The sequence below is a fragment of the Lithobates pipiens genome, unplaced genomic scaffold, assembly GCF_037356315.1.
Source record: "Lithobates pipiens isolate NorthernLeopardFrog02 unplaced genomic scaffold, aLitPip1_a1.2 Scaffold_25, whole genome shotgun sequence".
NCBI lineage: Eukaryota > Metazoa > Chordata > Amphibia > Anura > Ranidae > Lithobates > Lithobates pipiens.
In genome coordinates, this window is record NW_027507787.1 from 183,663,788 (window position 1) to 184,232,970 (window position 569,183).

A 569,183-nucleotide genomic window follows, 5' to 3' on the forward strand; every position below is an offset into this window, starting at 1 on the left:
GGTACTGCACAACCGTTGGGCACTGAAAGGAAAGTGCAATCATCTGAGCCTAGTAGGATCAGAATGTGGAGCTACAGGGGTGGCCACCAAATGGCCAGAGTGTCAGTGATGACAGCTGGAAAAACAGCACAACTCGTGGATGGTACTGTATTGGACTGATGGTATGAATGTGTTGGGATGGTGTGCTAGCTCAAAGTATTAGACTGAACATTGGGTGAAAGATGCTTCAGAAGTTCACATAATAGCGTTGAAGTAGTTCCAATAATGAAGAGAAGTGGGTTGTGAGAGCAGTGTACATCATATATGAAAAATAAATAGCTCTGTAGATGGTATCGCACTCAAAATTGCTATGAGTGCAGTCACCCTACAACAGGCCGTTGGCTATGGAATGGGGTATCTAGTCAGCTTCATAACAGTCCCTTACAAAGCAGTAAAGTAGGTTTACTCATCAATGCTGTCAGGCCCCACTGCAGGGGCATATGGTGATAGAACAAGGAGTCATGCAGCTGCTGGCAGTTCAGGAAGGCTCTACAGCATGTTGGGTTAGGAATGACACACAGCTTTTAGTTCATTGCACAATGCTGAAATGACTATGATGTTCAGCCCGGAGGCTCTCACCACTCCACAGTGCTGTTACATGTGTCCTTTGTAGATCAGTCTCACTGTCCATGGATACATCTGTCCGATTATCCTCAGCCTCTGTATTGAAATGACCTTGCTGGTAAGCGGGAAGTGCTTCTGCATATGCCTGATGGTTTGTAGAAACTTGGAGTCTGTAAGATCACCATACCGATCTGTGCGGGTGGTGGATGTGATGCCACCTAGATGCTGGAACGCATGGTGGAGCACAGGGCCGCGAGGCGCTGCCTACGTTAACGCGTTTCGCACACGTAGCCATATGTTTCATAAGGACGTACCGCTGTTAAGTTTCTACTTCTTTTAAAGGGACCTCCGCCCAATCAAATAACAATGTGCTTGGAACAACAGATTTTAGCCATCTAGTGGTGACATGTCAGATATTTATTTAAAAAAGAAGTCAGAAGTATCCATTGTAAATACAGATATCATTCATTCATCAACATTCGTGCATTGGGTTTTTGCTACAAAGTAGAATCTTTCGGGAGGAGCGATGTGCTGACGTCACCGTGCGCTACGTTCCGTCTGTTTGTTAGCACAGGCGTGTCTTCTGTAGCTGGGCGGCCACAATTTATATGCAGATTTTTAAGATAAGTGTTTATTTGTGTAGACGCTGTGCCATTTTTGCTCTTGAATAAAATACCCTATGGGTTTTACCTATGATTGCTCCATTTTCCTTCTTTTGAGCAAACATACATCTACCCTTCGCCATATCATTTGGTATCAGTGGAGAGTTAAAGCAATAAGGCTGAGGCTGGGAGACCTTTACAGAAGAGGTGCCGATTAGATTGTTTGGCGAATGGATCGTTTGGTGAGAATCCTCTGAGGGAAGTGCCCCGGCCGGGTCATGGCCATATGCGTTTAAGTTTTCACAGATGGTAAGCGTGTATTTCACTCGGTGGTGGGATCCATTCAGCACCATATTGAGGAAATTATTACAAGCTGTCACTTGATTTTTTCACGGAGCGCAACCTTTTTGAATTTTTATTGGATTTTTATAGAATCTTAATTAGTATACATCTAAAGATAAAGATTCTTTACCCCCTTTTTTTTATACAATTAGAACATCACAGCACAGGAACATCCATGGAAGTGTCTAAATGAAAAGGGCACTCCATTCTGTGTATGATTAACCACTTCAATACAGTGCAGTTACACCCCCTTCCTGACCAGACCAAATTTCAGCTTTCAGCGCTCTCACAGTTTGCATGACAATTACTCAGTCATGCAGCACTGTACCCATATGAAACTTGCGTCCTTTTTTCTACACAAATAGATCTTTCTTTTAGTGGTATTTAATCACTAGTGGGTTTTTTATTTTTTGTGCCATAAATAAAATAAAACGTAAATTTTGTGAAAAAATGCCTTTTTCTTTGTTTCTGTCATAAATTTTTGCTAATTAGTAATTTTTCTTCATAAATTTTGGCCAAAATTTATACTGCTACATATCTTTGGTAAAAATAACCAACATTAGTGTATATTATTGGTCTTTGTGAAAGTTATAGAGTCTACGAACTATGGTGCCAATCACTGAAAATTGATCACATCTGATGAGGCCTTCAGTACATCAGGTGTATCTCATTTCTTGAGACACTAACAAGTCAGGAAAGTACAAATACCCCCCAAATAACCCCTTTTTAGAAAGTAGTCATTCCAAGGTATTAAGTAAGTAGCATGGGGAGTTTTTTTAAGTTGTCATTTTTTCCCACAGTTCTTTGCAAAATTAAGATTTTTTTTTTATTATTATTATTTTTTTTTTACAAAATTGTCATATTATCAGGTTATTTCTCAAACACAGCATATGCATACAACAAATTACACCCCAAAATACATTCTGCTACTCTTCCCGAGTATGGTGATACCACATGTTTGAGACTTTTACACAGCCTGGCCACATACAGAGCACCAACATTGACGTAGTACCTTCAGATGTTCTACGAGCAAAAATGACACTTTTGAAGGCCCTGGAGTACCAGGACAATGGAATTCCCCATAAAATGACCCCATTTTGGAAAGCAAACACCCCAACTTATAATCTGCGAGGCATAATGAGTCTTTTGAACGGTTCATTTTTTTCCAGAAATTTTTGGAAAATGTGGAAAAAAATGAAAACGCATTTTTTTTACACAAAGTTGTCAATTTATAAGATATTTCTAACACATAGCATGTATATAGCAAAAATTACACCCCAAAACACATTCTGCTACTCCTCCCGAGTATGGCAATACCACATGTGTAGGACTTTTACACAGCCTGGTTACATAGGGAGGCCCAACATTGAAGTAGTACCTTCAGGCGTTCTAGGAGCATAAATGACACATCTCATTTCATTCCTACCTATCACACTTTTGAAGGTCCTGGACAGTGCCAGGACAGTGCAATTACCCACAAAATGACCCCATTTTGGAAAGCAAACACCCCAACGTATATATTCTATGAGGCATGGGCTGCAAATAGGTACTCGGTTACTCTGATGGGCTGAAGATAGGTACTCTGGTACTCTGATGAAAAGTGACAGGCACTTGAGTACACTGATGGCCTGGTGACAGGTACTCGGGTACTCTGATGGCCTGGTGACAGGTACTCGGGTACTCTGATGGCCTGGTGACAGGTTCTCTGATGGCCTGGTAACTGGTATTTGGGTACTCTGAAGGGCGGTGATAGGTACTGAGGTACTCATATGGACTGTGACAGGTACTCAGATGAACTGTGACAGGTACTCGGGTACTTTGATGGGCTGTGACAGGTACTCGGGTACTTTGATGGGCTGTGACAGGTACTCGGGTACTCTGATGGGCCGTAACAGGTACTCGGGTACTTTGATGGGACGTGACAGGTACTCAGGTACTCGGATGGACCGTGACAGGTACTCTGATGGGCCGTGACAGGTACTCTGATGGGCTGTGACAGGTACTCGGGTACTCTGATGGACTGTGACAGGTACTCGGGTACTCTGATGGACTGTGACAGGTACTCGGGTACTCTGATGGACTGGGACAGGTACTCGGGTACTCTGATGGGCTATGACAGGTACTCGGGTACTCTGATGGTCTGTGAGATGTACTCGGGTACTCTGATGGTCTGTGACAGGTACTTGGGTACTCTGATGGACTGTGACAGGTACTCAGATGGACTATGACAGGTACTCCGATGGGCTGTGACAGGTACTCGGGTACTCTGATGGACTGTGACAGGTACTCTGATGGACTGTGAGTGACAGGTACTATGAGGGGTGGTGACAGGTCCTCTTTATTGGGGGGGGGGGCAATCAGTGTGATTGGTGTACACTGTAAGCAGTAACGAGATGTTACCGCAATCTCCTCCTCACACACGATCGGTATGTGAGGAGGAGAACCCGGTAACATCTCGTTACCGCGGTTTGTTTACATTTTAGTGATCGGCCGTGAAATGATCACAGCCGATCATGTGGGTAAACAGCCGGCCAATGGCTGTTTATCAGCGTCGGTGACGAGCAGTGTTCCCGGGAACACGCCGCCACCGATGTGCTCGCGCGCCGTGCACAGTGGGGCTGTGACCATCTGTGATCGGCCGCGACTTCATCACGGCCGATCACGTGGTAAACAGCCATACCCAATGGCTGTTCACCCCTTCGGTGGCGAGCGGTGTCTCCGTGACACACCACCACCGAAGAAACAGGGATGCACGTGCACATTTGCGCGCATTCCCTATTTAAACGGGAGGACGTCATATGACGCCCTCTCACCACAATAGGTGCGCCGCCTGCCATCATTTGACAGCCAACGGTCGGGAACTAATTAAAGATTACTCAAGGTTCAAGGACCACTTTTAAACTCATCTCATTATTCAGCCCTTTTCGGCAACAAAGTACCTAGTTTAAATATGTATGAATGTACCAAGCTGATCGATCAACTTGGGTACAACCAGTCTGCTGGATTCCCTTACTATTATTGCTAGCGAATGCTATAGCTGCTAGCAATAATCACTGTTCTCATTGTCTTCTCCCGGTGGGGCAGGGGATGTGCAGTGGAAGCCCTCCCCCCGCTGGGAGAAGACAAGGGATTCCCCTGTTAACGCTGTCTGTAGTTACAGGAAAGAAAGTCGCACTGTATATGGCCAGCCTTAAGCTGGGTACACACGGGCTGAACATGGGGGGAAAATGGACAGTTAAAAAACAACGGCTGACATATGGCCTGTTTGTATGTCAGCTTCTACCACATATGCATGATGGAAAACCAGCAGCCGACCAACTCCTGATCAGCAGTCACAGCCAATGGCAGAAAGCGCTGATCGGAGTTTTCTGGCATGGGGGGTGGGGGGACTCCGGGGAGATTGCTAAACTAAGCTGGAATAGTTAATACAGCGGCTCCGACCAGAGCTGTCAGTTTTTTTTGTGCAACCCTTAGGCCCCTTTTTAACACGGGACGGATCAGTAATGATCCGCCCCGTGATGATCCGCTCGCTCAGCGGGGATCGCTCCGTTGTCCCCGCTGAGCCGGCGGCGGACAGGGCAGTCTCCGCACACTGTGCAGCGACCGCTCTGTCAGATCTCCGCTCTCCTCTATGGGGATCGGATGAACACGGACCGTCTGTCCGTGTTCATCAGATCTGCTCTGCAGACGGATAGAAAAATAGTATTTTCCTCCATCTGCAGAATCGGACAGTAGCGGAGGCGGACGATATCGGGTGTGGTGAGAGGCCTCAAACAATCGAGCAGCTCCAGGGGAGCTCTAAAAGTGGGGCTTGCCTGGGATGCCTTATGACATCTTTAGCAGAGTGATGAGAACATCAATGAGCCAAGCCAGTCAAGTCACCAAGATGGACCCAGTCACTATTACTAGGTTGGCATTAAACAAATGATTGCCGTTCGAAATTGCCACAATGAAGATGCAATGTCTCAAATAATGGAAGTGGTAACTCGTCTAGCAACCAGAGTCATGGTGCACCTTGTAGAGCAGTCATAAACCCTTCCAGCCAAGAAATGCACAGCTTTTGTGGTTTGTTCGCTTTGTGGAGATTTAGATCAACATAGGAGGGTTTGTCCAAGTCTGCTGAACATGGGAAGCTTGTAGAACATGAGGGGAGAATTTGCAGGGCCCTGATGGAAGAGCCAGACAAGTGCCAAACCACATCCATTAGCTTTTACTCATGAGGTGGAATGGGAAAGAAGGGGATGTGTGGACCCAGGACCAGAACAAGATGAGATGACGCTCATACAGAAGCCAGGAACTGCCGAGCGGCAACTAGATATATGACATGCTCAATCCTCACTTTCCAACCACATTTGTTGATGGTGGTCTGGCTTTTTTCTCGAGCACTGTGGGAAAAGTGGACATGTTTCTTGCGGCAACCACACTTCTGCATGCTGTCTGGTCAGTTGCTATTGACACCGGCCCAAGTTTTCACACATCAGCCTCAGTGCTGTGAATCTGTGTGCAGACTGGCTCCAGGACTGGGATTGTGTCATTCCCGAGTGAAGGGAAAGTGGTGCAAAATGTGAGCTTTCTGTACATACCGTATCTAAAGATCAGAACTTATTTATTAACTCCTTGAGAAAGTACAACTAGGGATTTGATTGCTCTACATAACCACACATTGGGGTTGATTTACTAAACGCAAAAATCCACTCTGCACTACAAGTGCACTTGGTAGTGAAATCGCTGTAGATCTGAGGGGAAGCTCTGAAATGAGGGGAAGCTCTGCAGATTTTATCATCCAATCATATGCAAGCTAAAATGCTGCTTTTTTATTTTCCTTGCATGTCATCAACGACTGCTGATGTGACACCATAGATATACTGATCGGTTGCTATAGACAATGGCACCAATAAATACACTGGTTGGTTGCTATGGACAATGGCACCAATAGAGACACTGGTTGCTATGGACAATGGCACCAATAAAGACACTGGTTGCTTTGAACAATGACACCAATAGAGACACTGACTGGTTACTATGGGCAATGGCACCAACAGAGATTGAACTGGTCTCAGTTTTTATGTATTCCCCTCAGAGGGTCTAACTCCTCACCACTCCATCCAAACACAAAGAACGTTCTTCTTCCCTCCACATCCAGTGTAACATGTAAGACGTTCGGTGTATTCGTCACTGTTCTCCTGAGGGAAGCTCCGAGTGATGTGTGTCCGCTCTCCGCTCAGGGCTTTGAATTTGGCGGTCTCTATTCTCTTCCCCGGGCTGTGCTGCCCCACCCTCCACCGACCACCGCCGAGCCCCGGGACTGACACCGGCTGAGAGGAGCGGACACCGCTTATATATCGGAGGGCCGGCTCTCGGGCGGGTGGGCAGACAGCAGAGGGCGCCCCTCCTCCTCCCCCCGCACATGGTAGTGTAATCAGCACATGGCACTGAGAGGAGCCGCCAGTCTGACCAGCTGTCCTCCCCGGTCACCGCAATATGAGGAGCCGGGCCTGACACCCAGCCCGACCATGAGCCAGTCCTAGAGAGACACACAGACACCGACCGACCGACAGACCGACCCAACCACTCATCTCCCTACCTACCTACCCACCCACCGCAACATGATGTCCCGGGAAGTGCTGGACGTGTGTGTGGAGGATGTACAGAAGAGGAGGAACCCCTCCAAACATTATGTGAGTCCGGGAGAGGGAGGCAGGGACCCCCAAACTGCATGGGGGAGCACAGACCACACATACCTTCTATATACTGAGGTACATACATCTCCATACATTGTATACAACAATGTACATACATCTCTATACATTGTATACACTGAGGTACATACATCTCCATACATTGTATACACTGAGGTACATACATCTCCAATACATTGTATACACCGAGGTACATACATCTCCATACATTGTATACACGAGGTACATACATCTCCATACATTGTATACACCGAGGTACATACATCTCCATACATTGTATACACTGAGGTACATACATCTCCATACATTGTATACACCGAGGTACATACATCTCCATACATTGTATACAACAATGTACATACATCTCTATACATTGTATACACTGAGGTACATACATCTCTATACATTGTATACACTGAGGTCCATACATCTCCATACATTGTATAAACTGAGGTACATACATCTCCATACATTGTATACACCAAGGTACATACATCTCTATACATTGTATACACTGAGGTACATACATCTCCATACATTGTATACACATACTTTTCCATACATAGCTATACATTGTGTACACAGTGGAACACACATACATTGTAGACATTGAGTTGCACATATATACGTCTATATACATTGTATACACATTGCTATCCATACATTGTTTACAATGGACACTGTTACATTTTATATGTATATGTTGAAGTGTTTAGTACAATGTACACACACAACTACACACATATATATATACCATAGTCTGCTATAAAAAGATACACATATTTACATTGTATACACTGAGGTATATACATACATATCCATATATTGTGTACACTGAGGTGCCCCCTATACATATCCATGCATTCACCTCATATTCTACGCACTCTGACATATACATCTGTATACTGTATTCTTCAATATAAGGATATATATATATGTATTTACATTGTATACACAGAGCTACTCACACACACATGTCCATACATTCACACCCATGACATATATATCTATAAACTGTACTCTTTAATAGATATAGATTTTAGATAAGACAGTTATATTTACATTGTATACATTGAGCCATTTCCTTTCACACCCCAAAGACTATACATTCTGACATGCAACTGTATACTCTACTCATGTATGTATGTACAATGTATACACTGAGGTACACCCATACACTGTGCAGTGAAGTGTATACATTCACCCCTATAGTATACACTCTGGCATACACTCTTCAGTATAAGGATAGACACATGTTTCTATGTGTCTGTATACAGTAATCTATACTGGTGAATGTCCATAAAATATGTACATTGAAATCCATGTGTTTGTATGAAGGATACAGTACATTCTGCTGTGTACATTGCCACATAGACATATTGGTCAGTATACATTTTCACATACAGGAATTCCTCTGTATACATTGTCACATGGACATATTCCTCTGTATACATTGTCACATGCAGGTATTCCTTCGTAAACTCGGTGACACAAATGTACACACCATCGACTGTACAGCGTAACATAACATGTCTATGCACAGTACACATGTCAGTACACAGGGCAGAGTGAATCACGACTATGCATGTCTAAGCCTTGCACAGCCTCCTGTGAATGTGTATAATCATGTCCTGTATGCTTTTAGATCTGCTGCACACATCCATTGGACATTGTACGCCCCGTGTTCAGCCTTGTTTTGTATGACATGCTGGAGCTCAGGGAGGGATTAGGTAATCAATGTAGGTAAACACAGGCATGCACGGTCAATAGACAGGGATATCTGATGGAGGAGATAATATACATCACTGGGTGGAACATGGAGGAATATTAGAGGTCACACAGCATTTCCATGGCTCATAGGGGGTTATTTACTAAAACTGGAGAGTGCAAAATCTGGTGCCGCTCTGCATAGAAACCAATCGGCTTTCAGGTTTTGCTGCCAAAGATTAATTGAAGAAGCTGAAGTTAGAATCTGATTGGCTACCATGTAGACCTGCACCAGATCCTGACTACTCTAGTTTCAGTAAATCTCTCCCATACAGTCTGGTGAACCTGGTCCTCAATATTCCTTTTATTGCGGTTTTTCATTATTCCTGGTCGTTCAGGATTTATATTACAGGATTTGGATGTATATTTGTGCAATTTGTATCACAGATTGTTATGGATGCGTATTGTATGTATATACTGTACAAATCATAGCCCCCATTCTGCAGTGATTGTGTACACGGTGAGTGCGGTTCATTGTGACACCCGCTACTGAAAGTGAAGCAAGCCTGTTGATTGGATTCCCTGGCAGTTGCTTTGTGTCTGTGGACTGTCAGATTCTCAGCATTATAAATGGTGCAGCCAGATCCCTCTTGGTTACAGTATGCGAGTCAGTCGTGTTTGTAGTCTTTCCAGCTGCTCTCTGAACGACAGCAGTTCCCCTCCAGGCGCTTTGCTTGTTGCAGATTATGGCTTGTGGTTGCCTGTAATTTTTTTTTTTCTTCTTCTGCCTATACTCCTTCTCAGCTCCCGATAGAACCAAATTATTGTTACTGTTGTGAATGGACTTTATTGTACTGAACATAGACTTGTATATGAAGTCAGGTCACATCCTGGCAAGCAGGCATGCATCAAATGTCCTGTTTCCTAAGTCACAAATATAATGTGGAAAGGAAGACAGACATGGCTGTTTAATTCTGCATATTTTTGGCTTTGACTACAAAGCAGTATAACTGAGCTCTGTCCAACACTGCCTTATTATGTACTGATAATGAAAGACTCCTGTGGGAAGTGTTCCCCTTGGCCTGTAGGCTGGACAGAGATTTACACATTATTGATGTTATTCTGCATGATTTAGAGTAGTCTCAATATTAAAGCTGAACTCCCAGTACAAGAGGTTTCATTTAAATGTATTCCTCAGAATCCACAAATGATATAGATCTACTTTTTGTGTTCCAAACACCTTTCCAAACCAAGTTCTTACCCTGTAAAAATAGCAGTGACATCATTACTGCTGTACATGGCCTGTGCAAAGAGCTGAAGGACCCAGCAGGCTCCACCCACTACAGGCTGCCTGCAGAAAATTACAGGATGGGGCAGAGAAGAGACCAGTCACCCTGCACAAGGAGAGAGAGCAGCAATGCCTGGTCTTTATTACAGGAAGCTGTTGCACAAAGGTCATTTTACACTAGATCACTGCACAGATTTGTGGGAAAAAAAATACACAGTGCACCAAGATTGAAGTAAGAATACACACGCCTCTTGTATTTAGACAGTGTTTGTTTATTCTGGAGATGCTTGTGTGTTACTAAAAAGAGTAGTGAAATCACAGAGAATGTAGTGTAAGTATGCTGTTGGCAGCTGACATATAGTTGGTATAGTTTACAACAGTGTCTACCACCTATGATACCCAACTACCCTCAGCAGGTCACGTTCTTTAAAGCCCCATACACACTATCAGTTTTTCTGCTGAGTTTTTCCTTCAGATTTACCAAAACCATGTAATATGAGGTCAAACCTTAGGAGTTTCAATTTGTATGCAATCAGGCATGCCCTTCCACTACATGGTTTTGGTAAACCTGAAGGAAAAACTCAGCAGAAAAACTGATAGTGTGTATGGGGCTTAAGACTCGTTCTCACTGTCAGCTGAAGGGCAGTAAAAACAACTTTTACTGCCCCCCCACTGCCCACCTAAAGGAGAACATGAAGCCACTCAGGGCTGTAGACATACCATGGTGAAAATGATACCCTACCGCAAAGCATGACACATTCAAGTGCATGTAATGCATGAGGTTTAAAATAGGCTGTAAGGAAGAAACCTTTCTCCTTGCAGCCACCTGTCAACTGCCTCTGAAAAGCAATCTACCACAAATTGCTTTTCAGAGAGGCATCAAGGGCTGCCAAATGGTGAACGAGCTCTTGAAGTCAACCTGTGGTGAAAAAAATTAGACCACCAGTTATTGTGAAGTGAGTGCACACAGCCTCTGATCCTCTGTAGAGATTCCTAACACCCTCAGTCTGAAGGTCAACAAAGGCAGCCTCTGAATTCTTCTCACAGTAGGTTTCCTTTTATTATGTGGAAGTGAGTTGAGGACGGTGTTGATGGGCTTTGGGCTTGTGTCAGTGACATCGGCTTGAGAAAGTTCTGCATTCATTGACAGGTGTGTTTGACCTACACTAGAGCTCCCTCTGACCTGTATCTGACCTGCTTTAACTTTGAATTGGAAAGCCTCCATGCCTCAAATGTTGCACTGCCATATAGTAGACTATCTTTGCTTGCTGCTATTGCTCAAATATAAAAAAATGCTGCTTTTAGTAGTGTTTCCTTGTGATTACATGACTGCAGTAACCCCACAGTTGCCAACACTTCTGTAGTTCCTGGAAGTGAAATATGCCACATGTATGTCCCATTTCTATGCTAACCAAGCAAGGATGGGAGGAGATGTTTACACAGTCAGAGCGCTCTTATGACCGAGTAAACTTGTGTTCCCTCATTCATGGGAAAGCCTCTGATATACATGTCACCTGAACAAGAAGAGAGAAATTGGCTCCGACATTGTTAATAGGAATTAGGACTCAGGTGAGGCTTTCAGCTGCTGGAAGCGAACGTTGTTGGTAGAGGGGAGGACTCTACCTCTACCAGTAGAGATTACATGCCAAAGGATGGATGATAAAAAAAAACAGTGATTTATGAACTCATGAAATCTGAGCGAAACACGTAAGTATCTAAAAAAATAAATAAATGAGTACACTGATGCGATGTGGGAACCAGCGCAATTCCTGTGCAGGCTTCTCGCATTGCACCTGAATCGCCAGCGGTTCGTACTGACATCTGCGAACCGCTGCGAGTGTAAAGTTAATGACACCCCAGATCGGTTCGCAGATCACAATGTGAACTGTGAAATGGTACAGGAATTGGATCGCATAGGTTTGAACACCCATGCGATTCGATTCCACTGAGGACCAAAAAAAAGGGTCCTTCACCATTTGGATGTGAATGCGAATCGATTTCAGCCATAAAGTTTGTATGGCTGAATTTGCATCAAACAGTCATAGCATGTGATCTGCACAGCAATGCAGTGCGAAGTGCGAATCACAAGCAATGTCTGTGATCACACAAGTTTGAACCCAGCCTAAGTTTCGTTTCTATCTGGTGAAACACACAGCTTATCTACTCTGAATACAGTCCTTCTGCTGTGTGTATGTGTGTGTGTGTGTGTGTGTGTGTGTGTGTGTGTGTATGTGTGTGTGTGTGTGTGTATGTATGATCCTTTCTGCCCCTTTCACACTGGGGCGGTGCGGGCATTGGCGGTATAGCATCACTATTTTTAGCACCGCTTTACCGTCGTTTTAAAAGGGTTAAAACCGCCCGCAAAGCACCGCTTTATAGCCGCGCTGCCCCATTGATTTCAATGGGTAGGAGTGATTTAGGAGCGGTGAATACACCGCTCCAAAATTGCTGCTAGCGGGACTTTTTTTACCGTCCTACTAATGCACCGCTCCAGTGTGAAAGGAGACGTTTTTTTTCAGGCACTTTTAGCGATGTAGTGCTTGAAAAACGCCTCAGTGTGAAAGGGGCCTTCCTCCAATCAGCTCTCACACACTGTAACTGCAGCTCTCCACCCTCTCGTCTGTGATACTAACAGATGGAGGCAGATTTTAACACTTTTCTGTCTTTTTGAAGGGGTGTAGGGAAGAGAGGGCTGCAGATAAACAAGTAAAACCTATGTAGAAGGGATTTGTTTTCATCTCTATGTATCATCTGAGGTTGTTCACTATATGTGATGGTTTACAGCCACTTTAAGTGGTTTGATATTTGGGGGTCCAGATCACTAGACAGAAATATATATTTTAAAATAGACTATTTGCTCCAGAAGGCAACCAAAACAGCTGATCTTCAGCATAAACAAACAAGCAGTCCATTATCGCTAGTAAAGCAAAGCCTCAACTCACGGGGAGAATAGACTTGTCCCACAACAGAGTTTTAAAGTTCCTACCTCCTTCCAAGGTTTAGAAAACTAGCTGCCCGTAGCATACTGGGGGAGGGAGATTTACTAAAACTGGAGGGTGCACAGTGCACTATGCACAGCTGCACCAGATTCTGAGTGCTCCAGTTTTAGTAAATCCCCCACTGTGTCCAGCTTCACACAACACCTCATCAACCCTTGCTGACGACTCCCTATCCTTTTCAGAGCCCTCTTGCAGATGGGTTAATTATGAGCAATCAAAGTGGCATCTCTTGTTGCCCCCCTCTAAAGGGACCACAATCCAAACAATGGTGACACATATTTACCATCAAGGACCCATCCCTGGTGTCCTGTACAGTGAGTATTGCATTTCTATAGATTTGTATGAGAATGCAAAACCAATTTGAAGCAAACAAAGATTCATGGACTTAGCCCTGATTTACATTATGAATTCCTCAGGAATGCCCTGTTTCAGTGCCGTGTAATAGGGACTAGTTTTCCAGCTACTGATATTATAGTTTTACAGACGCAGTACAATGTTATGAGGTTGATGTTAAAGTTATAATATTAGATTAATGGCTTGGACATTTTCTTAGCCTCTAGGTCACCTTTGCAATGTAAAGTTGCGGTATTTTGCTTTAACATGCGCTGCATCATGGTAGCCCATTCATTTGCACAGTATGTGGGATGCATTGCAGTACAGGTCTGTGAAAAGTGTTGTGAAGTGTAACTTAGGTTGGTTGGTATTGGTCGCACTCATTTGATTTGGAGACAGAACTTTAGATTCTGAACTGCATTACACATCAAATATGTAAACCTGGATTGAAAATATTATGAGATAGTGTAACATGTTTAGAAATGTTATAAAACATATAAAAGAAAGTTAAACATGTCATGCTTTGTAGTTTACTTGAATATAATTTAGACATGAGATCAGCTTTTAAAGAGTAACTCCACTTTTGTAGAGAAAGAACATTCTCCTCTGGGTGATCTAAGTACATTGCAAAGATTTTAACAAATTTTATTGCAGATTCCTACTTTTTGTTATTCTGAAGGAATAGCTGTTTGTTTGTCTCATGGGCTCATTGAATCTGTATAGGAGTGATTTCATAATTATCAATCAGCTGCTGTACCTGCAGGGCTCTAATGAGGCAAGCTGCAGGGTCTGCATCCCTTTAAACATGATTTCTCCTTAGACCCCTTTCACACTGGGGCGTTTTTCAAGCGCTTTCGAATTAAAAAGCGCCTGTAAAGCGCTTGAAAGAAGCCTCATCTGTAATTCTAATGTGAAAGCCCAAGTGCTTTAAGAGCCCTTTCACAATGTCAGCGCCCGAAAAACGCTCGTAAAGCGCCACTTAAACTAGCAGCGCTTTACCAGCGCTTTTCAAGTGCTATTGGGGCGCTTTTAACCCCTGCTAGTGGCCAAATAAAGGGTTAAAAGCACCCACAAAGCTCTGCTGCCAAAAGCGCTTTGCAGTCGCTTTTCTGGCACTTTGCAGGCATTTTGCAGGCACTTCCTATTGATTTCAATGGGAAGGGGCGCTTTAGGAGCGGTGTATATTGCACCCACTTCCGGGCATAGACTCCCATCAGAGTCTATGCCTCTTCCAGGTCCCAGAGACAGTGCAGACCATTCCCATTGCGCTGCGTGACTTGCGCATGCGCAGTAGGGAACCGGGAAGTGAAGCCGCAATGCTTCACTTCCTGATTCCCTCACCGAGAATGGGGGCGGCAGCAGCCGAGAGCCGAGCGATCGATCGGCCTCGGCTGCTGACATCACTGGACCCCAGGAAAGGTAAGTGTCCATTTATTAAATGTCAGTAGTATCTGTAGCTGCTGGCTTTTAATAATTTTTGTCGGGTGGAATCCCTCTTTAAGTGTATCTCACCAAAAATTACATTTTTGTTGCAGGAGTTGCTCAAAATATTATTTGTATCTTAGTGCAGAGGACTTCTGGGAAAATCAGTCAGCCAATCACAAACACAGAACATGACATATCTGGGGGGGGTTCTGTACACATTTTGTGTGCAGGATTCCTCCAGGTTGCCATATTGCATTTTAAAGAAAATTACAGATCTGCAGCTTGACAAGGAAAATAAAAGGCTGCCTTTGTTGACCTTCAGACTGAGGGTGTTAGGAATTTTAATAAAATTAAATCACAATATGACTTGTGTCGCAATTGTATATGCTATATCAATTTTTTTTTTGTGCTAATTTTTTTCCCCACAGAAGTGGAGTTAACTTTTAAAGCTCCAGGCTAAGCAAATATTGTCTACATAAAAGGTGTGTTTACTTGAATCTATGATCTTTTGTGCATATGTTTTCCAGGTCTGTGAGTCAGGCCTCCTTCACAAGGGCGTACTTAAAGTTTAACCAAAGGCAAAACCTTTTTTTAGTTTTGGATAGAGTGGAGAGGAATTCGAAGACCTGTCAGGTTTTTATTGCTGTTTGTGTCCGTGTTAGGGAGATTCACCTTTTCACCAAGATTTTACCTTTATTCCATTCTGGCAATTAACCTCCCTGGCCGTATGATTATTTTGGATTTTAGGTGCTGAAAGCGGTACAATTATTTTGCATGAAAATTTGGCATTTTATATTGTAGTCCTGCAATTCTTAGGAATAACTCTCTTAAATCTGTTCAAACCAGAGTCTAGGAGACATCCCAGGTATGATAAAGTTTGAAAAATGAAATCATAAATTATAATATAATAAATAACTATAAATAATTATACCAAATAATAATATAACAATAATAAAAATATTCAATAATGTAATCAAATCAAAAACACTGAAATCTGCTCAGTTGCAGAATTGTCACTGTCGTTACTTTTCAGTATTTGATGACGGATCTCCCCGCAAATCGCTATCCCTCAATTCTGTGAGTGATCCCAATTTATTATCGCTGTTTTCTAGCTGGTCTAAAACCATTTTTGATGTAAAGGGACTGTTTTGGTTGCTATGGACAATCTCCAGTTTCCAGGCATAAAGAACAGTTTTCATAATATAAAACTGCATGCAGGACACTGGACAGACCACTAGGGACAAAGGGGATGGAAATAATTACATACAGCAATGTAATCTGTAAGATTACATTATACTGTATGTAATGTGTGTGTTTAACTTTTTGAATTTGGCACCGTTCTCCGTCCCTGTGCGTCGCAACGCTCGCAGGGAATGGAGATCGGCACCATGATAGGTCGAGCGGAGGACGGCTCGCTCGTACACCGGGGGGGGGCATCGCTGGATCCAGGGGACAAGGTAAGTAAACTCTCCCTGGATTCAGCAATGCGGTCCCGAGTCTGGCTCGGGGTTCCCGCTAATGGTACAAAATTTTCACCCCGAGCCAGACTCAGGAATACCGCCAGGGGAGTTAATCTGTTTTTGTCCCAGTGACTGTATGAGAGAATATCTCTAGTTCAGGCACAAGCTGCAATCAAGGGTTCTAAATCTGGGTATACATGTACCAAAATGTTGATATATGCGTACCACTGTCTGTTTCAACAGAAGCTGGTTTAACAACTGGCTTCTGTCCAACAGCCATGCTGGGAAACAATCATTTAATCAGAGCTTGCGGCCAATAACTGCAGTGCTGATTGTGTATTCTAGAAGGGGGGTCCACCTGTCAGAATACAACGAATCAGCAAGAGACCCCTGCATCCACATTACTTTTGTTGATGCAGGGATGTGTGAGTTTTTTATTTATTTATTCACAGTAGTTCATTCACAGAACTCTGTGAATGAATGACACAGTTGTGTGTGAGCGGAGCCCCGCACAGCCGCGCTACCTTTACATTGTGATAGCGGGTGTTGGAAAAGGATACCCTGCCCACTGTCACAATGGGGGAATGGGGGATTCAGGTGTGTGTCCCATTCACCAAGTGCTGCGTGACTCGTGCATGTGCAGTAGGAAACAGGCAGTGAAGTCGCAAGGCTTCACTGCCTGTTTCCCATAGTGAGGATGGCGGCGCCCGGACACGATATGAGGGACGTATCGGCCGGGGGGGGGGGGGGTGACATTGCGGGTGCCCTGGACAGGTAAGTGTCCTTATTAAAAGTCAGCAGCTACAGTGTTTTTTAAGGCTGGAGCACCCCTTTAACTAGGCAACAAATTGCATAAACAACGTGTTTGTGCATTTTTTCATACACTCCCATTGAAGCCTACTTGAAGGCAAAATGCGTGACTCTGTCTCAGAAGAAGCTTGTGTCCTTTTTTGAGTGTTGAGCTATGAACAGAATCTTATCTTGGATTTATCCCCAAAAAAATAAAAAATCTCCATCCAGTTGTGTACATGTTTACGCTTTTCTTCCTTGTTAAACCTGTAACCAGGCAGCCAGTAAATGGCCCTGAGAGGCATGTGATCCTGAGCCTTTTGAGATTGAGTTAATTTCCTGAAACCCAACTTCTCATAAACATAAATTTGGTGACGTGGAAGTGCAAGGCAGGTTGGGCCATCCCACGAAGGGTAGCAGTCCTCATTGGGCATGGCACCAGCATTTGAAAAAAAGGGACTTTAGTAGTAGAACATTGTGATTTTGTATCTGCTTTAAATTGCTGCATTCATACATTTTAAACCCCTTCAAGTCTGCTGGTGTGCTTGTGGATTTGTATGTATGCAACAAGGTTGTTTCCGAGGAGTAAAGACTTATTCATGTGAGCATTAAATAACTACTTATTGTGCAGTGCAATATTGAGTTGTGGTGCAGTGTACACGAGTGATAAATTCATATTTCTATATGTAGTACACTGCATTGTAGAGTGGAATCGGCCAAAATGCGAGCCGTGGGTGGAATTTCCGGCAACACAAAAGTCGAACAAATGTTGATTCTTTTATTTTCTTATTTATATAATACATTTTTTTAAGAGCCAAATGGAACATTTTCAGTCAAACAGTGATTATATCTAATCAGATGAAGGCACCTCTTGGGTATTCTGACAGTCAAGGGACTATGATATAAAGGAAGGCTCTGGTAAGGGCTATGAAAGGCTCTGCAATAACGCTAACAATTAACTGCCCTCTTCTCTGACACAGGATGTGATGTAAATCTGTGCATATTAAAAATCTGACATCAACAAGCATGAAAACTCACTGAAACACACATGAAAAGTGCTGTAGACTCGTGATATCAGTGCATTTTTACACCAGTTTTTCTGTACGTTTGGTGTGAATGAAGCCTCAACCATTTCCCCCGGGTGGACATCATATAACGTCCTGGGAGAGAAGTAGTTATATCGGGATGATAATTTGCAGCTGGTTATTCCTTGTTAAGCCGAAGTGATTTGAGTGGCCGCCTTCTGATTGGGAAGCCCGAGACTGATTCAACTGGCAGCGCATCTGCGGATCTGCAGCAGTAAACACAGAGAGAGGAACTGACGTTGTTCTTCCCTCTCTATGATCCCAGAAACCGAAAGAGGATTTTGTCACGTCCGGTTTTGGTTCTTTGTTTACCTGGCCGCTAGTTGCCAGGAAAGCAGCCGATCAGACTGACCTGTGTCTGATCAGCTGCATTATTTGCCAAGGATAGATCTGGGGTGTAATAGACCCCAGAGCTCTTCATAAGGAGGACCTGTAATGGCCAAGGGATGATATAAAGTTGATGTACTCAACTGAATAAAGTTGCTAAGAAAACAAAATTAAAGAGACAGTGTAAAAAAAAAAGTTTTTAATAAAATAAAGAATATATATTTGTGTATATATATATATATATATATATATATATTCAAAAGTCCGGCATGCATATACAAACAACAGTAATCACACCACACATATGAGGTATTGCTGTGACTGTCAGATTGAGAACAATCATTTTAGCTCCAGACCTCCAGTGTAACTCTGTAAACTGGTAAAGGCGGTTGAAATGTTGCCTATGGAGATTTTTTGGTACTGTAGATTGGCGTGTGGGTATTTTAACAAAAAAATGTGTATTATATAGTGTTTATGTGCAATAAAATTCAGTAACCATTGCCCTCTGGAAGATTTACCCCCTTTATGACCAGGCCATTTTTTGCGATGCGGCACTGCATTATTTTAACTGACAATTGAGCAGTCCTGCGACGTTGTACCCAAATAAAATTTATGTCCTTTTTTTCCTACAAATAGAGCTTTCTTTTGGTGTTATTTGATCACCTCTGTGGTTTTTATGTTTTGCGCTATGAACAAAAAAAAGACAATTTTGAAACAAAATAAAATAATAATTTTTACTTTCTGCTATAAAACATATCTAATAAAAAATAGAAAAAAATTTAATTTCTTCATCAATTTAGACCAATATGTATTCTGCTACATATTGTTGAGGGATATTATTATTTATTTATTATTATTATTTTTTTTTTTTCATTTTTTTTCTTTTTTTTTTACTACTGTGTTTACCCGAAAATAAGACCGGGTCTTATATTAATTTTGGCTACAAAAAACACACTAGGGCTTATTTTCAAGGGATGTCTTATTAATTCATGGTGGGTACAATACAGGCATAAACCACTTTTAAGTACACAATGGGGTTTATTTACTAAAGCTGGAAAGTGCAAAATCAGGCTCACTTCTGCATAGAAACCAATGAGCTTCTAACTGGGGGGGGCGGGTTTGTGTGCCTATGTGTGCCTACATGTCAGTGTAGTGTTGGTGCACACTTACTTTCACTGTTCTCCTTGTAGTCCGGTCAATAAGACCGCTCAGAGGAGAATGACATCACTTCCTCCCTGCCTGTGTTTACTATACACAGCGGGGGAAGCTTCTCATTCGCCAGGAGGGGATAGCCAGAAACCAACGGCCATCCCCTCATCCCGGATCGCTCCTGAAGTGAAACGGACCGCCGCATCCAGCGGGAGGGGGTCCGATCGGACCCCCCACCCGCTGGAAGGCAAGCACGTACATGTACGTGTTTGTGCCTGTCGGTGCCATTGCACCGACGTACATTGCCATGTGGCGGTCCTTAAGTGGTTAAATGACAATTACTCAGTCATGCAAAACTGTACCCAAAGGAAATTTTTTCACACAAATAGAGCTTTCTTTTTGTGGTACTTAATCACTAGTGTTTTTTTTTTTCTGCTATAAATAAAAAAAGACTGAAAATTTGGTGGAAAAATGTCCTTTTCTTTGTTTCTGTCATAAAATTTTGCAAATTAATAATATTTCTTCATAAACTTTGGCCAAAATTTATATGGCTACATATCTTTGGTAAAAATAACCCTAATTAGTGTATATTATTTGGTCTTTCTGAAAGTTATAGAGTCTACAAGCTATGGTGCCAATCATTGAAAATTGATCACACCTGATCACACCTAATGTACTGAAGACCTATCTCATTTCTTGAGACACTAACAAGCCAGGAAAGTACAAATACGCACAAAAATGACCCAATTTTTGGAAAGCAGACACCACAACATATAATCTATGAGGCATAATGAGTCTTTTGAGCGGTTTATTTTTTTCCAGAAGTTTTGGGGAAATGTGGTAAAAAAAATGAAAATGCATTTTTCCCTACAAAGTTGTCAATTTTTAAGATATTTCCAACGCATAGCATGTACATAGCAAAAATTACACCACAAAATACATTCTGCTACTCCTCCTGAGTATGGCAATACCACATGCATGTGTAATACTTTTACACAGCCTGACCACATACAGAGGCCCACCATTGAAGTAGCACCTTCAGGTGTTCTACAAGCATAAATTACACATCTAATTTCCTAACAACCTATTATTTTTGAAGGCCCTTATATTTGGTTTTAGTAGTGTCCCCAGAGGATAAAATTGGTCCAGGCAGCAGGCAAGGATGTGCTTAGCAACAAAAGTAATTATCCAGGCAGTAATATTGCCTATAGTCAGCACAAGGATATCGTCAGCACAGCCAAAGCATTTGTCCATAGAAATTGTCCAGGCAGAGACAGCCAACACAGCTACAATATTGGTCCTGGTTCACCGTTACCTGCCTGCACTCATTATTGTACCGCTCTCCAGCCCTTCATAAATATACTGCCTCTTGCTACATCGAATTATTTCCATAGTCCAGGTAGCAGGCAGAGGTGTGGTCAGTTTATGCTGCAGGCAGAGGCATGGCAGCAGTAAAGCAGCAGCAGGCTGAGGGCTGCAATCAGGTAAGACTTGTGCACAGGGGTAGAGGCTTCGACCCACCCAAATCTCTATGAAGCCCCCGGACTCCAGACCCTAATCCGGAAATTACGAAACCTGGAGACAACAAAAAAATAGTTTTCTCCATCCGGGAAAAAATTTCTGGAGCCTCTCACATGTGAGACCCCTGTACAGTAGCAGGGCAACAGATCAGTCCAAGCGGTAGGCAAAAGCATAGTCCATAAAACAGCCAGGGTCAGTTCACGTGGAAGCAGTCCAAGCAGTAGGCAGAAGCGTGGTTGATAAAACAAGCCAGGGTCAGTTCACGTGGAAGCAATCCAACGGTTGGTAGAGGCATAGTCAAAGAACAGGCCAGGGTCAGTTCACGTGGAAGGCAGTGGCATGGTTATTTGAGGAAGCATGGGAAATGGTCAGCACAGATGATGAAAATGTGAAAATGGTTAAGAATATGGGCTAATATTTTAGGGGTGTGTGATATAGTCTGAAGCATTCACCAATGCAAAGGCTGAGTTCGAAGAGACACTGGGGACAATGGTAGATGGTATCTTCAAAATTGTTTTTTTGCTGTATACTCGACATCTTTTTTGGCATCTTCAGCCTGCTTCAGATGGTGGAATGTTGTCCGGGAAGTGGCGTTCATGAAGTCAGCTAACAGCATCAGAGCAAAGGTTTTCTGGGGGGGGGGGGAGTCTTTGATGGTAGATGAGGGACATCACAACTTCTATGAATTTTAGGAAGTGCGCAGGGCTTTTTGTGGATTTGGTGTGAATTATGTAGGCATTATAAATGGCCAAATGAATTAAATTGAGTGCTACTTTCTTGTACCAGGTACGGGACCTCCTCGTTGATAAATAGGGCTGAAGCATTTGGTCGTTGAAATCCCCCCCCCCCCCATGTACAGATTGTAATCTTGTACACATGTTGACTATACAATGGGACCTGGTCTTCTCTGAACTTCAACTGTAGTGTCATCATGGATGGTTGACATCATGTACACATTCCTGGTATCCTTCCACCTCAAGGCCAGCACTTTGTTGCATCTCAAAGTTGCTTTTTCTCTCCTTCGCAATTTCTTATTCACTATGGCTTGTGGGAAGCCCTTCCTATTCTTTCTGGAGGTTCCAGAGGCCAGTGTTTCTGAGAGGTATGGGTTTTTGAAAAGGGGCAGACTGGTGTAGAAGTTATCCAGGTATGTGTGGTAACCTTTCTTCAGCAGTGGGTATGCCAGGTCCCATAAATTTTACCAGTTGTGCCCATGTAGGCCGGGCACTCAGGGGGCTGAAGCTGTGAATCGCTTCCTTCGTATATGCGGAACGCATACAGATATCCCTTATAAAATTTCACTCCGTATTTGGCCCTTTTGCTAGGAATGTATTTTTTTATTCCTAGCCAGCCTTAAAAGGGTACCAAGGACTCATCTACACATATTTGCTTACCGGGGACATAGAGTTCTGCAAATCGTTGGGAAAGAAATGAATGAGTGGGCGAATTTTATATAATTTAGCATAATTTGGATGATTGCAGTTGTCACTGAAATGAAGAAAGCGCATTATCATTTCGTATCGGGACATTACAGAAGAATAAATGGGCATGTGGTAGATGGAGGTGGTGGATCAATAGGCATGTCCTTCATTTTTTTGTAAGCCCCTTGTTTATGGTGAGGCCCATAAACACTTTGAACTCCCCCATAGTCAAATCCTTCCACTCAAATGGATGGGCGTATGATGATTGGGAGTTGTTGGCAATAGGCTGCTGGGCATATAAATTGGTCTGGCCCACGATGAGTTGCAGCAAAGTGTCGGGCAAAAATAAATAAAAACAATAAATTTCAGAAAAATTTTGGGTATTGGCCTGCACACCTGGCTGTATGGTGAAAGAGGGAATTCTTGCTGATCCTGAGTCGGAAGGCAGCCATGTTGGATTGGCAAAACCAGCTGGAAGATGTGTAGCGGCCCTGGCTCTTGGGGGACGTGGCACTCCAGTGCTGGTAGTTGGGGGATTTGAAGTTCCTGGTATTTGGGTGTGATGCTGCAGCAGTGCTCGTGCTGGGCCTGGGCATTTGTTGTGGCCTTTTTCTGGCGGCGTGGCTGGTACTGGACCTGGGAATTTGATCCTGGGGTATATTGCTGGTTGCTGCCTGGTTTCCAGAGCGCCATGCTCTTTTAGGAGGGATCCATTCTTCCTCTGATTCATTTGCCAATCCCACTACTATCAATCTGTTAAAATGCTGGATTTGATTCACAATCGGAATTGGCATTTGAATCTGATGAGAACTCCCCGCTGCTCTCATCAGTCATGGAGAGGATCTGGAACTCCTCCTCACTTGTATAGAATCATTTGGATATTTTTTCTGATGGGCTGTGCGACAGATGACAGGTGACGGTCACTGATGGGAGACAGGTGACCTGTGACGGTCATTGGTGGGTGACAGGTGACGGGCACTGGTAGGTGACAGGTAACGGGTGACAGTCACTGAAGGCAGTCTCTGATGGTGACTGGTGCACTTTATGGGACTGATAGGTAACAGATCAGGGTCATGGATGGTCACTGATGGCGGTCACTGATGATGGTCACTGATGGGTGACAGGTGCACCGCTGACGGCAGTCTTTGACGATGACAGGTGCACTTTGTGGGCACTGATGGGTGACAGGTGCCCTTTGAGGGCACTGATGGCTGACGGGCACTTTTGTAATAAATCATGTGGTGACTGTTGGGTGACAGCTGTAATTGGGTTCTCTTTTTTGTGGTGTTGGTGCAGTACACTACAATACACACATAGATCAGTAACTCACTGCTCCTGGCTCTTCTCTCCTCACACTGGAAACTGTGTGTGAGTAGAGAAGAGCCGGTAACAGCTAGTAACTGGTCTATGTTTACATTTAGGCTCCATGCACACTGAAGCTCAAAAAAGCTTTTTCTGGACGCCAGATTGCTATCTTAAAATGCTGGTTGAAAAACGTGCTTTTAACAGCGTTTTGTACTAGCGTTTATGGGCGTTTTCAATAAAAATACACAGAGGACACTCCAAAAATCCCACAGTGCATTCCAAACTCCCACAATGCATTGAAAAAATAGAATGCCGAACACTAATTAACGCGTGTTTATGAGCGTTTATAAGCGGCACTTTGAACGCGAATTTCTGGTGTTCAGAAAAAAGCCCATAAACTCCACTGCTCATTAACCACTACAGATCCGCGCTATTGCCAAATGACGGCATCAGCGCGGACCTACATTTCCGGGACGACGTCTATTGACGTCGTCCCGGATACGAGCGGCCTGCGCGCCCCCTGAGGGGCGCGCGCGGCGCGCTCTGTGATCGGCGAGTCCGTGAGACTCGCCTGATCACCGATCCGTGCAAGGGGTCGATCCCGACCCCTTATCACGTGATCAGCTGTCAGCCAATGACAGCTGATCATGTGATAGAACGGAGCTGGTAATCGGCTATTATTCCTCCTCGCGCTGACAGCGCGAGGAGAGAAAAAAAAAGCCGATCACCGGCGGCCGTGATCGGGACATCAGTCCCGATCACGGCCAGCAATACAGCTGACCACCTGCCCCCTGCCAGTGCCCACCTGCCCACCGCCGTGCCATCCTGAATAAAAGTAAGTGCCCCCATCAGTGCCCCCATCAGTGCCCCCATCAGTGCCCACAGTGCCACCTACAGTGCCACCCACAATGCCACCCACAGTGCCATCCAGCAGTGCCACCAACAGTGCCACCCACAGTGCCCACAATCTGCCTCAAAGGTGCTGCGACCCAGTGCCGCCCATCAGTGCCCAGCAGTGCCGCCCATCAGTGCCCAGCAGTGCCGCCCATCAGTGCCCAGCAGTGCCACCTATCAGAGCCACCTATCAGTGCCACCTATCAGTGCCCATCAGTCCCATCTATCAGTGGTACCTATCAGTGCCCATCCGTGCCACCCATCCATGCCACTTATCCGTGCCACCCATCCATGCCATCTTATCTGTGCCCATCTTTGCCCATCAGTGCCGCCTTATCTGTGCCCATCGGTGCCGCCTTATCTGTGCCTATTAGTGCCGCCTTAACTATGCCTATCAGTGCCCACCAGTGCAGCCTATCAGTGCCCACCAATGCAGCCCATCAGTGCCCACCAATGCAGCCCATCAGTGCCCACCAATGCAGCCATCAGTGCCGCCTAATCAGCGCACTTCAATGAAGGAGAAAAATGACCCGTTTGCAAAATTTTATAACAAACTATTAAAACATGATTTATTTCTTTTATTTTTTTTGCATCTTTTTTTGTTTGTTTAGCAAAAAATAAAACTCCGAGCTGTAACTAAATACCACCAAAAGAAAGCTCTATTTGTGGGAAAAAAATGATAAAAATTTCATTTGGGTACAGTGTTGTATGCCCGCGCAATTGTCATTCAAAGTGCATCAGCGCTGAAAGCTGAAAATTGGTCTGGGACTGAGGGGGGTTTAAGTGCCCAGTAAGCAAGTGGTTAAAGCTAAAAAACATCCATGTGTGCATGGACACATAGGCTAACATAGAGTGGAGTTTATGGGCTTTTAAAAAATACGGCTGTGATCCTTCTTGGTGACGAGCAGTGTTCCTGGAACACGCCGCCACCGACATGACAGCGATGCGTGCTCCGGATCGCGTGCATGCATGGTCTAAAGCAGGGAATACCCATTTGTGATCGGCTGTGACGTAATTGCGTCCGATCACATGGTGAACAGCCATGCCCAATGGCTATTCACCCCTGTAGGGGACACGCTGGGTCTCGGGGACAGGCCACCACCAACAGTGCAGGGCTGTGCGCCCGCGATTGCGCACATGCCCTGTGTGAATGGGCCGCCGTCATATGACGTCGGTCCAGAACAAGAGCCGCACCGCTCTTCAGTCATATGACGGTTGGCGGGCGGCAACAGGTTACAGCATGATAGACAGCACAGTGCTTGAGCTCTGTCATTTACTCCTCTCTACGTTCTAAAAAAACTGTAATAAAATAATAAAATGTTTATAAAAAGTTCCTGTCTCCACTCCCCCTGTCAGTTCACAGGTCAGCATTATGACATTCTGTAATACCAAAAATAAATCTTGGTTAAAGTCATTGTAAAATTATGTAATCTGCTTTGTAAAAAGACAATTATGGGAAAGACCTTATGTACAGCACCGCTGAGCGCTCACATGACCCACTGAAGCTCTTCTTTCCCTCTCCCAGCACTGCAGAGGGAGAGACCGCTGATGTCAGCTGGGAGGAGAGGAAAAGATCTCTGGTGGGTCACGTGATTCCCCAGCGGTGCTGTAAATAAGGTATTTTCCACAATAAGGAGACACACTGCACATTATATAATCTTTTTACAAAACAGATTACATGTTTTTACAATGACTTTAACTAGGTCTTATTTTCAGGGTAGGGGTTATATTGCAGCCATCCTGAAAATAATGCCAGGTCTTATTTTTGGTGTAGGGCTTATTTTCAGGGAAACAGGGTAGTAATGGTGGCAATCAGTGACTTATAGCAGGACTGTGATATTGCAGCAGACAAATCAGACACCTAACTGACGCTTTTGACACTTTTTGGGGACCAGTGATACTAATTCAGTAATCAGTGCTAAAAAATGCACTGTCACTGTACTTATGACACTTGCTGAGAAGGGGTTAACATTGGGGGCGATCAAAGGGTTAACTGTGTTCCTAGCCTATGTTTTAATATACTGTGGGTGGTGCTTTTACTAGGGGAAGCCATAAATCCATGTCCCTGCCTTGCAGGAACACAGGATCCATGCCTTCCCTACTGACAGAATGGCGATCTGCCTTGTTTACCGTTCTTTATGATGAACATCAAGGGTGATCAAAGTGTTAACTGTGTGCCTGTGTGTTTTCTCACTGTGGGGGAGGTGTTTGTACTAGAGGAAGGCATAGATCTGTTTCTCTGCTTTGTAGGAACACAGGATCCATGCCTTCTGTACTGACAGAATGGGGATCTGCCTTGTTTACATAGGCAGACTGCCATTCTCCCTCTGTAGTGAATGATCGTGGGTGCTGGCGGACATTAAGTCCGCGGTACCTGCCAATCAGCACCCACTGCGTATAATGACAGGGGAAGCAGACTGCCACCGGCACGCATGTGCTTCCCACACCCAGAAGTGTCGGATCACGTGCAGCCAAGCCACTTTGTCGCAGTATATCTAAGTTATATGCTTTGCAATTGGTTAAAGTGGATTTTTTTCCCAAACGACACAAGTGACATGCAAATTGAAACACCCACCATTTTATTCTCTAGGACCTCTGCTAAAAAAATAAAATATATATAGTATCTCACAAAAGTGAGTACACCCCTCACATTTTTGTAAATATTTTATGATATCTTTTCATGTGACAACACTGAATAAATGACACTTTTCTACAATGTAAAGTAGTGAGGGAACAGCTTGTATAACAGTGTAAATTTACTGTCCCCTCAAAATAACTCAATACACAGCCATTAATGTCTAAACTGCTGTCAACAAAAGTGAGTACACCCCTAAGTTAAAATGTCCAAATTTGGCCCAACTAGCCATTTTTCCTCCCCGGTGTCATGTGACTCGTTAGTGTTACAAGGTCTCAGGTGTCAATGAGTTGTGTTAAATTTGGTGTTATCGTTCTCAGTCTCTCATACTGGTTACTGGAAGTTAAACATGGCACCTCATGACAAAGAACTCTGAGGATCTGAAAAAAATAATTGTTGCTCTAGATAAATATGGCCTAGGCTATAAGAAGATTGCCAAGACCCTGAAACTGAGCTGCAGCACAGTGGCCAAGACCATACAGCGGTTTAACAGGACATATGAGTGCTGCCAGCAAGGGGTGGGGGTTCAGCCTGTCAGTGCTCAGACCATATGCCGCACACTGCATCAAATTGGTCTGTATGGCTGTCATCTCAGAAGGAAGCCTCTTCTAAAAATGATGCAAACAGTTTGCTGAAGACAAACAGACTAAGGACATGATTACTGGAACCATGTCATGTCGTCTGATGAAACCAACATAAACTTATTTGGTTCAGATGGTGTCAAGCATGTGTGGCGGCAACCAGGTGAGGAGTACAAAGACAAGTGTGTCTTGCCTACAGTCAAGCATGGTGGTGGGAATGTCATGGTCTGGGGCTACATGAGTGCTGCTGGTGTTCTGCCTAATAGAGTCCGCCCATCAAATGGTGTCCGCTCCGTACTGCGCATGCGCAGTACGGAGCAGACGAAGCTGACGGAATCTGTGTTCCTGTGTACTGCACATGCGCAGTACGCAGGGGACACTATCCGATGGAGGACGCTATTTGACAAGACACCGGCACTGGGGAGCTACAGTTCATTGATGAACCATGAATTCCAACATGAACTGTGACTTACTGAAGCAGAGCATGATCCCCTCCCTTAGGAGACTGGGCCGCAGGGCAGTATTCCAACATGATAATGACCCCAACACACACCTCCAAGATGACCACTGCCTTGCTAAAGAAGCTGAGGGTGAAGGTGATGGAATGACCAAGAATGTCTACAGACTTAAACCCTATTGAGCATCTGTGGGGCATTCTCAGAAGGTGGAGGAGCGCAAGGTCTCTAACATATACCAACTCTGTGATGTCGTCATGGAGGAGTGGAAGAGGACTCAAATGGCAACCTGTGAAGCTCTGGTGAACTCCATGCTCGAGAGGGTTAAGGTAGTGCTGGAAAATAATGGTGGCCACACAAAATATTGACACTTTGGGCCCAGTCTGGACATTTTCACTTAGAGGTGTACTCAATTTCGTTGCCAGCGGTTTAGACATATATGGCTGTGTGTTGATTTTGAGGGGACAGCAAACTTACACTGTTATACAAGCTGCACACTCCCTACTTTACATTGTAGCAAAGTGTCATTTCTTAAGGGGTTGTCACATGAAAAGATATAATAAAATATTTACAAAAATATGAGGGGTGTACTCACTTTTGTATATATACAAATAATGTTTGGGGGTTCCAAGTAATTTTCTAGGAAGAAATATGTTGATTTTCACATATATGTGAAAGATGTCAGATTTGGCCCTGTTTTGAAGTGGTTAAAATGCCTTTACTGAAGGAAAACTGTGTGTGTATTCTTTTGGCTGTTTTGCTTTTTTTAATGTATTTTGGCAATAAAGACATTGCTTGCTGGTAGCCAACTGAATGACTGCTTTTTGTAAACTTGTCCTAACACAATACAGTAGAGTGAGAATTCAAAGGTTGTAAGTCTCTATTGGCTTGGTTTCATTTCCACTGAATGCATTGCGATTAAGTAATTGTTTATACAATCACAGCTGACAGTGAAGTGAACTTTTCCTAGATTTGAGGACACTAGATAAAGCTTTTGAAAGGCCACATAAGGCATTGCATATGTTGTTCTTACAGGAGCCAGTTTGAAGACACATATCATTCTACACCGCAATGATGTTTGTTGGTGAACTTTGTTTCCAATTTCTTGTAGGCAAGGAAATCCTTGTTTTCCTAGGGATGTAGATCTGTTTTACTTCAGGCAATAGTGATGGCAGTTGCACTTCTTGCTTATCATTCCCAAAGATAGCTAGTAGAGTTTTTCTTTCTATCATGGTAAATCCCATAAAAATAAGCTTTAACTGTATTCAGTCTCACGAAAATATGATGCTTATTGCCATGTTTTAGCCATTGGAAGTAAAGGCAATTTATTATTTTTTTTAAAAGGCACACCCTGTAAGGCAAAGGCATAATGAGCTAGCATGCATAGCATACTAGCTCATTATGAATAACTTACCTGAGAGCGAAGCCCCCAAAGCGGTCCTCCGTCTTCCTCTTCGCCGCTGCCATGGATCCCGGAGCAACTTCCGGGTCTCACAGCTCCGGTGCTGTGAATCGCCGGAGCCGTGATGATGTCACTCCCGCGCATGCGCACGGGAGCCGACATTCGCGGCATATCGCCGCGATCTGCGGCCTGCCCAGTGCGCCTGCGAGCCACTGTCTACAGGGCATGTGCCGTAGACAGCGTTGGCTGTCTTCGGGTAAATATCTCCTAAACCGTATAGGTTTAGGAGATATTTCTTGGACCTACAGGTAAGCCTTAATCTAGGCTTACCTGTAGGTCAAAGTTGGTTGTAAGGGTTTACAACCACTTTAATGCATGCTATGCATTAAAGTGAAAAACCTTCTGTGCTGCAGCTGCCCCGCAGAGCCCCCCTCCCCCCACTCCCCTTTCTTACCTGAACTGATCGTTCCAGCGATGAAAGGGAGCCCAGAAGCTCCAGCTGCTGTCTTGGGTCCCCATTGGCTCCCGCTGCTGTCAATCAAATCCAGTGACATGGGGGTGGGCCTGAGTCCTGCTGTCTGTGTCAATGGACGCAGCAGCAGGACTCGGGAGCCAGCTACACGGGTGCCCCCAGGGAAAGCGTCTCTCCTTGGGGGCACCCAATAAAGAGGAGAGTCCAGGAGCGCCGCCAGGGCACCCCAGAAGAAGAGGATCCAGGCTGTTCTGTGCAAAACCCTTGCACAGAGCAGGTAAGTATGACATGTTTGTTATATAAAAAAACAAAAAACAAACAAAAAAAAAAACGAACCTTTATAATCACTTTAAATAATTTGAGTGAAGCTGCTCCAAACAAACTATTACCTTCGCTACTCGATCTGCCGATTGAGTGTGCTATATAAACTGTATGTAGCCTCAGCTATATATATAGTATGCAGTAGTGCTTTGTTCCAACAGTAGGGTGGAAACTTCCCGTTCTGCCCTTGGAACAAAATCAAGTCAGCTGAGTGGTGCTCAACCATTCGCAGGAGGCTTTGTATTCTACAAGTAAACACAAAGCTTCCTCTGATTGGCTGAGGCAGGGAGACAGGTGAATGATGCCACAATCTCCAACTCCTACTAAGGAAGCTTTGTATTCTTTGTATCCTTGTGGATAGCTGAGTCCGGTTCAGACGGATTCGGTTTTGTTCTAGACAAGAAGTTCCCTATCCCATTGCTACAACACAGCACTACTGCATACTATATATAGCTGAGGCAACATACAGTTTATACAGCACACTCAACAGGCAGATCTAGTAGTGAAGGTAATAGTTTGTTTGGACCAGCTTGGTCAAAAGAACTACATTCTCTAAAACATGCAAATCAGCTAAAGATAAGCTCACAGTTAAAGCTTTATTAAACAAAAAATGTAATATATTGCAGCTTACCAGTCATTAGATGTGGTGGCTGACTGTATTAAGTTCTTTTTTTTAATGCTTTTTCCCTCTGTTTTCACCTGATGATCTGACCAGTAACACCTCCTGCATTAGAGTGCCCCCATTCTGAATAAAGACGTACAGGGGGCATCTTTGGACAGCAGTGTTGTTAATCTAGGGGGAGGGGAGTATTAGATGTAATTGCAGATTTAGATACACCAAACAAATTGAAGCCACACATCACACTTTTGTTAGAGCAAACAGCTTTCTTTCGGGATTTACATGCATAAATAAAATCTGATCATTGTAAGCACTCTTGTCAGTGGTAAATGATTTGCCTAAACACTCTAACTGCTACATCTGCAGGAGAGCTTGTTCTAATGAAAAACAACATACTTACTGGCTGGATCACCAGGTGAAAATAAAATAAAGCCCAAAAAATAAAAAAACTAATGCAGCTATCACAACTAAGACCCCTTTCACACCAGGGCATTAGGCAGGCGCTATAGCATTAGAAATAGCGGCTGTAATCCGCCCTAAAAAAGCTGCACCATTGTTTGTAGTGTGAAAGCCCGAGGGCTTTCACACTACAGCGGTGCGCTGGCAGGACGTCAGGGAAAAGTCCTGCTAGCAGCTTCTTTGGAGTGGTGAAGGAGCGGTGTGTTTACCGCTCCTCCACTGCTGCTCCCCATTGAAATCAATGGGGCAGCGCCGTAATACTGCCGGCAAAACGCCGCTATTGCGGCGTATTGCCGGCGGTTTTAACCTTTTCTCGGCTGCTAGCGGGGGTAAAAGCGCCCCGCTAGCGGCCGAAATGCGCCAAAAATCCACCGCAAATCCAGCGGTAAAATGCCGCTAAAAATAGCGCCGTTTTACCGCCCACACTATGGGCGGTGTGGTGTGAAAGGGGTCTAAGGATTAGTAAGAAGCAATATAGTAAATGTTTGCATTCGGGTTTATTATTGCTTTAACTGATGGTATAGAAATGGTATAAAGACCATTGTATTTATTATATACGGTACCAAGTTTTTTTTTTTTGCCTTAAACAAAACTGTAATTTACTTAGGCTTACATGATATTATATATTTATATCTCTTTATCTTGTTAGTTTGGTAAGTCATCAGTCCCGGTTGGTTTCTGTACCATATTTTTCTGGCTGAAATACTGCCAGACTGTGAATATCTCCTCTCTCTGCTGGCACACATTACATCCATTTTTCTTCTTGGCAGTAAATGGATTTACCCAACCCATATACTGCTTGTACTTCACCACTGTTGTTATGCCACACTTTTCAACATTTTACCTGTTTGTTATTTATTTATTTATTTTTCTTTTATGTCACTCACATACTAGATGTATTTTCCAACTAACTACACTTTTTTTTCCTATAATTGTTATTTATACTGTACATGCACATCGGTCCCTGTCCTCAAAACACTTAGGCCCCTTTCACACATGTGAATGATATGTCCGTATTTCATCCATCCGTTTGCGGATGAAATACGGGCATACATTCATCCCTATCGATTTCCTCCGCCTCCGCAACAGTCCGATTCTGCAGACGGAGGAAAATCCTATTTTTCTATCCGTCTGCAGAGCGGATCGGATGAACACGGACAGACGGTCTGTGCTCATCCGATCCCCATAGAGGAGAGCGGAGAGCTGACAGGGCGGTCCCTGCACAGTGTGCGGAGACCGCCCTGTCCGCAGCCGGCTCAGCGGGGACAACGGAGCGATCCCCGCTGAGCGAGCGGATCATCACGGGGCGGATCATTACTGATCCGCCCCGTGTGAAAGAGGCCTTACAATTTGAGATCCCAACCTCATATAAATACATACACATATCCTGGTACCCAGAGGATACCCACACAAGCACAAGGAGAACATGCAAATGCCATGCAAATAAATGTCCTGACAGGATTTGAACCAAGGGCCCCCACTGAGCTTCATCAGCTGTCTTACTTGGTTCTATTTATTTCCTGATACTACTGAAATCAGAGGGAACTCTGATAACTAATCATCATAAAATTTAGAACCAGCCGGAGATAGTCTAGATGAGTTTGTTTTCTGATCTGTCGGATACCAAACTGCCTCTGTTTTCAGAAGTGTTTGCTGTGCTTCTCAGTGGATCAGGAGTAAGGATGAGCTTGGTTTTGAGCTGGACTTGGACCAAACCCAAAGGAAGCTGTCACCCCCACCCAATAAGCTGAGGCTAGGAATTTCCTACCTAGCAGTTCCATGTACACAAAGGGGCAGGGATGCTTGTGACATGAATGACCTAATATGACCACATGGACTTCATCACGGCCGATCACGTGGAAAACAGCCATACCCAATGGCTATTCACCCCCCTTGGTGGCGAGCGATGTCTCCGTGACACCGAAGGAACAGGGATGCGCATGCATTCCCTGTTTAAATGGGAGGACGTCATATGATGCCCCCCCCCGCCACAAGAGCTGCGCCGCCTGGCCGTCATTTGACAGCCGGCGGTCGGCAACCAGTTAAACACTTACTTCTGGCCACAGGTTTTCTTTAAATTGTCTTGCTGTACAGTGGTTCCCTGGGAACTCTGTCTGCTCATTGGCTCCCGCTGCTGTCAATCACAGCCACTGAGCCAATTAAAGGAGAGATGGGGCGGGGACGAGCAATGGCTCTGTGTATGAATGGACACGCGGAGCCACAGCTCAGGTTCCCCTATTGCAAGCTGTTTTCCCTGGGGGCACTTGGCAGGAGGGAGGGGACAGGAGTGCCGGTGAGAGACACGAGAAGAGAAGGAATGGGCAAAACCACTGCACAGAGCAGGTAAGTATAACATGTTTGCTTTTATTTTTTAAAAGAGACCTTAATATCACTTTAACCCTACACCGCTTTGGTTAGTTTGTTTAACTACTTGTGTTTCATTAATAATTTCATACAAACACAATGTTTGATTTTGTCTGATAAGGTTATTGTAAATACAGCCTGTTCTGCATTTCCAGGAATTAATTTGGACCGTGCCTACATCAAAAAACATCTCTGTTGTGTGAGATGATGTACTGTATTTGGGATTAGTTATGGATAACATTATATTTCTTCTGTGTATTTTGGTTTCCTCCTATGTTTACATATCTCATGTTAGCTATGGATAAACAATGAAACCAGAAGAGAACAACAGGGTTTCCTATTTGAACAATGGGGATTTCAAAGTGATTGCTGCGAAATGTTTATAATGGAGTACTTTGCACTATGATTAAATGGGGCTTTCATATAAATGCTCATGACTTCATACTGGACACCTCAACAGTACATCAAAGCGATGACCACTGAGAACTTGAAATTATGTTACTGGTTGACTGAGACTTTGGTTTTATGTAAAATAAATAAAAGATGCAAGAAGCTATACTTACAGAAAATAGGAATGCTTCATGGGTTGTGGGGAGCCTAAAAATGCTTTCCAAAATACTAGCAGTGGTGAGCAAGCAAAGCCTTGACTAAAATTTCCTTAGGTACATAATGATAGGGTTATTGTTGGATGACCAGAATTGGTTTCTTAGCACTATGAAAAAGGCAATACCTTGATGCATAATGTAATTTCATAAACTAAATCAAGTAAATAGATGCTCACTACGCGGTGTTTCTATTTGACGCTTTTCTTGCAAGGGCAGTATTTTTTCAAATTTGGATTAAACCTTTTAATCCACAACATTTGATAATACAATTTATGGCTGAAAATGATTGTCTGCAGTTTTATATTTTACTTCTTCCCAGGACATATTATTGTGGTTTATTTGTAGGATGGGATCTGTCCTGCTGAGGAAGTGCCTCTCTTGCTGTCTAATGTGACCTCTTTTGAGGAAACAGCTGCTCTCTTCTTATTTTGTCTTTTATCTGAGCTACTGTTTCCTGTTATTTGTAGACAGTATACAGAAATAAACAGCCACTGTACAACTGTTACAGCAGATTTAGTTTACTTATCAGAACGCCAATGTGAAATATTTATTTACTCTGATAATAATAATTAAGAACTAGGAAAGAATACCAGAATACAAAATCAGATTTAACAGACAAGGCTTGCCAATCCACATAGGTAGGTGTATCTTACACCATACTCGGTATCCAATCTCAATAGACATTATTGGCATATTCAGATACCATATGTTTCCATATACAGATATTAAAGCAGTACTCCAACCAATATATACATTAAAAGATTATAGATTAAAAATTAAATTAAAAGAAAGAATAAGCAGATCAGCATTTGTTTTAATATTGACCAATAACTCAGAGATTTCCCCCAGCAGTACTTTTTTGTGCTGTTAAAATCCTCAGTCTGATTGCTAGCATCCTTTAACCACTAGAGATCCGTGCTATTACCCGAATGACGGCTATAGCTTGGACCTGCTTTGCCGGAACGACGTCTATTGACGTCGTCCCGTGCACGAGCGCCCTGCGTGCCCTGTGATCAGCGAGTCTATGAGACTTGCCTGATCACAGATCGGAGCAAGGGGTCGATCCCGACCCCTTACCACTTGATCAGCTGTCAGCCAATGACAGCTGATCATGTGATCCCAACAGAGCCGGTAATCGGCTATTTTTCCTCCTCGCACTGACAGCAGAGGAGAAAAGCCGATCACCGGCGGCCGTGAGAGGGACTTTAGTCCTGATCATGGCAAGCTGGGGCCAGCTCATCAGTGCCCACCTGCCTCCTGCCAGTGCCACCTAAGTATAGGAAAAAGTGCCACCCATTAGTGCCCACAGTGCCACCCATCAGTGCCCACAATCTGCCTCAACAACAGTGCTGCACCTCAGTGCCACATATCCTTGCCCATCAGTGTCATCTACCAGTGCCCATCAGTGCCACCCATTAGTGCCCAGCAGTGCCACCTATCAGAGCCACCTATCAGTGCCACCTATCAGTGCCCATCAGGGCCACCTATCAGTGCCCATCAGTCCCATCTATCAATGGTACCTATCAGTGCCCATCCGTGCCACCCATCCGTGCCATCTTATCTGTTGCCATCTTTGTCCATCAGTGCTGCCTTATCTGTGCCCATCAGTACTGCCTTATCTGTGCCTATCGGTGCCACCTTATCTGTGCCTATTAGTGCCGCCTTAACTGTGCCTATCAGTGCCTACCAGTGCAGCCTATTAGTGCCCACCAGTGCTGCCTAATCAGCGCATTTCAATCAATTCCTTTTCCAGCCTTGCTGTGCAGGCACTGCAGGAGGTGGATACCAGGTCAAATTCATGTACTTACATTGCTTATATGTAAAATGTTGTATTTATTATTATCAGTGCTGCATTGACTTGTGTCTCTTATGTCTGCCTGGGGTTCTGCCTTAAAAGAGAAGTATGGCCAAAGCTGATTTTGGCTGTACTTCTCTTGTGGGTGACAGGAGAGCACTTACTTTTGCTCTCCTGTCACCCCGAGTCAGCTTATAGTGGGCTATTGTCTGTTATCAGCTGATGTATCACACCAGGCTCTAGAAGGATCCTTACAATATTGTTGAGATCCACCCAGCTGCCTAATTGGCAGCTGGCTCCGGCTCTCAGTGAGTAGCTGAGAGCGAAAGTCAGCTGCACCCACACCTCTCCAACCCAGCGCTCTGAGCAGACCAAAGATGGAGAGATTAGCAGTCATATGATCGCTTAGTTCTTGGGCTTAAGCTGACCATAGATGGATTAAATCTCAGCTGGTTCATCAGGGACTAGCCAATATTTGATCCATCTATGGGTAGGTTGATTGTACCCATCGATTGACTTGGGTATAACCAGCATGTCGGATTTCTAGCATGGAATTTAGCCAGTGGCTATAGCCACTAGCAGTAATCACTATGTTTTCCCAGCAGGATGGATCCCTGCTCCCCTGTGCTGAGAGAGCACAATAGCTCAGCGGGAAGGATTCCCCCATCAACACTGACTTTGTTGATAGGGGAATCAAGTGATTTCAACTTTCCTGAAACATATGGTTCTATGGCCTGCTTTAGAGCCAACATTGGAAGGCTGCAGCATCACACCAATGATTTTGCAGAATAGAGGTGAGTATGGATGTTTCATTTTATATTAACACCATACATCTCCTTTAAAGGAGAACTCCAGGCAGAACAGTTTTGTGATGTTACCTGCAATGATGGCACATCCCACATTTTCAATCACTGTTGTGTAATAAAAAAAAATGTGATTCATCCATGCTGACAAGTACAGCTACCATTGTACTTGCCAGAGCTCTGGCTCTGATACAGTGAAGTGATCCTGTTGTTTACCCTACTTTTTCTTACCCCTTATCCTTTCCCAAGATGTCTTGCATTCTGTGAACAGCATATAATACGTTTTGTGAATGAATAGACAATAGGATAGAAAGATTGAATTTTATTGTATGGGTTGTGTGATGACAGACCTGGTTCAGGCAGGTAAAGATGTGAAGTGATGTAAAGATGCACGTTATGTCTTTTAGTTGCTAGTCATAAAAAGGAAATGGTTACTTCAGCATGTGTTTGGTGTGAACACGTCTGTGACCTGTACATCAACAGACAGATCTCACATACAGTGCCTTGAAAAAGTATTCATACCCCTTGACATTTTCCACATTTTGTCATGTTACAACCAAAAACGTAAATGTATTTTATTGGGGATTTTATGTGATAGACCAACACAAAGTGGCTCATAATTGGGAAGTGGACGAAAGATGATAAATGGTTTTCCACATTTTTTCCAAATAAATATCTGTGAAGTGTGGCGTGCATTTGTATTCAGTCCCAGGTTAGTATTGGAGACATTAGTGGTGGGTTGACTAAAGCACATAAATCCAAGGTAAGTATGGTAACAAGTCCTAGTTGCAATCTCAGAACACCCAATAAGAGGATAGTATGCGACCGGTCTAAACTATGTGGCATGTTCACCAATGCCAGGAGCCTGGCGGACAAGATGGGTGAACTAGAGATACTGTTGTACGAGGAGGATTTGGATTTTGTGGGAATTTCAGAGACTTGGTTCAGCAGCTCTCATGATTGGCTGGCAACCATTCAAGGGTATACTCTTCATCGCAGGGATAGAGAGGTTAAAAAAGGGAGAGGGGTATGACTATATATCAAGAATAATGTACAAGTGAATGTGAGAGATGACATCACTAAGGGAGCTAGGGAGGAAGTGGAATTCTTATGGGTGGAGTTCCAAAGGGATGAAGCTAAGGGGAAAATAATATTGGAAGTATGCTGTAGGCCCCCTAACCTGAGGGAGGAGAGGGAGACGGATCTCCTATCACAATTTGTATTAGCAGCAAGGATGGGAAGTGTTATCATAATGGGGGATTTTAATTATCCGGACATAGACTGGCCGGAGGGAACCATGCATTTTTCTAAGCCTCGTCAGTTCCTAAATGTCTTTCAGGGAAATTTCATGGTTTAGATGGTAGACTCACCAACTAGAAATAAAGCATTACTGGATCTACTGATTACCAACAATACAGACTCAATCACGGATGTGGAAATACGGGGCAATTTAGGAAACAGTGATCACAGGTCAGTTGGCTTCAGTATAAATCACACAAATAGGAAACAAGGGGGATACAAAGACCCTGAATTTCAAAAGAACCAACTTCCGAAAACTAGGCATAAATTGGGATAAAATCTTAGGAACAAAGAACACAGAGGAGAGATGGGTTTGCTTTAAGAGCATATTAAATAAGGGCATTAGGCAATGCAGCCCATTGGGTAATTTAAAAGAGCGAATAAAAGACCTGGATGGCTTAACTCCAATGTAAAAATGCATATAAAAGCAAAGGAGGAGGCCTTGAGGGATCATCATCAGCATTCAGACTTTATAAAGAATGCAACAAGAAATGTAAGGGTGCAATTAGGGCAGCTTAAATAGAACACGAAAGGCACACCCCAAGAAATTCTTTAAGTATGTAAACAGTAAAAAAAGGGAGGACAAACCATATTGACCCCATAAAGAATGAGGACATCTGGTTACAAAGAATGGGGAGATGGCAAAGGTATTGAATTTATTTTTCTCCTCAGTCTTCATGAGGGAATCAGGGGACTTCAGTAACCAAAACTGCAGTGTTTATCCTCATGACACATCACAGGAAGCACCTCCATGGTTAACAGAGGACAGAACTAAAATTAGACTTGGGAAACTTAACATTAGTAAATCACCGGGACCAGATGGCTTGCACCCGAGGGTACTTAGGGAACTCAGTCAAGTAATTGCCAGACCATTGTTCCTAATTTTTACTGACAGTCTACTGACTGGAATGGTACCAGCTGATTGAAGAAAAGCCAATGTAGCACAGATATATAAAAAGGGCCCAAAATACATCCCTGGGATTTACAGACCACTTAGCCTAACATCAATAGTATGCAAGCTCTTGGAAGGGATGATATGGGACTGTATACGAGATTTTAGTAATGAGAACAGTATCATTAGCAGTAATCAGCATGGATTCATGTAGAATTGTTCTTGCCAAACAAATCTATTAACCTTCTATGAGGAGGTGAGCTGCCATCTAGATAAAGGAAGGTCCGTAGATGTGGTGTATCTGTATTTTTCAAAAGCATTTGACACAGTTCCCCATAAACGTTTACTGTACAAAGTAAGGTCCGTTGGCATGGACCATAGGGTGAGTACATGGATTGAAAACTGGCTACAAGGGCGAGTTCAGAGGGTGGTGATAAATGGGGAGTACTCGGAATAGTCAGGGGTGGGTAGTGGGGTCCCCCAGGGTTCTGTGCTGGGACCAATCCTATTTAATTTGTTCATAAATGACCTAGATGATGGGGTAAACAGTTCAATCTATGTATTTGCGGACAATACTAAGCTAAGCAGGGCAATAACTTCTCTGCAGGATGTTGAAACCTTGCAAAAAGATTTTAACAAATTAATGGGATGGGCAACTACATGGCAAATGAGGTTTAATGTAGAAAAATGTAAAATAATGCATTTGGGTGGCAGAAATATGAATGCAATCTATACACCGGGGGTAGAACCTCTGGGGGAATCTAGGATGAAAAAGGACCTGGGGTCCTAGTAGATAATAGGCTCAGCAATGGCATGCAAGTTGCTGCTAACAAAGCAAACAGAATATTTGCATACATTAACCGCTTGCCGCCCACCCACCGTCATATGATGGCTGGCGGCTCTCGTTCTGGGCAGGCGTCATATAACGTTCATCCATTTAAACAGGGCATGCATGTGATTGTGTACATGCAGCCCTGTACTGACGGCAGTGGCATGTCCCCATTTCTAAAATGAGGTCATTTTGTGGGCAAGTCCATTGTCCTGGTGCTCCAGGGCCTTCAAAAGCATAATAGGTGGTTGAGAAATGAGATGTATAATTTATGCTCGTAGAACACCTGAAGGTGCTTCTCCAATGTTGGGCCTTTGTATGTGGCCAGGCTGTGCATACTCAGGAAGAGTAGCAGAATGTATTTTGGGGTGTAATTTGTTGTATGCATATGCTCTGTGAGCGAAATAACCTGTTAATATGGCAATTTTGTAAAAAAAAAAAAAATCTTCATTTTGCAAAGATTTGTGGGAAAAAAATAGAACCTAAAAAAAACCCATGCTACTTACTTAATACCTTGGAATGTCTATTTTCTAAAAAGAGGTTATTTTGGGGGATATTTGTAATATCCTGACTTGTTAGTGTCTCAAGAAATGAGATAGGCCTTCAGTACATCAGGTATAATCAGGTGTTCAGTTTGTACTCTTAACTTTCAGAAAGACCACATATACATTAATTTGAGTTATTTTTTACCAAAGATATATAGCAGTATAAATGTTGGCCAACATTTATGAAGAAAAAATACTAATTTGTGAAATTTTAATGCAGAAACAAAGAAAAATAATGTTTTTTCTCAAAATGTACCCACTAGTAAAAAACTCACGAAACCCACAATTTAAGTTTTTTTATTTATTTATAGCACAAAAAATAAAAAACCCACTAGTGATTAAATACCACCAAAAGAAAGCTTTATTTGTGTGAAAAAAAGGACGCAAATTTCATATGGGTATAGTGTTCCATGACTAATTGTCATTGAAAGTGTGAGTGCTGAAAGTTGAAAATTGGTCTGGACAGGAAGGGGGTATAAGTGCCCTGTATTGAAGTGGTTAAAAAGGGATCAACTCCAGAGATAAAACAACAATTCTATCGCTCTAGAAGACTCTGGTCTGGCCGCACCTGGCGTATGCTGTCCAGTTCTGGGTACCAGTCCTCAGGAAGGATGTACTGGAAATGGAGCGCGTACAAAGAAGGCCAACAAAGCTAATAAAGGATCTGGAGGATATTAGTTAGGTTGCGAGCACTGAGCTTATTCTCTCTAGAAAAGAGACGCTTGAGAGGGGCTATGATTTCAATTTATAAATACCGTACTGGTGAGCCCACAATAGGGATAAAACTTTTTCGCGGAAGGAAGTTTAACAAGACACTCGGCAGCTCATTAAAATTAGAAGAAAAGAGGTTTAATCTTAAACTATGCAGTGGGTTCTTTACTGTAAGAGCGGCAAGGATGTGGAATTCCCTTCCACAGGCGGTGGTATCATCAGGGAGCATCGATAGTTTCAAAAAACTGTTAGATAAGCACCTGAACGACCACAACATATAGGAATATATACAATGTAATACTGACATATAATCATTGTAATACTGTCATATATAATTGATGGACTTTTTCAACCTCACCTACTATGTAACTATGTGGAAGAAGGTGCTCTGGTCAGATGAGACCAAAATTGAACTTTTCGGCCTAAAAGCAAAATGCTATGTGTGGCAGAAAACTAACATTGCACATCATCCTGAACACACCATCCTGACCGTGAAACATGGTGGTGGAAGCATCATGTTGTGGGGATTCTTTTCTTCAGCAGGGAAAGGGAAGCTCATCAGAGTTGATGAGAAGATTGATGGAGCCAAATACAGGGCAATCTTAGAAGAAAACCTGTTAGCCCTTGTACACACGGTCGGACATTCCGACGGAAAATGTCCGATCGGACCGTGTTGTCGGATAATCCGACTGTGTGTGGGCTCCATCGGACTGTTTCTGTCGGAGTATCCAACGGACAAAGTTTTAGAGCTGGGCTATAAAACTTTCTGACAACATGATCCGATCGGACTTTGATTGTGTGTAGAGAATTCCGATCGGACAAAGTGGCACGCATGCTCAGATCAAATTCCTAGACCAAAGCTATTGGCTACTAGCCTGAACGTAGTCCCGTCGTAACGAAATAACGTCATCACGTTACGTACGATCGGATTTTCTGACAACTTTGTCTGACCGTTTGTATGCAACACAAGTTTCGGACAAAATCTGACGGATTTTGTTGACGGAATGTCCGACCGTGTGTACAAGGGCTTAGGCCGCGTACACACGCGCGGACTGTTCGTCCAACCTTGTCCGCTGAACAGTGTTTGGGCGGACAGTCCGCTCGTGTGTGGGGCTTCAGCGGACAGTTTCAGCGGACAGTTGGCCGAACAAGGTCTTACGGAAATTCCGAAAAACTGTTCGCTCGTGTGTAGGCTTGTTCGGCCAACTAAGTCTCGCATTGCAGTGTATAGGACGTCGTATTTTTCGTCCCGTCGTACGTGCCGTTCACGTCATCGCGCACGGTTTCAGCAAACTGTTCGTCCGTCGTGTGTGGCCATGTCCGTCCATGCTAAGTTTGAGCGGACTGTTCGCTCAAACTGTTGGACGGACAAAGTTGGGCCAACAGTCCGCGCGTGTGTACGCGGCCTTAGAGTCTTCATAAGACCAAGTCCAAACCTAAATCTAATTGAGAAACTGAGGAAAGTCTTGAAAATTCACAGTTCACAGACGTTCTTCATCCAATCTGACAGAGCCTGAGCTATTTTACAAAGAAGAATGGGGAAAAATGTCACTCTCTAGTTGTGCAAAGCTGGTAGAGACATCCCCAAAATTACTTGCAGCTGTAATTACAGCGAAAGTTGGTTCTACAAAGTATTGCCTAAGGGGGGCTGAATACAAATGCACGCCATACTTTTCAAATATTTATTTTTAAAAAATGTTGAAAACCATTTATCATTTTTCTTCCACTTATTTGTCACTTTGTGTTGGTCTATCACATAAAATCCCAATAAAATACATTTACGTTTTTGGTTGTAATATGAAAAAATGTGGAAAATTTCAAGGGGTGTGAATACATTTTCAAGGCACTGTACCTGCGGTAGGTAGGTAAAGTGACATTTTTACAGTAATCAATGCATTTTTATAGCACTGATTGCATTATAAATGCCAGTGGTCCCAAAAATGTGTCAGAATTGTCCGACGTGTCCACCATAATGTCGCAGTCCCAATAAAAATTGCATTACTAATAAAAAATTATTATTTATTTTTTTTAATTTAAAATAAAAATGCCATAAAACTATCCCCTATTTTGTAGACGCTATAACTTTTTGCGCAAACCAATCAATAAACGCTTATTGTGTTTTTTTGTTTTTTTTTACCAAAAATATGTAGAAGCATACATATTGGCCTAAACTGAGGAAAAATATAGATTTTTTATATATTTTTGGGGGATATTTATTTTAGCAAAATTTAAAAAATATTGCGTTTTATTCAAAATTGTTGCTCATTTTGTTTATAGTGCAAAAAAATTAAAACCACATGATCAAATACCACCAAAAAAAGCTCTATTTGTGGGGAAAAGGGGTGTGTTTGGGTGCAATATCGCACGACCGTGCAGTTGTCAGTTAAAGTGACGCAGTACTGAATCACAAAAAGTGCTCTGGTCAGGAAGGAGGTAAAATCTTCCGGGACTGAAGCAGTTAAAGATGAGATAGAACATGCTTATTGAACAGGATACTAAAGTTTTAGATAAAAATTGTATTGGCACAATAGTCTCACAGACCGGTCTTTATTGCTTATGCAGACCACAAATATGAATGGACTTTTCTGCAGGTAGAATGCTCTGGAAAGTTATTTTATTGTTTTTGGATTATAAACCAAAATAATTTCAAGCGATGTTTGAAAAGAGATACAAGAGCTGTAAGACTGTTGTTGTGATGCTGATGATCCATATGATGTATGTAAATAACTACTAGCTTGGCATTTCATAAAATTACAGGCAGATGTCCATCAGACAATGTTCAATTCCCTTATTTTTAATGTTTCTGGAATCTTGATTGCTGATATAGATGTAGGTCAGTGAGCAGCTGCACCCAGCGCCTTGTGTTTACACAACTCAGGTGTGCTAGGTGGGTGTGAAACATGAACTTTAATCCTCTGTAACCATACATGACTTCACCAAGTAAAAGTGAGGTGATTGAAAACTGTCTTGGAGTAGAAACTTTATATTTATAAGCGGCAATAAACCCAAGACTAAAAATGTAATACTGTACATGGCAACTTACCAATCATTTGATGTGGTGGCTGCATTTGTTTTCGTTTTGCTTTTTGACTTTTACACTCTGTTTTACCCTGATGTTCTTGCCAGCAACACACCTCCTGTATTAGAGTACCTCCACTCTGGATGAAGGAGAACAGGAGGCACAGCAAATAGCAGCATTGGCAGGCTAGGAGGAGGGGAGTGTTAGATGTACTAACAGATTTAGGTACACTAAACTGAAGCCAGCTCACACAGCAGTTACAACATGCCGTTATGTTTTGGGATAAAGGTTTTACACAAATAAAAGCTGATCATTTTAAGCACCCCTGTCAGCGGTAAATGGCGTGTCTCAACACTCTTAACTGATACATTTGCAGGAGAGCTTTTGAAAAACAACAGATTTACTAGCCAGATCACCAAGTGAAATTAAAAGAAAGAAAGCCTAAAAAAGACAACCAATGCCGCCATCACATCTAACAATTGGTGAGCTGCAATATATAATAAATGTTTTCTTTTGGGTTTAATATCGCTTTATACATGTCTGTTATTCCTAGACAATCACTTGAGTAAGGGTATAATAAACTGCAATCGTAAAAATCAATGCATGATTATCAATTCATATAGTGCCCTGCAAGAAGTAACTGTGAAAATCTGTAAATATGGAAAAATATAAAATATTATACCTAAAAAAAAAAAAAGTCAACCTCCCAAAATACATACACTCGCACACAATGTCATTCTCATTCATTTTATTTATAATGCAAAAAATATCTAAACTCCCTAAAACCGAATCTTTTTTTCTTATATATTTACATGGATGGGCAGCGCTGCTCCCCTAATCTCTATTCCCCGGCCCCTAATCTCCAACGCTGGGCGCCGGACGCATAGAGTTCTACAAGTTTTTTTTTTTGAAGCACGTTATTAGAGGAGGCTCTAATTGGCTTCAAAAACATTGGGCTCGGAGCACTCGGAGGCAACCCACTTGTGGAAACTGTCAAATCAACATTCCCAATTGTCTTCCTGCTTCTCCCTCCGGACAATCAGGACAGAAAGCGGGTCCTAAGACCGGATTGGCCGTCAGGAGAAGGACCTGGATGGGGTAATTGCTGGTCTGACGGGCTGGCGAGTTTATGGATGACAGTCTGTCATTCACTAGAAATGCAGTGCCAGGTATGGTGTGAATAAGAACTTTAACTGCTTATTAGAATTGAACTGATACTGGCAGAGGTTCCTGTATTACATGTACTTGTTCAAATGATGAACGTAAGAGGTTAATGTGTTCACTGACACCATTGCTAGGGGTTATTATTGCGCCCACTGACACCAAAAATGGATGTTGCAATTACTGCCACTAACACCAGCAGTGTAACTTTCACGGGTGACAGGTCTGTATCCGTTTAGTGGGATATGGACATGGCCCATTCTGCCTAATGGACTGGCAGGTTTAAATGGACTCAGCTGTGTTTACACCCAACTATGTCCAATCCACCTAGTTAGAGGATGGATCTTGTTACGTTTTTTTTAATGGACCGGAGGTAGGTGGGTGTAAATGGACACAGGTCTATTTATATCTGCTGGTCCATAGGGATGAATGGAAGGTTTGATCAGGTTTGTCTAAAAAACTGACAGGACCTGATCGGACACTTCATGTGAAAGGGGTCATACTCGGCCTAAAAGCTAGATTTCCTATAAGATATGAACAGATACAAATGGATATTCCAAAGTGATTTATACTGAGTCACTGCAGAGAGATTTTCAGTCATCTGTAACTCAAATTAAAAAATATGTGTAACTGATCACAGGCATGAGCATTTCATTCCAGCAGACCCTCACCTTGTTTACACTTTCTTCAAAACATGGCTTCGGACACGCTTTTTTAAAATGATGTGGTGCAATAACTTATTTTGCAGCTGTCAGCTGATGTCCTGGCGCTGTCCTGCCCCACTCTGGGGACTACAGAGGGATCGGCTGAGGTTCCCTCTGACGTCACTGTGAGGAGAGGGTAAGAGCTTCAGGCGGTCATGTGACCACTCAGTGGCAGTCTTGCATAAGGTATTGCGTCACATCTTTAAAAAAAAAGAAAGGCACTGAACGATTAAGGCCCCTTTCACACATGTGGATATTATGTCCGTATTTCATCCATCCGTTTGCGGATGAAATACAGACATACATGCATTCCTATGGGATAGCGGGTGTCTGCGGATGAACATCCGCAGACACCCAATATCGTCTGCCTCCGCAATTGTCCGATTCTGCAGACGGAGGAAAATCCTATTTTTCTATCCGTCTGCAGAGCGGATCGGATGAACATGGACAGACGGTCCGTGCTCATCCGATCCCCCATAGAGGAGAGCGGAGAGCTGACAGGGCGGTCCCTGCACTGTTATCCGCCGGCTCAGCGGGGACAACGGAGCGATCCCCGCTGAGCAAGCAGATCATCATGGGGCAGATCATTACTGATCCGTCCCGTGTGAAAGGGGCCTTAACCTTCTATAACAGAGGGGATTCTAGTAAATAGTGAAAGTGTTTTACATTGTATGGCAGCAGCAACAGGGGGGGGGGGGTGGGGAGGACATGTCTCACACACATGAGCTGACAGGCAGGGAGGGGAGGGGGGAGGATGGGGGAGAGAGGACAGAGGAGAGCTGCGGATGAAGGAGTCATGTAAACTGACCACGGTGCCAGGGCTCAACAGCTATAATACACCATGGCCAGTTTACCGGGGGGGTGTATAGCCAGGCAGGATCAGGTTTTTTAGGTGACAGAAAGGGCCAAATGACAAAGCACAAGCACTGTGCTGTATAACATGCTTTCAGGTTACAGGATCATGTGTATATATATATATATATATATATATATATATATATATATATATATATAGTTACAAATGCTTTAATTCAGCATGTTGAAGCAGTGGGCGCTTTAATGTTTATTGAAGCTGAAACAAATGTAAATGAGCCCTAACCCTATGCAGAAAAGAACTTTGCAAATTTGCATCCTTAAATGTCTACACCACAGCTAATGAAAAAACACTTGGGTATTCTTTAACCGTGACTGGAGCCCTATAAGGGTTTAGATGTGGGTCACAGTCATTTGTAGTAATCTCGTCATTGGTTTTGTAGACTTCTGTAATTAAACTTTCAGCATAATACCCTTGGTATACTTGGACGGCCATTATTTAAGTTCCCATTTTAGTTGTTGACTAAATATCCATTTAACCTTTTCTTTGTGACCCCTCATAAATCTTAAAAGGAACCTTGTAAACTGCTTTCCTTTCTGCACTCATAAATACTGCCTGGAGATGGAAGGCAATGGTTCTGTATTCTAGACCACAGTCTGCGTCATGTCTAACACCCCACTGACCCACTGCCCTGGCATGCATGACTTGTCTGCATTTTGTTATTGTGGAACAATTCCCTACTTCAGTGGCTTTTCCTAGAGAATGCAGTAGTCGTAATTCTTTCTGTCTAGGGTAATGTCACCATTCCAGATTAACAATAGATCACCTTTGTACAGTGCTGTAGCTAGTGTTGTGGCGATGCCATAAAACCTTAATGACGTAAATAAATATATTTTGTTTATTGTTCTGAATGTCTCAGCAAATGCAGAATTTGTACTTTGGATAGGTTTACAGGCATACAGTGATGGGCAATGCTCTGACAACAATAACGACTTAATTTTCTTCTTCAATGTTTTTATTAAGAAATACATAAGAAAGACAGATACGTTTATAAACTGTCACATGGGATACAATCCCATTTAACATTAGCATGTGTACGTTTATATGCCGGAAGGTGAACATTAAAACTATAATCAATACAGAATAAAAAACAGGTTGCCAAAGATTACTGGAACATAGGCCTTCTATTGGCCTTTGAATGATGTGGGCTATGCCTCCAGTCCACCCGTTCACCCCTAATGGGACCAAGCTGTAAACGGGTGGGGGCACATCTGTCAGGTAACATTTCATCCTTGTCTGTGGCTTGAGGTGTGGTATAGGAATTATGCAAGTACTGTGCAATTTATACCACTACCTTTACTCACATATTATATTAGTCAGATAAGAGTTTTAAAGAACATAACTCTGGGTAAATTAGTTTCAGTTTAACCTCAGTAATAGGCTTTAGGTTGGAAGGAGAAAGGATATCCGATATGGATTGGCCATATGGTTGAGGATAGATTTAGGGAAGTAAAGGGGTGGAAGGCTCAAGTGCAGGCATGCAGTGGGTCAGAGTTCCTTGAGAGTTTGTGGATGGCAAGTGTCACTATACCACGCCGCTCTTAGCAGATCAACTAGAAAGAGAAAGAGAGAGGGAGGGGGAAGAGAGAGAGGGGGATAGTCTCCCACGACTGTAGTGCGGCTCACGGTCAGGAAATGTTCCTAACAGGTGGTAGGGCAGTTCTATTAACAAGGCATTAACAGACTTGTCAAAGTCAGGAGGTAAGCAGTGTTTGACCCATGATTGCCATATTTTGTAATTTTTATTTTATTTTATCGTTTTCAATAGCTGTCATTTTCGCATTTTCGCTCTATTCTTCCTGTGCTTGGCTTCAACCACAACCAAGGTTTGGGATTTCCATGCCTTGGCTATGGTTTTTTGGCTACGGTGGTAAGGTGGATGAGTAATCGTAATTGAGTATGAGTGAGTTCAGCTGGTTCAAGAGGGCTGTGGCTGGGTCAGGAAGAATATTGGTTTCCAAGGCTCAGGATGCCGTAGCAAAGATTATTTTACAGAATTCTTAGACGACCGGGCATTGCCACCAAATGTGAATGTGGGCACTTGAATCTCAGCAGCCCGAAAGCAAGTCTCTGGTTATAATGGGACATATTTTGCAATTTTCACTGGTTCCAGATACCATCATGCTAGAACTTTATAATTGGTTTCAAGTGGCAAGCTATTAGGGGAGGGGGATTTGGTGGCTAGCCATATGCTGGACCAATATATGATCTTGAATGTGTGCTCTATTTCTTGTGCCCATTTAGTGGTGTAAGATGGTAGTGCTTCATTTGGGATTGCATTAAAGTGTTGATAAAGGAGCGATATCAGTCCTCTGATGTGTGGGTCCCTCTTACAGATGTATTCATTTTGTCATCTGGTTTAGTGGTGATTCTGTCTTGAGGCAGGGCATATATCATTTTTTTACTTGCAGGTAGCAAAAGAGTTCAGTTCTAGGGAGTCCAAAAGTTGTGTATAAGGTAGGGAATGCCCGGATATCATTATTAGAGATTAGCATATGGAGTCTGAATAGATTTGCGTTAGACAAGGCTGTTAACGCCGTAGGGGATTCCCAAGCTGGGTAAAAGGCTGGCTTTCTGAGGAAGGAGAGTAGAGGGTTGTGAGGGGTTTTGAGATTGCGGGTGCTCTTAAATTTGTCCCAGATGGTTAGAGAGTGCTTAGTAATGGGGTTTGAGAGGTGAGCTCTGTCCTTTGGTTGGAGCCACAACATATTAGCCACAGAAATGGGGTCACAGTCAATTGATTTGATAGCAACCCACAGCGGTGTTTCCACTGTCGCGTGGTACTTGGGCAGTTGTGCAAGTTGCGCTGCATAGCAGTAAGATGAAACATTTTGTATGCCCAAACCACTGTACAATTTAGTAATATAAAGTGTTGATTTAGGTATATGGGGCTTAGTAGTTCTCCATATGTAGGACATTACTCTGCACTGCGTAAGGCATAGGAAATATGATGGTACTGATATGGGGAGTACCCTGTATAGGTATAAGAGTTTAGGCAATATCGACATTTTCGAGGCGTTGATCTGACCGAGCCAGGATAAGGGAAGAGAGTACCAATGTTTCATGAGAATAGTGACATAGCAACCTAATTTTATATCTGCTTTCTCTAGTCTAACAATGTAGATATTATTTTTAATTCTAAAAGTATAATTAAAGGCAAAACTTATTGACATTTTTTTACAAACTGTATGAGAGTGGCTATCTTAGAGCGGTTGTAAACCGCTGCACTTTTTTTTTCTTACCTGCAAGGCAAAGGCATAATGTGCTAGTATGTGCTAGTATACATTATGTGAAACTTACCTCAAAACAAAGCCTTCTAGCGATGCAATGTTATCACTGGAGAAGGCATCCATCTTCACACAGTCTTCCTTTTCAGGATTGCGGACTTCGGCCCTGTGACTGGCCAGAGCCCCAATGATGTCACTTCCACGCATGTGCGCGGGAGCCGTCCCATCACGGCACAGGGCTCTAAAGAAACGGCCGTTCCTTCAGAGTGCATGCGCCTATGATGTCATTACCGGCATGTACAGTAAATATCTTCTAAATGGTGCATGTTTAGGAGATATTTAAACTACCTATAGGTAAGCCTTATTATAGGCTTACCTACAGGTAAAATTTGTAGATGGAAGGTTACTTGTGTGAAAAAAAGGACGCAAGTTTCATATAGGTACAGTGTTGCATGACTGAGTAATTGTCATTCAAACTGTGAGAGAGCTGAACATTATTCTGGTGAGGAAGGGGGTGTAAGTGCCATGAATTGAGGTGAATAAAGAGTTAGTTCACCATTCCAGAAAAAATGAAAAGGTGAACCAACACTGTGTACCCTCCCCACACTCCTGATTCCCGCCTATCACCCACGGAGGTAAGTACAGCGGGGACCAAGGGGGTGGGGGAGGTGAGATACATACATTTTGAAGGCACACTTCATAACATAAACTGATTGACATACATTGTGTTGCCATTGCTATCCAAAGCCCTTGTATTAGTTGTGAATGGGCCCTTGACTTTCAGATGGTCTCCCCACTGTATATTTGTTATGGTTGTGTAGAAAGCATAGTGGATGAGAAATACCATCATTTGATTTGGCAGTGGCCAGGACAAATGGGTTAGAATATCTTACTATTACAGTTCTGGACGTTAAAGTGTACCTGTGTTGATGTCTTCTGGAAAATGGAAATATCATGTTTTGTGTGGCGTTAGGCTGTTATTTATGACAGCAATCTAAAATAGGAAGAACGCACACCAGCCTGTGCATCATTGTAAGAAATGTTTAATAAATAATAGTAGGGCTCTGAGGAAGAGGGCATATCCCTCAAAACGCATCAACCTCAACCTATTTGACTGACACACGTCTGTGTTCATGCCTGTGACTATTCTCCCTTTGTGAGTATTATGGAGTGTTTTACTACTATTTATTAAAAGTGTTTTTACGATAATGCACTAGACTGGTGCATCTTTTTCCTATTTTGTAATTATAGTTTGGTACATCTGTACCAAAGAGGGCAGCAGAGCCATTGTGCATCCATTGGTGGTCAGAGTTGTTGATGATCTTAGGTGGTCCAATTCAGTGGTGCATGATAGAAGTTCTATTTTTTCTGGTTGCCAGGAAGACAAGACCCCCATGAAGAGTACCCTACTTTAGTATGGACTTTAGTGCAATATAGTATTTCATTTATGCCCGGCTTTGAAAACCTAACAATCTATCCCATCATGACCATCACTGCAACAATTCTGAAAAAGACTCTTGGGAAAATTCTGAATGACCTATATCAACAAAATAATTAGTTAAAGTAACAAGATATTTATTGTAATCCTTATTTTATTTGTAGACCATTTTTAAGCAAACTCTTAAGGAAGTTCTCTGCTGACTTTAAATTAGTTCTGAGTTTATGGGTTTTTCTAAGTTTACTTTGAGATTGACGTCATTGGACTGCAGTGTAGAGAAGGTAATGTGATCTGATAATAAACATCACCGGGAGCTGGTGTTAAAGTTCAGTGTGGGACATCTTACTTCTAAATATACAGTGAGATAAATCTTCAGGACACAGACCACCTTTACAGTACACATACACTAGATCATTGCAGTGTCTGAACTGCTTTTTCCTGCCATAGTCACATGCGTTTATGAAATCATGTAGACTGAAGTTGCTGAGATACAACTGCACATAAAAAAACATTAAACATTTCCATCTGGAAATGAGGAACATACTGTTTGATGAGAACTGTATTTTTCCCTAGTGTAGCAATCACTTTACAAAGGATATTGAGAGTACTGATAGAACAGATCCTGGCTGGAGCTGTGCTAAAAGAGTTGATACTTTGGGGTCGATTTACTAAAGGCAGCAAGAGTGTGTAGTTGCTCCAGAGCATAGTAAATGAGCAGAATCTCTGCGGACATCCATCATCCAATCATGTGCGAGCAAAAATGCTGTTTTTTTTTTCCATGCACATGATTGGGTACTCTGTAAAGTGAAGCCTTACCTCATTTCCTAAGCTCTGGAGCAACTGCACTTGCAGAGGGCAGCTGCACTTTTCAAAGTGCACAGTCTATTTGACTTTAGTAAATCAACCCCTTTGCATCTTGCTTAAAAAGGGGTTTTCTACATTGGACTCTAAACTTTATCTAAACTGTAACAACAAATTCTTTGTTGCTTCCTTTTGGATTGTTAAAGTGATACTAAAGCCTATATTTTTTTTGTTTAAATCTCAATCTCAATTTCTCTGTACTTCTGGTGGATTCTTATTAAGCCAGGCTCTAAGAAAGCACCTGCATGTGCGCGCTCCCAAGCAGGGCTGTGTGTGTCCTTAGACATACACAGTGCTGATAAGCTATGCACTTGCTCCCACTTCACAGGAGTTTGACTGACAGCAGCAAGATCCTATGGCTCCTGCTACCCTCAGCGTCTCCTGTAAAAGCAGGAAGTGCTATAAGTAGACCGGTGCTGGAGTTGGAGACAGTGCTGGACTGGTAAGGTGTTTAGGGATAGGGGTGGGAAAGGCAGTTTGTGTGGAGTTTTCTTCACCTTAATGCAGAGAATGCATTCAATTAAAAACCTTAATGTTTAGAACCGCTTAAAACAAAATGCTTTCAATGGCATTTTAAATCTGTTCAATAAATGCAAAATTATGTCTGTTGATCCTGGTAGATGTTCAGTATTCTTGCCACTCTGCAGTCTTACCTCAAGGCCATATGCACACTTGGCGATTTATTCTGTGTCCATTCCCGGCATTTTAGTGTGCTCAGGAAAGTACATGTGCAGCATCCGGCCCCACTGCCTGCAACCTGTCAGTCTATGGCATGTTGAAATACACTGCGGCTGGACAGGGAGGAACACTGTACCAAGGGGTATGTTTAGCGCCATGTACATTCAGGGACGTATGTCTGGAACATAGGTATACTGCAGATCATTTACTTGTTGCATGCACAGCATCATCCAGTGGCAGAAGCAGATATTTACAGATGTAGGAAGCAAAGGGATGCTGAATATATATCTGTTTATGTTTGACTCCAACTTGTATGCACTAACGTGCACAAGCAGGGAATCTGTGTAATAAATGCTGCGTGTTTGAATTTTTCTCCAACTCTGGGAGTGATAGAGCCACGAGGAGGAGCAGGTTGTTATTGATTATGTTCAGGGAACATTTTTTTGCTTACTTTACATTTTTCCTAATTACCCCATTTAGTTTATTTATTTTAAATTCCTTTATTTGCTACCAGAATTCATAGTTATTATAGTTTTTCTCTTATGAAACAAATCAGGTCTTTCAAGTTAGTCACAAGATGCCATGAACAAAGAACTGCTCAATTTGGCCATGGTTTGCTGGTTAAAACCACAACTTACGTAATGCTCCATCTGAGTGTTTATATTTAATGGATCATGTAATGATTTTCAAGCATGTCTTAAAATATTTGAAACCAGTACTTCTGCTTTTTCATTAAATCTAAATTCTAATTACTTGTTACCTAACTCTATGTGTCCTGAGAATCACAAAGGCGGCTTGCCTCAATTGAGCTGGAAAACCAGAGTTTATGAGCGGCATGAGAGTAATATGGGATATAGGTGTACTCAGATGACTTCAATGCAGTAGCCAAGGTGAAGTAATAGATTTTACCGACATTTGTATCATCATCTATGATTTGATGGAACATTTTTGAACAATGGTCGAAGAGGACGCTGCCTGAAATGTGCTTGCCTCAGTGTAAGTGAGTGATCATGAGATGACAGCACCATTGTTGTGCTGCTTCACTTGTGAGCGATACTTCCTGAACAGCAAGGAAATCCCTGCATAGGCCACCAATACATTAGGCAGGCCGGATGAATTCCTTATCACTCTCGTTATCACAGGACAAGTTGGATTTGTGATGGAAGTAATGCAGGCCTCATCATATTTTCCGAAAAATTACACTTTACATGGATTTGAAGAGAAAATGACCTCTTTTTTCCAGGCAGCCCATGGGTTTGGATTTCACCAAAACCTAAAAAGTGAACCACTACATTTATAGGAATTGTTGATATTAGATGTAATCATAGTTACATAGTTACATAGTTACACAGGAAATAAACCCCAGATTACAAATCCACTGAAAAGCTCCACCAATATTTTGAAAGTACTACAACCCCATTTCCAAAAAAGTTGGGATCCTGAGTAAAATCTATATAAAACCAGAATGCAATGATTTGCAAATCTCATAAACCCATATTTTATTCACAATAGAAAAAAAAGAGTGCATATTTTCAGATGTACTATTTTAAGAAAACAATAAGGTAATTTTGAAATTGATGGCAGCAACACGTCTCTAAAAAAGTTGGGACAGGGCCATGTTTAACACAATGTAGCATCCGCTCTTCTTTTAACAACACTTTAAATGCCTGGCAACTGAGGAGGCCAGTTAGGCCGCGTACACACGGGCGGACTGTTCGCCCAACCTTGTCCGCTGAACAGTGTTTGGGCGGACAGTCCGCTCGTGTGTGGGCTTTCAGCGGACAGTTTCAGCGGACAGTTGGACGGACAAAGTCTTTCGGAAATTCCGAAAAACTGTCCGCTGAAACTGTGTTTGAGCGAACAGTCCGCCCGTGTGTGGGCCTGTCCGCTGTACTTTCGAAATGAGCGGACTGTTCCTGCTCGGAAAGTCCGCCCATTTCGAGCGCGTGTACAGGTAGGCGGGGCCCGCGAAGGAGACGTCGCGGGCTCCGCCGCCTGGAATGGGCTTAAAGGGGAACCCCAACGCCCAAAAAAATCGGCGTGGGGGTTCCCCCAAAGTCCACACCAGACCCTTGTCCGAGCACGCTACCCGGCCGGCCAGGAAAGGGGGGCGAGCGAGCGCGCCCCCCCTCCTGAGCCGTACCAGGCCGCGTGCCCTCAACATGGGGGGGTGCCTTGGGGAAGGGGGGCCGCGCGGCCCCCCCCACCCCAAAGCACCTTGTCCCCATGTTGATGAGGACAAGGGCCTCTTCCCGACAACCCTGGCCGTTGGTTGTCGGGGTCTGCGGGCGGGGGGCTTATCGGAATCCGGGAGCCCCCTTTAAGAAGGGGGCCCCCGGATACCGGCCCCCCACCCTATGTGAATGAGTATGGGGTACAATGTACCCCTACCCATTCATCTGTGAAATAAAGTACAAAAAAAAAACACAACACAGGGGAAAAAATATTTTATTGCACAGCTCCGGGGGTCTTCCGTCTTCGGGGGTCTTCTCGCCGGACTCCTCCGCTATCTGTGTGTAGCTCTTTTACTAGCGGAGGAGTCCGGCTTTCTTCCTCCCCGCCGCCGGCCTCTTCTCCCGACTTCGGGGGTCTTGTCCCCCTCTTCGGTTCTTCTGCCGGGCCACCGCGCCTTCTTGTAGCTCTTTTGCAGGCGGTGGCCCGGTCTTCTGTCGCCGCTGCCTTCCGTTCTTCTGTCGCCGCCTTCGGTTCTTCTGCCGGGCCACCGCGCCTTCTTGTAGCTCTTTTACAGGCGGTGGCCCGGTCTTCTGTCGCCGCTGTCGCCGCCGACTTCCGTTCGTGTTCTTCTTCTTGTTCTTCTTGTTCTTCTCCAGGAGATGTTGACACGTCGCTCCCTCCGGCCGGAATGCCAGAGCCGCGCTGTGCGGTCACTTATATAGTGACAATGGGGCGGGGTCACATGGTATATGTCACATGGGTTGGTCACATGGTGACCCCGCCCCCTTACGATGTCATAGTCCCCATGTGACATCAACCCATGTGACCAACCCATGTGACATATACCATGTGACCCCGCCCCATTGTCACTATATAAGTGACCGCACAGCGCGGCTCTGGCATTCCGGCCGGAGGGAGCGACGTGTCAACATCTCCTGGAGAAGAACAAGAAGAACAAGAAGAAGAACACGAACGGAAGTCGGCGGCGACAGCGGCGACAGAAGACCGGGCCACCGCCTGTAAAAGAGCTACAAGAAGGCGCGGTGGCCCGGCAGAAGAACCGAAGGCGGCGACAGAAGAACGGAAGGCAGCGGCGACAGAAGACCGGGCCACCGCCTGCAAAAGAGCTACAAGAAGGCGCGGTGGCCCGGCAGAAGAACCGAAGAGGGGGACAAGACCCCCGAAGTCGGGAGAAGAGGCCGGCGGCGGGGAGGAAGAAAGCCGGACTCCTCCGCTAGTAAAAGAGCTACACACAGATAGCGGAGGAGTCCGGCGAGAAGACCCCCGAAGACGGAAGACCCCCGGAGCTGTGCAATAAAATATTTTTTCCCCTGTGTTGTGTTTTTTTTTTGTACTTTATTTCACAGGTGAATGGGTAGGGGTACATTGTACCCCATACTCATTCACATAGGGTGGGGGGCCGGTATCCGGGGGCCCCCTTCTTAAAGGGGGCTCCCGGATTCCGATAAGCCCCCCGCCCGCAGACCCCGACAACCAACGGCCAGGGTTGTCGGGAAGAGGCCCTTGTCCTCATCAACATGGGGACAAGGTGCTTTGGGGTGGGGGGGCCGCGCGGCCCCCCCTTCCCCAAGGCACCCCCCCATGTTGAGGGCACGCGGCCTGGTACGGCTCAGGAGGGGGGGCGCGCTCGCTCGCCCCCCTTTCCTGGCCGGCCGGGTAGCGTGCTCGGACAAGGGTCTGGTGTGGACTTTGGGGGAACCCCCACGCCGATTTTTTTCGGCGTTGGGGTTCCCCTTTAAGCCCATTCCAGGCGGCGGAGCCCGCGACGTCTCCTTCGCGGGCCCCGCCTACCTGTACACGCGCTCGAAATGGGCGGATTTGCCTCCTCCTTACGTGGGCGAGTCCGTTCATTTCAAAAGTTGAGCCAACTGTTTGGCAAACAGTTCGCTGAAACAGTCCGCTCGTGTGTGGGCAAGTCCGCTCATTCAAATTTTGAGCGGACTGTTTGCCGAAACTGTTTGCCGAACAAGGTTGGGCGAACAGTCCGCGCGTGTGTACGCGGCCTTAGAGTTTGGGAGAGGAATGCTGTCTTATTCTTGCCTGATATAGGATTCTACCTGCTCTAACTGATTTTTCAAGGTGTCCCAACTTTTTTGGAATTGGAGTCGTACCAACCACGGATGTGATCTACACAAGCACAGGCTCAAGGCGGTGATATTTAGAAATCTTTTTGTATTTAGCTGGTTCACTAGATCAATTATAAATAATTTACACCCAGGGTTTTTGGTATGTTATGCATTTAAAAAACACTCTTAATTGGTTATTTTTTTCTTTTTTGTTGCAATATTCACTTTGTCTTTTATTGTATTGATAGAAATGTCAATAAGCACACTGTCAGGTGCTTAACACGCCTGCTAAAAAATATAATGCAGGTTAATAAACATCATTACTTTTATTTGGCATATTCTTAATATTTACTGTGCAAGATTTTTGTTCTATTGTTTTTGCTTGGAGTGTATGTTATAGCAGCGTTATGTTGGAAAGGGTGTTTATTTGCCTTTAAAAATGTAGTTGAAAGCCAAAAACAGCATAAAGATAAACATGACGTTTTTGCTGTGTGACTTTCACACCTGATGAGCAAAATCTACCCTCGATGTATTTGGTTTTACTTGTTACTTTTGGCTGCAGTATCTGTAAAAACCAATAAACACCTTTTTAAGCCAGATTTTTCCTTAATTAACTTTTTAAACTGTGTTTTTATATTTTATTTGCATTTCATTTTTTAGTTTTCTGACCTCTCTGCTTGGCATCTGCTGAGTTTTATGTCTTGGCACTTTGTAAAGACCAGTTGTAGTGTAGAAAAATCCTGTTTTAAGGTGTCTAGTGCCCTTTTAAAGATAATTTTTTTATGGGGTCCTTGGGCAGCATGTAACATATAGTGGTCTCATTTTTTTTTGCTCTCAGCAGACTTCCTCTAGTTGGCAACAAGTAGGTGTACAGAAAGTAAAGCTGGCCATACACAGATTTTTTTTTCCTTTCAGCTTGCTGCCTAAACGAAGGAAAATCTGAGTCCTCCATCCACAATATACAATAAGGACAACAAATTTCCCACTGAGGCTATTATATTTTAACAGCCATCCCTGCCAGCTATCAAAATAACTGTGTAGCAGCTGCATCTGATTGGAGGCAGCCGCTGCTCAGCTAAAAACAGCAGGCTTCTTCAACAAATGTCATTTGAACAGAGCAGGGTCGGCAGGGTTATCTACTGAGCAAAATTCAGCTGGTTCCTCAGGAGTTGGCTGAAGTTTGCACAAGGTGTAGCTAGCTTTACCCACCTTCTTCAAAGGCTGAAGTTCAACTTTCCTTTTTTCTGTCTCTTCTGACTTTGTATTATCTCTGTACCTTGCCCTCTCCTGGTGTCTACTGCTTTAAATGAAGTGCACCTTGCCTTACTCGGCTATAGAAATAGATAATCTCCATGTTCCTAAAGGTGTCCATAGATCTAGGGATCTACTTCTGTTCAACAATCCTGTTGGATAAAAGCCTCATGATCAGCGCTGCAGGAAATAAGCTGCAGTGTTGATCTCTGTATTATGACAATGAATGCGTGGATAGGGGAAGTGTTTCAGGTTTTTTTTCAGTGGGCTGAACGAAAAATCTGAACCATTTATGGCTAGCTTAAGAATGAACTATAGAGATATGTCAGACAATCAGATTCAGATTTCGCTTTAGAACTCCTTTTTAAAACTTGTGTGTATTCATTTATTTTCATTGATATGCAGACACCATGCAAAGTGATCAGCACTTTCTGATCTTTATTTGTAATCCTGAAATGCAGTTAATAGAAAAAAGAAAACTGAGAAGACAGACAAACAAAACAGCTTTTTTTTTTCTTTTTTGCTGTTCACCAATTTATAGGGGAGCTTTCTATAAACTGTAGGTGTTTTGAGAGCTCTTTATGATGGCCAATACTGAGAGAGAAACTGGCCATACAAGGTTATTTTTTAAAATTTTTTCACTCGGTAGGCTGAATGAAAAAAATAAACAAATTCCATCATCCACCTCTCTCCCAACAAACAACTTTTGTTGAGTGGGGATGGCCACACACTGATCGGAATTTGACATGTCCCTGCTGAAACACCTATATTGAAGGCCCCTTGAACCACCTTTAGGGGATGGGAGCCTTGACTGCTGGAAGCATGGCATCACTGTGGGTGTGAACCTAAAAGGGAAGTTACATAGCTCCCTTAGGATTACCTACAAAGTCCTGAGGTGACTGGGCGGAGCCTGAACTCTAGGAAAAGGCTATGCCGAGGAACATCCAACTGCTCTGAGGAGATTCAGCTGTCACAAGAGTTGTTAGGTGAGTATCCCTCCTCTGTTCCCAGGCCCCTCACTACATAAATCTCACAGGTGCACTGATCCCCAGCCTCTGCAGGGTTCTCAGTACTTCAGTCAATTAGTACTGGAGCCACTGGCAATGAATTTGCAGGCTCCACTCCTACAATCCCCACTCTGCCCACAGCTCTACAGGATCATTTACATAGCCTGACCTCTCCTATAATTCATGGACCCCTGTTGCTACCAGCACCAGAGTGTGTCCCTCAGGCATCATATCCCCTGAAAACTGCTCCTCTGACCAGAAGGTCATTCCGCTACACCCAGCAGCCTTCCCCTATGCTCATTCCTGCATGGGATGGGGCCCTTCATCCTAGCTACTGGCGCTGATGGCGCTTGCTCCTCTCTTACTTTCATTACTCACTCCTCTGCCCACAACCTGTGAAGACCTCTAATACAGTATCTGCCTCTGTTAATGGACACCGCCTTCCCTATCCCAGGATTCCCAGAGCACTGCCATCACATGTAAATAGACCTTGGACACCTGCAGCATCTCACTCCCTGGATTCTGTCAGAGAGACTGAGTTCCTTGTGCCCTCCAGGGCAGGAACTGATGTGTCCTGTCAGCTCTCATCCCTGCCAGCATATTGCTCAGCTACTCTCACTGCCTTTGTGAGAGATCAGGTTCATACTGCAGGAGGCACCTATTAACTCTTTGCATCCCTGCCTCAGCCTGCATGCCAGCCAGCTCTCCTCTTCAGTGACATGTGATTTCAGTGTTACAGCCTCCCTAAGTGACCTGCCTCAGATTCTCTGACAGGGCTTCTGTGTTTCTTGAGGCAGGAGGCTGCTTCTTCTTAACCCTGCATGTCCCAGCACAACCTCTGTAGCACAGGGTCAACTCCTAGACTCCAGACTCTCCATCCAGCTCTCTCTGCAAGCAATTATCAGTCCTCCTACTCTACCTCGTTGGGTAAGTATGATTATGGGGTGGTCTGGGATAAGTCAAATGTAGCTGTTTTAGGGCCACAGATGCATTTGTGCAGCACTCCAATCCATTTTTATGTTTACTTTATTTGGCTGTCGTGCCAGCTGTGGCACCCACCCCCATTCCCAGGGTCTGGTTCTCACCTGGGTGTCCCACTATAATCAGTTTTCCCCGTCGATTTGCACCTAGAACAGGGGACTAGATAAATACAATTTAAAAATGGCACTGTGAGTTCACTGATGTGCTGACGCTGGTGCTTTTTGATACACAAACAGTTGACATATAGAAAGATATTGCTGTTAATACCGAGGGTGAAAAATCAAAGCAGCTTCCTTGTATTGTTGGGAACTGGCTGCAGGGTTTCTGTGCCTAAAATTCCAGAATTAGTCCCTTCCCTATTCAGTTCTGTGGATCTCAGTTGGGAGGTCTTCGAAATAGATGGAGGGCTGTGCTGGTTGATTTTTATACCCAGTTTTGCCTAAAAATGGCTGCCTGGGAAATAACTAAGTTCTGACTGCTATGTATATTGACCTGCGTGTGTAGCTGCCAACTTTATTCACTCTAGCGCTGACTTTTATGCTGCATATGGTTATTACTCATGTGCCAGCACAGGCCAACTTCTTTTCAGTCACATGCACAGAACATCAGTGGTATCCAAATAGGCAACTGCCTACTGTTTAATGAGAGCCACTGTGTGCGCATGACTTTTCCCTTTGCGGTGGTGTCCAGTTGACTTTCTGAATGGGGAATACACCACCTGCCAAACTGGGTTCAAAGTTCCACCCTCCTGAGATGGAGAATGCCAGTGAAAGTCTCAAGGATGTTGCACTGGCTAGACCAGTACCCAGTAGGGAGGCTTGGATCAGTAGGGAGGCTTGGTAGTAGGGAGGCTTGGATCTTACAGTCAGGATTTAATCAGGGGTTTTGGATCCGTCTCATCCACCCCTATTCACTCCTTTGGGGTTTCTCTCTTGGTGTGGTAACCAAAAAAAAATGTAATACATTTATATATATATATATATATATACACACACACACACTTTCTTCTCCCCCTGCAGGCTTGTCAGTTAATAATGGATTATCAGGAGCATTCTTGGGACCAATACTCCACTACAGCACTTTCTTTGCTAAGTTCTCTGGTGCTTCTCCCCTTCTGGTGAAGGCCGACATCGAATCTGCCTTTTGCTTCCTTCCTGTACACTGTGACTGTACCATCCCAACAACATGGAAGGTTCTGCACATCTTCTGTCCTTTTGGACTATGGCTGTAGCAGCTTCAACCTTTTTGGACAATCTTGTTTTCACATTTCACATACTTCTGGTGGGCAGTGCCTTCTGTGGGTGTCTATGAAATGTATATCAGATACACGTCATTATGTATAAATGATCAGCTCCTATGCGTAATGACTTGGAAACGCAGTTGTTCTTCTTGTACTCCTCTAATGGTCATTCTTTGATGAATGGAGGTATTGTTGTTTTTACAGGGCTGCATCTAGCTCCTGTAGTTTTGGTATACCAAGATGACCGGTCTGCTGAACCTATGGCTGGCCTCATTGGCTCAGCTCTATTTGTTGTGTAACATGATGCTGTTAGAGCCCTTTCCTAATATGGTCAAGTGGTTAGCTGCCTCTCTGCATGCTCTCCACCTTTGTTCTCCCTGTTGTGTTTTTCCGGTGCTTGGATGTCTTCAGTTGACCAGTTGACCAGATGTAGCTAATTGCTATTGGTCCTCTTTGTCCTTCCTTTTTGTGTAGTCTCTTTTCCGACTTCTGTTGCCCCTCCCAGAACTCTCAGGTAACCTGTCAGCAAATTTAGGACGAACAGGTGTCTGCACCTGTCTATGATTTCTCCCTTTCCCCTGTGGGACAGGCACCTGGTTATTTTCTACTACCTCCTCTACCTGCAGGATGTAGTTGTGGATGGTTCGACGGTGGGTACTGCTCCCTCTGCTGTATTGTTTGGTTCAGACAATTCAGCTGTGAGGACATCTCCAAAGTTTTCTTATTCAAGATTTTGAAGGAAAATGGTTGGAAACATCTGACTTGCTTCCCTGATTCTCAGCACCTGTTTTCTGTGCACAACTTAACTGACCTCCTCTCCCTTTTGCCCTCTGTTTTTGCATGTAGGGCTCTCTTGTTCCGAGTTGCCTTTTCTTGGGCATTCTTTGGTACCTTTAGGGTTAGTGAAATTGCCATGTCATGGTAACTCAGAGGATGTGCTGATCACAGAATTCTTTGTTTTTATCTCTCGCTTATTCTTTCAACCTCAACAAATTCGAATTTTTTGGGGTCTTACACCCTTTCCTTTTCCCAGCTGGTCTTGCCTCCTAATGATTTTTTCCACGTACTCTTTTCCCATTGGCGCAGCTATAGCTGCCCATGGGAAGGGTTTTTTGCATGACAGAGATGGCTTTTAGTTAGATGGGAATCATTTAAATTGTTGCTATATGTTCGTCCTCAATTTTGTTCTGAGGTCATGTGTCTCCCCAGAATTACTTTGGATTGTTGTTGACTCCTTCGTTTATTGGGCCTCTTGACATGATGAATTTTGGGGAGAATTTTCCTTTGCAGTTGCTAGAATTTATACCTCTTGAAACAATAGGATAAATAACGGCACTCTAATGTTGCCAAGTCAATAGTGTAGTGCATACACAGTGACCTCCTAAATATCACCTAAATAATGTGCAAAAAAAATGTATTATAATTTTTCAAAACATTCACTAAATCTCTTAAACTTAAAAGTGCCTTATATCATATTAAGTGATAAAAGATAAAACCCAAGAAGCATCAAGAGCTAATACACCAAGAAAAATAAACAAGAGCAACACACTCTCTGTGAAGAAAGTAAAAAAAAAAATCAAAAATTGTGTTAAATTTAAATATTAATAAAACAAAAGTGTCCATAAAGTCCATAAAACACTCACATGATTTGATGAATGGTGTAGAAAATTAGTGTTGTCCTTGTGCACGTCCACCACACCTCAGTGATTGCGATTCCACTCCCACTTAAGGACTTGCACTCACCAGCTGCATTTGCCTCCCACTCTCGTGTTTGGCATGATTTTCTTTTTTCCACACTTATCAAGGCTTCAATTGGATCTCCAGGTAGCAATTGTGACTGACACAATCTCTTTTCCTCAAGTATTAGTTGTTACACATGTAAGAGAAAAAGCGCTTCCAATAGTGTGATATAGCACTGCACATTTATTAAAACTCATTCTTCCCCTTTTCTGGTTTTGACCCATCACATACTTTGTGCTTGTTTCTAGTTCTTGTTTGGAGCTGTTTTCCCTGCAAGGTGAATGCCTAGATTTTCAAATTTGTCCACAGGATTGGTGGCATTGTTGTCTGCCACTGGAGTCTTGAGGGAGATAATAGTATTTATTAAGACCTGATGTGGTTCATTTAAATGATTGGACTTCACATGTTAATCTCGGCCTACAACGTAGTGTCGAGCAGGTGCTGGCTGTGCAGGGGTGCTCGTCAGTGTGCCACTGACTTGTGTGTGGCGGTTCTGACCTTGCTAGCAATTGATGTTGCTTTATGGGCTATGCCCTCAAGTTAAATTCTGAGGTCAGTCTAATGCCTGCCTGACACTGATGGTAAGGACAGGCCTCTTAGCCCACGTACACACGGTCGGCGATTTTGCCAACCAAATCCGTCGGATTTTGCCCGTCGGATTTAGTCAGACGGATTGTGTCTGAAACTGTTGCATACACACGGTCGGGCCAAGTTGACGAAAAATCCGATCTTTCAGAACGTGATGACGGAGTTTCGGACGGAATCAGTCCGATGCATACCACACACAGTCGGATTATCCGACGACACGGTCCGATAAGACTCATTCTGACAGATTCTCCGACCGTGTGTACAAGGGCTTAGACTATGTGAGTTTATGTTTTATGGTTGCTCATGGTATTCTCTGACTGACATTGTTTGGTAGATTTGGAAAGTTGTACTTTTGAAAGTTCAATAAAGCTGTGGTCTTGCCCTATTTCCAACTTAATCAGCTTCCGTGTCTCTTTTTTTTTTGGGGGGGGGGGCAAGGTATTGGTTTATTAGTTGGTCATAAATGAGCCTATGCTTCTCAGCACTCATACAATCAGTGTATGGCCAGTTTAAATTTGTAATTTTTGTATAGCTATTTTATTTGAATGAAGGGGTAAATATTGGGCAAAATCGATGCGTAGGAGGAAACATCTGCATTAACTTCTGGTTTATATTTGAGCTAAAGAATATGTCTCTACTGAAGTAAATCTGTTACCGACTTGAACACTGGAAAACAGTGTCCATTGGCTGCCCAGGAGTACAGACACCTGGGATCATAAATATATAAAAAGATTGTTGCATACACTTTGCTAAATGAGAGGTAGCCTGATTTGTAATATATGTGTGTTGCTTATTTGCTGGATAAACATTCCACAAAAGAGAGGAAGCAAATGCAGATTTCTTTCTTTCAGTTTTTTGACACAGAGCAAACAACAAAAAAAGCGACCAAGCCGATGTACAGCAAGTTTATGCTCTTGTTCCACTACGTTGTCTTGTAATAATGGTTGCTCGTCTCATGTACGTGTTCTGCTTCCTGCCAGTGGAGCCTGGGAATATACATGAAGGAACAGTGTAAATCCCAGGAGGCTTTCTTGTGGAGAATGACGAGAGGTGAGGGGGAAGGGAAAACATGTGAAGGAAAACAAAATTCAAACATTTATATTGCTTTAATACATCTCTGACTAGACATGCTTTGACTGTAACCTGGCAGAATTTAATTTGCTATTGATCCCAAACTGAGGCTCTCTCTAAACTTCTGATGAAACTAATTATTGTAGTGCTGGCAGTGAATATCTTTTCTTTAAAAAAAAAGAAAAAAAAGAGAGAAGTGTTCTTCTGAATTTCCAAGCAAAAATACATCCTTCTGTTCACAGCCAGAAGAAAATAAAGGGCCACGTCCTTACACAACAAAATGTTCAGATATGCTGGTGGATTCATTGGCTCTTTTCCAAATCGGCTCTAGTATGTGTGTATGCATGTGAGATAGAGACCTTAGATGGTTGAACTTTTATGGCTGCCCCTTTACGGTCATGGGTACATCTCTGTGGAAAAATTACCTTGATACTACATATCTATTGTTCTAAAATGGCCATTATTAAAATATTATTTAATATTAAAGTGGACCTCTGTCTGACACCGGTTACCGCTTACCTTAAGATGGTAGCTGCATATTTGAGATACTCACCCATCTAGTGTTGTCCTGCTGAAATCCTCTTATGGCCTGCCGCCACTTTGTCCTTGGGAGGCACAGCAGACAGTGTGCACATCATTTGCCTAAGGCCCCGTTCATACCTGAGCGTTTTGTAGCTTGAAGCCTGAAGCTACAAAACGCTGGAGGGGAAAAAATCTATTTTTCTCAATGGAGATGGTTCACATCTCCACTCCATGTCGCCTAAAGCCGAACGCCTGAAGCTCAAACAAGTTCTGGACCCTTTTTTGTCGCTCAAATTGGGCAGATTTGGGAGTTTTTTTTACAGTGGTGACCTTTTGCCCTGCAAAAAATCATGGCAAAACGCGTTAAAAATTGGTGCAAAATTGCGGTAAAATCACACGATTTTCTGCCTGAAAACACTACATTCAGGTGTAAATGGGGCCTTAGGCAAGTGACGTGCATGGGAAGGTGGGGCCGGAAATTTCTTGGTTAAAAAGAAAAAGTAAAACCCCCACAAAAAACTGTGCGATACTTCTGCAGGATAGGAGGAGTAATAGAATGGAAGAAGCCTGTGGAAGAGGGGGAAGGTCCACTTTAACCACTTCAGCCCCGGAAGTATTTACCCCCTTTCTGAGCAGAGCACTTTTTGGGATTCAGCACTGTGTTGCTTTAACTGACAATTGCGCGGTTGTGTGAGGTTCTACCCGAACACAATTGCTGTCCTTTTTTCCCTACAAATGGGGGTCATGGTCACGGAGAACGTCCACAGTGCCGCTTCTTAAAAGGGACGTACCTGTATGCCCTTTTGCCCACCAGCTCCATTTTGCCAATGTATATTGGTGTGCGTTGGCCAGGAAGCGGTTAAAGTGCAAATGTAGCAAAAACTTTTTGTCAGGTTTGTATTGCTGTCCGTGGTCCGTGTTCCCATTTGGGAGATTCACTCTCACTATGTGTCCTGGTCACTGTTATCACGGAGAGTAAAAGTAGAAGAAAATCCAAAATTTGGAGTTGTAACCACAACAGGAATTGAGACAAAATCTTCCAATGGGGACACACAACTAGGGATTTCCCTCACTTTGCTGGGATTTCTTCTAGTTTCCTGTTGTGGCTATGAGAAAGGAAGTGAAGGGAAATCTCCCCACTGGAACACAGATGACAAAAACTGACAGGGGTTATAATCTTCCATTGCTCTTTCAAAAAAAAAAAAAAAAAAAACAGTATTGGCTGTATTTCTGCTTTAACATACTCATACTGCAATTAAGCTTCCTCTGTAGCTCAGCATTCTTTCTATGAATAATTTATATATCTTGTAAGTAATTATTGAGATTCATATTCTAAGAGATCAGGATCAGCAGTATTCAAATGATACACATCTATAATTAAAATGCAAACCAACACTCTCATGTAGCAGCCAGTCCAAGATCATCTCTTCTGGGTCTGACTACGCCAAGCAACTGGAAATCACTTTCTGATTCAATGCTGTGGTTTACTGTCCACTATTGTTGTTTACACCACAATAAGCTTTGCACTTGGTGTAAAGGAATATATCACTCCCCAACACGTGAAATGATGATGAGGCTTGACGCTTTCAAATTGTTATTTAAAGCAGGCCTTGCATGAGAATGAAGCAATGAAAAAAGCAGCATTGGGAAAAAAACATTAACCACTTCAGCCCCGGAAGAATTGGCTGATCAATGACCAGGCCATTTTTTGCAATAAGGCACTGCGGCGCATTAACTGAGAGTTGTGCGGTCATGCGATACTGTATCCAAACAAAATTTACATATTTTTTTTCCCACAAATAGAGCTTTCTTTTGGTGGTATTTGATCATCCCTGCGTTTTTGTTTTTTTTGCGCTATAAACAAAAAAGAGTGACAATTTTGAAAAAAAACCTGCAATATTTTGTACTTTTTGCTGTAATAAATAGCCTCAATTAAAAAAAAAAAATGCTAATTTATTCCTCAGTTTAGGACAGCCTTTCTCAACCTTTCCAACACAGAGGAACCTTTGAAATAGTTCTCTGGTCTCGGGGAACCCCTACTAAAAATTAGAAATCTACAACTCATGATACATTAGTGTGATGGTCAGCGGGAAGAGTGGTCCTTAGGCCGCGTACACACGTGGGGACTGTTCGCTCAACTTTGTCCGCTGAACAGTGTTTCGGCTGACAGTCCGCTCGTGTGTGGGCTTTCAGCGGACAGTTTCAGCAGACAGTCTGCTGAACAAAGTTTTTCGGAAATTCCGAAAAACTGTCCGCTGAAACTTTGTTTCAGCGAACAGTCCCCTCGTGTGTAGGCTTGTTCGTCAAACTAAGTTCCGCGCATGCTCAGAAAGGATTTACACGCCGAAGTTTGCATTGCAGTGTATAGGACGTCGTTTTCTAGTCCCGTCGTACGTGCCGTTCACGTCATCGTGCACGGTTTCAGCGGACTGTTCGTTCGTCGTGTGTGGGCAAGTCCGTCCATGCTAATTTTGAGCGGACTGTCCGCTGAAACTGTTTGACGGACAAAGTTGAGCGAACAGTCCCCGCGTGTGTACGCGGCCTTACACTTGTGGTCATTGGGAAGAATTACCTCCTTACAGATACCTAAAAAGATCAATGGTGTCAGTGGGAACTTATCTGAGAGGCAGAAATTGCCCAATGCTGAAGGAACCCCTAGCAACCTTTGGGGGAACCCTAGGTTTCCACGGAACCCTGGTTGAGAATCACTGGTTTAGGATAATACTGTATGTATTCTTCTACATATTTTTGGTAATAAAAATCTCAAAAAGTGTATATTGATTTGTTTGCGCAAAAGTTATAGCGTCTACAAAATAGGGGATAGATTTATGGCATTTTTATTTATTTTTTTACTAGTAATGGCGGTGATCCTTTTATCGAGACTGCTTCATTATGGCGACACATCGGACACTTTTGACACATTTTTGGGTCGATTGACAATTATACAGCGATCAGTGTTAAAAATGCACTGATTACTGTTTAAATGTCACTGACAGGGAAGGGGTTAACTGTGTTCACTAGGTGTGTGTTCTAACTGTGGGGGATGGGACTGACTATAGGAGATGAGAGATCGTGGTTCCCAGCTCGTAGAGACTCACAATCTCTCTCTCCTCTCCTCACAGAACTGGGATGTGTGTGTTTACACACACACACACACACACACACACACACATCCCTGTTCTGCCTCTTGTGCCCGTAATCACTTGTGGGACCGGCGGTCCCTGCGACCGCTGGTTATGAGCATCGGCACCTGGGCTGTGCAGCGGGCGCCCGCTCGTACTATCCCGCTTAACGGGAGCGACGTTTAATGACGGCAGTTGGTCGGTAAGCTGTTAAAGACACTTAACTTGGATCCCACTTCTTAGATGCAGTGATGGCATCACCGTGCCTTACAGCTACTTACAGGAGCACATTTTTGCACAACCTCATTTACCCTGTTTTCCTGGAAGGCGGTGGTTAAATGCAGTGGCGTTATTAGTGCCTATAGTAAAGTAAAGTTCGAGGTAAGTCATTTTTAATTCTTTTTTCTAAAGCCAGCTATACATGGATCAAAATTGGGCTAGTTCAGGAGGGACCAGCCGAATTTCAAACTATTTATGAGCAGGAAGCATATACAGAATCAATGTATCGATCCCTGTTTGATCAGTTCTGTGGGCTATAGCCTTAACAGGGAGGATTGCCCCATCCACATCATGTACTGTATGTGAATGGGGGAATCAAGTCTTTTTTTTTTTCGTTCAACCTGCTTGTTGAATGAAAAAAAAAGAAAACTGACTAATCTAGGGCTTCCTTTATATAACTTTTTTTTTATATGGCGGGGGGTCAGTAAAACATAACTGAAGGCAAAACTTTTTTTTATTTTTGGTTTCGGTAGAGTGGAAAGGAATTAGAATATGTATTGCAGTCTGCATATGTATTGCTGTCTGTTTGTTGTTATCACCAAAAATCTCAAATTTTGGGTTGTCCCTGTAACAATAATAGAGAAAGAAATCGTGAGTGAGTGCTGGAGGAGAGAGTAGAGAGCCATTGACAGTCCTGGCTCTCTGCTCAGAGTAGAGGAGGAGAACTGAGCGATCAGCAATGTTTGATTGTTCAGTTCTCACTACAGAGCCAGCTGGGAAAGATGCAGTACTGGATCGATGCTGCATCCACCTAGATGAGTATAAATGTTTATTTTTTTAAAACCCTGAATTTCTCTATTAAGCTTCACAAAAGACTATTGTTGATAATATTTAACCACTTAACAACCGAGACATAGCTGAATGACGGCTACAGCACCGCTCGATAACTCTGCAAAGGGTGTACATTGATGTCCTCCCAGAATCGCGCTCCTGAGTGCCCCCCCCCCCGGGGCACGCACACGGGAGCATCCGTGACCACCGTCTCTGGACCTGGTGCATCACGGATCACAGTAAATTGGCCGCTGACATCTGCTGTTTACCACATGATCACTTCGTCAAATGATGGATGTACTATGTGAGCGGAGAGGGGAAAGATCGGGTACAGCAGCGCTGTGGGCTGGATCTGTAGTCCCCTCAGACATACTCTGCCATATCCAGCCATACTCCACCATACCTAGCCATACTCCGCCATACCCAGCCTTACTCAGCCGTACCCACTACCCAGCCATACGCAGCCGTACTCGGCCATACCCAGCCGTACTCAGCCATCCCATCCATACTCAGATATACTCAGCCATCCACATTTATGGCTCAACCATGCTCAGCCATCCCCAGCCACGGCTCATCCATGCCACATCAGTTCTCATCCATGCCACCATAGTGCCTCACAAAAGTGTAATTGGTAGTCAAATTAGATTTAAGAAATGTATGCTCCTAGAACACCTGATGCTGCTCCCTGTATGTGGTCCGGCTGTAGAAAAGTCTCCCACATTTGGTATCACCATACTCAGGGGGAGTAGGAGAATCTATTTTGGGGTGTAATTTTTGGTATGTACATGGTATGTGTTAGAAATATTGTGTAAATGGACAAGTTTGTGTAAAAAAGAAAAATGCATTTTCATTTTCTTTCTACATTTTCTAAAAACTAGAAAAAAATGACTCATTATGCCTCATAGATTATACGTATGGGTGTTTTCTTTCCAAAATAGGGTCATTTTGTGAGCGTTTCCATTGTCCTGGTGCTCCAGGGCCTTTAAAAGTGCAAGAGGTAGTCAGGAAATTATATGTGTAATTTATGCTCCAAGAACACCTGAAGGTGCTCCCTGCATGTTGGGCCTCTCTATGTGGCCAGGCTGTGTAAAAGTCTCACACATGTGGTATCACCATACTCGGGAGTAATAGCAGAATGTATTTAGGGGTGTAATTTGTGGTATGCATATGCTTTGTGTGAGAAATAACCTGCTAATATGACAATTTTGTGGGAATTTTTTTTTTGCAAAGGATTGTGGGAAAAAATTACAACTTCAAAAAACTCACCATGCCTCTTACTGAATACATTGGGATGTCTACTTTCCAAAAAGGGGTAATTTGGTGGGTATTTGTACTTTTCTGGCATGTTAGGGTCTCAAGAAATGAGATAGGCCACCAGTACTTCAGGTGTGATCAATTTTCAGAGATTGGCACCATAGCTTTTGGACTTTCACAAAAACAAAATAATATACACCAATTTGGGTTATTTTTACCAAAGATATGTAGCAGTATAAATTTTGGCCAAAATTATGAAGAAAAATTCTGAATTTGCAAAAACAGAAACAAAGAAAACTGCATTTTTTTACAGAATTTTCAGTCTTTTTTTTCTTTTATAGCGCAAAAAATAAAAAAAAACAGCGGTGATTAAATACCACCAAAAGAAAGCTCTATTTGTGTGAAAAAAGTAAAAAAAAAATCATATGGGTACAGTGTTGCATGACTGAGTAATTGTCATTCAAAATGTGAGAGCACCGAAAGCTGAAAATTGGTCTGATTAGGAAGGGGTTTGAAGTTCCTCGTGTCCAAGTGGTTAAAATGTGTCTGTCAATGGTGGTTCTTGCTTTTGAAGATAAACTAGTAAGACAAAGCATGATTTCCGTGATGTCTGATCACAAGGTTTGATGGAGATTGCTATTTGAAGCATGCCTTGTGCCAGAAAGCTGCATCAGTTGGCAGGACAGAAGAGAACTATCCTGCTCCATCACCTTCAAAATAAAGCTGTAGTATGAATAATGGAAATGTAAGGTATCCAGGTTTTCCTAGTTCTAAGCCCGTTTATGGGACACTAATGTCTCCATGGTTGGCAGATAATTGTTGTTGAGAACCTTTTGCATTTTATAGTTTTGGCGACTTTGGTAGTTTATTTGCCAGGCCAGCAAATTGACACTAGCAGCAAGAGAAGCTCAGAAGTGTAATCACACTAAAGAAGTGCCAGTAACGTCAGAAGGGTGCTGCCAGAATGTGGAACAGTTTTAGGCAGCAAAGCTCAATGCGGATCCTTTCATTCAGCTGCTTTCCAGGATTTCTATTAACTTGGCAGAAAAGAACTATGAAATATCCTGGATTGACTTTTTTATCACACTGGCCAAGTGACGGTCTGTCAACTCTCTGTTGTTGCCGAGTATTAATCATGCAATAAAAGCGTTTCTTATAAGAGCAGTGAAAAACCAAAATATGTAAGTAAGATTCAAATAAGAAAATGTCATTAAAGGGTAAGAATTTTGCTTCATAGGTTGCTTCTATATGTTATTTAGGCATTTACAATAATAAATATTTTGTTATATCTGTTCAAACAAATACCTTTTGATCCTGCCAGAAATCTTGTTTGCTCATTTATTTGCTCTCTTCCTCTGCTGATGCTTATTGGTATTGTTACCAATGCTGTGTTCTGTGGAAAACATTATGTTATGGAGTTGAGGACATTCGTTCAACATTTACATTCGCCCACTTCTCCAAATCATCAGATGCTCAGATCTCTGCTTCCACTCTTACGCTGACGACACGCAACTTTATTTCCGGATCAATGGAAAAAAAGATCACCAACAACAACTTGAAAACTGCCTCAAATCAATAGAGGACTAGATGACCACTAACTCCCTCCAGCTGAACGAATCAAAGACAGAGATTCTTATCTTACACCCAAATCATAAGCCCGCAACCAAAACCTCCTGGTCTCCACCAACCGTCTTTGGGCAGACTATCTCCCCAAAGACCAAAGCGAAGAGTCTCGGGGTTATTTTAGATGCACAAATGTCAATGGATGTGCAAATAGGATCTGTAGTCAGTGGATCTCACCATTTGCTACGCATGCTTTGCAGACTCATCCCTTTTATCCCAAAGAATGACAAAGCAGTGGTAGTTGGAACAATCATTAATTCGCGACTGGACTACGCAAACTCGCTTTACATAGGATTACCACAATTTCAACTTGCGCGATTACAACTGATCCAAAACACGGCGGCAAGGCTGATAACATGAAAAAAACCCCGGGAATCAATCTCTCCTTCGCTGAGGAGCTTACATTGGCTAACCGTAAAAAATCGGATCATGTTCAAGACCCTTTGCCTCACCCACAAATGCGTGCATAGAGAAGCTCCGCAATACCTAATGGAGAAAATAAATCATTACACACCAAACCGCAGTCTTCGATCAGCCAACAAAAACCTCCTCCTCGTGCCCAAAGCCCGGTATAAATCCAAGGGGGATCGGAGATTCGCTGTCCAAGGGCCTCGGCTATGGAATGCTCTACCAATCAACATCCGCCTGAAAGAAAATCACCTGGCTTTTAGGAAAAAACTCAAGACCTTCCTCTTTTAGCAGATGATCAAAGCTCGCCACAGTGCCTAGAGGCGATTCAGTTCGCATTGTGCGCTATACAAGTATTTCATTCATTCAGGAGATGAGAGAATAGGGTGTTCTGTAGTCATAACACACTTCCTGTCCAAGAGTGACAGTGCTTCTCCTCCATACATACAGTGTGTAAGTGAGCATTGTGCCCCTAGGACAGGAAGTGGGACACTGGCAGGATCTCCAAGTAAAAATTTAAAGAGAAATGTGGGTTTTAAAAAAAAACAAAAAAACTAACAATCATGCTTACCTAGGTGGATACAGCATTTGTCCTCCGCTGCCTCTAAGACCAAGAACTGAGCAATCAAAGAGTGCTGGTCGCTCAGTTCTTGGTCTTCACTGAGCAAAGAGTTAGTGACTGTCAGTCACTGTGCTCTGTTCTGTCCCTCCAGCGCTCACTGGAGTGCCCGGCTGTGAAGGGGTGGGAGCGGTTGGCTCAGGCTCCCACCCAATTCGACATCCAGGTGCTAGTGCATGCCCCCGAACACACATTGCCTGCGTTTGAGTACTCGCACCCGCGTGTATGTCAAATTGGGACCTAATTAACACAAATGGGATTGTCTGCATATGGATACATGGAACACCCATGCTTCCTGTGTAGTCAAAGAAGGCCCTCACATGGGTGTATGCACTGATACACCCTGTGTGAATGAAGCCTAAAAGTTTTTGCCCAGAGTTCAGCTTTAAAGCACAGCAAGGTATGCTGACACTATTATAGTGACATGACATCCTTTGCAGCACTTGTAAGGTTCTTTTCATCTGCAGTTTTTATGTGCGGTAAAGTGGTGGTATGTCAGGGGACTGTCTAACATCACTTTTCGCCTCAGTAAATTATGTTCCTGAAGTTGGGAGGCAGGTTTATATGGCCTTTCTCACTTCCTTCTGTATTGTTTATTCTTACTGCTTTTTTTCTATTATTAGGTGTAGATGATGCGCTTTAAATTTTTGCAGCTATGTCCAGGGAAGGGCTTTACTGGAATAATTTCAGATATGATGGAATATACTAAATGTATGACATATGGTCCTAGTACCAAATATAAATTCGGGAAGTCCTCTGTTTATAACTCCAGGTTTCCTTTTCTTTTTTTTTTCCTGATGGCACTATGAAACACTTTATAAAATGGTATTAAATATTTAGCATTTCCATGGCAATCTAATTGTTTTTGTGCTTACAAAATTCTACTTCTTTTTATTCCAATGGATTTGCCAGAACTCAGTATAGATAAACACTGCTCAACAATTTAGGTCACATGGCGACTGTTTTCACTGAGACATTGGAGTTGATTTACTAAAGGCAAATATACTGTGCACTGTAAGTGCAGTTGCTCCAGTGCTTAGTAAATGAGGTAAAGCTTCACTTTGCAAAAAATACTCAATCACATGCAAGGAAAATAAATAAATAACATCGATACAATATAGGGCAACAACTCGTGTGTGGACTCAAAGGAAGAAACTGACGCACAAGACACACGATAACCAGCTATATTTTATTATAGATTGCACTCACATAACAAAAAGCACAGTGCTTCCTTCAAAGTAACTGTTGGTAACAACTCTTCAATCTTGCTTATGCATTTTTATTTATGTATATGTATTTATTTATTTATTAGGCTTTGAAATTCCCTGTTGATAATATACCTTCTTTGTTTGTCATAAAGACCATCGTTACTAAAATAGAAAGTGATAGGAAAGCCGAAATTTGACAGTTGTCTTTGTAAGCCCTTGTACACACTGTCGGATATTCCGACTATGTGTGGTCTCCATCGGACTGTTTCCGTCGGAGTATCCGACGGACCAAGTTTTCCAACTTGTTGGTAAAATTTTCCAACAAAATGCTCCGATCGGACATACTCCGATCATGTGTAGAGAATTCCGATTGGACAAAGTGCCACGCATGCTCAGATCAAATTTGTACACCAAAGCTATTGGCTACTAGCCTGAACGTAGTCCTGTCGTAACTAAATAACGTCATCACATTCTGAACGATCGGATTTTCCGACAACTTTGTCTGACCATGTGTATGCAACAGTTTCGGACAAAATCCGACGGACAAAATCCGATGGATTTGGTTGTCGGAATGTCCAACCGTGTGTACAAGGGCTAACAGGAAGTGATAGAAAATCTTCCAATAGGGTCACTTATTTTAGTGAAAATTATCTAAGGGCCCATTCACGCCAATTGCTGTGCAGGAACTCATTGCCAGTTGCAGACACACTTGGGTGCCATTAATTCTTAATGGCACCCCCACTCATCTCGCAAATGTTGGTGCGTTTACAGCCACCAAAACACATTGTACTGTAATACCATGCGGTTTGGTCCATTGGGGTTTTTCGCATGTTTTTGAAGCCCATTGAAAAAAGGGCTGCCAAAAACACGCTAAGCCATGCGCAAACGCACCTTTTATGCTGTGAACTGGCTCTGAGTAGGGGATTTCCTCTCACTTTCTGTTGTGCCACTGGTGAAGTTTTAACCAATTAAAAAAAAATATATATATATGATATTAATATTGCTTGTGGTAACTTGTTCATTACTATGAACCTATAGGTAACTTCACCTGCTACATTTTCTGTTGCTCTCCACGTACTGATATCACTTTTGTCTATGTTTTTTTTGGGTGCGTTAGTACCATCTTTTGTTTAATCTGTACCATAAGAATTGTACCTACTGCTTATGCTGTATGTTTACAAAAACTTTTAATAAAATTCATGTTGAAAAAAAAAAATGATATTAAACATCAACACCACAACCCTGTAAAGATTCAGTTTGTTTTTAATTGAATTGCATAGATTCACGACGGGACTAGAAAAGGAAGTTCAATAGCAGTAGCCAATAGCTGTCCTTGCGTCGTAATTGGTCCGTCGGACCAGCACACAAACGGTTTTTCATAAGAAGATTTCCACTGATGGTATACCCATCACGTAAAGATAAAAAAAAAATCCTTCCACAACTATTATTGTAAATGGGGCATTACCTAAAATTTCAGAAACCCTTTAATGCTGGTAATGTTGTAAAGCCATCAACGGTGTGCATTTAAACTGGCAACTGGTAAACTGCAGTATCAGTGAAAAAACTGCCCTTTCTGTAAAATACTGTCTATGAAGTCCCCACGCTTCTACAGGTGGAAAAAATAAAGGAATAAAAATAGAAATTCTGTACTGGTGATCCACTTTCTCAGGGTGCCATAGCTGTAAGTTGTGGGGTTGGGCAACATGTCTACCACAGACTCCTAGTTGTCTTGAAGTAGGGTTATTACTGCCAAAAATGATTGTGGGTCTCCTGTTTTAGTCATCAAATTTGTATTTATGCCCAGTTTGAAAAAAACTGGTTAATATGTTACAGTATATTTAGACTTAAGTAGCCATTAGAAAGTAAAATTAATAATATTTATAAATCAGGCTGGAGTTGTTTCTTAAGTTATTGACCAAGGCTTAAAGTGGTTGTAAAGACACGTTTTTTTACCTTGAGGCTGCGTTCACATCTAGGCGTTTTGGGGCGTTTTTCTGCGCTAAGTTTAAGCTCTAAAAACGAGACAAACGACAAACGAGCCAACGAGACAAATCCCATTCATTTCAATGGCCCCTGTTCACACCTGAGCGTTCTGTCGCCAAAAGCGAAATGCCCGCCACTTAACCACCTTCAGACCGGACCATTTTGCTGGTAAATGACCAGAGGTCTTTTTATAATTTGGCACTGCGCTGCTTTAACTGGTAATTGCGCGGTCATGCAATGTTGTACCCAAACAAAATTTGCGTCCTTTTCTTCCCACAAATAGAGCTTTCTTTTGATGGTATTTGATTGCCTCTGCGATTTTTATTTTTTGCGATATAAACGTAAAAAGACCGCAAATTTTGAAAAAAAATGATATTTTCTACTTTTTGTTATTAGAAAAATCCAATAAACTCAATTTTAGTCATACATTTAGGCCAAAATGTATTCAGCCACATGTCTTTGGTAAAAAAAAAGTCAATAATTGTATATTTATTGGTTTGCGCAAAAGTTGTCACATCTACAAACTAAGGTACGTTTTCTGGAATTTACGCAGCTTTTAGTTTACGACTGCCTATCTCATTTCTTGAGGTGCTAAAATGGCAGGGCAGTACAAAACCCCCCCAAATGACCCCATTTTGGAAAGTAGACACCCTAAGGAAATTGATAAGTGACATGTTGAGCCCATTGAATATTTCATTTTTTTGCCTCAAGCGATTGAATAATGACAAAAAAAAATTTTTTTTTTTTTTTTTACACAAAGTTGTCACTAAATGATATATTGCTCACACATGCTATGGGCATATGTGAAATGACACCCCAAAATAAATTCTGCTGCTTCTCCTGAGTACGGGGATACCACATATGTGGGACTTTTTGGGAGCCTAGCCGCGTACGGGGCCCCGAAAACCAAGCACCGCCTTCAGGCTTTCTAAGGGCATACATTTTTGATTTCACTTCTCACTACCTATTACAGTTTTGAAGGCCATAAAATGCCAAGATGGCACAAAACCCCCACAAATGACCCCATTTTAGAAAGTAGACACCCCAAGCTATTTGCTGAGAGGCATTTTGAGTCCATGGAATATTTTATATTTTGCCACAAGTTGCGGGAAAATTACAAACTTTAATTTTTTTTAATTTTTTTTTCACAAAGTTGTCACTAAATGATATATTGCTCACACATGCTATGGGCATATGTGAAATGACACCCCAAAATAAATTCTGCTGCTTCTCCTGAGTACGGGGATACCACATATGTGGGACTTTTTGGGAGCCTAGCCGCGTACGGGGCCCCGAAAACCAAGCACCGCCTTCAGGCTTTCTAAGGGCGTTACAGTTTTGAAGGCCATAAAATGCCAAGATGGCACAAACCCTCCCCAAATGACCCCATTTTGGAAAGTAGACACCCCTAAATTTAGGGGTACACTAGTGAGACTAGGTAATAAATGGCGGGTGCCCTGAAACTATAAAAAAAATAACTAACCAACCAGCGTCACCTGTAACAGTTATATGGTGATCACTGGTGAAAGGGTTAACTAGGGGGCAATCAGGGGGCTTTATGCGGTAGTATATGGGGGTCCCTGGCGCTATAAAAAGCTGCGGCGAACCTAAATACCTACCTGCCTAACTAGCGTCACCTGTGACACTAATACAGTGATCAGAAAAACGATCGCTTATTAGGCTGGGTTCACACTGGAGCGATGCGGGAACGCCACGAATCCGCGGCGGGTTCCCGCATCACATGCCTCCCGGCGGCAGTTCACACTGCCCTATGCGAACTGCTGGGAGTGTCAGTGAAATGTTAATGACACCCCCAGATCAGTTCGCATATCGCAGTGCGATCTGCAAACTCGGATCGCATGGTGTGAACACCCATGCGATCCGATTCTGCTGCGGACCAAAAAAAGGGTCCCGTGCGAGTTTGCGGCGGGTGCGACACGAATTCAGCCATACTATCTGTATGGCTGAACTCGAATCGCACAGAGATCGGATGTGATTTGCACTGCAGTGCGGTGCGAATCACATCCGTTCTCATAAACCGCTGCAATGTGAACCCAGCCTTAGTGACACTGGCGACGGGGGGTGATCACGGGGTTAAACCTTTATTGGGGGGGTTAGGGGGGTACCTTAGAACTAAAGGGGGCTAACCCTAACTGCCCTAACAGTTATTACAGTCACAAATGACACCCGCTGGGTGATCAGGGGGTTAAACCTTTATTAGGTAATAAATGGCGGGTGCCCTGAAACTATAAAAAAATAACTAACCAACCAGCGTCACCTGTAACAGTTATATGATGATCACTGGTGAAAGGGTTAACTAGGGGGCAATCAGGGGGCTTTATGCGGTAGTATATGGGGGTCCCTGGCGCTATAAAAAGCTGCGGCGAACCTAAATACCTTCCTGCCTAACTAGCGTCACCTGTGACACTAATACAGCGATCAGAAAAACTATCGCTTATTAGGCTGGGTTCACACTGGAGCGATGCGGGAACGCCATGAATCCGCGGCGGGTTCCCGCATCGCATGCCTCCCGGCGGCAGTTCACACTGCCCTATGCGAACTGCTGGGAGTGTCAGTGAAATGTTAATGACACCCCCAGATCAGTTTGCATATCGCAGTGCGATCTGCAAACTCGGATCGCATGGTGTGAACACCCATGCGATCCGATTCTGCTGCGGGCCAAAAAAAGGGTCCCGTGCGAATTTGCGGCGGGTGCGACACGAATTCAGCCATACCATCTGTATGGCTGAACTCGAATCGCACAGAGATCGGATGTGATTTGCACTGCAGTGCGGTGCGAATCACATTCGTTCTCATAAACCGCTGCAATGTGAACCCAGCCTTAGTGACACTGGCGACGGGGGGTGATCACGGGGTTAAACCTTTATTGGGGGGGTTAGGGGGGCACATTAGAACTAAAGGGGGCTAACCCTAACTGCCCTAACAGTTACTACAGTCACAAATGACACCAATGCAAAAAAAAAAAAAAAAAAAAGCAATTGGTGTCACTGTGACTGGGGGGGCAGGGGTAATTGGGGGGTGATCGGGGGGTAAAGGGGGGGTATGAGTGTGCCTGGCATGTTCTACTGTATGTGGGGTGTGTTGGTGCAACTCACCGAACCTCTCTCCTCGGTGCCGGAACGAAAACTACCGACACGGAGGAGAGAATACATCACTTCCTCTCCTGTGTTTACATTACAGGAGAGGAAGTGATGTCACCGGACATTTTCATTCGCCGGGAGCGATCGCGAGGGGGTGGCCATGAATGAATGGCCGTCCCCTCGTCCGGGATCGCTCCCGAACGAATACCGACCGCCGCAGGCACCAGGCGGGGGCCCGATCGGGCCCCCGACCGGCGGGCAGGCAAGGACGTACATGTAAGCCCTTATGCCTGCCCGTGCCATTCTGCCGACGTACATCGGCGTGCGGCGGTCGGCAAGTGGTTAAAAAAGTACATGAGCTTTTTTTTGGTGGATTAAAGCCATTTTACTGCTTTTACATTGGTGGCCTTTTGAACTTCAACACGCCTGTACAAAAAAACAGCAAAAACGCCCCAAAAATGCCTATAAAATAGCAACACCTACATGTGAACGGAGCCTGAGGTAAAAAACCTTTTGTGTGCAGCAGCACCAAGCGTTGTCCACGGGAGCCAATCAGGAGATAGAGAGGCGGGGCCATGTGTGAATGGACACACAAAGCCACAGGTCAGGGTGCACGTCCTTGGGAGCCCCCCACCGAGCTTGCTGTGGGGGCACCTGGCAGGAGGGGCAATGGCATGGGACCCGAGAATAGGAGAATCCAGGCTGCTCTGTGTAAAACCATTGCACAGAGCATGTAAGTATAACAGGTTTGTCATTTAAGAAAAAAAAGCAAGGTTTTAATATCACTTTAACAGGCAACAAATGCTGTACACTCCAGTTGAGTTGAGGTCATCCTGGGAGCAGCCAGGTTCCAGCTTTTGGTCATCGAAAGTGTCTGAGCTGAACTCTTCCTTCCTCTCAGTGCTTCATTCATAAGTGGAAAAAAAATGTGGCTTATTTTATAATTTGGAATAATGGATCATTGTGTGTATGTCAAATCTTAGCCTTACCATCTGTGTGTCACAGCAGAACCAAAGATTTATCAGATTCCAGTCCTGGGTCATCCAGTTGTAGGAAATCTGTGCCCACAGAAGTCTCTTAGTCCTGTTCTTAGCTGCCAGGACTTAAACTTGGCATGGTTTTCTGCTGTTGTGTCCCATCCTTTTCATTGAGCTATGTTTTGATGCCCTTCTATGCACAGCTTTTATATAGAGTAGTTATTTGAACAGTTGTAAACTTCTAGTTTATTTAAAAAAAAAATTCACTCATAGAACTGCTGCCTACTATATGTCTTTATATACCAGGGTAGGCAGGTGGATCCGCGGGTGGAGTCCATCTGTGTGAAAAAGAGCCCTTAGTACGGGCTATTAGTTTTAGCTTGTTATTTTTAGCTAGAATTTTATTTTATCTAATAAAATTGTCACTGTGAATGTAACAGAGAAAAGAATTAGTAGGGTAGTACCTTTAAACAAAACAAAACAAAAAATAAATAAAAATACCACTGTATTGTGAAAATGTAAAAACTTCACTTCCCAGAATACCCTGCTTGCTGAATACCATGCCATGCAAAGATCCAGAATTCCTCAACAGCTGGCCAGCTATATAGCTACTGGATTTCTTATGCTCGGTTTGTTTGAATGTGATGATTTCCTCAGCTTATCAGCTGGCTGTGCATTACAATGGAGTCATTCTGGTAGGTTGTTCACTTAATAGATCTGCTGTGTGGGAAATAAACTGGTGTGCAGCATCTCTAAACACTTCAAGAGCAGGTTATATAAAGAGCAGTTTTGATCTAAGATGATCTAAAGTTGGACTGTGCAGAAAATAAATATGCTGAAATCTGCTTTGTGCCAAAGGAGGTGTGAATACTATTTGTTAAAACTACATGACTGGAAATGTAGAGGTATTTCCCACAGAAGAAAAAAGTCAGATCTTTGCTTTTATCTTATCCGCCCCATGACAATGAATTAGAACAACCATCTCCATTGCTATAGTTTTCATAGAAATAGAACTTGAATTTGGAGTAAGACATTTCATCCCCTATGATCGGTCAAGGGCTTAAACTGTGGAAGGCAAGTCAAAACTAAGCTTAAATCTACTCTCGCCCCCATTTTAAGCATATTCTATCCACCCTGTACAAGGAAAGATTCCTATACATTCCTCTTCTGAAAGTTCTCTGGCCTAGTCACATGATCCGGTCCCAACTGCGGCTTCAATGAAGAGGAGAGATGGAACTGTAGAAAATAGATATGCTGACATTTCCAGTTTATGGAAGTCTAACCTGTTCCTAAATCTACCCATGCAGAAGGGTCCTCCATGCACTGTATGGCTTAAATGCTTGTTTGGCTGGGGCATATAGGAATAAGGTAAAACATTTACTATGTCTCAGCCCTTCAGGCTCCCTACTCTTTGTACAACCAGTCACCTAAACCTGCCTTGTTTCAAGTCCTGGGGGGTTGTAGTTCTTTGACATTATCACATACAATACAGGACCAGCTCAAATTTCAGAGCATTGGAGAGCGGATGAGAGTGCCTGTTCCTGGGGGAGAGAGGAATAAGGTAAGTATTTGTACTTTTTCCTTCTCCCCCCTAGCAACCATTTAACCCATGCAGGCAGAACCAGCAGCCCAGATTTGGGATTTAACCCACTCTTCTATCTGGATGAATTTATGTAAGACATAAATTGTCTCATTCGAAGCATGAACAGAGGGCACTTTCAAAGTCTACAATTAAATCTATTAAAACTTATAAAAAATGTAATATTTGACCCTCATTCTGTGGCTTTTAAAAAGTATGTCAGGTACAGTCATCGCAACAATATTTCAAATCACCCTTTCTAGCTTATGTGATGGCATTATTACTTATGCTTGGTGCATTTCATCATCCAGGACTTTTTCAAGAGTGGCTTCTCTGGTGCATTTTGATTATGACAGACAGTATTAAAAATGCATGCAAGTGCACCTAGTCTGAATTAGCCTCAGTGTAGGACAGTATAGGCAAATCACCTGGTATTTCCTTATGCCTATTATTAGCTGTGAGCTGTGAGCTGGGAGGTCTGCGAAAACTGTTCCAAGAAAAAGCTCCATGTAATTAAACTAATGCAGAAGCATACCATGTGGGTCAGCAATCTTTTTATAAAACAGGGATTCAAGTATCCTACTTCTGCCTCGTCACTTTTAAGCCTTTTACACATGGACATTATAAATGTATTGATATTTATATGCTGAATCTTGCTGGCATTCTCTAAAGACCCAGTATATGCATACAGGTGTGTAAATGTGCGGTTGCAGATTTCCAAGAATTTTGTTTTGCCCGTATGCAAAAAGCCTACATTTTTTTTTTGTTTTTTTCATTGGGGAAAGCAAAAAAATACACACAATTCACTCTAAGTTGGGCAAAACTACAGACCTCCGCATTTAAGTCTTATTGTTCTCTTGATCTCTAATTCCTGTTGGTCCTTTTTTTTGTCACCTCCAAAAGCATAGCAGTTCAAGATTTTTCCAGAGGATATGGTTTTATTAAAGAAAGTTGAATGACAGTATTGTGGGTTTCTATAAAGTTTGCTTGCATGGGAATATCATGTAAATTACCATGGAAAATTATGCCTTTCACATCTCTTTTTACAATTTTTGCACTTTGGTTGTCCATATCACCATTTGGAAAGTGCTCAAGAACATGACACTTCATGCTAATTTGTTTTTCCAGTTTTAAACACGTGTGCCCATCTGAGGATTTTTTCCCTCACTTCCTGTCCTAACAGCATTGTAACAAGAACAGTTGGAAGGAAAAATGTCTCTCATAGGGACACAACAGCAGTCATTTTATTTTTATGGTGGGGTAAATCTAGAATATCAATAAGCTTTTAATTACTGTTTCTGTCCAGAATTGTCTTTGGTTGCTGTCCATGGCTCTCTGTCCTGGTGACAACAAATCAGTCAGAAGATTTAAAGTGGTTGTAAAATCAAAAGGTTGTATCTTAATGCATTCTATGGATTGAGATAAAAAGACTTCTGTGTGCAGCAGCCTCCCTAATACTTGATTGAGGTCCCTCTCTGTCCAGCGATGTCTACGAGTGTCTCAGCCATCCAAGATTCTCCCTCCTGATTGGCTAAGACACAGCAGCAGCGCCATTGGCTGTCGCTGCTGTCAAAGTCAGCTAGCCAATCAGGTAAGGGGGGTGGCGGGTCGGGGAACCATATCTAATGGACACAGGGAGCTGTGACACGGCTCACTGCTTGCTGTGGGGGGTGCTGAATGGCAGGGAGGGGCCAGGATCACAGAAGAGGAACCTGAGAAGAAGAGGATCCGGCCTGCTATGTGCAAAACCAGCTGTACAGAGGAGGTAAGTATGACATGTTTGTTATTTTTATGGGGAAAAAAAAGAAACTTTACAATCACTTTAAGGCTGGCCATACACTATAGATTTTCACATTTGTACAAAAATTCTCAGCAAATTTGATGACTTGAGTGATGTAGTTTTGAAGTACAGTTTGCTTTTAATTTTCAATTTTGGAATGAATGGACTTTTCTGAATGAAAACAACACACCCTGTAGTTTGTTCGTTTGAGTGTAATTCTCCATTTTAGTTGAATATGAAAGTCAATTTGACCCCTACTAGTGATTAGAAAATCTAAGGAACTCTTAAAAAGAAAAAATTCAAACAAAATATTACTAGCATATGCTTAACTCTTCTTTATCCAAAACTGAAAATAAATATGCGTGTTGGCACATTGAATAAGACCTTGACCAGTTCACATTGTTGTGAGTGAGGATGGAACCCTAGCATGTTTTTGGAGACAAAAAATGTAAAGCAAATAAGAGGTATCGCAGTCCTCCAAAAAAACAAAATGTTGACATCCTTCAGTTTGGCACATGGAAACAAGTTTAAACAACAAGTTTTTATGTGCACTTTGAATTTGACAGCACTGTAGGGATGGTGTACTATGCATACCCCTCCACTTTATCTTTATTTCAGACAGTTGAAATGACAGTAGTTACCCTTGAACCTTGCATTAATGTCATGCACCTGTTCACCATTCACTTAGCTATACTAAAAAATAGAGTACCTAAAACTAATTAAATCAGTGACCTCTGAACTGCAGATGCAATTAAAGACTATTACGTGTTTAATGGTTATGCTGAAGCCAAAATAAATTCTTTTGGCATTTTTTTGCTTTTAAGAAGCAGCTGTAGTTGTATTTTCCATAAAACACCTATGGATTCTGTGAGGTTTCCTTTCCACAGCGATGTTGTTAGCCTATCCAAAGCTGCTTGAGAATTTAACAGTCTGAAAGTTTTACTTTTTAATCTTCTTTGGCTGGTATTCCGATCCTTGGAACTAAAATTTGCAGTGCAGATTTGGCAGTATGGCTTTCTAATGATAGTAACAGTTTTGGAAACTATGTAGTTTATTGGTTGCTAGATACATCAGTAAGATTACCAGCCTTTGTTACTATGTCTTTCTGATTCTTATGCCGAAAGTCCCCAGGAAAACCTAGAATGCCAGCTGTTCCTTTATGAAGCACTAGTGAGGGTTTCCACAGACATTCCTTGATTTAAAGAATTTTCATTCCATAGAGATGCATGCAAATCTTTTTATGAGGAGGAGCTCTTTAGAATCCCACTCAACATTGACTTCTTAAAAAAGACTTGACTGGTCAACCCTCAACCCAAGAAGATATGAGCAGACATGTTTGCTTCTATTGGGCATGACCTACAGGCATGCACATGTTCCCATATCCCACCCTAAAGCTCACCATACATGAGCAAGCTAAGCAAAAACAAAAAGAACCAATTCCTCCATCCACCTTGTTTGTGTCCCCATCTGGGACATTGTATTCTGACAGTGGCACCCTCCGACATCAGAATGCACTGTGGCTGCAGCTGATTTGTGCAGCTGCCGATTGAGTGGGACATGTGGGACATTTTTTAATGTCCTACAGAAGTTGATTAAACAATCAAATTCTGTAAAATTCCATCAAATGGGGAAGGCCATGGCCAATTTCTGCTGAAATAAATTTTGATTAGTGTAAAAAAAAAAAGTAAAAAAAAAGGGTATGAAATGAGAATTACACCCAAGTACTTAAACCCCCCCCCCCCCAAAAAAAGAGTATTGGGCCACCCACCCCCGTCTACAAATGTAAATTCATACATTGGGTGCACTTCCGCACAAAAACCTTGAGTGTGCTACACATGCCACATATCGCTATGCATGCCGGAGTGAGAGCTATAATGCTAGGCACATTATTCACAGCTAACTCTAAACTGATAACCTGGGGGGCTTCTAACCACTTCAATACCAGGCACATTTTCCCCCTTCCTGCCCAGGCCAATTTTCAGCTTTCAGCACTGTCACAGTTTGAATGACAAATGCACATACTGTCATGCAATACTATACCCAAATTAAATTTTAATCAGTTTAATCATAACTGGGTTTTTCATTTTTTGCTAAGTAAATGAAAAAGGATTGATATTTTTGAAAATAAAATGTGTTTTTCTTAGTTTCTGTTATAACATTTTAAAAATAATAAACATTTCTTCATAAATGTATGCCAAAATGTATTCTGCTACATTTCTTTGGTGAACATACATAACCCAAATAAGTGTATATTATTTTGTCTGTAGGACAGTTATAGAGTCCGCTAACTATGGTATATATTTAAAAATGGACCAATCCTGATGTACTGACGGCCTATCTTATTTCTTGAGGCCCAAAAATGGCAGAACAGTACAGATACCCCCCAAATGACCCATTTTTGCAAAGTAGACAGTCTGAGGTATTTAGTAAGAGGCATGGTGAGTTTTTTGAAGTTGTAATTTTTTGTGATACTTTTTTGGAAAATGAAGAAATTAAGAAAAAAAAAAATCACAATTGTTATTTTTTACATACTGTCACCAGTGCAGTACAGCATCATCATATAACTGGTGTGACAGTGATGATGGACACTGACTGATGACAATATGAAAAAAAAAATATTATCATTTTTTTACATTTTTTTTTTAACACACTGTGACCAGAGCAGTATAATGTTATCATAGTAACTTTGTACTACTGGGGTAGTTATCAGGATTTTGTTTTTTTTGTTTAACACATTATGAATGCTTATATCAGTGAATTTCATTTCTATAAGCAAGCATTTTATTGTATGAAACCGTTTCATTCAGTTTGTTTTGGCCAGAGATAATCACACGGTACAGATGGGCTGTGATTGGCCCTGTCTGTGCCATGTGATCACATTGACCAATCACAGCTAGTAAGGGTGCAACGGGTCGACACCGATCCAAGATTATTGGTGCACGCCGCTCTCCGTGGTCTCGGCCTTAGGAAAGGCCGTGGCTTTGGCCTAGTTCGGAAGCGGCGGCCATCTTGGTGCACCCAGCGGCATTTACAATGTGATCGCTCCGTCAAATGACGGAGCGATCGCTTGTAAACAAACCGGCGTCATGATGAGCGCCGGTTCCTCTCTCCCCTCTGTGTACAGATCTATACAGTAGAGAGGAGAGATCGGATGGCAGCAGCGCTGTGGGCTGCATCTGTAGAGCCCACAGCGCTGCTCTGTGACAATTGCAGTCACAGCCATCCCTCCATACCCTGCCAGTACTCTGCCATACCCTGCCAGTACTCTGCATTACCCTGCCAATACCCTGCAAATACTCTGCAATACCCTGCCAATACTCTGCCATACCCTGCCAATACTCTGGCAATACCCAGCCATGCTCAGCCAATATTACAGTGAGGGAGATGTATATTACAGTGGGAGAGATGTATATTACAGTGGGGACTATATGGTGGTGGAATTTTCACAGGTTTTTGCAAATTCAATTATTATTTGCTGGTCCGAAAAATGATCCGATCCGTGACTCTAATCCGAGGAACAATCCGATCCGTTGGTTTTTGATCCGTTGCACCCCTAACAGCTAGCAACACAATTGTACACAATATATTGTATGAAAGTAAGCTGCCATGTGATCTGCTGTGATTGGTCACAATGGTCTCATACTACTGGCAGTGAGCTGGTACAATGATCAGTCATCAGCTGTGTCCGCAGCACGTGGCCACGTGAGCGGTGCCTTCTGAGAGGACATCATATGTCGTCCAGTTAGAATTAGGAAAGTCTTGCCCGGCTGTCAATCTGCTAAGTTGTTAAAGTGTAAAATATAGGGTACCAAAGTTTGTACTGTTTCACAGTCACAAGCAATTTTAAGGCTTGACACATTGGCCATCTACTTACTTGGCACAACCTCATCTTTTATATATTACCAAATAATTGGGTAATATATTGCATTTCATGTTCCCTGAAATTAACTAGTGTATTTTTCATAAAACTATTGCACCAATATCATGAGACATAAACAACAGATCTACCGCTAAGGTGTCTGCTTTCAGAATATATCAAATAATTTGGGGGTTTTCTGTGACCTTCAGGCCTAAACAGTTTTTCTTAAATGTGCAGAAAAAATGCAGCAGAACATATTTAAATATAATACCTTGAAACTCCCCACCAGAAGTATCAAGGTTGCTTTACTTGGTATTGCAGCAGTTCTGCAATGTAATACGGGAATATTACTGTGAAGTGAAGAATGGAGCTCATTCCTTGTCCCCAACATGTCATATTTAGGCAAAGTGTTTCACCTTTCATTGTATTTTCTGAAGGACAATTGGACTCTTTAATGTATGTTTACTATTTCTTTGCAATTAATTGATGCACATATGTTGTTTTGTCTTTTTGTCTTTCCTTTTCTTTAAAAAAAAACCCCAAAAAAACACATCTGTCATTCTAAAGTAACAGACTGTCATGGGTCTTTTATCAAATACCCAGCAGCTACAAGCATGATATCTCCAAGTTGTATTGTAAAACAGCTGCTGCAGGGTTTCCTTTTTGTTTCCAGTCTTCCTCGTCTTGTTCGGCACCACATTCAGTCAGATAATATATTGTTACGTTCTTTGTTGTACTATTTGCCTGCTCTCCTTTCAATTTCATATTGTACAACTAAATTACAAAACTGAAGTTTTATTGTACTTTTTATAATATTGTTAAAGCGGAGTTCTGCCTTCCCCTCAAAAAAAATTAAAAGTCAGCAGCTACACATACTGTAGCTGCTGACTTTTAATGTTAGGACACTTACATGTCTTGGAGTCCAGTGATGTCAGCACCGCAGCTGATGTTTCCATCAGCTGTTGGGTGCTGCCGCTGCCATTGCTGAGTCCCTACTGCACATACGGGAAGCAAGACTGCGCTCTCCTACTGGCCCGACAGTAGGGGAGGGAAAAGGAGGGGGGTGGACTTCTGACGTGCCTTGCTGCAGAGGGGTCCGACAGAAGAGGTGACAGGGTACCTGTCAAAAAGGGGGAAGGAGACACACTTTTGGGTGGAACTCTGCTTTAAGGTTTATTCTGGCTTCTGACCACAAAACTGTTCTCTACAATAACATCCTTTGTAGCCAACCCTGCAGCCCTAAACAGTTGCACAGTGATCCGTGTTATCCCATGCAGAGCCTGGGGTGTCCATTCTAACTAGACAATGCTTAGAAATGATGTACCCATAATGTGCCGCAAACATGGCAATGTATACCTGTACCCAAAAATTGTCTGGTCAGGGTAGATAAAATATGGTTTTAAAACTGCAGGTTTCTTTTAAAGTATAGCTCTAGAAATTACTCTAACCTCCGTTTCCTCCAGAGCACATCCCTTCTTTAATTTTGTTTGTTTCTTGTACCTTGTTCCTGTAGTGGGAAACTAATTTGTTTACTCCCTGTGATATTATCATAAGGCTCGTAAAATGTATGCAGGTACAGCTACTGGGACATCTGTTCCTATTGACATAGGCACGCTTCCAGTACTACATCTCCCAAGAGCCTGTTCCATACACACAATGTTTAGGCAGGCTTTTGGAAGTCGAGGTAGCAGCAGTGTTTTACTGGGAAATAAATTGATGTACCTATGTGGACTAGAACAGAGAGGGGTAGGGACAAATTCTATAGTCCGGTGGGTTTCAGTGCCACAAAAACATTGCGATGTCAACCCAAACAGTTTGGACTTCAATGGATTTCTGCCAGATCAACAGAGAGACACACTGATGGATAAATATCATCAGATAAAGGCTTTTTCTGTAGTAAAATGATTTGCCAGCAAAAGCTGAAAAACTGACTTTTATTCTTATCATTTGACCCAATTTTGAAATTTGTAATTGGACTGCATAAACTAAAATTCATCTAATTTTAGCAGAAAGAAAACTGATTGGTAGATAAAAATGCTTATTCTTTAATGCAGCAACTCTTAACAGTGTTGAATGCAATGTATGTATTCCTTTTTTTTTTATATTCCTGTTTTTTTCAGTTTTTTTTGTGTTGTGTACAGCGGGCTTTTTCTAAATTGGTAACATCTTGACTTTATATCTCCACAGGTGTACATCATAAAAGTAACCTGGACAGATTCAACATCTCATACAATCTATAGAAGATACAGCAAATTCTTTGACCTTCAGGTAGGTCATCCAGCATATAGTCATACAGTACAGTATTTTTTTGTTGCTTATCAGTAGAATCAGGATTTTTTTTTTCTTTGTGTCTTTGTTTTTAAACTTTCCACCTATTAAATCTTTTGCCCTTGTTGTTTTAACTTTGGATAGTAAAACATTTTTTTTTATCTGCCAGTAAATACTTTATACAGCCCACTTCCTGTTTCTTGTCTGGTAAAAAAAAAGCCTAGGCTTATGACATCATGCACCGCTCTCTCTCACTCTCCTGAGGAAGGGGGGGGGGGGATGAGTCATAAGAGGGTCAGTGAAAGCTGCAGGGCTGCGTAACTGGATGTGTGCCTCTGTTGTGTCTGTGTAAATCCAGGAAGTCAGCTTCAGCTGCCAACAGTTAAAATGGTTACAGCTAGACTCAGCAGCATATTTGGCAAGTACAGAATCACAGTGTATAAAAAATAATATGCAAAGTGGTTGGAGGGAAGCTTCAGAATGGCAAATATGTTTTTATTACAAATTATGTGAGCAGACTGCAGTTCCTCTTTAAAGCAGAGTTCCACCCAAAAATGGACCCCCCCCCCCGGTGCCACATTTGGCACTGTTTGGGTTTTTTATAGGTACCCTGTCCCCACTTCCAGGAGACCGGGATGTGGCAAAGTACGTAAGCAGCTTGGCCCCCCCTCCTATTCCCTCCCCTTCTGCTGGGCCAGTGAGAGAGCACACCACTCTTCACGCTTGCGCAGTAGGGACCCGATCGGCCAGGCTCCCTTACCAGCAATGGCAGGGGCAGCACCCGACCAGCCAGTGTAAACATCGGCTGTGGTGCTGACTTGGCTGGACTCCAGGACAGGTAAGTGTCCCAATGTTAAAAGTCAGCAGCTACAGTATGTGTAGCTGCTGACTTTTAATTTTTAAAGGAGCAAAGGAGCAGGAGCCATTCTGCTAAAGTCTGGGTCGTTGCCATCTTCCTGTCCTGAACTGTAATCTAATGGATTATAAAAAGAAAGAAAAAAACAATGAAGGGAATTTATTAAAACTAGAGCAGACAGAATCTGGTGCAGCTGTGCATAGTATCCAATCAGCATCTATCTTCAGCTTATTCAGCTTTGAAAATATTCAGATGTTCAGAAAATGTTCAGATTTGAAATGAAAAGACAGACGCTAACTGGTTGTCATGCACAGTTGCTCCAGATTCTGGCTGCTCCGGGTTTGTTAAATTCCCCTCAATATCCCTTTTTATATGAAAAGTTTACTCACTGCTGTGATAGCAGTGACCTAATCTGTAGGTGTGTATCACTAGTATGGCAATGATATAAACTACAGCATTTTCTCAACAAAGATCATGTAAACAATGGCATAGGTGAAGAAAGGGCCTAAAGCAGCTCTGGATCAGATGTGTTCAAGGCACAGATCATGTTTTAGAACTTTTTTACTATCGTTTTTTTTTCCTCCTATGGGAAAAATAATATTATTTAAACAATTAATGAACAACCAGTTTTTCAAAGATGAGCGCTGGTAGTTAGAGTGCCTTGAAAAAGTATTCACCCCCCTCCCCCCGGCTTTTTACCTATTTCATTACATTACAGCCTTTAGTTCAATGTTTTTGTTGAATTGTATGTGATGGATCAGAACATAATAGTAAAAGTTAGTAATAAAAAAAAAGTTAGAATAGTAAAATTAGAAAAATATATACATAAAACTATTTTTCAGAAATAAAAAAGTGATAATTGACATGTGCGTATGTATTCACACCCTTTGTTATGAAGCCCATAAAAAGCTCTGGTGCAACCAATTACCTTCATAAGTCATATAATTTGTGAAATGATGTCCACCTGTGTGCAATCTAAGTGTCACATGATCTGTCATTACATATACACAACTTTTTGAAAGGCCACAGAGGCTGCAACACCTAAGCAAGAGTCATCACTAACCAAACACTGCCATGAAGACCAAGGAACTCTCCAAACAAGTAAGGGACAATGTTGTTGAGAAGTACAAGTCAGGGTTAGGTTATAAAAAAATATCCAAATCTAGGAGCACCATCAAATCTATCATAACCAAATGGAAAGAACATGGCACAACAGCAAACCTATCTCTCAGAAGGTGAAAAAAGCAAACCTACCACTTACAATGCAAAAAACACCTTGTGGCGCTACAAAAACTACACGCGGTTAGATAGCAGTGTACTATGATAACCAAAACTACACAACGTGAAAATTATAAACACATGTGCATAGATAAATATAATCAACAATAAAATAAATCGTGATTAAATAACGAAAAAAATGCAATCAAAAAAATAATCGCACATAAGTGATACAGTGAATATGTGACAAAACATAAATATAAGAAATGAATACAATGACAAATAGTGCTCTAATGAAGATGTGCAGTTCCAAAATAAATTAGATTGATCTTCAATCAAATACAATTATTGAGCAGCAATAACTGTAATGATGGCAATAGTTCAAAAAAAGAAGAATTCAAGTGAACATTCTGTAACCAAGTGTCCATCAAACGCAGAGCCTCCACCGCACCCTTGGTGTTAGTGCCCCCCTTGTTTAGAACACTCACCAGCAGTATTGCCCAGCACTCTCGTGTCGGGCAAAAAACGCTTATAGTGTATACAGATGATGACTATTTCTCCAGCCACTTCTTGTGAAAACTTCGCAGGCAGAGGATAATCACTTAATATCTCAGAGTTACCTCAGGGAGACAAAAGAAACTTCCCATAGTGCAACATTGCAAAACTATTTTTAATCTCAATAAAACGTTCAATTAAAATCACACTCACATGGATCCAATTAAAAACAGGCACTTCAAATAGACAATCCACTGGTCAATTCAAAGATCCTTCACTCATAGGCATTGGTGAGTACACTGGAAGCAAGCTAAGTTCATATCACATAGCACCGTCTCTACACAAGGTATCTGTGTCTAACAGCAAACCTGCCAAGAGACGGCTGCACACCAAAACTCACGGACCGAGCAAGGAGGGCATTAATCAGAGAGGCTGCACAGAGAATTAAGGTAACCCTGGAGGAGCTGCAAAGTTGCACAGCAGAGACTGGAGTATCTGTACATAGGACGACAATAAGCCATACGCTTCAAAGAGTTGGGCTTTATGGCAGAATGGCCAGAAGAAAGCCATTACTTTCAGCAAAAAACAAAATGGCACGTTTTGAGTTTGCGAAAAGGCATTTGGGAGACTCCCAAAATGTATGGAGGAAGGTGTTCTAATCTGATGAGACTAAAATTGAACTTTTTGGCCATCAAAGAAAACGCTATGTCTGGCGCAAACCCAACACATCACATCACTCAAAGAACACCATAATGGTGGCAGCATCATGCTGTGGGGATGTTTTTCAGCAGTTGGGACTTGGAAACTGGTCAAAGTTGAGGGAAAGATGGATAGTTCTAAATACAGGGATATTCTTCAGAAAAACCTGTACCACTCTGTGTGTGATTTGAAGCTAGGATGGCAGTTCACCTTCCAGCAGGACAATGACCTCAAACACAACACTTGAGTAGTTTAAGGGGAAACATGTAAATGTGTTGTAATGGCCTAGTCAAAGCCCAGACCTCAATCCAATAGAAAATCTTTGGTCAAACGTAAAGATTGCTGTTCACAAGCGCAAACCATCCAACTTGAAGGAGCTGGAGTAGTTTTGCAAGGAGGAATGGGCAAAAATCACAATGGTAAGATGTGGCAAGCTCTTAGCCCTTGTACACACGGTCGGACATTCCGACAACAAAATCCGACTGATTTTTTCCAACGGATTTTGTCCGAAACTGGTGTTGCATACACACGGTCGGACAAAGTTGTCGGAAAATCCGATCGTTCGGAACCTGATCACGTTTGTACGACGGGACTACGTTCAGGCTAGTAGCCAATAGCTTTGGTCTCGTAATTTGATCTGAGCATGCGTGGCACTTTGTCTGTTCGGAATTCTCTACAAACGATTGGACAAAGTCCTATCGGATCATGTTGTTGGAAAATTTTATATCCAGCACTCAAACTTTGTTGGTCAGACATTCCGACAGAAAAAGTCAGATGGAGCCCACACACAGTTGGATTAGCCGACAACACGGTCCGATCAGACATTTTCCGTCGGAATTTCCGACCGTGTGTACAAGGGCTTAGAGACTTATCCAAAGCGACTTGGAGCCGTGATAGCCGCAAAAGTTGGCTCTACAAACATTGGCTTTTCTGTTATTTTGTCCTATTTGTTGTTTGCTTCACAAAAAAAAAATAAAAAAAATCTTCAAAGTTGTGGGCATGTTCTGTAAATTAAATGATGCAAATCTCAAACAATCCATGTTAATTCCAGGTTGTGAGGCAACAAAACAAGAAAAATGCCAAGGGGGGTGAATACTTTTGCAAGGCGTTGTATAGACACTTTCAGCCTTCCTAAAAATATGTACAATATAAAAATTGAGCGGAATGTAGATTTTGATAAATAGAACAATCATTTAATTTTACATTGACTTTTTTTTTATTTCTTAAATTATTATGAAAAAAATAGGTTGAAAGAGCAAAAGTCACCCTCCTTGGTTATTTAACAGAAGGCCAGTTACTGATCCCAAGGTCTCTCCTTCCATTAAATCTACATTTGATGTTGTTATATGAGTTTTAACTGAAACTAATGTTTTTTTTTTTGTTTTTTTTGTTAACTAAGTAAGAAATGCATTACAACTTCTGTCTCAGATTATAAGCTAATAAAGGTGACATTTTTTGAATGTATCTGATTTAGAATGCTGGGTGTTCTAAATGAGCTTGTCAGGGAATGAGGTAGACAACAAATATACACCTTACACATTTCTCTTACAATTCCTGATTAAGGAGCAGCTTTTATATCTGTATAACTGAGGATTGTGTGAGCTTTTGTTAACACATTTAAACCCCTGCATAACCATTTTTCTGGGGTCTATTCTTTGGGTCTCCTGGCCTTTCCTGGTGGATTTGAAAAAGTTCTCATCAGGCAAACCCTGTCAATGAAGTCAGTGTTATGGACAGGAAATGTTGTCTCAGTATTGGAGAATGAGCCTTGAAAGCTGCTATTGATAAGTAAACGGGTGCCTAGCGTCAATGGAAGGCGCCCACTGCTTTAATGTTCTGCCTCCTACTATATTAAGGAAAGTTAATGAACCATTTTGGATTTAACTCCTTTTTCACTTGTTGCTGTGTAAAATACAAGAATTTAGTGTTAGTGTTTGTCAGTGCAACTTGTTGAAGTCTGGGAAGTGCATTTCCAATACAAGACTTTGTTCTGACCTCTGAGCAGACCTTTGCTATGTTTCCACTAATGCGACTTTTCATGCGACTTGGGACTGAGAAGTCACATGACAAGTCATACCCCATGATTTCCAACGAGTACCGTTCATATCTGTGCGACTTCAAGTCTCAGTGACTTCAAAGTAGTCCCTGCACTACTTTGGTCCCACTTTGATGCGTCTTGAGGTCCATAGACACAGGCTCTGCTTCGAGTCACGGCAAAAAATTGCGGTAAAATCGCGTCCACAAATTGAGGCAAAATCGACTTTGGGGACGCAATAGTGGAAACATAGCCTTAGTTAACTTTCTTACTTGATTCCTTTTGATGAGTCTCTTTTGAAGTGTTTTGCAGTGCAGTCAAAGTGGATAGATATGAGATGCACTTTTTTCAATATGACCTGTTCTCCTCAACACACTGCTTTGCGATGTGTTGTAAAAAAAAACTGCATGCTGCATTTTGGGCTTGTTATCCTGTAGTTTTTGATTCAAGTAGATTAAATACTCTCCCATGACACATTGCAACATGTTTTCTGTAGTGCTCACTGGCGTCTGTTTTTTAAATCTCTTCTAATTTGAACAAACCCTTAATGGGGACTTAAAGTATATGAAAGCCCAATCCCTAAAATCTCATAAAAGCTTTATATAGCTTTGAAAGTCATTTCTGTGTTTTTAAATCTGCAGCTTTTTATTAAAATAATTCTGTCATAAAGGTCCCTGTTCAGGCACTTGTGGTCACTCTGTCACACAGGAGCCTAAAAGCAGTCTTTTCAAGACTCATTTTATAGTCATGATCCATTGCTGTCACCATGAGGAAACCTGCTCTGAGAAATGGCATCCAAAGAGGTTGCAGTAGATCAGCAACACTGAACTGTGATATGAGGGACAGGGTGAATTTTAGTAATTTATTAAAAAAAGTCAAAAATGCAGCTTTTAACTTTCTGCCCCTCCATGTTAGCCTATGTGTCCATGCACACATAACCATTCCGAGGCTGGAGATATGTGTATTCAGGAGAGAAGCATTTTGTCAGAAAGACCGCCCAATGCGCCTGAAGGTGCCTAAACGCTAGGTGCGTTTAGCGTTTGAGCATTTATGCCTTTCAATGGTAAGAATAAATTCTGACAAATGGAATGAATGAACACCCAAATACCTGATGCGCCTAGATGTGTTGGAAAAGTGTGGCTTTAGATATGTTTTTTACACTGCTTTTCTCCTGCGAGGTGGGAAAACACCAAAAAGTTAAAGTGGAACTTCAGTCATTTTTTCAACTTCCCATCTATTACATCTTCTGCCCTTGTTGTTTTAATTTTGGATAGTAAAACATGTTTTTTCTGCAAGTAAATACCTTATACAGCTTACTTCCTGTTTCTTGTCTGGAAAAAAGCCTAGACTTATGACATCATGCACAGCTCTCTCTATCACTCTCGTGAGAGTTTGCCAGGAAGGGAGGGGGGATGAGTCATAAGAGGGCCAATGAGAGCTGCAGAGCTGGAGGTGTGTGTAAATCCAGGAAGTGAACAGGCAACAGCTTCAGCTGCCCACAGTTAAAATGGATGCAGCCAGACTTGGTGGAGGGAGATTTCTGAAGCATATTTGGCAAGTACAGAATAACATTATATATAAAATAATATGCAAAGATGTTGGAGGGAAGCTTCAGAATGGCAAATATGTTTTTATTACAAATTATGTGAGCCGACTGCAGTTCCTCTTTAACAAACAGCCCCTAAAGCATACTTCCCATAATTTTATATTGCAGATTACTAATCCCCAACTGTGGTGGATATGGTGTTTTTTTTCTTTTTGGGCCTTAATTTTCACCTGGTGATCTGCCCAACAAGTATATCTTCTTTTAAGCTGTCAAGATGTCCAGCAAATGTGGCACTTAGAGAGTTGAGATAAACCACTTACCACTGACAGGGGTGCTTACAATGGTCAACATTTATTAATTTCTGTAAAACCTTCATCTTAAAAGGAAACAAAAACTGTTGCTGTAACAGCTTAAAAAGCATTAGCTGGAGTTCAACTTTAATTTATTAAGTCCATCTTAATCTGCTACTGCATCTCACACAATTCTCTCCCCAGATTGATGCAGCTGTTGTCCAAAGGTGGCTCTGTTGCTCCTCCATCCATAGTGGAGACTCTCTAAGGCAGTGTTTCTCAACTCCAGTCCTCAAGGCGCCCCAACAGGTCATGTTTTCAGGATTTCCCTCAGATGAAACAGCTATGGTAATTACTAAGGTAATGAAAGTGATCAAATCACCTGTGCAAAATAATGGAGAGCCTGAAAACATGACCTGTTGGGGTCGCCTTGAGGACTGCAGTTGAGAAACACTGCTCTAAGGCAGGGGTAGGCAACTTCGGCCCTCCAGCTGTTTTGAAACAAGTCCCATGAAACATTGCAAGACCCTGACAATCACAGGCATGACTCCTAGAGGCAGAGGCATGATGGAATTTGTAGTTTCACCACAGCTTGAGTGCCAAGGTTGAATACCCCTGCTCTAAGGACTCGTTCACACATGAGGTTGGGTTCACTTATTCACAAATCTGTAAGGTGAAGTTACATAGGACCCCTTCCCCTTCCTCTGCCATGGTCCCGCTGACCTGGACCGTGGCAATCTCCCATTCTGAGCCCCGGTATGTCATCGTCATGAGTCCGGGGGTTAGAAATTCCCTCAGCTGAATGTCCAAAATGTACCTCGTCAGGAGTGTAATTTCAGAGCATTCTAATTGGTCAGCACCTTCACATGGGTGGCACCGACCAATCAGCAGCCGCATAGCCCAGCCTGTCACCTATGATGAAGACGTGCATGAAGAGGGGATTTCTAAGCCCCAAACTTCTGACGCGGATATACCAATGCTCAGAACGGGAGGTCAGTGGGACCGGGGTGGGGACCCGGGGGTGAGGACTCGGGGAGGGGGGGGGGGTTCTGCCAATAAATACCTTATATAGCTCACTTCCTGTTTCTTGTCTGGAAAAAAGCTTAGGCTTATGACATCATGCACAGCTCTCTCTCACCCTTGTTAAAGTTTGCCAGGAAGGGAGGGAGGATGAGTCATAAGAGGACCAATGAGGTCTGCAGAGCTAGAGGTGTGCCTCTGTGTGGCTGTGTAAATCCAGAAAGTGAACAGGCAGCAGCTTCAGATGCCTGCAGTTAAAATGATTGCAGCCAGACTCAGTGGGGGGTGTTTTCTGCAGCATATTTGGCAAGTACAGAATCACAGTATATATAAAATAATATGCAATTGGAAGGAAGCTTCAGAATGGCAAAGATGTTCTTATTTGTGTGAGCAGACTGCAGTGCCTCATGTTTTCTTTTTCCATTCAATGAAACCTTCACCTCTTGCTGTGTACTCATTGAGAATAAAAAATTAAATTTGGTGGAATTAAATACCTTTTTTTTCCTGTACTTCCTCTTTCCCTCCTTGTAAAATGTCTAGGCTTATGATGCTGTTTCCTGCATTTGCGCTGACTCGCGGGAGATAAACGTCAGATTTCTCAGCAGTGCTCTTTTTTTTCTTTTCTTTCCTAAGTTTGCTGACAGGGGAGGTGGTTGGGAGAGTGGAGCAAAGCTGTGTGGAGTGACTGGAAAGACGAGGATGGCTGCAGGGTTTGAGGGGGGGGGGGGGGGGCACCACCACTCCAACCAAAATCAGGTGCAGAATGGATCACAGGTGCAGACCTTGGGTCACCACTGACATAGATATTTTATAGATAGGCAACTCTTATCCTCATATTGATTAGTGGTTCCAAATGAATAATAACTACTGCAGTAGGGAACAGACACAAAACATACGCTCAGCATCTTTCCAAATAACTGTTCTCCTTTATTATGACGCATTTGAAGGTTTTTATACACACGATTACGTAGGTATCACATTAATATTACAATTGTACGTTTATGGTAACAAGGGGCGTTACATAGGCAGGCTAATTCTAATCAGGACTCGAAAGAATGCAAAACATGTACTGAAAACATTATTAGTGCCGTGTGCACAGTGAGGGCATTGTGCAATACATATAAAATAGAATACAATTATATACAGAACTTACAAATTTCCATTACACCACCGTGGAAGACGAACAATTGGGCGCACACTGGAACTCCAACTTATCTCAATGTCATTTTTATTGTCGAAAGGGTCTGACAGATACAGGCAATAGTAGACGCTTCACAGGAGATAGCTTTTTCACAACCCAAAGGGTTTGAGAGGGCTGGAAGAGGGTGGACATAGGAGGAGACTGCAAAGGTCGATGTGCTTTATGTGTTTTCCAATGAGTTATGGCATTCCCTCTGCATTTAAGGGCATGATAACCCACTTTTATGGAACAAAACTGAAAACTTCACATAAAGATCAGGTGCCCAGGCTGGGGTAGTTCCACATCAACATGAATAATCATCTGAATATGTTTGGCTCCCTTGTCAGCAGCACGCTGCTCTTCTTACTAGTCCGTCTGACTGTTCCCAGCTCTCCTGGTTTTCTTGGCTCACCCAGTCTCTAGTCACAACACCCTGCTCCATGGCCCACTCCTGGCCTCCAGATAGGGTTTCCCCTAAAACCCTGATAGGGGACAACATGACTCTTGGGAGGAGCCCTTTTTTCTTCTGGCTGGGGTGCCTCTGGCCCCTAGTTGAGACCACCTGTATTTTCGCTCCTGGCTGGGGCTCCTCTTGTTTCCAATATGGAAGCTGTCTCCAAGCTGGGAACTCTGAGTTATCCTCAGACTTGGTTTATAACGACCCCGCACACCTGTGTACTCACACTGGCTGCAGGCATGCAGTAAAATCCGGACACAGGATTGAAGGTTCCATCTTACACTAGGCACTTTGGAACCTTCAAGCTCCAGACTCCAATCTGGGACTGCAGAATCTAGAGAAAATCAAAAACACAGCTTTCTCCGCTCAAAAACTAGAGCCTGGAAGGCATTAAGCCTAATGGCCCGTACACAAGTTCCGAAATCGGACGACAGATCGTTCGTTTTTTTCCATGCTAGTCGCATATCAAAAATGTAGAGTTTACTAAAGTTCCGAAAATTCGTCGGATAATATCAGATGAACTGTCGTGATCGGCTCTCAAAAGCTCTGTACTAATGATCCGATTATCGTGCGATTGCGTCGAAAGAGGTATTTTTCATCTGATTTTCGGGTCGTGTGTACGGGCCATTAGAGCTGGTTCATACCACAAAAACGCACTCCAGACCGTTATGGATGTGTTTCTGCATGCGTGTTTTTAACATGTTTTTAATGTTTTTCCGGATGCATTCCAGATACCTTTTTTCCATCTGTTCTGGGGTCTGTTGTGTTTTTGATGGGTTCCAGTGCATTCTGGTGTGTTTCTGATGCATATTACCGCATTCCAGTACAGTTCAGTGCAGGAAAAATGCAACATGTTCTACTTTTTTTTTTTCTGGAACTGGAAAGCCTTGGAACTGATCACACTGGTGGGAACTATTGCATTGGAAACCATATAACCTACTTTCCGTGCATTTTTGATGCAGAAAAAAAAACGCACTTGACAGCATGTGATGTGAACTGACCCTGAATGTGAATCCCGTGTCATTTTCTCCTCCTTATTCACAGTGGCAGGGCCTTGCCTGTCACTGCTTCAGTAAAATGTATCCAGAATATCCTGGGCTTTGCTGACGCAGAATTTTAATTGAGTTTGGTTCCCATTGGTTGAATACTTTCTTCCCTCAGAATTTGATCACTGCCTCCTCAACCTCCATTAATTAGTTATCATAACCTGACATATTGTGCCACAACCCCCAGCTGTAACCACTCCCCCCACTCCCCCCTTCCCTCCAGCTTTGATAATTAGGACTCTGCACGTGCACCAGCTGATTAATAATGAAAAAGCCACTCCCATTCAGGCGCACACTGTACATTGACATAATCCAAGAAACATCTTTTTCTTCAGAGCAGAAATAGGTAGTAATCTGCAACATGGTTTGTTTTTATCCTTGCAATGTACATTGATCACCTACAAGGGATTGTTTTTTTCTCAACAAAAGTGAAATTACACAAAAGTGAGTCAGCTGATGATGTAAAAATGGCAAAAAAGCTATGTTCCTGTTGTCATTTTTAGTAGATTTGCCTGCTGGTCTCCTTGGTATTAGCTATAGTGTAATAAGTTTGAAACATGACAATGCCTTATTCCTGTAAAAAAAACAGTTTTCACACTGTGAAAAACTAAGTGAAGATTTCCCACTTGTGCTAATTTGACAGACAGTGTTGGTTTGGAATTTGGGGTCTTGTGTGAGTATTGATTTATACTGCAAGGCAAAATTTACATTCCTGGATTCAGGGCATTGCGAAGTGCGAAGGACTTCTTTGTCAGAATGCCGCTCTGTCCGCCTAAAAACTTTCACTTTGTATTTTCTGTGCACAGTAGGCAAATGATCTAGAATTTGAGTGCTGATAAATGCTTTCTAAATACTTATTTTGCTGTCAGACATGTTGTAATCATAATTGGCTACTATTATATTGTGTAATATCAACCTGTCCTGCTTAGACTTGCAAATTGCATGTTCTCATCTTTATAGTATTACACTTAATTGTTGGCGAGTTATTCATGCTGCTAGAATTTCAGGCTGTTCACATAAGTGTAAAAAGCATTATCTGCCTGTAGGATACTTAAAGGATAAGTTCACTTAAAAAAAAAAGCACATTTTCTTTGCAGGTAATGTGCATTTATTATTTTTTGTTGCAGGAGCCTGGAAAGCATTGCACCAGTGATCAGAAGATCGCTGATGGCATGTGGGTCTCCTGCACACTGTCAGTGTATCAGCTTATCCATACATCCCATACGGGTAAGCCAATACTTGCTGACAGGAAGACGTGAACTACCACAGTGCTCCACAACTGAGAACTACAAGCCGGCCGCCGATAAGGATGACCGGGCTTGTAGGTTTTTCAGACACATGGAGCTGTGTGTCTGATTGATGGGGCTGTGTGGGCGGAGCCCCTCACGTCCGCGCTGTTTTTCAAACAGTGGAAGCTTGTGTGGAGTTCTTCCTGTACTGCTGCCACAGGGAGGAGGGGCAGTGGGTGGCTGCTGCAGCTTTGGGAACATGTTCCACCCTAAAGTTGGGTGGTGCATGTAACATGTTCCCAAAGGAGAACGTATAATTTAAAGCACAACTCCAAATATAATTGTGCTTTTTGTTTTTAATTAAAATGGGAATTAGTATTTTTGTCTTTTTTCTCCATTAGGGTCATTTTTCATTCTTACATAAAGGTGATTTTTTTGAATTGTTGAATACAATTCCTGATGCAATGTTAGTCTACTCCTGAAGATGTAAATTTTATTCATGAAACGTATTGAGAATAAGTTCTGGGTCTTGGAAACATCCAATATGCACAATAATGATGGTGTAAAATTGTAACTGGAAAGGATTCCAAATATTTGGAGAATTCTCAAATTATTGATAAATGGAATTTTTAGAAACATTTTTTTTTATTATGAGAAAATTGTGATTTTTACAATATAAGATTAAATTCTAAAGAATTTTAGATTTTGCTGTATTGTGTACCAATTGATGTAGTACCCAAAAAAGCCCTATTTAGTATTGGATTTGCATAAATTTTTGCTTGGGGGTCACAGTTTGTTTTTCAGAGTATGCATATGTGTCGGTTACCTTTTCATGTCAAAAAATTGATTCAGAGGTGAAAGCAACTGAAGTTGAATGCACATTTTGACTTCTGAAGTGTGACTGTGTCCTCTCCCAAGTCTTGGCTCTTTTGAGTTGATGTTCAGCCTTGTAGGGCAGGAGCCATCTCTGTACAGGAAGTCCAGATATATTTAGAATGTCAGCTGCCTGTATCATTGGATCCTACTCATTGTTTTGACTTTCAGGTTTTCCTAAGGTCACCTCTCATTGTACATTTTATCATTGTATATGTTAGTTTACACTGCATGGGTTTGTGAAACGTATACTTTGTCACTTGTTAGGGTTCACAGTAGTCAGCCAAGTATACCGTACAATAAAACCTTGGTTTGAGAGTAACTTGGTTTGAGAGCGTTTTGCAAGACAAGCAACATTTTTAAATAAATATTGGCTTGATATACAAGCGATGTCTTGATATACAAGCAGCATCACGTCACAACTGAGTATAAAAGAGAAGAGAGGCGCCTCTAAGTGTACCAACATGGTTACATTTAATTAAGGTTCAACATTTAGCAACTCACATGGTTGATGGTTAAAACAGGCACATCTAAGTATGCAGGCATCTGGGGTAAAGCTGTCCACATAGACTGTCCTCCTCAACGCTGTCAATGTCGTCCCTTCCACGCTGTACTCCACCAGCGCTTCAATCGCTCTACTGTAGGGTAGTCTTCCCGGTCACGATTGCAGACTAAAATTAGTGAGAGCTGGCAGGGGATGGTCTATGTGGACAGCTTTACCCCGGATGCCTGCATACTTAGATGTGCTTCTTTTAATCATCAACCATGTGAGTCGCTAAATGTTGTACCTTCATTAAATGTAACCAGATTGCTACACTTAGAGGCGCCTCTCTTCTTTTATACTCCTGTAGCATTATATGGCTACACAACCTGGTCACATTGCTATAATCTTTTTATATGGACTATAGACTGAAAGACTTATGAATAAATGGTTGTGGAATGAAATGAATGATTTGAGTTTACATTATTTCTTATGGGGAAATTTGCTTTGATATACAAGTGCTTTGGATTACAAACATGTTTCTGGAACGAATTATGCTCACAATCCAAGGTTTTACTGTATATGTATTTTAAAAATTGCTCTGAAGCACTCGTGTTTTTTATTTAACCCATATGTCCAAATGGCTGTCATCTGATATCTGTGACCAGCAACAATGTTATCTTGGGTTTATTCAGTTCAGAAATATATGTTCTATATTTCCAGACTGCACTCCCAATTATAATATTATAAATGCCATGGCTTACAGCTATGGCTGTAGACTATAACAATTGATTTGAGAGGAAATGAGGACAAATACAGTAGTGCTAGTGACTGTGCTTGTCCCCCTCCCATCCCAGCGTATATCCGCTCCACTCTTCATGGGTTTGATTGTATCCCATACAGTGTAGTGTGCTGATTATTCAGGCTCCTTCCTGTAGGAGGATACCAAGCTGAATAGGAGTTTACAAAGCAGGAAGCTGTGACACCACCGGTAGTAAATGACGTAAATTTAAAAATGGTTACATGAGATCATACATCACCCAAATGTGAACTTTAACTCCTAACCTTAATGAATAATGCAGTGTCTGGCATCTTTAATGTACGGAACAAAATAAAATGGCTGTAGGCAGGTGCTTTTACTTTCTTATTGTAGGGGGTTGTTATTCTAAAAGAGTATATTCATTCAGTTTGTGTTTAGTGCAAATTCATGTATTTTATGATGAAGATTTTCAGTATTAGGCTGGTGATGGCTAGATATTGATAAGAATAATGCGAGCACTGAGGCGTGCATACATCATCCAGTTTGATTAATGAAGACTGGTATACTGCCTCACTTCCCTTGTCTTAAAGTATAACAAAAGGCCTAACTTTTTTTTTATATGGTGGAGAGGGATTAGAACCCCTGTTAGTTTTTATTGTGGTCTATGCACCTATTAGGGAGATTTACAGTCTCTGTCATGTTAAGACCCCTTTCACACTGAGGCAGTTTTCAGGGATTTTAGCGCTAGAAATAACACATGTAAAGTGCCTGAAAACTGTCTCCCATGCCGCCCGAATGTGAAAACCCAGGTGCTTTCATACTGGAGCGGTGCCCTTGTGGGATGTTAGAAAAAGCAGCATCTTTGGGATAGTTTGGGAGCGCCACAACACAGGCATTTTTAACCTCTTCTTCAGCCACTAGCAGGGGTTAAAAGCATCCTGCTAGCTGCCGAAAAGCGCCGCTTAAACAGTGGTAAAGCTCTGCTAAAACGAGCAGCGCTTTACAGCTAATGTTTGGGTGGCCCCAGTGTGAAAGGGGTCTTACCATTGAAAGTTATTGTAAAAGAAAATCCCAAATTTAGTGCTTTGTGTTGTCCCCGGAACAGTAAGGCTCGATTCACATCTATACATGTTGCTTTTGAGCGTTTTTGCAGTGCTTTTTGCGGTTTTTGCACATGCGTTTTTACAGGGTTTTTGCTGCGCTTTTTTTCTTTTTCTTTTTTTTTTACACTGTGGTTGCTTAGCAACCAGATATATACAGTGAAAAAAAAATGAAAAAAAAAACGCGGCAAAATCGCGGTAAACCGCGGTACTTGCGTTTTTGATGCAGGTCCATTGACTTCTATTGCATGCAAAACGCTGCATTTTGCATGAAAAAAAGACCCCGACCCTTTCCAAAAATGCAGAGGCACAAAAATGCATTGATGTGAACATGTTCCATAGGAACCCATGTTAAAAAATTTCCTTGCATTTCTGCAAAATGCAAAATGCATCAAAAAACGCACTAGTGTGAATCAAGCCTTATAGAGGGGAAATCTTCCAATGGGAACACTAGTTCTGGTGATTTTCTCTCATGCATCCAAATTAATTTTTTATAATTTCTTTCCCCCACAAATAGAGCTTTCATTTGGTGGTATTTGATCACCTCTGAGGCTTTTTTTTTTTTTTGCGCTATAAACAAAAGAAGAGCGACAAGTTTGAAAAAAAGACGACATAATATTTTTTAAGTTTTGCTATAATAAATATCCAAATTTTTATAAAAAACAAAACAAAAACTTTTTTCCTTAGTTTAGGCCGATATGTATTTTTCTACATACTTTTGGTAAAAAAAAAAAAAAAATCGCAGTAAGCATTTACTGATTGGTTTCCTCAAAAGTTATAGTGTCTACAAAATAGGGGATAGTTTTATGGCATTTTTATTCTTATTTTTTTTTTTTTTTTTTACTAGTAATGGTGATCTGCGGACATATAAGACACTTTTGACACCATTTTGGGACCATTCACATTAAGGCTGGGTTCACACTGGAGCGGCTACGAGAACCGGATGTGATTCGCACCGCACAGCAGTGCAAATCACATCCGATCTCTGTGCGATGTGAGTTCAGCCATACAGATAGTATGGCTGAATTCGCATCGCACCCGCCGCAAACTCGCACAGGACCCTTTTTTTGGTCCGCAGCAGAATCGGATCGCATGGGTGTTCACACCATGTGATCCGATTCCTGTCTGAGTTTGCAGATCGCACTGCGATATGCGAACTGATCTGGGGTTGTCATTAAGTTTTCACTGACACTCCCAGCAGTCCGCATAGGGCAGTGTGAACTGCTGGGGGGAGGCATGCGATGCGGGAACCCGCCGCGGATTCTCGGCGTTCCCGCATCGCTTCAGTGTGAACCCAGCCTTATGCAGCGATCAGAACTATACAAATGCATTGATTACTGTATAAATGTCACTGTCAGGAAAGGGGTTAACACTAGGGGGCAATCAAGGTGTTAATTGTGTTACTTAGGGAGTGATTCTAACTGTAGGGGGAGGGGACTCACAAGGGGAAGAGACCGATCCGTGTTGCTCTGTACTGAGAACACATGATCGGTCTCCTCTCACTTGACAGGACGTGTAAACACACAGATCCACGGTCCTGCTCTGTTAATAGGCAATCGCGGGTGCCTATCGGACATCGCGGCCGCTGGGCATGCGCATCGGCTCCCGAGTGACGTGCGCCCCCCCAGACGGCCGGAAAGCCCAGGACATCATATGATGCCCATCCAGGATGGGAGATCCCTCCTGCGGACATCATATGATAATAGGCGGGATGGGACGTGGTTAAAGTGGTTGTAAACCTACTCAGAAATAATCAGGCAATCCCCTGTCTTTCATAATACTAAGTGCCCTGTGTATGCGCCTTATTAAAAATATGCTCTTCTATACCTTATTTTATAACGCTGCTCATGTGACCGGCCATCTCTCCCTTCTCCCGATCTGATAGCTAGAGTGGGAGGAGCCAAGGGAGAAAGAGAAATTTGTTCAGTTTATGGCCAGCTTTATATCCCACTTTGTTACTGAGAGATTTGTAGCAGGTGTACTACATAACTGAAATGAGAAAGCTTGAAAATGAGCACCTTGCCCAATTTTTTATATCTTCTGTTTAGCGAGGCATATAAAAGATCCAACTTCCCTCTGGAGCTGTGCTGCAAAGATTCTCCATCAGAGAACTCAGGAGGAATTAACTATAATTACATATTCACAGTGGACTTTGTAGGTGGTGGATATAATATGCTATTCCTCCTCATCACCTCTACTCATTAATTGAGGGAATGCTTTGAGAAATTACAAAATAAGTGTGTTGCAAGGTTAATCCTTACACTTCTGTACATAGTGTATTCCCATGCACCTCTTCAACCTAAGAATATCTCCCAGGATTAGGTAAAATAGATCCAGGTATTTTGGAGTGCTTGGTTATCCCCCAGGAGCCTTCAGAAGGATTTTTTTTTCCTTTACCAAAGCAAAAACAGCAACATGTGCTTCTGAGTTTTAAATAAAGAACAGTATACAGCCAAGACCCCACCCTGCGAGATTATTTGCACTGCACTGCAGTTTATTAATTGGCATTTGCAAATTCAGACAAGCTGAGCCCTTCCCTCTCATCCAGATATTTAATTCAGATGTTCAGTAGCTCAGTCATCAGCTAGAAACCATTAAAAAAATAAAATAAAAAATACAAAGTGCAGTGCTTTCCTTCCCACATCCTCTACCAATAAATGCTTCCTTACATCAACACATGAGTAAGGAATTTGCTAACAGCAACTTGATATTTACTACAACAATGTTGGATATAAATATTATGACAAAACATTCTGTTTCATAATAAACATTGTACAGTAGGAAACTAATATAAACACAACAGATACTCTAGCGCAATTTTGCTGGTGGTGAAGTATGATACACTTTGCTGGTACCTGTAGACATCGGGGCATTACCCATCCTCTGTCCGTTTTAAGTCTTGTAGGCAGGCAAAAAACATGTGGCTTGGACTGCTTGGGGTGGGACCTTCATAACCACTACTAGGGCAAGCAATTTGAAATCGACAGATATACCAATATATTTAAAACAACCATCAGACTAAATGCAGCTGTACTCTCAATAAGCAAGAAACCCAGATTAGGGAAACTACATAAACAAAGTAGAATCACACACATAGAAATGGTCAAAACAAATAGAAAAGTGCCACGCAATGACAACAATATAGTGAAATCCCTTAAACTTAAACTTGGGCTTTCACACTGGAGTGAATGGAGCAGCAGTTTGAGGGTGGATTGCAGGCGATATTTCTAACGCTATAGCGCCTGCAAAATGCCTTCGGTGTGAAAGGGGTCTTAAACTGAACACATGAATTATACAGGTTCTGTGGCTGATTAAGGTTTCAGAAAAGCACTCTATGAATGGAGGACAAATTGAAACTATTCACAGACTGCTTTTCATTGCAGAAACCAATAGTACAGCTTTAATGAATGGAGCAGGGAGTGGAAATGGGCATGCATAGTTGGGACTTTAATCAGTCACAGGTGCAGTCACTGGTTTATTAGCAACACTGGAAGATCACAGCCACAGGGGGGTTGAAGAACAAAGATTTCAACAGGGAAGCCACCAGCATAAGGGGCTAAACCAGGGACCCTGCATCCACTATATCTGGTCTACTACAATACATAGAACATGGAAATTATGGGAATTATTTTAGTAAATATAAACTGCTAGACTGCTAATAAACTTCTACTACCTTTTCTCATCAGCAGTATATAGCAGTCTTGTGACTTCTATCTGTGTACGGCCGAGCACTGGTTAAAGCTTGTGGGAGAAGTTTTCATCCTCTCAAGAAAAAAAAAAACTCTTTAACAATACACACCAAACTGAGCATGTGCAGCTTGTCCCCTGGCCTTTATTCTATCAGGAGATATATTAGGGACAGTGAAAGAAGGAGAGGATCAGAGAAAATGGGATCTATCAGCCTTTTTACACAATGCAGAGGATTAAACCCTTAGGTTCCACAGTGAGTATAACAAACATGCTTTACTGCATATACAGACTGATTTTATTGTGGGTTTAGTAACATATTACATTTTAAGTCAAAATGGAGTCACATCTTGCTGGAGCCACTTGGGCCAGTGCACACTTCAGAGAGACAAGCTAGCTGGATAATATCCCATGTGTGGATCCCATGCTCCCACCGTGTGGCTATCTTTAAAAATATACTTTTTTGATCCTTGTGTGCCTCCTGTGGCTACAAATAGTCCTGTGTTTAGTTTGGCATCATATGAACACTCCTGAATAGCTTTGACCATAGACTCAAGTGGCTTTTATGTAATCACAGGAAGGCCTTCGCCCTAAGCTAAGCTAAAATAACTCATGCCCTGAATAAGCCCAATAGAGTGAAACATGTTAGAATCAACTAATATCATACCGATATTAAATAAGGACTGTAAGACCTGGGTCAATACTGTATATGCTTTTATATGGACACATTATTTTAGCCTATTGTTTAAAAAACTTTGAGTTTCATTTCTGTTTGTTAAATTGTAAGTACTGTCCCTGGTGCTGATTTGCAGAAACAAAAAAAAAATTTACTAAAGTTCAGCTTTAACGTACATGACACTTGGTAAAAAATTGTCATGCACATCAAGCCTTCAGTTGCACATCGTGTTTTGTTTTGGAACCTAAATATCATGTTGAATTCATAATTTTTTGGGCGTGGCGGGCGTTTGTTTATTTCTTTCTATTTTGTTTTCTGTTTTGTATACAGTATAATTGAGCTGTCTATTTCTATTGCTACACCCAGGAAAAGGTGTGTGTTATATTCTGGACTAAAAAGCACGTTAATTGCCCAGGGTATCACTAATTGTAATGTGTGACTTTGACATTGGGTGTTCAAGCGTAGTACAACTGAGAGATACAATGCGATTATTGAGATTTCCCTGAGCAGAACTGCGGGAGCTCCTCTGTTTAGGATTGTAATGGAAGGGGTACACAGAAGAGCAAGAAAGTGGATGAAGGTTAGTGAAATAACCATGACTTGTTTCTCTGATAATTGTAAAATGTGAAGAGATGATTACGATATTTTAAACTGAGGGAGCTTTGAGGAGACTTGATTATCGTGTATGTAAAATGATGATAAGGGAGAAAAATATCTCTAAAACAAACTGTTCTGTAAAATCAAGTAAAGAACTTTAACCACTTGACCACTGGGCACTTAAACACCCTTAATAACCAGACCAATTTTCAGCTTTCAGTGCTCTCACAATTTGAATGACAATTACTCGGTCATGCAACACTGTACCCATCTGAAATTTTCGTCCTTTTTTTCCCACAAATAGAGCTTTCTTTTGGTGGTATTTGATCACCTCTGCGTTTTTTATTTTTTGTGCTATTAATGAAAAAATACCGAAAATTTTGTAAAAAAAAGCATTTTTCTTCATTTCTATTAAAATTTTTTGCAAATAAGTAATTTTTCTTCATAAATTTGGCCAAAAATGTATACTGCTAAATGTCTTTAGTAAAAATAACCCAAATTAGTGGATATTATTTATTCTGCGTGAAAGTTATAGGGTCTACACGCTATGGTGCCAATCACTGAAAATGTATCAATTTGATCACAGCTGATGTACTGACAGTCTATCTCATTTCTGGAGACCCTAACAAGCCAGTAATGTACAAAAACCCCCCAAATGACCCCTTTTTGGAAAGTAGACATTCCAAGGTATTTAGTACGTGGCACGGTTAGTTTTTTGAAGTTGTAATTTTTTCCCACAATTCTTTGCAAAATAAAGATTTTTTTTATTTTAATTTTTTTTCACACCAAATTGTCATTTTACCAGGCTATTTCTCTCACACGGCATATACATTCCACAAATGAAACCCCAAAATACATTCTGCTGCTCCTCCTGAGTACGGTGATACCACATGTGTTAGACTTTTACACAGCCTGGCCACATACACAAGTCCAACATTGAAGTAGCAACTTCAGGCGTTCTAGGAGCATAAATTACACATCTAATACCTCAACCACCTATTACACTTATGAAGGCCCTGGAGCACCAGGACAATAGAAACGCCCACAAAGTGACCCCATTTTGGAAAGCTAACACCCAGGTGGGCACTGATGGGCACAGGTGGGCACTGATGGACACAGGCGCCACTGATGGACACAGGCGGCACTGATGGACACAGGCGGCACTGATGGGGCACTGCAGTGGCACAGGTGGCACTGATGGGCGCAGGTGGCACTGATGGGCGCAGGTGGCACTGATGGGCACAGGTGGCACTGATGGGCACTATAGTGACTTTGGTGACACTGGTGTGGCTCTGGTGGCACTGATTAGCACACAGATGGCACTGGTGGGCACAGGCGGCACTGGTGGGCACAGGCGGCACTGGTGGGCACAGGCGGCACTGGTGGGCACAGACGGCACTGATGTGGCACTGCAGTGGCGCAGATGAGCACTGATGGGCACAGATGGCACTGATGGGCACAGGTGGCACTGATGGGCACAGGTGGCACTGATGGGCACAGGTGGCACTGATGGGCACAGGTGGCACTGGTGTGGCACTGGTGTGGCACTGGTATGGCACTGGTATGCACTGTAGTGGCACTGGTATGCACTGGTATGCACTGGGGTGGCACTGGGGTGGCTCTGCTGGCACAGAGGTGGCACAGAGGTGGCACAGAGGTGGCACAGAGGTGGCAAAGGTGGCACAGGTCGCACAGGTGGCACAGATGTGGCACAGGTGATAGATGGCACTGGTCTGTCACTGGTCTGGCACTGTTCTGGCACTGTTGTGGCACTATTTGGGCACTGCTGGGCACTCACGGTTATCTTTTATTTTCACTGGGATGTTCTCCTCTCCTCTCACGCTGCATCGGTGTGAGGAGAGGAGACTGATGACCTTAGCTTGACCCGGCAAGCCGAATTGTTTACATTTGTGATCGCTCCGTCATTGGACGGAGCGATCACGTGGTAAAGGACCGCTGCCATTGGTCCTTTACCGCGATCCGTGTTGCGCCGGGTCCCGTGAACTCGGCGAGCACGGATGTTCCGGCGTGCGCGCCCCAGGGGGGCGCGCACGAACGATTCTCCGGGAGGCCGTTAATTAACGGCCTCTTAGAGATAGCAAACCGACCTATAGCCGTTAATCGGCTATAGGCCGGTTATTAAGTGGTTAAACTTGTGTCCATTGCTATGTTGCATGTATGCGTTCTTTTAGAGATAGGAAATGATCTTTTTTGGCATTTAAAGTTGAACTTTAGTCAGAAGATTAGGTCACTTCAGGGTGGCCCCTTTTGCAGGTATACACTGTCTCCTTCTGCTCTGTTCTGCTGTGCACATGCTCAGTTGCTCTCTATTTTTAGGTACTGTATCAAAAATGTAGAGGAAGATCTGCTGACAGCCTAAAGACTTGCTGCTCAAGGGCCCTGGGCTTCAGCAAAATGGCAGCCTCCGGCAAGAAAAAGCGGGAACGATGCTGGAGGCAATTCACAGCACACACTAATTTTGGTAGCATAATTGGAATGTATGTTTCTTGCTAAAAAACGTTATTTTTGTTATGGGTAAAGTTCAGCTTTAAACAATGCAAAATTAGGAGGTTTGCTGAAGTTGTTAGGAGCAGCAGATGCAGAATTATCCAACTTATCCAACTGCATAGAACCTGATCCAAGTGAAAGTCAAACCCTGATTTCTGAATTGTGAGACATGCTTGTCCTCATAGGCCTTGGTGTCCTTCTGCTGGATTGTTTACCTTGTTTCTCCCATGAATTTGTTGAATCTATAACTGTCTGTGACATTATTGAAAGGAGGTGATCTCAGGAGCTAACTACTGTGTAAAACATTGTGTACGTTAAGCTTGAAAGGTAACTGATCGACTCTGACAATTGCCTTAGTGACTGGCCATATATTAATCTAGATTATTTTTTACCCTCACATACCCTTTAAAAGGAGAGAAATAAGGAGTCCACCTTGGCAGAGGCAGTCACAGGTCACCTGAGCTATTTGCTGGCCTATCAACCGCCTACCCTTACACATAGGAGCCTCATTTATGAAAATTGGTATGGCCTTACTTCAGCCATACCACTATTTTACAGATGTTATTTCCATATGAAACAAGCAAAGCCACATTCCTCTTATTGAATGGGGGCAAAATGTCAAACTCTGACAGGTCATGTGACAGGGCTCTCCTATCTGCAATGTTCTGCAAAGAACACTGAAGGACAGTTCAGAGTGCAGGCTGAGCACAACTTGATTTTTTTAATAAAATGTAAAATGCAGTTACATTGTGAAGTAATTGATGTGGTATCTGTTATCCATGATAAATGCATACGGCATGCCAGATCCAACATTAAAGTGATTGTAAACAATCATGTTGTAAAACAAACCATTCCGTTTAAAATAGAAGTGAAAGGCAAAACATTTGTATATATATATATATATATATATATATATATATATATATATATATATATATATATATATACACACACACACACATTATACATAACTTTATATAAACATAAGAGCTGGGAGGGAGGAGAAGCAACAGTACACTAATCTTCCCAGTGAAAGGCTGTGTATGGGGGTGCCAGAACAAGTCTGATCATTGGAGGAGAGCAGGCTGAGTTTTCAGCACAGCTAGAGAACTGACCACAGTGTGTTCTCTTTCTTAGAGTGGTCAGTTTTTAAAAGGAACAGGGACACCAGGGATTTCACACAAAGGAAACAATGCAAAGAGAACAGGATATTTTTTCATACAGGTACATGGTACAGCAGGCACATATCAGGAATATGAAATGCTGCAATAACAAACACTTCAAAGACAGCAATTGTCTTTCTCCAAGCCTCACACTTTAGCTGGGTGCTAAAGTAAGGGCTCATTCACAGCACTGCATTGCTACATGTCTTACCACAGTCTGTTATGTGCTTTGATGCATTTCAGTGCCATGGAAGCTGGGTTCACACTATTGAATATTGGATGCGGATTTCCCCTTTTCCAATTCGCATGTCAGGAGATTGTGACCGACTCTTTATGGAGTCGGTTCACACATCTCCGGAGCAGCTCTGGTTTGAGTTGCACAGGAGTCCTGTGTGTCTTCTGGTCCATTTCAGCTCCAAATTAAGCCAAAAATTCAGACTAAAACCGAGCCTGAAACGGTGAATGGGGATGCGTCGGACTCCTTCTGTGAGCCGCTCCGTACTTAAAGTGTTACTAAATCCAGAAATATGAAAATAGTTAATTCCCCCCACAGTGCTCATGGCTTATAAATCTTCTTTTTACATTAAAATACTGCCACTATATACCTTTTTGGATGATCTGTATACCACAGGTTATATGATAAACTGCACAGTTTCTCCAGTGCTCGGAGTTCAGGTAGGAGGAGATTTCCACTTCAGCCTGTATACACGCCCACAGGTATGATGTTAATATCATGTGATCTGGCTAGCTCTGAGAATAAGTAAATGTTCTCTCCAGCATAAAAGACACAAATGAGCATGGGCAGGTCGGCTACCCTGTGTTAGCTGGCCTTCCCCAGATAGACAGTGCAGGAGGGAAGGATCTGTGCATACAGGATGAAATTACACATTACACAATGCAGAGGATTAACCCCTTAAATTCCACAGTCAGTATAACACGCATTCTATGCTGCAAATATCATGTTTTTTACTGTTGTGGGTTTAGTAACACTTTATGTGTGAACCCAGCCTTAATGTAAATTATGTAAATGCAATGCAATATGCACTACCATGTGTTGTGGTGCATTATTTGTTGTGGTGCTATCAGCTATCATCCTTTGATAACAGATTGTCATCACCCATGCTTCCTGAAAGAGATAGAGGCCAGGGCTAAGGTATTTCCTTTCTTGCTGCTGTGTCCCTCCTCATCGGGCAGATTGACAGCAGCAGCAGCCATTGGCTGCCGCTGCTGTCAATCAAATATGGGGGGCAGAGCCGAGTCACCTGGTCCATGTCAATAGATGCTCAGGAGCTAGCACGCACGTCTGCCCCCAGGAAGAGTAGCTTACCTTGGGGGCACTCACTGAAGAGGAGGAGCCTGGAGCGCCAGCGGGGGACCCCACAAAAGGAGGATCGGGGCTTCTCTGTGCAAAACCATCGCACAGAGCAGGTAAATATAACATGTTTGTTATTTTGGTTTAAAGAAACCAAAGGTTTATAATCCCTTTACGGCCCTTTGTATTGGGGGTAGGGGATAGGGGACGCAGGGAATTTGCAAAAAAATTGAGCACATTTTTCACACGGAAGGTCCACTTTGGGTCCTGGTTCACACTGGTGCGATGCGGGAAATCCTGTGATTCAGTGTGGGTTCCTGCATTGCACCTGAATCGCATACTGGTTCACCCTGACATCTGTGAATTGCTGGGGGTGTCAATGGAAAGTTAATGACACCTCTAGATCGGCTCGCAGATCGCAGTGCGAACTGTCAAATGGTGCAGGAATTGCATAGATGTGAACACCCATGTGATCCGATTCCAGAGTGGACCAAAATAAAGGTCTTGCACCATTTTGTTGTGAATATGATGCAATTTCAGCCATACAGTGAGTGTACATCTTGTATAACAGTGTCAATTTGCTGTCCCCTCAAAATAACGCAACACACAGCCATTAATGTCTAAACTGCTGGCAAGAAAAGTGAGTACACCTCTAAGTGAAAATGTCCAAATTGGGCCCAAGTGTCAATATTTTGTGTGGCCACCATTATTTTCCAGCACTGCCTTAACCTTCTTGGGCATGGAGCTCACCAGAGCTTCACAGGTTGCCACTGGAGTCCTCTTCCACTCCTCCATGACAACATCACGGAGCTGGGGGATGTTAGAGACCTTGCGCTCCTCCACCTTCCATTTGAGGATGCCCCACAGATGCAAAAAAGGGATTAGGTCTTTTGATTTTATTGAGTAAACAGAATATTTAACCCCAGAATCCTTTATAAGGGAATCTGACATCCTAGGGGCACACCACATGTTTCTCTTGCTACTAATGTTTATATTTCCTTGTCATGTTTTAAGCTTTACTTGGTGGGGAGAACTTCAAAGGCTTCCCTCCACCATGTGAAATCATTACTATACCATTTAGTATAGTTACCTACAGATTATATAATTGCACCAGTCAGACATATTGTGCTTGTTGGTTGAGAGTATTCAAGTGTTTTCTGTTTTTTTTTCCCCTAAATTTCAGTGCACATTTAACCCAGTTGTAACAAAAATTTCCAGCACATTAGCAATAATGAGAATATAAAAGGAGGTACCGCTACAAACACAGCCAAAGTAAAGAGAAAATTGCTTAATTGAGAAACAATCATTCACAGCTGGGAAAAATATTATATATAATCTTTTTTTTATATTATAGAAACTTTAAGCCAGTGAGAACCCTGTAATACCCATTAGCCCCTGTACACACGGTCGGAGATTTTGCCAACCAAATCCGTCGGATTTTGCCCGTCGGATTTAGTCCGACGGATTGTGTCCGAAACTGTTGCATACACACGGTCGGGCCAAGTTGGCGAAAAATCCGATCTTTCAGAACGTGATGACGTAATTTCGTTACGATGGGACTACATTCAGGCTAGTAGCCAATAGCTTTGATGTAGGAATTTAATCTGAGCATGCGTGGCACTTGGTCCGATCAAAATGCTCTACACATGATCGGATTAGGTCCGTCCGGCCCAGTTGGTGGGGAAATATTTCCAACATGTTTGAAATTTGGATCAGACGGAGATTCGGACGGAATCAGTCCGATGCATACCACACACAGTCGGATTATCTGACGACACGGTCCGATAAGACTCATTCCGACAGATTCTCCGACCGTGTGTACAAGGGCTTAGACTGTTTTGCCTGGCTGCATTGTTTTCCTAGTCTGGTGACATTTTTGAGCTTAACAGCTCTCGTACTTTAAAATAACTTATAGCTAGATTAAATCGGTAGTAATTTGTGGTTCAAGAAGACAGCTGTGAATAAAGGAGTATTAATCAAGGTGTATGTGACAGTTGGCGATGAAGTTACCGTATATACTCGAGTATAAGCCGAGATTTTCAGCCTCTTTTTTGAGGCTGAAAGTGCCCCCCTCGGCTTATACTCGAGTCATCGCTGTCTGCCCGCTCGATCAGCGTGTCGAGCAGACAGACAGCGGCCATTCTATTCAAAAGCCGCGCCTCCGGCTCCGCCTTCGCCTGTGATAGGCGGAACACTGAATTTCCCAGCAGCCTGTGTTCCGCCTATCACGGACGTCGTATCATCCTCGTACTACGGACGAGGATGATACGACGTCTGTGATAGGCGGAACACAGGCTGCTGGGAAATTCAGTGTTCCGCCTATCACAGGCGAAGGCGGCGGCGCAGCTTTTGAACTTTACAATGGCCGCCGACGAAGAGGGCACGGGACGGCACGGCACGGGACGGGACGGGACGGGGGCAAGGCAAGGCAAGGCAAGGCACGACACGGGACGGATGCAAGGAGGCAAGGCACGGCACGGCACGGGACGGAGGCAAGGAGGCAAGGCACGGGACGGAGGCTCGGGACAAAGGTAGGCTGGACACACACACACACACACACACACACACACACACACACACACACACACACACACACACACACACACACACGGATGGAGACACACACAGGGATGGATGGATGGATGGATGGAGACACACACACACAGGGATGGATGGATGGATGGAGACACACACACACAGGGATGGATGGATGGATGGATGGAGACACACACACACAGGGATGGATGGATGGATGGATGGACACACACACACACAGGGATGGATGGACGGACACACAGGGATGGACGGACACACAGGGATGGACGGACACACAGGGATGGACGGACACACAGGGATGGACGGACACACACACAGGGATGGACAGGCATGTCTCACCCTCGGCTTATACACGAGTCAATAAGTTTGCCAGTTTTTTTGGGGGTAAATTGGGGGCCTCGGCTTATATTCGGGTCGGCCTATACTCGAGTATATACGGTATATTTAGTTGTTTCACCAAAGAGAGAGTGACATTGTAGGAGCTGGTGAGTTCTGTCTTTGCAATGTTGTCACTGGTGAAAAACCACCAACAACAGGATAGCTACAGTGACATGGCCCTAACTCCAAAACAAATTATGATCCAACTTCTAATGCAATGCCACCTTAGTGGATGTTTGGTGCTCCACTGCTTCTAGTAACTATTTGTACCCAACCCAAAAACACTTTTAGGCCCCTTTCACACTTGTGCGACTTGTCCTTCGACTTGAGACTGCAAAGTCTTTGACTAGTCATACCCCATGATTTCCAATGAGTACGGTTCATATCTGTGTGACTTCAAGTCGCATTGACATCTGAGTAGTCCCTACACTACTTTGGTCCAACTTTGATGCGACTTGAGGTCCTGAAGATTACAGGACTTTCAGGTCATACAAGTGTGAAAGGGGCCTTAAACCCTTTTACAATGTAATTATAAATGGGTGAATAAGGGCGCCAAATATTTGTGACCATTGATTTCAATGAGGTGCTTGGAGTCTACGGATGATAGAAAAAAAGGGGGGATTAAACCGTGCTAGACATAAAATAAAAAACGAATAAAGAAAAAAAAAAGAAAAAAATGAATTATAAAAATCACAAGGCTGCTGCTCAACTGTGGGATACGCACACAATCAAATAGAAAGAAACATAATAGAGCCACGCCAACAAACATTAAATGAAACTGTCACAATTATCAGTAAACAGTACTACATTCAACGTAAGTTTTCCACCAAATTGAATGATAAAAGTCCACAATAAAAGAGATTTTGTGTTGAAAGACAATCTCTCAGCATCAAATACATGCACCATGGTGATTCCACACAAGTATCAAAAAGATGTGCCCAGCCACCGAGAAAAGATTGCGCTTACCAGATGGTAAAAGCGTAAGGAGCGTTATGGTAAAAGCCAATCGCAACCTCTCACTTATACCAGATGTCTGTGTTTCCCAGGGGCGACACTTCATTTGCTGCAGGTCACTACGGTGCTCCACATTCCCATTGAAAAGCAATGAATGCACTCAAAAGAGAAAGAAAAACCTCCTAACACTTTTATATATTTATTTTAACAGCACTTTATACATTTCAACACATATGTGGGTTAATTTTAACGTTACTTTTTTTTTACAAAGTTGCTATATCACACTTCAGTCTATTATTTATAGATACTGATAGATTGTATTTCCTTACCCTGAAACAGCAGTTTGTATAGTATACCTTTGCAGTCAGTCAGTCTCCCTGGTGAACGCCTACTGGAGTAAAATTCTAGCCTGATCCAACTAACATCCACTTATTAAGCCATAACTACTCCCAAGAGCCAGTCTTCTTCTTGGTTTTGGGCTAAAGGCCATTGAGAGAAGTACTGGAGCCAGATGTAATAATGTTCCCAGGACAGCTCCCTGCTTGCCCCTCTACCAGCCATAATTTGCCTGCAGTGCATAAGGAAGCACAGAGACCCAGTGATGACATCACTAGTTCTAAAAAACTAAAAGGAGTTAAAGGATTTGTTAACCCATCTACACAAGTCTAAGCCAGTACACTATGCCATTAGTTTAAAAAAAACGTGCGCTGTAAATCCCTAATATCAGCTGTCTCAGGCTGGTCCCATCACCCGTGGCCGCTTTCCAGCTACGATACATGTCTTCTGAGGGAGGGGCCGTGATCTCCCTCTAAAGTCAGCCGGGGAGATCACGTGGCCGCTCTGCTCCTCTGCAGAAGCAATGTATCGTAGCTGTAAAGCGTCCACCAGTCACATGACCGGCCTGAAGACAGCTGATATTAGGTATTTACAGTGCTCTTTTTTTTTAAAAACATTGCGCTCTGATTAGAGAGGGCATATAGGAAGTGGTAGGTTTAGGTTTTTTTTTTTATACAGTTGAGAGGGGGGCAGATTACATAGTACAAGCGTTGTGCTGTGTAATCTGCTTTGATGGACCAGAATTTGTTTTGATTTTTTTTCGTTTTTTGGGTTAACAAACATTTAAAAAAAATGTAAAGATTTTATTTAACCACTTGCCGCCTGCCCACCATCAAATGACGGCTAGGCGGTGCAGCTCTGCTTCTGGTTGGACGTTATATGATGGCCTCCCAGAACGATCGCTCTCGCGCACCCCCACGCCTACCAGTGCTGCATATCTGTGCCCACCAGTGCCACCTATCTGTGCCCATTAGTGCTCATCAGTACCACATATCAGTGCCACCTATCACTGCCTATAAGTGCGGCATATTTGTGCCTCCTCATCAGTGCAACCTAATCAGTGCCCATAAGTGCCACCTCATCAGTGGCCATCAGTGCAGCCTATCACTGCCCATGAGTGAAGGAGAAAAATTACTTATTTACAACTTACTGACAGAAACTAAGAAAAAAAACTTTTTTTTTTTCAAAACTTTTGGTCTGTTTTTTATAATTTTTTTTCTGGAAAAAATAAAAAACCCAGGAGTGATAAAATACCTCCAAAAGAAGGCTCTATTTGTGTGAAGGAAATTATAAAAATTTCACGTGGTTACAGTGTAGTATGACTGTGCAATTGTCATTCAAAATGTGACAGCGCTGTAAGCTGGAAAATGGCCCGGGCAGGAAGGGGGTGTAAGTGCCCTGTATTGAGGTGGTAAAATATGAATTCAGTGTGTTTTTGAGGGGGAAAGGAAGAAGCAAAAAGGCAAATATAAGCAGATTATACTTCAGCTTTAAGCCAAAGTAGCTCGCGCGTTTTGATTAATTACAGAAAAGCTTCATAAGCTTAGACTTCACATGTGTGAATTCAGTTGCTGAGATAAATCACATGGCTGAAATAACTTACTTGAAAAAGCTCTAGTTTTAATTTCTACCTTATCTTATTGGGGTCCCCAGATACCCCACTTTATGGGAGGTTCTGTGAAAGTCAGTAACCATCTGGATGCAGTTAGTGTGCTAGTTAAGATACATACATGATCAAACTGGGGTTTCTTGAGGATACATTTCAAACTACCTACATCAGCTCCCTTTCTATTGAAATTTGAAACAGTCTACTAATTAACTATTTGTTCTCTTTTCTTTTCTTATACTTTATTATTACATGAAATACCAGGTATTTGAAGTTTCACAGTGCAGATGGTAGCATTTTTTTTTTTTCTCATTTTTTTGTTGGTGCTGATTTCTTTTATTATATTTATGTATATTGTTGTGTACTTTTTAATTTCAAAATGGGTTTTTAAATTGCATGGAATGTAATTTGTTATATCTTTATTATAGGCAATATATTGATGATTCTTAAAGTGGTGTTTTTTTTAAACTCACCTCTAAATGCCTGTTGCTAGGGGGTCCCTCGTAGTCTGCCTCCTTCAGTGCCTGGGCTCTTGATGTCACTTCCGCTCGGCGCAGGAAGGGCTGAGCTCTGCCTCCTCCCTCCTGTCAGTCATCTGGGACACGTGACAGGTCCCAGATGACTCCGCAGCCAATCACTGTGAAGCCACAGCAGCGTGCCCACAGTTAGAATGCCGGCGCCACCGAGCGAAGAGGGGAAATGAGTGGGGCTTCGTTCCCCCGCATCGCTGGACCCTGGGGCAGGTAAGTGTCCGATTATTAAAAGTCAGCAGCTGCAGTATTTGTAGCTGCTGACTTTTATTTTATTTTTTTACGGGGAACTCCTCTTTTTCAAAATTCAACCACGAAAAAAAAAATGGTCCTGAATTCTCCATCCAAACATTCAGTGTGGAAGCGGGAATTTTCCTCGCTGTCACGTAAATTAAACTGTTATCCTTTAACTAAAAGACTTTGAGCAAAGCCTGGTAATATGTATCTGCTTTATTACAGGTACTTACTGTATATAGTGCAATCAATTTACAAAGGGCTTTACATGTATTGTACATTCACATCAGTCCATAACCCTTAAAGTGGTTGTAAACCCTTACAACCAACTTTGACCTACAGGTAAGCCTAGATTAAGGCTTACCTGTAGGTCCAAGAAATATCTCCTACACCTACACGGTTTAGGAGATATTTGCCAAAAGACAAGCACCGCTGTCTACGGCACATGCATTGAGCGTGCCGCGGTCAGCGGCGATATGCCGCGAGTGGCGGCTCCCATGCGCATGCGTGAGAGTGACGTCATCGCGGCTTCGCCGAATGACAGCGGCGGAGCAGCGAGCCCCACCGAGAAGATGGATGCGCTGGACTACAGGGGACAGCGATGACTTCGCTGGCTCCTGTGTCAGGTAAGTGACACATAATGGACTACTATGCGATGCATAGTATCCCATTATGCTTTACCTTTGCAGAGAATGAAAGAGGAAGTAAACTCATCAGGGTTTACTTCCTCTTTAAGGCGCATACAATTCAAGGTTCCTTAAGCCTAGTACGCACAGGCCGAATGTTGGGTGGCATGGGCTGGTTCAATAGAAAGTGGCCGTCATTCAGCCCATGTGTATGACAGCCGGTCTGACAGAAGCCAGCCGTGACCGAAAAAGGTCTGCCAACCAGCTCCCTGTCAGTGTTCTCAGCCAATGGCTATGGAGTTTTCTGGCGGAAGGGCAGTCCCCATTTTAGAACACAATAGCACAGCAGGGGAGATTGCTGTACTAAGGCTCGATTCACACTAGCGCGTTTTTTGATGCATTTTGCAGAAATGCAAGGAAATCTTTTAACATGGGTTCCTATGGAACATGTTCATATCCATGCATTTTTGTGCCTCTGCGTTTTTGGAAAGGGTCGGGGACTTTTTTTCATGCAAAATGCAGCGTTTTGCATGTAATAGAAGTCAATGGACCTGTATCAAAAACGCAAGTACTGCGTTTTTACCGCGATTTTGCCGCGATTTGCGTTTTGCGTTTTTTTTCATTTTTTTTCACTGTATATATCTGGTTGCTAAGCAACCACAGTGTAAAGAAAATCGCTGTAAAAACGTGTGTCCAAAAACGCGGCAAGCACCGCAAAACATACTAGGGCCAATTTCGACAGGAGTGATATCCACTTAGCTACACCCATCAATATTCAGTTTTACTGCCTGTATGTAGTAAATGATTTGTAAATTAAAGAAGCTTCTAATGGAATTTGTCATTCTCCATCTTCAAGCCGACATGGGTGTTTGGAGACAAATGCTGAATGGGGAGAGGGGGTAATTTGCAGTATCCATTTGGCACTGTCTCAAATTGTCCATGTTTACAGTCACAGGCCACAGAAATGAGACCTGGTTCACACCTATGCATTTTTTAATGCATTTTCAGTTTTGCAGAAACACACAACAGTCCATTTAACATGGTTTCCTATGGATGTACAGTAGTTCACATCTGTGCATTTTATGGAAAGGACCAGAGACTTTTTTCTGGTTCTTAGTTCCATAGACTTCAATGGATAAAAAACGTGTACTGAAAAACACAAAATGCATATGGAATATGCAAACTGCAACCTGCATAGGTGTGAACCAGTCCTAAATGAAGCTGCGCTGATGGAGTAGTGCAAGTACAGAGTGGGTCACACACAGGCCTGTCATCTCGAAATCAAAAGGCAGAGTAGGGTCATACATGACTTCACTTCATGGTAAACTTTCCCGCACAACTATTTTTACATGTTCTAGATTTACAGATTTATTCAGTTAAGTACTGAAGTTAATTCACCTTTGTTTCTTAATGGTGGAGATCTTATAAACTGATATGGACAACCCATCTGTCAGTATAATAATCCTCAGAGCGCTCCTCAGTAACTTAATGTTAGGTCTAAATGAGAACCCAGCACACATGCCAGAAACACGCCTCAGTCCTGGGATGAAGACCTACAGCTGGAACTTATTCTATTTAAAATGTTCATCCTGCTGACTGCCATACAAAACTCCCACAAGAATATTACAGGATATCTGTTACATGTGCAGCTGTAAACGTCCTTATACTGTAACTGATGAGGTTCCTCTCTGAACTTTTCTTAATCGCGTCCACTTTAGTGATTTAACTCAAAGGACTGATTTCAGACTGACTTAATCATTTTCCCGTAAATAAATACTGTCTGCAGAGTTTAAAGGGTGACCATTTTTTGTTATAAAGCTGGTGTCACGTGACTGTTTTCTGTTTTCTTGTAGGCAGTAGAAAAGCACTGTGTTCAGAAAATGATTTATTGTAGCAATACTTTATTTAAAAACATGTTATGTGTTACAGAATTGTTAGCATAGTGTTCTATCCAAAGATGTTTCAGGTTCATTCAGGGTTCTTCTATATTTATTTATTTATTTTTTAGGTATCACACTTTATAATTACCCCCCCCCCCCCCCCCCCACCCTCCTCAAGCTGCTCGGCACACTGATTTATTTATTGTTTTACCTCTAATTGGCAAAAGAAAGTGAAAAACCCCAGTATTCTACTATTATTGACCACCCTATAAAACTGTTGAAGGTGAAAGTCCAGATCTTTTTAGCAGTCCTGGGTTTGTGAGGTTAAAATACTGACACCATGTGATCAGCTTCAGAAGCACTGAAGTATTTTAGTAGTATTTTCAGTAGGAAGTTCATTCATGTTTCTTTTAAAGCCTAAGTGTGGTTAAAATAAAAAAATGGCACAAGTGACATAACTTACAGCCAGTAGGATGTGTCCCTTGTGCTGATTTCTCTTCTGTTAGTAGAAATCCTCTTCTGTCCATGCCTCCCCCCCCTGCTGTAATCTTTTGGTGTGGCAGGTGTTAAAGCGGGCGTAAACCCGCTGACTTATTTTATTTTTATTTTTTTCCTACACCTGTAAGGGAAAATGCATAATGAGCTAGTATGCACCGCATACTAGCTCATTATGATATACTTACCTTAGGTCCACACCGAGGGAGCTGACATGTTCCCTCAGCGTGTCTTCCGGGTATCGCGGCTTCTGTCCTGTGAGTGGCCGCAGCCGCAATGTCGTCACTCCCGCGCATGCGTGCAGGAGTTTTCTTCCTGGCAGGGTCTTTCAGCCGAGAATCCCCGGAGCACATGCACCGCTGAAGTCAGCGGCTCATTGCGAGGGGAATATCTCCTAAACCGTACAGGTTTAATAGATATTCTTTTTACCTACAGGTAAGCCTTATTATAGGCTTACCTGCAGGTCAAAGTTACAAATATGACTATACAAACGCTTTAATACAACTTAGGGGCTGTCACGGGCTCTCTTGTCTGACTTTGCCTGCCCTTTCCGCTACAGCTTCTATGAATGAAACTGGATGAGTGAATGGAGGGAGGAGGACAGGGCTATAAAACATCCACTCATCCTCCATTCCTAGATTGTGTTTCATTTATAGAAGCTGTACTATAGTTTCTATGAATGGAGCAGCTAGGCAGAAATATCTGTCTTATTTAAACTTTAGGTATACCTGTGAAACTATTTCAAAATTTATGGTTTGCCTACCTGTACAAAGGTGTATAAAAGTTCCATATTTTATAAATATTCCAGCATTTAAGCTATTGGAATTCTTTAAAATACTGTAGTACCCTAGGAGTTTACATACTCGCTATTGTTTTGTAGTTTTTTACTGGTCTTTACACAGCACAGTAGTTAGTATTTCTGCTTCTTTTTGAAAAAAAATACCAGAATTCTCTTTTATTTTTACACATTGGCTCCTGAGCTGCTGTTTTTCCTGAAAATGGTATGTGGCTGTAAGTTATCAGTCGGTCTTTATTTGCATAAACTTTACCAATAGCATTGTGATTTTCAACAAAATGGAAGCCAAAAAATTCAAAAGAGCACTTTGAATTTACAGGTACAATGTGTAAAAGACATTTTAGGCAACAAAAGTGATTTCTTATTTATTTACAATGTAGAAATGATTATTATTGAGAGGTTTGATTAGGAATGGAGTGTTATGTTTATATTCTATTCTAATATTCCTTGGCAACCACAAAAATATCCAGGCTCTGTTGCCATATGTATTTCAGTCCATAGGATACAGTTGCTTTCTGGATTTCTGTTGTCCTTAAATCCACCTGTCCATTTGGATGCATCCTATTTATCTCTTTAACTGATGGTGTTCTCTAATATTCTTTATTTGCCAAAGTTGACTATTTTCAAAACATCCTCTTTTTTTCTATAAAAAATGGTTGCTCTGATTCAGGACCAAAGATCTGATTTAAGCCCCGTACACACGAGAGGACTTATGTCCGACAGACTTCCGAAGGAGTTCCGCCAGAGTTCTGCCGGAGTTCCGACAGAGTTCTGACGGACTTTTCGGCTGAGCGGACTTGGCCACACACAATCACACTAAACTCCGACGGATTCGAACGTGATGACGTGCGACTGGATTCGAATAAGGAAGTTCATAGCCAGTAGCCAATAGCTGCCCTAGTGTCGGTTTTAGTCCGTCGGAATAGCATACACACGAGCGAATTTTTCGAAGGGACCGGGTCCGGCGGAGTTCCGTCTGAAAAATTTGAAGCATGTTCCATATCCTAAAGTCCGTCAGACTTTGGTGAATCAAAAGTCCGTTGCAGCCCACACACGATCGAATAGTCTGACGGAATCAGTCCGTCGGACTTTGGATGTTGAAAAGTCCGCTCGTGTGTACGGGGCTTTACAGTGTCTAATGTCCTTCTAGCTTTTGCAACTGGAATCATATTGGGACTACATCATTTATAGGTTTAGAAATAGTAACTTATTACTGCTTAGCTTGTGCAGGGTCAGCACAGGCTATACTACATTTAATGCCGCGTACACACAATTGGACTATCCGGCAGACTTAATCCGGCGGACAAACCGCCGGACTTTGCAGCTGAGGTCCGCCGAAGTTTCCGAGTGAACGGACCTGCCCACACACGACCAGACTTTTCCGGCCTATGGCGGGAGTCCGGCGGACTTTTGAAATGAACCAGACTTTTGAAATGAACGGACTTGCCCACACACGGAGAAAAGTCCATTCATTTTGAACGTGACTCCAGGTAGATGGGACTAGCGCAGGAAGTGAATGTTGTCACCTCCATCAGCGCTAGCCCCCGTCGCCTGGTATGGATTAAAAGGGGAACCCCTATGCCTATGAAAAAATGGTGCGGGAGTCCCCCCAAAGTCCATAGCAGACCCTTATCCAAGCACGCAGCCCGGCCGGTCAGGAAAGGGGGTGAGGACGAGTGAGCGCCCTGTGCCCCCCACCCCAAAGCACCTTGTCCCCATGTTGATAAGGACAAGGGCCTCTTCCCGACAACCCTGGCTGTTGGTTGTCGGGGTCTGCGGGTGGGGGGTTATCGGAATCCGGGAGCCCCCTTTAATAAGAGGGCCTCCAGATGCCGGCCCCCACCCTATGTGAATGAGTAAGGGGTATGATGTACCCCTACCCATTCACCTGGTGAAAAAAGTGTGAATAAAAAAACACAACACAAGTTTTTAAAATAATTTATTAGACAGCTCCGATGGTCTTCCGTCTTGGGGGGTCTTCTCGCCAGACTATCTTGCTATCTTCTGCTTTTTTGCTAGTTCTTTTACTAGCGGAGGAGCCGGCTTTCTTCTTTGTCGTCACCGCCGTCCTGGGGTTTCTTCCGACTTCGGGGTCTTGTCCCGCTCTTCGGGGGTCTTGTCCCGCTCTTCGGTTCTTCTTGACGGGCCTCCGCTATCTTCTTATAGCTCTTTTAATAGCGTTGGCCTGGTCTTCTGTCGCCGCCGCCGCCTTCTCTTCTTCTTCCTTGTGATGTTGACACAACACTCTCTCTGGCCGAAATGGCAGGGACGCGTTGTGCCGCGACTTATATAAGAACAAGAGGCGGGGTCACCGGGTGATGTCACAGGTTGACCCCACCCCTTATGATGTCATAGCCCCGGCATCCTCCGGGACTGTGACATCATAAGGGGCGGGGTTACCAAGTCCGCCGGATAGTCCAATCGCGTGTACGTGGCATTAGATGAACTTTGCACAAGAAGACTGGTCACTGCTATAGAAATAAATGGCGATCCAACTTGGCCTTAAAGCATATTTTCACTTTTACTGTCAAACTTGAGAAAACCTCATTATGTGTTTGTTATGTGTTCCCATTCACATAACATACGTAAAAGAAAAATAATAATAATAATAAAAAAAAACATTTCGTACCCTTTTAGCTGTTTCATGGCTGACTGCAAGGATTTTTAAACAATGTTAGAATGAGTCGGTCCTAAAACAGCCCATAGATGACTTGATTTTCTTTCCTTCCACCGCCATTGCCTCCTGCAGCGCTATTGTGTTCTTCCTGCCGGGAAAACATAATGTTTACTGCTATAGCTGCTGGCAGTAATCTAATTTACTAAATCTGACAGGCTGGTTGTACCCAAGTTGATGGCTAAATCAACTTGGGTGCAATCAGCCTGCCCATAGATGGATCAAATCTGGACCAGCTCCTGTTGAATCAGCCGTACCTCGATATATTAATGGCCCACTTTAGTCTGTTTTCATTAACATAAAATTCAAGAGACTTACCTTCTAAACCCCTGACCCTTTGTTAGCACAGACAGTGTTCAAATCTAAAACTGAAAATGTAGATTTGCCAGTATGGTTCAAATGGCTGCTGCTGCGGGGAGAGAGTCATTGTCTCTGGGCAGGAACGTCTCTTCGTATATAGGTTTAACCATTTATGTGTGATTGGTTTTCCACCTTCACTATCTTCCATCTGCTGGACTGAATGCCGCATCACCAATGAGTAAGCGTGTCAGCCGCTATTAACCCGCTGTGATCATCGGGTCTTTCAAGCTGGGATGCCAGGAGAATGCCAGGTCTGTGAATCACTTTGAAGTGGCCGTTTACAGCAGGGGGAGATCTCCATTACCCAAGATTGGGTGATAAACCTATCATATTGGCTATCTGGTAAGCCTGCATCCCTTGAGGTGGTGGAATCACACTCTTTCATCTCTTGAAGATTTGTCACAGAGTGTTACATCTTTATCATCACGCTGATTTCAACTGTTACAGACTTTCTGTTCATTGTGTTTGTGCACATTTGATTATCTAGCACTATAAACTTTGGGTCCGGAGGGTTTACTCACACTATTAATATTTTGGCGTGATGTTCATATATATATATATATATATATATATATATATATATATATATATATATGTTCTATTTACTTCGTAACATTTATTTGTTTGAATTATTTTGATCTTTACACCACAATTTTTTATATTAATTTGGTGTTTACATCACAATTTCTGTTTTTACCAGAGCGCAGCTCCCTTTTGTTTTATGGCTCAAACGGGGTTAATTATAACAAACACAGCTGCCCAGCCCCCTCATAAAACAACAATAACTAGTAGGATTTTACAGTGCTGGAAGTTCTGCTTTGTGAATATTTTATATATTGAATATTAAGCAGGTGTTAGCCCTAGTTCAGAGTGGAGCGATTTGTCATGCCATTTGACAGATCAAATCGAATGACACGTGGCATCCTATTTCCGGCGAAGGCACCATTCCAATCGATGCAACACCGACTGTGTGGCGTCACAACGATTTGCAAAAGTAGTTCCTACACTACTTTTGGCGACTTTGGGTGCGACTTCAATAGACATCTGTGCATGAAGCCGCACAAATATCTTTCGTACTGAAACACAGCTTTGAAATGCGATTTCAGATAAAGTTGCTGCGTTCAATGTAAATGAGAGCTTATTCTTGTGAATGTGAATTTATGCCTTAGAGTAGGTATAATAGACCTGACTCTCATCCCAGGGTCAGTGATTCTGAATATAGCGTGTACCCTTAATCCCCGCAGAGGGTTTTTTCTGCCAGTGCCAACGACTCCGTTTGTTTGGAGTCCATCAGTTGCGGTAAGAGTCCAACCTTTCTTTTCAATACCGGGAAGAGACAATTGCAAGATTTGGAAGCTTTACCAAACTTTGAGAGGAAGATTGCTTGCTTAGTTTTTTTGGGACTAGATCCATAATCGTAGTTCCTTGTGTCTTTTCTCCTTTGAGGACTTTTTATGAGTTTTAAAATTTAGGGTGACTTTTATATGGTACAGCTTTAATTTTTTTTCTATGATTTATGCACAATTTTGTACTTGAATTAATTCTCATAATTTTTGATTGCATCACAGTTTTCACGTATACTTAGCACAACTTTATATATATATTTTGACTTTTTTCCATAATGATATTTGATAGTGTTTTAGTTGCAGCTTCTTCCTTGCCCTAGCACGATATTGTTTTTTATTCTTATTTTTTAGATTCTGAATATAGACATTTTTATTTTATGTGCAGGATCTATAATGCCCTGTACACACAGTTAGACTTTCCGACAGAAAATGTGCGAACGGATTGTGTTGTTGGAAAATCCAATCGTGTTTGGGCTCCATCTGACTTTTTCCGGGGCAATTTCCGACACACAAACTTTTAGAGCTGGAGGTAAAATTTTCCGACAACAAAATCGATCATTTAAATTCTGATTATGTGTAGACAATTCCAACGGACAAAGTGCCACGCATGCTCAGAATAAATGACGAGACAAAAGCTATTGGCTACCGCCCTCTTTATAGTCCTGTTGTACGTGGTTTACGTCACCTCGTTCTGAACGATGGGATTTTCCGACAACTTTGTGCGACTGTGTGTATGCAAGACAAGTTTGGGTCAAAATCCGTCTGAAAAAATCTGATGGATTTTGACGTTGGAATGACCAACTGTGTGTACAAAGCATAAGCCTATCAGACAATTCATGGAAGACCTCTATACATACTTCCATAGCCTCATCCCACCCCTCCACCCCCAAAACCCTGCTATCTATTTCCCATTTACATTTTGGCTGGTAGGCCAATATTGCAGCTTGAGGAGTGAGAAGAATCTGAAAATTAGCCATAATAAAGTTTAATAGACCTTTTTGGTAACCTACGTCAAGCTGATAACTAAGGCATAGGTCCTCTTTAGGCAACCTAATGAACCTGAAAGTTGTGTGCATGTAGGAATATATCTTTACCCCAGAATCAAAGATATATCTATGAAATATGTATTTAAAATAGGTTGAGTCGAGTCATTTTGATAGATGGGTTGTACAAAGCAAACCTTTACTCTTAAACCCAGTTGATTATTTTATAATGGGCAATCCCTTTTTTTTGGATGTTAAAGTGCATTTTGTCAGGTCTCCTGAACTAGGTGACTTATGAGGATTTTATATATTGTAGAGATGAATGAGTTTCCCAGCTTTGTAGAACTTTCCATTAGAACACCATCCATTTGAAAAAACATAATTCTTACGAACTGCAGGGAAATTTTCTTGGAAATAAAATGGTATATAAATCCTTCTAACATCTTAGTAGTGGAATTTAATCTTTGTTCATATGTTTTTGTCACTCTATATATGTTTTATAGTAAATGGTTTGAGGAAAATGTAGACCAAAGCTTTATTTTTGATTTTGTAATGCTAGTAGCATATTGCTCTGTTTGAATTATATTGTAATCTTGTAAAGGATAATACACTATTACTTAATATATCACATTGTGAATGGAAAAATTTATCAGATACAGTATTAAATAGATTTCCAGTTGAACAGTAGAACATTCTTCTTCTAGATAAATACATAGTTAATCATAGCAAATTATAGTTTAAAGGGAAACTATGTACAGTATCCCACCATTGCTGACCAATCCATTGAAAAATATAGTTGCCTTCCGTGCTGTTCGTGCTGAGCCAAAGGCTTTAATAATGGGATATTGTGGTTCCCTGGCTCATAAATATGGAGATCAGGAGTTCAGATTTTAAGCCTGGTACACATTGAAAAAAACCTGTCAGCTCTGCTCAGAGCCGCTGTACAAACCAAGCGAGGTTAGTTCAGTGATCTCCCCTGCGATCTCCCTCGCCAGAACACTCCGATCATCGCTCTCTGCCATTTAGCTTAGAGCGTTGATTGGGAGTTAGTCGGCTGCTGGTTTTCCAACATGCACGTCCGATAGAAGCCAGCCAAACAGCCAGCTTCTATCGAACAAACCGACATGTCAGTCATTTTTATTTTTTAAACGGAATATCTCCCGACATTCTGGCCGTGTATACTTTGATCTCAGTTGCAGCATGCTTGATAATTTACATTAAGTGCTACTTTTGGCTTCAGGCTCCAACTTTCGCCCTTGGAGTTCACCCCCAGCAGTATTGGATGCTTTTTATATATACTAATTGTACAGTAAAGAACACAGGGCTTGTGTTCATATACCATGTGTTTATATGCCATTACCTTCAGGGGATTGGACACTCGTAAAAGATTTGCTGGAAACACCCCCATTGAACCCCATATCTTCTGAAATGTATCAAGTTTAACTAAAGTTCCTCTCTAAAGAGGAGCTCCAGTCGTTTTAAAGTGTAGCTGTTGACTTTTAATAAACATACACTCACCTGTACCAGGATCTAGTGATGTGGCCACCTGAACCCTCAATTCTCTTCCTCTCCTCTCACCAGCATTAAATGGGTTGTAAAGGCTCATGTTTTTTCACCCTAATGCCCCCTAGCCCCTCGTTTTACTTACCCGAGCCCTGAATTTCCATCGGGGGGTTTACCCGCCATCCCTCTCTCTCCACAGGTTCCCGGCACTTGATTGGATAGATTGATAGCAGCGCAGCCATTGGCTCCTGCTGCTGTCAATCAAATCCAATGATGCTATCACCGGGGGGCGGGCCTCTATGGACGCTGAATACTGGACTCGGGAGCGCACCTGCAAAGTAATCCCCTCGGGGGATGCTTCTCCAAGGGGGTTATCTAATGCGGGGAGTAGCCGCAAGAGCCACGAGGAACCCCAGGAATGGATGTTCGGGGCCACTCTGTGCAAAACGAGCTGCACAGTGGAGGTAAGTATGATATGCTTGTTATTTAAAAAAAAAAAAAAAAACCCTTTAGTATCACTTTAAACTGTGGGCACCTGGCTGTGACAGCTTGCGGCTTCACAGCCGGGTGCACACTGCACATGTACGAGTCACGCTGCGCCCCCTGAATGGTCAGGCAATCTTCTGGGACCTGTGAAGTGTCCTGTGAAGATTGTAGGGAGGGAGAGATAGATGAGAACTTCCTCTCGGATTGCCTAGGCAGTCCGAGCTGAAGTTAGAGTAGGTATCTGTCAAAACTAGGTACCCACTCCCTCCAAAAAAAATTATGTGGCATAGAAGGGGGGAGGAGTGCTTAAAATGCCCCTTTGGGTGGAACTCCGTTTTAAGTTAAGCGGGTCTTCCCACTTATTGCTGTTTGTGGTGTGAGTTAGTTGCAATATGCACGCATTCACCTGCCATTTCCATTAAGGAAGAAGATTAGCTAATCTGCTTGCCTGCATTTCTAGAGACACAGCAGCAGGACATCAGTCAGCACCTGTTATAGTGTCTCCTTCATTGGGAACATGCAAATGCGAAACACCTTCTCAGTCAGCATCCATTTCGAGAGTATCTCACAGGGGTGAGGTTGTACCTTCATTACAATTGCTGGGATATTCTTTCAGTGTATAGAGCCTTGAATGTGACCTGACGCCTATACAAGACCGTGTTTTATTTGTCATGGTTATACAATAAACGTTATTCGCTTTTTTGGAAGCAAGATTTATTTGTTTGCCTTTGTCGTATCTATGCACCCCCCCAGTGTACAACTTATAGGTTTTGTGGAAGATTGGATTTTGGTGATTCTCATCATCCCAAATTGGTCCAGGAAAGCTTGATACATAGGCATACAGCGACTCCTGGTGCTCAAACCTTGGCTTCTAAACAGGCCAGACCCCCTGTCACAGGGCCCTCTGTTCCATCCTGCGTCTCAGTCGCTGTCTTTAACAGCATGGATTTTGAAACCCAGGTCCTAAAAAATGGGGCATTTGTGACTGTATCGTTCCCACCTTAGTCATGGCAAGAAAAAAACTACTTCTCATGGTATCACACCTAGAAGGCAGGCTGGTGAAAAAACAGTTATCTTAGCCCCCTGGGTATATTCTGTTCCTAGCATCTTAGCCTTCCTCCATCCTGGCTTGGACTGGCATCTGGCTATTGGTACTTTAAAAGGGACAGGTTTCTGCTTATCCATTCAATCCATCCAACCTTAAAGTGATGCTAAATCTAATTAAAAAAAAAATAACAAACATATTATACTTATCTTCTCTGTGCAGTGGTTTTTCACAGAGCTGCCCAGATCTTCCTTCTCTTGGGTCCCTCCTCTGCTCTCCTGGCCCCTCCCAATGACGCTTACTGTGTGTCCCAGCTAGTCAGGAGGGAGAGTATCATACAACATCGCTGAATCGAGATGGGGCTAAGGCAAGTAAAAGGGGGCTGATGCACATGGAAGGTTTTTTATCTTTTTTTAAAAAGGTGTTTATTTAAGTTTTCAACAGTACAGCTTATACGTCAAGCAGGATATATATCGCATATCAGCACTCCAGTTGTACAGACAAAAATATAAACCCGTAATAATTAAGTATAAAATGTTGTGTGCAGTGGCCCGAGCACCACCTGTGTAGATAACCTCCCAGCCTGCAAGCTAACATACAGCTCGCTGCCTCCACCATCATGTTAGTAAAAGCTATGGTGGTACTCAGATCACCAAAAAAAATAAACAAAAAGGACACACCACAGGAGTAAGCAAAACAAATTAAACAAAGAAACAAAAACCCCCAACAAAACATAGACACAAAAAGACAAACAGGCATACCAATCACACACACGTCACATCCACACAAGTCACCGTCCCACTGAGCATCACCATTTTCCAACATACGCAGCATCATTGTAGCGTCATATAACTGCAGTCTTCCCCATAATCCGCCCCTCCCACCAGTAACCAGTAGCATACACCAACAATCCTAAGGTCCCGACACAATCCCACCTAGGGGATTTGCGAGGATAGGACCGTCCCCCAGAAAGAGCCAGAGACATGCAACAATTGTTGCCACACTTTATGGAACTTTTTTAAACAAGCTCTATTTTTATACACAATTTTAAATTTGGGGAGTTCCCCATTAATAATACCATATAGGGATTGGATCCTTGGGGGGTCACTCTCTTTCCAGTGCAGTAAGATCACTTTACGTGCATAGAATAAAATGGTACGTAGTAAAATCCGAGCTGATGCCTTGTGGATGAAGTCATTCAGTATACCCAGCAGCCCCACCTCTGGGGTTTGGGGCACCAGGAGAGCAAGATGTTCCTCAAAAAATTTAAACAGGTCCTTCCAATACAATTCCAGTCTAGGACAGCTCCAGAACATATGATATAAATCATCCTTTTCAAATGTACATCTGGGACACAGAGCTTCAGCTCTCAGGCCCATTCGAGCCAGTCTAGCCGGAGTATAATGCAAATGATGAATAAACTTAAATTGTACATATTGATCAGATGTGCTTATAATGTCCTGAAAACAAATTTCTGTAACCTCCTCCCAACCCTCCTCTGACAGGTCAGGTATCAATCTTTTCCACTTGATAAAGGAATTTTTGGTAGGGGTCCGCCCCTACCCTGGAGAGATGACTATAGAAAGTTGTAATCTGTTTAGTAAGATCCGGGTAGGACAACAGGTCTTCCATAGGAGATTCCTTGAGTTCTATGGTCAGGGAGCCAAACTGCGCCCAAATGGCATGTCGAAAGAGTAGGTATTTATAAAAAAATTATGATCTATTGTAAAATTACGCCGTGAATTTTCAAAGGACTCAAATACGTTCCCCTTAATTATATGGGACAGGCGCGATATATGCAGCCGGGTCCACCATTGGGAGTCTGGATGCCCACATAACTCTGGAAGACTAGGATTGTCTCATAGTGGGGTTTGCAGTGACCTGCCAGGGGTGGTGATTGAAAGCAGTTTTTCCCCCTCTCTCCAAGCTAGTAAACCCACTTCCATAGGGGAAAGCCTAGAGCACCTAGAATGTAGTGCCCTATGCAATACATCATTAACTGTGTCAAACGGTGCATGTAGGATTGACATGAGAGTGGCGGAAGGGGTCTGAGGGTTGGAATGCAGCCATTCATATACATAGGTAAGTTGGGAGGCAATGAAGTAATTGTATAAATTTGGGTGGGCCAGGCCTCCTTTTAGTTTGGGAGACTGCAAAGATTTCTTGGCTATCCGCGGATGGGAAATTTGCCAGATAAAGGAGGACACAATAGACTCAATTTTCAGAAATAACTTCTTAGGGAGATAAACCGGAACAGCTCTAAAGCAATATAGAAATTTAGGAAGGAAAATCATTTTGAAGATGTTGATACGTCCTATTAAGTTGAGAGAGAGGGTTGCCCACGTTTGGCGTTTGTCTACCATCTGTTTTGTAATAGGGGCAATATTTAAGTCTTCATATTTGGGGAATTCGTTATGGATCTGTATACCTAGGTATTTAAATGATTGAGACGTCTGAAGTTTGGAAGTTTTCAAATAATCATAGGAACTGTGAGGGCCAATGGGAAAAGCTGTCGACTTATCCCAGCCAACCCTCAGACCAGACACATCCCCAAACTCTTCCACCACCTGCATAAGGCCCCTGAAGGAGCTTTCCTTACCATCTAAATAAATCAAGGCATCGTCTGCATACAAAGATATCTTCTCCTCCAGCATCCCAAGTCGGATGCCCCCTATCCCCGTATATGAGTGTCCTCCAGCCCAGGGAATACCAATGACGAGAAGAAACCCCTAAAGGTGGCCTCCGAGGGGGGTGCCGGATCGTCATATAATCTACTGTAGTATGATGCAAATTCCTGATTAATAGCTACAGGATCCACGGTAGTGGAGCCATCAACTAATTGTATAGCACAGATGGAACTATCCAAATATTCTATATGGGCAAGAAAGGCTAGCAGTCTCCCGTTCTTCCCCCCCATGTTCGTGTAGTATTGCCATCAGGTGTAGTTGTTGCACTTTAGTCGTGTCCATGAGATGTAACTGTAACAGCTTATGGGCAGTAGTTAGCTCCCCACGGGTAGTCTCTGTCGGGTTTAGCGTGTGCCTACGTCTTGCCTCCTCTAGGGATTGCTCAAGTGTAGTTTTTTGGGCCTTCCCGGCTAATCTATGATGCTTAATACGGGATATATACGACCCACGCAAAAACGCCTTAAAGGTGTCCCATGTGGGGCCTGGTGCTGTTGTGTCAAGATTAGTGGACCAATAATCCACCATATCCGACGGGATGGCCTCCTGTATCCCGGGCCTGGATATCCACAAGGGACTAAGTTTCCACACCCGAAATGAAGGTTTGTGTCCCAGGGTAAGGGTAACCTGGAGTAGTGAGTGATCCCACACTGTTTATGAAATGTATTTAATTGCCCTGACAACTGGCAGAAGGTCCCTGGTGGCTAGTGCATAGTCCAGCCTGGATAGAGAACCGTAGGTTTTAGATTGACAGGAGAATATTTTTTCCTCCGGGAACTTCCAACGCCAAATATCTACATATCCATATGCCTCACACCATTTACTAAACAGCTTGGACTCATTCACATGAGGTTTCAGTCTATCCAGAGCAGGCTGCAGTACTGAGTTAAAATCCCCTACAATTAATGTAGGGCAAACAGGTAAAAGCGATAACTTAACGCTCAGGTCTGAGAATACCGTGGCCGTGGCTGGCGGAGGAACATATATTGTGACCAGAATAACAGGCGTTCTCTGCACCGTAGCATATAACACCAAAAACTGACCCCTGGCGTCCGAGACCACCTGGTGGCACTCAAAAAGAAGCCCTTTACGAATTAGGATGGCCACCCCACGAGTATAATTAGAGTACGTGGAGTGAAAATTTTGAGCCACCCAACACTTTTTTAATGCAAGGATTTTTGAGCCCACAAGATGAGATTCTTGTAGGCAGAGAACATGCGGGTGTAATCGTTTGAATTGCTCAAACACCAATGCACGCTTAAATTTAGAGTTCAGCCCATGCACATTCCATGAGCAAATGTTTACCTCAGCCATGGGGGGGTCAGGGTCATCACAAAGGCGAGAAAAAACGGGTGCTGCCTGTCCAGGAGCCCCAGGACAGTCCCCTGCAAATCAGCCAGAGCCACAGCACCTCCAGTGGGACAAAGTGACACACACACACATCCATCCAAACTCCTTTCATACCGCTACTAGACTATAGACAAAAAATAAAGAGCTGCCAATCAGCAGCAACAATCCTGCCCTGCTCCCACGGAAATGGAGCGGGCTTGTACCCAGAACTAGGGCCAAGCATGGGGCGCATGGCCTGATATCCATGTGGTTAACTGCAACGAGTCAACTTCACCACTGAGTGGCTCAACATCGTTCTCCTAGAGCAGCTCCCAAATACTCATCCAAAAAAAGGGGAGTAAGTGTGTCCCGCAACAAAAATAATCATGGTTGATCCCATTATGTTTCAACAAGAGCAGCGTAGAAATCACTGCTCAAACCAGAGGCAGAGATGAGAAGGGGGAGAGGGGGGGGCAAAAGAAAGCAAGTCCGTCCGGGCCGACATCCTTCAGGCAGGGTCACGAGGGGGTTGGGGTAGGGACTCCCACCATGCGATGACATTCTTGGGTGACTGGAAAAAAAGAACTTTCTCCTGATGGACAATGCGAAGGGTAACTTTTGTTTAACAGACTGGAATTGCGCCCTTTGATTGCGGACAGTCACCGAATAATCTGGATACAGTGACACTGTAGCATTGTTAATCTTCAAACTGCCTTTTGTTCTGGCCGCACGCAAAATAGCGTCTCTGTCCCTGTAGTTCAACAACCTGATGACCATTGTGCATGGCGGATTACCTGCGGCGAAAGGTCTGCCCGGGGCTCTGTGCGCCTGTTCTATCACAAAGCAAGGGGACAGTATATCACGGCCAAACTCCTGCTCCAGCCAACTTTCCAAAAAAGCCACTGGGTCAGACCCCTCCACCCGCTCAGGAAGGCCAACCAACTTCAGGTTGTTTCTTCTGAGGCGGTTCTCGAGGTCGTCCACCTTGTCCTCAAGGGTAGCTATTTTACCCCCCGCAGCATTGAGTTTAGGCAATAAGGGGTTAACTGAGTCTTCCAAATCACTAATACGTTTTTCAGTTTCATCCACCCTTCCACGTAATTTCTGGAAATCCTGCCTTAGTAGTGTAAAGTCACTTTTGATTTCAGCCACTGTCCCCATTAAAGCAGCATGGTTTACCTTAATGGTCTGCAGCACCTCCACCAGTGTAGGCCCCCTTTCGCTCTCCCCCGCTGAGATCTGCGACAACAGGATCGGGGGGTCAGGCTGTACCAGGGAGGATGGCGGAGAAGCATCGCCGAAGAGATCCGGCGTGGAGGCAGGGGATTCACAAGGCGCTGTGGCGGTGGTCCGGCGGCCATCTTGGCCTGAGCGTGTGTGCACATACATTCGCACCGGTGGCTGCCTTCTACGCTTGCCCATCCGCCGATATCACTGTCCGGTGAAGCAGGGCAGTCCTCCGGTGCAGGCGGCGTCCTTCGTGTGGTGGTATGTGGGAGATTAACTGAGGATTAAGCAGGATTGTAGCAGGAGATGTCGGAGCTGCACGGAAAGACATCCGCTCACATGACCATCTAGACCACACCCCCCCAAGGTTTTTTATCTTTAAGATAAAAAACCTTGTGCCTTTACAACCACTTTAAAGTGGTTGCAAAGGCACAAGGTTTTTTACCTTCATGCACTCTATGCATGAAGGTAAAAAAAACTTCTGTATGCAGCAGGCCCCCCCCCCCCCACCATACTTACCTGAGCCCCCTCTCAATCCCGTGATGTCCACAATAAGCTTGGCTCTCCGGGGACTCGCACCCCAGATTGGCTTTCGCCGGCAGTGTGAGCTGTTGGCTCCTGCTGCTGTCAATCACAGCCAGTGAGCTAATCAGGAGATGCAGGGCCAGGCTGCGGCTCCATGTAAATGGACACACAGAGCCGTGGCTTGGGAGCATGCCTGCTTGGGTACCCCCAGAGCAAACCGCTTGCTGTGGGGGCACCCAGCAGGAGGGAGGGGTCAGGAGCGCAAAATCATTGCACAGAGCAGGTAAGTATAATATGCTTGCTATTTTAATGTAAAAAAAAAACATAGTTTAGTAACACTTTAAGGCTTCAAGCTCTCTTGTCAAGGCAAGACCGTTATACAGGGTGTTTGTCATGGCAGTTTCCACTTCAATCTCCCGTTTCTCCATGGGATTTGAATCTCATGATTTTGGTTCATTAAAGACTTCCCTTTAAATTAATTTGGGGTATCCCACTGACCATTGCTTTTTGCAGGCAAACCTTTAGAGTTGGCAGCATTTTCATTTAATGAATCTTTTCTTATCTTACATAGAGACAAGGTGGTCCAGAGACCCATACTCTTTCTTTTCAAGGGTAGTCTAGTCCTTCCTTCCCAAGAAGAGAAGCAGCGCCTTCTAAGTGTAGCATAAAATTACTGGCTTTACTATGTAACAAAATGGCAACTCACAACAGTAAGAAGGAACAGCGCTCATCTAGGTAAAACATCTGTGATGAGCCAGTCTCGTTCCACTGGTCCTGCTGTGGTGCAATCTGAGCAAAGCCCTCGGCTGTGCTGGTGGCTCCCAGCACTTCCTAGTATATCTGGGTCCTCTGGGTAGGTGGAAGTGGCATCACCACCGAAAGAGCAAGCGGTTCCTTTCACCTCAATAAGCATATTATCCTTACTTCCCTATGTCATGCCCTAAAGCTTGCCAGAAAATTTTAATCCACCGCCTGAAACTGGTCAGAGCAATTTGGTTCTATGTAGCTGCAACATCTGTCCTCTGTGAAGGTCCAAAGAATGGACATTCTGCTTCCTTTTCCACCACTGCTAGGTGGCTCAGACAGCTCATTCCCTCAAGGTTTCCTTCCTATCAAGACTCATTCCATCAGATCTGTTGGTGTTTTACCAGCTTTTTAGCATCAAGCATCTGTTTTGCAGATTTGCAAGACTGTCACATTTTTTTTTCCCTACCTTCATAAAGTTTTACTGGGTAGATCTCCAGACATCTGCTAGCGTGAGCTTCGACGGCAAGGTGTTAAAGTTATTTATTTAAAGTGATTGCAAAGTCCTGTTTTTTTTTTTTTTTTTTTTTTGTTAAAAATAACAAACATCATACTTACCTGCTCTGTAAAATGGTTTTGCACAGGGCAGCATTGATCCTCCTCTTTTCTGGTTCCTCTTCAGTGCTCCTAGCCCCTCCCTCCCGTTGAGTGCCCCCACAGCAAGCAGCTTGCTATGGGGGTGCCCAAGCGGAGTCACAGCTCCATGTGTCAATTCATACACGGAGCTGCAGTCTGGCCGCACCCGCTTTCTCTTCTCATTTGCTGGCTGACTTTGATTGACAGCAGCAGGAACCAATGGCACCACGCTGCTGTCTGAGCCAATGAGGAGGGGAGTCCCAAGGACCCGAGACACTGCTGCAACTTTTCTGGATGTACACGGGGCTCAGGTAAGTATTAGGGGGCTGCTGCACAAAGAAGGTTTTTTATCTTAATGCAATAAAAAGCATTAAGATAAAAAAACCTTCTGCCTTTACAACCACTTTATGGTACTTATATAGCACCAATTTACGCAGTGCTTTACATATATTGTATAATCACATCAGTCCTTGCCCTCAAGGAGCTTACAGTCTAAAGCCTCATACACGGTACGATTGTTGGCAGGGGATTATCTGTTGACAGACTGTTGTCCTAAAACCTTAGCGTTAGTATGCTCCTTTTGACAATTGTTGTCCAACATTCGGCCAACAAATGTTGGATAACAGGATAGTATATTTTCAGTGGACAACGGTTTGACGTCAGATTTTCTTACGGTCAGTATACAAATCCATCACACAAAAGTCGAAAGTACAAACACGCATGCTCGGAATCAGTGCTCACCAAATACAAAATTAGCAGAAGGGGCCAAAGGGTGGCGCTCAGGAGCTGAAATTCCTCAGCTAGCATGACAATTGTGTACCCTTAGTATGCAAGACAAGAACCTGGCACACACCCTTTTGACAAAAATCAGACACTCGGTTGGGCAACAGTCATACCGTGTGTATGAGGCTTTAGATCTATAAATCACATACACATACTGGGGCCAATTTAGACAAAAGCCAATTGACCTACCAGCATGTCTTTGGAGTGTTGGTGGAAACCAGAGTACCTGGAGGAAACCCACACAAGCATAAGGAGAACATGCAAACTCCAAGAAGGTAGTACCATGGTTGGGATTTGAACCAATCACCCTAGTGCTGCTAGGCAGAAGGGCTAACCATGTAGCCACTGTTCTTTAAGCACAAGGGTCTAACAACAAATGATGTTATGGCTCAAACAAATGCCAATGCACCAGCCACATAAGTTAGCCTATACCCCCCTAGATAAAAGTGAGAATACACTTGTGTAGCATAAAAAGTAGTTCACAAAATGTTCATAAGAAGTTCATAAAAATTCCATAGGAAGGGTGTTGTACTTCAGTAGGCAGCTCCACCTGAGACAGGAACAAAGCACAAGGATCTGTTTGTTACATTGCTGCCCGCCCGCGCTTCAGTTTTTAGTTTGGAGACATCCCTTGTTCAATGACTTCAAGTCCTGTGACCTGTACAGTACAATTAAGTTAATGGGAATTTTGACTTATTTGTAAATTCAATATCTTGGAGTAAAGTAAAGGGCACAGGTCCCTCCCCTCTGTCCTTTGTTTCTCCTTATTGCTTGCCACAAAACTGGATTCCCATAGAGTGGGTGTGGTTATTGTTAGGTTGCTCGTCTTCTGTAAGTAACCCCTGGTAGCCTAGGCTAGGATTGAAGGGCGGAGGTCCCTTTCACCGGTGGACAAAACATTACACATACACGCTATTGTACGTGAATAATGAATGTGCCTATTGAAGCACACACAACAATTTTATTTAGTTTGAACAGAAGGACAGCCCTGTGGTTTAACCAATCAGGTAATTCATACATACATCGACATTTTTCTTAAACTCATGACATTATCTAAGTCAAAGGTGAAATACAGTCTTCTGATAGTTATTTCGTCATTTCAACATCTGCTGACTGACCATATTCTTGCGTAACCAGTCCTATCTTAGCTTTGTACCTCTTACCGCAGACAGATGCATCCTAATATGTCAACATCTTGCATCTTAATTCTGAACTTAGTGAAATGCACGCCTAAGCATATTATCTTAGACCTTTAACCTAGTACCGTATATCTTTTGGCAACCTTAATAAGTATTCCCTTATAATCCTTCCTTTGATCATTCTGTGATTTACATAATGATCATTCCTTTTCTAATTTAATAGCACAGGCTTCATACTCCGAACCCTTGTGCTCTTGGTTTCTATACCATACCGTTGGATCCTTAACAATGGAAGTGAGTTTCAGATCCTTCGGAGCGACCGTGTTTCCCTTTTTACATAAACATTTGATTATCTTATAACAGGCATATAAAAATAGAATGAAGAGAATCACAGTGACAATTGTCATGGCAGCATTTCGGAGCCAAGATATTAATCCCCCAAAACTAAAACTGCTCGAGAAGGGATCCCAGTTTTTTCCTATGTTCCTTGCCTCTTTCTGTAGTTTATTTACCTCTTCCCTGTGTTGGGCAATAACGTCATAGTAGTCTGGGACTTCGATGCTGGTATTATGAATCCAGGTACAGCACTCATAATCCTCAGTAGTCTCACAGAGGCCAGTAAGGGCTGCACTCATACTTTCTATAGCCAACTCATGTAGTTCTAGTTGCTTCCTAATTGCCCTAGTTTCTAGATTTAGTTTGGTTATGTCATCAGAATTTTCCTCCAGAATCTCATCAATTATGCCAGTGTAATTATTTAATCTTTTCATTAGGTCAATTCCCCACCCTGTCCAGGAAGGGAACCATGCCCAGGCCATATCTTTTCCTAAAAACAATTCTCGTTTATTACGGTGTCTAAGGGGATATCTAGGATGCATGCTGGCTTCAAGGAGGTGACTTCCCTTGTTATCCCCTAATACCCCCATGATAGGAACCAGGGCTGCAAGGTAACACCACCCCTGGGGTTTGGTTGGGATCCAGGGGTGACAGAGTTTGCCGCAGCATATATATATGGTATTTCCTAGAGCTAGGGGTCGTTTATGGAACACGTTCCTAAGAGTATCAGAAAGGCCAGAGAGCACCAGAATTGACATTAATTGGTGTATTGTAGTCTTGGTACTGGAGCTAAGAAAGTCTAAAAAGGTGGCATTTAGGGTGGGATCTGAAGTATGGAAGAAAGAAGGACTGTTAAATGATGTCATTGAAATGTTAAGTTTTGCTTGTTTGCAAACCTCGGCTCCATCTGTGGTGTTTCCCAGTCGGAAACACCAGTCTGGGAAGTGGCTTCTACCTATAATTTGGAAAGTGAGGGTTTTATTTGGACGGGTCCTAGTAACATTCGTTAGGACGATAGGGGGTGTTCCATTAAGGAGGGGGGTAAAATTCAAGGGGACTGCCATGAGAGGGATTCTAGCTGTACTGGGATGTAGCTTGCTGCAAATCCAGCATTTCTCAAAACCAGATTTTTGAGCATAGCTATATTTGAATTTTAGTAGTAACATCTTGTTAGTCAGTCCCTTAGGTGACTCATTAACGGGTACAATACTTCTACTATGTCTTTGGCCGGGGGTATTATTCATCTTAGGTGGTCCACATATCCCTTTTAATAGACCTAAATCTTCTGGATGATATATACAGTTGGCTATAAACCATGTGGGCAGGAATACAAATAGTACCAGACTACCCCAAAGGCATACAGCCTTCCCTGACACTGATGGAGAAAGCATCTTTTTTTAAAGTTCTGATTATTTGTTATCTAAGAGTTCTGTTCTTCTTCTTCGTTTCTCATCCCGGCAGTTGTTGGCTCTGTTTTGTCCTTTTGAGGGGGTGTGGGATCTTCCAGGGAAATTTGTTCTATGCCTCTCTGAACTTCTTGTAGATCTTGTTCTTGGGAGTTGCTGCTCTCTGTCACTGCCAGGGGCTCTGGAGTCGAGGGAAGCTGGGGACACTTTTTAAGACGGCTGGCGTGGATCCAGGTGTTTCCTAGGTCTGTTAACACTGCGGTCCTGGATACCTTTTCCACCTTCCATGGTCCTGAGAAAGCCGGTCCGATACTCTTTCTTTGTGCTAATTGTTTGATCAGCACTTTATCCCCAGGGATGAAGGGATGCGTTGGTTCTGTGGGAAGAGGGAAAAAAGGTGACAGAAACTTATTCGTTCATTTCATGAAGCATACTTACCAGATTTTTCACGTACATTTCCTGTTGGGAATAAATGTCAATATCAGTGTCTTGGTCTAATGGGGGTAATTCTATGTTTGCGGGGATTCCCATGAGGACCTCAAAGGGTGATAGTTTTGTTCTTGCATGTGGATCTTCCCCTCTTTTGACCAAAGACCTTCAGGGTCTTTGGTCAATCCTTCCTTTGTCCAAAAATGGACATCATCTTCTGTGGCCATTGATTGCATCTGTGCTATGACAGTTTTAAAGTTAGGTGCTGCGAAGTGTTCCTTGAAAAACATTGTTGTGGGGGCAGGTGGGTTAGGGGAAAAGGCAGCAGCTCTTTTAGCTTCTCTGTCAGCAAGAGCATTCCCTTTTGAAACACGACTGCTGTCAGAGGAGTGTGCCTTTACTTTAATTATGGCTACCTTTTTTGGAAGAAGAATGGCTTGGAGGAGAGCACTAATCTGTGTGGAGTTGGCAATTATTTTGTTGTCTGCTGTTTTAAAACCGCTATTGGCCCATATCACACCAAAATCATGCACCACTCCAAAAGCATATCTACTGTCTGTGTAGACGTTCACCTCTTTACCGGTGAATAGAATGCAGGCCCTAGTGAGGGCTTCTAACTCTGCTACCTGGGCTGAAGAAGGAGGTAATGATTTTGCCTCCAGTACGATGTCTGGTAGTTGAACAACTGCATAACCGGTTAAAAAGGTGGAGTCAGAGGGACGTGAGCAGCTACCGTCAACGAAAACATCCTCTGCACCTGAGATAGGGGTGTCAGTGAGATCCGGTCTGGGACTGGTAATAGCAGCAACCTTTTCCGAACAGTCATGTATAATGTCTGGGTCATGTGGTAAACGCAACATGGAATGCAAAAGGCGCACAGCGGGGTTGCTGGCAGGCACATATTTGAGTGTGAGGTTATCAGTGTTCATCAGTGTTATCTCATAACCACTAAGTCTTTGCGAGGTCATATGTTGGGTATTCATGTTCTGAATAAGATGCGTGACTGAATGAGTGGTATAGAGAGTCAATGGGTGACCTAGCACTAATTTGTTTGCATCTTGTACAGCCATTGCACAGGCAGCAAGATTTTGGAGACAGAATGGCATTCCCTGTACTTGGATGGGGAGTTTTTTTTTTTTAGATAGGTAGGAGACAGGGCGGTAGCCTGTTCCATGCTGTTGTGTCAAAACCGCGGCAAAAGAGGTCCCCAAGACTACACAGTATAGTTGAAAAGCTTTACCATAGTCTACCAACCCTAGGGCGGGAGCATTTGACAGACTGTTTAATAGAGCTTGAAAAGCTTGTAGTCTGTCTTCAGTCCAATCTATTAATTTAGGGGCTGTCGAGCCAGTAGCCTCTCTTAGGATACTATCACAATGAGAACAGTCAGGGATCCATTGGCGGCAATATACAATTGCACCCAAAAATGAGAGTAGGGCGGCCTTGTCTTTTGGGGGACTGAGAGCTCGAAGGGCTGCGGCACGTTTGGGGGACACTAGCCTTGTCCCTTCCTTTAGAATGCACCCTAGGTATTCTACCTGTGGCTGGCACCATTGTATTTTCTTCCTTGAGGCTAGATGCCCGGCGTGAGCTAGGTGTTGTAACAGTGATGTTGAATCGACCGCACAATCTTCAGCAGTTCGACTGCACAGGAGCAAGTCGTCCACATACTGTATCAGTACCGACCCTCGCTCAGATGTCCAAGACTTGACAGTCTCGTTGAGTACCATAGAGAAGGCGGCTGGACTGTCTACATACCCTTGCCAGGTTAGTTGGCCCCCGGCCCAGGAGAAAGCAAACATAGGTTGGGCTTCCTCTGCAATGGGAATGCTAAAGAAAGCATTCGCTAAATCAATTACTGTGTAGCATAGAGAGTCTGCCGGTATGCATGAGAAAATAAAAGTGATGTCTGAGACTAGGGGTGGGAGGGGAATCACTTGTTTGTTTACTGCTCTGAGGTCTTGGACGAGTCTCCACTCGCCACTGGCCTTCTTTACAGGGTAAATGGGTGTGTTCCAGGGACTGATGATTGGTCTCAGGATACCTTTTGATATGTAATCATTAATTTGAGGGGAGATGCCTTGGACTTTCTCTGGGGGTAGGGGATACTGTTTTTGATATTGTATCCCTGCATCTGATCGCATTTGGGGTGCATATGGTGTGCAATTAATAAAGCCCACACTACCTTTGTTTTCTGCCCAAATTGTGTGATGGTCAAGGGAGGAAGGTATCATTAGAAAGAAATTCCTGTGTGCATGTCTTTTTGGGAACCCTCTGTGTGCATGTCGCTTAGGGCCATGTAAGTCACATAATGGTGAACTAGCGGTAAGGGAACCTTCTTTATTAAACTTAATGGTAATACACAGTTGTGCCAAGAGGTCCCGTCCCATAAGGGGCACAGGGCATGAGGACAAGATGGCAAAAGTTTGGGTACATAATTTCTGTCCTTCTGAAGTGGCTACAGTCAGTGGTGGAGTGATGGGATGGGTGACAGGTGTCCCATTAATACCAACAGAGTTTCCCTCGGTGCATTATTTGTGGCTGTGTAGGATATTGGGGTAGTGGTTGACGAGGGTTCTGGTATGGCAGATAACGGGGATACTGTGGGCGGGTCTGGGGGTTAAATCCCCTGCCTCTGCCTCTCGCTCTAATCTGTCCAGTCCTATAAGGGCACTGGGATTTCCAATGTCCTTGCTGTCCACAATTGCCTATATTTTCCAAGGCATTTGTTCCATGCACAGAAACAATCCTTCATGTATTGTGGGTCAGCCCCTTTGCAGGGAGAATAAGAATGCTTATGTACCTGACAAATTTTACTGACTTCTTGCCAGTCTTCCTCTGAACAAGGACCTTGGGGTCCTGGGTCATGGATTCCCAATTGGTGACACCTTTCTCGGACTTGTGTCCAAAATGGTTCTACCTGGGGGCCAGGGATCATATTACTGACAAATTCATAGGGTGATGGGGTGGCCATGGCTTGGGTTGCTGCAGAATTCCCCATCTAGTAGTCTGGGCAGTGTGTGTCTAGTGGCAGGACACAGGTGATAACACCCGGTTTGTCCAACAATCCGGTCTCTGGTCTGGGAGTAGGATCCCTGATCTTTTTTGGGGCAGATGGACTTATATAAAACTATGAAGATTTACCCTTAATATACGATGAAGGGTAAATCTTTCCTGGTGGCGGGATATACCCCTCTTACACCAAGTCTGCAAGAGAACCCCCCTGGTCTGGTGGTCAGTAAAATCCACTTGTCATCTATTCTTAGGAAGAGTAGACCTAACGTGCAATGGGGGCAGGCGGATACTATGTCACTACAAGAGGGCTCCTCATATTCTGCACTTATTTAAACAACAACAATTATTTTCCTTATACTCTATATTAAAACTTATACTCTATATACTTACACGTGTACCTAGAGAGAAACAGACATATTCTTAATATACTTTAAGACATGAAATAACCGTATTGCAATACATTTATCAATTTATAGTGCACTTTTTTTAAAAAAAAAAAAATTTTTTTTCAAATGGGCGTCCACTCCACCAATCCCTTTGTCACGGGCGTAATCTACTACTTCCCGTGTTAAAAATACTATCACCAATAGTTTTAAGTCAGACCAACCTAGTCGGACTCCCCTAAACCTATAAATTCCTTGCGAGCCCTTTTCACCTCCCGAGTGACCAGCCTAGTCCATCGCGAAGGCACAGTTACTTCTTTTAATTTTAAACTAAGTTCGTAGCGGCCGCCCGGACAGAGTAAGTGTTTACACCATTCACCAATCAGGTAAAAAAGAGTAAAGTGACTTACCTGTCGCAAGACGAGACGAACCCCACTTTGCTGGTACCAAAACTGTTAGGTTGCTCGTCTTCTGTAAGTAACCCCTGGTAGCCTAGGCTAGGATTGAAGGGCGGAGGTCCCTTTCACCGGTGGACAAAACATTACACATACACGCTATTGTACGTGAATAATGAATGTGCCTATTGAAGCACACACAACAATTTTATTTAGTTTGAACAGAAGGACAGCCCTGTGGTTTAACCAATCAGGTAATTCATACATACATCGACATTTTTCTTAAACTCATGACATTATCTAAGTCAAAGGTGAAATACAGTCTTCTGATAGTTATTTCGTCATTTCAACATCTGCTGACTGACCATATTCTTGCGTAACCAGTCCTATCTTAGCTTTGTACCTCTTACCGCAGACAGATGCATCCTAATATGTCAACATCTTGCATCTTAATTCTGAACTTAGTGAAATGCACGCCTAAGCATATTATCTTAGACCTTTAACCTAGTACCGTATATCTTTTGGCAACCTTAATAAGTATTCCCTTATAGTTATATGAGGGTACAATGGGGCATTCCCAGCAAAGCCTTTGTCAGTGTCCAAACATTTGAAGATAGCAGCATATCACACATGGTCTATGAATACAAGGCCTGCACTGTATTCCAAGATCTGGAGTTCACAGGCATGTAAAAAATTCACAGTCCAGTCATGTGACATAATGATACCCCCTTGGGAGGTGGGTCCATGATTCCCTGCACTCCATAGCATGTCCTCAATTGGGGGGTTTAGATCAATATTTCTCAACTCCAGTCCTCAAGTACCCCCAACAAGTCATGTTTTCAGGACTTCCATTATTTACACAGGTGATTTTATCAGTTTCACTGCCTTATGCCCCGTACACACGATTGGACTTTATAACGAACGGACTTGGCCACACACGGACAATCCGAAAGTCCAGCGATTTCTAACACGATGACGTACAGCTCAAGGAAGTTCAATAGTCAGTAGCCAATAGCTTCCTTCTCGTAAGTGCTTCAGAGCACGCGTCATTCTTAGTCCGCTGAAAGCCAAGTCTGGCGGACAAATTTTGAGTCAAAACTACTTTCTAAGTCCGCCGGACTCTATGATGAAAAAGTCCGCTGGAGCCCACACACGATCGAATTGTCCGGCGTACTGTGGTTCGGCAGACTAAGTCCTCCGGACAATTCGATCATGTGTATGTGGCATTAGTGATTACCACAGCTATTTCATCTGAGTGAAATCCTGAAAAAATGACCTTGTGGGGGTACTTGAGGACTGGAGTTGGGAAACATTGGTTTAGGTGATGCTGAGCATCATTTAACTTGAAAGTTAGACTGAAGACATCCTGGGGCAAAAAACATTTAAAGTGGGGAGCAGCACTGGAGCAGACATGTGTATTGCAGTCTAAACTGTTTTGTTTTTTTACTCCTAGGCATAGGTGACTTTTTAAAAACATTTCTAATGAAGCTGGAGTTGAGCTTTAGAGCATTTAACAGACAGCCAAGTAACAAGAATGTTCAGGAGGCCAGTAATGGCAGCACTACATATTTACTTGAAAGCATTGATGATTTTTTTTTTTTTTACACCTTTTTCACATGTGGCTATGCCCTAGCTGTTTCCTGTCTCTTCTAAAAGCATGCTGTGGAACACATGTTAGGAACTTGCTGTAGCCACATGTGGAACAAAAGTATTGTTCTTGAGACACAAAAAGCCCTACTTCCAAAAATTTACCCCAGCAATGCAAATCTTAAATACTTGTTTAGTCTGGGGACAGGACTTTTATTAGCCCAATTCTCTGCTCTGCCAGTAGATGGCGCTCCCCTAGGCTCTGGCTGTGAGCTGTCCCCCTGTGTCCTTAGTTAAACCTTTAAAGTCATTGTCATTGTTGGCATATCTAAGCCCTTGTACAAACGGTCGGAAATTCCGATGGAAAATGTCCGATCGGACCGCGTTGTCGGATAATCCGACCATGTGTGGGCTCCATCAGAATGTCCGACCAACAAAGTTTGAGAGCTGGATATAACATTTTCATGATTCAATCGGACTTTGTCCAATCGTTTGTAGAGAATTCCGATTGGACAAAGTGCCACGCATGCTCAGATTAAATTACAAGACCAAAGCTATTGGCTACTAGCCTGAACGTAGTCCCGTTGTAACGTACAAACATCATCACGTTCCGAACGATCGGATTTCCTGACAACTTTGTCCGACCGTGTGAATGCAACACCGGTTTTGGTCAAAATCCGTCGGAAAAAATCCATCGGTTTTGTTGTCGGAATGTCCGACCGTGTGTACAAGGGCTTACACTTTCTCAGCAAAGGTTAAGATTTACATATTATTGCACCATGGGATTCTGGCCTCCTGAAGCACTCATGAAGATAACTAATGGTGCATGCAGGTATCTTTATTTCATTCAGGATTTAAGAACTTTATATGTTTTAATGTAAACCTTCTATAGCTATAAACATATTCAGTAATGTATTGCAGAGTGCAGCGAGTTCGTGCAAAGTGCAGTAATCCATATCAGCCAGGCAGAAACTTAATAGGTCTTTCTTGGGAAATTCAAGTCTGGTTCCTCAGTGTTACTGCTGCAGCGTGAGAGAATTGCTTTAAATGCTGTCTTTTATATCTGTTTGGTTGTTTTATTAATGCAGATCTTTAAATAATGTGTGGTACACAACATACATATTCTTGAAAGAGTTATTGATTCCAGAAATAACTCCCACCATGTATGGCATGCATGAGCATCTTTTATTATAATTACTATTATAAAACATACATGTTCTGCTTCAGTCCAGCATTTCTAGGCATCTGGTACCATTTGCTATGTTTTTTTTTTCCTTTTTTTTTGCAATTAAAAGCTAGTTGAGAACAGTTGAAATTGCAGAAGACTGTTGTGTGCGTGTGTGTGGCCAGCATCAGAGGAGCTTGTTTTCATTGACTCTGTTGGTTGTGTTGGTTATAATTATCATTATTATTGTTGATATTAACTCTTAAAGATGAAGTTCTACATTCTACCCGATTCAGAAGTAGAAAAATAATGTTGTTTATGATGCATCTTCCATGCCTGGGTAAACAGGCAACACTTTTTAGGTTTTCGTTGAGCATAGCATCTGTTGCTATGTAGAGAGTCCAGATGAAGTGGGTGGTCTGAGGTATCCAGTATTCCTTACATGTGAGCAGCATGAAAACACCATAAAGACCTTTCCTGTACATTTACCAAAGTTGGGCATAAATGGACAGTATTTGTTTAACAGTTTCGATCTGAACATGAGCTTTAATCAGTCCATTTATATTACCAAGAGATATCTATGTAACATGAAAACAGTGTTTTGGTTCACTTCCAGCGCATTCTGTCTAAAAATACATAAAGGTAAATAAACAGAGAATCCAGTGAGGAACATGTGTATAGCACTAGTTCAAGGTTTGATTGTTCTGTGTTAGCAGCAAATTTTCGTACAACCCAGTTTTGTTTATAGATGATGGATGGGACAGAAGTATTGTTCATGTGAAGTAAAGCTGTTGCATTCATGTTGCATGTTGTGCTGTATTTATATGTGAAAAAATTCAATAGGGAATAAAAGTGAATCTGTCGCTGAGCTAAGAACCCCACTTTAAAAGGAAGCAGTTTTTCACAGAACAGTGAACTCTTACCACTAGTATGCAGTCAGTTCTAGCTTTTTTTTTTTTTTTTTTTTTTTGCATCCTTATCGATATATTTCTTCCTGTTTTTCTCCTGTGGAGATCTACAATCAACTGTCGGGCTGGGCGACGGGCTGGATATTTAGATCCAGTGGTCCAGCCATGGAGCGCGTGCAGACCATCAGCTACGCCCTAGGTCAGCCGCTACATAGCCCCACTGATCAGAGGCTGGCCAGTGTGTTAAACGCCCTCGCAGGGTCGCACACGACTGGGCGCCTGGTCCGAGTTGCAGTGTTCCCCTGGCCGACAGCTCCCCCACTTCGGTGGCAAGGGGTTCTGTCTGGAGCTGTACCTGCATGCGTGGATCGCTGAGTACTGTCCCCTTCTCCCCCTGGCGCATTGTGGGGCGGACGCAGGTACCCCCTGGGATGGTCAGACCTGTGGATTTTCCTCCTCCCACATGAGCTTCCCAGTGAGTTGCCGGTTTCTCCCCCTTCCACCCTGTTCCTTCCCCCTCTTTTAGGGCTGCTGGGGTGCGGTTAGGTCACTGATGGGTGTGTTGTCTCCCCCGTGGGGGCTAGCTCTGGGAATGTTTTTGCATCCACATACCTGGTTGTCCCCCTTTTTCTGTTTGGTGTGGTGGGCCCTTGCTCTCGCAGGGATTAGATGGTTTCCGGTGGAGGAATCCCCGGCTTTTAAAGACCCAGCTGACAGAAAAGTGGAGTCTGTGACCCGCAACATGTTTACTATTGCCGGTTCAGTGCTGAGGCCGATCCTGGCCACTGCCTTGGTGTTCCAAACACTAACTGAGTGGGCAAAACTTTTACGCCACTGTCTGGGTAGTGAGCAGGTTCCCCCTGCTTATGTTGAGCTAGCGGACCACTTGGTCCAGGGGCTGCAATTTGTGTGCGATGCATCTCTGGATATGGCTCCTTTGCTTTCACAGCTCCCTGTTTTGGCTTTGGTGCTTGGGCGCATTTTCTGGCTTAAGTGTTGGTCTATGGGACCAAACCTACAAAAATGCCCTCACCAATTTGACTTTTCAAGGCAAAAGCCTGTTTTGGGCTACCCTGGATCACATCATTAAGATTCTCAAGGACGGACCAAGATCTCCAAGTGGATCAGACAGACGATGATTCAGGCCTATTCTATTAAGGGTCAGGTGCCTCCTTTCCCTGTGACTGCACACTCTACTCGGGCGCCTTGTGCTTCTTGGGCCTTCCGTCATCAGGCATCAGTGTCACAAATTTGCAAGGTGGCCACGTAGTCGGTGCACACTTTCACTAAGTTTTTTAAAGTGGAAGTTTTTGGCATCTGCTGATGCTTCCATTGGCCACAAGGTTTTGCAGGCTAATGTTTAGATGGTCTAATCCCTCTTTGGGGGTGTGTTTTTTCAGGTGGGGCTCCTGTTCTTGTTGAGCTCCTGTGTTTAGCCTTGGGTTTTTGTCTCACCCCTCATTTCCTTTATTGGCAGTGCTTGGGGACGTCCCTATAGTTCTGAGTATGGAGCATCATGTCTGTCAATGAACAAAAGAGAAAATAGGATATTTGTTACTTACCGTAAAATTCCTTTTGTTCATTGACGGACATAACACCCACCCCTGTATGGAATTTTTGTAATACTTCTAATGATGCTTACTACTAAACTCGAGGCCTATAGCTGAGGGGGGGATTTAACCTCCCTGGCAGGATGATTATTTCAGATTTGAGGTGCTGAAAGCCGTACCATTATTTTGCATGGAAATTTGGCGTTTTATATTGTAGGCCTGTAATTCTTAGAAATAACTCACTTAAATCTCTCCAAACAAGAGTCTTGTAGACATTCCGGGTATGAACACATAATCATAAATATAATAAATAACTATAAATAATTATAACAAATAATAATATAATAAAAATAAAAATTATTCAATAATGTAATCAAATCAAAAACACAGAAATTTGCTAATTTGCAGAATTGTCGCTGTCATTACTTTTAGTGTTTGATGATGAATTTCCCCACAAATCACTATTGCTTAATTCTGCAAGTGATTCTAATTTATTATTGCTGTTTTCTAGCTGGTCTAAAAGCACTTTTGACGTAAACTGACATTTTTTGGTTGCTATGGACAATCTCCAGTTTCTTGGCAGAAAGAAAAGTATTTATAATATAAAACTGCATGCAGGACACTGGACAAACCACTAGGGACAAAGGGGATGTGTAATTATTTGATACAGTACTGTAATCTGTAAGAGTACAGTATACTGTATCTGTACTGGGTTTTTCTTTTTGAATTTGGCGCCGAACTCCGTCCCCGTGCGTCGCAGCACTCGCAGGGAAGCTCGGCATTGTGACAGATCGAGCGAGACACGGCGGCTCACAGACCACAGCAGGGAGACATTGCAGGATTCGGGGACAAGGTAAGTAAAGGTAAGTAACCCCTACATGGATCCTGCAATCCTGAATCTGGCTCGGGGTTACCGCATTTGGTACCGAAATCTCACCCCAAGCCAGGCTTGGGAATACCGCCAGGGAGGCTACACCAGCTAGGACCGTCCACAGGCGTAGCCAAGTTTGATTTTTCTGCCTAGTGTCCTACTCCTGTAGGGGCCAGTATAACTCTATGGTTCTGAATATGGAGCACTGTGTCTGTCAATGAACTCAGAGAAAGGGATTTCACGGTAAGTAACAAACATCCTGTTTTTCCAAGAATTGAACATGAGTTTGCAAGTAGGACAGTTTTTCTTTAGAACACTGGTTCTTCTGATTTAAGATGTCTGAAGGAATTACTGTGTTACACAGAACATCTAGTGATGATCTCTTTTTCTATTTTTTCACTAGATCTGGAGACAATACAGGAAATTTTATGTTATGCTAAATGTGACAAAACTTGTTTATTATATTCATATTTGTTGGAGAATGGAGTTTGTGTGGCTGTCCACAACTTGCCCACTGTCATTTAGCCACACAGAGGATGATGGATCTAATAGTAACTTGATACAGTAACCATTATTAGTGTGTGCATCTAGTTATGCTAATCATTGTTATTTTTCTGCTACGTGATTGGACAGTCTGGTCGGTGTGCTCAAACAACCAGATCATGGAGATGTTACAGTGCAAGTTTTGTATGTCCAGTCTTTATTTGTTTGCCAAAGCTGATAGCATGTTGTTGGTTTTTAAAATATATGGTGGTTGTATTTCTGCTGCAAATAATAAAATTAAATTTTTTTAAGAGATACATATATTCATTACCGAGATAATGTCATGACTCTGTGGAGAAAAAAAGAACTACATAACTTATTTGAGATTTTTTTCAGTGGTGCACCACAAGTGTTAGCATGCTCATCTTTTTCACTGGTTATCTCAGAGCAAATCTTACATTTGTAAATCCAAGAAATAGCTAACATCTGGTACATATAGGCGGTTACATTCATCAAGCTGTACCTTTTTGCTTATAATGTTTAATTTGGCAGTAAAACAGATGAGAAATTAGTAAGTTGAATGTAGTGAATCTGACCCGAAATGGCTTCTGCCCTAGTTTGAACTTGGACATTCTACATCAATAGTGTTGATTTACTAAGCGAGTATGTTAATTTTGCAAATTGAAATTTTCACCTACCTCAAATGCTTTTCCTTAGTTTTCATTAACAAAGGGCCGTTGTTGTTCCAGAGTACACAAGAAATGTGAATTCTTCAGATTCAAAATGTTTAGCATTTTATACATACAGGATAATGATAAATAAAAATACCCCAAAACAGACAACATCCAAAAAAGAGGAAAATGTTGAGGTTAATAACTCTAAAAAAGCTTTGTTAATACCTTTAAAGTGGTTCTAAGGCTGCATTCACACCTAAGCATTTTCAGCTTGTAAAACGCTCATCACAAAAGTTCAAAACGCCCAACGAGCAAAATCCGATTTATTTAAATGGCCCCGTTAACATCTGAGCCTTCTGTCACCTGAAGCCTAAAGCTCAGAAAAGTACACAAGCTTCTTTTTGGGCAATTACAGATGTTTTTCTGCTTTTTACATTGGTGACTTTTTAAACTGTACAAAATTGCGGCAAAAAAACGTGGTAAAAATTTTGGTAAAATCGCGGTAAAACACCGACTTTTGCCTGAAAACGATACACTCAGGTGTGAATGCATCCTAAAGGTTGAAAGTTTTTTTTTACCTTAATGCATTCGCTGCATTATGGTAAAAAACCTTCTGTATGCAGCTCCCCCTCCACCCCCCTTATACTTACCTGAGCCTGATCTCAATTCAGCACTGTGCACAAAAACAGCGGTCTCTAGTATCTCTCTCCCTTTTCATAGGCTCAGAGACAGGAGCAGGAGCCATTGGTTTCTGCTATTGTCAATCACATCAGAGAGCAGGGGGCGAGGCCAAGTGTATCAATGCATACATAGGAGTTGATTTACTAAAGGCAAGTGCAGCTGCTCCAGAGCTTTGTAAATGAGCAAAAGCGCTGTTGAATTCCAACATCCAACCATGTGCAAGCAAAAATGCTGTTTTTAAAATTTTCCTTGCAAGTGATTGGGTATTCTTTGCAAAGTGGATCTTTCCCTTATTTACTAAGCTCTGGAGCAAGTGCACTTGCACAGTGCAACTGCACTTTTTAACCACTTCAATACAGGGCACTTTCGCCCCCTTCCTTCCCAGCCCAATTTTCAGCTTTCAGCGCTCTAGCGCTTTCAGTGACAATTGCGCAGTCATGCTACACTGTACACAAATTAAATTTTTATCATTTTGTTTGCACAAATAGAGCTTTATTTTGGTGGTATTTATTCACGACTCCGTTTTTAATTTTTTGCGATATAAGCGCAAAAAAGCGGAAATTTGGAAAAAAAAAACAATATTTTCTTTTTTCTATTTAAAAAAAAAAATCCAATAAAATCTAATTTTGTTATAAATTTAAGCCAAAATGTATTCTGCTACATGTTTTTGGTAAAAAAAATTCCGTTAAGTGTATAATAATTGGTTTGTGTGATCACGGACATATGTACGCAAATGATCATGTACATATGTGTGCAGGTGATCACGTACATATGTGTGCAGATAATCATTGGGACATGTGATTTTAGTGGGACATATGTGGAGGACATGTGTTTTTATTATTAGGGACATGCGTTTTTATTATTTGGGGACATGTATGTTTTGGGGACATGTGTGGGGACATTTTGTTTATACTGTGTGGTGTGTTTACTGTGTGGTGATTTGTGTGTACACTAGACTGATGATCAGTGAGTAAAAAGCTGTAAAAAACAGCTCATACTCACTGATCATCAGCCGGCTGCAGCGATCCGCTCTCCTCTCCTCAGCGATGACTTCTGTGTGAGGAGAGGAGGAGCCAATTGCCTAGCAACTGGCTGTTTGTTTACATCACATGACGGCCGTGATTGGACACGGCCGTCATGTGATCAGGAGGGCCAATCACAGAGCCCTCCTGCCGATCTGAGATGCGCCGTGTCCGGGTGACACGGGCGCATCGGGATCGCGCCGCTGCGCGGGCACGCGCGCGCGCGATCCCGCTACTTCTGATGGACATTCCTGAACGTCCTATCAGGAGTAGACGGCTCCCACCCGGCCGTATATGTGCATTGGCCGGGTGGGAAGTGGTTAAAGTCCACAGTCTATTTTCCTTTAGTAAATCAACCCCACAGAGTGTGACTAGGGATCAAGCGCTCATGAGTGCCCCCATAGCAGATGGTTTGCTATAGGGACACTTGCTGGGTGGGCGTAGCCAAGAGCACCATTGGGGGGACCCCAGAAGAAGAGGATCGGGTAACTATAACATGTTTGTTATTTAACCCCTTTTTTTTTTTTTTTTTTTAACAGGTAAGTTTTTATTTATCACCATTAAATGAATTAAACAAACATTAGTACAATACAACAGTGCATCGTACAACACAACATAACACAGTGTTCAGTATCCAGTCGGTTAATCAAACTTACAGATCAGCTGATAAGGGTCAAAAGGTAGAGGAGAGGAAACATGGTAAAAGGAAAAAGGAAGGAGAGGAAGAAGTGGGGGGGGGGGGGGGGGGAAAGAAATCAGAGGCCAAGCCTCCAGATACAGCTCATAGGAATAGACAAACCACATCAATTCTGCATTTCACTCGTAGCATTCAGTAGTGATCAAGTAAATACAAGAGAACATCCCAGATCCTACAACCACCCATCCCACGGTTGACCCATCTACACTCCCACCCAAGATCCCCAAATCTTGTCAAATTTAGACGGGCACTTCCGACTCATGTAAGTCAACTCATATAGTGGAAGAGCGGAGTCAATCAACCCTTTCCATTGAGAAATCCCAGGGGGGTCCGCCTTCTTCCAGTTAAGAAGAATAGTCTTCCTGGCATAAAATGCCGCATAAAATACAAACAGTTGTCTATGCGTACCCACCACCACTCCATCACACACCCCCAACAGCAGGACCACAGGGTCCATCCCCACCGAGAGGCCCCCCACCGAATTCAGAACCCCCACCACCTCCCTCCAGAAGGTCTGAATAACTGAACATTCCCACACTACATGCATAAATGTCCCAACCTCCACACCACATTTCGGACATCTATCGGAGCTTAGTGGGTATATTCTCGAAAGTCTCTGTGGAGTGTAGTAAGCCCTATGTAGAAACTTCAGCTGAATGAATCTATCGCGCGCAGAGATCATCCGGGGGATATAATTCTGGATGCCTTCCTGCCAGTCCTCCTCATTCAGTGATGGAAGATCAGACCTCCATTTGCGAAAAAGCGCAGACTCTGCTACGGGTTCCGAAGCGGAGAGCCGGAGGTACAAGGAGGAGAGGACACGATCAGCATATTTGGAGATGAGGAACTTTTCAATCTGGTGCGAGCAGACCGAGATTGGGGCAGGGAATTGGGCCCGCGCCGCATGGCGCAGCTGCAGGTATCGAAAAAACATCTTATTCGGCAACCCGAAATCCCTCTTAAGGGTATCAAAATTTAGGAGGACCCCCCTAGGCATAATCTGCTGTATGGTTGTGATGCCATATTTGGCCCACAGGGCAGGATCCGGGATAGAGTTGAAATGGCGCAGCTGCGGGTTGCCCCACAACGGCGTATGGGGTGAGACCTCCAGAGGATCGTTAAGTTTCCTCGACACCTGCATCCACACACGCACCGTCGTCGCCATATTCGACGTGACCGTAGGGTGAGCTTTAGGGCCCCTAAATACCAAATTACTAAGCGCAGCATAAGACCCCAGAATGGCCGCCTCTAGGTTAACCGACGGATTGGACCTCGATTGCACAAACCACCACCTCACTGTCACCAGCACCGCCGCCCAGTAGTATTGTTTCAGGCATGGCAAGGCCAGTCCCCCAGCCGAAAGAGGCAGCTGAAGGGCCCGCCTCCCCACCCTGGGCACCGCTCCAGCCCAAATAAACGTGTTGATCACCCGATCCGCCCTGAGGAAGAAGGAATTCGGGATCGGGGTAGGGGTGTTTCGAAAGACATACAAAAACTTTGGCAAAAAGGTCATCTTCAAGAGGTTGATTCTACCCACCGGTGATAAGGGCAAAGATTTCCACACTTGGCACCTGACAGTCAGGTCGTCTAAGATAGGGTACACGTTGTCAACTAGGTATTGCTTGGGATCTCCTCTCACTAGAATTCCCAAGTAACGGAACCCCTGCACAAATTTCAGTGGCGTTGGCGTGACTTCATCACGGGGGTCTTGAGAGAGTGAGAACAACAAGGATTTATCCCAGTTAATCCTAACTCCCGAGAAGGAAGCAAATTCCTCCATGATAGACAGGGCCCTCTGTAAGGAGGCAGATGCATCAGGTAGGTAAAGCAGTGCGTCGTCCGCATAAAGCGAAATTTTCTCGCTAAGGGGGCCCACCCGCAGCCCCACAAACTCCTCCGACGCCCTTAAAAGTATGGCCAGGGGCTCTACTTCCAGCGCAAAGAGGCCAGGGGACAGAGGGCACCCCTGCCTCGTGCCTCTACCCAACGCAAACTCCTCTGACACCGCACCATTGGTGCGAATTCTGGCCACGGGGTGGTTATAAAGCAGCCGAATCCAGGAGATAAATTTGGGGCCAAAGTGAAAGCGCTCTAAAACTCCCCAGAGAAATTGCCATTCAACAGAGTCGAACGCTTTTTCCGCGTCAAGCGACGCCACTACTCCTTGTCCCTGACCCACCTTAGCCCTAGAAATGTGGGTATAGAGGCGTCTAATGTTAATGTCAGTGCCCTTGCCCGGCATAAAGCCCGTTTGATCACCATGAACCAGGGTCAAGATAACGGAGTTAAGCCGATTTGCCAAAATCTTTGTCACTATTTTTGCGTCAACATTAAGCAGAGAAATTGGGCGATAGGAGGAGCAATACTCAGGGTCCTTATTTGGTTTAGGGATAACGACTATCACCGCCTCGGACATAGTGGGCGGCAGACTCCCCTCTGCTAGCATAGTACGGAGTAGGGCGTGAAAGCGCGGCGCAAGTGTGTCAGCGTGCATTTTATAGAACTCTGCCGGTAGGCCATCTGGGCCCGGAGTTTTCGAACCCTTGAGGGAGGCAATAGCCGCCTGAACCTCTTCAAGAGAGATCGGGGCCTCCAGGCGGGTACGGTCACCATCAGAGAGCTGCGGAAAGTCCACCTGGTCTAAAAAGTGACCAAGGGCTGCCAGAGTAAAAACCTCCCTAGGAGCATAAAGGGCCTTGTAATATTGTACAAATCGAGCGTTAATTTGAGAAGGGTCTGAGATCACCTCATCGTGTTCCCCTCTGATCCTGGCGATATGCGCCACAGAAGCCCTCTCCCTAGCCAACCAGGCCAAGAGTCTACCCGTTTTTTCCCCCTGTTCAAAAATGCGTTGTGATTGGGCCAACAAGATCTTTCTACTACCCTCTGTCCTGAGCAAAGCGATCTCCCTGTGTACCGACTGCAAGGCAGTATAGGAGGCTCCGCCACCCCCCAGCGTGTAAGCTCTCTCAAGCTCCTGCGCCTTCTTCTCCGCCTCCGCCAGTGCCAACCTAGAATGCTTCCGGGCCTTGGAAATGGCAGACTGATATTGACCTCTGGCGTAGGCCTTAAAAGCGTTGTTATTTAACCCCTTAACGCCCATTGCCCCTTTAAGGATTTTAGAATGCCGGAAGGTGGGGTGGGACTTTTGGTCATGTGATCGCCGTTATTGGCTGTCACGACGGTCACATGATCTGAAAACTCCCTAATCGCATGCAGCGATCGGGAGGTTTCCATTAGTCGCAAGTCATTCTGCCAAAACAGTGCACCGTTTGTGCTCTAAGCACAGCTCTATTGGTGCTGTTGCCACCTAGATGCTGCTTGTTTGGGTGCGCGAATGGCGCTAACAGGTTAAAAAATAAAAGAACCTTTACAATCACTTTAAAAGTCAAAAGGGCAATATCTGAAGGAAAGAAATGGCAAAGTTGGCATTTAAAGATTTGTAAATAGGTCACCCTAAATGTATTTTTTACCTGTTATTGTGGATTATCTATGTTGCAACAGTATGCATTCATTTCGTTGACTAAGATATTTGGAATGATCTTTTACAGATGCAGGTTTTGGATAAGTTTCCCAGTGAAGCCGGACAGAAAGATCCAAAGCAAAGAATTATTCCCTTTCTTCCAGGTAATATTATTTTAGTATTCCAATTTTTTAGTACTGCGATTTTTGAATACGGTTGAATAAAAATTCTATGTAAATGAAAAATCTTTACAAAACTCTGAAAGGAGCCAACATTTGCTGTATCTTTAGTCCGTTGGGAGGCTTATGTGTCTCTGCAGGGAGTACTGTACTCCTAATGCATATGAATTACTGTCTTTGTGCCGCTGACAGCTACAGTGACATTTCCCAAAGTAAAATTACATAGGAACAACTCTGAAATTAAAGTAGAAGACCAAGCTATTCCTAAAGAAACTTTAACCTGCTTCACTTTCTTTTAACTCTCCTTTGAAAGGTAGATGCTTATAATTGCCTAGTCTTAGGGCGCTCTGGTCTGGTCACATGATCTCACAGGCAACAGCTGCAACTCCTATGCGGTGATGTTACCAATGGGCTTTCTCTGGGTAATCTGTTTGTTGGCTGTCCCTCCTCTCACCTGAAACTATGACACTGCTACAGGCATGGCAGATTACATTCCCAAATAATTTTATATTGTATACTCTTACTTTTTTAGGCAATCATACACCTCTTTGTAGGGAGCTTACATGATGGTGTAAGTTAACTGTGTATGTTCGCAGTCCCAAATAATGCTATATGATATGTGCATACTTTTCTACACATTCATGTACCCTTTTGTAGGGATACTTACATGTGATAGTATAAGTTAAGTGTGTGTGTGTGTGTGTGTGTGTGTGTGTGTGTGTGTGTGTGTGTGTGTGTATATATATATATATATATATATATATGTGTGTGTGTGTACTATGTGTATGTAGAGGAGTTCCCTGGGTTACAAACAAAAGGGTCTGTAGGTTTGTTCTTAAGTTGAATCTATAAGTCGGAACAGGTACATTTTTTAAGTGTAGCTCTAGCCCAAAAAAATATTTTTAAGCTTTTTGGATAGCATAGGGAAGGATTAACACCCCTGTAACATTTGTTCTGCTGTCTGTGCCCCTGTTCATAAGATTTTACCTCACTTTCTGTCCCAGTGACAATTGGATTTTAAAAATTGTGGGCTGTTGTGGAAACAAGCCTTGGTGATAAAGCTTCAGTGGAGGTACCTTTTTTCTCATAATAACTCTTACAGGATTGAATTTCTCTTCCATGGGGTAGATTTCATCTCACTTCCTGTTGTCTCCTTCTGTTTTTAAGTAGGAGTCGGATGTTTGTAACTAGGGGGACCACCTGTATCTGCTTCTTGCAGATAGAAACAGCATTCATTGCATACATTCTCATTTGGCCTTATTTATTAAGATGTCTCATTTAAGAGCTGTTTATTTCGACATAGCAACCAATCAAATTCAAGCTTTTACTGAAAAGTTATGGTTGACCCAGGTCTCAATATCAAAAATTGGGGGGACTAATAAAGGCCTTATGTGAGTAGCTGACATGTTCATTGATTAAGGGAATCCTTTAAAGGTTCGTTTTACGGGATAAATTTCAAATGCTAACTACACAATTGTATCGTTATAAACAAATATTTCATTTTCTCAAATCTCTTGGATGCCAGGCAGATTTAATATCAATGACATCCCTAGAATACCTGTAAGAACCTTGATCAGATTCCCAGAAACATCTCTGCAATCTACGCCATACTTGATCCCCAAGAAATTAATTTACATGGACAAATGGGAATGGGATCTAGAAAGTGATGTTACATAGTTACATAGTTAAATAGTTAGTCAGGTTGAAAAAAGACACAAGTCCATCCAGTTCAACCAAAAAAAATATATATATATAATAAATATACCAGCCCATATACCCAATTCTATACCCACAGTTGATCCAGAGGAAGGCAAAAAAAAACAGCAGAGCATGATCCAATTTGCTAAAGCAGGGGAAAAAATTCCTTCCTGATCCCCCGAGAGGCAATCGGATTTTCCCTGGATCAACTTTACCTATAAATTTTAGTACCCAGTTATATTACGTACACTTAGGAAATAATCCAGGCCTTTCTTAAAGCAATCCACTGAGCTGGCCATAACCACCTCTGCAGGGAGTCTATTCCACATTTTCACAGCTCTTACTGTGAAGAAACCTTTCCGTATTTGGAGATAAAATCTCTTCTCCTCTAGACGTAAAGAGTGCCCCCTTGTCCTCTTTGTTGACTGTAAAGTGAATAACTCGACACCAAGTTCCCTATATGGACCCCTTATATATTTGTACATGTTGATCATATCCCCCCTTAATCTCCTCTTATCAGGAGTGAATAAATTCAGTTCCTCTAATCTTTCCTCATAGCTGAGTTGCTCCATGCCTCTTATCAGTTTGGTTGCCCTTCTCTGCACTTTCTCCAGTTCCCCGATATCCTTTTTGAGAACTGGTGCCCAAAACTGAACGGCATATTCCAGATGAGGTCTTACTAATGATTTGAACAGGGGCAAAATGATATCTCTCTCTCTGGAGTACATACCTCTCTTAATACAGGAAAGATGTGGACTTAGATGAATGGCACAAAATAATTATTTAACATAATCATACATAAATACCTCAATCTTTTAAGCTAATTATAAATTTTTGCCATGTTATATGGTTACAATGCATCTAGCTTCCTTTGTTCTGGGTGCCTCCACAAAATGCTTTCGAGGTTGTGGATAAGAAGATACAAATGGTGGATATGGCCAAAAACAAAAAGATTTTAGCCCCCAACAATTGCCTACTACTTTGAATGATACTGCAATTGATACTTTGAATGATAGAATGAAACATTTTGAAAAGATCTAGGACCCCTGGGCAAAATATAATTTGAGAATTATGTGAATAATTTAATGTGAGATCTTCCCCATCCCTACCCCTTTTGTTTCTCTTTTCCCCTCTCTACCGTTTTCCCTTTTTTACTCTTTTTTCATTTACCCATTTTTCTACCTGTTTCAGGACTCGTTTTTTAAATAAATCCCATAACAGGTCATAATGAATATGTGCATTTTGTAGAAACAATACAATAAAAGGATCTGTAGTGTTTCTGAACTTCCACAACTGAGGAGTAAATAGGATCTCCTTATTGGAGAGTCCCTTAGCTTTATTATTCTAGAATACCAAAGAGTTTCATTATACGGTAGGAACAGCAAAGAATTTTTTTTATAATTGTACCCTGTGCCTTATTTGCCAAGATATCCTCAGAAAATGTAATCTCTTTGTACTTCAAAAGTATCTTTGTACTTATATTTAAACATTTAATAAGACTACTGGAAAAAAAAGTGATAGTTGGGAAGTATGTTGATGGGAAAGGCACAGTAAGTGCCAGAGGGGTCTTGCCCCACTGGATTTTTTCTTCACTATAAGCTTTACTAAAGCACTTGTCTAAACTGAATACATTTAAAGTGTTACTAAAGTCAATAATAAAAAAAAAATTGAAATAACAAACATGTTTATACTCACTTGCTCTGTGCAGTGGTATTGCTCAGAGCAGCTCGAACCTCCTCCTCTTCTTGGGTACCCCGGCGGTGATCCTGCCTCCTCCTCCTCTTTGTGTGTCCCCATAGCATGTAAAAAAATTGGAAAAAACAGCGCTGTCTATAAACATTAAAAGAATATCCGTGTAAAAAATATTAAAAATTCCTGCTGCAACTTAATGTGAGACACACAATTTAAAGCAATTTAAAAAAGAAAGCTGCACTGAAAAGCATATACCATAAATATAGCAACAAATCAAATAAATGGTGTTGCGCTCCCTTAAACTAAATAATATTAATCCATAAAATGCTACCCAATAAAAACATAAATTATCTGTGCATAAATTCTGATTCCCGTGATAATCGTGATCAGTGATCAAAGTGACTAGTGCAACAAAGCATTCCAAACATATATATATATATATATATATATATATATATATATATATATATATGTAAAGAAATAGAAACCACATATATAAAATCGCATAGACCAAAGTAAGAATCGCATAAAATCACTTAGTGATAGTGATGAATACCAATAAATAGATTTTCTTACTCGGTGTAAATAGAAACACATAAAATCGCATAAATAGAAAAGAAATCGCATATACCCATAAAGTGATAAATGCAAATGAATAAAGTATAAAATCACACAGTGATAGTGATGAATACCAATAAATAGATTTTCTTACTCGGTGTAAATAGAAACACATAAAATCGCATAAATAGAAAAGAAATCGCATATACCCATAAAGTGATAAATGCAAATAAATAAAGTATCACACAAAGTGTGTATAAAGCAAAATTAAATAGTGAAACATTCAGTGCAGACAAATGTAGAAGTCTCTCAAACTGCAAACAAAAATAAAAAAGTGGCAAAAAAATCCGTAAAGTGCTTCTCGTAGTAGCCGGTGCAATACAACGTAAACTGTGCACACTCTGGTGTCTCTTCAGTGTCCCGCAGTTAACATATAGGGTGGCCCCTTACCTTACTGCTGTAAGGCAAACAGCATAAAGAGACCAAGGTCTCAGATGGTGACAGCGGTGTACCCTTAGTTCCAAGCTAGGAGGACTTCTCCCCACATTAAGGCAGGATCTCACAGAGAAGGAAACAGGAGGGCTCCAAATGGTGAAGTATGTATACACTTTTATTACAAAACTCAAACAAATGGAAAGGTACTCACAAACAAATCAGTTTAAAAATGCCAGATAGCAGTTTAAAATGTTCCTTTTCGTCTCTCAGACATGGCTTCCTGTATCCACAAGCACTTCCTTCCCTAATTGAGGCTTAATAGATTTTTGATAGCGCAGGGATACTTTTGTCTATTACTCTAGCCAGGGCTCGACAAAACCCGGGCGCCAGGTCGCATTGGCGACTAGAAATAGCGATCTCGCGCCTGGGGCAGCACAGCTGGGGGTATCCTGTCTCTGTGGACCCCCCCAGTGTGATCGCGTCGGGCCGTTCCGCCGGCGGCCGAAAATTTAGGCCGCGGCTTTGAGGCCTTCTGCGGTCCTATGATTCCTTATGGAATCTGGTGCCCTCTTGTGGTCGCCGTTGGTATGACAAACCAGCAATGCTAATGAAGCTTCCTCTGCCTGTTTTATATTACCTGCCTCTTCTTCCCTTTATTTAGAACCCCCTAAACATTATATATATTTTTTATTCTAACACCCTAGAGAATAAAATGGTGGTTGTTGCAATACTGTCTGTCACACCGTATTTGTGCAGCGGACTTACAAGCGCACTTTTGTTGGGAAAAATAATTTAGTTAATAAAAAAATAAGACAACAGTAAAGTTAGCCCAATTATTTTTTATATTGTGAAAGATAATGTTACGCCGAGTAAATTGATACCCAACATGTCACGCTTCAAAATTGCACCCGCTCATGGAATGGCGACAAACTTTTACCCTTTAAAATCTCCATAGGCGACGTTTAAAAAAATTCTACAGGTTGCACGTTTTGAGTTACAGAGGAGGTCTGGGGCTAGAATTATTGCTCTCGCTCTACCGATCACGGCGCTACCTCATATGTGTGGTTCGAACACCGATTTTATATGCGGGCAGGACAGGGCGCGGTTAAAAATTATTATTTTTTCTGCTTATTTTAACTTTTTTTTTTTTCCACTGTTCTTTTAAAAAAAATGTTGTGTCACTTTTATTCTTATTACAAGGAATGTAAAAATCCCTTGTAATAGAAAAAGCATGACAGGTCCTCTTAAATATGAGATCTGGGGTCAGAGAGACCTCGGATCTCATATTTACACTAAAATGCAATTGAAAAAAAAAATTGTCATTTGAAAAAAATAAATAAAATGTCCCTCTAAGAGCTATGGGCAATGACTTGGAGACGGGGGGGGGGGGGGGGGGGGGGGGGCGGCGACGGCGCTGCTATCTTCCCCTCACTCGTCTCCATGTCAGGCCAGGGACAGGTCCGGATCGCCGTCACGGACCTGGCGCCTAACTTTTTAAGCTGGCTCCTAGATTCCAAGCAAATTTGTCAACCCCTGACTCTAGCTTATTATATACCATAAATAGTGCTAAATTATATCATTACCACCATAACAAAACTTCCACCTTGTGTACAAATTATTGATATAAACCCAAATAAAAAGGTGAAAAACAGTAATAAAAAACAAAATGTGAACAGTCCAAAAGTAATATTAAATATAAAAGCAGAAGGATTAGAAGATGAAACTTCAATCCGCTTAGGTGACTCCACACACAACACCCTCAGAGTATGAAGCAAGAGCACCCAGAAAAGAATCCTCCACAACTAGATCCAGTGAGGCTTACCAGCTAGCCTGATCTCTTTTTAGGGAGATCACACGTGCCTGTAATTTTAACCACCGATCCGGACCTTTAAGAAACACTGCTGATACCTCCAATCTGTATATCCCCTCCTCAGAACGTCTCTCCCAACGTTTTGAGATGGGTACATAACTTTATGTACCCAAATTATTTATCCTTTGTGCCTTAAAGGGGTTGTAAAGTTATTTTTTTTTTAAATAGCAAACATGTCATACTTACCTCATCTGTGCAAGGGTTTTGCACAGAGCGGCCCCGATCTTCCTCTTCTGGGGTCCCGCTGTGGCGCTCCCGGCTCCTCCTCTTTTTGAGTGCCCCAACCAAGAAGCACTTTCCCTGGGGGGGGGGCACTCTTGTGGGCATGCTCCCATGTCCTGCTGCTGCATCCATTGACACAGGCGGCGGGACCCGGCCCCGCTCCAGGCTACAGCATCATTAGATTTAATTGATAGCTGCGGGAGCCAATGACTCCCACTGCTATCAATCTGTCCAATGGGGAACCAAAGACACCAGCTGGAGCTGGTGTTCTCATCCCCGCCGCTGGAAAGACTGGGTTCAGGTAAGTAAAAGGTGGGCTTTAGGGGGCAGCTGCAGCACGGGCAGGTTTTCACCTTAATGCATAGAATGCATTAAGGTGAAAAATCCCTTTAATGTACTCTAAGAAAAGGATTTTATGCTATGTCGAAAATTCTGTTTTTTTCCATACAGTTTTATTTTGCAGCTAGCAACATTGAGTGATTTTAAAAGTTGAAGGGGGCCCAAGCAGTATTGACAGATCTTGCATTTTACTGCAAAGTCTGCTTTATCTAGATGCTGTAAATGTAAAAAAAAAAATAATGCATGGTTTTGTGAGTTATTCATTTTTTAAATAAATTCTCATGGGTTGAACTGCAGTTAGCATTCATTTTAAGACAGCTCAAAACTCTTGATTTCCTCTACAGATGCATTATGTGCCTGTTATTTGCTGATTAGTTGATTTATCAGTTAGCTTTTTAAGCATTAACCATGTATAGTCCATTTTACAGTTATGCAGCTGATAGGACACAGGAAGTGAATCACTCAGTGATGTATTACTGCACAGTCAACACTGAGCGAAAGTGTTTTTTTTATTAAGGATGTGAATAATGCTTTGTCCTGCTGCACCACCCTGACAAGTGTCACCTATGTCGTATGCCTATCAATTGTTATCCAGCACACAAAAGAAAGCTATAGCAGGATGTGTTATCGGAGCACAGGGTATATTTATTCTGTAATGTTGTCCTTCACTCTTGCACCAAAATGAACACTCAACCCTTGTCAGTGGGAATCCCTCTACACTGATGTCATTTGGCAAGAGCTAGATATAAATAGTCTACACCCTGTGATTTTTGTATTTAATTTTGGCAGTGAAAATATGATACAGAGAAATCTTTTTCTTTTGTTCCCTCTGGGCTCTGCAGCAGAGAAACCTACTTACTGCTGCTAAGGACATTTTGTTTTACATTCTTAATATTCTTTGTTGCTTTAGGTTTTAAAACATCTTACCAATTAAAAGATCCATCCTGTTTAATTTGTTTGAGCACGTTTTACAACCACGTCATTAACGCTGTCTTTCCTTTGTTTCAAATTGTTTTTGTATAAAGTACCAAACAAATGATGATGAATGGCTGTTTATTTGCTTTTAAAGCTGCATTATATAGCACTACCAATAAAGGAATTATTCGCACAAAGTCTGTTGAGCTGCGTTTTCATGAACACCTCCATACATCCATGGTGTGAACTGGGCACATAAAAAACAACAGTTTTCTATGTGTCCTGTTAACAGCACACATGTACGGTGGTGTAAAGAAAAACACAGCTCAATAGATATGATGTGAGTGAGCCCTGTTAAAACAAAACGTGCTTTCTAAATTTTCCCACATTCTCCCGCACTTGAGCAGTATTCATCAATGTTTCCTAAAATCTGGATTATACCATCCTGTAATGCTAAATCCTGGTCATAGTGGCTTTCTTGTAAAGCATTGTTTCGCCTTCCACTATTGTTTGCTGTTTTCCTGTATTTTAAGGCCTCATGCACACTGGGCTTTAAAAAAATGCTACTGTTACAGCTGTTTCACATTATTTTTCCTATAAAATAACCTCTATATTAGCCTATGTGTCTATGCACACATTATTATTATTATTATTATTATTATACAGTTTATATATAGCGCCAACAGTTTGCTCAGCGCTTTACAACATGAGGGCAGACATTACAGTTACATTACAATTTGGTACAAGAGGAATCAGAGGGCCCTGCTCATTAGAGCTTACAATCTAAAAAGGAAGGTTCAATTGATACAAAAGGTAATAGCTGTGGGGAGATGAGCTGACGGAGGAAGTAAAACAGTGTTAGTTAGAAGCAGGATAGGCTTCTTTGAAGAGAAGGGTTTTCAGGGATCGTCCAAAGATGGATAGATTAGGGGACAGTCTGACAGATTGGGGTAGGGAGTTCCAAAGGATGGGAGAAGCTCTGGAGAAATCTTGGAGGCGAGCATGGGAGGAGGTGACAAGGGAGCTAGAGGGAAGGAGGTCTTGGGATGACCGAAGAGAGCGGCTTGGTTGGTATTTTGGGACTAGGTTAGTGACGTAACTAGGGGCAGAGTTATGGATGGCTTTGTAAATTATTGTTAGTACACATAGGTGTTTACAGGCATATTAGTAAGGGAGCATTTATAGGCATCAAAATAAACAACAAAATCGCATGTAAACACACTTAAATGCATATGCAATACACAGGTTTTTTTTTTAACAAGAAGAAAATTTATATTGAGTATAAATCGGGCAAATATTAACTGAGCTGCATGAGAACCATACACGAAACAAAAAGGGGAGGCATGAGTACAATCCACCATCATCAAATACAGAGTCACTGATGAAGGAGCTACACCTAAAAATGATTACAAAGATGCCCAAGCAAAGTTACAAGGAAAATCTACCAACTAGCTTATCAAATAAAGCATAATAAACCAAAATGTAGAAATTATTTTTCCCTTTTTCCTTTCTCCTTCGTCCCTTCCCTTCTATACAGGAAGACCATATCTTATCAAATTTTTATGGACAATTTCTACTTCCATAAGTCAATTTGTACATTGGTAAAGCAGTGTCAATAGCAGTACGCCATGGGAAGGTGAGGCGACTTTCACTTTAAGAGAATGTGCCCTGGCACTATGCCACACTAAAAGGGTTGTTTTCATTAGGTAATAGCTGGATTAGATCTAACACCCCTTAAAACTAAGTTACTTAAAGTACCATATAAGCCCAATAGGGCTGCGCAATACACAGCTTTGGGTGCATTTTTAAGCAGTTTCTCCCTGCCTGGAGTTCTGGTATTGAGAGGACATGAGGACTAGTGATAACCCATGCAAACCTTCTCTTCTTGTTTAGATCTATATGCACATCTGACAGGTTGGATATAAACATTTTAATTTAAAATCCTATTTTGCATATGGCACATTCACCCTAGGTATGAGCTCTAACACGCATAGCTAAATCAGTCGTGCTCAGAAATGAAGAGGAGTGGCTTTATGCACATATGATTCACCTAAAAAAGGAAAATGTATATACTTTTATGGGTTATATTTAGGTGTAGTTTTAATGCTAGCAGGAGGTAGTCAAAGACTGTGGGCATGGGGGGAGGCCAGAGATTCCAAAAACTCTGTAGGAATTGTTGGGACACTGGATGCATACTTTAAGAGACGGTCAATGACTAGAGACGCATTACATGAGACTTGTAGAGATCACAGTATTTACGTTCCCTTTACAAATCATTGCTTCTACACCCATAATCTTTAAAAGTTTCTTGTGTCACATTTCACAATCTCCTGTTTATCTTCAGGCTCAGCAGTAATTATTATTATGGCTTATCCACACAGGGTTTAAAAAAATGCTGCTTTTACAGGCGTTTGGTGTGGGGTTTTTTTGCCTGTAAATGCACCTCTATGTTAGACTATGCGGCCATGCACACATAGGCGTTTACAGGCATATTAGAAGAGGAGCGTTACAAGCAGAAAGAAAACCCATCACCAGCGAGTTCAGGAGAGGAGCTTTTGAACAGAAAATGCTAGACGTGTTTGGGTGTTTGTGCAATAATCCATTCTAATGGCCAGAATAAATTAATTACCTTACAATATTTTAACACAAGAATGTGTGTGCAATACGTGGCTTTTACTGAGTTTTTTAAGGAGCTTTTCTCCTGTAAAGCTTGAGGCCTTAAAGTGGAGTTCCAACTATGAAAAAAAAAAAATTATTTTAGGATGAATATCTTATCTTTAAACGGTGCTCGATTGACGATTTAATTGAGAAAGATCTCTTATATTCATTGTTCTTGTCTATTACCATCTTGCTTGTGGGCATGTTAAGCCCACAAGCACTATCTTCTGGGCTCTGGTGCAGCTGAGCGACCAGCATGCACTAACCATTCTGGCGCATGCACAGTATGTTCAGCGCAGAGCCGTACATTTCTGACGTTGCCATCACAATGGGCGTCATCGTCGGAAGTGCTAAGCCCTTGGCGCTGCCCACTGACTCCTGGAAAATAATGACAGACAGCTCCCAGTACTAGCCAGCACGGAAGCTGAGGGAAATGACATCAGGCGCCGTGGAGAGGAAGAGGCAGATTACTAGGGACCCCCTAGCTACAGACCTGAAAAGGTGAGTAAAAAAAAAAATTATATTTCCAAATGTTGTTATTGTATTTAATGCAGCTGCATATTAATTTTATGAGTGGAACTCCGCTTTAAAGATCAGAGAAAAAAACAAACATAAAAATAGTTTGCACAGCATAGAAAAAGAAACTAGAAGCAACTTTCAAGAATATTTAATTTCTTTCCATCATTAGCTTGAATAAGAACCAAAGCAGAGATTTACTGTTTGCAGGAGTCCTGTGAGCTGTACAGTAAGTGACAAGGGCCACATGCGGCCCCTTACCATTTATGTAGTTAAATCCTAAAAACTCTTTCCTCTTCCCATCATGAACATGAAAGATTTGCTAATCCAGAGAATTACATAATGTGGGACAGGGAATATCGCCTGCTTTCGTCAGTGTTGACATCTGATAGAGAGGATATGACTGAAGGGCTCTGGAAATCTCTGGCACAAGGTTCTCATTGCAACAACTCTGTGCTGTCAGCTGATCAAAGCATAAGTGATTGTGTCTTCATTTTTTTTCTGTTCTAGCTAATTGGAAGCAGTGGTCTTGTACAAAAACTTGAGATTTAATCATGTAACTAATAATTGTCAGTTTATATAAGCAAAGTAAAAAAAAGAAAAAAAAAGCAATTAAGCTTGTATTGCTGCCATTTCTGCATTTTGTTTGTTTTCTATTGTTATTTAACATTTGAGCATGTAAAATAATTAGCCGAAAATTTGTAAACATAGGTTTTGATCCAGACTGTCCACACACATGTATATACACAATTAATTGTCAGCCATACTTGTGGGCCAACTAATGATGCATCTTAAAAAGACTCTGTGTACTTGCCCATTTAAGGTAGCATTATACACTATATTGCCAAAATTATTGGGACACCTGCCTTTACGTGCACATGAATTTTAATAGTCCGTAGGGTTCAATATTAAGTTAGCCCACCATTTTCAGCTATAACAGCTTAAACTCTTTTGGGAAGGCTGTCCCCAAGGTTTAGGAGTGTGTCTATGAGAATGTTTAACCATTCTTTCAGAAACATATTTGTGAGGCCAGGCACTGATGTTGGATGAGAAGGCCTGGCTCTGAGTCTCTTCTCTAATTTATCCCAAAGGTGTTCTGTCGGTTATCGGAGGTCAGGCCAGTCAAGTTCCTCCAAACTCGCTCATCCATGTCTGTTAGAGATTTAATTCTGGTTTATGATCAGGATTTTGTTTTGTTTTTATAGTATGTTGGCATTGTGTTGGTTATTATTTTTGGCAAGTATAGCTATACATCAACATGAAGGTGTACCTGGCAAGAACCAGTAAAAGCTAAAGCTTGTCTGATCACTCATAAACAAGATATTTATTGTGTGAATTCTATGTTTTCTCATATGTACAGCAAGCCTCACTCCCAAAGTAGTGCTTAATAAATGTTAGTACAGGCAAAATGCCCCATTGCCCTAGAAACAAGGTGTCCATGGAATCCCACAGGTATGAATACAGATATTCTCCTGGGTGTTCCTAGAAAGTGTGCCTGAGGTGTGGCTTGACAGACCTTGATGTTGTAGACTTTCCATCATCACATTACAACCCACAATGTAACACATTTTTTTTACATCTCTTATTTAGGGTCTTTGCAACACACCAACGTGGATTTTGTATCCCTAAAAGCAGAAAGCAACCATTCTGCTTCTTAATGTATTCTGTTGCAGTGATAATTAACAAACATAAAAAACTTGAAAAATGAATCGCTGATGCTGTATTATTAAAATGGAGCAACCATTGAGGCAAATAGGTTTGTTTAGATAGTAATCCATCTAAGCATACTACTACACATAGTAAAATCTGATATATTTTGATACAATATATCAAAATATAGATATATAATGGTGGTGTGCTTAAACTCTTTACGAACTGATCAGAAGCTGATTCTGCTGTACAAAGAATTCTCAAAGTGTTTCTGTGAGCTACTGTAATCCAGTAAACTTTACAAACAGAATGAGAACCCATGAGGGCAGAAATAGGGCACCTTCTACTGCTGACTTGATTGTGGGGCAGTTTCCAGGGCTGTCTGCCTGGAGCCTGCCAATTCCAAGACATTTTGCCAGTAGGGGTTGTATAGTTTACAGAAGCTTGGAAAACTGATATCGTTGAGGACCAGAATCGACAGATATTTTTCTGTTCTTGCAGAAAATGTACTTAGTCCGAAGATATAAAGCTAGTGCTTGTACCAGATTTCAGGTAAACTGTATTATATAAGAAAAATTTGACTTGCCAAGTTTACACCTTACAGAATGAGAAAGGTTGGGGCTATAACAAAGAAGCTAAAGAAGTGTCTTAGGCCTCTTACACACAGGCAGCTTACATTCCGATTAGCAGGAGATCTTGAACAGACTTTTGTGACACACGTATCTCTTAACCCCCCAGCGGTATTCCTGAGTCTGGCTCGGGGGGAAAATTCAGAACCAAAAGTGGTAACCCTGAGCCAGACTCGGGATCGCATCACTGGATCCAGGATGAGTATGCTTACCTTATCCCCTGGATCCAGCGATGTCTCCCCGCAGTGCGAGTGGCTCGTCTTCCGCTTGATTCATCACAGAGCCGAGCTCCGTTCCCTGTGAGCGTTGTGACGCACAGGGACAGAGAACGGCGCCAAATTAAAAAAGTGAAACACACACATTACATACAGTATAATGTAATTTACAGATTACATTACTGTATGTAATTATTTCACATCCCTTTTGTCCCTAGTGGTCTGCCTGCATGTAGTTTTATATTATAAAAACTGTTATTTCTGCCTGGAAACTGGAGATTGTCCATAGCAACCAAAACTGTCCCTTTACATCAAAAGTGGTTTTAGACCAGCTAGAAAACAGCGATAATAAATTAGAATCACTTGCAGAATTGAGCGATAGTGATTTGTGGGAAGATCCGTCATCAAACACTGAAAAGTAATGACAGTGATATTTCTGCAACTGAGCAAATTTCAGTGTTTTTAATTTGATTACATTATTGAATAATTTTTTATAATTATTTGGTATAATTATTTATAGTTATTTATTATATTTTAATTTATTTTGTTTTTCAAATTTTATCACACCCGGGATGTCTACTGGACTCTGGTTTGGACAGATTTAAGTGAGTTAATCCTAAGAATTACAGGCCTACAATATAAAACGCCAAATTTCCATGCAAAATAATTGTACCGCTTTCAGCACCAAAAATCTGACATAATCATACCGCCAGGCAGGTTAAGGTTTTTCTTTCATATTGAAATAGACCCATGATAGGTCTATAGGCAGGTGGATGCAAACAGACATGCATTGTTTTTTACCACTAATGCATCACATTTAGGTCTAAAAAACTGGAAAGGGTGCAAATGTTTTTTATTGACCTATGCAGACTAGGAGGTAGCATGCAAGCATTTACACCCTACACCCCCCATCCAGAGACTGACATTGAGCTTCTGTTCAGATAAACCTGAAAAACAGGCAGCCAGTTCTAAATCGAACATCCATATGAAATGTGTCTTGTTGGACAATAAATGCTATAAGATAATGTGAATGACAGGAGAGGAGTACAGTACAGAGGGGGGCAGTATGTGCAGACAGGGCCGCCATTAAGGCAGTATAGCCGACCTTCTGTATGAGAGCCATGCTCCATCAGTTTAACAAACCAACACTACTGTAGCTCTTCCGGCAGCTCCCTGGCAGCACAGCCAGCTGCTCCTCCTCCTCTCCCTCCTGACAGCTTTTAGCTGCTGCAGGGGAGTGTCACTCAACCCCCCCCCCCCATTTCAATCACCCTCCCTTCTCAATGCCCAGATCCTCTGTGTTCCTCTCAACCCCCCCCCCCCCCCCCATCCTGGCTTCTTCTCCTCTTTCTCTCCCAGAGAGAAGGTGCATATTTACCAGCCTGTTCCTTTCCTGAACGAACACAGTGAGCAATCAGTACTAAACGATATTGTGTTCATTCACAACTGAAACATATTAAGGATTTCACTATCTAGAGCAGGGGTGCTCAACCTGTGGCTCTCCAGCTGCTGCGGAACTACAAGTCCCATGAGGCATAGCAAGACTCCGACAGCCACAAGCATGACACCCAGAGGCAGAGGCATGATGGGACTTGTAGTTTTGCAACAGCTGGAGAGCCACAGGTTGAGCACCCCTGATCTAGAGATTATTTTAGGCCAATGTGTGGTTGCTAATTAAAGCACACATGCTTCTTTGATTCTAGACTGGGCTGAGTAGCTCCTGAAATTTTGTATAATGGTTTTGATGCTGTTACTGCGATACGACTTATAGTTGCAGCTTTACTGCAAACCACAACCAGCTAATCTATATGATAAAAACATTTGTGGATGATGTATTGTCAGCATTCCTGAATGTTTTAATGTTTGTTTTTTTTGTTTTGTTTTTTGTTTGTTCAGCGGTAGCAACATATTAAAAGCAATTTGCATTGCTGTCACAGCTTAGCTTATTCAGCCACATGGTATCCATATCTACACAAATTTATATTACAAAATAATTACACATTTATACTTATGTTTCATGCCGAATAAATCAGGGGTTGATGTCCATCTCTGCTTTGCCTTCCTCCTTTTGTAAAGACTGATTCTGTAGGTCATCATGTAAGAAGCGCAGATTGGGAAAAGTTATGTTACATCCCCTGAAGGCATGCCCTCTGTTTTCTTTAGTAGGTGTTGAGAGCACAGAGGTGCATTTAGTTTTTCACTATATCTGCATTTATGCCCACAGACTGTCTGGTGAAGGCTTCATTCCTTGTGGTCAGCTTTACCATAAATCAGCCCTTTATAATAGGTTTTTCTCCTGTTATTATTGATGCTTTATACTGAACAGTATTGGACAAATTGGGATTTGTTTCTCACAGGAAATTCTGCTAACATCCCAAATTCCATAGGACTGACAATTTTATATTGTAAATAATTTTTCACGAAATTGAATGACTACTGTGAGACAGTAGTCATGACTGGCAGACTGGCAGGATGGTGAATGGTGTGATATAGGAAAAAAGCCAACTCTTACCAGGTTCTGTTCTGGGTCCTGCAGCCCTTTGGGTGGAACAAAGCCTCCATTACATCTTACCTGATAGCCAGACCTCATTAATCGTTTCTGCTGACCATCGGTCTTTATACATACAAGCTGGCTGAGGCTACGTTTCTATTAGTGCGACTTGTCATGCAATGTGGGACTGGAAAAAGTGAAGGAAAAGTCATACCTCATGATTTCCAATGAGTACCGTTCATATCTGTGCGACTTAAAGTTGCAGCAACTTCAAAGTAGTCCCTGCACTACTTTGGTCCGACTTTGATGGAACTTGAGGTCCATAGACCTCAAGAATACACAGGCATTGCTTCACGTCTCATCAAAATCGCAGAAAAATTGCACGACTTTCAGGTCGCAATAGTGGAAATCTAGCCTGATGCATTTTGTTCTCTCTTTCTCACTCTGCTATGGAAGCCTGCTACTGGGTGAAAAGGCTAAGTGCTGACAGAACAGTAAAAAGTACATGTTGCTGTCTATTTGTTATGGGGAACCGATTAGTCAGGAACTTGAGATGTGCATGACATGACTTTGATGTCTGATTGTTGTACCTAATGTAGCAACAATGGAAACCGAGACACCACTCCACTGCTAAGAGGTCCAGATACAACGTTATTCCAACAAAAGTCAGAATGACAGTCCCAAGAGTAGCCAGTACGTTTTGGGGGGTCCAAAAATGTCTCCATCAGGTCTAAAAAAAAAAAGGGCATCTCCATATCGGTGTAATACCAATACAATACCCCTTTCTCAGTGTCATAGTTAAAACCAGGTACCCAATAGCCAATAGTATTGGATGTATAAAAATAAATGTATTGATATAATGATCTGCAAATGCCCTTATCTTTTCTCTAGCCCTGAGGAAGGGAGCATTTTTGGACACTCAAAATACGTTGGATACTCTTAGGATTGTCCCCCTGAGTTTTATTGGAAAAAAGTTGTATCTGGACCAATTAGCAGTGGTGTGGTGCTTCGGTTTCCTTTTTTTTTTTTTTTTTTTTACTACAAGCCAAGAAGACAGTGGAAATCCTCTGGAGACTGCCTGCCTGGGAACACGATTATTTACATGAACATTAAAACTTTAAGATAGCAATACCAATAAGATAACCTTACGGATCCAACGGTAGTTTTCTATTTTCCTAAACTTGACTGGTGTGCCTGTCACTAATATAAATTACTTATGGCAGGTAAAACAGATCAGATAGATGTAGATCAACTTTCTATTTACCTTACCCTTTTCTGAGATTCCCTTAATAGGATAAATAAAATATGCCTCATAATTAAGAATCATTACCTTCCTTCCTCCATTACCTCCCATCCTACCATAGGAGCATTTTCCATGGTCTATAAAAGAAATACAATCTCTAATATAACTAGTTCCCTAACCTTGCTACAAGGAAACCTGGAATTTCCTAAAATGTTCTGTCCGCATGGCATCCTGCACCAAATCTCTCAGCCCAGATGGTTTTTGAATAAGAACCTGATGCCGTAGTGAGGAGTACTTTAAAATTCAACACTTTCTTGAAGCCCCACAACCTAGACAAAGCTATGCCTGTATTCCTACACCTATTGAAGCGTTTGGCTTGATTTACTAAAACTGGAGAGTGCAAAATCTGGTGCAGCTCTGCATAGAAACCAGTCAGCTTCCATTTTTTTCAAAGCTTAACTGAACTAGTTGAAGTTAAAAGCTGATTGGCTACCATACACAGCTGCACCAGTTTTAGTAAATCAACCCCTTTATGTTACTTAACTGGAGATATCAGGTGAAATTCACTTTCCCACCAGATGTGGATAATTTATGCTATTCTGTTCCAATCTTCATCTCCTAGGTTCCTTACTTCCAAGATTTGGTAACTGAAATCAATCAAGACTTTACTAAAGTAGAGTGGGATGTGAATATTCAGGAGACCAACTATAAGCTTCCTCCTTCACATATGGCAGCAGTGCCTAAAAATTCAAGTATTCAGTGCATTACCTCATTACTAATATAATCGACATTTCCCTGCCTTTTCACACTGCTCTATTCTTATTACACCACACTGTCATGACCATGAAATAATATAAGCATTTGTTAATACCCCACTTGCTAACTGCATTTTTCCACTTGAAGACGGGAGACGAAGCACATAGGAAGGGGGAAGAAAATTGTACAGTATACAATTGTCAGTAATGGCACTAGGTAATGTACGTTCTTGCTGTGTTTTTAGAAATAAATAATGTAGCGGTTTTCTGCACTATGAAGGCTTTCCTCTTTCTCCCTTCTGATTGGGTCCTGGTGTGAGCCGTATCTAGTGATTTAATGAGCTGAGTTCTCTCCGGGAGATTTAGAGGTAGATCTATTGAGAGAGTGACTCCGAAAAAGGAAAATTTATATCAAATACTTACCGTAATTTTCCTTTCCTGATGGACTCCATGGCAGCCTACGTATGGGTTAATCCCCGCCTCTCATACTTCATAGGACCCCACTCCCATAAATCTTTGCTTCTGAACAGAGACTGTGTTCCGTAACTTAGCCTACTCCAGCAAATGGGAGGGAACTCCTGCTGCCATGGAGTCCATCAGGAAAGGAAAATTACGGTAAGTATTTGATATAAATTTTCCTTTTTCCTGACAGACTCCATGGCAGCCTACGTATGGGAAATAACTAGCCATACACACCCGGGTGGGAAATTGCTGGTTAACAGAAAAAGGTTTAATTGGCACCGTCAACAGATAAGACATGCAAACCAAAATTAACCGACGATAAAGAAGCCGGCTCAACACAATAATGTGTCATAAAGGTATTGATTGATGACCATGAGGCCGCTTTACAGATTACTTCTGGAGAAACATGACGAGCAGCCGCCCATGATGTTGAAACGCTCCTGGTAGAATGAGCCGTCACCGCCTCTGGAGGAGCCAAACCCTTAGCTTTATAAGCCCCTTGAATAGCCTGAACAATCCAAGCTGCGATGGTTCTTGAAGAAGCACGCGATCCCTTATTCTTTCCATGGAAGTAAACAAAGAGATGGTCAGAAGTCCGAAAAGGAGCTGTGGATTCTAAGTACTGTTTTAGAACTTCTCCAACATCTAAAGGATGAATGTTAGAATCTCCGGAAGTCCGAAAAGTAGGAAGAACAATCTCCTGGTTCTCATGAAATACAGATGTGACCTTAGGATTTGACCCTAACATGGGAACCAAGACCACACGATCCGGGAAAAACGTCAGAAAAGGTTCTTTGCAACCCAGAGAGCTGATCTCGGAGACCCTCTTGGCCGATGTTATAGCCACCAGAAAGGCGGCTTTGAGAGAAAGAGCCTTGATAGATGATTGAACCATATGCTCAGGTCTTTCCTCTGAAAAGGAATCCCGGACAAAAGGAAGATCCTATTTGGAGAATCTTGGTTTTTTCTGGGGTCTGAGTCTTATTGCTCCCCTGAAAAACTGTCTGACAAGACGGTGTTTGGCCCAGGAAACGCCAGTAAATGCTGAAATTGCCGAAATTTGAACTCGTAAGGAACTCACTGATAGTGACAGGTCTAGTCCCGTCTGTAGGAAACCCAAAATGTCTTGAATCTTCGGATCACTACAGGAACTGCCAACGGAAGAAGTATAGTCAGCAAACTTCGCCCAAATTCTTTGATAGACTTTATTAGTACATGGCCTTCTAGCATTCAGTAGAGTAGCGATGGCAGTACTTGGACACCCTAATGCTTCCAACCTTCCCCTTTCAAGAACCAAACCATCAGATGAAGATGGGCCGGGCATGGGTGAAGAGATGTTCCTTGTAGCAGGAGATCTGCCCTGGAAGGGAGAGGAACTGGATCCCGAAAACTCAGCTGCATTAGCAGCGGAAACCAAGGCCTGTTGGGCCAAAATGGAGCAACCGTCACCACCATAACTTTCTCCTACCTGAGTCTTGAAAGGAATCGTAGGATGACCGGGACTGGGGGAAAGGCATAAGCCATGCGAAACCTCCACTGATCCGTCAGTGCATCCATACCGAAGGCCTGAGGACAACGACACCTCGTATAATATTTCTCCGGATTGAAATTGCACGGGGAGGCAAACAGGTCCACTTCTGGCAGGATCCCCAGAGACAGAATCCATGTGAATATCTCGGGATGGAAAGACCACTCGTTGTCCAGGGAGAACCTTAATAGGAAGTCCGCCTGGACATTCTGAATTCCGGGGAGATAAACCGCGGTCAGATTTGACAAGTTCATCTGAGCCCAAGACATGATCGGGCTCACTTCCCTCGGCAGAGAGAGACTGCGGGTGCCTCCTTGTCTCTTGATATAAGACACTGCTGTCGTGTTGTCCATCCTTAGGAGAACCGAGGTCCCTGAAATGTAAGAAAAGGCTTGAAGAGCACGGAGAGCAGCACGAAGCTCTAGAACATTGGATACTACCTCTTGGGCTGGAAATTCCCACACGCCCTGGGCTATTTCTGACAGACACAGGGCGCCCCAGCCCATGTTGCTGGCGTCCGTCGTTACTGTGATCCAAGAGACGGGAGCTATGGAATGGCAATTGAGGAGGTTCTTTCTTTGGAGCCACCAGAAGAGACTCTCCCACATGGAGGGGGTTATCCTGACCAGATGGTCTCGAGATCCCTGGTGCCATTGTAGAAGAAAACCCTTCTGAAAGGGACACATCCTCCATTGTGCCCACTTTATCATGGGGCTGTGGATACCATAGTGCCAATTATCTTGAGGCACTGTGAGGCCCTGAGAAGAAGAGAATGCAATGCAGGCCGAATCCTGTCTCAGATCACCGGAATTTTCTCCACCGGAAGGGAGATGGTACATTCGACCGTGTTGAACTGGGCTCCGAGAAAAATCAAAGACTGAGTTGGGTCCAGATGAATTTTTTTCCCCGGTTCAACAGTCAACCGAATTCCGTGAGTGTCGAGATGACTTGAGTTCGATGTAACAGTAGCTGTTCTCTGTCTTGGGAAAGCAATAGTAGATCGTCTAGGTAATGGTGTAATCGAATACCTTTGATCATGATTAGTGCTACCACAGCCAGTAAGAGCTTCGAAAAACACTCGATGCGATGTTGTAAGCCCGAAAGGGAGACATACAAATTGAAGATGTAATTCGCCCACTGCAAACTGAAGGTACCTCTGAAACTCTTTTGCGATCAGAACATGGAAATAAGCATCCTTCAAGTCTATGGAAATCAACCAGTCGCCTGGTTGTATTGACTGACGTATTGTTAGTAATGTCTCCATCTTGAATTTTTCCTTCTTGATGAAGGAATTCAGATGCGTTAGGTCGATAACTGGTCTCCAGGAGCCATTCTTTTGAGGACCATAAAGAGGGGGGAGTAGACCCCTTGAAATCTCTCTGGTTGGGACCGGAATGGCAGCGCCTTGAGTCAACATGGAATCTGTGTAAGACAGGAGTACCTTTCTTCTTTTTTTTTTCTTCCACAAGTGGTAGGATTGTACCTTGATGTAGTTGACTTAGAGGATTTTTGGCTTGAAGACTGAGCCCTTCTCCAATTCTTCCTAAATTCCCGACCAGGCCTGTAACGGCGAGCATCTCTAGCACGCTCTTGTTCTTGTCTGGGCTGAACGTTCCTCTGACCCAAGAGGCGACGATCCTGGGGTAAGAACCCTGATTTACCCCCAGTAGCACTGGAAATGGCAGAATCAAGTTTGTTCCCGAAGAGGGAGGGTCCCTCACAGGGAATCTTACACCATGCCTGTTTAGGGGCAGGATCTGCAACCCACGGACGAAGCCACAGAGCGCGCTTCGCAGTAACTGAGGAGAGCATGACACGTGCCACTAGGCGGATAATATCAAGGGATGCTTCCCCCAAAAGACTGATGCTAACTTCAGTTCATGTACTGGTGAATTCCGGATAAGTTCTTCCGAAACGCTTCCCAAAGCCGCACCAACATCATCCGTCCAAGACTCCATGGCTTTAGATAATGCTGCAAGAGCCAGAGCTGGCTTACAAGCCATGCCTGCGGTGATATAAATGCGCTTCAGGTCGGTGTCAATCTTCCTCTCTAAATCATCCTTGAACGAAACGGAATCTTCAAGAGGGAGTGTAACATGTCTGACTAGACGCATTAGAGCCGCATCAATAAGAGGGGCTGAATCCAGATATTTAACTTCCTCGCTTTTAAACGGGTACATTTTGGCAATCTTGGAAATTAAGGAGTTCTTCCTCTCCACTTTTCCCCATTCGTCTGAAATAATCTCACGAGCTCACCCAAGAAGGGGAAATTCGGGCGGTCCTTCTTAAGGTGTTTAAAGTACTTCCTCTGTTTAGAGGGTGCTTCAACTGGCTCTTCCCATTTTAGAGTGTCCTTGACTGCTCTGACTAACTGCGGGACAAGAGAAAAATCAAAACCTGCAGTTGAATCATCAATCTCACTGTCTGAAGATTCACTTGGAGAGACACTGTGTCTGGAGGGACCCGGAATTACGGGGTCTGCATCTACATCGACAGGAGCTGTAACGGAAGGAGGGTTAAACATCCGATCAGACTCTGCTTTGTTCAGAGATTCTTGAACCACCTTCCTGACCAATGCATCCACTTGCTGGTCTCCGGCTCCCCTTTCCTTCATAGCTCTGGAATAACAAGACTCACAGAGAGATTTACCCTCTGGAACGTGAGATTTACAACCCCAGCAGGCTTTCTCTAAGCGGCTGGAACGGTGGGTTGAATGACGACCAGATCCAGATCTTGATCTATGGTGTCTGGAGGGTGATCTAGAGCGTCTAGAACTTGACGTAGACTGACGATGATGTAACCTAGACTGGTCAGTATCTTTGCGTGCCGATAAATGACGTTCAGACCTAGAAGGGCTAAATAGAAAGAAAAAACTACAGCAAGAAAACCAAAAGTAATTACCGAAAACAACCCAGCAGAAGGAAATAATATTCCTACCTGCAGCGTAAGGGTTGGCCACTGGGGGGCGATGATACGTCCATAATGAGAAAGTCTGTATGCTGGAGAGATTCGAAAACACCATAAGCACCTGACAGGAATCAAATAGTAGAGCTTCCTGGCGAACAGAACATACCTCCAAGCAAGACACACAGCACACCGGGAAGCTGCTTTTCTCTCGCAGAGCGATCCCAACCATAGCTGTATCTGACAGCTATTTAAAAGTTGGCGCCGATGGTGACGTCACCATGCCCACCTGGCGTCGGTCAGCGGAGTTCGTGCGCATGCACGATCACTGCCGTCTTCCGAAAACTGCGCACGTTTGGACCAAGCCTCGATCCGAACGAGGCACGCGCCTGCGCAGAACGAACGGAAGAGGCGGCGGATTGGAACGCAAATGCGCTCCAGCCGCCATAGTGGGGTCCTATGAGGTATGAGAGGCGGGGATTAACCCATACGTAGGCTGCCATGGAGTCTGTCAGGAAAGTATATTTTATCAATGCCCATCTTGCTGTTTTTTATGGTCACCAGCGTGTTTGATTTGAATGGTGTTGGTGGACACTTTCTGTGGTTGAGTTCAACAAGGACATCTGTCCACTGGGATTCTTTGTGCATTTTAAAATGTTTTTTTGCACTGGACACTTTATGAATGTGGGAGAAGAAATTATTTGCTGCACAATTTTTAGCATCGGACTATGAACTTTATGAAAGCACATGGAACTTTAATAAAAATATTGATTTTGCTTTTAATTGTTTGCACTTTTCAAGCACTGGACACCATTTGTTTGTTACACTGGATAGTGATTGATGATTTTTATTGGGATTTTGTAGCACAATTTTGAGTGGTGATAGCACTGTTTTATTATTTTTACACACCTTATGTGCACCTCAGTACAGACACACCCCAATGACTTGAAATTTTAATACAACTGCAAATTCTAATTAAAATTTTCTATAGTACCTCTGGGAGCTTAGAACTGCTTCCTCTATCTTGTTACACCCTTATGTAACCTTTACTGTCAACTTCTGTACTAAGTTACTCATTATACTGCTGTGCAACTCCTTTTAAAAATGTTTAAATAAAAACGTATTTGGGAAGAAAAATATGCCCCATAACATTTTTTACCCTCATAGAAAGTGTATACTTGCTCATGATCTGTTGGGAAGTTCAGAAATTGAATACCTCAAAGCACATACAGAAGAATTTCAATTTTTACTGGACTCGGTCCACTCTTCCTTTCATATCGTGGTTGGAAACCCATCTCCAACTGACGCAAGCAAGTATTAAATATGATACATGCTGATCTGTTTGTTTTGTCAGGTCATATTTACTTTGGATAGCTTTTCATAATCCTAGTATCCCAGTGAGTATTTTATTTTTTTTGCTTGTGTTCTAAACTCAGTTAACGGCTCCAACCATTCTCTGAAAGGCTGGTACCTTGAGATTTCCAACTTTGAAATTTATATAAGTATTCACTCCCCTTGAAAATTTTCCACGTTTTGTCGTGTTACAACCCGAAAATGTAAATGCATTTTATTGGGATTTTATGTGATAGACCAACACAAAGTAGCACATAATTGTGAAGTGGAAGGAAAATGATAAATGTTTTTCAACATTTTTTACAAATAAATATGTGAAAAGTGTGGCATGCATTTGTATTCAGCCCTCCGAAGTCAATACTTTGTAGAACCAACTTTCAGTGCAATTACAGCTCCAAGTCTTTTTGGGGTTGTCTCTACCAGCTTTGCACATTAAGAGAGTGAATTTTCTGCCCATCTTTCTTTGCAAAATAGCTCAAGCTCTGTCAGATGGGATAGAGAACATTTTTCAACAGCAATTTCCAAGTCTTTCCACAGATTCTCAATTGGATTTAGGTCTTGACTTTGACTGGGTTGTTTTAACACATAAATATACTTTGATCTAAACCATTCCATTGTAGCTCTGGCTGTATGTTTAGGGTCGTTGTCCTGTTGGAAGATGAACCTCTGCCCCAGTCTCAAGTCTTTTGCAGACTCCAACAGATTTTCTTCTAAGATTGCCCTGTATTTAGCTTCATCTATCTGCCCATCAACTCTGGCCATTACATTACCCTGTCCTTACTGAAGAAAATCATCCCACAACATGATGCTGCCACCAACATGTTTCACGGCGGGGATTGTGTGTTCAGGGTGATGTGCAGTTTTAGTTTTCCGGCACACACATAGCATTTTGCTTTTAGGCCAAAAAGTTAAATTTTGGTCTCTTCTGACCAGAGCACCTTCTTCCACATGTTTGCTGTGTCCCCCATATGGCTTCTCGCAAACTCCAAACAGGACTTCTTATGGCTTTCTTGCAACAATGGATTTCTTCTTGCCACTCTCCCATTAAAGTCATGACTAATATTTGTCCTGTGGACGGATTCTGCCACCTGAGCTGTGGATGTCTGCAGCTCCTTCAGAGTTACCATGGGTCTCTTGGCTGCGTCTCTGATTAATGCTCGGCCTGTTAGTTTAGGTGGACAGCCAGGTCTTGGTATGTTTGCAGTTGTGCCATACTCTTTCCATTTTCAGATGATGAATTGAACAGAGCTCTGTGAGATGTTTAAAGCTTGGGATATTTTATTATAACCTAACCCTGCTTTAAACTTCTCCACAACTTTATCCCTGACCTGTCTGGTGTGTTCCTTGGCCTTCATGATGCTGTTTGTTCATTAAGGTTCTCTTACAAACCTCTGAGGGCTTCACAGAACACCTGTATTTATACTGAGATTAAATTACACAGAGGTGGACTCTATTTACTAATTAGGTGACTCTTGAAGGCAATTGGTTCCACTAGATTTTTGTTAGGGGTATCAGAGTAAAGGGGGCTGAATATAAATGCATGCCACACATTTCAGATATTTATTTCTAAAACATTTTGAAAACCATTTATCATATTTATAATTTTCCTTCCACCTCACAATTATGTGCCACTGTGTTGGTCTATCACATAATATTCCCGATAAAATACATTTACATTTTGGTTGTAACATGACAAAATGTGGAAAATGTCAAAGGGTACGAATACTTTTTCAATGCACTGTAGCTGGGAATGCCCACAATTGTAATTGTAAATATACTGCATTATTGCAGCTAGCTTAAAGGGGGAGAAACCGTTCCTTCTTATTTTGGGAAGTTCTTGTGTGGTCAAATGAAGGTTTATTTTTTCAGGACTTGGTTTGCTTGTGTACTTTCCACTAGGTACACCTTGAACTCAAATGTAGATGTCAGTGGTAGAGCTGTGTGGTTACACTTTTATGTCTGTGTTTGAATAGGGGGAGTTTTTCTAACAGTGGGAACTTCTTTCTTTCATTTTTTTTCACGGTGTCACTGAGCTTTGCAGTTTTAGCACCACCTCTAGCGTACAGCTGTAGCAGATGTTTACAGGAGGACTTGATTTAAGTTGTGAAAATTATATTTAAATTGAATTTAAACAGCCATTAGAAATACGTTCCTTGCAGTTGGTTAATACTTGTACATAAGGAAGAGTTTAGAAAGTGCAACTTTGACACTGTAAATCTCCAGATTCCCTGCCCACTTCTCATTCCCCTCAGTACATGCACAATAAAATACTAAAGGCTATAATAGAGAGGAATACATGGTTCCTCCATTCCATTTCCAGTAGTGGTGACTATTCCCTCACAACCACTTCTCTTCTATGGTCGATAGACATTATCAAATCCAGCATTGGTACATGATGACATTCATGGACTGGAGAGTAGACTGGGGTGCCAGCTGCTGAGGCCATGCTTTAAGGTAAGTATCATAACAAGCATTTTATTCTTCATATGCATGACTGTACACCCACATTTGAATATTTAAACTGCAAAAACATCTTAAAACAGGTTGATTTCAGTTTAGAAGGAGATCAAATGCATATCAGTAGGCTGTCAAATGAACATTCCAATGAACTCTGAATCATCTCAGAAGTGTTTAAAACCGATGTCAGTCACCAGTGGAATGTAAGGCCAAAGCCCTTTGCTACAGGCCCCTAGATGGAATAGCAATATGGATGGCATGATAAAGAGTTCCTACAAAGGCTGAAGCTTTGGGGCACTTCAGACAAACATTTACAAGCCTGTTGTAGTGGTCCTGGGCAGTGACCTGCAGATTACTACAGCAGCTATTGGAAAATCAGTTCCAAAGCTGGCCACACATGTAACAATCAGATTTTCTAGAATTTCCTTTTGATCTCCAACAGTCTTTTGTTTGAAGGTCTACCTAAACAGTCCATTCATTTTATAGTAGCCTGGTTTGCAGTTGGATTGCAAAGTTGATAAATCTATCGGAAATTATGCATTCTGTTTATAGCTTGTGTAGTCAGCACAAGGCAGTCTTAGGAGACCCTATTCATAGAAGGTGCAACTGGCTGATTATTGACTTTTCCGTAGCTTTAAAGCGTAGCTAAAGTGTAATACCACCCATCTAGCTGTTCTGCCCATCTTTCTGTGTGCAGGAAAGTGGGGGTGCCATTTACATTAGTTCAACTTTAATGGGACACAAAGGGGGAATTGCATAGTACAATATGCTGCTTCTAAGTGCAATACAATATATGCATTTCTTGAAGAATTTATTTTGATTAAAAATGCAAAATAAAACAATTCTTTAAACAAATATTGGTGTTTGAACTAAAGAATAAACAAAATGTAATAGATACGACATTGTAAGAATTTTTACTCCCCAAACATTTTTAATTTTTCTGTAAATTCAAAATTTTAATACTGTTTTGATTCAGTTGAAGAGCTTTAAAACATACAGTGGCTTTGAATTACTGATTGTATTGCTTCCATTCTTCCAGAAATAGAAACAATCCATGTTAATTCTCCATCTGAAGTTCACAATACGCACTTTTTGACAGCCCATTGTCACCCTTGTCTCGGGCCTGTTCTTTATATTGTTTCTGGCACAGAATGGTCAACTTTGTATTACCTTAAAAAAAACATTTAGTAACTGGATTTGGTATTTGTTTAGACTGTCATCCATGAGCCTAGTCATACTTTGTTTACATATTTAATACAACCTATCCAATTTAGGAAAGGGGAACACAGCATGTCAAACCACAAATCATTTCTCTCTCATGTTATATTATAACAAACATATTTAAAGGCAAATCAAGTAGGTAACTGTACTCTTGTTACAGTACCTTTGTTTTTATAGTTTTATCATTTATACGTCTCTACACACAACCCTATAACATAGCTCCCAACTGTCCCTATTTTGAGACAAAATTCCCCTGTCCCTCATTCAGCCTCAGTTGTCCCTTTAACTGTAACTGGGGCAGTGGCCGAAATGTGTCCTTTGACTACATACTGTGTGCTAAAAGGTGTCCCTCTTTATCATTTAAGAATGTTGTTGTCCACAAACAGATTCAACTTAAGAACAAACCTACAGAACCTATCTTGTTTGTAACCCGGGGACTGCCTGTATGTACAAAAACATTATAATCACCTTTTTTTCCCCTTTTTAAAAGTGATCACATTCTGTCTGTTCTCAGCTGCTTAACCTCCTTAGCGGTAATCCCGAGTCTTCCTCGGGTTGGAATTTTAATTACAATAGCGGTAACCCCGAGCCAGACTCGGGCTTGCACCGCTCGATGCAGGGGAGGACACAGGTAACGTTACTTACCTTGTCCCCTGGATCCAGCGATGTCCGCCGCGCTGTGTGATCGAGCCGTCCTGCGCTCGATTCACAGTGCCGAATGCCGCCGAGCTCCGTTCCCTGCGACGTTACGACGCACGGGAGCGGAGAACGGCGGCAAAAATGTAAAAAGACACAAAACACACACAGCACTGTAATCTTACAGATTACAGTGCTGTAGTAAAAAATACACACCCCCTTTGTCCCTAGTGGTTTGTGCAATGCCCTGCATGCACTTTTATATTATAAATACTGTTTTTTACTGCTTGGAATTTGGAGATTGTCCATAGCAACCAAAACATGTCCCTTTTTCATTTTTTTTTGGATTTGATTACATTATTGAATAATTTTTATTATTCTTTATTATATTATAAACTTTATCATACCCGGGATGTCCGCTAGACTCTGGTTTGAAGAGATTTCAGAGCGTTATTCCTAAGAATTACAGGACTACAAAATAAAAGCCAGATTTCCATGCAAAATAATTGTACCGCTTTCAGCACCTTATTCCAGACTGAATCATACCGCCAGGGAGGTTAAGAGCTGGGAGAGTGTAGCAACAGCACACTGAACTTCCCAGTGAATGGCTGTGCGGCGGGGGGGGGGTGCCATTATGCCCCGGGCGGTGACGTCATCATGGGTGTGGTCTCTGGATGACATCACACAGTAACACCGCCCCATGCCAATATTTGTAGTGGCACACCAGCTTTAGAGCGGGAGAGAGCGTTGAGTCAGCATCGGAAGAAGACAGCGGACAGAGGGAGAAGAACTAGAGAGGCTAGAAAACATCAGCGGAGAAGAACCGGAGAGGGGAGAAGAAACGGCAGAGGCAAAAGACATCAACGGAGGAGGCAGAAGAGCAGGAGAGGGGAGAAGAGATCATAAGTGACCCAGGAGTGATGCAGGAGCTGCCTTTAATAAATTAATTTAAAAACATGTGTAATGTGTTTTATTTTTGACACTTTTTTCAGGTGAATGGGTAGGGGTACAATGTACCCCATACTCATTCACATAGGGTGGGGGGCCGGGATCTGGGGCCCCCTTGTTAAAGGGGGCTTCCAGATTCTGATAAGCCCCCTGCCAACAGACTCCAACAACCAATGGCCAGGGTCGTCGGGAAGAGGCCCTTGTCCTCATCAACATGGGGATAAGGTGGTTTGGAATGGGGTGCACAAGGCCCCCCTGCCCTATAGCACCTCCCCATGTTGAGGGCATGCGGCCTGGTACAGTTCAGGATGCTCGTCCCCACCCCCTTTCCCAACCTGCTGTGCTGCATGCTGGGTAAGGGTCTGGTTGAGATTTTTGGTGTAGGGGTTCCCCTTAAAATCCATACCAGACCGAAGGGCCTGGTATGCTCTTGGAGGGGGAATCTTTGCCGTTTTGTTATTTTACATTTAGCATGGAGTTCCCCCTAAAGATTCATACCAGACACAAAGTGCCTGGCATTGTCGGGATCCAAGTCGGATCCCCGTTCATTGAAATCGGACGGGTTTCAGACTTCAAGTTGCAGGGCAAAGTTGGACCCGGCCTGAAGCTGGTTTCTATGCACAGCTGCACCAGATTTTGCACTCTCCAGTTTTAGTAAATTACTTCCATTGCATTAGAACATTGGAAATATGCTATACAGTAGCCCAAGACAATATCCTGGTTTACTGCTCCTTTTGGAAGTAATTGTCACAAGCATACATTACAACTCTGCACAATATGATCACATTTTATGTGTGAATCAATTTGTGAAATTACAAAAAAAATTAAGTAAATAAAAATTTTCTCATGCCACCAATACATTTTGAGTGGAAAGAGGCGCCTTTCTACAGTTCGGTTTGAAGTGTAGCGGAAGAATGCATAGTACAGTCTGGAGCTCAGTCCTGGTACGTGAACAAACACTGCAATTTCCAACTGGCTTATTAATTAGCCACATAGCGTGATTGCTTATTTAATCTGTGGATTTGTATTCTTATTTTGGTATCATGCTGACAGTCAGTTAATTTATTTTGATGGTTTTTATGCAGCTATTTCTTAAAATTGGCAATGGGGGCTGTGTTGCACTAGCGTTTCAGCATTAGATCCTTAATATAATGTTATGGGTTGGGAGAAGGAGCTCATTTTTAATCAGTCGTTGTATGTAAAATTATAAGAATTCTTGCTCTTACTGGGACAAACACTGCAGCTTCAGGATGATGTAAATTGTTCTAAGAAAATAACTTTAGGTATTAAAAATTGGACCCCAGCTCAAATAGATTGAGATCCCCAGAGCATGTGAACTGGGTGGAATTCTGAGTGGTTTCATGCTGATGCCTGGTTCTCAGTATACTCCTGTGTCTGCCAGTTGGATAGATGCTTTTACTGGAAGCGCACAATGGACAGCAGTGTTGTGATAGACTGGACTCACTGGATGCTGATGTGCAGCATATTCATATTAACATGGTCAGACTAGATTTACAAAGTTAACATGAGCTCTCTACATCCTCTTGGCACACGATTATAAAAGCAGCATGACACATTTGTCATTTTAAATGGGATCTTTGTACCCATAGGTTTACTGCTCAGCAGGTAAAAATGATGCCTCCAATGCCATGTTTGCATTTTATTTATTTTATTTCTCTATTCCGTGGCAAATAAGAATTGATTACAATATATGCAGTTAGATTTATCTACTGGCTTTCAGGTTTGACAGCAATACCTCTGCTAATCTGAAATATGAGTTCAGACACTATCCGTTTTATTGAATGTTATGTTGAGACACTGTCAGCTTTATGTTGAATAATGTATGTCTGTAAGTTTATTTTTTATTTTTTATATACTTATATATGGTAGCTTGAAAAAGTATTCACACCCCTTGAAAATTTTCCACTTTTAGTCATGTTACAACCAAAAATGTAAATGTATTTTATTGGGATTTTATGTGATAGACCAACACAGAGTGGTACATAATTGTGAAGTAGAAGGAAAATGATAAATGGTTTTCAGAATGTTTTACAAATATCCCCTGAGTCAATACTTTGTAGAACCACTTTTTGCTGCAATTACAGCTGCAAGTCTTTTTTGGGAGCATCTGTGAACAGCAATTCTCAAGTCTTGCCACAGATTCTCAATTGAATTTAGGTCTAGACTTTGATTGGGCCATTGTAACACATTAATATGCTTTGATCTAAACCATTACATTGGTAGCTCTGGCAGTATGTTTAGGGTTGCTGTTCTGCTGAAAGGTGAACAGCCACCCCAGTCTCAGGTCTTTTGCAGACTCTAAGTACAGACTCTCAGAGCTCTGTGCTCACATGTGAGTTTATTGCCAGCACCCTTCATTCCACAGTGACTCACCTGGTCTTCATTTCCTGCACGTCAGCTAGCTCTGCTAGCTATTTAAACTGCATGGATCAGATCTTCTGTGCCTTTGCCTTGGTCAACATATCCAGACTCTCTCTGCTGTGTTTTACTGTGAAAGACTTTTGCTTGGCTAAATTTCCTTCTGGTTCCTGATCCTGTTTGCTACACCCAACTTCGCTGATCTCCGGACTCCTGTTTTTCTGGCTTTTTCTGACTAACCGTCCTGGTTATCAAACTCTTGCTATGCTTTGACTATGCAGAAATAAAAAACTGCGCCAACCCTATAATAAAAAATGTCTAAAAGTAATATCAAAATAAATAGATATTAACTTTAAATAATTATCACAATGAAAAAAACACCTTAAGTGCATAAAAAACAAAGCAATATGTAAAGTGAAAAAACAATATAAAAAATAATATAAATCAAAATCCATTCAAAGAAAGTTCATGTGTGAATCCAAATAAGAGTCGGTGACACCGCGGTGATTTAAACACGATCCAAAAACTCTTAAAAGTGCCCGTCACCATACAATGAATGTGCTTACCAGAAAAATAAGCAATTTGAGCGTTTGTGAATAATAGATGGATCCCGTCAAAAGATATCCTCCTTTTAAGTGGGTCAGATTTCCATCTCCCAATAATGCCCTCCAGATATTGATATGCCTCGTGGAGCTCAGTAATACCCGAAAAAGAAAGGGGCTAACATGGCATGATATCGTTTGAACAATTTATTAAAAAAGATAAGGTAGCACACTTACATGTGGATGAATAAAATACAGCATATACGAACAATAATAAGAAACCGGCCGGTAAAACAGGAGCCCGTCCTCCTCTCAAACAGCGTGGTGGCGTCACTACGTGCCCTCCCAGACGCGTTTCGTCACACCTGACGTTGTCAATGGGGAACGGGCAACGCAGTGACGCTCCACCTTATAAAGATACTGCAGCGTACCAAGCCTCATTCTGAGATGCAGGGCTGGGTACTTACACGCCATTATGGTTAATGGCAAATGGCCCTAAAGATTCAATCTATCTACTGCTGATGATACAAAAAGACTATAGTATACTATAGAACGCTGACTCAACAGACATCATACAAATGCAGCGGATATTCAGAAAATAAATAAAATAAAAATAAAATAGATAAAAAAGCTTGCACATACTGAAAATAACATTCAGTACAGGCTCATGAGTGTTAGTGCGCCGCCAAGTGCAAAGTAAGTGTTACACCTGCAACACACCACATCCCACTTTCTAAAAACAGAAAGAATCTGAAAGTAAAAAAAGGGGAAATTACCCCAATGGTGGGATAAATAACATTCAATCATGTAAGGGGATCAGTACAGAAAAAACGTGCCGAACAGCATTTAACACATCCAACATGTCTGACCCCTATACATGAATGGTGACAAAAAATATAAAAATAGCCAAAAGAGATCACATTGATCAGAGAGTCTGTTGGTTATATAATGACCAGGGAAAATAGTTATAAAGATAATCCATACACATGGGTTCGTCAAAATAATCACAAGAAATTGTTCATACATCAAAGTGAAACCCTTTAATTGCATAGGAACAATAGCCTGAATAGTGACGAAGAATGTGTACGAAAGAAAAGACACCAATCCAAAATGAAAAGGATATAATGAAATATAGCAAAGAATAAAAAGTTTAAATGTGTAATGCACAAAAACTGTGCAAAAACAAATTCAAACACATATAATGAAACTGTCCTATATCATAGCCCAGTCCAGCATCCCAGAAATGGCGAGGCCGCAACGACTCTCATAGTGCATATAAAACATAAAAATAAAATTGACATAATACATAAAAGATGTATGTGTATCTTACATAAAGCCATCAACCCTAGTAATGAGAATAAATCAGGAATTGTCAATGAAGGCATTGACATCAGTGTCAATATTAAGACCAAAAGGGACATAAGTTTTGAGGCGATGGACCCAAGACATCTCAAGTTTTGAAATTTCCCTCACTAAAGAGCTGCCCCGCCAATGAGGCTTATATTTATCAATCCCTAAGAAAAGAGTCTTGGAAGGGTCTTTGTTGTGAAATCTCAAGTAGTGCTTAGACACAGAATGATTTGGGAAACCTGTAATGATGTTAGTAATGTGTTCATTAAGTCTGACCTGTAGGGGGCGTTTTGTGCGTCCCACATATTGCAGCCCACAAGGGCATTGCAACATATAGACCACTCCCGTGGTGACACATGTAATACATGGTTTAATGATATGATCTAATCCAGTAGCCGTACTCAGAAAAGTGGTGGTCCGTCTCTGGTTACAAGAATTCAGAGAACAGACCCTACACTTTCCGCATTTGTAAAATCCAGTAAGCTGGTCGAAAAAACCCCTACTCCTGGCGGGAGGGTCAACAACATTGGGTGCTAAACGATTACGTAATGACGAAGCACCTCTGAATACCACTTGAGGTTTCTCACTGATCACATTTTTCAAAGTGGCATCACTACTAACGATGTGCCAGTGTTTATTTATAAGTTTTTTTATGCTCTTCTGTTGAAGAGAATAAGTAGTTATAAAAGGGACTTTTCCATGGAAATCATTTATACGTGGGCCCCTTTCAACTAATAAGTCATCACGGTTGGTGTCGGTCACTTCCTTGAGGGTTTTGATCAAAAAATCCTGTTGGTATCCCTTTTCCAGAAATCTGGAGGTAAGTATTTCTGCCTGTACATGGAATTCCTCTATTCTAGAGCAATTACGTCTAAGTCTAATAAATTGACTTTTAGGGACTGCTTTAAGCCAGGGAATGTGGTGACAACTATCGATAGGGATAAATGAGTTCCTATCTGTGTCTTTAAAGAATGTCGAAGTGACAAAACGATCATCTACCACTGAAATGTTCAAATCCAAAAAATTAATTCTTACCTGGCTCAACTCATAACTAAGACTTATGCCTCTTTCATTGTCGTTCAGAGACTCCAAAAAGTTCCTCAACTCACTCTCTTGGCCATTCCAAAGGAGGAGGATGTCATCTATATACCTGGCCCACAATCCTATCTGAGGTATATTGCGGGCATAGATGACATCCTCCTCCCACTTGGCCATAAAGAGATTGGCCAAGCTGGGGGCATATTTAGCCCCCATAGCTACGCCCATGGTCTGTCTATAAAACTGGCTCCCAAACCAAAAATAGTTATGGGAAGCAGCAAATTCCAAGAGAGACATGAGGAAAGATACCTGCTGGACAGAGAGCCTAGGGTCTCTATCTAAATAGGAATGAACTGCAGCAAAACCTAAGTTATGCGGAATGCTGGTATACAAGGAGGCCACATCTGCCGTGACCATCCATGTATCAGGACCAGCAGACAGATTTTCTAAAAGGTTGATGACATGTCTCGTATCTTTAACATAGGAGGGGGTCATCTGGACCAAAGGCTGCAGATATGAATCAATATATCTGCCCACCCGGGAAGTAATGGAGTCAATACCACTAATTATAGGTCTTCCCGGGGGGCAGACGGGGCTCTTATGTATTTTAGGTAAATAGTACAGGATCGGTGTACGTGGAGCTCTAGGAATCAAAAAAAGGCTCTCTTTGTTGTTCAGAAAACCGGCTCCCTGCCCTGCCTTAACCAACTTTTGCAACTCCTTAGTATAGGTAAGTTTTGGATCAGAGGGTAGTTTAATATAAGTGTTGGTATCACCCAAAATTCTATTAATTTCTGCCTCATAATCTGCCCGATCTAACACTACAATGGCCCCACCCTTGTCAGCAGGCCTAATGACAAGATCTTTACTCTCACAAAGCGAGTCCAAACCTTCCTGCAATTCTTTTTTCATTTTACATCTCTTCACTTCCAGTGCATCTAAGTCTCTTAAGACAACGTCTCTGAAGACACGTAATGCGGCAGGGAGAGTCCCGGGAGGGTTAAAAAGGGAAGCATTAGCCAAGCCTGAATGAACAACCTGTGGGACTACATTATTGGATGAATTAAGATTAAGTGTGTTAGATGATCCCATCATATATCTTTTAATATTAATCTTTCTAACAAACTTATGTACATCCATATAAGTTTGGAATTTATTTAGTCTAGCTGGGGGTACATACTTCAAACCTTTGTCCAGAATTAGTTGTTCAGATTCTGACAAAGTTTTGGAGCTCAAATTAAAGATGCCCTTACCAATTACATTCTTGGCCTTTTTAATTGTTCGGGCTCTCCTCCCCCCTCTGGTTCCTCTCCTCTTTCTCCCAGTCTTTTTATACCTTGTGTGGGTTTGTGAAAACCCCAACTAGTAGGTGCATTAAGGCCCAAAGGGCCCTCAGCAAGTTGTTCCTTGGTAGGGGCCTGATGGAATTTGGTTCTTAAAGGTTCCTGGACTGGGAAAAAAGAGGCTTGCGAGTTACCTTCTGTCCCAGGGGCGTTAAGATCGCTTAGTGGAAAGAAGGAGTTCCCAGTGGGAATACCATAATTCCACTCCGAAATTCCTCCCATATCATAATAAGGAGAGGAGTTATGGTCCCAATAACTACCCCCCTGGGAGTTCCACCCATCATAATAATTGTTGGGGGGACCTCTTCCTCTTGTATTTGGATGTTGTACCCAACCTCTCCCACGGGGTGGGTAGTTCATATTATGGGGGAGTGTGTAATCACCATTCCCATTCCCATGCCCATTATATGGTCTCGACATGCCAAAAGGTCTAAATTGGCCCCGAGGGGGAAGTGCACCCCTATTGTTACCCCGTCCTCTCCGGGGGGAAGGGTGTGCATGGTTAGTGTTGTTGGACTGGACTTTGTTCATTGATTGAGGTCGTTTTTGATTGAACGATTGTGGAGGTGGCCCAGGTTGTGAGACTATATCTACTGTAGGGCCCACTGTTTGTGTGGAACTCACCTCCATGCATTCCTGTGTGGGACCCCCTTCCAACAGTTTTTTTTGCCATTCAAAGACAATATTATTATTATAATCCACTAAATCCCTATTATATTTTTTCTTTTTTTTGGCCCTTTGGTCTCTATCCTCTTTTTCAAGGATTTTTAATAAGTTCTGCGATTTTTCTTGATAATCTATACTTCCTTTGACTGGAAATAACTTAGTTTGAATTTCTTTTATCTCATCATCTAGTTTTGATAATTTAGAGGTTTTCCTACCCACCAAAAATTTTAAAAAAGAGACACCTGCTTCATTAAAATATTTGAACCATTCCTCCAAATGTGTATCCCCTTTCTGAGGTGCTACCTCCCACCTCAAGCTCCTAGGGACCATTGCGTGTCTGATGTAAGTTTCCAGATAAGCAATGTCCCATTTAGTGTGGTTTTCGGAGATCATGAGGTTTTTTAGTCTCATGAAACTTCCACCCAAATCATCTTCATCATCTCTATAGAGTTCAAATACTCCATCAATGTTCACCACCTTAGTGGCCCGAAAGTCAAAAATATCCATGAAGGCTATATAGAAGGACCCAGTAAAGGGTATCGTTAACCCAGCAGCAGTAAAAAATATCAGAACAGTGCAAATGGAAAAAATTATTCCGCGCTAGGAAAGAAACATGAAAGCAAATAAAATGTGAAATAGGCAGCAGCAATAGATGTGATGTAACACCAAACAAATATGCAGAAATAAAAAACTGCGCCAACCCTATAATAAAAAATGTCTAAAAGTAATATCAAAATAAATAGATATTAACTTTAAATAATTATCACAATGAAAAAAACACCTTAAGTGCATAAAAAACAAAGCAATATGTAAAGTGAAAAAACAATATAAAAAATAATATAAATCAAAATCCATTCAAAGAAAGTTCATGTGTGAATCCAAATAAGAGTCGGTGACACCGCGGTGATTTAAACACGATCCAAAAACTCTTAAAAGTGCCCGTCACCATACAATGAATGTGCTTACCAGAAAAATAAGCAATTTGAGCGTTTGTGAATAATAGATGGATCCCGTCAAAAGATATCCTCCTTTTAAGTGGGTCAGATTTCCATCTCCCAATAATGCCCTCCAGATATTGATATGCCTCGTGGAGCTCAGTAATACCCGAAAAAGAAAGGGGCTAACATGGCATGATATCGTTTGAACAATTTATTAAAAAAGATAAGGTAGCACACTTACATGTGGATGAATAAAATACAGCATATACGAACAATAATAAGAAACCGGCCGGTAAAACAGGAGCCCGTCCTCCTCTCAAACAGCGTGGTGGCGTCACTACGTGCCCTCCCAGACGCGTTTCGTCACACCTGACGTTGTCAATGGGGAACGGGCAACGCAGTGACGCTCCACCTTATAAAGATACTGCAGCGTACCAAGCCTCATTCTGAGATGCAGGGCTGGGTACTTACACGCCATTATGGTTAATGGCAAATGGCCCTAAAGATTCAATCTATCTACTGCTGATGATACAAAAAGACTATAGTATACTATAGAACGCTGACTCAACAGACATCATACAAATGCAGCGGATATTCAGAAAATAAATAAAATAAAAATAAAATAGATAAAAAAGCTTGCACATACTGAAAATAACATTCAGTACAGGCTCATGAGTGTTAGTGCGCCGCCAAGTGCAAAGTAAGTGTTACACCTGCAACACACCACATCCCACTTTCTAAAAACAGAAAGAATCTGAAAGTAAAAAAAGGGGAAATTACCCCAATGGTGGGATAAATAACATTCAATCATGTAAGGGGATCAGTACAGAAAAAACGTGCCGAACAGCATTTAACACATCCAACATGTCTGACCCCTATACATGAATGGTGACAAAAAATATAAAAATAGCCAAAAGAGATCACATTGATCAGAGAGTCTGTTGGTTATATAATGACCAGGGAAAATAGTTATAAAGATAATCCATACACATGGGTTCGTCAAAATAATCACAAGAAATTGTTCATACATCAAAGTGAAACCCTTTAATTGCATAGGAACAATAGCCTGAATAGTGACGAAGAATGTGTACGAAAGAAAAGACACCAATCCAAAATGAAAAGGATATAATGAAATATAGCAAAGAATAAAAAGTTTAAATGTGTAATGCACAAAAACTGTGCAAAAACAAATTCAAACACATATAATGAAACTGTCCTATATCATAGCCCAGTCCAGCATCCCAGAAATGGCGAGGCCGCAACGACTCTCATAGTGCATATAAAACATAAAAATAAAATTGACATAATACATAAAAGATGTATGTGTATCTTACATAAAGCCATCAACCCTAGTAATGAGAATAAATCAGGAATTGTCAATGAAGGCATTGACATCAGTGTCAATATTAAGACCAAAAGGGACATAAGTTTTGAGGCGATGGACCCAAGACATCTCAAGTTTTGAAATTTCCCTCACTAAAGAGCTGCCCCGCCAATGAGGCTTATATTTATCAATCCCTAAGAAAAGAGTCTTGGAAGGGTCTTTGTTGTGAAATCTCAAGTAGTGCTTAGACACAGAATGATTTGGGAAACCTGTAATGATGTTAGTAATGTGTTCATTAAGTCTGACCTGTAGGGGGCGTTTTGTGCGTCCCACATATTGCAGCCCACAAGGGCATTGCAACATATAGACCACTCCCGTGGTGACACATGTAATACATGGTTTAATGATATGATCTAATCCAGTAGCCGTACTCAGAAAAGTGGTGGTCCGTCTCTGGTTACAAGAATTCAGAGAACAGACCCTACACTTTCCGCATTTGTAAAATCCAGTAAGCTGGTCGAAAAAACCCCTACTCCTGGCGGGAGGGTCAACAACATTGGGTGCTAAACGATTACGTAATGACGAAGCACCTCTGAATACCACTTGAGGTTTCTCACTGATCACATTTTTCAAAGTGGCATCACTACTAACGATGTGCCAGTGTTTATTTATAAGTTTTTTTATGCTCTTCTGTTGAAGAGAATAAGTAGTTATAAAAGGGACTTTTCCATGGAAATCATTTATACGTGGGCCCCTTTCAACTAATAAGTCATCACGGTTGGTGTCGGTCACTTCCTTGAGGGTTTTGATCAAAAAATCCTGTTGGTATCCCTTTTCCAGAAATCTGGAGGTAAGTATTTCTGCCTGTACATGGAATTCCTCTATTCTAGAGCAATTACGTCTAAGTCTAATAAATTGACTTTTAGGGACTGCTTTAAGCCAGGGAATGTGGTGACAACTATCGATAGGGATAAATGAGTTCCTATCTGTGTCTTTAAAGAATGTCGAAGTGACAAAACGATCATCTACCACTGAAATGTTCAAATCCAAAAAATTAATTCTTACCTGGCTCAACTCATAACTAAGACTTATGCCTCTTTCATTGTCGTTCAGAGACTCCAAAAAGTTCCTCAACTCACTCTCTTGGCCATTCCAAAGGAGGAGGATGTCATCTATATACCTGGCCCACAATCCTATCTGAGGTATATTGCGGGCATAGATGACATCCTCCTCCCACTTGGCCATAAAGAGATTGGCCAAGCTGGGGGCATATTTAGCCCCCATAGCTACGCCCATGGTCTGTCTATAAAACTGGCTCCCAAACCAAAAATAGTTATGGGAAGCAGCAAATTCCAAGAGAGACATGAGGAAAGATACCTGCTGGACAGAGAGCCTAGGGTCTCTATCTAAATAGGAATGAACTGCAGCAAAACCTAAGTTATGCGGAATGCTGGTATACAAGGAGGCCACATCTGCCGTGACCATCCATGTATCAGGACCAGCAGACAGATTTTCTAAAAGGTTGATGACATGTCTCGTATCTTTAACATAGGAGGGGGTCATCTGGACCAAAGGCTGCAGATATGAATCAATATATCTGCCCACCCGGGAAGTAATGGAGTCAATACCACTAATTATAGGTCTTCCCGGGGGGCAGACGGGGCTCTTATGTATTTTAGGTAAATAGTACAGGATCGGTGTACGTGGAGCTCTAGGAATCAAAAAAAGGCTCTCTTTGTTGTTCAGAAAACCGGCTCCCTGCCCTGCCTTAACCAACTTTTGCAACTCCTTAGTATAGGTAAGTTTTGGATCAGAGGGTAGTTTAATATAAGTGTTGGTATCACCCAAAATTCTATTAATTTCTGCCTCATAATCTGCCCGATCTAACACTACAATGGCCCCACCCTTGTCAGCAGGCCTAATGACAAGATCTTTACTCTCACAAAGCGAGTCCAAACCTTCCTGCAATTCTTTTTTCATTTTACATCTCTTCACTTCCAGTGCATCTAAGTCTCTTAAGACAACGTCTCTGAAGACACGTAATGCGGCAGGGAGAGTCCCGGGAGGGTTAAAAAGGGAAGCATTAGCCAAGCCTGAATGAACAAATAGCCTTCATGGATATTTTTGACTTTCGGGCCACTAAGGTGGTGAACATTGATGGAGTATTTGAACTCTATAGAGATGATGAAGATGATTTGGGTGGAAGTTTCATGAGACTAAAAAACCTCATGATCTCCGAAAACCACACTAAATGGGACATTGCTTATCTGGAAACTTACATCAGACACGCAATGGTCCCTAGGAGCTTGAGGTGGGAGGTAGCACCTCAGAAAGGGGATACACATTTGGAGGAATGGTTCAAATATTTTAATGAAGCAGGTGTCTCTTTTTTAAAATTTTTGGTGGGTAGGAAAACCTCTAAATTATCAAAACTAGATGATGAGATAAAAGAAATTCAAACTAAGTTATTTCCAGTCAAAGGAAGTATAGATTATCAAGAAAAATCGCAGAACTTATTAAAAATCCTTGAAAAAGAGGATAGAGACCAAAGGGCCAAAAAAAAGAAAAAATATAATAGGGATTTAGTGGATTATAATAATAATATTGTCTTTGAATGGCAAAAAAAACTGTTGGAAGGGGGTCCCACACAGGAATGCATGGAGGTGAGTTCCACACAAACAGTGGGCCCTACAGTAGATATAGTCTCACAACCTGGGCCACCTCCACAATCGTTCAATCAAAAACGACCTCAATCAATGAACAAAGTCCAGTCCAACAACACTAACCATGCACACCCTTCCCCCCGGAGAGGACGGGGTAACAATAGGGGTGCACTTCCCCCTCGGGGCCAATTTAGACCTTTTGGCATGTCGAGACCATATAATGGGCATGGGAATGGGAATGGTGATTACACACTCCCCCATAATATGAACTACCCACCCCGTGGGAGAGGTTGGGTACAACATCCAAATACAAGAGGAAGAGGTCCCCCCAACAATTATTATGATGGGTGGAACTCCCAGGGGGGTAGTTATTGGGACCATAACTCCTCTCCTTATTATGATATGGGAGGAATTTCGGAGTGGAATTATGGTATTCCCACTGGGAACTCCTTCTTTCCACTAAGCGATCTTAACGCCCCTGGGACAGAAGGTAACTCGCAAGCCTCTTTTTTCCCAGTCCAGGAACCTTTAAGAACCAAATTCCATCAGGCCCCTACCAAGGAACAACTTGCTGAGGGCCCTTTGGGCCTTAATGCACCTACTAGTTGGGGTTTTCACAAACCCACACAAGGTATAAAAAGACTGGGAGAAAGAGGAGAGGAACCAGAGGGGGGAGGAGAGCCCGAACAATTAAAAAGGCCAAGAATGTAATTGGTAAGGGCATCTTTAATTTGAGCTCCAAAACTTTGTCAGAATCTGAACAACTAATTCTGGACAAAGGTTTGAAGTATGTACCCCCAGCTAGACTAAATAAATTCCAAACTTATATGGATGTACATAAGTTTGTTAGAAAGATTAATATTAAAAGATATATGATGGGATCATCTAACACACTTAATCTTAATTCATCCAATAATGTAGTCCCACAGGTTGTTCATTCAGGCTTGGCTAATGCTTCCCTTTTTAACCCTCCCGGGACTCTCCCTGCCGCATTACGTGTCTTCAGAGACGTTGTCTTAAGAGACTTAGATGCACTGGAAGTGAAGAGATGTAAAATGAAAAAAGAATTGCAGGAAGGTTTGGACTCGCTTTGTGAGAGTAAAGATCTTGTCATTAGGCCTGCTGACAAGGGTGGGGCCATTGTAGTGTTAGATCGGGCAGATTATGAGGCAGAAATTAATAGAATTTTGGGTGATACCAACACTTATATTAAACTACCCTCTGATCCAAAACTTACCTATACTAAGGAGTTGCAAAAGTTGGTTAAGGCAGGGCAGGGAGCCGGTTTTCTGAACAACAAAGAGAGCCTTTTTTTGATTCCTAGAGCTCCACGTACACCGATCCTGTACTATTTACCTAAAATACATAAGAGCCCCGTCTGCCCCCCGGGAAGACCTATAATTAGTGGTATTGACTCCATTACTTCCCGGGTGGGCAGATATATTGATTCATATCTGCAGCCTTTGGTCCAGATGACCCCCTCCTATGTTAAAGATACGAGACATGTCATCAACCTTTTAGAAAATCTGTCTGCTGGTCCTGATACATGGATGGTCACGGCAGATGTGGCCTCCTTGTATACCAGCATTCCGCATAACTTAGGTTTTGCTGCAGTTCATTCCTATTTAGATAGAGACCCTAGGCTCTCTGTCCAGCAGGTATCTTTCCTCATGTCTCTCTTGGAATTTGCTGCTTCCCATAACTATTTTTGGTTTGGGAGCCAGTTTTATAGACAGACCATGGGCGTAGCTATGGGGGCTAAATATGCCCCCAGCTTGGCCAATCTCTTTATGGCCAAGTGGGAGGAGGATGTCATCTATGCCCGCAATATACCTCAGATAGGATTGTGGGCCAGGTATATAGATGACATCCTCCTCCTTTGGAATGGCCAAGAGAGTGAGTTGAGGAACTTTTTGGAGTCTCTGAACGACAATGAAAGAGGCATAAGTCTTAGTTATGAGTTGAGCCAGGTAAGAATTAATTTTTTGGATTTGAACATTTCAGTGGTAGATGATCGTTTTGTCACTTCGACATTCTTTAAAGACACAGATAGGAACTCATTTATCCCTATCGATAGTTGTCACCACATTCCCTGGCTTAAAGCAGTCCCTAAAAGTCAATTTATTAGACTTAGACGTAATTGCTCTAGAATAGAGGAATTCCATGTACAGGCAGAAATACTTACCTCCAGATTTCTGGAAAAGGGATACCAACAGGATTTTTTGATCAAAACCCTCAAGGAAGTGACCGACACCAACCGTGATGACTTATTAGTTGAAAGGGGCCCACGTATAAATGATTTCCATGGAAAAGTCCCTTTTATAACTACTTATTCTCTTCAACAGAAGAGCATAAAAAAACTTATAAATAAACACTGGCACATCGTTAGTAGTGATGCCACTTTGAAAAATGTGATCAGTGAGAAACCTCAAGTGGTATTCAGAGGTGCTTCGTCATTACGTAATCGTTTAGCACCCAATGTTGTTGACCCTCCCGCCAGGAGTAGGGGTTTTTTCGACCAGCTTACTGGATTTTACAAATGCGGAAAGTGTAGGGTCTGTTCTCTGAATTCTTGTAACCAGAGACGGACCACCACTTTTCTGAGTACGGCTACTGGATTAGATCATATCATTAAACCATGTATTACATGTGTCACCACGGGAGTGGTCTATATGTTGCAATGCCCTTGTGGGCTGCAATATGTGGGACGCACAAAACGCCCCCTACAGGTCAGACTTAATGAACACATTACTAACATCATTACAGGTTTCCCAAATCATTCTGTGTCTAAGCACTACTTGAGATTTCACAACAAAGACCCTTCCAAGACTCTTTTCTTAGGGATTGATAAATATAAGCCTCATTGGCGGGGCAGCTCTTTAGTGAGGGAAATTTCAAAACTTGAGATGTCTTGGGTCCATCGCCTCAAAACTTATGTCCCTTTTGGTCTTAATATTGACACTGATGTCAATGCCTTCATTGACAATTCCTGATTTATTCTCATTACTAGGGTTGATGGCTTTATGTAAGATACACATACATCTTTTATGTATTATGTCAATTTTATTTTTATGTTTTATATGCACTATGAGAGTCGTTGCGGCCTCGCCATTTCTGGGATGCTGGACTGGGCTATGATATAGGACAGTTTCATTATATGTGTTTGAATTTGTTTTTGCACAGTTTTTGTGCATTACACATTTAAACTTTTTATTCTTTGCTATATTTCATTATATCCTTTTCATTTTGGATTGGTGTCTTTTCTTTCGTACACATTCTTCGTCACTATTCAGGCTATTGTTCCTATGCAATTAAAGGGTTTCACTTTGATGTATGAACAATTTCTTGTGATTATTTTGACGAACCCATGTGTATGGATTATCTTTATAACTATTTTCCCTGGTCATTATATAACCAACAGACTCTCTGATCAATGTGATCTCTTTTGGCTATTTTTATATTTTTTGTCACCATTCATGTATAGGGGTCAGACATGTTGGATGTGTTAAATGCTGTTCGGCACGTTTTTTCTGTACTGATCCCCTTACATGATTGAATGTTATTTATCCCACCATTGGGGTAATTTCCCCTTTTTTTACTTTCAGATTCTTTCTGTTTTTAGAAAGTGGGATGTGGTGTGTTGCAGGTGTAACACTTACTTTGCACTTGGCGGCGCACTAACACTCATGAGCCTGTACTGAATGTTATTTTCAGTATGTGCAAGCTTTTTTATCTATTTTATTTTTATTTTATTTATTTTCTGAATATCCGCTGCATTTGTATGATGTCTGTTGAGTCAGCGTTCTATAGTATACTATAGTCTTTTTGTATCATCAGCAGTAGATAGATTGAATCTTTAGGGCCATTTGCCATTAACCATAATGGCGTGTAAGTACCCAGCCCTGCATCTCAGAATGAGGCTTGGTACGCTGCAGTATCTTTATAAGGTGGAGCGTCACTGCGTTGCCCGTTCCCCATTGACAACGTCAGGTGTGACGAAACGCGTCTGGGAGGGCACGTAGTGACGCCACCACGCTGTTTGAGAGGAGGACGGGCTCCTGTTTTACCGGCCGGTTTCTTATTATTGTTCGTATATGCTGTATTTTATTCATCCACATGTAAGTGTGCTACCTTATCTTTTTTAATAAATTGTTCAAACGATATCATGCCATGTTAGCCCCTTTCTTTTTCGGGTATTACTGAGCTCCACGAGGCATATCAATATCTGGAGGGCATTATTGGGAGATGGAAATCTGACCCACTTAAAAGGAGGATATCTTTTGACGGGATCCATCTATTATTCACAAACGCTCAAATTGCTTATTTTTCTGGTAAGCACATTCATTGTATGGTGACGGGCACTTTTAAGAGTTTTTGGATCGTGTTTAAATCACCGCGGTGTCACCGACTCTTATTTGGATTCACACATGAACTTTCTTTGAATGGATTTTGATTTATATTATTTTTTATATTGTTTTTTCACTTTACATATTGCTTTGTTTTTTATGCACTTAAGGTGTTTTTTTCATTGTGATAATTATTTAAAGTTAATATCTATTTATTTTGATATTACTTTTAGACATTTTTTATTATAGGGTTGGCGCAGTTTTTTATTTCTGCATATTTGTTTGGTGTTACATCACATCTATTGCTGCTGCCTATTTCACATTTTATTTGCTTTCATGTTTCTTTCCTAGCGCGGAATAATTTTTTCCATATGCTTTGACTATGTTTGCTCTGTTTATACCATTTTATGAAATAGTGTGATTTTTACTGTACTTCTGTCTCAGTCTGATTCATGGTTCCTGACAACAGGGGGCTGAAATGCATGCCACACTTTTCAGATATTTATTTGTAAAACATTTTGAAAACCATTTATCATTTTACTTCTACTTCACAATTATTTGCCACTTTGTGTTGGTCTATCACCTACAATCCCAATAAAATACTTTAACGTTTTTGGTTGTAACATGGCAAAATGGAAAATGTCTGCAGTTCCCTGATTATAGAATATTTTGCCTGCTCCTACAGATCCTTGATTGAGACCACTTTTGGATACCTCAGTGTTCAATTGCCATAAATGACTTATACAGAAGATTGGTGCTACCTGTTCTATGGGCACAGATGTTACTCCCCCAACCGGAGCTTTACATACAAACAAACTTTACTGAAGAGGGGTCAGTGGCACTACCTGTACTATGGGTACATAGAAGAGAGTTGATTAAAGGCACCACAAAAATTTGTTCGCAAGGGTGTGTGTCCTTATTAAATTAAATTTGTGGTTAAAAATATATCAGATATTAATAGCGTGATACTAAACCCACAGAAAAGTGAAAGTGCTTTACTATATATATTGAACTAGGTGTCTAGAACAGTAAACTAAGTGTCTACAATAGTATAAATTATATTATAAAGCCAAATTGTGAAGAATCACTTGTTCATAGAAACAAGTTGATTGTAAAGTACAGTAAGTGCTCAACCTTAAAAGGACGTAGTGTGTGTGCTACAAAAATACTATACAGTACACTAAGTTCAAATACCACTATAATGAATGTGCGGATGCACGTATATATCCTCCGTGCCATATGTTCTGTGAACAAGTGATTCTTCACAACTTGGCTTTATAATATAATTTATACTATTGTAGACACTTAGTTTACTGTTCTAGACACCTAGTTCAATATATATAGTAAAACACTTTCACTTTTCTGTGGGTTTAGTATCACACTATTAAAATCTGATATATTTTTAACCACAAATTTCATTGAATAAGGACACACACCCGTGCAAACAAATTTTTGGGGTGCCTTTAATCAACTCTCTTCTATAATAGGCATACAGGTCTGTGCAGTTCATTTAAAAATATCTAGGGACTAGTAACATATGTGCCCATAGTACAGGTAGTGCCACTGACCCCTCTTCAGTATAGTTTGCTTGTATGTAAAGCTCCGGTTGAGGGAGTTTTATTTTATTTTTAGGGGAGGCAGCAACCTAGGAAATCTAACCTAAGCACAGCTTTTGCAATAATAATCATATACAGAAGAAGATTATGTGCTCTTTAGATTAAAGTGTGTGTAAACCTTAACAATTAACTTTTATTTGTCCTCTTTTTGTCTTTTAAATTAACTTTTGAAAGCTTTATATCTGTTTGATAATGCAAACTGCTTCTATGAATGAAACATTATCTATGAATGTAGGAGGTGGACCTTTCAACCACCTGCTTTTCCGCCATTCATAGATTGTGTTTCATGTATAGAAGCTGTAGTCTCCGTTTCTATGATTGAAGCATATGGGTGGAAAGGGTGGGCATAGTTGGGCTTGATGAGTAATGGCTCTTACAGTATTGACCCCTGCCGAACCAGAAGAATATGGGGTGGGAGCACATAAGAGACATCAGCACAAGGGACACATCCTAATAAGTTGTGCTGATTTTTTTTTTTTTTTGCCTGCACTTAGACTTTAAACCCAGAGAGTTAAATGGGAAAAAAGTAGAAAAAAACATGATCTGATTCCCCCATCCACACAATCAATGTGGATGGGGGAATCCTCCTGTTGTGTTCAGAGTACAATGATCATTGGTGCCAACTGTACCTGGCTTTACTCCATGTTTTGGTCCATATTCCATGTTATACCTTCATGGTACTACCATGCCCAAATCTCTTAGAGACTTAATTGGCAGAATCTTTGCATTTGTGGACGTAGATGTGCAGATCTGGGAACATGAAGAGGTTAACCTTTCTTAATGGATTTTTATTTATACAATGAAGAATGTAATGGGATGCGTGGAAACACCCTAAGGTGGGCAGGAACATGCAACATTCCAATTCAAAAACAGGGCTAAGACAGGGATTGCACCATTGGTGGCCCCTATTGAGATAAGAAGCTGGCAGGTGAATCATCCCACTAGAATCCACAAATACCAATACTGGTGTGTTATTTAACAGTCAAGGACTGCACAATAGTTTGTGATTTCTTTCAAGAGAGATCCAACCATGAAAACATTTTTTTTTCCTAACAGGCACATCAGTTGATTAGTGGATACCAGATAAACTATCCATAGAGTCATTTCAGCAGTGCCAACTTTTTTGATAAGAAATACAGCAACAGTGTTTTCCCAACCAAAGTCATTATGTTCAGCAATCATCTATGATCATCGTGAATCTGTATATGGTCACATTGAGACACCATTGCCTCAGAATCATTCAGATATTAAAACAGTTTATTCCTGTGTAAATTGTATGCATGTGACAATATAAGCTGAAAGCAATGGTTTCACTGGGTAGCAAAACCTAAAACAAATGATGCAGACTTTTTTTTATTAATATTTATTTAAACTGTTTCCATGCAGTTTACTGGCTGGCTGTACTTTTACAGTAATCTTGTGTGATTTTTAGCATTCCCATACACATAGGTATAACATGTCTTTCTCTTTTCCAGGCAAAATTTTGTTTAGAAGGAGTCACATACGTGATGTAGCTGTGAAAAGACTAAAACCCATCGATGAGTATTGCAGGGTAAGGAGATTTTAAGGAAGAGGTTTACATGGTTTTCATTGTCCGTCCTCTCTTGTCTTGTCTTGTCTGTCTCCTGTCATTTCTTACACATTTGCTGTCACATTGGTTGAGGGAGGGACAGATGTAGGATCAGATCAGCCCTTGCTGAATGTACATGTGCTGGCATGGAAAAGGATAACGGGAAAAGAGGGCAGAATTGATTTATCTGTGTGTTGAAGGTGGGGCAGTGACACAACTTTATTCTTTAGCTTTCTCTAAAGAATTTAAGTCCAGCTTTAAAGGAGAAAATCTCTACATTCTTTTTACTTTTTTTTGTCATTTGTCCACTAATGCAATTCTATAATAACTATGATATCTTAATCTAAGTCAGTAATCTGCCATTCCAGTCTGCAGATGTTGGGGTAGGGGACTAGTGGTAGTGTGAAAAGGTGGTCGATATCAGGACTATTTTTTATCCTGCCAGATTGTTGTTCCCCCTGAAAATGGTTGACCAGTGGTTATGTGCCTTAAGCCGGCCATATATGGATCGAAATTCATCCGATCAGCAGGGATGAATGAATTTTGTTCCATGTATGGGCACTGAGGTTGTAGAAAAGTTGATCTACCGATTGATTTTTGTACAACTGCACTGTCGGATTTTTATAGCCTGCAATGCTTATCGGTGTGTTCTGACGTCTCCCCGCTGTCAGGATACAATGATACAGCTGGAGGGATTCCCCCATCCTTCTCAAATGTGTGGATAGGGGAATTGGGTTAGTGTTTATCTAGTTCAACCTGCTGTTGATGTAATGGTTTCCCAAAGCAGTTACATGAAAGGCATGCCTCTGATGATTACATCAAAGCTGATGACTAAGACTGACCCCCTTTACCAGCTGTAAGGGATAGAAGGGTATGGTTCTCCTTTAAATAAATTGATATTTTTAAACGTTGTTTTGTATCTTTTGTATGTCATTTGAGACTTTAATAAATTACGGTATGTTATCATTCCCTATGGTTACCGTGACAAAATCCTGGCCTGGTGATAATTTATAAAAACCAGCACAACATAAAGATATTACAGCCAATCTCTTGTTTTTTATTCTGTTAGAAAGTTAAACAATTCTGTAAGAACGTTAAACCATAAACAGAAATGGTATTATGTTAATAAACCTCCAATTGTCTTTTAGTTTTTATAAATATTTACCAATTAAGTTGTAGAAAATGGAATAAGGGGATTTTTAAGGTGCCTAGAACAAAGAAAAACTATAGCATATATAGTAAAAATATCAAATTTTATTGACTGCATTTGTTAATAAAGATATGATCATTTTTAGTTTAAAATTGCGTGATCAGACCAAAACATTAAAACAAAACATAACTACTGTACAAAAACATAATTCGCTACATGTTTCGCTAGAATATAAACCTTCAGGAGAATTGTAATTGTCTGTGTACAGCGCATTCACTGCAATATATAAAGAAAAACATAAGACAAAATATAATGGTGAAAAATAAGGGCTAAATGTCCTCAATCATCTTAACATCTCAAGATGATTGATTGAGGACAATCCTTATTTTTCACCATTATATTTTGCACTGCGTCGCTTTAACTGATAATTGCACGGTTATGTGACATTGCGCCAAAACAAAATTGACGTTCTTTTTTCCCCACAAATAGAGCTTTCTTTTGGTGGTATTTGATCACCTCTGTGGTTTTTATTTTTTGCGCCATAAACAAAAAAGAGACAATTTTGAAAAAAAAAAACAATATTTTTTACTTTTTGCTATAATAAATATCCCCCAAAAATATATTCCTCAGTTTAGGCCGATATGCATTCTTCTACGTATTTTTGGTAAAAATCTCAATAAAGGTATTTTGCGCAAAAGTTATAGCGTCTAAAAAATAGGGGATAGATTTATGTCATTTTTATTATTATAAAAATTTTTTTTATTAGTAATGGCTGCGATCTGCGATTTTTATCATGACTGCGACATTATGGCGGACACATCGGACACTTTTACCACTGTTTTAGAACCATTGTCATTTATACAGCGATCAGTGCTATAAAAATGCACTGATCACTGTATAAATGACACTGGCAGGGAAGGGGTTAAAACTAGGGCCCAATCAAGGGGTTATGTGTGTCCTAGGGAGTGTTTCTAACTGTGGGGGGGGGGGGTTAAGGGGGGCAGTAGATCTCTGTCTTGTCACAAGGCAGAATGGGGAAATGCCTTGTTTACATAGGCATCTCCCAGTTCTGTAGCTCCGTGATACAATCGCGGGACACTGGCGTACATTGAGTCCGCGGGTCCCAAGGGCACAGAGCACACGGTGCGCGCCCACAATGCCACTTCTTAAATGGCGCTCATTTGCGCAGCCGTGCCATTGTGCTGATGTATATCGTTGTGCACGGGGTCGGCAAGTGGTTAAAAGTCCCCTTATTCCATTTTCCATTTTTTTCAATTAATTTGGGATGTGGTTCCTTGCTCCACCTATCCTTGGCTGATTCACTTTATTTCCTAAATTAAGTTGTATAGTTTACATATAGCACAACACATTGTGCTTATTTTGCAGGCCTTGGTGAAATTACCAACTCATATATCCCAATGCGAAGAGGTCTTGAGGTTTTTTGAAGCCCGACCTGAGGATCTGGATCCGCCAAAAGAGTAAGTAGATAAAACTCTATTTTAAAAATTCTAAGTATGTTTTTAAAGCTAAATTCCAGGTATAGATTTTTATACATAGTTACATTGTTCCAGATTTTAACAATATAAGCCTACATATTCCATACCTAGCTGATCACTGTGGAAGCGGAGAATCACTGTAGTAGACGTTGCTGTTACAGTGATCTTCGCTTTCTTCTTATTCCTGTGCAGTTGAGGACCCGAGAAATGGCGAGGATCAGTGTAGTAGCAATGGCCACTTCTGTGATGCTCCACTTTCACAGGCATTAGCCAGATATGCAATATCCATTTGTTCAAAGCTGGACCAGTGTAACTAAACAGATAAAAAACACACCTGGAATTCAGCTTGACTTTTTACTTACTCTAACTTTGCTGATTCACAGAGGTTTACATTTTTTAAAGTGTGTCTTAGTCCTTGACAAGCCCTTGCTGTATTGCCAAAATTCTGAGAGAACAAAGACGGAATGTTATTTATCATATTATAGTTATACAGTACAGCAATTTGTGCTCTAGATGATTGGTAACCATGTGTAGCCTGTATTATAGTTTATTATACAGTGAGGTATTCAGTATATCATGTTACTGATAATGCTGCTATTTGCACACAGTGACTCAGTCCTCCTCTGCTACAGTAATAGAGCTGGTTGATTTGTCTCTGAATTATTTCTTAGATGTCTGAAATCTGGGTTTATTTGAAAGCTTTGAGTGATTTCCTTTTGACGCACTTCAGTGGTTTCTCATTACCAGATGGTCAAGTGAATAAATTGCTAGATTCAATATTCTCTTGAAGTTATTTTTTGGTAGTGTAAGAGTTAAACTCTTAGAATGTTGAGAAATACTGATGAAAAATCAACATTCTGTCTGAGTTCTCTTGTAGTTTTTCATTTTCAGTGGCGGTGCAACAGTGAATATCTGTTTCTGCAAGGTGTAGATACATTTTGGTGTGGTGTGGGTTTCTTTCTAGATACTTGGTACATGGCTGTTGATCAACTAGACAAGAACTCAAAACTTGTACTTATCTTAAGCTGGGTACACACTAAGTTTTTTTTTTCTCGCTCGATCCAGAGAGCTGAACGAATTTAAACTTACAGATTGTTGTACTAGCACATGCGTCAGTTCAGCAATCCCTCTGCTGAGCTATTGTGTTCCCACTCCCCCCGCCAGAACACACTGTTCAGCTCTTGCAGCTGTTGGCTGTAAGCACTGATTGGATACTGGTTTTCTAGCATGCTCTTTCAACAAATACACATGGGCCGTTTTTGGCAGATTTTCAGCTTGTGTGTACCCTGCCTTACAGTCGGTATTGTTCTAAACAAACTATACACAAAAGGCAGAAAGGGCAGAAAATCTGTACAGTTTATTTGATGTAAAATAGGAAAGGCCAAATATTTTTTTTTTTCCATTTCTGAGATCTCGATGTTGCCTGTATACATTTTATTAGCAAGACATCATACTATTTTAACCATTTCGCGCCCAGGCCAAGTCTGACATTTCTCTCCTACGTGTAAAATTCCAAATTTTTTATGCTAGAAAATTACATAGAACCCCCAAACATTGTATATGTTTTTTTAGCAAAGACCCTAGAGAATACAATGGCGCTCGTTGCAACTTTTTATCTCGCACGGTAATTGCGCAGTAATTTTTCGAAAAAAACTGTTTCATGCTTAAAAAAAACAAAACTGTAAAGTTAGCCCTTAATGTGAAAGAGGAGGATACGCAGAGTAAATAGATACCCAACATGTCACGCTTCAAAATTGCACGCGCTCGTGGAATGGCGCCAAACTTTGGTATTTAAAAATCCCCATAGGCGACATTTAAATTTTTTTTACTGGTTACATGTTTTGGGTTACAGAGGAGGTATAGAGCTAGAATTATTGCTCTCACTCTAACGTTCGCGGCGATACCTCACATGTGTGGTTTGAACACTGTTTTCATATGTGGGCGGGAGTTACGTATGCGTTCGCTTCTGTGTACGAGCTCACGGGGACAGGGGCACTTTACATTTGATTTTTTTATTGTTAATTTTATTTTTATTTTTTTAGTTTGACACTTAAAAAATAAAATAAAAAAATTGATGACTTTTATTCCTAAATATCCCTTGTAATAGGATTATGGCATGATCGGACATATTTACAGTGAGATATGGGGTCAATAAGACCCCATATCTCACCTCTAGGCTGGGAAGAATAAAAAAAACAAAAAAACGATCCTGGCTTCCTAGCCAGATCGGCACCATTAATTTGAATACAGAGGCCGGGCGTGACGTCATAACATCGCGCCCGACCTCCGAACGATCATAGAGACTCCGGGGACAATCTGGTCCGCCAAAAATCTCTATGGTAACTTGCTGGGGCTGGCGGATCCTGTGACCGACTCACCGATGGAAACGGTGAGTCGGTACAAGCACTGGCTGGAGGGGGGGGCATCCCCTCCCGCCGCCCGTAAGAACAATCAAGCTGTGGAACAGCCGCTATGATTGTTCTTATGGTGCAGGGAATCGCAGGCTGAAAACGGCAATATCTGAATGATGTCTGTGGCCTCAGGCATCATTCAGATATAACCACCGAAAGCCCATGATGTCAGTAGACGTAGTATGGGCGCCAAGTGGTTAATGAGTATAGCAAGTCAAAAAATGCCAATTTAGACTGAGCATATAATGAAACCAATGCATAAGTAGAGGCTACTTATAATAATAAAGCCTATTTTTCTTTATTTCATTTCAAGATGTCCAGATTAACATAATATGTAAAGTCTGCTTCCTTTAAAATATTTTTTTTCTCCCAGATGATTCCTGAACCTTTACCCCTTCCCCCCTTTCATATTTGTGGACATCTCCTTTAGCTGGTCGACTGCTAAAGAGATACACATGCTAGTGCGCTCCCAACCAGGGTTGTGTGTTTCCATTCAAACACACAGCGCCTGACAAGCCAGGCCTATGGTTCCTGCTTCCAGACAGCTACAACAGCAAATTGCTACGCTACCCTCACCAAAATCAAGAAGTTCAGAGAACAGTGCCAATTGTGGAGAAGTCAGTAGCGGTGACAAGGGACACTAGAAAGTGTTTAAGAACGGGGAGAGGGGGGGGGGGGGGTTCTGTAAATGTACTGTAAATCTATTAAGGTAAAAAAATATTATTAGACTTGTACTCCTGTACAATAAAAAAAAGCATTTCAAATGGTCAGTAGATCCAGAGTAAGAGGCAGCTTAAGTTTTATGCAATTCTCAGCTGGTATGTAGAGCTTAGTCTTATCCTCTGCCAGTTATCAGCCCTACTATTGGTAAAGTAAGCCACCCATTTCAGAACTAGAGAGCACAGGGCAAAATATGACTTTTACATGGACAATTTGCTGACTGTGTATCTCTGGAGACCCTCTTTATCATTTTGACATGTAGCTTTTATTAAAGGTAGCCTATGCATATACTTTGTTTGTTTTTTTACTATTTGCCCAGGTTTATGCTTAAAGTGACGCTGTCACCAAACAAAAATTTCCCAGAAAAGCTATACCAATCATAAAGAAAATACGGTATATACTGTACATACTGTATCTTTCTGGGTGCCTGTGCTACTGAGCAACACTGCAATGAAGAGGATATGCCAGATGATGATTCTTCTGCCACCCAAATATCAAAGAGAGAAACTTTAAAAGATAAATGGCAGTTGGTTTTTCATTTTTAAGATTAAATAAGATTATAAGATATATAAGAAATAAGATTAAACGGTCAGACATTAAATGCAGTCTGCTCACATAATTTGTAATAAACACATCTTTGCCATTCTGAAGCTTCCCTCCAACAACTTTGCATATTATTTTATATATACTGTGATTCTGTGCTTGCTAAATATGCTGCAGAAATCTCCCTCCACTAAGTCTGGCTGCATCCATTTTAACTGTGGGCAGCTGAAGCTGCTGCCTGTTTACTTCCTGGATTTACACAGAGACATGTCTGCAGCTCTCATTGGCTCTCTTATGACTCACCCCCCTCCCTTCCCGGCAAACTCTCACAAGTGTAAGAGAGAGCTGTACATGACCTCCTAAGCCTAGGGTTTTTAACAGACAAGAAAGAGGAAGTGGGCTGTATAAGGTATTTACGGGCAGAAAGAAAATCTGCTTGTGTTTTTTTGTTCTTCTAATGAAGTTGGTTCACTCTGCCCTCTGGGAAGTTGAACGGTAATCAGTTGGTTGTTTCGGCAATGTCTTGTCTCTGAAATCTGTTAGCCAGGCAAATTTCTTTCAGTGTTGCTCAAGATGAATGTGCAGGGTAATTTGTGTACTCCCAAAACATTTTTATATATTGTCCATTGAGGGTAGAAAGGAATAGTAGATAATCTTGGGCTAATAGGTTATATTGTCCCTTCAGGTGGTTGGGACACTGGTAAACAAAAAAAAAAGCAAATTGAGCTGTCTTGCTAGTGTCCTAAGAGTGATTTTTTAAGGTGACTTTTCTCCAGCTCTGCTGAGGAAAATGCTGACTATATATATATTTTTTCTTTTATGAAATACATGGTTCTCCCTATATGGTTTTTCTTGTTATTAAAATTGTCTAATATGCTGCTTGAACTGGTCACAGTAGCCTTCTGGTTTGATGTATCTTCAACACTAGCTTTGGAGGCAATACCTGGACCCAACTGGATATAAGAACAGCAGGGATAGCCTGAATTGTGCCTGGGGGCAGTGAGCTCTGATTGTGGCATTTTTCTACCATTTGTGTGCTGTGTTAGTTAGCCATAAAGCACTTTCCTGGTCCAGAGACATAGCAGTGCCTCTACTGTGGCCTAGGCTCTGAAGAATCACTCTGTGAGTACGCCTCTGTACGTGATGGAAACATCCTGATATGTGGTCTTTGGACACTGAGCTCTGCATTGCAGCCCTTTCCAGACCTGGTATACAGGGCTACTTGGGTGGAGAGTGTTTCCCTGATCCAGAGTAGTTGCACAGCCTCTAGTGTAACCCAGTCTCTGGAACCTCTCTTTGTCAGTGAGGCTCTGAATAGGACATAGAGTATATCACAAAACTGAGTACACCCTTCACATTTTTGTACATATTTTATTATATCTTTTCATGTGACAACACTGAAGAAATGACACTTTGCTACAATGTAAAGTAGTGAGTGTACAGCTTGTATAACAGTGTAAATTTGCTGTCCCCTCAAAATAACTCAACACACAGCCTTTAATTTCTAAAGCACTGGCAACGAAAGTAAGTACACCCCTAAGTGAAAATGTCCAAATTGGGCCCAATTAGCCATTTTCTCTCCCCAGTGGCATGTGACTTCTTAGTGTTGCAGGGTCTCAGGTGTGAATGGGGAGCAAGACCATACAGCGGTTTATCAGGACAGGCTCCACTCAGAACAGGCCTCGCCATGGTCGACCAAAGAAATTGAGTGCATGTGCTCAGCGTCATATCCAGAGGTTGTCTTTGGGAAATAGATGTATGAGTGCTGCCAGCATTTCTGCAGAGCTTGAAGGGGTGGGGGGTCAGCCTGTCAATGCTCAGACCATACGCCGCACACTGCATCAAATTGGTCTGCATGGCTGTCACTCCAGAAGGCAGCCGCTTCTAAAGATGATGCACAATAAAGTTCGCAAACAGTTTGCTGAAGACAAGCAGACTAAGGACATGGATTAGGAAAAATAAACCGCGCTGGGGAAGATAGTAAAAACAAGCAAACTATATGTAATATAGGCAGCAGCAATAAATGCGATATGGCACTCAACAGCAATAAAAAATAAATAAAAAGCTGCGCCAACCCTCTAATTAATTAAATAACTAAAATAAAATGTGAATAATTAATATATGAATAATTAATACAATCAAATAAACACCTCAAGTGCATAAAAATCGAAAAAGTTCATAAAAAATGACACAAACAAAAATCCAATCATAAAAAGTTCATATGTGAGTCCAGATAATAAGCGTTTGTGTTCTTAAATGGCAGCACCACAGTGGTTCAACACATTCCGAAAGCGCATGAAGTGCCCGTCACCATATAGTGAATGCGCTTACCAGAAAATATATAAATTGAAGCGTTTGTATATAGTCGGTAGGTCACATCAAAGATATCCTCCTTTCAGTGGGTCAGCACTCCATCCCATAACAGTACTCCCCGGACAATGATCTGTTCCGTGGTCCCAATAGGGAACTCAGTAGTCCACAGAAAAGAAAGGAACCGACATAGCATAATATCGTAGGGACAATTTATTAAAAGTAAAAGTAGCACACTTACATGTGAGTAGATAAATCACAGCGTATAAGAACAACATAAAAAGCCGGCCGGCAAACAGGAGCCCGTCCTCCTCTCCTACAACGTGGTGGCGTCACTGCGTGCCTTCCCAGACGCGTTTCGTCATACCTGACGTTGTCGATGGGGAACGGGCAGCGCAGTGACGCTCCGCCTAATAAAGCTAGTAATGCGTGCCAAGCCTCGTTCTGAGATGCAAGACTTAGTCACAATGCGCCATTGAAAGTAATGGCAAATAGCCCTAAGACTGCGCTTGTCTTAGGGCTTTTTGCCATTACTTTCAATGGCGCATTGTGACTAAGTCTTGCATCTCAGAACGAGGCTTGGCACGCATTACTAGCTTTATTAGGCGGAGCGTCACTGCGCTGCCCGTTCCCCATTGACAACGTCAGGTATGACGAAACGCGTCTGGGAAGGCACGCAGTGACTCCACCACGTTGTAGGAGAGGAGGACGGGCTCCTGTTTGCCGGCCGGCTTTTTATGTTGTTCTTATACGCTGTGATTTATCTACTCACATGTAAGTGTGCTACTTTTACTTTTAATAAATTGTCCCTACGATATTATGCTATGTCGGTTCCTTTCTTTTCTGTGGACTACTGAGTTCCCTATTGGGACCACGGAACAGATCATTGTCCGGGGAGTACTGTTATGGGATGGAGTGCTGACCCACTGAAAGGAGGATATCTTTGATGTGACCTACCGACTATATACAAACGCTTCAATTTATATATTTTCTGGTAAGCGCATTCACTATATGGTGACGGGCACTTCATGCGCTTTCGGAATGTGTTGAACCACTGTGGTGCTGCCATTTAAGAACACAAACGCTTATTATCTGGACTCACATATGAACTTTTTATGATTGGATTTTTGTTTGTGTCATTTTTTATGCACTTTTTCGATTTTTATGCACTTGAGGTGTTAATTTGATTGTATTAATTATTCATATATTAATTATTCACATTTTATTTTAGTTATTTAATTAATTAGAGGGTTGGCGCAGCTTTTTATTTATTATTTTTTAAGGACATGGATTGCTGGAACCATGTCCTGTGGTCTGATGAGACCAAGATAAACTTATTTGGTTCAGATGGTGTCAAGCGTGTGTGACGGCAACCAGGTGAAAAGTACAAAGACAAGTGTGTCCTTCCTACAGTCAAACATGGTGGTGGGAGTGTCATGGTCGGGGGCTGCATGAGTGCTGCCGCCACTGAGGAGCTACAGTTTATTGAGGGAATCATGAATGCCAACATGAAATGTGACATACTGAAGCAGAGCATAATCCTCTGCCTTTGGAGACTGGGCTGCAGGGCAGTATTCCAAAACAATAGTGAACCCAAACACTTCTCAGTTCTTTATGTACTGTATTTGTAACCTGTGGACTATTAACCAGTTGAAGAGCCATGGCACAGCCTGAGGGTGTAACTCAGTCTCTCATAATTCATTTGAAGAATATTGCCGTTTGTGTGGCATTTTTAATGATGTATAGTATCTGACCTGATGAAATTTCCGATCCTTTCAGCTCCAAAGAAAATCTCTTCCCGTTGCTGCTGCTTTTTGAAGAGTATTGTGGATCATCTGGTGTCCAGTCTTGTTTTACTGTCTGCCCTCAGTGATTTCATATCTTCATTATGGGGTAATTCCCTGTTTACTCCTTTGGTGTCTATGTACATAGTGCGGTCTTTTTCCTTCATGGGAAATTTGGTCTTTGGACTTTTATTTCTTGTTTACTAATGCCAAATTTGTACATGTTACTAATGCTTTGCTCTTACCTTTGATGGACGCTCCTAGGTATCTTCGTAATATTTCCAAACTTGACATTTCCATGTCTTTGGGGTATTCTCATTCCACGTTTGTGAACAGGTTGGACTGGCACCAATTTTTTCGGCGTCTGGACATTGTTTTTTGTCTATTGTATGTTATATTGTTTTGTGTCCCCCCGTCTGTGCTTGTCTTGACTGACCTATTTAGGCCAGCTGGCAACTTTTATACACGGAGTGGTCCAGATAGTGTTTGTACTCTTTCACCCACATGTGTGTTTGTGTTTTTTGTACCAATTTATTTATGAATAAACAGTATTTTTTGATAAGAGATGCAGAATGTGATTCGCTTTTTAGTGAGCCTCATCTTTCTTGTCCCCTCCTGTTTGGGATACTTTTTGTAACAGTTTACATAGGGGTTAGATGGCAATCACTTCTTTGTTTGGTACATAATACACACATGTTTAGCACGCCTCTTTTTTTCGACATTTTTGGCACATTGTATTTAACCCCATGCTCCTCTCCTCTATATAGGTATCAGCACTCCCATACTTGTCTCTCCGTGGTCAGTGAGAGCTCTACTTGAAGGTGTCCTCTACATCTCTTTTCACTCATTATTCATCCCATATATACCCTGAACTGCTTAAACTCACTGAGCATGTCTTGCTGCTGGATTCACTCAGGAGGAAGAAGTCCCACGAAAGTCCCTTAATGGATGATTAAAAAAATAAGATGTTTGCATCTATCGTAAAATCTTTTTCTTCGAGTTCATTGGGGCAATGGTCCCCAACCTTTTAGGCACCAAGGGCCGGTTTCATGGCAGGCAATTTTTCCAGGGAGCGGGCTGGGAGGAGCGGGTTTAGGGGAGGGGCTATTCACAGAGTTTGTTCTCAGCCCCCCCTTATAGCACAACCCCCCCTCCTTTATATCAGTGTCCTCAGTTCCCCTTTACAGTGCCGTCCCCTTTATATTACAGTGCCCCTAGTAATTACAGCCTCCTCCATCACAGTGCCCTTGCAGTCTTCTCCCCCCTCTTTCCTCTCTAACCAGGCACTTTCCCGTTCCAATCTCTGCCTCCCCTGCACAGGACTCCTACCTTTTGCAGGGCAATGGCTGTGCTTATTCTGAGTGTCCTCTCCCGGCTCCACCACCCACCCACCGATGTCATCCTTTAAGCAGGGTAGGCAGCGGGAGGTGCTCTCCATTTCTATTGCAGCTCCTCGCACCCCCTGCCCTGCTGATTGTCTGACATTGTTGGTGGGCAGAGGAGCTGGGGGGTCCAGTCATGAACAGGCAGAGGAATGGTGCCTGTCCGTGGCCTGTTGATGACCAGGCCACACAGCAGGAGATGAGCAGTGACCAGTGGTTGCGGATCCCTGCATTAAGGGACACAAGTCCCACCCCTCTGAGTATCTGGCCTTGTGCACTGCTTGCGTACAATAATGAGGCATAAAGATTGGAGGCTAGGTTTTACAGGGGGCTAGCTTGTTTTCCAGTGTTCCATCCTCATGAAGGTGAAGGATAAACTATCTAAGATCATCCACTATTTGTGTCCCTCAATGGACTCCAAGAAAAATATTTCACTTGAAGTAAGAAATCTTACTCGCCCCCCCCCGACACCCACACATACAGGCGCGTAAATATGCAGGCTTGAATGTAACCGGACACTTCTACCATCTTATCATAATGGGAAAAATGGCATTCTACTGACATTATTAAACAAGACCCAACACAATTTTTCCAGTATGACCTAGCCAACTATCATCCCATGTCTTTGGCCACATTTAATCTGACAATACACATTAAATTCTAAATGTGCAATCTCCGTTAGATCTACAAACAACTATGTAGTGCAGAAGCTTACCTGATTGGTTGCAGATTGAGCCTCGCATTATATAATTTTATAAATGTAAAAAGTTATATAAAAATTGTACAATTATTGTAATATGTTTGTCTAGCTTTACAAATGTACAGAGATATGTAGAAAACACATCCTGTTAGCAGTAGCTTTATATGAAATGTTCATATTGCTACATTAAAAATAATAAATAATAAATTCTCTAGAGCGGCCTTTCTTCACCTTTTTTACACCAGAGAGCCTTTCAAATCATTTTTAGGTTTCATTGACCCCCAGCTAAAATGTATTCATCAGGGAACAGTGGGAAGAATACCCATTACATTGGTGATCACTGACCAAAAATGTCTTTTACATTTGTGGTCGATGGGACGAACACCTCTTAAAAAGGTATTAAAGGTATCAGGAAAAAAAGGGGGTCCCCCCTGTAGGTTTAAGCCATAATGTGCCATTGCATACTAGCACATTATGTTAGACTTACCTTTAGAACGTATCCCTCCAGCGGTGTCCTGTCATCGCTGACAGAGGTTCCATCTTCACCCGGTCTTCTTTCGTGTTCGCAAGCTCCAGCCAGCTGATTGGCTGGAGCCGCAATGACGCCATTCCAGTGCACGACACAGGGCTCCGCACGGGTATGTCCTCCTTCAGAGCGCATGTGCTGGTGATGTTACCGGCTCCTGCTCATTGGAATATCTTTTAAACTGTGCATGTTTAGGAGATTTTATTTTTCATTTTATCTACAGATAAGCTTTATTATGAGCTTACCTGTAGGTAAAAATGTCACTACCACTGGGTTTACTGCCACTTTAAGTTGGTGGTGAGTGGAAAGAATGCCCCTTACATTAGTTACATAGAACCCTGGTTGAGAATGGCTTCTCCAAAGTAAATCAAAGCAGTAAATATTTGATTGGGATGTATAGTCAGCTCACTGTCTGAGCTGCTATAATTCTATCTGTTTTCAATCTGATTTGTACATGTATGCTTAGTGTTATTTATTAACACTATTGTTCTGCATTATTCTAAATTGAACATGTGTTTGTGTCAAACCATGTTTATAGTACAGCCTTCATTTCAGCCTATGGGCAGGCACCTTATGGTGAAGCCTACTTTCAGTATAGTATCATTTTAGCATTTTATTCTATTCTACTCCTTAGCCATGCTATTTATAAAGTTTTCCTCACTTAGTTATTGAGGAAGATTTCCTATGGGAATGTGCTCCTTTTTTGCTTGTGTGTGTAAATACACAAAAAGACAGATTTTCTTAATAATTTGAACACTATCAGAACTTTTGTGCAGGTTTTCCAGTTGCTGGAGATTTGGACTAGCTTAGGTGATAAATCACTAGATAAAACAAACTGCCATTATAACATAAAGATATATCATTCACTTGAGATAACACGCTGCCTTTTTTAATCACCCTGTCTAATGTCCAAGGATAAGAAGCTTTCATATTCTACCCCAGTATTTGTCTATAGCTGACTTGCTATTGTGTGTTTTTTTTTTTTTTTTCGTGGCATTTTACAGATACTCATATATATTGGTCTTCAAGTCTAGAATATTCCTAACAAATCTTGGGACCATTTCAAGCATATATGAATAGTCACATTAAAATGCTGCCTGTGTGTATAAGTCTAAAAATGACCACATTGTCAACTGAGATCATGAATGTCCTTCTAGTGGTTTTAAGTGCTCATAGACGTTGTAATCATCTCCCTGACTAAGCCCACATGTGTACAGGGGTGTATGCACAGTGAAACGTGTCATTCCATTTTCTCCAGAAAAGAGGGAATTATTAGTATCTGATAAAATATAGATTTGGTGTGTTAGAAACTTTCTTTGCAACAATGAGCATGTCTGTTGTTTTGGTGAGTTTGCTATCACATGTCTAATTAACCTTAAAAGGCCCTAATTTTGGCCTGATTTTGCAAACAATGATTGAATATGTAGAATTGTTTAGTAGAGTGTTTTTCGTTCACTCTTGAAGGAGTGTTTTTCTATAGTTAAAGAATGTTATAGGCAATAAAAATAAACCTCTTATGGAAGTATTACTTATACTACATTAGGCTGTATTTAGGTAGTGTGGAAAAGTTGAAGGATTCTGCTGTGCCAACAGTTTTAAGCCCTGTATTCATAAACAATAGTCTTTTAGGGCCCATTCACACTGCAGCAGTGCACAGCAACAAACCTGTTCTATGTGATGCTATTTATAGTGAATGCCACCCACACTCACTGTACAGTAGCATGCAACACACAACTTACCACAGTGGATCACAGTGCATGAACCTTGCATTGTGGTGCTCTGGACTCTTAAACACACTCTTGTGTGTTTTTGAAATGATTATGGTGCATGTGGTACAGTGACAGCACAATCTCTTTAACGCAATACACATTAGTTAACACACTTCAAAGGATCGCTAAAATGTGAAATACAAAAGTAGAGACAAGCAGCGCCAACCTAAGTGCAGTAATATGACACACAGTTTATTTGTTACAGTAGAGATACACTCACTCTGTATTGTATAAAAACAGGCACATCATGATAGGGAGGTCCGGATGGACAATCTGATAGGCGACAAAGACTCCAGTGGGGGTGATCCTCTTGCGCCGCGTGGTCCCGCCTGGCGGCGCTAGTGGATTGCAGTGTCCCAGGCTCAGGTCGGCTAAGCGCTGCGGTGATCATTCGTCTGTGGAGTCATGATGTGATGATGCTAATTGCATGCCATTGCTGAGCCTATCATCTACTAGGACCCCCAGGTCCTTTTCCATCCTAGGTTCACCCCCAAGTGAATAGATTGCATTCATATTTTTGCCACCCAAATGCATTATTTTAAATTTTTCCACATTAAACGCCATTTGCCGTGTAGTTGCCCACCCCATTAATTTGCTCAGATCTTTTTGCAAGGTTTCCACATCCTACGGAGAAGTTATTGTCCTGCTTAGCTTAGTATCATCCGCAGATACAGAGATTGAACTGTTTACCCCATCCTCCAGGTGGTTTATGAACAAATTAAATAGGATTGGTCCTAGCACAGAACACTGGGGGACCCCATTTTCTACCCACCCCTGACCATTCCGAGTACTCCTCATATATCACCACCCTCTGAACTCGCCCTTGTAGCCAGTTTTCAATCCAAAGTCCATTGATTATTAGTATGATGGACTTTGCATTTGCACTTTTAATTGATAACATTCATTGTATTTGTAAACAAAGTCTTCTTGAAATGTTAAAATTTTTCCTGAACTAAAGATGGTAGTCAAAAAATGTGATCACTAGAAAATCTTTTTCAAGGTTTATGTATATATGTGTCATTATCAACTGAGCATGCATGTATATGCATTGTACAAGTATCTCTGAATTAAAGTGATTGTAAACCTTATTTTTTTTGTTTTTTTAAAAATAACAAACATATACTTACCTCCACTGTGCAGTTAGTTTTTCATAGTGTGGCCCTGATCCTCCTCTTCTTGGGTCCCCCGACGACTCTCACGGCTCCTCCTTGCATTGGTTAACCCCCTAGGAGAAGTGCACTCCCTGGGGGTTAACTTGCGGGCGCACTCCTGATTCCAGCATTTGCGTCCATAGACACAGAATGCCGGACTCAGCCCTGCCCCTCGGCGCCTGCATCATTAGATTTTATTTAGAGCAGCGGTATCCAATGGCTGCACTGCTATCAATCTATCCAATCAAGATCCGAGAACCCAGAGCATAGAGGAAGAGCGTGTCTTTGTACAGGGCTCATGTAAGCAAAATGTGTGTGTGTGTGTGTGTGTGTGTGTGTGTGTGTGTGTGTGTGTGTGTGTGTGTGTGTGTGTGTGTGTGTGTGTGTGGGGGGGGCGTTCACTGTCAGAAGTTTTTTCACCTTAATGCATAGGATGCATTAAGGTGAAAAACACGAGGGTTTTAAATCCCTTTAAGCTTAATGGGCAATAGCATTTTTTTGTAACCTGGTCAGTCAATTATTCACCCAGCCTTCCCCACCATCCATGAGTTGTCAATAATTGTGTTTAACCACAAATTGCTTAGATAATGCTTATAAACATGTATTTTATCCATTTGGAATTAGAGTGTATAGGGACCATTGCATGTCTATGGTCACATTTTCCAGTTGTCAGTGTGATACTGAGCTCTTCTGACTGTCAGACCTTGTACTTCTCTTCTGTGAGTGTACAAGGTGAAGACTTTTCAAAGTCTGCACTTCAAAAGCTCCACAGGCCAATTACAGTGTGGCTTGAAAAGGCAATAGTTTCCTCCGCATCTTCAAAAGTGAAATAAATGTAGCACTCTGACATTCTGAGGTTAAATGCTAACACCTTGTTTTCTAAGGAAATGTATTTGTTAAATGGAAAAATGCAGAGATAACTCTTGTATTTAAATATGGGTGTTCCTGTCCTAGTACACAGCTTTATGTGTTTAGTGACTTTGCAGAAGCTATGTCATGCAATAAGGGAATAATCTAGGACTGTTCTTCAGAGTAGGCTAACAGAGTCTGGATCAGGCCGTTCCCGGCAGCGAGGTCAGGAGGAGTGGGAGTTCTTCAGGGGACAGAAGATAAAGAAAGGCTTTCAGGCATCTTGTATTTTCCAGATGTGTCATTTGAATTAGGAGGCGGGGAGAGCTGCCAAACTGCGTTGGTGAAGAAGGTTCCTTTGTGATGTTTCCTTACTTCCAGAATATGATACTTTTTAAATGGGTGCCTTTAGGGTTTTGGGAAGAGGTATGAAAATCAACGGCAAAAACGTTTTTTGTACTTTCATTTTAAATGTAAATTATCACCATGGTTTACCTCAACGGTGTACAGCATTTCCACTCATTCTGTTGCATTTGTTTTCTAGAGCACAAAAGTTTTTCTCACTTCATGCAGGATACTGCTTTAAAAAGTGCAAGCAGTACACGTTTTCACATTGCATTTAGTGCAAGAAATAACTGATTGATATGTTACTTTGTATAGAGTGCTGAACATGGTTTCTCCTAATATGCCAGGTCTGGCATTGTTTTATCCTGTGTGTCAATTTAAATCTTCTCAATACAGAAATAAAGGCAGATAATAGTTTTTCATCTGAATCTATGATAATGCCAAACAACTTTTTATATGTGAGCCTAATGCTGCGTACACACGAGCGGACTGTACGGCATAATTAGTCCGTTGAAACACATTTCAGCGGACAATCCGCTCATGTGTGGGCTTCAGCGGACTTTTTCAGCGTGCAGTCCGGCGTACTAAGAATTTAGTTTTTTTCGAAATTCTGTCCGTCGTACTCGCATTTCGGCGGACAATCCGGCCGTGTGTATGCCAGTCCGCCGTACTTTTGAAATGAGCGGAGTTTTCCCGCCCGGAGGAAAGTCCGCTCATTTCGAGTGCGTCTCCAGGTAGGCGGGGCCCGCGAAGGAGACGTCGCTGGCCCCGCTGCCTGGTATGGACTTAAAGGGGAACCCCAACGCCAAAAAAAATCGGCGTGGGGGTCCCCCCCAAGTCCACAACAGACCCTTGTCCGAGCACGCTACCCGGCCGGCCAGGAAAGGGGGGCGAGCGAGCGCCCCCCTCCTGAGCCGTACCAGGCCGCGTGCCCTCAACATGGGGGGGTGCCTTGGGGAAGGGGGGGCCGCGCGGCCCCCCCACCCCAAAGCACCTTGTCCCCATGTTGATGAGGACAAGGGCCTCTTCCCGACAACCCTGGCCGTTGGTTGTCGGGGTCTGCGGGCGGGGGGCTTATCGGAATCCGGGAGCCCCCTTTAATAAGGGGGCCCCCGGATACCGGCCCCCCACCCTATGTGAATGAGTATGGGGTACAATGTACCCCTACCCATTCACCTGTAAAAAAAAGTACAAAAATAAACACAACACACGAGATAAAATACTTTATTGCACAGCTTCGGGGGTCTTCCGAAGTCGGGAGAAGAGGCCTGCGGCGAGGAAGAAAGCCGGACTCCTCTGCTAGCAAAAGAGCTACAAGAAGATAGCGGAGGAGTCCGGCGAGAAGACCCCCGAAGACGGAAGTCCCCCGGAGCTGTGCAATAAAGTATTTTATCTCGTGTGTTGTGTTTATTTTTGTACTTTTTTTTACAGGTGAATGGGTAGGGTTACATTGTACCCCATACTCATTCACATAGGGTGGGGGGCCGGTATCCGGGGGCCCCCTTATTAAAGGGGGCTCATGGATTCCGATAAGCCCCCCGCCCGCAGACCCCGACAACCAACGGCCAGGGTTGTCGGGAAGAGGCCCTTGTCCTCATCAACATTGGGACAAGGTGCTTTGGAATGGGGGGGCCGTGCGGCCCCCCCCTTCCCCAAGGCACCCCCCATGTTGAGGGCACGCGGCCTGGTACGGCTCAGGAGAGGGGGCGCTCGCTCGCCCCCCTTTCCTGGCCGGCCGGGTAGCGTGCTCGGACAAGGGTCTGTTGTGGACTTGGGGGGGGGGACCCCACGCCGATTTTTTTCGGCGTTGGGGTTCCCCTTTAAGTCCATACCAGGCAGCGGGGCCAGCGACGTCTCCTTCGCGGGCCCCGCCTACCTGGAGACGCGCTCGAAATGAGCGGACTTTCCTCCGCGTGTGTAGACGAGTCCGTTCATTTCAAAAGTAGGGCGGATAGTACGGCGGACTTAGTACGCCGTATTAGTCCACTCAAAAAGTGCCGTGTGTGTGGGCAAGTAGCCCGTTCGGAAAGTCGGACGGACAGTCTGGCGGAAAGTACGCCAGACTAAGTACGTCATACAGTTTGACCGTGTGTACGCGGCATAAAACATGTAGACTAGGCTGAATTAAACAGTTCCTCCAAGTAAAATAAATATTTATTTTAAAGATGGATATGGCCAGATTATTTTCTCCACAGGTTCTTCATTAATCTGTCTGTGCTTTGTACTTTTGGATCTGGCCATACCTGGGTCATTTTTTTTTTGGTCAACCAGCGGGTTTAACAAAAAGAACTGATCTGATTCCCCTATACACACATTTGTGGTGGGTGAGGGAATCCTCTGCCCTTTTATATTCTGACAGCGGGAAGACTTTCCCACTGTCAAGAGTACACAGATCAGTGCTTTAGCTTATTGCCTGCAGCGCTGATCGAGCAGCTTTTATCTGACAGGGCGGTTGAACAGAAGTTAATTGGCAAATCGATTTCTGTTTACCACAGTGACCACACATGGATTGCAATTCAGATGGTCCCTGCTGAACTGGACACATTTTGATCCATGTATGGCCTGTTTAAAGCTGGCTATACACAGTTTGCATTTTTGCTGATTCTTGATAATTTGTTGGCAGCTCCAGGCTGGAAAAACGTATTTCAAAATCTGAGGAGGCGGGTGAAAGATTATCACACGGAGAGTGACTTCATTCAATAGGAATACAATAGCTAGCAGGGAAGATCCTCCATCAACAGTCTAAGGCAGGCCATACATTGTGCAAATTTCTTTCCTTCAACTCATGAAAATTGCTCAATATCCCCATCAACACAGCCAGTGTTGATGGGGGAAACCTTCCCACTTCACTATCATATTCTTACACCGGGAGGTTTCACTGCCATCAGAATAAAATGGTCACTGCTGGCAGTTATAGCTGCTGGTTGTACTGAAGATGAGCGACAGATTGACTTCCGTACAACCAGCCTGCCCATAGATAGATCTAAATTTGATTGTGTGAAATATGGCACACTGACATCCTGTCACTAGACAAAGAGGATTGGGAGGACTGTCATGAACATGGGCCCAAGCTGGTTATTTCTTCCCGGGATAAACTTATACAGGTAAAATTCTTACATAGAATCTATTATGCCCCCTCAGAAACTCGATCATATTTTTCCAGACAAAGACCCTATTTGCCCAAGATGTAAATCACATGTTGGAACATTCTTCCACATGTTTTGGGACTCTCCAGTTATCTCGTCCTATTGGATGGCAGTGTTTGCAGAAATGAACCACAGGTTACAATTGCCCCTGCCAGTACTACCAGAGTTGGCCTTGCTGGGGGTTCATGAGGATGCCCGACGCTCTGATCTCTCTAAGCTATTGGTTTCCTACCTCATATTCTATGGCAAAAAAGAGATTCTTATGGGTGCAAGTGGAAATATGTATAAGGTATGGGCTCCTTGGACCTCCACCTGAAACTGTTAAGTTACTATGCACAGTATGGCACGTTATCTAAGGCCTGAAGCACTGGGATGGAGGGTCTGGTTCTTTTCTCCCCCTCCCTTCCTGCTCTTTGCATTTGTTCCCCCCCCCCTTTTCTGCTTTCCCTGGATTTGATCTACTGGTTGCACTATCCTCCATTGTTCAGCTCTCAATAGTGTCTTACCGTATATGCCATTATGACCACTTCTGTACAAATTAGATTTTTTGTTTGATATACCTGATGTCAGCATACCATGCATTGTTTTATGTTAATTTGCATACTGAATATTGCCCTGTGAGAAACCAATAAAACACCTTTGTTTTGTAAAAAAAAAAAAAAAAAAGGGGTACCCGGTTTCTGCTAAACTGATTGTAGTACAGATGTATGGAGGGGTAGTACTCCCCACACTGTCCCCCCTGTATACACTCCCCCCCACACTGTCCCCCCTGTATGCTCCCCCCCACACTATCCCCTCCGTGTAAACTCTCCCCCCACTGTCCCCCCCACACTGTCCCCTGTATACTCTCCTCCCACACTGTCCCCCCTGTATACTCTCCCCCCACACTGTCCCCCCTGTATACTCCCCCCAGCACTGTCCCCCCATGTATACTCTCCCCCCACACTGTCCCCCCTGTATGCTCTCCCCCCACACTGTCCCCCCTGTATACTCCCCCGGCACTGTCCCCCCTGTATACTCTCCCCCCACACTGTCCCCCCTGTATGCTCTCCCCCCACACTGTCCCCCCTGTATGCTCTCCCCCCACACTGTCCCCCCTGTATGCTCTCCCCCCACAATTCCCCACTGTGTGCTCCGCTCCCCCCCTCAGTGTCCCCCTGTGTGCTCCGCTCCCCCCCACAGTGTCCCCCTGTGTGCTCCCCCCCCACAGTGTCCCCGTGTGCTCCCCCCACAGTGTTATCTTGTGTGCTCCCCCCCCCACAGTGTCCCCCTGTATGCTCCCACCCCACAGTGTCCCCCTGTGCGCTCCCCCAGTGTCTCCCTGTGTGCTCCCCCCCAATGCCCCCCTGTGCAGGTGTGGCTTGGACACAGGGGGCACCATGATCTTCTATTGCCCGGGGGCCCCAACAGTTGTCAGTCTGCCCCTGTTTGTTAGGTCCATCCTAAATTTGATTCAGATAGCAAGCAAGTCTCAAGGCAAGCATTTACTGATCTTATATATGCTTATAACCCATATTGCTCTGGAAATCTTATATAAGGTATTACATTTGTTTTTCAAGCTATGTTAATGTATAGTAAAAAAACAAAAACAAAGGATAAAGTTAAAACACATAAACGTAAAAATAAAATATAATTGACCGCAAACTAATATAGTTTGCCTGCAAGACAAATCACCAGCTCATTGGAAAGACAAGGTTTTATTTACTAAATTGTTTCTTTTGAGGAAGAGATTTTATTGAAGTGGATTTTGTCAATGTTCCAGTAATACAAGGGGAAAGTTATCTTGTAATTATCCCCTAACACTGAAAATATTTCAGAGTATTAAATTTTAGAAACTTTGTTCTCTCGAATTTGTAGGCGTACAAAAGTCTTTAGAAGTGTAGAAGGTTAATTGGATTACAAGATAAAGTAAAAGAAAGACAGTTTCATTTTATATATGTGACCTGTCATGACCTCTTTTGTCTCTCATCTCATTTACACTGTTCAGCCTGTATTCCCCATCTGTTTTAGGTCATCATGACAGGCAAGTGCAACTTAAAAAAATAAAAAGTTTTTAGAGAACATTAGGGCAGGCATGTTACATCTAAATAACCTTTAGAGCTCTAGTTATAGTGCCGTAATATTTTTGCAAAAGTGGAACTTTCTTTTTGGGATTATAGACTTGGTGAACTATAGCGGATTGTACGGTTTGAGTGATCCTGCACTGTGCAGGCACACCTATGTTGGACATTTCTTTGAAGAACAATGACAACTACCCAGTAAAATCCATTTCAGAGCAGTGGTTCTTCCCAAGGAGATTGGCCAGTGTGGGGATGGCTGTAAATTGTAGGCATATGAAAAGGAGAAGTTCCACTTTAAGGCTTCCTGTTTGTGAAATTGAGATTTTGGGGAGGAGGGGGGAGGAGCAGGTACCCACTTTTGACAAGTACCCACTCCCACTTTCACTCCAACTGCCTAGGTGATTGGAAGGGGAAGTTCTTCTACCCTCCCTCCTAAAGTCTTCTGGGACACATGACAGGTCTGTGTGGGACCATTCACAGTGCACAGTGCTGCTTGTGCATGTGCAGTGGGCACCCAGCTGTGAAAATGCAAGCTGTCACAGCCGGGTGGCCATAGTAAAGATGCTGGCACTGGCGAGAGAGGGCACAGGGAGAAAATCACTGGGGTGAGCACAATGCTGGATCGTGGGACAGACGAGTGGCTGTTTATTAAAAGTCAACAGCTACAGTTTTTGTAGCTGCTGACTTTAAATTTTCACTTAAGAGAAAGGAGATCCTCTTTAAAGAATAGCTTGGTGTTGAAAATATATTTATTGAAAATTTCACAGAAAACACAGTGAACAACATGAGAAATCACAATCTAGGGACAGTCGCAAATAAACATGTGTAGGGAGTCAGCCCAATGGCTATCGCCCACAGCTTGACTCCTGTTCTGTAGTAGTGTTGAGCTAAGGTAAAAGACCGTTCTCTTTTACAAGGAATGATTCTGGCTAATAAGCCTTGATATTCATAATAAAGATTTACAGATGTAGGTTTTAGAGAGTAAAAAGAGAAAACAATGTCAAAAAAAGGAAAGAGAGAAAGAAGAAGAAAAGGGGAAGGAGATATGTGAATCAGAGAGGTACATAAGCAAGGGAAAGGGAGAGGTAGAGAAAGGGGAAAAATCAGGGAAGAGCAAAAGGGCTGCTGAGGAGACATTCCCATGGGGAAGTATATGTTAGAGTAGAAGGTAGCGGACTAGTGGACTTGTGCGCCAGTGCACCTCAGAGGTAGGATATTCGTTAGCATAATGCCAATGGGTTTGACAGCATGTTCATGAGGGTGTCTGAGGTGGAGAAGCGGAGTCAGATAGACCACAGTACCTTATACTTATAATATGTGTCATTATCAAGGGCCAACATTTCCTCCATTCTCATGGTATCATTCATAATTGAGACCCAACGTGACAAGGGAGGAATGGTGGTTGTTTTCCAAAATGATGGAATGAGCGGTCTCACTGAGGACATAAAAAACGTAGGATGTTCAGTTTCTGTGCCGTTATAGATCCGGGGAGTATGGAGAGGAGAGCTATCTTTGGGGAGGTCGCTAGTGTTTCATCATAAATTTTATTATAACATTCAAATACCTGAGTCCAGAAGGGGCAGATCCTCTCACATTCCCACCAGACCAATAGATAATTCCCAGTAGAGGAGGCTCAACAGGAGGCTGGAGTGGATGGGAACATTTTGTGCAAAGTGGGGGGTCCCTGTACCACCTGGACAGAATCTTGTAGTTCTTTTCCTCAGAGTAGCAAGATATTGTTGATTTATGAGTAAAATGGAACGAGGTCTGCCAGTCCGGTCTGGAGATGACCTTACCCAAGTCCGCAGACCACATCTTGGTATAAGGTGGCAAGTGATCATGTGTTAGGGCCTGTAGTAGACTGTAAAAGGATGAGAGAAGGTGTCTGGGTGTTTCAGAGAGGGAACGTAAGTCTACAAATTTAGAGTGGGGGCGGTGTATTTGGGAGAAAGCGTGTAAGTGTTTGGCGAATGTGGATATGTGCAGGGCAGTGAGCCAAGGGCAAGATCCTGCCGGTATAACCAGTGTCCCTTGGAGAAGCTGTACAAAAGAGTGCACTTGAGGCCATTCAGGGCGTTTGAGAGACCCCAAGGTCGTCGCTCCCAAGCCCTGAGGAAACGTTGGGTTATCAAACAGAGGTCAACGGGGATGGGTCGGCAGATAGAACGGCACACAAACCCCTGTAGTACCAAAGTTTAAGGCTACTTTCACTCGCTATAGTGCCACTAGTGGCCGACTAGCACCTCTAAAACGGCGGTAAAGTGGCTCTAAATATATTGCCAATTTACCGACGGTGCCCGCCCGCCCCAGTGTGAAAGTAGCCTGTGAGAGGCGAGCGTTAGTGGTGAAGGAGCCGGTAAATGGGCATAGTCATGTCTATATCCCCATAGGAGAGCCTGTAGGTCCACAGGGGCCAAGTCCTGCTCTATTGATTCCAATGCCTTCAGGAAGGGACGAGGAAACCATTCCAGAATGCGTGCCATATGAGTGGCTTTGTAGTAGAGCTCAAAGTCAGGGAGACCCGTAAAGAATAATTTAAAGTAAGATGCGAAACCTATTATTTGTCCAGTAAGAGGCAGTTTTCAGACGTTTTAGCGTTAAACACAGGGCCTGTAAGGCTCCTGAAAACTGCCTCTCAAGCCACCCCAGTGTGAAAGCTGGAGCGGTGCGCTTGGAGGATGGTAAAAAAAGTCCTGCAAGCAGCCTCTTTGGGGTAGTGTATACACCACTCCCAAACCGCCCCTGCCCATTGGAATGAATGGGCACCGCTTTCAAAGTGCCTGAAAAGCACTTTGGAAGCGTCACATTACGTGTGCTTTGAGCCCATTTTAACCCCTTCTTGAGGGTTAAAAGCATCCTACTACCGCCCGAGAAGCAGGGCCAAAGCACCGCTATAACAGCAGTAAAACGCAGCTAAAATGATCTGCGCTTTACCGCTAACGCCGGCAACTGTCCCATTGTGAAAGTACCCAAAAGCTGCCACAAAAGGCAAATGTGTTAAAGTCAGAGAGTTCACTCAGTTTACTTTAATCTCTGGTCTCTGTTATCAGCAGAATCTGACCTTATGTGCTTTCTATCACGGGTTGCTGTGAATGTACTTCCAAATCTTCTGCTGTGTAAGGCTTGCAGTCTATGAGTATTTTTTTTTTCCTTCACCAGTGGGCTGAACAAAAGAAAATGACTCGATTTCCCCATCTACACATTCAATGTGGATGGGGGAATCACTCCCGATGAGCTATTGTGTTCTGATGATGGAGAGACTTCCATCATAAAACACTGATCAACCCCACTGGCTATAGCCAGCAGCCCAGACTGAGAGAAAACTGTCCAGCAGGCTGTTTGTCCATAAGTCGATCAATAGATCAACTTGTGTACAACTAGCCTTCCCAAACATGGATCGAAATTTGGTCAGTCCCTTCTGATTCCCTCTGCTTTGTGTAACCCCAATCATATTTAAACTTCCAAACATCCAAGGCAGGTTTGAAAATTAGTGGCTGGGAGACATTTATTTTCACACTTTGCATACATGAGAGACAGTAGGTGTTTGGGAATTGTATCAATAGCAGTTGTTCTCTGGTCACAAGATGACTTAAAGAGCACTGTACCAGTGCCTACATGAAAAAATTATGTAATGTGTAGGTAGGCTGTAATCATTGTATGTCTTTCATAGTTTCATTTCAAGTTTTGTCTCAAGTGCACATTTTAATCTCTCCTATTAGGTAGGATATTCATAGTCAGAGAAGTGACTGCACAATATCAGTAGTGTACTGCAGTTATATTGCTCTATGGCAGGGGTGTCAAACTCCATTTCATTGTGGACCACATCATCAGTGGGGTTGCCCTGAAAGGACCTGTTGTACCTGGTGTGCCGAGTTCAGGGGTATGGTGTGTATAGAGTGCAGGGTTTAGGGGTGCGCTATGCCCAGTGTGCAACCCCCCACCCCTTGAAGTGGTTGTAAACCCTCCCCCACAACTTTGTCCCATGTATCTACACTGCTTGTAGATATCTCCTTACTTGCTTAGTATTTTAATCCTTTTTGTTCTTTAGAATGACGTCACTGAGCATGCCCACATCTCCCCTGATTTACGGCACACTCTCTATGTGCTTATCTATCTGTTATCAGGACTTCCTATGGCACACAACTGATATCCCAGGAGGCTTCATAATCACTCAGAGCTTCCTCCTACACACCATGTGACACAATATAATAGTAATATGCAATTTGGGCTGGATTACAGTGGCTATAGTCTGATAATTACTTATTATAATGGACTAAATGAAAAGAAGCATCAGAGTGGGAGAGTTTACTTCCTCTTTAAGCTTCTTCACATCTTTACTCTCACCCACCTTGTTTGGCTCTAGTACCTCCCATGTAGGCAGCTCTAGTACCTCTAGTAGTGCCTTGCCTTGCAGAGAGATCGTTCTCTCTCTCAGACTCTAGAGATCTGTCCCTGCTGTGAGAGCAAAGCTGTCTCTTGTAAATACCAAAGGCTTCTGTGTTTACAAGTGACAGTGGGGAGCAGGAGTGGAGGGTGAGAGCCAGAAGTGGCAGAATGGAGTTTCATCACAACTGATTGCGAGGGCCACATGGCAAGCCTGGCGGGCTGGATTTGGCCCACGGGTCTTGTCTTTGACATATGTACTAAGAGAAATGTATTTTAATAAAAAGCAATCTTATGAGGACCCAATTATTCAGAGACAAGATCATATCCCTTCATGCTTGTCTGACTTAATGGTGGGAGATGGAAAGAATGTTTAAAAAAATGCAGCTTTGTGTATTATTTGTTGGCTGATTAGGAAAACCCATCAGTATTGACATCTGCCTGGAAATGATCTTAGACTATCAGTCAGCTAGAACAACTTTTAGCCTAGGTTGTCATAGAGAAGAGGCCTGATATCTGGAAAAACATATTAGAATGAATGCATCAGTTCTTTAAACCATAAAGGGGTTTAGCCTCCTCTTCTTGATAGCATTGCTGTTATGACAATAAAAAAAAAAGTGTCTATTTTCCCACTAGGGCCAAAGCAGGCAGTTACCTCCAGGATAGCTGTGATGTTTATGCAGAAGCTTGTAAGAATATTTTATGGTTGTCAGTTCCCTGTTGCTTCCCATGAACAGGGAAAAAACTACAGAACTTCTGGCCTTGAACTTTCTCATCTCTCTGCTAGCCATGGGAGGGCCTGAGGTTAAAGGGGCCTTTAATTAGACCATAAATAGCTTCTTCCTGACTTTTGTTCTCAGACCTCTAGCACTGCTTTTGTACAGTGAACTCCCTTTAAAGTGATGTCAAGTTTGGTTATGTCTCCTCTCCAGGAAGCTTTATGGGGTTTTGGTGAGGAGAATTTGATCTTCTGTTATTGATTACTTCATAATTCATGAAAATAGGTGGATCCCCTTTGAAAAATGATGTTGTTGAGAGGATATGTATGCTGTCAACACTTGATTATCAAAACTCATTTGAAAGAAATTAAAAAGAAAAAAACAAAACAAAAAAAAACACAAATTACTTTAGAAAAACATCCACAATTCCCTGGTGGTATAAAAAATGCCTTTTATGTTGGTTCACTCAGCGGTAATCTAAAACAGTAGCTAAAACATATGTTTCAGTATGGATTCAAAATAACTGAACCCCTTGTATTTTTCTGACCAACCACCCTTCACCATTTTGACTATATTCATTTGGATGCATAATTATTTTGAAGGATATTTTCTATCATGTGGGAATAAAAGGAACGCTTCATTTTGAATTAAAATTCACAGAGGTCCGGTCAGTAAATTTTTTTTTGGAGCAGAGGTCCATATCACATATTTTGCCAATTATCAAGATCCATCACATCAACCCCCCCCCCCCCCCTCTCTACATTCATTTATATCACAGTCCCCTTCTTGTTAGCAAGCTGCTTAGCAAGGCCACCCAGTGTCCTAGCAACCAGTCACCCATTTGCAGCTCCTGCCCTCCATCCATACCTGCCACCTCTCCTGCCCTGCTGCAGAGATGATATCGTGGAAGCACTGAGGAAAGCAGGAGAGGGATGTACACTGCAAGAGCAACCCGGCTCCTAAAACTGTGGCGGTCTGGAAGAGACTGTCACTCGGTTCAGATCCAGACCATGGTCTGCCATTTAGTGATGCCTGGTATATAATTTTGGCAAGTTCTACACAGCAAACAACAAAAATGTGAATTAGTTTAATCAGCAATGTACTCATTCATTGAAAGTATACTAAGGCCGCGTACACACGGGCGGATTGTCTGGCCAACTAAGTTCGTCAGACAATCCGACAGACAGTCCGTCCAACTTTTGAATGAACGGACTTGACCACACACGATGAACAGACAGTCCGCTGAAAGCTTGCGCGATGACGTGTACAGCACGTACGACGGGACTAGAAATACGACGTCCAATACACTGCAATGCAACCTTCGGCGTGTAAATCCTTTCTGAGCATGCGTCATACTTAGTCCGTCCAACTTGCCTACACACGAGTGGACTGTCCGCTGAAACCAAGTTTGGACGGACAAAATTACGGAAATTCCGAAAGACTTAGTCCGCCAAAAAAGTCCGCTGAAGCCCACACACGAGCGGATTGTCCGCTGAAACACGTTTCAGCGGACTAAGTTGGACGGACAATCCTCTCGTGTGTACGCGGCCTCAGTCACCCTTCCTACCTTGGCCTAGGTTTTTTTAATTTATTTTTTATAAAAACCCCAACCCTAAGTGCTTTAGGCCATCAGAGAGCATACAGCCATATCCTGAGCTCCAACCTCACACTTTAGGATATTAAAACTCTATTACTGCTTACTGTGCAGGTGCGGCTATTACTGGTGAGAAGTCAGTATTACATGGGATATACTGTCATTTTAAAAAGGAACACTAGGGAAACTGGATTATTTTTATTAATTAAAATTTACTTGTCTATCAAAAAATAGCAAGGGAGGTATTAATAAGAATGGCAGTTCTCTGAAGCAAAATTGCTCTGCACTCACCCCAGCCAACCAGTATCCAACATCTAAGTAAAACAGGTTTCCAAAATAACAATAAAAAGAAAAGTCTGTGTAATGCCGTGTACACACGAGCGGAATTTCTGACAGAAAAAGTCAGACGGGAGCTTTTTATCGTATATTCTGATCGTGTGTATGCCCCATTGGACTTTTTACGTGGAAAATTCTGATGGACCTAGAAAGAGCATGTTCTAAATTTTTCAGATGGAACAAATTCCTGTCGGGAAAACCACTCGTCTGTATACTGTTCCGACGTACTAAAAACGACGCATGCTCTGAAGCAAGTACAAAACGGAAGCTATTGGCTACTGGCTGTTGGACTTCCCTTTTCTTGTCCCGTCGTATGAGTTGTACCTCACCGCATTCTTAACGGTTGGACTTTGGTGTTAGTGTGTATGCAAGACAGCTTCAGCGGAATTCCGTCGGAGAAAACCTTCAGAGTTTATTCCGACGGAAAAACTGCTCATGTGTACACGGCATTAGTGTTGACCCTGCTCTGATCTACAAGGGTGCTAACATAAGAACTTTGAAGCAACTAAACTACAAGCAAGTTTATCTAGGCATTACCCCATTTATTTCTGAAAGGGAATGTTTAGTGTGTTGGTATATATTTTCATAGGTAACTAGGACAATAAAGGAACAATTCAAAAAGGATTCCTTTTTTAACTTATTAAATAGGAATATTTGATTTAAATATTTTCCAGCTTGCTTATTACCTGATGTAAAAGTTAGTAAAGCCAACTGTTCAATCTGAAATTTACACCTACAAGTGATTTTTGCAGGGAGCGACTGATTCTTTGTGTCCATCACAGATGTGACAACTTGGGGGTTGTTTAACTCAAATGTAGCTAATACCAGTGAGTTGAGTCCACTCCATACATGCCTTTTCAGGGCTTGTAGGGCTATTTTTTTTTTAAAACAGAAAGAAAATGTTCACAGCAATCTGCTTCACTTGCATGGGGTTTCTGCCATCAATATGAAATTGACAATATTCAGCCTTCTGGCTCTCTTTAACAGCAGCGTTGCTCAAACCTTGTGCTTCAGTCCTCCTGACTGTCCTAACACATTATCCCAGTGCTCGGGCACAAACGCTGTACATCTATCAGCTCTCTTTCCTGCTGCTCTGTCTCTCAGCTCGGGCCTCTGTCTGTCCTGTCCCAGACAGCACAGTGAAGACATGCACACCTCTCTGCTATGTTGCACACACACGGGCTCCTCAAGAGGGTAGAGCCCTGAACTATAGACCTGATTACCCTAAGAACCCAGCACCCACCTGCACCATCAGTGTCCTGATTTTCTACTAAACCTGTTCCAGTCTGCCTTTTTACACCGTGACGGAGCACTACACTGTCACACCGGTTTCAGTTAGACTGGGAGCTACTGTTGTGATGTCTCTTTAGATAACCAACATTTTTATTTGTAAATCAAATTGTATACCTGTACTAAAAACACATGTAAAAGATAAGTAAAAAATGTATAAACCTTACAAAAGTTGAAATAAAATTGACTGAAAATCAATATAGTTTTCCATTATAGGACAACGGTACCTAGTACCTATGCAAGTTTTCCTTTAACCTTTTTTATACATCTCCACACTGCAGCGTGAACCCAGAAGTTGTGTTTATGTGCATCTAATTAATATGAGTGTATTTTTTACAGAAAATATAGCCTTGATAACTAGTTGCACTGATAACACATAATGTATAAATAATTGCAACTACCATTTTTTTGATTCCCCCACTTTCAGAACATATATAATGTTTTGGGGGTTTTAACTGGAATTTAATGTACAAAGTGTGCATGTAAACATGTGCGCAAAAATAAAAAAAATGCTTTCTGGAAGTGCTGGTTTTATGATATGTAGCCTATCCAGCATCTTCAGTATTTAGGGTCACTAGTCTGAAACAAGCATACACAACAGATGACTTCACTTGCTGCATAAATATTCTGGATCATTGACACCTTTCTTTTAAAACTGATGTCCAGGCAGCTTTTTTTTTTAAAACATTAGTTGGAGCCAAATTCTGGACAGGTACTGTGCTCATCCCTGCTCCTGCCTTGCCGCTGCCTTTTCTGGCATGATTTAAGTGCTGCTGTCTTCATCCAACTTTGGCAGAGAAGCCTGGAGCCTGAGAGAACCTCATCACTGGACAGGCAATGGGAAGTGTCTTTGTTACCCAGAAAGTGACATGGGCACCCCTATAATGACCCTACTCCTCTGAAGTCCTGAGGATACACATGAGAGTAGATGGGGTGGGGTAAAAAGTAGTTGAGGGGATGGGGGGTGCATTCTCAGTGATGAGCTTTAATACAGTTCATTTATTAGGGTATGAATAACTAAAGGTGACTTTTTTGGGGGATAGAGTGGACAGGGATTAGAACAGCTGTCAGGCTTTATTTGCTTCTGTGCCCCAGTTAGAGAAATGTACCCTGTTTATTTGTTCTGGTTACCCTTTATCAAGGGTTGTCACCAGAACAGAAACAGAAGGGGAATCTTCCAGTAGTAGTTCTGGTGACCACCAGGGATTCCCTCACATTGGAGGGATGTCCTCTTACCTCCTGTTTTGGCTACGGGACAGGAAGTGAATGGAAATCTACAAAATAGGGACCCGGCTGGCAAAAAAACCCCAGAAAAACTGAAATGGTTAGAACCATCTCTTCCTCTATCTGAATGGGAAATGTGCCTTTAATTCTACTTTAAAATAAAACTTCTTTCTTATAAGAAATTTAGTAGTTGTCATTGCTATAGATTCACGCATGAAAAGGATTATTGATCACTTAAAAACACACAAAATGCTGGACCAAAGCAGCAAGGCTTGACTGAACCATTGATACAAGGCAGGATGGATCCATGCTTTCATGTTGTTTACGCCAAATTCTGATTCTACCATCTAAATGTCACAGCTGAAATCGAGACTCATCAGAACAGGCAACATTTTTCCGATTTTCTATTGTGCAGTTTTGGTTTAGCTTCAGTTTCCTGTGCTTAGCTGACAGCGGTGGCACCTGTTGTGGTCTTCTGCTGCTGTAGCCCATCTGCTTCAAGGTTCGATGTGTTGTGCATTCAGAGATGGTATTCTGAATACCTTGGTTGTAACAAGTGGGTATTTGAGTTATGGTTGCCTTTCTATCATCCAAAACCAATCTGCCCATTCTCCTGTGACCTCTGACATCAACAAGGCATTTTTGTCCACAGAACTTCCTGTCACTGGATAATTTCCCTTTTTTGGACCATACTCTGTAAACCCTAGAGATGGTTGTTCGTGGAAATCCCAATAGATCAGCAGTTTTTGAAATACTCAGACCAGTCCATCTGGCACCAACAACCATGCCACATTCAAAGTCACTTAAATCTTCTTTCTTCCCTATTCTGATGCACCGTTTAAACTTCAACAAGTCATCTTCACCATGTCTAGATTGCTGCCATGTGAATGACTGATTAGCAATTTGTGTTAGCAAGTAATTGAAAAGGTGTACCTAATAAAGTGACCTTAAGTGTATCTTTCCTCTCCATTCACAGAGAGAAAACACAGGGATGGGCTTCACAGTGATTGATCACTGTTATAGCCTTTCAGAGGCTACTACAGCAATCAGGTGACCTGATATCTGGAGTTCTGGGTCCTGATCGTTAGTAGGGGTCCCGGGTTTCTCAGTGAGACCCCAGTCTCTGTGCTGGGAGCGCTCTGTGCGGCGTGCTTCCAGCACAAAGACAGCTAGGCATATATGCAGCCCCACGGCAAAAAGACCAGTACAGTGAGGCTGCATATATTTGTTATGTCGGCATGAAGGGATCAATGCAAGGCTTGCATTAAGGTAAAAATTGTTTAGGCTTTAGAACCACTTTACAGTCTGGAGGAAAGAAGGGAATGGGGAAACCTAATTGAAACCTTTAAATATATCAAGAGGGAGAATAAGGTTCAATATGAAGATCAAGATCAAGAACACAGGGACATAACCTCAAACTAGGAGGAGGAAAGTTCAAAACTAATCTTATTTTACTTAAAGAGTGGTTGATGCTTGGAATAGACTTCCAGCAGAGGTAGTGAGTCAGTCAACAGTAAATGGATTTAAAAAGGCTTGGGACAAACAAAGATCTATACTTGGACAAAGCAAGTTATTAGAGAAGTTCAGGATTTAAAAAAAATAAACATTTATACTTCAAGTAGGTGCCACTGATATTGGGCAATATCGGGTGTTAGCAGCAAGATTGACACCTGCGAGCCCCGTCGCGAGAGGCAGCGCCGAGCTCTGTCGCTCCTCCCGCTCTCTACCCCCAATGGATTCCTATGGATACGCGGCATCTTGTGGGGGCAGCAAGCTCCAGAAGCACAGCCTCGCAGCAGTGATTTCCAGCACGATCTCATCGCAGTGAGAATGATCAAACACTGCTGATCACTCAGTTCTTCCCTTCGGCTTTGAGCAGAGAGCCATGACTTTCAGTCAGCGACTCTCTGCTCTCTCTTCCAATGCTCACTGAAGCACTGGGCTGTGGAGTGGGCCGGATGGGCTGGCTCAGGCTCTTAGTGATCGCTGAGAGGCTGAGCTGGGTGCGGTTTCAGGCTTTTGGGCTGATACTGCCCATATGGTCGGGATCTTCTTTGAGTCTGGACCGGCTCTGTGATGTCAGCCGACAATGGGCACAGAACGAAATGCACCCCTGTGATCCAATTGAGAAGTAAGGCCAAAAAAAAACAAAAATGAAAAAACATGGATACATTTAAAAAAATGGGGCAGAATCAATAGACCTGCCATCACTTTTCTATGTGCCCCCCTCCCCCAACACAATGCTTTTTTTTGTTTGGGCATCAAACAGACATGAAATGAGGGGAAATCTCCTTGTTTGGAACATAAATAGAAATGGAAACAGACATTGTAAATTCCCATTCTATCCTAAACACTTAAAAAAAAAAGTTTAATCTGGAGTTTGACTAATATGTAGTTACTCATTATATCAACTAAGGATACCTCATCAATAATAAATAAAATTATAATGATAAAATAAGTGCAACGGCACTAAAAAGGAAGTTACACTTTTAAGGTAGAATGACAACCTCTCATTTGATTGCTTATATAAGAAGAAAAGCAATGGTTAATCTGCTAGGGAAACATGCATAGTCCTAAACCTTAGGGGTCGGTAGTGTCTATTTTTTATAGCTCGTAAGTAAGAGTTAAACGTGCATATATGCTCCGCTCCCATGAAATCTGGGAGGGTAAGCCGAAAACATCATGTGCTCTTTGTTCATGTTAGTAAAATCCAGATCATCTCACAGAACAGAGTTCTGGAAAAGAACAGTTTATATAGGGATGAAGCACGCTGCAGCTCTAAACTGCTTTATATACATCAAACAGGAAGACTCAGAAAACCAAAATCTAAAGTAAGTGATTGATAAACAGCTTCCCTTTAGACAATGTCTCCTTTTAACCTCTTTATCTGTGCTGTCACTGACTCATCTGAGTGTATTTTCTGCTCACTGTCAGCCTTGTATTCTCAGAGTTTATGTCTTCCTGATTTTATCTTTGCCTTGTTGTTTCTCCCAGCAGTTTGGTAGTGTCACCGAAGAGTTATGTGGCTTTCTTTGTTCAAACTATTGTTCTGTTAGCTGCCATTTTAGGCTGCCTTAAAGTGGAGCTTCACTCTCCCAATTTACATAGATTATTTTTAATCTTTATGCTCGAAGCTTTATTAAATAGATAGGAAGGTATATATTTACTTGGGTTAAACCTTTTTGATCCATTTCTTCAGTTATTCCTGGTTCCTATGCCTAGGAAAATGATGTCACACATCCCAGGACTCTTCAGGTGGGGAGAAGGGTCTTTCTTAGGTAAGCACACCCTTCTGCTTGCATGTCTGAGCTAAGAACAGGTGAATTCTAGGAAACAAATGCAACATGCATCACCTGGCCTTACTCAAGAAGGCTATGGCCGGAAATGCTAGGGAGTGTTTTTCAAAGTGATTTCTCAGCAAAATAAAGCATGGAGACATGGATGGATGGGAGAATTAGTTTTGAATACTAAAAATGAATGAAATTGTGTTTTTGTTTTGTGGTGTTCAGATACAGTGTAGATCCGCTTTAAGGGCCAGTTCACATATGTCCAGTGCATTTTTGGCTCCTTGTTTTTTAGGCACTTTGTACGTGCAATTTTGGTGCGCTACCATTGAATTCTATAAAATGTGCTTTTTGATAAAAGCTCATCAAAGATGTAGCACGGGTGTGAACAGTAGTGATGGACGAACTTCCGACGGAGCGTTTTGCAAACCGCGAACGCGGCCAAAAGTTTGGCGGACCCCATTGACTTTAATGGCAGGCGAACCTTAAAAAACTCCAGGTCATATTTTCAGCCACAAAATACTTACTAGCTGTGCACACATAGTCCCACAACATGGACACTGACATAACAAAAGTATTAAGTGAATCTGGGATCGACAACAACAAGCATTTTTTTTCTATCTGTAAAATTTTGACAATTCAGGAGCGCATGAAGGCCATGGAGGAGAGGCAAGGTCAGGGCAGGCTATGAAGGGGGTGCAGGAGATAATCAGTGCCACAGTCAGGGCAGCGCAGTCCTGTGCCAGTGTCCCAGTGTGCCAACCTGTGCTTGAGCCCCTCCCTCTGCCTGGCCCTTACCCCCATCTATGCAGGGCTCCACTGCGGTGGTCCGGAGGTGCCAGTCCAGTGCTGATCCTCAGCCATGGTGCTGGCACCTCCTGCTGATTGGCTTCTCTGCTGCTATCTCCCTCACTGTCTGAAACCAGCACCGCGATAGGGACTGACCACTGACACCAGCACTGTGATAGAGACTGAGCACTGACACCAGCACCGAGATAGAGAGCACTGACACCAGCACCGAGATAGAGAGCACTGACACCAGCACCGAGACAGAGAGCACTGACACCAGCACCGTGATAGAGAGCACTGACACCAGCACCGAGATAGAGAGCACTGACACCACACCAGCACCGAGATAGAGAGCACTGACACCAGCACCGTGATAGATAGCACTGACACCAGCACCGTGATAGATAGCACTGACACCAGCACCGAGATAGAGAGCACTGACACCAGCACCGAGATAGAGAGCACTGACACCACACCAGCACTGAGATAGAGAGCACTGACACCAGCACCGTGATAGATAGCACTGACACCAGCACCGTGATAGATAGCACTGACACCAGCACCGTGATAGATAGCACTGACACCAGCACCGAGATAGAGAGCACTGACACCAGCACCGAGATAGAGAGCACTGACACCACACCAGCACTGAGATAGAGAGCACTGACACCAGCACTGATACCAGCAACTCGCTGCGGGACCCAAAAATCTGACAGTCGGTCAGCAACACAGCAGTGCAGTGCACTATAATATGCTTTCTATATTTGAAAGAAAGTATATTATACGTGTACAACCCTATATGTACACATATACCAGTCCTTAAAAAGACCTTTGTGGACCTAGTAGCTAGTGATTTGCAGACTGTCCCTGCTCCAAAACACCAAACTGTCCCTCAGTCCCTACACTGATAAAAGACAGCTGCAGAATCGGTCAGCACTCAGCAGCACAGCAGTCAGCAGTGCACCATAATATACTTTCTATATTTGAAATAAAGTATATTATACGTGTACAATCCTATATACTGTACACCTATACCAGTCCTTAAAAGGACCTTTGTGGACCTAATAGTAATAGCTAGTGATTAAACTGACTGTCCCTGCTCCACACAGCGTCCTGTCCCTACACTGACAAAAGACAACTGCAGAATCGGTCAGCAGTGCACTCAGCAGCAGTGCACCAGAATATACTTTGTATAATTGAAAGAAAGTATATTCTAAGCGTATTACAACCCTATATACTGTACACCTATACCAGTCCTTAAAAGGACTTTTGTGGACCTAATAGTAATAGCTAGTGATTAAATTGGCTGTCCCTGCTCCACACAGCGTCTCTGTCCCTACACTGACAAAAGACAATGTTAAATGGCCGCCAGATCAGGTCTATTTATAAGGTAGGGGGAATGTCCAATTGTCCATGTGCTGAAATGTCTCAATTGGCTGTCCTGTACCCCATGATGGATGTGTCATCATGGGTCAAAGTTCTTTCACAATGTAAACGCATATGTGCGCCACGGGAACAGCGCCAGAAGTCCGCCGGTTTGGCGAATCGCGAACAAGCAAAATTCACCGCCAATCGACCACCGGGCAAACTGCAAGGACATCTCTAGTGAACAGGGCTTAAAAGTGGCGGTTAGTGGGCAATGTGTTGCTAAATATTATTTCTTATGTATAACACCTAGATTTTAATTATTTAACTTATTTCTATAAAATCTAACATTTTTACATAAATAAACTTCTTCATATACAGTGCCTTGCGAAAGTATTCGGCCCCCTTGAACTTTTCAACCTTTTGCCACATTTCAGGCTTCAAACATAAAGATATACAATTTTTATTTTTTGTGAAGAATCACCAACAAGTGGGACACAATTGTGAAGTGGAACGAAATCTATTGGATTTTTGAAACTTTTTTAACTAATAAAAAAATGAAAAGTGGGGCGTGCAAAATTATTCGCCCCCCTTGCGTTAATACTTTGTAGAGCCACCTTTTGCTGCGATTACAGCTGCAAGTCGCTTGGGGTATGTCTCTATCAGTTTTGCACATCGAGAGACTGAAATTCTTGCGCATTCTTCCTTGCAAAGCAGCTCGAGCACAGTGAGGTTGGATGGAGAGCGTTTGTGAACAGCAGTTTTCAGCTCTTTCCACAGATTCTCGATTGGATTCAGGTCTGGACTTTGACTTGGCCATTCTAACACCTGGATACATTTATTTGTGAACCATTCCTTTGTAGATTTTGCTGTATGTTTGGGATCATTGTCTTGTTGGAAGATAAATCTCCATCCCAGTTTCAGGTCTTTTGCAGACTCCAACAGGTTTTCATCCAGAATGGTCCTGTATTTGGCTGCATCCATCTTCCCCTCAATTTTAACCATCTTCCCTGTCCCTGCTGAAGAAAAGCAGGCCCAAACCATGATGCTGCCACCACCATGTTTGACAGTGGGGATGGTGTGTTGAGGGTGATGAGCTGTGTTGCTTTTACGCCAAACATATTGTTTTGCATTGTGGGCATAAAGTTCGATTTTGGTTTCATCTGACCAGAGCACCTTCTTCCACATGTTTGGTGTGTCTCCCAGGTGGCTTGTGGCAAACTTTAGACAAGACTTTTTATGGATATCTTTGAGAAATGGCTTTCTTCTTGCCACTCTTCCATAAAGGCCAGATTTGTGCAGTGTACAACTGATTGTTGTCCTATGGACAGACTCTCCCACCTCAGCTGTAGTTCTCTTCGGTTCATCCAGAGTGATCATGGGCCTCTTGGCTGCATCTCTGATCAGTCTTCTCCTTGTCTGAGCTGAAAGTTTAGAGGGACGGCCAGGTCTTGGTAGATTTGCAGTGGTCTGATACTCCTTCCATTTCAAAATGATCGCTTGCACAGTGCTCCTTGGAATGTTTAAAGCTTGGGAAATCTTTTTGTATCCAAATCCGGCTTTAAACTTCTCCACAACAGTATTACGGACCTGCCTGGTGTGTTCCTTGGTCTTCATGATGCTCTCTGCGCTTTCAACAGAACCCTGAGACTATCACAGAGCAAGTGCATTTATACAGAGACTTGATTACACACAGGTGGATTCTATTTATCACCATCAGTCATTTAGGACAACATTGGATCATTCAGAGATCCTCGCTGAACTTCTGGAGTGAGTTTGCTGCACTGAAAGTAAAGGGGCTGAATAATTTTGCACGCACCACTTTTCAGTTTTTTATTTGCTAAAAAAGTTTAAAATATCCAATAGATTTCGTTCCACTTCACAATTGTGTCCCACTTGTTGGTGATTCTTCACAAAAAATTAAAATTTGATATCTTTATGTTTGAAGCCTGAAATGTGGCAAAAGGTTGAAAAGTTCAAGGGGACCGAATACTTTCGCAAGGCACTGTATGAATGGACAAATGTGCTCCAAAAATAATGTTTTAAAAATAAGTGCTAATTTCCACCTTCTTGTTGTCTTTCAGGAAACTTTAAAAGACATGCTTTCTGCTATTTTAAAGCCTAAGTTTAGAAAAAAAATATGTTTTTAAAAATAAGCACTAAGCATGTTACCAACATTTACACTGAAGTATCCCTTTTACTGGTGCCAGCCGTAACAGTGAGAATCAGAAGTCTTTCACTCACTCCCTCACATACCACCCAACTATAATCTGCAGGTGCTGCGGGGATTAATACCAGGACTGGACCTGTGATAGGTACCCCTCAAGAGGGGCGAGTAGGCCCATCTATTCTGCCCCCCCCCCCATTCATAGAAGCAAATTCTTTCATGAATGAAAAGCACTCTATAAATGGAGGACAGGCGGATAAATGAAAGGTCTTTCTCCTCCAGATTCCTTTTCATTAATGGAAGCTATAGAACAGTACATCTGAGTGCCTGTCACAGGTTCAGTGCTGGTATTATCCCCCACAGCATCGGAAGATTATGGCTGTGGGTATGGGAGGGGGCCAGAGGATTTTGGTATATAGGCAAAGGGCACTTAATCCCCTGAGATGCCCCCCCCCACCCCAACACAAAGAAGGGGATTGATAGCCTCAGATGTGCATGTTTCCCCGTGTACATTCCCTCCCCTCATGTTTCAGATTACACTCAGCTCCCTGGTCTGTGCTGTGCAGTGCTTGACATCAGATCCCCACCCCCTGCCTTCAGAAGCTCAGAAATGCTGTGTAAATTCTCTATTTTGAATGGCTGTGGTGAAGAGAGCTGCAGATAAAAAGGTGTAACTTATGTAGGAGGTTTTTTATAATCTCTGTGTATCACACGAGACTCATCACTACACTGGGTTTACAACCACCTTCATGGGAGGAAAATGCTTTTGCACTACTACTGAATTTGAAGCAGTGACGCTGCTCTCATGTAGCCTGTGGTTATTTGCAAATTCATATTGCTGTAGCTTGTCAGACAGCAGCTGACTACACTGAGCCCTTCCCACTGCTGTCTGGATTGGCAGAACTGAATATGCCGCTGAAGTCACCCCCCCCCCCCCCCCCCAGTTTTGGCTTCAGTGGCTGGGAGGAGGAGTGTACGGGACACAAATGTAGCCAACTTTGGCTTTATCTAGGAAGGTGAAAGATTTTACATTTTTATTGCTCCTGCTAATGTATTTGAGACCTGTTTAGATTGTCACAGAGGAACCTTTATAACTATTTTAATGGTTTGTGTATATAGACCCTTGTCTGTTGACATGTTGACAAAAACAGGTAGCAAAGTTCATAAAGAAATAAATACAGATCCTATATGTGGTCTGCTATGGTGTTTCTCTAAAGAGGTCATCCTTCAGGTTTACGACTGCACATGGTGAAATAACAAGAACTGTTGGGAACTCCACCTCCACCCCAGAATGGGCATTGCTGGGCAAGGATGTATGCAATAAAGAGCACTTGAGTTAGCTGGAGGTACTCGTATTCTTTCCCTAAAAGGGATTGGAAAAGGGCCGTCATTACAATATTTGACCACCTTTAGGACAAAAAAAGTATTTTGGAACAAGTACCAGATGCTTCTTCCAAGAGTATCTAGAGTGTTCATGTTCATTAAGACTGTGTTTATGCAGTGTTTTTTTTTTATATGTATAGACAATGGATCTGATGTCCATTCAGCATCCATGCCAGGTTTTTAATTTCTTCATTATACTCCCACTTTCCACACACAGCTGGTTTGAGCATTTTTATGCTTTGTTGTGAGTTGGTAACTATGGCTATAATCTCCTTGCAGTGTGTTCTGGGACACCGATCTCCATTCCTGGGTGCTAAATCAGGCCTCACTTGCCAAGAGCTGCAATGTGTGTGGAAACAAATAGCATGTAGGGAAATCAAAGTAGGTGGTGGATCACTGCTTTCCATTCCAGCTTTACACATCAAACAAGCAAGATATCTAATCCTGGTAGGTCACCCTGGCCACTGATCAAGTGCAATAAATCTCTGACACTTCACGATTCCAAATGTTCATTTTGCCATTTTGCACTTTCAAATTTCATCTGGTTAAAGTCTTTAGTGTCCTGTCTGCTCCTGATGTTATGCAGTAGTGCATCTGGGAGAATAGAGAGCTACTAGTGCTCATCAAGGAGATCATTTCATCCAGATGAGCATCAAGCTGTGCTACATAAGAACGTTAGCATTATTGTCTTGTTTATAAGTGTTCATATAAGGCCTAGTTATTGAGTAGATTAGGATCTTTCAGACACAGGTAGCACTTTAAAAGATCTTTTCATGCCTATGGCCCTGTCAGATGAGAGGATCTTTTCATGAAAGATGCTGCATATAAGAACGCCTCAAAACATCATTTCATTTCACAAACTTAATTTACTAGTATGAGAGGTCCTCATATGACCTTGTCCTCAATTTGGTGGTTGCATTGTGTATGTGTACAAAGTGTTATCATAGGCATGTTTAGTCATAGAATTGCTTCTGTGGATGGATAGTTTTTGGGATGTTCACATTTTGACTTAACCATGCATCAGCCAGTTCTGTTAAGGTTGGTCTGTCCCCTGCATGGACACCCTAAGAGCATCTCAAGTATCATGTATACCAAAGTATAAGTACAGGTGTTTTGTAGGCAAGTATACTAAAATGTGTAGCTCAAGGGTGTCAAACTCAATTTCATTGTGGGCCACGTCTGTATTATGGTTTCCCTCAAAGGGCCACCTGTATCTGTAAGACTATATAAATATATCCAGGGCTTATTTTCTCAGAGAGTAGGCGCAGGAGCTCAACCATGCCCCACCCCTACGGAACCGCATTGAATGTTGGTTGGGCCAAATTGCACTTTGAAGAGTGGGGGAGGGGGATCTTAAAAGAATAATAAATACCAGGAGTGCGTTATGTGTGTGGTTCATGGATGTGCTGTATAGAATGTAGTTTCAGGGGTGTGCTATACACATAGTGCAGAGTTCAGGGGTGCGCCACGGACATAGTGCAGAGTTCAGGGGTTCACTACATACGGCTGTCCACATCTCACTTCTACCCCTCCTCAGCTCTGATCTCTACACCACTATCTCCCATCCCCCACTTCTGCGCACACCTCCCTCCATATACCCCCCCCCCCCCCCCCCCGAACCTTCCTCATATCTCACCATTTAAAAAAAATACCTAGCCTGCCTCTATTACCTCCCTGCAGTGTGTAGGTGGCTCCGCCTCTCTCACTTGCAGCAAGATCATTGGTCGACATCTCTGCACCAGGCACAGATGGAGATCCCCATGTGATACCCTATCCCACCTATGACCACACTGCACCTACATCTCACTTGTCCCTGCCATGAGTGCAGGGCAGGCAGGGATCTGTAAGAGCCCCAGAGAGGAAAGCTATTCTTGTAAAGACAGAAAACTTGTGTTTGACACATGTGGGGAAGGTTTCACCTAAAACCTCAGTTATTTGGTATAGTGGGCGGCACAGTGGTGGAGTGGGTAGCACTCTCGCCGAGCAGTAAAAAGGGTTGCTGGTTCGAATCCCAACCACTACCTGCCTGGAGTTTGCATGTTCTACCTGTTGCCTGTGTGGGTTTCCTCCCACACTCCAAAGTCATGCTGGTAGGTTAATTGGCCCTAGTATATGAATGGGAGTTAGGGTCCTTAGATTGTAAGCTCCTTGAGGGTAGGGACTTATGTGAATGTACAATGTATATGTAAAGTGCTAAGTAAATTGACGGCGCTATATAAGTACCTTTAATAATAATAATAATATCCTGCTGTAGAAGAATGCCATTTGGATTGTAATTGTTAGCTATGTGGCCCACCCTTTTTTCTACTCCACTGAGTTCATTGTACATAAAATTCCAGAATGTGTTTCCTGCAGATGATTTCCAAGAGGTGGAAAGGAAAGGTTGATTAAAAATGTGTAAATTGTGAATGGTTCACATTAGAGATGCAGAATTGTCTGTATTTGCATGGCCCACCTATGCTTTCTAGTCTATTGTGGTATGAAATGAATATCCAAATTATGATACAGAAAGAATCTTCTTTTTCAGCATGACACTTAATGGCAACTGTCCATTTAAATGCATGCGAGTGAATTACACACTGACAGTTTGACCTTGTCCTGGCTTAAAAATTGATGCCTCTATGTAAATGGGGTAAAATAGGTCACTCTTGGCTTCCATCATTTTAGTAGAATTCCCTATAGACATTACGTCTCATGCCTGTCCCTGCATTTAACCTTTTATGGCCTCAGTGTTTTAAAATGTTTAAAAGGATTAGAGGTCATATTTGAAATCAACACCAAGCAAATTACTGCTGTAAGTCTAATGCCCGATTTCAAGGTAATCGGCAGCTCAGAGAGAGAGAGCATCTGGCGTGAGTTTAAACAACAAATGATATCCACTGACTGTTTAGCCAAATTAACCCTCAACTCTTCTCCTGCAGTGGTCTCCAAACTCCAGGGGTCCTATGCTTGCCTTTATCTAGTCCTTGGGGCACTATTCTTCCCAATGATAGGGGACACTATTCTGCCATCTGAAACCGAAAATGGGACACTATTCCCCCCTATATTTCCAACAATGGGACAGTATTCCTCCCGCTAATACCAAATGTACAGTGCCTTGCAAAAGTATTCACCCCACTTGGCATTTAACATAATAACATGGATTATTTAAGGATTTGCATCATTTAATTTACAGAACATGCCCACAACTTTGAAGATTTTTTTTATTATTATTGTGAAGCAAACAACAAATAGTACAAAATAACAGAAAAAGTCAATGTCCATAACTATTCACCCCCCGAAAGTCAATACTTTGTAAAGCCACCTTTTGCGGTTATCACAGCTCCAAGTTGCTTTGAAATAGTAAACCTTGTACACACAGTCGGACATTCCGACCACAAAATTCGTCTGATTTTTTCAGACGGATTTTGTCCAAAACTGGCATACACGCGGTCGGACAAAGTTGTTGGAAAATCCGATCGTTCAGAACGTGATGACGTTCATTCGTTACGACTACGTTCAGGCTAGTAGCCAATAGCTTTGGTCTCAAAATTTGATCTGAGCATGCGTGGCACTTTGTCCGATCAGAAATCTCTACAAACGATCGGACAAAGTCCGATCGGATCATGTTGTCGGAAAATTTTATATCCTGCTCTCAAACTTTGTTGGTCGGACATTCCGATGGAAAAAGTCCGATGGAGCCCACACACGGTCGGATTATCCGACAACATTTTCAGTTTGAATTTCTGACCGTGTGTACAAGGGCCAAGTCTCTATGAGTTGTCACATCTTACCACTGGTATTTGTGCCCATTCCACTTTGCAAAACTGCTCCAGCTCCTTCAAGTTGGATGGTTTGCGCTTGTGAACATCAATCTTTGAATCTGACCATAGATTTTCTATTGGATTGAGGTGTGGGCTTCGACTAGGCCATTCCAACACATTTACATGTTTCTCCTTAAACCACTCAATTGTTGCTTTAGCAGTGTGTTTGGGGTCATTGTCCTGCTGGAAGGTGAAGCCTCAAATCACACACAGATTGGTACAGGTTTTCTCAAGAATATCCGTGCATTTAGCACCATCATTCTTTCTCTTAACTCTTACCAGTTTCCCAGTCCTAACTGGGATGGTGTTTGGGTGATGTGATGCGTTGGGTTTGTGCTAGACATAGCATTTTCTTTGATGACCAGAAAGTTAAATTTTTGTCTCATCAGACCAGAGCACCTTCCTCCATACATTTTGGGAGTCACCCACATACCCTTTCGCAAACTCAAAACGTGCCATTTTGTTTTTTGCTGAAAGTAATGGCTTTCTTCTGGCCACTCTGCCATAAAGCCCAGCTCTATGGAGCGCATGGCTTATTGTCGTCCTATGTACAGATACTCCAGTCTCTGCTGTGAAACTCTGCAGGTCCTCCAGGGTTACCTTAGGTCCCCATGCTGCCTGTCTTATAAATGCTGTCCTTACCTAGTCCCTGAGTTTTGGTGTGCGGCCGTCTCTTGACAGGTTTGCTGTTGTGCCATGTTCTTTCCATTTGGTTAGGATAGATTTGATGGTGCTCCTAGGGATCATCAACGATTTGGTTATTTTTTTATAACCTAATCCTGACTTGTACTTCTTAGCAACATTGTCCCTTACTTGTTTGGAGAGTTCCTTGGTCTTCATGGCAGTGTTTGGTTAGTGGTGCCTGTTGCTTAGGTGTTGCAGCCTCTGGGGCCTTTCAAAAAGGTGTGTATATGTAATGATAGATCATGTGACACTTAGATTGCACACAGGTTTACATCATTTCACTAATTATGTGACTTCTGAAGGTAATTGGTTGCACCGGAGCTTTTTATGGGCTTCATAAGAAAGGGGGTGAATACATGCGCACATGGCAATTATCAGTTTTTTATTTCTGAAAAATAGTTTTATGTATATATTCTCCTATTTTTACTTCACCAACTTAGACTATTGTGTTCTGATCCATCACATATAATTCAGATTAAAAAACACTGAACTAAAGGCTGTACTGTAACAACATGGGTAAAAAGCCAAGGGAGGTGAATACTTTGCAAGACACTGTAGCTATGTTTACTCCCAATGATGCCAGGAAAATTTCTGCTCACATTGGCCACAGTCCGGCCCCTCTAAAGTCTGAAGGACAATAAGCTGTCCCTTTGTTTAGAATGTTTGGGGACCCCTGGTCTAAAATATAAATTTTTGAGTTCTGCCAGGTATTGGAAATTGGCAGATTTAGTGGCACTAATTTAACATATTTTATATTGTGTTTTTTTAACCACTTCCCACCTGGCCTATAGCAAAATGGCAGGCAGGCGGTGGTTCAGTTATCCTGACTGGGCGTCATATGACATCCAGCAGGATAACAGCCGCCATGCGCCCGTGGGGGTGCGCATCGCAGCGATCGGTGGTGAGGTGTGTCAGTCTGACACACCGATACACCGATCTTGGTAAAGAGCCCCCGACAGAGCCTCTTTACCACGTGATCAGTGAGTCCAATCACGGCTGATCACAATGTAAACAGGAAGAGCCATTGATCGGCTTTTCCTCACTCGTGTCTGACAGATGCGAGCAGAGGAGAGCCGATCGGCAGCTCTACTGACACGGGGGGGGGGGGGTCTGTGCTGTTTGTTTATCAGCGCAGCCCCCCCTCGGATCCCGCCCAGGACCACCAGGGTTGCCACCCACACTGGACCACCAGGTATGCCCTCCCCCCAGACCACCAGGGAAATGCAAATCTGTGCCCAGGCAGCTGCCAATCAATGCCCGCTCACAAGGCCTACCACTGCCAGTGCCACCAGGGATGCCTATCAGTGCCACGTATCAGTGCCATGTATAAATGGCCATCAGTGCCGCCTATCAGTGCCATCTATAAGTATCCATCTTTGTAGCCTTTCAGTGCCAACCAGTGCCACCCATGAGTGCCCATCAGTGCTGTATATCAGTGCCACCCATCAGTGCCACCTAGCAGTGCCCAGTGCTGCATATCAGTGCCCATCGTCGGTGCCCATCAGTGCCCGATCATTGGTGCCACCTCATCTGTGCTGCCTTATCAGTGCCCGTCAATGCTACCTTATCAGTGCCCATCAGTGAAGGAGAAAACGTGCTTTACTTTACAAAATTTTATAACAGAAACTAAACTTTTTTTTTTTCAACATTTTCAGTATTTTTTTTATTTCTTTAGCAAAAAATAAAAACTGCAGAGGTGATCAAATACCACCAAAAGAAAGTTCTATTTGTGGGAACAAAATGATAAAAATTCTGTTTGGGTACAGTGTAGCATGACACCGCAATTGTCATTTAAACAGCGTCAGCGCAGAAAGCTTAAAATTGGCTTGAGCAGGAAGGGGAAAAAGTGCCTGGTATTGAAGTGGTTAAACAATGCCATTTTTTTAAAGTAGTAGAATGTTCACATGTGTCATATCTGCTTTGATTATACTACTTAGCTGTATTGAACTGCACTGTACTTTATGGACTATTAGTATTGAACAAACTAACTAAAAGCTTTCTTTTCCTAAGCACTTTTGTTTGAAATTCGGGCCATCTATTAACTGATCTGCCAGCAAGGTGTTAAAGCCTAACAGCAACACATGCAAAATAAATAATACATTTCATCTTGAGAATGCTTAAACTCTGTTACACTTTATGTAAATGTAAACTTGGATATCTGACCCCTCCCCCCCCCCCCCCCCCCCAGCCTTTTCACTGACGTGATATCTGCTTGCTAACACCACTGGCCACCTCTTTATAAGAGCAGATGAAAGAATGGCTTAGCCATCATGGGGTTTACCTGGACTTATGTTTATTAAGGAGAAAACAAAAACTATTTATTTGAATTGCACTGGAGGAAATTAGGTTCTCTTATGTAATTTCCTCCTCTGTAGCACTTCTCTTATCTTCTGAAGATTTATAAATGAGGTCTTTTTTGGCCCTACTGCTTTTTTTAGGAGAATCGTAAGGAAAGTGAGTGACTCATGCCTAATATTAAAGCTGTGCCATTGATTGCCTGTCTAGGTGTAAAATACAAACTTTGTGCAAAAACATATGTTCATATAATTTGTAGGAGGTAAATAAGAGCAGCTGTTTGTTGGCTGTTTAGTTATTACTACAAGTAGACATGTTTCCATATTGTCATGGGACTGAAATGGATATTTTAGTTTTGGATGACATTTTTGTTTCTACATTCCGATTTTTAGATGTGAGAAGGTGACTTTTACCTTAGCATCTTCTGAGCTTTGCAACATTGCAGTAGCCACTTTCATGATTATTTAAATTGTATGTCAGGAAAATTGTCTTAAAACATTTAGTACATCTCAGAGCATACATATTGCCCCATGCTTTGGGGGTGGATGAAGTGCAGTTGCTCCAACGCTTAATAAATGCAAAGAATACCCGATCACATTTCTTTTTTTCACAAGAAAAAAAGAAAAAAACACACCATTTTTGCTTGCACATGATTGAATGATGGAAGTCAGCAGACTAAGCTCTGCAGCAACTGCACTTGCAGAGTGCACAGACTATTTGCCTTAAAGCGTTTGTTAACCCAAAACAAAAAATACAGATCCTGTTCCTTTAAAGCACATCATACAGCAAATTGGTGGTCAGTGAGAAGTGTGCCCCTTTCATAGTTCATCAGTGGGGAAAAATGCCCCGTATTCTGTGTACTGTGGGAAACCACGTATAGTGAATTCAGGGTCCTGGGTTAAGTGACACTTTAAGTAAATCCACCTGCTGCAAGTACTGAAAAACAACTGTTGATCCTGACAGAAATGCAGTGAGCTACAAATGCTGCTACTGAAATCCTAAGCAGGGCTGCCAGCTCTACACTTCTGAACTACTAAACACGTTCCCCTCTCCTCTTCTCCATAATATAGGGGGGAAGTGTAATGCAGTGTTTTATAAAACATGGAAAATGTGCATGCAGGAGATTTATTGCATGTTATTCTTTTCTTTTGTGCTGGCCACACGTACATATTAATACAGCATTGCAAAGAAAAGATGCAAGAACCAACAACAAGAATCTGCCACCAGTTTAAAGCAACGTTTACCTTACTTTTTACTTCCAAAGAACCCTTAAAATAATTTCCAGTTCTCAGTGAACTGCTGCTAAAACCATTTTTTGGGGGATTTGGTGGGAAATTACTCCTTACATTTGTGGTCAGTTGGAAGTATGCCCCCTTTACAGTGATCATCCAAGTATTACCCCTACAGACAGCTAAAAAAAAAAAGTCTCTGGTGTCATGCTGTTGGGTTTGTCAAGTGGCATTGGCTGTGGAACTGTAGACGTCATTGGTAATTCAGTCAGACCCAGCTCAAGGATCCCCTAGCAGCCTCTGAAAGGAACCCAGGGGTACGTATACAGTACATCCATGATCTCTACAATACATACACATTTCTCCATGTTGTGTCCCATTTCTCAGTGCTGTGGTATTTTTACTGGCATCATAATTACTCAGTCATGCAAAATTGTACCCAAAATACATTTTTTGAAGATAGATAAGAGCTTTCTTTGGATGGTATTAGTAACGGCTGGGTTGTTATTTTTTTTTTACTATGAAAAAGGAAAAAAGACTAAGAAAATGTACAATAAAATGCCTTTCTTTCTGTTAAAATAAAAACAACCCCTTTTTGGAAAGTAGACACCCCAAGAGAATCTAATTTTTTGCTGCAGTTTTGGGAAATGTTATGTAAATGGAGGCACAAGCTGGCCTTTAGGCTACATTCACACCAGCGATTAGGGCCAGTGCAAATAGTAGCGACAGGAATCAGAGAGCCACATCATGAACTGCCGCTACAATCTGCACCGTCCTTAATCGCTGATGTGAATGTAGCCTTAGGGGTTAAAATATAGAGCTTTTGGTAATGGTGCAGTAGATACAATATTGTAAGGGTCATACATAGGAGAAGGGTTAAAGCCTAACTCAAGCTTTGTCATCACTTTAAGTAGTGTGTTTGGGCCAAGTTGGTGAAAGAAAATTAAAAAATTTAAATTAATTCAGTCAATTGAAAAAAATTTGCTGCTTACATCTTCTGTTTCAACGTAATGTTAAGGAGGGGGCTGGGGAGTTATAGTCATAAATAACCCTGTTTGTACAGTGCTGGCAGATCTCCTTATCAGTTGTAAACTAGATGTATGCACTGTCTGTCCTAATAAAGGGTTAAAGAGGTATGAAACCCAAAAGCAGACATTTTTTTTATTGCAGGTTTCTAAATTCTTGGATGTGGTGGCTGCATTCGTTTTCTTTTTTTTAAGATTTCTTTCCTTTTTTTTCACCTTGTGATCTGGCCAGTAAGTGTAATATTTTTCAACAGAACAAGCTGTCCTGCAGATGTAGCAGATATAGCAGTGGTCATCACCTGGAAAATTATAGAGGGCTTCAGGTGTGGCCTCCAACACTTCCAGAGGGCCGCAAAGTAGCAGAGTATTTTCACACCTCAGTGCCCAAAAATGTTGGTCCTGCTGCATTTTGTTTGCAGCATTTTGCTATGCACACCAAAGAAGCTGGATTACAAGAACCCCCAGTAGTGTCAGTGGCTGAAAAAATAACCCTCAACATTGATTGATGTCATTTACTATTAACACACATTGTTGGTCAGTGGTAGTGAAAGTTTACCCCCATCCCTCCCCTGCATTGGTGGTCAGTGACAGTGAAATTCAACCTCAAACACCCTGCAATGATGGTCAGTGCCAGCAAAAAGATCCCCCCCCCCCCCCCCCCACACACACACACACACATTGGTTGTCATGGCATCAAAGTTTTTGTTTTACAATTCATTTTAGGTATGCTGTGTAAATAAATGTGAGCACATAAAACGGATAGTATGGGTTCCTCAAATTCAACTTCAAAGGTGGGAAATACACTTTATGTTACACATGCCAATGTAGTCATCTATTTTAGAATAGTGCTCCTTGGCTGTCTTATGCTGCCATCTACTGGTTGTAGCTTTCATAGCACTAATGTTTACACAACATTTAGAAGTCCATTCTTGGAATGTTTGTTTGTTCGTCCAATCATTGATTCAAAGATGTAATATTTGTCTCTTTTGTGTTTTGATCACATGCTGGCGGTGCAGACAGCCTAGAAATTAGTGGAAATCCTGAAAGAATGCCAGTAGCTGTCACAAGACCAGTTTGGGTAAACAGTGGATAATTTTGTCCTGATGCAACATCTCTTCAAACATGTGATTTCTTCCTTGTTAACACATTTAATTTGAACATAGTGAACTGTGAAGTCCTCCCATATTGACGTGCTAAAAAGAGGACTATTAGTATACATTATTAGCACAGCAGGGATTATTCCCATATCCACCTCCAATGTGTGGATGGGGGAATCGGTTCAGTTTTTCTTGTTCAAGCCCACTGGCTGAATGAAAACCTGAATCCTGTATTGTCAATTTTAGAAATACATTTATGGCAGATTAACAGATCTTTTTCTGTAAAGATAGCAATGTGTCGCTTCAGGTCAGCCCACACTTGCATGCTTATACCCAGGTGCCCGTCTAGCTCATTTGCTGGCAACCACTATACAAGAAAATTGGATGATCTCCATATATTTTACACTCTCTATGATTACACACCTGAGGTGTGAAATGCGTCAGTTTCTCCATTCATCACTATGTATTATTAAAATTCAAAAAAGTGCATATTAAGTGATAATCATATAATAGTCATAACATAAGTGAAGAAAAAAAACATATAAAATATAAACCACAATCCATAAAAGGACATCTTGCACATAATTAGTGTCCATAATAACAGTTCATAAAGTGAAAGAATTTCCAATGACAAATAAAAAAGCTTTCCACGTGATGTACATCAAGATAAAAACACGGCCGGACGTACAGCAATGTCCGCCGATCCACAACCACTCCCGGTGCCTGGCCTCAGCCAATGAGGTATTTCGTGCAGACTCACTGCACCTCCAGGCTCCCGCCCTGCTGTTTACATCAATGCACTTTAGAGCTGAAACTTTAAATACAGCGTGCCTGTGTAACAGTAAAGCAGGTGCCGACATGGGGAGGTGCAGAAGGTCTGCACATTAGACACACTGTACAGTGGTTGGGGTTTATTACTCTGAAGGGTACACAGTTTTGGTGGGGGGTGATAGCACTGAAGGGAACACAATTGTGGGGGGAGGGGGTTATGTCACTGAAGGGAACACGATTATGGAGGGGGGGGGTTACGTCACTGAAGGGGACACAATTGTGGGGGAGTCTGATGGCTGTTATAGGGACACAAATGTGCAGGAAGACACTGATGGGCACACAAATGTGTGTGTGGTGGTGGGAGGTGGGGGGCTCCAATGGGCACACAAATGTGTGGAAGGGCTCTGATGGACAAACAAATGTGTGGAAGGGCTCTGATGGACAAACAAATGTGTGGAAGGGCTCTGATGGACAAACAAATGTGTGGAAGGGCTCTGATGGACACACGAGTTTGCAGGGATCCTCTTATGGGTGATGGACACACACATATGCGGAGGGGCTCTAATGGGCACACAAATGTGTGGAGCGGCTCCGATGGGCACACAAGTTTGCAGGGATCTTCTGATGGGTGATGGGCACACAAATGTGCGGAGCGGCTCCGATGGGCACACAAATGTGTGGAAGGGCTCTGATGGACACACAAGTTTGCAGGGATCCTATGATGGACACACACATGTGCGGAGGGGCTCTGATGGGCACACAAATGTGTGGAGGGGCTCCTCTGATGGATGACGGGGACAGAAATGTGTGTGTGGGGGGGCTATGATGGGGATATCAATTTGAAGGGGAACACTGATGAGTGACGGGGACACAAATGTGCAGGGAGATTCTGATGGGGACACAAATGAAAGACATTGGAAGTTTAAACCACTGCATGAGGCTACCGCATTAAGCTGCAGGAGTAGGATACAGGTGCATCATCCCACCCCTCTTCCAGCAGCCTGGCAAATTTTATTCTATTTCGCTGCTGCAGATTTATTTATAAATTTTTATTTTTTTCGGCCCACGAGTATGTGTAAAATGAATGGTGTGGCCCGTTGTAATGAAAAGTTTGGAGACCCCTGCCATAGATCAATCGCTCTTACTCCAACATGTGCTAATATGTGTCACCCAGCTGCTGGTAGGGGTCCTTTAGTTATTTGTCAGTGTTTCTTATTTCTTTGACCAATTTTTAGTATTTAGAAAAAAATATTTTTTATTCCCCACTTCATTTTGTTACTTTCACAAAGGGGCATGATAAGCCCCTGTTTAATAGTACATTCAGTGTGGCATGACCTCAGAAATCAGTTAAACCCCTAATGTCTCCCTACATTGCTTCCAAACAAATCCAGTACTGATTTGTTGACATTTCTGGCTGCAGGTAGACAGAATCTAACAGCCACGAACCTTGAAGTGCTTAAAAGAGAAGTTTAGTTTTTTCTTTTTGAAAAATCATACTTACCTAGGTGGATGTAACATCAGTCTAACTGCATCTATCCCCTGCCGGCTCTAATGCCCCGTGCACACGATCCGAAAATCAGACAACAGATCGTCCGACTTTTTTCGCTTACTAGTAGAAATTGAATAGGTTACAGAAGTCCCGAAAATTCTCGTATGACAGAAAAAAAATCGGAAGTGATGTCATGTGTTGTAGTGTATTTCTATTGTATTTTCGGACGACAACTGTACTGACTAAACAAAAATCATACGATCTGGTATCGTACAAGGAAAATTGACGTGCTTGTCCGATCGAATAATATTCGGTGAACTGTGATGATCGGTTCTCGAAAGCTTTGTACTAACAATCCGATTATTGTACGATCGCGACGAAAGCGGTATTTTTCGTCTGATTGTGTACGGGCCATAAGGCTGAGAACTGAACTATCAAACACTGCTGATCACTCAGTTCTCAGTGCTCCCTGAGCATAGAGCTAGTCAGCAACTCTCTGCTCTGTTGCCCCAAACAACCCCCCCACCCCCGCTTTCACTGGAACGCTGTGCTGTGGATCTGAGCCAGGTGCCGGACCAGGCATCTGGGTGGATCCGTACCATGTGGTCATGATCTTTCCCCAGCCTTAATCTGCTCTGTGACGTCAGTCGGCAGCTGGCTTCAACGACTCATTCTGCACTCCTGTGATCCACAGGAGAAGTACAGCCAAACAAGCTTTGGCTATACGTCTCCTTTAAGGCTAGGTTCACACTGCTACGATGTTCGAGATCGGATGTGATTTGTACCCCACTGCAGTGCAAATCACATGCAATCTCTGTGCGATGCGATTTCAGCCATACAGATAGTATGGCTGAAATCGCATCAGGCCCAAACTCGTACAGGACCCTTTTTTTGGTGCACAGCAGAATCGGATCTCATGGGTGTTCACACCATGCGATCCGATTCCTGTCCGAGTTTGCAGATCGCACTGCGATATGCGAACTGATTTGGAGGTGTCATTAACTTTTAACTGACACTCCCAGCAGTTCGCATAGGGCAGTGTGAACTGCCGCTGGGAGACATGCAATGCGGGAACCCGCAGTGGATTCGCAGTGTGCCATCCTGCAGATTCAGCCTTCATAAGGGTAACCTCATTATGTAACAATGGTTGCCCGGAATTAATGCTCAGGATTTGTCATTTTTACATAGAATTCTAAGCTTGATTAACGCTCCAGGTTAATACATCCTTAGCTATGTTTTTTGAGATTCGGCACTGCGTCGCTTTAATTAACAATTGTGCGGTTGTGCGACGCGGCTCCCAAATAGAGCTTTCTTTTGGTGGTATTTGATCATCTCTGCGGTTTTTATTTTTTGTGCTGTAAACAAAAAAAGAGTGACAATTTTGAAAAAAAACACATTATTTTTAACTTTGTACTATAATAAATATCCCCAAAAAATATATAAAAAACTATTTTTTTCTCTCAGTTTAGGCCAATACCTATTCTTCTACATATTTTTGGTAAAAAAAAAAATTGCAATAAATGTATATTGATTGGTTTGCGCAAAAGTTATAGCGTCTACAAAATAGGGGATGGTTTTATGGCATTGATTACTGTAAAAATGTCACTGGTAGTAAATGGGGTTAACACTAGGGGGCAGTGAAGGGGTTAATCTGTATCCTAGGGAGTGTTCTAACTAAAAGTGGGATGGGACTGTGCAGGGAAACTAACAGATCGCTGTTCATACTCTGTATGAACAGACGATCTGTCAGTTCACTGCTCAGAGAGCTGGAAACTGTTTACACACACAGCTCCCGGTTCTCCGTGTGCCCCGAGCGATCGCGGCGGTGATCGAGACTGCCGGGCACTCGCATGGGCTCGGGGATGCGAGTGCGACAATTTTGAAAAAAAGGCAATTTTTTTACTTTTTGCTATAATAAATATCCTTAAAAAATATATAAAAAAACGAATTTCTTTCAAAGTTTAGGCTGATATGTATTCTTCTACATATTTTATGGTAAAAGAAAATTGCAATAAGTGTATATTGATTGGTTTGAACAAAGGTTATAGCGTCTACAAAATAGGGGATAGATTTATAGCATTTTTATTTTAATGTTTTTTTTTAATTAGTAATGATGGTGATCTGCAATTTTTATCAGGACTGTGACATTGCGGCGGACAGAACGGACACTTTTGACACTATTTTTGGACCAGTGACATTTATACAGCCAGCAGAGCTAAAAATAGCCACTGATTACTATGTGAATGTCATTGGCAGGGAAGAGGTTAAACACTAAGGGACGATCAAGGGGTTAACTGGGCTACCTAGGGCATGACAGAGATTACTGCTCCTGATGACAGGGAACAGTAGATCCCTGTCATGTTACTAGGCAGAACATGGAAATGCCTTGTTTACATTTCAACATTTCCCCATTATCCCTCTCCTCGTTGCAATCGGGGGCCACCAGCGGGCATTTAGTCTGCGGGACCCCCCTGATTCTAAGGGGAATCCCCCCAAAATCCATTCCAGACCCTTATGCGAGCATGCAGCCCGTCAGGTCAGGAAAAGAGGGGACGAGCGAGCCACCCCCCTCCTGGACCATACCAGGCCACATGCCCTCAACATGGGGGTGGTACGTGCTTTAGGGTAGGAGGAGACACTCCAAAGCACATGGTCCCCATGTTGATGAGGACAAAGGCCTCTTCCCGACAACCCTGGCTGGTGGTTGTCGGTGTCTGTGGGCGGGGGATTATCGGAATCTGGAAGTCCCCTTTAATACGGGTGCCCCCCACCCTATGTGAATATGTATGGGGTACTACTGTGGTTATTCACCAAAAAAAGTGTCAGAAATAAACACAGTACACAGGTTTTTAAAGTATTATATGAAGGCAGCTCTTCTGTTTTCTTCTCCCTCTCCGGCTCTTCTCCCTCTTCTGTCGGTGTCTTCTCCCTCTGCCGGTCCTTCTCCCTCTCCCGTTCTTCTCTTCTCTGCCCTGTCTTCACTCCCTGCTGTCTTGTTGCTTTTTTATCGGGTCTTCTCCCCCTATTATTCTGCCGATGTTGACTCGCCGCAATCTCGCCGCATAGTGCTGGGTCCACAAGGGGCAATTACATATTGTCATGGGACAGGGCCACACACTGACATCATGTGGAGGCCCCACCCCCTTGTGACATCATCACCAAAATCATGCCCTTGGGTGATGATGTCACACATGGGCGGGACCTGTGGGGGCCCCGCCCCATGCCAATATAAGTCATTGCACCTGGCGGACCCAGCATTACACGGGGAGATTGCGTGGAGTCAACATCGGAAGAACAACAGAGGGAGACGACCCAGCAAAAGAGCGCAAAGACGGGGCAGAGAGGAGAAGAACCGGAGAGGGAGAAGGACCGGCAGAGGGAGAAGACGTCACTAGAAGATGGAGAAGAGCCAGAGAGGGGAGAAAAATCGCAAGAGACGCCAGATCTGCCTTAATAAAATACTTTAAAAACCTGTGTACTGTGTTTATTTTTGAAACTTTTTTGGTGAATGGGTAGGGGTACACTGTACCCCATACTCATTCACATAGGGTGGGGGACCGGGATCTGGGGTACCCGTTGTTAAAGGGGGTTTCCAGATTCCAAAAAGGCCCCCCGCCCGCAGACCCTGACAACTATCAGCCAGGATTGTCGGGAAGGGGCCCTTGTCCTCATCAACATGGGAACTAGGTGGCTGACGGGCTGCATATTCGGATAAGGGTCTGCTATGGATTTTGGGGGGGCCCACACCATTTTTTTGGCATGGGGTTCCCCTTAAAATCCATACCAGACTGTAGGGTCTGGTATTGTCCTGGCCCCGTCCCCTCTCTCTCCTGATTGGCTCCCACTGCTGTCTCAGCCAATGAGGAGGGAGAGTCCCCAGACTTTGTGGCTCTCGTGCAATATCGCTGGATCAAGATGGGGCTCAAGTAAGTATTAGGGGGGCTGTGGGAGGCTGCTACACACTGAAGATTTTTCATCTTAATGCACAGAATGAATTAAGATTAAAAAAAAAAGTCTGCCTTTAGAACCACTTCAGGCCCCTTTCACACTTGTGTGACCTGAAAGTCGCATGATTTTGCCGCATTTGTGATGTGACTTTAAGCAATACCTGTGTAAATATGAGGTCTGTGGGCCTGAAATCGCATCAAGGTCGCACCAAAGTATTGCAGGGACTACTTTGAAGTCGCTGAGACTTGAAGTTGCACAGATAGGAATGGTACTCATTGGAAAACATGGGAAACGACTTGTCATGTGACTTTGCAGTCCCAAGTCGCATGACAAGTCACACAAGTGTGAAAGGGGCCTTAATGCATGCAGTGTAAGTACCTTAATTTGGGTTAATATCTGTATCTTGCAGTAAGTGTACACCATAGCTGAGAGAGGGGGAGGGGGAAGTAGCACAAGGAGTAGTATTGCAGTGCAAGGAGCATTCTAATAGGAGGTGAATTCAGAGTAATAGATATGAGCTCATAAGTGTGCAGCTGCACCTTTCACTGTCTATTCACAAGGTGAAGAATAGACCTGTAACTGAAAGTGAATCTGCAGCAAAGAAGGATCAGGTGCTCTCCCCTTGTCAGACAGGACTGAGCTGTGTGGCAGAGCTGTGCAAATTTCATGACTTGATGGACAGAAATAATCCTTTTGGCAGGTGAAACTGCTCGTATCTGTATTTTATCATTATATTTAGTGGTTTGCCTGAAGTTTATATATAGGAAGATGCCTAGTGGTATCAGATGAATGCAGAGACCTTTTATTAGTCCTTTTAAAGTGGAGGGCCACCCTCCACTTTAAAAAAATAATACATTAAAAATTAGAAAAAAATCTGAAACAAAAATGAATTTTTTTTTTTTTTTAACTAACCAGAAATGCCTGTTGCTAGGCACATCATCCTAATCTGCCTCTTCCTCCTCCGCGGAGATCTTCTGTCTTCTCTCCTCCGTGCGGAGTCTTCTGGGTAATGGGTCGCGCTGTGTTCTGGGAACTGTGTGTCCCAGAACACAGCGCGCCCCATTCACAAAGCGCTGCGCGACTCGCGCATGCGCAGTAGGAAACGGGCAGTGAAGCCGCAAGGCTCCACTGCCTGTTTCCCTTAGCCAAAATGGCGCAGGGACCCGAGACCGAGGGACGGGTCAGCCTCGGGCGGCCGACATCGCGGTCGCCCTGGACAGGTAAGTGTGCTTATTAAAAGTCAGCAGCTAAAGTGTTTGCAGCTGCTGACTTTTAATTTTTTTTTTTTTTTAAACCGGCCTTCCTCTTTAAGGATTATTAAAGGAAACCACCATTTTGAGTTTCTTCATGACAAGTTTGAACCAAGAGTGTGGGTGAGTAATTTTTTTCCCAACACCATTCTTCAACATAATGTGCCTGCTGTCATAGTTCCAACCTCTCACTTCTATTAAAAATGGTAATTTAAGGACTGAGAAAGCTTTTACCTAATTGAGGGGAAGATCTGCATTAACCTCACCGTAGATTTTTCATAGGTGGAATACACAGGAGAGTTATTTGTAATCTGAGCCACATAAAGCAGTTTTTTCATTCTTAAAATGAAATAAATCACACAATCTGTGCCTCAGGAAATCCAATATTCTAGCTTTGATTTCATTTCTGTGTTTAGAGGTCTCAGCAGTGTTAACCATGTTAGGAATGTATTTGGACATTCCCTGTTAACTCATTTTTTTATCTGCGTTATCAATAATTTTGTATTGTGTTTCATAAAAAAACAAAGGTTTAAAGTGTATTTCCACATTTGTAGCCAAATCTGGATAACAACTTTGTATTTGCTTCATGTTCCCATTCACATAGCTTTAAAAATATGTAAAATGTGCAGCTTACCTTTTTTAGATGCTCTGTTCTGGAACTTCCACCAAGAAAAGCAATCCTAGCCAGTTCTCTTTGCTTTTGCTGGGGCTGGGCAGCTGTGTATGCCATAATTAACCCTGTCTGTATTATGCAGGCTAATCTTGCATTGTATGTTAATAAAGACAGACTTGGGGCAGATTCATTGTTAAAGTTAGCCATGACACTTCCTCCTCAGAGAGATCTAAAAGGTAAGATATCGTTTATTTTTGGAATGTGTTCCCAGTTACGCAGCATGTCTAAAAAAAAAAATATAGTGGGATTTTCTCAAATTTGCCTGTAAAAGTGTAAATACACTTTGACTGATAGGGAGTGAACAATCACTATTTATAAAGAGCATTACAGTTGTTTTTCCATTTTATATCAACCTGTGGATCAGTTATTTTCCACTAACAAGTACAGAATTGTTTTTTTGCTATCCAACTGCCGCTCTTGCTTGCTTCTTTTGGCTTTTAACAGAGAGAAAAGTAACTTGACAGCTTTTTCAGTGCTGCAGTTGACAGAATTCTATACTTTACCATTTTGTGGTTTGCTGTTTAATCTGGCACAGCCAGCCACAGAATTGCAACCACCATGACAAATAAAATGGAATCGCAGGAGAATTTTCACCTTCATAAAAACCCTAAAATGAACATGTGAGCATAAAAATGTTGGAGCTGCCATCGTGCACTTAAAAAACATTCCTTTGCCTCAACTGCAATCTTCTGTCATGCAGGCTTTCTTCAAAGTCTTGAGAATCAGTTTGCCTAGATACTGAAATCAGTACAGCTCCCGCTATACTCCTAATCACTCCAGTTGTAGGTGCATCAGGTCTCAGAGACCCCAGCACTGGTGTTGTGTCTCCACCCCCTTCTCCTCCTGGCCATTTACAGAACTAAGCCTAAGGTTATGTGTTCTGTGAATGGCCATCAGGAGAGGGGGGTAGAGAAATTATACCTGTATTGCGGTCTATGAGACCTGCAGGGCTACATTTGGTGTGGTCAGAAGTACAGCAGGAGCTGTACTATTTTTGACATCTAAACAAACTGCTTTATGTTTCAATACATTTTTATTGAAGGATTTAAACATGCATTGTGGTAGAGCGCTACAGAACAATGATACAAAGTCCAAGACTTTGAATTGTCACAAAATCATCTTCCCCAAAAAGTGAAACATATATAAATGACTATCGATTATACATTAGGACACCCCCACAGGTCTTGATATCAGTTAATTAAATTTTTATAGTCCCCAAGGGAACCAAGAAAGGGAGGGAGGAAAAGTATGCCTTGATATTTATCGCCCATGGTAAAACTGAAGGTGTGGAACCAGAGTAGAAGAGTAGAGAAAGGAAGAGGGTGTAGAAAAGAGTTTTGGAGAGGAAATTGGGTGGTTAGGTTTCTGATGCCGTATCATTGACCTTAATGACTACTTTGTCAAAGGATCCAACAACATGTGAGAAGTCAGGTGGGAAGCAGTGGTGGCTGGTGCTGCATATTTTGCGTTGGGTGTCAGTCCGTCGGTCGCTTAGTCAAACCCAACCAACCTGTCATTTGCTCGTCTTTCCTTCTACCAGCCCCGGACTTACCCCATCTATCAGCTTTGGCTCCTTCCTGCGTCTCCTCCCCGTGGGGGTGGCTTCCTCAGTGGCTTTACCCTGCGTCTCCAGCTTCACTGTGGTTTTTTTTCCTTGGTAGCTTCCCTTTTCCTTCCCTCGTCAGCCAATATGATCAAGTTCAGGAGAATCAGGAAGACAATAGTGAATATTAATTTGCTATTGTCACACAATTGGGTGGGCTCAGGGCGCAGTGCTCTGCTCCCACAGCCCACCTTTTTTTAAACCAATTAGAGTCTCAGGCTCTAAACATGTGCGTAAAAAAAAAAAAATGAAATCAGTGTCTGGCTCCCTGCATGTAGATTGGGGGCCAGATGCATGGATTTGGGGGCAGCGCCTCTGCGCCCCTAATGGATAGGGCGCCACTGAAAGTAATGATCAATTAAGGTAGTCCAGATACATTTGAACTTAGAGACTGAGTCTTAAGGATCAATATAATTTTCTCATTGAGAAGAAACCAGTTTATTTTCTGTTTCACTTTGCTGATTGTTGGAGTCAATGACCACATGGCCTTAGCGAGAACATGTTTGGCCACCAGGTCAGTAGATGAAATTGGTTTGTTTTGTGTAATATTCAGGTTTTAGATTTAGCCTCCCTTTGGTTTTTTGGACTGCCTTCTTCAACAAACTGATTTTCAAGACATGGAAGAAAGCCTGCAAGATGGAGGTTGCTGCTAAGGCAAAATAATTTTTAACAACTGTAAAATGGTAAGATCATCATGCCTGGACTGGGGCTTCAAATTTAAATGTCAAAGCTCTAGGGCTGTCATCCTGATTCAGATCGGTGACTGACTAGTTAGTCAAGTTAGCATGAAGAGAAAGGTCTGGAACATGCATTTTTAAAAACAACACAGCAACAGCAGCAGAGGCTGATTTTGAGAAATCAACATTTTACAGACAATGTTTATGGGTAGCTGTGGGTTTACCTCAACACTTTAGGTGGTTGGATATTCTGTAAGTGCCTTGAGAAAGCAGTGTGTGTGGTCTTTGAAAGCCTGGGTACCAGTCTCGTCTAGAGCGCAGTTTACACACTGGAAGCATCAGGAGTGTGGGTGTCTCTCAAGACTGTAACTTGTGAGTGGTGGTAGCTTGTGTGTGTTTGGTGTCCTTTTCTTTCCTGTGTCTGGATGGGGGGGGGGGGGGGGGGTGCATTTTATGTTTGCCAGTGTGCTGGTAAATGCTTGAAGGTGTGAGATACACGTGATTCTTTTTTGTTTGTTTAATTTTCTCTCTATTATCTCTACCTTCCTCTTTTATCCATGAGCCCTTAAAAACTTTGCATTCTGGAGGCTTTTAACTTGCTTTGGGTTTGTGTACTATTTATCAGACATTCTTTGGAAATTTCAAGAATGGGGGCCACAACTTAAGACATGGCAGTTTATTCCCTCCTACAGTGCCTCTTGGGGTAAGATGCTCAAATTGATTGATGGTTGTTGAATCCCTTGAATGGATTGGCAATAGTCACAGACTGAATACTGAAGGTCTGAGAATTAGTTGGACGACTCCTATTATTGCTCTATAAAGATGTTAAGTGGGCATGTTTTACCTGTTTCCAGATATATACGGCTGTGCTAAAGCTCAGATCTTCTAAGCCTAAGCCTGCAAGTTTCATTCAGCCTCTGCTGTTTAGTATGTGGGTCCTCTTCCTTTTTAATTTTTATTATCTTTTAATGTATATGACCCAGGGGCATCTGCTGTCCTCAGCAGCTCTCTGTGTGGCATCCGGGCAGAGCATTCACATCAACGACTTGTAGAAAGTCCCCGGATGCCTTACAATTGGTATATTCATCGTCTCATGAGCAGAGATATTAACAACGGGAACTGTTTAATGGTCATTGATGGCTTATTTCCATTATGATGTGATGAGTCAAAGGCCCTGTTGTCTTTTAATCTGTGCATGAACAAAATAACTCATGTAGGCTTCAAAGAAGAGGAAGTTTTTGAATACCACTTGATCTTCTTTCTATTTTCTATCCTCATTGTGGCACCATTACATATTTGCCAAAGGTTCCATTTCTAAGTGTTATGCCACCTACACACGAGTGGAATAGACAGAAAAAGTTAGATGGGAGCTTTTCATTGTATATTCGATCGTGTGTATGCCTCATTGGACTTTTTTATTTTTTCGAAAATTCTGACAGACCTAGAAATAGAACATGTTTTAAATATTTCCAACGGAACCAATTCCAATCGGGAAAACTGCTCCTCTGTATGCTGTTCCACGGACCAAAAATGACGCATGCTCTGAAGCAAGTACGAGATGGAGCCTATTGGCTACTAGCTATTGAACTTCCTTTTTCTAGTCCCGTCGTACGTGTTGTATGTCCCCCCGATCGGACTTTGGTGTGATCGTGTGTACGCCCAAGACAATTTCAACGGAACACCATCGGAAAAACCTTCAGAGTATATTCCGACGGTAAAATCGGTCATGTGTTTGCACTTCCAGTCTTGGACTGTACCTGAAAAATATCAACAACATATAAGATATAAGAAAAAAATGACTAGTGCTGTTATCCATCATTCAAAATATATTTCTAATGAAGAAAAGATGATTTTGAAAATACCCACAGTAAACTTGGGCATGTGCTTCTAAACGTTTAACAGTATTATCTATGAATTTGGCAAGCTCTGTAAGGTTAGACATTTGAAGTCCAAGCTTATCTAGGTTAGGTATTAATAAACCTAAGCGCCAGTCCTAGTTTTGTCAACTGCCTTCACTGGAATTTTAACCTTGTAAGAGTGTCATTTTCTATAGAATCTGTACATGGTGTTTAACCATGGCCTGGACAACAGTTGACTATGCATCCTCTTCATCTTCTTGCTGCAGTAGAGTACAGAATTAAGGAAAGTGTAAGTTTAAACCTGAAAATTTAAAGGAAAGACTATGCTTACACCTCAGAGGACCTAACAGCATGAATCCTGGTCTTTGGATTTGTTAAGATCTGTGCTAGATCATGAAGTTATTTTTTGTGTATAAGCGGCTTCATCCAATCACAAGTGGTATTGATCAGGGAGAATATTTGTGATCTCGCCCACTCTTCATACTTCATGTAACAATAGTGTTGTGATGATCAGAAATGATAATATGTACCTATTACTGGACAACTCAGCCATTGTTACTTTGTGAGTTTTAGCTCTATAATATGTTCTACATTCTATTTTTTTTCTGGAAGTAGCCATCAATTTGCAGAAGACATACTCTTCATTCTCTTCATGTGTATTAATCGAATGAACAGGCCATGTACTAGCATCATGTACTAGCATCATGCTGAACTTTGTTATAGTAGCAGTCCCCATACTTTCACTAGAGACTTTAAAACTAGTTCTCTGCCCCTCTTCACACGGGTGCGACTTGTAATGCGATTTGACAGGTCCAAAGTTTCACCGTATTGTCGGCAGTGGCACCATTCAAATCTGTGTGATGCTGACTTTGCAGGGCAGCACAGATTTGAAAGGGTAGTTCCTGCACTATAGTCAGCCAAGTCGCACCTGAAGTTGCACTGACTTGCAGCTTTGAAATCGTGTAAGTAAAGTTGCATGATGAACCAGGTCTAAGTACATTTCACCAAATCTACTATTGCCCCCAGCAGGTGATTTAACTGCTAGTATTTATCGTACAGAGAAAGAAATAGAGGTGGAATTGCTCTCTGTGTCACTGCGCAAACAGTGTCAGACAAGAGTCAGAACTTAATGGGAAAAGCAAATAAATGTTGCTTCAATTACTGTGCTGTATGTGTTCAGCTCCTTTTGATATTTTATTGTTGCGGGTAGGTACACAGATTTACTTTTAATTTATACTATTGTCCTTCTAGTTGTACTATAATCTGCAGCACTTCATTTGGCTGTGGAGATAGAAATTTTGAGCGAATAAAATAGTATTGTTTCTAATATGGGGAAAAAGTTAGACTTGTTAGTAGAATGGTGTTTCCTTGTATTTTACTATATTTAGAATTCATTACTTAATACTACTTGGCTATGGATAACTCTTGGTGTTGCACACTCTTTCCCTAGCCAAGTATTTGGTTTCATTGCTAATGACAGTTCTGGCAACGTATTCATGTGTTTGACTGCCTCTAGAAAAATAATAAATCTTGTTATCAATTTGGTAAACAGCATGGAAAAATCATTTGGCCTTGAATTATATCCTCTTGATATAATGTCAGTCTGAAGAATCTCATTTCATTAGACTTACCAGTTTCTCTGCCTAAAGAATCTTATTTCATTGCAACAACCAGTTTTTCCAAAAAAAAATAATTGTTAGATTTGGTGAGTTATTAGACTTGGAAAAGTTTAATTATTCAAAACATTCCTAATAGATCAATCTTCTGTCAAATAAAAATTAATTATGTCAAACAGTAACTGCAGTAATGTTTTGACATCTTTAACCACTTCAATACATGGCACTTACCCCCTTCCTACCCAGGCCAATTTTAATCGTTCAGCGCTGTCGCTTTTTGAATGGCAATTGCGCAGTCATGCAACACTGTACCCAAACAAAATGTTGTTAATTTTTTCCCACAAATAGAGCTTTCTTTTGGAGCTTCGCTGGATGACATTATTAAAAATTTTACCGGTGGGAAGAACACATTGCTCCCACAGTCCAGGAAGGGTAAGGAGCCACGCCGTAGGCAAGGGCCCTCTGTTTCCACTCAGAAACTGCTTTTTGACCCACCCAGGTCGGCTGATAAGTGTTTCCAGTCCGACAAGCTGCCCCCGCCCAACTTTCGGGTGGGGAGGTTGCCTTCGGGACTTTGCAGCCCGGTTGACCTCTCTACTGTCCGACCAGTGGGTTTGCAAACTTGTTTCATTGGGATACAATATAGAGTTTCTTTCTTGTCCACCAAACAGATTTTTTCCCCCCAACCTACCTCTACTTCCAGCTCGTCGGGAAGCCCTGTTCAGGGCAGTACGGGACCTGCTACTGCGAGGGGGGATAGTAGCTGTACTGTCGCTGGAAAGGCTTCAGGGATTCTACTTCAATCTGTTTGTAGTTCCCAAAAAGGAAGGGATATATCCAATCCTGGACTCGAAGGCCCTTAACAGCTTTGTGAAAGGGCAAAGGTTCAGGATGGAATCAGTTTGCACCATGGTTGCTGCACTCCATCAGAGGGACTTCCTGGTGTCCCTGGATATCCGGTACGCATATTTATATGTACCCATATGGCTCAGGCATCAGAGGTTTCTGCGATTTGCAGTCGGGGTAGAGCACTATCAGTTTGTGGCTCTCCCTTTTGGCCTGGCGTCAACACCCCGAGTCGCAATCATGGGTTACCTAGATGACCTCCTTCTAAGAGCAGCTTCCACCTCAGAATTAAGGGAGGATGTAGTGATCACCATGCAGACTCTCTGGGAGTTTGGTTGGGAGCTGAACCTAAAGAAGTCGGTGTTAGTGCAGACTCAACGATTGGAGTACCTGGGCTTGCTGTTGGACTCCTCAGAAGCGAGAGTTTTTCTCCCTTCCGACAAGCTGCAGACTCTTCAAGCTGCGGTGAAGTTGTTGATGAACAGCTGGTGGTCGTCGCTGTGCTTCTGCATTCGCATTCTGGGCCTCATGGTAGCCACTTTTGAGGAGGTACTGTACGCTCAATTTCACACTCAAGTCTTGCAGAAGGATATTTTGTCAAAGTGGAACAAATCTCCATTATCCCTGGATTGTCAAATTCTGGTGAGACAGTTAGTCAGGGCTTCCCTTCTTTGGTGGTTGAGGTCTCCGGCCCCTCGGCTCAGGAGATTGTTCCTTCCTCTCAGTTGGACGGTGATCACAACGGACGCTAGCCTGACCGGTTGGGGGGGAGTGCTGGGAGTACAGTTGGCCCAGGCCCTTTGGTTGCGGGAAGAATCCCAACTGCCGATCAATGTGCTTGAGCTTGGTGCAATCAGACTTTGCCTCTCCACATGGTCAATGAGGCTACAAGGGCGTCCGATCAGGATCCAGTCAGACAACGCTACGGCGGTGACGTACATCAACCATCAAGGACGAACATGGAGCTCAGCTGCAGCACGGGAGGTCACTCACATCCTCCAGTGGGCAGAGCGACATGTGCTGGCCCTGTCAGCTATATATATCCCGTGGGTAGAAAACTGGCAGATGGACTACTTAAGTTGTCAGATGCTGTACCCAGGGGAATGGTCGTTGCATCGGGAGGTATTCAGATGCGTTGGTGGCTCCATGGGGGCATTATCGGCTGATTTATGCCTTCCCCCCACTCAAACTTCTACCACGTCTGCTGCGCAGAGTGGAGGCCGAGGGGATTCCGGTAATTCTAATTGCTCCAGATTGGCCTCGGCATCCTTGGTACGCTGACCTAGTACAACTGGTGGCGGATGTTCCTTGGTGGCTACCGCTGCGAGAGGGCTTTCTAGCGCAAGGTCTGATACTTCATCCTGTTTTAACTTCGCTTGTTTTAACGGCATGGCTGTTGAAACCATGTGCTAAAGGACTGAGGTCTGTCAGACTCTGTAATTTCCAATATGCTGAGGGCACGGAAGTCTTCTTCCTGGAAGATTTACCATCGTACGTGGAAGGCTCACATCCCCATGTGTGAGGAGATGGGGTAGCGTCCGCTCACTTATTCAGTTTCCAGGATCCTGCTGTTTTTGCAGCAAGGAGTGGATCAGAAACTTGCCTTAAGCACCATCAAGGGACAGATATCAGCCTTGGCTGTCTTTTTTCCAACAGCCCTTGGCAACTCACTCATTGGTGAGTACCTTTGTGCAAGGGGTTCGACACGTAGTCCCTCCAATTCGACCACCGCTACCTCAGTGGGATCTGAATCTGGTGCTATTTGCGCTTCAGAAATCGCCGTTTGAGAACATTAGGGAGATTCCCTTGTTAACACTCTCTCAGACAGTAGTTTTTCTAGTGGCTATTACATCTGCCAGGAGGGTTTTTGAGTTGGCGGCCTTGTCATGTAAGTCTCCCTAACTGGTCAACCACAAGGATAGGGCGGTGCTACGTCTGCAGCCCCTTTTCCTTCCAAAAGTGGTTTTGGCATTCCATCTAAATGAAGACATTGTGTTACTTTCCTTATGTCCTAAGCCAACACACCCAAAAGAGGTTGCCTTACATTCCCTGGACGTGGTCAGGGCTTTACGGGTGTATCTGTCTGCTATGGCTCCCTTCCGGAAGTCAGACTCTCTGTTGTCTCAGTGGCTGGTCCGAAAAAAGGTCTGGCGGTCTCGTTGTCCACCATTTCTCAGTGGATCAGACAGATCGTGGTTCAGGCCTATACCTTAAAGGGGCGGATGCCCCCTTTTCCTGTCACAGCTCATTCCACCAGAGCAATTGGGACCTCCTGGGCATTCATTGACGGACACAGCACCCACCCCTCCTATTTATGTTTGTACTGCTTTTTGACGAACTGAGCTGCAGGAAGCAGGGCGAGGGGTTATAGCCAGAGGAACAGCCTCATGGGCTGTGCTGTGCAGTCTTGCTGTTTTTACATGTGTTACATGTTCTGCCTTGTCCTCTGCTGAAGTGGTGTGATAACCCTAAGGTCATGAATTAAAGGAGCTGTGTCTGTCAATGAACTTCAGAGAAAAGGATTTTAGGGTGAGTACAAAAATCCCATTTTTATGGACAGCAGCTCTACTTTTTCTTGCTAATAGACAAGTTATCAAAAATTGTCTGATTGTGTTAAAGTGAACTTAACAGGTATTAATGAATCGATTGGTGAAAACTTACAGGCAACTAGATGCAACAGAGAAAAATTAAATGCAAAAAAATAGCAATGCAGAGTTTCTTACTCGCATAACTATTGATGCACAGTGACACTTGTAAACAATGTAAGCGGGCTGGGTCTAGTTAGGTTACAGTTCTTCCCATGCTATGCGTCTGTGAGTTGGCAATGATAGTCATGGCTGTATTTATGGTAATTGACAGCAGCAAGAGCCAAAGGCACCACGCTGCTGTCTCAGCCAATCAGGAGGGGAGTCCCGAACAGCTGAGGCACTCCTGCAATATCGCTGAGTAGAGATGGTGCTCAGGTAAGTATTAGGGGGGCTGCTGCACACAGAAGGCTTTTTATCTTAATGCATAGAATGCATGAAAGTCTTCTGCCTTTACAACCCTTTTAATGCAGCAAATAAAAGACACATCATGCTTACTACCCTTTGACATCAGAAGATGTCCAACAGTAACATCAGCACAGAACTGGTAGAAACCAGTGGGATCCAGTTACACCCATCTACTGTCTCCAGAAGTCTGACCAGAAGTGGTCTTCATGGAAGAATTGCAGCCAAAAAGCCATAGCTCCGATGTGAAAACAAGACTAAGCAACTCAACCGTGCATGAAAACATAGCAACTAGGTGCAGAAAATGGCAACAGGTGCTCTGGGTTGATGAGTCAAAATTAACAATATTTGGCTGTTGCAGGAGGGAGTTATTTAAGGGCTGGAGAGAGGTACAATAATGAGTGTCTGCTGGCAACAGTGAAGCATGGTGGAGGTTCCTTGCACCTCCCTTATTTGAAAACTGAGGACCTCTGATTCTTTATATTTATCTCCAGGTGCAAAGCTCATCTATTCTCTATGTATTTCTTACTGTAAACCATTTGCAGCAAGCCAATGATTGTAAAGCTCAATGGCCTTTGAAATCATTCACATTTTATATTTCAGATTCAGGCTGAATTGACATGTCTGGGCTTGGGCTGAAGCACATTTTAGAGGTGCACTTGGTGTACTTAATAATACATTGCCATGCATTCCTTTTCCTATCCAAAGCTCTTTTAACAGGCATCGATAGATAAAGAAAAATTGATGTGTGGCTTTATGTCTCCTTATAATGGCTACTGTGCACAGAGGAATGCAAATCTTTAGGAGCCTATTGGAACCAATCACATTTCATCATCCAAATATATGGCTATTGGTCAAGGCCTAATGTGTGTAGCTCTTTATTGTATATATGAACAGTGTTAGGCACAGAAAGATCTGAACAATTGGAAATAATCCCTTAATCTCCATCAATTTTCCCTGTACATTAGCCATGCACTGTAAGTATGGATATCCCTATTACTAGATATGAAGAATCGCTAGCAGTTTGGACGTGGAAGTACCTTTGCTTTAAAGCTGAGTTTTAGACAAACGGCTAAATTCACAGTCGAAACTTGTATGCTTTTTTTATCTGTCCATCCAGTTTTGAGATTTATAAAACTCTAGCAGACAGAAAAGCATGCCTTGAAGCCTGTCTTTTCTCTACTGCAGTTAAGCATTACAGCCTGGTTATCTCCATGTCCCTATCCAGTTTTCTAGACCAAGTGCTATTGTGCAGATTACATTAGACTGATATAGTTACATATAGTTACATTGTAGGTGAGGTTGAAAAAAGTCACAAGTCCAACCTATGTATATATCATAAATAAATGCTATGGCATAAAGCATATCAATACTTTGTCATTTGAGTGAAGTGTACCTGCCTGAGGACCTTTAATCTCCAGTGGGCAAAATACAGTGCCTTGAAAAAGTATTCCTACCCCATGAAATTTCCACATTATGTCATGTTACAACCAAAAACGTAAACTTATTATATTGGGATTTTATTTTATAGATCAGCACAAAGTGGCATATCATTTAAAGTGGAAGGAAATTGGTAAATGGTTTTCCAATTTTATTACAAATAAATATGTGAAAAATGTGGCATGCATTTGTATCACTGCAATTACAGCTGCAACTCTCTCTGTCTCTACCAGCTTGCACATCTAGAGAGTGAAATTTTTGCCCATTCTTCTTTGCAAAATAGCTCAGGCTCTGTCAGATTGGATGGAGAGCGATTGTGAACAGCAATTTTTAAGTCTTGCCACAGATTCTCAATTGGATTTAGGTCTGGACTTTGTTGGGCCATTCTAACACATGAATATGCTTTCATCTAAACTATTCCATTATAGCTCTTGCTGTATGTTTAGAGTTGTAGAACGGATTTTCTTCTAAGATTGCCCTGTATTTGGCTCCATCAATCTTCCCATCAAGACTTTCCTGTCCCTGCTGAAGAAAAGCATCCCCACAACATGATGCTGCCACCGCCATGTTTCACAAAGCATGGATGGTGTGCTCAGGGTGATGTGCAGTGTTAGTTTTCCACCATACATAGTGCTTTGTTTTTAGGCCAAAAAGTAAAATTTTGGTCCCATCTGCCCAGAGCATGTCTGCTGTGTACCCCACATGGCTTCTCACAAACAGCAAAAGGGACTTCTTAGGGCTTTCTTTCAACAATGGCTTTCTTCTTGCCAATCTTCCATAAAGGTCATATTTGTGGAGTGCATGCCTAATGCCTCATACACACAACCGTACTTTCCGGCAGAAAATGTCCGACGGACTTTCGGGGGAGTTCCGACGGATTTCCGAACGAATGGACTTGGCCACACATAAACGGACTAAGTCTGTTAGTTTTGAACGTGATGACGTAAGACGGGACTAAAAAAGGAAGTTCGATACCCAGTAGCCAATAGCTTCCCTTGAATCGTATTAGGTCCGTCAGACCAGCATACAGACGAATGGTTTTCCCAATAGAAATTGAGTCCATTGGACAGATTTGAAACCTGTTCTATTTCTAGGTCTGTCTGATTTTTTTTTTTATGTAAAATTATCAGATTATCCCACACATGATCGGATTGTCTGATGGACTGATTCCGTTGGACCTAGTCGGCCGGAAAGTTCGGTCGTGTGTACGTGGCATAATAGTTATCCTGTGGACAGATTCTCCCACCTGAGCTGTCGATCTCTGCAGCTCCTCCAGAGTTACCATGGGCCTTTTGGCTGCTTCTCCGATTAATCCTCTCCTTGCCCGGCCTCTCAATTTAGGTAGACGGCCATGTCTTGATAGGTTTGTAGCTGAGCCATGCTCTTTTTCCATTTTCAGATGATGGATTGAACAGTTGCCATGTGAAATGTTCAAAGCTTGGGATATTTTGATTATAACCTAACCTGTTCTAAACTACTTCACAACTTTATCCCTGACCTGTCTGGTGTGTTCCTTGGCCTTCATCAGTGCTGGGACAAGGCCATTTGGTGCCCAGGGCGAAGATGGCAAACTACGCCCCACTTCCCCCGTTTTTAAGAAAGAATCAATGTCATTTCAAAACAAGAATATACTATACAAATATATAAATTCAATTAGGTTTAATGCGATAGAAACAGAGTTCACTCACACCTATCACCCCGCACAGTATTGCCTCCTTCACATAGCACCCTACACACAGTATTTCACCGTTTACATGACCCCCCCCCCCCCCACACACAGTATTGTCCCTTTACATATCACCCCGCACACAGTATTGCCCCTTTACATATCACCACACACACAGTATTGCCCCTTTACATATCACCCCTCACAGTATTTGCCCCTTTATATATCACCACACACATAGTATTGCCCCTTTACATATCCCCCACACAGTATTTGCCCCTTTATATATCACCACACACACAGTATTGCCCCTTTACATATCCCCCCACACAGGATTGCCCCCTTTACACAACCCCTCCACACAGCACTGCCCCCATTCTCCCGCTTCCCATCCTTCACAGTTCCATATATTTTCCCTTCTCCTCCCTTCTACCCACACAGCAGCACTGGGTGGGTCACGGGAGCTGCCGGGCTGACTTTTCATATTAGCGAACTGGGGATGGGCTGCTAGGACCGCCTCCTAGCAGCCAATCACCTCCAGCTTAATGTGACAGGCAGCTACCGCTCTCCACGCAGTGTTGGTCCTGCCCCCAGTGCAGAATTGTCCCGCCTCCCTCCGTCCGCTGCTCTCTACTCTGCTAATGATAGCAGAGGAGACTGGGGACAAAAGCGACGATTAAATAGCGCGATCACAGGGCTCCAGATAGAGCAGCAGCTTGGGCTGGATGACAGCCCGCCATTTAGTGTAGCCCAGCATAGGACTCGTATGCCTGCTAACAATGCTCCCCCTCTCACACTCCGCCCAGGGCTCCCACCCCTTGTACCGACTCTGGCCTTCATGATGCTGTTTGTTCACTAAGGTTCTCTAACAAACCTCTGAGGGCTTCACAGAACATCTGTATTAATAAAAAATTTGGAAAACCATTTATCATTTTCCTTCCACTTCACAGTTATGTGCCACTTTGTGTTGGTCTATCACATAAAATCCCTGTAAAATACATTTATGTTCTTGGTTGTAACATGACAAAATGTGGAAATTTAAAGTGGTATGAATACTTTTTCAAGGCACTGTATATGCAGTTCCGTTTCATCAACGGTACCCTGTAGTTGCTTCATTATCCCAGCATAGAATGCATGAAGGTAATAAACCTGCAGCCTATAGAACCACTTTAAAAGATGAATTCCATCCTTACCTTCAGTCTTTCACAGTTGTACAGGCTCCTCTCCTATACAATATATCTCCTTCACACACCTAATTTCCTAGCTGGAGGGTATCCAGCATCATGTATCATCTTGCTCTTTTCTCCTCAGCCTTAAAGCCTTACGTAGGACAGTCTACTTGCAAATACAGTCTCCATTGGAATTCCCACTCCTCTAGACTGACATCCACACATTAAAGCGGGATTCCACCCTAAAGTGGAACCTCCGCTGATCGGAACCCTCCCCCCCTCCGGTGTCACAATTGATACCTTTCAGGGGGGAGGGGGGTGGAGATACCTGTCAAAGACAGGTATTTACACCCACTTCCGGGCATAGACTCCGTGGGAGTCTACGCCATTTCCTGCCCTGCCGCGCTGTCTGCTGGGACACACACGGGTCCCAGTGACAGCGCGGATATTTCCAATTGCGTGGCGCGACTCGCGCATGCGCAGTAGGGAACGGGGAAGTGAAGCCGATTCGCTTCACTTCCTGATTCCCTCACCTAGAACGGTGGCTGCAGCAGCCGAGAGCCGAGCGATCGATCGGCCTCGGCTGCCGGCATCGCTGGAACCTGGGACAGGTGAGTGTCCATTTATTAAAAGTCAGCAGCTGTAGTATTTATAGCTGCTGGCTTTTAATATTTTTTTTTTTTGGTGGAATCCCTCTTTAAGTGGTTTTGACATTTATATGACACCTCTTAAGATCAGGGCTGAGGGCTCTTGAGAGAGAAATAGTCAGGGAGCTGTAATGTTTTCAGAAAGCTATACACAGCACCCTGCTGGGCCATCCTGCCAACCATGATCTGCCTGCTTTGCATAGAGAAGCAAACAACCCAGTGATGATGATGTCATTGGATGCAAAACAAAGTAATGATAATAGAAATGTTTTATTTAAAAATGGAATTAGCCTATTGATGGGAGTGTGGATGGGAGAACCAGGGAAACAAAACAGCTGAATAAACTTCAGTTTTAACCATTTTGACAATTTCCATGCACTACAGCCCTTCAAGCATGTGCCTATGTTGAATTGTGGCTCTCAAATTGTGCACACCTACACTAGTAAATGCCCATTGTTATTGTGTGAGAATAGGTTTATCCCAGTGTCAACATCAAAGGTCTAAAAGGAACATGGCGAAAATCATCAGTTGTGTGCGATAGTTTGGGAATTATTATTTTGGATTGTCTTCGGCTTCATTAAAAGAGAAGAATGTGGTTTTATTTTTCCCCCATATGCCCTTGTACACACGGTCGGAGATTCCGACGGAATGTGTCCTATCGGACCGTTTTGTCTGAAGTTTTCCAACTTGTCCGTAAAATTTTCAGACAAAATGCTCCGATCGGACATACTCCGATCATGTGTAGCCTACTCCGACGGACAAAGTGCCACGCATGCTCAGATCAAATTCCTAGACCAAAGCTATTGGCTACTAGCCTGAACTTAGTCCCGTCGTAACGAAATAACGTCATCACGTTATGTACAATCGGATTTCCCGACAACTTTGTCCGACCGTGTGTATGCAACAGTTTCGGACAAAATCCGTCGGACAAAATCCGTCGGACAAAATCCAACGGATTTGGTTGTCAGAATGTCCGACCGTGTGTACAAGGGCTTTTACTTACCTAAGTGATGGAGCATTGGTCTGATCCTGCTTCTGCCCCCTGCCACCTCTACACTGAGAACCAAGTGATGGAACATTGCTGATGTCTTGGTTCTCATAGCTCCGAGAGGAGAGATGCTGACTGTCAATCAGCAGCTCTCCTCTCTGCTCCTCCACACTCACAGGAGCGCTGAGCTGTCCAGGTACCTGGCAGATCCAGACTCTATTGTTGGGATGACACGGTGCCTGGACTGATCTGTGTGACGTCAGTAGAGAGCAGACTTCTGACCGCTCTCTGCTGAAAATTGGTTACAGGAGTGCAAAATGAATTGCACTCCTGTGATCCAGAGGAGAAACCCAGCCAAACGAGCTAAGGCTGGACATCTCCTTTTAACCCCCCTGGCGGTGTTCCCAAGTCTGGCTCGGGGTGGAAGTTTTGTACCAAAAGCGGTAACCCCGAGCCAGACTCGGGACCGCATCGCTGTATGCAGGAGGAGGTTACTTACCTTGTCCCCTGGATCCAGTGATGTCCCCCGTCCTCCCTCGATTCATCACAGAGCCGGGCGTTGCCACACATGGGGACAGAGATCGGCGCCAAATTCAAAAAGTGAAAAACACACATTACATACAGTATAATGTAATCTTACAGATTACATTGCTGTATGTAATAATTCCACATCCCCTTTGTTCCTAGTGGTCTGCCCAGTGTCCTGCATGCGGTTTTATATTATTAATGCCTGGAAACTGGAGATTGTCCATAGCAACCAAAACTGTCACTTTACATCAAAAATTATTTTAGATAATAAATTAGAATCACTTACAGAATTGAGCGATATCGATTTGTGGGGAGATCCGTCATCAAATATTGAAAAGTAACGAGTAAGTGTTTTTGATTTGATTACATTATTGAATCATTTTTATTATTGTTATATTATTATTTGGTATAATTATTTATAGTTATTTATTATATTATAATTTATGATTTAATTTTTCAAACTTTATCATACCCGGGATGTCTGCTGGACTCTGGTTTGGACAGATTTAAGTTAGGTATTCCTAAGAATTGCAGGACTACAATATAAAATGCCAAATTTTCATGCAAAATAATTGTACTGCTTTAAGCACCTAAAATCCAAAATAATCATATCGCCAGGGAGGCTAAAGTATGCATCATTGCAGGTGTTCATACAGGGCATTGGCAAACAAACAGAACAAAGCAGCTTGCAAGAGTCCCAATGCTTGCAAGTCGTTAGTGAAGTCCTAACATTGCAGATTTATTGCCAAAGTTTAAAAGAAGACTGTCTGCATTCCAATAAACCAGATATTATTGTATTGAGCTTTCACACTGTATGATGGCACCAGTGGACTATTTGGTCAATCTTCCACCATAGCTTCTTTTTTGTTTTTGCCTGGTTATCTACTGTTTTACCGCCTGTTGCTTATCTGAAAGAGTTGTGAGTACCACTTACATGTGTTTATATATATATACATTTTAGCAGTTCATCATAAATAGTTAGAGGCTGATGTTGACGGAGAGAAGATATTTTACTGTACTGTACGTTGAGAAATTCCACCAAAGCATGAATCAGTACTTTCTACCGCCGCCTCCCCCATAGTTTCCATGGATTGTGAGATATGTCAGACTATAGTAGAGAACTAACCACTCTTTTACAGTTGGGATCCAAGATTTTGTTCCATAAAGCATAACTAAACTTTCTCAATTAACATTAAAGTGGTTGTATAGCCTAAACATTATTTACCTTAACCTCACTGGCGGTATGATTATTTCGGATTTTAGGTGCTGAAAGCGGTACAATTATTTTGCATGAAAATTTGGCATTTTATATTGTAGTCCTGCAATTCTTAGGAATAACTCTCTTAAATCTGTTCAAACCAGAGTCTAGGAGACATCCCAGGTATGATAAAGTTTGAAAAATGAAATCATAAATTATAATATAATAAATAACTATAAATAATTATACCAAATAATAATATAACAATAATAAAAATGATTCAATAATGTAATCAAATCAAAAACACTGAAATTTGCTCAGTTGCAGAATTGTCACTGTCATTACTTTTCAATATTTGATGACGGATCTCCCCACAAATCGCTATCCCTCAATTCTGCGAGTGATTCTAATTTATTATCGCTGTTTTCTAGCTGGTCTAAAATAATTTTTGATGTAAAGGGACAGTTTTGGTTACTATGGACAATCTCCAGTTTCCAGGCATAAAGAACAGTTTTTATAATATAAAACTGCATGCAGAGCACTGGGCAGACCACTAGGGACAAAGGGGATTTGAAATAATTACATACAGCAATGTAATCTGTAAGATTACATTATACTGTATGTATACTGTGTGTTTCACTTCTTGAATTTGTCGCAACGCTCGCAGGAAACGGAGATCGGCTCCGTGATAGATCCGGTGGAGGACGAGTCGCTCATACAGCGGGGGGGGGGGGTTGGGGTGGACATCGCTGGATCCAGGGGAGAAGGTAAGTAATCTCCTCCTGCATTCTGCGATGCGGTCCCGAGTCTGGCTCGGGGGTTACCGCTTTTGTACAAAACTTCCACCCCGAGCCAAACTCGGGAACACCGCCAGGGGGGTTAATGCACTTTTGTAAAAAATGTTTAGTTGTCAGCATCCCCCCTCACCCCCCACCTCTTTTATTTACCTGAGCCCTCATTCAATCCAGCACAGTAAACAACTGCAGCTCTTCTCTCCCCTCACTTCTGGTTTCGCTGGCTTTGGACGCAAGCATGCACGAGTGCCCCCATGGAAAGCGGCTTCCCATGGGGGCACTGGACAGAGGAGAGGGGCCAGGAGCGCTGTCAGGGGAACCAAAAAGAGATTTGTGGCTGCTCTGTGCAATTATATTGCACAAAACAGGTAAGTATACACATTTTTTTTGTTTTCTTTTAAATTTGCCTTTACAGTCACTTTACCTATTTGTAATCCTCATGCTGCTAACATTAGTACATAGATACGGTAGGAAGGTATATTATATTTTTCTAACTTTTTTTTTTTACATTTCTTCAGTTGCTTCCTGATTTCTAGCATAGGCCAAAATGATGTCATACATCCCAGGAGTCTTCATGGGCATTTTTGTTTCCTTTCATGTGGAGGAGGGGTTTTCTCAGCTAAGCACACCCTCTTGCCTGTGCATGCCTAAGGACAGATGGATTCCAGGAAGTAAATGCTACACGAATCACCTGCCCTTACTCAAAATAGCCACAGATAGCAATGCTTAGGGGAGTATTTTTCAAAGTGATCTCTCCACAAAATAAAGCATACAGACTTAGAAGTATGAATGGGATTGCTTTGAATATTAAAAATGAATTTAATAGCATTTTCAGTTTTGTGGTGCTATGATGCAGTTCAATTCCGCTTTGAGTGCTTGAATTCACACTTTACTGTATGGCAGTTTATGCCACATTAGTGTCTCTCTCCTTTTAGTGAGATCTGAGTCTTTAGGATCCATGCTTTAAATAATTCACCTTCAAGATTAAATGACAGTAACCAAACAACTCCAAATATGGAGCAATACAGTTTGTTAGGACTGTAAAAGCAGAAGAAATGGTATTGTTTCAGTAAATAAACGATGATAGAAAATTTTCCATGAATACAAGGTTTTTTTTCTTATTGCAACATGGTTAACAAGTAGTGTTTTGTAATATATGTGCTTTCCTCTAATGACAACAGATTGTCTTTAGAGTCCAACACTGTAAACACAACAAAAGTTAAAACAGATGTGAATCTTGATGGGTGAGTTTATTTGGTGTCTTTCTAGGAATGAAGTGACTGAAGCTTTGCATGTTGAACAGTGACCAGGGTGGAGGGGGAATTGCAAGCTCAGCATCAGTTTTAATATAATTCTGAGGTTATGTTCTAAGCTTCTGGCTGCTTTGAGTTCAGTATAACGTCTGTATGAGGCACAGAGACCTGCTGTGAACCAGTGTGTGTGTGTTATAACACATCTGTAGTCTAAAGTTCCTTTTGTTAGTGCAGTGAAAAAAAAAAGTTTCGCAACATTCCGCATCACATACTGTACATTACATTTTTTAACTCGCCCTATAACTGGCTACGTGTTTCTTGGCCTCCTACTCTTTCTTGGAATAGAAAAACATTCCTTCTCAGTCAGGAGAGATAGAAGACTCCTCTGTCATGTTGCTGAAACTCCCAGGGGTCTGTTTTATATTTCAATGATCCAAAAGGTGAACAAAGCTGGCAATAAGATCCCATATGATGGTTTGTTTTGTATGTTTAGGAGATTCTAAGAATAGATTAGCAAATGTAGGTGAGTTTGATATGAGTGATGTTTTTTTAGATAATATTTTCCTACTTGGAGGGGCTGGGTGAGGATATCATTCCTTGAAGTTGTGGAAAGTATCATAGTATTATAAAAGTTCATCTTTGTGGTGTTAATGATCCTGCAGAGAGGTATTCAGTTGGGCTTGTGAAAGTGATATGGTTTTTACTTTATTGGTCAGTGCTCCTAAAGAGAATATGTTTTCTAATTTGCATAAAATAAAATAAAAATTCCAAGAGTTTAATGAAATTAAAGATATATGTGACCCAGTTGTGATCATGCCTTCCATACACAAAAGAAGAATAGCCACCCTCTGCAAGGACACTGGTGAAAACTTATCAAACCCAAAATGTCTGGTGGCAAAAAGCCATAAGGCTGGCCTTGCACAGAGATTATCATGTAATGTAGGCAATTTTGCCATAAGTGTGGTTTCCTTGAGTGTGGGGGACTTCGGGAAGCCGCTACAGGCATTTTAAAGGGTTAAGAAAATTTGCCTTGTCCAAACTTTGCTAATACAGCAGAGAGTTGGTGAGTGCCACATAGTACTGCTGATACCTTTTTGTCAATATTTAAATGCAAATTCCAGATGGCAAATGCCATGCCAATGAATACAGTAAGACAGCGGGTAATTGCACTAAGTGGCATCTACTACAAAACTTTACCCTATCCATTTCGAATCAACGTAAAAATATTGTCCATATGTTGTGCATACGGTATGTTTCAGTGCTATTTGAATGCTTTTCTATGTTTTCCAAATACAGATGAACTATTGTTGCCAGCAGTTATTTTAGGCTTCCAGGGCAAAAATCCTTAAGAGCTAAAGTGCCAGTATCTGTGTTGCAATTAAAGATCCTCAAAAAAGACTATTTTCCCTCCCATTGTTCATTGTTGTGGAGCAGAACAGTCATAGTGCATCCTTTCTGAACCTTTATATTAAATCCGAGAGCGTTTACATCCTACAATCTTATGGAACAATGTTAAGTACTAGGCTGCATTGCAAAAATCCTCTACTAGCTATACAGGTGCCTCCCAGATAGGGAATCCATACTGACAGATGCTGAACAGGTTCTTCCTTTGAAGCCTCTTGTAAAAGCAGGGAAAGCTCCCCCTGTATAATTAGGGATGGTTGCTTCGTCATCCTATCACATGGTCCTCTGCCTGCCAGTGTTGGTTGCAGCAGCAGCAGCTGTTTGTAGTACAGAGATGCTGCTGTGGTCCTGTCAGTCCATCCTCTGTCACTGTCTGAGCCTTCAGTGAAGCTGAAGATAGGAGAACATAAGGAGTTTTTCACTGCATGGGTGGGGCACATCTGTTTTTCAGCCCCCCAATACTGCCTCACTAATTATGTCTATCTGCTGCTGTTTCTTTTTCAGAGACTATGGCTCGTCAAAGCGTAAATCAGGTAAGCAAAATACATTTTTCCTTATGTTCCTGTTGCATTAAACCTATTTCTGAAACACCAAACAGTCAAACATACGGTAGTATATGGCGGTGTAGCTTTCGCATGCATGCTTATATTTTCAACCATCTCATCCTTTTCATTTACTGCTCTTTTCTATGTTGCCAATATCTATGTTCATTATTAATAAACTCATGTTTACAGAATCCAGCAGTTTTTTTAACAGCTCTGCCTCTGTTTTTGAAGGCGATATAGTGAAGTCTTAGTTCCTGTAATGCTTTGCTTTAATTTTTTTTTATCATTATTTCTATTTTTTTCAAACCTGTCTAAAAAAGTCTTAACAAATGAATAACCATTCAACTCAAATTCAGTGTAATATAGTGTAACTGTCATGTACAGCTTTGCTTAAACTCTGAGATGAGATGCAACAAGAGTACAATAAGTAATATTGCTTTCCCGAGCAACCAGAGTCCAGGAGATTTACAGAATCCTTCTAATTTGCAAGAGGGTTATTGATCACTTATCTACTTAGTATATTGAGTCTTTAGGGGTTTCTTGGAGGGGTGGGGTAAGGTTTATGCTACATCCTGTTCATCATTTCTGCTGACTAATGGACATAATTGTATATGGAACTATTCAAGGATGAAAATTGATTAAAACAATTGTACATGTTGCTGTATGCTTGTACAGGCTTATGCAGTATTCATGTACTGTATATGCTTGCAGGATATACACCCAATGCAAAATGTTTTACTTATTGTCACAGGTGAACTCTAGAATCTTGTATCAATGTGAACATTTTGTAGGCAGTGACAGCGATTTGCATGGGTGGGCATAGTGGATGTATATGCTCAAAATAAAAGGATCACAATCACACAGTTTGTGTTTGTTTTCTACCCTCCATTAGTTTTAGGTTTATCAGAAGAGCGACACCAATTGTTCAACTTTTGATTAGATGGATATGCCAAAATGTTAAACTTTACAATTGCCCAAGCCAGCCTTAACCACTTCCAATCTGGGCCAATTCTGACAGTCCTCTCCTACATGTAAAAATCAGCATTTATTTTTGCTAGAAAACTACTTAGAACCCCCAAACATTTTATATATTTTTAAAGCAGAGGCCTTAAAGAATAAAATGGTGGGTGTTAGATATTTTTATGTCATATGATATTTGTGCAGCAGTTTTTCAAATACACTTTATTGAATTTTAATGTGCAAAATTACAATGTAATGCCCAGTTGTTTTATATAAAAAGAAAAGATGATGTTATGCTAAGTAAATTTATACCAAACATGTTGCACCTGTGGAACAGCACCAACATAGGCTACCTAAAAATCTCTATAGGTGACATTTTATGTTTTAAAAACCTTTTGGCTCTGTTCACATATGCTGCTGCCATGGCTCACAGTATGGGGTCCAAGGGCATGACTGATTTTCACTGATTCAGGTGCAAATCAGGTCCAAATTTTTGCCTGAATTTGCACCTGAATCAGAACCAAAGGCGCACAGGATCCTTTTTAAGTGTGGTCACACTCTCCCGTCATGTGAATTGGATGTGGGGAAACGTGTATCCAATTCGCATATGTGTGAAGCAGGCCTTACAGGTTACCATTTTAGTTACATAGGGGGTCTGGCACTAGAATCTTTGCTCCCTCTCTCTCGTTCATGGCGATACCTCACATGTGTGGTGTGATCGGCGTTCACCTTTGCATGTGACCACAGGGGGTAACGGAGCACTTTAAAAACATATATCTTTATTATTTTATTTTAACAAAATTAACACTTGTTTTTTTAATCCACTTTTTTACTATCACATGGGCTGACAGGCCCTCTCTATGAGACCCCAGATGTCTCCTCTGGCCTCCAAAGCATCCGATCAAACCAGAATTGGTTTGTTTACATGAGACCAAACCAGTTTCTGGTTTCTGACGTCACATAGTGGGAGGAATAAAATCAGTTCCTCTCACTGTGTCCTGGGAAAAGTGTGTGTGCCGCTCAGGCTTGATAGGGTGGGGGTATGTAGGCAGTGCGTCTGCAGCTACTGCTATAGTGCTGACAGGGGATGGAGCCCATCCTGGCTCCTGCAAGAGTTCAAGGAAAGGGTGGAAGTCGCACATCTATGGTGATCTACTATGATGAATGGAGTGGTAACCTAAGCCTGGACTCCGGCCAGGCCATGCCCCCCCCCCAACATGTTTTACTCCACCCCCCCGGAGCTTAGTCATGGGGATCCCCATGACTAAGCTCTATGTGGTGGAGTAAAATGCATTGGAGGCGTGGCTTGGTCAGAGTCCAGGCTGAGGTTGCCACTCCATTCATCATAGTAGGACACCATAGATGTGCGACTTCCAGGGGTCACCCTCCTCTCACTGTGTCCCAGGAACCAGGTGACACCAAGTCCCATCCTTACCAGGCTCTCCAATTGGGCAGGAGAACCTGGTAAAGGCAGCAGGGGGGGGGGGGGGTAAATTCCAGTGCCTTTAAAAGTGATCCTGCTGCTGTATACCTGCTAGGATTACTTTTATTAAAAAGTGAATTGGCTGCTAAAAAAAATCGTGGGAAGAGGTTAACAGACAAAGAAGAGCAATGTGACATTTATGTGTACAGCACAATGTAGTAGACATTCCTGCTCCACTGTCTAATCTCTATCTCACTTGATTTCTTGGCCATTTTTCAGAGAATATGAATGACAACACAACCCAAATGACCCTGATCAAAAGTTTACTTACTCCAGTTATAAAGACCGTTTATTGCCCCATTTAACATCTTTATCTCTCTTTATCTTCTCAGATGGTAAAGCTGCCCATTCCACTTGGCAAAAAGCCTCCAGTTCCTGTAAATTCTTGGCCTGTCTTGCATGAACTGCACGTTTGAGATCTCCCCAGAGTGGCTCAATGATATTGAGATCAGGAGACTGAGATGGCCACTCCAGAACCTTCACTTTATTCTGCTGTAGCCAATGACAGGTCGATTTGGCCTTGTGTTTTGGATCATTGGCATGTTTGACATTGTCATGTATGTCCAAGTATGTTCCGTGCCCAGCTTCCTGGCTGATGAATGCAAATGTTCCTCCAGTATTTTTTGACAACATTTTGCATTCATCTTGCCATCAATTTTGACCAAATTTCCTGTGCCTTTGTAGCTCACACATCCCCAAAACATCAGCGATCCACCTCTGTGTTTCACAGTAGTAATGATGTACATTTCCTCATATGCCTTGTTGACTCTTCTCCAAATGTACCGTTTATGGTTGTGCCCAAAAAACTCAATATTGGTCTCACCACTCCAACGACTTTGTGTCAGAAGGTTTGAGGCTTCTCTCTGTGCTGTTTTGCGTATTGTAAGCAGGATAATTTGTGGCATTTGCATAGTAATGGCTTTCTTCTGGTGACTCGACCACGCAGCTCATCTTTCTTCAAGTGCCTCCTTATTGTGCATCTTGAAACAGCCACACCACATGTTTTTAGAGAGTCCTGTATTTCACCTGAAGTTATTTGTGGGTTTTTAGTGCATCCCGGACAATTTTCATGGCAGTTGTGGCTGAAATTTTGTTGGTCTACCTGACCGTGGTTTGGTTTCAACAGAACGCCTCATTTTCCACTTCTTGATTACAGTTTGAACACTTCTGATTGGCATTCTCAATTCCTTGGATATCTTTTTATATCCCTTACCTGTTTTATACAGTTCAACTACCTATTCCCACAGATCTTTTGACAATTATTTTGCTTTCCCTATGATTTAGAATCCAGAAACGTCAGTGCAGCAGTGGATAAAAGATGCAAGGGTCTGTCAGGAGTCCAGAAATGCATTGACCTTTTATACACACACACTAATTACAAGCAAACAGATCAGATCACAGGTGAGGATGGTTACCTTTAATAGCCATTCAAACCCCTTTGTGTCAACTTGTGTGCATGTTATCAGGCCAAAATCACCAGGGTATGTAAACTTTTTATCAGGGTCATTTGGGTAGTTTCTGTTGCCATTATGATTTTAAAAGAGTAAACATAGTTGATTGATAATAAATTGCTTCAGCCAAACACTAACCAAGAGTGAAAGATAAGTTTTTGTGTTATCATTCACATTCTCTGAAAAATGGCTAAGAAATCATAAATTCTGCCAAGGTAAACTTATGAGCACAACTATACCTGTTGTGCTATTTCCATATGCTGCATAAGATTCATTTGTGTGACTTATAATCTAAAAGATGTTGCAGACTTGCACTGAACATTACCCACAGCTCCTGGAATTTCAGATCCGATCAGAGATTTTATTTATAGTAGTACTTTCTTTAAAGCCCTTTCACACTTATGTTTGAAAGGTAATATATGTTTAAGTGCATTTTTGTATGATTTATGCCGCGTACACACGGGCGGACTGTATGGCCTACTTAGTCCGTCGAAACACATTTCAGCGGACAGTCCGCTCGTGTGTGGGCTTCAGCGGACTTTTTCAGCGTGCAGTCTGGCGTACTAAGTATTTCGGATTTTTCGAAATTCTGTCCGTCATACTTTGGTTTCAGCGGACAATCCGCTCGTCAGTAGGCTAGTTCGACGGACTAAGAATGGCGCATGCTCAGAAAGGATTTACACGGCGGAAGGTTGCATTGCTGTGTATTGGACTTCCTATTTCTAGTCCCGTCGTACGTGCTGTACACGTCATCGCGCAAGCTTTCGACGGACTGTTTGTGCATCCGTGTGTGTGGTCAAGTCCGTTCATTCGAAAGTATGACGGACTGTCCGTCGGATTGTATGACGGACTAAGTAGGCCATACAGTCCGCCCATGTGTACGCGGCTATATAGGCACATTTTTCTCGAGCTTCATACAAAAGGAAAGAGAAACATTCAGATAGGGATTTTCATGTTAATTTAATACATATATCGTTTTTTTTTGTTTGTTTTGTTTTTAGTTTTGAATAGATTAGGCAGAATCCCCCCCCCCCCCCCCCCCCCACCTGTGAGGCGATATCCCTTCACTTCCTGTACCATAAAAAAAATACTACAGAGAAGAAATCTCTCTTAGGAAGTTTTCAATACAACAAGTGTAAACATTGCGAGGTTACCCCCTTTTCCTTTTCCAGTGACAACTCAGCTTTTTGCTCGCTTTTGAAACTAACTCACCTGGATTCTAATAGAAGGATTCTTCCACTGCCGTTAAAGTCTTTGTATTCCTGCAAAACCTAAAGCTTTATAAAATAGTAAAGGTCCTAACTGACTAGGTAATGGTGGCCAGGTGGAACGTAGGATCAATGATTCTCTGTAGCCCCCTGACATCGCCATAAGGCTTTGTTTACATGTGTAGCCTTAGGCCAGGGCAATAAAACTAGGTGGTTTTGCTGCCCTCCCCCCCCCCCTCCCCCCCCCATGACCTGTGTGGACACTAACCCACAGCTGCTCATAGCTGTACAAATGATGTGGCAAAAATTAAACAGCTTGTAGTTTTTAGTGCCAGTTGCTACTGATGCAGGTCTGTGACACCACACCACAACTGCCCACTATGGCATGGTAGTACAGCATTTATAGGGTGAAATTAGGCGATTAGGTGGCAACATATCACCACCTGTTAAATGCCCTCTGAAAAGCAGTCCACTGCTCTTCAGGTGTCCCCACTTGAGTGAACAACCCCCAAAAGCATTAAATTCTTTTCTTCTTTTTTTTCTTAGATAGAATGGTGGACAGTTAGATCTGCCGCCATTTTTTTTATTGCATACTCCGCCCCTTCAATCAACATGCAGTAAATTTAAAGTGTTGGGTGAATAGGGAAATCCTGCTGTATGTCCATTTAATAGTGAACAGTCTTAAGATTCCTGTCTGATTTGTCTTGTTCATAAAATAGTGCTCATTTTAAAAGAGTCTTCTTCATTTACATACATTGATCATAAAATTGTTTCTGGATTGGTTTTACTGAACTACTCTCATGAAAATAGACTGGAAAATTACTATCACAGACTGAGAAGGTAGCAGCATACCAGATAATAACATTACGACTATATGAGGCTAGTCTCTTGGGCTCCAGCTGCACTGTAATGCAGAGTGTTAATTTTCACCAAAGGTTCTTGACTGGGGAAGTATTTAATACCTAGTTATATTTATTATCCTCATGTAACTAATGCCTAGTACACACAATAAGAAATCGGGTGAATAATACTGATTTCAGAGCGATCGTGCAATAATCTGATCGTTCATACACAGCTTTCAAGAGCCGATAACGACAGTTAATGCAAAATTTTTCCAAGGGACAAACAGAATTTTTTTTCTCGTACGATAACAGAATGAAAGATTTTCATTTAATCAGTACAGTAATTGTCTGTAAAAAATCGAGTGAACAAGACCACACATGCTCCAAAACGACAGAATACAATACAGTACAGTACATTACACTAAATCATCATGGGAAGTTGTATTATGTCTTACTAGAATTTTAGTACCGGTAACTCTAGTAAACTTTTTGTTTTCGATACAAGATTAGCATGCAAAAAAAAAAATCAGATGATCATTCGTCCGATATTCTCATCCTGTGTATGAGGCATAACACTTCATACATACTTGCACCATTATCTTGTGTGGCACATGTCTCTCTAGAACTGAAAGTCCCAGCATGCACCACCCTTTTCTCTTTTGGACAGCTAGGGATCTCTTACCTCACTGATTTCTATCTTAGATCTGTAGAATGACTACATTGAGCAGCCATAATTTTATGACCTAATATTCAGTAGCTCTCACTTTTATTTTATTTTTATTTTTATTGACATTTTCATAATAAAGTTACAAACAATAGCTCCCACTTTTTGCTACCAAAACAGCCCTGACCTGTTAAGGCATGGGTGCCACCAGACCTCTGAAGGTATGCTATGGTATCTGGCACCAAACCATCAGCATCAAATCATTTAAAGTGTTTTTTAGGCTAAAATAATGGATCCTGTTCCCTTAAAGCATGTTATTCAGCACAGTGCTTGTGCTGTGTAATTTGCCCCCCTGCATCACCTGAATTACCTGGCTGATCCTGCCTGGTTCTGCCCCCCGTAAACTGACCATGGTGTATCACGGCTGCTGTGGTCAGTTTACGTGCCTATGTCATCCGCACCTCTCCTCTGTCCTCCTCTTTGCTTCTGTCCCCCCTCCCTGCCTCTCAGCTTCTACCAGGGACACTCTGCTCTCCTCCCCCCGCTATAAAACTGTGTTATGTTTATACCATTCTCTATGTTAGATAACAACATGTCCTAGTGTCTGTGCTTTATATTAAAAAAAAAATGCAGATTTCTACATGATTTCACAGTGGAGAGGAGAGAGCGGAGGGGTCATGTGCGCCTGGAGGTGCTGTGAAATCAGGTAGAAATCGGCATATTTTTTATAAAGCACAGACACAAGGACACACGTTCTTATCTAACAGAGGGGATGGTATAAATATAGTGGCTTAACAACCACTTTAAGTCCTGTAAGTTGCGAGGTGGGGCCTCCATAGATTGGACTTGTTTTTCCAACACATCCCACAGTGGTACGAGTCAAAGTATTATCCACATGAAAGGCTGGACCAAGGTTACCCAGCAGAACATTGCCCAAACCATCACACTGCCTTCGCTGGTTTGCCTTCTTCTCATACTGCATCCTGGTGTCTTCTCTTCCCCAGGTAAGCGACGCACACACACCTGGCCATCCACATGATGTGAAAGAAAGCGTGATTCATCAGCCCGGGCCACCTTTTTCCATTGCTCTGTGGTCCAGTTATGATACTCACTGCCCATTATAGGCACTTTGGGTGTGAACAAGGGACACCAGTCTGCGACTCCGCAGTGCCATACACAACAAACTGCACATTTTTTCTGCTTCCAGCATAACAATTTCATGGACAGCATGTTTACTAGCTGCCTAATATATCCCACTTACTTTCAGATGCCATTGTAACAATATAATCAATGTTCTTTGCCTAACCTGTCAGTGGTCATAATGTTATGGCTGATTGGTATAATTACAACTTCCAGCATACTCCAAGGCCCAGTATTCTGCAGTGTGTCTGTCCAGCATGATCGACTTTTCATTGACATTCTACATTACAAATGTTACCAGAAAATTTACACTTCAACTTATATTATATAGAGATTATATAAGATAAGAAATCTTGCCAACATTTACATATGTATGTATTTCACATTCTCTACATGTGAACATCCTTAGCATCCTTAGATTACAGGGAACATTACACTTTCCTTGTAAACGTATACATGTCATTTATGATTTCTTTAAAGCAGCCAAGAAAAACATTCAGTAAATGGGTGCTGAGCTGACTATTAATTGCTAATTTAGCATTTTTGGGGGGGCTTTTGTTTTTTTTAACCACTTTAATACAGGGCACTATAACCCCCTTACTGCCCAGGCCAAATTTCAGGTTTCAGCACTGTCGCATTTTGAATGACATTGCATGTTTGTGCAAAACTGTACCCAAACATTTAAAAAATTTTCCCCACAAATAGAGTTTTCTTTTGGTGGTATTTGGTCACCATTATAAAAATAAATACAAATAAAAATAGACCAAAAAATGTTGAAAAAAAAAAGTTTTTCTTTGTTTCTTTAATTAAACTTTGTAAATAAGTAGGTTTTCTCCTTCACTGAAAAGTCTGCACTGATGAGGCGGCACTGATGATGCAACACTGATAGGCAACACTGATAGATGCCACTGATATGCAGCACTGATGGGCACTCATAGACAGCACTGGTGAGCACTTATAGGTGGCACTGATGGGCACTAAAAGGAATCGCTGTTGGGCACTGATAGGCATCACTGATGGGCACAGAATGGCATTTCTACTGGTCACTGATTGGCATGCCTGGTGGGCTCTAGTGGGCATCCTAGATGGTTCTGCACTGATAATCAATGAGCTCATTATCAGCGCAGACCGCCCCCGATCGGCTCTCCTCTACTTGTGCCTTGTCAGCGCAAGTGGAGGAAAAGAGGATAAACTGCACTTCCTGGTTACCATGTGATTAGCTGTGATTGGACATCGCTCATCACATGGCTCTTTACCAGGTTTGGAGATGCATAGGCTCTTTACCAGGATCGGAGATAGTGTGTCAGACTGACACACCACACCGCCGATCTCCATGCTGCGCTCCCCAACTGGGAGCGGCTAGCGTCTTATCCTACTGGAGATCATATGACGCCCAGTCAGGATAAAACAACCACTTTCCAGCCGTCATTCTGCTATATGGCGGGTGGGAAGTGGTTAAAGTGGTTGTAGGCCCTTACATGTACCCAGTGAAGGGACTGGCTGCAGGTGATACACAGAGATTAAACAAATCCTCCTATATACAGTAATTTGTACCTGTTTATCTGCAGTCTTCTCTTCTCTACATCTATTCAAAGTGCAGAGTTTATAAAGCTTGTCTAAGCTTTCAGAAAACACAGATGGAGAGCTGAAGTTACATACTCCAGAGCTCAGTGAGGAGAGCTCTGAAACTGATTAGAGGGTAGGGACACACACCCTTTACCCAGGAACAGAGCTGAGGCTGTCAATCACAAGCTGTGCACTGGAGGTCACCTTTTTTCTCTTGGTCTCAGAAAAACTTGTCAGAAGTGATTCATGCTGATAGCAGGGGAATGGAGCAGCAGACAGAAATTACACTTAGTGCTCTTAATTGAGACAAGTACACACTATAGAGGGATATGCTTTGTTCATATTTCATGTTTGAGGTTTACACCCACTTTAAACAGATTGTCACTTTGCCTAGTTAGGGTAAAATGAGTTTCTCTTTAGAGCCCACCCCTGCCTCACCCCACTTATACTCTTGCTTCCTGTGCTACCTTACTTCTCTATTGCTTATCCCAGTCCTAACCCTGTGTAAACTTTGTCTCGGAGCTTACACACACAGGTTTATGTTGTTGTCCATCTCACAAGTGTTTTTGTTTGGTTCTCACAATCATCAGCTCAGGCTCGATGACAGCAGCCCGTAACAAGGTTACATGTTACTTCACTGCTGGTCCTGAAATGCATGTGATGGCCTCTTATTATTAGCCATCATGAAGAGTGGCTTTGGGGGACTAGTACATTCGTTTTCTTAAGATGGGTGGTTTGGCATATGCCTTTTACTGTATACATGTGTATAAATTCGACTTTAACCATTCAAATTTCAGAAATTGATGATGGCTTGCTAACAAGCTTGAGTGCTAAAGAGTTTTTTTTGCCCTTCAATTATTCATGTGTTTAAGAGAACCATCTCCATATTCTGACATTTATGCACAAACGACATATTGTCCATTTACCATTGTAGTGCAAGAGTGTGCAGAGTAATATGTAATACAAAAGGACTCATTGACTGGGCATGTTTTTAAATCTGTGGCTTGAATGGAGATGTTATCCAGTGAAGAGTTGTGTTGTCTGTATCCCCATGTCACATGGGAGTCCAGCACTGCTAAAAACAAATAGGAATCAGGATGCCAGGGCTGTAGGAGATGTCTTCACTTCGTATTTGGACAGACTGGGTTTCTGAAATTTGCATGATGCAGTAAACTCTACAAAGTGATATTCTACAAACAGCTGTAGAGATGAATGGGTTAGTTGTCATCCAGTCTACTGAGTGCCCTGCCAGACTGGCACTGCCTCCAGGGAAGAGTTATCCTGGCTTCATATATAATTAAGAGAGATCAAATATGTAACTTTAATATTTACCTTTATTATTAATTATCATATTTCGTATTATCGTATTGGTTTGTCATAATGCAGCCTGGGCCCAGAGTACAAATGTGAGCACCGTGTGTATGCCTATTCACGTACAGGTATACATACAGTGTCTTGAAAAAGTATTCACACCCCTTGAAATTTTCCACCTTTTGTCATGTTATAGCCAATAACTGTATTTTATTGGGATTTTATGTGATAGGGAAACACAAAGTGGCACATAATTGTGAAAGGGAAGGAAAATGATAAATGGTTTTCAACTATTTTTTTTTTTACAAATAAATATGTGAAAAGTGTGGTGTGCATTTGTATTCAGGCCTTTTTACTCCGATACCCCTAACAAAAATCCAGTGGAACCAATTGGCTTTAGAAGTCACCTTTGTATAATTTAATAGTCTAAATACAGCTGTTCTGTGAAGCCCTCAGAGGTTTTTTAGAGAGCCGTAGTGAACAGATAGCATCATGAAGGCCAAGGAACACACCAGACAGGGCAGGGATAAAGTTGTGAAGTAGTTTAGAACAGATTAAGTTATAATCAAAATATCCCAAGCTTTGAACATTTCACATGGCAACTGCTCAGTCCATCATCCAAAAATGGAAAGAGTATGGCACAACTGCAAACCTATCAAGACATGGCCATCCACCTAAACTGAGAGGCCGGGCAAGGAGAGCATTAATCAGAGAAGCAGCCAAAAGGCCCATGGTAACTCTGGAGGAGCTGCAGAGATACACAGCTCAGGTGGGAGAATCTGTCCACAGGACAACTATTAGTCGTGCACTCCACAAATCTGGCCTTAATGGAAGAGTGGCAAGAAGAAAGTCATTGTTGAAAGCCATAAGAAGTCCCTTTTGCAGTTTGCGAGAAGCCATGTGGGTGACACATCAAACATGGAAAGAAGGTGCTCTGGTCAGATGAGACCAAAATTGAACTTTTTGGCCTGAAAGCAAAACACTAAGTGAGGTGGAAAATTAACACTGCACATAAACCTGAACACACAATCCCCACCATGAAACATGGTGGTGACAGCATAATTCCAAAAGATGAAAATAGTCATAAATGACCATAAGTGCTGAAACCAAAAATAAAAAAATGTAAAAAATATACTGGGAACTCATATATTGTGATATATTGAGTCATATATCCTATACTTGGTAAAGAATAGGGTAATGAGATGCTAATGAGTGTTTAGATAGAGTTTGGTTAGTGAGAGTGGAAGGTGATAAAATGGTGAAATACATGAAAAAATAGGAAACGGTATCACCAGAAAGATTTGATGAGATGAAACCCAAACGTGGCAAGTAAAATAATAATAGTGAAGAGTGAAAGTCAGATTACCTAATACAAACTTAAGTTCTAAGTCATCCAAGTGAGAAGATGGGACCCCCATGTGAGTCAAACACCCTAGAATGACCTATAAGGGCAAGTCCGCCACACCCACCGTCACGTTGACGTTCATTGTGGGGAGGAGGCACCTGCAGCTGGGCGGACGAGCTGCCCAAAAACAGCACCAAAATCATTCCTCCTCCTGGCCACTAGATGTAAAAGCGGTGAAGAGTGGCGGGGCCATGGGCATGGCACAGCAGCTCCGTCGCATGGAGCGTGACGTCGATGCGTAGTAAAGGGCTGTCCACCACCCTATATGGAGGGGAGGAGGAAGGCATAGCATGCATCGCAGCTCCCGGAAGTGATGGGGCCACTGCTCTTGTGTATATCATGTAACACCCTCAATTACCAAAGAAAAATTTCTACACCTGTGTGCTTTATCAAAAGTCCCAACCCTCAGTCCTCCTGTTTGTCTAATGCCGCGTACACACGGTCAAACTGTATGACGTACTTAGTCTGGCGTACTTTCCGCCAGACTGTCCGTCCGACTTTCCGAACGGGCTACTTACCCACGCACGGCACTTTTTGAGCGGACTAATACGGCGTACTAAGTCCGCCGTACTATCCGCCCTACTTTTGAAATGAACAGACTCGTCCACACACGCGGAGGAAAGTCCGCTCATTTCGAGCGCGTCTCCAGGTAGGCGGGGCCCGCGAAGGAGACGTCGCTGGCCCCGCCGCCTGGTATGGACTTAAAGGGGAACCCCAACGCCGAAAAAATCGGCGCGGGGGTCCCCCCCAAGTCCACAGCAGACCCTTGTCCGAGCACGCTACCCGGCCGGCCAGGCCGCGTGCCCTCAACATGTGGGGGTGCCTTGGGGAAGGGGGGGCCGCGCGGCCCCCCACCCCAAAGCACCTTGTCCCCATGTTGATGAGGACAAGGGCCTATTCCCGACAACCCTGGCCGTTGGTTGTCGGGGTCTGCGGGCGGGGGGCTTATCGGAATCCGAGAGCCCCCTTTAATAAGGGGGCCCTCGGATACCGGCCCCCCACCCTATGTGAATGAGTATGGGGTACAATGTACCCCTACCCATTCACCTGAAAAAAAGTACAAAAAAAAAACACAACACACAAGACTTCCGTCTTCGGGGGTCTTCTCGCCGGACTCCTCCGCTATCTTCTTGTAGCTCTTTTGCTAGCGGAGGAGTCCGGTTTTCTTCCTCACCGCAGGCCTCTTCTCCCGACTTTGGGGGTCTTGTCCCCCTCTTCGGTTCTTCTGCCGGGCCACCGCGCCTTCTTATAGCTCTTTTACAGGCGGTGGCCCGGTCTTCTGTCGCCGCCGCCGCCTTCCGTTCTTCTTCTTCTTCTTCTCCTTCTTCTCCAGGAGATGTTGACTCGACGCTCTCTCCGGCCACAATGCCAGGGACGCACTGCGCGGCCACTTATATAGGGACAAGGGGCGGTGTCACATGGCTTTATGTCACATGGGTTGGTGTCACATGGTGACCCCGCCCCCTTACGATGTCACAGTCCCCATGTGACATTAACCCATGTGACCAACCCATGTGACATAAAGCCATGTGACACCGCCCCTTGTCCCTATATAAGTCCGGTGAGAAGACCCCCGAAGACGGAAGACCCCCGGAGCTGTGCAATAAAGTATTTTATCTCGTGTGTTGTGTTTTTTTTGTACTTTTTTTTACAGGTGAATGGGTAGGGGTACATTGTACCCCATACTCATTCACATAGGGTGGGGGGCCCGTATCTGGGGGCCCCCTTATTAAAGGGGGCTCCCGGATTCCGATAAGCCCCCCGCCCGCAGACCCCGACAACCAACGGCCAGGGTTGTCGGGAAGAGGCCCTTGTCCTCATCAACATGGGGACAAGGTGCTTTGAGGTCCCCCCTTCCCCAAGGCACCCCCCATGTTGAGGGCACGCGGCCTGGTACGGCTCTGGAGGGGGGGGGGGCGCTCGCTCGCCCCCCTTTCCTGGCCGGCCGGGTAGCGTGCTCGGACAAGGGTCTGTTGTGGACTTTGGGGGGACCCCCACACCGATTTTTTTCGGCGTTGGGGTTCCCCTTTAAGTCCATACCAGGCGGCGGGGCCAGCGACGTCTCCTTCGCGGGCCCCGCCTACCTGGAGACGCGCTCGAAATGAGCGGACTTTCTTCCGGGCGGGAAAAGTCCGCTCATTTCAAAAGTATGGCGGACTGGCATACACACGGCCGGATTGTCCGCTGAAATGCGAGTACGACGGACAGAATTTCGAAAAAAACGAAATTGTTAGTACGCCGGACTGCACGCTGAAAAAGTCCGCTGAAGCCCACACATGAGCGGATTGTCCGCTGAAATGTGTTTCAACGGACTAAGTATGCCATACAGTCCGCTCGTGTGTACGCAGCATAATTTAGATAGGGATGGATGCAATTGACCTTATCAGGTCACCGCCTCATTTAACCACTTGCCACCCAGTCCAAGTCTGAAATTTCTCTCCAACATGTAAAAATCAGAGGATAATACAATGGCGGCTGTTGCAACTTTTTATCTTGAACGGTATTTGCGCAGCAATTTTTCAAACGCTTTTTTTTTGTGCTTTAAAAAAAAAAGGTAAATTAGCCCGATTTTTTTTCAATGTGAAAGATGAAGTTATGCCAAGTAAATGGATACCTAATATGTCTGTGTGCGAGCACATGGGCACAGGGGCACTTTAAATTTTTTTAATGTTAATTTTACTTTTTTTTTTTTTTTTTTTTTTTTAGTTTGACACTTTAAAAAAAAAAAAACTTTTTTGATTACTTTTTATTCCTGTTACAAGGAATGTAAACATCCCTTGTAATAGTAATATGGCATGGTCGGTCCTCTTTACAGTGAGAAATGGGGTCAAACAGACCCCACATCTCACCTCTAGGCTGGGAAGCCTGAAATAAAAAAGGAGGAGGGGGTGGCGCCGTTTGTTTGAATGCAGAGGCCGGGCGTGATGTCATAACATTATGTTAAAAATTCTTCAAGTGTCCAGTGCTGTAAACACAAACAATTATCTTCAATAATTATCTTCACCGCTTGCTATCCATCCTTCGCTCACATCCACCCATTTGAAATTAGTAGAAAAAAAGTTTGCAAAGTGTAAAACCAGAATAAGCCTTTTAAAAACACTTACAAGAAGTAGTGTTGCCACCAACACTAGTATAAATGCATTATAGCATATCCCTAAGCCGTCTCTAGCCACAAGTATAAAACACAAGATCCATATACTACCCACCCTATGTGTTTCTTCATCCGATGTCCTCCAGAGGCTTTTTTTTACACCCCTGGAGGATGTCGGATGAAACAAATTTACTATCACTACTAAATGTGACAGCTCCAGCTCAGAGTTGCTGGTTGTCAGGGAGCCGGTACCCACTGACAACCTAACAACCAGTGACTCATACCTATTTGCACATTCAACTGTCAGCCAGGATTCTAGGTTGAAGGATGGACAGTGTTTAAAAAAAAAAGCACATATATTGCTCCACAATCTATTTTAGCTCCCCGGTTACTGGGTCTGGAATGAATTTTAAAGGGGGCCCAATGCCAAATAAAAAGCATGCACACCCCTCTTCCCCTCCTGAACCATCCACATACCCTCAACAAGGGATGTGATACGTTGACTGGAGGAAATAAAGCACCTTATCCCCATGTTAATACCCAGATAACAAGGATAACTTGCCAAAAATTTGTGGCAGTGTTGAATTGTAAGTCTTGTTAACTTGCTGCACGTTTTCACTGGCAAGTTGTACACTTGCAGAGCACTTAAAGTACAAGTTCTAGTTGCCACTTTTCTAACTTCTAACTTTCTAACGCAGATTTCTGTGGTGAGTCTCTAGCAAGGGCGAATTTACAGTGGTGAGTCTACAGCAAAAGCTCTGCAAGGCACAGTGACCCCTGTGGTGGGATGACTATTGAACAACATAACTGAACCAGAACTTGCAGCAGACTTGCAGAATGTTTGCAAAGAAAGTTGATCTTGAGTCATGCAATGTGGATTTGCTGCAATTGTGCAACAAAGTTGTGAAGGCTGCCAAGTCTAGCAATAGCTTAGCAAGTCATGTTCAAATTTGCAGCTCCATTGCTTGCTATCAGGGATAAGGACAAGGACCTCTTCCCCGTAACCCTGGTTTGGTTGTGGGAGTCTATGGGCAGGGGGCTTATCAGAAGAGGTTGTAAAGTCTCATGGTTTTTGACCTTAATGCATTCTATGCATTAAGGTCAAAAACCTTCTGTGCTTCAGCTACACCTCAGACCCCCCCCCCCCTTTACTTACCTGAACCCGGTCGTTCCAGCAACGAGCATGAGCCCAGCGGCTCAAGCCGCTATCTTGGGTCCTCATTGGATACATTTATAGCAGCGGGAGCCACTGGCTCCCGCTGCTATCAATCAAATCCAGTGACATGGGAGACGGGGGCAAGGCCAAGTCCTGCTGTCTGTGTCAATGGATGCAGCAGTGGGACTCATGAGCACGCCCGCACAGGTCCCCCCCCCATGGAAAGCAGCTCTCTGTGGGGGCACCCAATGAAGAGGAGGAGCCAGGAGCGCCGCCAGGGAACCCCAGAAAAGACGGATCAATGTGCACATCCTACTGCTTGATAGATTTATAGATTTGTGATTAGCTAGCTTTGGTTGAAAACATGTCTCTTTAACTGAAAAAAGCCTTCAGTTGTAGGGCAGGCACACATCACATAAAACACAGGAATTCCTTTTTTCTCCAAGCAGCAGTAGTATGACATGCAGTTTTTAAAGATGGGCTTATTTAACGTTGTGGTGAATTTAAATTTCCATGAACTGTTTCATACAATTTTAATCATTGATCTGTTTTGTGTTACGACAGTGTTTTGTGTTTCAGAGATTTTTTTTAGGCCTTTAGATTTTATTCCAACATCCTTTTTTGTATTTTCTCTGCTGAGGACATCCAGATGTGCAGCACATTTGTAGGTAACATCACTGTAGAAAATATAAAATTGCTCCATCTCCATGTTGAAAGCCACAAATTCCTCTTGCCCCAGTGGGTTATAAATAGGGTCTTGATGTTTCATTGTGATTTTTCTTTTGTACCCAGACTGGCAAGTGTTAGACATGTACTAACTAATCTCTTTTTTTTTTCTGTTTTTGTTGCTTGACCACTTCAGCCCCAGAAGATTTTACCCCCTTCCTGACCAGTGCACTTTTGCGATTTGGCACTGTGTCGCTTTAACTGACAATTGCCCGGTCGTGCGTTACACCCAAATAATTTTTTTCCCCCCAAAAATAGAGCTTTCTTTTGGTGGTATTTGATCACCTCTGCGGTTTTTAATTTTTGCACTATAAACAAAAAAAGTGTGCCAATTTTGAAAAAAACTCAATATTTTTTACTCTTTGCTATAATTAATATCCCCCAAAAATATATAAAAAAAACTAATTTTTTCCTCAGTTTAGGCCGATACGTATTCTTCTACATATATTTGGTAAAAAAAATGCAATAAGCGTATATTGATTGGTTTGCGCAAAAGTTGCGTCTACAAAATAAGGGATAGCTTTATGGCATTTTTATTATTACTTTTTTGTATTAGTAATGGTGGCGATCTACGATTTTTATCATGACTGCGACATTATGGCGGACACATCGGACACTTTTGACACTATTTTGGGACCATTGTCATTTATACAGCGATCAGTGCTATAAAAATGCACTGATTATTACTGTGTGTAAATGACACTGGCAGGGAAGGGGTTAAACACTACAGGGAGATCAAGGGGTTAAGTGTGTCCTAGGGCGTGATTATAACTGTGGGGGGATGGGCTACCACTCACATGACAGCGATCACTGCTCCCGATGACAGGGGAGCAGTGATCTCTGTCATGTCACTAGGCAGAACGGGAAAATGCCTTATGTACATAGGCATCCCGTTTTGCAGCATGGTCACACTGTACGTGGTGGGCGTGCGCGTGCCCCGTTAGCCCCGCCAATTAAAGGGGATGTACAGGTGCGCCCATTTGCCCACAGCTGCCATTGTGCCAATGTATATCGGCATGCAGCTGTCGGCATGTGGTTAAAGTGGTTGTAAACCTCATTCACACCCCTTGAAATTTTTCATGTTCCAACCAAAAACTTAAATTTTTCATTGGGATTTTATGTGATAGACCAACATAAAGTGGCACATAATTGTGAAGTGGAAGGAAAATAATAGTTTTCAATTTTTCTTTCAAATATGTGAAAAGTGTGGTGTGCATTTGTATTCAGCCCCACTGAGTCAATACTTTGTAGAACCACCTTTCGCTGCAATTACAGCTGCAAGTCTATTTGGAGATTTCTCTACCAGCTTTCTAGAGAGTGACATTTTTGCCCATTCTTCTTTGCAAAATAGCTCAAGCTCTGTCAGATTGGATGAAGAGCACCTGTAAACAGCAATTTTAAATTCTTGCCACAGATTCTCAATTGGATTTAGGTCTGGACTTTGACTGGGCCATTCTCATGAAAATCATTTGATCTAACGCATTCCATTGTAGCTCTGGCTGTATGTTTAGGGTTGTTGTCCTGCTGGAAGGTGAACCTCCTTCCCAGTCTCAAGTCTTTTGCAGACTCTAGCAGGTTTTATTCTAAGATTGCCATGTATTTTGCTCCATCCATCCACCCATCAACTCTTACCAGCTTCCCTGTCCCTGCTGAAGAAAAACATCCCCACAACATGATGCTGCCACCAACATGTTTCACGGTGGAGATGGTGTGTCCAAGGTAATGTGCAGTGTTAGTTTTCCACCATACATAGCGTTTTGTTCTAAGGCCAAAAAGTTCAATTTTGATCTCATCTGACCAGAGCACCTTCTTCCACGTTTGCTGTGTCCCCAACATGGCTTCTTGCAAACTGCAAACAGGACTTCTTATAGCTTTCTTTCAACAATGGCATTCTGCTTTCCACTCTTCCTTTAAGGCCAGATTTGTGGAGTGCACAACTAATAGTTGCCCTATGGACAGATTCTCCCACCTGAGCTGTGGATTTCTGAAGATCCTCCAGAGTTACCATGGGCTTCTTGGCTGCTTCTCTGATTAATGCTCTCCTTGCCCGGCCTGTCATTTTAGGTGGGCGGCCATGTCTTGGTAGATTTGCAGTTGTGCCATACTCTTTCCATTTTTGGATTAAGAATTGAACAGTGCTCCGTGAGTTGTTCAAAGCTTGGGATATTTTTTTATAACTTAACCCTGCTTTAGCCCTTGTACACACGGTCGGACATTCCGACAACCAAATCCGCCGGATTTTGTCCAACAGATTTTGTCCGAAACTGTTGCATACACACAGTCGGACAAAGTTGTCAGAAAATCCAATCACACTTAACGTGATGACATTATTTCGTTAGGACGGGACTACGTTCAGGCTAGTAGCCAATAGCTTTGGTCTAGGAATTTGATCTGAGCATGCGTAGCACTTTGTCCGATCGGAATTCTCTACACATGATTGGACAAAGTCCGATTGGATCATGTTGTCGGAAAATTTTATAGCCCAGCTGGAAAACTTGGTCCGTCGGATACTCCACCGGAAACAGTCCCATGGAGCCCACACACTGTCAGATTATCCAACAACACAGTCCTATCGGACATTGTCCATCGGAATGTCCAACCGCATGTACAAGGGCTTAAACTTCTCCACAACATTATCCCTGACCTGTCGGGTGTGTTTCTTGATCTTCATGATGCCGTTTGTTCACTAAGGTTCTCTAACAAATCTCTGAGGGCTTCACAGAATATCTTTATTTATACTGAGATTAAATTACATACGGGTGGACTCTATTTACTAATTATGTGACTTCTGAAGGCAATTGGTTCCACTAGATTTTAGTTAGGGGTATCAGAGTAAAGGGGGCTGAATACAAATGCACGCCACACAAAAAAATTGAAAAGCATTTATAATTTTCCTTGTACTTCACAATTATATGCCACTTTGTGTTGGCATATCACATCCCAGTAAAATACATTTATGTTTTTAGTTGTAATATAACAAGATGTGAACAATTTCAAGGGATATGATTACTTTTTCAAGGCACTGTATCTGTAGTATTTACTTGTCTTTCTCCAAAGCTCTAAGTGTTGTTTCTATCTGGTGCTTCGTTTCTCTGTTATCAACATGAGTCACTTTTGAGACATTCTCTAAACACATCAGATAACATGAGCTAAACATTTGTGTTGGGGAGGGTGCTTAGAGGGATATAAGCACTGAGCATGCCTATTCAGTATACAGCTCTGCATTTGCCTTCATTCCTCCGTCTATATGGAGGGGGTGTGTGTTCCCTTCCTCCAATCTGCTCTCACATAGTATAAGTGCAGTTTCTCCACCCTTCCTAATACTAATCAGACTTCAGCACACATCACAAAACTCATGTGTCCAGGTGTGGGTGGGGTTACCCCTCACATCCTGAATTTCTCCTTTAACCTCCGAGTGTGGCTCGGGGGTAGATTTACCTTGTCACCAGGATCCTCTTTATCCCCTGCCAGATCATCCGCCCGATGCATCTATGTCCCAGGCTCTGTTCCCTGCCAGCGTTGGGGGCGGAGCCCGGCAGCAGATTAAAAAAGTACAAAATACATTACAGATTACATTACTGTATCAAATAATTTCACCTCCCTTTTGTCCCTAGTGCTTTGTTCAGTGCCCTGCATGCATCTTTATATTATATATACTGTTCTTTCTGCCTGGAAACTTGCGATTGTCCATAGCAACCAAAAAGTGTCCCTTTACGTCAAAAGTGGTTTTAGACCAGCTAGAAAACAGTGATAATAAATTAGAACACTTGCAGAACTGAGCGATAGTGAATCGCGGGGGAAATAATTTTTTTTATTTTTTATAATTATTTATAGTTTTTTATTATAGTATAATTTATGATTTTGTGTTTCAAACTTTATCATACCCAGGATGTCTACTAGGCTCTTGTTTGGACAGATTTAAGTGTGTTATTGCTAAGAATTACAGGCCTACAATATAAAACGCCAAATTTCTATGCAAAACAATGTAACACTTTGAGATTCAAAAATCTGACATAATCATACTGTCAGGGAGGCTACTAAATCATTGGGGTAAAAAAAAATGATGCAGCCCCCTTATTCCTATAAGTAGGCTGTACTCCCAGGCACTTCGAGTTGGCTACCCTGCATGCGCAGTAATGGTGAACTTGTCTTTTAAAGAGAAACCCTGCAATAATAAGTTAATGTGTTCCCTGAAATTACACTGTGCTTTCCCTTTAAGTGTTTGCGTTGGGTCCACTCTTTTTCCTTCTAATTCAGCTGACTGTTTGATGTATTATATAATGCGGTTGTAGCTTTGTTTATATAAAGGCTTCTTGAGCTGGCACCAGCAGCTCCTGACTCACTTTGTGAAGTCTCCCTCCTTTCCACCACTGTGCCAATTGCAGACTCATTTTATAACCGCAACGATCCATTCTGATTTCCAGCTTTGGACACATTTCCCGCTCATCTGTAAAAAGTCAATGGGCCCTGAGCCGAAAAGTTTAGTTGTGCTTAAGGTGAGCAATAATCCATGTAAGGGCAGAAGAGCGACATGAATGCACCTAATGTTTGACTCACTGACAACACTCATTAGGTAATTTTGAGCAAGGAATAAAGTCATTCAGGTTTTTTTCAGTGCAGATACAAACAATTGCCATCACTGACACTGAACACTCAACACTAATTTTCTTTTGATCCTTCACAGTCTCACAATGAGAAACAGACACACACACACACACACACTCATACCCAAATTTGTTTCTAAAGTCATACAGTTAGGGATCTAAATTTTTGGAAATAAATGATCAGACTTCTAATTTTAAAGCCATCAGACATCCACTCTTCTGTACATGTCAGATTATCTTTATTCATCTTTATAGTTCATGACAAATTACTCTTGTAGCCACAAAATATCCTCAAAGGCTTATTCTTTATTATACATAGCACATAGGAGGTGCTATTTAATTCCCAGAATGGACTTTAAAAAAACTGTTTGTGCAGGAGCATTGTCATGGTGGAGAATCCACTTGTCAGACCACAGTTTCAGTCTTTTCCTCCAGACAGATTTCCATAACCTTCTCTGTTTCCAAGTAAAAATGTTGGTTGATGGTAGTAGTGAACTATCCCCTTGTGTTCAAAACACTCCAGCATAAGCATATGAGGGTTTGCATACTGTATACATTTGCATTCGTCCTCTGCATTTTTGGCTTCCCACTTCTTGCGTCATAGTGGGTATCTTCCCATCCCTCCTTAAACCACCTATGGTGTTCAAAAACACTTGATTTATTTATGGAATGTTCACCATAGACCTGTTGGAACAGAGCTAAAGTTTAATTTGCACTTTTGCCAATTTTCGCGCAAAATTTTATGTCAATCCACTGCTTCAGATTGCTGTCAGTCATTTTCCGCCAATAGCGCAATGCACACTTGTGTTATTTCTTCTACTACTCTAGACTGAGTCAACTGGTCTGCGACCCGGGCAAGTATAAGTTAGACAATGTCAGAACACGCTTCATTGTGCATGGCTGTGTGATTCACCACTCTAGTGCTAGACCACGAGCTATCAGGGAATTAAATTGTTGCACTTTGTAGTTGATTTACTAAAGGCAAATACACTGTGCACTTTGCAGTTGCACTCTGCAAGAGCAGTTTCTACAGAGCTTAGTAAGTGAGCAAAAGCTCTGCTGACTTCCATAATCCAATCGTGTGCAAGCAAAATGCATTTTTTTCTTGCATTTGATTGGGTACTGCAGAGTGAAGCTTTACCTAATTTACTAAGCTCTGGAGCAACTTGCAACTGCAAGTCTTTTTGCCTTTAGTAAATTAACCCTGTTCTCTCTCTAGCGCATGTTCTCTGTCAGTTGTGAATTTACACACATTGGAGGTATTTACTAACGGAAAATCCACTTTGCACTACAAGTGCACTTGGAAGCACAGTCGCTGTAGATCTGAGGGGGGCATGCAAGGAAAATAAAAAACAGCATTTTAGCTTGCACATGATTGGATGATAAAATCAGGAGAGCTTCCCCTCATTTCAGATCTTCCTCTCAGATCTACAGCGCCTGCACTTCCAAGTGCATTTGTAGTGCAAAGTGGATTTGCCTTTAGTAAATAAATCCCCATTATGTTGCTCTTGAATTCTTAGATTCACATGGCTCTCAAAAACAGAGTGACCAAAATAAATGAACATTGAGCTTTGCAGAAACCTACAGCATCAGTTTTGCCGTTTCCAACAATGTTGGGACGCTGCACAATATAGTAGCCATAAGTGTTGCACACAGCTGTGTACAGCAGCAGCAAACTTTCAATAGCAGCTGCCACGACAATAAATCTTTTGTTGGTCCATGTACATTTTCTAAGCAGCCTCAGTAGCACATATTATAAATTCTACAGAGTAAACTGTGAGATTGTTACTATTTGAAGTGTAATGCCGCGTACACACTATCAGACTATCCGGCGGACTTTGTCTGGCGGACAAACTGCCCTAACGTCCGCCAGACTGTTCGAACGAGCGGACCTGCCCACACACGTGACTATGTCCGCCGGATTATCCGCCGTACTTTTGAAATGAATGGACTTGCCCACACCCACAGAGGAAATTCCGTTCATTTTGAGCGCGGCTCCAGGTAGTTGGGACTAGCGAAGGAAGCGCCGCTGGCCCCGTCACCTGGTATGGAGTTAAAGGGGAAGCCCTACGCTGAAAAAACGGCGTGGGGGCCCCCCCCAGGTACAACGCAACCCGGCCGGTCAGTAAAGGGGGTGGGGACGAGCGAGCGCCCCCCCCCCCCCTCCTGAGCCGTACCAGGCCTCGTGCCCTCAACATGGGGGTGCTTTGGGGAAGGGGGGCCGCGCGGCCCCCCCACCCCAAAGCACCTTGTCCCCATGTTGATGAGGACAAGGGCCTTTTCCCGACAAGCCTGGCCGTTGGTTGTCAGGGTCTGCGGGTGGGGGGCTTATCGGAATCCGTGAGCCCCCTTTAATAAGGGGGTCCCCGGATCCCGGCCCCCCACCCTTTGTGAATGAGTATGGGGTGCAATGCACCCCTACTCATTCACCTGTGAAAAAAATGTAAAAAAAAACACAACACACAAGGGTCAAAAATAGTTTATTGCACACCTCTGGGGGTCTTCTTCCGGGGTCTTCTTGCATGACTCCTCCGCTATCTTCTGCTAGCTCTTTAACTAGCGGAGGAGCCCGGCTTTCTTCTTCGTCGCTGCCCTCTTCTTCCGACTTCGGGGGTCTTTTCCCCCTCTTCGGTTCTTCTTGCCGGGCCTCCGCGCCTTCTTCTAGCTCTTTTTACAAGCAGTGGCCCGGTCCTCTGTCGCCGCTGTCTTCGTTGTCGCCTTCTTCTGTTCTTCTCTTCTTCTCTTCTTGAGCTGTTGCCTCGTCGCTGTCTCTGGCCACAATGACAGGCACGCGGCGTGCGGCAACTTATATAGGGACATCACCATTATGATGTCACAGTCCTGAGCAAATTTCAGTGTTTTTGGATTTGATTACATTATTGAATAATTTTTATTATTATTTATTATATTATAAACTTTATCATACCCGGGATGTCTGCTAGACTCTGGTTTGAACAGATTTAAGAGAGTTATTCCTAAGAATTACAGGACTACAATATAAAACGCCAAATTTCCATGCAAAATAATTGTACCGCTTTCAGCACGTAAAACCAGAGCTAATCATACCGCCAGGGAGGTTAGAAAGCTCAACTCTGGGAAACCTGAAATTTCCCCACCGCATTGGAGCTGCATCTGCACTGTTAACTGATCATTTCGTCTAGAGGCTGCAAAAAGCACTTACCTGAGCCTTCACTCACTCAGTAGGTGGCACTCCCCCATGCTTCTATGGTGGACTGTCACTAGGCATACTCACATCCCTGAATTAGTCTTGATGACATTAGGACCTTAGACCGCTGCAGCTTGGAGGAGAAGAGGCTGCGGGGACTGGTATAGCAGCTCAGAGAAGCCTCAGGAGCAGTGAATCAGGTAAGTAAATCTACTTTCCCACCTCCTAGACCAGGTGAACCTTGGCACCCCAGATGTTTTAGAACTACATTTCCCATGATGCTAAACTAAACATAGTGCATGAGCATCATAGGAAATGTAGCTCCAAAACATCTGGAGTGCCAAGGTTCGTCATCACTGCCCTGGATGTAAACGAGCAGTTAAATCTTGCATTGCAGGCACTGTCCCGCTGCAAGGGAGTTCAGCTTTATAGACTTAGGCTCCATGCACACTGGAAGCTAAAATAACGTTATAAAAACACCAGTAGCTTTGCAGTGAGTCTTTCAATGTTTTTTAACATTTTTGCAATAGCGTTTATTAGCGTTTTTACTGTGTTAGCATTTCTTAGCGTTTTTTATTTTAGTTTTTTTTTTCAATGGATCAAAGATGCTAAAAAACGCTGGCGAGCCACGTTTTTGAGCATTTATCAACGTTTATCAACGTTTATGAGCGTTTGACAACGTTTGTGGTCAGAAAAACGACTCCTGAACACAATTTTATGGCGTTCAGAAACCAGCCCATAAACTCCACTGCTGATAAACATCCAAATAGGTCCATGTGTGTATGGACACATAGGATAACATAGAAGGGAGTTTATGGGCTGTTAAAAATAAACGCCCAAACTCCTAAAAATGGCCGTTTATGAGGTTCAGTGTGCATGGAGCCTTAACAGACCAACGATAAGCAAAAAGACATTCATTGTTGGATTTTACATACACTTTCGTTTAGTAGTATTATTTTAAAACCAAGCACTGAAGCTTTATAAACTTAAGAAAAGTGACTAAGCTGCTCAGCTTGTATGGTGTCTACTGTGCAGTCAGTATTCACTTCAAACCAGATCTTCACTGCATCTGATCACCACAAACGGAGAACTCTATTTAATATTTGTTTTAATATTCAAAGCTAACTCTCCTATCCATTCATGTCTCCATGCTTTATTTTGTTGAGAAATAACTTTGAAAAACACCCCCCTTGAATTTCTGCCCATGGATATCTTGAGTAAGAGCTAATGATTCATGTAGCAATTACTCCCTGGAATCCATCTGCCCTTAGCTCAAGCATGCATGCAGGCAAGAAAACAGGAAGTAACTGTAGAAATGTAAAAAAAAGAAAAAAAGTTTTAAACAAGTAGGATATACTTTCCTTTCTGTTTACTACTACTTGCAGCATAAGGATTAAAAATAATCAACGTTGATTGGGAGAGTGAAGTTCCACTTTAAGGGTGTACTCACACTGGCAAATTTAACCATGCCCGGGCATGGTTCACCCCCTTGGTTCAGTTTTTGCGTGCACTATGTGTGCTCAGAACCACTCAGAACTGTTCAGCGTACCTTGCCTAGGACCACTTGGAAGAGGTGATCCCAAACATGGTTGACTCAAGGTCTGGAACAGTTCGATTCAGTGTGAGTACAAACCATGCCTGAGCTTATCGGAATCTGACAAATTACAGTATGCAGTTTTTGACAAGTCCTTTATTTAAAAAAAAGGGTGTAATTTGCTTTTGACATTTTTTTTTTTTATCTGCCCAACAACAAATTGCCCAAAAAAAGCATAAAACATGCAAAACGCAAATTGCGGTAAAATCACGTGTGCAAAAACGCACAGCGAAAAGCACTGCAAAAACAGATCAAAAGCAAACTGAATTGGACAATGATTGTCTGATGTTTCAGGTACTTTGAGGTTGATGTGTTAGTAAGGTTGCACAATATTATGTTATTGCACCATACTGATCATTTGTTTCTCAAAACTCTTCTTATTAAATAGTTGGAAATAACTGCAGAATAATAAGGAAAACAGGAAGTAAGAGTCTCTCCATTTACCATTCTTAATTTGAAATGTACTTGGATAGCTCAGAAATTCCAGCAAGAGGAGCCTGGGGTTTCACACCCTCCCCCAGCCCAGGCTCTGGCCAGCTGAAAATCCATAGCATAAAACTCATATGACTCTTGTTTTGCTTTTTTTTTTGCTTGCAAGGGGGCATGCGTGCTTCTCCGAAGTCTATACGTCACATGTGTCAATGATAATTTTTTTCCCCTCCTCTTAACACTGGAAACAATTTATGTCTAAGTTTTTAAAAGGAAATTCAAATGCAAAACAGATGTGGTAGAGCTGAAAAGAACACTTGCTGACTTGTTTGTTTCCTTATTCTTGCCTTTCACCTTGGTTTGGGCCCACCAAAGACATTTGCTGGTGATCAATTACAAATTTCTGCTAAATATCAGCTTTCAGTCTAGCATCTTGATGTTTTTATAAAAGCGGCATTAAGCTTAGGTACATAACCTTATATAAAATTCTTAGTCCGAAATTGCCCATGCCATAGTCCTCTATGGATAGGAGGAGCTTTGCCAGTACAAGATGCTTGTATTGTAATACAATAGAAATAGAAGGCTGTGCTTGGCAGATTTAACTTTCTGAAAGCTAAACAGTAGAACAAAGTTAGACAGCGTGTGTGTCAACATCTACGTGGGAACCACATGTCCCAGAATGGTACCGGTAAATCCAACATTTTGAGCTGTCTCCAGAACAGGAAATCTTCCAATAGGGATGTTTCTTAACCTTTTTTTTAGGCAGGGCACAGTTTAAAATTCTGCGCAATCTTGAGGCACCCCATTCTAAAATGTAAACACCAAACTAATAGTTTTACATAATGCAGCGGCATCTACGCATGTAAGACACATGACATCAGAGGTGATTTGTTCTTACAAAGCATAAATACCATTGCACAATGGTACTGACTAATATTCCAGTATTTCTCTCCCTCACTTGGCTAATGTTACCCAAGTCCTGACAGAGAGGGACAAACGGAAGGGAAAACAAGGATGTCATCAGGCACCCAACTTCATCCTTATCAACCTATGATGTCATTGATTGCTAGTTTGCTCGCAGCTGGCCTGCACAGTTCGACAGTTTCACAGTTCCCTTTGTAATGCTACACAAAAACAAAAATCCTCCGCTACTCTATTCAAAATTAAAAAAAATAAAAATAAATTAACCTTCATTCTGGATAAAGCAGGGAAAGTTTTCCTCCATCCATTCTATATAGTGCAGTTAGACAGATCTCCCACTGTGCCTATTGTATTTTGACAGCTGCATCAGCTGTCAAAATACCTGAACATTTGCATCTGATTGAATGTAGCATCTTTTTGGTCACCAGTTTTTTGCCCAGCTCCTTCGATTTTTCAATCCAGGCTTGTGGCCCACCCACAGGGCCATCCACAGAAATTTGTAAAGTGTATGGCCAACTTTATTTACTGTCAGAACAGATAGTGCCCAATAATCTCACCAGCAGGAACACATCAAAAACAAAAGCACATTTCTAGTAGTGTGAGAAAGGGTTTAGAATCTCTGACAGTGTTTTTATTTCTGTCTGTGCCTTTCTTTCCTGACAACTGCTCTCCTCATTTCTTGTAAAGGTGTCACAGGGACAGGAAGTAAGGAAAAATCTTCCTGATTGGGTCACAGACAAAGATAACACAGCTGAAATTTTTTACTCCTCTCCACTCTATATACGATTAAAAAAGCAGGTGTAAAACTGATCATACACAAACTGAATGGGAAAAAATTCCATCTGTGGCTAGCCCTGGTGGCACGCACCCAGCTGTCATCCTTTGATCTGATCATTCAAGGAGCGCATGGAAAATTGTCTGTCGAACAGCAGCGGTATCCAATAAAATTCCATCTTAGTCCAGAACTACCTGTGCCTAAATCTAGCTATCGGCACTTTATGCACCAGTCGCTATGGCAATAACAGATTGTGGTAGTTAAGTAGGTACACCAGTGCTTAGAGTGAGGCATGTCTATGCTGGGAAGTTGTTATGGATGTGAAAGCTTCCCACAAAGGCCTCTATCCCTTAGCCCCATTCAGTTATTAGCTTGGAGATTCTGTGGCTCAAATCTAAATGTTAAAAGAGACCACGAATACTGGTGATTACATGGCCCAAATTTGGCAATACTCATATTTGGGAAATAACTGAGTGACTAGGTGGGCGGAGCCAGGTGGGGAACTGAGAGACTAGTTTCCTGTCAGGTCCCTCATATTTTTGACTGACAGCTGATGGCAGTGGATGCGTGCAAAATTTACTATTGGACTAAATATCAGCTGTGGAACCACCCACTGCTGTGCCTTGTTCAGTCAACAGCAAGAAAGGTCTAGTGTGTCAGTTCTCCATCAGGCTTTGCCCACCAAAACTCTCAGTGTGAAGTAATGGGCACAGTGGCTGGGGAGGGAGCACACTGAGGAAGAAGTGTCCAGTATGGGCAATCTGACCTCAGTGCAATGCTTGACAGGTACATGAATCCGGCACAAGCATTGACAATTTTGGTGCAGTAGCCAAATTAAATTCTAAAGGGTGTCCCTTTATAAATTATGTCTTTATAGACTTTGCTTGCACCATTGCTGTGAGAAATGTATGCATATCTGGTTTTAGTGTAACAAAACTAGCTGTTTTTTCAAAGCCAACCAAAACTATTATTTTATTTCTGATGGTCACCAGTGGGTTGAATCACCTGCAGCTTCATTGATCCTTTAGTTGAGAACTGTATTTGGTGTATAACCACACTCAACCACATTTTACTCAACACTGTAAAATGACAGTTGGCATCTAAAAGTCTGAATCAAATTGGTTGCAATTAGTCTCCAAGCCGTTGTGTTTAGCCTATTTATGGTGACAAGTGAGGTTAGGAAATGGGTATGTAGTGTACTACCACCAGCAGTGTTCAGTATTCACTGTTGATCAGAATACAATTGGTTAACATTTGTTTTAAGGTAGACCATTGAAATAAATGTGTTACCAAATGTTCCAAAAATCAAATATAGTCACAAAATTAGCACAGCACATGTTGCCAGGGTGCATTGAAAATAAATATCAGTGCATGTAATGTGTGTTATGGTATTGAAACACATAGATGTAAATGGGTCCTCAAATAAATATCTAAAATGTATTAATGAATTTTGACAGTTGTTCAAGCTCATCTTGCATATAATACATTTTGTTGTATCTTCTATGTAATCATTATTCTTCTTTCACAATCTTTTTAATGCTGCTCTTTTGGAAACACTGAAGTCTGGATGTCCAGCTTGTGTGAGATTCCAAAGGCTGAACCCAAAGGTACAATTCTGTGTGCAGTGATTCCCCCAATTTCCTAGTTTGTTTTGAGAAGCTTGAGTGCCATATTGTGTTTTGTGTTTTCAAATATTTCCATTTTAATATCAGGAAGGCAGCCAAGCATGGTGGCTCTTCTTGGTGAGTACATTATCATGCAAGCCTCTTCTCACTGTAGGCTTAGGTAGCGCATGAAGCATTTACCAGGCATTAATAGGTATTTAAAAACTTTTATATAAAAAAAAATGGAAAAAGTAAGGATAGTAGCCATCATATGTTTTTTTAGTTAAAGAGAATCCAGCTGCTCAGCTGCATGCCAAGCCAATCATAGCCACGTAGCTAATAAGCTGTGCTCCCATGTGTTTTTTCAATTTTTCATATTTAATTGGAGGATATCTTTAACTATTACTAATCTGACTGTTGACAATATGCTTTTAGAAATGTATCTGTTGATCTTTGCATGGTCAAATGCACAAGTGGTTTAGGCCTCATGCACACTGGGTGCTTGTCCAGCACTTTTAAAGCCCCATACACATTATCAGTTTTTCTGTTGAGTTTTTCCTTCAGGTTTACCAAAACCATGTAGAACAAGGGCCTGCCCGATGGCATACGAATTGAAACTCCTAAGGTTTGACCTCATATTATATGGTTTTGGTAAATCTGAAGGAAAAGTGTATGAGGTTTAAGTGTTTTTTCCCTAGCAGGAGAAAAGCAGCATCAAAAACGCTCCTAAAGCTGTATTTTTACAAACGTGTTTAGGTGTGCCAAGAGCTTGGGCATTTATTAAGTTCATTAGCCAGAATATTAATTTATTCTGGCCATTGAAATAAATGACTACCCAAGCAAGCTTTCAGGCACATCAAGAGTTTTTTTCTGACAAAATGCTGCTGCTCCTGAACACACTGGAAGTATTCTTTTTTTCTGCCTGTAAACACCCCTGCCTCTAAATGCCTGTAATCACCATGGGGCTAATTTGCTAAAACTGGAGAGTGCAAAATCTGATGCAGTGGTGCATGGTAGCCAATCAGCTTCCAGGTTTTCTTGTCAGAGCTTAAAGTGATTGTAAAGTCCCATTTTTCTTTCGATAAAAATAACAAACATGTTATACTTGCCTCCTCTGTGCAGTGGATTTGCACAGAACAGCCTGGATCCTCCTCTTCTCGGGTGCCTCTTCTGTGCTCATGGCCCCCTCCCTCCTGTTGAGTGCCCCCACAGCAAGCAGCTTGCTATGGGGGCAACCGAGCCTAGTCACAGCTCCCTGTGTCCATTCAGGCACGGAGCCACGACCCGGCCCCACGTCCTCTCTTTCCTGATTGGCTAGCCAACTTTGACAGCAGAGGGAGCCAATGGCGCCGCTGCTGTGTCTCAGCCAATCAGGAGGGAGAGTTACGAATAGCCGAAACAGTTGTGGACATCGCTGGACAGAGAATGCATAGAATGCATTAAGATAAAAAAACCTTCTGATTTTACAACCCTTTTAATTGAACAAGCTGAAGTTAGAAGCTTGCTACCATGCAGAGGTGCATGCAGTTTTGCATTATCCAGTTTTAGTAAATTAACCCTTATGTGTGCACAAGCACATAGGCTAACATTTAAGGGACATATAGAGGCAGAATAGATGCCTCTAAAAGTGGCATCTAAAACGCCAGTGTGCATGAGACCTTAACATTGAATTGGAGCATGCTTTTTTGCAGTGTGGTTCATTTATGGTTGTACATTTTTTGGAGTTTGCTGTGAGAGTGTTCCCCAACCAGGGCCTTGTGAAAATCATTTGGTGATTTCCCTTTTGATACTGCTCAGGTGCCTTTTGGCCCTTAGGGCCGTTAATACCAGGTGCATTGGGCAGTCTCCCTAAAACATTGATAAGGTGAAAATCCCCCATGCTGTGGTGTAATATGCTGAAAAAAGTATGTCACATAAGATTTTTTTAAGCACATCGTGGTGCAATGCAATCCACTTCATCGCACAGCCTAAAGCCAGTAAAAGTTAAATAAGTGTCACTTTTTGACATTTCTTGTTTCCATAAAAAAAGAAAAAGTGAACAGTGAGATGTGCTGTTTGCAGCGCAGTGGTACAGCTGCCTTCCAGAGCACACAAGTGGTAGTGTGTAATGTGCTTAAAAGAGAAGTATGGACAACATTTTTTTTCCCCATAATCATACTTACCTAGGTGGATGCAGCATCAGTCCCTCGCTGCCTCTGCACTGAGAACCGAGCCATCAAACACCACCGATGGCTGGATTCTCCCAGCTCCCTGAGCAGAGAGCTGCTGCCTGTTAAAGCGGGAGTCCGCCGTTTTTTTTTTTTTAAAAGCCAGCAGCTACAAATACTGCAGCTGCTGACTTTTAAAATAATGACACTTACCTGCCCAGCGCACCCGCGATGTCGGCACCCGAAGCCGATCTCTCGATCGTCTCTCAGGTGCTGCCGCCGTCATCTTGGGTATGGGAATCAGGAAATGGAGCCTTGGGGCTTCATTTCCCGGTTCCCTACTGCGCATGCGCGAGTCGCGCTGCGCAATAAGGATGGTCCCCGCTGTCTCTGGGATCCATGTGTTTCCCAGCAGACAGCAGGGACCTTCGGAAAGGGGCGTAGATTCTGCGGAAAGGGGCATAGCTTCTGCAGAATCTACGCCGGAAGTGGGTGCAGATACCTGTACTGTACAGGTACCTGCACCCCCCTCCTCCCTGAAAGGTGCCAATTGTGGCGCCGGAGGGGGGGAGGGTTCCAATGAGCGGAAGCTCCACTTTAGGGTGGACCTCCGCTTTAATAAACAGCTCTCCTGCTTTGCTCCTCCACCCTCATTGGAGAGCTGAGTTGTGGAGGGGCTGAGATGGCCATCAGTCCAGGCACCTGGCGGATCCAGACTCCCAGAGTTGGGATGATGCCGTGCATGAACTGATCTGTGTGACCAAACGGGTCACAGAAGTGCAAAACTAATTTCACTCCTGTGATCCATAGGAGAAGTCCAGCCAAACAAGCTTTGGCTGGACTTCTCCTTTAACCACTTTCAGACCGGACCATTTTGCTGGTAAATGACCAGAGGTCTTTTTACAATTTGGCACTGCGCTGCTTTAACTGGTAATTGCGCGGTCATGCAATGTTGTACCCAAACAAAATTTGCGTCCTTTTCTTCCCACAAATAGAGCTTTCTTTTGATGGTATTTGATTGCCTCTGCGATTTTTATTTTTTGCGATATAAATGGAAAAAGACCGCAAATTTTGAAAAAAAATGATATTTTCTACTTTTTGTTATTAGAAAAATCCAATAAATTCAATTTTAGTCATACATTTAGGCCAAAATGTATTCAGCCACATGTCTTTGGTAAAAAAAAAGTCAATAACTGTATATTTATTGGTTTGCGCAAAAGTTGTCACATCTACAAACTAAGGTACGTTTTCTGGAATTTACGCAGCTTTTAGTTTACGACTGCCAATCTCAGTTCTTGAGGTGCTAAAATGGCAGGGCAGTACAAAACCCCCCCCAAATGACCCCATTTTGGAAAGTAGACCCCCTAAGGAAATTGATAAGTGGCATGTTGAGCCCATCGAATATTTAATTTTTTTGCCTCAAGCGATTGAATAATGACAAAAAAATATATATATTTTTTTTTTACACAAAGTTGTCACTAAATGATATATTGCTCACACATGCTATGGGCATATGTGAAATGACACCCCAAAATAAATTCTGCTGCTTCTCCTGAGTAAGGGGATACCACATATGTGGGACTTTTTGGGAGCCTAGCCGCGTACGGGGCCCCGAAAACCAAGCACCGCCTTCAGGCTTTCTAAGGGCGTTACAGTTTTGAAGGCCATAAAATGCCAAGATGGCACAAACCCCCCCCCCCCCCAAATGACCCCATTTTGGAAAGTAGACACCCCTAAATTTAGGGGTACACTAGTGAGACTAGGTAATAAATGGCGGGTGCCCTGAAACTATAAAAAAAATAACTAACCAACCAGCGTCACCTGTAACAGTTATATGGTGATCACTGGTGAAAGGGTTAACTAGGGGGCAATCAGGGGGCTTTATGCGGTAGTATATGGGGGTCCCTGGCGCTATAAAAAGCTGCGGCGAACCTAAATACCTACCTGCCTAACTAGCGTCACCTGTGACACTAATACAGCGATCAGAAAAACGATCGCTTATTAGGCTGGGTTCACACTGGAGCGATGTGGGAACGCCACGAATGCGCGGCGGGTTCCCGCATCACATGCCTCCCGGCGGCAGTTCACACTGCCCTATGCGAACTGCTGGGAGTGTCAGTGAAATGTTAATGACACCCCCAGATCAGTTCGCATATCGCAGTGCGATCTGCAAACTCGGATCGCATGGTGTGAACACCCATGCGATCCGATTCTGCTGCGGACCAAAAAAAGGGTCCCGTGCGAGTTTGCGGCGGGTGCGGCGGGTGCGACACGAATTCAGCCATACTATCTGTATGGCTGAACTCGAATCGCACAGAGATCGGATGTGATTTGCACTGCAGTGCGGTGCGAATCACATCCGTTCTCATAAACCGCTGCAATGTGAACCCAGCCTTAGTGACACTGGCGACGGGGGGTGATCACGGGGTTAAACCTTTATTGGGGGGGTTAGGGGGGTACCTTAGAACTAAAGGAGGCTAACCCTAACTGCCCTAACAGTTATTACAGTCACAAATGACACCCGCCGGGTGATCAGGGGGTTAAACCTTTATTAGGTAATAAATGGCGGGTGCCCTGAAACTATAAAAAAATAACTAACCAACCAGCGTCACCTGTAACAGTTATATGGTGATCACTGGTGAAAGGGTTAACTAGGGGGCAATCAGGGGGCTTTATGCGGTAGTATATGGGGGTCCCTGGCGCTATAAAAAGTTGCGGCGAACCTAAATACCTACCTGCCTAACTAGCGTCACCTGTGACACTAATACAGCGATCAGAAAAATGATCGCTTATTAGGCTGGGTTCACACTGGAGCGATGCGGGAACGCCACGAATCCGCGGCGGGTTCCCGCATCGCATGCCTCCCGGCGGCAGTTCACACTGCCCTATGCGAACTGCTGGGAGTGTCAGTGAAATAATGACACCCCCAGATCAGTTCGCATATCGCAGTGCGATCTGCAAACTCGGATCGCATGGTGTGAACACCCATGCGATCCGATTCTGCTGCGGACCAAAAAAAGGGTCCCGTGCGAGTTTGCGGCGGGTGCGACACGAATTCAGCCATACTATCTGTATGGCTGAACTCGAATCGCACAGAGATCGGATGTGATTTGCACTGCAGTGCGAAGGGGGGGTTAGGGGGGTACATTAGAACTAAAGGGGGCTAACCCTAACTGCCCTAACAGTTATTACAGTCACAAATGACACCAATGCAAAAAAAAAAAAAAAAAAGCAATTGGTGTCACTGTGACTGGGGGGGCAGGGGTAATTGGGGGGGTGATCGGGGGGTAAAGGGGGGGTGTGAGTGTGCCTGGCATGTTCTACTGTATGTGTGGTGTGTTGGTGCAACTCACCGAACCTCTCTCCTCGGTGCCGGAACGAAAAATACCGACACGGAGGAGAGAATACATCACTTCCTCTCCTGTGTTTACATTACAGGAGAGGAAGTGATGTCACAGAGGATTTCCATTCGTCGAGAGCGATCGCGAGGGGGTGGCCATGAATGAATGGCCGCCCCCTCATCCCGGATCGCTCTCGAAGGAATGCCGACCGCCGCAGGCACCGGGGGGGGGCCCGATCGGGCCCCCCACCCGCGGGCAGGCAGGGACTTATATATACGCCCATATGCCTGCCCGTGCCATTCTGCCGACGTATATCGTCGTGCGGCGGTCGGCAAGTGGTTAAGCTGCCGTAGCCACATCAATAAATATGTAAGAAATATTTATGCCTGAAAAAAATTGCTAGTGCTGCCAGAGATGAGGTGTATCCTAAGTGCAGGAAATTGGCAATAGATCTCCATGCTTTTGCTTATTGATTTAAAGTGTTACTCAACCCACAACAGTAAAATCAGTCTGTATATGCAGTCAAGCATGCTTGTTATACTCACTGTGAAACCTTATCCCTCACATTGTGTAAAAAGACTGTTTGATCCTGTCTTCTCTGATCCTTTTTGTTCGTCCACTGTTCCCGATCCATCTCCTGATAAAACAAAGCATTTGGAGTCACTCTGCACATGCTCAGTTTGATGTTTATAGCTAGAGAGTTTGTTTTTTTCTTGGGAAGGTGCAGGTACACAATCAGCACTGTCCAGACAAGGAGGCAGGGGATTTGCAGCCTCATAGGACAGTCAGAGTAGAATGAAAACTCCCCCTACAAGCTTTAACCAGACACTGATAGAAGTCTCAAGACTGCTATATACTGCTGATGAGAAAATATATTTAGCAGTTTACATTTACTAAAATAATTGCATTTCCATGTTCTGTGTACTGTGGGAGACCAGATATAGCGAATGCAGGTTCCTGGGTTTAGTAACTTTTTAAAGATAAGGCTGGTAGTGATAGCATATGTTATGGTAGAATTTATATATTTGAAAGTAGAAAGCGCAAAACAAAAATACAAAACATGTCTTTATTATGCGATAGACACCAACAGGAGCTTTGAGTCCTGGTGGTGTACAAATGATCATACTTGACACATGGGAAAGCATCTTGTTCCAAATACATTCTGGAATTATTGCAGTTGCTGCAGATGTCCATCGTGAGAAAGCTCATTCTTTATACCCAAAGGGCATTATGTCTTACAAAACAAAAACTTTTACTATAGTTTAAGGAAAAAATAGAATTAAATTAAAATAAAGAACAAAATGTTTCCATAGAATGAATATGTGAGGTGTGCATTTTGTTCTTTTTATATGTAAATCATTTTCAATGCTTTCTATTTGGTCATCAGTGCTAGTGTGCAATAAAAATCACAGGGCTGTGGCTGTTATGATCTTGAGACCACTGAGAATTCATTCTATGTGAAAGTATTTGCTATATGGTTATAAAGTTGTTTCCATACAGGCAGAACACACATAAACTGTGAACTGAATTGAATGTTTTAGACAATTTGAAAAAAAAAACTAAATGTAAACAACTCCCTTAAATTAAAGAAAAGTCACAACCACTTGTGTGAATTTTTACATTTTAGTTCACACTTGCAAGGAATTGTAGTTGCTGTGTGTGGCCAGTTTTCAATGTGTTACAGTTGAGCAGGTCTGAACCGGAAACAAAATAGTCATTATTTAGCTGATGCGTCACAATTCTTATACAGTACAAAATAAGTGTTTACGATCCTCGCTCTCTTTACAATAGTAGCACTTTGAATTAACCAGTTCCCGACCTGCGCACGACGATGCGTACGTCAGCATAATGTCACGGGCAGGCAAACTGGCGTACAGTTATGTCCAGTTGAAATTGCCGCCCTGCCACCGTGTGCACGTTGGCATGTGCACGTGCCGGTCGGGACCCCCGTGAGTCCGGTTGGACTCGATCGCCGAGGGGATACCTACGATCGTCTCACGGGGAGGCTGAACAGAGAGATGCCGATGTAAACAGCATCTCCCTGTTCTGCCTAGCAACAAGTGACACTGATCTCTGCCCCCTGTGATTGGAGCAAAGATCAATGTTCACTAACACCCCCTAGGACACACTTAACCCCTACACTGCCACCCCCTGGTTAACCCCTGTCATTTACACAGGAATCAGTGCATTTGTATAGCACTGATTGCTGTATAAATGACAATGGTCCCAAAAATGTGTCAAAAATGTCCAATGTGTCCGCCATAGTGTCGCAGTCACAATAAAAATTGCTGATTGCCTCCATTACTAGTAAAAAAAAAAAATATTAATAAAAATGCCATAAAACTATCCCCTATTTTGCGCATATTTTAATTTTTTTTACCAAAAATATGTAGAACAATACGAATGGGCCTAAACTGAGGAAAAAAAATTTTTTTTTATATATTTTTGGGGGGATATTTATTATAGCAAAAAATAATGCGTTTTTTTCAAAATTGTCGCTCTTTTTTGTTTATAGCGCAAAAAATAAAAACCACAGGGGTGATCAAATACCACAAAAAGAAAGCTGTATTTGTGGGGAAAAAAAGACATCAATTTTGTTTGGGAGCCACGTCGCAGGACTGCGCAATTGTCAGTTAAAGCGACACAGTGCCGAATCGCAAAAAGTGGTCTGGTCTTAAGCCAGCAAAATGGTCCGGTCTGAAAGTGGTAACTTGCCGTACAATTTTTTTCCTTGGAACTTCCCTTTACTATGTTTTTCCCATAGCCAAAACAGAGAATGAATACCACCTAAATGAGGAAATGCTTGGTAGTCACCAGGGTCACTAGAACTAGTGTCCCCATTGAAAAACTTGCCCTTTATTACTTTTCTGGGGACAACCCCAAATTTGGGGATTTTCTATCACTTTCCCTTTTGGTTATAATGGTAAACGTAACAAATAGAGAGGGTGCATCTCCCTAACGGGGGGCATAGACAGCAATAAAAACTAACACGTGTGCTAATCCCTCTCCACTTTGTTAAAGGCTTGCCTTTAGTTATACTTCAAAGGGGTTGTAAAGTCAAAAGCTTTAAACAGTAAACATAAAAAGCCTTCTGTGTGCGGAAGCCCCCCTCGGCCCCCTCTAATCCTTCCCTGTGCCAATCAGGAGTGAGCAGAGGCAGGGCCGGGCCACGGCTCAGTGTCTGAATGCAAGCTGCTTGCTCTGGGGGCACTCGACAGGAGGGAAGGGGCAGGAGCACAGAAGAGGGACCCAAGAAGAAGAGCATCCAGGCTGCTCTGTGCAAATCCACTGCACAGAGCAGGTAAGTATGACATGTTTCTTATTTTTATAGAAAAACAAGACTTTACAATCACTTTAACATACCACCAAGCATGCGGTTTTAGAGAACCTTCTTGATTTGCATACTAGTAGCTCCTTCAGCTTCTAAATCTAAATTTCTCCAAGGTGGAAATGCTTTTGCCCAGTGATAGGTGGCTTAGTTACCAGATATTGAATTGTTTGCGTGTTAGTTTGGTTGAGCAAATTTGCCCCTTCTTGGAAGTTTTGGTAATTTTTTGGAGGGGGGGGGGCAGTTTTTTCTGAAAATATGATTACATTTATTAATTATAGCACTGACAATTTACGTGGCACTTTGTATACTCTACATTCACAGTAGGCCCTTCCATGAAGTCAATTAGTCTACCAGCATGTCTTTGGAGTGTGGAAGGAAATAAAAAAAATGCAGGTAACCCACAAAAGTACAGGGAGAACGTGTAAACTCCATGCAGATGGTGTCCTTGTGGGGATTCCTGTGTTGCAAAACAGAGCGTTACCCACTAAGCCATTGTGCTGCCCGATTGGAAATTTTCATGTTTCAGACAGGTTTACTTTAAGCCTGTTGGGAATTTATGTGGTGAATTTCCCACTGTTTTGTACGTTTCATGTGTGCCCCTGCCAGGACCCATGGTCAACATCATATGTGAAGTTTTGTTAAGCAATCAGGAGCTAGTTAGAGAGGATTATTCCTAAATTATTATTGCAACTGGCTGTAACTTTTTATCATGTATGATCATGTGAATTGATTTTAGAAGACCACGTATTCTAATAAGTGAAAGTATTTATTACATATTCCAGGGTTTCTCTTCTAAATTATGGCAAGCTGAGTGGGATACTTGAGATGTGGACAGAGTGATCCATCTGTTTGGCCATGCATATACATTCTATCAAAGGGTAAGGCTGGGTTCACACCTATGCAAATTGGATGTGGATCTCCCACATCCTATTCGCATAGGAGGAGATTGTGACCGGCTCCATAGAGCCATCTCCATCTCCGCAGCGCCTCCAGTGCAAATTGTACAGGAGCCCTGTGCATCTTTTTGTCTGTTTCAGGTCGGAATTCAGCCCAAAATTCAGGCTGAAATCGGACCTGAAACAGTGAATGGAGATGCACCAGACTACTGCTGTGAGCCGCTGCGTGTTCTAGTGTGAACCAAGCCTGAAACCAAGCATCAGCAGCACAGCCCTAGTGGGCTGAACAGGCGATTCAACAGAAATAGAATGTAGGTTTACTGGTCCCCTTTGAGACCATTGTTAAAGAAATGGTCCCCCATTTATCCAGTACTTTCCTATATCCTGGAGTGGGGTCCTTTAGAATTACAGTAGCATCTGCTTCACTTGTTTTTTTGTTTTTGTTATCCATGGCAAATGATTAGATCTGTGTGCATTGGAGTATTTCATATGTTTAGTTAGAGGAGGCCAACTAGAGCCTCTGTTTAGCACAAATCCAGTCATTCACCACAGCCTATGAAAAAAGAGCCACTGGAAATCTGATGGACCCTATCACTGGACACAGGTTGGTATTTGCAGGGGAGTGAAAGGGGAAGTCAAGGACCTTTTAAAAAAAAAAAAAAATTACAGGCCGCTTGCAAAAAGACCAGCATACATTTTAAAGTCTATATTTGATGTTTGATCTGCTTTAAAGAGACTCTGTTACTTTAAGAGAACCAAGCTGAATATAACTGCAACAGTTTTCAGCACTTTCTGCTTTGCCCAAATGCAATCTCTTTTCAAAAGGCAAAGTTCTGGTACTTTTGGGTAGTGCCAGAGCTTACCTGCCTCCTGCTATTCTAATTGACAAGTCACTATGACGTGCTGCCTCACTCGCCAGTAACTTGCCAAGTATTCAAGCAGGAACAAGGGGCAGGAAAGTTTCAGCTGTCAGACAGGTCTGGCATTTGGTGAAGCAAAATGTACTGAAATCTGCAGCAGGATGTCTGTGCTTTATACTGGTCATTAGGGATGGGCTGAACACTCCCCTAACCCAAACGCCAAACCCCACTGAAGTCTATGGGAGCTGAACAGGAAGAATCAAAAGTGCCCATTTTGAAGGTTTATATGCAAGTAATTGGCTATAAAAGGGGTATAGGGGTCTGAGTATTGCACTGGGGGACATGTATCAATAATAAAAAAAAAAATGTAACCACTTGCTGCCCGCCATATAGCAAAATGACGGTGGCAAAGTGGTTTCGATATCCTGACTGGTAAGTATAAAATGGAAATTGGGACTTTAAATGAAGCACTTGTATAGTGGAGGTAAATTAAACCATGTTTAAATTTCACCATGGAATGTTTATTAATTATTAAATGTATAGACAATAAAAACTATCAATTCCATATGCATATAAAGGCGTAGATATGTTATAGGTGTGGTAAAAAAATATATACCGTATTTATCGGCGTATAACACGTGCCGCCATAAAAAAAAACGCACCTCAAGTTTAAACTTAAACTTACATTTAAATGTCCATCAATGCAGCCTTGTCAGTGTCCATCTGCAGCCTTGTCCATCATTGCAGCCTTGTCAGTGTCATTTGCAGCCTTGTTCATCATTGCAGCTTTGTCATGCAGCCTTGTCCATCGTTGTACCCTTGTCAGTGTCAATTGCAGCACTGTCAGTTTTATTTGCAGCTTTTTCTTAAAAAAACAGCGCCGCCGAGATAAAGAGACGGACGTCCTGTGTATCTCGGCGACGCTCGGTAGTTTTCGGCCACCTTCGGCCATTCTCGCTAGCTTTCGGCCGTACTCGTCAGCTTTTGCCCGCTCTCAGCCGTTCTCGGCGGAATGGCCGAAGGTGTCCGAAAGCTGAAGAGAAGGGCCGAAGGCGGCTGAGAAGAGTCGAAGATGGGCGAAAGCCGCCCAGAGGCTCAAAACTGTGAAGGATCGGTGTATAACACGCACCCGCAATTTTCCCCTGATTTTAAGGGGGAAAAGTGCGTGTTATGCGCCGATAAATACGGTACATACAACAACGCATGATTCTGATAGTAAATAGATTAAATAGTATAGCATAATGATGCCCATAACAACATGCCTGATATCAATAAATATACCCACATGGTAAGTATGCATCCACTAAATAGAAAAAAAGTTTTTTTGGTATATAATTGAAGGAATCACATAATGGTGAAGTAGATATGGTTCCATGTAAGATGTAGCTGGAGCATCAAATCAAAAGCTCGACGCGTTTTGTGGATGTATCTCCACTCATCAGGAGTGTATATAGAATATATATAGAAAAATAATGAACCATACTAGTCATATAAAAGAGTATATAGGTAAATGAAAATTTAATGCGTATAGATGGTTAGCCAAAACACACTCACCAACCCAGTCAGTGAGTGCAATGCGTGATGGTGGGCGCAGGGTGGGCCAGGAGCATGATCTCTCCACAAGAGCTGAGGCGGTATAAATATGGATGCGATATCGGGCAGAGTAGGAGAATACAAAGATATGACAGGGTGTCTCCAAGAGTAGAGATGTATTATAGTTGTTGAAACAAACGTATCTGGGAACAAAGTATTAAATGTGTGTGTAATTAATAATATTAATATTTTATTAAAAATAATTAATAGTGAACCCAGTAGGTTGCAAGAGGAGTGATGACGTGTATCAGAATAGTGCAAAAATGTTAGCGTCTGAAAGTGAATAGCATTGTGAATAATTTACAGGTTGGAAAGGATGAAATAGAGGTCTCACTAAAGTTGTGGGTACTCTGACGGAGACTCTTTACCATGTGATTAGCCATGTCCAATCACGACTGATCACGGTGTAAACAGGACAAGCCGTTGATCGGGTTTTCCTCACTCGCATCTGTCAGAATTCCTTAAAATATAGTGCCTGGGGGGGGGGGAGGGGTCCCCTTAATGTGTCTGTGAAGTGGCGCATCTGTAGCATGCATAAAACATGATACAGCAAAAATGAAATTTCTAAAGAAAAAAGCAAAAAATGTGTCAAATACCATTTAAAATGACTCACGGTTACAATTGCCGCCACCTGGCTATTGAAAAAATTAAGGAAAAAAAGGAGTAGGGTTCCCCCCAGTCCATACCAAGCCCTTCAGGTCTTGTATAGATTTTAAGGGGAACCGCACACCAAAATGTAAAAAAAATAAAAAAAATGGTATGGGCCCCCCCCCCCCAGAAAATCCATACCAGACCCTTATGCGTGCATGCAGCCTGGCAGGTCAGGAAAGGGGAGGGGATGAGTGAGTGCCCCCTCATCTCAACCATACCAGTCTCTGCCCCCCCACCCCAATGCACCTTGATGGGGACAAGGGCCCTCTTCCCGACAACCCAAGGCTGTGGTTGTCAGGGTCTGTGGGTGGGGGCTTATCGGAATCTGGAAGCCCCATTTAACAAGGGAGCCCCCAGATCCCGCCCCCCTATGTGAATAGGTATCGGGTACATCATACCCCTATCCATTCACTGGTATGGATTTTGGGGGATCCCACACCATTTTTTAGTTTGACGTGCCTGGGGGGGGGGGGGTATGGTATGGACTGGGGGGACCCTACGCCATTTTTTTCTTTATATTTTTTACCGGTGTTCTGTCAATTTCTCCAACTAATCAGAAACTCCGACTACTTAACTTCCAGTTTCTTTAAACTAGTAGTGGTTGGAGTTTTTGACATATTGGTGGTTGGACAGAACACCTGCAAACAAATATAGTCCGGTGTAGGATATTATGAGCGGAGATAATTACTTCGCTCCGATACTAGCCAACAAAATGGCCGCCTCCGAAGCGGTGACAACTTTGTCCTCAGCCGCTGTGCTGTTAAAGCAGCGCAATCTTCCTGTACTGGACTCAATGTGGTTGTCGGTGTTGTGTCCAACCGCCAGTTTGTCAAAATCTCCAATTACTAAGGGTTTAAATAAACTGGAAGTGACGTGGTTTGAGTTTCTGATGGGTTGGAGAAATTAACAGAACACCAACACTTTTTTTTTTAATTTTTTTTTTTTTAATTCAGCTGTCTGCGGGGAAACCCATTAATTGCTGATGACTCATCAGTTGTTAAGGATGCCGCAGCCAGATTCCCTGCCCTGCTGCTTAACAACCAGCTTACACTGGGTCCAAAGCTTTGCCTAATCAGGGCGCAGATTGCACTGTGCAGCACTCAGTGCATTGCAGAGTGTTTGTCAGAGCAAACACCCTGCAAATTCAGGTGTTCAACAAACGACCGAACAGGCAAATGTTCAGCCTGAACTCATGCTCAAGCCAAACCATTCGCCCATCCCTACTGGTCATCAGTATTTTGTTTTCTTCAAGAGACTCTTTAACCGCTCCCTGCCCACCCAGCGTCTTATGACGTTGTCGAGTTAGTGATATCTGTGATATCTGAATGATGCCTGCAGTTACAGGCATCATTCAGATATCTTCTTTTTAGCCGGATTCCCTACCCCGCCTCCTCGGCTGGAAAGCGGAGATCTTTTTTATTTTTTTTTATTTCAGGCTTCCCAGCCTAGAGGTGAGATCTGGGGACTTATTGACACCAGATCTCACTGGAGATGGACCTGTCACACACTATTCCTATTACAAGGGATGTTTATATTCCTTGTAGCAGGAATAAAAGTGAATCAAATATTTTTTTTATAAAAGCAGGCATCAAACTAGAAAAATAAAAGTAAAATTAACAATAACAAAAAAAAAATTTAAACCGTCACTGTCCCCACGTGCTCACTCACAGAAGCAAACACATATGTAAGTCGCGCCCACATATGTAAATGGCATTCAAAACCACACGTGTGAGGTATCGCCGCAAACGTTAGAGTGAGAGCAATAACCCAAGACCTCTTCTGTAACTCAAAACATGTAACGTGTAAAAAAAATTTAAGCGTCACCTATGGGGATTTTTAAGTACTGAAGTTTGGCGCCATTCCACGAGCGTGTGCAATTTTGAAACGTGACATATTAGTTATCTATTTACTCAGTGTAATATCATCTTTCACATTATGCAAAAAAATTGGGCTAACTTTACTGTTTTTTTGTTGTTTTTTAACGCAAAAAATAAATATTAAAAGTTGCAATTACTGCCCTTTTTTCTCTAGGGTCTCTGCTTAAAAAAACATATATAATGTTTGGGGTTCTGTGTAATTTTCTAGCAAAAAAATATGACTTTTACATGTAGGAGAGAAATGTCAGAATTGGCCTGGTAGGCAAGAGGTTAAGGTGTATCAACAAACTGAAGAGCTTTTGCTCTCTTGAAGGTATCAGTATGCTATACATGCTAATGTGCATTGCAACAGAGTATTTTTGACTCCTAGTGCTGCTCTCTCTTCTCCTAGTCAAAGTGTCGCTATGTAGAGTATTACAGAAGGGTTATATTCGAATGGTATTAAACCAGAAAAGATTGAATACATTTCAGCTTACCAATCATTATATGTGATGGCGTTATTAGTTTTCTTTTATAGGTTTTTTTCTCTCTCTGTGTTCCTGGATTAGAGTGCCTCCACTCTGGATAAAGGAGGACAGGGGCACATTTGAAAAGCAGCATTTTGAGTCTGGAGGAAGGGGAGTGTTAGATGCACTAGCAGATTTAGATACATCAACAAATTGAAGCCAAACTCCAGCTAGCACTGTATAAGCAGTTACAGCAAATTGTTTTGTTCCTTTTGGATGGTTTTAAATGACTAAGGCCCCCTTCACATGGGGCAGAATCTGCTTTGTTCAGCAGGGGATATGTCCACTCATACTCTGGGCGGTAAGGTGTAAACAGCCATCCAATCCAATCTGTATAGACGGAGGGGAAAGGCTCTTAGTTTTTTTTGGTTTTGTTTTTAGCGGACCGAACTGGAGACGGGTGGGTGGGTGTAAATGAACGCAAGTTTGTTACACCCGGTGGTCTATAGGAATACATGGACCACCCAATCTGGTCTGCCTGAAAAACTGACAGCCCAGTCTAATTGGATCACCCGTGTGAAAGGAGCCTAAATACATAAATATAAGCTGATTATTGTAAGCAACCTTGTCAGTGGTAAATGGTTTGACTCTACCATATAACTGCTACCCCTGCAGGACAAGTTGCTTTGTTGAAAAACAGACTTACTGGCCAGATTACCAGATGAAAATAAAAGAAAGAAAACATAAAAAAAGAAAACAAATGCAACCATCACATCTAAGAACTAGTAAGCCACAATATAATAAATATAATATATATAATAAAAGTTAGATTTTGGGTTTAAAAAACAAAGGATTCGCCCTGGGACTTTAAATGAAGTGGGTACTGTTTCCGCCAGTAAACATAACAGTAGTAAATATAGTATATGGTTTATTCAAATACAATTGTTTACATGCATAAATAACACCAACAGTTGCCAATTAAAAAAGATACATAAACAAGGAATATTGGTACATAAATGTAGTAGTAGTCATAGTACACGGGCATCATACTACCCAACTAGTTTTGCAAGATCCAGCTCGCTCTTCAGGGGTGGATGTTTGTAAACCCTAAAGATTTTGGGTTTAAAGTGGATATAAAGGCTCAAGGCTTTTTTTTTACCTTCATGTGCATGAAGGTAAAAAACTTCCTGTGTACAGCAGCCAATCCCCCAACCCCCCCTCCCCCCCAAATAGTTACCTGAGCCCTATCTCGATCCAGCTATGTGCACGAGAGCAGAAGCTCACCATTGTCTCTGCCTCCTCATTGGTTGCCATCCCGCTACTGTCAGTCACAGCCAGTGAACCAATTAGGAGAGAGCAGTCTGAATGGACAGACATAGCAGCGGCTTGGGAGCTAGCCTGCTTGGGTGCCTCCATAGCAAGCTGTTTGCTATGGGGGCACTCGGGGGGGGGGGGGCGGGAACGCTGGCAGGGAACCCGAGAAGAGGAGGATTGGGGCTACTCTGTTCAAAACCACTGCACAGAGTAGGCAAGTATAACATGTTTGTTATTATAAAATAAAAATCAGCCTGTAATATCACTTTAATACTACTTTAAATATAGATATATTCAGGTACTTGCACTAGCTGAATCCAAAAATTATAAAAAAAAAAAAAACATTAATTGTTCTTTTTTATATCTGCCTGAAGGTCAGCTATAAAGATTTTGTAAAGAATATAAAATTGCAACAATTGGTGTTTTTCAATATCTGGCAAGAGTTCAGCTTTACATTGAAGTATTTTGCTTGCCACTAAAGAATAAAAAGAAAAAAAAGCAGAAGCATGTGATGGATGTGTTACATTTTAATATGTACCTATTAAAAATAAGACAAACTGCAAGACTCAATAACCATTTATTAGATGGATACATACCTAAGCTAAGCCTGAGACCTGAAAGCTGGTTTATGTTTTATATAAATTATTCTTTATAGTTAGTGTTTTTTATATGACACCCATTTTTGTCTTTGTATTTCTCCAAATAAGAACAAAAGCATTTGTCTGCTGTGTAATACTGTCCAAAGTGTTATTTTCTAACTAAAGGGGTTAATGTGACTGAAATGTGAAGGACTTCTGCAATATATCTATATATATGGAAAATCCTCTTAGAAAGAATCTGGCGCTGTGACTTACGTCTGCTGGTTGAAGTAAACAGTATGCAGCCCTTCTCCTCCTCCTCCTCTTTTCTCTCTATTCTTCCCCCTCCTCCTGCCTGTTCCCTCCTTCCCTCCCTCCTTACTCAACTTTACTCATGTGTTTCTGTTTAAGAACTCCAGTGCAAATGAATATGATTGGTGTCTACAGTCCTCTCTTGACTTCCAGCTGGAGTCATAGGAGAAAGCGTTTTTCCTTGCTCTGCAGAGCTGTTTACTTTCTTTATTAGTTTACATGGGGTTGTAGTCGCTATTTGAATCTCTCTGCAGTTCTTTTTCATCCTAAATCCTTGCCTGTCATAAAGATTTGAAGGCTGTAAAACAACCAGCTCCAACATGCGGCCGTATGACTAATCCCCACCCGGCTTTCTTCTATTTTCTTTTTTCCTGCTACTTCTTTCGGCAAATGTTCCTCATTGCTGGTTTTCTGAGGGCCAGAAAGGGATACATCTATATGGCAAGCCCTTTGGACCTGTGCTTCAAGCCAAGATTGCATTCTGATTGGCTAAGATCTGCAGACAATTTGGCCTATCATGAATCGTATGGACGTAGGTCGTTCTCGCGGAGCGATGGCTGGAAGTTGGCTCACGGCTTGCTTTTTCCCTTCCCCAGGTGCTGACGGAAATTCAGAACCCATGATTCTGGAACAATATGTAGTTGTGTCCAACTATGAGAAGCAAGAAATTTCTGAAATAAGTCTGAAGGCCGGAGAGTTGGTGGACGTGATAGAGAAAAATGAAAGTGGTAAGATTTCTTTGATTTATTTATTCCCTTAAATCATCTCTTAATACTTATAAATATTTTGTTTCCGTGCCCCCTCCCATCCACAAAGCTGTACATTAGCTGCATCTGGTACTGAACTTGGCTCAGAAGTTAAAACGTTTCCCAGTTAACATGGGCAGCGAGCCAAAAATATTGCCTTGCCCTGTAAGAATGTCTCCTATAGCTTATTTATGTATAAATGAATTTGCATGGCCTTTGTCACAAATGGGGCAACATTAGGATGTCCACATGAGTACTAGCTGCCAGGACTAAGCCTTTTCCTGCCGCAGGGTTAAAAAGAGCTTCAACACACAGGCCCATTACAGACTTCCAGTTGTTGAGGAATTACAGGTTCCCTACTGGCACATACTATATACCTATTCACAACAGGGCAACAGTAGGTAACCCTAATCTGTTTCTTCACTGATTAAAGTATGCAAACCCAATGTTTTGTCACTTCAGCATGCAGTCTATTTTGGACCAGCTGGCAGAGCACGTTGCAACTTGTAGTTCAGAAGCTCGAGGCCTGCAGGTTTCAGAAGCTTTTGGGACTGATTGCTGGTTACTGGAGCAAAGGACGACTCACAGTAATCAAATTTGTTCTTATTTTGTAACCTGCAATAGGAAAGGTTATGTGTAGTAGACTATATAACTCTTCCTCACTGTTTTACCTTGCAGTGCAAGCTCACATTGCAGGACCTGTCATTTTTTGGGTATTGGACATGACTTTCATGAAGCCAGAAGGGATAACTGGTATTTGTGATACACGTAGCAGTTGTATTTCCTACTCACAGGCCTGCTAAACTAATTTAGTCAGCACAAAGCAAAAGTGATGTATATTATTTTTCCATTACAGATTGTCTGGGGGTAAGCGATATAAGAAAAAGCCTCTCTGATTGGATGGTATTGTGTATGTCCAACCATAGTTACATAAGCAAACACAGCAGCAGTTCCGGCAGCATCTTTAGTTAATAGTATGTATGTTTACATTGAGATTGTTTGTCTTTTGTTGTCTAGCATGTGTACCGTACCATGCACTGTACATTTTGCAGGCTGCTTTGTTAGGAAATGCTGCTTTGTATCACTGTGCATGCTGCAGGCATTCATCCAGAGCTCCTGCAAATGTGGCAGTCTGTCTGGGAGATTGTTTCAGTGTTCAGTTTTTCTTTCCTGTGGTTAGGATGGAAGCAGTGGGTGGAGAGCTGAATTCAGAGTGTCAGCAAACGTCTTAGCTAGCTGTTTTAGAGGAAAAAAACGTTGGAAGAAAGATTTGGCAAATTGTTCTGTACGCCAAAAGCCAGTATTAACTGAAATGCTATTGCCATTATGAAGATCTAAGTTTGTTTCTTGCTGTCTTGTATGCAAACAGTTGTTGTGCAAATAAAGTTTTGCTTGTACTGGATTGTGAAAGTGACTTGAATATTTTATTATATAAGCAGCATACTTGGTACACTACATCCCAGTCTTATGACCCAACTTGCATAGTTCATGTCTGATGACACAGTCATGCATAGCTTATTTCTTGCATGTTAAGTCTTGGATCCTGATTTTTAAGAATAAGGCCGCGTACACACGCGCGGACTGTTGGCCCAACTTTGTCCGTCCAACAGTTTGAGCGAACAGTCCGCTCAAACTTAGCATGGACGGACATGGCCACACACGACGAACGAACAGTTTGCTGAAACCGTGCGCGATGACGTGAACGGCACGTACGACGGGACGCAAAATACGACGTCCTATACACTGCATTATAACTTTCGGCTTGAAAATCCTTTCTGAGCATGCGCGGAACTTTGTTTGACGAACAAGCCTACACACGGGCGGACTGTTCGTTGAAACAAGTTTTCAGCAGGCAGTTTTTCGGAATTTCCGTAAAACCTTGTCCGTCCAACTGTCCACTGAAACTGTCCGCTGAAAGCCCACACACGAGCGGACTGTCCGCCCAAACACTGTTCAGCGGACAAAGTTGGGCCAACAGTCCGCGCGTGTGTACGCGGCCTAAGAGTTGCTAACCATTGCAGCCAACCCGTTTGTTTGGTTTTTATTTTACCACAGTTTAAAAGATTATTAGATTGTTGCCTTTGCCATTTTTATGCACTGTATATACTTTATTGTGTAATAGGGACACTGAAACGTATTGTATTTTACATAGTTACATAGTAGGTGAATTTGAAAAAAGACACAAGTCCATCAAGTCCAACCTATTTGTGTGATTATATGTCAGTATTACATTGTATATCCCTGTATGTTGTGGTCGTTCAGGTGCTTATCTAATAGTTTTTTGAAACTATCGATGCTCCCAGCTGAAACCACCACCTATGGAAGTCAATTCCAAATTCTTGCCGCTCTTACAGTAAAGAACCCTGTGTGCAGTCTAAGGTCAAACCTCTTTTCTTCTAATCTTAATGAGTGGCCACTTGTCTTATTAAACTCCCTTCCACTGAAAAGTGTTTTCCCTATTGTGGGGTCACCGGTATGGTATTTGTAAATTAAAATCATATCCCCTCTCAAGCATCTCTTCTCCAGAGAGAATAAGTTCAGTACTCGCAACCTTTCTTCATAACTAATATCATCCAGTCCCTTTATTTGTTTTGTTGCCCTTCTTTGTACTCGCTCCATTTCCAGTACATCCTTCCTGAGGACTAGTGCCCAGAACTGGACAGCATATTCCAGGTGAGGCCGGACCAGAGTCTTGTAGAGCAGGAGAATTATCGCTTTATCTCTGGAGTTGATCCCCCTTTTTAATGCATGCCAATATTCTGTTTGCTTTGTTAGCAGAAGCTTGGCATTGCATGACATTGCTGATCCTATCATCTGCTAGGACCCCCAGGTCCTTTTCCATCCTTGATTCCCCCAGAGGTTCTACCCCCGGTGTATAAATTGCATTCATATTTTTGCCACTCAAATGCATTATTTTACATTTTTCTACATTAAACCTCATTTGCCATGTAGTTGCCCACCCCATTAATTTGTTCAAATCTTCTTGCAAGGTTTCCACATCCTGCGGAGAAGTTATTGCCCTGCTTAGCTTAGTATTGTCTGCAAATACAGAGATTGAACTGTTTACCCCATCTTGCATGTAGTTTATGAACATATTAAATAGGATTGGTCCCAGTACAGAACGCTGGGGGACCCCGCTTTCCACCCCTGACCATTGCGTGTATTCCCTATCACCACCCTCTGAACTGGCCCCTGTAGCCAGATTTCAATCCATGTACTCACCCTTTGGTCCATGCCAACGGACCTTACTTTGTACATTAAACATTTATAGGGAACTTTGTCAAATGTATTCAACTGCATGAAACTTTTTGTGGAATTTGTGTACTGTTTAGTTAGATATTGTATTTTTAAGTGTTTCCAGGGATTTTGGGTGAACAGCAGGATTGTCATGTCCAGCTCTGAGTCAGTGAGTCAAAATATGCACAAGGAAAATGATGTGACAACTTGGCCAAGGTGTGAAGTTGACTTTGGGCAGAATTACTGTAGACAAGCCTCAATAATTGCCATATTTAAAGTGTATCTAAACCAAAGAACAAAATTGGAATATATTAGAGCTTACCAGTCTATAGATATAGTGGCTGTATAACTTCCAGTTTTCAGGCTTTTATTTAGCTTTATTTTTTCCGATCCTGCTTGTAACACACTTTCTGTCATAGGGTGACAATGCTCACTCACTGTACTGGATCTATGGAAGAGCAACATAGTTACCATGGGGCAAGAAGTGTGTTAGCCCCTGTACACACGGTCGGAAATTCCGTCGGAAAAGGTCCAATCCGACCATGTTGTCGGATAATCCGACCGTGTTTTGGCTACATCTGACTTTTTCCGTTGGAATGTCCGAACAACAAAGTTTGAGAGCTGGATATAAAATTTTCTGACAACATGATCCGATCGGACTTTGTCCGATCGTTTGTAGAGAATTCCGATCGGACAAAGTGCCACGCATGCTCAGATCAAATTACGAGACCAAAGCTATTGGCTACTAGCTTGAACGTAGTCCCGTCGTAACGAACGAACGTCATCACATTCCGAACGAACGGATTTTCTGACAACTTTGTCCGACCGTGTGTATGCAACACCAGTTTCGGACAAAATCCGTCGGAAAAAAATCGGACTGATTTTGTTGTCAGAATTTCCGACCGTGTGTACAAGGGCTTAGGGCTACAGAACCATTTCTTTCTCCTAATTTCCATAGCATAGGCGGTAGGTATTCAGTAGTCCACAGGGAGAACTTGGGAACAGTGCTTACTGATCAAGACTGCAGCTCAGGCAGAAAGCACAATTTTTGACAGGGTAAAGGCATTTTTTGCACCTAACGAACAGATATAACAAAATGCATTCAATATTATATTTAGCAGACCAAAAGGTAGCAAATAAGAGAAGTTTGTTGTTAGAGTTTACAAATGCCTACATGGAAGAAAACCTATGAAAAAGATTTGGATGTAAACAAACCTATAGTTTTTGAACTTTAGAGGAGAAGTATGGACAAAGCTTTTTAGGCTATAATTCTCCTATGGATCAGAGGAGTGCAGTTCGTTCTGCTCTCCTGTGACCTGTTTTGTCACTCAGTCGCTCCAGGCCTTTGGAAAGATCCCAACTTTACAGTCTGGATTCATCCAGATGCCCTGATCAGCAGCTGACTCAGCCTCTCACCTGAACCCCTGGGAGACTGAGCCAGCCACTCCCTCCCCTCCCCAGCCCAGCACTCCAGTGAGCACTGGAGGGGCAGAGTAGAGAGCCAGTGACTGACAGCTTTCTGCTCGGAGTGTAGGGGAGAACTGAGCGATCAGCAGTGTTTGATCGCTCAGTTCTCAGTGCAGAGGTGGCGGGGGACAGATGCAGCATCGGATCGATGCTGCATCTACCTGGGTGAATAGAAGCTTTTTTCTTTTAAGAAAAAAAGGGATCTTTCTGTCACTGTAATAAAAGTAAGCATCCTTTTTGAATCTTTTTATCAGTTTGTGTGTGCTTATAGGTTCTTTTTTACAGGTTTGATGAACTGTTTGTGAGAGGAAAGGCTACTGGGGTGTGTTATTGTAATTTACTTCCAGTATTCAAAGTAAATGTAGGACCAAAACTTTTTTGTTTGGGTAGATTAAGAAAGGCCTAGGTCCCCTGTCTGTTTTTTACTGTTTTCCTTGACACCACTGATGAGCAAAACCCATCTCTAACTGTCCTGGTTACCATTGTCTCTTTGTATATATAGTGATATGAAATCTTCATTTATGAGTTGCCACAGAACAGAAGGCGAAAGGGGCATTTTCCAATGGGGAAACCTATTATGGCCCCCATGCTTTGGAGATATCTTGTCTTACTTTCTGATGTATCCGGGTGACAGAAAGTAAAGGGAATTTTCCCTGATAGGACACAGACGGAAACCAAACCAGTGGTCTTAACCATTATCCAAATCAACCAAGTGGAACTTCTCAGTGGCACAAAGAATATAAATGGTAATATGATAATTATGAGATGTTTTGGATACAGCCATTGTATTTTTCATCCCTACTATTTAAAATCCAGTTAGATACCAATCAGCTGCACAATTTATAACTGGCTCTAATTTAAAGCTATTTAATCTAGATGGTGCACTTAATTTTTTATTTTTTTCAAATTTTTTATTTTGTTTACTTTTTTTTCCGCACAGTCTATGACAAAAATTGATGCATATCAATACAAAAATGTAAAGTGTCACAGAGCTATCTGTACATTGTTACATCACATTAGTTATTGACAGTGCAAGTTAACTTACTCTAGTGATCCAAGGGATCCCTTGAAAACTCTTAGCATTAGAAGAAGGAAGAAAGAGAAGGAGAAGGAAAAGGAAAAAGAAGAGGGATTGTCATACTGGTACAGCTTACCTGTTCATGGAGTGTCCTTCCGGAGATGCCACAACTCCCAGACCCTATTATGAGCTTCCAATCTATCCTGTATTTTGGCAGTAATTTTTTCCATCAACTCCACGTCCTTAATTCTGGCGTGGAGGGCCTCTGGCAGGGGGGCGAATGCCTTTTCCAATGTAATGCCACCAGACAGCGAGCTGCTGTCAGGACATGACGTACCAGTTTCTTATGGGGTACAGGGATTTTAAGTGGGGCCCAGCCTAGTATAAAAAACTTTGGGAAGAAAGGGATTGATCCCCCAACTAGACGAAACAGTAATTCCTGGACCGAAGTCCAATAGGGCACTATCAACGGGAAATTCCAGTATATGTGTAAGAGGGTGCCCCTGTCCCCTTGACACCTCCAGCAATGATCTGAACTAGCTGGGTAGATGGCATGCAGCACATCTGGTGTCATATACCAAAAGTACAGGATTTTGTACATGTTTTCTTTGTATGGGGTACAGAGCGAGCTCTTCGCTGGCTGCGACCAGATTGCTTGCCATTGTTCCACGGGGATCTCCTTGCCCAGGATCTTCTCCCACTTAACCATATATGCGTGCTTGGAGTCGGGCTCCGATGGGCGTGCGTTTAATATTTTATATATATCGGATATAAATCCCTTCTCAGCGGAGACCGCTAGAACCAAGCTCTCAAAGGAGGTCGGAGGGGAAAATTGCAGGTTAGGTGCAATAGATAAGGCGTAGTGGCGAATCTGGAGTTACCCATAGAACTCCTGGCGTGGTAGATCATGTTTAGTCTGTAGTTTGGCAAATGACAGCAATCTGCGGGACCTAGGGTCTACTAGGTTCCCAAAGTGGAAAAGGTTTTGTGTGGACCACGGCGAGGACATTCGGTGTGTGAGACTTATCTGAGGTCAATTTATGCTTGCGGGAGAGATTGCGCCACAATCATCATGGGGCCTAAGATACGTTCAGATTCTACCTCTGCATTTGCGTTCCATAGTAAGTCGTTCGGATGTACTGGGGCAAGCCAAATTTTTTCTATTTCCGTCTACTTGTTATAGGAATATTGAGTAAACCAGGAGGCTATCGCTTTAAGTTGAGCCGCCTGATAATATTTAATAAGGTTAGGATATGCCAGACCTCCGTCCGAGCGTGCCGCCATCAGCACTGACTTTGGGATTCTATGCCTCTTATAGTTCCAGGTGTATTGGAGTAAATCCAATTGGAGCTTTTTTAGGTGTCCATAGGGTATTGGAATTGGGAGGGTTTGGAACAGGTACAGTAATTTCGGGAGTATGGTCATTTTTACTGATGCAATCCGCCCCAATAAGGAAATGTGGTATTTTTTCAACTGCAATAAAAGGGCTCTAATGGAGCGATATAGGGGGGGAAGTTTTCCTGGTACGAAGTTTGGAATTTCGGGGTAAGATGGATCCCTAAATATTTCAGAGCTTTTTGCTTCTGGTGCACTTAATTTTTATTGTTTTTCTAGTAGGAAAAAATCCAACACAGAACAGACCTCAACTCTGCCCAGTGTGCATCTTTGCAATTGTTCCCAGCTTCAATCATACTTTAAAAGCAAATACAAGCATACCATACAGGTTCATAGATTTGTCTACGATGTGCAGGTGAAGATGGCAGCATAAGTGCCTATCACAGACTTGAGTATAAATGCAACAATTAGTTGTACTATGGTTTATCAGGCCATCTGCAGTGAACATTTCATTGTAGGTAATAGTGCTATTAGTTAGAGCATTAAAAACCAACAAGGCAATTACTTCTATTCATGGTATGTTTGTAAAACTATACAATTGGTTAGTCTAAACAAGAATAGCCAACAAAATTTTTCTCTGCTATTTCCCTTGTCTAGTAAATCCAGAAACTGCTTCATTTTGTGTCTTTTTTCCTGCTGTGAAGGTTTTCCAGATTTATAGTGTGAGATTTCTTTGTTGAGAGGTCTCAGTCTTCTGTTTATGCCATACATCTAGTCACAGGGTTATTGACTTTGCAGCAGTCGCCAGTTTGTAAAGACTGTGACGTTGAAAATTCCAGATGGCAAACTGTCCTTATTTGTAGACTGTTAGTAACTTTAGCCTTTGGGTAAAACTTCACTTACCTCTACAGCATCAGTGTAAAATATAGCAGTTCATCCAGTGCACATGCTCCTCCTGTCCCAAGTTTTGAAATTGATGGAGGGAGGAGATTGTCTTAGGAACTTCACAAAGCCTGACTGACTCAATAACAGTTATTGACAATTCACTGCCTTTGTGAATTATAAAGATCTGACGCTAGTAACATTATTCCCCCTAGTCCTAGACAGGTAAACCTTCTGATTCTCAAGATGCCAAAACACTAAAATTATCATAGCTACATTCATGTATATTGTGTTTGTATTCATTGGGAAAAAAGTGGCGTAAAGAACTAAACATATTTTTCCTAAAATTCTTTTAGTTTCTCACAAAGGATGTATAATATGAAAACAAAATTGCCATGGTTGATTTATTTGCATTCCCTTGCTGAGAAGAGTTCATTGCACTGTACTACATCCCTTGCTCTTCAGCTTCAGCTCTTCTAAAAACAGACATTACTTATAACTACTAAACCAGGACCCTGCATTCACCATTTCTGGTCTCCCACAGTACACAGAACATGGAAATGGAATTGTTTTAAATTATTTATAATATTATTATTATTTATTATTATTTAATTCTCCCTCTGCATGGACAGTGCTGATTGGCCCTGTGGTGATCATATGCACTCTCCCCCAGAAAAAAAAACATTCTAGCAATACACATCAACTGTGCTATGCAGAGTGCCCCCATGGCTCTGTACTGTCAGAAGATGAACTGGGAACAGTGGAGGAAGGGGAGGATCAGAGAAGACAGGATCAAACAGCCTTTTTACACAATGTGCAGGATTAACCCCATAGGTTCCACAATGAGTATAACAAGCATGCTTTACTGCATATACAGACTGATATTACACTTGAAGGTTTAGTATTAAGTGATATTGACCACTTCACACCCAAGGCCATCATTAGACACCCTGTACTTTGAGTGAGGATATCTGAATGATACCTGCAGCTGCTGGCATCATTCAGTTATCATCTTTTTCAGCCGGCGATTCCCTGCACCATAAGAACAATCATAGCAGCAGTTCACCTATGCTTCTACCGGCTCACTCGTGCGATCAGCGAGCCGGAGAAGGAATTCTTCTGCGCTGGAAGTTCATTATAGAGAATACCGGTGACCAGATGGTCCCCAGCAGTCTCGGAGTGACGTTATCGGCCTGACAGTTGTAAATACTGCCGTGTACTTGGCTGTTAAGGCTGTTAAGGCAGAGATCGTTTTTTTTTTCCCAACCTTTCCTGCCTATAGGAGAGATTTGGGGAATTATTAGACCCCAGATTTCTTCATAAAGAGGACTTTGTCATGCCCTATTGCTATTACAAGGGATGTTTACTTTCCTTGTAATAGGAATCAAAGTGCTAAAAAATAAATTAATAAAGGGAGAGTGTAAAAATAAAATAAACAATAAAAAAATGTAAATGAAAAATTTAAATTGCCCCGTCTGCGTGCTCATATGCAGAAGCGAACGCATGCATACTTCTGCCCACATATGTATACCGCATTCAAACCACACGTGAGGTATTGCCGCTAACGTGAGAGCAACAATTCTAGCTCAAGATCCCCTCTGTACTTCTAAATAGGTAACCTGTAAAAATTTTTAAAGGGTCACCTATGGAGATTTTTAAGTACCAAAGTTTGGCGCCGTTCCATGAGTGTGCACAATTTTAAAGCGTGCCATGTTAGGTATCTATTTACTCGGCGTAACATCATCTTTCACATTATACAAAAAATGGGCTAACTATAGATTTTTTTTCCAAAAGAAAACACGTTTGAAAAATTGCTGCGCAAAGACTATGTGACAAATAGTTGCAACAACCACCATTTGGTTTCCTATGTCCTCTGCTAAAAGAAAAAAAAAAAAAATATATATATATATATATATATATATATATACATTGTTTGGGGGTTCTGAGTCATTTTCTAGCAAAATAATGATGATTTTTACACATAGGAGAGGAGTGCCAGAATAGGCCCGGTTTGGAAGTGGTTAAACCCTCAGTGTAAAAGTCTCACTTTTAGCTGATTTAATCATTAAGGCTCCATGCACACTGGGCTTAAAAAAAAATCTGTTCTATCAGGAGTAAAAAATGCTCATATAGAGCGTATACATTTTTTGTACAAAGTTTAGACAAGTTTAGGAGAGTATTACGTTTTTTCTGCCTCCAAGCTCCAATCAGAAATGTGAACCAGAAGGTTTTTTTTTTCCTTCCTCTAAACGTTAAAATCAAAATATGCCTCTTAATGTCCTAATGTGCATGCACACATAGGATAACATTGAGTTGCTTCTACAGGCAGAACACAAAACTCCTGTAGAAGCAACATTTTTTAAGTCAGTGTGCATGGTGCCTTACTGAGTATGCAGCTTCTTTATCCTTTAATCCTTGCCTATGTTCCAGTTCATGCTGATGCTATGACTGCTACCCCAAGTTTGCTGTTTCAGGGTGGCTCCTTTCTCTTTCAGTGATCTCTGGAGCCACCCTTGCATGCAGGAACTAGAGTTATGTCTCTCCATACTGTGTGCAGTAATAGAAGCGCACAGCCCTATAGCCTGGGATGGCAAGATACTCCCTTGCACTTCCCTCCTTCTTCGCCTCCCCCTCCCTTTTTCGAGCTATCAGACTGCACTGTCCACTGTTAATGCTTTCCTGTGAATACTGGAAATTCAGGAAAGCTGCACCAAGAGAGCGTGACCTATCAGCACTGGAAGCTGTAAACTGCAAGTGCTGGGCTAAGACTGTTAACAAATAGTTTACTGGATAATATTTATTTGATTGCATTCAGTGTTATGTTAAAAAGGGTTTATTTACTGCTTAAAAAAACACATAGAACTTTCTGCTTGAATCATAATGATGTCTTCTTTTGTGGTGTAGATTGTATATTGTTTTGTCTGGTCTAGTATATAAGTAACACTTTTCATTTGTTTGAGCAGGTCATTTTTTGTTTTCTCTCAGACTCAAATAAAAAAAAAAGTTTGTTGTCTTAGTCAAAAATGTCTGCATGCCAGCATTTTGCAATAATCATGTGCTCTATTGCATATTTTCTGCTTAACCCAAACAGGAGCGCATAAGGTATAAATTAGTAACTTTTTTTTCTTTGTTTTTGTTTTTTTGTGTGTTTGTTGGTAGAGAACATGTTGAATTACCTTGAATGTTTATAATTGTAGACATTGAGCCTCTCCATCTCTTGTGAAGATTTATCATAAACCACAGCAGCTGTTCAGCTCATTAGCAGGTTCTCTGTCAGCCTGGCTTTGGGAAGCTTGAATTGTCCCGCCAGGTTCAGAAAGACACACATAACGGTTTGCCATGTATTGCACTTATGTCATGAATAGGTTCAGTGGCTAAAATGACCCTGTGTATATTGTGTGCCAAAAGGTAGAAAGCAAAATGTTAAATTTTTTTACATTAAAGTGGACTGTTCTTAAGATTTAAGACTTCTTAAACAAGTAGGACACATAATACCATTACCAAATCCAAATTACTATTAATGTTTTCCTTTCAGTTGCTGCACTGGTATATTTTTGCTAGATTTGATTGCAATGTAAAGGAAGTCTTTCAAGGGAGAAGTCCATTAAGAGTTGTGTGTGTAATGGGGGTCTTAATAGTAGTATGTAGGCCATGATGTAGACAAAAGAAAGAGCCTCCTCCACTACAGAAAGGAAGATAGTAGGCTCATGTACTGATGCTTCACGTGATCACCAATGTAGGCAAGTAAATGGTATTTATTATTTTGCTCAGTGATTAGTTGTAGAAATTTTAGCTTTAACATTTTCCAAGTACTCAAAAATCACATCCGGTAATCCATTAAATCTTGTAATTCATGATTTGTGTGTAATATTAATTTTGGCATGGCATTTTCCACAAGCTATGTTTATCTTTACCTTTTTACGCATGATAGAATGGGACTTTGAATAGGTGTACACTAGTTTTTTCATACAGGCTGTGAAATCTTTCACTTTTAAAATAGTTTGCAGCTTTGATAACCAAGTAGTAGCAGTCAGTCTCAGCAAACCAGTGCCATCTTCATCTGCTTGTATTCTGCTAATCACCAGTTTTCTCCTTACACCCACTTCTTTATTTTCTTTACACTGGAAAGTTGGCCCAGGCTGGCCACAATTTAGAGGGATGTACAGCATGCTCCCTCTTATGGCGTCACTAAACAAATTTAGAAAGCCCAGCTATAACGGCAAGCTGGCAATGGGCACAAAACCGTTAAGTACAGGGCAGGCTTTTGCCCGCAGTCAGCCAGTAAAGTGGGCTGGAGTAAACCCCATTATTCTTGGTCCTTTACCAATTCTTCTGGTAGTTGATGTTGTAAAACATATTGTTTAAATGGAAATATTGCAGAATAAGAAACAGAAAAAAACAATTCCGCTTTCATAAGATGCTGGCTCTGTTTGCTATGAAAAAAGCTTCTCCATAGTGTTTACCCTGGAACCTTCTCCTCTGTGTCCTTTTTTATTTTGACAACTTCTAAGTTACATTTTGCAAGTCTTTGAACACACTCATTTGAGATGAAATCATATGTAGAAGTAACCGACAGTCTTCCACGGTAAAGCCTTATTATGTCCTCCATTTTATTTTCACCTGTATCATTTCTTCCTCTTAGGGGTCTATGCTTTTGATTGTCCTTTACATTAGATCTTATGCAACAAAAATGTCAGTTGGACACCTAAAGCTGACTTCTACAGTATCTTTTAACATCACTCTAGAGAGCAAAAAAAATAAAAAATGAAATTTCAACTGATACTTCTATAAAAGAGCAGTTGATAACAGCTGCCATTGGGCTATAAATAATGAAGATATATAGTTCTGTTGGTGGCATTTTCCTGTGTGTAAATAAATTCCTGTTTAGCTTAGCCTTAAAGTAGAACTTTAGTCAGAAAATTAAGTCCTGATAGATCACTTCAGGCTCTCCCCTTTTGCAGATTTCACCTTGCTTTGCACATGCTCAGTTCCTTTGTATTCTCAGTACTGTGCCTAAAGTCAGAGCCACTAGAGGCCACTCAGCTGACAGCTTAAAGATATACTGTTGCTGAAGAGGGAAGAAAAAAACAGGAATGACAAAGACAGTGCTGAGGGAACACAGATTAGGGAGGGAGAAAAGAAAAGCAGGAGAGGTAACAGGACAAACTCTGATGCCAGGGAGACACAGAAGAGTTAAACTTACAAGGATAGTGTTGTCAGAAAACATAAATCAGACTGAGATAGTTAAATCTCACTTGTTTAATAATAATAAAAAAAGGTAAACAGAGTAAATGTAGTCAAAACATAGCCAGAGTTCAGGAGCTGGAATGGATAGTCAGGCAAGCCAAAAAGCCAGGGAGCCAGAGAGGAGCGTAGTAGAACAGCAAGCAGGATCTGGAGCCAGAAGGAATGTCAACCAAACATGTCTTTAACAGGAACACAGGCGAACAGAGATGAGGAAAGTTTCCAATAAGGAAGTGACTGCTCTGGGCTTCAACAAAGTGGCGGCCTCCAGCAAAAAGAAACAGGAGCAATGCTGTAGACAGTTTTCAGCACAAACAAATTTTGGTAGCATATTTATTAAGGTGGATAATACAGTATCTCGCAAAAGTAAGTACACCTCTCACATTTTTGTAAATATGTTATTATATTCTTTCATGTGACAACACTGAAGAAATGACACTAAGAAAGAAATGTAAAGTAGTGAGTTTATAGCTTCTATAACCCCCCAAGTGAAAATGTCCAAATTGGGCCCAAAGTGTCAATATTTTGTGTGGTCATCATTATTTTCTAGCACTGCCTTAACCCTCTTTGGCCTGGAGTTCACCAGAACTTCCCAGGTTGCCATTGGAGTCCTCTCCCACTCCTCCATGATGACCTCACAAAGCTGGTGAATGTTAGAGACCTTGATCTCCCATACCTTCTGTTTGAGGATGCCCCAAAGATGCTCAATAGGTTTTAGGTCTGAAGACATGCTTGGCCAGTCCATCACCTTTACCCTCAGCTTCTTTAGCAAGTCAGTGGTCGTCTTGGAGTTGTATTTGGGGTCATTATGTTGGAATACTGTCCTACGGCCCATTTTCTGAAGGAAAGGGACCATGCTCTGCTTCAGTATGTTACAGCACATGTTGGCATTCATTGTTCCCTCAATGAACTAGCTCCCCAGTGCTGGCAGCACTGCAGCCCTAGACCATGACAATCCCACCACCATGCTTGACTTTAGGCAAGACACACTTGTCTTTGAATGAATGAAATACTTGTATAGCGCACAATGCGAACTGAATCGCCTCAAGGCGCTGTGGCGAGCTTTGATCATCAGCTAAAAGAGGAAGGTCTTAAGTTTTTTCCTAAAAGCCAGGTGATTTTCTTCCAGACGGATTTTGATTGGTAGAGCATTCCATAGCCGAGGCCCTTGGACAGCGAATCTCTGATCCCCCTTGGATTTATACCGGGCTTTGGACTTGTCTTTGTGCAAAGGAAAACGACTGTGATTTCATTTTTGCATTATTTAGGCCTTGAGCTCTACTACCTGCTGCTTTATTATTATTCTCCATTTGTCACATTGTAATGTACATATATTATTTTTGATTATCACATTTCCAGGATGGGCAGGCTAACGGGGTTGTGGATCCATTCCTACACTTGTCTTTGTACTTTGGTTGCCGCCGCACATTCTTGACACCATCTGAACCAAATAAGTTTATCTTGTTCCCATCAGACCACAGGACATGGTTCCAGTAATCCATGTCCTTAGTCTGCTTGTCTTCAACAAACTGTTTGCGGGCTTTCTTGTGCAACATATTTAGAAGAGGCATCCTTCTGGGACAACAGCCATGCAGTCCAATTTGATGCAGTGAGCAGCGTATGGTCACCCCCACCCCTTCAATCTCTGCAGTAATGCTGGCAGCACTCATACTTCTATTTCCCAAAGACAACCTCTGGATATGATGCTGAGCACATGCACTCAATTTCTTTGGTCGACCATGACGAGGCCTGTTCTGAGTGGAACCTGTCTGGTTAAACCGGTGTATGGTCTTGGCCACCATGCTGCAGCTCAGTTTCAGGGTCTTTGCAAACTTCTTATCGCCTAGGACAGCTTTATATAGAGCAACAATTCATTTTTTCAGATCCTCAGAAAGTTCTTTGCCATGAGGTGCCATGTTGAACTTCTAGTGACCAGTATGAGAATGCGAGAGCGATAACACCAAATGTAACACACCTGCTCCCCATTCATACCTTGTAACAATAATGAGTCATATGACACTGGGGAGGGAAAATGGCTAATTGGGCTCAATTTGGACATTTTCATTTAGGGATGTACTCACTTTTGTTGCCAGCGGTTTAAACATTAATGGCTGTGTGTTGAGGTATTTTAAGGGGACAGCAAATTCACGCTGTTATACAAGTTGTACACTCACTCACTTTACATTGTTGCAGTGTCATTTCTTCAGTGTTGCCACATGAAAAGATATAATAAAATATTTACAAAAATGTGAGGGTTGTACTCATTTTTGTGAGATACTGTATGTTCTTTTGTTAAAGAACATTTATTGTTATCAAACTGTTATGGGTAAAGTTCCACTTTAAGCTAGCCTTGTAATGTGAGGTTAAACCTAAACAATTTATTCAATTGGTATCAAATCAGACAGGTCCTTATACTAGTAGATGGTAGATCTAAAGGAGATTGTACAATCAGATTAAAATATATGGTCAGTCTTAGGTTGAAGGACCCTTTCCAGTCCTAGTGCTGGATTGGTCTGTATTGCTGGCATAGGGACAGTGCCTTGTAAGCTCCTTCTTAGTCAAGAACCTGAAATTATCTTAATTATCTATTATGTTTTCCATACAGGTTTACAAAATTCTTGATGCTTTTTAAATAAAACAAAATCTCATTAAGTGTAGTAAATTGACTTAGAAATTAGATTTTGTGGTTCATAAATTGTCTGTGCTAGTTCATTATTCATAGTGATTATAAAATTTTCTTTTCATAATTTTTTTTCCAAGAGCTGGATGTAGACTGTTTCACTTGATTGTAAGAAATATGCTAGACAATGTGTCAAGGGTCCCCATCTTGGAGGCTACACATATCATATTCATTTAGACAATGTCTGAGCTTTTTCTTTCTAGAGATCTTCACTTTGATAATTAAAGTGCTTGTAAACCCTCACATGTACCCAGTGAAGTGACTAGCATTAGGCCCCTTTCACACAGGACGGATCCATAATGATCTGCCCCGTGATGATCCGCTGGCTCAGTGAGGATCGCTCAGTTTATCCTCGTTGAGCCGGCGGATGACAGGGTGGTCCCTGTCAGCTCTCCGCTCTCCTCTATGGGGGATCGGATGAACACGGACCATCTGTCTGTGTTCATCCAATCCGCTCTGCAGACAGATAGAAAAATAGGATTTTCCTCCATCTGCAGAATTGGACCATTGCGGAGACGGACGATATCGGGTGTCTGCGGATGTTCATCCGCAGACACCCGCTATCCCATAGGGATGCATGGATGTCCGTATTTCATCCACAAACGGATGGATGAAATACGGACATACGTTCCGCATGTGTGAAAGGGGCCTTAGGTGATAGCTGGGCATCTGCTGTGCGTCGCTTAACTGACAATTGTCGTGAGACGTTGCACCTAAACAAAATTGAGGTACATTTTTTCCCACAAATAGCTTTCTTTTGGTGGTATTTGATCACCTCTGCGGTTTTTCTTTTTTTGCGCTATAAACAACAAAAGAGCTTTTTTGCTGTAATAAATATCCCCAAAAAATATATAAAAAAAAAACAAATTTCTTTTGCAGTTTAGGCCGATATGTATTCTACATATTTTTGGTAATTTTTTTTTGCAATAAGCATATATTGATTGGTTTGTGCAAAAGTTATAGCGTCTACAAAATAGGGAATAGATTTATGGCATTTTTATTAGTAATGGTGGCGATCTGCGATTTTTATCAGGAGTGCAACATTAAGCCGGACACATCAGACACTTTTGATACTATTTTGGAACCGTTGTCATTTATACAGGGATCAGTGCTATAAAAATGATTACTGTGTAAATGCCACTGGCAGGGAAGGGGTTAAACACTAGGGGAGCGATCAAGGGGTTAAGTGTGTCCTAGGGAGTGATTCTAACTGTGGGGTGGGGTGGGCTCACAACAACATGACAGAGCCTCAGATCATTGCCTCAGATGACAGGGAGCAGTAGATATCTGTCATGTTGCAAGGCAGAACAGGGAAATGCCTTGTTTACATCTCCCCGTTCTGCTGCTCCTTGACACGATCACGGGTCCTGGGCAGACATTGAGTCTGCATGACCCGCGGGCACGTCACTGAGTATGCCCACAATGCCGTGATTTAAAGGGGACGTACTTGTACGCCCATTTGCCCAGCCGTGCCAGTGTGCCGACGTACATCGTCGTGCGCTGGTCAGCAAGGTGTTAAATACCACCAAAAGAAAAGCTCTGTCTCAAAAAATTATAACAATTTTGTTTGGGTTAGTGTATTGCATGACTGTGCAATTGTCATTCAAAGTCTAACAGCCTTGGCCTGAGCAGGAAGGGGATGAAAGTGCACCATAGGCAAGTGGTTTAAGGATAAATTGAAACTAGGAAGGAATATTCTGACATCTTCTGACCTTAAAGCTGCAATAAAGTCTTAGACAGCTTGACTGGAAAAGGTTCATACCAAGCTATGATAATCCATCAAGTCTCAGCCGAGGCCAGAATAGAACTCATTTGAAATATAGATCAATTTTTGTTTTACCTATTCTGTCTATTCCTAAAAAAAATGCATTTTTTCCACAAATTTATATGCCTCATAAAAAAAGTGTTCAGCATTTCAGTGAGATCAGTGGCCACCTCATTTTGGTGCTCCCTAGTGGTTTGTAGGTGCATGTAAATGGCTGCAGACGTTTACAGTATGATGTGTAAAGTGTCTTTCTAAGTTGATTAAGACCCCTTTCCTGACACAGTATGAAAGCCTATACGTTTGGGTAGGCTCCTCTCTCTGCCCTATTCCAAGACCGGTTATACTATATAAGTAAGTCTCCTCCCTGTAGACAGCATTCTTTTTTTCGTCAATGCTACAGCTGGTTATGCTGCTGCTGAAAGCAGGATTTTTCTTTTCCCTCACCTTTCCGGATTAATTTGGCCAAGCCTCTCCTGTGAGAAAGTTCCCCGCTGTACAGGCTGTAAGAACTATATGGGGGAGACCTCGCCCCTCAGGATCCAGGATGAGGGGGGTGATGGCATCTGGTCTCTAGGGATTGCGCCTTCATCTTGACTCCATGGATGGACATTCATTGGACTTTTTGTTTGGCCATGAAGTGTGCAGGTGGTAAGGCACCACATGGTGCACAGAGCCATAATATTCAGTTACTGCTGCAAGTATGTTGTTAACTTGAATCACTGGAAGCATATGTCACACGTGAAATTTTCTGGCTTGTCCATAGTTTGTCTGTTTACTGTTGCCTCACAGGTTGTGGTTTGTGTCTGTAATACTGCTATTGCTGATAGCAGGTGTGCTGTGCTGTGCTGAAGCCTTCCTATTAACTCCATAAGGCCTGGCCCTAGAGGCTTGACTTATTGTCTGCAGGTATGCTGTTAGCTTGCACCACTGAAAGCATAAATCACACATGTGAATCTTACTGGCTGTCCATAGGGCAACTCTGTTTCTGCCACTCTAATGCTTCACAGGTTGTGGTCTGATTCTGCAGTATTGCTAATGCTTAGGCTGATAACAGGTGGTGCTGAGCCTTACCTATTAATGCAGGGCCTGGCCCTGCAAACTGGGCTTACTGTGTATTAATGCTTGGTTGTGGTATGGTGCTTTTGCGGTACATGTGTCTAAGGTAGGTTTAACCTGCTAGTGCTAATTGTCTGATGACTATTAACCTGCACTGCTTGCCTGTGATTACATTGACTCTACAGTACTAATGACTGCTATGCGTTTATTACTATGCATTTACATGCTGACCTTGATCCTAAAATGAAAGTCAGGATCTGCTTTGTTGCATTTCCTTAGTACTATACCTGTTAGCAATGTGTAATTGCTTCTGTTATTTGTGGTACACCACAGAGGGCTATGTGGTTTGCTGCTTGTAGTGGTTAGTACTGATGTTTTTTTTAACAAATACTCCCAGGCATTGCTCCAGTCTTTCAGCTCATCTATGGGCTAGTAGCAATCAGTCTTCCTAGAGACCAGCAATGCTCATTAAGGCGAGGGCAGGTAGGTATATTCTATATCATAAAAGTGCACATTATGGGAATAATGGATTGTAAATCTATCTAGCCCTCAACACCAACACCACTTCTCAGGAAGAGGAGAGTCAACCTGCTTCTGCAAGAGGGGACAGGTCCTCTTTAGCCTTGAAGGAACCACTATGTATTTAACTGCCAGAAGAGGCAGACCAAGGAAATCTCTACGATAATCTTAGTGGACTGGTGGTAACTGGTATGTCAGCCAAAATGCAAGCCAAGTTGCAGGCCACAGGCAGTGGCAAATGGGCAGAGACTGAGAAGGCCTACAGTGACTAATGGTTCCATACCAAGCCTAATCAAACAGCTGCATTTATTTAAAGGCAACCTCTACCTCAGAAGCATTTGGCCAGATGGGTCAGCCTTAGCTTGCTTCTAGAAAGTTGCTATGGCAAGTTGGCATATCAGAAGCAAAAAGTGGATGTTTTAACTCTGTCGAAACTGACTGTGTAGATCTCTATTCAATAATGCTCAGGTAATAAGCTAATTAAACAACAAGTCGTTTAAAGGGTACCTCTGCCTCAAAAGCAGCTGGCCAACAGGCTTCATCAGATTAGCCAGGGGTGCCATTCTGCCTTCAGAAAAGCAATATCCTTTGCAGAGACCCTGGGGCAGCGAATGGATCTGGAGATGAAGAAGGTTCATACTACTAAGTAGTGTTTTATGACCTGCTGTTAACCCTTACGGCTCATCCCACAAGTAGCACATACTGCTTTTAAGTCAGAGTGGTGACTGTTCAAGTCGGATCTGGTGATATCTAGAAGGGGGATTAATCCCTTTTGTTAATGGCCAATGACCAGAGGATAGCCAAAAGGCAAAGTAAGGAAGATTGAATGACAGGTTAAACCTAAGTGAACTATAGAGGAGAATAAATAATTAATAATCATCTTTATTTGTCTGCCTAAACCCAAGTCTACCCAAGTTGCCCAGTAAGGGCAGCTGACAGAATTATATGTAAATTTGAACTTAGGATCCATGGGTCCTGTGCATTAAGGAAGCCATTGGAATTTTCATTCCTCTCCTCCAACTCATTGCATTCCCTCCATGATGCATTAGAGCACAAGAGTTATGACTGCATGTTCTTTAGAATGTAGAAAAATAAAGAAGTGCGCCAAACTAAGTGCAGTAATTATAAAATTGCAATTAATATGATAAAAACACACAGCCAAAATGGCTACTCACAAAGGTAGATAATGATCAGGCATGTCAATATAGTGAAGGGAGAAGTATTCAAAGTCACTTGTCCATGGAGGAGCTAGGATGGTTGCTTGCTGATAAACCCATCAGAGGTGGTGTAGCAGTAGAAGCTCTGTAATTGTTGATTTTAAAAATCGCTGCCTTGTTGATGTTGGAATAACAGCAGTGTATGGGCTGTACAGCGTCCGGCGAGCGGAAAGGCCCAGAACCGGAAGTGCGCCTCAGCTCCTGTATACCGGAAGTGACGTATCGACTAATCAGAAGACGCGTTTCACAATATCCATTGTTTCCTCAGTTCTATCGGTCAGAGCAGGAAATGGGGCATATATATATGAGCACAGGATTGTTATACACAGAGTTTTTACGTTGATTGTTTTTTTTGCGCCATCTCATCATTACTGCATGTTCTTTAGTCAAAAGTAAGACTTGGTCAACAAGCAGAAGGATTAGGATCTAAAACTGCATATGGCATCGTTGCAATCAATCTCTCCAGCCATCAGTAAGGCTTGGCTTCCACAAAGCGTATGATTTACAAGGAGTACCATTCATAGCGGCGTGACTTCAAAGTAGTCCCTGCACTACTTTGATCCCACTTTAATGCCACCTGGGGCCATGGACCTCAAAAATACACAGGCATTGCTTCAAGTCTCATAAAACTTAGTCACAGCAAAATCGTACAACGTTTAGGTCACAATAGTGGAACCCAGGCTAATATTGTAGATTGTCTTTACTATAGCAACGAATGACACATGAATGGGAGTCTGATAAGGCTGCACACGATGATACAAAATGTTTGAACGAAAGTGGAGAATTCCCCATGGGGCTTTGTAGCAGCAAATAGGAGTCAAAATTATTATTTTTCCGTAAAAAATATATTAATTTTATTCATTAAGAGACCATTGGACATCAATGTGATACAAAAGTTAAAATATGATCTCTGGTGTGCACAATGCGAGACAGTTTGGACTAAGAAGGGGAAGCAAGCAGTAGATAATACCATGTGATATAACTGTCAAACAATATACATCAGAGGGTACTCCCTCACAGTATTGATGAATTATAATTATACTATCCAATGTTTATAAAATGCCCCAATGCATTTCGACCTTAGAGGTTATGGTCTTCTTTAGGGGGTTCTTACATTTCTATTAATACATCAAAAAGGACATATATCAATATATCATATGTAAACACATTCCTTTATAAGTAATCATATATTAGAGATATAAGTAGATAGAGTAGATTGTCTTTAGACCTAGCAGGTGTGTGTGTGTATGTGCGCATGTGTGTATACTTTATACACACTTTGAGACACCCATGTTTGGCCGTGTTCACTACAAGTCCATCTGTCAGACTGTGGCCTTTCCACAAACTCCGGGCATTTCCCAGTACTGGCTATCCTGTGGGAGCAAGGACATCTGGTGAGCCTTGTTTGGTCAACAGCCTGGTGCAATGTCTTCCAAGTCCTGGGGGAAAAAGTTATAGTTCAGACTCAATGATCAAATTGGGAGGCGCCATCATCAAGAGACCAACCAGTCTCATTACAGCAATGGCCTACCTGGAAGCAGTTCTGAATCTCTGAAGAATACAGTGAAGTTAGCTTCAGAGAGAGCAACAGTATAAGTATTTCACTTGAACAAATTATAGCTTTTTCCCATTGGTTGCATCCCACGGTCACAAAAGGGTAAAGAAGTAACCTGTAGTAACCCATGTGGCCCGAGGGGCCCAGAGGAAGTTTGACAACTGTACTAACTGGTTTTGTGGTAAGGGAAGACTTTCTTCCGGCACCAGGAACAGTTACTCCACAGAGGAGACAAACTTCTTTTGGAGAGGTAGCTAAGCTAGCTTATCTTTCAGCTTATCAGATACTAGGCATACCAATCATCGCAAGCTATTACTTGTCGGGTATTCATGCAAATGGAGGACAAGGTGTTCAAAGTCAGAGTTGCAGTGGTCACAGACTGGCATCCTTCCAAAAAACACAACAAAGAGAGCCTCAGCTATGCAGCAAAGACTCAGAAAAAAGGGTAAGTCCTATCTTCGCTGTCGAGAAGCAATGCAAGACTAGTCAACTTCTGTCAGAGATATCTCCCAGTCAGGTCTGCCAGCCCTTTAGGTTTTCTAGAACTTCTTGCCAGACGGCGTAAGGTACAAAGCCGTTGGATGTCAGAGGATGGTCTCCAAATCAACAAGCTGTCAAGGAATCGGCAACAAACAAGGCTATCAGGATATTGATGTGACAGTAACCATGGTGGCTTCCGAAGCAGTGAAACTACAAATATCCAGCTGGGTCTGCAGATTAGCCAATATGTATATTCAGCAAACCTAATAGTCTCCAGGATCCTTATCTAGATCCACAGTCGTTCAGTGGTGATGATGACAATAATTGCCTGGCTCGCCTGCAGGCCATAATATCCGCAGGCATAGTCTCAAATCCAAGAACCTCCTATCCTCTTTCCTGACAACTAACACCTCATACAGTGTGGCCAAGGGTATATTCCAAATTCAGACAAGTTATATCTAGATGCTGGAGACCAAGAAGTGAAGGCTAACCTAGAAGTCTTACCTTTAGTGTTCTGAAATCCTATGGAGGTCAGGGCGCCTACTCCAAACTTCAAGTACATTGATCAGAGGAAACCCTACAGAATTTAAAGGATGGAATCCTCTGTTCCCTGCTATAAGGATTGAATTATATACAAGTAAGCCTAGAAATAGCATAAAAGGATATATGAGGCTTGGTCGTGTCCTCACTCTTTGGGATCCAGTAACTGTTTTATATCTTGGCCAACCAATTCCGAAAGGCCTGGTCAGATTGTTCTTTCCCCCCTGGGGTCTTCGAAATAGTGCGAGACACATTGTCTGTCTCACTCTCCATTCAGAGGCATAAAACATCCTCAATATGGCCAGTAACACGGAAGAAGTATTATGTATGGCTAATAGGTCTAAAAGGATCTCAGATGTCCAAGTGTCAAGTCGTAAACTAGCTTGTTGCTGAAATTATCAAGCAAAATAGCTCTAGTCTCTTCCTCAGCACTATACAGAGGTCTGCATCTTTGCATCTGGGTTAGAATATCATCCTTCTGGCATAGCTAAACTAAAGTGTTTGAAGTACCACAAGCATTGGAAATGGATTCAAGGTGGAAGAAAGACATAGAATTGGCCCTTCTTCAAGGAGAAAACAATAGGCTCTTCAGGCCTAACGGCATCAGAATACAATCGCTGTCCATTAAAGACAATCGCAGTGGTGCGGATCAAGTTAGTCAAGGGGTTTAAATGGATAAGACAAATCCATCAATTGAGAGCAGAGAGTGCTTTCCCAGAAGGATTGCGCATCCATGGACAGAACTCCAAAGCAGTCCCTCCAGAACTAATATGTAAACTATGACCTGGTTTACATTCAACACATTGGGGGCCCATTTTTTTGTGGACCCAGCAGCCTTAGATACAATACATTTCAGTCGTTAGTGGAGATAGATCTAATCCTTGACTTAAACACTTCAGCATTAACCACCATTGTTGTCTGGTGATTTTGTACATCCCATACGTATATACTGTCATGCTGTGTCAGGAAAGGGGAAAATGTTATACTTACCTGATGTTAGTTTTCCTTTCCTGATGCAAAGCATGACAGCATATAGGTCCCTCCCGAAAGGGCTTCGCAGTGATACTAAGTTACGAGAATGCTGCCTGCAGGGAGGAGACTTACTTATATAGTATAACTGGTCCTGGAATAGGGCAGAAGGGGGAGCCTACCCATATGTATATGCTGTCATGCTTTGCATCAGGAAAGGAAAAATTACCATCAGGTAAGTATACATTTTTCCTCTTTCACACTGGGGCAGTTTTCAGGCGCTTTAGCTCTGGAAATAGCCTCTGCCAAGTGCCTGAAAAACCGCCTCCCATTCATTCCAGTGTGTTTTTTCACACTGGGGAGGTGCACTTGCGGAAAAGTCCTGCAAGCAGCATCTTTAGGGCAGGTTGGGAGTGGGTTGAAAGCGCTGTATTTAGTGCTCCCAAAATGCCCTGCCCATTGGAATGAACGAGAAGCGCGTTCAAAGCGTTGCAAAACGGGAGTTTTTAACCCTTTTTTGGGATTAAAAACACACCGCTAGTGGCCGAAAAGCAGAGAAAAAGCGATGCTAATAAAAATGCCGGCACTTTTAGCGTGAAAGCAGTAGCTACATCTTTTTGACATGTTTGGAATTTTAAGGCAAAAGTGTGATTTAAGTATTTTCTTGAAGCGGGAACATGAATACTGTCATTGGTGACTTGTTTAAAAGGTTAATACTCCAGTGTTTTCATTCTGATCCTGATTTACCTACTAGTAACTCACTGAACTGAACGTAAAACTAGTAGTGTTCACTTTTCTGATTTCACTGGCTTTGTAAACCTAGTAGTGAAACCATTGCCTGTCCACACAGGTTCACTTTAAGGCCTCATGCACATGCTTGAAAACTGGGCATTTAGGGTGCCCAGGTGGCACAGGTGCAGTGCACAGCCCACCAGCAGCAGCCTGCCAAAATCAAAGACAGACTGAAATATGCAGCAGCTGTACAAGGCTTTTACATTGTACATGCCAAATTGCGCTTGTGCATGAAGCATGCAGTAAGTTTTGATATTTCACTTCCTTGCAAAACTTTTAAGTATTAAAATTTGTTTTAGACTCCCCTTGTCTTTCATGTAACCACATGCCGACTGGGCCATAGCCGGAAGATGGCTACAGCACGGTCGACTTATTCTGGAAGGGCGTCCATGGATGTCCTCCCAGAATTGTGCTCCCGTGTGCCACCTGGGGCGTGCACCCGGGAACATCCATGACCGCCGGGTCTGCTGATAGCGGGCGTTTACCACGTGGTCGCTCCATCAAATGAGGGAGCGATCACTTGTAAACAAACCGGCGTCACGTCATGACGCCGGTTTCTCCCTCCCCTCTCTGTACCAATTGGTGCCGTGAGAGGGGGAGAGATGGCAGCAGCGCTGTGGGCTGGATATGAAGTGCCCACAGCGCTGCTCAGTGCCAATAATCTGCAGTACTCTTCCCATACTGTGCAATAATCTGCTAATACTCTGCAAATCTGTGCAATACTCTGCCAATACTCTGCAATACATTTTAAAAGAAAATAATTTTTATATTTTACCGAATTTTCAGTCTTTTTTGATTAATAGCACAAAAAATTAAAAACCCAGTGGTGATTAAATACCACCAAAAGAAAGTTCTATTTGTGTGAAAAAAAGGACAACAATTTAATTTGGGTACAGTGTTGCATGACGGAGTAATTGTCATTCAAAGTGTGAGAGCACCGAAAGCTGAAAATTGGTCTGGTTAGGAAGGGGGTTTAAGTGCCCAGTTGTCAAGTGGTTAAGAAGAGTTTTTGAAAAACCTTTACATGATCACATTGATATTTACAGTTTTCCAGTAACAGTGAAGTGTCTACATTTTTTGTACTAGCTGATATAATAATTTCTTCAAAGGCTAGGCATAGGCTTAAAGTGTAGGTCCACGCAGAACGTTATTTTTTTTATCTTTGGTTAGTACATGGAAAGATATGTTTTTTGTTTTTTTTTACCACTATCTGAGGCAGGATTTCCAGTTCCTGTCCTGGTGGAAACCATTTCCCCAGACAGAAAGTGAGGGAAAGTCTGCAGCAAGGACACAGCAACAAAAAACTGATTAGGATTTCTAGTTATATCTGTTTTTCTGTTGGAGATTTTCCCTGGCTGCCTGTATTATGGTAAAGCAGTTGTGCCAGTAACAGAAAATGAGGGGAAATAACTCCCATAGAGCCCCGGATAGCAGTAAAAACCTAACAGAGATTCTAATCCTTTTCCACTGCATCTAAAACAAACAATAGGTTGGAAATACACTTTTGAGTCACAAGAAAATACATCTTATTTACAAAGTTATTGGTATTAATTCCCTACTTTACACGTTTTAGATCTTTCAGAAAGTATACTCACCACAGACCTTGAGGTAAAAAAAGGGAAGATGTTCTGATTAAGAAATGCATTTTTATGTGGAAAGGCAAACTGTGAGGGTTAGCAACTAAAAATAATAAAAAGGTCAGAGAAGGAGAATATGCAGATGTTGTAAAACCAACTTAGAGACTTCATGAAATATTTTAACTGGCAGCTTGATTAGGAATTGAATATAATTTAAATGGTAATACTTGCTGCTTTTACTTCCATAGTTCTACAGTAATCTGCAAGGCCATTCTATAGGCAGCCTTTTTTTTATTTAGTTTTCTTTTACTGATGTCAATAAAGTTTGACTAATCCTAAAAACAGATGTCCCCCGCTGACTGCTGGATGCATTAAGTCTACCGCTAATAATGCTGGAGCCGGTTTGTTTCCCACTGGTACAAGGAAGAAGAAGCAAGTCATTTTAGAGGGTAAATTATTGCAACACAGACCTCATTCTTCACGTGACTAGCTCATCTGGAAGCACGATGGCTGGAAGATATTTTCTAAACTGCGCTTCCTAAGGAAATACGGGTTCACATCTGTTTAACAGGCCTTTTCAGGATACAAAAGAGAAATAAAAATAAATTTAGTTCTATAATGGTTATCGAAACATGCTTGGAATAATTGTTTGGTATGATGGGATCCATTGTGTAGCAGTTGTTAGGAGGAAAAACATTCTGTCTTCAGCCAGAATTTATTGAGCATGGGTCCCTAAAGATAAGAATCAGTACCCCATTTTCTCCATCGGTGATATGCAGGGGAAGCTGTGCTAGAGACCTAAATCCTCAGTAGTATTGTTGGTTACAGGTCCATCTATATAAAATTAAATTCATTGTAAAAAAAAAAACAGTTTTATTCAAAACTCATTTTTATGATTTTGGTGAGCTGAGGCAGAATTAGAATTTGGTCTAGTTATATGCTGACCACAACTGAGATTCTCAATTTATTCTAATTTATATATGATGTATTTAAAGGTCATATCAGAAAGTTTGTATGGCTCATCTTAAGAGACTTTGGTTTACAGGATCCTTAGCTCAAGCTAACAATGTACACAGAGCTAATATGAGTCACACCAGTGTCTGAGATTTTAATCCAAGGGGCAGAATATGAGGCAGAAAATCATTTTTCTCTTACGTTCACCGAGTGACACAGCTCTTTTCTTAGACCATTGGGTTGTTACGCCACCTTCAGGAGAGGACTAGGTACGACATGTTAACGTGCAACAAAACCAGAACTTTCTAGTTCCACCCAAGGGGCGGTCCCTTAGGTAACAACCCCTGCCTCCTGCAGCCTCAGTTTTTTTCTGGCTAGTGAAGGAAAAGGACCTAGGAACCCTGCGGGCCCATGGATTTTTTTTCTGCAGAAGTTTTGCCTTTTGTGCAAGATTAAAATCCTGTGATCTATCAACAGTCGGCTGGGTGACAGGCTGGATACTCTTATACTTGTCTTCCCAGCCTGGCCACGACATGCCCCCCAGCTCCAGAGGCGGTCGGTGAGCGTAATGCTATGGGGCACACATATGACCGGGCTACTGATGTCTGCGTCACAGTGTGCCTGGCCAGCAGCCACCCCGTACTGATCGGAGAGTGGGTCTGTGATGGAATATGGAGGCTGTGTCTGCTGATTGCTGTAGTGCTGTTTGCCGCCATTTCCTCTGCCTGTTTTCACGGTCCCTCATTGCATACAGTGTTTAGCGGCCATTTTTGGTGTGACCAGGGAGAAGCATGGTCTGACTCCATGTTACTGTAGTCCGGCGGCCATTTTCCCTGTGATTATGTCCTTTATACTGGACGCTCGGTGGCCATTTTGTTGAAGCCTGAACTCGTTTTTCATGCTCAGCATTGTACTCTGGGGCTCAGCACAGCGCGGTTTTCTCTCACAGGCACCTGGGAGCTGACACAGGCACACCTAGCTGGACAGCGCAGAACTTGGTTAGAGTGGTGAGTGCTGCGGTGGGGGCCCCTTAGCACCAGTTAGGAGGGTGGAACCATCACTGCCCTAAGTCCCCAACAGGTGGCAGACAGAGTAGGGTTAGCATGGCTTCAAAAACCCACGTTTCTTCCCCCGAAATCTAGCCAATTGCAACCAGTTTGCCTGCAGACAGTGCAGTGCCTCTGGACGCTTTGTCGGCGGTCCTTAACACGTTTGTTGCCAAGATGGAGGTGATGTGTGGGCGCAAAGGTGGTAAAAAGCGGCCCCTGCCCCCCCGTCATCCTGGGAGAGCTCTGACGCAGACTCGGGCCGCGCTGAGGCTGGTGACCCCTGCTCTGTCATTTCAGATGACGCTGACCCGGACAGTGAGGATGAGTCCCCGTCCGGGTCCGTGCACGATAAAGCACTTGTTGGAGTACTTATCACAGCTGTGTGTGATACCCTGAAAATTCAGGCTACAGCGGATCCCTCTGCTGATGTAGTGGTCCCTTTTGGGTCCTGCAAGCCAGGCCATGCATCTAAGGTGTTTCCGTATCTGACTTATTTCGATAAGTTCATATACAAGGAATGGGGTCGACGGCAACTGACCTTTTCGGTCCCCAAATACATAGCGGTGCATTACCCCTTTGAGGAGAGCATTCTCAAAAAATGGTTGGCTCCTCCGGTTGTGGACCCCCAGTATTCAGGTTAAACAAAGTAACCACGATCCCGGTAGAGGGGACTCCTGCCTTTAAGGATCCCATGGACAGGAAGGCCTAGGCATTGACTCGTTCCTTGTTTACAGTTGTGGGATCAGCAATGTGACCAGTACTGCCATCCACACTTGTGTCACAGACACTTACTGAGTGGGCAAAACTTTTGCACTGCGAATTGGGGGAACAACAGACTTCCCCTGTCTCTGTGGAACTAGCAGACCAGTTAGTGCAAGGCCTTAAGTCTGATTTGGCTAAAATGCTGGTCTGCTGACCAGGCATCTAAAGAAGCCCTGACAGATTTACCCTTCCTTGGTGAGCAGCTCTTTGGAGCCTTATTGGATGACATTATTAAAAATGCCACAGGTGGTAAGAACACCCTACTCCCACAGGCCAGGAAGGCTAAGGAGCCACGCCGTAGGCAAGGGCCCTCATTTTCTGCTCACAAACGGCTTTTTCGTCCGCCCAGGGCTTCGACTAAATGGCCCCAGCCCGACAGGAGGACTTCTGAAGGACAAAAGCATCCCTGGAACTGCAAGCCTAACAGGCCTGCAAACAAAAGTGCTACAGCATGAAGGTTTGCCCCCGCCTGCAACACGGGTGGGGGGAGTCGCATTCGAGAGTTTGCAGCCCGGTGGGCCTCTATGCTGTCCGATCATTGGGTCTGCAATCTGATTACCTACAAGGTAGAGTTTCTCTCTTGGCCACCAAACAGATTCTTCCCCTCTAGCATACCAGTACTCCCGGCTCACCGGGAGGCCCTAATGGGGGCAGTAAGGGACCTGAGTCGCGGGGTGATAGTACCTGTTCCGGAGCCAGAAAGGTTCCAGGGGTTCTACTCCAACCTGTTTGTATTCCCCAAAAAGAAGGGGTACGTCCAATCTGGGACCTAAAAGCCTTCAATTACTTTGTATAAGTACAGAGGTTCAGAATGGAATCAGTTCACTCAGTAGTCGCTGCACTCCATCAAGGGGACTCCCTGGCGTCTTTGGACATCCAGGATGTGTACCTGCATATACCCATATGCCTTCGGCAACAGAAGTTTCTGCGATTTGCAGTTGGGGAAGCCCACTGCCAGTTTGTGGCTCTCCCTTTTGGCTTGGCATCAGCCCCCCCCGAGTCTTTACCAAGGTACTGGCTCCTGTTTTGGTGTTGCTGCGACAACGCGGGTTCGCGATCATAGGTTACCTATACAATCTCCTCCTGAGAGCATCTTCCACCTCAGAATTAGAGGAGGATGTGGCAATCACCATGCAGACCCCGCAGGAATTTGGGTGGCTGTTGAACCTAAAAAAGTCGGGGATTGTACCGACTCAGCTCTTGGAGTATCTAGGCTTACTGCTGGACTCCATGGAAGCAAGAGTGTTTCTCCCTTCAGACAAGCTGCAGACTCTGAGCCGCAGTAAAACTGCTGATGAACCGCAGGTGGTCGTTGCTATGCTTCTGCATGCAAGTCCTGGGGCTCATGGTGGCCTCTTTCGAGGCAGTACCCTATGCCCAGTTTCACACCAGAGTCTTGCAGAAGGAGATCTTGACAAAATGGGACAAATCTCCATTATCCCTGGATTGGCAGATTCAGGTGAGCCAGTCAGTCAGGGACTCCATGCTCTGGTGGCTGAGATCCCCGGCACTTCGGTCCGGGAAGTCGTTCCTACCTATGAAATGGACAGTTATCACAACGGACGCCAGCCTAACCGGCTGGGGTGGAGTAATGGGAGTTCAGTCGACCCAGGGCCTCTGGTCGGAGGAGGAATCCAAGTTGCCGATCAATGTGCTCAAGCTGCGAGCGATCAGGCTATGCCTCTCCAGATGATCGTTAAGACTTCGAGGGCATCCGATCAGGATTCAGTCAAACAACGCCACAGCGATGGCATATGTCAATCATCAAGGAGGAACAAGAATCCCGGCCGCCGCACGGGAGGTTGCTTACATCCTTCAGTGGGCAGAGCGACAGGTACCGGCCCTAACGGCCATTTACATCCCAGGAGTGGAGAACTGGCAGGAGGACTACCTAAGTCGCCAGATGTTCAGGGGTGTTCAGGATACTGTGGCTGTGATGGGGCACTCCAGAGGTGGATCTTCTGTCCTCCCAGCTCATGCAGAAGGTGCCAAGATTCGTGTCCAGGACAAGAGATCCTTGGGCAGACGTGTCAGACGCACTGGTGGCTCCGTGGGGTCAGTACCAGCTTATCTATGCCTCTCCTCTGCTAAAGCTACTACCATGCCTGCTCCGCAGAGTGGAGGCCGAGGGGACTCTAGTAATACTGATTTCCCTAGATTGACCTCGGTGTCCCTGGTACGCAGACCTAGTGTGCCTGGTGGCGGATGCCCCCTGGTGACTGCCGTTATGAGAGGACCTTCTGGCTCAAGGTCAGATTCTCCATCCTGCTTTACCATCGCTGGTTTTAACGGCATGGCTATTGAGAGCCAGGTGTTGAGGAACCGGGGCCTTTCAGACTCGGTGATTCCAGGCTCAGTTGAGAGCACCCGAAATGTTCTTCTTGGAAGATATATCATCGTACCTGGAAGGCCTACATCTCCATGTGTGAGGAGAAAGGATGGCGTCCGCGCTCCTTTTCTATATCCAAGATCCTGCTGTTTTTACAGCGAGGAGTAGACCAGAAATTGGCCTTAAGCACCATTAACGGACAAATATCAGCCTTGGCTGTCTTTTTTCAATGACCCCTGGTGTCTCACTCTTTAGTGAGCACTTTTGTTCAGGGGGTCCGACCTGTAGTTCCTCCGGTGCGTCCACCGTTGCCCTGTGGGATCTGAACCTGGTGTTATCGGCGCTTCAGAAACTGCCATTTGAGAACATCAGGGAAATCCCCTTGTTGACTCTTTGGTGGTCTTTCTAGTGGGAATTACATCGGACAGGAGGGTTTTGGAACTGGCGGCCTTGTCTTGCAAGTCGCCCTATCTGGTTATCCACAAGGATTAGGTGGTGTTGCGGCCGCAACCTTTTCTGCCGAAGGTGGTTTAGCGTTCCACATTAATGAAGACATTGTGTTACCATCTCTGTGTCCTAAACCAACACATCCTAAGGAGGTGGCCCTACATTCCCTGGACGTGGTCCAGGCTCTGAGGGTGTATTTGTCTGCTACGGCTCCCTTTCGGAAATAAGACTCCTTGTTTTTTTTGGTGGCTGGTCCGAAAAAAAGGCATGGTGGTCTCGTCTGCCACCATTTCCAGGTGGATCAGACAGATTGTAGTACAGGCCTATGCCTTGAAGGGGCAGGTGCCCCCCTTTCCGGTCACGCTCATTCCACCAGGGCTATTGGAACGTCTTAGGCCTTCCAACATCAAACGTCTGTCGTTCAAGTGTGTAAAGCGGCGACTTGGTCGTCTGTTCACACCTTTACAAAATTCTACAAGGTAGATGTCAGTGCATCAGCTGATGCCTGTTTTGGCCGCAAAGTTTTGCAGGTGGCCGTGTAATTGCAATTGCACTTAATTTTTTTTCTCAGTTTTTTTTTTTTACAAAAACACAGTTACTTTAAGTAAATACACTATGGCATTTGTTACCACTGGTTTTTTGAAGCGGTTTGTAGGTAGTGACTCCCAGGTTGATTTTTTGTGGGTAAAAGTTCTATGCTGTTCCCACATTCTGTTTTTTGTGGGTGAAGTTTTTATACAGTTTCCCGCATGCCATTGTGGGTGAAGTTTTTATGCTTTTTCCCACCCCTCGTTTTGGCACTGCTTGGGGACGTCCCGATGGTCTAAGAAAAGAAGCTGTGTCAGTTGGTGAACGTAATAGAAAATAGGATTTTTTGTACTCACTGTAAAATCCTTTTCTCTGTAGTTCACCGACTGACACAGCACCCTCCCCTCCTATTTTTTTTCCCCTTATACTGCTTGTTGACATACTGAGGCTACAGGAGGAGGAGGATACCGCCCCTTGGGCATAACTAGAAAGTTCTGGTTTTGTTGTACATGTTAACATGTTCTGCCTAGTCCTCTCCTGAAAGTGGCGTAACAACCCGATGGTCTAAGAAAGGAGCTGTGCCAGTCGGTGAACTACAGAGAAAAGGATTTTACGGTGAGTACAAAAAATCCTATTTTTTACTGTGCTTTCTAAAGCCACTCCATAGTGTCCTTGGAATTCTTTGGCAAGTATTAGCTGTGTGTCTGTAAACATAAAAAACAACTTAAAGAGCTGCTAACGTCACCTAAACCTATTAGTCTCCTGGATCAAGGGGTTGTTGCCCCAGTTCCCACAGCAGAAAACATTTTCACAGTCCCCAAGCTAAAAGAAGGCATAGCCTCCCTCCTTTGTTGCTAATTACATGCATACTTGTATGTTCCCATTTCTCCCAGCGCATCAGTGCTTCCTCTATTTTGCTGTGGTTTCCCAGAACTTCCAGCTCAAGGCCCTGCCGTTCCAGCATATCCTCCTTGTTCACCAAGGTCCCTGTTCTAGCCTTGCTGTGCTCCCAAGGTGGGATATCTGGATGGCCCCCTTTAGGGGAGCAGTAGGCACACGTTTCTGGGTGACAGTGTGATGTAGACAGTTCCCGATCTTGTAAAAAGTTTGATTGAATCCTCAACCTTCTGAAGTTCCAACTCCTTGCTTAGAGTATCTGCGTCTTATACTAGACACAGCTCTAGATAGTATTTTCTTCACCAAGATAAATGCCAGACTCTGATTTCAGACCTGGTGATCCCCCCGTTACTCTGTGGGGTCTGAAGTTAAAAGTGATTTTCCTCTTCCCAGCCTCTGTTGTGAGACCTGTCTGAATTTGTCCTCTAAACAACCATATTTGGTTTTACATAAAGATAAGGTGGTTTTAAGCCCTAGAGATGCCTTTTAGCTTTTCACTTAAACCAGGATATTCTGATTCTGTCACACTCCATTGAATTAGGCGATCCCCATCAGGCAACCATTTCCCATATTTCCAAGGTTGCCACTTGTTTTTCTGTTCATATGTTCTCTACGCTTTAATAAGTGGATGTTCAGGCTTTATCTGATGCCAGTTTTGGGTGTAAATTCAGACAACCTGAAAGTTCTGTTAATATTGCTGTGTGGACTAATTAGCGTCTGTTGAATTGTTTGCGTGAACCTGTTAGTGTTCTGTTGTTGCTGTATGGATCTATTAGCGTTCTGTTGTTGCCCACAACTCAGTTGGTTTGCTTTTGGAAGTACCAAGTCTCTGAATCTCTTCTCACTCACTGAACAAGAAAGAAAATTGGATTTTTGTACTTTCATTTGATTTCTTGGGGTTTATTGGGAGACATACCCCTCGGACTATGATGTTACTCCTAGTATTTTTTATTTTTTGCTCTTTTTGTATGTTACTGCCCAAATCATCATGTTAACGGTATTAGGACAGTTTTCTCTAACTTGTGTGTCCCCCATTGAACTCTGGATAAAGTCCAGTTATTCGAGTAATATGAGTGTTAATAAAGTCTGAATATAACCTGTAAATCCTCAGGTAATTATTGGCAAAGTGTTGCATATACTAGCTAATTAATATTTAGTTTGCTTTTTATTATCTACATATCTCAAGCTCTGTACCTTGTCTGGAACATAAGCTTAGGAGGATAGCTGAAATTAGACCTAGGTTTAACTGTTCATCTGCCAATTCAATTATATTAACTTTAGGCAAATACCTAGAGATTCTACCCATCCTAATGCATTACTGGGCTTCCACTTGCATCAGTCACTGGAGCCAGCCTGAGATTCTTTAGAATTCCCAGTCATTTGGGTTGGTATGGCAAAACAGACAGGCTCTAGAGTCTGTGGAAGCAATGCAAGGTAAATAAAAATCAATGAATACTCTTACAAAGATGCAAGACCAGATCACAGGGAATGTGTGCATTAGAGTGGGAAGAAAATAAAGTGTAAGTTTTCCTCGTGGCAGTTTTTGGCTCACATTATATTAATTTTAAAATAAAAATTAGATTGGTTGATCAGTTAGTGAGGTGTATTAGTCTAGCAGGGTTATACTACTATAGTATACTATATACTGAAGGATAGAACATTGACAGTGTATGGCCTGGTCTGGCCAATCCTATAGATGAAAAAACAAACCTAGTGCTCATGAGCACAGCATAACCCCTCAGGATTCTTAGGACAGACCAGGTGAGTATTTAAAAGGTATTGTTTATTGAAAACATGTAATAATCTATACAGTAGAAATAATGTATAAAAATCAATTGCAGTACAAAAATACAGGCATGAATGTAAGTGCCCTATGGTATAAAGGGCTATTGCACGTAGCTATAGGAGATGACGCCTGTCATGTTTCAGACCCTAAGTCCTTCTTCATAGGCTGAATGTCATCTAAAGCATACATGCATCTATGAAGTAAACATATTCAAACATGAGTATAGTAGTACATTTTGAACATTGATCAACCTAATGCATGGAATTGAACATCCATGCAAGTACAAGACATAAGCATGGAAGGCTAATACTCGCTTGCATTAGCCGATCACCAATGAACCATGAGAGGGACCTGGCAGGAATGGAATTGACCTGCAATGTAGTTGTTACACGGTGGGACAGATGGTAAGCTCTGAGATGACAAGGCACCAAACAGAGGGCAGGAACTGGATATGCCCAGTGTGACTGCAAGAACTCCCAATAATAGGAGTAACCACTCCTGCCAGTATAGGGTCGGCCAAAAAGTCCACGATCTTGAAGAAATATAAAATAGTGGATATATAGTAATAAAGTTCAAAGAAGCTAACATTGAAGGGCTCAAATCAACCTACAATGTGAGGGCGTAATCACAAGTCTGTTGATCCCGTCAGCCAGACAGCAGCAGTGTGATTGCTGGTGCTGGCAGGAAGTTTAAATAGCCTGTATAGCTAATTGGGACAGCTGAGAAGGAGCTTGAAAATAACCCCACTCAGCTGTGGTAACTAAGGCAGAGTATTGCGCCATGTTGGCCACAATCATCTGCCTAAAAATTCCCTTCACAGGTCTGTTAGTTTGAATAGCCTGTGTGGCTAATTATAGCAGCTGAGAAGGAGCGTGACAGCAACCCTGCTCAGCTATGGCCGATGAGGCAGAGTATTGCGCCATATTGGCTGCAGCCATCTGGCGCAAAGTTCCCAGATGGGTTGGCGCCCGGCACCAGCCCCGCCCCCAGGAAGGGATGGGACTGTGTCCTGTGTCAACCCACCATCAACACGCATAGGGTCCATCCAACTGTGCTCCAGGTTGGGACGCAAATAGGAGGGAGCAGAGCCTAAGGCAGAACTCCTATTGGGCATTGAGACTCCGTATCCCACGCTGGTAAACTTTGCGGCAGATGTTTGCAGCCAATATGGCGCAATACTCTGCCTCATCGGCCATAGCTGAGCAGGGTTGCTGTCACGCTCCTTCTCAGCTGCTATAATTAGCCACACAGGCTATTCAAACTAACAGACCTGTGAAGGGAATTTTTAGGCAGATGATTGTGGCCAACATGGCGCAATACTCTGCCTTAGTGACCACAACCACAGCTGAGTGGGGTTGCTCTCAAGCTCCTTCTCAGCTATCCCAGTTCCATGCTTATGTCTTGTACTTGCATGGATGTTCAGTTCCATGCAATAGGTTGATCATTGTTCAAAATGTACTACTATACTAATGTTTAAATATGTTTACTACTAGATGTATGTATGTTTAGATGACATTCAGCCTATGAAGAAGGGTCTGAAACATGTCAGGCATCATCTCCTTTAGCTATGTGCAATAGCCCTTTATACCATATGGCACTTACATTCATGCCTGTATTTTTGTACTGCAATTGATTGCATACATTATTTCTACTGTATAGATTATTACATGTTTTCAATAAACAATACTTTTTAAATACACACCTGGTTTGTCTTAAGAATGCTGAGGGGTTATGCTGTGCTCATGAGCACTAGGTTTGTTTTTTCTACTATAGTATACAGATATTCTGATTGTTTTTTTTGTTGTTTATGGTATTTTGCACATAGTGGTTGTGAGAATTCCAGGCAGATATAAAAACCAAAATAATGCAGCTTTGTAATAATTAATATATTGTTAAATGTACTTTATTAAATGCAAGTGTTGTAAGTACCTGATATTGATTGGTATCATCCTCTTGCAGTCCTTGTGCAGCAAAGCTCAAAAGTGGAGAGCACAAGGAGCCAGTTTAGTGTGTTGTAGATTAATAATCATGCTGGTAGGAGGAGAAAGCAGAGTGACATATGAGCTCATCAGTATGCTGCTTCTCCTTTTGCTGTCCAGTCACAGAGTGTGGTGGGGTGGGGTGGAGACTTGTAAGAGTGAAGCTACAGCAGAAAAAGATCAGATCCCCCTCCCCTGCTAGACAGGGCTGGGGTAGAGTTGTGTAAATCTCAGGACTGAATGGGCATGTAAAACATATCACTTGTATGTATTATATCCTCGTATTTACCTGTTTACCTGAAGTTCAACTTTAGATAAGCCTTCGTCAACATTCCTGTCCCTTTTAAAGTGCCAAAATAGAATGCCTCCGTTTTTTTAGTCTCTCGAATCTACAGTGCCTTGAAAAAGTATTCATACCACTTAAAATTCTCCACATTTTGTTGTGTTACAATCAAAAACATAAAGGTATTTTATTGGGATTTTATGTGATAGACCAACACAAAGTGGCACATGATTGTAAAAAAAATTGTAAAACCATTTATGATTTTCCTTCCACTTCACAAATATGTGAAAAGTGTGTGGGGGCATGTGTATTCATCCCCCAAGTCAATACTTTGTAGAACCAACTTTCGCTGCAATTACAGCTGCAAGTCTTTTGGGGTATGTCTCTACCAGCTTTGCACATCTAGAGAGTGAAACATTTGCCCATTCTTCTTTGCAAAATAGCTCAAGCTCTGTGAGATTGGATGGAGGGCATCTGTGAACTGCAATTTGCCACAGATTCTCAATTGGATTTAGCTCTGGACCTTGACTGGGCCATTTTAACGCATAAATATGCTTTTCTCTAAACCATTCCATTATAGCTCTGGCTGTATGTTTGAGGTCGTTGTTGTCGTGTTGGAAGGTGAACCACAGTGTATTTGGCACCATCTATCTTCCCATCAACTCTGACAAGCTTCCCTGTCCCTGATGAAGAAAAGCATCTCCACAACATGATGCTGCCACCACTTTGTTTCATGGTGGGGATGGTGTGTTCAGGGTGATGTGCAGTCTTAGTTTTCCACCATACATAGCGTTTTTTTTTTTGTTTTTAGGCCAAAAAGTTCAATTTTGGTCTCATCTGACCAGAGGTCCTTCTTCCACATGTTTGCTGTGTCCCCCACATGGCTTCTTACAGACTGCAAACAGGACTTCTTATGGCTTTTTTCTTGCCACTCTCCCATAAAGGCCAGATTTGTGGCATGCACAATTAATAGTTGCCCTGTTGACAGATTCTCCTACCTGAGCTGTGGATCTCTGCAGCTCCTCCAGAGTTACCATGGGCCTCTTGGCTTCTTTTCTGATGAAAGCTCTCCTTGCTCGGCCTGTCAGTTTAGGTGGATGGCCATGTCTTGGTAGGTTTGCAGTTGTGCCATACTCTTTTCATTTTCGGATGATAGATTGAACAGTGCTCCATGAGATGTTCAAAGCTTGGGATATTTTTTTATAGCCTATCCCTGCTTTAAACTACTCCATAACATTATCCCTGACCTGTCTGGTGTGTTCCATGGCCTTCATGAGCTACACTTAAAAAAATGTACCATGGCCTTCATGAGCTACACTTAAAAAATGTACCATGGCCTTCATGAGCTACACTTTAAAAAATGTACCTGTTCCGACTTACAAACAGATTCAATTTAAGAAAAAACCTACAGACCCTATCTTGTTCATAACCCCGGGGACTGCCTGTATACCTTTATTCATTCAAGAGTGGGTACAGCCATAGCTGCAAATTATAGTGAGTTATAGTGAAATAAAAGCATTGAAAGTTTTCAAGGTTCATCACATTGTTGGCCTTGAAACTGGTAGGCACTGTGTTTCTCTCCAGGTAGTTGTTTACCTTTCTGCAAATAGAGGATAGCTTGTTATTTCATAATCTAAATCTGCTGCCTGCATTTAATAATTCTTGGGCTGTGGAAACAAAAAGAATTTTAGAGAAAACCAGCAAGGGGGAATAATAATATATAGCGCGTGTTGTGTCAAATGAGGACAGTATTATTAGCATGCTGAGGCAGGAGTTTTCCCTTAGCCATACAGAAAATAAGCGGTTCCAGTCATTTTTGGCAGCCAGTTAGCGGCCATAATCACTATCAGACAAGGTACTACAAATAAAACGGTGATACTTGAGAGTTTTGGGAATGTTTTTAAGGTTGGCCTTATTGCGAATCTCCTGCATAGTGCTGAGTTTTCCCCCGGCACAAGCCAGGAGTATTAATTCTTCATTCCATAAAATAATCGCGTAAAGTTAACAGAAGTTTCAAATGGTCACTAATCTGCCAACTCATCTCCAGGAAAATGCTGAGAGATGCCATAGCTGGACTTAGATTGCAATACTGTATCTTACATTTTGTATCAGAATTCTAGGAAATCCTTTAACACTGAAGCTTCTTGTATGGATTCAGTATAGAGAAAAAATTTTAAGTACCAGGCTATGAGGTTGGTTGCAGGGCTGGGCACAGTCTGGTTTTGAGTATTTGTTCCAAGTCTTGGGGCTGGATTCTTTGCTTTTGGGAGGCTTGCGCACAGCTGTTTTTCAGCTGTAGTGGGTAATTTAAATCTGGGTTAGGCACTCTTTGTTAGTGTACAACAAGACCCGTGAACCTCATCCAGATTCTGGTGTGTTTGCTCATTCAGTAAAAAAAAAAATACCCTTCACTTAACATGCTAGTTTTTTTTACATCCTTCAGCCTAGGTTCACACTGACAGTGGGAATGAAATTCAGCTGAACTTGAGTGATTTAATTCCCGCATGTCAGTCCCGACTTCGGGGGCATTTTCAGAGACTTCTGTATGGGTTTATGCACAGATGTCTATTGAAATCGCACCCCAAAGTCACCAAAAGTAGTGGTAGTAGTAGTGGATGGTGAGCTGACAATAGCCTCCGATTTGCCATGCGATTTAACATGTCGAATCTCATGCCAAGTCGCCACAATGTTAACCAGGGCTAAATCTGAGCTCTAGGTATGATTTTTTTTTCTTGCAGTTACATTAGTTCAGCTTGGAGTGCAGTAGTCTGCACTACTACAGTGATAGCAGGGATCTGAGTGGCCTTCCTTCTACAATGAGGGAAAAAAAGTATTTGAACCCCTGCTGATTTTGGACGTTTGCCCACTAACAAAGAAATGAGAGACAGAAAAACAAAAATACCCAGAAAACACATTTCAAAAAAGTTATAAATTGATTTGCATTTTAATGAGTCAAATAAGTATTTGATCCCCTATCAATCGGCAAGATTTTTGGCTCCCAGCTTCTATACAGGTAACGAGCTGAGATTAGGAGCACTCTCTTAAAGTGAGTGCTCCTAATCTCAGCTTGTTACCTGTATTAAAGTGGTTGTAAACCCTTACAAACCACTTTGACCTACAGGTAAGCCTAAATTAAGGCTTACATGTAGATCCAAGAAATATCTCCTAAACCTATATGGTTTAGGAGATATTTGCCCGAAAACAGGCACTGCTGTCTACGGCGCATGCGCGGCATTCTCAATGACAGAGCTGCCGCGCGTGTCGGCTCCCGTGCGCATGCACGGGAGTGACGTCATCGCGGCTTCGCCGAATGACAGCGACGGAGCTGCGAGACCCCACCAAGAAGATGGATGCGGCGGACTACAGGGGTCAGCGGTGACTTCGCTGGCTCCTGTGTCAGGTAAGTGACACATAATGGACTACTATGCGATGCATAGTAGTCCATTATGCTTTGCCTTTGCAGGGAATGAAAGAGGAAGTAAACTCATCAGGGTTTAGTTCCTCTTTAAAGACACCTGTCCAAAGAAGCTATCAGATTCCAATCTCTCCACCATGGCCAAAACCAAAGAGCTGTCAAAGGATGTCAGGGACAAGATTGTAGACCTACACAAGGCTGGAATGGGATACAGGACCATCGCCACGCAGCTTGGTGACAACAGTTGGTGCAATTATTCGCAGATGGAAGAAACAAAAAATAAATGTCAATATCCCTCAGTCTGGGTCTCAATGAAGATCTTACCTCATGCAGTTTCAATGATCATGAGAACAGTGAGGAATCAGCCCAGACCTACACGGGAGAATCTTGTCAATAAATTCAAGGCAGTTGGGACCATAGTCACCAAGAAAACAATTAGTAACACACTACCATGCTTTGAGAGTGTTTTTCTGCTAAGGGGACAGAACAACTTCACTGCATTAGAGGGACGATGGAGGGGGCCATGTACCGTCAAATCTTGGGTGAGAACCTTCTTTCCCCAGCCAAGGCATTGAAAATGGTTCCTGGATAGATATTCCGGCATGACAGTGACTCAAAACACACAGCCAAGGCAACAAAGGAGTGGCTCAAGGACAAGCACATAAGGTCCTGGAGTGGACTAAGCAGTCCCCAGACCTTAATCCCATAGAAAATATGTGGGGAGAGCTGAAGGTTTGAGTTACAAAACAGCCTTGAAATCTTAATGACTTGGAGAGGCTCTGCAAAGAGGAGTGGGACAAAATCTCTCCCAGGATGTGGGCAAACCTGGTGGCCTACAGAGCCTACAAGGAACATCTGACCGCTGTGATTGCCAACAAAAGTTTTACCACAAGTAAAATGTAAAAAAGTAGTACTAAGTTATGTTTTTCAAAGGGGTCAAATACTTATTTCACTCATTAAAATGCAATGTATAACTTTTTTGAAATGCGTTTTTCTGGATTTTTTTGTTGTTATTCTGTCTCTCACTATTAAAATACACCATTAAAATTATAGACTTATAATTTTTTTGTCAGTGGGCAAAAGTACAAAATTAACAGGGGATCAAAAACGTTTTCTCCTCACTGTACATATTAACCACAGGGTATTACTTTGATTGAACGAGGTTGAGATCAGTATGTCATTGCTCTGCCTCGTTCAATCAAAGTATGGTTTGTGTTCATAAAAAAAAAAAATACAAGGCATCCTGTGAATAGCAGCAGTGCTGAGCAAGCGACTCCCTGTGGTCACTATGCAGAAGGGAAGGCACTTGGCACAGAACTCAGACGATCCCTGCTATCACCAACAACTGCAGTGATCTGTAGCTTCCCAAGTAATTGCTCAGGTATGATGTGCATATTTATTGGTCAGTTGTGTGGTCAGTTTTTAATGGGAAAGCAGAGAGACTGGCAGGAACACCAGGTATTTCACACAATGGAAAAAATACAAAGAGAGCAAAATAATGATAATCAGCAGGCTGAAGCTATTTAACACTCTCACAATACCTGTCTTCCGATACCAGAGTTTTCAGTTTGTATTGGAGGACAACCACAGACTGTACAACAGATCTTGCATAATCATTTGTCATTCAAGTGTTTTAAACAAACCTAATGGAAATGTGTAAATACTACAAAAATGCCTTTATTTGGAAGCATCTTGGTTGGCATTATGTATTCAGAATGGATGGTTTAAGCCTATGAAATTTCACTTAATGTGAACTTTAACACCCTCACAGAAGACAGCCATTTTCCTACCCATTTACTGGCATTACCTCATACAAAGCTCAATTAGTTCCGCTCACTAAACTCCATCTATAGGGAATTCATTTATGTAACAAAATCTGTGCCTTGTAAGATTTCTGTCTTTAAAAAAATGGCTTATTTTCATTTAGGATTTGTTTAGAATTTGTTTGTTTGTTGAAGTCCATTATTGGAGAATATGTTTCAACATTTATGGAAAGTCAATTTTTTCAGAGTTCACTTAAATAGATTATTGGTTATGGTTCACAAAATCACCTTTTTTACATGTGTACACTTAAAATACTACTTCAGAATGCTAAAAGCTTGTTATATCACTTAGCCCTTGTACACACGGTCGGAAATTCTGCTGGAAAATGTCCGATCGGACCGTGTTTTCGGATAATCCGACCATGTGTGGGCTCCATCTGACTTTTTCCGTTGGAATGTCCGACCAACAAAGTTTAAGAGCTGGATATAAAATTTTCCGACAACATGATCCGATCGGACTTTGTCCAATTGTTTGTAGAGAATTCCGATCGGACAAAGTGCCATGCATGCTCAGATCAAAGATACAAGACCAAAGCTATTGCCTACTAGCCTGAATGTAGTCCCGTTGTAACCAACGAACGTCATCACGTTACGAGCGATTGGATTTTCCGACAACTTTGTCCGACCAAGTGTATGCAACACCAGTTTTGTACGAAATCCATAGGAAAAAAATCAGATGGATTTTGTTGTCGGAATGTCCGACCATGTGTACAAGGGCTAAGCGACTGCTGGTGAGAATTACGTACTGTTTTCTGGCCTGTTCATCTGGTGTGCCTATTACAAAAGTCCCCCCACTCTCTCCACTGGATATTTGATTTATTTTATGTTGTGAAGCGGTAGGAAAAATTTTAATCTCTCTATCTCCAAGACATTGAAACAGATCCAAGAATTCTAGGAAAGGGAGAGTTCACCTCTAAACTACCTAAAAAATAAAATACTCCCAGCGAGTTCCCTATCTAACTATATTCTAATTTAAACTGGAAATTAGTCTACACTTTTTTGTATTGGAGGTATACTTTAATATTTACAACACTTATAATCAAGGCTAGCATTTCAGATTTTCTTTGAGATAAAAAATGTATAACTTTCATGAATGATGATTGCATGCTGATTTTTGAGTAAGATTAGAAACTAGTGTTAAGATGCTCACACATGTTACGATCTAAATGTACAACAGTTACTACAACTGCATATGAGGGCCTTGAGAAACAGCGCATTCCGTTTGTAACCAATGAGACAGGCCTTCACACTGCAGTATATTATTGCTGTTAGCTCTAAGGTTTCCTTGCACACTGGGCTAAATAAAAATGCTACTTCGTGAGACCCAAAAGAATGTGGCTGGGAAAGAACGCTGGCCCTGTGCCCAGTTGGGGAAGGAGCTTGTCTATTCTTCAAACAATTTAGTAGGCAACCAAAGTGTCTTGGAGGCCACGGGTTCAAAACAGACCCGCTATATTGTTGTGGATGCCATTCTCAGCCTGGACCCCTGCCAGGCGTCGCCCCTAGGGTTCAGGGGGAGGGGGCGTGGCTTGATGGGTTCCAAGCTGAGACTGCCACCCACAACACTAAAGCAGGTCTGCTTTGATGTGTGGCCTCCGGGACACTTTGATTGCCTACTATGTTGTTTTTTGAGACGTTTCACTTTTTTTTCCCTGCCTGTAGAAGCAGCTCAATGTTATTCTGTATGTCCATGCACATTAGGAGATTCAGTGGCAGAAAAAACCCATCACAAGTGCATTTTTGAGAGGCGATTTCAGGCAGAAAAAATGCTGAACGCTCATAAATACGCCTAAACAATCAAGAACGTGGCATTTAGGAGCGTTCAAGGTTTTTAAAGTGGCTGTAAACCCTTACAACACACTTTGACCTACAGGTAAGCTTAGATTAAGCCTTACCTGTAGGTCCAAGAAATATCTCCTAAACTTACACGGTTTAGGAGATATTTGCCGAAAGACAGGCACCGCTGTCTATGGCGCATGCGCACTGAGCGCGGCACCGTCAACGACGAAGATGCCGCGCGTGTCGGCTCCCGTGCGCATGCGCGGGAGTGACGCCATCACGGCTTCGCCGAATGACAGCGGCGGAGCAGCGAGACCCCACCGAGAAGATGGATGCGCCTGGCTACAGGGGACAGCGGTGACATCGCTGGCTCCTGTGTCAGGTAAGTGACACATAATGGACTACTATGCAATGCATAGTAGTCCATTATGCTTTGCCTTTGCAGGGAATGAAAGAGGAAATAAACTCATCAGGGTTTACTTCCTCTTTACGTTTACATTGATTATAATGAAAAATGAGCAGAGGGGAATATTTTGGTAAGCAAATGCCAATAAATACAAGGCACTATGAGCATTTTTTCTGCCACTTTTTCTGCCAGGTTCTGGTATTTTTTTTTCTGCTCCTAGTGGGCATGCATCCTAAAGGAAATTGACTGTACATGTAATGTGAATGGATAGCATTAGTCATAAAGTTTGTAAAATGTTTAAGTATCCTTGGATATTTACAATGACATTGATCTTGCAGCCTTCAAAGTTTACAAAATAGAGGAAGATGTGAGCTCCATTCTAATGTCAAGTTAAATTACAAACACACAAAACATACACGTGTACTACAAACACAACTAATATGCTTTACGTGTGTTGGTCTACTCCAGTGCACCAACACATTAAAGGCTCATTCATATCAGCGGGCGTAGGTTAAGGTGTGCATAACTCCCCTGCACTGGTATGCATTGTGCTGCAGTGCATTGTTACAATGCATTACAGTGCTTGATTATGTTTTTGTTTCATTTTTTTTTATTGCATTAATTCAACTCTGTGCAGCAGTACATTGCTACAAAAGAGGTGAAGAACACACAGGGAACACTGTGAGTGTGTGTGGGGGGGGGGGGGGGGCGTCTGGGTTTCACATTTTCTACTAGAGGGCAGTTCTGCTATACCAGGGGTGTCTGACTGGCGCCCATCCGGCTGTTGCGGAACTTCAAGTTCCATCATGCCTCTGCCTGTGGGAGTCATGCCTGTAACTGTCAGCCTTGTAATGCCTCATGGGACTTGTAAGTCCACAACAGCTGGGAGTGCTGCCAGTTTGACACCTGTGTGCTATATATAAGTTCATGGTCACTGAAGGGAATATGAGCTTATAGCATAGGGGAAAAGCACACAACATAGGGCATACTTACCTGGCCAGCTGGAACAGGTTCTAAGCTGTCGTATGCCTTACATTGGTGGCAGTGAAAGGGTAAGGATGCTCTGCCAGACCATTCAAATGACGACCATGTCTTATAACACATTGCAATAACATAATGCAACGTAATGCATAGTCTGAATGGGCTTAGTAAATTCTCTTATAAAATAAATAATAATAAGAAAAAATTGTGCCAACCTGGAGGTTTAAATCATATTGTAGTAGTATGCAGAGCATACTAGTACATTATGGGAGACTTATCTACCAACAGAGCCCTCCAGCGCTGGCCTGTCACAGGTCTCCCTGGTCGCCGATGCTTCTATGTTAACCTGGTCTTTCTTCTGGGTTTCGAATCTTTGGCCATGGCACAGAGAGTGGGGCTTAAATGCAGTTTGCTCTGTGCATACATGGCTCAGATCGTATTACAGCTGACAATAGGGGGGGGGGGGGGTCATTTATGACTAAAAAAGAGCTATATGGTCTCTTCTGTTTTAAAGACCTTGCTTGTCAACTTTTTTTTTTTATGATTGGGTTTACTACCACTTTAGGAGAGAACGCACGTTTTAACACTCAAATTTGTTCACAACAATTGAGTGGCCCTTGGTGTTAAAAACTGACACACAAGTGGTCACTGGCAATCTAATGGTCTTTGCTTATAGTAGTCTCCATGGATTGGAAAATTGTAAACCCTTGGCATTTAAAGCACTGTTACTAGACACTGGCAAGGATGAACATTTTCTGTCCAAGTTTCAACTAAGAGTTTCATATTAACTGAAGTCATATGTTATGAAATCGTAAATTCTATTCCAACTATTGAAGAGGAATACATTTAAGGTTCTCAGCAGACTGGAGAGCAGGGTACTCAGACTTCAGCTGCATTGGTAAATGATTGTGTAGTGAGATAAGTGGTGAAAAGAATTCTAAACTTAATGGTATGTGGGGCTTATTCAGGAAAAGATTATTTTTAAACTGACATATCAAGAAGTCCATGTGGCTGTTGGAAGGAGTGTGAAATAACTACTGTTAAAGCTCTTTTGGCCCCACTTAGACCCACTCTTAGTCCACTGTCGGCTGACAATATTGTCGGGATCCAGCCAGATGCCTAGACTGGCAGCTGGCTCAGCCTCTCAGCTCACTGAGAGCCTGAGCTGGTTACTTCTCCCCCCTCCACAGCCTGGCAGTCCAGTAAGCACTGGAGGAGCAGACCAGACATCTGGTGACTGACAGTCACTGGCTCTCTGCTCACTGAAGACTGAAAACGTAGTGATCAGGATCTTTGATCACTCATTTCTTGGTGCAGAGGGGGCAGGGAACAGCTGTAGCGTCGGTTCTTTTTTTTTTTTTTTTCCCTGCACCTCTATAGCTCTCATCCACACATACTTGTAAGGCTCTCTTTTGTTTTTTGTTTTCTTACAAACCTAGCTTAAAGGAACCTTGAAAGATTCTGGCTTTTATGCCAGATAGCAAGTGCAAACATACATCTTGTTTCCTATATATCTCACCTCTTTAAGCCTATTTAGAGCAATCAAAAATGTTTTATTTTGTCTTATATCCCAAAAAAGGTAGGCAGTGCACACGTACAACATTTAAAACCTTTACAAAGACATACATGCCAATGTTTAAACAAGAGATTAAAAAAATGTTCAGAAAAATGAGCTGTGCTCTCCTCTTCTCGACAAGCTTGCTGAAATATGGAACCCACCTCCAGCCAGAAACTGGACCCTAAAAATATGGACTTATGTTTTAGGCATCTGGCTAGTTACTGTTTGGAACCAAAGAAAATATTCTGTCCAGAAAGATGTGAGGGAATGACAACTGCACATAAAGTTATTTTCCATAGGTATGTTTAGACTTGGCATATAGCCAAAAACCCAAATAATTGTGTAGTGGTATTAAACATATAACTCTGATTTGGAACTGTGGCATTCCTATATCAACATTTACATATCAACCAAGGACATAGGACCCATCCTTTATTCCAAGAAATTCAAGGCATTGTTACACTCTTTTTAAATCATTCCCGGCAACCAACCATTTGCTTTAATGTATATGTTCAGGTATTACCCAAATGTAACCAAAAATCTCCCTTACCCCTTCTATAGCATGTCTCAGCATGAACTTTTTCCTTACCCTGTTCCTGTAGCAGCAAGAAACAATGTTTTTACAGTGTTTTACTCACTTTTGCATCCTTTACCCCAGAGCTCAAGCCAACAAATGTTTGCCTTTTGAATAAATATACTAGTCACCCTATTACGCCACCACCCGATAGGGCGGGTGTTATAGCATCAGACAAGGTCAACGGTCCTTTTGAGCGCTGAAAAAGGACATTAGGAGCTCACTGGATTTCTAGCAGGTCAACAGATACAGTGGTGTGAAAAAGTGTTTGCCCCCTTCCTCATTTCCTGTTCCTTTGCATGTTTGTCACACTTAAGTGTTTCGGAACATCAAACCAATTTAAACAATAGTCAAGGACAACACAAGTAAACACAAAATGCAATTTGTAAATGAAGGTGTTTATTATTAAAGGTGAAAAAAATCCAAACCATCATGGCCCTGTGTGAAAAAGTGATTGCCCCCTAAACCTAATAACTGGTTGGGCCACCCTTAGCAGCAACAACTGCAACCAAGCGTTTGCAATAACATGCAATGAGGCTTTTACAGCGTCCTGGAGGAATTTTGGCCCACTCATCTTTGCAGAATTGTCCTAATTCAGTTACATTAGAGGGTTTTCGAGCATGAACGGCCTTTTTAAGGTCACACCACAACATCTCAATAGGATTCAGGTCAGGACTTTGGCTAGGCCACTCCAAAGTCTTCATTTTGTTTTTCTTCAGCCATTCGGTGGTGGACTTGCTGGTGTGTTTAGGATCATTGTCCTGCTGCAGAACCCAAGTTCGTTTCAGCTTGAGTACACGAACATATGGTCGGACATTCTCCTTCAGGATCTCTTGGTAGACAGCAGAATTCATAGTTCCTTTTATCACGGCAAGTCTTCCAGGTCCTGAAGCAGCAAAACAGCCCCAGACCATCACACTACCACCACCATATTTTACTGTTGGTATAATGTTCTTTTTATGAAATGCAGTGTTCCTTCTACGCCAGATATACTTGGACACACACCTTCCAAAGAGTTCCACTTTTGTCTCATCGGTCCACAGAATGTTGTCCCAAAAGTCTTGGGGATCATCAAGATGTGTTGTGGAGAAATTGAGACGAGCTTTGATGTTCTTTTTGCTCAGCAGTGGTTTTCTCCTTGGAACTCTGCCATGCAGGCCATTTTTGCCCAGTCTTTTCCTGATGGTGGAGGCATGAACGCTGACCTTAACTGAGGCAAGTGAGGCCTGCAGTTCCTTGGACGTTGTTGTGGGGTCTTTTGTGACCTCTTGGATGAGTCGTCGCTGCGCCCTTGGGGTAATTTTGGGCGGCCGCCCACTCTTGGGAAGGTTCACCACTGTTCCATGTCTTCGCCATTTGTGGATAATGGCTCTCACTGTGGTTCGCTGGATTCCCAAAGCTTTGGAAATGGCTTTATAACCCTTTCCAGACTGATAGATCTCAATTACTTTCTTTCTCAATTGTTCCTGAATTTCTTTGGGTCTCGGCATGATGTGTAGCTTTTAAGGATCTTCTGGTGGACCTTACTGTGTCAAGCAGCTCCTATTTAAGTGATGCCTTGATTGTGAACAGGTGTGGCAATAATCAGGCCTGGGTGTGGCTAGAGAAATTGAACTCAGGTGTGGACAACCACAGTTATAGTATGTTTTAACAAGGGGGGGCAATCACTTTTTCACCTTTAATAATAAACACCTTCATTTACAAATTGCATTTTGTGTTTACTTGTGTTGTCCTTGACTATTGTTTAAATTGGTTTGATGTTCCAAAACACTTAAGTGTGACAAACATGCAAAGGAACAGGAAATGAGGAAGGGGGCAAACACTTTTTCACACCACTGTATTTTTTGGTACTTTCAGCATTTTTTAAAGGAGTCAAAGATAGGAAAATGTGCATTTATTGCACAAATGTAATTACTTTTTAATGTTTTTTGTAATGCTGCCCAAACTTAGACTTTATTATTACCATGTATCACAAAGTGGGAGTTATGAGTTTTGCAGTTTTTGGAACTGGGGTCCTGATTTGTGCTAGAGAAATACATATTGATAGATAGGATTAGTACTTGGATCAATGTGAAAAATCTCTGTAGCAGGTGGCTTCACCTAACTGCCTACTGCTGTAGGTTTTCCCATTGGTTAGCATACAGTATCTCACAAGAGTGAGTACACCCCTCAGATTTTTGGAAATATTTTGATATATCTTTTCATGTGACAACACTGAAGAAATTACACTTTGCAACAATGTAAAGTAGTGAGTGTACAGCTTGTATAACAGTGTAAATGTGCTGTCCCCTCAAAATAACTCAACACAGCCATTACCACCGTCAACAAAAGTGAGTACACCCCTAAGTGAAAATGTCCAACTTGAGCCCAAAGTGTCAGTATTTTGTGTGGCCACCATTTTCCAGCACTGCATTAACCCTCTTGGACATGGAGTTCACCAGAGCTTCACAGGTTGCCACTGGAGTCCTCTTCCACTCCTCCATGACGAAATCACAGAGCTGGTGGATGTTAGAGACCTTGCGCTCCTCCACCTTCTGTTTGAGGATGACCCACTGATGCTCAATAGGGTTTAGGTCTAGAGACATGCTTGGCCAGTCCATCACCTTTACCCTCAGCTTCTTTAGCAAGGCAGTGGTCGTCTTGGAGGTGTGTTTGGGGCCCTTATCATTAGGGCTGCAACTAACGATTATTTCCGTAATCGATTAGTGGGCCGATTATTTTTTCAATGAGTCGATTAATCAGATAATAACCTTAAAAAAAGTGTAGTTTAGAATTTAGTTAATATGTAAAGTTTAAAAAAGACTATTTATTCTTAAATATCTATATGCAGTGGTAACTATAAACTAACTATATGGTTAGGGAACAAAATATCTAATCCACTCAGAATAACAGAGGATATATACTGTATATACTATTAGAGGTTGAATATGGTAAATATTATCAGACTCAAATTTTTTATTTAAAAATAAATAAATAAAAGACTGTTTTGCTGATTTTCAGACAGAACTGTAATATATTATATGCTGGCCATACAAAAACAATGGGGGTTATTTAAGAAAGGCAAATCCACTTTGCACTACAATTGCACTTGGAAGTGCAGTCGCTCTAAATCTGAGGAGTAAATCTGAAATGAGGGGAAGCTCTGCTGATTTTATCATCCAATCATGTGCAAGCTAAAATGCTGTTTTTTGTTTTGCTTGCATGTTGCCCTCGGATCTACATAGACTTTACTTCCAAGTGCACTTGCAGTGCAAAGTGGATTTGCCTTTAGTAAATAACCCCCAATGTCTTCCTTCAAAAAAATGAAATTTTAACCACTTAAGGACCGCCGCATGTCAATGTATGTCGGTGCAATGGCAACGACAGGCACAAGCACGTACATGTACGTGCTCGCCTTCCAGCGGGTGGGGGGTCCGATCGGACCCCCTCCCGCTGGATGCGGTGGTCCGTTTCGCTGCAGGAGCGATCCGGGATGAGGGGATGGCCGTTGGTTTCAGGCCATCCCCTCTCGATCGCTCCTGGCGAATGAGAAGCTTCCCCCGCTGTGTATAGTAAACACAGGCAGGGAGGAAGTGATGTCATTCTCCTCGGGGCGGTCTTTTTGACCGGACTACAAGGAGAACAGTGAAAATAAGTGTGCACCAACACTACACTGACATGTAGGCACACAAACCCCCCCCCCCTCCCAGTCACTGATTGCAGTGATCATTTATTTACTGATCACTGCATTTAGTGTCAGTTGTTACAGTAAAAAATGTCAGGGCAGTTAGTGTTAGGTCCAGGGTAGCCCCCTACCCCCCCAATAAAGGTTTAACCCCCTGATTGCCCCTAGAGTTAACCCTTTCACCCCCTTTTGCCAGTGTCACTAAGCAATCGTTTTTCTGATCGCTGCATTAGTGTCACTGGTGCCGCTAAGTAGCTAGTTATTTTTTTAGGTTCACCGCCAGGTTTTTATAACGCTAGGTACCCCGATATACTACCCAATAATGGTTTTAACCCCCTGATTGCCCCTAGTTAACCCTTTCACCCCCTTTTGCCAGTGTCACTAAGCGATCATTTTTCTGATCACTGCATTAGTGTCGCTAGGTAGCTAGTTATTTTTTTAGGTTCACCGCCAGGTTTTTATAGCACTAGGTACCCCCATATACTACCCAATAATGGTTTTAACCCCCTGATTGCCCCTAGTTAACCCTTTCACCAGCGATCACCGTATAAGTGTCACTGGTGACGCTGGTTAGCCAGTTAGTTATTTAGGTTCCCCGTCAGGTTTTTATATAGCGCCAGTCGGTCAGGGTCTGCGTTGCCGCAGGCAGCGCTAGGTTAGTGCCAGTACCGCTAACACCCACGCGCAAAGCATAAACCTCCCGTAGTGGTATAGAATCTGAACAGATCAATATCTGATCTGATCAGATCTATACTAGCGTCCCCAGCAGTTTAGGGTTCCAAAAAAACGCATTGTTAGCGGGATCAGCCAAGATACCTGCTAGCACCTGCATTTTGCCCCTCCGCCCAGCCCACCCAAGTGCAGTATCGATCGATCACTGTCACTTACAAAACACTAAACACATAACTGCAGCGTTCGCAGAGTCAGGCCTGATCCCTGCGATCGCTAACAGTTTTTTTTGGTAGCGTTTTACATTTAAATCCGGAAGGCAGTGCTTGGTTTTCGGGGTCCCGTACGTGGCTAGGCTCCCAAAAAGTCCCCCATATGTGGTATCCCCATACTCGGGAGAAGCAGCAGAATTTATTTTGGGGTGTAATTTCACTTATGCCCATAGCATGTGTGAGCAATATATCATTTAGTGACAACTTTGTGCAAAAAAAAATATAAAATGTTTCATGGACTCAACATGCCTCTCAGTAAATAGCTTGGGGTGTCTACTTTCCAAAATGGGGTCATTTGGGGGGGGGGGGGTTTGTGTTATTTTGGCATTTTATGGCCTTCGAAACTGATAGGTAGTGAGGAGTGAAATCAAAAATTTGCACCCTTAGAAATCCTGAAGGCAGTGATTGGTTTTCGGGGTGCCGTACACGGCTAGACTCCCAAAAAGTCCCACATATGTGGTATCCCCGTACTCAGGAGAAGCAGCAGAATATATTTTGGGGTGCAATTCCACATATAACTATGGCATGTGTGAGCAATATATCATTTAGTGACAACTTTTTGTAAACTTTTTTTTTTTTTTGTGTCATTATTCAATCACTTGGGACAAAAACATGCCCCTCAGCAATTTCCTTGGGGTGTCTACTTTCCAAAATGGGGTCATTTGGGGGGGTTTGTACTGCCCTGCCATTTTAGCACCTCAAGAAATGAGATAAGCAGTCATAAATTAAAAGCTGTGTAAATTCCAGAAAATGTACTCTAGTTTGTAGACGCTATAACTTTTGCGCAAACCAATAAATATACGCTTATTGACATTTTTTTTTACTAAAGACATGTGGCTGAATAAACTTTGCCCTAAATGTATGACTAAAATTTAGTTTATTCGATTTTTCTTCTAACAAAAAGTAGAAAATATATTTTTTTCTCGAAATTTTCGGTCTTTATCCATTTATATCGCAAAAAATAAAAATCGCAGAGGCAATCAAATACCATTAAAAGAAAGCTCTATTTGTGGGAAGAAAAGGACGCAAATTTCGTTTGGGTACAACATTGCATGACCACGCAATTACCTGTGCAGTGCGAAGTTGTAAAAAGACCTCTGGTCCTTAGGCTGACAATTGGTCAGGGGCTTAAGTGGTTAAGAATGTTCGTTCGATTTTCTAATTATTAGTGGGGTCAAATTGACGTTCTTTTCTACCACAGTGATGGGAAAATTTAAAGGAGCAGAATAGAAAGCTTCTTGGTCAAAGGAATTTTCAAACAGTGTATGTAGTTTTTGTTCAGAAATTACATTCATTTTAAAACTGAATGTTAAAAGCAAGATACATTTTCAAATTACAATTTTTCTTTCATTCAGCGAATGTACAAAGATTTTTTGTATGAATACGAAAATCTATGTGTATGGCCAGCATAAGGCTCAGTTCACAACTCTGCAGTTTGCTTTTGATCCGTTTCTGCAGTGCTTTTTCTGTGCGTTTTGCATTTTTGCACACACGATTTTGCTGCAATTTGCATTTGTTATGCTTTTTGTGGCCAATTTGTTGTTGGGCAGATTAAAAAACACGTGTCGACGTCACCCCAGTCGTGTTCGTTTCTGTGGACCAGGAAGGACGGGTTGGTCTCTGCGTTGGCGTGTATCCGGCCGGTGCACGTCTTTGTTTTGAACCTGCTTTTAAAGTCTTTTATGTAAGTGTTTACGTTCGCTTTTAAGAATTAAAGTCATTTGGTTTTACACTATCTGGAGCCTATGTTTTCCCTTATGTGACACCACGTCGAGTTGGGAGTGAGTAACAGCCATAACCCCATCGCGTGGAAGATTCGTGACCATCTGAGGAGGAGGCGCTATCCGGATACCCTTTGACTGCTGCTGCTTGTGGTGACCCTCTGTAACGGGGGGTCGCTTGGATCTGGTAAGGAGCTGATTCATTTATTTCGGTGATGGGATAAGCACACCACATCTTTGGAGAAGATTTTCAATTTGTGTATTTGCAATCCAGCCGTTTGGAACTTTTCTTCACTGCCGTACCTCATTTGAAGTTTTGTTTCACTGGTGTTCATTCACTATATGGACATTTATTTTTATTTTATTTTTTCATTTTTTTGATATATGACTGTATGGACATTATATAGAGTGTCTCTGAACACAGATTTATTATTTTCTCGATAGGTCATTTATGCTTAATAGCGAATATATTCTTACCTTTATGGTTTAGGGGTTTATACACAGAGTCTGATACACATATATTGTGTTTGGGGAATTCACATTATTGATACACATTTACTTTTTTGTTTTTTGAATTTAATTGCACTTATCCGTATATGGTTTATACCACACTTTGGAGGTGGTCCTTTGAGACACTAGATACTAAGACCCACAGTGTGGGTCTGGTACTTTCATATACCCTAATCATATTGGGTATTTTGTGGCTAGCGCAGTTCTTCTTCTTTCTATTTTTGTTTGGTGTATTTTTGGTATACATTTGAATTGCAGCTTCCGTTCAACACTATTTGTTTTTTTTCCCGTAGCGCAGTTTTTCCCCTCTTTTTCCAGATTAAAAAACACGAATTGATGCAAAAACACACTACATGCTTTTCTGCAGCTTCTCCATTGAAGTCTTTTGAACCACAAAAAGCACATTGCATTGAAAAATGTCCTTGACCCTTTTCAAATAAGCACTGGCTGAAAAAAGCATAGATGTGTCCCATAGGAAACCATGTTAAATAAACTGTAGCGCGTTTCTGAAAAAAGCACCAAAAATGCATAGGTGTGAACCAAGCCTAAGCCCTTGTACACATGGTCGGAGAATCTGTCGGAATGAGTCTTATCGGACCGTGTCGTCAGATAATCCGACTGTGTGTGGTATGCATTGGACTGATTCCATCCGAATCTCCGTCCGACCCAATTTTCCAACATGTTGGAAAGATTTCCCGACCAACTGGGCTGGACGGACCTAATCCGATCATGTGTAGAGCATTTTCATCGGACTAAGTGCCACGCATGCTCAGATCAAATTCCTACATCAAAGCTATTGGCTACTAGCCTGAATGTAGTCCCATCGTAACGAAATTACGTCATCACGTTCTGAAAGATCGGATTTTTCGCCAACTTGGCCCGTCCGTGTGTATGCAACAGTTTTGGACACAATCCGTCGGACTAAATCCGACGGGCAAAATCCGACAGATTTGGTTGGCAAAATCTCCGACCGTGTGTACGTGGGCTAAGACGTTTAGTAGCAGTAGCATACTTCTTTTGTATCACCTGTCATCTTGGGGTCTACAAAAATTTAAATTAGCCCTTTATAGTGCAAAAAGAGCAGCTAATCACTACTATAAGGGGTTAATTTATACTGTAAAACAAAAATATATTTTACTTAAATCATAGATATAATAATAAATACACCCAGAAGTAGGATATAAGGGTATTATAACTAGGAGTCAGACATGAAGATATATGAAGGGTGGAAGGGAGATATAAATCAATTTTTTCATGGATATGATCATTTTAAATATAATGCACAATGCTGGTAAAAGTTTACTTTAAATGTAACTGTAATGCTTTCTGCTACCTCCAATCTATCAGCCTCCACCCTCCCTGGGTTCAGATACTGAACTTGAACCCTGCAGAGAGTCTTTAAGTAATTTTTTAAACAACAAACATGCCTATGCTTACCTGCTCTGTGTAATTGTTTTGCACAGAGCAGCCCTGATTCTCCTCTCCTGGGGTTCCCCGTGCGATGCTTCTGGCTCCTCCTGCCCTCAGAGTGCCCCAACAGCAAGCTGAAAAGTGTAATATAGAGTGCAACTATAAGGGCAAGGTAAAAAACTTCTGCCTTTAGAACCACTCACTTCCTGCCCAGGACTACATGTCCCATGAGGCATTGCTTCTCGCACATTCACAAGTTCTCATGCACTTATTGAAATGTATGGATGGTTTACTGAGCTGTATGTGTGCTGCACTGTGTCTTCTGACATGCATGGATGGTGTACTGAGCTGTATGTGTGCTACACTGTATTTCCTGATATGTAAACAAATAATGCATTCTTTATGCAGGCCAACTAATTGGCTGGCCGATTAATCAATTATGAAAATAGTTTTCAACTATTTTCATAATTGATTAGTTGTCGATTAATCGATTTGTTGTTTCAGCCCTAGTTCTTATGTTGGAATACTACTGTGGCCCAGTCTCCGAAGGGAGGGGATCAGGCTCTGCTTCAGTATGTCACAGTACATGCTGGCATTCATGGTTCCCTCAATGAACTGTAGCTCCCTAGTTCCGACAGCAATTATGACTGTAGGCAAGACATACTTGTCTTTGTACTCCTTACCTGGTTGCCACCACACACGCTTGACACCACCTGAACCAAATAAGTTTATCTTGGTCTCATCAGACCACAGGACATGGTTCCAGTAATCCATGTCCTTAGTCTGCTTGTCTTCAGCAAACTGTTTGCGGGCTTTATTGTGCATCATCTTTAGAAGAGGCTTCCTTCTGGGACGACAGCCATGCAGACCAATTTGATGCAGTGTGCGCAGTATGGTTTGAGCACTGACAGGCTGACCCCCCACCCCTTCAACCTCTGCAGCAATGCTGCCAGCACTCATACGTCTATTTCCCAAAGACAACCTGTGGATATGATGCTGAGCACGAGCACTCAACTTCATTGGTCGACCATGGCGACTCGGTGCTGCAGCTTTTTTTGCCCCGCGTCTCTATAAAGCTGGTGGTGATGATGTGAGACCTGTGAAACCTCCTCCTCCTCCGCCACCTCCATGCATTCCTCTGCAGAATTTTCCTATGAACATCAGGTACCCCATAAGCATTCAAAGAGCTATTCCATGAGTCATTTTAATTGGTGCCATGCAGTGCTTTAGCTGGTGTGTTTAGGGGACAGGAACCACACCGGAGCAGAGATTCTTGCAGCTCTGCAGGGACAGGCACAGTGGTGGTTCACATCACACCAGCTGAAGACAGGAATGGTGGTGTGCGATAATGGCTTAAACCTTCTGTCCACCCTTAGACAGGGAAAGTTGACACATGTGCCATTCCTGGCAAATGTCCTCAATTTGGTGGTGCAGCATTTCCTAAATATGTACCCAGGGCTGCAAGATGTGCTAAAGCTGGCCAGAAGAGTCTGTAGCCATTTCAGGTGGTCATGCATAGCCAGTGCTCGGTTGAAATTCAGCAGGAATCCCGCCTGCCTCTAAACCGCCTGATTTGTGATATGCCCACCAGGTGGAACTCAACTTGCCAATGCTGCAGCAGCTATACATGCAGCAGAGGGCCATCAATGAGTACCTGTGCAAGTACGGCACAACGACAGGTTGAGGCTGCCACTGCTTTTTTTTCTCCATGCCAGTGGCTGATCATTAAGGATGCATGCACTGTATTGTCACCATTTGAGGAGGCCACAAGGGTGATGAGCCGTGACAGTGCATGCATCAGTGACACAATCCCTGTTGTATTCCTGCTGGAGCAGACTCTGCATGGCATTATGGACAGGGCACTGGAGGCAGAGCAGCAGGAGGAAGAGGAGAACTTCCTTCACTCTCAAGGCCCATTTTATCCAGAAACCATCATTCCTATGTCACAGAACACACAGGAGGAGAGAGGGGAGGAGGAAGAGGAGGGGGATTCTGGCACTTTGCTAGACTTCAAAGAAGAGGTTGATGTGCATCAAGCTGTAAGCAATGGCTTTCCAACCAGAGGACCCTTGGGAGTAGTACGTGGTTGGCAGAAGGAAGTTCCAGGTGCTGTCATCCTGAGTGACTTCAAGGAGTCTGCTTCTCAAGCCTCTGCAAATTTGAGGCGCATGGGCAACCTCATGCTTCAAAGCCAGCGAAAGGATCTGAGAATACGTGCCATAAAGTAGAAGGATGATTACTGGTTGGCATTCCTCCTTGGCCACCGTTATAAGGGGAAAGTCTCAGAACTCGTCCCGTACCCACAGAGTGCAGAAGATAAAATCTCTTGAGGACCCGTTAAAGAGAATTTTATTGAACATTTTTCCTGACTCCAGTAGGAAAACGTAGTTTTGAGTCTTCTGTTGGTCAAAAGTGGAGCATTGGAGAAGGCGTCCTAAGTGAGGCATTTCGGATTTTTTTAGTCCTGGCCGCCCAGGGCTGTCAGTTTCCACATCCCATCGGCAGCGTCTGCATCACATGGTGGACAATTGCCTCAGGGACCAAAACAGAGACGATCCACTGACTTACTGGGTCATGAGAATAGACCACTGGCCAGAACTTGCCCAGTATGCTATTGAGTTGTTGGGTTGCCCTGCATCCAGCGTGCTTTCAGAATGGGCATTCAGTGCTGCAGGAGGTTTCATAACTGATCATAGAACTCATCTGTCCACAGACTCCGTGGACCATTTGACTTTTATAAAAAATGAATCAGTTCTGGATTACCAGCTATGAAGCCCCTGATGCCGATGTCACTGATTAAGTCTTTTTGGGATGTGGAATCTCTGCAGGACTTTAATGCTAGGCATTTGAGGGTGTTCAATTATTTCATCTGGAAGAATGTTTTTGGTATAGGTTTCATGGGCACAATTAACACCCAAAGACCAATTTTTCAGCACCTGTTTGACAGGTGCATATCATTAAATTTTTTTTGCCTTCATCAAGAGCACCTCTATAAGGTTATGGTGGGAAGGCGCCCCGATACCCAAAGAGTAATTTTTCTGCACCTGTTTAACAGATGCATATTATTGCAATTTTGTTGTAGCAAGGCCAATTCTTGCTTTCATCTATAGTACCTCTGTAGGGTTATGGTGGGAAGGCGCCACCAACACCCAAAGACCAGTTTTTATGCACTCATTACTTCTATCCAAAGTGACAGCAGAATGCATCCAAGAAATCAATAATCTCCCAGTGCAGTACATTGTGACCTCATCATACACAGCTGTTGCTGAGCAAAATATAGGCAGCTTGCAGGGAAAATGTAATTTTTTTGGGCTTTATAAATGCAATTATTGCTGCAGCAGATTATAGACATAGTACAGATCTGCCATTTTACAGGTAGACTAAGGGGACCCCCAGGCAATATATTGTAAGGAATTTTTCATTTTTATGCTTTCACGTTAAAAATCAAAAAATCACTGCTCATTTAAAAATTACGTTTTTCACAAACATGTCCCCCAGGGCAGGACCCGGGCCCCTTTAACCACTGTTTGCCCAATTACTTGCATATACTGTAAGCCTTCAAAATGGGCGCTTTTGATTTTTGACGTTCGGTCCCATTGACTTTAATGGAGTGTCCGAACTTTCACAGTGTTTGAAAATTCTGGTGCAAACCAAACAGGGGTCCGTTCAGCCCATCTCTATTTAGCAGCATCAGTCATTTTTTCTGCCAAAACTCTGCTGCTCCTGAATGCACTGGCAGTGGTTTTCTTTTGCCTCTAAAAGCCTTTGCCAATAAAACACTGCTAAAAGCCTGTGTGTGCATGGACACATATGCTAACATGCAGGGGAGCTTAGAGGCGGGGGAAAAAACACCTGATGCCCCTAGAAGCAGTTGCAAAAACATCTTGTGTGCATGAGGCCTTATAGTATTCACAAAATTGGATTTAGTCAACAGCTAGATACCCTTCTATATTGTGGCAGCTGTTTTATTTATTTATGTAGTTATGTATTTTTTTGTTTAATTTACCTTTTTTTCTAATCTTCCATACATTGCTAGTAAAAGAAAGGGAGGATTTGAATAAATCTGTTATTAGCTGATTGTATGTTTTAGTTCCCCACTCTCTAGATAATTGTATAAAGGGTGTGATCCATCAATTTGGTGACTTCTCCCGTTTGGGGCCAAGTTGAGTCATTAATTATGTCATTATTTTATGAAGCAGTGCTTTCTATTTGGCTTCCACTCTCAGTTTTCCAGGAAAGAATTCTTGGACTTGTGGAATTCCCGAGCTCTCCACTAAGCTGTAATGGCAAGGGATAGCAAGATGCCTTTTAGATGCTCCATATGTTAAATTCAGACCTCTGCACTCTCGTAGCGCACCCCTAAACTCTGCACCCTGTGCGCAGTGCACCCCTAAACCTTGCACTCTGTATACAGTGTACCCTTGAACTCTTCACCCTGTCCATAGCCTACTCCTGAACTCTGCACATAGCCAACCCTTACACCCTGTACTCTCAGAGTAGCACACTTTTGAACACTGCATTTTATGCACAGCGCACCCCTACACTCTGCCTTCTGTACATAGTACACCCCTGTACCCTGTATGTAGCATACACCTGAGCTCTGCACTCTGTACATAACACACTCCTGAATAATAAAGGAGTAGGTACATAATCTTACAGACACAACCAGATTTTTGAGAGCAACCATACTGCCAGTGCGCCCTTTGATTAAATTAAGTTTGAAACCCCTGATTCCTAGAGCATGAGGGCTGTGCATGGAAACTCAAATGATCATGAAATTATTTAAACTTATAGGGGTTTATTTACTAAAGGCAAATCCAATTTGCACTACAAGTGCAATTGAAAGTGCAGTCACTGTACATCTGAGGGGGACATGCAAGGAAAATAAAAAAAATCATTTTCGGTTGTACATTATTGGATGATAAAATCAGCAGAGCTTCCCCTTATTTCAGATCTTCCCCTCAGATCTTCAAGGACTGCACTTCCAAGTGCACTTGTAGTGCAAAGTGGATTTGCCTTTAGTAAATCGACCATATAGTGTCCTGGCTGAATGAAGCGCTGTAAGGCAAGAACACTAACTACTTTACCTGCCGGCAGCCTGGAAACTTTAAGATGCTGCATGCTGTAAATTTTAAATCCTGTAATGCATATAAAAAAGGCTCTGGACTATGCGGCTTATTAGTGCATAACAGCTATTTATGAGCTTTGCTTTGTGGAGGCATTTATGTATTGGCAGTACTTCCGTCTCTGCTCTTTGGAGATCCAAGCTCAAGAATATGTACAAGCTCACAACAGCTCTTCTGGCAAATACCACACCCGCTAGATAGCCATACTGCATCGGACAAGACATGAGTAGAATTTAAAATGCATGTAATAGGGTCAAGGACACTTTTGTCCTTAGCCAGTATATTCAAGCTTACATGGTCACAAATTAAACCAGGATAATGGCACAGACAGCTATGCTAGTGTGTTATATGACATGATACATCTGAACTACCCCCCTTGTAGAACAATACAAATATTCAAGAAATAAATATATGCAGTGAACTGATTTGACTTGTGTGTCACAATAATTTGCTGCTGCCAGGAGACTTTCCAGCTTGCAAGAGATGTGTCCAAACTAAATACATGAAATGAGACAATCTCTAAAAGATTAGATTACCCTCTGTGCAGATGGTTTATATATTTTCCATCTATGCATGCAAAAAAAAGTGCTTTATACCATTTTATATTTAGCACCAAGGTCTTAGAATGCTCTGCTTTTCATTTCTGTGGAAAATGTCTAGAACAGGCTGAAGAGGGAACAAAAAACATCAAGGCATCAAGCTGTATAGTCAAGTGGAGCTGTCCAGCTTGACTCCAAATTGCTATATGTGGATATTGGGCCTCTGACCATTGTATTTTAGTCTAGATCAGTGTTTCTCAACTCCAGACCTCAAGGCGCCCCAACAGGTCATGTTTTCAGGCTTTCCATTATTTTGCAGAGGTGATTTAATCAGTTTCACTGCCTTGATAATTACCACAGCCATTTAGGTGATTTAATCAGTTTCACTGCCTTAGTAATTACCACAGTCATTTTAATCTGAGGGAAATCCTGAAAACATGACCCGTTGGTGCGCCTTGAGGACTGGAGTTTGAGAAACACTGGTCTAGATTCTCATATGCGCACTTGTTACAAGGCGCATGCATGTGGCACAGCAGTACATTCATTTTAATGGGCTGCTGTAACTGTGGGAAACGCAGGGAAAAGGACTGACCCATTTCTCAAACTGCAGCTGCGCATTTCCATGCATGGGAAAATGTTTTCTAATAGGTGGAAGTAACAGTAAGAATGAAACGCATCCCTGCGTAACTGCTAGACAGCAGCGTGTTTTGGCTGCAGGTGTGGGAACATATACAATATACACACTCCTACATCTTAATGTGAACCTATATTTGATTTCGTTTACCAACAGTTCAGTTGGATGCAATGTGTTGCAGTCGTCAGTTGGCCCCATTACTGGGTTCACCAGGTTTCAAGTGTACACTTGTTCTGGCTTTGTGATGGAAAGTACACTTAGACGTTTGATCAGGGTGAAAACCAGAAAAAAAAATTTGGGGAATAAATTATGCACATTTTGGCTGCTTCAGGGAAAACCTATACTGAAAGTTCAAATATGATGATGTTGTCATTGCAAACCCAAAATATTTAATTGGCTGTCATCCTAATGCATTGATGTTTATACTTTCACTGATCTGCATCAAGTATGCACAGCTGGATGTCACTTTGTTTTCTTCTGGGTCAGTAGGCCAGCTTAAATGTCAGGAAACGAGCATCCTCGTCTATGCAATCTGGATTACAAATAAAACCTTTTTTTTGATAATGCTTTTTGTTGCTACAGGATATAATCTTTGTAGTTAAATGAATTCTGTGCAGTTCTTTAAAAAAAAAAAAAATCATAATACTCAAATACGACCCCAGTTCCAGAAAAGTATAATCTACATAAAAACAAAATGCAATGATTTTCAAATTTCATAAACCCATGTTTTATTCACAATAGAAAATAGAAAACATGTAAAATGTTTACACTGATAAAATGTAGCTTTTTTAGGAAAAAATAAGGTAATTTTTTAATTGATGGCAGCAACATGTCTTAAAAAAGGGCCTTGTTTTCCACAGTGTAGCATCTTTTTAACAACACTCTGTAAATGTCTGGGAATTGAGGAGACCAGTTGCTGGAGGTTTGAGAGAGGAATGTTGTCCCATTCTTGCCTGATATAGGATTCTAAGGCTGCATTCACACTTCAGCATTTTGAATTGCGGGCAGTTTTGCCACATCGTGGGAAGTTCAAAAGTAGCTCCTAAACTTTTTTTTGGGCGACATACTTTCTGCGATGCAGGTTGGTCGCGATTGCAGTGCTGAAGTGTGAATGCAGCCTAACTGTTCAACAGGGTCGTCTTTGTAATTTTTTTTGTTTCAAGATGTGCCAAATATTTTTAATTTGCAAAAAAGGTCTGGACTGCAGGCAAGCCAGTTAAACAACCAGACTTTTCTACAACGAAGCCATGCTGTTGTGATAGATGCAGTATGTGGTTTAGTATTGTCCTGGGGAAATATGCAAGGCCTTCCCTGAAAAAGATGTTGTCTGGATGGGAACATATACTGCTCTAAATCTGGATAGATGTTTTAGCATTGATGATGCCTTTCCAGATGTTCAAGCTGCCCATATGCACTAATGCACCCCTATACCATCTCCATCACAGATGCAGACTTTTGAACTGAACGCTGATAAAAAGGCTCCTCTCCTTTTTAGTCTGGTTGCCAAAAAGCATGTCAAATTTTGATTAGTCTGACCACAGAACAGTTTTCTGCTTTACAACAGCCCATTTTAAATGAGTTTTGGTGCAGAAAAGACAGCAGTATTTCTGGATCATGTTCAGATTTGGCTTCTTCTTTGCATGATAGAGTTTTAACTTGCATTATAGGATGACACGATGAACTGTGTTTACAGACAGTGATTTTTTTAAGTATTCCTTAGCCTATGCAGTCTATCAAAGAATCATGCCTGTTTTTAACCACTTCCCGACCAGCGCACGACGATGTACGTCGACAGCATGGCACGGGCAGGCATATTGGCGTACATGTACGTCCAATATTCGTTGCCGCCGTGCCATCGGGAGCGCGCCGCCGGCGGCGCGCTCCCGCGCTGGTCGGGACCCCCGTGAGTCCGGTCGCGGGACCCGCGGACTCGATCGCCGCGGGCATCCCCGCGATCGTCTCACGGGGCGGCCGAATGGAGGAAATGCTGTATAAACAACATTTTCCCATTCTGCCTAGCAACTAGTGACGCTGATCTCTGCTCCATGTGATTGGAGCAGAGATCAGTGTACACTAAATGAAAGCCCAACCCCCCCACAGTTAGTAACACACCCCTAGGAACACTTAACCCCTACACTGCCACCCACTGGTTAACCCTTTCACTGCCAGTGTCATTTACACAGGAATCACTGCATTTATATAGCAGTGATTACTGTATAAATGACAATGGTCCCAAAAATGTGTCAAAAATGTCCGATGGGTCCCTGACAATGTCGCAGTCACAATAAAAATCGCAGATCGCCGCCATTACTAGTAAAAAAAAAAATAATAAAAAATTATTAATAAAAATGCTATAAAACTATCCCTATTTTGTAAACGCTATAACTTTTGCGCAAACCAATCAATAATCGCTTATTGCGATTTTTTTTACCAAAAATATGTAGAAGAATACGTATCGGCCTAAATTGAGGGAAAAAAATGTTTTTTTATATATTTTTGGGGGATATTTATTATAACAAAAAGTAAAAAATAATGCGTTTTTTTCAAAATTGTCGCTCTATTTTTGTTTATAGCGCAAAAAATAAAAACCGCAGGGGTGATCAAATACCACCAAAAGAAAGCTCTATTTGTGGGAAAAAAAGGACGTCAATTTTGTTTGGGAGCCACGTCGCACGACCGCGCAATTGTCAGTTAAAGCGACGCAGTGCCGAATCGCAAAAAGTGGTCTGGTCTTTGACCAGCAAATTGGTCCGGTCTGAAAGTGGTTAATGCAATGCCATCTGAGGGGCCTGTAGGTCACAGTCATCTAGTATTGCATTTTGGCCTTCTCGCACAGAGATTGCTCTAGATTATCTGAATCTTTTGATGATACTATGTACTGTAGATCATGATAGATAAAGTCTTTGCAATTTTACATTGAGGAGCATTATTCTGAAATTGTTTTCACAGTTTTTCAGAGGTGAACCTTTGTTATTTTTACTTCTGAGACACTCTGACTCTCTATAATGCTCTTTTTATACCCAATCATGTTACTGACCTGTTGCCAATTACCCTAATTCTTGTTTGTACCATTGTGCCAGTTGCACAATGGTCGCAACTTTTAAACTTTTTTGTTGCTACTACCATTTTTAAAAATACCTTCTTTTTTTTATAAATGGCACATTTGATATGCTTTCTATTTTCTTTTGTGAATAAAATATGGGTTGATGAGATTTGCAAATCGTTGCATTCAGTTCTTATGTAAATTGTACACAGTGTCTTGACTCTTTTGAAATTAGGGTTGTACTATATATTTTTGAAATCTTGGAGTCCTGTTATTACAGAATTACAAAAAAAATTGGCAACTATAAATTTCTGAATGCCTTGCTAGGGTGGGTTTTGGCCTGTCACCTTTTCAACCCTCACTAGCAGGAGAATGACATCAACAGATAATGGGGAATAGGTGTAGCATGCAATCCATTCCTTTCTATTTATCATAAAGCCTATAGTGGTATTTTCTCATCCATCTGGAAAAATAATTACACTCAGCTGGTTGTCAATTTTTTTTTTTTTTAAAGCTTAAGTAATACTGATTAAAGCGTGTCCCTTGATGCTGGGTGAGGACCAGCATAGTCACTGCATGGACCACTGTGGTAATATGAATAAAGGGAAAACAGTGCAGCGCTAAGAATCAAATGTTGAGTATTGACATATCAACATACAGTAAAACCTTGGTTTGAGAGCATTTTGCAAGACAAAAGAGAAGAGAGGCGCCTCTAAGTGTAGCAATATGGCTGCATTTAATGAAGGTATAACATTTAGCTACTCACATGGTTGATGATTAAAAGAGGCACATCAAAGTGTGCAGGCATCTGGGATAAAGCTGTCCACATAAACCATCAACATCATCCCTTCCACTCTGTGCGCGGTTCAAGCCGCGCTCTACTGCAGGGTAGTCTTTCTGGTCACAATTGCACTGACTGCAGTGAGAGCTGGCCGTGCAGAGGATAGTTTATGTGGACAGCTTTACCCTGGATCCCTGCATACTTAAATGTGCCTCTTTTAATCATCAATCATGTGAGTTGCTAAATCTTGTACCTCCATTAAATGTATCCAGATTTCTACATTAATGCCCCATACACATGGTCGGAAATTCTGACGGAAATAGTCCGATCTGATTATGTTGTCGGAATATCCGATCGTGTGTGGGCTCTATCGGACTTTTTCTGTCGGAATTTCCATCGGAAAAAGTTTGAGAGCTGGATCTAAAATTTTCCCACAACAAAATCCGATCTGACTTTTTTCCGATCATGTGTAGAAAATTCTGACGCACTCAGAAAAAAATTGGAGACGAAAGCTATTGGCTACTGGCCTCTACGTAGTCCCGTCGTACGTTTTGTACATCACCTCGTTCCGAACGATCGGATTTTATGACAACTTTGTGCGACTGTGTGTATGCAACACAAGTTTTGGCCAAAATCCGTTGGAAAAATTCAGATGGATATTTTGGTCGGAATGTCCGACCGTGTATATGGGGCATTAGAGCCCTCTCTTCTCTTTTACACTGTGTAGTTCCTGATGGATTTTGCTTCTAACCCCCTTGTGGAGGCTTCCATTTGTGGATGGACATTTTATGGTTACACAACCTGGTCACATTGCTATAATATTTTTATATGGACTATAAACTGAAGGACCTATGAATAGTTGTGCGACGAATCATTTGAGTTTCCATTATTTATTATGGGCAAATTTGCTTTGATATACAAGTGCTTTGGATTACAAGCATGTTTCTGGAATGAATTATGCTCACAATCCAAGGTTTTACTGTACTGTGATATACAAAATAAATTGTGATTAGCATATACAAAAAACTCTAACACCATCATCTGATTGGTAGTGTCTCTAAATAAAGTGCATTGTGCAAATTGTAAATAAACATTAGTAGTATAGTCCCCTTGGTGATTAACTTTAATCCTTGACTTTCAGTGGAAATATCTGAATGATGCCTGCAGCTACAGGCATCATTCCGATATCCATGTTTTCAGCCACTTGACCATTCTTACAGGCGATGGGAGGGGACACCCCCCACCGCCATCCGTTGCTTCTCTGGGCTCTCCCATGCCATCAGGGACCCGGAGAAAGAATCGGGTGCCACCAGATGACGACCATAGAGATTTCCGGTGACCAAACGGTCACCAGTCATCTCTATGACCTTCGGAGGCCCGGCATGATGTTATCATGTCACGTACGGGCCACGGATGTAAGCAAAGCCACATTCGCGGCTGGTAAGCATGAGATTGTGGATTTTATTTCCGGATCTCATGCTTTCCAACCTGGAGCAGAAATGCGGGGTCTTATTGACCCCACATCTCTCCATAAAAAGGACCTGTCACAAACGATTCCTATTACAAGAGATGTTTACATTCCTTGTAATAGGAATAAAAGTGATCAAAAAAAATTTAAAAGTAAAAAATAAAAAATAAAAATTTAAAATAATAATAAAAAACTGTTTAAACTGCCTGTCCCTGTTAGCTCGTGTTTAGAGGCGAACACATATGTAAGTCCTGCCCACATATGTAAACGCTGTTCAAACCACACATGTGAGGTATTGCTGCATGTGTTAGAGCACGAGCAACAATTCTAGCACTAGACCTCCTCTGTAACTCTAAACATGTAACCTGTAAAAAAAATTAAACCGTTGCCTATGGAGATTTTTAAGTACCGAAGTTTGGCATCATTCCATGAGTGTGCACACTTTTAAAGCGTGACATGTTGGGTATCTGATTACTTGGCGTAACGTAACATCATCTTTTACATTATACCATAAAATGGACTAACTTTACTGTTTTGTCCTTTTTTAAATCATGAATTTTATCAAAAAACTGTTGCGCAAATACCATGCAAGATAAAAAGTTGCAATGACCGCCATTTTATTCCTTAGGGTGTCTGCTAAAAAATATACAATGGGGACGGAAAGTATTCAGACCCCCTTAAATTTTTCACTCTTTTTTTATATTGCAGCCATTTGCTAAAATCATTTAAGTTCATTTTTTCCCTCATTAATGTACACACAGTACCCCATATTGACAGAAAAACACAGAATTGTTGACATTTTTGCAGATTTATTAAAATAAAAAAACTGAAATATCGCATGGTCCTAAGTAGTCAGACCCTTTGCTCAGTATTTAGTAGAAGCACCCTATTGCTCAAACACAGCCATGAATCTTTTTGGGAAAGATGCAACAAGTTTTTCACACCTGGATTTGGGGATCCTCTGCCATTCCTTCTGGCAGAACCTCTCCAGTTCTGTCAGGTTGGATGGTAAACGTTTGTGGACAGCCATTTTTAGGTCTCTCCAGAGATGCTCAATTGGGTTTAAGTCAGGGCCCTGGCTGGGCCATTCAAGAACAGTCACAGAGTTGTTTTGAAGCCACTCCTTCTTTTTTTTAGCTGTGTGCTTAGGGTCATTGTCTTGTTGGAAGGTAAACCTTCGGCCCAGTCTGAGGTCCTGAGCACTCTGGAGAAGGTTTTCGTCCAGGACATCCCTGTACTTGGCCGCATTCATCTTTCTCTCTCGATTGCAACCAGTTGTCCTGTCCGTGCAGCTGAAAAACACCCACAGCATGATGCTGCCACCACCATGCTTCACTGTTGGGACTGTATTGGACAGGTGATGAGCAGTGCCTGGTTTTCTCGACACATACCGCTTAGAATTAAGGCCAAAAAGTTCTATCTTGGTCTTATCAGACCAAAGAATCTTATTTCTCACCATCTCGGAGTCCTTCAGGTGTTTTTTTTAGCAAACTCAATGCGGGCTTTCATGTGTCTTGTACTGAGGAGAGGCTTCCGTTGGGCCACTCTGCCATAAAGACCCTACTGGTGGAGGGCTGCAGTGATGGTTGACTTTTCTACAACTTTCTCCCATCTCCCAACTGCATCTCTGGAGCTCAGCCACAGTGATCTTTGGGTTCTTCTTTACCTCTCTCAACAAGGTTCTTCTCCCCCGATAGCTCAGTTTGGCCGGACGGCCAGCTCTAGGAAGGGTTCTGGTCGCCCCAAACATCTTCCATTTAAGGATTATGGAGGCCACTGTGCTCCTAGGAACGTTAAGTGCAGCAGAAATGTTTTTGTAATCTTGGCCAGATCTGTGCCTTGCCACAATTCTGTCTCTGAGCTCTTCAGGCAGTTCCTTTGACCTCATGATTCTCATTTGCTCCGACATGCACTGTGAGCTGTAAGATCTTATATAGACAGGTGTGTGGCTTTTTTAATCAAGTCCAGTCAGTATAATCAAACACAGCTGGACTTAAATTAAGGTGTAGAACCATCTCAAGGATGATCAGAAGAAATGGACAGCACCTGAGTTAAATATATGAGTGTCACAGCAAAGGGTCTGAATACTTAGGACCATGTGATATTTTTTTTAAATAAATCTGTAAACATGTCAACAATTCTGTGTTTTTCTGTCAATATGGTGTGCTGTGTGTACATTAATGAAGAAAATTAATTAACTTAAATGATTTTAGCAAATGGCTGCAATATAACAAAGAGTGAAAAATTTAAGGGGGTCTGAATACTTTCCACCCCCACTGTATGTATAATGTTTGGGGGTTCTGAGTAATTGTCTAGCAAAAAAAAATGCTGATTTTTACATGTAGGAGAGGAGTGCCTGGTATAGGAAGTATAGGCCTGGTAGGGAAGTGGTTAAAACATTAAAGAGGAAGTAAACCCTGATGAGTTTACTTCCCCTTTTATTCCCTGCAAAGGTAAAGCATAATGGACTACTATGCATTGCATAGTAGTCCATTATGTGTCACTTACCCTACACAGGAGCCAGCGATGTCACCGCTGTCCCCTGTAGTCCGGCGCTTCCATCTTCTCGGTGGGTCTTGCCGCTCCGCCGCTAAGAAGGGGGCAAGCGGACATACACCCACCGGAGTTTTGCATTTCACAGTTTAACAGTAAACAGAGCATATATGGTGAAATAAAGTATTTGTAAATCCATCGGACTGTTTAGATGTTGAATTAAAAAGCCTTGTTTACATAGACAGAGCTCTGTTCTGTGTGTCTCCTCGCAGATCAGCGGGTGACAGCGGACATCTATTGGCTGGCACCCGCTGATTGGCTTGTGCTATGTCTAATCACAGCACAGCTGCGGTGCTGGTACATGCGCTCGCCCTCTACCTAGTACGTGGTCCGGTACAGGGGATACGCTCTACCGCTCCACTCATACGTGAGGTGGTCAGCAACAGTTAATGTAAGAAAAAGAAATAGATCTTAAACAATGTCAACAAAGGACTACTACTTTCTGAAGGTGACACTAAATGATGTGCTCATTCTCCAAAAATAATGCGTACACATCCACTACATAATGACTCTGTAATCTTTTTTTCATAAAATTATTTCAGTGTTTTTCTGCCTCCTTTTAACATCCTCTGTAAGGTCCCAAAACGTTCCTCTTCACCTTCACTTCCTTTGGAAAGAGCAATAGAATGTATTTTTTGAGTTAAGGTTATTGTAAGGGTTAATTTTTTTTTTCATAACAAGCATGTCATACTTACCTCCACTGTGCAGCTTGTTTTGCACAGTGTGGCCCCAAACCTCATCTTCTTGGGTCCCCCGGTGGCTCTCGGGGCTCCTCCCCACATCAGATAACCCCCTAGGAGAAGCTTTCTCCTGGGGGGTTACCTTACGGGCACTCTCCTGAGTCCAGCATTTGCATCCATAGACACCCCCGGCGCTCACGTCATTGGATTTGATTTACAGCAGCGGGAGCCAATGGCTGTGCTGCTATCAATCTATCCAATCAAGAGCCGGGACCCCGTGGAGAGAGGGAGAGTGCGTCTCAGGTAAGTAGAACGGGGGGGGGCGGGGGACAGTCACTGCCAGGTGTTTTCTCACCTTAATGCCTAGGATGCATTAAGGTGAAAAAACATGAGGGATTACAACCCCTTTAAGAATACATACTTGAATAGAATTATTATTTTTTAACCAGAGTTTAGTGTCACTTGAAGTTTGGATGCTTGTTAGGCAACTAGTATTTGCAGAATAAGACAAGAATAGCTGGCCACACCTCTCTCTTCACAGGTGTGCATCAAAGGAAACCTATAGGACTAGAAATCAAGGAAGCTATCAATGCTGTGTTTTTGAACATGCAAGTTCAGGGGCTTCTATTATCAACGCTTTTCCTATTTAATGCATCAGTAACCTGTATACAAGTTGGGAGGTCCAACTACGTAGGTTGCATGCTTGTTTCAGATCTGTATCTCACTTGGTAGTTTAGCAAGGATGAGACTGACAGTCCCACAGCTTTATTTCAAAATATTAGCAATGACAACTTATATACAGTACTGTTCAAAAGTTTTAAGCAGGTGTGAAAAAATGCTGTAAATTAGCAATAGAATAAATTGAATGGTGTTGCGCTCCCAGCGTGAAAGTGCTCAAATAATAAATAATCAAAAATATTAAAATTCATGTGATAAAAATCCAGAAATCTAATAAATAAAATAATAAATCATCAGGGCATAAAAAAATAGTACATAAAAAATTAGTACATAAAAAATTATTAAGCTAGTGATAGCCACAATAAATGTCACAGTGATCAAAAATGCAAATCGTGAAAAACAATCAAATAGAGTGAAGTGAATAAATAAATAATTTTTTTTTTTTTATTAAGATAATCAATCAAACTTAAAAATATATATATATATTTGTGTATATCCCAATACATAGTGAAATAGTGTCACTAAGGTGAAAAAGACTAAAAGCAGTCTTAATTTAGAGCATTTATACACCTGAAATAAAACTTTTGCACAGAATTGTAATTTTATCCTGATACCGTAAAAAATTAAACATGGATTCTATAGTTTAGCGTAATCAATGAAAATTCAAGATTGGTTGATGTGCAGCACTTTTATTTTATTGTGAGGTGTATTTTATTATCTTTATTATGGAAGAATCCCATGTTTCCAATTTCCTTTAATCCTGAAATATCTATTTTATTGCTAGTATAGATGTGCAGGTAGAAAAAGTAAAGTGTTATGCCCCTTTCACACGTGCGGACAGTATGTCCGTATTTCGTCCATCCATTTTTGGATGAAATATGGACATACATGAATATCCGCTGACACCCGATATCATCCGTCCCCGCTATGGTCCGATTCTCCAGACGGAGGAAAATCCTAATTTTCTGTCTGCAGAGCGGATCAGATGAACACGGACAGACGGTCCGTGTTAATCCGATCCCCCACGGGGGAGAGGGGAGATCTGACAGGGCGGTTCCTGCACGTGCAGGGACCGCCCTGTCATCCGCCAGCTCAGCGGGGGTCAACAGATCGATCTCCGCTGAGCAAGCGGATGTTCACGGGGCGGATAATGACAGATCCGTCCCGTGTGAAAGGACCCTTAGGAGTATATAGTGGTTATTTATTGCCATAGCCTCACTGTGAGCTGTCTAATATTTATTAGTGTTTTGTGTAACTTGCCGCTGAATCAGCTGTAGCAATTAGGGCAGACAACTTTTTTTTATGAAGTTATCGGGTGCTAAATGTATAAGCTGTCTTGGAGTTGCCTTGCTGTAAGGGGACTATCCAGTTTTCCTCTAGCTTCCAGGTTTAAGATTTATGATGCAAGACATATCCAGGTATGCGGTCTGTGTTTCCACTCTCCAGTCCAACAGCATCATAGATGTTACAAATAAATATTGGAAAAACACATTAGCCCTAAGCCATACTGATGTCTTTCCGTGATATTCCTGGTGTTATTTCTGTACCAGTGCTTTTTCTGTCACATGGATTTAGCTATATAATTTACATCCCTTAATTCTTTGTAGAAACACTTTTATGTTCTTTGCTAATAAAAAATGTATTTTCTGTACTTAATACTTGTCCGTTATCTTTTTATGGTCATTTGTCCATCAAAAGAGAATCCTCAGCCAAAGTTATAAATTACAATCCAAAAACCATTCCAAATTGTATAATCTGTTGCACTAACTCTGTGGTCACTCATTCTCTTCAGCATCCCTTAGCTCAGTGTTTCTCAACTCCAGTCCTCAAGGCGCCCCAACAGGTCATGTTTTAAGGATTTCCCTCAGGTGAAACGACTGTGGTAATTACTAAGGCAGTAAAACTGGTCAAATCATCTGTGCAAAATAATGGTAAGCCTAAAAACATGACCTGTTGGCGCGCCTTGAGGACTACAGTTGAGAAACACTGCCTTAGCTGACAATAGTGGGTTAGGCACAGACACTGCATAACTTAATGACTAAATCCAAGTAATCTTGAAGTAAGGGAAATATTATTATTTTGTCTGGCTCGGGATTAGTCAATTTTTATATTGGCAGCCCTTACAGAATCAAACATTTAGATCTGATTCACACCAGCCACTGCACTGCACTGCAACGTGCAGCGGCTGGTATGTGGTGCAATCTGGCTGAAATCAGAGCAGTGATGATGCACTGAGCTCATCGGATCACATTGTTTCCCTTTTTTTTTTTTTTTTTGTTTAAACAAACTTTATTGAGATGTTACACAGACGTCTCAAAAAATTATATAGTATAGTATATAGTTATATTGGCTGCACAGTGCAAGACAGTGGACTGCTTGGAGTACCTTTTTTTCAGTGCATCGTGCTGAACAGGGCACATAAGACACAAGACATTTGCATTTTGCCTCATCCATGTGATGGGACTGTACTGGAATAGCCACCCAACACAGTCCCACCACAACTGGTGTGAGTTCTAAACAGCTCTGCCAGTAAAAACCGTAGAAGTGATGTTATTGTTGTCCAGCCTAGTTTTATATAAAGAGGAAAAGTAGAAAGATGTTGTTCAGTATTTTTGCACCTTTCAATTGAAGCATGTTTAGATTTTCCATGGGCTGAACAAGATTTGATTCCCTCATCCACAATGAACAGCATGGATGGTGGAATCTCTTCTGCCAGCAACCACAAGACCTGAATAGTGAATGCCTCTTCTTGGATGCAGCCACTGTTCAGTAGGTGATGCCAACAGGACCACCCATGAATCAAATTGCGACTGATGCAATAGGAATTGGCTTAAATTAGAGCCCTGTCTGGCTAGCATTAAAGTGTGTTTAAGTCAGTAATCATATAGTTTATCAACTTTCTTATATGTTTGGTTCTATAAACCTCCCCCAACCATTTTCCCTATATCTGAAAGTATAATCCGAGGGTTACACTTATATTTGATCCATACTAGAAGTTTCAACCCCCTACAAACCTCATGTTGTAAAGTGAGATGATGGTGGAATATTTGCCCAGAAAGTTGCCCAGGAGTGTTGGTTTTACATGTGACTGTGTGCAAAATTTGAATATTTAAAAAATATAGCTCTAGATAGACTAAAGGGCAGGCATTGGTGCCAACTAGCACTTCCCTAAACATGATTGCATTGGACTACTGTTTGTATTAGGACCCATGGAAAGACATGGGAGATGCATTGCAGGCACTTTTGGTGCCTTCCTATCATGCAGAAAACTGTAGGGATTGGCCAGACCTTGTCCGCAGGTAACATAAAGAATAAATGGTTGCCTGTTATGACTGGGTCTGGAGTCTGTGCTATAATGCCTAAGGACACCCTAAGAATATTTGATATTTAAAAATCCTACATAGGAATAAGAAATATAAGTAATATCAAATGTGCTTGAAAAGTGTAGAAAAGGTGGGGTTACTCTGTAAAATCGTATACATTTTTTGCCAGTATTGGAGAGAAGCAGAGGGCTGGGGACTAAACATTTACGTCATACCAGAAACCCTCATTACATGATCCCGTGTGTCTCATTAAAAAGGCTCTCAATATGCTAGCCCTGTACTGTACTTTGCGTCCATACTAGAGCATAATTCATATGATTTCATCATTTGGCACACTTAGCTCAACTCTTAGAACAGCATATTGAATTGTAAATGCCTTAGGTCACTGGAATTGCAATGAGACCTCAGCTGACAATGAAAGTAAGCATACAAGTTGCATTTTTTAAAGCATAATTATAACTTGGCAATCTATTCTCTGATGCACACTGCACGGAATGAGAGTAGTTAGAGGATCACATGTATATTTCAGTATTGTATACCTGCATGAGATACATCAATAAAGCCAAATACCACAGAGAAAATCTGCCTTAAAGTTACCAATTGCATTCTTTTTATCATATCTAACAGTACATGTTCATAGAGACTTTTGTAAGCTTCTTTGTGCTCCTTCTTTTCTTTCACAGCTCTATAGCAGTCTCTAGGTAGCAGCTGTAAAAAACGTTCAAGAATTATCTTTGCTGCAGTGTTGTGTGTGTACAGAAAGCCTGCTCTGATACCTTGAAATCATTTCTGCTTTCCCTGAAGTCATTCAGTAAAAAAACATAATTCTAGACAATTGGAAAAGGATGGATGATGGCATTGTATCCAAGCAGAGTTTCTGTACTAAGATATTTTGGATCCAGGTTCAGAAGAATCATTACTGTAGTTATCCAGGGATTGCTAGAGAGCTGCATTATGAGAAATGGATCAATAAACATAGCTTAGAATATCTTCTACACGCAAGTACCCTTAGGCTGGGTTCACACCTATGTGAATTGCATGAAGGTGACAAAAATTGAAAACTTCAGAAAACTCACCATGCCTCTTACTAGATAGCTTTTCCCAAAATCGGTCATTTGGGGGATATTTGTACTGTTCTGGCATTTTAGGGCCCCAAGAAATCAGGTCTTCAGTACATCAGGATTGATAAATTTTTAATTATACTGTATATTCCATAGTTTGTAGTTCTATAACTTTCCAACAGTCTACATAGTATACACTAATTTGGATTATGTTTACCAAAGAAACGTAGCATGATACATTTGGCCTAAAGTTATAAAGAAAGATAATTTCGTTGCAAAATTATTAACAAATTAGCAAGAAAAATAAAAATGTTGGCCTTTTTTCATTTATTTAGCAAAAAATAAAAACCCTGTGGTGATTAAATACTGGCAAAAAAGCTCAGTCTCAAAAAAAGATAAAAAATTCATTTGGGTACAGTGTTGCAAAACTGAGTAATTGTCATTCAAAGTGTTACATTGAAAATTGGCCTGGGCAGAAAGGGCATGAAAGTGTCCGGTATTAAAGTGGTTAAATAAAATGTCACCCTGATGAAGCCAATGGGGGCATTCTTTGGAAAAATGCATTCAAGGGTCTTTATTAAATTGGAAGAAAAGGGCCACAGTCTATCTTCCTTGGTATTTGCAGTATGCCTTGATGATGTCTTGGTTGTCCTTAAACTATGATCCTGATATAAATGGACAGCCATATATAATCATTTTCACTGCATCTACTTTTCTGTCTTCAGGCTGGTGGTTTGTTAGCACAGCAGAAGAGCAAGGCTGGGTCCCTGCCACTTATCTAGACTGCCAGAGTGGGTCTAAAGACGATTCAGAAATCCACACATCTAAATCTGGTGATGGTAAGTGTATTCTGTTCTGTACCATTTCAGCATTTGATTATGGTTGTCTTCCCATGTTCAAGTCAATCTTTATTCTTTGTAGCGAATTTCCAGCAGAGTAGACTTGAGTGTGCACTGATTTATAGTCATTCACCAACAGATACACACTACATGGTGTTTATGTATAGCTACAAACCTGCTATGAATGAAGCTTATACTCTTTAAAAAGCTAAAAGCTAAACATCACAATACACACCACTACCGCGTTACCGAATGACTCAATTATTCTGAGTCTTTCTTTCTTTCTTTCTTTCTTATGTTTTTAAGGAAATGTGGTGTTCATCATTTGTAGAACATCTCAATGTAATATTTTCATAGTATAACAGTGTAACAATACCATTTACATTGTTTTGTCATATTTACAGCATTAGTTTAAAGAAAAATTGCAGCTTGTCTTCATATTTGGCAGACTGTAGGTCTTGTTTCAGTGACTCAGCAGAACACTGAGATATTGTCTGGACAATGTCAGTTTTGCTCATCTCTTTAGTATTATTTATAAAAGGCCATACATGCATGCTGTTGTGATAATTTGAACAAAACTAAATTTCAAATTGCCTCTTAAAAGAGAAGTATAACCAAACATTTTTTGCCTGTTCTTTTCTTTTTAGTCACAGGAAAAAAATTACAAATGTTCTCCTATGACCCAGAGTCAGCTGATAGCATTCTGTTGCCCACTATAAGCCAACAGAGCAAAGCCATACCAAGTTTGGGAAGGATCCTGACAATATTGTCTGGATCATCCCTGATGCCTGATTGACAGCTGGCTCCAACATCTGATTGCTGACTAGTAAGTGGTCAGCTAATCATTCAACTCTTAGTCTTAGAGCCGGGTAGGAGAGCTGCAGTGTCACATGGATGCTACAGCATGGAGGTGACTGTTTTTTTTTTTTTTTTTACTAACCCTAAACTTTTTCCTTGATAATGGTAAAGATAGTAATACATAGGAAAGCAAAAGGAGGAGAAAGAAGTGCCAAGCCAATTCTTTAAACAGCTTAGGAATTTATTCAGTATATAAGTATAAAAAAACCACTAAAAACTTGCGTGAAAAATGTTGGAGCACTTGCAAATTGCTAGAGTGGGTGGGAGCTTCCACATGCAGTGTCACATGAGCACAGGAGGACCGCCCGAAAGTCTCTATTGAGGGATTCGCGAGCACCGTGTGTTAGCCACAGCTGGAGCCTCGATAAGCCTCATGGAGACGTCGGCTGTGTGAAAGAAGTAAAGAAGTATAATAAAAAGTACACATTTTTTATTGATAAAAAACATCTAACAAGATCCCACCTCCACTGACACACCGCCAGGTGCTGGCCCTGTCCATCACAGATTTCAAGTTGCAAAGAAAATTCAAGTTGGCCCTGTCCATCACAGGTTTCAAGTTGCAAAGAAAATTCAAGTTGGGCATGCGTTGGGTTTTAAATCACCTTTATTGTAGCTTGTTCATAAAAGAAACTCCAAGATACAAATGTGGGGGAACAGCATCAACAGCTAATGCTTTTCACGCTTGTTTAGCACTTAATTATAGCTCATTATGACTAGGAAGAATATTACTTTGCCTCAGTGTGCAGTGTTCCTGTTTTCTCAATTACCTGTTGATCCCACCAGTGAGGTCCACCTCCTGCAGCTTCCTGTGATGTGGTGACAGTACTGCTGTTGAATTCAGAGTAGCATTGTCACCCTAAAAAAAGGTTGTACCTGCCTTCACCACAGTAGGTAATGAAGGTGAACATGGGGGACATGGCTATCAGCATTGTCACTGCTGATTTACAAACCTGTAGCTCATAAGTCAGCAGCTGGGGACACCTAGTCCTGACCACTACTTTCTTGTTTAACAGTACTGCCTCTGTCTCAATGCAGCTTTTCAGTTTCAGTTTCACTTTCACTTTATTGTACTGTATGAAACCCATGAGTTGGCTAATAGCAACTCTTGTTGGAGACTGGTGAGATGGGTATTTTCCTTCCTGCGAGTCCTTTATCTAACTATTTTATGGTGCAGCAAAAATATAACAATTTCCTTTTGGTCACTGACCACACTTTGTAGGAGAGTCTTGGGCAATAGTTGCCTTTCTTTGGATTGGTCCTCCCAAATTTCATTCACTACATTATCAACCTAATTTTATTACTTTATATCATGCATGATGTGTTTTATCTCTAAACCAAGGATGGGCAAACATGTAATATCATTCTTACACCATCTTAAGCCATGTATTCCAGAAAAAAAACATGTGCTGTTGTCAAATAATGTTCGTAATGTTCTTTCCCTATAGCCAGGATCTTTGTCCCTCTTAAACCATCTGTTCATCACCCTATACTTGTGTGAAAATACAACTCCCATTTTTTTAACCTGTCACTAATATTGCCATATTTACCATTTTTCATGTAATTTGTTCTTTTGTTTATTATTCGCATACTTCTATTGTGTTTTTCCTTTGTTTGTCACCTCATGTTTCCATTCATCTCCTCTGTTAGTAACTAAGAGACGCAAGGCTCATCTACGGCGCTTGGACCGGCGTTGGACACTGGGAGGCATAGTCAACAGACAACAGAGCCGAGGTGAATAACTGCATCATCCATAGTTATCACTAAGAATATTATGAGTGTTGCTTGATCTATATAAAGATTCTAAAGTTTTTATGATTTGGATGTTTTAAAATATCTAGCCTCTCTTTTATTCTTTTCTAATTTGCATATACAATTCTCATGCATTTTTCTGTTTCTGCCTCTTTGTGATGCATGCCTGCTTAAGTACTTTGTTATAATTATGAGTTTGATCACTTACCTTTTACAGATGATTCAAAATAAATGGTTAATTTTCTCTTCTGCAGTGATGCTCTCATCATGCCTCTGAGCTCCAGCTTTCACCTCTGCTGGATAGCTTTTTAAACTGCCATTGATCATTCATGATGTACTGTGATCTGCAGCATTGATGCAGACAGCCAAGTTGCACTTGCAGCTTTTCTGTTTTTACCAAATATGGCCAAAATTGTAAACTTGCTATTGAGTTACTATATGTCCACTGGTTCCTGCTAAGGTGGCAGGAACAATTGCAGACATCTATTGTCATTGTATTCTTCACATTGTTCGTCATCATTCCTGTCAGTTGACTCCAGTGAGTCTAGTGGTTCATAGGCAGAAATGGTGGCAGGTCATGCCAAATGTAAATGTGTGGGTTGATGTTGGATAAGGTATATGATTAGATTTCAGAGGCTGTGTGGGGGGAAAAAATAAATAAATAAATATATATATATATATATATATATATATATATATATATATATATATATGACAGTTGTGCTCATAAGTTTACATACCCTGGCAGAATTTATGATTTCTTGGCCATTTCCATTTTTCAGAGAATATGAATGATAACATGAAAACTTTTCTTTCACTTATGGTTAGTGTTGGCTGAAGCCATTTATTATCAATCAACTGTGTTTATTCTTTTTAAATCATAATCACAACAGAAACTACCCAAATAACCCTGATAAAAAGTTTACATACCCCAGTTCTAAATAACGTGTATTCCCCCTTTAACATCAATGACAGCTTGAAGACTTTTGTGGTATTTGTGGATGAGGCTCTTTATCTTCTCAGATGGTAAAGCTGCCCATTCCTCTTGGCAAAAAGCCTTCAGTTCCTGTAAATTCTTGGCCTGTCTTAATGAACTGCATGTTTGAGATCTCCCCAGAATGGCTCAATGATATTGAGATACTGAGATGGCCACTCCAGAACCTTCACTTTATTCTGCTGTAGCCAATGAAAGGTTGAATTGGCCTTGTGTTTTGGATCTTTGTCATGTTGGAATGTCCAAGTACGTCCCATGCGCAGGTTCCTGGCTGATAAATGCAAATCTTCCTCCAGTATTTTTGGATAACATGCGGTATTCATCTTGCCATCAATTTTGACCCAATGTCCTGTGCCTTTGGAGCTCACACATCCCCAAAACATCAGGGATCCACCTCTGTGCTTCCACAGTAGGAATGTTGTTCCTTTCATCATAGGCCTTGTTGACTCCTCTCCAAATATAGTGTTTATGGTTGTGGCAAAAAAGCTAAATGTTGATCTCATCACTCCAAATGACTTTGTACCAAAGGTTTTGAGGCTTGTCAGTGTGCTGTTTGGTGTATTGTAGGCAGGATATTTTGTGGCATTTGCGTAGTAATGGCTTTCTTCTGGCAACTGGACCATGAGCCTATCTTTTACTTCATCACTTGAAGTACCTCCTTATTGTGCATCTTGAAACAGCCACACCACATGTTTTCAGAAAGTCCTGTATTGATACAAAGTATTATTGTATGTATTTATACATTATACAAAATTATTCAACTTGTTGTCGAGTGCTCCCTGAGCCAGAGCTGCCGGATCACATGATGGACAGATACACAATTCTATTTTACAAAGGGTATGCAGGAAACAGAAGGGAGAAGGGAATGTTTTTAAGAATAGTGTTAGGCTTTTCTTCCACTGTAGCTGTTTTATTTTCAGAGTCACAAGGGTACCATTATCAGATCTGTCACACAGCAAGGCATTGCTAAACATGCGACAGATTGTGTGACATATTAGGTTAATATAAGGTTACAGTCTGATTCATAAATTCTTTTTCAGTTTTCAGAACGGTGACGGAATAAAACTTGCCTCTGACCACTTTCAAATTATGCATCTGTTTAGAATGACAATTTGTCTCATCTACATTGGTAAATCCGTTGCAGACCTGTTCAAATCTGCTGGAGTTTGCTGCTCGGAAATTTATACAAAGAGCAAAAGCATGTGTAGGATGAGGAAAAAAAGTACTTTCTCAGTGCCCACAAGATAATATCTAATTATTATCGGATTTTCTCAGCAACCCCAAGATAATATATTATAAAAGCACAGAAGTTGTTAGTATGCATCACAAATAATTTCTGACTTCCTTTCCTCTCAAAGCATAATAACAGCTTCTATGCATTTATAATATGTTATCTTTTTCATACTGTAAGACCCCTTTCACACTGGAGGTGTTTTTCAGGCACTTTAGCACTAAACATAGCACCTGTAAAGTGCCTGAAACCGCCTCATCTGCAATCCCAGTGTGAAAGTCTGAGTGCTTTCACACTGGGGCACTGGGCTGGCAGGACATAAAAAAAAAGTGCTGCAAGCAGCTTCTTTGCAGCGCTTTAGGAGCGGTGAATATACCAGTCCTAAAGCGCCCCTGCCCATTGAAATCAGTGGGCAGCACCTCTGAAGCTCCTGCAAAGCTCAGTGGCAGCGGCTCTTTGTGGGTTCTTTTAACCCTGTATTCAGGGAATAGCGGGGGTTAAAAGCACCCCGAAAAGTGGCGCTAAAACTAGCAACACTTTACTGCCAACACCTGGGCACTGACAGTGTGAAAGGGCTCTTATAGCTTCTTGTTATTGTATTTTATATGTATATCATTTTGTTATGGACGTTATGACCTCCAGAGGAAGGGGCTTTGTACCGTGAATCATGTAGAGGAACTACAAATGTGAAATTGTCTCCCATGCATCTTTCTGATATCACTCATTTGTTAAGACATTGAGGTTGATTTACTAAATCTCGAGAGTGTAAAATCTGGTGCAGCTCTGCATAGAAACCAATCAGTTTCCAGCCTTTACAGTTTAAGCTTAACCTGTGCGTCTTTTGGTCCATTTCAGGTAGGAATTCAGCCCAAAATTCAGGCTGAAATCGGACCTGAAACGTTGAACCAGGATGCACAGGACCCCTGCTGTAAGCCGCATCGGCATGCAGTGTGAACCTCCAAAGTTGGTTTGAATAGCTGTATATTCATATTGCATGGGGATAAGTCACAACTATATGGGAGTCTTTTGAGGAGGCGCAAAATGTGTGTATGTTTTTAAACATACCTTGTTATAATAAATATTTATATTGTTATAATACTCATAAATATTGTTAATGTTGTGGAGTCATTCCTTGGGGGGTACAGAGAAAGTCCCTTTTTTCCTCATCTTACACATGCTTTTGCTGTTTGCATAGATTTTTGGATGTGGTCTCCCATTATTAAATATTTAGCACACTTTCAATAGGATGCTTGGGAATTTAGCCTTTGGGGTTGCAAATACACGTAAAGGATTGGTTCTCCTTTAGGAGCATGGTACATGTTATACCAAATTTGGGGTGTAACATGTAACATGCATCTATTCACCTTCATCCTGCTGCCAGAGCTCCCCTCCCTGTGTCAGTGAGCAGGGGTTCCCCCCACACAGCTGCATAATTCATTCACAGGATCCACGGCAGAGGGCTTATTGTTCTCAATGAACTGCATGAGCACTGATGAGCACCTTCTTAGTTCAGCGTGTTCGGCGTACTAAGAATTTCGTTTTTTTCGAAATTCTGTCCGTCGTACTCGCATTTCGGCGGACAATCCGGCCGTGTGTATGCCAGTCCGCCGTACTTTTGAAATGACCGGACTTTTCCCGCCCGGAGGAAAGTCCGCTCATTTCGAGCGCGTCTCCAGGTAGGCGGGGCCCACGAAGGAGACGTCGCTGGCCCCGCCGCCTGGTATGGACTTAAAGGGGAACCCCAACGCTGAAAAAAAACGGCGTGGGGGTCCCCCCAAGTCCACATCAGACCCTTGTCCGAGCATGCTACCCGGCCGGCCAGGAAAGGGGGCGAGCGAGCGCCCCCCCTCCAGAGCCGTACCAGGCCGCGTGCCCTCAACATGGGGGGGTGCCTTGGGGAAGGGGGGCCGCGCGGCCCCCCCACCCCAAAGCACCTTGTCCCCATGTTGATGAGGACAAGGGCCTCTTCCCGACAACCCTGGCCGTTGGTTGTCGGGGTCTGCGGGCGGGGGGCTTATCGGAATCCGGGAGCCCCCTTTGCGAATGAGTATGGGGTACAATGTACCCCTACCCATTCACCTGTAAAAAAAAGTACAAAAAAAAACACAACACACGAGATAAAATACTTTATTGCACAGCTCCGGGGGTCTTCCGTCTTCGGGGGTCTTCTCGCCGGACTCCTCCGCTATCTTCTTGTAGCTCTTTTGCTAGCGGAGGAGTCCAGCTTTCTTCCTCGCCGCAGGCCTCTTCTCCCGACTTCGGGGGTCTTGTCCCCCTCTTCGGTTCACCGCGCCTTCTTATAGCTCTTTTACAGGCGGTGGCCCGGTCTTCTGTCGCCGCCGCCTTCCGTTCTTCTTCTTCTTCTCAACTTCTTCCGCACTGCGCGGCCACTTATATAGGGACAAGGGGCGGTGTCACATGGCTTTGTGTCACATGGTGACCCCGCCCCCTTACGATGTCACAGTCCCCATGTGACCAACCCATGTGACATAAAGCCATGTGACACCGCCCCTTGTCCCTATATAAGTGGCCGCGCAGTGCGTCCCTGGCATTGTGGCCGGAGAGAGCGTCGAGTCAACATCTCCTGGAGAAGAAGGAGAAGAAGAAGAAGAAGAAGAACGGAAGGCGGCGACAGAAGACCGGGCCACCGCCTGTAAAAGAGCTATAAGAAGGCGCGGTGGCCCGGCAGAAGAACCGAAGAGGGGGACAAGACCCCCGAAGTCGGGAGAAGAGGCCTGCGGCGAGGAAGAAAGCCAGACTCCTCCGCTAGCAAAAGAGCTACAAGAAGATAGCGGAGGAGTCCGGCGAGAAGACCCCCGAAGACGGAAGACCCCCGGAGCTGTGCAATAAAGTATTTTATCTCGTGTGTTGTTTTTTTTTGTACTTTTTTTTACAGGTGAATGGGTAGGGGTACATTGTACCCCATACTCATTCACATAGGGTGGGGGGCCGGTATCCGAGGGCCCCCTTATTAAAGGGGGCTCCCGGATTCCGATAAGCCCCCCGCCCGCAGACCCCGACAACCAACGGCCAGGGTTGTCGGGAAGAGGTCCTTGTCCTCATCAACATGGGGACAAGGTGCTTTGGGGTGGGGGAGCCGCGCGCCCCCCCCCCTTCCCCAAGGCACCCCCCCATGTTGAGTGCACGCGGCCTGGTACGGCTCAGGAGGGGGGGCGCTCGCCCCCCTTTCCTGGCCGGCCGGGTAGCGTGCTCGGACAAGGGTCTGCTGTGGACTTGGGGGGGAACCCCACGCCGATTTTTTTCGGCGGTGGGGTTCCCCTTTAAGTCCATACCAGGCGGCGGGGCCAGCGACGTCTCCTTCGCGGGCCCCGCCTACCTGGAGACGCGCTCAAAATGAGCGGACTTTCCTCCGCGTGTGTGGACGAGTCCGTTCATTTCAAAAGTAGGGCGGATAGTACGGCGGACTTAGTACGCCATATTAGTCCGCTCAAAAAGTGCCGTGTGTGGGCAAGTAGCCCGTTCGGAAAGTCGGACGGACAGTCTGGCGGAAAGTACGCCAGACTAAGTACGTCATACAGTTTGACCGTGTGTACGCGGCATTAGTATTTTTAAGAATTGCTGTGCAGTTCATGCCAGCTAAAACACAATAAATTAACATACCTAACTTATTTTAACAATATTGTAAAAAAAGATCAGCAATTTGCAACATTACATTAGAAATCAGACCTATTTTTTTCTGCTTAGTAGTGCATTATTTAAATTCATGCTTCCTGTAAAACCTCGGGCACTCAGATACTGGCTTTAACAGTGCAGAGATTCTCTCTTGCACCCACATCCCCAGTCATAGCAAACATACAGCTTCCTGATTAACAATTTCTTGCTCTGCTTTGTTTTGCCTAGCAGAGGAGTAAAAACGTTCATGAAACCACAGCTTCCAGGAGCTGTGTAAAAACCCAGATCCCTCTGGAGCAGAAAAGGTTTTTTCCCAACATAAAACATCAGGGCAGGGTAGGGAGATTTAAAGACACCAGGCGAGATTGCTGACTGATGGAAACAATTTGAGAAGAAAATCTTGCTCTGGTCTGGAAAAATGACAGTCTTTAGTTAATACATTTATGAGCTCTGTATTCATCTTTCATAGGATTCAGCATCTTACTGTTGAAGAAAAGTATACATGCAGACCAGAGACCCTGACCAGACTGTTCTGTCCAAATGCACACAGATTTATGTATATTTTGTAGTATGTAAAGTTGGTTAGCGGTAGCATTTATTATAATTCAGAATGCTGCATGAAAGTTTTGTGGATTCATGTAAAATGTACAGTCTGCTATGGCCCAAGCAAGATGGTCTGCAGCAATAATGTTTCATTAAGCTATTTTGGTTTTGAAAATAAGGAGCAATGCTTTCTTTTTTTTCCTTTTAAGGCCCCTTTCATACATACGGACAGTTTGTAAATTTTTCATCTATCCATTGCTGAATGATCAACAGACATCAATGCATTCCAATGGAAAAACGGATGATCATCTATTTTCATCTATTTTCTTTCATCCATTTACATCCGCTTCCATCAACATCCGTTTTTTTGAACGTTTTTTCGGACGAAAAACTCATGTAAATTGACAAACGGTCAGCATTTCGTGCGTTTTTGCACTGGTTGTTGGGGGGGAGGGGGTTGTGGCAGAGAAAGGCAGAAGAGCAGTATATACAGTGAGGGGGCAGTCAGGCTCCCTCACTTGCTGGCACTAACTGTCATTTTGGGCTTTTAATCGTAAGTGCCGGCTTTTTTTTTCTTTAGGTTTTGGAGCTGCCATTTGAGGGGGGGGGGGGGGGGGGGGCAGGAGAAGAGATGTACATACAGTGAGGGGGCAGTCTGTACAGACCTTTTTATGACACTTGTTGGTTACAAGTTAAAATTTTTGCTCGAAAATTCATTAGAACCCCCAAACATTATATATATTTTTTTAGCAGAGACCCTATAATATAAAATGGCAGTCATTGCCATATTTTATATCACATTGTATTTGCACAGCGGTCTTGCAAATACAATTTTTAAAGGAAAAGTCATCAAAAAATGCTCCAAAATGTAAAGATGTGTTTAGGATAATGCAGAATAGTAGTGCATAGTACCTCAATTTGTCTGTAATCCCCTGCATGTCATTCAGATTTGGAGCGGGGAAGGGTGCAACATTCAGTTCATTCAGGTTTTTTTCATTGCAGTTTACTATGAATCTAACTACGCATCATTCTGATTGGAGGAGAGAGAGCACCAAGATAACCACACTAAACTGCAGTATGTGGAAGCGTACCTGCCACTTAACCACTTGCCGACCGCCGCACGACGATATACGTCGGCAGAATGGCACGGGCAGGCATATGGGCGTATATATAAGTCCCTGCCTTCCCGCGGGTGGGGGGCCCGATCGGGCCCCCCCCCCGGTGCCTGCGGCGGTCGGCATTCGTTCGGGAGCGATCCGGGATGAGGGGGCGGCCATTCATTCATGGCCACCCCCTCGCGATCGCTCCCGACGAATAGAAATGCTCCGTGACATCACTTCCTCTCCTCACAGGAGAGGAAGTGATGTGATCTCTCCTCCGTGTCGGTATTTTTCGTTCCGGCACCGAGGAGAGAGGATCGGTGAGTTGCACCAACACACCACACGTACAGTAGAACATGCCAGGCACACTCACACCCCCCCTTTACCCCCCGATCACCCCCCCAATTACCCCTGCCCCCCCCCCCCCAGTCACAGTGACACCAATTGCATTATTTTTTTTTTTTTTGCATTGGTGTCATTTGTGACTGTAATAACTGTTAGGGCAGTTAGGGTTAGCCCCCTTTAGTTCTAATGTGCCCCCCTAACCCCCCCCAATAAAGGTTTAACCCCGTGATCACCCCCCGTCGCCAGTGTCACTAAGGCTGGGTTCACATTGCAGCGGTTTATGAGAACGAATGTGATTCGCACCGCACTGCAGTGCAAATCACATCCGATCTCTGTGCGATTCGAGTTCAGCCATACAGATAGTATGGCTGAATTCGCGCCGCACCCGCCGCAAATTCGCACGGGACCCTTTTTTTGGTCCGCAGCAGAATCGGATCGCATGGGTGTTCACACCATGCAATCCGAGTTTGCAGATCGCACTGCGATATGCGAACTGATCTGGGGGTGTCATTAACATTTCACTGACACTCCCAGCAGTTCGCCTAGGGCAGTGTGAACTGCCGCCGGGAGGCATGCGATGCGGGAACCCGCCGCGGATTTGTGGCGTTCCCGCATCGCTCCAGTGTGAACCCAGCCTAATAAGCGATCATTTTTCTGATCGCTGTATTAGTGTCACAGGTGACGCTAGTTAGGCAGGTAGGTATTTAGGTTCGCCGCAACTTTTTATAGCGCCAGGGACCCCCATATACTACCGCATAAAGCCCCCTGATTGCCCCCTAGTTAACTCTTTCACCAGTGATCACCATATAACTGTTACAGGTGATGCTGGTTGGTTAGTTATTTTTTTATAGTTTCAGGGCACCCGCCATTTATTACCTAATAAAGGTTTAACCCCCTGATCACCCGGCGGGTGTCATTTGTGACTGTAATAACTGTTAGGGCAGTTAGGGTTAGCCCCCTTTAGTTCTAAGGTACCCCCCTAACCCCCCCAATAAAGGTTTAACCCCGTGATCACCCCCGTCGCCAGTGTCACTAAGGCTGGGTTCACATTGCAGCGGTTTGAGAACGGATGTGATTCGCACCGCACTGCAGTGCAAATCACATCCGATCTCTGTGCGATTCGAGTTCAGCCATACAGATAGTATGGCTGAATTCGTGTCGCACCCGCCGCAAACTCGCACGGGACCCTTTTTTTGGTCCGCAGCAGAATCGGATCGCATGGGTGTTCACACCATGCGATCCGAGTTTGCAGATCGCACTGCGATATGCGAACTGATCTGGGGGTGTCATTAACATTTCACTGACACTCCCAGCAGTTCGCATAGGGCAGTGTGAACTGCCGCCGGGAGGCATGCGATGCGGGAACCCGCCGCGGATTTGTGACGTTCCTGCATCGCTCCAGTGTGAACCCAGCCTAATAAGCGATCGTTTTTCTGATCGCTGTATTAGTGTCACAGGTGACGCTAGTTAGGCAGGTAGGTATTTAGGTTCGCCGCAGCTTTTTATAGTGCCAGGGACCCCCATATACTACCGCATAAAGCCCCCTGATTGCCCCCTAGTTAACCCTTTCACCAGTGATCAGCATATAACGGTTACAGGTGACGCTGGTTGGTTAGTTATTTTTTTATAGTTTCAGGGCACCCGCCATTTATTACCTAGTCTCACTAGTGTACCCCTAAATTTAGGGGTGTCTACTTTCCAAAATGGGGTCATTTGGGGGGCGTTTGTGCCATCTTGGCATTTTATGGCCTTCAAAACTGTAACGCCCTTAGAAAGCCTGAAGGCGGTGCTTGGTTTTCGGGGCCCCGTACGCGGCTAGGCTCCCAAAAAGTCCCACATATGTGGTATCCCCATACTCAGGAGAAGCAGCAGAATTTATTTTGGGGTGTCATTTCACATATGCCCATGGCATGCGTGAGCAATATATCATTTAGTGACAACTTTGTGAAAAAAATAAATAAAGAAAAAAGTTTGTAATTTTCCCGCAACTTGTGGCAAAATATAAAATATTCCATGGACTCAACATGCCTCTCAGCAAATAGCTTGGGGTGTCTACTTTCTAAAATGGGGTCATTTGTGGGGGTTTTGTGCCATCTTGGCATTTTATGGCCTTCAAAACTGTAATAGGTAGTGAGGAGTGAAGTCAAATATTTACGCCCTTAGAAAACCTGAAGGCGGTTCTTGGCTTTCGGGGCCCCGTACGCGGCTAGGCTCCCAAAAAATCCCACACATGTGGTATCCCCGTACTCAGGAGAAGCAGCAGAATTTATTTTGGGGTGTCATTTCACATATGCCCATGGCATGTGTGAGCAATATATCATTTAGTGACAACTTTGTGAAAAAAAAATAAAAAAAAATTAAAGTTTGTAATTTTCCCGCAACTTGTGGCAAAATATAAAATATTCCATGGACTCAACATGCCTCTCAGCAAATAGCTTGGGGTGTCTACTTTTTAAAATGGGGTCATTTGTGGGGGTTTTGTGCCATCTTGGCATTTTATGGCCTTCAAAACTGTAATAGGTAGTGAGGAGTGAAGTCCAATATTTACGCCCTTAGAAAACCTGAAGGCGGTTCTTGGCTTTCGGGGCCCCGTACGCGGCTAGGCTCCCAAAAAATCCCACACATGTGGTATTCCCGTACTCAGGAGAAGCAGCAGAATTTATTTTGGGGTGTCATTTCACATATGCCCATAGCATGTGTGAGCAATATATCAATTAGTGACAACTTTGTGTAAAAAAAAAATAAAAAATATTTTTTTGTCATTATTCAATCGCTTGAGGCAAAAAAATTAAATATTCAATGGGCTCAACATGCCACTTATCAATTTCCTTAGGGGGTCTACTTTCCAAAATGGGGTCATTTGGGGGGGTTTTGTACTGCCCTGCCATTTTAGCACCTCAAGAAATGAGATAGGCAGTCGTAAACTAAAAGCTGCGTAAATTCCAGAAAACGTACCTTAGTTTGTAGATGTGACAACTTTTGCGCAAACCAATAAATATACAGTTATTGACTTTTTTTTTACCAAAGACATGTGGCTGAATTCATTTTGGCCTAAATGTATGACTAAAATTGAGTTTATTGGATTTTTCTAATAACAAAAAGTAGAAAATATCATTTTTTCCATTTATATCGCAAAAAATAAAAATCGCAGAGGCAATCAGATACCATCAAAAGAAAGCTCTATTTGTGGGAAGAAAAGGACGCAAATTTTGTTTGGGTACAACATTGCATGACCGCGCAATTACCAGTTAAAGCAGCGCAGTGCCAAATTGTAAAAAGACCTCTGGTCATTTACCAGCAAAATGGTCCGGTCTGAAAGTGGTTAAGAAAGAGTGGGATTTTTATTTGACAAGCTTTTTCATGCTGCAAAATACAAGAGTATTCCTGCATCAAAATGGACAAGTGTGTCCCCCAGGGTTATTAGTCTACAAACATATGCTTATAGAGGGTGACAAAGGTAGTCCAATGAACAGCCCTTTTCCGTTTTGGTACAAGCAGCAGCAGTATAGCGTGGGTTTCCAGCACCCAGGGCAAGGCAACTGTTCAGAGGAGGATGCTGCAGACTCTAAGCCCAGTCCCTGGTATCCTCCATAGTCAGGATACAGTTAGTTATAGGGCATTGGTCTGGAACTACTCCAAGTACTCTGCAAACCACAGCAACATCTAAATCTAATAGCTTTGTTGCTGATCTGCAAATATTTTACTGCACAGTGCCTAAACAAGCACCAGTCAATGACAAGTTAATAGATAATTGCCAGTGTGATCCTCAGAGCTTAGACACATTCAAGTAAAGGTTTTGTTCTATGAAATGGCAAAAGAGAATGGGATCTGCCAAGTCACATTTAGCTTAACTTTTATACCTCGAAGCCCTGCCCCTAACTCATACAGACCATAAGCCAGTGGTGATCACATTTCTTGATATAGGGGGTCTCAAGAGCAGCCCCTGACATCACCAAAGACCTGCACATAACATAAAATAAATATTCAGTGTCAAAGACAGCAGACACACAACAGGATATAGTCAAAGACTTTGGGAATGATGCATGAGATGGTCAGAGAATGTAGACATGATACAAAAGACTGTGTTCATTGCTCTAACAGGGCAAAAGGAAAACACAGAAAAACATCTGCAAAGAACTGCATGTGGCCACATGTTGGGGACCAGGGCCCCAAGCACTTTTTATTTTTGTCACTCCCAACCTGACATGAAGTGAGGTAGGGAAATGCATTCTAGAGGTGCACCGAATGGAAATTTTGGTGCTGAAACCAAAAATGTATGATGTACTTGGCCAAAGACTTAAACCTAAACTGAAAATGACAATTACATTTTATATATATATATATATATATATATATATATATATATATATATATATATATATATATAATTCTAATATATTCAACTTTTTCATTAACCACTTGCCGACCGCTGTCAGCATATATACGTTGGCAGAATGGCACGGCTGGGCAAAGTAACATACCCGTACGCTACTTTGAAAAATCAATCTATTGTTTTGTTTAATTATTACATGTTTATTTAGAAAACAATAAATTATATAAACCGCAAAAAACATTAAAAAAAGAGTTAATACATCCGCGGCCAAATTGGAAGGACACGTGCGGTATCAGATGAAGTGATGATGGCTATACGTGCCTTGCTTGGTTTAAGATGTGATATTTTACCAGAATAATTTCCATACTTATTTTGAGTGCGTTTGTGAGAGTGTCAGTGTTTATTTGATGCTCTATTTTTGCTGTAGAATACTCGATTCTGTCCATGTTACATAACAGTTAATGGAACTGTTCTCCAAGATGTCATAACTGCAATTAATACAGATTTTCTGTTGCTTTTAGAAGAAAACTATGTTACTATACAGCCTTATGCCAGCCAAGGAAAAGATGAGATTGGCTTTGAAAAAGGAGCCACAGTGGAGGTTATCCAGAAGAATCTGGAGGGGTGGTGGTACATAAGGTAAGAAATTAAATGTGTTATATTGATTAATGAGATCTAAGGCACTACATCCATAAGCCTCTGTTGTTAAATAGTTAGTCTGTTTGAAAAAAAAGGTACAAATCCATCTAATTCAACCAATAAAAGGGGAAAAAAAGAGAAGAAAAAAAAATTTTACAATCCTATATACACAATCATATTCCCATAGTTTATCCAGAGGAAGGCAAAAAAAGAAAAAAAGAAAAGCATGATACAGTTTGCTCCAGCAGGGGGAAAAAATATTCCTTCCTGATCCCCCAAGAGGCAGATATTCCTTGAATCAACTTTACCTATAAATATTAGTATCCAATTATATTATGTACATTTAGGAAATAATCCAGGCCTTTTTTAAAGCAATCTACTGGGCCAGACAGAACCAGCTCTTGAGGGAGTTTATTCCACATTTTCACAGCTCATGCTGTGAAGAAGCCCTCCATATTCAGAGATTAAAGGATAAGTACACCTTTATACTAAAATCTCTACATCTGCAGACATCCACAATCTAACACTAACCTATCTAACCCTGTAAAGAAAAAATCCACATACATAGATTTTTTGAAGCTGATCAAACCCAATCCCACTCTGAGTTGTCAGTTGCTGCTTCGCTGTGGAGGTGGGTACAGAGGACACAGCTGACATCGGAAGCCTCATAGTAAGTCTGTGGGTAATGTCACTTTCCATTAATTTAACAGCCGTTGTCGGCTGTGTCCTCTGCAGAGCTTCTGCAGCTAGACCCGAGAGGATTGGCTTCAAAAAAGGTAAGTATACTGATTTTTTCTTTATAGGGTTAGATATGTTAGCGTTAGATAATGGATTACTGTAGATGTAGAGTTTTTAGTGTTAGGGTGGAATTATCCTTTGAATTTCTTTTCCTCAACACGTAAAGATTGCCCCCCTGTCCTCTGTAATAACTTTAAAGTGAATAACTCAACACCGAGTTCACTATATGGACCCCTGGGATGAGGTCTTACTAATGATTTGTACAGGGGCAGAATGATATCTCTCTCTGGAGTCTATATTTCTCTTAATATAAGAAAGGATTTTGCTTGTTTTGGAAACCGCAGCTTGGCATTGTGTGCCCTTATTAAGCTCATAATCTACCAAAACACCCAGACCCTTCTACCCCATTGATTCCCCCAGTTGTACTCCCCCTAGTATGTATGATGCATGCATATTCTTGGTCCACAAGTGCATAACTTTACATTTATCAACATTAAACCTCATTTGCCACATAGTTGCCCAATTAAACAATGCTTTGAGGTTGGCTTGTAAGTTTTAGACATCCTGTAAGGACGGTTTTCCACTGCATAGTTTGGTATTATCTGCAAAGACCGAAATTGTACTTTTGATCCCAGACCCTATATCATTTATAAATATATTAAAATGTAAGAGTCCCAATACTGAACCTTGGGGTATACCACTAACATTTACAAACTGATTTTCCAAGTCTGTAGACTTAACCTTACACATTAGATGTGTATGAGAACTGTGTCAAGCACTTTTGCAAAATCCAAGTATACTACGTCCACAGGCACTCCTTTGTCCAAGGCTTATCTTCTCATAAAAATAAATCAGGTTTGTCTGATAACTTCTGTCTGTGGTGCCACTGTATAACCTGCATCTTTGTACACAATGAAGAAAACCATTTGGCAAGTAAGGAAAAACATTTACAAACAAGTACTTGTCCTAACAATAGAGATGGCTAGCTTACTATCTAAGCAAGTTTCATGAGAAACTGTACTCTATGTTCCCTTACCTCATTGTTAAAAATGTTTGACTATTTTTGCTTTGACCAGCTTGGACCAATATAAGGATGCATGCGACATACCTGGCCTGGTGACTGCCTCTGTCTTCTGGGTCCCTGAGCTTCTGGGTCCCTGAGCTGAGTGGCTGCTCTGCTGCTTAGTGAACACAGGAGGTCACTTGCTTGGCAGGGGTGGCATTCAGAGAACACAGAAATATAGAGTGTTCTCTGAATGGCGCCTGTGCTGAGCAAGTGATCTTCTATGATTTCTAAGCAGAAGGGTAGGCATTGGGCGTGGGACGAGTGTCAATCAATGTAATAGCTGTGTCTACCACAGTGATCTCCAGCTTCCATGGGTACCAGCCGGGTATAACACATGTATACTTATATTGACCCACGATAGACCAAAGCAACTATGCAAAATAAATGTACCTGTAATTCAGCTTTAAGGGTTCGGGTTGGGGGTGGGGTTTAGGATTTGACTGTTAAAACATAAAATACAGCTGATTTTCCGGGAAAGGGGTATTATCCACTCTCACCCTTTTTAGGTGATCATTCGATTTAATTTGAAAAAAGCAAAAAATCGTTGTTTCCTACCTAAAATTGCAGTGGCCAATTGTCCACATTACTCCCTAGTGGTGAGGACACTTCCCATTGGCTCAGAAGAGTTTATCACAGGGTTCCTCACAGCATCCTGACTGAATAGAAGACATTAGGACTAGTTGGCCCAGCTTGCTCCTAATAATCACCTTTCACTACCAGAAAAGGCACTGGGTATAGACAGGTGACATCAGATTCAGGTAAGTAAAAAAAAATAAAAAATTCTATGACCTAATTTTAAACTTTGAGTGGTGAGTGTGACACAATGTGAATATGAATATATGAGTTGGAATTTTGACCATAGATACCCTTTAAGCCCAAATATTAAAGGAGAAGTCCAGCCTGAGCTTGTTTGGCTGGGCTTCTCCTATGGGTCACAGGCGTGAAATTCATTTTGCACTCCTGTGACCTATTTTCATCAGAGAGTGGTCTGAAGTCTGCTCTCTACTGATATTACACAGATCAGTCCAGGGACCACATCATCCCGACTCTGGGAGTCTGGATCGGCCAGGTGCCTGGACTGATTGCTGTCTCAGCCAGCCGCTCCCCACCCCTCCAAAGCTCAGCGCTCCAGTGAGCGTGGAGGAGCAGAGCAGTAGAGCTGTTGATTGACAGGCAGCAGCTCTCTGCTCGGGAATCCGAGAGAACCGAGCCATCGGTGGTGGCTTGGTTCTCAGTGCAGAGGCAGCAGGGGACAGATGCAGCATCGAACAGATGCTGCATCCACCTAGGTAAATATGATTATGGGAAAAAAACATCTCTTTTAAGGACCAATATTTATAGCATCAAAAATGGACCATTTGTGAAAACTCATGCACAGTAAATACATTAGTGTTATTATCATTTGCTCCTCATTAATTTCCTTTCCCTCAGCAGCAACTTTTTTTTTTTTAAATGGAGACTTTCAGTTTCAGTTCTTAATGTGAGTAAAGATATTTTAAGCATATCTTAAGCAACCCAGTATTTGAGTATGGAACCTTAAGCCCAGGTTCACACTGAGCTGCGGGAATGAAGCCGTGCGAGTTCAGCTGAACTCACATGATTTAATTCCCGCATGTCAGTCCTGATTTTGGCCGCGATTTCAGAGACATCTGTACAGTTTTCTGCACAGATGTTAATGTAAATCGCAGCCCAAAATCACAAAAAGTAGTAGCAGTAGTAGTTAAAAAAAGATACTTTTTTTAAAACGGTGTTGTGCTGCTAATGCAGTGGTGCACTGATTAGGACGGTGCCATTGCCAGCAATTGCCGCCAATTTGACATGTCAAATTGTACCAATGTGAACCAGGGCTAAGGCTCCACGTACACTAGCTTAAAAATCGTTGCTACTACAGGAGTTTTGCGTTTTGCCCGTAGAAGCAGCTCAACATTATCCTATGGGGGTTATTTACTAAAGGAAAATCCACTTTGCACTGCAAGTGCACTTGGAAGTAAAGTTGCTGTAGATCCGAGGGGGACATGCAAGGAAAATAAAAAACAGCATTTTAGCTTGTACTTGATTGGATGATAAAATCAGCAGAGCTTCCACTCATTTCAGATCTACCCGTTAGATTTAGAGCGACTGCACTTCCAAGTGCACTTGCAGTGCAAAGTGGATTTGCCTTTCGTAAATAACCCCCTATGTGTCTATGCACATTAGCCCTTGTACACACGGTCGGACATTCCGACGCAAAATGTCCGATTGGACCGTGTTGTCAGATAAACCGACCTTGTGTAGGCTCCATCGGACTGTTTCCGTCGGAATATCCGACCAACAAAGTTTTAGAGCTGGGCTGTAAAATTTTCCGACAAAATGATCTGATCGGACTTTGTCCAATCGTTTGTAGAGAATTCCGATCGGACAAAGTGCCACGCATGCTCAGATCAAATTCCTAGACCAAAGCTATTGGCTACTAGCCTGAACGTAGTCCCGTCGTAACGAAAGAACGTCATCACGTTCTGAATGATCGGATTTTCCGACAACTTTGACCATGTGTATGCAACACCAGTTTCGGACAAAATCCGATGGATTTGGTTGTCGGAATGTCCGACCGTGTGTACAAGGGCTTAGAAGCATATTTTAAGCTTAGCATTTAGAGGCAGGAAAAAAGCCGTTCTCATTTTGCGTTTCTGATTGGAGCCTTCTGGCAGAAGAAATGCAAAACTCTCCTAAACTGACCTAAACTGTGTACAAAAAATGCTCTATATTAGATTTTTTTTTCTGCCAGGGGAACTGGAGTTTTTTTCAAGCCCAGTGTGAATGGAGCCTAAAAATGTGTTTAGTATCTTGGTTCTCCTTTTATCATTGTTAATATTTACAGATAAAATGCTTTTCTTTTCTTTCTTTTTTTTTATTTTTTTTTTATTCTTCTATGAATAAAAGAATAGAAATACACTTTTCTGTATTTTCAAGTCCTGCACAATATAATTTCATCTCCTGCTTACTTTTATAAGACCCAAGTCTTCTCTATTGCCAAGTACTATTTGCCTGGTTTACAGTTTTTGCTTGTATAAATTGTGAATGTTAGCTATTGTACAAGGGACATGGGGATGTTTAACGTACCAAAACATTGCTGAAATCTGAAAGGTTTGTCAAGCAAAATACACATGTTTATAGAAGTCCTAGGGTGTTCAGAGATGTACTTGGCAAACCCAAGAAGATGTTGATCAGGCTTGTAACTGCCCTACCCTGGTTTGTATATTTAGGTATTGTTCAGTACATAAATCTAGGCATGTGCCACAACAAAGGCATTTGGAGACATTTAGTGTTTACTTTTTAAATTTATGCACCTAGCATAAGTTATTAATGTTATGTACTCCATCACATCCAAAGATCTTTTCCACTACAATAATGTGTTTTGAGTCTATCTAATCACTGTTATTATTTTTAAATGTGCATACCATGAAGGAATAAAAACGCGGAAGAGTGCAACCTTTGGTGCAGCTGTGCATGAAAGCCAATCAGCTTTTAACTTCAGCTTGTTCAATTAAGCTTTGACAAAAAAAACCTGGAAGCTGATTGCCATCGCCTCATGAAGAGGAAGAATGGGGAAATGCTGATGTAACCAAGCATTCCCCCGTTCTGCCTAGTGACACTGACACTGATCACAGCACCCCCTACAGTTAGAATCACTCCCTAGGACACACTTAACCCCTACAGCGCCACCTAGTGGTTAACCTCTTCACTGTCAGTCACATTTACACAGTAATCGATGCATATTTAATCGCACTGATCACTGTATAAATCTGAATGGTCCCAATATAGCACCTAAAGTGTCCGACCTGTCCGCCATAATGTCGCAGTCATGATAAAAATAGCTGATCGCCGCCATTACTAGTAAAAAAATAATAAAAATGCCATAAAACTATCCCCTATTTTGTAGACACTATAACTTTTGCGCAAACCAATCAATAAACACTTATTGCAATTTTTTTATCAAAAATATGTAGAAGAATACGTATCGGCCTAAACTGAGGAGAAAAAATGTTTTTTATATATATTTATTATAGCAAAAAGTAAATTATAATGCGTTTATTTTCAAAATTGTGGCTATTTTTTTGTTTATAGAGCAAAAACCACAGACATAATCAAATACCACCAAAAGAAAGCTCTATTTGTGGGGGAAAAAGGGACATCAATTTTGTTTGGGAGCCACGTCACACGACCACGCAATTGTCAGTTAAAACGACCAGTTAAATGGTCCAGGGCTTAGGTGGTTAAGAATGCACAGATATTCACAAGCCAGATTTTGTACAAGATTTCATACTTTGGTGCTTAAAATAGATTCCAGTTAAAAATGCTAGTACAGAAAATGCCATTTCTGCTCCAACAGAAAAGCATACAAGGTAATTTCAGACCTGCTGTTTGTTGCATGCACATTTCATGGCTGGTCGCGATCGTTTTAATTCATTCATTTTAAGGTAAAATTTTGACATACACATGCCTCTATTGTGGTGGTGAGCCGCTAGGAGGTAGGTGGTGGTTGGGGGTTATTACAGAGGGAAGGAAGGCTAAGTGAAAAAGGAGAACGGAGAGAGGACCCATACACACGATTAGATTTTCTACAGATTTTTGTCAGGTTTTTCAGCTCTTTAGCACCACCCTTGGGGCTCCGTTTGCTAATTTCATGTTAGTAGAAGTTTGAGTGTTGATTTGCGTGTTTCATTATGCGCTTTTCAGTTTGCACTTTTCAGTTAGTCTCTGAACGGCCATTCGTCAACCAGCCATGTTGCGGAATCGGAGGTGATAGCCTGATATTTATTATTGGCCTTGGAGTTATTGCTTTGACCCAAGTCCAGACCAGGAACAGGCGGAGGAGGATTTCTTGGACCAAAAATTGGTTTCTTTATTAATCGTGACCAGTTATATCATATGCCTTTGCTGCAGGAGCTCCAGGAGAATAATCCAGATTATTTTCGGAATTATCTCCGGATGACGGACCCCTGCTTTCACCAACTCTTGGCAATGTTGACCCCCTATATTAAGAAGTAGGACACATGCATATTTTATTTTTTTGTTGAATAATGATTTGATTTGGTATATTTTCTATATTTTTGGATGCATAGAATACACTTTTTGGTTAAGTTCTATTGGCAGATAGCATGTAATCTAATTTTATTTTAATATTTTTTTAACCACTTTTGGACTGCCACACGCCGATATACCTATATATGAAGAGCTGACAGCTGGCTGCCATAACCCTGATATCCTCTTCTTCGGCCTGCAATCCATTTCCGATAATAGTGGTCTCTGTGGCGAATTCGCTGCGATTACACTTTTATTGGCAGTGGAAAGGGGTCCCCCCTCCTCCCGCCACTTACCGGTGCCCTCCACCACTTACCGGTACCGTCGGTAGCGGCGGAGGCGATCGGATGCTTGTCCTTCCTGGGTATGGAGATGAGGGAGGGGAAGATGGCCCCCACTTGTCTCCATATCATTGCAGAGCGGAAGCGACATCAAAATGTCACTTCCACCCATAGCCTTTTTGTTATTTTTTATTTATTTTTTTCAAATGACAATTTAGTTTTTTGTTTTTTATTCCATTTTAGTGTAAATATGAGATCTGAGGTCTTTTTGACCCCAGATCCCATATTTAACCACTTAAACCCCGGACCAATTTGCAGTCAAAGGACCAAGCCCCTTTTTGCGATACGGCACTGCGTTGCTTTAACTGACAATTGCACGGTCGGGCGACGTGGCTCCTAAACAAAATTGGGGTCCCTTTTTTCCCACACATAGAGCTTTCTTTTGGTGGTATTTGAGCACCTCTGGTGGTATTTGATCACCTTATTTTTGCGCTATAAACAAAAATATAGCGACAATTTTGAAAAAAAATCAATATTTTTTACTTTTTGCTATAATAAATATCCCCAAAAAATATATAAAAAAAACTTTTCCTCAGTTTAGGCCGATACGTATTCTTCTACATATTTGCGGTAAAAAAAATCGCAATTAGCGATTATTGATTGGTTTGCGCAAAAGTCATAGCGTTTACAAAATAGGGGATAGTTTTATAGCATTTTTATGATTTTTTTTACTAGTAATGGCGGCGATCAGCGATTTTTATTTATTTTTTTATTATTATTTTTGTGACTGCGACATTATGGCGGACACATCGGACATTTTTGACACATTTTTGGGACTATGGTCATTTATACAGCAATCAGTGCTATTTAAATGCACTGATTCCTGTGTAAATGACACTGGCAGTGAAGGAGTTAACCACTAGGGGGCAGTGTAGGTGTTATGTATGACGTTATGTTTTTTTTTTATTGTAGGGGGCGTGGCCTGGCATGTGACGTCACTGATCGTCTTTCCCTATAAAAGGGAAGAGACGACCAGTGACGGCCACAGTAGGAAGCACGGGGAGAAGTTTGTTTACACAGACCTCTCCTCACTCTTCAGCTCTGTGACCCGATCGTGGGACACCAGCGACGATCGGGTCCGCTGGTCCTGCGGCCACGGTCACGGAGCTCAGGACCCGGTCGAGAGCGCGGCGGCGTGCTCCCGACCCACGGTTGGGCACTTAAAAAGAGGTCCTATCATGCTTTTTTTCCCATTACAAGGCATGTTTACATACCTTGTAATAGGAATACAAGTGATGCTTTTTTTTCAAAAAACAGAACAGTATAGAATAGAACAGTGTAAAAATAAAAGGTAAAATAAATAAGAAAAAATATGTTTTTAAATGCGCCCCGTCCCGCTGAGCTTACGTGCAGAAGCTGTAACTCAAAACATGCAACCTGTAGAATTTTTTTAAATGTCGCCTATGGAGATTTTTAAGGGTAAAAGTTTGTCGCCATTCCATAAGCGGGCGCAAATTTAAAGTGTAACCTGTTGGGTATCAATTTGGCGTAACATTATCTTTTACAATATAAAAAAAAATTGGGCTAATTTTACTCTTGTCTTATTTTTTAATTAAAAAAAGTGTATTTTTTTGAAAAAAAAGTGTGCTTTTAAAACTACTGCGCAAATACGGTGTGACAGAAAGTATTGCAACAACCACCATTTTATTGTCTAGGGTGTTAGAAAAAAATGTCTAATATTTGGAGGTTTTTAAGTAATTCTCTAGCAAAAAAAAACAGTTTCTAAGTTGTAAACAACAAATCTCAGAAAGAAGCTCAGTCCTTAAGTGGTTAATGCACAATAAAAAAAAATGTGGAGAATAATACTTGGCTATGTGTTTTACTTCAAATAACATTTTGAGAGTAGGCAGTTACATTTAAAGAAATTCTATGTAAAATTAACAAGGGACACCAACATAGTTGTATCTTTGATCTTAAAAACTACGGGATAATGGTGTTTGAGCTTAAAAAATAACAAGCATAATAATATTATTCTTGATATCACTAGAAAAAAAAAGCCTTTCAAGTTTGCAATAACTCCATCAGTATCACCAGCAAAGCAGCTTCATTATTATCCCATTAAAGAAGAGGAGAATATGCACTGCATTTTGAGATTTCATAATTTGCCACGTCACGAATGTTAATTCTCCATTACGAACGTTAGTTTACAAGACTGACCGCTTCTGGCTTGTTCTTGCTTCCGAGCATGTGGTTTTGTACTTTGGACTTTTGTTCGACGGACTTGTGTACACACACTTGGAAAATCTGACAACAGACATTTGTCCACGGAAAATGTTAAAGCCTGCCATCCAACATTTGTCCGCGGAAAATCCGATAACAACTGTTCGATGGAGCGTACAAGCGGTCAGATTTTCCGCCAACAGCCTGTCATCACACAATTCCCCTCGGAAAATCCGGTCGTGTGTACAAGGATTTAAGGTTTGACCTCATATTATATGGTTTTGGTAAATCTAAAGACCAAAAACAGAATTTCTAATAGTGTGTATGGGGTCAGAGAGAGCATAGAAAAGAAGACATGAGAGGAAGGCAGGAAATACTTATATGGAGTGCATTAAATGATGTCTGAGGACAAAGTTCACATCAAAGTGGTTCCTTTTCTTTGCCGCTCACCATATTAACTCAAGAAAATAGGCTTAGACCCCTTTCACACCAGGGCGTTTTGCAGGCGCTATAGCGTTAGAAATAGCGCCTGCAATCCGCCCTAAAAAAGCTGCACCATTGTCTGTAGTGTGAAAGCCCGAGGGCTTTCACACTACAGCGGTGCTCTGGCAGGACGTCAGGGAAAAGTCCTGCCAGCAGCTTCTTTGGAGCGGTGAAGGAGCAGTGTGTTTACTGCTCCTCCACCGCTGCTCCCTATTAAAATCAATGGGGCAGTGCTGTAATACCGCTGGCAAAACGCCACTATTGCGGCGTATTGCCGGCGGTTTTAACCCTTTCTCGGGCGCTAGCGGGGGGTAAAAGCGTCCCGCTAGCAGCCGAAATGCACCGCAAATCCGGCGGTAAAACGCTGCTAAAAATAGCGTCATTTTATCGCCCACGCTATGGGCGGTGTGGTGTGAAAGGGGTCTTATATGTATCAGAGAATTGGAACTTGTGTCAGTATAACTATTCTTAACCACTTTCAGACCGGACCAATTTGCTGGTCAAAGACCAGACCACTTTTTGCGATTCGGCACTGCGTCGCTTTAACTGACAATTGCGCGGTCGTGCGACGTGGCTCCCAAACAAAATTAACGTCCTTTTTTTCCCACAAATAGAGCTTTCTTTTGGTGGTATTTGATCACCCCTGCGGTTTTTATTTTTTGCGCTATAAACAAAAATAGAGCGATAATTTTGAAAAAAACGCATTATTTTTTACTTTTTGTAATAATAAATATCCCCCAAAAATATATAAAAAAAAAATTTTTCCCTCAGTTTAGGCCGATACGTATTCTTCTACATATTTTTGGTAAAAAAAATCGCAATAAGCGATTATTGATTGGTTTGCGCAAAAGTTATAGCGTTTACAAAATAGGGATAGTTTTATAGCATTTTTATTAATAATTTTTTATTATTATTTTTTTTACTAGTAATGGCGGCGATCTGCGATTTTTATTGTGACTGCGACATTGTGGGGGACCCATCGGACATTTTTGACACATTTTTGGGACCATTGTCATTTATACAGTAATCACTGCTATATAAATGCAGTGATTCCTGTGTAAATGACACTGGCAGTGAAAGGGTTAACCAGTGGGTGGCAGTGTAGGGGTTAAGTGTTCCTAGGGGTGTGTTACTAACTGTGGGGGGGTTGGGCTTTCATTTAGTGTACACCGATCTCTGCTCCAATCACATGGAGCAGAGATCAGCGTCACTAGTTGCTAGGCAGAATGGAAAAATGTTGTTTATACAGCATTTCCTCCATTCGGCCGCTCCGTGAGACGATCGCGGGGATGCCCGCGGCGATCGAGTCCGCGGGTCCCGCGACCGGACTCACGGGGGTCCCGATGGCACGGCGGCAACGAATATTGGACGTACATGTACGCCAATATGCCTGCCCGTGCCATTCTGTCGACGTACATCGTCGTGCGCTGGTCGGGAAGTGGTTAAATATTGTCTCTGATTGTGTAATTATATCCACTTCTTTTCATTTTAGGCATATTCTGATGTGTTTTTGGAGGAATTTACAAAATACTAAAACCCACTATATGGGAAAAGAACTTTGCATCACACAAAATGGTGTGCAGAAAATAAGCAGTATCAGTTCACAGCACATACCCTCACAACTTGTACTGTGCAAATTGTGAAATAACACCAGTCAAAGCAAAGATTTTTTTATTTTCTTAAGTGTTACCTCATTCTTACTTAGTTCAAGTATGTGGTCTTATATAATTTGTGCTGCACAGTGTGAAAACTATTTAAATATCTATGGACAGGACTGGTTCTGCTTCTGACTGCTGGTCAGTCATTGGGTTTTCCAGTCTAACCTCTGCCAAAATTCAGCATGATCAAAATATGCAGAGAGGATACTGTGGAAGAAAAAATGTGATGTTCTTTGTTGCTTGGAAGGGGGCTCTGTCTTTACCTAGAAATGTTCTTTATACACAACAATAGTTTCTCGTTTACTTTTACTATTCTCAATATATATGTACCCCTCCATCTAACAACTGCACTGTTTTCTCCATTAGCTGATCCCCCACAGCTATTACCATTTTGTATAACTTGACCCTCCCTCCTAGATTGTAAGCTCTAATGAGCAGGACTCTCTGATTCCCCCCTGTATTGTATTGTAATTGTACTGTCTGCTCTAATGTTGTAAAGCGCTGCACAAACTGTCAGAGCTATATAAATCCTGCATAATAATATGTATACAGATGCATTTAGCATGGTATGTGGAGCTGCTAAATTTCAGCATTTTTGCACTGACATTTTCTGTTGTGTATTCTCCCCAGGCGGCCCGCCCATAGGGGGCGCCTGGGCGCCGCCCCCCCCCCCCCAGGCAGTAAAAAGAAAAAAAAATGTTAAAAAGAAAAAATATGTATTTAAACATGTCCCTTTAAATAAATTTTTTTTTAAATGTCCTTATGTGCACTGCGTCCCAGAGCAGTGCAATATGGGAAGCGCCACGTCAATGCAATCAAAAGATTGCAGACAAGGCGCTTCATTGGGCCAAAAAAAACTTGCTCTGTGGCGCGGTCGAGCGCGCCACAGCTTCCGGCCGGGCGGGTGAGTGCAGCGCATAGACTCATATCCAATGGGATCTGAGCCAATCAATGTTGTTCCACAGGCAACCTCTCTCTCTCTCCTCGGTTCACCTATTGCCGGAACCTGCACTGCGAATGAATCCCCAGGCTCTACGCGTTTCGCAGTGTCTCTGCGTCAAGTATTAGGAACAACAGATAGATCTCCATTCTGTCAGGGGTGAGGAGAGCAATCTGTTTACATTGACAGATCTCAGTTCTATCCTTCTCTGGAGCAATCGCGGGTAGCCGGCAGCCATCGACGGCCACGCACATTGGGTCCTATGTCACACGCGCACCTATACTCAAAGCGCCCCACCGTACAGCTACGGCGATTTGTGCAGGAGTGCCAGTGTTCCGCCGTCAGTCCACGGGCGGCCAGCAAGCGGTTAAAAAATGCATAATCTGAAACTATATTTATTATAGCAACCTCATTTTAGTATAATGCAGTTATCTACCTTAAATGTTTAATAATTTCTACCTTATACATATACATATACCATGCTGACAGTCCTTCACATGTAAGAGCAAAAAGAAGGAGGAAGGTCAGGCGGGGAAATCAAATACTCTGAGGCACCTCATCCCAATGTAAGTAAATTGGAAAAATGGAGGTAGAGAGAGGGGGATTATTACGGTGCCTAACAATTTAAGCTGACAAAAGGGGGTGAATATTTTTTATATAGAAATTTTATCAACGATTATGGGGTAAGAAAAAAAGAAATAATTTGCCATATATTAAAAGAAAAAAATATTTTGTTTATTTAATGCAATTCATAACATGGTAATCAAAATGGCACACAGACCACATTGATTAGTTTATACATTAAAAGTTCATGTCTAATCATCGAAGTTATATTGGCTGGTTCGAGAATATCCCAACATGTTTCGCCTTTGCAAAGGCTTCTTCAGGGGAGCCAGTATTCAACACCAAGAGGTTTTGACAAGATTAACTATAAACATAACAGAAAAAAATAACAAAACTGTAAAAATGGAGCTGGAAGTATGATGCAGCCGGGACCCCCACATAGATAAAACACCAATTTTAGAGAAGAAAATAATGAATTCATAAAAAGATACCTACCCCTGGCCTACACCCCACCACAACAACCAATTGGGGGAATTTTCCTGAAATAAGAGCAGACCGATCGTAGATATCTCCAACAAGTGACTGCAGGGGACAGATAAAGTGGACAATTACCCACTGGCCCTTAAATATTAAGGGTCCTGTAAAGCCCAACATGGGGCTAAAAAGGCAAAAATATATTAAAAGGAGTTTAATGTCTTTGGATACATACCCTTAATTAAAGGGCTTTAGTGGATTTGTTCGTAAAGCAATCAGCAGCGATGCCTTGCTTTACGAACAAATCCACTAAAGCACTTTAATTGTATATGGGTATGTATCCAAAGACATTAAACTCCTTTTAATATATTTTAGCATTTTTACAGTTTTGTTATTTTTTTCTGTTATGTTTATAGTTAATCTTGTCGAAACCTCTTGGTGTTGAATACTGGCTCCCCTGAAGAAGCCTTTGCAAAGGCGAAACATGTTGGGATATTCTCGAACCAGCCAATATAACTTTGACCAAGTAGAATGATTAGACATGAACTTTTAATGTATAAACTAATCAATGTGGTCTGTGTGTCATTTTGATTACCATTTTATGAATTGCATTAAATAAACAAAATATTTTTTTCTTTTAATATATGGCAAATTATTATTTCTTTTTTTCTTACCCCATAATCGTTGATAAAATTTCTATATAAAAAATATTCTCCCCTTTTGTCAGTTTAAATTGTTAGGCACCGTAATAATCCCCCTCTCTCTACCTCCATTAGTCCTTCACATGTGTTGATCTTAAATTCCTGTTCTTTCTCACTGCATTCCTCTGGACTAATTCCCAAGCAAGAGAGAAGATGTTTAGAGCTGGGCTTACAGAACTACGGGCTCTTTTAATTTCTATCTATTCCTTTGATACATAAAAAAAATATATATAGATCCCTAATGCAAAGACATGAATAGCTCCAGACTGTTAATGAAATAAAGTATTTACTCATAGCAACACTTCTGGCCTTAGAACATTTCAGCAAATACACTATCGTCCATGTTGATAACCTCTGTTTGTTTGTTTTTGTCTAACCTGTAGGCATTTATTGGGACCAATGTATTTAGTAATGTGCAGTTATTTTACATTCCATTTCTTCCAAACTGCAGCTTAGAAATCTGAAATAACAGACTGTAGCTCCACAAGGGTTTTGGTCACATAGGGATATTTCCCACATGTATTGAGTTTGGAGGTAAATATGGTTGATCCCGGAAGTGTTTCAGCCTTTCAAAGGAACATGCCTAAGGATGCAAAAGTGTAATTTCTTCACTTCATGCTCAATATATTTTGTGGTTTTATCTCCTTTAAAAACTGAAATGCATACTAGGAGAGTCCCATATGTTTAAAACAGTGTTCAAATATGGTGCTGAATTATTCTCTTGATAGATGAAACTGTATTTTCTGTACTCCAGATACCAGGGTAAAGAAGGATGGGCTCCTGCATCCTATCTGAGAAAGGCTAAGGATGACCTTCAGTGCCGAAAGAAAAATCTGGCAGGTCCTGTGGAGATTATTGGAAACATAATGGAAATCAGCAACCTTCTTAACAAGAAACCCACTGAAAAAGATGGCCAGGGGGGCAATGAGGTAGAAGAGCATCACATTAACAAGAAAGAGATCAGTCTGCCAATCCTCTGCAATGACTCCAATGGAAACTCTATGATGACATCTGAGAAAGTCAGCATCAAGACCACGCCGGGTTCTCCAGCTGTGGCAAGAATTGCTCCCCAACGATCTGAAATAAGTAAGCCAAAAAAAATAGGTATATACTTACAAAGAAATTGCATGTATTTTGAATGCTTGCACCTTTTCCTGACCAACTCACGTACTTTTACTATGGCACCTCTGTGCAAAACCCTGTACAGGTACGGGGTCCCCTTTAAGAGCTGCATGATCGCATGCACGAGAGCCAGCACAGGGATTTGTGTGTATAAATACACAAATCCCTGTTCTGTCAGGGGAAAGGAGACATATCATTGTTCCTACTAAGTAGGAACAACGATATGTCTCCTCCGCCCAGTCAGTCCTTTCCCCTCACAGTTAGAACACATCTAGGGAACACATATTTAACCCCTTGATCGCCCCTAGTGTTAACCCCTTCCCTACCAGTGACATTTACACAGTAATCAGTGCATATTTATTGCATTGATCACTGTATAAATGTTAATGGTCCCCAAAATGTGTCAAAAGTGTCCGATCTGTCCGTCGGAATGTTGCAGTACCACTAAATATCACAGATCACCACCATTTTGCGTAAACCCCATTAATATACGCTTATTGCAATTTTTTTTTATTATTAACCAAAAATATGTAGAAGAATATATTTTGGCCTAAACTGATGAAGAAATATTTTTTTTACATACAACATATAACAGCTTACCTGTAAAATCATTTTCTTGGAGTATATCAGGGGACCCAGAGCACCATAGTAATCACTATATGGGTATATAAGCACCTTCATATGATGGACACTGGTATACCCAATACAGCAAGTTCACTCCCTTTATAACCCCTCCTCCTACCAGGAGTGCCTCCTTTTTTTCGCTGATGTCTAAGGTGTTGGTCACGAGTGAAGATGTGCTCTGGAGAGCTCCGCTGGAGGGATCCTTGCTGGATTTAAACAGCCTCCATAGACTGGATCTATCCAAAGTGCCACTGAGGTCAGGTTTTTGGTACCCGGGCCTCATATACGAAGCACAAGGTTTTGCCTTTAACACTTCTCCTTGCAGGGCTGGACCCCGGGACCCAGGGCTTTTTGGTTATGCTTGCATTACCTAAAGATTTTTCTAGCGGGGTGTTAATACAGGTCCAAGGGAGTGGACCCCCAATAAAAAGGGACCCGGTCCTTGAAGGTTTTCTAACACAGTGCGCCGTGATGGGTGAAGTTTGGATCTGTCTTTCACAGTAGGATCCTGTGGCGAGGAAAGTAAGGGAAGAAGCCTAGGAACTGTAAAAAGTCTACCTATGTTTTTTTTTCTTCCATGAGTAAAATGTTGTCATGCCTTAAAGTCTCCAATAGAGGGAGTAAATGCACATACCTTGGTACGTTGCTTCTCAGTCAGCTCAGTGTCCAGCTAAAACAGCATGTGTGTAGTCTCAGCAGCCAGGGGGATTCCTAATCTTGAAAAAGTTTTTCAACAGCATGTTCCTTTCCCCCCTGGATGATCTAAGGGGCTGGGAGGTACAACAGTAGTTTGTACTCCACCCCCTTCCCCTCGGGGGGTGCGGCGGTAGCTTCCCCATGTTGGTTTTTATGTCCCCACAGAAGCCCATAAATCACCAGACATGCAGCGTCCCCCTTAGCCCCAGTAGGCACCATGACATACAGTATATGTACTGTGGTGGGATTCTGTGTGTGTGAATATACTTTATTACCGTCTTCCCTGTTTCTCCCCTCTCATGGGTCTGCACTGGCAGGCTCGAATGCCGTCAGCACGTGTGGACTGTTGTTAATTTTAAACAAGACGGGGGTGGGTTAATGAGCGGAGGGGGCATAGCTTGGGTGCGGGGCTGTGTGCAGTACGTAGCATCCACGAGGAGCGCTGGGGAGGCCGAGCAGAGCCTCGCAACTGAGACATTAAAAACAGACACTTCTCAAGCCAGGAGCTGGAGAGATGGATGTCTGATACACAGGAGCACTAGGGGGCATGTAAGGCAAAGCATACAGGCATTTCCAGTACAGGAAATACATTTTACTCAGCACCAAGCTGAACTTTATAGCGACATTGTATTGCTAGACTATTGCTCAGCAAATAGTGCATTTACTTAGTGCCTCTGGTTTTGTGCTTAGCACTATGGCTCCCAAAAAAGACACCACAAAAAAGGTATCAAAAATTCCACCCCCAGGCACTGGGAACTCCAGTCACGCCTCCACACTGTCATCCTCTGCTGAAATACAAGATGTGGCAAGCCAGGGTGAGTCATTGGAACCATATGGTGGTGCAGCTGCTTCTCACATCTCAGGCCCTGTATACGTGACTGAAGATGCATTTTCTCCGCCCTGCTGGGCCTAGAAGGAAGATTAACGGCTTTAATCGCATCCTCCATCCAAAAGGATAGGAAGCGTGTTAGATCCCCCTTCCTCACCTTAGACCCTTTACCAAGGGGACAGTGGGTAGAGGACGAGGTGTTACCACCAGGCGATCAGGAGGAAAGACAAACTGATTGCACCAGCAATTTTTCAGATTGCGAGGCTGAAAAGGGTTGATCCATAGTTGTTTCCTCTGCAGAGGAGTAATCACTTACGGAGATGGTTTGTTCCAATTTCAAGCTACCCCTAACGAAGTCAGCTGAAAGTTCCATTTCTTCTTTGGGTTCCTTAAAACCTTCACAGCCTTTGCATGCGTTTCCTGTCCATGCATTATTAGAACAGCTTATTTTTGCTGAATGGGATCATCCGGATAAGCATTTTCTCCCTCTAAAGAGATTCTCATTTCTCTATCCCATGGAGGAGAAATTCACCAAAAGATGGAATGTACCAGCAGTTGACGCTGCGTATTTCCAGTGTGAATAAAAGTCTAACTTGTCCTGTAGACAATGCACAAATGCTTAAGGATCCAACAGGTAAAAGGTTGGAATTCCTGCTAAAATCCTCTTTCCTTGGCAGGTGCGGTTACTCAGCCTGTAGTCGTTGCAATAGGCATCTGTCAATCCCTAAAGGATCAGTTTAGACAGGCCCTTAAAGAGGTTCCTGTACAGCAAGCCCGGGATTTGGCTGAACTACTAAGAGCTGTTAGGAAAGATGGTGGCTTCATTCGAAGCGGTTGCCTATGCCCAGTTCCATTCGAGGCTGTCGCAAAACAGTATCCTGTCTGCTTGAAACAAAACGATTCAAGCTTTAGACTTGCCAATGCGGCTGTTCCTAAGGTTGTCCCAAAGCCTCAGTTGGTGGTTGCTAACCCAGAAACTGCAGAAAGGAAAATCCTTCAGACCAGTTATCTGGAAGGTGGTAACAACAGACTAGCCTTATTATTCACGAGGACAGAGTGGTGTTGCGCCCTTGTCCAGGTTTTCTGCCAAAAGTGGTCTCAGGTTTTCACCTGAACAAAGATATTGTCCTGCCATCGTTTTTTCCAAAACCAGGGAAGAGAAGTCACTACATTGTCTTGATGTGGTGAGAGCGGTCAAAGTATATTTAAAGACCGATGTGTTATTTATACTGCCAGAAGGTCCTAAGAAAGGACAGGCAGTGTCAAAATTCACTGTCGCTAAGTGGATTCGGCAAGTTATAATTCAGGCTTATGATTTAAGGGGTAAGATTCCACCTTTTCAAGTCAAAGCGCACTCTACCAGGGCTTTTACTGCTTCTTGTGCAGTGCATCACCAGGCCTCCATGGCTCAGATCTGTAAAGCCGCAACTTGGTCTTCAGTACATACATTCACCAAGTTTTATCAGGTGGATGTAAGAAGGCGTGAGGATATCGCCTTTGGGCGCAATCTGCTGCAGGCAGCAGTATAGGTCCTCAAGTCTGGGGGTGCCCTATGGGTTGTGTCTCCCTCCCCTCATATAGCATTGCTATGGGATGTCCCACATAGTGATTACTATGGTGCTCTGTGTCCCGTGATGTACGATAAAGAAAATAGGAATACGAACAGCTTACCTGTAAAATCCTTGTCTTGGAGTAAATCACAGGACACAGGGGTCCCTCTCCTCTTTCTGGGGTTTAAGTATATTGTTTTGCTACAAAAACTGAGGTGCTCCTGGTAGGAGGAGGGGTTATATAGGGAGTGAACTTCCTGTATTGGGTATACCAGTGTCCATCACCTGAAGGTGCTTATATACCCACATAGTGATTACTATGGTGCTCTGTGTCCCCTGATGTACTCCAAGAAAATGATTTTACAGGTAAGCTGTTGTATGTTGTATGTAATTTTTGGGGATATTTATTATAGCAAAAAGTAATATATATATATATATATATATATATATATATATATATATATATATATATATATATATATATATACATATTTAAATTGTCACTCTTTGTTTGTTTATAGGGCAAAAAACATAAACCGCAGAGGGAATCAAATACCACCAAAAGAAAGCTCTATTTGTAGGGAAAAAAGGACGTACATTTTGTTTGGGTACAGCATTGCATGACCGCACAGTTGTCAGTTAAAGTGACACAGTGCCAGATTGTAAGAAGTGCTCTGGTCAGGAAGGGGGTAAAATCTTCCGTGGCTGACATGTTTAATACCTTATGTTATTCTCAAAGGATATAGCTCAACCACTTGCCTACTGGGCACTTAAACACCCCTCCTGCCCAGACCAATTTTCAGCTTTCAGTGCTCTCACACTTTGAATGACAATTACTCAGTCATGCAACACTGTACCCAAATTATTTTTTTGTCATTTTTTTCCCACAAATATAGCTTTCTTTTGGTGGTATTTGATCACCCCTGGGTTTTTTATTTTTTGCGCTATGAATGATAAATGAAAAAAAATAACGAAAATTTTGAAAAAAACAAACAAATTTTTCTTTGTTTCTGTGATTAAAATTTTGCAAATTATTAATTTTTCTTCATAAAATTTGGCCACAATTTATACTGCTACATATCTTTGGTAAATAATAACCCAATTTGGTGGATATTATTTCGTCTTTGTGAAAGTTAGAGAGTCTACAAGCTGTGGTGCGAATCATACAAAATTGATCACATCTGATGTACTGGTGGCCTATCTCATTTCTTGTGACCCGAACAAGCCAGGAAAGTACAAATACCCCCCAAATGAAGTAGACATTCCAAGGTATTTAGTAAGAGGAATGGTGAGCTTTTTGATGTTGTCATTTTTTCCCACAATTCTTTGCAAAATTAAGATGTTTTATTTTATTTAAATTTTTTCCACAAAATTGTAATTGTAGTAGTTTATTTCTCTCACTTGGCATGTGTATACCACAAATAATGCCCAAAATAAATTCTGCTACTCCTCCTGAGTATTACGATTACTACATGTGTGGGACTTTTCCACAGCCTGACCACAAAGAGAGGCCCAACATGCAGGGAACACCATCATGTGTTCTAGGAGCATAAATGACATATCTAACTATTTGACTACCTATTACACTTTTGAAGGCCCTGGAGCACCAGGACAATGACACGTGACACCGACGTGGCACTGATGACAGATGGCACTGATACGTGGCACTGATTACACTGACAGATGGCACTAATATGTGGCACTGATGACACGTGGCACTGATGACACGTGACACTGCTGGGACAGTTAAAGGGCAAAAATATATAAACCTATTACAGGACAATTTTATGGTCCAGTTTATTGAGGCCCCAACTAGGAATGATGCTCTGTTGGACCTGGTAATCTCAAACCATGCAGAACGTATTACTAATGTTCAGATAAAGGAACATCTGGGTAGCAGTGACCATAACATGATTTAATTTGATGTTAGCTGTAAGCAAAAATCACATACGGGAAAGATAAAAACACTTAATTTCAAGAGAGCAAATTTTCCAAGGATGAGGGCTGCTCTCCAGGACTTAGACTGGGAGAGAATATTGGCATCAATGGGCACAGAACAGAAATGGGAATTCTTCAAAAAGACTGTGATCTCACGGCAAAGTATATTCCCATGGGCAATACGTTTAAAAGGCTAAAAATAAAACCGATGTGGCTCACGGCCAAAGTTAAAAAAGCTATAAACTATAAAAAAAGAGCTTTAAAAAAATATAAAAATGAAGGAAGGCTAGTGTCATTTAAATGTTACAAGGAATATAACAGAATATGTAAAAGGGAAATCAAGGATGCAAAAATTCAAAATTAAAGACAGATTGCAAAAGATAGTAGGACAAACCCCCAAAAATTCTTCAAATATATTAATAGTAAAAAGGTTAAGTCTGGGCATGTAGGCCCTTTGCAAAATAATCTGGAGTGGGTGACTGGGGACAAAGAGAAGGCTAACTTATTAAATACTTTCTTCAGCTCTGTGTATACAAAGGAGCATGGGGGAGCTCATGTCCATAATGGGAGTGGTAGTGACGCAGCCCCAAATCCACAATGGCTCAAAAGTGATATGGTCCAGAAATATTTGGACAGAATAAAGGTGGATAAAGCACCTGGACCTGATGGCATCCACCCATGGATCCTAAAAGAATTGAGCTCTGTAATTTTCAAAGCCATTGTATCTAATTTTTAGGGACTCATTAATGACAGGAATAGTACCACTGGATTGGCGCAGGGCCAATGTGGTGCCTGTATTTAAAAAGGGAACAAAGTCTTTACCAAGTAACTATAGACCCGTTAGTTTAACTTCTATAGTTGGGAAGATACTGGGGGGATTAATAAAAGACCACATAGATGAGTTCTTGCAGGAAAAAAATATTTTAAGAAACAGACAGCATGGATTCATGAAAGTGAAGTTGTCAGACAAACCAGATTTCTTTTTATGAGGTGGTAAGTAAAACCTTGGACAGAGGGGTGACGGTGGACGTGATATACTTGGACTTTGCAAAAGCGTTCGATACAGTTCCGCACACACGGCTCATGTGTAAGGTAAAGTCTACAGGTTTGGAAATATCAGTTTGTAAATGGATAGAAAACTGGCTAAAAGACAGAATTCAGAGAGTAGTGGTTAATGATTCTTACTCTGAATGGTCTAAAGTTATCAGTGGTGTACCCCAAGGTTCAGTGCTGGGACCCTTACTTTTTAATATCTTTATAAATGATATTGGGTCTGGGATCAAAAGTAACATTTCCGTCTTTGCAGATGACACCAAGCTATGCAGTGGAATAACGTCCTTACAGGATGTCTCCAATTTACAAACAATGCTCTGTCTAATTGGGCGACTATGTGGCAGATGAGGTTTAATGTTGAGAAATGTAAAGTTATGCACTTGGGGGCTAAGAATATGCATGCATCATACATGCTAGGGTGAGTACAACTGGCCGAATCCATAGTGGAGAAGGATCTGGGGGTTTTGGTAGATCATAAGCTCAATAATAGCATGCAATGCCAAGCTGCGATTTCCAAAGCGAGCAAAGTCCTTTCCTGTATTAAGAGAGGTATGTACTCCAGAGAGAGAGATATCATTTTGCCCCTGTTCAAATCATTAGTAAGACCTCATCTGGAATATGCAGTTCAGTTTTGGGCACCAGTTCTCAAAAAGGATATCGGGGAACTGGAGAAAGTGCAGAGAAGGGCAACCAAACTGATAAGAGGCATGGAGGAACTCAGCTATGAGGAAAGATTAGAGGAACTGTATTTATTCACTCTTGATAAGAGGAGATTAAGGGGGGATATGATCAACATGTACAAATATATAAGAGGTCCAAATAGTGAACTTGGTGTCCAGTTATTCACTTTACAGTCAACAAAGAGGACAAGGGGGCACTCTTTACGTCTAAAGGAAAAGAGATTTCATCTCCAAATATGGAAAGGTTTCTTCACAGTAAGAGCTGTGAAAATGTGGAATAGACTCCCTGCAGAGGTGGTTATGGCCAGGTCAGTGGATTGCTTTAAGAAAGGCCTGGATTATTTCCTAAGTGTACATAATATAACTGGGTACTGACATTTATAGGGAAAGTTGATCCGGGGAAAATCCGATTGCCTCTCGGGGGATCATGAAGGAATTTTTTCCCATGCTTTAGCAAACTGGATCATGCTCTGCTGGGGTTTTTTGCCTTCCTCTGGATCAACTGTGAGTATAGAATTGGGTATATGGGCTGGTATGATATTATTATATATATATATATTTTTTTTTTTTTTTGTGGTTGAACTGGATGGACTTGTGTCTTTTTTCAACCTGACTATGTAACTATGTGACACTGATGACAGATGGCACTGATACCTGGCATTGATGACACGTGACAATGATAACAGAAGGCACGTGACACTGACAGGTGGCACTGAAGACAGATGGCACTGATACGTGGCACTGATGACTGATGGCACTAATATGTGGCATTGATGACACGTGACACTGATATGGCACTGATGACAGATGGCACTATGTGGCATTGATGACACATGGCACTGATGTGGCACTGATGACAGGTGGCACTGATGACAGATGGCACTTATACGTGGCACTGGGGACAGATGGCACTGAGGACAGGTGGCACTAGGGACAGATGGCACTGATGACAGGTGGCACTGAGGGCAGATGGCAGTGGGGACAGGTGGCAGTGGGGACAGATGGGCACTGTATTTTTATTTTATTTTATTTTTTTACACTGACTGCTGCATCTCTGCAGCGATTCATCTCTCCTTCCTCATACGCTGTCTGTGTGAGGAGTTAAAGCCGGTGATGAGAGATGATCTCATATTTTTACATATGAGATCATCTCTCATTGGGCACGTCGATCACACTGTAAATGGCCGCTGTGATTGGCCGTTTACAGTGATCTGTGACTGGCTGTGTCCGGGGGACACGGGCAGCACAGAACTTAAAGGGAGGATGTCCAGGGACATCCTCCCGGCAGTTAGCGTCCGCGCTGCAGCCGTCTTTTGGCTATAGCACGGCCGCAAAGTGGTTAAATACTGGAATTCATGCATTGCTTTTGATTCTGCAAATGCTACTTACCTGGCTGTCATGATAGCATCAATACTTATGGTTAACCATTAGCCAGACAATGAACATTCAAATATTAACATGTTACTAACAAGCTGTAAACATTCTTCATTTCTATTGTTGCAGACTATGTGTCTCCTATTTTTTAGAAAAGCAGTTGTTAGTGTTGTGATACTATCCGGCAGCTTGCAAATCATGGGAGCTTGGGAGTCGTTTATCCGTGGCATATACAGTATCTCACAAAAGTGAGTACACCCCTCACATTTTTGTAAATATTTTATTATATCTGTTCATGTGACAAGACTGAAGAAATTACACTTTGATACAATGTAAAGTAGTGAGTATAAAGCTTGTATAACAGTGTACATTTGCTGTCCCCTCAAAATAACTCAACACACAGCCATTAATATCTAAACCGCTGGCAACAAAAGTGAGTACACCCCTAAGTGAAAATGTCCAAATTGGGGCCAATTAGCCATTTTCCCTCCCCGGTGCCATGTGACTCGTTAGTGTTACAGGGTCTCAGGGGTGTGTTACATTTTTTGGAAAATTATTTTTATTTTGTTTTATACAATTTATATTATAACAAGACACACAAGGTGGGCTGCAACCGGCCACAAACTTGCCGGTGGGTGTGTTCAATTTGGAGTTATCGATCTCACACCTGTCACTGGAATTTCAATATGGCATCTCATGGCAAAGAACGCTCTGAGGATCTGAAAGAAAGAATTGTTACTCTACATAAAGATGGCCTAGGCTATAAGAAGTTTGCCAAGGCCCTGAAACTGAGCTGCAGCACAGTGGCCAAGACCATACAGCAGTTTAACAGGACAGGTTCCACTCACAACAGGCCTCACCATGGTCGACCAAAGAAGTTGAGTGCATGTGCTCTGCGTCATATCCAAGGGTTATCTTTGGAAAATAGACATGCGTGCTGCCAGCATTGCTGCAGAGGTTGAAGGGGTCACCCTGTCAGTGCTCAGATCATACGCCACACATTGCATCAAATTGGTCTGCATGGCTGTCATCCCAGAAGGAAGGCTCTTCTAAAGATCATGCACAAGAAAGCCTGCAAAAAGTTTGATGAAGACAAGAAGACTAAGGACGTGGATTAGTGGAACCATGTCCTGTGGTCTGATGAGACCAAGATACATTTATTTTGGTTCAGATGGTGTCAAGCATGTGTGGCAGCAACCAGGTGAGGAGTAAAAAGACAAGTGTGTCTTGCCTACAGTCTACAAGCCTACATGGCCTACATGCCAAGTATGATGGTGGGCATGTCATGGTCTGGGGCTGCATGAGTGCTGCCGGCACTGGGGAGCTACCGTTTATTGAGGGAACCATGAATGCCAACATATTCTGTGACATACTGAAGCAGAGTATGATTCCCTCCCTTCACAGACTGGGCCAGAGAGCAGTATTCCAACATAACAACCCCAAACACGCCTCCAAGGTGACCACTGACTTGCTAAAGAAGCTGAGGGTAAAGGTGATGGACTGGCCAAGCATGTCTCCAGGCCTAAACCCTATTGAGCACCTGTGGGGCATCCTCAAACAGAAGGTGGAGGAACGCAAGGTCTCTAACATCCACCAGCTCTGTGAAGCTCTGGTGAACTCCATGCCCAAGAGGGTCAAAGCAGTGCTGGAAAATAATGGTGGCCACACAAAATATTGACACTTTGGGCCCAGTTTGGACATTTTCACTTAGGGGTGTACTCTCTTTTGGTGTCAGCGGTTTAGACATTAATGGCTGAGTTATTTTAAGGAGACAGCAAATGTATACTGTTCTACAAGCTGTATACTCACTACTTTACATTTTATCAACGTGCAATTTCTTCAGTGTTGTCACATGAAAAGCTATAACAAAATATTTACAAAAATGTGAGGGGTGTACTCACTTTTGTGAGATACTGTATATGCCACGGATAAATGACTCCCAAGCTCCCTAGCACAAATCAGGCACATTTTATTGGCAGTTACCAGCCATAGCACCTGGGAGCTTTAGGTATGCAGAACCAATTTGCAAGAACAAAAGTGGGTGAGACTGGCAACTGATGGTCATGCTATTAGATTGTCCACCAGAGAAGGAGATAGCTGACGTAAAAGAGATCTATATAATACATATAATTACATATATAATTTGTTATATTTCATACATGTTTCTCATTATCATCCATTTTGAACATGAAGGTCCATTGAGTTTACTTTTGAGGAAGAGCGAGTCTCAAAACGCATTTGGGGAGTGTGGGCATTATATTTGTGATGTCAGTGGGCACAATGTTTTTTCATGTATGACAGTAACGTGTTTATAAGCATTACAGCAATTGTCTTCCCACTATGTATACTGTTGAACACTATGTGGCATGCAAATATATACTTTTTCTATTGCATGTTTTTAAATTTATAATAATAACAAAGATTTTTTGATTTTAGTTTTGTGGTGTTCAGTACAGTAAATGGTGCCTAAAAAGTCCCTTCCACCCACTTTCACACTTTTAAGAATAAATTGCAGTGTGCTTATTTAGAAATACTTCAGGGAGTGGACTATACCTGCATTGATATACAGTGCAGTTTTTTTTTAAGTTAATGCAGATGTGACTGGGCATACATAACATATAGGTTTTATCCCAATATGGCTGCAAAGGTGTAAATACACTTTAGGTCCAATTGATATTTATTTACAGCAACAGTATTCAAATACCCATCAAATCTTTTACAAACATAGCTGTACATGTGTTTTCATTGTTCCAGATAACCAAAAGTGCAATGCAACTGGGCATAGAGTGACTGCATGTGCTGTCTGAGGCTGTTATCATAGAACCATTTTAATGCCCTGTTGGATCAGTATCCAAGCATATTTATGCTGCCATGAGAAGTTTAATGTGCGCTATACACATCAGGGTTGATTTACAAAGACTGGAGAATGCTAAATCTAGCCAATCAGCTTCTAATTGCAGCTAGTTCAACTAAGCTTTGATAAAAAACCTGGAAGTTGATTGATTTCTATGCAGAGCTGCACCAGATTTTGCACTCTCCAGTTTTAGTAAATCAACCTCATGATGTGGCTATGCTTGATCGATCTGATGATTTCTCTGCATGACTTCTGTTAGTCTAATATTGCACATTATTTCAAAACCAAATAATTAAAATGCATTTAATTGTGTTTGTCTTTTACAGGTTCTCCAAACCTGAGAATGAAGCCACCACCTCGGAGAGAATCCAGCTTGGTTGGTTATCCTTCTTTTTGTTTAGTCCAGATTAAAGCGGTTGTATAGTCTTAGACTGCAGCGGGGCATGCGCACAGGGGATTCTCGGCTGAAAGCCCGGCAGACGCTGGACCCCACCGGAAAGAAATCTCCCACGCGCCTGCGCAGGAGTGACGAAATTGCGGCTCTGGCCACACACAGAGCTGGAGCCGCGATACCCGGAAGACACATCGAGGGAACATGTCAGCTCCCCCGGCGTGGATCGGGCCAGATGTCGGGGCCTCATTCTAAGCTAAGAATGAGGCCCCTGCTTTTCCCTTGCAGGTCAAGAAAAAACGTCAGCGGGTTTACTCCCGCTTTAAGATAATTTTCCTTAGTAACATGGTAAATGGGATTGAAATTTGAATGTGTCATTTAAATAATCCAAAGGCTCATTACAGATTACACATTCCTTAGTAACATGGTAAATGGGATTGAAATTTGAATGTGTCGTTTAAATAATCCAAAGGCTCATTACAGTGCTTAAAGAGGAAGTAAACTGATGGGTTTTACTTCCTTTTTATTTCCCTGCAAAGGTAAAGCATAATGGGCTACTATGCATCGTATAGTAGCCCATTATGTGTCACTTACTTGAAACCAAAGCCTGCGATGTCACCGCTGTCCCCACTAGCAGGGAGCGTCCAGCTTCACCCCTCTTCCTTCCGGGGCCACAAACTCCGGCTCTGTGACTGGCCAGAGCCGCGTGATGTCACTCCCGTGAATGTGCGCGAGAGCCACGAGTCACGGCATGACCCCTTTAGAAATAGCACGATCTGCCTTTTCTAAAGTGCGCATGCGCCTTAGACATTGGCACGTGACTTTATTTTAAATATCTCCTAAACCGTGCAGGTTTAGGTGATATTTCCAGCACCTACAGTACCTAAGTCTTAATATAGGCTTACCTGTAGGTAAACGTGGTTGTACAGGGTAGGGTGTAAAACCACTTTAAAGTAAGTGATATAGCTGAAATGGACTGTAAACTGGAAGCTTATGAAAACACAAAAAGTTGTTCATTGCTTTGTAAGTCTGGAAAAAATTTGGTGAAATTAAGATGGTATTCCAGTAAAAAACACATTACTAAAACTGGTGCACTCAGAATCTGATGCAGCTGTGCATGGTAAGCCAGTCAGCTTTTAACTTCAGCTTGTTCAATTAAGCTTTGGCAATAAAACCTGGAAGCTGATTGGTTTCTATGCAGAGTTTCACCGGATTTTGCACTTTCCAGTTTTAGTAAATAAACCACCATAGTAATGGGGGTTTTTATAGCAATAAAATGACTTCTAATTTCTAGATTTTCTAGATTTTTTTTGTGCTTTATTATATTGCTACATTTGATAGGTCAAGTTTACATGACTAACATGAGGTAGATTCTGAACAATATAATATTCAGTTACCCTATCCTGCTAATAAGATATCTGCCAGATATTGAATTAAAGTGATTAGATTCCTAATGTATCCATGCTTTCCAGTGCAATATGTCAGCTAGTTTTATGGGGGAATGTATAGAATTTTGTTTACCTTCACACAAATCTTAAATAACCTTAAGGGCTCTTTCACACTTATGCAACTTATGCTGCGACTTGGGAATGCAAAGTCGCAGGGCAAGTCATACCCTGTGATTTCCAATGAGTACCATTTCATATCTGTGTGTCTTCAAAGTCCCTGCACTATTGGTGTGACTTTGATGGGACTTGAGGTCCAGAGACCTCAAGATTACACAGGTATTGCTTTAAGTCGCATCAAAATCTTTTAACTTTCAAGTCAAACAAGTGTAAAAGGAGCCTAAATAGTTTTATGTGTTGTAAATCAATAGCTGAAACAGGAGCCTTCAACTTATTGGAGCAGAAGTCCATTATTAATATTAGTCCTAAAAACTTTAGTGGAAACAATATTTAAATACCCTCCCCTCATGTTATGGAGATGAGGAAGTATTTTTGTGAGTCTCAAAATTTTCATTTGGGACAATGCTGCTTGTCCATTGATATAGTACAGTGAGTGAGCATTGTCACAAGACAGAAACAGTGTTGTTGGCAGGATCACCTGGTGAAAATATAGTGGTAAAGCCTGCAATAAGAAAAATGTATCTGCTTCCTGAAGGCTAATTCTTGGTATTCTGTGTTCAACAGGGTTTCCAGTTGCCAAAACCACCTGAACCACCGTCCGTAGAAGTGGAATATTACACCATTGCAGAGTTCCAGTCTTGTATATCTGATGGGATAAGTTTCCATGGAGGTCAAAAGGCAGATGTAAGCTTAGCACTCTATTCTTTGTAAATAATGTTAGATAGTACCACACAAGCATCAAACAGGAATGTGACCCTCAAGTCCTTAACCAAGGATGACTGGTTGGGTCACGATTTCTTTAACCAGATCACCCCCGGAAGGTTTTACCCCCTTCATGACCAGAGCATTTTTTGCAATTTTGCACTGCAATGCTTTAACTAGTAATTGTGCCGTCATGCAATGCTGTACACAAACTAAATTTGTGTCCTCTTTTCCCACAATCAAGCTTTCTTTTGGTGGTAATTGATCACCTCTGGGATATAAAATTTTTGCAATATAAAAAAGAAAAATCCAATAAACTCCATTTTAGTCATACATTTAGGCCAAAAAAGCATTCAGCCACATGTCTCAGGAAAAAATATTAAATAAGCATATATTTATTGGTTTGCGCAAAAGTTATAGTGTTTACAAACTACGGTACCGTTTCTGATATTTACGCAGCTTTTCGTTTGACTGCGTATCTCATTTCTTGAGGTACTGAACTGGCAGGGCAGTACAAAATCTCCCCAAATTACCTCTTTTTGGAAAGTAGACACCCCAAGGAAATTGCTGAGAGTCATGTTGAGCCCATTGAATATTGACAAAAAAGTTGTCACCTAAATGATATATTACTCACACATGCCATTGGTATATGTGAAATGACACCCCAAAATACATTCTACTGCTTCTCCTGAGTACGGGGATACCACATGTGTGAGACTTTTTTTGGCAGTCTAGCTCGATACAGGACCTTGAAAACCAATCACTGCCTTCAGGCTCTTAGAGTGTAAATTCTTTATTTCACTCCTCACTACCTATGACAGTTTCGGAAGCCATGAAATGCCAAGATGGCACAACCCCCCCCCCCCCAAATTACCCCATTTTGGAAAGTAGACACCCCAAGATATTTGCTGAGAAGCATGTTTAGTATTTTGCTGTGATAGGTAGTGAGGAGTAAAATCAACAATTTACGCCCTTAGAAAGCCTGAAGGTGATTGGTTTTCGGGTTCCTGAGTGTGGCTAGACTGCCTAAAAGTCTCATACATGTGGTATCCCCATACTCAGGAAATGCAGCAGAATGTATTTTGGGATATCTACTTTTCAAAGTAGGGTAATTTGTTGTTCTTTTTGCTATCTTGACATTTCAAGACCCCCGAAAGTGTGATAGTTAGTGAGGAGTAAAATCACCATTTTATGCCCTTAGCCTGAAGGCAGTGATTGATTTTCTGTCCTGTATGCAGCTAGGCTTCCAAAAAGTCTCACACTCAGCAGAAGCAGCAGAATGTATTTTGGGGTGTAATTTCACATATAGCCATGTATTATTTGAACAATATATCATATATCAAAGTGACAACTTTGTTTAAAAAAATTGTAAATAATTAAAAATTTTAATTTTCTGTAGCTTGTGGCAAAATATAAAATGTTCCATGGACTCAACATGCCTCAGCAAATAGCTTGGGGTGTCTACTTTACAAAAAGGGGTAATTTGGGGGTGGGTTTGAACTGTCCTGACATTTTATGCAAAACATTAGAAGCTTAGGCCACACATCACCCATGCTTCTAACCACTTGAACCACCAAGTCCTTTCTGACACTTTTTTTGTTTACATGAAAAAATCTATTATTTTGCTAGAAAATTACGTGAACCCTCAAACATTATATTTTTTTTAAAGCAGAGGCCATACAGATTAAAATGGTGGGTGTTGCATTTTTTTTCAAAAAGTACTTGTGTAGCGATTTTTAAAATGCAATTTTTGGGGGGAAAAAAACACTTTTTTTAATTTGAATGCACAAAAACAAACTATATTGCTCAAATGTTTAGTAACATATAAAAGATGATCTTATCTTCAAAAGCCTTTACAAGGTTACCACTTTAGATTCACAGAGGAGATCTAAATCTAGAATTACTGCCCCTGAACTGACATTTGCAGTGATATCTCACATGCATGGTGCAATTGCTGTTTACAAGCAAAACGAGACCGATGCTTGTGTTCGCCTTTTTGCCGAGGGGGGGAGGGGGGGGGTTGTGGGGACAGGGGTGCTTTCATTTTTTTACACACCGTCCCTTTAAATTTTTTTTTTTTTAGCATTTTTATTGTTATCACAGGGAATGTAAATATCCCCTATGATAGCAATAGGTAGTGACAGGTACTCTTTTTTTGAAAAAAACGTGGGGTCTATTAGACTCTAGATCTCCCCTTAGCCCTTAAAGCATCTGACCACACTAAGATCGGTGTGATAAGATGCTTTTCCAATTTCCCACTGGTACTGTTTATATCTGGCAAAACCAAAATCATGAAATGCTCGTAGCTTCCAGGTTCTTAGGCCATAGAGATGATTGGAGCCATTCTGGTCTTCGATCAGCTGTATGGCCAGCTGGCGGAACCACCGGCTGCATTCTCTGGTACCCCAGTGGTACAGGAGTGCCTGAGAAAACCATGAAAGATGGCAGTAGGGGTGGGGGGATGTTCCCCCCCACTGCTTATAAAAGCAGTCTAGTGGCTAATTGGCTGCTAGGATTGTTTATGCGTGACAGTCAGGAAGGGTAGAGGGGGAAGTGCCAGGGAGGCCAATCCAGGGCTGATGCATCTCAATAATTACGCTCCATTGAGTGACATTGGTGAAACCAGTCAGGAACCAGCACTGCTGGAGCTGAGGGATCTCTCCTAGCTGCCAGGGGAAGAACTCCAGTGAGAGTGGGGGGAAGTGAAGGGAAAGTAAAGACAGATTCTGGTGGTAAGAGACTCAATTCTTAGAAAGACAGAGAGGGCAATCTGTAACAGACCTGAAGCACGAACTGTATGTTGTCTACCGTGCGCTTGGGTTTGGCACATCATGGATCTTGTGGACAGATTACTGGGAGGGGCTGGGGAAGACCTGGCTGTCATGGTGCACGGTGACACCAATGACAAAGTCAGAGGCAGATGGCATGTTCTAAAGAACAATTTTAGGGACTTGGGAGCTAAATTGAGGAAAAGGACCGCCAAGGTAGTATTCTCAGGAATACTACCGGTATATCAAGTCACACCAGAAAGGCAGAGGGAGATTAGGGAAGTGAACAAGTGGATGAAGAGCTGGTGTAGTAAGGAGGCGTTTGGGTTCCTGGAGGACTGGGCCGACTTTTCAGTCAATAACCAGTACTATAGAAAGGAATAACTGCACCTAAAGGAGGAGGGTGCAGATCAGCTGGAAATGAAGATGACCAAAATGTTAGAGGGGTTTTTATACTATGCGACGGGGGGGGGGGGAGGGTCCAGCGTGGAACATATTCCAGAGGGTAGTATTGGGGGCATTAGTGATAGGTTGACCAAAGCACATAAACCCAATGCAAGTATAGTAGCAAGTCCTAGTTGCAACCTCAGAACACCCAATAAGAGGGTAATATGCAGCCGGTCTAAACTACATTGCATGATCACCAATGCCAGGAGCCTGGTGGACAAGATGGGTGAACTAGAGATGCTGTTGTACAAGGAGGATTTGGATTTTGTTGGGATTTCAGAGACCTGGTTCAACAGCTCTCATGATTGTGTGGCAACCATTCAAGGGTATACCCTTTATCGCAAGGATAGAGAGGGTAAAAAATGGGGAGGAGTATGCCTATATATCAAGAATAATGTACAAGTGAATGTGAGAGATGACATTGCTAAAGAAGCTAGGGAGGAGGGGGAATCCTTATTGGTAGAGCTCAAAAGGGATGAAGCTAAGGGGAAAATAATTCTGGGAGTATGCTATAGGCCCCCTAACTTGAGGGAGGAATCTCCTATCACAAATTGGATTAGCAGCAAGGATGGGAAGTGTTACCATAATGGGGGATTTTAATTATACAGACATAGTGGGCGGAGGGAACTGCTCATTCATCTAAAGCCTTGTACACACGGTCGGACATTCCGACAACAAAATCCATTCGATTTTTTCCAACGGATTTTGTGCCAAACTTGTCTTGCATACACACGGTCCCACAAAATTGTCAGAAAATCCGATCGTTCGGAATGTGGTGACATTTGTTGCATATGACAGGACTACGTAGAGGCTAGTAGCCAATAGCTTTGGTCTCGTAATTTAATCTGAGCATGCATGGCATTTTGTCCGTCGGAATTCTCTACAAACGATCAGAAAAAGATTGTTGTCGGAAAATTTTACATCCAGCCCTCAAACTTTTTCCGTCGGGATTTCCGATGGAAAAAGTCCGATAGAGCCCACACACGATTGGATTTTAGGACAATATAATCCGATCGGACCCTTTCCATCGGAATTTCCGACTGTGTGTACAGGGCATTAGGCTCGCCAGTTCCTAAATGTTTTGCAGGACAATTTTATGGGTCAGATGGTAGATGAACCAACTAGAAATAAAGTGTAACTGGATCTACTGATTACCAACCATACAGACCTGATCACGGATGTGGAAATTCGGGGCAATTTAGGTAACAGTGATCACAGGTCAATTGGCTTCAGTATAAATCACACAAATAGAAAACATAAGGGGAATACAAAAACACTGAATTTCAAAAGAGCCAACTCCTAAACTACAAATCTTGATAGAAGGTATAAATTGGGATAAAATCTTAAGCCCCATACACACTTTTTATCACATTTTCTGCTGATTTTTGTCTGATTTACCAAAACCATATAATATGAGGTCAAACCTTAAGAGTTTCAATTTGTATGCAATCAGGCAGGCCCTTGCACTACATGGTTTTGGTAAATCTGAAGACAAAAATCAGCAGAAAATCTGATAGTGTGTATGAGGCTTCAGGAACAAAGAACACAGACGAGAGATGAGTTTGCTTTAAGAGCATATTAAATAAGGGCATTAGCCAATGCATCCCATTGGGTAATACATTTAATTGAGAGAACAAAAGTCCTGGATGGCTTAACTCAAATGTAAAAATGCATATAAAAGCAAAGGATAAGGCCTTCAAAAAATACAGGGTTGAGGGATCATCAGCAGCATTCAGACATTATAAAGAAGCAACAAGACATGTAAGGGTGCAATAAGGACGGCTAAAATAGAATACGAAAGACACATAGCAGAGGAGAGCAAAAAAAAATAAAAAATCCCAAGAAATCCTTTAAGTATGTAAACAGTAAAAAAGGAGGACAGACCATATTGGCCCCATAAAGAATGAAGAAGGACATCTGGTTACAAAGGATGGGGAGATGACAAAGGTATTGAATTTATTCTTCTCCTCAGTCTTCACAAGGGAATCGGGGGGCTTCAGTAACCAAAACTGCAGTGTTTATCCTCATGACACATCACAGGAAGCACCTCCATGGTTAACAGAGGACAGAATTAAAATTTGAATTTGGAAACTCAACATTAATAAATCACCGGGACCAGATGGCTTGCACCCGAGAGTACTTGGGGAACACGGTCAAGTAATTGCCAGCCCATTGTTCCTAATTTTTACTGACAGTCTACTGAGTGGAATGGTACCAGCTGATTGGAGAAAAGTCAATGTAGCACCAATATTTAAAAAGGGCCCAAAATACATTCCTGGGAATTACAGACCAGTTAGCCTAACATCAATAGTATGTAAACTCTTGGAGAGGATGATAAGGGATATACAAGATGTTTGTAATGAGAACGGTATCAATAGCAGTAATCAGCATGGATTCATGAAGAATCGTTCTTGCCAATCCAATATTTTAAACTTCTATGAAGATGTGTTGCCATCTAGATAAAGGACGGCCCATAGAGGGGGTGTATCTGGATATTGCAAAAGCATTTGACAGTACCCCATAAACGTTTACTGTAAAAAATAAGGTCCGTTGGCATGGACCATAGGGTGAGTACATGGATTGAAAACTGGCTTCAAGGGTGAGTTCAGAGGGTGGTGATAAATGGGGAGTATTCAGAATGGTCAGAGGTGGGTAGTGGGATCCCAAGGGTTGTGTGCTGGAACCAATCTTGTCCAAATCCTAATAAATGGGACCAATCCTGTCCAGATCCTAATTTGTTCATAAACGACCTGGAGGATGAGGTAAACAGTTCAATCTCTGTATTTGTGGATGATACTAAGTTAAGCAGGGCAATAACTTCTCTGCAGGATGTGGAAACCTTGAAAAAAGATCTGAACACATTAATGGGATGGGCAGCTACATGGCAAATGAGGCTCAATGTAGAAAAATGTAAAATAATGCATTCTGCAAAAATATGAATGCAATCTATATACTGGGAGGAGAACCTCTGGCGGAATCTAGGATGGAAAAGGACCTGGGGGTCCTAGTAGATGATAGGCTCACCAATGGCATGCAATGCCAAGCTGCAGCTAACAAAGCGAGTACAAAGAAGGGCAACAAAGCTAATAAAGGGTCTGAAGGATATTAGTTATGAGGAAAGGTTGCGAGCACTGAACTTATTCTCTCTGCAGAAGAGACGCTTGAGAGGGGATATGATTTCAATTTACATATACTGTACTGGTGACCTCACAATAGGAATAACACTTTTTCATGGAAGGGAGTTTAACAAGACTCGTGGCCACTCATTAAAATTAGAAGAAAAGAGGTTTAACCAACATAGAGGGTTCTTTACTGTAAGGATGTGGAATTCCCTTCCACGGTCCGTGGTCTCAGCAGGGAGCATCGATAGTTTCAAGAAACTTTTAGATAAGCACCTGAATGACCACAACATGCAGGGATATACAAGGTCATACAGACATATAATCACCCACATAGGTTGGACTTGATGGACTTGTGTCTTTTCTCGACCTCACCTTCTGTGTAACTATGTAAGAACAGCTGAACTTTATTTGGGGTTAATCAGAGGCACTTTAAATGAAGGCATGTGTACTGGCTCCTATTTAACATGAGTTTGAATATGATTGCCTTATTCTGAACACAGCTACATCCCCAGTTATAAGATGGTGTACACACTTATGCAACCACATTATTTAATTATTTTTTTTTTACAATTCCACCCCAAAAGATTTTAGTTTGTGAGGTGGAAAAATTTTCCGAAATGATTTATCTTTGTCTCATTTTTCTACATCACAGAAACCTGACATTTTAACAGGGGTGTGTAGACTTTTTATATCCACTGTATGTAATCTGTCACTATTTCATGCATTTTGTCAGAGCACATCCACTTTTCTAGTACAGGTTAAGAAATTAGGGTTTTTGTTAATTTTATAGGCTCTTGCTAATGTTATGTTAAAAAGAATTTTCAATGGTAACAGTACACAGGGTCCGTTCATTCATTGGTATCTGCTTCTCTGTTTATATTAATTATATAGAAAGCTTTTATATGTAATATTGCTTGAAAAAAAAAATATTGCTTGCCTAAAAAAAGGGGCTGAAAATCTCGGCTTATACTCGAGTATATACGGTACTTGAATAATTGGTTTGTATGGCATGCCTCCTCAGGGAAATTGGATATGTAAAGTACATTTATGCGATGGGTCATCTACATTTCATTCCTGTACCCTCGATTCCATTATCTAAAATCTCACACTCCAAACTCTCTTCTTCCTTTATTCCTCCTATCTTCTAATTTTCTCTTTAGCTTCTTTTAGTTACTAATTTTTTCTACTAATCTTCTATCAAAGAAGGTTTAATGTTTTTCTATACATGTTCAGGTTAAGATGCGGTATGTTATATGCGGCACATTCTTCACATTTAGTGATATGATTAAAGTGATGGAGACTTCTGCAATGTGAAATACACATGTATTGTGTTTGCTAGGTACTCAGTTTACAAAATGTCCTTTTGTATGATGTAATTCAACGCATTTCAGCCTGGATTGGGCATGTACATGTTCACTTTCTTTTTCGTATATTCTCAATAAAAATCATTTGACTAAAGTGTATGTGAACCCTTACCATGAAAGGCAAACCTTTTGTATTGATATATATTGTATTGTATTGTATTCCAACCAAGCCACTTCCATCTAAAATAAATCCCTGTCCTCCACAATGGACAAGCTCGCTCCCCTCACTACATGCAAAATCAGGCCTCGACCCCTACAACCCTGGCAAACAGATGACACCAGAATTTTCAAAAAAACGTAGCCACGCTCTTGAGCGTCTGTGGCACAAGACTAAGTCTCTCAAAGATTTCAACCGATATAAATCTGCCCTCCAAAAATACTATTCTTTCCTTCACACTGTCAAGCAGACCTATTTTACAACTGTTATTAACACCTTCTCATCCAGTCCCTGTAAACTATTCTCTACCTTCAACTCTACTTCATCCTCCACCCACTGACTCACTCACTGCCCAGGAGATTGTTAATCATTTCAAAAACAAGATTGATACAATCCGTGATGAAATTACCACTCTACAGTTATCTCCCCCAGTTAAAGTGGTTGTATGGTCAATTTTTTAACTTTTACCTACAGGAAAGCCTATAATAAGGCTTACCTGTGGGTAAAAAAAATATCTCCTAAACCTGTACGGTTTAGGAGATATTCCCCTCGGTATGCGCCTCTGACTGCAGCGGCGCATGCGCACAAGGGGGTTCTCGCCGTGAAAATCCGGCAGCGCTCATCCGGCCGGACTGAAATCTCCTGCGCGCATGCGCGGGAGTGACGATATCGCTGTGAGTGGCCGGAGCCGCGATACCCGGAAGAGACGCCGAGGGAGCATGTCAGCTCCCTCGGCGTGGATCGGGCCAGATGTCAGGGCCTCGTTCTAAGGTAAGTATTTCATAATGAGCTAGTATGCAGTGCATACTAGCTCATTATGCCTTTTGCTTTGCAGGTTTAAAAAAAAAAAATTTGCGGGTTTACTACCGCTTTAAGGCCCCATGTCATCAAGTACAATTGAAACTCCCTTTATTCAAACCTGCTACTACAGATGAAGTTGCTAAACTCCTTTCTAACGCACACCTAACCACCCTCTCAAATACTACAGTCGCCCTCTGCCTCTATCCTACATTCTCTAACCCACATCTTCAATCTCTCCTTCAACTCTGGCATATTCCCCAATGCTCTAAAAAATGCATTGGTCACCCCCATACTTAAAAAGTCATCCTTGGACCCTACCAATCTTAACAATCTATGTCCTATCCCCTTGTTCCCCTTTTCCTCTAAACTCCTTGAATGTCTGGTTAACAACCAACTGAGTGACCACCTCATTAAGAATAACTATCTTGATCCCCTTCAATCTGGATTTCACCCTCAACACTCCACAGAAACTGCTCTTTTAAAACTCACAAATTACCTACTAACTGCAAAAAACAACGAATGCTATTCTGTACTCCTACTTCTGGACCTTTCAGCTGCCTTTGACACGGTTGACCACCCCTTCCTCCTTAAAAAACGTAACACCCTAGGTATCTGTGACTGTGCTCTTCAGTGGCTCTCATCCTACCTATCCCAACGCACCTTCAGTGTCACTCACAATTCTACTTCCTCCTCTCCTCTTCCCTTCTCCATCGGGGTCCCCCAAGGTTCTGTTCTTGGACCTTTTATTTTCGAATCTACACCTCTTCCCTAGGTCAGTTAAAAGTCTCTCACTGTTTTCAATATAATTTCTACACTGACGACACCCAAAACTCTCTATCCACCCCTGAACTCACTCCATCAGTCTCCTCACGCATCACTAATTTACTAACAGACATATCTGTCTTTATGTCACACTACTTCCTCAACTTAACTTTTCCAAAACTGAGCTTATAATATTTCCTCCCCCACGTGCCTCTTCCCCTGACTATCTGTCAATGGCAATGGCACAACCATCCACCCATCCCCACATGTCGGCATGCTAGGTGTTATCCTGGACTCTGAACTCTCCTTTTGGCCTCACATCTAATCACTTTCCAAACCTTGCCGCCTCAACCTCGGCAACATCTCTAAACTACGTCCCTTTCTGACCAATGAAGCCACAAAGCTCCTGATTTACTCCCTGGTTATCGCTCTCCTTGACTACTGCAACTCCCTCCTCATTGGCTTACCTTTAAATAGACTATCCCCCCTTCAGTCCATCATGAATACTGCTGCCAGACTCATCCACCTTACAAAACGCTCAGTGCCTGCTACCCCTCCCTGCCAATTCCTCCATTGGCTGCCACTCGCCCAACAAATTAAATTCAAAATACTAACAATAAGTTACAAAGCCATCCACAACTCTGCCCCCAGCTACATCACTAGCCTAGTCTCAAAATACCAACCTAATTGCCCTCTTCATTCCTCGCAAGACCTCCTGCTCTCTAGCTCCCTCATCACCTCCTCCCATATCTGCCTCCAGGACTTCTCCCGAGCCCTGCCCATCCTCTGGAATTCCGTACTCCAATCTGTCAGACTGTCTCCAAATGTATCCACTTTTAGGCGATCCCTGAATAAGCCTATCCTGCCTCCATCTAACAAATGCACTTCTATTTTCTCCATCAGCTCATCCCTCCCAGCTATTACGCTTTTGGATAACTTGACCCTCCCTCCTAGATTGTAAGCTCTAATAAGCAGGGCTCTCTGATTCCCCCTGTATTGAATTATATTGTAACTGTATTTTCTGCCCTAATGTTGTAAAGCGCTGCACAAACTGTTGGCTCTATATAAATCCTGTATAATAACGATAATAATAATATATAAAACAAAAACTCATATCATTTTTATTTTTTATTTTTAAAGAGGAAGTAAACCCTGATGGGTTTACTTCCTCTTTGATTCCCTGCAAAGGTAAAGCATAATGGACTACTATGCATCGCATAGTAGTCCATTATGTGTCACTTACCTGACACAGGAACCAGCGAATCACCACTGTTCCCTGTAGTCCGGAGCCTCGATCTTCTTGGGGGGTCTCGCTGCTCCGGTGCTGTCATTTGTCGGAGCCGCGATAACATCACTCCTGCGCATGCGCACGGGAGCCGCCACTCGCAGCATATCGCCGCTAACTGCGGCGCGCTCAGTGGGCCTGCGCGCCGCTGTCTACGGCGCATGCGCCTTAGACAGCGGTGCATGTCTTTCGGCAAATATCTCCTAAACCGTGTAGGTTTAGGAGATATTTCTTGGACCTACAGGTAAACCTTAATCTTTGCTTACCTGTAGGTCAAAGTGGTTTGTAAGGGTTTACAACCACTTTAAGTGATTACAGTCTCTGTTCTCAGCTGCCTAAGGAGCTTGGAGAGGTGGGGATAGAGAAACAGTAATACAGTGATCTTACTTGTCAATGGCTGTAGAGGGGAGTATATTAGCACAAGTCTTGGCCATTGGAGGACTGGTAGGCTGTTCTTCCACACAACAAGTAAACTGACCACCCTGAGATGGATGTGCTTTCATGCTTAGTGTAGTCAGTTTGAAATAAGAGAGCATAGGGACTCGCAGGAACACCAAGTATTTCACACAAAGGAAGCAATACAAAGAGAATAAGATATTTTAACACAAGTGCATGGTACAACAGACACAAATCAGGAATATGACATGTTGGGATAACATTCTTTAATCATTTTTTCTTTTTTTAATTCTTTATTTCTTTGCAGGAATACATAACATGAATTATTAGTAATGCTGACATAAAACTGCTTATAGAGTCCACTTTCAGACCAAAACTTATTCTTTTAGAAAGCAAAATAATGTATTCCTGACCATTTTATAGACCAACACATAACATTATCGGTTCGCCACAGCAACCCTCCGCTTCAGAGCCCCATAAGGGGCTTATAGAACCAAGAGGAAAAAACTAGAAAAAAAAGGGGGCGGGAGGGGGGTACGTCGCCCCGGCCCACCGGAGTATGATTTAATAATTTTTTCACGGAGGAACCACATAAAATACTTAAGCCATTTATTGCAATTTAAACTTGCCTTTGAATGATATGGTCAAAAGACACAATTTAGGAAACTATCATCAAATAATGTAAGTGACTGATATTTTCTTGCTTTTTTAGGTCATTGATAAGAATTCTGGTGGATGGTGGTATGTCCAGATTGGTGAAAAAGAAGGATGGGCACCCTCCTCCTATATCGACAAAAGAAAGAAACCAAATCTAAACCGAAGGACTAGCACTTTGACAAGACCAAAAGTTCCACCACCTGCTCCACCAACAAAACCAAAAAATACAGATGAAGTTTCAGCCACTAGTATTGGCTGCACCATTGAGACTAAGGACTCTCCTTCAAAACAAATATATGAGGAACCAGAATATGATGTTCCAGCTATCAATTTTGACATAGAGTCTGATGTGATCGATTCAATTTCTCAAACACATTTAGAAGATGAAATTGTTGAAAGTATGTTTCAGCCTTCAAAGCTTTCTCCTGTTTCTTCACTTCAGAGACCAAAGTTTAAAGTTGGGGAATCCAGTGAAGATGTGACTGAGGAAGAAACTATTTATGAAAATGATGGATTCCGCCCTTATGTGGATGACTCTGCAATGAATAAAGAATCAAGTGGAGATTCTGATTCACAGAGAAGCTCCATGTTGATTCACAAAAGTTCGCCTACTGCAACAACTTCAAGACCACCACTTCTAAAATATAAAGCAGAAAGAAATGCCCAACAAGAAATGGGAAAAAATGTAACCTTCTCCACAAATGAAGAGAAAAAACCCAGGTCTGTTTCAGATGCTAGTATACGTTCGGTGCAAAAGGTTGCAATCAAAAAAGATGCTGAGCAAAAACCTGCAATTTTACCATCAACCAAAGCCAAACCATCTGTTAGACCAAAACCCTTCTTAAATAAGACCGATTCCCAAAGCCAGGAAAAAATGGACATTAGCACATTGCGAAGGCAACTGAGACCAACAGGACAACTGAAAAGTGGGCTTAAAGGTTCAAAAAGTGAAGAATCTGAAAGTCCACCAAAAAGTGTATTTGACATCATTGAAAGCCCACCAAGGAGAAGTTCCGTAGACATTACTCCTACTTCCACCACCTCTTTTATATGCCTAGATAACAAAGAAAAACTTGAAGATAACAATGATAAAAAATTCTATACAGCGACAAGCACCTATCAGAAAGTCATGGACTCTGAAATTAGCTTTCCTGTGGGGGCAAAATTGGAAGTCCTGGAGAAACAAGATAGTGGGTGGTGGTATGTAAGATTCAAAGATTCAGAAGGCTGGGCACCATCTCATTTCCTAGAACAACATGACTGCTCTGTGCCTGAGCCTGAATCTACAAAATATAGAAAAAATGAAAATAAATCCAACAGTCTGGAAAAGATAGAAAAACGAGTTCAAGCACTAAATACTATTAACCAGACCAAGACAGCAACACCTCCAGTTCCTTCCAGACCACCAGGTGGATTTTCTAAAACTACAGTTCCAGTAAGCAATGTTGTAAAGTTAAGAAATGGAGTAAAACAAGTTGCTGTAAGACCTCAGTCAGTGTTTGTTTCCCCACCACCTAAGGAAAACAATATTTCTTGCCATTTGCGTAGGAATGAATCACTTTCAGCTACTGATCATTTGAGGTCTGTTAGGAGAAACTCCTCTTTTAACACTGTTCGTAGCCAAGCCAATGAGTCAAAATTAAAGCAGGCTGATAAATCTGAAGCTGATACATCACAGCCAGAACAATCAGTCAGATCTCCACAAAGAAATGGAATCCCAGTGTCAACAGTCCGACCAAAGCCTATTGAGAAATCTCAGTTTATTCACAATAACCTTAAAGATATGTATATCTCCATTGCTGATTATGAAGGAGATGATGAAACAGTTGGCTTTCAAGAAGGCATTTCCATGGAAGTTTTGGAGAAGAACCCAAATGGCTGGTGGTACTGCCATATCCTTGACGGTGTAAAACCATTTAAAGGATGGGTGCCTTCAAATTATTTAGAGAAAAAGAACTGATGGTCCTTTGTATGAAATTTTTTATTTAACACTAAAAACTTTCTTGGAATATTTTCATAATTTAAAAATGAGACTGAGCATTTGTATATGTGGAAAGCCAGCTATATGGTCTCTGCATTGGTAATTAAGAAGAAACCATATTTTTATATGAAACATGCAGAAAAGAGCCTTTGGGGCATTCCTTGTTAAAAAAAAAAAAACACAGGGTATTACATCTGATTTCAAAGCATTTGAAATAGAATGTCTGTTTGTGTGCCTTCCCAATGATGTTATTTGGAACCTGTAAAAAATGCCACAGAACTAGCCAAGGTTTGTGGTCAATTCCCTCTACAGGCCCAGTGTGCAGAATATCTTGATTGCAAGTCCCTTGGATAAAGTGCTCTCTGCCAAGCAAGAACATAATGACACTAGGTAGTGTCTGAAAATATTTTTTTTAACTTAAACAATGATTGCAATATATCAAAATTAAATGTTTGTATTTGGTCTTGACTGCATATGCAACACTTTTTATTTTATTTTATTTCATTTTTTTGATAATTATATATTTTTCTGAGTGGCCTAAAGTATAAATTCACTTGAAATACAGTTGATCCGTGTTTAGGTGCTTAGCTTTCCTTTTTTTTTTTTTTCTATTTTTTTTTATTTGTTTCTCCCATTGTTAAATGTGAAACAAGGCACCTGCTCTTTTCAACATGAGTATAATAATGTACCTGTCTATACTTTACAGAGGCAGTCATTTTGTAGGCTGAACCAATATTTTGAGATAAATCCTTTTATATGTTACATTTTATTACTACAGTGACATGTCCCACACCATGGTGATGTTACTATTTCAGGATGAATTGATTGGCTGAATGTTTTCAGCTTTTAAAATGCCTTCCTGCATTGGTGACAGGTACAGTTTTTAAAGGACCACTAAATCTAAAAAGTCACATATGTAATAACAAAATCTTTTATATTTACAAAAATTATGAAATCTGAAAAAACTTCATAAAAAAACACAACAACCTTTGTGTAGTTGACTCTAGAATCAAATGATAGGCAGCCTCTTTTAGCTGCCCCTTGCCAAAAGGGGATAATAAAAAATTAAGAAACTTTAAAGATTTCAAATTTCAATCTCTTAACTGACGGTTACCTCAGTAGAATACAACTTCCAACTGCTGCTCATACAGAGCAGTAGACGACACTGTCACATAATCCTGTCTCTGTTGAGGTTGTTGTTACTTTTAAATACATGTTCATAAATGTTCTTAGTAGTTCTTTTACATAGAATACCATTTTTATAGGTTTAGTGATCCCTTAAATCTGTTGTACTGTGTTATTACAGTATGCACTACAACACAATGATAAAATATTTGTATTGAAAGAACCCAAGTATCCTCATGCTTGGCTTAAATTCAAGCTCTGCAGACATTGTAATTTGTATATACTGATTTCTTAGTTATTTTTAAATACTTTTGATGATCAGGAACACATAAAAATGTGTTAAAAAATAGAACAATGCAAAAATATTTTTGGGAGATGTGTGGAGGGTTTGTGAGTAAGAGGTGGGATACCCTTTTATAATATGAGAGTGTACCCCTTTTACTATGTAAGCCATTCCACAACAATAGGACACTCCTAGTAAACGGATTCTGTTTGGTATTTGAATTGTTTAATGCAAATGGTGGGGAAGGAGAAACAGTTTTTTTTTTTTTTTACAGCCAGATAGACTATTTATTATACATCTCTAAAACTATATACCATTCATGTAGACAGCTAGGCTTTCTATTGTGTTTATTTAAAGTGTGCACTTGAAAAAAGAGATTAATAATTCAACATCATAAATAGCACTTGTTCATTATAATATGTTATCATATGTATGTGTACATTGGCCTCATTAGGTTGGTTAACAACTTTTAGCTTATTTGTTTTTATTTTTTGCAACTAAAAGCAAAAAGTAGATAAGCAACTTGAGTCTGTGAACGATTAAACAGTACGCCAAACAATGTATATATTTTTAAAACATTATCTGTTTGAGAAAAAAAAGATTTTAGCTATGCATAAAACATTATTGACAAATTATTATAAGTTGAACCAGGATTCCTAGAACAGATGGGGTAAGTTTATGGACTTGCTACCTAAGAAATAAACTTGGCAATCTATAAAAGTTAACCAGCCTAAAGTAGGCACATAGAGCCTAGGTGCCTGCACATACTTGGTTTTATTTTCATGTGTGCCCAAGGAGTACTTGAATCCAGAGCACTGATTATATAAATCTTGACTTTCTGCTCTCTTGCACACCTTCCTGTTACCTCCACTGCAATGTCAATCTCACGGTTGGTTACAGGGACTCAGAGCATTGCATTGAGGGTTGCGGGGTGTGATGATTGTAGCAGGATGGCATGGAGCGGAATGCTGAAGTTATCTCTAGGCAGTGCCCATGGATAATAGACGGTACATGTCATTTGTTAGTGCCTGATTTTCACAAGTTAGGTCTTCATTCGTTTAAAAAAGTGTCCGCTTCCACTAAACCCAAAAACATTTTCATATATGGTTTCAGTGCTGTAGAAATAATGTAAGCCTGTGACAAATTTAACAGATGGATTTGAGGGGATTTAGGTTTCCTTCTTTTCAAAGAAAACTGCCTAGTTGCTGGTTCAAGGAGAAGTGAAGCTTATCTTGTCTTTTGTTAAGAATTAAATAAAATGTTTTTTTTTGTTTTGTTTTTTAGAAGTTCTTTAGTTCTGCTGGACAGTATTACATAGATTAATACATAGATTATCTGCTTGAATGCAGTACTAATTATAGTCATTTTAGTTGTTAATATTATAACTATGATTATGTTTTATCAATAATGATAACGAAGTGGTTCATTATTTGTAACTGATGCACTTTAACTGTTTACGTAAAAGCAGTTTAAAACTAAGTGCATTAAAAAAAGCGCAGTCTATACAGTTGATGAGTTAACAAGTTTCATATCTTATGGAAAGGTTATTTATAGTTATTTAAAGATTGTGATGACTTTTTGGCCAATATAAAAAAAAAAGCTTTAAGATCTGGCAAATATTCCATACATTTCCAGTGAACTCAGGAGAAATCTGTAGCTTGGAATCCAGCAATTAATGTAGTTCTTGCCTTTTCTACCCTTAGAGATGTAAAATGTACTTGTATTTTAAATACAGCACAGTAAGCCATTTGTTAACCTTTTAGATTATAAACTTAATATTGTTGCTGTGGGCTGAGCATTTTAAATCACTGTTTTTGTTCTGAAATGCTGTATTATTCTATGCCTCATGCAACATGTTGGTAATGTGTCTAACTATTGAATTGGCTTTTGGAAATGTTATGAAACAAAGATGCCATTTTTTGTTCAGAATTTAAATAGAATTTCTCGAAACACCTCTGTGCCCCTATTTAAGTCTATAGACAAGTGCCATCTGCACATTAATAAATGCTTATAAATGTAATAAAGTAGATAATGCACAGAAGAAGAGAGAGATGCAAGGTTAAAATAAAAATAGTAATGTACACTAGCAGATCTGGGCCATAAAAATATACAATACACTCATACCACCTTTCTCCTCTGAAGTGTGATAAAGGGAAATATTTTACATTATATATTAAAGATTAGATACTAGCAGTACTTTTTATATAACTGTAAAACAAATGCATTATTACCTTAATTTGGTTAATGGTTTCCATCTGTGTTAAGACTTTTATATTTATACAAAATTATTTAAACATTTGGATAGGTGTTACATTTGCATGTATCTTAGTTAGATAATCTATGCTTTCTGACACTTTAAATGAAAATCAATCTGATGTATAGTCTTAAAACAGGGAACCAGTACCCCCCAAAATTTACATTTTATTTTGGGTAAAAAATATGTGGTTAAATCATCTACTGGCTTCTGTTTGGCACACACATAGCAAAAGCTGTTCCTAATGAGTCTTCAGTTCCACCAACCTGCTGCTGGTATTAGAAAAGCAAAATTACAGTTTGTATTTCTTTTGCAGCATAATATTTAAGACTCGCAGCTTCAGCAGAAAGATATATACCCCCACTGGGTGAGGCAGACCTGAAGCTAAGCTTGGAGATTTCACTATTAGTGCTTTCCAAAAATATAAGCGAATAAATAAGGTAGAAAACCAGTGTGTGTCCACGAATAAAGTATTAGTGAGTGCCAGTTGTATGTTCTGGCAAAGTTTTTAATACCATGCAAAGTTCCTTTGGGGGTAGCAACATATATCAAATTTTAAATTAGAACAAATACAGCGCTATGAGTATAAATACCTTTTCTGTAAAAAATAAAGTGCAGTGTGTTTTAAACGATACAATAAACAAAATAACAAATAAACAACATGTGTTCAACGTGCTTATATATGCAACTGTTCATACATAGAGGTTTTCACCATCCCTCCTCATCAACCTCACAATTGGTTAACTCTTCCTCATCCACATACAAGGATCAATAAAGTGTCTAAAGAAGAAAAGCGCTGTGTCCTTATTAGTGTAGTTGTTTAAAATGTGGAAAGCCACTGGTCCATCGACACCCACTGGCGAATCTTCCTTTTGTAAGTGACCTTTTTGTATACCACGTGATGTCACCACCCACCCAATGAGCTCATCTGGTGTCTAGATCCACTAGTTATAGGGTCTATATGCACTCCATATATGAACCGTTGCATATACAATATCTCACAAAATTGAGTACACGTCTTGTATTTTATTATATCTTTTCATGTGACAACACTGAAGAAATGACACTTTGCTACAATGTAAAGTAGTGAGTGCACAGCTTGTATAACAGTGTAAATTTGCTGTCCTTTCAAAATAACGCAACACACAGCCATTAATGTCCAAATCGGGCCCAATTAGCCATTTTCCCTCCCCGATGTCATGTGACTCATTAGTGTTACAAGGTCTCAGGTGCGAATGGGGAGCAGGAGTGTTAGATTTGGTGTTATCGCTCTCACTCTCTCATACTGGTCACTGGATGTTCAACATGGCACCTCATGGCAAAACTCTCTGAGCATCTGAAAAAAAGAATTGTTGCTCTACATAAAGTTGGCCTAGACTATAAGCAGATTGCCAAAACCCTGAAACTGAGCTGCAGCACGGTGGCCAAGACCATACAGCTGTTTAACAGGACAGGTTCCACTCAGAATAGACCTTGCCATGGTCGACCAAAGAAGTTGAGTGCACATGCTTAGCGTCAAATCCAGAGGTTGCCTTTGGGAAATAGACGTATGAGTACTGCCAGCATTTCTGCAGAGGTTGAAGGGGTGGGGAGTCAGCCTGTCAGTGCTCAGACCCTATGCCGTACACTGCATCAAATTGGTTTGAATGGCTGTCACCCCAGAAGGAAGACTCTTCTAAAGATGATGCACAAGAAAACCCTCAAACAGTTTGCTGAAGACTAAGGACATGGATTACTGGAACATGTCCTGTGGTCTGAGACCAAGATAAAAGTTTTTGGTTCAGATGGTGTCAAGCGTGTGTGGCGGCAACCAGGTGAGGAGTACAAAGAGAAGCATGTCTTGCCTACAGTCAAGCATAGTGGTGGGAGTGTCATAGTCTGAGGCTTCATGAGTGCTGCCGGCACTGGGGAGCTACAGTTCATTGAGGGAACCATGAATCCCAACATGTACTGTGACGCACTGAAGCAGAGCATGATCTCCTCCTTTTGAAGTCTGGGCTGCAGGGTAGTATTCCAACATAACACACCCAAACACCTTCAAGACGACCACTGCCTTGCTAAAGAAGCAGACAAAGGTGATGGACTAGCCAAGCAGGTCTCCAGACTTAAACCATATTAAGCATCTGTGGGGCATCCACAAATGGAAGGTGGAGGAGCACAAGGTCTCCAACATCCACCAGCTCCGTGATGTCGTTATGGAGGAGTGGAAGAGGACTACAGCGGCAACCTGTGAAGCTCTGGTGAACTACATGCCATGAAAAGGGTTAAGGCAGAGGTAGAAAATAATGGTGGCCACACAAAATATTGACACTTTGGGCCCAATTTGGACATTTTCACTTAGGAGTGTACTCACTTTTGTTACCAGCTGTTTAGGCATTAATGCCTGTGATGAGTTATTTTGAGGGGACAGCAAATTTACACTGTTATACAAGCTGCACACTAACTACATTACATTGTAGCAAACTGTAATTTCTTCAGTGTTGTCACGTGAAAAGATATAATAAAATATTTACAAAAATGTGAGGGATGTACTCCCGTTTGTGACATACTGTATAAGCACGTTGAATAGTCTGTTATATTGCACATGTTGTTGATTTGTTATTTTGTTGATTGTATTGTTTAAAGCACACTGCACTTAATTTTTACAGAAAAAAAAAAAAAAAAAAAAAAAAATATATATATATATATATATATATATATATATATACTCATATGCACTGTATTTGTACCAACTTTTTAGTGGTCATTTATTGACTAGTTACAGCTGCTTAATAGGGTGTGCCATACAGCATGTCTGCATGTAAATATCAATGTTTAGCCTTAAGTATAGCCACACTAAAATATAACTTTAAACACCCCCAAATGGAAAGCCAATAGCTATAGGCTATTATGAATTTCATAGATTAAGAACCAAAAAAGTGCATGTTACCTTGGTTAAGTGGTTACATTTAATAGTGCTTTGTTTGTCCTGTATGAAATTCTCACTTAATAACTAAAATGTTGCATCTGACTGGTTTCTGTATCACTAGATGTACCTCATTGAAACACCATTTCCTGCTTGAAAAAAGATTCATAGGTCATGTTTTCATTGTGGACTGATCATATCTGAATTAGGCAACAAACCATAAAGAGTAGCCTTTGAGAATTTGATTTATTTTATTGAAGAACATGGAAAAAACAAACTTACATACATCACAATGTAAATGTTTACCTTGTGATGTGTTTATAACAATATAACAGCTAAGATAACTACAATTGCATTCAGTATGTAAACTAAGAGAAAAAAAGGCAAGAAAAAAACGTGAAAAATTAGAGATTTCTGCCTTTGCTGTATACTGCGACTTCATAATGAGCACTTCTGAATTGTTATTGAGTGTTATAAAATGCCTGATAAAGCCGACTCCAGTGACTTAATAGGTAAATTCACCATTATATAACTTTCTGTGTTTGATGTGTGTTCTGTATTTTCTTGATTTTATTTAAGATCCTTTAATATGGTCTTCTTGCCCTCGTGTGTAAAGTTAAAATGGCTGCAGCAGTTACCCAAACCGTATTGTAACCGTTGGTCAGGAATAAAGCAGTCCAGTGCAGATCACAGCTTCAAAGGTGAATTTAGACTTTAAAGCCTAGTTGACATGGGCATATGAAAACCATGCCATGTGATAGATGTGTTTACCTTCATGGGTATGCACAGGTGCTCCGTGCATCCCTGTGTAGGTTGTCCTTTTGCTATCAGTTGAGATGCAACCTCTGCTCAGACACAGCCGCAGCTCCTAATGTGTCATTGGTGCAGGTCCAAAGCCCTGAATGCACGCTGGGTGCATTCGGGGCTGTGCACACGCACAGATGTCACATTGGGAGCAGCAGCTCTGTCCCAATTAACAGCAATGGACAGCCTGCACAGGGATGCACAGAAAACATCTATGCATCCTCATGCAGCTAAACATGGCTGTCACACACTCCGTGTGAACGAGGTCTTAATTTTCATTGTTTTTTGTAATGTTAATACTATATCTTTCACATTTAAACTTCATTTTTCTGGTGTAGAGAGGTTACTTTTTAATAAAAAGAAAAAATAATAAAGATGTGCATACCCAAGAGTTATCTCATCATTCCATTTTATAATAAAAATAGTGAAAAAGCAGCACAAAAAATCACTCTTAGCCCTTGTACACACGGTCGGAGATTCCGACGGAATGTGTCCTATCGGACCGTTTTGTCGGATAATCCGACTGTGTGTGGTCTCCATCGGACTGTTTCCGTCTGAGTATCCGACGGACCAAGTTTTCCAACTTGTCCGTAAAATTTTCAGACAAAATGCTCTGATCAGACATACTCCGATCATGTATAGCCTACTCCGATGGACAAAGTGCCACGCATGCTCAGTTCAAATTCCTAGACCAAAGCTATTGGCTACTAGCCTGAACGTAGTCCCATCGTAACGAAATAACATCATCACGTTATGTACAATCAGATTTTCCGACAACTTTGTCCGACCGTGTGTATGCAACAGTTTCGGACAAAATCCGTCGGACAAAATCCGACAGATTTGGTTGTCAGAATGTCCGACCGTCTGTACAAGGGCTTAGACATGTGTCTAACCTCCGCCACATGGTTTCACCACTCCCCATATTATGAAACACCCCTCCCTCCATTTGTAGAGACCCACTGTAACAAACCCAACCCTCTCCCCCCCCTGCACTACATGGGACCACTAAATACCTCCCCTTTTGGGGCTGGAACCAGAGAACTGTAAACCCCCCAAACAAAAGATGGTACCCCTGATGTAACACCTGTATCCAGATACAGGTGTTACATCAGGGGTACCATCTTTTGTTTGAACCAAGAATAAAAATATTAACATAAATTAAAGTCACAGATATGCATGTGGCTACCATTGGTGGCCTTCTACATAAGATGTTGGTTACTAGTTGTTGGGGACCTTGAGGACAATTCACACTTTTGCGCTACATTAATGTTGCATTTAATTTTAAATGGCACCCCCAACAAACACACTTGCAGTCAAACAACACACTTTCACTTTTAACACACCAAAACACACAGACATGAATATTCTGTGCATTGCAGTGCACTTTGTTGTCACAAATAGTGCATGTGCTTTTTTTAATGTGTAGGGATGGATTAAAAGCCTATTCAAAAATAAATGCACAACCCTAAAGTGAACCTGTGACTATATTATGCTCATTAAATTATTTACAGATTGTTAACAAACAGTAAAGGAGCTTTAAAAAAAAGTCCTCATGCATCCTTTCTATCTGTAGGCATTGTGGAGAAATTTATTTTTCAAAGGTCACTACAGAGGCACAGAAATCACATCTTTTTTCAATAAGAGCGTATATTTGTAGCCAGCCATCCCTCTAATGTACATACACAGCGGGGGTTTCTAAAAGAAGCTAGAGAGTTGAGTGAGGGCTTGTTAAGAATATGTAAATAGTTTATTGTACATAATCTGAGCACAGGAAACTCACCTAAAAACACAAAAATGCATATGTAAATGTGGACAACATTTGAGTGGGCCCTTAAATATATTTAAATCACTGGCCTGAAACAAACATGCAGCAATTGAGGTTAAGCTGAACTCTGAACTCTAGATCTGCATCCTTTTTCCAGGACATTATTGCAGAAACTGATTGAAACCAGAGAATGAACACGATAGACAAGCAAATGGCATTTCACAAATGGAGGTCAGCATTGGCATTTTCAAAATTACTTTCAAGGCAGGTTTTTATTTAAAATCCTACTAGTCCACTAGTTATAAAATCCTATCACTAGTTTAAAATAAGAGAAGTCAGTATACATAAATATTACTTTGGCAAATGTATACGTCACCATTGGGCCCCTTTGCTTTACTTTGGGGTCCCCTTTCAACCACTGCCCAAGCACAATCCATAGACTCACATCTAGTAAAAAATGAACCCCAAAGTTCCAAACGGCCCTTGTGCAGTTGTTCAGTCTGAAAAAATGGTGTATCCATATCAGCAATTACACAATATTTTTGTAGCCTTGAAAGTACTGCAGTTTTTGCAATTGGACAAATATTTTATTTGACTGCTGGTCCGAGTCCCCTGTGTTAAAATAGATCATGTAGGCATTATCTAGAGATTTATAGACCACATTTTAATTTCTAAAATTCTCCCTAGCGTACTTTTACAAAGTCATAACAAAAAGCAGTCCAGAGATCAGCCATGACTTGCTTATAACTCACATATTTTCTTTCTCTGCAATTTTTGGCCTTTATTAAATCAATTCCAATTTAAAGGAGACCACTGACTGAATAGTAACCGCTCTTATTTCCGCTTTAATTATCAATACAGCTTGTAGCCTTAGAATGACGATGGCATTTATAACATATTAAATGTTTTATTTTAGAGCTGCATATTATTTTTTTGCAGTAAAGTATAAGTTTATATGTTTGATGCTTTATTAAAATAAATAAACTAGGTTATGGCTTTAACTATGAAATACAAGGGAATTTACAGGGCGTACAGTAGCCATGTATGTATCAAATAGACCATAGTTCTAACCCCAATTTGAGTCTTGGGTAGCCTATAATAACACTGTATGTCCTGTTATATACATATATATTTACTATTATTTTGTAATCCTTGTTATGAATTTATATTCTCCTTAAAAATAAGAAAATCCATAAGGATAAGTGCAATATTTAAGTATTTAAAATAGGTGAACAGGCTTCTCATCCAGGACCTTGTTTGTTTAAGAGGTTATTAATTAGGCAGTGAGCGTGCCTAATTTGTTACTTGGCATAGAAAGCTTGCAGAAGTAAGTGCCATCACTGCTTAATTTACTAACCTCTTTGAGTGGTGTGCACAGTGTGATAGTAACATTGAAACCATGCACTCAGGTAACTATGAGCCAGACCAGTGTGTTTAACAAGGTAGGTTCAGGTGCTTAAAGTCATGGAGAGACTGTGTTGTATTTACCTCCTTATATTTAAAGGAGTTCACAACCCACAGCAATCTCCCTGCACAGTAGGTACTGTATTGTCTGATAACTGATTATAAGCTGCACTACAAACCTCACTGAGCAGAAGCAGCTTGTGAAACTACATGAAGTGACAGACACTGGAAACTATGCAGTTTCAGTTGTCACCTCAGTTCAGGGAAATCACTTTTTATGAAAATGAGAAAGTTAACTCTTCGGCTAAATCTCAAGAAAAGAAATTTATAACTTTCTTTTGATCAACTGGAGTATTGCTGCTAGCACTTGCATGTTAGTGAGTGTTTTTTTTCAGTGCTCTTTTTTTTACCACATATAATTGCCAGTGTTCTTTCGTTTCCAGGGACATATTTTAAAAATTTAACACTAAATATATGTTTAGAAATAGTTTTAAAATGTCAGTTAAAAAAAAAAAATCCCTCTTTCTCCATATAATCAATTTGAAGAAGTTTACTGCAGACACTCGGTACAGCCCATACAGGCAGACAGTTACTGAAGAGCAGTAAGAACCAATGAACTACAAGTGCACTCACCAGCACTATTACAGTTTAGTGAGAACTATGGGCCATCTACTGTAGTGTAGATAGTACTTGTAGTTCATTTATTCACAGAATTCTGTGGATGAATAACATAGTTGTTTGAGGTGGAGAGGATCCCCGCCTGCTGTCATAGTGGGAAATCAGTATGGGGCTGCTCTATTAGCAGCATTAGCTGAACACGGGTGTAACATGTTAACTATAGGTCAGTGATGGCGAACCTTGGCACCCCAGATATTTTGGAACTACATTTCCCATGATGCTCATGTACTCTGCAGTCTAGTTGAGCATCATGGGAAATGTCGTTCCAAAACATCTGGGGTGCCAAGATTCGCCATCACTGCTATAGGTGAACCTATCCTTTAAATGTTTAGCTTCTTTGTTTCTAAGTTACTATTTATAGAAATGCAGGGCTTAGAATGCAGAAAAAAAGCAGTAAAACCAGTAACAATAGGGAAGGAGGATATGGTTATATATTGGGGATACATATTGGCTACTACAGCCACAAACTTAAATATGTATGAATGTGACTATTTTAGACAGATTTCTATATCCAAGTGCATACATAGGATGTCTGAGGACATTAAATAGATTGCTTGTGAGTAAAAATTTGTCAGCACACTAAAACACAGTATAGAGATGTCTGACAGTCATTGATCATTCAGAGCATTGCTCTCCATTTTATAGCCATATCTCTCTAAAATGGTAAAATTTAAGCCTGATTGTGATTGTTGACCTCCCTCATATATTGTTCTCCTAATTGAATACAAAATTAAGGGGAGTGTTTGGCAGATTTAAATGTATAAGCGCTGTCACTCAGAACAGACATAGCCTGCCAGGTTATTTAGTGGTATTGGTAAAATTGCTTAGGATATTTCCCAGTCTTTCTAATTAGTCTGTGACCAAAAGTGCTTCCCCTTTGTATAGTGGTAATTAAAACACCTTATTGGGAGGATATAACCCTTTAGGAGTATAGAAACCAGTAGAATCTGTCCCTGGAAAGAATTTTAATCTAGCTGGCAATTATATATTGAGTACCACAGGGTTTTTGCCACAGTGAACAAATAGCAGGCAGCTGTTATCTCTTTATGTATATTGGTTAGAAGATTTTTGTGTATTTGCTTATCAAATAAACACTTTAAATCCCCTTTTTAAAAACATGGGGACTTTTATTGTCTTTGTTATTATGGCTGTTATATTAATAGCCAGTATTTTTGTAAAGTAACTTTTTTCTGCAACAGGTTTTTCAGCAGTACCTCTTTGCAGCATTTAAAAAAAATTAAACAAATAACCACATTTCCTTTCTTAGAAAGGTATTTTAAGTTGATGCATCTCCACCCTGGGTTTTTTTTTATGCCCAGAGAAAAACATGGAATTTACGATCTACTAACGTGTTCTGTGTTTTAAGACCTTCTAGCACTGGGCTGGTCCCAAGTTATAATCGATTTTAATATCATATTTTCACATTCACTTTTAGCAGGTTTTAATTTAAGAGTGCAATTGATATTAATTTGTATTATTAGCTTCACACTGGCATTAACAAATCTATCTTGAACAACTCCAGCCACCACTGTCCTGAGTTGAGCTTCCTGTGGGATCCAAACAGCAGTGATAACCATTTAGGCCTTTTTCGTCCTATTTGTAGGCCTGTATTGAAGGGGTTAAATTATTACTGTTGCCCACATAAAATTGGGGCAGCCATTTTATGACGAGGACGTTTGTCTTAGAGAATGCAACAGGAAGAATATATTGACGAGAAGATCCTAGCAAATTGATAGGTTGAATGTTTCCTTGGGCATAGAATGGCTGTGTTCATTGTCTATGGGCATCAGTTAAACGTTAAAACGAAGTTAAAAGCATTTACCAAGAAAAAAACATTTTTTTTTCGGGGGTGCTGAAATTTATCTTTAGAAGTCCGTAGCAAGATAGAGCAGAAAATGAATGTATATAAGGTCAGAAGCCGATAAGGTGTCAGGAAAATAAAGAAATATTTTAAAAACCGTGCATTGATGTGCAGTTACCCAAAGCAACCAGGAAATCCTTTTCCATTCACCCACTCTAAGCCACTGAAAACAGAGTGCATTTTGCTTGCCCTGGGTTTTTGCATACAATTGCAACTTACTGATCTGAACAGGAAGCGTTTTACTGGGAAAGCAAATTCTGTTATGAAACATTGAATAAAGCATACACCAAAACATTTTAATTGCATCAGGTTTTAAAGTAACTTATTGTTTTTTGTTTTGTTTTTTGTCTACCATGTATTCACTAATTGTGTATGGTATGACATAGGATGTAGAAATCACTTTGGCAGTCATTTCTGTGCTGCCCAGAGAGGCTATGGTTCACTACTGTAATTCTTCCAACGATTTACAACCTGCAAGTGAACAGCATATTTGCCTTTATTAAATCAGAATCTCTTAGCATATTTTAAAGGTATCTGTTATGATTTATTACTGAGAAGTTATTACCAGCTAGTGAGATAAACATATTTTGCTTTAGTGTAAGTTCCGGTTTACTGATACTTCAATGGTCCAGATGTTTTCTACTATATGCTATTAATGTTTTTCATTACAAGGGAAAAAAAATCACACAATTAATAGGAATTATGCCTACATTAAATGTGCATAGTAAGATCAAATAGCTCTATGGGCAGTAGTACAATATTTAATAGCTCAACCATGCTACTAAAATTACACGTGACTGGGTGTAATGGAACAAATGGCTGATTTATGTTGTAAGCTATACAAGTAGCATGTAGTAGAGATTAATCACACATTTGGAGCATTGTATGATCATGTGTGATTAATTGTTACTATGTACTGATTAATTAACCACTAACATTATTGAGTTACTAAAATTAGCCCATCTGCTCTTGCCCTTTAGGATAATTGTTATCTGTCATTCTATATAACATGTGCCAAAAGTAGGTAGAAGAAAATCCTGCAATGTAAATTTATCAATTATTATTGAATAATCATCTCCCCACATCACAAGTTTTCTAATGTATACAGCCAACTCACACTTTAGTGAATTTGCTGTATTCAAGTAAAAGTAATCTTGTGTGGCCATCTTTAGCAGCACATAGGTTGAGATCTTGAAGTTTGAAGTAGAAGTTTAATACAAGCATCTTCATTCACAGTAATAAGTTCTACATTTGCCTATGACAAGAAATTCTAATTAAAGTAATGTTTAAGAGCTCCCAGAGACTATTTTATAATGAATTTACTAACCCACATGTTTTTCTCTTTAGTGGTAAAATGAGAAGTTAGATAGAAAAATGTTTCGAGTGTTCATGAAAGATGAAGAAAGTTGCACAGGTGGTCAGCAAAGGTTTTGTAAGTGTATTAAGCGGGTGTTTGGTGTCATTGGACTGGTATGTTAAGTTGGATTTTTAGATTTGTTTGAGTAAAGGGAAGGGATATGTTGTTTGAGTGAAGTTGAGGAGGGGGGAATAATTGTCAGAGTGCAAGATTTAAAAGTCTGTACTATTTCTAGATGGAATTTGTCATTGAAATACAACTGCTTCTACACATTCTGAGTTACAGGGATTTACATTGTCATTGAAATGTTGACCACGTTAACTGCATTCTATTGGATCATTTCATTAATCTGGTAAAGTAACAAAAACTGTGGCCTGAAGTTGCTGCTTATAAAGGGCAGTGTGAGGATAAGGGACTGCTTTATTACTAAACAGAAGGGGCTGAAGTGTGGGCCTTTTTTTTAATCTTAAACCCATTTAATTCTCCCAGGCTACATGTCTTTGTTCACACGAGTACATTTCTGAAGTCTTCACCTTTACATGTGTAAACAAATATGTAAACAAATTTTAATTGGATACCTTTCTTACATGTTAGGTTTTCGTGTGCTTATAATGTATAGTGCATTCATGTGAACAGGTAACTTTTTTTCTTGTCACAATTACAAATGTGATCAGAGGTGAATTGTTTTGACATATTTTGCCCTTTCTTTTTCCCAGTCACTTTTATTGCTCATTTCCCAGTTTGATGATTTCTTGGACCAAAGGGTGCTTATGATCTTATAGTTTGAATTATGTTTGAATGGGAAAAAATTAACAAAATATTTAATTGAACAAAAATTCCAAACTCTCTAAATAGGGATGTATGGGATTATCAAATGGTGGTGGCAATGTCTTGTTCATAGAATTTGGAACGCAATTAAAATTCAAAGCTTGGAAACTGTAAGATAGGATTTGTCATTTTAATGTGTTGTTTATGTTTACATTGCATCTTATATTTCTCTTAAAAAATAAATGTATTGAATTTGTTTTTGAGATGATGTTTACCTCGATTATGTTGTGTGTACATTTCTTCTGCCTCATTTGGCATCTTCTAAACAAGCAAAGGCAATTAAGGCACATTCTTTTTAATTAAGAGCTATTAATAACAGATGTGTGACATCACACAAAGATACCATTTCCTTTTCTGGTTGTAATTAAACTAATGGCAGTATGTTTCTCACTTCTCCAGTTCTGGTAATCAAGCATATAGGTGGATCTATGAAGAGGGTCATATTGTATGGGCCAGCTTATTTTGATAAACGACAGTAGGAACCAATATCATTTTGAATGTGTCTGGGAAGCAACACACACAGCTTTGTGCATCTCACACAATACATTGCAAAAAAAACGTGGAAAAATATACCTAATAAGCAAAATATTTAATGTTATATTAACAGAAAGTAGTTTGTAGAGAGTAAAAAAGCCCTTTTAAAAAGCAATTCAAAATAATCTGCCACACTTAGAAACCCCCCTTCCCCCTGATGAAATTATTTTCATAATTCACCTTATGTCCAGCATTAAGGAGATTTGTAACAAGAACAGTTGTAGCCTCTGAACATATCTCAAATGTATAATTGTACACCTCAAAAAATGTGCCAGTGGATTGTTGCTAAAAATCAAGTTACATCAAAGAAAGTTTGTAATCTAGCAAAAGAATCAAACATTGTAACCTACATGCCGAATCTAATGGCAAATAGTCTGAACACGTTCTTGTTAGTAAGCAGTCTCCTCATATGCATCGTCTGTATTTATTTATTAAAGGCATTTATATAGACAATTTACAGTACATCCAGAAAGTATTCACAGCGCTTCACTTTTTCCACATTTTAATATGTTACAGCCTTATTCCAAAATGAATTAAATTCATTATTTTCCTCAGGATTCTACAAACAATACCCTGTAATGGCAATGTAAAAGAAAAAAATCACATGTATATAAGTAATTGCAGTCTTTACCATTACACCTAAAAATTACCTCAGCTGCATCCTGTTTCCAAAGATCATCCTTGAGATGTTTCTACAACTTGATTGGAGTGCACCTGTGGTAAATTCAGTTAATGGACATGATTTGGAATCATACAAAGCTGTCTGTATAAGGTCCCACAGTTAATAGTGCATGTCAGAGCACAAACCAAGCCATGAAGTCCAAGGAATCGTCTGGAGACCTACGAGACAGGATTGTATTGAGGCACAGATCTGGGGAAGGGTACAGAAAAATGTCTGCAGCATTAAAGGTCCCAATAAGCATAGTGGCCTCCATCATCCGTAAATGGAAGTGGACTATTCCTAGAGCAAACTGCCTTGGACAAATTGAGAGATCGGGGGAGAGTCTTAGTCAGGGAGGTAACCAAAAACCTGGCAGAGCTCCAGCATTTCGCTGGAGAGAGAACCTTCCAGAAGAACAACCATCTCTGCAACACTTCACCAATCAGTCCTGTATGGTAGCGTGGCCAGATGGAAGCCACACCTCAGTAAAAGGCACATGACAGCCTGTCTGGAGTTTGCCAAAATACACCTGAAGTACTCTCAGACCATGGGAAACAAAATTCTCTGTTTTGATGCAACAAAGATTGAACCTGCTCATCACCTGGCCAATACCATTCCTACAGTGAAGCATAGTGGAGGCATCATCATGCTGTGGAGATGTTTTTCAGCGGCAGGAACTGGGAGACTAGTTGGGATTGAGGGAGAGATGAATGCCGCAATGTACAGAGACATCCTTGATGAAAACCTGCTCCAGAGAGCTCTGGACCTCAGACTGGAGAGAATGTTCATCTTCCAACAGGACAACGATCTTAAACACACAGCCAAGATAACTAAGGAGTGGCCGCAGGACAACTCTTTGAATGTCCTTGAGTGGACCAGCCAGATCCCAGACTTGAACCGAACCATCTCTGGAGAGATCTGAAAATGGCTGTGCTCCGGCACTCCCCATCCAACCTGATGGAGCTTGAGAGGTCCAGCAAAGAAGAACGGGAGAAACTGACCAAAAATAGGTGTGCCAAGCTTGTAGACTTTAAAGAATTGAGGCCGTAAATAGTGCCAAAGATGCTGCCACAAAGTATTGAGCAAAGACTGTGAACACTTATGTACATGCGCTTTTTTTCAATTTTTATTTTGAATAAATGTGCAAAGATTTCAAACTTCTTTCACATTGTCATTGTGGTATACTGTTTGTAGAATTTTGAGGAAATGAATGAATTAATTTTGGACTATGGCTGTAGCACAGGGATATGCAATTAGCGGACCTCCAGCTGTTGCAGAACTACAAGTCCCATGAGGCATAGCAAGACTCAGACAGCCACAAGCATGACACCCAGAGGCAGAGGCATGATGGGACTTGTAGTTTTGCAACAGCTGGAGGTCCGCTAATTGCATATCCCTGCTGTAGCATAACAAAATGTGAAAAAAGTGAAGCGATGTGAATACTTTCTGGATGCACCATACACCGTGCTTTACAGTCACCCATTCACCTCTCCCATCCTCTGGAACTCCTTGCCCCAATCTGTCTGTCTTCTTTCTATCAACTTTTAGGCAAGCCCTGAAAACCCATCTCTTCAGAAAAATCTATCCTGCATTCTTCAACCACTTCAGCCCCGGAAGATTTGGCTGCTCAATGACCAGAGCACTTTTTACAATTTGGCACTGTGCTGCTTTAATTGGTAATTGCGCAGTCATGCAATGTTGTAACCAAACTGAATTTGCATCCTTTTTTCCCACACATAGAGCTTTCTTTTGATGGTATTTGATTGCCTCTTCGATTTATTTATTTTTTTTGCGATAAAAACGGAAAGAGACTGAAATTTAAAAAAAAAAAAAATATTTTCTCATTTTTGTTATAAAAAAATCCAAAAAACAAAATTTTAGTCTTACATTTAGGGCAAAACTGATTCAGCCACGTCTTTGGTAAAAAAAAAGTCAATAAGCGTATATTTTTTGGTTTGCGCAAAATTTATAGGGTCTAAAAACTAGGGTACATTTTCTATTTTTATTTTATTTTTAAACTGTTCCTTTCATTTTTTTTTTTTATCATTTTTATTGTTATCACGGGGAATGTAACTATCCCCTATGATAGCGATAGCTAATGACAGGTACTCTTTTAAAAAAAAATTGGGTCTATTAAACCCTAGATCTCCCCTCTGTCCTCAAAGCATCTAACCACACCAAGATCGCTGTGATAAAATGCGTTCCCAACTTCCCAATGGAGCTGTTTATATCCAGCGAAACCTAAGTCATGAAATGCTCGTAGCTTCCGGTTTCTTAGGCCAAAGAGATGACTGGAGCCATTCTGGTTTCTGATGATTTCTATGGTCAGCTGACGGAACCACTAGCTGCATTTTCAGGTTCCCCGTTGGGACAGGAGAGCCCGAGAAAACCATGGAAGTCGGTGGGGGTGGGCATGTTCCCTCCCACTACTCATAAAAGCAATCAAGAGGTTAACTAGCCGCTAGGATTGCTTTTATATGAAAGCCGACCGCTGGCTGAAAAGAATGATACCAAGATGAAACCTTAACCTGCAGGCATCATTCTGATATAACCACTCAAAGTTCAGCAACTTACCAGTACGTTGCTGGTCCTTGTTGAACATATATTGCATTGTTCTTTTTTTCATGCAGCCTGAGGGCTGAACGAAAAAGAGACTGATCCGTGGGTATTTTTTTTTTAACCACTTCAATACCGGGCACTTAAACACCTTCCTGCCCAGACCAATTTTCAGCTTTCAGCGCTGTCGCACTTTGAATGACAATTGCTCGGTCGTGCTACACTGTACCCAAATGAAATTTTTATCATTTTTTCCCACAAATAGAGCTTTCTTTTGGTGGTATTTAATCACCTCTACAGTTTTTATTTTTTGCGCTACAAATAAAAAAATACCGAAAATTTGGAAAAAAAAATGTTTTTTTGTTTCAGTTTCAAAACTTTGTAAATAAGTACGTTTTCTCCTTCACTGATGGGCACTGATGGGGCTACACTGATGGGCACTGATAAGGCGGCACTGATGGGCACCAATGATGTGGCACCAATGAAGTGGCAATGATGAGGTGGCATCGATGGACACTATGTGGCACTGATAGGTGTCACTGATGGGCACTGATAGGTGGCACTGATGGGTGACACGGATGGGCACGGATAGGTGGCACAAATTGGCACTGATAGGTGGCACAAATTGGCACTGATAGCTGGCACGAATTGGCATGGATGAGCGGCACAGATGGGCATGGATGGGCGGCACAGATGGGCATGGATAGGCGGCACAGATGGGCATGGATGGGCGCTGATAGGTGGCACGGGTGGGCACTGATAGGCGGCACGGGTGGGCACTCATAGGCGGCATTGTATTATGTTATATTGTACTAATGGATGCCAATCAGTGCCAAACAATAATGCATGCCAATCAGTGATGTCCATTGTGGGCACTGATTGGCATCCATTATGGGCACTGATTGGCATCCATTGTGGGCACTGACTGGCATCCCTGGTGGTCTAGGGAGGATTACCTTTTGCTGGGCATCTCTGGTGGCGTCCCTGGCGGTCCAGTGTGGGCATCCTCGGGGGGCTGTGCTGATAATCGATCAGCACAGACCCCCCCCTGTCAGAGGAGCAGCCAATCGGCTCTGTCAGACTGAGACCCCGCAACAATGATCGCCGCGATGCGCGCCCCCGGGGGCGCACAGCGGCTTGAAATCCTGATCACGTCATATGACATCCGATCAGGATTATGCAACCAGCTGACTTTCCATTGTGGGTTTTATTTTATGACGTTCACGTACTCTCAGGTTTTATCTTGCGTTGGTCACTGGGTTGGGGCTCAAGGGGGTGCTATAGCTGGCTTTGTGGTTCCTGAAGCCAGGGGAGTGGCTACTGCCTTTCCTAGCGTTTCCTTCTCTGCGGCAAATGCATAACTCATTTGCCGCCACTCCAGGTTAGACATTATTCACTGTGTCATCTGGTTGTTGAGCTTTCTTCTTACTGTGTTATTTTTTGCCCCCTTTTAGGCATACTGACCACGTGACCCTGGCACACTTCAGGTCTTTGTTTCCTTGTTGCTCTTTGTTCCTTTCCTCACTATCCACAGAGTGACTCTGAGTACAAGTGTAAGGCTGACCGCAGGTCAAGCCTGTATTTGTAGGAGGAGTCAGGCTGCATAAAGCCTGCCCTCCTCTGCCTCCTCCTCGTGGACGTCGGGTCTCGTGTCCCACCCACCCATTCCCTTTATCTTTTAATTTCATTCTTTACATTTCATACTTGGGTATGCCCCCTTTTAGGCATACTGACCACGTGACCCTGGCACACTTCAGGTCTTTGTTTCCTTGTTGCTCTTTGTTCCTTTCCTCATTATCCACAGAGTGACTCTGAGTACAAAAGTAAAGTTACTGCTTATGAGCTGCTTCACACTTGTGTTGTGGGCTGCCTATTGGGTGTGCTAGGATGCAACTATGTCTGTTTGTTGAACTGATAATCTGGCTTTACATTTGTATGCTGACCACTAATAGTGTGAGGTGAGGATTTATTACCTTAATGATCTCAGCTCTTTACCTTGCTCTCTTTAGTATAGTTGTTAGTTGTTAAACTGACAATCATTCCTGACATATTTATATTCCTTACTTTAGGCTTTGTTGCAGATTGGTTATACTCTCTCAGTTTAATACTGTGTCTAATATATCAGGACCTGGGTCCTATTGAGACATACTCTATCATTATTTTCAAGGTAGGCTGACTGTTCACTTTTGGACTATGGGGATATCCTCTCTGTTTCTATGCATGCTTGCTTTGCTGATAAACGAAAAATTGGAAATAAGGAAAAAACTGTGCTATGATAAAAATATTATACTAATCGTCCACAATGGAACTTTGATCAGCTGCAGCTTGACTGTATTACATAATTACAGAAAAAAACACATGAAAAATTTAATAAGCTGCGCTAAATCATAAACCCACATAAAATTCAATGAAGTAAAAAACATTAGACAAAATTTCAATAATAATGTGCAAAATTAGGCCTATTACACCCAGTCCTAAAGAATAAGGGTTATAGGATAATTGATCACAGTGAACAACGGAAAAAGAAGAAAAAAGAGAAACAAAAAAATATAAAACAAAATAGTGAACACCCAATGTGTAATTATATAGACATTTAAATTCCAGCAGAGTCCAATATAGATGAAATCATCAAATCTTCTACTGTGTAGCAAGTGCTTGATCCACCACCATACAGCCAAAATTACTCCTTACCAGAATTTCATGACCCCCCCCCCCCACTACAGAGGGTCACCAACAGCATGTAACAATAGGTATCTCCCACTTCAGAAGGGTCTCGGCTGTTCTCCTCCCTCCACCGATATCATGACCAGGTTGTCAAACAAGTATCTTTAGTTATCTCCTATATATTAAGTCATATGTGCCAAAAAGCACAAAGGAAAGATCAGCCTTAAGTCCGATGCGCCGGCCGGACGCAAACAGACAAACTCGTCGTTCCTGGGTACAATTCCTTTGTAAGGGGTGACATCAGCGCATTGTTCAGCCCTACGCATTTCACAAAAAATTGCGTCATCCAGGGGCACGAGCGGCACGCTTTGTCACCTCTATACTGCCATATCCTCACCAAGTGTTGAGTTTTTGGTCCTTCTCTTCCTTCTCTAAAATTTTCTGTAAAATTTTAGAACATTCTTTGTACTCTTCCCCATTGGCGAAGGGTATCAATTTTTCTTTAATCAATTTTATATCATCATCTAATTTGGTTAGCTTCTCGTTCTTTTTCCGAACGAGAAACCGCAGCAAGTCAATGCCTGCTTCATTAAAAAATTTAAACCAACTTTCCAACTCTAAGTCACCTTTTGGAGGGCTTACTTCCCACCTCAAACTGCGAGGGAACATTTCTTCCCTGATGGCTGTTTCCAGGAAAGCAATGTCCCATTGTGCATGTATTTCCAAGGTGGTGAGGTTCTTGAGCCTGACAAACAAACCACTAACATCAGATACGGAAGTGATAGGAGCAGTATTGAAAACCTCGGAGGTATTTACAACCCTCTTGGCTCGAAATTCGAAAATGTCCATATTAGCCTGAACACGCTAAATACCAAAGCAGCAATTAGTAAATGTAGGAGTAATAATTGATCACAGTGAACAACGGAAAAAGAAGAAAAAAGAGAAACAAAAAAATATAAAACAAAATAGTGAACACCCAATGTGTAATTATCTTCTACTGTGTAGCAAGTGCTTGATCCACCACCATACAGCCAAAATTACTCCTTACAAGAATTTCATGACCCCCCACTACAGAGGGTCACCAACAGCATGTAACAATAGATATCTCCCACTTCAGAAGGGTCTCAGCAGTTCTCTTCCCTCCACCGATATCATGACCAGGTTGTCAAACAAGTATCTTTAGTTATCTCCCATATATTAGGTCATATGTGCCAAAAAGCACAAAGGAAAGATCAGCCTTAAGTCCGATGCGCAGGCCGGACGCAAACGGACAAACTCGTCGTTCCTGGGTACAATTCCTTTGTAAGGCGTGACGTCAGCGCATCGCTGCCCCGATGCCTGCGGCCCAGAGTATAAGCTAACAGGGGGGCTCACAATCTACCATAACTAGCATAAGTAATGATTAGAAAATAGTTAACAAATGGTTGTTAGTATCTAATGTCCCAAAGGGGGACATACTCATAAATGACTATAAATATAAATTCAAATACCATCTGATGTGACACACGCTATCCCCACATTCAGACACTGTTGATAGACACGTTCCACATACCCACATATTCAGGCATTGTTGATAAATGCGTTCACATCTGTATCAACATTGAGGCCAAAAGGGGTATACGTTTTCAATCTATGTATCCATGCCATTTCCTGTTTCGAAATCTCCCTCACCAGAGACCCACCCCTCCAATGGGGTCGGTATTTATCTATCTCTCCTGATGTTCCCTATATGTTCGTTAAGTCTTGTTTTCAGTGTATGAGGTATACCACCCCCTCCGATGAACATGTGATGAAGGATTCTACATTGAAGGACTTCAATGTACTTGTAGAAGTGAACCTACAGATTTTTCTATCTCTACATCTCTTCAAAGTACAAACCTGACAGTTAACCCTTTATTGGATGGATTGAACTTTTTCTATTTTTTTTTTTTATCTATTTATTTCCCCTTTTTTTGGTGGCCCCTTTAGCAGTTTTTGAGATGTTTTTTTTCTACGGGCACGTCCCCATGTATGATCCTTAACTACCTCATGCATGCCACTTTTGGGAGTCCTCTTTGTGGCTGCCATCGGTAAACTCTGCCAAACATCTGAAACACACTACTATTGTGTTACTGCTGCTTGCCATATCTGTTTGTATGTTTATATATTTTTCTCGCTTGTAGAACAATTAATAAGCTCCCGAAGAAACATTCAATTGCGAAAACATGTGGAGCATTTTTTTCTTGCATACTACATCATGTTTGCAGGATAACTGCAGGATAACTGCAATGACTGCATTTGCATTGAGAAGGTAGGCCATAGCACCGTCTGGGAACAGAATGACTGTGACGATCTCTTCCTGGAATTTTAGGAAGCATCCAGTTTGTCCTGAAGCTTTGTATAGCACAAAAGCATTCATCAAAGCCAATTGGAGTAAATATACAGACACTTTTTTTACACCAGCGTCTGGTCTTATGAGCAATTAGGTACAGTGCCAACAACTGGTCGTTGAGGTCCACCCCTCCTATGTTAAGGATCTGTTCGCAGACACAACACCAGTTGCCGTAGGAATTTGAACTGTCGTATGTGTGGGAAGGGAGGACAGAATGAAAACATTCCGCAAATCCCTCCATTTCACTGCTAACAAATTATTACATTTCAAACGGGCTCTCTCCCCCAAGTCGGGACTCTACAAGCCGTTGGGGGAAGCCCCGGTGATTAGAACTCACGGTGCCACATGCGCCAATTCCACAATCAAAAAGGTGACTAAAAAGTGTCACGCTTGTGTAATAATTGTCCACGTACAAGTGGTACCCCTTTCCGAATAAGGATGACACCATGTCCCACATAATCTAATCTAATCCCCCCAAAAAATGCAGGTATCTGGGCTGATCCTGCTAATGCTGAGTTTTTGGGAACCCTAAACTACTGGGGACGCTAGTATAGATCTGATCAGATAGTGATCTGTTCAGACACTATACTACTAAGGGAGGTGTATGGTGCAAGGGTGGGTGTTAGTGCTACTGGTAATAATCTGACACTGCCTGGGGCGACACAGACCATGACTGATGCTAAAAACTAACTGAAAAAAACGAATATCACCTGCCAGGTGATCAGGAGGTTAAGCCTTTTTTAGGTAATATGCGGCAGATGCCCTGATGCTATAAAAAAATAACTAGCTAACCATCGTCACCTGTGACACTAATATGGTGATCACTGGTGACGGGGTGATCAAGGGGTTAAATCTTTATTAGGGGGGTCCCTAGACCAATCTGGCCCTACCACTAAGTATCCTAACAGTGCTTGTCACAAATGACACCAGCACAGCGATGGGGTTAATTGGGGAGGAGGGGGCAATCGGGGGGTGACAAATGTGCATATGTGTACTGTGTCAGTGTAGTGTTGGTGCAACTTACTCTGAGATGTCTTCTCTCCTCTCTGGAATGGAAAAGAGTTCCACAAGGGGAGATGACATCACTTCCCCTGCCTGTGTTTACACTTACACAGGCAGGAGAGGATTTCATTCACCAAAACCGATTACCAGGTCCAGGCCAGAAATCATTGGCCTGGGCCCGGAGACTGATTGGTTCTGAAGCAAATCCAATCGTCCAAAGCTCACGACATACAACTATGATGCTTCGCCAGTGGAGCCTACCTGCCACAGTATAACTGTGGTGGCTGGTGCAGAACTGGTTAAAAACACTTGTGGAATTATGAGAGCAGAGCCAGCCTGATGATGTAGCTGAGGAAATAAACAACAATAAAGATTCAATATACCAAATAATTTGTTCAAATTTCCCTAATTCACCTTCCCACCTTTCAATTTGAATGCCAACATTGCTGCCCTTGTCAGTTAGGTTTCTAAGATTATAGACAAACTGTTTGCTGAGATTAACTCTACTATGTTTATCAACAATGTGGACCTGGAAACCATTAGGTCTCTTTCTAGATGCAATTCTGTTGAATCAAAGCCAGCTGACAAGGAGAGCTATATTTTCATCATGAAAAAATTTAAGAATGAGTCTGTGTGAAAATATGAAAACTTCAAAATGTCACTGTAATCTACACTGAAGTTTCAAAAATTAACTATTTGATCTAATCAACTTGGGAGTGAAAAAACTAAATATTGCTTAAAACACTGCATTCTTTTTGAAAGCATAGACCACAACACTGGCTACCTTTTTATGCTTTGACTGAACTACACAACCCTTTTTAATCTACCTGAAAGAACTCTCATTTCATACAACAGATCACCTAAGGCCGCGTACACACGGGGAGGACTATCCGTCCAACTAAGTCCGTCAGACAATCCGACAGACAGTCCGTCCTACTTTTGAATGAACGGACTTGACCACACACGACGAACAGACAGTCCGCTGAAAGCTTGCGCGATGACGTGTACGGCACGTACGACGGGACTAGAAATTCGACGTCCAATACACTGCAATGCAACCTTCGGCCGTGTAAATCCTTTCTGAGCATGCGCCATACTTAGTCCGTCGAACTAGCCTACTCACGAGCGGACTGTCCGCTGAAACCAAGTTTGGACGGACAATATTACGGAAATTCCGAAAGACTTAGTCCGCCAGACTGTCCGCTGAAAAAGTCCGCTGAAGCCCACACACGAGCGGATTGTCCGCTGAAACGACTAAGTTGGACAGACAGTCCGCCCGTGTGTACGCGGCCTAAAGGATCCATTAATCAGTATGTTGATTTCATTTTCTCAAATGTGTAAAACGTAACCTTCCTATGTTCATAAAACCCACCATTTACTTAAAATATTAAAGGATTTACAGCATCTGTACCTCCCGGGACACTTTGTTGAGTCATTGTACATGAGTATCCAGCATGAGCATGAGATTTTCTGTGGAGGAGTTCCATACGGCCCTGAAGTCTTCCCCTACAGGGAGGGCTCCTGGACCCGACGGTTTTTCTATTTTTTACTACAAGACATCCCACATCTCATGGCATACACCAACTCGAATACACAAACATCAGGTTTACGCCCTGAATCTCTTGCAGCACACATTACCATTATCCCTAAGGAAAGGACCCCACCCAATGTGGCAGCTATAGGCCGACATCCCTGCTAAATGTAGATGTTAAATTATACTCCAAGGTAATAGCTAACCATCTACTCCCCCTTATACCCAGCTGGATTTCAAAAGATCAAACGGGTTTCATACCCGGCAGCGAAGCCAAAGATAATTCCCTTCGAGCAATATCCCTGATCCAACTTGTCTGGAGGAGTTCCCAGCACACCCTACTTATTTCTTCTGATGCCAAAAAGGCGTTTGATTGGGTGGACTGGGAATACCTCAGAGCAACCCTGCGGCACTTCGGATTGGGCCCAAGAATGTTTCATTGCATCTCCTCCCTGTACTCCAACCCCATGGCACAAATTCGCATAAACGGCACGTTAAGCGACTCATTCACACTCTTTAATGGGACTAGACAGAGCTGCCCCCTCTCCCCTATCCTATTCGCACTCACCCTAGAACCCTTCCTGTCCACGGTTAAACGAAACTCTACCCTACACAGTATTCAGGTAGGCTCTATAACTCACAAATATGCGGCATATGCTGAGGATATCCTGTTTTTCATACAACAGCCTTTTATATCACTACCTAACCTTATGTCTGCTTTCTCCACCTTCTATGTATATCTTTAGGGGATTGCGCCTCCCACTCACTATTTATACTACCCCCTTCTCAATAGAAAATGCTTAATAATACTTATATTCACTAAATAATCATTGTGCCCCCATATTATCCCAAATATATAATTGCAAAAAATATAGTGTCCTTATTGTGCGATATTTTAATTCGATTGCTCCAATTGTGCCGTCTTAATCACCGATCATCTTCTAATCAAAAGTCCACTTGTGTCAACTAAAATAACCAAAACTGTGCCACCGTCACCAAGCAGAATGGCCACTCACCAGATGTCCCCAATCAGTAAGCCTTCGGTTCATTCAACGGATAACCAATCCACAACGCATTCCTCCCGTTAGCAATTCCTCAACGTCCATATATTCATACAAAATTAAATGGAACCAATATAGTGTAAAATCGTTTTAACTTTAATGGAAAAATCAATAAAAAACGTATTGCACTCACATTTCAATGTGTCTTTTGGCCGACACCAAGCCTTTCCAGCAATGGGAAAACCGCTCTAAAATCGGGCAAGCCACTGATGTTCCGCAGGTGGTGTTAATCTCCCTCCACTGGACCGACCTGTTCCTGTCTTGTATTCAAAGACTGTATGTCTCCCACAACTCCTACGTGTTTCGCATTTGAGCATCGTCAGGACACCTTCCAATCATTCTCCAACTTCAAAATTAACTTTACCAAGTCAGAGATCTTAAACATCAACCTCCCTAGACGAGAAGAGGAATTACTACGCCCCCTCTTCCCTTTTAGATGGGTTCAATGTACCATGAAGTACTTGGGTATATAGCTTTCATCTAATATTCATTCACTTTTTATGCACAACTATATCCCTTTATTAAATAAAGTGAGAGAGGACTTTTGGAATTGGAATAGCTTGGCACATTCCTGGCTAGGCAGGGTGAATGTTGTTAAAATGAATATATTACCTCGAGTGCTTTTTCTCTTCCAAATTATTCTACTGGGTGTGCCCATAGGGTTCTTTACTACACTACAGACCATGATCTCCCGCTATATCTGGAGGAACAGTCACCCCAGAGTCTCAAGGGACGTTCTATACCATTCCAGGGTCTCGGGGGGACTGGCCCCCCCGAACTTTAAAGCTTAGTATCACACTGTGTTACTGTCGAGAATAGCAGATTGGAAATATGCTGTCCACTCCAAATTGTGGGTTGACCTGGAACATTCCCTCAGCAGCGCTGATCTCTCGGTGGTTCCTTGGATACCCCGCCCTCATAGGGTCACACAACTTCTTCACTCACCACTTCTACCTTGGATGCCTGGGACACTTTACACAGGAAACTCTCTTGGTCATATGATTCTCCTTTATTACCGCTCCTTAACCATAACTATTTTATACCTGGCTTGCTTGACCCAGGCTTTAAGACATGGTCCCCAGATCGACCCTTACTGCTACACCATGTCCTCCGAGCCAAGGCTATCAAGCCCTTACCTTAGATCATTGGCTCCAGATTAGCTACATTCCTGGATAACTGGAGGTTCACACAGCTTCAGTGCTTTATTAGAACCCTCTCCCAGCCACTAAGAGGGCTAGAGGACCTAAATGCTATCGAGGTGTTCCATACGGAAAACCCGCCCTTACACTGCATCTCGATTTTTTACAAAGCTCTTATTTCTCTCCTTGGCAACGCACACCCTGCTTTCTTAGCCAAATGGGAAGCGTATCTAAACTCCCTAATCACAAAACATCATAAAGATAAAATCCTACAGTTAACCCACATCTTATCCCTTGCTTCTAAAATGATGGAAGTGAACTACAAACTGCTCACCAGATGGCACTACACCCCGTCAAAGTTGCACCAGATGTTCCCTGACAACTCCCCGTTTTGTTGGAGGAATTGTGGTCTTAAAGCAACCCATGCACATATCTGGTGGTCGTGCCCCAATATCCGACCGTTTTGGACCACCATTACCCAACTTATACATTGGATCACAGGCACCAGCCTTCCCAACGACCCTTGGACCTTTCTTTTCCGCGACACCACGGAATCGGTTGGCCCATATAAACGCTCGATCATTCCTCACTTGAACACAGCAAAGCATTGATACCCACTCTTTGGGGACAACCTAGGATTCCAACAATCAAAAGCTGGCTACAAAAGGTAGCAGAAGTACATCTCATGGAGGACATTACCCACCACAACAGGACTACAGCTCAAAGACATCATATAACTTGGATCCCGTGGCTGGAATTTAAAACCACCTCCTGTTCCAAAGAACTCTTAACACAAGACCCTGATGTTGCTACCACCCCCCTGAACAACATCTTTTGTACAAGAACCATTCCATCTGAGCTATAAGCTTATTATTTAGTCGTGCGAGCTCAAATATGCGACATATTTCTTTCCCAGGTGTTGACATGCAAGCCTCCGTTCCCCTCCCCTCTCTCTCTCAACTCCTCTTCTTTGTTTCCCAATTCCTCTCTCCCTCTACTACCTAAACCATTTCTCTCTTCTATAGACAAGCTACACTTGCTTTTTCTACCCTTATTAGATGCACAGAAGTATGATCTTACCTTTCCAAACGTTAGCTATAATTAAGCACATACTGTAGTATCTATAAGATGCAGGTGGACGTATAGCAGGCCCTTAGAGGCCATTAAATGTTCAAGTAACCAGTACCATTGTATATGTACCTGTCATGTATCAGATAAGACCAGAACTGTGTGGACTGCAACAGAGGAAACCCAAACGTGTATAAGTGAAATATAATGATTTATTAAGGAAAGTGAATAATATAAATGCAACCACACAGTGCAATAAATCAACCAACAGAAACCCCCAAATAACAACAGACAGATATGTACAATAAATGGGAAATACCAGGATCGTAAACGATAGGCAGGCCAGGGTCATGCACAGAGGATCAGTAGATAAACACAGGGCAGTCCACAATCAGAGACACAAGCCAGGCCAAGGTCATACACGGGGAGATCAGCAGATGGGGTAGGAACGCAGGACAGGGAGAGGATGGATGGATCAGACTGCAGGGCAGGGATGATGGTAGCAGGATCAGAAACACGGGTCACAGGTTCAGGGCACAGGAACAGGCTCAGGCTCACAAGCAACAGGTCAGGGCACAAGGACAATACCAAGGCAAACATGTGAATGCTTGCCAGCTATTTATAGGCCTGTGATTGGCCTCAAGTGACACCTGATTGCAGGAGGTGCTGTCTGCTCCACACTGCCAGGATCCATCCGCTGGTGGACGCCAGTACTGCAGCCCAAAGATGACATAACATCAGCAGGGAAAAGCTCTCCTGACAGTTCGAAACTGCCAGGAGACACATGCTGGTGGACCTCAGTACTGCATGCCAAAAGACAGATATCAGCGGATGGAACATTTCCTGACAGTACCACCGATTTGTTCTCTGTTCATTGTTTGTCTCTACTGTTTCAATAAACATTTATTAAACAAAAAAATAGAGGGCAGGTGAGCCTGGCAGTAGCCCACCCCTCCTTTAAGGCACTGGGGCACACTAGACGCTCAGCACATATCACAATGGCAGTAAAGGTGTCCAGTGTTTCCCCTCACCAATATTACATTGGTAAGGAAGTCCACCTATATAACCCCACCTACTCCTAAAGCTCCTCAGTTTTTTCGTCAGTGTCTTTAAGGTGATGGTCACTGAAGTTCAGCTCTCTATATGAGGTTACTAGATTCTCCAATGATTACAGCAGAGATCATGAGATTGGTTGTCCGGATCCATTCCTACAGCTGGGACGCTAAGATGGATAGTCCCCGGGTCATGCAACAATGGATATGGATGTTTCTGCTGAAATCGCCTGTAATGTGACCATTCAGCACTGGACCCTGCGTATACAGAAGCCTGCACAGTTGTTTACTGACCAAGGAGTTTCTGGTGGGGTGGTGTCCAGGCTAGGGGTCCCCAAAGGAAAGAAGGATTTAGTCCTTGAAGGTCAGGTGTCCTTTCTTTTGGGTCCTTTCTACAATCTCTCATATATATAGGATGGAGTTACAGTTTCTTCCTCCACAGTTCATGAGGTGAAATGTAACATGGAGAACGGCAGAAGAGTTCTTTGTTTCAGGGCACTCACTCGTCTGCTGGCACAAGGGATGAACAACGCAGTTCCTGTGGCCAAAAGTTTTCCCAGATTTTATTACAATCTTTTCATGGCCCCAAAGCCAAACAGGGATGTACGTCCAATTTTGGAACTTGTTAGAATATTATTCCAAATTCATAATTCGGCACTTATAGGTGTTATATTATATTCATGGCTAGATTGCAAAACATATTTGGTTTTATGATTAGTCATAATAAATATAGTATGTGTGAATGTTCAGTAAAATAGATCCTCATCTAAAGCTGAGTATTGCTAGAAGTATCGGGTGTATGTAGTTAGTTTGAGAATGACATATAAAGGTATCTGGTATAGAATGTCAAGGCAGGTCCAGAATAGACCAGTATTTATGTAGTTAGATAAATAATACATCCTGTTAAGTTTAGTGTAATCTCAGTCATATTAATAAGTATTAGTATATAGTTACTCAGTGTTGGAGTTGGTAATATGTGTTCATATTATTAGATGTTTGTTTATATGACATTACATGATCAACACATTACTACAAGTGTTACATGTGGGATTGTCAATCAAGCTCCATATATGATTCTCTGAGTTATGCCGTATACACAGGATTGGAAATTCGGCCAGCAAAAGACCGATGAGAGCTTTTCATTGGAAAATGCGACCGTGTGTATGCTCCATCTGAATTTTTCTGCCCGAATTCACGCCAGCAAAAATTTGAGAGCGGGTTCTCAATTTTTCCACTGAAAAAAGTTTGGATCGGAAATCCCAATCGTCTGTAGAAATTTTGACGCGCAAAATTCCTACGCAAGCTCGGAAACAATTTGACGCATGCTCGGAAGCATTGAACTTAATTTTCTCGGCTCGTTGTAGTGTTGTATGTCACCGCGTTCTTGACGGTTGAAAATTCAGCGAACTTTTGCGTGACCATCTGTATGCAAGCCAAGTTTAAGCACAATTCCGTCATAGCTTTTCCAACGAGAATTCCAATCATGCTTACGCAGCATTAGTATCTTCTTTTGTATAGCATATTGCTGAAGTTATTAGAAAATGTATGTGTGCCATACAAGTTTCTAAGTTTTTGTGAGGTTATGACGTTCACATGTTACATATAAAGCCAACGCTTCGATATTGAACATCAGAAAAACACACACAACCCCACTAGGAGAGATGACGCAGACATATTCACACAAAGACATTTTGACAATTTGGAACAGATGAATTCTCCCAGAAGTCTAAGTTCCTGCTTTTTATTACACAAGATAGCATGGAGACAGAAGACAGCAGCCATGAAGCACACATGCTTTTATAAGCTTATTAGAGCTTTATAACTATTCTATTTCATATATTTTTACCTACACAGAACTGAACTATTATATTTTTTACTTTGTATTTATGATGCCAACTGTGACAATAAACTCACACTTTGTTTTAAGTCAGTCTGATTATAAATGCTATTCATCCAGAAACGCCCTTGAGATACAAGAATGTTAGATATTGAATTTAATCTTCAGACCTCAAGAGTCTAAGCAAGTTTCTCAAAGATTATTCATTTCATATGGTTGATTCGGTGGCACCACTTCAGCATGCAGACTTTCTAGTGTCAGTAAATATAAGTGTAGTGCAGGCTTCTGAGGAGCACAGGCTATATGTTTTTGAAAATTAATATTCCTAAAGCCACAGTTGGGTTTTAGGGCTAATTCTGCCAAATTATGGTTTCAGTACTAGTCTAGCTGGATTGCACTGGGTTCTCCTTGGCTGCAGGTGTCGCTGTCACCGTCAGCAAGTGGTAAAACGCAGTCTAGTTGGTTGTATTGAGTACCATTCTTGTCTCAGAACCAGCCCAGTGGGAGGGTTGTCCTGCTGTGCATTCTGGGAGGTGGTATTTAAGGTACTGCGATCACATGCTTCTGGTTTCCAGAAGAGATTTGCTGTCTGTTTGGTCCTCCAGACCAGCCCCCATGGCCCTCCTGGAATGGGGTGCAGATCTATGCAATTCCGAGCCTCGGGCTGGATAGCCCGAGGCAAAGCAACTGCAGGGACAGGCCTGAATGGATATAAGGCCATAGTGATTAAAAGGTGGCCGTCTCGGTGCCGTCTCATCTAGGGAGAGGCCCAGCGACTTGAGAAGCATCCAGGGGAGGACTCTTCGGGAGAAGGCCATGCGTATGGCTGGTTTCTCAGAAGGAGCCTGGAGGCTCAGTTGAAGGTCACTTTGTGGATCTATATTCATACGGTATCGCTGGACCGGCTGAGAGATACTGGTACTTTATCATAGTTCTCTAAATTTGTCTATGTCCCTCAGTTACATTCAAGTCTGTGGCAGAGACTTTTATTTCTCAAGTGTTCTACATCCAAGTCTGTGGCAGAGACTTTGCTTTACTTAACACCTTTCCAGCTGCTAGGCCTAGTGAGAGGAGATCTATCCGGAGGTTGTGAGAATCCAGCTGTGAAACGTTTATTCTCTGGATTTTGCAGTTCCCAAAAAAGTACCTGAACTTCCTTTCTAACGCTCTACCTTTTAATAAGAAACTGTGATATCTTCTAAAAATAAATAACCCAAAAGAGGATCCAGTGTCAGTTTCTGCATTGCGTTTTCGACATCTACCACGGGAACCCCTAGACGGAGGTGTGGTCAAGAAGGTAACGGTAAGCCCAACAAAACCAGCAGCTCCTTAGTGCAAAGAAAGAGAATTGTCCACCACGTGGTATTTACATGATAGAGGATTATAATTTTTGGACTGCGCCATTTATGCAAGGAGTGATTGACATCCACTGTTGGCACGAAAAATGAGGGCGGAGTTGGAAAAAGCCCATGAGTTGCGTGACCAGAGGAATCAGTGGGAGGAGTCATGCCTGTTTCTTTTCCCTGCACAAGGCACCACAGGAGTGTGTCGTAGGAGAGAGAGGAAGTAGGTTGTGTTCTATTGCGGAAGGAGAAAAAAAGTGAAAATGTTCCGAGTGCCTTGGGACCCAGGATGCCTTCAGTGGGAGATCCCATGAGTGTGAGACTGCCTGGGACTGTGCTGACAGATACGGGAATTCGCCTGTTACCGCAGGGGCATTTTGTCCTGTATACGTCGGGAGATGTTGAGGCTCTTGGAATGCTTTGTGGAAAGTGTGAGGGAATAGTCGCAAGTCCCCAGCCATTTGTTAGTTGTCTCCGGTGTGGGGGATACCTGTTCAAGGTGGAACAACCCATCGTGCCGCCTAGGGCCTACCGCATGGACTGGGCCATGGGCGTTGCCACTGAGGAGTCAACTATCTACACTCCTGTGGTGAGGCCTACAACTTCTACATTGTCTGCTGCTGCCAATGTCCCGGAGGGAGATGCTGTTGCTGCTGTTACTGGAGGAACTACTCTGGATGTCATGGACCACTCCACTGTCACCACTACTACTGGGCCTGCTCAGAAGAGAGTGGGCTATGTCAAGGCCTCCTGTGGCCACAGTAGAGGTCCATCTCAAAGCTTATCTGAACCGAATCGGAAGAAGGAGATAGTTCGCCACAATTACTGGTGAGAAATCTGGGGCGATTGTGTTGAGCAGGTCTGTGAATAATTATCTGCCAGCAGAGGAGTTGGGGGATTCAGAGTTAGATTCTCTCTCCGATGTAGGGGATGATGATCTTTTCGAGACTTTCCCAGGAGATGTTGAAGGGCAAATGCGGATGATGTGGCCACAACTTGCCGTGTCTCCGGCTTGCTGGGAGTGCATCGCCTCGGGCGGGAACCCCTACTACCATAGACTTAACTTTAAATTATTCTATTTTATCTTAATCTCCTTCCGTGTCAGGGTCAGGCCTTACAGATATTCTTGTTACTATTATACTACAGCATTCAGTTTTCCATGTGCATGCTGCTGAAGAGTGGATGAATCCACGAAATGCATAGAGCTATTATATGCCATGTTTTTATGCCAACTATGTTTTATTGATTTAATGATCACTTCTAATATGTGATTTGTATTATTAATGGATCATTGTCATTGCTGTATCTTTATCCTTTGAACAAATTTATTGGTTTCCTTGGTGTATTCATGATTACCCTCATGTAACGTATCACCGACTTCCAATAAATTCAAACTTTTTACACCTGCGTGCTTCATTTAAAGTCCCAACCCACAGTCCTCTTGTTTGTTTCAATTAGATAGGGATGGAGGCAATTCACCTTACCCGGTTACCGCCTCATTTAAAGTTCCCAACGTTTTTTCTTTTCTTTACCAAAGCCTGTCAATTTACCCGAACCAAAGAAAACATCTTTTAGCATGGTGTGTAAATCTCCAAATTCCCATGTGCCTCCCGGGGATGGAAGTGCTTGAGCTCTACCCAGGCTCGCACGGTCCCAGCGTCTAAATTTGTCTACGTCCCTCAGTTACATTCAAGTCTGTGGCAGAGACTTTTATTTCTCAAGTGTTCTACATCCAAGTCTGTGGCAGAGACTTTGCTTTACTTAACACCTTGCCAGCTGCTAGGCCTAGTGAGAGGAGGTCTATCCGGAGGTTGTGAGAATCCAGCTGTGAAACGTTTATTCTCAGGAAGTTCGGGTACTTTTTTTGGAACTGCAAAATTCAAACTCTCTATCTTTTATTAAGAAACTGTATTATCTATTATAAATAACCCAAAAGAGGATCCAGTGTCAGTTTCTGCATTTCGTTGGGCCATCTACCACGGGAACCCCTAGACTGAAGCGAGGTCAAGAAGGTAACAGTAAGCCCAACAAAACCAGCAGCTCCTTCGGGAGTTAGTGCTACATAAGGGATGCAAATCTCCAAGTGATGGTGTTTCTCGCACATCATAAGTTCCTGCAATTTTTGATACAGGATTAACACTTTCGGTTTCTGGCCACTGCCCCTTCAGGTATTTACAAAAGTGTTAGCCCCTGTGCTAGGCTTATACAGAAAGTGTGCATCCTGATGTATCAAGACAACCTGTTGCTCAGAGAACAGTCAGCATATCAGATAAGGCCAAAGGTTTCTCTCACGATTCATACACTGGAAGGTTTGAGCTAGGTTCTCAATGTGGAGAAATCAGAATTGAAAGGAGCACAGATCCTGGAGTATCTAGGCCTAATCTTAATCACTATCTGGGCAAAGGTAATTTTGCCTCCAAGAAAGAGCCTTTCACTGAGAAATCAATTGTAAGCGTTGCAAAGTCATATCTCCTTCCAACCATCTTTGTAAACGACTAATGCGGAAGATGGTTGCGACGCTCAAGGCAGTTCCATATGCAAGCCATTGCAGAGGAGTATCCTGATGGAATCAAACAGGGGTTCAGTCGTTGTTTTTCCAATTGTCACTAGGTCCCAGGATGCTTCAGACATTAAACTGATGGATGGACCCTTGAAAGTTGAAGACATGGAAGTTGTTTCCCCTAGTTGTCTGGAAGGTGGTGACCACCAATGCCAGTCTGACAGGATGGGGAGCTGTTCTCTTAATTGCAGGGGACGTGGTCTTTTCAGGAAAGAGTTTTAACCATCAACGTGCTGGAGCTTTCAGCGGTTCATCTTGCACTAATCCAGCTGCAAGGACTTCCAGTCAGACAATGCACAATAGCGTACATCAGGGTGGCACAAGGTGCTGGGCTGTCCAAATGGAAGTGGATCATATTCTGAACTGGGCAGAGCATCATGTTCTGGCCCTGTCGGCAGTACACAACCCAAGGTAATACATTTTATACAGCTGTTTGCTTGGGCATGTGTATATCACCATTTGACCCTAGTTGGCCTTTGGGCTGGTTCCATTGTTCTGGTTTTCGCTAGTGGTTGCGGCCATGTTTCTTTCCCAGGAGCTGAGATGTACACAGGGGAGTTCTCTCCCTTGCTGGTTTCCGGATGGGGCGGGGCCTCCAGTACATCATCACCATGCTTCTACACCCATTGTGGGACTTCCGCCTTCTGGCAGCGTTCTCTGCGTTTGGGTGTAGTATGCAATCTGCAATTGGCTGGAGGAGTCTGCCCTATGTATACTCCTTACAGGTGGCAAGTGTGTACGTGCTTGTATGCTTAGCCACCTGATGTATGGCGTTGGGAGTGGAGCTTGCTGCATCCGCTCTGGGATTTAGGTTGGAGGGCTGGTGTGATGAGTTTTCTTTATAATTTTTTTTTATCCCACAAGTCGAGGACCTACAATACTGTTGAGTATCATGATACCTCTATTACCCAGCACTGATGGTTAGTCCCATAACCACATATTAGAATGAATTCACCTTTATTGCCCTCATCTCTCATACACTTAATTTCTTTCAGCCTCTTTACTCATTCACCTTTTCACACACTGACTGCAATTTCTAATTTTCTTTCCCTTTTTTTGCATCCCTGACTACATTTCTATGGCTTTGACCATATATCATGGAGGTCATTCTTTATATCTATACTCAGACTTTTTGTCATGCTAGAAAATACCGGAGGATTTAGATGTACAAACAATTTTGTCACAGATACTACCATACTACTATACTGATGGATAATCCAGGGATCCATTTTCTTCATCTTCCTTCTGCTTGTCATGCTCGTCGTCCACCTGAGGCATTTCCATTTAGACCTCCTACCTCCCAGAAGACCGGGCCACCGCTTGCAAAAGAGCTAGAAGAAGGCCCGGTGGCCCGGCAAGAAGAACCGAAGAGGGGGACAAGACCCCCGAAGTCGGAAGAAGAGGGCGAAGAAGAAAGCCAGGCTCCTCCGCTAGTGAAAGAGCTAGGAAAATAGCAGAAGATAGCGGAGGAGTCCGGCGAGAAGACCCCCGAAGACGGAAGAAGACCCCCGGAGCTGTGCAATTAACTATTTTAACCCTTGTGTGTTGTGGTTTTTTTTTTTTACTTTTTTTCACAGGTGAATGGATAGGGGTAAATTGTACCCCATACTCATTCACATAGGGTGGGGGGCTGGGATCTGGGGCCCCCTTATTAAAGGGGGCTCCCAGATTCCGATAAGCCCCCCCGCCCCTTAGACCCCGACAACCAACGGCCAGGGTTGTCGGGAAGAGGCCCTTGTCCTCATCAACATGGGGACAAGGTGCTTTGGGGTGGGGGGGCCGTGTGGCCCCCCTTCCCCAAGGCACCCCCCATTTTAAGGGCACGCGGCCTGGTACGGCTCAGGAGGGGGGGCGCTCGCTCATCCCCACCCCCTTTCCTGGCCGGCCGGGTAGCATGCTTGGATAAGGGTCTGATATGGGCCTAGGGGGGACCCCCACGCCGATTTTTCGGCGTAGGGATTCCCCTTTAAGTCCATACCAGTAGGCGTTGCTGGCCCCGGCTACCTGGAGCCGTGCTCAAAATGAGCGGACTTTTCTCCGGGCGGGAAAAGTCCGTTCATTTCAAAAGTTCGGCGGACTGGCACACACACGGCCGTACTGTCCGCCGAAATGCGATTCTGGCGGACAGATTGGAGTGCAAAACTGCTTTCTTAGTCCGCCGGAGTTTTTGGTAAAAAAAGTCCGCCAGAGCCTACACACGGGTGGATTGAGTCCGTCGCACTTTTCCACCGGATTGTTTGATCGTGTGTATGAGGCATATGAGACACTTGCAGACAGCTTTTCATTTATGCAGGCCCAAATGGAAGATTTGGACAATAGAAATCGTTGCAACAATCGAAGAGTGTGTGGTATCCCAGATTTGGTTACGGATCTCATACCTGCTACGTCTAAACTCTTTCACAATCTTCTACCAGACAAACCCCTATCTGCATTCACCTGTGACAGGATTCATAGGACTCTTTGACCCAAACCAACACCTGGCAAACTCCCATGTGACATCATCATGTGCATGAAAGACTTTCTTACTAAAGAGGACATAATGCGTGCCTCCAGGAATACACCTAATATGGAATTTCATGGTCACAGAGTACAAATTTACCTGGATATTTCACTGACCACGCTAGACAGGAGATGCAGAATGAAAGAGGTCACCACTATACTACAAACAGCAAGAATCAAAATTATTTAGAACCCCCAAACATGATTTTTTTTTTTTTAGCGGAGTCCCTATAGAATAAAATGGTGGGTGTTGCAATTTTTTATGTCACACAGTATTTGCACAGCAGTTTTTAAAACACAATTTTTTTGGAAAAAAAATTAAAAATGATCTTCTCAGCATGGAGAAATCACAGGCTAAAACGTCCCAAAATGGCGCCAGCTCCTCAGCAGCCTCCAGCATATCCATGCCTGCACACAGCAACAAGAAACAGTAAGTACAGTTCGCCACTTTACAAAGCTAATTTAGATGAAAGCCTATCAGCTATATATGAAAAATTAGTTGATAAAATACAGCTGGAACTACATAAATCTACAAATGCTTTATCACAAGAGCTTCCCATTTAAGCTCTCAGTGATACATAATGGTTCTATTTATACAGTATATATCAAGGGAAAAGAGCTTCTAGTGAAACTAGGCCTTTTGGATCTTTCATCACGCCACAACCAAAGAGACCAAAGAAAATGGCGGCAACCAAGACTGAAACAATACACAGATTTTATATTCACCTCCATCACACTGATTTCTAATGTCACCATGGTTACTTTAAAGTTTTTGCCTGGTTAGATTATATTTTCTGCACACCAATATTGCTTGCAAGCTCATCCAAAGCACATATTCACCCATGACCATGGTCAGATCACAAAATAGTCTCCTTTTAACCTTTCCACATTGGTTTGCCTCCAACTCCATTCAGCTGGTGCTTAAACTTCTTACAGACCCCTCCAATATCCAAAAAATATCTACTCACATAGAAAATTACTTCACTGAAAATTCAACAGACAAAATACTCCCTACCTCACTTTGGTCAGCACACAAAACTGTCTTGAGAGGATACCTAATCAGTAAAGCAGCAGCCAAGAACAAAGAGACTCACTGAAATCAAATGCCTTACCAAGGACCTAGACCAGGGGTGCCCAACCTTTTGAAAAGCAAGGGCCACTTAAGCGGCTTGGCAACCCGGTCGCAGGCCACAATAAGTGGAGCGGGCTGAATGGATTGGAGATATGCGTTTGTAAAACGGACACAAGTCCATTTACATCTTCCACTCCTTAGAGGTGAATGGAGGGTCTGATTGAGTTGGACTGACCATGTGAAAGGGGCCTAAGGCTGCATTCACACTGATGCACTGTTGTTTATCCGTATCACGGGTGCAGCACAGTTCACCATATGGCTTTCCTTCAGGTTAGCTGCACTTTGCCATAGATTTCTATTATATCCTGTAGGTGTGGTGCACTTTCAGAAAGCACACCAAACTCGCAGGTGGTAGGAGTCTATGGCTCAGTGCAGGTAACCCACAGGTGCACTTCTCTGCACCTGCGGATCAGTTTGAAAGCAGCCCAGTAACTACTGCACAACAGATATGCCCAAATATACACTGTGATTTTAGTAATAAACCTACCTTTAATAACAGTATTCTATTTTATTCCATCCCAGTGCAGGGGGTCGCGGGCCACATCAGAGGGCTTCACGGGCTACACGTGGCCCCCGGGCCACTGGTTGGGCACATCTGACCTAGACTATCTATACAAAAAACTAAATTATTCACCCTCCCAAGAATTGAACCAATAAATACAATTTAAACGCCAAGCTTTAGACTTAATTTTATCAGCCAACACGGATAAAGCTCTTTGATTTTCTAAAACTAAATTGTTGCTGCATGGAAACTCTACCTCTACCATGTTTGCAAAAAAGCTCAATCAAGAACATAAACCACCCCATATCTATAAATTATGTGACCAAAAGAGCAATCTGGTCACCCATCCCTAAGATGTCCTGGAAATTTTCAAATCCTTTTACAAAAACCTATTAATTGGCTAAATAACCTTCAACTCCCAAACCTTAACAATGAACAAATGAATTCCCTGAATGGTCCCTGCACAGACCTAGAAATAATAAACATAATCAAAACTCTTAAAACATCCACTGCCCCAGGCCCTGATGCTTTTACCTTGTCCTACTACAAAAAATGTGCACCCTTTTAGCACCTAAACTAACCAAATTATTTAACCACATCCTACAAGGTAATCACTTCCCTGAAGAAATGCTTTTGACCAACCTTTCTAAAAGCCACTCAAAGATCACGCCCTCCCACAAAACTTCTGCCCCATCTCCGTTCTAGATAATGATCTCAAAATCTTTGGCAGAATGTTAGTTGACAGACTTACGGCAGTGATTACTAATCTTATTCACACAGACCAAACAGGCTTTATCCCATGCCGAATAATAGATAACATTAGACTAGTCACAAACATCATTCAAGATGACAATCTTCACTCATGACTGGTTTGTCTTCTCAGCTTAGACATTCACAAACATTCAATATCGTAAACTGGTCTTATCTCAATCATCTACTCCCTAAATATGATCTTTCTGACAAATTCCCACTTGGCTTCAATGCTCTATACAATTCCCCACAAACTAGAATTTAAAATACCTGGCAACAACTCAGAATTCTTCTCCTTAAGTATAGGAACCAGCAAGGTTGCTCCCTATCCCCACTTTTATTTGCTTTAGCAATTGAACCCCTGGAATATGCATTGAGAAACAATGGCAATATAAAAGGATACACTAAAGGCCCTAATGAATTTAAACTAAGCTTATACGCAGATGATGCTCTCTTATTATCAGACCCACTCATATCCATACCCAACCTTCTTACCGAACTTAAAACATTCCACAACTTTTTAGGCTTGGGTATTGATATTAATAAATGTTCAGCCCTACCTATCAATCTCCCTCAAAACACGCAATCTCTGCTACAGCAAAACATCCCATTCACATGGTGCTCCCATTCTTTCAGATACCTCGGTATCCATGTCACACCCTCATTCAAATCATTCTACAAGATAACTACCCCCCAACTCTTTCCCCACATTAGTTCCTTACTTAAAAAATGGTCCTCTTACCACATCTCTTTCCTTGGAAGAATATGTGCTATTAAGATGTCAATCACCCCCAAACCCGCGGCATTACACATCTTTTGGAGCCGTGAACACCTTAAACCGATCTGGCAGGCTGCCACAGCCAGAATTGAGGAATCACCCAAACAAAAAGTTCCTCTCACCCCACAAGCTTGCCTTCTATATGCTAATGTACCAAATATACCAGTACCATGTAATAGACTGCTACATTCATTCTTCAGCTTGATTCAATGGATGATAGTATTCAATTGGAGAACTAACAACCTTTCATGGCCACAGGTCCTATCCAGGATGGAAATGCTTAGACTGTCTGAGAGAATCCACCACACCCTTCAAAGTTTGCACATTTTCAACAAGAAATGGAGTTATTGGATCTTACCATAATTCTCCTCTGACACAATACATCCGCAATTGATTCATTGGCATATAGAAACATTGATTCTCCCAAATCTCAGGACATAATTCTTTCGGTATAAATAATCTCTAGAATGTTCTATTATTCTATATGCTATTGTCTCTTCTTCCAATATACATATAATGATTATTATTATTTTATTACTGTTTAACCCATATACCACATCACACTGTTCTATGAAACTTCCGTCATTACATTGAAACTGTATGTTCAAACTTTCAAATAAAACTTTTGTAAACAAAAAAGAAATCACAGGGTCTCATACAGCCTGACCAGGCCCCCACCTAGTCAAAAGTGACTGACGACATAGATTTATCAGTCCCTTTCTCTGCAGCCTTGGCTGCACAGATGATTGAATAGGAAGCACTATGAGGCTCCCTGCTCATTCACAAACTAAAGCTTGGAAATATAATTTGCTATGCTTCAGTGATGAATGGACACAGGAGTGATGGTATTGATCGCTTACTGTGTTCATTCAGGAAAGGAAGGGGCCAGAAATGACATATTTACTGGCCCACTTCCCCACTCTAGATCCTCAATCATCCATCTGTGTGCCTGCAGAAGCTGCTGGTGGAAGAGGAGTGTACTAGAACCAATCCCTCTGCAGTTCAACCAGAGGGAGAAAGAGGAGGAGAAGCTGGCTGGGGGGTGGGCAGAAGAGGATCGGTGTCTGCAATAAGACCCTCCTGCTCAGCAGGTGCATTGGCCCCCCTTTTAAACTGGTGGAGCCCTGGCCCAGTAAAGGAGGGCTGGCTGTACTGCTTTATCAGTGGCCCTGTGTGTGTGGTAGTAACGTATGGGTTCACATTTGCGTGTAAGCACATTGGGATGGGGGCGCTTTATTTATTTTTTTATTATTTAGTTAATTTATACAATTATTTTTTTGGTTTTTGTATTACATTTATTGCTACCCCAAATCTCTCCTCTGGCCTCCCATGTAGCCGATCACACACAGATTGGTTTGGCCGGCTAACTACCTGGCCGCTGGTGGCCAGGCAAACAAAGAGGCAGAACCAGAAGTGACAAACTACTCGTCGCTCGACGTCAGTTCCTCTTTCTTTGTACAGGGCAGCCATCACCACCGGCCACACCTCTCCTGGCCTCTGCGATGAGACCGGAGAGGTAGGACCCCTTCTGCCACCCACAGAAGTCATTGGCTAATTAGCCACTCAGATCAATTCTGCCAGATAGGGAATTGCTGGCTGAAAATATCGATACTGGGATGATAGGTAGGCGCAGCCATTATCCTGGTATAACCACTGAAACCGGAAGATGACCATGTATGCCCTGCTGCTGGGAAGTGGTTAAACAGACAAGGAGTGCCTTCCCTCTCTCTCTCTCCTCTGGCACTATGTATAGTGGTTGCTGCTATCTTGCTCCTGTGTCTGCCCTGCTTCAGTGTTCCTGCACCCCTCTGGTAACGTCTATTCTCCTATAGTTTGTTAAGAGACAAAGCCATGGCTTTGACTCTAGATAAAGTTGTTTAGGTTCCTTGTCTCTCTCCTCATTTTAGGTAGTCCACTGCAGCATGGTCAGGAGGCACTGAAGTCTGCTGAAGGGTAGGGGAGGCAACGTGGGATCAGTTTTTAAAAGAGTGCTACTTTCACTGCTCTAATATTGTGGTATTGCTTGTTTCAGTCCCAATAACATTGTTCCTCTCCAGATTCTAGAAGAAACCACTCTTCTAGTTCCCATTCTCACCATGAAGCAGTTCGACCCCCAGTTATTCAGCACAGCCAATTATATGTCAAGCCACTTTCTCTAGCTCTGGGTGCAAATGGAATGGGCCGTCCAGCTCAGGGTCTTTGCTGAGCTTGCTCAGCAGCTGCCTTACCCAGAAAATGTATCTGTGCTGAATGCTTGAAGGAGATTTCAATGGATAGAGAGGCTGATGCTGAGAGAGTTAAATCCTATATCCAACAGGCAGTTACAGAATCTATATTTTATTTTTCCCCTTTGGAAAGATCTGCTACATGACAGAAAGGTCACTCTTCAGAGGTGGTTACAGATCGCTCATAAGGAGGATCTTCCAATTTCCTTTGATTTCAACTTTGTGAATCTGTTTATAGAGGCCGTGAAGGATGCAATTGAATGTTAAGCTGAGTTGAAGCCCCCCCGCCCAGAAGGTGAAAAGATATTTTCCAAGTCTTAAAAAGGGTGTCCCCACCTTCCCTTTGATGGTAGAAATGAAGGAGGTCATTGAAGAAGATTGGGATAAGCTGGACAAAAGGGCCAACCTACAGAATAGATTCACAAAAATGTACCCGTTCAGAACGTTTGAGCCAAATATTTGAGACCGATATTTGCAGCATGGGGGAATCCAGTGATCGATCTCATGACTATGATAAGGCTCAGGTGTCCCTGTTTGTGTCAAGGTACAACTTTGAGAAGCACTGGCACAAGATGTATTCATGATTCCCTGGAACTTCCCACTAGTATACATGTTTCTACCATTTCCACTGGCATTGAAGGTCCTTCATAATTGTTCCATTGCCAAGGAGGGTGTGGTTCCCTCTACTAGTTCAAATTTCATCATGTCATCCTAACTGCCAACCAGACGAGATCTGCTGATTCAGGGGGAAGGCGTACAAAAGAATCCTGCGAGACTTTGCCTCGACAGCTTGGTTATTAAAACATGGCAGTTAAGGGCTTGTGGCCCTACGGTAGTAGAGACCTTGTTAAAATTTAAAGAAAATACCACAAACGCATGGAAGAGGTTTGTGTATTTTGCCTGACAACAGGATTTCCTACTTTTTTCTCCTGGGCTGCCTGACATATTAAGTTTTCTCCCACCAGTCCTGGACAACTCCTTCAAGTTCAATTATTGGCACTGTCATCTCTCATGGGGCAAGGTGGGCTGAAGATGCCGTGGTGAAGCGCTTTCAGCCTCCAAGGAAGAGTATCTGCCTCCATCTTGGGACTTAGCCTTGGTACTCAGGGCATTATGCAGGATCCATATAAATAATATATATATATATATATATATATATATATATATATATATATATATATATGGTATCTAAACTTGAAGGTTATTTTCTTGGTTGCCATCACGTCTGCAAGGAGGGTCTCAGAATTATCAAGTCTATCGTGCAAAGAACCCTACTGTCTAATTCTTGCAGATAAAGTGGTGTTAAGACCTGCTCCCCACTTCCGTTCCAAAGCCCCAAGCATCAAGCTTTCATGACAACTGGAAAATTGTTATTACAATTTTCCCACCTGAACCCACTTCTTCAAGTCAGGAAGATTTCGGTTCTGTGGATATGGTTAAACTAATTTCAGCTTACATCACCAAAACAGCAAGTTTAAGGAAAACTGACAGCCTCTTTGTTCTCCCAGCAGGCCCAAAGAAAGGGGATAAGGCATCTTCCAGGACAATTTCCTCTTGGATTCTGAAAGTTCTAAAGGTGGCTTATACCAAACAAAGCTTACCTTCACTGACGGAAGTGCAGGCTGATCCTACTAGAGGGCAGCTCACACAAAGGTTTTGGAATTTGATATGGCCCTAAATAGTAACTAAAATACTTTTGGCAAGCACAGGGATGTTAAGTTGTCTCTTGTTTTCTCTATTCCCACCCTGGATTGGCTAGTTATGTCCCACTGTTGCTGACATATGAAATATGAAAAATTGTTACCTGATACTTATTGTAACTTTCCTTTCCTGGTGTCAGTACTAGGATCCCTTTTTAAGACCCAGACTCATAACTCACCTGACACAGCCTTTGCCTGGGAAATGGTGATTGGCGAGCTCACCTTTAAATCACCTGTATCAGCATACCACCAGTACTCGTGATAGCCAGCCAACCTCCTGTCACATCTGCAATGGTGAACCACAAGCACCAGCCAACCTCTACCTTCATCTGCAGCGTTGAACTACAAGTTCCAGCTAACCTGCTCATGGTACAGTATGTGCTCTTTTTTATTGAACTGTTGCCTGCTATCTGCTTCTAGCCTGACATTATCACCAGCCATACATTGAAAGGGAAGAGTATCATGGATCTTGCGCAGGCTCAGTTGTTTGCACAGGAACTTTGCCGTTTGTCCCATCAAGTCCAGGAAATGGCCACAGAGCTCACCAAGGTGCAATCTTCTTCTTCTACCACCGCTACAAATACTCCATCACCTGAACTTAAAATTCCTCTGCCTGATTGGTTTTCTGGTGACCGTAAGGGGTTTTGCAACTTTAGCTGCAAACAGCTGCAAATTATATTTCAAGTTAAAGCCATCCTCGTCTGGCTCTGAAAATCAGAGGGTTCAGATCATTATCTCATTACTACAGGGTGACCCCCAGGCTTGGGCCTTTAACCTGGAACCAAACCACCCAGCCCTGCTAACAGTAAATGCCTTCTTTGAATCTCTCCTTTTGCTGATCCAAATCGTGCTGTTACTGCAGAATCAACCCTGCATAACTTACAGCAAGGGACTAACACTGCTGAAATGTATTGCTCAAAGTTTCGCAGGTGGGCCCCAGAACGATGCAGCTCTCCGCAGCCAGTTTAGAATTTTCTAAAAGGTCAGCTTTTCCTACCCAGCCTCACTGGAGGGGGCTATGTGTCTAACCATTAAAATTGACCGCCGCCATCGGTAAAGGCGGCTAGAACTCAATAAAGCTGTGGCAAATTATGTACCTTCCTTGCCCCCTAATTATTCCACCTCCAGTACCAGGTCTGAGGAAGAACCTATGCTATAAGGCTCCACCCATTTATTCCGTTTATTACCCAGGAACACACACACCGCTATAACATGGGACTCTGCTTATATTGTGGCCTCATCAACACTGGGGAAACCCCCAGGACCTAGGTGATTGTGGGGAGGTCACCTTAGGTCTGCTTTCATCTCTCCAGAAGGACAATCGCATACTGTTACCTGCTGTTATTTACTTTGGGACGGGGGGCTAATGAACTTCTGGCCTTTGTAGATTCTGGAGATGCTGATAATTTTATAGATAACACTCTGATTACCTCTTTGTCCTTGGAAACTCAGCTTGCCCAGTCCACCTGATTTCTGTGGATAACCGGCCTCTCTCACAAGATCAAGTGCTCTAATCCACCAGTTATAATTGAGGGCCTTGCATTGTCTTGCATTGCCTTGTCTTTGACTCTTCATCCACTCTTTTGATCCTAGGCCTTCCTTGGCTTCAGAAGCACAATCTAGAAATTGACTGGCAAACAGGAAATACTTTGGCTTGGTCCAATCAGTGTGTAAAAAATTGCATCCAGCACCCTGCTTGATTTGCTGCCTGTCAAGTGGGAGTGGAACAGATTTCGCAGTATTATAAGGATTTTTAGAATGTATTTTCTAAAGGGATTGATAATGCTTTACCTCCCCATCGCAGTTATGATTGTCCCATTGACCTCTTGGCTGACACTACACCTCCTCGATGGATGTGTTTCCACTGTCTGAGCCACAGAATGTTGCTTTGCAAGAGTATATCCAGTAGAATCTAGCTAAGGGATTCATCCATCCCTCTACTTTTCCCACAGTCACAGGATGCTTCTTTGTCCCAAAGAAGGATGGGGGATTGAAGCTGTGTTAACTACAGAGGTCTAAATAAATAAGATAACTGTTCCCAATTGGTATCCTCTTCCTCTCATCACAGAGTTATTCTCCCAAATCCAGGGAGCCAAAATCTTCTCCAAACTGGACTTAAGGGGAGCCTATAATCTAGTGCACATCCGTGTAGGAGATGAATGGAACATAGCCTTTAACACCAAGGATGGACATTATGAATATCTTGTCATGCCTTTCAGTCTCAGGAATGCACCAGCTGTCTTTCAAAACTTTATGAATGACATTGTCCGTGACCTGTTGGGTCACTTCATACTTGTATACTTAGATGATATTTTGATATACTCTCCCAATCTTGAAACACATCAGAGGCATGTCTGCTCGGTAGTGGCATGATTAAGGACTCGCTCCCTTTTTGTAAATCCTGAAAAAGTGTTTATTCCATGTCAAACAAGTACACTTCTTTGATTACCCGATTTCTGACACAGGCCTCACCATGGATCCAGCCAAGATTCAAGCCATTTTAGATTGGGCACCACCTTCAGACCTAAAGGCAATTCAGAGCTTCCTGGGCTTTGCAAATTTCTATATCGGAAATTTATTAAGGACTTTGCCACTATTGCACATCCCATCACCTCTTTCACCAGGAAGTCTCCGACTAAGTTTAAATGGACTACTGAAGCCCAGGTGGCGCGTTGTCACAAAAAGATCCTGTAAATGCTGCCATCCACCCCTGTGCCTGCTTGTCCTGCCTATCTTCTGTGTTTAAGGGTCACATCCTCATGTGTGCTCCTTTGATCTTCCACCCTCCGATGTTCCAAGTGCCAACACTTTCTCCAAAATTTGGTCCGATGTTAATCATGCTATTTCTCCTTCTGTGCAGGCTTTTAAGAGAATAGCTGACAACAGGCGCTCAAAGGCACCGGGATATAAAGTTGGTGACAGAGTGTAACTATCATCTAGGAATTAGTCCCCGCATGTACTATCTAAAAAACTTGGCCCAAAATTCATCGGACCCTATGAAATTTCAGAGATTGTTAATCATATGACCTGTAGATTAAAACTTCCCCCATCTATGTGCATTCCAAATGTCTCATTGTTGAAGCCTGTTCATTCCAGCCTCCAAGAAAATGAACCAGACCCTGTGGACGTTTTGGGCAGTCTGGAATATGAAGTGGCATATATTCTTGATTCCAGATGAGTACGCAACTCCCTACAATATCTCGTTAATTGTAAAGGTTTTGGCCCAGAGGATTGATCTTGGGTCCCAGCTCATGATATTCATGGTGAGTGACTTAAGAAGTTCCATCTTCATTATCCAAGTAAGCTTGGGGTGTAGTAGCAACCCCTTGAGGAAGGGGGTACTGTCACTACTAGCATCCCATTAAGACCCAGCAAAACTCACCTGATACAGCCTTTGCCTGGGAAACAACGGTGATTGGCTAGCTCACCTTTTAAATCACCTGTATCAGCATACCACCAGTGCTCGCGATAGCATTGTTACCTTGTGTGCTCCTGCTTGACCCAGTGGATATCTGCTCTGTGTATATCGTGAATGACCCTGATATATTTCACCCTGCTTTGCTTGCTTCTGATTCGGTACCGTTTGAACTCTGATCTACCTGTGTATGACCCAGCTTGTCTAGACTATGCTTCGCCTGATTTTTCTGTAGTGCCAGACTCGGCATTACTACTTGGCTGCCAACCTCCTGTTATATCTGCAGCAGTGAACCACAAGCACCAGCCAACCTCTACCTTCATCTGCAGTGGTGAACTAAAAGTTCCAGCTGACCTGCTCTGCTTAGACCTGCTCATGGTATGTGCTCCTGTTTATTGAACTGTTACCTGCTATCTGCTCCTAGCCCGACACCTGGCTTATCTTCATGTCAGCAAATTTTTTTTCCCTCCCTTTGTACTGTCACAGTCTAGTTATGGAACACTTGAGGGTAGGGGTCTCTGTCTTTTATTCTGAGGTAGAAGGTGGTCTTTGGGGGTCAAGAGGCTGGAGTTGAACATATAATATTGAACATATAATATTGTCACCCTATCCCTTTGCTTTACATGGCTGGAGACTCCCATACATGTAGGTGAATGGGACCAGTTAAAGTGGCTTTAAAGCCTTAAAGGGGTTGTAAACGCTCGTGTTTTTTCACCTTAATGCATCCTGCATGCATTACAGTGAAAAAACTTCTGACAGTGACTGGCCTTCCAGTCCCCTATTTTACTCACCTGAGTCCTTCATTCCCTCGGTGGAGACATGCTGTACTCTCTGCCTGGGGTTGTCGGCTGTTGATTGGATAGACTGATAGCAGTGCAGCCATTGGCTCCCGCTGCTGTCAATCAAATCCAATGATGCAAACGCTGGGGGGCAGGGCTGAGTCCTGCATTCTGTGTCTATGGACGCAAATGCTGGACTCGGGAGCACGCCTGCAAGGTAACCCCTGGAAGAGCGCTTCTCCTAAGGGGTTATACGATGTGGGGGGGAGCTGATGGCACAGTCGAGGGACCCCAGAGTAGGATTGAGACCGCTCTGTGCAAAATGAACTGCACAGTGGAGGCAAGTATGACATGTTTGTTATTTAAAAAAAAAAGAGCCTTTACAATCACTTTAAGGTTTGTCACCTTAATGCATCTATGCAGTAAGGTGAAAAACCTTCTGTGCTGAAGCTCCCCCACAGCCCCCCCTTTTACTTACCTGAGCCTGATCCAGTGATGTGCACAAGAGCTCCCGCTGCTGTCTCCCTCCTCATTGGGCATATTGATAGCAGCGAGGACCATTGGCTCCCACTGCTGTCAATCAAGTGCTGTGACACGGAAACGGGCCGAGTCAGGGCATCCTTAACAATCTTCGACAGCGGATAGTTGTCATATATAATAGCATAAAGGCCCAAACAGCCAAGGTTCAGTTCAAACTTTTGTTCAAATCAAACCTTAAGCTCATCCCAATTTTTTGTGTGTTGTTTTGTTAATTTGATTGTCTTTATTGTATTTAAAACAACCCAACTTTAACTTCTTCCCATCCGGCCACTGCACATAAACGGCTGGGTGGGTGCTTTGCTCTTCTGGGTGAGTTCAGGAATGTCCCTCAGAACGAGGTCGCGCAATCCCGATGTGCTCCTATCCCCCGGAGATGGCGCATCTCCGATCAACAGAAGGGCTCTGTGATTGGCCCTTCTGAGCACATGATAGCTGTGTCCAATTACAACCATCGTGTGATGTAAATAGAGCTGGCTGTCAGTTGATCGGCTTTGCTTCTCCTCACACAGAGCCAGTCAGTGAGAAGAAGAGCCAGTGTGTGTTGTCGGTGGGGATCAGTGAGTGTACAGCACTTTACACTTACTGACCACACAGCAAGTGTCCCCACAAAGTGCCCCCACACAGTAAAACACATCTGTCCCAGTGGTCAATATCTGCACACATCAATCCCAGTGATCAACATCTGCGCACATCTGTCCCAGTAATCAACATTGTGCACATCTGTCCCAGTGATTTACGTCTGTTAAATGTGGTCATTTTGTGGGTAATTTAATTATCCTAGTGCTCCAGGGCCTTCAAAATGTAATAACCAGTCAGGAAATTAGATGTGTAATTTCCATAGGCTGTGTAAAAGTCTCACACATGTGGTTTCGCCATACTCAGGGGGGGTAGCAGAATGTATTTTGGGCTGTAATTTTTGATATGTACATGCTCTGTGTTGTCATATAAATTGACAACTTTGTTTAACCACTTGCTTACTGGGCACTTAAACCCCCCTCCTGCCCAGACCAATTTTCAGCTTTCAGTGCTGATGCAATTTGAATGACAATTGCACGGGCATACAACACTGTACCCAAATGAAATTTTTATCATTTTTTTTCCACAAATAGAGCTTTCTTTTGGTGGTATTTAATTACAGCTGGGAGTTTTATTTTTTGCTAAACAAACAAAAAAAGATGCAAAAAAAAAAAAATCATGTTTAATAGTTTGTTATAAAATTTTGCAAACAGGTCATTTTTCTCCTTCATTGAAGTGCGCTGATGAGGCGGCACTGATAGGCTGCACTGGTGGGCACTGATAGGCTGCATTGGTGGGCACTGATAGGCTGCACTGGTGGGCACTGATAGGCATAGTTAAGGCGGCACTAATAGGCACAGATAAGGCGGCGCCGATGGGCACAGATAAGGCGGCACTGATGGGCAAAGATGGGCACAGATAAGATGGCACGGATGGGTGGCACTAAGGGGCACTGATAGGTACCACTGATAGATGGGACTGATGGGCACTGATAGGTGGCTCTGATAGGTGGCACTGCTGGGTGGCACTGATGGGCACTGGTAGATGACACTGATAGGCACGATATGTGGCACTGGCGTGCAGCACCTTTGTTGAGGCAGATTGTGGGCACTGCTGGGTGGCACTGTGGGCACTGCTGGGTGGCACTGCTGGGTGGCACTGTGGGCACTGCTGGGTGGCACTGTGGGCGATTACCGGCTCCGTTGTATCACATGATCAGCTGTCATTGGCTGACAGCTGATCACGTGATAAGGGGTCGGGATCGACCCCTTGCTCGGATCGGTGATCAGGCGAGTCTCAGGGGGCGCGCAGGCCGCTCGTGCCCGTCAAAGGAGGTCCGCGCTGTAGCCGTCATTCGGCTATAGCGCGGGTCTCAAGTGGTTAAAAAAATGTTTTAATTTTCTTTCCATATTTGACATGTTCAAAAGACTCATTATGCTTCATAGAATATATGTTGGGGTGTTTGCTTTCCAAAATTGGTGTTTCCATTGTCCTGGTGCTCCAGGGCCTTCAAAAGTGTGATAAGTAGTCATGACATTAGATGTGTAATTTTTGCTCCTAGAATGCCTGAAGGTGCTACTTGGATGTTGGTATGTGGCCAGGCTGTGGAAAAGTCTCATGTTTTGGAGTGTAATTGCAAATATGCCTATGTAATGTATGAGAAATAACTACCGGTATATATATATTTTTTTTTCCAAAGCAATGTGTCAAATAAATTGCATTTCAAAAAATGTACTGCTTCTTGCTAAATACTTTGAACTGTCTTCTTTCCAAAAAGGGTCGTTTCGGGGATATTTGTACTGTCCTGACATTTTAGGGCCTCAAGAAATGATAGTCCATCAGTATATCAGACTGATTTAATCATACACTTACTAGAATTTTTTTTTTACCAAAGACATGTAGCAGAATATACCTATACCCTTATATTGCAATAAATAAATACAAAAAAACAGTGGTGGTTATATACTATCAAAAGAAACTCTGTGTGAAAAAAATTATAAAAATTTCATTTGGATACAGTGTTGCATGATTTAATGATTGTCATTTAAAGTGTGAGGGCACTGAAAGCTGAAAATTGGTCTGGGCAGGAAGGGGGTGAAAGTGCCCAGTATTGAGCTGGTTTTTACTCAGTTGCAAGCACCCTGTTTGCGTTCCACCTTGATACACATGCACCCTGTCTGCAGACAAGACCTTCTACGTTTTTCATTAGATGAAACGTCTCAGCATTTGTGTATATGCAAGATGCTTTTTTAAAACTTGTTTTTCTTGCCACTACCTCTTAACTTTACCAAAGAAACTGAGACATATGCATTTTATTACTTAAATCAGTTTTGACAATGTTGACCCTTGATTGCTCATTTCTTACCTGCAGACCATTGCTTGCTTTCCAGTACCAGCAATAAGGTGATGAACATAATATTTGTCAATCTTCCTGGCTATTCAACATAATACAAAACAGACAGGTTACAAGATTTCTACTTTTTGTCAGATTTGAAACTATCTATGTTATAACTAGATAACTAGCAACTGCCCGTCGGCACACTTTTTGAAGTGTAGAACTACAAATTTGATATATATATTCAGATATGGCTGACCTTCCTACATCAAGGCTGAACATATACATTATGAAAATAACTATTTACCAGGGGCATTTCTAAGCCTAGCGGTTTATTTTTAATTGCTTTCAACCCAAAGAGCTGTTTTTGTTTGCCTTCTATATATTACCTTTTGCTAAAATACCAGTATATTTTGTTTTTTGGGTACTTCTTTTTTGTTGATATGTTGTGTGAGATACCTGAAGATGTGTGCATTTTTTCTTAGATACGTGTTATATTTTGAAGTCAAGGTAGACCTCATGTTTTTTGATAATTTCTTTTATGAGATTGCCCATAAAGGGTGAAAAATACTTTCCTCCTGTTTTCTCTTTATTTATTCTGTTTTTATTCTTTTTACCAATTTTACAAAAGAAATACAGATGCACATATCATATAGTAGTTTTTGAATTAAGAATATATAATTTTTTTAGGAAGATAAATATAAGGTAATACAGTTTGGAATCATATAGTACTTTTCTATATGCCCTTATATCACCAAAATAATGGATATCTTCATGGTGGTTTATCTCCATGATAATTGTATGACTAATAAAAGATCCAAAGCAGAAAGTCTTACCTCACATCTTCACTGAAATTTATGAATGTGCAGTCTGAAAATCAGATTTTACCACCTAATTAGGCTTCTTGAGAATCTCATGGTTTGGGTCTGCCCTTCACTATTGTTATAAATATTCAGCTTTGATTTGGAAGTGGTGTGACTGTCAGCCTGACAAAAACAGGAAGTGATCACTATAGTGATCAAAATCAAAATTTTCAATCTTTTAGCTTTTGTCAAAAGCTGATGTTGGGGACTGGACATAGTCTAAACCTGTTTTACCCCTATAAAAGAACACTGGCTGCAGGGAGGAATGTGGGAGTTTAATAAGGAGCTATCTCAGCGTAGCCCTGCAATCTTACAACGTATAACTTGAAAAACTTCAACATTTTCTAGTAGTGTTCCAATACTGATCGGGGTGAAAGCAGCAAGCCCCTAGCAAGGAAGCTAATAATGTATCTTCTTATAGGAGCATACAGTTCCCTTTTAACACAATTTATGTTGGTCAGATATACCTTCCTGAATCAATCAATTCACCCATAGTTATTTTGTAATTGGAACAGCAATTTTTGATATGAAGTGCATGTAAATTATGTTACATTTCTTTGATAATGTTTATCTAATCCTGAAGGTTTGTGCATAGGCAGATTCTTGCATTACACATAATATTCTTTTAATGAACCAAACCAATTTTCCTCCATTAATTAGAAAGATTTGTGGAGTGGTGGGCAGTAGGAAGCCCCCTTATGGTGTGTGCAATGATCCAGGACACTCTGTAAAGGACAGAGGGTGCTTGATGCTGGAATGCTAAGGGTTGCAGTACTGGACACTGCTCCATCAGGCATCACAGAGACTTTGTAGAGCTAATGCAGAATAGCTACAGACCCCTTGACAGCTTGGACATCTGTTGGATAGTGAAGTCCCATTTTTCAGATCTCTGACATGTGATCTGTTGCCTGAACAGTGAGAGGATGAAGAGGGACTCCACTGCCATTGGGGTGCCCGTACAATGCAGTACCCTATATCTTCAATAGCCTCTTATAATCTAGTGCCTCCTACAGTACTGTGCCCAGCCCTCCACTGTGCTTTCTACCCCTTCCAGAGCTCCTTCTCACATGTCTTATTGATCATTTTTTCTCTCCTCCCTCTGACAGGCATTTTTCTTTTCTACTGACCACTGATGCATGGCATTTGTTCCTCTTACTGACCACTCACACTGGAACACATTTTTCCACCTATTTAATTATTGTGTTTTTGCTTTACCTCCTAAGTTAAGAATATTAATTTTGACTGCTGGGTTCTGCACCATAAAAACATGCTGTTGGTGGAGCCCATTACAAATTGTGTTGTTGGGCCCTGTGATTTACAGTTTAAATGTTTGTAAACTTTAAGAGCTCTTTCACACTTGCGGCAGCCCATGCCCCCAATCTAATGCCTCCTCACCACCAGATGAGTCCCTGAAAAGCCCAAGGCGCACACCCATTCACTTCAATGAGTCAAGTTTGGCAGTGAAACTGCCTACCAAATGCAACAGGGTGTGTCATGTTTGTTGCGTCATGGTACAGCCCTCAGAGGCCGCGTGTTCTCCTTTAGGTGGACGCCCACCTTAACAAGTACTGACAATTAATTTATCTTATTTTCTCTCTTATAGTCTGTTAAGTATACCACTGAAAGCTTTATGTTATATCTGCTTGACAAGTGCAAAAAATAGTTGTTCATCCAACTAGAAATCTTGTGAACTATGTTGACTACAAAACACCTCCCCCTATGTTATGGTGAGGGGAGGTGTTATGTAGTCCTATCGCCACCTGCTCCTCCTAAATACAGAGTACAGTTGTACAGGAAAGTAAATGTGTTCTAAGCAGGATCATTAGGTAAAAAGAAAAAGTGTGCAAAAAAGAATATAAATTCAAACCACATCTAAGTAAAAGTAAGTTTCAATGCATTAAATTTCTGTCCTTGAGTTTAGAAATGCATTAAGCTGCTGTTAAATTGAACAGACTTTTCTAGATGTGGTTTGACAAGGTCAGTGTAGGGATGTAAAAGTATTCTTTTCTTTTCCTGTTGTTTGCCTCAGGAGTTTGTTAGTCCTTGCAGCAGATGCCTTGGTACTGCTATTCAGCCTCTTGTCTACATCTCAACTATCTCTTAGTTTCAGCTTTCTCCAAATGTACTCTATTGAAGCTGGTCATAGACATTTCCCTGTCCTGCTGAATTAAACTGCATTTGTGTGCATCTCATAATTGCTGGAAACAGCAAACAACCTTTGTCAAATGACCCCAGAGGAGATTAAATTGACTAGAAATCACAGCTAATTGCTGTAGATTTGACCTCAGGTAAGTTGGCACTATAGAAGTTGATTGCCCTCAACCTCCACATTTTAATATGCTTGGGCAATTCAAGTATGCAATGTGTCTGTAGTCTCTAATATAGATAACTAGCATATTTCTGTAACTAAAATGATTAAGGCCTAGATTCATAGGTTTAAAAAAATATATCTGCATTGGTAAATGCATTGACTACTATTGGATTACCTTGTTTAATCACAAAAGCCAGACTTACCATCCAGCTATTCACTGGATGGTGTGGAGAGAGGATGGTTGGGTTCAGCTTCAGAGGTGGGGCTTAGATGCCAAATTAAGGCCCCTATTGACAGAGGGTATCCAGAATCAGAATTATACACACAGGCACCAAAATAGGCTTTCTCCAAGGCAGAATTCTTAGTTTCTAAAGATGTTCTGTCTCCAGGGCATTAATTTCAACAGAAATCTCGATGAGATTAAATGTACATTTATAGTATGTTGGGCATTTTGGCCCTGGTTTTTTACCTTTTTAATATTGTGACAGGGACTTTCAACAAAGTTGAAAATGGCTGACAGGTTCTCTTTGACACTTATTTGGCTTTCAAGTGCTGGATGCCATTTAATGGAGGATAACAAAGTGGGTCTTTTTGAGTAAGTTATTCTTATTATTAACATGTAATACCAGTGATAGGCGATCAATTTTTCCCAAGGGGCCACATGACAAACTAGGACTGTTGTGGAGGGCCGAGCTTAATTCTGCTCATTATTAAAGTGGAAGTAAAACCATCAATTTAAACAGTTAAAAAAAAGGCATGCCGGTAATGCTAACTGCACATTGGCTGTGCTCTCAGCCAAACTATCAAACCATCCAATGGCTGGTGTCATAACGAATCACATGTGCAGCACCATAGCAGTTGAAGATTAAACAGGCAAAGATGGCAGCTTCCTTGGCTGAAAACGATAAGGGAGTTTACTTCCACTTTAATTTAGGACTTTTTTGTATTTACTTATTTATTTATTTTTAACATGGAGTGGTTATTGATTCAACCAAGTTCAATCTATTCATAAGTAAGGATGAGCACGGGTTTGATCCGAACTTGGGCATTCCCTGTCTGCAGCTGCAAAATCACAAAAGAAGCAGGGATACTCGTGACGTCACTGACCTCATATAGCTATGAGCACCCTCCCCTTTGTGTAAATATAGCTTTGGGGCAGGGACTTCCTGGCCACAACTGATTGGGCAGGAGTGGGTGGGCGCGATGGCTTCCTTTTGAGTTTGGTCTGAACCCCTGTTCATCCCAATTCATAGGTGTCCTAAAGTGTATCTGTGGTCAAAATGTAAAATCATTGTGTTCATTTCCACATTGAATTTCAACTATTTCCTAATAAAGCGTCACTTCACCCAGAAGAAACAGAATTAGTCTAATCACTAATATTATTTGTTTATTATCCTCTGGTATATTTAAGTATCCCACAACAGAGGCTAAGGGGGTATTGTAAATGTGTATATCATATACTTTGTTAATTTAATCTGTAATGTCTTCCCAGTATCAAAATAGTTTGGGGCAGTGCAAGTTGCCCACATTATGCATAGAGGTAATTACATGCGAATCTGTGCATCCATTAATGAGCCCTATAAGCTCTATTAACAATGAATAACTGTGAAAGCCTCCTGGAAGTGAATAGGGAAACAAGGGGAATAAAATGTTATTAGATCTAAATACATCAGGGCTTTTGTTGTCTTGGACCGCTCATGCACATGCTTGCTGATTACATAAAGTATATAAAATCTGTATGCATTTGACATATGTATCACCTGACTTTCATGTCCTGAATGCTCCTGCTTAATAAATTGCTATTATTTTTTAATCTTGCTTTTCTCCATCCTAAGCAGTTTGTTGCCATTGTTATCCTAAGATCAAAAGCAAAAGAAATACAAATTCAGACAGTGTTTCACAAAAGTCTGTAGTCCAGTCTCTGATTCCTGCAGGTCCAAATACAGGTAATTATGACTCATGACTGTTTTTGTTTTGTGTTGTTTTATTAGACTTGAGAGGAATGTGGTCTATTGTGAAAGAATTACTGTCACAAAAGATTTACATTAGATGTAAGGTGTTGAATGTTGAAATTATTTCCAAAGTCCTGAATTCTTTCTGTTGCACTGCTGGACTTCTCTGAGTGGGAATGATATGCCCTCTTGTGGAGTATATGCAGAGTGATTATTGCATTTAAAAAATGTTTGGTTTGGTTTTTTTGTCTTTTATAAGACTCTAAAGCCGTGTACACACGGGCGGACTGTCTGTCCAACTTAGTCCGCCGAAACACATTTCAGCGGACAGTCCGCTCGTGTGTGGGCTTCAGCGGACTTTTTCAGCGTGCAGTCTGGCGGACTAAGTATTTCGGAATTTCCGTAATATTGTCCGTCATACTTTGGTTTCAGCGGACAGTCCGCTCGTGAGTAGGCTAGTTGGACGGACTAAGTATGGCGCATGCTCAGAAAGGATTTACACGGCGGAAGGTTGCATTGCTGTGTATTGGACGTCTTATTTCTAGTCCCGTCGTACGTGCTGTACACGTCATCGCGCAAGCTTTCAACGGACTGTTTGTTCATCGTGTGTGGTCAAGTCCGTTCATTCGAAAGTAGGACGAACTGTTCGTCGGATTGTCTGACGGACTTAGTTGGCCAGACAGTCCGCCCGTGTGTACGCGGCTTAAGAAGGCAAAACAGAGAAAAGAAAAACAAAAGTAGAGCTGTTGTCCATAGTTTCAACTTTAGGGCCTTGTTTACAGGGATGTACTAAAGCCTACATCCCTGCAAAGGGCTGTTTTTGCCTGCATGGGATACACAGGTGTTTTATGCATCCATGTGCCGCCAGTGTTTTGGGGTTCAGCGGCTGCAAAGACTCCCAATTTGACATCTATGCAAGTGCGTGCATGTGCATGTCACCAAATGCAGACAGCCCTTTGTATGGATGTTCGCTTAAGTACATCCATGTGATCAAGGCCTTGTTCTGTAAGAAAGAATAACAAAGACTCGTCACTAAGAGCAACAACTTAAAATTTCCTCCCTTTAAAAAAAAAAAAGTCTCAACTTGAATAAAAATTTATAATTTTATAGGAGTCAATGTTCAGCAAGTACATCTAATTTCATAGAAAAAATTGAAAAAAAAATGAGAAATTAATTAAATCTAAGTTACAAAAGTACCCAAACTTTATCGGAACCTGCAATTCTCCTGTATAACACCAACACAGTGAAAAGTAAATTAAAATAAAAATAGAATCGCACTAAACCTATTAAATCATAAATAGTGATTAACCACTTGCAGACCGGACCATTTTGCTGGTCAAAGACCAGACCACTTTTTGCGATTCGGCACTGCGTCGCTTTAACTGACAATTGCGCGGTCGTGCGACGTGGCTCCCAAACAAAATCGACGTACTTTTTTTCCCCACAAATAGAGCTTTCTTTTGGTGGTATTTGATCACCCCTGCGGTTTTTATTTTTTGCGCTATAAACAAAAATAGAGCGACAATTTTGAAAAAACGCATTATTTTTTACTTTTTGTTATAATAAATATCCCCCAAAAATATATAAAAAAAAATTTTTTCCCTCAGTTTAGGCTGATACGTATTCTTCTACATATTTTTGGTAAAAAAAATCGCAATATGCAATTATTGATTGGTTTGCGCAAAAGTTATAGCATTTACAAAATAGGGATAGTTTTATAGCATTTTTATTAATCATTTTTTATTATTTTTTTTTACTAGTAATGGCGGCGATCAGCGATTTTTATTGTGACTGCGACATTGTGGGGGACCCATCGGACATTTTTGACACATTTTTGGGACCATTGTCATTTATACAGTAATCACTGCTATATAAATGCAGTGATTCCTATGTAAATGACACTGGCAGTGAAGGGGTTAACCAGTGGGTGGCAGTGTAGGGGTTAAGTGTTCCTAGGGGTGTGTGTTACTAACTGTGGGGGGTTGGGCTTTCATTTAGTGAACACTGATCTCTGCTCCAATCACATGGAGCAGAGATCAGCGTCACTAGTTGCTAGGCAGAATGGAGAAATGCTGTTTACACGGCATTTCCTCCATTCAGCCGTCCCATGAGACGATCGCGGGGATGCCCGCGGCGATCAAGTCCGCTGGTCCCGCGACCGGACTCACGGGGGTCCCGACCAGCGCGGGAGCACGCCGCCGGCAGCGCGCTCCCGATGGCAGGGCGGCATTGAAGATTGGACGTACCTGTACGCCAATATGCCTGCCCGTGTCATTCTGTCGATGTACATCGTCGTGCGCTGGTCGGGAACCGGTTAATCATCATTTACGATTTAATAGGTTTAGCGCGATTCTATTTTTCTTTTAATTAACATCTAATTTCATATACTATTATATAGGTTGCTGATCAGATTTTCCCTTAGAGCTGGGGATGAACTGTCAATGCAAGGTTAGTTTTAAGTGATATTTTTAATGTAAGAATAATTGAATAGGTTTACTAGTTAATTATTAAAGTTTTAATTGTTAATTTTGACTGTATGAGAACACTGACGTCAAACAAATGTTTTGATATGTTTCCGAACTAAAGTAAATAAGGTATGTTATCTTACCAAGCTTATAATATTTCCTCCCCCTGTGCCTCTTCCCCTGACTTATCTGTCAAGAGAAATGGCACAACCATCCACCCATCCCCTCATGCCAGCGTGCTAGGTGTTATCCTGGGCTCTGAACTCTCCTTTCGGCCCCACATCCAATCAATTTCCAAAGCTTGCTGCCTCAACCTCCGCAACATCTCTAAACTAGGTCCCTTTCTAACCAATGAAACCACAAAGCTCCTGATTCACTCCCTGGTTATCTCACGCTTTGACTACTGCAACTCCCTCCTCATTGGCTTACCTTTAAATAAACTACCCCCCCTTCAGTCCATCATGAATGCTGCTGCCAGACTCATCCACCTTACAAATCGCACAGTGTCTGCTACCCCACTCTGCCAATCCCTCCACTGGCTGCCACTCGCCCAACAAATTAAACTTAAAATGCTACCAATAAGTTACAAAGCCAACCACAACTCTGCCCCAGCAACATCACTAGCCTAGTCTCCATATACCAACCTAATTGCCCTCTTTGTTCCTCCCAAGACCTCCAGCTGTCTAGCTCCCTCATCACTTCCTCCCATTTCTGTCTCCATGACTTCTCCCGAGCCTCGCCCATCCTCTAGAATTCCCTACCCCAATCTGTCAGACTGTCTCCAAATGTATCCACTTTTAGGCAATCCTGAAAACTTTCCTCTTCAGAGAAGCCTATCCTGCCTCCATCGAACAACTGCACTTAGATTTTCTCCATCAGCTCATCCCCCACAGCTATTACCCTTTCGTATAACTTGACCCTCCCTCCTGGATTGTAAGCTCTGACCAGCAGGGCTCTCTGATTCCCCCCATATTGAATTGTATTGTAATTGTACTGTCTGCCCTAATGTTGTAAAGTGCTGCGCAAACTGTCTGCGCTATATAAATCCTGTAACATAATAATAATTATTATCTACTTTGATGTTGGCATTTTTATTTTCTGCACACCGTCATTTTATTGTCAGTGTGTTCCAAACTATTTTTTTTTGTGCTAAAAGACTAATATCTATTTAATGTATAATTTATTAGTTCAGAGACAATTCAACCAGCGCTAAACATATAAAGTATACCCAAAGCAAAATACTGCAGCTATTCTTTTGGAATAGCTTTTTAGTTATTTTTGATTAGGGTATAGCTGGAGGTTTAGTTTGCAATCCTGTGAATTCCTGCTTCCGTTTGAGGCTTGTATAGCCCTGCCTTATCACCTGTTAGGGTTTTATGGAGCGGTGTCCCATTTTTGCTTACTTAATTTTCTTGGCTGATTTTTGAATTATCCCCTTGCTTTTTTACTATGCCTGGTCATTTGTGTATTTCTTACTTCCGGGGTCATGTTTGGAATGTTTGCCTCGGGATTTGACCTGCGCACTGGCAAATTTTCTATTGGCTATTGAACAGCGTTATTGGTATAAAAGCGGCCGCTTGACGTCATGCCGTCGCCGCTGATGAAGTCCCGCCTGCTGTGTGGGGACGCAATGCGTACGGACCACATGACATTAGCCGTGACGTCACCCGCTTGTTTACAACGCTGATCCGTGCATGGATGTTCTTTTGATTGTTTCATAGTTTGTTAGGTTGAATAAAGACACCAGTCCATCCAGTTCAACCTGAGTGTCTGCAATTGCCCCTATCCCTGTACATTGCACACTCACATCGGTCCCTACCCTCAAGGAGCCCACAATCCAAAGTCCCCATTCATATACTAGGGACAATTTTAGACAGAAGCCAATTAACCTACCTGCATGTCTTTGGATTGTGGGAGGAAACCGGAGTACCCGGAGGAAACCCACGTAGGCACAGGGAGAACATGCAAACTCCAAGCAGGAAGTGTCATGGTTGGGATTTGAACCAGTGACCCTTTTTACTGCTAGGTGAGAGTGCTAACCACTACACCACTGTGCTGCCCAATTGTATTAAGATTCTGTCTGCAACTCGGCACTGGAGAGCAGTGCCATACCATGTGAGTGTATTATTTTAATCTGCCTTTTTATAATAAATTTTGAAATGGAGAGCACTATTTGTTGTCCTTTTATGTTTTCATATATACTTTGCGGAATTATGCTGGCATAAGGGATAAGAGAAGGATTAACTCTGGGAGCACCTATGTTTGAAAGCAGATGTCTGTGATTTACCCCTGGTGGGGATATGCCTGCTTGACCTGTCTGACTTGTCAGGAGTCCATTGCTTAAGGTGAGAGTCCATCTTATCCATTGGTGGAAGGGATCACATTATCACTTGATACTTTGCTGAAAGAAGACACCCTGCACATGTGGACTTTTGATGCTTCCCTTATCTGTCCTGTATTCCATTTATTTATTATTAAGTTTGTGTTTTATATCTGCGCTGTACTGTTGTATGTTTAATTCTTATGGTGGGATTTGGTATTTTGTCCTATAGTATTCTAGCTGCAGCATTTTGCTTTGGGTATACTTTATATGTTTAGCGCTGGTTGATTTGTCTCTGAATTTTTTTGTATCAATTTACTACAATTGCAGCAGCTAACATGAATGTATTTCAGTATTTGGAAAAAAGGGAGGTTAAATTAAGTGAAATTTTTTCACGCACTCCCTCCACTGAACAGTCCCCTGATTTGGTTCAAGCCTTTAGAAAACGTGGTCATGTGTTTGAGAAAAAGGTCAAAGCCTGGTGGGATATTGTTTCTTTTCAACAATATATTTCAGCTAAACTTATACCTCGTTGGTTAAGATGGGATGTCCCTCCTAACGATGGACTTCTAGATAGAGAATCCATGTTAGAATGGGAGGTTTGCTTTTTGGAAAAAGGAATGGAATTAATGGAATTCTTGTTGAAGCGAAAACAAAGAAAAATGGTTACTTTAGAATCTCAGATCAGTGAGATTAGGAGCTCAATTGAGCCATTTAAAGACAGTGCTGATTTCTCTAGGCTGTCTGTCGAATTAAGGGATGGAGTAACCAAATGGGACTTTGAAATTCAAAATAAGAAAAGGAAAAAATTCATCAGGGATTCTGATGATTTTAATGGGGGGAATGTGTTTAAATGGCAGAAGATGAATCAATCGGAGTGTGATATTGTTAATAATATTCCCACTCAGATTGATACTGACTCCCCTAAACCACCACAACCCACCCCTAGTTCACGGATTAACCTGGTACCTGAATACCCCTTGCCTGGGCCATCTAATAATGGGGGTGGTCTTCCTAACAGGGGGGTTCGTAAGAATTATGGAAAAAAACGGTGGAGAGGTAATAATAAGAATTGGGTCCCAAGGGAGCCACCTAGGAATGATTCCCAGTATTATTATAATTACCAGTCACCTAATAGACAGAGAGGTTACCAACAGGATTATAATTCTCATCAAGGGGTTCCCTTTGGTGGTCCTCCTCGGTACCCTATACCTGTCTCTAATAGGTTTGCCCCATTACAATATAATGGAACCTGTGCAGGAGGGGATTTTACCGGGGCACAGAGTGGTCCAGGGAGGGGTCCATATGTGCAGCAACCGACCCACCAAGCGTGGTGGAGGCACCAATCCCAATTAACTCTTCAGCCAAATGGTCAGGTCCCAAAAAGAAAAGAGAGAGAGGAAGGAGAGGGGGTAGGAGAATTCAAAAGACAAAAGCCCCAATAGGAGCTGGCATTTATAATCTTAGTGGCTGTTCATTAAGTGAGAATGAGTTGAAAGTTCTGGACAGGGGACTTAAGTTTGCTCCCGTTAGGAATTTTAATAAATTCCATAAGTATATTAATATCCAAAAATGTATTAGAAATCTAAACATGAAGAAATATTTTCTCTCTAATTCGGTGAGACAGGTGAGGACGGTTGAGAATCATCACTCAAGTCTACGCAATAAATCCACTTTTAACCCTTTGAATACCGATAACAAGTTCTTGAAGGTTTTTAAAAATGAAATATTAAATGATTTAGATAAAATTAAAATACCTAAAGTTAGAGATCCCGAGTTTATTAAACAGGGTATGGAGTCTCTGAAAAATAGGAATGATATTATCATACGCCCTGCTGACAAGGGAGGGGGGTTGGTCATCTTGGACAAGACTAAATATATGTCTGAAATTAATAGACTTTTAAGTGACGTCAACATATATCAGGTTTTGAATAAGGACCCCATGTTAATGTTCAAAGATGAACTACATTGGCTGATAGAAGAAGGAAAAGGAAAGAATATTCTTAACAAAAAAGAGGGACTATATTTGGATCCCCTTTTTTGTAGGACTCCTATTATATATAGCTTACCAAAGATACATAAAGATATTGTCAGCCCCCCTGGCAGGCCTATAGTTAATGGAATTGATTCCCTTACCTCCAGGGTGGGCCAATATATTGACAGCTTCTTACAACCATTGGTGTCTAAAACTGAGGCGTTCCTCAAAGATACTAAACACATTATTCAAATTCTTGAAAGTTTGAAATGCTCTACATCATGTATACTTGTTACTGCTGATGTAGGCTCACTGTATACGATTATTGGGCATGATGATGCTCTGGCCTCGGTACAGTGGGCCTTGTCTAAATTTTCAGATCTTTCGGAAGGTCATAAAAAGTTCCTTCTTAGGTGTTTAGATTTTTGCTTAACTAGGAACTATTTTTGGTTTAACCAACAGTTCTATCTGCAGATAAGGGGGGTGGCTGTGGGAGCCAGGTTTGCTCCCAGTGTGGCCAATTTATTTATGGCGCACTGGGAGGAGGATGTGGTCTTCCGTAGTCGCCCCCTGAGTTAATCTGTTATAAGAGATTTATTGATAATTTAATAATGGTATGGGAGGGTGATCAAATCAGTTTAGATAGATTTGTGGGTATCATAGATGTTAACACCAAGAATATCCAGCTGTCCTGGAATTTTAGCCGGGACAAGATGGTATTCTTGGACCTTGAAATTGGAAGGGAAGGTGAGAAATTGCATCTAAACAACTACTTTAAATCAACTGATCGTAATTCTTACATTCCTCTGGGGAGTTGCCATCACAAATTGTGGTTGTGTAATATCCAGGGGCGGATCCAGAGTCTAATCTCGGGAGGGGCACTGCTATAAAATATGTTTTTTTGGGGGCAATTTATATGGGAAATGGCTGGTATTTGCGCTTCAATCATTACGGCACCATGGTTGTTATGGTGTCAGGATGATTGAAGCGCATTATTTCTATTAATACATTGTAATATAAAATTAAATGGTTCAACTCACCATAATGCAGAATCAGTGGGAGCCCTGAGGGTGTCACTTGCCATGTCACCTGCCACACATTGCGGATTGTCACTTGCCACGTAGCCTGCCACACATTGCGGATTGTCACTTGCCACGTAGCCTGCCACACATTGCGGATTGTCACTTGCCACGTCACCTGCCACACATTGCGGATTGTCACTTGCCACGTCGCCTGCCACCAGATGCAGATTGCCACGTAGCCTGCCACACATTGCGGATTGCCACTGGCCACGTCACCTGCCACACATTGCGGATTGTCACTTGCCACATTGCCTGACACACATTGCGGATTGCCACTTGCCACGTCACCTGCCACACATTGGGGATTGTCACTTGCCACGTCACCTGCCACACATTGCGGATTGTCACTTGCCACGTTGCCTGCCACACATTGCGGATTGCCACTTGCCACGTCACCTGCCACACATTGCGGATTGTCACTTGCCACGTTGCCTGCCACACATTGCGGATTGCCACTTGCCACGTCACCTGCCACACATTGCGGATTGTCACTTGCCACGTTGCCTGCCACACATTGCGGATTGCCACTTGCCACGTAGCCTGCCACACATTGCGGATTGCCACTTGCCACGTCACCTGCCACACATTGCGGATTGTCACTTGCCACGTTGCCTGCCACACATTGCGGATTGCCACTTGCCACGTCACCTGCCACACATTGGGGATTGTCACTTGCCACGTCACCTGCCACACATTGCGGATTGTCACTTGTCACGTTGCCTGCCACACATTGCGGATTGCCACTTGCCACGTAGCCTGCCACACATTGTGGATTGTCACTTGCCATGTCACCTGCCACACATTGCGGATTTACACTTGCCACGTCACCTGCCACACATTGCGGATTGTCACTTGCCACGTCGCCTGCCACCAGATGCGGATTGCCACGTAGCCTGCCACACATTGCGGATTGCCACTTGCCACGTCACCTGCCACACATTGCGGATTGTCACTTGCCACGTTGCCTGACACACATTGCGGATTGCCACTTGCCACGTCACCTGCCACACATTGGGGATTGTCACTTGCCACGTCACCTGCCACACATTGCGGATTGTCACTTGCCACGTTGCCTGCCACACATTGCGGATTGCCACTTGCCACGTCACCTGCCACACATTGCGGATTGTCACTTGCCACGTTGCCTGCCACACATTGCGGATTGCCACTTGCCACATAGCCTGCCACACATTGCGGATTGCCACTTGCCACGTCACCTGCCACACATTGCGGATTGTCACTTGCCACGTTGCCTGCCACACATTGCGGATTGCCACTTGCCACGTCACCTGCCACACATTGGGGATTGTCACTTGCCACGTCACCTGCCACACATTGCGGATTGTCACTTGTCACGTTGCCTGCCACACATTGCGGATTGCCACTTGCCACGTAGCCTGCCACACATTGTGGATTGTCACTTGCCATGTCACCTGCCACACATTGCGGATTTACACTTGCCACGTCACCTGCCACACATTGCGGATTGTCACTTGCCACGTCGCCTGCCACCAGATGCGGATTGCCACGTAGCCTGCCACACATTGCGGATTGCCACTTGCCACGTCACCTGCCACACATTGCGGATTGTCACTTGCCACGTTGCCTGACACACATTGCGGATTGCCACTTGCCACGTCACCTGCCACACATTGGGGATTGTCACTTGCCACGTCACCTGCCACACATTGCGGATTGTCACTTGCCACGTTGCCTGCCACACATTGCGGATTGCCACTTGCCACGTCACCTGCCACACATTGCGGATTGTCACTTGCCACGTTGCCTGCCACACATTGCGGATTGCCACTTGCCACATAGCCTGCCACACATTGCGGATTGCCACTTGCCACGTCACCTGCCACACATTGCGGATTGTCACTTGCCACGTTGCCTGCCACACATTGCGGATTGCCACTTGCCACGTCACCTGCCACACATTGGGGATTGTCACTTGCCACGTCACCTGCCACACATTGCGGATTGTCACTTGCCACATTGCCTGCCACACATTGCGGATTGCCACTTGCCACGTCACTTGCCACACATTGCGGATTGTCACTTGCCACGTTGCCTGCCACACATTGCGGATTGCCACTTGCCACGTAGCCTGCCACACATTGCGGATTGTCACTTGCCACGTCACCTGCCACACATTGCGGATTGTCACTTGCCACGTCACCTGCCACACATTGCGGATTGTCACTTGCCACGTCACCTGCCACACATTGAGGATTGCCACTTGCCACGTAGTGGTATTCTTGGACCTTGAAATTGGAAGGGAAGGTGAGAAATTGCATCTAAACAACTACTTTAAATCAACTGATCGTAATTCTTACATTCCTTTGGGGAGTTGCCATCACAAATTGTGGTTGTGTAATATCCAGGGGCGGATCCAGAGTCTAATCTCGGGAGGGGCACTGCTATAAAATATGTTTTTTTGGGGGCAATTTATATGGGAAATGGCTGGTATTTGCGCTTCAATCATTACGGCACCATGGTTGTTATGGTGTCAGGATGATTGAAGCGCATTATTTCTATTAACACATTGTAATATAAAATTAAATGGTTCAACTCACCATAATGCAGAATCAGTGGGAGCCCTGAGGGTGTCACTTGCCATGTCACCTGCCACACATTGCGGATTGTCACTTGCCACGTAGCCTGCCACACATTGCGGATTGTCACTTGCCACGTAGCCTGCCACACATTGCAGATTGCCACTTGCAACGTAGCCTGCCACACATTGCGGATTGTCACTTGCCACGTCACCTGCCACACATTGCGGATTGTCACTTGCCACGTCGCCTGCCACCAGATGCGGATTGCCACGTAGCCTGCCACACATTGCGGATTGCCACTGGCCACGTCACCTGCCACACATTGCGGATTGTCACTTGCCACGTTGCCTGACACACATTGCGGATTGCCACTTGCCACGTCACCTGCCACACATTGGGGATTGTCACTTGCCACGTCACCTGCCACACATTGCGGATTGTCACTTGCCACGTTGCCTGCCACACATTGCGGATTGCCACTTGCCACGTTGCCTGCCACACATTGCGGATTGTCACTTGCCACGTTGCCTGCCACACATTGCGGATTGCCACTTGCCACGTCACCTGCCACACATTGCGGATTGTCACTTGCCACGTTGCCTGCCACACATTGCGGATTGCCACTTGCCACGTAGCCTGCCACACATTGCGGATTGCCACTTACCACACATTGCGGATTGTCACTTGCCACGTTGCCTGCCACACATTGCGGATTGCCACTTGCCACGTCACCTGACACACATTGCGGATTGCCACTTGCCACGTCACTTGCCACACATTGCGGATTGTCACTTGCCACGTTGCCTGCCACACATTGCGGATTGCCACTTGCCACGTAGCCTGCCACACATTGCGGATTGTCACTTGCCACGTCACCTGCCACACATTGCGGATTGTCACTTGCCACGTCACCTGCCACACATTGCGGATTGTCACTTGCCACGTCACCTGCCACACATTGAGGATTGCCACTTGCCACGTAGTCTGCCACACATTGTGGATTGCCACTTGCCACGTAGTTTGCCACACATTGCGGATTGTCACTTGCCACGTCACCTGCCACACATTACGGATTGCCACTTGCCACGTCACCTGCCACACATTGCGGATTGCCACTTGCCACGTAGTCTGCCACACATTGTGGATTGCCACTTGCCACGTAGTCTGCCACACATTGCGGATTGCCACTTGCCACATAGCCTGCCACACATTGCGGATTGTCACCTACTGTGTCACTTTTCTGCTAAGGTGGTCTTTTGTTGGGTCCCAGAGTGAAGATAGGCAGCAGAGAGATTATGTAATTTCTCTGCTGCACACAGCTTCCTACACAGTGAGGGCGGAACTGGAGGGATGCAGGGCAGTGAGAGATGATGTCATCTCCCTGCTCCTCTGCCTGCTGGCTTCCTGATTGGCCAGCAGCCCTCCTAAGCCACCCAGCTGCCCCCCCCCCTCACCGTCCACTCAGCGCGGGTACCCGCGGAACCGGCCGCGCGGGTACCCGCGGAACCGGCCGCGATTGGACCCGCGGATCCGGCCGCGCGGGTACCCACGGAACCGGCCGCGATTGGACCCGCGGAACTGGCCCGCTGGTACCCGCGGAACCGGCCGCGATTGGACCCGCGGAACCAGCCTGCCGGTATTCTGGGGGGGGGCAATTGACCCGTTGCCCCCCCCCTGGATCCGCCCCTGGTAATATCCCCAGAGGACAGTTTGTGAGATTGAGACGCAATTGCTCTAATGTTGAGGATTTTATTGGTCAGTCACAAATTCTGTCTTCTAGATTCCAAGAGAAAGGTTATAACAAACTAGAACTTGATAATGAAATCGCTCGAATTCAACAGCTGGATAGGTCCCTATTGGTCTCAGATAGAGTGAGAGAATCTAATGTAGATGGGGCAAATTTTAGGATGGTACTAAATTACAGTGTCCAATATAAAAAATTTGAAAAATTGGTGGCAAAAAATTGGTTCATTTTAAGACAGGATCGCATATTGGGACCTCTCCTACCTGAACGTCCTTCGTTTGTATATAAAAAAGCTCCCTCTTTGCGAGATCGATTAGCCCCTGGTGTTATTGATCCCCCTGTACAAACAGAGAGCAGGCTATTTTCATTTTTATCTAGGTTCTATGCATGCGGACGATGTACTGCATGTAAACATTCTAAATGCAATGTTAAAAAGAGAAAATCGTTTGTGGCCGCAACCAACAACAGGGAATACAAAATTGATCAATCAATTACATGTGCGACTGTGGGGGTCGTATACATGCTTCAGTGTGGCTGCGGCCTTCAATATATTGGTAGGACCTATAGGCCCCTCCATGTCAGATTGGGGGAACATGTCAATAACATTAAAAAAGGCCTTAAAACACATAATGTGTCCCGGCATTTTAAATTGGTTCACACCCAGAGTCCGAAAAGCTTAAGCTTTTGGGGTATAGAAAAAGTTAACAAGCATTGGCGTGGAGGGAATTTTTTACGACAATTGAGTCGGAGAGAATCATACTGGATCCACGAAACGAAGGTTCTTGCCCCCGGGGGCCTCAACGTGGAATTTGATTTAAATTGTTTTATTTCTGATATGTAATTTATTTATTTCTTATATGTGTTTTTTTTGTTTTTTTCTGATGTATAACCATGCACGGATCGGGGTTGCTGCGGGTGTCGTCATTGGCTGTTGGTTTATTTGTTTATTTTTTGATGAGCTGACTTGTCAGTTCGGATTATATGAGGAATATCTATTCCCTGAATTGAACTGATATTAAATAGTAATTAAGTTGGGAAAAATTGTTACTTTTTATAAATAGTTTTAATTTTATTGTTTTTAATTTATTATTACCCTTTCAGGTAAAGTCTCTCTCAATTTTGGAATAGCTTTTTAGTTATTTTTGATTAGGGTATAGCTGGAGGTTTAGTTTGCAATCCTGTGAATCCCTGCTTCCGTTTGAGGCTTGTATAGCCCTGCCTTATCACCGGTTTTATGGAGCGGTGTCCCATTTTTGCTTACTTCACTTTCTTGGCTGATTTTTGAATTATCCCCTTGCTTTTTTACTATGCCCGGTCATTTGTGTATTTCTTACTTCCGAGGTCACGTTTGGAATGTTCGCCTCGGGATTTGACCTGCGCACTGGCGAATTTTCTATTGGCTATTGAACAACGTACTTGGTATTAAAGCGGCCGCTTGACGTCACGCCGTCGCCACTGATGAAGTCCCGCCTACCGTGTGGGGACGCAACGCGTACGGACCACGTGACATTAGCCGTGACGTCACCCGCTTGTTTACAACGCTGTTCCGTGCATGGATGTTCTTTTGATTGTATTAAGACTCTGTCTGCAACTCGGCACTGGAGAGCAGTGCCATACCATGTGATTGTATTATTTTAATCTGCCTTTTTATAATAAATTTCGAAACAGAGAGCACTATTTGTTGTCCTTTTATGTTTTCATACATACTTTGTGGAATTATGCTGGCATAAGGGATAAGAGAAGGATTAACTCTGGGAGCACCTATGTTTGAAAGCAGATGTCTGTGATTTACCTCTGGTGGGGATATGCCTGCTTGACCTGTCTGACTAGTCAGGGGTCCATTGCTTAAGGTGAGAGTCCATCTTATCCATTGGTGGAAGGGATCACATTATCACTTGATACTTTGCTGAAAGAAGACACCCTGCACATGTGGACTTTTGATGCTTCCCTTATCTGTCCTATATTCCATTTATTTATTATTAAGTTTGTGTTTTATATCTGCACTGTACTGTTGTATGTTTAATAATTTATTAGTTACCAAAACTCTGTTCAGTTTAACTTCCTAAAAGGAGCTAAGGTTCCCCCTAAACCCATAAAAAAAAACCCTTGTAGTGCTTGCCCATTGTTTGAAGAGCAGTGACCTTTACCATATTACCAGAATGATTCACAGTCTGTTCCTGGCCTGTACTAAAGAACACATCCATTAGGAAAGCATTGGGACTGCCACTGCTTTCCTCTACTTCCGTAGTTGCTAGTTCCCTTGGCTGTCCTGATGATCCAGTGGCCTCATTACTTTTCAAGTCACTGACCAGGAGCTAGTTTGCAGATGATACATTTTGACTTTACTCTGAGATTCCATATGTGTACTTGAACCAGGACAGTAATTCAGGAGATATTGTATCCAGAGATTACAAGGCAGAGAGCATTTTCAGAAAGACCAGTAGTGGCTGCTTGCATGTTTATTTAAGTATGTACAATATTTCTGTTAACATCATTGGGTGTCATGCTTTGTCTATGTCCATCTTTTCTCCACCATAATTATCATTACAACCATGGCATTGGTGATTAAATAAAATGGCCCTATGCAACTACTTAGATCCATCCGCCCCATAAACAGGAATATATATCACAGGCATGGTTGTTTTACTGAGACAATATTAAGGGTTATATGTTACCAGTTTGGAAGTAGCTAGTACATACTGAGGTTCACGGGAATGTGTGCTTGTTTGTGGTAGAGGTCTGAACAGTCTAAATAAGTTTGTCTGGCCCGCTTCTACTTTGGTCAGAGGATGTGGTTGGGGAGGATTTAGTGTTAAATCAACATGCATTGTGACTTCTGGCACCTAGGTTGTCTGGAACCCATAGAAGCGGAATTGTGAGAGGCTTCATTTCCTGCACTGCCTAAAATGTTTACACAACACTTTTTTCTTCCAAAAGGTACATCTGAAAATAAAAAGCAGATACAGGTAAATAGTCTTCAGCTTACATATTTATTACTGTGCGTCTTGCTTATAATGGAGTTCTTCTTTTACTAAAGAATACATCTATTAGTCATTATTTTTTTACTTAGTTATTTCAAATTTGAAGAATGCAATATACAGCAAACAAGTCACAATGTAGATGGAATACAGGTTGCATCAGGAGACAATAATATCAGCGTGCTTAGAAAATCAACAGAAGCATAGAAATGTCAACATTGTCATATCTGCAAAATTGTATATAGTTGGACAATAAGGAATTCCAACAAAAGCAATTTAGAATAATTAATCTAGTATTTTCAAATGTATAGGGATTTAAAAATTTTTTAATGCAAGGGTACAATAGGGAACAAAGTAAGTGGGGGAAAGAAAAAAGTGAAAGCAATCAGTATAGATGATAGAAAAGGAGGGTCGGAAGCAGAGAGAATGCTCAGAGACCACAAGGTGGCGAGAGCAAGGATTCAACCTGAGTCTGTTAAAAGGGATTTACACACAAAAAAAACTTAGAAAAGGCTTAGTTCTATCTATGCAAAAAACAACTTAGAAAAAGCTTAGTTCTATCTATGCTTGTTCCCAGTAGAACCAATACAATACTTGGAAAAACTGTTGCTGATGGCACTGTATATACTGTAGGCCTGGAGACTAGAACCCTTTTGAACAATATTATCACAAGCTTGACTGGAGTGGCCTGCAGACTTTCTGTGTTTGCACATGTGAAAAAGTACCATAAGGTTGATTTCAGGGATCCTGATTTCAGTGGATTTTTTTTTTAAACATTGAAAAAAGACCAAGTAGTCCATTGAGTCTGCCCTTTTTTTTTTATGTATTTACATGTTAAGTATTTTTTATTTTTTTATTTAACTTTTTTGTCTGAGTATAGATCTACAATGCCTTAAAAAGTATTCATACCCCTTATAATTTTCCACATTTTGTCATGTCACAACCAAAAAAGGAAACGTAATTTATTGGGATTTTATTAATAGACCAACACAAAGTGACACATAATTGTGAAGTGGAAGAAAAATGATAAATGGTTCTAAAAATGTTTTACAAATACATATGTAAAAAGCGTGACGTGCATTTGGATTCAGCCCCTCTGAGTAAAAACTTAGTAGAACCACCTATCGCTGCAATTACAGCTGCAAGTCACTTTGGGGATGTCTCTACCAGATTTGCACATCCCAGAGAGTGACATTTTTGCCGATTCTTCTTTGCGAATAGCTCAAGCTCTGTCAGATTGGACAGATAGCGTCTGTGAACAGCAATTTTCAAGTCTTACCACAGATTCTCAATTGGAGTTAGGTCTGGAATTTGACTGGGTCATTCTAACACATGAATATGCTTTGACTGGGCCATTGTAACACATGAATGTGATTTGATCTAAACCATTCCATTGTAGCTCTGGCTGTATGTTTAGGGTTGTTGTCATGCTGGAAGGTGAGCCTCAGTCTCAAGTCTTTTGCAGACTCTAGGGCCCCTTTTACACTGGGGCGGTGGTTGCGTCAAATTTGTAGCACTATTTGGCCACTAGCGGGGCACTTTTACCCACCGCTAGAGGCAGAGAAAGGGTTAAAACCACCACAGATCACTGCTGTAGCAGCGCTATGCCGGTGGTATAGCCGAGCTGCCCATTGATTTCAATGGGCAAGAGTGGTGAAGGAGCGGTGTATACACACTCCTTCACTGCTCCAAAGATGCTGCTAGCAGGACTTTTTTTTTAGCTTCCTGCCAGCGCACCACTCCAGTGGGAAAGCCCTCAAGGATTTCACATTGGAGAGACAGCAGCGGCACTTTTAGGGCGCTTTGCAGGCACTATTTTTAGCGTTATAGCACCTGCAAAGTGCCCCAGTGTGAAAGGGGTCTAACAGGTTTTCTTCTAAGAATACCCTGTATTTGGCTCCATCCATCTTCCCATCAGCTTCCTTGTCCCTGCTGAAGAAAAGCATCTCCACAACATGATGCTGCCACCACCATGTTTCACGGTGGGGATGGTGTGTTCAGGGTGATGTGCCGTGTTTGTTTTCCGCCACACATAGCGGTTTGCTTTTAGGCCAAAAAGTTAAATTTTGGTCTCATCTGACCACAGCAACTTCTTCCACATGTTTGCTGTGTCCCCCACTTGGCTTCTCGCAAACTGCAAACAGGACTTCTTATGGCTTTCTTTCAACAAGGGCTTTCTTCTTGCCACTCTTCCATAAAGGCCAGAATTGTGGAGTTCACAACTAATAGTTGTCTTGTGGACAGATCTGAGTTGTGAATCCCTGCAGCTCCTTCAGAGTTACTATGGGCCTCTCAACTACTTCTCTAATTTATGCAATTGTGCCATACTCTTTCCATTTTCGGATGATGGATTGAACAGTGCTCTGTGAGATGTTCAAAACTTAGAGTATTTTTTATAACCTAACCCTGCTTTAAACTTCTCCACAACGTTATCTCTGACCTGTCTGGTGTGTTTCTTAGCCTTCATAATGCTATCTGTAATCTATGCGGGCTTCACAGAACAGCTGTGTTTATTCTGAGATTAAAATACACACAGGTGATACAATGGATCTTGTCCCCTCTACTACAATTCTATGAATCACATAACAAACTACTCATAGGCATCTCATGCACCTATGGTCTCTTCTCAAAATCATCAGAAGACTCCATTTAGACTCAAATACTACAAAGATCCAAACTTATACCCTCTGCCCCATCACCGTCAATGGTGCAAAGCACTATCACTACCTTTACGGCTTTCTCATTGTACCACACATTGGGACTCTACAAAAACTCTTTCAGCAATGGTACTATACTCCCACCAGGCTTGCTAAGATCTACCCCAATACTTCCCATTTATGTTGGAGAAATTGTGGCCTCTCAGGAACTCTCTTCCACATATGGTGGGAATGCCCAGTCATTAAAGGCTTTTGGACTTTGAGAAAGAATTGAATACAGTCAGTCATCCCTATGACAACTGAATTATCATCGTTGGATTTCTTATTTGGCTTAGCAACCATCACATGGCCAAACAATTTCAAACCATAGCCACCCATGTTTTCATTGCTGCATGTCTGGCATTGGCTAGGAAATGGAAATGTCCTCAACCCTGACCATTCAAGACGTGATCATAATACTAAAAAGAAAAAAGGAGTGGGTTGCGCTACAAAAATAATAACTAAACTAAAAAAATAAATACTCAAGTGAAACAACAAAGTTTGAACTTAGTGATGTGTTTGTCGCATGCCAGAAAAAGATTAGAATGCGATAAAACAGACTATCTAATGAAGATAAAAAATACTAAATCAGTGAAAATAGCAAATACCTCTTAGTGTGGTTATACACAGAATACCCTTAATGGGAGTGAATAATCAAATAAATGTGAGATAATACAAGCAAACCTCTGCTGATAAAACCCAAACGTGTAAAAAGAATATATTACACCAATGATACCCAAAGATTGAAATCGTATTGGGTATCAGAAAATATATATGGTGAAAAATAAAAATTACACTAAGTAATATTCATATAAGGTGAACCTGCAAAAAAAACAGTATAACATCCAAAAATCTGTTGTCTTATAACAATATTGAAATAATGTGACATCCAATGGTCCATTAACTCATAACATTAGTGAGACATGAATATGGAAATTGTTTGAGAACATAGTGAGAATGGAACAATGTTCAAAGAGTCCATATACAGTCTCTATTTGCAAGGTTTCCCACAGTGAAGTAGTGACAGTAGAAATATCCAACACGAACGTGACTTGTGCTCAGCCTCCACCAATGATATTATTGCCGCTTACCAGAAACGAATGGTTCCTTATTACAGAGAACCATATAAAGCAGTTGACTAATTCCCCAGTCCAGGGCCTACACGGATGAAATGTAAGGGACTTCAGAGCCCGCTCGTCTCTCGATACACTCCCGTTCGTGGATTTACATAGAAGGCAATGAGACTCACAATAGTGTAAAACCCAAAAGTAACTTTAATCGAACGTAAGAGACAAATGCACACTTACAGAAATGACGATTAAAACGATCGTTACAGCAAAACCGAGCCGGCCGGTCTCGGTTAGCGCCCGTTACACCGAAAACATACAACACGAGATGGTGGCGTCAGGACGTCGCTCCTCCTCCCTACGCGTTTCGTCACGATAGGACGTGGTCACGGGGTACGGGCGGCGTCCTGACGCACCGCTTATATAATACAAACATTAAACCATGCCTCGGTTTGACCCCGAGGCCGAGACAGAAAACGCCATATTGGTTTAGGGAAATTAACAATAACTGGTGCTGCCAGAAACGGCCACCACATGAATTACATGGATTTAGCACGCAACTGTTAGGGAAAAGTAAAATAAGTTGAGACTCCATACTTCCGCTAAGGAGAATGTAACCCAAATATACGTTTAATAGAAGAATATAACCCAAAGTAAACGTTTAATAGAAAATATAAAAATATAAAGATAATTTTTGCCCATAGATATGTGGCAAAAAATAAAATTAATATAAATGTGGCCGCCCCAAGAAGGATTTCATAAGGAAAAAACCCAAAAAAAGGGGCAACATTTTAAACTAAAAAAAGGCAAAGGAGCGAATAATTTAACCACATGTGTATTCTGCTCAGTTCCAAGGGCCAAACCATACCTGTACAGCTCTTATGAAACAGTTTTAAACTACAAACAACTCTGATGCTCATGTAGCAAAAATAATAAATAAAAAAATAAAAAATATAAAATAAAATATAAAAAAGAGAAAAATTGTTTATATGTATTACGTCCATAATTGCGTCCTAGTCACGGAACCATGAAAATATGCATAGACAGTACTGACATACATACCATCAGGGTATAAAGACCTGAAAAGACCCCTTAAATAAATTTGGCCACATGGAAATATCCAACCTGAAAATCAGACTGTAAATATATCTTATATTAAATAAGTGGCCATAGCACGATTAAAATTAAGTTGTACTATGTCAGTGATTACAATAAGGTAAACTGGGCAATAAACCAAATCCCGCCCAAGGGCTAAGAACTATATGCAGCATAGAGCCATACTTGACTCCCAAAATTGATGCCTAAGTTCGAAAATTCAAAGAACAAAAATATATAAATTAGATTGGAATGACGGAATCATCTCTAATAAACAGGGGGGGTAACAAGGTACACCATATTCAAGAGTTGTCAATAAAACAATTGACGTCGACATCAATATTTAACCCAAAAGGGGTGTAGCTCTTCAATTTGTGTACCCAGGCCATCTCCAACCTGGAGATACTACGGACCAAGCAACTACCTCTCCAGTTAGGCCTGTATTTGTCTATGCCAAGAAAAAGAGTACCTGAAGGATCCCTATTATGAACAGATAAATAATGCTTAGAGACTGAATGTTTAGTAAAACCTTTCCTGATGTTGCTTATGTGCTCATTAATCCGGACCTGAAGAGGTCTTTTGGTCCGGCCCACATATTGTAGGCCGCACGGACATTGGAGCAAATAAACAACACCTGTAGTGGAACAGGTGATAAAAGAATCTATAGAGAAAGTTTTGGAGGTGCAGGTAGACGAAAAACTGGTGGTTCTTCGCGTAGTACATTTGTTAAGCTGGCACATCTGACATCTTCTACACTGATAGTACCCCTTTAGCTCCGAGAACAGATTTGTTCTCTCCCTTGGGGGGTTTACAACGTTAGGGACCAGTTTGTCTCTAAGGTTGGGTACACCTTTAAAGACAACCTTTGGTTTGTCAGGTAAGATGGCACCTAAAACCCTATCGTTCTTTAAGATGTGCCAATATTTATTCATAATGTTCTTTACACTAAAATGTTGGCGCGAGAAGGTAGTAATAAAGGGACTTCTGTAAGAACCAACATCCCCCTGATTGTTCTTTCTGGCCTCCAATAAGTCATCACGGTTGGTGCCAATAACCTGGCCTAAAGCGTCCTTAAGGAATTCAGGACTATACCCCTTATCCAAAAACCTCTTAGTGAGGACATCCGCTTGTGTCAAAAAAGTACTATCCTCTGAACAATTGCGTTTAATTCTGAGGTATTGGCTTTTTGGAACTGAGTTAAGCCATGATTTGTGATGGCAGCTGTCTCGGGGTATGTAAGCATTTCTGTCCGTAGGTTTAAAGTAGGTGGAGGTGATAAACCTATCTTCTTTAGCAGAAATGACCAGATCCAAAAAATGAATTTGTTCTAAGCTCGCTTCATAACTGAAATGTATCCCTCTGTCATTAGTATTCAGGAAGTCCATATACTCGGAGAGGGCAGGTAGGTCACCGTCCCAAAGGAGGAGGACGTCATCTATATATCGAACCCAGAGGATGACCTCTGACCTGGGTTCGGCATAGATGACGTCCTCCTCCCACTTGGCCATGAAGAGATTAGCCAAGCTGGGGGCATATTTGGCCCCCATTGCAACTCCCTTATCCTGACGATAAAAACGTCCGTCAAACCAAAAAAAAATTATGTGTTGCTGCATAATTTAGAAGAACCATAATAAAATCAATCTGCTCCTGTGGGAGATTAGACCACCTTTCAAGGAAACAACGAACAGCCTCTAGACCCAAATTGTGAGGTATCACGGTGTAGAGTGAGGTGACGTCGGCTGTTACCAGCCACATCCCTACTTTAGGTTTATACTGAGACAAAAGATTAATGACATCCCTTGTATCCTTCAAATAGGAAGGAATAGAGCGTACTAGGGGTTGGAGATAAAAATCAATGTACTTGCCCACCCGGGACGTGACTGAGTCAATTCCACTCACAATAGGGCGACCCGGGGGGCAAGAAACATTTTTATGTATCTTCGGTAAGTAATACATAATCGGTACTCTAGGAGCACGAGGCACCAAAAAAGCTTTTTCCTTCCTATTTAAAATCGAATTAGCAAAACCCATACTAACAATATATTCCAACTCCTTCCTGTACTTTTCATTGGGATTATAATGTAGTGGGGTATAAGTGGTGGTGTCCCCTAAAATGCGACGCATCTCTGTCAAATAGTCCTCCTTATTTAAAACGACAATCCCCCCTCCCTTGTCAGCTGGACGGATGACTAAGTTATGATTGGTACAGAGGGATTCAATACCCTTGTCTATGCTCTCCTTGTTTTTCACCTGTCGAACCCGCATATCCTCTAAATCTTTAAGAGCAAGATCCCTAAACACCTTTAGGGATGGGGCTAGTTGTCCTGGCGGGTTGAAAGTAGAAGCATTCGCGAGGCCAGAATGAGTAAAGGTAGATGATAGGGCTCTAGGTGGATTATATGAATTGGAGGCCATGTACCGCTGTACATTGAGTTTGCGTACATATTTTTGCAAATCCATGTAAGTTTGAAATTTGTTAATGTTATGAACAGGGGCGAATTTTAAGCCCCTATCCAAAACATCCACCTCTAAACTTGTTAGTACATGGGAACTTAGATTAAAGATACCTGTGCCCGCTATGTCCTTGCTCTTTTTGGACTTCCTGCGCCTCCCCCCTCTAGTTCCTCTCGGAGCTCGACTATTCTTTTTACTCCTTGACCGGTTTTGGGAAAACCCCAATTCTGTTGTGGGTATACCATGGTATTTCTGGGATCCTGATGACCCACCTGTTCAAAACCGGAATGCCCACTATTAATGTGGGCATTGTTTTGTGGTCCCAAAGGGGGGTCGCAAAAACCCTCGTTAGAATCCACATGATCTCTCAATGGAAAATACTGGTTGTATACTGGAATGTTGTAATCCGGTACCAAACTATTATCATAATGTATTACCCGTTGGTCACCAAAGTGACCGGATGGGCCATAGTTATAAACAGAAGACTGTGTTGGACCATAACCCTGATCAGAAGGATAGTTATGCCCTGATACAAAGTTATCCGCATACCTCAAATTAGGGTTGGAGACTTGTCCCCTAGGGGTACCTTGACTCCGCCCCCGACCTCGATTGCGTTGGGGACCCCTCGGTTGACCTTGTCCGGAAGGTCTACCCATCGGAGCCCCATTATAGGGACCTGTTGGCCCCCTACTTTGATTGTAGTGAAAAGGGGGAGCTCCTCCTCCTCTACCAGTGTTAGAAGAAGAAGAAGGGCGAGCCCCTCTTCCCCTCTGATTGGATGGTCGTGTAACACCATTTGGAGAGCTATTTTGGCCCCCCCCTGGAGCAATTGGAAGATAAGGTGGACCCAAATATTGGTTGGCCCCAAGGTTGGAACCAGATGGTGCTACTTCCATAGCGACATTGGTACCGTCCCCCTTTTCCGCCAATAGTTTTTTTTGCCATTCGAAAACCAATGACGACTCATAGTCGCCCAAATCTCTATTATATTTCTTTTTCTTTTTAATTTTTTGGTCCTTTTCTTCCTTTTCTAGAATCTTAAGTAGATTTTTAGATCTCTCTATATATTCCTCTCCAGCACTAAATGGAGTCAGTTTATCCTTAATGGATTTGATCTCATCATCCAATCTAGTTAATTTGAATTGCTTCCTATCGATCAAAAATCTAAGTAAATTGACACCTGCTTCGTTAAAATATTTGTACCAACCCTCAAGGTCAGTTTCCCCTTTCTGGGGGCTCACCTCCCAGCGCAAGCTGCGTGGTACCATATGATTTTTTATATATGTCTCCAAAAAGACTATGTCCCATTTGGTGTGTATTTCTGAAACAATCAAATTTTTCAGTCTCACAAATAAACCACCCAAATCATTATCACCATTTTTGAAAGGTTCAAAAACGCCATCGGAGTCAAAGACTCTCGTGGCTCTAAATTCAAAAACGTCCATGTGATCCCTTTAGGGAAAAACAAAAACAGCAGCAGCAATCAGTATAAGAATAGTAATGGAAAACAGAGGAACGCCGCGCTTAAAAAAGAAATTAAACAAAAAACTAAAGAAAGAAGCAGCAACCCAAATGTTATACTACATTTGGCATAAAAGAAAAAAGGAGTGGGTTGCGCTACAAAAATAATAACTAAACTAAAAAAATAAATACTCAAGTGAAACAACAAAGTTTGAACTTAGTGATGTGTTTGTCGCATGCCAGAAAAAGATTAGAATGCGATAAAACAGACTATCTAATGAAGATAAAAAATACTAAATCAGTGAAAATAGCAAATACCTCTTAGTGTGGTTATACACAGAATACCCTTAATGGGAGTGAATAATCAAATAAATGTGAGATAATACAAGCAAACCTCTGCTGATAAAACCCAAACGTGTAAAAAGAATATATTACACCAATGATACCCAAAGATTGAAATCGTATTGGGTATCAGAAAATATATATGGTGAAAAATAAAAATTACACTAAGTAATATTCATATAAGGTGAACCTGCAAAAAAAACAGTATAACATCCAAAAATCTGTTGTCTTATAACAATATTGAAATAATGTGACATCCAATGGTCCATTAACTCATAACATTAGTGAGACATGAATATGGAAATTGTTTGAGAACATAGTGAGAATGGAACAATGTTCAAAGAGTCCATATACAGTCTCTATTTGCAAGGTTTCCCACAGTGAAGTAGTGACAGTAGAAATATCCAACACGAACGTGACTTGTGCTCAGCCTCCACCAATGATATTATTGCCGCTTACCAGAAACGAATGGTTCCTTATTACAGAGAACCATATAAAGCAGTTGACTAATTCCCCAGTCCAGGGCCTACACGGATGAAATGTAAGGGACTTCAGAGCCCGCTCGTCTCTCGATACACTCCCGTTCGTGGATTTACATAGAAGGCAATGAGACTCACAATAGTGTAAAACCCAAAAGTAACTTTAATCGAACGTAAGAGACAAATGCACACTTACAGAAATGACGATTAAAATGATCGTTACAGCAAAACCGAGCCGGCCGGTCTCGGTTAGCGCCCGTTACACCGAAAACATACAACACGAGATGGTGGCGTCAGGACGTCGCTCCTCCTCCCTACGCGTTTCGTCACGATAGGACGTGGTCACGGGGTACGGGCGGCGTCCTGACGCACCGCTTATATAATACAAACATTAAACCATGCCTCGGTTTGACCCCGAGGCCGAGACAGAAAACGCCATATTGGTTTAGGGAAATTAACAATAACTGGTGCTGCCAGAAACGGCCACCACATGAATTACATGGATTTAGCACGCAACTGTTAGGGAAAAGTAAAATAAGTTGAGACTCCATACTTCCGCTAAGGAGAATGTAACCCAAATATACGTTTAATAGAAGAATATAACCCAAAGTAAACGTTTAATAGAAAATATAAAAATATAAAGATAATTTTTGCCCATAGATATGTGGCAAAAAATAAAATTAATATAAATGTGGCCGCCCCAAGAAGGATTTCATAAGGAAAAAACCCAAAAAAAGGGGCAACATTTTAAACTAAAAAAAGGCAAAGGAGCGAATAATTTAACCACATGTGTATTCTGCTCAGTTCCAAGGGCCAAACCATACCTGTACAGCTCTTATGAAACAGTTTTAAACTACAAACAACTCTGATGCTCATGTAGCAAAAATAATAAATAAAAAAATAAAAAATATAAAATAAAATATAAAAAAGAGAAAAATTGTTTATATGTATTACGTCCATAATTGCGTCCTAGTCACGGAACCATGAAAATATGCATAGACAGTACTGACATACATACCATCAGGGTATAAAGACCTGAAAAGACCCCTTAAATAAATTTGGCCACATGGAAATATCCAACCTGAAAATCAGACTGTAAATATATCTTATATTAAATAAGTGGCCATAGCACGATTAAAATTAAGTTGTACTATGTCAGTGAATACGTCATATATAATATAATATGTCATAATACTAAAAAACCACTTCAAAATTAAAATTTTCTTCTCTAAAGCCAAACTCACCACTAAGAAATTCTACGAAGTCTGGGACCACTGGCTCAACGACTCCAGAAGCATAAATTTGGACTAATCTTCTGGACTCTAACACCCTATAACACCCTATAGTACTTTATGTTTTTTCTAGTTCATCCTTCAATATTCACTGCCAACACACGTCGCTGCACTAAGCACCTAGTAACATTACATGATGGTTTAGTGATTGCCAGTCAGTTCTAATTTTAGGTCAAATCGACAATAAGTTCTCAACACTTAATATGCACACATACTATATATACTATAATTTGAGAATGTATTGTCTCATTCTCTTTGTCTCCTGTATTTCTTTGAAATGAAAATAAAAAAATAAAGTATAAAAAAAATTAAAACGCACACAGGTGGACTCAGGGTAAAGGTATCAGAGTAAGGGAACTGAATACAAATGCACGGCACACTTTTCAGATATTTGTAAAAAAAAATCTGAAAACCATTTATCATGTTCCTTCCACTTCCCAATTATGTGTAGGTCTATCATATAAAATACATTTACAGTTGTACAGTAACATGGCAAAGTGTGAAAAATTTCAAGGGGTGTGAATACTTTTTCAAGGCACTGTATGTTTGTCCCAAGCATGTTTGAAGCCATTTGTTTGCTTTGCTCCAATAGTCATTTGCACCAAGCTTCCAGCAGAGGTCACACTTTTTCTTAAAACAGTTTGAACATCACTTTCAAAAGCTCATTAACACAAATGTGTGTACATATTTACATTTCCATTCGTTTGTAAACAGTCTGATTGAAATTTAACCACTTGAGTACTAGCCTGTGTACACCGATTAGCCGTAACTTTATGACCACTGACAGGTGACGTGAATGACATTGATTATTTTGTTACAATGGCATCTAAAAATTGGTGGGATACATAAGGCAGCAAGTAAGCATGATGATGCGTTAAAAGCAAAAGAAAAACAAAAAACAGAAAAAATTGACATCACAGTTTGTTGTGTATGGGGCTGTGTAGCCACAGAGCAGTCAGGGTGACTATGCTGACCCGTGCCTATAGTAGGTATATGAGCATCATGTCAGGGCTGGGCTCAGCCCTTCCTTCTCTGAGCTGGCCACTCAGCAATTTGCCAGCTCCTATCTCTCCAGTTACTCAGTTATTCAGCTGTTGATGATATCCTGCTCATCAGTCCTGCCTACTTAAGCCGTCCAGTCCTGAGGTTCTCTGCCTCTGCCTTGATCAACATCACAGAAACTTTCTCCTGCAATTCTGTTCAAGCCTTGCTTTGCTGGCATACCTTCTGGCTCCAGATCTTGCTTGCTGTTCCACTACATTAATTAAATGGAATAGAATTTTGCAATAATATTCATCTATCCACTTTCAGACCGGACCAATTTGCTGGTCAAAGACCAGACCACTTTTTTGCGATTCGGCACTGCGTCGCTTTAACTGACAATTGCGTGGTCGTGCGACGTGGCTCCCAAACAAAATTGACGTCCCACAAATAGAGCTTTCTTTTGGTGGTATTTTATCACCCCTGCGGTTTTTATTTTTTGCGCTATAAACAAAAATAGAGCGACAATTTTGAAAAAAACGCATTATTTTTTACTTTTTGTTATAATAAATATCCCCCAAAAATATATAAAAAAACATTTTTTTTCCCTCAGTTTAGGCCGATATGTATTCTTCTACATATTTTTGGTAAAAAAAATCGCAATAAGCGATTATTGATTGGTTTGCGCAAAAGTTATAGCGTTTACAAAATAGGGATAGTTTTATAGCAGTTTTATTAATAATTTTTTATTATTTTTTTTTTTACTAGAAATGGCGGCGATCAGCGATTTTTATTGTGACTGCGACATTGTGGGGGACCCATCGGACATTTTTGACACATTTTTGGGACCATTGTCATTTATACAGTAATCACTGCTATATAAATGCAGTGATTCCTGTGTAAATGACACTGGCAGTGAATGGGTTAACCAGTGGGTGGCAGTGTAGGGGTTAAGTGTTCCTAGGGGCGTGTTACTAACTGTGGGGGGTTGGGCTTTCATTTAGTGAACACTGATCTCTGCTCCAATCACATGGAGCAGAGATCAGCGTCACTAGTTGCTAGGCAGAATGGAGAAATGTTGTTTACAACGGCACTTCTCCATTCGGCCGCTCCGTGAGACGATCGCGGGGATGCCCGCGGCGATCGAGTCCGTGGGTCCTGCGACCGGACTCACGGGGGTCCCGACCAGCGCGGGAGCGCGGCGCCGGTGGCGCGCTCCCGATGGCAGGGCGGCAAATTTAAAGGGACGTACATGTACGCCCATTTGCCTGCCCGTGCCATTCTGTCGACGTACATCGTCGTGCGCTGGTCGGCAAGTGGCTATATTTGATATTAATTTATTTGAACATTTCTGCACTAGGAGTTTTTTCATACAGATAGATTGTGATTTTGACTCCATTCACGTTATTTAATTTACATACTTTTTTATTTTTCCTTGTATAAATTAGCCTCAATTTCTTCTCTATACACCCCTTCACACTCAACCCCACCACCTCTCCCTTCCCTCCCCCTCTCCTCCCCTCCTCATATAGCGCAGCACTATTCCATTTAATTATTCAGTTTGGGTCTGAATAACCCCTTTCAGTGCATGCAGCAATATCCACTGTCCTCTATCTAATTGGCTGGCACAGAGATACCTTACTTTACTTTCTGTTCCACTACATTGACCTCTGACTTCTGGCTTGGCTGACTATCCATTCCGGTTACTGAACTTTGGCTATGTTTTGACTATGCTTGTTCTTTTTTTACTTTTATTATTAAACAAGTGTGATTTAACTGTGCTTCTGTCTCGGCCTGATTTCTTCGTTTCTGACACATCAGAACTGGACCACACAATAGACAAAGCTGGTCTAGTCCGATGAATCATATTTTCTTTTACAATATGTAAATGGCTAGGTACATGTGCGTTGCTTAACTGGGGAAGAGATGGCACCAGGATGCAATATGATAGCTAAGAAGGCAAACTGGTGAAGGCGGCAGTGTCATGCTTTGGACAATGTTCTGCTAGCAAACCTTGGGACCTGCTATTCATGTGGATGTTACTTGAAACATACCACCTACTAAACGTTGGCGATCAAGGTATCCCTTGATGGCTGTGGCCTCTTTCAGCAGGATAATGTACTCTGCCACACTGCAAAAATGGTTCAAATATGGTTTAAGGAACACAGCGAGTTTGATGTGTTAACTTGGCTTCCAAATTCTCCAAATGTAAACCAATTAAACATCTGTGGGATGTGCTGGAGAAACAAGTCCGACCCATGGAGGCCACGCCTCACAACTTACAGGAATTAAAATATCTGCTACTGACGATTTGGTGCTCTATATTAGGTGGCTGGTCATAAAGTTATTGCTGATTGGTGTCTATACCCCTTCATCACCAGGCCATTTTTTAGTTTTAAGTTCTGTGATCGTTCAACTGACAATTGTTCAGTAATGCAATAGCGTTCCCAAATGAATTGTATATCTTTTTTCGAGACAGATCTAGCTTACGTATGGCAGTATTTGGTAAACCACTTCTTGGGGGGGAAAGACAAATGTTGAAAAAATATTCTCATGCTTTTTTTAATATATAAAAGTACAAGCACCCCCAAAATTACCTCTTTTGGGAAAATAGACACCCCAAGGTGATATTTTTGCCACTTTTTTTGTAAATGAAAAAACATACTGGTATTGAGTTAGGGCATGCTAAGCTTTTAAAAGTCACCCGCTAAAGCCAAATAGTAGCAATAAAATTCCTTGCTACCCCCAATAATTGGTGGTCAGTGGCTTTTTCGAACGCTTGACTGAAATCTTTAGGAACTGGTTCAGTGCTATGAACTAATTTTCTGAATATCTATGGTTTTTCATTTTACTTTAACTTTTGGGTATATAAAAATATGACCATTAGATCGCCGCATTTTTTTGGGTATACATGTCCCCTTAAATCTGCACAGGCGCCCGGGGGCACTACTGGCATCAGGCCTCTTCAATCAATCAGTGGTCATAATCATTGGTGCCCCTTTGTCTATTGGCTCCCACAGTGGCTATTTCCATTCCTGTCCCCTTTTGGAATATACAAAGGCGAATGTGGATATTCTCTGCCCTTCCCCTTTTTGGCCTCTGCCCCTGTTTGTTACACACTAAAGGCAGTCGGCCTTTCCAATATGGCTGCCGCGCAATGACGACGCAAATCGCATCACTCGCGCATGCGCAGTACTGTTGCTTGATCTCTGCATCTGGGAGGAGCATCCCTGTACACGCCGGCAGCTGGAGAGGGCTTTTAAAAACACAGCCCGCATCAATGCTGGTCTGGCAATTGATGAGGAAGGTTCTTTCCCTTTTCTTTTTGGATGGGCATTCATTTTAACTTCGCTGGGCAGCTGGGATGACTGCCTAACCCAGCGGTTATTGTGTCCTCACTACAGGTAATTCCTATTTGATTGGATTGGTTATTTAGCTTCATGATTAGTTATCACTGGAATTAGTTGCAGACAGCGTTAGGCTGTCCTCCTATGTTCCTTATTTATATTGCATTAATTGGGGCTAATATATTTATGTTCCCTTCGGTTCACCCTATTATAGGTGGCTGGACGGAATACCTATTTACATACCACTTTTACATTCTCTGGCAATATTATACCAACAACAATATACTGTTTGGCAGCCAATGTGGTTATCCTGATTGATTCAACTTTGGTTAATTCAATCACCTCTAGGTAATATGTGTTACCAGACTCTCCCCTTTTTTTGACTCTTAATGTTATTGCTGACATATTACAATGTTAAACTGTCCCTCTCTGCAGATTTTTGGGGTCCAGTATTTCCCAACACGGCCTCTTTCATCAAAACCTTTCATCAAAACCTTTTTTACTGCATGTCTGTTTGATGTGATTTCTGAACTATAGACTTTTCGAGTTTATGTGCACATGGTGAGATACTATTGTTCTGCCCAACTTTTATCATTTTGATACAATGATATATGTGTTTAATGTATTGATTTAGAATTCTTGGAACAATTAATCTATATGCTGGCCATGTATAATACCCCTATGTATTTATTCATATATTTTGTCTGAATGTGATATATCTTTCTATGTTTTTCTATTTTTCTTAGTTTTTAATATTTGCTGCATTATCCTGAAGAAGCTCAAGGGAGCAAAACATGTAGAAAATCGCAGCATTATCATATGTGTCGGATTGGTAACATTTCATGGTTTTATGATTTGTACCCTTCCTGGATGCATTCAATGAATTTATCTTTAAAAGACTGTATGTTTATTTGTGTAATTTATCTTTATCCGTTTCGAATATTTAATAAAAATTGTGTCTATTTTTATGTGGGTATTATCTTTGATTAATTCTATTTGGGTACCGTTTAAAAGTCCCGGGGGTTGGTTACCCTCCAGCCCCTTTCCGTCTTTTCCCCTTTTCTTTCCTCATTTTTTGCTATACACAATATTGGGATGTGGTACCCCCCTGCTAACTAGTTTTTGATTGCTTCATCTTTGTATGCTTCTTTGTGAGGATGTACCTGAGCTAAATTTTGAGTGTCATGGAAAAGGCTGTGAATACTTATATGCTTGTGATTTATTTATTTTTTTAAATACATTTGCAAAGATCTCAAACAAACTTCTTTCACATTGCCATTATGGGGTGTTGCTTATGTTTTTTAGAAAAATAATGAATTGAATCCATTTTGGAATAAGACTGTAAAATAACAAAATGTGGAAAAAGTGAAGCGCTGTGAGTGCAGAGCAGAGCCAGGCCCAGGATGCTGGAGAGAGAGAGAGGGAGAGAGCAGGACTCCTCTGTACACTGCCAGGACTGTGTGTATGGACCTTCCATGCCTTGCAGAGGCGGGTGCCATCCTCGCCTCCTTCCCTTCACCAGCTGTCACCTCTGCCCCAATGTCTCCCAATGACCCTCCCATCCCCAGCCTCCTCCACCCCCAGCGATCACATCCCTATTCCACACCACCCTCAACTACCCTGCCCTCACTTACCCCTCTTCTCCCCCCCACCCTGCTCTCAACTCAGCCCCCGAACAACCCACTCTACCACCTCCCAAACCACCCCTCTACCTATTCTGCCTAGGCTGTAGGTATCGGTAATTGGTATCAGCTAGTACTTTAACCACTTGCCGACTGGGTCATGCCGGCAAAGTGGCACGTTCCTGCAAATTCCTGTATGGCTACATCAGTTTCTTTAAGAGCCATAGCAGGCATGCACTCGCAATCGCAGCTGGACAGCCACAATCACGAGCACGAGAGCCAGAATGGGGATTTGTGTGTGTAAACAAATCCTCGTTATGACAGGAGAGCAGAGACAAATCTGCTGTTTGTAGTAATTACAAACAGTGATTGGTCTCCTCCCCCAGTCAGTCCCATCCTCCCCCCAAAGTAAGAAACACTCACGAGGGAACACATTTAACTCCTTGATTGCCCCCTGCGTTAACCCCTTCCCTGCCAGTGACATTTATACAGTAATCAGTGCATTTTTATAGCACTGATCGCTGTATAAATGTCAATGGCCCCAAAAAGGTGTCAAAAGTGTCCAATCTGTCCGCAGCAAAGCTGCTAAAAATCACAGATCACTGCCATTACTAGTAAAAAAATAAAAATTACATAAATCTATCCCCTATTTTGTAGACGCTATAATTTTTGCAAAAAACAGTCAATGTACGCTTATTGCGATTTTTTTTTTTGTAGAAGAATACATATTGGCCTAAACCAATGAAGAAATTTGTTTTTTTAAATATTTTTGGTGATATTTATTATAGCAAAAAGTAAAAAAATATTGTTTTGTTTTTTTCTAAATTGTCACGTGATCAAATACCACCAAAAGAAAGTTCTATTTGTTTGGGTACAGCGTCGCACGACCTCGCAATTGTCAGTTAAAGCGACGGTCAGTTAAAATAGCCCGGTCATTAAGCAGGAAAATCTAGGGCTGAAGTGGTTAAAAAAAAAAAGTATCGTTAAAAAAAAATGGTATCGGTGCATCCCTAACTTTAACCACTTGCCTACCAGGCACTTTTACCTCCCCGCCCAGGCCAATTTTCAGCTTTCAGCGTTGTCACCCTTTCAATGAAAATTATGTGGTCATTTACCACTGTACCCATATGACATTTTTATAATTTTTTTCACACAAATAGCACTTTATTGAGTGGTATTTAATCACAACTGGGTTTTTTTGCTAAGTAAAGGAAAAAAGATTGACCATTTAAAAATAAAAAGTTTTTCATAGTTTATTTAAAAATTTTGCAAACAGGTAATTTTACTCCTTCACTGATGTGCGCTGGTGAGGCTGCACTGATGAGTGTGCACTGTTAGGCAGCACTGATGAGGAGGCCCTGATGGTCACTGATTGGTAGCACTGATGGGCGCTGATTAGCAGCATTGGTGGGCACCGATTGGCAGCACTGGTGGGCACTGTTTGGACTGCACTGATAATC

The 569,183-nt window shown here is 42.2% G+C and overlaps 1 protein-coding gene and 1 long non-coding RNA gene across 8 annotated transcripts; one reads left to right on the forward strand and one right to left on the reverse strand.

Annotated features, from left to right (window-relative positions):
- Positions 1-6,906: 6,906 nt before the first annotated feature.
- Positions 6,907-479,508, forward strand: SH3PXD2A (SH3 and PX domains 2A). 7 transcript variants are annotated; one of them, XM_077455259.1, is made up of 15 exons: positions 6,909-7,225; positions 91,111-91,191; positions 163,428-163,503; positions 212,594-212,670; positions 215,225-215,316; positions 293,011-293,039; positions 323,106-323,150; positions 341,090-341,221; positions 417,980-418,093; positions 420,599-420,682; positions 433,401-433,518; positions 448,459-448,790; positions 460,751-460,800; positions 462,945-463,064; positions 474,897-479,508. In XM_077455259.1, exons 1-15 carry the CDS (start codon positions 7,154-7,156, stop codon positions 476,799-476,801), a joined length of 3,327 nt encoding a protein of 1,108 aa, XP_077311385.1. In that variant the 5' UTR covers positions 6,909-7,153; the 3' UTR covers positions 476,802-479,508. The 7 variants fall into 7 exon arrangements, with proteins under 7 accessions (XP_077311387.1, XP_077311385.1, XP_077311386.1 ...); XM_077455261.1 differs by lacking the exon at positions 420,599-420,682 and having other exon boundaries at positions 6,907-7,225; XM_077455260.1 differs by lacking the exon at positions 323,106-323,150.
- LOC143930718 (uncharacterized) lies at positions 275,701-329,272 on the reverse strand. The gene is made up of 2 exons (XR_013262814.1): positions 329,181-329,272; positions 275,701-275,865 (listed from the first exon to the last, which is right to left on the reverse strand). It is a non-coding gene; the product is annotated as an uncharacterized LOC143930718 (long non-coding RNA).
- Positions 479,509-569,183: the final 89,675 nt, after the last annotated feature.

Coding starts and splice junctions, on each gene's coding strand:
- SH3PXD2A (XM_077455259.1), top strand. CDS start 7,154: ATGATGTCCCGGGAAGTGCTGGACGTGTGTGTGGAGGATGTACAGAAG. Junction 163,504..212,593: donor AATTATTCCCTTTCTTCCAG/GTAATATTATTT, acceptor TCTCTTTTCCAG/GCAAAATTTTGTTTAGAAGG. Junction 293,040..323,105: donor CTCGTCAAAGCGTAAATCAG/GTAAGCAAAATA, acceptor GAAACACTGAAG/TCTGGATGTCCAGCTTGTGT.